The sequence below is a fragment of the Mirounga angustirostris genome, unplaced genomic scaffold (genome assembly GCF_029215605.1).
Source record: "Mirounga angustirostris isolate CCGP_5_RB_7025 unplaced genomic scaffold, mMirAng1.0.hap1 SCAF_1, whole genome shotgun sequence".
In the NCBI taxonomy this organism is placed as follows: Eukaryota; Metazoa; Chordata; class Mammalia; order Carnivora; family Phocidae; genus Mirounga; species Mirounga angustirostris.
Genome location: NW_026991709.1, coordinates 125043442 through 125522731, shown reverse-complemented (window position 1 = coordinate 125522731; position 479290 = coordinate 125043442). Strand labels below are relative to the sequence as shown.

General features: G+C 44.4%; 5 protein-coding genes, 2 long non-coding RNA genes and 2 pseudogenes across 37 annotated transcripts; 3 read left to right on the top strand and 6 right to left on the bottom strand.

Annotated features, from left to right (window-relative positions):
- Window positions 1–59326: 59326 nt before the first annotated feature.
- On the bottom strand, window positions 59327–157823 carry RYK (receptor like tyrosine kinase). 5 transcript variants are annotated; one of them, XR_008505061.2, is made up of 16 exons: window positions 157414–157821; window positions 125139–125260; window positions 113873–113972; window positions 111961–112095; window positions 109781–109834; window positions 105621–105765; window positions 102445–102545; window positions 98618–98752; window positions 97072–97158; window positions 93652–93721; window positions 87990–88122; window positions 86639–86748; window positions 86329–86488; window positions 67621–67757; window positions 66192–66692; window positions 59327–63243 (listed from the first exon to the last, which is right to left on the bottom strand). XR_008505061.2 is itself a non-coding variant. In XM_045903753.3 (15 exons), the coding sequence occupies exons 1-15, from the start codon at window positions 157640–157642 to the stop codon at window positions 66581–66583; spliced, it is 1830 nt and encodes a 609-aa protein (XP_045759709.1). In that variant the 5' UTR covers window positions 157643–157821; the 3' UTR covers window positions 59327–66580. The 5 variants fall into 5 exon arrangements, 4 of the variants coding, with proteins under 4 accessions (XP_045759709.1, XP_045759710.1, XP_064443563.1 ...); XM_045903753.3 differs by having other exon boundaries at window positions 59327–66692; XM_045903754.3 differs by having other exon boundaries at window positions 59327–66692; window positions 98618–98743.
- Window positions 157788–176445, top strand: LOC123863807 (cytochrome c oxidase subunit 6B1-like; annotated as a pseudogene).
- Window positions 176446–207538: 31093 nt separating this feature from the next.
- LOC135364016 (uncharacterized) lies at window positions 207539–231669 on the bottom strand. Of its 3 annotated transcripts, XR_010410448.1 has the most exons (6): window positions 231013–231669; window positions 229658–229864; window positions 229476–229565; window positions 212648–212777; window positions 209300–210392; window positions 208049–208339 (listed from the first exon to the last, which is right to left on the bottom strand). It is a non-coding gene; the product is annotated as an uncharacterized LOC135364016 (long non-coding RNA). The 3 variants fall into 3 exon arrangements; XR_010410446.1 differs by lacking the exons at window positions 208049–208339; window positions 231013–231669 and adding an exon at window positions 207539–207755 and having other exon boundaries at window positions 229658–229955; XR_010410444.1 differs by lacking the exon at window positions 231013–231669 and having other exon boundaries at window positions 229658–229955.
- A 10661-nt stretch (window positions 231670–242330) lies between these two features.
- Window positions 242331–260152, bottom strand: AMOTL2 (angiomotin like 2). 7 transcript variants are annotated; one of them, XM_045903750.3, is made up of 10 exons: window positions 259998–260152; window positions 256796–257590; window positions 253758–254067; window positions 252596–252740; window positions 252111–252203; window positions 247816–248111; window positions 246648–246946; window positions 245719–245936; window positions 244968–245147; window positions 242331–244169 (listed from the first exon to the last, which is right to left on the bottom strand). In XM_045903750.3, exons 2-10 carry the CDS (start codon window positions 257527–257529, stop codon window positions 244111–244113), a joined length of 2334 nt encoding a protein of 777 aa, XP_045759706.1. In that variant the 5' UTR covers window positions 257530–257590; window positions 259998–260152; the 3' UTR covers window positions 242331–244110. The 7 variants fall into 7 exon arrangements, with proteins under 7 accessions (XP_045759706.1, XP_064443559.1, XP_045759708.1 ...); XM_064587489.1 differs by lacking the exon at window positions 259998–260152 and adding an exon at window positions 258486–259046; XM_045903752.3 differs by lacking the exon at window positions 259998–260152 and having other exon boundaries at window positions 244968–245144.
- Window positions 260153–260194: 42 nt separating this feature from the next.
- LOC123863806 (uncharacterized) lies at window positions 260195–316379 on the top strand. Of its 2 annotated transcripts, none has more exons than XR_010410441.1 (5): window positions 260195–262322; window positions 299596–299825; window positions 299923–300029; window positions 301336–301533; window positions 315541–316379. It is a non-coding gene; the product is annotated as an uncharacterized LOC123863806 (long non-coding RNA). The 2 variants fall into 2 exon arrangements; XR_006795644.3 differs by lacking the exon at window positions 260195–262322 and adding an exon at window positions 296971–297063.
- A 15015-nt stretch (window positions 316380–331394) lies between these two features.
- On the bottom strand, window positions 331395–332859 carry LOC123862934 (large ribosomal subunit protein eL8-like; annotated as a pseudogene).
- Window positions 332860–346394: 13535 nt separating this feature from the next.
- On the bottom strand, window positions 346395–354032 carry ANAPC13 (anaphase promoting complex subunit 13). 5 transcript variants are annotated; one of them, XM_045903745.2, is made up of 3 exons: window positions 353892–354032; window positions 351012–351137; window positions 346395–346576 (listed from the first exon to the last, which is right to left on the bottom strand). In XM_045903745.2, exons 2-3 carry the CDS (start codon window positions 351108–351110, stop codon window positions 346451–346453), a joined length of 225 nt encoding a protein of 74 aa, XP_045759701.1. In that variant the 5' UTR covers window positions 351111–351137; window positions 353892–354032; the 3' UTR covers window positions 346395–346450. The 5 variants fall into 5 exon arrangements, with proteins under 5 accessions (XP_045759701.1, XP_045759705.1, XP_045759704.1 ...); XM_045903749.3 differs by lacking the exon at window positions 353892–354032 and adding an exon at window positions 353698–353838; XM_045903748.3 differs by lacking the exon at window positions 353892–354032 and adding an exon at window positions 353578–353717.
- CEP63 (centrosomal protein 63) lies at window positions 353850–411344 on the top strand. 14 transcript variants are annotated; one of them, XM_045903735.3, is made up of 15 exons: window positions 353850–353983; window positions 363500–363568; window positions 364713–364890; window positions 373341–373436; window positions 374272–374394; window positions 378525–378638; window positions 393953–394186; window positions 396217–396356; window positions 397208–397345; window positions 400298–400412; window positions 401284–401481; window positions 403950–404036; window positions 407703–407908; window positions 408704–408980; window positions 410933–411344. In XM_045903735.3, exons 2-15 carry the CDS (start codon window positions 363522–363524, stop codon window positions 411089–411091), a joined length of 2112 nt encoding a protein of 703 aa, XP_045759691.2. In that variant the 5' UTR covers window positions 353850–353983; window positions 363500–363521; the 3' UTR covers window positions 411092–411344. The 14 variants fall into 14 exon arrangements, 13 of the variants coding, with proteins under 13 accessions (XP_045759691.2, XP_064443524.1, XP_064443526.1 ...); XM_045903736.3 differs by having other exon boundaries at window positions 353904–354040; XM_045903734.3 differs by lacking the exon at window positions 353850–353983 and adding an exon at window positions 354081–354128.
- A 20077-nt stretch (window positions 411345–431421) lies between these two features.
- On the bottom strand, window positions 431422–479015 carry KY (kyphoscoliosis peptidase). Its single transcript, XM_045903732.3, has 11 exons — window positions 478739–479015; window positions 475510–475572; window positions 471662–471724; window positions 461022–461096; window positions 459197–459259; window positions 455451–455533; window positions 450991–451099; window positions 449389–449506; window positions 441222–441410; window positions 439786–439976; window positions 431422–435852 (listed from the first exon to the last, which is right to left on the bottom strand). The coding sequence occupies exons 1-11, from the start codon at window positions 478872–478874 to the stop codon at window positions 434957–434959; spliced, it is 1986 nt and encodes a 661-aa protein (XP_045759688.2). The 5' UTR covers window positions 478875–479015; the 3' UTR covers window positions 431422–434956.
- Window positions 479016–479290: the final 275 nt, after the last annotated feature.

Sequence of the window (479290 nt, the reverse complement as noted above, 5' to 3'; positions counted from 1 at the left end):
CCCCCCCCCCCCGCCCATCTTGATGCTCTCCTGCCCTGGTGGATCTGCCATTGTCTCAAGATGACCTGCCCACATCTCTGCGGGTCTTGCTTTCTCTCTCTTTCTCAATGTCTCTCTCCTTCTCAAAATCTCCTCCCACTTCTTGCTCTGTGTGTCCAACTCAAAACTCCCTGGGAGAGGATCTTCAGGGGCAGTCGGATCCAGCCACTGTGGAACTGCCCTGAAAGCAAAGCACTTGCCAAACTGGACCCAGGTGCCAGACTCCTTTCTTGGTCAGCGTGAGCAGCTGCCTTCGGGTGGGGGACAGTCAGCTGTGGTCAGGGCAGCTGGTCATAGTCAGTCAACATAGGAACCCCTGAGGGTGGAGTAGGCACCCTACCAAGTACAGATTGTCCAGTGTGGTTTTTTGGGGGTTTTTTTTGAAATCTTTACTAAACATAATTCTCATTTCCTGACTTTGTAAGAATCATCTAGTAGGCATAATTGAACTTAAAAAAAAAAATTAGTCGGGATTTTATGATTCTTGAGGCATCATTCTGAATTCCAACTGGATCAGGCTGCAAAAGTAGGAGGTATAGAGAGCTAATGTGTGGTGACAGCCAGGAAACTCCCTAAACATCTTTTAAAAGTACATTCCTGATTGGTTATTTGTCTTCACCTCAATGTGGAGGCAACGATGAGAAGGAAATTCCCTGGCAGTGGGTTCTCATGAAATCAGGCATCATGTTCTTAGCTGCAAATGCAGGCAGGCCCCGTGGGATGCAGCTACCTCCTTCCAGGACCTTCCAAGCTCAGGCTACTAAGGAGCTTCGGGGACTCCTCGGACATGTGGAGACCTGGGCCAGCTCCTTGGCCGTCTCCCTTCCCAGGAGACTCCTCTGCTGACAGAAGGACAGAAGGTGGGGGTCTCAGGTCACTCAGAGAGGTCACAGGCTGCTAATCCACTCTTGGAACTGTCAAGGAAAGCCCACTTTGGTTTGATCCTTTGCACAAATAGATTAGAGGCCATAGAACTTGACATCTGCATGTTGTCCAGCTTCTGTTAGAAAACATCCGTCTTTATGGAGAAGCGTGACGGATGGAGCAAAAGTCCAAAGCCCTTCATTGAAAATACTTGGTCAGGACTGAAGATTCACACCCAGAGCTGCATTCTGGATTTGGAACACTGTCCAATGTCGAACAGGATTCCCTGTGGATCAGAAACACCACAGGCCAGCAGTTACTGTGGAGCTGGTGCTTCTACAGGACAGTCTGTTCCTTTGGGGTTGACCCCCCAGCAGACCAAGGGTGGCTGAACTTTAGTCTTCAATTCAGGGCCAATTGGGAGCAAGGCTGCAGGGTTGGAATTCAGAGATTTCTCCCCTTGGGCCCCAGGGTGCGTCAGACAAGGAGGGGCCTGGGAGCTCCCATTTTCCTAAGTCAGGAGCCAGTCAAATGAGGAAATGACCTCAGCCCACGTGCTGCAGTGTGACAGATAACAGGACAACAGAACGACACTCACAGTTACACCAGGCAGGCCTAGACTTAAGGGGAGTTGGATGTGGGTGGCCTTGTTTTGCCGAGAAAACCCGTGTTTTGTTTGTTTGTTCCTGTTACTCTGCAGAAGAAATGAGACTTTCTACCAAGGTTTAACAGGATTTGTACCCCAGCACCTGACTTGGAAACTCTTCCAAAAGGGTCAGTATCCACTACACTGATATGTGGGTCTCATTCCCTTGACCTCTAGCCTGTACTGTTGACCAAAGCAGTTTCAAGGGGATACCTGAGCCCTGGGTGTTGTAGGTTAAGTTCACTCAGTTCTACTCCTGAAACCAATACTACACTATATGTTAACTAACTTGAATTTAAATAAAATTAAAAAATAATTTAAAAAATATGAAGGGGACACCTGGCCTGAAAGGGGGACAGGGTTAGGTGATTCAGGGGAAGGCCAGTGGACCCCACGGCATCTCATGACTTAATAAACGTCGTTTGGGAGAGGAGAGAAGGGAAGGCCATCTGCCGGCAGCTTCGCAGAGCCCTGTGCTCTCACTGGGAGGATCTGAGACACCACAGCTTAGAGGCAACTGCTTGACACAAACAGATCTCCCAACCCTGACAGCCCAGCGTGCCCAGACAGGACTTTCAGAGCATGTGGAGGGACAGGGGGTTTGGGAACAGGGCCCTGGATGTATGCCCAGCCCTTTCCAGAGAATACAGACGTTTCTCTCCTCTGCCAACAGAAAAAAGGAGAGAAGAAGCTGTGCTTTCCATCCCAGTCAATGGGACCAACACCCTTCCAGAAACTCCCTCCTCATGGAACCTTGACAGGGTATGTTCCTGAGGGTCTTTGCCCAGAGATGGCCCCCATGATACTATCAGGACTCCTCTTGAGCTCCCAGGTTCTTCAGGCTGAAAGACCCAACTGGACATCTCTGGGACCGAGGGAGGCAGTGGTAGGGGGAGAACCATGGGGCACTCCAGAGATGGATGTTTGGGGCCAGTGTGTGTGTGGGCAGGAGGGGAGCAGAGCAGCATGGTTCTCTGCTCTTGTTAACGTTCAATGAGTCCCACCCAGACCTACTCTGTTGGTGTCCCAGGGCTGCTGTAACGACGTGCCACAGGCTGGGAGGCTTAGACAACACACATGTATTGTCTGGCAGCTCTGGAGGCTGGAAGTCCAAGATCAAGGTGTCAGCAGGGTTGGTTTCTTTGGAGGCCTCTCTCCATGGCTTGGAGGGCTTGGAGATGACTGCTTTCTCCCTCTGTGTGTGGCCATGTCCAAAATGCCTCTTCTTATAAGGCACCAACCACATAGGATTAGAGCCCATCCTAATGAACTCATTTTAGTTTAATTACCTCTTTAAAGATCCTATCTCCAAGTACGGTTACATTCTGTGGTATACTGGGGGTCAGGACGTCAACATAGGAATTTGGGAGGCACAATTCAGCCCATAACACCTTCTGGAAGCAGCCAGCATCATATCCCATATGAGCAGCTAGGCATCCCACTCATAAAGGCAATCCTGCATTTCCCACAAAGCATGTTCACACATGCTTTCCCCTTCAATCCCTTTAATTCCCCCCAAAGTCAGCACAGAAAGCATTCTTGCCTTATTTTATAAGGGAGGCACCTGAGAGGCGAAGCCAGTGACCCTGAGTGCCCTTGCCAGGACGTGAGTGAACGGGGCTGAGGCCTGGTCCCCCATTCCTCTGCAGTGTTCTCTCAAACTCACTGCTTGGGACCAGAACACTTCCCTCCAAGGAGAGGAGAAAATATTTCCTCTGAGAAGAGCCTCACACCCCAATCAAGTTTGTAGGGGCTCGCTCTACTTGTCCTATTTAATTTGCCAGAGCTTCATCTCATAACATTTATTTGCTAAATAAAGTCGCTTCTCCCTGCAGTTGGCTCTCATACGGCAGCTGTGGGCCAGGCACTCTGCTGGGCAACCCATGTGCATTATATCTCAAAATAAATCATATTTTGTAGATGAGAAAATGGGGGCTTAAGGAGATAAAAGTAAGCAGCTAGTCAGGGCTGGAGGAGTGCTCTGAACCCAGATAAAGGTAATTCAGAAGCCCATGCTCTTTCCAGGGTAGTGACCTCCAAAACAATTCATGTATTTATAAAGGGCCCACTTTACCCCAGGCACTGTTCAATGTGCTATTCTGATGCTTGGGACTCACCCGTTTACAAAACAGACACTGATCCCTGGCCTTATGGAGCTTATAGTCTTCCAGAGGAGACAAACAATAAATACAATAAATAAGTAAATCACGTTATACACTGGAAAGGGAGAAGTACTGTGGAAAAAGAAAAGGGGTAGGGTAGGATGATCGGGAATGCTGGGGCTGGGGAGGGTGCAAATTGCAATATTAAATAGAGTGGTCAGGGAGAGCCTCAGGGAGAGGGCGATGTTTAAAAAAAGACTCAAAGGAATGAAGGAATTAAGCAATGTGGCTGTCTGGAGAAGAGTATTCCAGGCAGAGAACAAGTGCAAAGGCCCCGGGGCAGAGTGTGTCTGATGCGCTGCAGGAACAGCAAGGAGGCCGTGTGGCTGGGGAGGCCAGGAGAGTGCAGGAGCTGAAATCGGTTGAGAATAGTGACCAGCTGGTGTTGGGCTCACAGACCACTGCCATGACTTGGGCTTTACTCTCAGAAATGGGACCACCTCAAAGGGCTCTGAGCAGAGGTGGGACAGGGTACGGCCTGTCTTACCTTCCAATAGGACCCGTCTAGCTGCTGTGCTGAGAACTGACTGCAAGGGAACAAAGAGGAAGCAGAGACACCAGTTAAGAGGCTTTTGAAATAGTCCAGACAGTGGCTTGGACAAGGTGCGCCTGGTGTGGAAAGTGCCAGACTCTGCTGCCGTTGTTGCTGTTTCTCCTTCTTTCTGGAAAGTCTGCGGAATGGGGCTGCCTGCAGTCCAGCCCTGGTGTTCCCAAGCAGCTCTGAGGCCAAAGAAAGCTGCTTCACTGTCCGAATATCAGTTTTCTCATTAAGAAAACAGGACGAAACAGGGTTAACAATGCCAGCCTCCCAGGGCTGTTTAAGAACCACCTCTGACGATGGATGTGAGGTGCTGATCCAGTTAACAGGTGCTCAGTTCCAGATGGTTCTCTCCACGCCCTCCAGACTCCACGTCCTGAGACCTGCCTCGGATTAGGGCTTTCAGCCCTTGCCCTCCCGCCCCCCAAAGGAAGCAGGTACAGATGGTTCTCTGAATGGAAACACTTCAGGGCACATGGCACTGTGCAGTCTTTCCCCTGTTGGGGTGTGTGCTCACAGATGGATACAGCCCTCCCTGATGCCCTGGAGGCAGAGCCCGAGGCCATAGGCGGAGCCAGCTTAGAGAGGCCCAGGGACCCACAGACGAACTCTGTATCTTCTAACCCCCAGGGGATGGGCTGGAATGAGCACTGGATTGGGAGTCCAACAACCTGCATTTCTTTTTTTGAGATAGAATTGACATATACCATTATATTAGTTTCAGATGTGCAACCTAATGATTGGATATTTGTAGATACTGTGAAATGATCACCACAATAAGTCCAGTTAACAGCAACCTGCATTTCTATAACAACTCTGCCAGTTTCCAGCTCAGTATACTTGAAAAATGACTTTTCCCTGGGCCTCAGTTTCCCCATTGGCAAAATGTCTGTGCTTCTGTCCAGCCCTCTGGAGGTTTTCTGGGCCTGAAGAGAGCCCAGGCAGTTGTGGAGTCATGGATTTACTCACTTCCTTATTTTCCTACATGACATGGCCCTATTTCCTGGCATCCATCTCTCCCCAACTCAGCTCTTCATTTGGTCTGAGCCAACTCTATAGGGAGCACTGGTGATCTGAGCTGGGATCAGAGAGTCCTGGGACAAACCTGAGCCACAGGACCTTACTCTCTCCCTTCAAGATGTGTGATGCTTCTAAGAGAGATGAGGGGGCTGATTACGGTGGCAGGTGGTTAGATGGTCCAGCTGGAAGGTCCTTTAGAGACCTTCCTTTTACAGGTGGGGAAGCTGAGGCTACAAGAGGGAAGGGACTTGTCTGGGACTCGAAAAGGTCACTGGAAACATCTGTTTTTTAAAAAATAAACAACAAACAGCTTTATTAAGGTATACTTGGCATACATTAAACTGCACATGCCTTTTGACATACATACATACCCATTAAACCATCACCTCCAGAAGTTTCCTTGTGTCCCAGTCTGCTTTCTACCACTATCGATGAGTTTTTGCTCTACTTTAAGGTAGAGCTCACAGGACTGGCTGACAGATTGGCGGTGGGCTGTGGGGAAAAAAGAGGGTGATCAAGATTTTAGCCTGAGGACTTGAAGGCTGGAGTTGCCGACATCTGAGATAAGGGTGGAGCAGAATTGGAAAGCGCTTCCAGAGCTCAGGTTTGGACAAGTGTTTGAGCTGTCAAACAGTCCCCACGTGGGAAAGGATTGATGGTAGTTGGCCATCTGAGTCTGGAGTTCCAGAGCATCCAGCCTGAGACACACAGAGAAGGACTGAAAGCCAGGGTCCAGACAGATCCCAAGGAGTGAGTGTAGTTGACAACCAGGCCCTGGCTCTCCCACACTAACAGGTCATTAGGTGCTCTAGAAAATGCACCCTGGCTCCCAAGTGTGCTCCCCATTCAGGGCTTAGGCCTCCCTGAGCCCTAGAGAGGGAGTCCTCTGAAGGCAGAACTGTGTCGTTCCATCTGCGTTTGCGTGGTGCCCGCACAGTGCCTGGTCCCTGGTAAAAGCTTGGTACGTGTTTGTTGAACGATGGGGCTAGAAAAGGCAAGAAAAACTCTCCCCACCTCTGCAAAGTCTCAGGAATCCACTTCTGCTTTTTTCCCAGAGCCATGAGTCACAGGAGCGGGACCGCTTCCCACAAGCCAGGAGGACTCCCTTCCTCTGAGGCCCTCACCTCTGGCCCGTGATTCTGCAAAGAAGGAAAAAGCAAAATGACATTTGATTCACCTTTCCCTCATCTGACTTCCCAAGAACCCCATCAGTTAGGTCTTATCATTCCCACTTTACAGATGAGGAGAGTGGGGATCGAGAGAGAGGGTGGGGAGTAGATTTGAGCCCATTGCTCCCGAATCTACAGCTGCCCCCCCACAAGGAGGAAGTTCTATTTTACAGGGGGGACCCTTGGTGACATTGCATGAGGGCTTGAGGGAATCTGCCTTTGGCTGTCCCCCACGGGTCTCTTCTTCCTCTGCAAACCTGTGGTAAGACGAGCTGCCCCTCTCATCTTCCCGCCCAGTACCACCCTTGGCACCCCGTCCAGGCCTGCCCTCTCAATATGAGCCCTGTAATGCTTCCTGACCTGCCCTGTCCTCAAGAACCTTCTCTGGGCCACACATGCCCCCTCGCACCCCAGGTGTACGCAGGCTCACATGACAGTACCTTCTGACAACCCCAATCCTGCTAGGACATTCGATTTGCCCAATAAACACAGCTGGGCTGATCCTGCCGTGTCTGGCCTGGCACACAAGTGACAGGCACCATGTTAGTCCTCCTGTGGCTGGAGAGGGGAGGTCAAGGGCTCAATTTCAGGTCATTAACTATGACCATGAGGAGCACTCTGGAGGAAAAGCCCAGGGCATGGGATAGAGGGACCAGCCATCCTGGGGTCCATGAAGCCCTCCTGGGGATGTGAGGGGAAAGATGGAGTTGATGGATGAGCAGGAGTCAGTAAGGAGAAGACCCGAGGAGAGAGCGTTCCTGGCAGAGGAGAGAGTGGGGCAGAGCTGTGAGGGACAGAGAAGGCCTGTGTGCCTCAGGGGGAGACCAGGTAGTGGACTCAGGAAGTCTGGAGTGAAAAGCAGGACTCTAATTGGCGTGTCTTGTCCACCAGCAAAGAAACAGGCCCTTTGCTGTATCGACGGCTGGGATCCAGGCACTAGGGGTGGGCTGTGGTCTGGGGTCCAGAAGCGACCTTGGGAAGGAAGGTTCCCAGGTGAGTCCCCACTCAGCAGAGGCCCGCAGCTCCAAGAGCTTGCTGGAAGAGCAGAGGTTCCTGGTCCCCACACCCTGGGCACTTCAGGCTTCCAGACCAGCCTGGGAGGGGGCCCAGGTCTTGTGTCTGCCAGGAGCTTTCGGAGGCGGAAAGGTGGAGCCCTGCAATGTGCTGACCTCTGCCTCCTGCAAGGCCCGGGAGCTGAGATCCATTCTTTCCAGCACCAAAGCTCTGCTGAAGCCAGGGGCGGGTGTGGTCCCGTGCTGGGCAGAATGACACAGGAGCATCCACTTCCCTTAGGATGGTTCCCAGAAGGCCTTTGGCTTCCCCGGAGCCTCCAGCCTCCTCCCCAGCATCCTTCCTTAATGAGGAGAGGAAGGCCCCTGAGGCCAGGGTTAGCACAAGTGCACAGCCAGGGAAGTGCCGGCTCAGGGCTTCCTGGGCAGGGCTCTGCTGGGACCCCTGAAGCTGCGGGCCCTGCAGCACCTTTCAGGAAACCTCACAGCTGGTTTTGGAAACCACTCCAGTTGCATAGGACAGAGCACACGTGGCCTGTGTCGTGAGTGAAGTTGCCTGGTGGCTGGAAGGGGTGGGGGCTGTGAGGAAAGCTGCCGGGCAGGGCCTAGGCTCATGAAGGGCGCCAGCTTGGGGGGGAGCCCGCTCTCGAGTGCCATCCTCCCTCTCTCCAAGCCTCAGTGGCCTCGTCTGTGCATGGAAGTCACAGTTGTTCTGCCAATGCCACAGAGAGGTGTGAGGTCACAGGAGGCTGTAAGGTGCTTCCCGAATGTGAGGTGTCCAGTCACCCTGGGGGAGAGATATTGAGGCAAGCCGGTGACAACCTTCAATGGAGAGCACAGACGTTGCCAAGCTTCCAAGGGCACAGCACGACCCCCAGAATGAGGAGTCAAGCAAAGCCTCAAGACTTTCTCTGAGTCCCTGATTGTGAAGTACAGGGTCCTGGGATTCTTTTCCCCAGATAAACTGAGCTCTGCGCTCCCGTCACACCAAGACTTGGGCTTGTATGGGGGCCAGTGGTTCTTCACTGGAGGTCTCTGAGAATCTGCCACAGGGGTGAGGGGATACACACATGCATACTCTGGGAGCTCAGAGAAGACCCCGGGGCGGCGGGGGAGCAGTGCACACCAATCCTGGCCGAAGGACTCCTAGGGGTGGGTGTGTAGGAGCCAGGATTAGGCAGGGAACTGAGAATGAGGCAGGAGCCCCACACAGGCAGCCCCCACAGCCCTCTGTACTGCGTTTTGTGTTCAACGCCTCCTCCCCCCCCCAGCCAGAAGTCTTCCCTGTGGGGAGTTCTCAAGTGCATGGACTTCATCTTCCTCAAAGCCACACTGCGTGCCACCAAGCAGGGCCTCTGTAAGTTTGTTGGGAAAGGAACAGAATAAACTCTTGGTAAACTCTCAAGCGTCCTCTCCCTTTGTCTCTAGCACCCAGCCCAGCTCCTGTACACAGCCAGTGCTCAATAAATGTCTGGCAGCTGACTATTCGTTCCCCAAATAAACCTGCCCCACAGTCAACATGTACCATTCGGCCTTTCCCAAACATGCCTCCTGTTTTCCAGCCCCCCAGCCCTGTTCCTCCTGTGGGCTCTCTTCGCTAGCTGACATTCTGAGCATCCTGCGTGGACCTCCTGTCCTGGGATGCCTTCTTTGACTGGCCTGAGCTCAACACAAGACCGCCCCAGCCAAAAACCTCGGAGGACTTCCCTCAGTCCCCACAGGACTGCCTGACTCTCGGGGCTCACCAACACAACGCAACCCCCAGCCCTTAGCCTGATCGCAACCCCTAACGCAGTGTCCAGACAGTAGTCAGCGTCCTACAAACACGTGTAGACAAGCCCGTGCGCTCCCTCGGTGGCGCTAGGGCCTACACACTCGCAAGTGTGCACATGCACGCGCTCACTCACGCTCCCACTGTTTCTCAGGAGACACCAGGTTGGTTGATAAAGCTGAGAGGCTCTGGACAAGTCGCCTTCTGCCATCAGAAAGCACTGAGCTGATGATCAGGATGCCTGGGTGGGTGACCTTGGAAAAGTCACCCTGCTGAGCCTCATATTCCCCATCTGTGAAATGAGGAGTTGGACCACATTATCTCTCAGGCCTCTGTCAGCACCAAAATGTGAACATGGTGAAAGTGGTCAATCATAGCACAAGGACAAAATTTCCCAGAGCGATTGTGGTGAAGGGAAAGGGGAGAAAGGTGCTCAGAGCACCCTGACCAGGCGGGGGGCGGGGGGGGGACCCTGAGCACCCCAGGCTCCAGTGCGTTCGTCCTGGCCGCCAGTCTCCGTCTGAGAACTGCAGCAGAAGCTGGGGACACAGCCAGCGGGGATCGTCGGTCCCCTGGTCAGGCCTTTGCCACATTTTGCTTTATTATTAGTTCCCACAGGTGTGGTAAGCACTAGCCTGTGGTCAGCTGTCCCACCGTATTTGAGACAGATTTCCCAGGAGCGAGCCCTGAAATTGGCTCCCAATGTCGGAGGAGGGAGAAAAAACTGATTCCAGCAAAGGGCTATTTTTGCTGGGACATTAAAGCCAGCCATTATTTCTGAAGCCTGTGGGCCCCCACCCTGTCATGCCCAGGGTGGCCAATGCCCTTCTCCTTGGGACCTGGGAGAGACGCTGTCCCCCAGCCTTTCATCTCACTTCTGCCTGCTCAGTTCCAATCAGCAGCACTTCTGCTTGGGTTCTCCACCTTGGACCTGCTCCTGAAAATTTCTGGAAGCATCAAATGGTGCAAACAGATTGTTTTCATTATGATTATTTTGGGTTTAACCTCCTGGCCCTGTGTCCCAGAGATTATGGGGCTATTTCTTAGAACTGTGAGAGGCCTCACCCCCTAAATCAGTCTTTATTTTTCTTCTCTTCAATTCTGGATTCTCTTTAGAGAGGCCCCCAGTCCTCTGTACACCCTCCCTGCCCCCTCCAGGCATTGTCCAGTGAAGTCTTGGGGTCTCTGGGGCAGCTGAGAGGCATCATGACCCTGTCCTCCTGCCCAACCTGCCCTGTCATCAGACACTGGCCTCTCCACAGCAGCTTCCTAATGTGAAACAAGCATCTCTGAACCTGCCTCCCAGAGGGCTTAGGATCTGCCAACGTTCGGTTGGAGTGTTTTTAATATGAAGATTTTCCTATTCTTCAAAATTGTAATAAAAACAACACACGCACACAAAATGTGTTACATACAAATTTTAGCACATTGAAAACTACCAACACATTAACTTGGGCTGCTCCATTATTATAACTTATTTTTTGTACAGACCTTAGAATAAAACTTCTATTTAATTAAAATGTGGTCCTAGGAGAGTCCAGAGAGCTGATTTAAAAAAAAACCCAAAACACACCCTTACCAAATATAAGTACTTCTCCATGTGAAACAGTATTTTCTTGATATTCAATCAAAACAAATGGCAGTGGTTCTCAAATGGGGTGATTTTTCCCACCCCCACCCCCTTCCAGGGACACCTGACAGTATCTGGAGACATTTTTGGTTTTCACTAATGAGGGGAGTGTTACTACTTGCATCTAGTAGGTAAGGACTAGGGATGGTGGTAAGGACTAGGCCCCCACGATCAAGAAATATCTAGTCATATGTCAATAGTGCTGAGGCTGAGAAACCCTGATATGTGGGAAGGTGCTAGATGCTTAGGTTGGCATGATTCTGATTGATTTCCATAATCCTGGATTTCAAGTAGCTATGTTATTCAAAACTGCCTTATTGTTCTCACCAATTGGCTTAATAAGTACACACCACAAATAGGAAGGCAACAAATAAAGTTAGGCTTAGTAAAACAGTGTTTACATGGGGTTCCAGGTAAGATTCCTTAAAAAAAAAAAAAAAATCTGTAGCTAAGAAAGTCTGCAACCAGTTGGCCTGGTTGTTGCTCATGATGCTTCTGACAGCCTGACTTTCCAGCTCCAGTCCATGCCACTCAGCCACCCTCTTGGCTGCAGGGAGAGGCCTAGACCCCTCTGAGTGAGACTTCTCAATGTATGGGAAAGAGGGCTTATCATCCCAGCGGAGTGTGGGCCCCACAGAAGAAGGGGTTTTGGTCTGCTTTGTGCCTGGCACAAAGTAGGTGCTCATTAAATATTCACTGAATGAAAGCGAGACTTACTCCCAATGTCTTCGAGGGACTGAAGGTTCTCTCTGACACTTTGGATGGCAGAAAGGTAGGTACACTGTCCCGGGGGCCCCCGCCCTGTGCTACCATGATGCTCGTGGCCTGGCTGGTCATTTCTCATATAAGGAAATCCTAGACACCCATTCATAGGAGATTGGATCCTTCAAAGGAGGCTCTAGACATCCCAGGCATACCTTCCTTCTCCAAATCCTCTGGTCAGGGAGTGACAGTCAGGACCCGGCATGGAGTGGGCCTCTTTTCTTCCCATCCATCTCTGAAGGCTCCTCCCAGCCTCCCACGCACTCCACAAAGAGCCTCACTCAGGCCTGCTTGGGGCTGGTCCTCCATGGCACACTTATCGACAGCTTCTAAGGCTCAAGAGTGTTTCCAAAGCACCATCCCTTCCCAGGGCACAGGACAGGCCCCGGGGGAGTCATCAACAGACTCCACCTGTGCCTGCTGGAGCCTCACCTGGGTGACCCAGGTGCCGGGCCGCTGTGCTGATGGTGCGGCAGCCCCTCTCCCCTCAACGACCCACAGTCTTTGTTAAGTGGCGCCTCACCAAGTACCTATAATGTGCCAAGCCCCATGCTAGACCCATGAACAAAATAGACACTGGGCTCATGGTTCACCCCCACTGAAGTTCACCACTAAGCCACTGCTTAGTGGCCAGAACAAAACCTCAAGCAACAGTGTCCAGAAACTCAGACACCTGAGGATCTGCCCACTCCCCAAACTTACAGATGCAGAGACCCAGAAAGGCCCTCTCACTGAAAGCCAGGGTCCTATCTGGGAAGAACGCAGGAGCTCTAAGCTCAGCCCTGACCTCAGACTTCAGACGGAGAGTCTCCTTGTAGAAGCTATTCAATTTGCAGAGACCCTGGGGGAGGGGAGAAGGATCTCCCAGGAGGGACATCCAAGGGGAAAGACGCTGTTTACATTTCAGCTGGCTCTATTGTTTCAAAAGACATAGAGTGGACATTCTCCACAACAATGGGGGGATGGGGTCAGAATTCCTGGTCTTGCGGTTGAGGGCTCTCTGGCTGGATTATTTGTTTATAACAAAAGTCATCACTTAACCAAAATAGCCAGCTCTAAAAACTATCTTCTACTATTGAATTGGAGGATGTAGGCCTAAACACGGCAACTGAGTTTACTTGCTCCAGATGGTGTTCTTGCAAAGACTGGAGCAGGCGTCCTCAGGCTGTTGGAGTAAGAAGAGCCCCTTGGGCGTCCTGCCCTACCGGAAGGCCTTATACAGTAGCTGGCACTGCACAGTGGGCTCCAGAAGGCGAACAAGACTGGGTTTTCCGCAAGCCTATGTCTCCAACCACCAAGTATCAAGAAGAAATTGAAGCCTGTGATGGCGAAGGTTTGTTTGGCTGGGTCAGATGGTGACACTGAGAGGGTATCACAGGGTTCTGTCCCTGTTAAGGGCAGCTCAGCACCTGTCCCTCCCACAGCTTTACCCATCCCACGTTTCAGGTGCTCAAGACAAAAACCCTGGGCTTCTACTAGTGCCCACCACCCCCCCCCTGCCGCCACCCACGCCGCCCCACTCCACTGACTTCTGCTGGCTCTTCCTTCAGTTTTCTGCTCAGACTAGACCACCGCTCCCACCACCTCCATGGCTGCCACCCGATTCAAGCATCATCTTCTCCTACCTGGGTTACTGCCAGGGCCTCCTCACCAGTCTCCCTGCTTCTGCCTTCGCCCCTCTATTCTCTACACAGTTGCGGAATGATCTTTTAAAATGTAAGTCTGATGTTGTCACTCTTCTAGAACATTTCAGAGTCCAAAGAACACTTCCCAGCTCACTGGACCAAAATCTAAAGTCCTTTCTGTGGCCTATAGAATCTGTTCCCATATTTGTCTCCAGCTCCCTCTTTCTCAGGAGTTTAAAGAAAAGAACAGGAAGGAGAGCGCATGAAAAAGAAATTACCCGTTGAGTGTTCCCAGCTGCAGAGACAATGGCTCACCTTGGAAGGATGGCAGATCCACAGATGAGGCCCTAAGTTGTTGGGAACCCGCTGGTTTCAGGTGCCAATGGGAGCCTTCAGGCCCCACTGAAGCACTGTTCCACATGTATAATACTGTGTTGCTGATGTTGGTATTAGCACTGGGATTGCAATAAGGGTGGGGTTGCTGTGTATGAGTAAGTGTTAGGGTTGGGGGCAGTCCTGTGTGAGACAGAGGGTTGCTTCCAGTGGCCTTTGGCTGGCCCAGCTGGTCAGGGAAAGCATTCCAGAGAAGCGTGGCCAGAATGCACGCTCACAACCCCAACAGATGATAGTGAACTCAGGAAGATATTCCAGGCAGAAGATTGAAATACAACAAGAAACAACACAACTTTTCCTGAGCAAGGGCTGGGAAGCTGGAAAACAATGGCATATCTTGGCTAAAGTATAGGATTTAAGCTGAGGGACCAGGAGGAGACGATCAGCTGTTTCTCAGGTACCCACTGCATACCAGGCCCTGTGGCTCAGTGCCAGAAAATGGACAAGGGCTGACTTCCCCCACCCTATGACACACTGCACAAGGCAGTGGGCGTCAGAAATATGCACATGTGCATACACACGCCCTCACACACACAAGGAGAAGACATACTGGGATGAGATAGCTCAATGGCCTTTGTCAAAAGTTTCTCCCAACAGAAAACAGGCAGTGGTGCTAAAAGATCCAGAGCAACTCAGGCTGCTCCCAGCTCCTATCCAGCAGTCCCCTGGAGGCCAGCCTCTTATTTTAAAACAAATCCTTTGAAGAGGTCTTTTTTCCTTCCAACAAAAGCACCCAATTACTTCTTCCCATCAGAAATATTGAGACTCGGGGCACCTGGGTGGCTCAGTCGTTAAGTGTCTGCCTTCGGCTCAGGTCGTGATCTCGGGGTCCAGGGATCAAGCCCCGCATTGGGCTCCCTGCTCAGTGGGGAGTCTGCTTCTCCCTCTCCCTCTCCCTCCCTGTTCCCTCTCTCGCTTTCTCTCTGTCAAATAAATAAATAAAGTCTTTAAAAAAAAAAAAAGAAATATTGAGACTCTAAGATATGTTGTTAGGGGAAAAAAGCTGGGTGTGGGACAGTATGTAAGTAGGTGGACTCTTATTTGTGATGTTAAAAGTCACCATAATAAAGGATGTGTAGGTTAGCTCTGGACAGAAACAAAGACACTGGCAGGATGGGGTGGGGGACAGGAGGCAGATAGACACTTTGCTTTTACTGTGTTTTATTATCAGGTTTCTGTATTACTTAATCAAAATAAGGAATTAAAAAAAATTTAATTCCCAGGCTCTGAGGAGGCAGATTGTTTCACAGGCAAGTCCCCAAGCATGGTGGCTCATAGGCCTTCCTCAGCATCAGTGCAACCATGTGCTGTGGCCCCAGGCTCCAGCCTGTACACAGAGCACACAGGCAGGAAGACACCTGGGAGCCTGTGGAGGCTGGGGGCCTGGAGAGCCAAGCTGCACCTGAGTGGATTCAAGTCCAGATGTCCATTCAGCCCTTGCATAGCTCTGTTGGAGAATCAAGATCCCAGGAGAGGAAGTCCCGTTGACCAGTCGCTGGTCTGGTATCCACCCTAGGCTGCATCAGGGTGACAATGGGAAGGGCTGGGGCTATGAGCGGGCATCCTGCACATGCCTGGGATCACCCCTACTAGGGCTGCCCACAGTGGGGAGGCTTCATTCACTTCACTGGGTGCTGCTAGGTGCCAGGCTGCCACAAATGGCCGAACATTCCCCACAGGGATGATGGAACACAATGCACTTGAAACTACAGGGTAAACAAATGGCATGGTGGATGGGCAGATCAAAGGAAGCAGGAGAGTGAGTAACGGGCCACAGGACATGGCATGCATTCCCCACTGACAGAGTCCCCTCTGAGACAAAGAAATCCTGGGTCTTGAACTGTGTGGCTATTCTGGACAAAAGTTACACTTTCAGAGGCAATTAATGGGATTTGGTTGTATGACTCATGTTATGAGCCCACTGGGGTGAAAACCTCAGAGTGCCTGAGACTGTTCCTTGGCCCTTCGCAGGGACCAGAGAGCTCCGTGGAAAGCTCCGCAGCCCGAGAATGTTGGAGGTGGGTCGGTAGATCCCAGCACATTCCCGAACTCTCTGGCAAAATGGCCTATTTCTTGGCAAACTTGGGACCCTGCAGTCTATGAAAAGACATTTTTCTTTCATGAAAATGTTAAAATAATTGGAGCTGAGTGACACAAATCTAGCATGAGAATTCCTGCCATGAGTCCTGAAGCTCAGGCTGCCAAATACCAGTGTTCTTACTCGCTTCATCAATATTAAACAATGACTTACTCCAATGAATAGAGAAGATTAAATACAGCTTCATAGGATTTCTTTTTATTACATTAAAATCCATATTTTAGAATAGCTAATAGGCTTAGAATACACCTCACAATTGTTATCAATAAAATATTAACTTCAACCACTCTGAGACAGGCAAGGGGGCTTTCTGTGACAGTTGATACCAAAAGGTCAAAGGCCTTACAAAAAATTATTCCTAGCCATAGACTAAGAGAAAGGAGCCAGGCATGCCTGACTTCCCCTGGTGGTTAGCCTTTTGAGATGAGGTCCCTATTTTAACTTCAAAACAGTTCTTGGTTCCTTCTGTGAGTAGCTTGTTTTGTTCTATGTGACTGAGAACAGAGGGGTAGAGATGTCTCTAACCTCTGGCAGAGGACCTTCCGGCCCTCAACCCAGGCCTCTCTCCCCAAGAGGGTGACCAACTGTTCCAGTTTGCCCAGGAGTAAGGGAGTTCCCAGAGCACAGGACTTTCAAAGCTAAAACCAGAAAAGTCTGGGGCAAACTGGGACAAAGTTGCTCAACCTACTCCTTGCTCATTAGGTCCTTTCATAGCTGTCTCCTCGATGCAGATCCAGAGGAGAGGGAGGGGGAGTGTGGTCCTGGCAAGAACAGTCAAATAATAATAATTTCTCCCACATGGTCATCCACTTACCCCAGACTCTGTGCCAAGAGCTTTTCATACATTATCTCATCTCATACTTTCCACAAATGTTTTCCCCATGAGACAGGTTAAGTGACTTCTGCAGGGCCACCCAGCCAATATATGGAGAGGCAGGAATGGGGACACAGGTGTACCTCATGTGAAAGGTACACTGGAAACAACATGAATATAAACCAAACAATCATTCTTCAGTCTCTTATATCACCTGGTCATTTAAAATTTTTCCTTGAGAAACTCTAAAATGCTTTGAAACACTGTACTCTCTCAAAATTTAACTCTATTTTATCATAAGTCTAAACTGCTCTCTCTATATATATATATGTTCTTTTTTAAAAAGATTTATTTATTTATTTGAGAGAGAGAGAGAGTGTGTGTGTGTGTGTGTACGCGTGCATGGTGGGGAGGGGCAAAGGGAGAGAGAGAATCTCAAGGAGATTCCACACTCAGCACAGAGCCCCACACAGGGCTCGATCTCACTACCCTGAGATCAGGATCTGAGATGAAGCCATGAAGCCAAGAGTCGGATGCTTAACTGAGCCACCCAGGAGCCCCTAAATATATGTAATTTCTGATACATTGTAAATTTTAAACAAAACTGGCACATCACTCTTTAAAATGTATGCAATGATAGGAATGCAAAATAGCACAAACCTTGTGAAGGGAAATTAAGTAATATCTAGCAAAATTACATAACTGTTTCCCCTTTACTCAGCAATCCTACTTCTAGGAATCTATCCCAAAGAAACACTAGCAAAACCAAAATGACATATTGTAAGACTCTTCACTGAAGCATTGTTTATAGCAGCAATAGACTGGAAACCCACATTTTTGGCTATCAGGGACTGGTTTAATAAGCCATAGCATGTCAACACAATGGAGTTCTATGCAGCTATAAAAAGGAATAAGGAGAATTTCTGCATTCTTGGTAAAATCCACAGGGCATATATTGTTATGTGAAAAAGGCAATGTGTAGAATCATATGTATTTATAATACACTATTTTTTATGTGAACTGGGGGAATATAAATAAGTAAATAAATAAATTCATATTTGTCTGCATTTCAAGACAAAGGCAACAACAGTTGAAGAGGAAATGAAAAGTTTCCCACATGGGGGAGTGTAAAAGAATCAGGAAAGGACAATGAAAGCTGAATTTATCTGAATTTACCTTATTTTATAGTTTTGACTTTGGAACCATGTAGATGTTTTAATTAAATAATTAAATAAAATTAAAGAATTTTCAAAAATGAAAATATAAAGAATTGAAGAAAATTAGAACAAAAGAAAATACACATAAAAACTGAATACAAAATAAGACAAATGAACCTAACTGAATATCAAGTTGGTGGCTTAACCATACAGAGAATTATTAGAGTGACTTTAAAATACAGTTTGGCTGAGTATTCCAAGTAAGACGTATGCTAAATAAACTGCAAAGAAATCTTAAATTGATTAGTTCAGTAATCATGTCGTGGTGATAATATTAGTAATATTATTTTGAAACTATTATACAGTAGGAAAAAATCAGTAATTACGTTAGTGTTAATAGGAATCAAAATTTTTGGTATAAGAGAAAAGAGATACAACATTTTAAATTTAAGTCAAATTCTGTAATCTTAAAGTTTATTCTGAAATATTAATATTGGCTCATAATTTATGTGTATATTTTAAAGCAAATACCTATTTCCTAACTGTCCTCTGCAAAGACCTAGAAGCAATGATCCATCCAGTAGCAATGAGCACTTTTAGCACTCAAGTTATAGTCTCTAATTACAATTGCCCAATAAAGAACTTCTTGGAGAAATGTCTGAAGGGCTGAAGCAGGAAATTTACAAGGTGAGCCTGCACCACTCTGTCAAACTAGAAAGCAAGGATGCTACACAAGAGTACTGGGGTCATGCCAAAAGATCACAGGAATAAAGTACCACCAGCCAGAGATGGGACAATTTAAGCATCAAAGAGAATAATGACTGCAATGGAATGAAATATATCAAATACATTACAAATAATTGAGCCCACGCATAATAATACAAAAACAAAAACACTGCCTGGCACAGCCGTGGCCCTAAGCATCCCTGCATGTTCTTGCTGGAATGCAAAGAATGCCAGACCCTGATCATTCTATATCCAGGCCATTTATCAGGGTTATGTTAGCAGCAAGTAACTTTAGGGGGATGTGTAGTTCTCCCTCCAGGACAAAGGTGACTCCTTACTGCGATACAACCCCCCTGCATGAACAACATCCACTTGGGTCACTCCGTGTCGCCCCAAGGGACTTGGGACAAGGGAACTGAAGTCATGTTGCTTGCCATGCCATGAGTAATAAAGTCCTTAAGCTGGCATCCATGAGACTGTGGCAGGCTAACTTGGTGAGTTTTCATAAGATCTTAGACACCCACCTCACCGGTCACCTTTGGCAGCTATTAGGACACCAGCTCATTATTTTGAAAATTGGTGAAAAGAAAGTGTAATTTCCGCACAAACCATATTCCAGGGTAACTAAATAGTTGCTGTAGGAAAGTTCTTTATCAGAGAATTTTAGCTAATAAATTCAGAAGAGGTGGACAGAATTTGAAAATCACCATTTTGCACATCCCAACGTAATAATGTATTTAGGCAATGTTCATTAATGGCTGCCTTTTAAAACCACTAGCTAGAACGTTGACAGAAAACTCCAGCGCACCAATCTATAATGAATGTCTCACAGAAACAGAGACAACAGATATTATGTGACTCATGCTGTGATAAAATAAGAAATTATGCCATTTATGAAATATTCTTATAGAAAATTGCCCATGGTCTGATTTAACCTTCAGACTTAACTACCTTTCACAGGAAAGACAGGGAATAGAGAAACATGTGAATGATACCAAGAGGGTACAAACAACAAAGTCTAGAATATTGCAAACTCTATAGAACAGATGCCTTGGTTTCTCCAATAAATAAATGACCAGGAAAAAAAAAAAAGAGGTAGAACTGCTAGATATTGCAGGACTTAAGAGACATGTGAACCAAATGCAATCAATGTGTGAACTCTGGGTCCTGATTTAAACAACCGATCTGTAAAAAGCCTTTCATGAGACAACTGAAGAATTTAAACAAGATGGGATACTTGATGATATTAAGGAATAATTGTTAACTTCTAGGTGTTAGGAGTCCTTCTTAGAGACTGAAGTATTCATAGATGAAATGTTATGAGTCTGGGATTTGCTTTAAAATAATCTGGTGGCCAGAGGCAGGGGGAAGAAGGGAGGAGGGGTTGGAGATGAAACAAGAACTGTCATGTGTTCATTATTAAAGCAGGTCATGGGCACATGGAGATTTTACTATTTTCTTTAGTTTTGTGATTAAAAATTTCCATTAGTAAAAAAGTATTTTTAAGCAAAATGGTATTATTCTTGGGCTTCTTAAATAATGTAACTAATGAAATCCAAATACATAGTAATTATGTATTTGACAGAATTAGAACAGTACATGGAATCTGAGAAGAAGGAATTAATCATATTGAAATGAAGCTGCTTTTCTAAAGGTTGTGAGTAGAATCCTAAACAGCATGCAGGAAGATTTTGTCCCAAGCCCGTACTTAAGTAGGCAGTCTGCTTTTAAATTTATTTTCTGGAAATTCTTAGCACAAAAAAGTAAAAATACTATCAATCATGTTAAAGACATCAGATTTTTAGATATCAAAAAGGGGTCCAGGGCGCTGGATGGCTCAGTTGTTAAGCGTCTGCCTTCGGCTCAGGTACTGATCCCAGGGTCCTGGGATCGAACCCCGCATCGGGCTCCCTGCTCCTTCCTCTCCCTCTCCCCCTCCCCCTGCTTGTGTTCCCTCTCTCGCTGTCTCTCTCTCTGTCAAATAAAAATTAAAAAAAAAATAAAAAGGGTCCACACATTTGGAAAGCTTGGAACCCACTGGACTGGGAGCAGGCAGGAACGTCCCCTCACAGATATTGTTCCAGCTTTCTCTACCCGAGCCTCCCATCCCATCCCTGAATCCACTAGGTACCATTATTCTGTCTCTCAGGCTGTGTCATAAACCTGTCTTTGGGCCCTCTTGGGTCCAGCTTGCTCACGTTGGTCCTTCTCCCTTCTGTCTCTGTTTGCCCGTCGCTCTCTAACTCTTGTGTCCGAGCCTGTAATCCTTGGTATGTGACATAGTATGGGAAGGGCAAAGCCCCTGGCCCTAATGTAAATCTGCCCACAAGGAGGCAGTCCTCGTCCTCCCAGACTACAGGGACGGGCTATGATTTTTGACCTCTTCCTCCCCACGGGTCCTCCCTGCCATCTTTACTTTTCCTCCTTTGAGTCTCCAGATAGACTTCCTTCACGACCCCTACCCAGAAAAGCAGACTCCTGTGTGTTCCTGAGGGCCCAAGAGCCAGCCCACAACAGCCTTCCTGGGAAGCTTGCCAGGCTGGAGCCACTTGAGCCCTCCCAGTGCTCTTCAGGCTCTGCTCCTGATGAAGAGAGAATGAAGAATTGCACGTGGAATGGGAAGGGACAGAGAGGAGGGTCAGCATAAGACAGCATGTGGTAGAGGAGGAGGATGGGCTTAAAAGCCTCCTAGCCTCTTTTTACAGTCTGCTAGTACTCAAAGAGTAAAAGATGAGTCCAGAAGACAATGAGCAGAACGGTGGTCAGCAGGCCCTCACTCAGAGACTGTTAGTGTGCTAGGGCAAAGATGGGGGGCAGGGAGGTAGGACTCCTAAACTAAGAAGGAGGAGAGACAACTTGGGAGAAGAGAGCCAGTCAGTTACTGATTCATTATTCAGGAAGTGGATGTTATGAGAGACCCTGGCTGAAGTGCAGTGCCTGAGATACAGTCCTACAGCTAAAGCCTCCCTATTTAGAAGATGTTACAGAACTAGATGCCTGAGGGACCCTCAAAAGGGCTCAGGGCTAGGGGACCTTCATCAGGGCTCAAGGCCTCCCCAGAGCTGGCCCCAAGAGCTCCATTGTTTGCAGGAAGCCACCTGTCAGTGGTTCAGCATTTCTAAACCTCTGATAACGAGGCCATAGACCCCTCTCCCAGCAATGAAGCTTCTGTCTAGGAAAGTTTGGCTGGAAGTACAGTGATAACAGGCCAGGTGAGAAGAAACGAAGGGCTTCCCCGGGACTCTTGCCTGTGGCAAACAGCTGGGCCAGCTGTGCCCCTGCAGAGAGGAGGAGCCATCAAATAGGAAATCCCCCCAGGGCACCTGGGTGGCTCAGATGGTTAAGCGTCTGCCTTTGGCTCAGGTCATGATCTCCAGGTCCTGGGATAGAGCCCCATGTCAGGCTCCCAGCTCAACGGGAAGTCTTCTTCTCCCTCTCCCTCTGCCTCTCCCCCTGCTTGTGCTCTCTCTCTCTCTTTCTCCCTCTCAAATGAATAAATAAAATCTTAAAGGAAAAAAAGGAAATCCCCCCAGATGAGGGACTGAGTAAAAAACTTGGTAGAGCTCTGCCCTGGAGAGGCTCTGACGCTTTGACCCTCCCACAGCCACCCCCAAAGTGGCAATACCCCCAGTGTGCCAGCATAGGCAGGGAGGATGAGATCTCGAGGAGCACCAGGTCCCCAAGAAAGAGCCCCCGTGAGTCCAGCTACCCAATAAATCTCTCTCTCAGGGACACTTAGAACCACACGTGAACTCCTAGCATATCTCTGACCCTCTCCTTACCTTCTACTTCTGGTTTCTCTAGGGCAGAGTGGGTCAGTTTGGTTTCAAATTAGATACTGATCTTGAAAAAATAACTTAACCTCTCTGAGCCTATAAAATGCTTGTTCTATAAAACAAGGATGGAAATTCTGACTGCCTCAGAGATTCGAGGTGAGGGATATAAGAAAGGCCCCCAACTTGGCCTGGCGCCCAGAAAGGGCTTGATACCAGGAGAGTGTCATTAACATCAATGTGGGCCCTAACATGTTACCTGCAGGAGAAGGGGAGCCATCTTTAGGGAGGGGGAGTTGGTCCATCTGTCTCCCTGTGATTGGGCAACCAGAGTGCTGGTTCCTGTTAGGCAGGTGGTGAGGGGAAAGCTTTACTTGTCATGGGAACTGCCCTGCCCAAGACTCCCTTTGAGGCTGAGTAAGAAGTCTGTCTGAGTGAGGTGAAGTTTGGGGGCAGTTACAGAACCCACTGAGTCATAGCCCTGGCTTCTGTAACACTTCCAACGCTTGGAGGCTATGAGGGAGACACGGCAAATATCACTGTCCCCTTGCTCAGGAGTCTTAGAGGGCATGAAGGTAAATACTGAGTTCTGTGGGAAGGACTCATGCTTGAAGGCTGACAGGTCTGTGTGCAAGTCCAGGTTTAGCCTCTTAGCTGCGTGGCTGAGACAAAACTGAATCCCTCTGAGCCTCAGTTTGTTCATCTCTAAAATGGAAGTAATGATACTGACCTCACACAGCAGTGCTGCACACAACAAGGGACCATGCATGCAACATGCCTAGCACAGCTTGGGCCATACAGTGGATGCTTAACACCCATTAGGACCCCTTTGCCTCCCCTTCTGCTAGGGGTGAGACAACCACAACTCGGGGCCTGGCTTCCAGCCAAGGGTGCTGACTCACATAGGATGGCTGGGAAACACCAGTAGAGGTGGAGTAAGAAGTGGGTGACAGTACTTGCCTTATCAGAACTGTTGGAGAGGAAATCCTCTGAGTCTCCATTCCTAAAGAAATCAGTGAAGACTTATTCCTGAGAAGGTGGGTTGTGGTTTTCCCTGGAAGCCTTCCCTGACTGCCTGTCATCCCCCCAGGGTTGTGTGGGTACCCTCCTCACAGCTCTACAGCTCCAGTGCTTGCCGCACTGGCCATTTACATGTCTGTCTCTCCACCAGATGATGAGCGCTACGAGGGCAGGGCTGGGTCTTATTCATCACTGCATCCCCGGCACCCAGCACAAGGGTCCTTACAGTGCCACCTCTGGGCCCCAAACAGGAATGAGAACACTCAAACACCAGGTTGGACCCTGTCCTCCAGATGGCACAGAGATACCCTTCTCTCTCAGAAGCCTCTTGGACTCTAGGACCATCTAGACATAATACATGCCTCATTAAGAAATCAGCCAACTTCGGGTGCCTGGGTGGCTTAGTCGGTTAAGCGTCTGACTCTTGATTTTGGCTCAGGTCATGATCTCAGGGTCGTGAGATTAAGCCCCAGGTCAAGCTCCGCATTTAGGAGGGAGTCTGCTTGAGATTCTCTCTCTCCCTCTCCCTCTGCCCCTCCCCCACCCCAAAAAGAAATAAACAGATCTTAAGAAAGAAAGAAAGAAAGAGAAAGAAAGGAAAAATAAATAAATAGATAAATAAATAAATAAATCAGCCAACTTGGATAGGCTGACCTTGCTAGGTCTCCCCAGCCTTTCCAGCTCACCGGTCTGGCCTTTGAGATTGGCATGTGTGCAGTAGCAAGTCCCTGTTATCTCAGGGAGGGAACGGGAGTTTGGGCTGGGCAAGAACACACTTCCTGGAGGGCAGGGCAACCCCACAATGGGAGTGGGCAGCTACCCTTACCTGCCCCCAACAACTCAAGCAACTTCCGGCTGAGCTACTATACTTCCTGTAGTCCACTCCCTGAAGAGGGGAGTGTCTGAACAGTGAGATGTGGGGTTTCATTAAGCCTCCTCAGCCTGGACTAGTAGGCTATTGTAAGGTCTTTGACTTTTACTCTGAATGAAATGGGAACCACTAGAGGGTTTTGAACCTGAGAGTGATATGCTCTGAATTACCTTTTAACAGGATCAGTCTGGCTTCTGAATAGCCTGAAGTAGGGGCAGAGCTGGAAGTGTGAGATCACTTACAGAAACTTGATACTGACCTTCAGTGTGCACTTCCCATGAGCCAAGGCTTTATCCTTACACAAAGAAACAAAGCAAAGCAAAACAAATCAAAAAACAAACTATGAAGTAGGTATAATTATAATCATGCTCTTCATATCAATCAGAAAACTGAGACAAAGAGGTTAGATAACTGCCCAAACATACACAGTAAGTAACTGGTAAAGTCAAGATTTGAACCCAGGCATTCTGGCTCTAGAGTCTACGCATTTAACTAGCTCACTATATAGAGCATGTAAGAGGTCATCTGACTCTGGATGTATTTCAAAGGAAGAATCATAAGATCTAATAATGGCATTACGTGGGAAATAAAAAGAGAAACCAAGAATGATCCTAAGATGTATTTCTTACCACTTCTATTCAACATAATATTGGAGGTACTAGCCTAGGTAATAAGGCAAGACAACACAAAATGTTGGTGAGAATGTGGAGAAACCAAAACTCTCAGACATTGCTCATACATCACGGGAATGTAAAATGGTAAAAAAAAAAACAGTTTTACAGTTTCTTGTAATGTAAAACACATACTTGCCATATGATCTAGCAATTCCACTCCTAGGTTTTAAGAGAAATAAAAACATATGTCCACAAAAAACTTGTACACAAATATTCATGAAGCTGTATTCATAATAGGCCCCAAACTCGAAACAACCCAGATATCCTCAACAGATGAATGGGTAAACAAACTGTAGTATATGCACAACATAGAATATTACTCAGCAATCAAAATGGACCAAATCCCTAAAACATTATGCTGGGCAAACGAAGCCAGACATAAAAGAATATATATTGTGTGATTTCATTTATATGAAACCCTAGAAGAGGCAAAACTAGTCTATAATGACAGAAATAGACTGGTACTTTCCTGGGGTAGGGGAGGGATTGGCTTGCAAAGGGACCTGAAGGAACTTCTGGGGGTGATGCACATGTTCTACATGTTGATCTGGATTGTGGCTACCCCAGTATATAATTTTTTAAAAAATCCATTTGTGTATACACTGAAAAGGAGTACATATTATTGTATGTAAATCTATAGTATCTAAAAAAAAATACCCTAATACAATTGCTTTTTAAAAATTAAGAGAGAATATGGGGCGCCTGGGTGGCTCAGATAGTTAAGCATCTGCCTTCGGCTCAGGTCATGATCCCAGGGTCCTGGGATTGAGCCCCGCATCTGGCTCCCTGCTTGGCGGGGAGCCTGCTTCTCCCTCACCCTCCTACTGTTCCCCAGTTTGTGCTCTCTTGCTCTCTCTGTCAAATAAATAAATAAATAATCTTAAAAAAATAAAAAAAATAAAAATTAAGAGAGTATAGGAGAACTAGAGACAGCATAGAGTAGGGGAAGTTCTCTGTGATTCATGCAAAGTCCAGTGCTTGGCATACAATAAATTGTCAATCATTATTTTATTTTATTTTATTTATTTATTTTTAAAGATTTTATTTATTTATTTATTAGAGAGCGAGCGAGAGAGAAACAGCATGAGAGGGGGGAGGGTCAGAGGGAGAAGCAGGCTCCCCGCCGAGCCGGGAGCCCGATGTGGGGCTCGATCCCAGGACTCCGGGATCATGACCTGAGCCGAAGGCAGTCGCTCAACCAACTGAGCCACCCAGGCGCCCCGTCAATCATTATTTTAATAAATGAAGAGGGGATGGATAAGGAAGTAATACCCCTCACCAGCTCTCCTTCTCAAACCAATCTTTCTGTGAAAGAGAGAAAGCCCCGTGAGATCATTCTGACAAGGCCTGAACATATCCCAGGCCTCAATCCATATTAGATGTTATACTTGCAACAAAGAAGGCCCCCCTCCCCCCAGCTCGGTGGGCCCCCTCTCTGCTCTGGACGTGACCTAGTAAGCACACACATATCCCTGGCTTCTGCCTTCCTGCCCTGGTCTTCCTGACATTCTTGGGCCTCAGAAAGTGAGGGTGTGCTCTATGTCTCTTTATAGCTGCCCAGGGGACAGGAACAGGGGATGCCTGTGTCTCATGGGGCCTGAGGACAGGCTGCTGATGTAATCTCTGCTGCTATTCTTCTCAGAGAACGACTGAGATTCTTTAGATGGTTCTAAATAACAAAGGGGACTTCCTCTTTGGATTATACTGTTTGTCCCAACATCAGAGGCCTCTGGACACAGAAGCTCCAGACCTCTGTCCCTTACCCTGCAAAACCACAAGGATGATTTGTTGGTCCACAGAGATAACAGCAGGGCAAAGAATAATGACTGTGGGGGTATGCTCCCCAACTAGGCGTGTTCCCAGAAAGGAGGAAGAGACAGAGGTCAGGGAGGCATGGAGCTAGGAGGAGCCATAGGATCTAGCCCTGCATTTTCCAAGTGTGATATGTGGGATCACTGGAGGTAGGCTAGGACACATACTGTTGTTCAAAGCATATGTATTGATTTTTATGGACACTTCTTATTCATGTCAGGTTTTCCATTTATCATAGGCATATCTGAAGTTGCCTTTTAAAATAATTGCACTTAAGGGTTTTATTTTTTTTTTAAATAGGTCTTTTTAAAGGAGAGTGTTAAGTAAATAATGGAACAAATCTATACAAATATAGCCCAACAAACAGATAATATGTAAATAACTGAAATTTAGAGATCATTGATATACCAACACTCCATCTGACAGATTAGGAAACAGAGACCTTCTGGGGTCCCACAGAAGTTTTTTTTTTTTAAAGATTTTATTTATTTATTTGAGAGAGAGAGGGAGAGTGAGAGGGAGAAGCAGACTCCCCACTGAGCAGGGAGCCTGATGCGGGACTCGATCCTAGGACCCTGGGATCATGACCTGAGCCAAAGGCAGACGCTTCACTGATTGAGCTAGCCAGGCGCCCCGACAGAAGTTTTAATAAGCAAGATTCTTAGTAGCAAAAACAGCAGCACCTAGGAACCCTGATCCATGGAGATGGGAGGCAAAGAGGGTACGGGAAGCAGCGTTGAGCTGGTCAAAGATCACAGGAGGGGCTCAGACCTTGTCAGGCACTGCTAATTTCAGGGCTCCCTCCAAGACCCCCAGAGCATTTCCCAGGTCTTTGGAAACCTGACCCTTGGCACCCGTGGCTGCTCTCTAGTAAACATGCGTTAGCCACAAAAGAAAAAGGCCTTACCCTCATGCTTCTATCTCTAGTTGCCAATCCTGGCATTGCTGAGCCAAACCCTAGGCCGGCAGGGGCAAGGAAAGGAGCTGCTTACCCTGTATGCCAGGAACCGCACCCCCCCCAACCTGGCATCAGGACCCTTGTATTACTGTGCCAAAAATAACAGGAGAGCAGCTGTGTCCCCAGCTCCAGGCCAGGCCCCCGACAGGCACTTGCTCATTGAGTCCTCCTGATACCCCATTTGAGGTGGGCCCCATGACTACCCGCCTTTAGAGATGAGGAAACCAAGTCTCAGAAATGTTCAGCACTTGTACAAAGTGCAAGTACAGCCAGTAGGTGGCAGAGCAGGGAACAGAACCCTCTGCTGTCTGAGGTTAAGGGCTGCCCATCTCCAGCCTCCTCTAACTGCATCTTGGAGCCCGGAGTTCAGGGCACCCAGGGCCATTCCCTGGTGATGCCAGCCACCCTTCCCAGCAGCTCACGGTTTTGTTTTGTTTTAAGGTTGAAATGACTCAGGAGTGTTTGCTGCACCTGCTTATCCAAGGGCTAAGAACTATACTCTCCTTTTACAAATGAAGAAACTGAGGCTCAGAATGATGAAGGGATTAGTCTGGGGTCATATATCTGGTGAGGCCTGGGATTCAAAGCCAATACAGAAAGCTCTCCCCCAATCTCCAGAGTCCCTAGGAGGAGGGGGACTCTTGCTCAGGGTGAGGATCACATACTGATGAGAGAAAGCAGTGCCCCCTTTGAGGTACCCACTCTCTGCTTCCTCAGTTTCTGAGGCCCAGTACTATGGGGCACCACCCCAGGTCAACCCTACTTTTTTGGACTTACATTCTAAAGAATCTCAAGTCCTGAAGAAAATAGAGCATCCCCAGGCAGAGGGCCTATGAAGACAGTAAGACCTCTCAGACTACTAGATAGTCCACCCAGGGAGAAGGCTGTGTCCATGAGGCAACAAAAGGCCCAGAGTGGAGTCATCCTGGCCTGGGTTTGAATTCCAGCTGAGACATTCACCCACTGTGTGTCCGTAGCCATGTTAATCAATCTCTCTTTGCCAATAAACATTAGGGTAATAATACCAACTTCAGAGGGTAGATACAAAATAGGTGCCCCCTCTAGCATAGCTCCTGGAACACAGTAACTGCTCAATAAACCAATAGTAATAGCAGTCATTGCAGTAACTGTACTAGGGTTAGTCATTCAACTTTTTTTGCTTCCATAGCCTCCTGATCTCCTGATCCTATACCTTCATTCAATTCCTAATTGGTATCCTAGCTATCTCTGAACATTTTCTTTTTTTGCTCTACTATCTTTGTTTATGCTTTATCTTTTCCTGAAAAACCATCCCCTTCTCTTTCTGTGTGTCTAAATTTTATCCACCCTTCTGGTACATCTCCTTAACAGGTCTTCCCTAGGGAAGAAACTGAGCTGAAATTAAGCAGTCATTAGTCAGGCAAGGTATGAGGAACCAAAACCAGGGCCTCCAGCTCTGGAAGAATCTAAGCTCTGGGGATAAAGGTACACACTCCATGACCTTCAACTTACCACTTACCCATCTGCCTACCTTCCATCCACCCCACCATCTATATCATACCCACCCATCTGCCTACTTTTCCAACCTGTATTATTCAGAATAGGGTATCTGCTCGAACAGTGCCAAATCTCATCTGTCCTTTGTTCTCTTTTCTTGCTCTTTTTGCCTACTTTTGGATCAATTTAGAATTTTTTATCTCCTTCTCCTTTGTTGACTTATAAGCAATAACTCTATGCTGTTTTAGTTGTTGCTTTAGAGTTTAGAGCATACATATAATACTTGTCACAGTCTACTTTCAAATGATGTCATACCACATCAAGATATTTTCACTAGGTAAAAAATTCTAGGGTGATAATTTTTATTTTTTAGTACTTTAAAGATGTTGTTAGATTATTTCTGGTTTGTATTCATTGCAATGAGAAATATACATCTTTTTCCCCTCTTTAACTTTTAAGATTTTCTCTTATCTCTTGTTTTAAGCAATTTATGGAATACCTTAGTGTACTTTTCTTCAGTTTTCTTCTGCATGGGGTTTGCTGAGTTTCTTGAATATCTGAGTTCATTGTTTGTATCTAGTTTGGAAAATAAAAGGCCAAAAAAGAAAAAAAAAGCAGAACTACCATATGATCCAGCAATCCTACTTCTAGGTATATATCCACACATAGTGGAACATTATTCAGCCATGATATAGAAGGAAATCCTGCCATTTGAGACAACACGGATGGACCTTGAAGGTGTTATACTAAGTGAAATAAGTCAGGCAGAGAAAGACAAATAGTGTATGACCTTTCATATATGGAATCTAAAAAAAAGCCAGAATGGTGGTTACCAGAGGCTGGTGGGTGGGGGAATGGGGAGATGTTGGCCAAAGGTTACAAACTTCTAGTTTCAAGATAAGTCCTGGGGACCTAATGTACGGCATGGTGATTATAGTTGACAATACTGCATGATATACTTGAAAGTTACTAAGACAGCAGATCTTAAATGTTCTTAGCACAAAAAAAGAAATGGTGACCATATGATGGAGGTGTTAGCTAATTCCATACTGGTAATCATTTGCAATATACATTTTTGTGTATACACTTATGTGATACACTTATGTGTATCAAAACAACACACTGTAAACAGCACATTAAACTTATACAATGTTATATGTTAACTATATCTCAATAAAGCTGAAAAAAAAATTTTTTTTCACCTCTTCTCTCCCCTCTCCTCTCCTTCAGGGACTCCAGTTACACGTATATTAGCATGCCTGATGCTGTCCCACAGTCCGCTGATGCTTTGTTTGGAGTATTTCTTCTCCTTGTGTTTTATTTTGGGTCGTTTCTATTGCTCTGTCTTCAAATTCACTAATCTTGTCTTCCCCAATATCTGCCTTGTGTAACGCCCAGTGTATTTTTTACATCTCAGGCATTGTAGTTTTCATGGCTATAAATTCAATTTGAGTATTCTTTATATCTTCTTTGTCTACTTAACATGTTCAATCTTTCATCTATCTTCCTGAGCATATGGATCATAGTTCCAGTAACTGTGTTAAGATCCCAACCTACTGATTCTATTATCTATGTAATCTCTGGGTTAGTTTCTGTTGATTGATTATTCTCTTCATTGTGGATATCTTTCTGATGCTTTGCAGACCTGGCAATCTTTGAGAGTGTGCCAGATATTTTGGAATTTTACCCTGTTGGGTGCCAGATGTTTTTGTATTCCTGTAAAGATGTTTTGATTATTGTTGGGCATGATTAGGTTACTTGGAACCAGTTTAATTCTCTTAGGTCTTGGTTTTGAGCTTTGTTAGATAGGTAGTGTTTAGTCTGGGGCTACTTTTCCCCCACTACTGAAGCAAACTCTCCTGTATATTCTATCTGATGCCCTGTGAATGATGAAATTTTCCTCTCTGGGTGGTGGGAATTATGTCTGTCCCTGTGTGCACTACAGGGATTTTTCCTCTGGCCCTTTTCAGGAGATACTTTCCCCTGCCTTATGAAATTTCCTCATACACGTGCATGGCCAGTACTCAGCTGAACACTCCAGGGACGTTCTCTAGATTTCTAGAGTTCTCTGTGCAACTGCTCCTTACTGATGATCTGCCTAGCAAAGTCAAGCCACTCTGGCCTCACAGCTCTATCACCTTAACTTGAGGAGACTGCTAAGCTCTCCCTGGGTCTTCCCCTCCAGGCATCATGCTGGGGCCATCACAGGGTGCATCTAATTTGCTTCACATCCATCAGGGATCACCTTCCTTCATTGCCTAATATCCATTCACTTAATGACATTGTTTTATATATTTGTCTAATTTTTTAGTTGTTTTGGGTAGAAGTAAATCTGGTCCATTAATCCACTTTGGTCAGAATCAGAAGTTGCGAATGTTTGCCTTTTGATATTGTAAATCTGAAATGTCTATTAGTCTTCCAACTTGTTCGGTTCAGTGTGTCCATTTCCTTGGAACCTGCAAATGGCTTGGCTGCTGACAGAGAAGACGAGTTTCCAGGATGTTTGGTGTGTGGAGGAACACGGGGTCCAGCTTTCCTCCTGCTGCAGCGCCACTACCACTCTGACCGCTGCTTAAGTCTTGAACAGTCAAAGCTGGTTTAGTCCAGGCTTGCTATGGCTTACAAACTAATTCCTACAGACACTTGCTACATTGCTAATCTATTTGCTTTCAGTTCCAGGTATTAATCATCACCAAAGTTCTTTCCTGGTCCTAGTACTCAAATCTCAAAGTGCTTTCTCACCCCCCTCCCTTGCCTCTCTCTCGATGTAAAGGCAGCTACCAGCCTACCAGCTACCAGCTTGAACAAAAAGGCCAAAATTAAGATTTTTTTTTTTTAGATTATTTATTTATTTATTTAACAGAGAGAGAGAGAGAGACAGGAGAGAGGGAACACAAGCAGGGGGAGTGGGAGAGGAAGAAGCAGGCTTCCCGCTGAGCACAGAGCCCAATGTGGGGCTTGATCCTAGAACCCTGGGATCATGACCTGAGCTGAAGGCAGATGCTTAACGACTGAGCCACCCAGGCGCCCCTCAAAATTAAGATGTTTTCCCTGAGTGCTTTATTCAACAAAGTTCTACTGAACCTTTATTGGTCAAACCTTTTAAAAATCTTCCCTCTTCCTAGTTGGGGTCTCAAAATACTGGGCTTTCCCTCCCTTTAAGGTGCCAAATTTCTGGTCTCTCAAATTTCCTTTCATTTCTACTTTTACACCAGCTGAGTCTTTCCTGAACACACATGATTCTTGGAATACCATGTCATCCCAGCCAATCACATCCACACAAACTAAGACCACACTCCCCAACTTTTGCCCTGGTACTGAGGACTCATTAGGTGTGTGGTCTTCCTCTCACATTTCAAAAAGCCATCATTTTATAAATGATTTTTCTCTAACAACATGGATCTCTACTTCTCCAGCCCTCAATATAGCTTCCTCACTGCTTACCACCTATTCTAAGCCAATGCCACATATTGTACGATTTTATTTCAGCAACACTCCTCTTCCTTTCCCAATTTTTGTATCTGTCAGGATGGACCAATAGCTTCGACAAACCTAATCTCAGTGGCTTAATACAACAAAGCCTTTCCCCCCTATGCATGGAAACAAAACGAATGTTCCTGGTTGGTAGCCCTTCTATCTTGTAGCTCCCTCCTCCCTGTGCAGGCCTCTGCTGGGTCCTCTGCATTCAGATGAGGCAGGCAGATCTGCTCTGCAGGTAAGGACAGCAGCTGAGGAGTTCATGAGCGATGGAGCTGGGCCAGGAAGCGACTTTCCATTGGCCAGAACTAATCACATGGCTCCATCCAAAAGCAGGGGGCACAGGGAAATGCAGTCTTCCTGTGTGTCTGTGAGGAAGAGTAAACGGCTTGCTGACTTCTCAGCACTGTCCAAGTGCCTACCTTTACATCCACTACCTCCCTACGACTATCTACTCTCCCAGAGTACTGACCATCTCAAAGCCTGGGATGAGGTGGTGGCCAGGTGTGCCCCAGTGCTCTGTGGCAAGCTTGGCTGCCCCTGAGCTGGGAAGCCTTTCCTCTCCAAGTCTCTGGCTCTTTGTGGTCCCTTCTTTCCTACCCCTTGTACCATATAGTCCTGCCCTGTGTTCCTCATACCTATGTACATGCCTTTTTCCCACATCACAGAAGAAAAATGAGTCTCAAACAGCAGGTGTGGCTCCCAAGTCACAAGTGGGGAAGTGTTTAGCTGAAGCAGAACCAGGCCTTTCATGCCCAGTTCTGCCTCTTAGTACTAGACCTGTTCTGTTGCCAGGCCAGAGCACAGAGCAAAGCAGAGAGGAGGGAAGTTGTTTAGACCCTGAGGGCTACAAGGAAGAGCCTCTGACCTTGGCCTCCCAGGTGCCCACTCTAGTCTGAAACGGAGCTGGGCATCCCCTCCTCCACGTAGAAGTCCATAGCCAGGCTTCTCCATGCAAGTGGGCCTCTGCTCATCGCATCCAGGACAGCCCTGACTAGAACACTTGGACTTCTCTACTTGTCACATTCCCACTATTCTGAGAACTGACCGCCCTGTTCCAGGCCTCCTGCTTCCCCACTTCATCCAGTACAAGTCAACAACATGCTAACATTGGAGGCTGCTACAGTCAATTTCATGGTGTTTCTGGATCCTGCTGGGGCAATGTTGGCACTGTGGCACAGTCCTGTGACTGACAGCATCTGTGTCCATCTCACTCTCCAGACTCTGAGACCCCTGGGGGGCAGAGACAGGCCTTACTGTCGCTCTACCTCCAGTACCTAATAAAGGGTCTGGCACTGGGTGCATGCTCAATAAATGAATGTGATTGAAAAAAATGGGTGACTCAATGAATGAGGACACCCACACAGATAGGGCCTCAATTCCTCATCTGTGGAAGTTGCCTGTCTCCAGCCTTTAAAAGTGTGGAGAGAGCAGAACATGTCTGAGTGGCAGGAGACAATGTGGAAAAGGCAGGCAGCCCCTTAAGGCCAGGTTATGTGAGGCCCTGTATGGAGCAGGGGCTTCAGCTGCAATTGAGAAAAGCATCATGGGCCCTGCCCAAGCAGGAAGGTCTAGTGGCAGAACTGCTCTAATTAATACTTTTTCCCTTTGTGCTTTAGCATAGAGTCCTCTCTTAACCAGCAGGTCCTTGGCTACTAAACCATTGTCAAATTTACTGAGCACCTACCATACACCAGGCACTGTGTTGGGCACAGAGGATTCAACACAATCTGCACAGGCCCTACCCTCATGACCTTCCAGCTAATTGGCCAACAAATAATTAGCTGTCTGTCTACAGGGTGGTAACCTACAAAACCATCTGTCCAAGAATGCCTCACCTTCACCTTTATCTTGAGTGACAAGGCAGGATTTTTATGTGGACAGGCAGGACAGGGTGGGTTCCCCAGCTTTCTTTCTTTTCATCCCCTTCCTGGGGCAGGGGTCAAACCTACTGGGACCCTGTCCCTTACCAAACTAGGCTAATGGGATAATAGGAGGTATTCTTGAGTAAGATAGGATAAAGGGAACAATAAAATGTACCTGCCACTTATCAGTCCTGCTTATCATCTCTCTTGTATCATGTGGTCTATTGCCAGAGCTGCACCATGAGGGCCTCCATCTCAGCAGTGGACAGGATCGGGACCAGTTCGGGAGGAGGAATGTACCTGGGGGATGCTGTGTAAGGATGAAAACTTATCTTATGGATGCATCTCTATGAGCCTGGCCCAGGAAGAGGGTGGGCCCTTCATCTCCTACTTCCTTGTATAAGACTACATACCCCCTTCCCCAATCCCACCATTCATAAGTCCATCAGAGGAAAAACCTGAAGGGTCTGGTGGCCTGATGGCTGGAGTAAAAAGGCAGTGAGAATAGGTGGGCCTGAGGGAAGCACAGAGGGGACTGTGGGAATAGTGAGAACAAAGAGAGTGTAAGAAATGCATCCAATAAGAGCTTGGATGGGCGTAAGACAGCTTACCCCCAGCTGTTCTCAAAATGCCTTGGATGGGCAAAGGCTAATAGGCAACTCAGGAAAGATGAAAACTGCTTGGCATCATACTCTAGACTCCAAATGTGTACTTATCTCTTCAGGAGGCCCCACAGAAACGCATTCTTCTCTAAGTTTCCCAATGTTAAGGGCACAGCCAAGGAGTCACCAGAGTAGTTCTCTAGTGTCTGACCTATAAGTCCCTCAGTGCCATGATTAGACTGATCTGGAAACTTCTCACTGCTTGGGTTGTGCACAAGATGCCAAGAGCTCACGGGAACCACCTGAAAGCAAACTTCTCTAACCTGGGGGCCACCATCACAGGGACAACTGGTGTTCCCATCTCTCCTCTGGCACATGGAGCTGGGGCTCTTGTGCACCTGACCTAATGTATTTCCCCAGTAATACCCATGGGATGTGGTGATGAGGGTTGAGGTGAAACTGGTTTCAACACGATTCAGTGGCAGAAGGGGCTTTTATAATATAGAGAAGCCTTTGAGCTTTGGGGTCTCCACTGAGAGGAGAGCTTTACTACAGCTTTACTACTGTGACGTGGTGGACACCAGTCAAATCTCTTCATGAAACTTGAAGCTGGACTGGCTTCTGTCTTCTGTCTCTTACATGGCACCCAAGCCCTGACCAACATCTTGAACAAGGGTAAGGAGTTGTGTTTGAAAAAGTCCCCCTGGGGCGTGGAGGGAGGGGGGCTGTCCTCAGACTGAGGCCTGGGGTGTCTCCTGGGGGAGCAGGCGGTAGCTGGGAGGCTGCCCATCACTCTGGCCCCTGGGACCATGGCCCTTTCCCCACAACCATCCCTTCTTACCCACCTCTGGCCTCTCGCAGCCAGTTTCATTCTGGTGCAAGCACTTGTTGCTCCCCTCCAAAGGCCCACCTCAAAGCCTGATGCCCCTGAAAAGACACCTTCCTACGCACACAGAGGAGACTGGCTCTATCTTAGCCTGCTGAGAAAAGGTTCCCATGGGAAACCTGAGCTAAAACAAACAAACCAAATAAAAAACCCCAAAAGACAAAAACAGGGCCATATGCAGCAAACCCCAAAGGTATTCCAGGGTAGTGCATTCTGAATTTTAACATGCAGACAAATCACCTGCGGCTCTTGTTAAAATGCAGATTCTAATTCAGGAACTCTTAGGTTATGCTGATGCTGCCAGACTGCAAACCACACTGTGAATAACAAGCCTGAGAGAGAGCAAAGCAGGCAGCTAGTATAGCATGGCCTCCCTCCAAAGACAGGAGTACCCAGGGCCTTCCCTGAGCTTAGCCAAATGCCACTGGTGGGCAACAGGGCCACAGCCAGGGTAAAGGGGCCAGGGGTCCCCATTTAGAGAGGTATTCTCTGGGAGGCTTGGCCCTGGTGCTCACAGAACCTAGATCTCTACTGATACCCACCCCTCAGCCTCTCTGGTCCAATCTCCCTTCCCTTAACATATTTTATTTTTAAATTTTCAAGTAGGCTCCATACCCAAGATGGGGCTTGAACTCATTACCCTAAGGTGAAGAGTCGCATGCTTCATCTACTGAGCCAGCCAGGCATCCCCTCAACCTCTCTTCCCTTAAAACAAATTCTGGTTGGGGAACTTTTCTGAGCTTTTTTTTTTTTTAAACCCTCTTCGTCTTCTCCCTAATTATTAGCCCTTCAAAAAGAGACAGACTTATCATTCTGACTGGTCAGAACTCAGAATATTCATTGGTCTTCAAGGTCAACTTTGGCTGCACGCTCCCCACTCTACTCCCTCCGGCAAACCTAGGCACTTCTTCCTCCTAGGTGGGTCTGGCCACACTGTGCTTTCTGTTTCACCTCTTCCACTCCTGCAGTGGGGCTGGGGAGTTACCTGGGCCTGTTCTGCATGCTCAGACATCTTAGATTCACTTGGACCTTGAGGCCTAAGCCTCCTTCTCCATTCAGATGTTCTCAAAATGGCTTGCCCTAGAGGGTCTCAGGTACTTGTCCAGAGGTTTCTCGGGACTCTTTTGACAGCAAGTGACAAAGACAAACAAAAACCTGACTCATGGGGCTTAAGTAATCCAAGGGACTTTATTATATATTAACCCAAAATGTTGAGGGGCAGGACTGGCCCTAGAACTAGGGGAGAGCACTAGGACAGGGGGAGTGAGCATAGAAAGGGGGATGGAGATTGAGTGAAGAATACACCTGGAATCTTTCTGAACACACCTAAAGACAGAGACTATCAGAGTGCACAGGCCAGGGGACTGGGGACAGACACCCGGGGCTCCAGCACTAGCTGTAGCTCACCAGCTTGGTGACCTCGGCCTCTCTTTGCCTTGCCTCCCACCATTTCCTATAAGCAGCTGAACCCACCTCCCGTTCCATCCCACATTTGCTGTGCCCTCTGCCTAAACACTTTCCTGCCCATCCTCCTTTTCTCCTGTGACACTATATCACCCTTTAAGGTCCCGCTCACAGCCCTCCTGGATCCCTGAGTGAGGGACTGGGGCTCAGTCTGCCCATTCTCCTATCCTCCACCACCATCCCTCTACTCCCAGCATCACCTGCCGTCTGTGTTAGCCCTGATCATTCCTGTGGACCTTTGATGGTCTGCCTCCCTCACCACACCTAGCTTCTCCAGACAGCCAGTATGCTCAATTCATCCCTGAACACTAACGCTTGGCACATAGTGAGGCACAGTGAATGCATGCATAGTGAATGGACAAGGCGTGCATCCAATCACAGTTCTCTCATCAATAAAATGGATCCATTCATATTTCCCTATCTACCTCACAGGGTTGTTTCAATAAGTGGGAGACAGTATTTGTGAGTGCACAGTGTAGATGGAAGGCATTTTTAATGATGACTAGATATGGGTGGGAGAGCTTAGTAAAGCCACTCCATGTTGGTTTCTGATCCAAGGCCTCCTCCCATCTCCCCCAAATGCCCACACTCTTCCTTCCAGTCTGACTCTTGATTACTTAACACACAAAGGGTGTTTCCAAGATCACAAGTCAAAGTGCTGGCTCTGTAACACACGAGGTCTAGAGCTGTAGAAGGAAGAGAAGACAGGAAAGAAAGTACAAACAGTATTGTTTTTATCCTAATTATACAGATTAATCAAATTCAAGCAATAAGCATGTGATGAGACCCATATTGTTACAGGGTCATCAACTATCAAAAACAATCAAGATGGGAGATGGCACTTGGGACCATTCTTTACTTTCACATTAGCAAAACTCTTGAAACATCTTTGCTCACCCCCCAGTCCCAAGCTCAGAGGGCAGTCATTGTTCTGGCCAATAAATCTGGCTGAAGTAAATGTGGTAGAGTCAAATTAAGTGTGTGTGTCTGTGTGTGTCTGTGTGTGTGTGTGTACATGTGCATAACAGAGACAGAGAGACAAAGAGACAGAAACAGAGTTGTGGGGGTAGAGACAAAGAAATAGAAGCAGACTCAAGGTAGCTATGTAGCAGGATACATTTGCAGAGATAGCATGATTTGGGACAGAGACAGAAATAGGGATAGAGATAGGAGAGAAAGATACTCACACAGAGCTCTTTACTCGGTTGATGTCAAAGACCACCAGGAACATACTGCTAGTTGAACAAAGTTATTGGTCTGTTGCGACAAGGGAGACTACACCCTGATATGTGGTCTGTTGTAGAGCATGGGGAACCTTTGAAACACAACTTTGTTTGACCACAAAAGTGTTTCTGGTGGTCTGTGATTGGTAGGAATCAATAAATGTGATGAGTTTTCAATCATCGCAATAAATGTAATAGGGATAAATTCACCTATTTTAAAAAGCCTCTCAGATTATACTTTAAAAAATGACACTCTTTTAAAAAATATAGCACACTAAAACACTGCAGGAAGTAGAAGTATGGGTAAAGACGTATCATGCAAATGCTTATAAGAAGGAAGTAGGTATAGAGTATCAGTATCAGTCAAAACAGAATTCAAAGTAAAAATCACAAACTGGGACAGAGAAGGATATTTGATAAGAGGTATGATATGAGGATGATACCTCTTATTAAAAAGAAAACATGGCAGTCATGAACTAAACTGTAAGCACTAAACAATATGTTTTGCCATATATGAAATAAAAACTGGTCGATATAAAAGGCTCAGAAATATTCATTGGTTTCTCTCAAATTTCTTAGAAATTGGCAGATCATGTGGCTTAAAATAAAAAGCAATGATATAGAGAGGTCAAAACGAAAACAGAGAATTTGAACCACACTACAGACCTAACAGACATACACAGAACATTCCACCTGATAAAAGAGAACGTACATTCTTCTCAAGTGCACGTGGAACATGCTCCACAACAGACCACATATCAGGCCACAAAACAAGTCTTAACAAATTCAACATTGAAATTATACAAATATCTTTTCCAATTGCCAGTAGAATGAAACTAAAAATCAAGAGCAAAGGGAAACAGAAAACTTCAAAAATGTGTGGAAATTAACACAATATTAAACTACCAAAGAATAAGCCACAAGAGAAATCAGAAAATACCTTGACATAAATAAAAATGCAAACACAACATAACAAAACATACAGGATACAGTGAAAGCAGTGCTAAGGGGGAAGTTATATGGTTTTAAATGTTAAATGTGTACATTATGAAAGATTTCATTTCAACATCCTAAATTTATACCTAAAGAAAGTAAGCAAACAAACAAACCCCACAACTAAACCCAAAGCTAGCAGAAGCAAGGAAATACTAAAGATTAGAGAAGAGATAAATGAAATAGAGAATAGAAAAGTAATAAAAAAATAAATGAAATTAAGAGTTGGTTCTTTGAAAGATTAACAAAATTGACAAAATCTTAGCTGGGTTAACCAAGAAAAAAAGAGAGAAGATTCAAATAAGTAAAACAAGAAATGAAAAGGGGGATATTACAAATGATGCCACAGAAATAAAAAGGATTATAAAAAAATACTATGAACAATCATATACCAATGAACTGGATAACTTAGAAGAAATAGATTAATTCCCAGAAATACACAATGTATCAAGTCTGAATCATGAAGAAACAGAAAATCTGAGCAGAACAATAATAAGTAAAAAGATTAAATCAGTAATCAAAAACCTTCTCAAAAAGAAAAGCCAAGCACCAGATGGCTCACTGAAGAATTCTACCAAATATTTATGGAAAAATTAACACCAATTCTCCTGAAACACTTCCAAACAACTGAATAGAAGGGAACACTTCCAAGTTCATTCTATGAAGCCAGCATTACCCTGATACCAAAGCCAGATAAACCCACTATAAGAAAAGTACAGACTAATATCCCTGATCAACAAAATACTAGTAAACTGAATTCAAAGGCACATTAAGAGCATTATACACCATGACCGAATGGGATTTATGCCTTAAATGCAAGGATGGATGGTTCAACATATAAAAATCAATCAATGTAATAGATCACATTAACAAAATGAAGGACAAAAACAACTAAACCCAAAGCTAGCAGAAGCAAAGTATCAGTTGGTATCTCAACTGATACAGAAAAAACATTGGACTAGCTTGACACCTTTTCATGATAAAAAAAAATAGGCAACAAACTAGGAATAGAAAGAAATTACTGAAACATAACAAAGGCCATTTATTATAAGCCCACAGCAAACATTGTACTCAATGGTGAAAAACTTAAAAGTTTTTCCTCTAAGATCAGGAACAAAGCAAGCATGCCCACTCTGACCACATTTGTTCAACATTGTATTGGAAGTCTTAGGCAAACCAATTAGTCAAGAAAAAGAAATAAGAGGCATCGAAATTGGAAAGAAAGAAGTAAAATTATCTTTGTTCTCAGATGATATGTATGTTCTTATGTGTAGAAACCCTAAACATTCCATACACATTCCCCCAAAAAGCTAGAATAAACAAATTCAGCAAAGTTGCAGAATACAAACTCCAACACACAAAAATCAGTTGCATTTCTATATACTAATGAGCTATCCGAAAAGAAATTTAAAAAACAATTCCTTTTACAATAGCATCAAGAATATAATATCTAGTAATAAACCTAACCAAGGAGGTGAAAGACTTGTACACCGTAAACTACAAAACACTGCTGAAAAAATTAAACATGACATAAACAAATTCATGTTCATGAATTAGAAAACTTAAGATGTTCATACTGCCCAAAGCAATCTATAGATTCAATGTATCCTTACCAAAATCCCAAGCAGTGTTTTTGGAGAAATAGAAAAATACATCCTAAACTCATATGTAATCTCAAGAAACTATGAATAGCTTAACAATTCTGAAAAAGAAAAACAAAGTTGAAGCTCTCACAATTCTGATTTCAAAACATATTATAAAACTATAGTAATCAAAAGTGTGATACTGGCATAAAGTCAGACACATAAATTAATGACTAGAGAACCCAGAAATAAATGCTCATATATATGGTCAAGTGATCTTAGACAAGGGTGCCAAGACCAGACAGTGGGGAAGGGACAGTTTATTCAACAAATGGTGGTGGAAAAACTGAATCTCCACATGCAAAAAAATAAAGTTGAACGCTTACCTTATGTCAGATAAAAAATGAACTCAAAATGGTTTAAATACCTAAATGTACCTAAAACTATAAAAATTCTAGAAGGAAACATTAGGGAAAACCTTCCTGACATTGGACTCGGCAATGATTTCTTAAATATGACATTAAAAGAACAGGAAACAAAAGGAAAAACAGACAAATGGGATTACCTCCAAGTTTAAAACTTTTGTGCATCAAAGGACATAATCAACAATGAAAAGACAACCTACAGAATGGAAGAAATATTTGCAAATCATATTATCTGATAAGGGTCTAGTATCCAGAATATATAAAGAACTCCTATAACTCAACATGAAAAAAATCAAATAACCCAATTTAAAAATGGGCAAAGAACTTGAACAGACATTTCTCTAGAGATAATGCACAATGGCCAACACACATATGAAAAGATGTTCAACATCATTAATCATCAGAGAAATGCAAATCAAAACCACAGTGAGATATCACCCATAGGCATTAGAATGCTGACTATCAAAAAAAGAAAAAAACAAACAAACAGAAAATAGTAAGTATTAGTGAGGATGTAGAATATATAAAGAACTCCTACAACCCAATACCCCAGAAACAAATAATCTAATTAAAAAATAGGCAGAAGACATGAACGAACATTTCTCCAAAGACATACAGATGGCCATTAGACACATGAAAAGATGCTCGACATCACTCATCATCAGGGAAGTGCAAATCAAAACCACCTCACACCTGTCAGAATGGCTAAAATCAGAAGCATAAATGTTGGCAAGGATGAGGAGAAAAAGGAATCCTCATGCACTGTTGGTGGGAATGCAAACTGGTGCAGCCACCATGGATAACAGTATAGAGGTTGCTCAAAAAATTAAAAATTGAATTATCACATGATCCACTAATTCCACTACTGGGTATTTACCCAAAGAATACAAAAACACTAATTCAAAAAGATGTATGCACTCCTGTGTTTATTGCAGCATTATTTACAATAGCCAAATTATAGGAACAGCCCAAGTGTCCACTGATAGATGACCAGATAAAGAAGATGTGAGATAGATAGATAGATAGATCCATATATATATATGGATATATATATAATGGAATATTACTTAGCCATAAAAAAGAATAAAATCTTGCCATTTGCAACAACATGGATGGATCAAGAGAGTATAATGCTAAGCAAAATAAGTCAATCAGAGACAGACAAAGACCATACGATTTTACTCATATGTGGAATTTAAGAGACAAAACAAATGAACAAAGAAAAAAAGAGACAAAGCAAAAAAACAGACTGTTAACTATAGAGAACAAACTGATAGTTATCAGAGGGAAGAGGGGTGGGGGGATGGATGAAATAAGTGATGAGGATTAAGAGTACACTTCTCATCATGAGCACTGAGTAATGTATAGAATTGATGAAATTACTATATTGTACACCTGAAACTAACATAATACTGTATGTTAACTAAACTGGAATTACAATTTTTTAAATAAAATAAATAAAATTAAAAAAATAAAGTAATGGCAAAAAGAAAGATAATAACAAGGATGTGAAGAAACTGGAACCCTCATATATTGCTAGTGGGAATGTAACATGATGGGAGTCACTTTGGAAAACAGTTTGGAAGTTCTCCAAAATGCTGACCAAAGAGTTACCACATGGCCCAGCAATTCCACTCCTTGTGTATCTACCCAAGAGAAATAAAATGCCCACAGAAAAACTTGCACACAAATGCTTGTGGCAACACTATTTCAATATCCAAAACTGCAAATAACCCAAAAGATGACTGAATAAACAAAATGCGATATATCCACAGAATATTATTCAGCTATAAAAAGGAATGAAATACTGATACATGAGACAACATGTATGAACCTTGAAAACATGTTATGTGACAGAAGCCAGTCACAAAAGACCACATGTTGTATGATCCCATTTATATGAAATGCCAAGAGGAGACAAATCTGTAGAGACAAAAGTAAATGAGTGGTTGCCTATGTGGGCAGGAGGGAGAATGGGGAATGACTGGTAATGGGCACAAGGTTTCTTTCTGGGACTATGAATATGTTCTAAAATTAGATTATGGTAATGGCTGCACAAAATCATTGAACTGTTATAATGTTCATTATTTAAATAGATGAATATTATGTTATACAAATATCTCAGTAAAGTTGTTAAAAATAAATATTTCTCTGTATCAGCAATAGTTAGAAAATTAAATTTTAAGAGAAGATACATTTACAATAACATGAACAAATATCAAGTGCCTAGGAATAAATCTAACAGAGTCTTTGCAAGACCTCTCCATAAAAAATGACAAAAATTTGTTAAGAGAATATCAAAAGACCTAAAAAGAAATGTCATGATCACTGGCTAAAAACTTCTATTGAAAGGATGGACTTCCAGTTTCTGGTTTGGCAGAAAGTTTAGAAGTTATCACCCCCGTCTTCACGCAGGAAAAAAGTTGAACAAGCTGAAAATCAACAACTGTTCTTAGATCCACAGAGAATTGAGGTCATAGGGTGAATGGCTGCCCTGAAAAATGGAGAAACAGATACAGAGAACCATAGCCTCCCAGAAGAATCCCAACAGCAAAAGTCCATAGCTGGAGCCAGGACTGGTAGGAACACTTAAACAATAATTGACAAATTCCTGGAAGCTCAGCACTGACAAGCTGGAGAGTTAAGAACTCTAGAGGGGGCAGTCTTGGGATCCCCACACAGCACTTTCATGAGCTTTACCCCTAGGAGCGTATCAGGCTCTCACTAGGAACATTGGAGAAGGGTCCCCTTGTGCTTCTGGCAGTGCAGAGGGGAAAAGTAACCATTCTGGAATATGCCCAGAGTTCTCTGTTCTCCTTAAAATGGTCTGCCCTCAAGGGAAACTATTTTGCTAGAGCCTAATGACTTGAGTTTTGCCAAAGCCTAACTGACATGGGGAAAGAGAAATACCCAAAGCCAGTCCCTCTACCCTTCCTGTCTCACTTAAGGTATAAGGGAGCTAAGATGCAGTTGTGAAGCCCAGGACCACAGATCTACTAAAAGACTGAGAGCTAATCATAGGACTATAAGTGTTCTCTCTTTCCCCACACCTTACCACTGCATCAACAGAACCCTATACAGTAACAGAACTACAGCTAAAAGACTGCAAGCCTCAGATCCTCTTGAAGGAATCTCTAGGGAAACCCAAAGACAACAGGGGAGACAAAAACAAGAACACTAGAAGAAATTTTATCCTCTGACACCACAAGTACAGCAAGCAGTAAATACAGCCTAACTCTTGGCCATATCAACGTAACACCTCATACTAATGCCCTATCAGTTCCTTTTACACAATGCATCACATCCGGCTTTCAAAAACAATTCCAAGTCATGGTACAAGGCAAAAAACACAGTCTGAAAAGACAAAGAAAACATCCGAACCAGACTCAGATATGGTAGAGATTTTGAGATTATCAGACTGGAAATTTAAACAACGATTACTATGCCCAAGGCTCTAATGGAAAAAAAGGATAACAGGTAAGAAAAGATGGGTAATGTAAGCAGAGAGATGGAAACTCTAAGATAGAATCAAAAGGAAATGCAAGAAATCAAAAACATTCTAACATCAGTAGACTGGACATGACCAAGGAAAGAATCAGTGAGCTTGAAAATATGTTAATAGAAACTTCCTACACTAAAAAGCAAAAAGTAAAAAGAATAAAAAATAAAGCACCCTAGAATATCCAAAAATTGTGGGGCAATCATGAAGGGTGTAACATACGTGTAATGAGAATACCAGAAGAAGAAACAGAAGAAATATCTGAAGTAAAAGGATGCCATTCTCTCTAATTTGATCTCTAGATTCATGTATGCCCAATCAAAACGTACAATATGTTTTTAATTTTGTTTGTGGAACTTGATAAACTGATTCTAAAATATATAGAGAAATACAAAGGTCTAAGAGCTAAGATCTCTTAAAGTGGAAAAGCTTGCCCTATCAGATATTAAGATGCTAAAAAGCAATTGTAGTACAGTGTGAATACACAACTCATTAACACTTGTAAGACAATAATCTCCCTGAAGAACAATGAGAATGAATGGCCTTTTTGATAAATTATTGTGGAACTATAAAACACCCATATGAAATTCAACTCCTGTATCAAAACATGAACAAAAGTCAATTCTGGGTGGACTATGGATCTAAATGTTAAACTTGAAACAATGAAGATTTTAGAAGATTATATAGAAAGAATATCTTTTAACTGAAGGATAAAGATTTTATTTTAAAATAAGGCAATAAAGGGGCATCTGGGTGGCTCAGTCAGTTAAGTGTCTACCTTTGGCTCAGGTCATGATGTCAGGGTCCTGGGATCCAGCCTCACACTGGAATTCCTGCTCATACTCTCAATCTCTCTCATATAAATAAATAAAATCTTAAAAAAAAAAAAGGCATAAAACCACTACCACAAAGGCAAAGACTGATACATTTGACTACATTAAGGAAAATAATTTGTTCATCAAAAGATGCCTTATCAAGGCAGTGAAGAGGCAAGCACAAAGTATGAGAAACTATTTGTAAAATATGTAACTGACAAAGAGCTATATATCTGATGTGTAAAGAATTCCTAAAATTCATAAAGAAAAAGGCAAATAATAGAAAAATGAGCATAAGGGTTGAACAGGTATTTAGAAGAGGATACCCAAATGACCAATAGTTACCAAGGTGTTTAACCTCATTAGTAATCACCACAATAGGATACCACTATACTCCCATCTGACTGGTTGGAATGTAAAAGTTTCACAAGACCAGTGAGATAGAAAGATCACTAGTGCACAGCAGAATATGAAAAGGTCAAGTTGCAGAACAGAATACATATTAAACAAATAAACAGTAATAACCTATGATGGGAAATATCAAGGCCATGCCGGGATAACTCATTGGCTTACAGCCAGTCTGCCTAACTGCAGAGAGCCAGTTATCCCACGTGAATGCAAATTCAAATGTAAACAGCACTTCAAGGAACTGGTCTAGTTCTTGGAAACAACATCTGAAGGCTAAGGTGGAGAGCCTGAAATTCCATCCCATTGATTCAGCCTCCATGAAGAGTATAAAAAGTGCCCCTGAGTAGGCACCGGAGAAGTTTTCCTCCTTTGCCCCAGGCACTGAGATGGGCCTTTCACAGGGGAAGGCAGATGGGACAAGGTAGCCTTTTATGACTGTGAAAAACAGTTAATAAAGACTCCTGCTCAATATGTGTGATTGTTGCTAACTGAAATATGAGAGAAGGGCTGGCTATGGTTCCTTTAGTTATGCCAAACCAATTTGTAAAGAAACTAGTGGAACCAGTTGTTTTGCATTTTAATCCAGTCAAATAAACAACTTGTCATGCATTTGGAACATTATCTCTTCCTAAAAGTGGGGGAAACAAATACTCTGAGAGATCTCCTACTTTTGGAAGCAAGGGACAAATGTGGGCTTCCTGGTAGGGCTTTGGACCAATAGGAGGCCCAGAATTCTAGAACAGGTAAGAGAACAGAGAAATGCCAACTGAGGCATCAGTTAGAGAGGGCTTCCCACAGCATGGGATGTAATGAGCAGTGATAACGATGGTGCCGTGGTCCTGAGGATGGGGGTAGTGTGGTGGGTGGTAGGAGAACGGACAATGGTGATGGTCCATGGTACTAGTGGAGGAGACAACGTTGCTGACAAAGATGGTAGGGGAGTGGAGGCCAGTGAGGGTAGGTGGTTGGTGATGGTGGTGGTGGTAGCACTGATGGTGATGAACAGTCCTTGATCCTCTATGGAAAGAATGTAGCGGGGCCCATCAAGGCTATGGCAGCTGGGACAAAGAAGCCCAGAAAGACCTACGATACCCTGCCATAGCCAGGGAGCCAAGCACAGGATGGGAAATTTGGTTCCAAGTAAAGGCACAAGTTGTACACTGCAAAGTTAATTATTCTCATCAGGTTTTAAAAGAACATGAAAGTGGGATTAATGTGCAACATCCTCCGGATTACTATGAAAACCTTCTGGGCAAGAGTGGATGAGCAAGAGAGGTTTTCCAATACTAGCCCTCTTTCCTCCCTCATCCAATCCACCCCACACCCTGCAGATGCTCCCTCCTCATGCCTTCTCTCTGTCTCACTTCAGGCTCCATCACTGCTCACACTGGTACCTGGCTCCCTGTGGCAACCCTCCACTTACATGGGCCAATGTCCTCCAATCTGCAGTTTTCTGCAGCTAGAAACCCAGCTCTCTTAGCCAGAAGGCTTACAGAAAGACCTGGAGAAGGAAAGGAACTCTTTGCACTGAGATCTTAGGTACTTGCCTGGGGAAGAAACAGGAATACCTCATGCCTCTTCTGTGTCCCACCACGAGTCACAGACCTCATAGCTCACAGGGCCTGGGAAGAAGCCAGGTGGAGATTCTAGGGTCTGGCTAGGCCCTGCCCCACATGGCCATTACCCCCTGGGGCAAATACACCTTGTGGTAACTCAAATCAGCCTCCATGCATGGCTCCCAGGAACCTAACTCAGCCTTCCTAGGCCACACAGAGCCAGCCTGCCTCTCTCACATGAGCACACTACTGCAGCTGAAAGGAACAGCATGAGTTTGGTCTCAGGGCTTGGTGGCTGGCAGATGTGACAACATTCTCATCACCAGGAAATGAAACTGCCAGATTGCTCCACAGGCCCAGCACAGGGAGGCCATGTCAGCCCTAGGAGGGCTGGGAATCCTGGGTGGGCAATAAAGGAGATCTGTACCATCCCCTAAGGTCTGGCCATACCTCTCTAGGAAGCCTAACTGATCCACCCATTTGGGCACCTGTTCCGCTTTCTCAGGGAACCCTGGTAAGTCTCTCACTCTCACACCTTCTCTTTTCTGGGTTGTAGCAATAAACCAGTCGGCCACAGGCATCTGGTGTTTCGTGGCTTACCAAGCAAGGCTCTCCCATCACTCAGCTTCCTAGACTGAGCTGCCCATCCCCCAGGGCCCTGTGCCCCTGCTCCATCTCTGTGCCCAGGGCATTCTGACATCAGTTTTTGCTCAAAGATTTGAGAGGGGGCAAAATTAGGTAATATAATTTTTTTAATGTTAAGCACAGATATAATATAAAGCAAAAGCAAACTTCCTTGAATTTAGATAGAGCAGGAGACTGAGAATTCCCATGCTTTCCAGGGACCCTCACTCCACTGGGTACTCAGGTGCTCCCATGGAAGAGTGCAAGAGTGTTGTTAGACATCATCACACTGAAGCCTATCAAAGCCCCAGACCCACTATATTAGCACCACTATACCCACTCTCAGGCAGACACTTGGAGTAGCTATGGGATTTTCCCAAGGTCCCAGAGCTATCAGGAATCATGAGTGTGTGTGTGTGGCTCCCAGCCCAGCCTCCTTCCAGCAGAGCGGGCCCCAGTGCCACCCACAGTCAGGTCCCACATCTGGCTCATTAGCTGGCCCATCTGTTATTCTGGCATCTCTTTTCCAGGTCACGGACAAGCCATGGCAGGTCTCAAGTTCCTCACATCCACAAACCATCCCAATCCACCCCAACAGAGACAATCGTATGACAATGGAGGTTTTCTCAGTATTTTGTATGGTAGGACTCCAAATGCCTTTAGAAAACTTGGCTATTTTGTGGACCTGTGAGATCAAAGAAAGTAAAGAGCTATGTGAACCCAGCTTCATGACAAGTGCAGAATGTAGCCCCCAGACATTCTGGCACTGACTTGGGTGGGGTGTCTCTAAACTGCATACAATGCTCTCTCTGGCCTGAAAACTCCTCCCAAATCCCCTTCCCCTGACCAACTCTGCTCTTCCTCACAACTTAGCTCCTGGGAAACCCTCTGGGCACCTCTATGCTGAATTTGGAGTCCATCCTTCAGGCTGTTCTCTCTTGGAGCTTGACCACATTGTTTGTGCTTGTGTGTCCTTATTGTCCCCTGAGATCCACCATCACATTCTGTAGTGCTATTTGTTGAAAAAAGCAGAAAGAGAAAAGAATGTAATGGTCCTTTATAAATGGCCATGAGAATTTACCAATGTTAGGCTGGCATTATCTGTAGTAAGAAAGAGAGGGGAGAGGCAAGGAATGCAAGTTGGAAATGGAAGAGGCGGGGTGGGAGAGAAAGGAAGACTGGAGATCTGGAGACAGAGCAGGTTTGTGGAGGACAGAAGATGAAGGGCAAGCTCCCCAGATCCAAAGCCTTCCCATGAGGGAATACAAAGCAGAGTGGCTGGGGGTCAGCTCCTTCCCGGGGCTCCTACTGACAGGAGGAGGAAAAAAGAGGGAGTAGGGTTAGAAGGCTGGTCAGCTTCTCTTTCTCTGCTCCTCACGCTCCCTCTTGTGCACTGTGGCCCCGGTCCTTCTAGGGCTGGCCTGTAGGCAAGTGGGTTAGGATTCTGAATAAGACTATCTCCAAAGAAACTCTCTCAAATACTGTCTTCCTTTTTCTTCCCTCATATTCTTGAAATGGAACATTCCCTGCACATTTTCTTTAAAAACTCTGCATGTGGTGGTCTTTATAAACTCTGTATTCCTAGTCTTGCTAGGAATCTATCATACCGGTGATTTGCTCAAACTGAATGAGACAAGAAGAGTCCCATTTTAACACTGACCGCACTAGTTTAAAAATGGCAAAAGGAAATAAAAATCACAGCACTAAGCATGGGAGAGGGGGCAACCAGCAGAGTTTGAATAAAATCAGATGGAACTATCCTGATGGGCAAAGAGCAGAGGAGGTAGCCATAGAGGTAGATACCTAGGAGGTGAGTGCCACTGCTCATGGTGGGTCTGGGGAGACCCTGTGGTCAGAAGGTACAGGCACAGAGGGCAAGAGACGGTAGGAAGAAATAAGGGGGAGTCCTAGCTCTATCTAGAAAGCTGTGTCCAAGAGCACATCCATCATATGCTTTCCTCCCTTGTGTAGGCAGAACAATAGGCCAAGATGGTATCCACCCCAGGCTGAACCAGAGGGTACCCTCTAAAACAAAGTAGACAGGATCTCTGGGAAGGCTGAGGGTCCTAGTGCTTGTGTTGGCATCACAAGAAAAGGCTTTCTCATTTTATCAGGGCAAGGGGTAGATGGTATCCTGGCCATGACCCCTAAATGGCATCCTGCCAGTCAGCACACCTAAGGCTCCCACTTGGAGGAGAGGACTGCTGAAGAAACAGAGCCTGGTTGGTACTGAAGACCAGCACCAACCACTTATGTTAAACTATAAATCCTTCATTCACAGATATAAATGGATAGCCAATGATTCTAAGATCTTTGAGTAAAATAGCCCACAAAGGAACCAAGATAAACAGAACAATAAACCCAGGAGAAATAGAGATAGTTTGGAGAGTAGGAAATAACTTAAAAAAACCTACTTAGTATTCTCAGTGAGATTCTAGGAGGTTTTACTTCCACAGACAAAAAAGAAAAAAAAAAATCACTGGAAAAGAGAAAATAGAAAATGTTCTTGGAAATTAAGAAATGTAACTGTCAAACAAAAAAGATGCAAATAAATGAAAGAGGTACCTGAGAACAGTGTTCTCAAAATGTGATCACCAACCAGCAACATTAGCATTCCCTGGGAACTTTTTAAAGTGGGAATTTCTGGGTTCCAGCCTGAAATTACTAAATCTTAAATTGGGGGGTGGGGCCCAGCAATCTGCCTTTTCACAAGCCTTCTAGGAAGACTGTGATGCACCTGAAGTGTGAGAACCACTGACTTAAAACATAAAACAAAAATACAAAGAGGTGAGAAACATGAAGAGAAAAATTTAAGGACCTAGAGAACCAGCTGAGGAAGAGCTATGGAAAGGGAGGACAGAGACTTATGGGGAGTACATAATCAAATATGTAATTTCAGAAAATATCCTTCAACTTAAGAAAAAAACCTTTAGATTGAGGAGCCTTTTTTTTTTTTTTTTTAAGATTTTATTTATTTGACAGAGAGAGACACAGCAAGAGAGGGAACACAAGCAGGGGGAGTGGGAGAGGGAAAAGCAGGCTTCCTGCTGAGCAGGGAGCCCGATGCAGGGCTCGATCCCAGGACCCTGGGATCATGATCTGAGCCGAAGGCAGACGCTTAACAACTGAGCCACCCAGGCGCCCTGAGGAGCCTCAGTTTTATCCCCTCAGAATTGCTGGGTCAATTCGAGCTAATAGATGTAAAAAGTCTGTAACCTCTCACAGCCCAAGGCAAGCACTCAGTAACTGTTATTACCCTCATTACTGTTTTGTTTGGCATGTATCCTTCCAGACCTTTCTCTACACCTGTATAAATACAGTCTTGCTTGTGGTTTTTGTCATAAAGTTCATCTTACTGTACATAGTGTTTTGCAACTTAGTTTTTGTATTTAATAGGAAGTTCTCCCGTCATTTTCTCTATCTGCTTAAATTACTACATAGTATCCATACTTCACCTGCCTCTTGTTGATGGCTTTTTTTTAAATTATAAATAATGCTATACTAAGTTCCAGTCCTACCAACAGTGTGTGAAGATACCAATTTCCCTCATCAATACTTGATATTGTGAGTTTAATTCTTGATAAATGTTAGTAAAAATAAAAGAGCCTTTTTGCTACATTTCACTGCTTCTGACTTCAGGTGGGGTGACTTCTTTCTTGTGTTTGTTGACCATTTATATGTTCTCTTCTATAAGTTTTCTGTTCCTATCCTTGGACATTTTGGTTATTATTAGCTTTTTGGAAGGCTAGTGATTTTGGTAAGTTTTTCTGTACTAGGCCTCTTTCCTTTGTTTTTTGCCTGTTTTTGCTTTTTTATTAATTCTAAGTTTGTCTACGAGTTTTATTAATTCTGTCATTGAATCGCCTGTACTTTCTAGGTACATTATGATATCCTCTGAAAATAATTATAATCTTTGCCCTCCCGATATTATTTCTTATTCATATCTTACTGTCCCATGAGATTTTGACAAAGAAGGCCAAGCAGAACATGAGGTCACAACCCAAACTTACAGACCACATGAAAATAGAAGACACGATAAATGAGAGTCAGTAAAGGACTAGCAGCTTTAGACTGCCAAGAACTTCAAGAAGTGGAACTAATGGCCTAGATTATTAAAAAGGCATGTGTACAATGGTTAAAGAAACAAAAGATACAATAAAAAATAGAAGCAACCACTTAGGTAAAAAGAGACCTATTCTTTTATAAGAAAAAAGAAAGATTTTAGAAATAAAAAAATACATCCATTGAACTTTAAAACCCAAATCCATTAAGCAGCAGAACCACAACTAAAGAAGAGTTAGTGAATCAGAAGGGAGGTTAAAAAAATTACCCAGAATGCAGTATGGAAAATTAAAATAAGGGAAAAAAGTATAAAGAGATTGAGACATGGAAGATGGAACAGGAAGAGGCAACATTAGCCCTCAAAAAGATCATTTTTCAGGGCGCCTGGGTGGTGCAGTTGGTTAAGTGTCCGACTCTTGATTTTGGCTCAGGTCATGATCTCAGGGTCATGAGATCAAGCTCTGCATCGGGGCCCCATGCTCAGCAGGGAGTCTGCTTAAGACTCTCTCCTTCTCCCTCTGCCCTCCCCTGCCCCACACACTCTTTCCCTCTCTAAAATAAATAAATAAATCTTTAAAAAAATGAACTTCTTTTCCTCTCTCATATTTTAGGGTTTAATTAACCCAACTACAAACCCTAGTCCTATACCCATTACTTGGCATTTTCTCTCAGACAACAGGAAGCTAATCAAATGCTTACTATATAGCAAATATACTTGTTATAAAAATATATTTTCCTTAGATCTGCAAAAATAATTTCAAGGCCATTTGCTAGTGCCTAAATGAGAGTGTATTTGTAACAAAAGTACTGTGTACTTTCTAATTCCACTGCATAACAATTAAAAAAAAAATAGATCAAGGAACTGAATTCCTGGGGCAGGAAGGAGTGAGGGAAGGCCATTTGTCATAAAGTCACCATGGCAGTTGCCGGGGCCTCCCTTTCATGGTAGGCCAGCCAATGGTGTCAACTCTTCAGAATGAGATTCTAGGTGATGTTTGTGCTGGTGAATTGGAGCAGAGTTGGTGATGCTAGGTCATGGGTCATTTCCTTAGTGGCTCACAGCCACAGGCTGCAGCCCAACCCCAGTAGGCGCCCTGTGGTCTCAGGTCTGGGTCTAGAGGTCAGGTCCATTGGGCCAAAGGTGTTACCGTTGCTGAAAGCAACTCCAGGGACTTTAGCTGGATCATGTACATGCATAAATGTAGTTGACTGTATACAAGAACATATGAGCTAGACACTAAGCAATATCATGGGGACATAGCTGTGGGAAAGGCAGCCCATCAGTGAGTTCATGTAAAAACTCCCTACACGTGGCCATCTTACCCTGAAGACCAACATTAACAATTAAGTCCACCTCTCTCTGTTTCTTTCAGGAATGTGTGTCTTAGAAAGTAACCTTGTTGGGGTGCCTGGGTGGCTCAGTTGGTTAAGCGACTGCCTTAGGCTCAGGTCATGATCCTGGAGTCCCGCATTGGGCTCCCTGCTCAGCGGGGAGTCTGCTTCTCCCGCTGACCCTCCTCCCTCTCATGCTCTGTCTCTCATTCTCTCTCAAATAAATAAATAAAATGTTAAAAAAAAAAAAGAAAGAAAGTAACCTTGTCTTTGGCATAACTTTCTCCAAGCCTTTTTAATACATTTAGGTTTTTTCTGCCAGGAGGAACTTTTCGAATAATGAATTCCATATGTGTATATTTTTCAGTGGGAGATGGAAGGATTACCTTTGTCAGTAAAATTACTCTTTGCTCTAAGAAATCATTATATTTAATAAACCCTAAATGCTATAAGAAGTTGCAAAAGAGGGGGTGGAATGGTCCTTCTTTCTTTGGGGGGGCTTACAATGGAACAGATAAAAAAAAAAATACACATCTTTCATATTCACATGATTCTATGCATCCAAACATGTTAAAGGAAAACATTTCTCCTAACAATTTTTCAATGTCTGCAATAAATGCTTGAGTGATTTTCAAAAAAGAAGGTATCTCTGGCAGCCTTACCCTGCAGACATTCTCAGCGGGAGGGGGGAATGGAGAAGCCTTGTCAAAGTTCTTCCCCTAGATAACTCAGTACCAGAAGGAGTGAAGGTGGCTCCCTGGGGAGGCCCTGGGAGAAGGGCTGAGAAGGGCTGAGTTCTGTGTTGGTTATGTTGGGGTTGAGATGGCTGTAAGATATGCTGGTGGGGATATCCAGAAAGAGATAGGCAAAAAGGCCTGGACCAGAGATCTAGGTGTGTGGGTGCTGGGCACAGAGCAGTTATCTGAGCACAGATGGAATCACTGAGGGGCAAGATGGAGAAAGAAGGCTGAGATAGGAATCTTAGGAATCCCTCACATTTGGGGCAATGGGAGAGAGGTGTAAGCCTGTGTAGAAGGTAAGAGCAAGAAAAGGACCAGGAGAGCAGTGTTGATAGAAGAGGCTTTCAAGCAAGGTGATGTGGTTGGTAGGGTCAGGAGAATGAGGACTCAGAAAAGGCCACTGAATCTGGCAGCCCTGGGAGTCTTAGGACCTGCACAGGGAGCAGCCCCAGAAAGTAAACACACAAAGTATAGAAAGAATGCTGGTCCAAGACTGAGGGGTGCTGACACTCTGGGCAAGCCAAGATGGACCAGGGGAGGTCGAACCATCAGCTCTTCCAGGAAGTATGATGGCACCAGGCAGGGGAGAGAGTGAATGGAGAGAAGAGGGAGGTCATGGTCCAGTTCAAATAGAGGAAGAAGCCATCAAAGATGGGAAAATCAGAGGGAAAGAAGGCCATAAGCAGAACACAGCCTAGGGGATCCAGGGTGGGAGGGGATAGTAGTGTTGGCAAGAAGGACAGTAAGATGAGAAAGGTCCTCTGAAAGAGGGGACGATTGTTCCAGGAGCCCAGGATGTACCTGAGAAAGAAAGAGGAGCTGCTGAATAGGGCTGAGTCAGGAGAGGGCTAAAGATAAGGAAGAAGGGGACAGGAGGGTCAGAGTGAGAGAGAGGACAGTGAAGACAGTCTGTGGGATACCAACTGGCCAGGCCACAGCACAAAGTCAACTTGGGACAAGCAAACAGCGTTGCTTCTGAGAGGGACCCTGGCCTAGTCTGCTGCAGAGAAAATAAGCCCGAGGTTATGCTGGCGTCAGCCCTCCTTTTTCCTGAGCCCCAGGGACCTCAAGGTCTACAGGGGGACCACACCACCAGTGGTGGCTTCTCTTCTGGGAACATTATCCACACCCCCAGCCTAGGAAGTCCTTCTGTCTGGCATAACCACTTTGGCCTTGGTTTGTTTCTGGAGGTTCCCTCCCCTCATCCACAGCTTCCAGGGGAAGGAGGTGATGCTTCCAGTGAAATTCCTTCTGAAATGCCTGTCCAGGCTTATAGGGTTTCCAGCTGTTCTGGAAAATCAATCCATGCCACACTTGTCCACTATGAGGATGCAGACAGGCCCTTGGTTGGGAGGAGTTCTCTGTCACAGGATGGCTCAGACAGCTGTAAGAATGGACTGAGGAGGCTAGAAGGCAGCCCCATTAGGAAGGGGTCATAGTTGTCCAGAAGGAGTGATGGAGGAAAGTGAAGTGGGGTGTGCAGGGACACATTTAGAAGGAGTGGGTAGAGTATGGGGGTGAGGAACAGAGGAACCAAGTCTGGTCTCATACTGAGCAGCACTGAATGTTCTCCTCTGAAAAGCAGACTTCCAAGTATACCACTTCCTGAGAGAAGTGTACCACTTTCCTGAGATGGGGTGGAGGGTGGGCAGGGCCTCTGGACAGGAGCATGAGAGGGCCAATTCTCATGGCCTGCATCTACAGGGACTTCCCTGAAAGATCCACAGCCAAAATCTCTGAGCCAGCTCTGGGAAGGCAGTGGGAAGTCCAGTCTGATAAGACCACCTCAGATCTGACCCCCCAACCTCTCTCACCTCCTAGCCTGGGCACCGTCATGGCAGTCTGGGCCTGGGGGTCTTTTCACGAACCTGAGAAGAGGAATCACCTTTGATATAAAATGATGTAGCTTTCCACAAGATGGGCATTTTTGTTTCTTACCTCTGGGAAATGGAGTATTTGTTTTCCAAAAAAACAGATTCTTGGATAGAAAGAAGGTGTGAGGGGGAGAGAGAGCTAGGGGCCAGATGGTGAAGGGTACTGTGTGCTAAGATGGGAAGTCTGAGCACTGTGCAGGGAACACCAAACGTACTCTGTGAAACCTCCATCTCACCCTGTCAACCTCCCAAACCCCCGGCTCTACCACAGGTCCATCATCTCCCAGAACTATGCGACCTTTAGACCCAAACCCAGATCCCATTCTAACCAGACCATGAACTCCTATTCAAACCACTCTCCTTTAGTCTCACATCTATTCTGCAACCTCCTAGACTCTTGGACTCCAAGCCCTCAATATACTGGCCTAAATACCTTGCCGAGCTAGAGCTCAAATGACCACTTGAACTACATCTCATCAACACCCTAAAGTCTCTTGCACTGCTGTGCCCCCGCCTGTCCAATTCCCTTATCAACCTCACACTCAGCCTTCTCTTACCTGGCCCCCTAAATCGGTTCTCTTCTTCCACAGTAACAGAGTTTTAGCTGGGAACATGGCTGCCCAGCTAGACCCATTTCCCAGACTTTCTTGCAGCCTAAGTTCTCACCAATAGAATGAGAGCAGAAGTAATGTGCACAAATTCTCTTTCACTTACCTAAAAAGAAATGATTGCTTTCCACTTCTGCTCTTAGCCCCTTTCAGGAGCTGGAACACTGAAGTGACAGAGACCTAGCTTTGGCCATGCAGCCATACCAGCACAGCCTATAGAATGGCAGAACAAGACAGAAGGGATCTAGAACACTGAGTGGATCTAGAAAATGAGCCACTGCACCAGCATGGGCCACTTTCCTCCCTTTGGACTGTAATGTGAGAGAGAAATAAACATTTATTTAATCCACTCCTTGTTAACAGCAGATTCTACTCTAGTCAAATATGTGGAGAAAAATGCCATCCCCAATCAGGACAGTACCATCATAAATCCCTTGTCTCCCAACCTCAGCTGAGTTCCACTTTCACTTGATATTGGTCAGCAACCTTGCAAATTCACATAGTGAAGGCTACACACTCTCATGGTATTTATCAGGCCTCTGTCCAACCTCTCACTTGCAATCAATAATACTTGTCTCTTACGGCACTAAAGATGCTAAGACCACCAAACAGGGTCTCCCACCATGTCCCAACCACCCCTGCAATCCTCTACTTTTACCCCAATGGTAGAAGTATCCTTCTCTCTGTGCTCTGGTCCGACTCCCTGGATTAAAATCACAGCTCCACTATATCAGTCTCCCTTTCTTCAGCAGTAAAATGGAGATGATGACAATACGACCTGACAGGATGGTGAAGAGTAAATGAAATAATGCATATAAAGGAACTAGCACAATGCCTGTAAGCAATGGCCACCTGGCCAATACTGCTAAAACAAAGGTGACCACATCACTACCTCATGGAAGCCCTTCACTCAATCTCCATCACCCACAGGACAAAATCCAAACCTCTCAGTGCGAGGCCCTTCATGCAACATCAGCCATTTACCCCTTGAATCTTTTTTTTTTTTTTAAGAGAGCGAGCGAGCAGGGGGTGGGGGTGGGGGGAGCAGTGGAAAAGAGAGAATTTCAAACAGACTTCAGACCCAGCATGGAGCCCAATGTGGGGCTTGATCTCACAACCCTAAGATCATGAACTGAGCTGAAATCAAGAGTTGGGCACTCAACCAACTGAGCCACCCAGGTGCTCTTACTCTCTGTCTTGAACACTATGCTCCAATACCAAACTGCCCACAGGTCTAAAAAATAAAATAAAATCAATGTTTACTCATTTGACAGATATATATATATTAAAATACCCACCTCTAGGGGCACCTGGGTGGCTCAGTTGGTTAAGCAACTGCCTTCGGCTCAGGTCACGGTCCCAGGGTCCTGGGATCGAGCCCCGCATCGGGCTCCCTGCTCAGTGGGAAACCTGCTTCTCCCTCTCCCACTCCCCCTGCTTGTGTTACCTCTCTTGCTGTCTCTCTCTGTCAATTAAATAATAAATAAATAAATAAATAAATAAATAATAAAATGCCCAACTCTGCAGTATTAATGACTACTCTAATAAATTAATTCCCCTTCCTGAAAAAGAACACCCACCTCCCTAAAAATCACCAACGTGAGAAAGAGTCTATTTTTCATCTTGTGTCTGGGAAATGATACTAAATTCAGTTTCCTTCCTTGTTAAATAATATAGTTAGGTTACCTCTTTTTAGCTCTAAAATGTGATGCTATCCTAAAATGGCTGTGGGAAAAAAGCAATCTTTACAGCTATTTTTAAATCTTATTATGCTGTTTAAATGCACTTGAAATGTTGTATCCTGTGGAAAGGGAATGAGACTCTTTTGAGAGGGACAGATGATACATGAGCCAGATGGTGAGGCTGGCAACAAAGGGATGCTGAAAATGGAAAGAGGTCCAAAGTGGCCAGAGAGGACAGTAGAGACAGGGGAAGGTCCTCAGGGAGAAGCCAGTCCCAGGTATGCACAAAGCCTGGCAGCACCGGGCTGCAGCCTCCTGTCTCTTCCTTTTCCTGCCTTCCCAGAAGTACAAGAAGAACCCTAGGGAGTACTTATCACAAGACAAGAGTCTGCTTTGCTGACCAAGAATGCTTGTCAGGTCAAATAAAGCTGCCCTTCCTTCAGCTAAGTCATCTGTAGGTATTTCTGGGGGAACAAAAAGAGCAAAGGCCAGAGGGGCACTGCCTAGAGATTCCAATACAAACTTAAAACACAGGTCTATCAAGACATTGCATTTCCTGATGAAGAGATTTTGGGTAAGTCAAACCCATTCTGAGCAAAGTCAGAGTTAAAGGAACTTTATTCAAAATACTAATTCTGGTGCTTTTCTGGGGCCAGGACCTATGACCAATTCCTCAAATCTATCAGAGTATCCAGAGTATCCTGTTCCCTGACTTATATAGACAACTTCTAGGGCATTCTTTAGGTGTATACTGAATAATGCGGTGGCCAAACAGTTCAACTTCAAAAATTAACAAACCTTATATGAACGCAAATACACTAAATAAAGGCATAGAAATATAGTTCAATAGATTCAGGTGATATAGCATTAAATAAATAAATGTTTATTTAAGCTCTTTTAATAAGACTTTTTATGGAAACATATAGCCAATCTCTGGCTTACTTCCAAAGGCCCTAGGTAATCAGACCATGAAGCTAGAGGAAAGGCACTTGGTAGGAGATACTGCAGGCCAAATACTGAGGAGAAATAAATATCCTTGCAAGCTCAAATCTATAAAGTGGTGGCAGAATTATGGACTGATGAAAAACAGTAGAGCCAGAGACCAAAGTAACAGCAATCACCAGGGAATAGTAGGTTTTCAGGACACAGACTTAGAGGCTAAAAGTTTAGGTAATAATCCCTATCAGGCTTTCTCCTCAAACACGGCAGTCCTCGTCAACCTTAAAAGCAGCTGACTGGGCATTCCCTCCATTCATTAAAACTTCACAATCACTGCACTTCCTCTCATACTTGACAGAACTGCTGAAGCATTAACGATATTGCTACAGGAGACCAGACTCCAGTCCATTACTCCATTTCTGCACAGAGACAGACATTGCTGGCTGCCCATCAGCAACTAGATGGTACTTCCTTACTAATGCAAACCCAGTTTTGCTCAGGGTAAGAATATGCTCAACTAAAAAAACAATTTCCTCAAATATTCATAAACTCACAAATGAATAGTATATATCCATACAATGATGAATAGAATATATCCGTACAATGGAATATTATTCGGCAATAAAAAGGAATGAAGTACTGATACATGCTATGACATGAACCTCAAAAACACTAAGTAAAAGAAGCTACACACAAAAGGCCACATATTTTATGATTCCACTTACATAAGAGGTCCAGAATAGGCAAATGTAGAAATAGAAAGTAGATTAGTAGTTGCCTAGGGCTGGGAGTGGGTAATGCTAATGGATATGGGGTTCTGTTTGGAATGCTAAAAATGAATTCGATTGTGGATATAGTGAAAATCGTTAAATTGTACACTTTAAATGGGTGATACGTGAATTATATCTCAATAAAGCTGTTGAAAAAAAGCCCAATAAAATCTAATTTCCCACAATGCCTAACTGCTGCCCATGTACTATAGTTCTGGCCAGTAAGATGTTGGTGGAAATACACTATGAGAAAGCTAATAGTCTCATAAAAAGGACTTAGCTACTCATACCTTCTGCTTTTCATCCTTTTCCCCTCTTCCTAGGTCTAGGTCTTGGGGGGGTGGTCCCTGAAAGCAAAAGCATGCTAAAGATGGCAGAGCAGCAAAAATGGAGGAGACCAGGTAATGGATGATGATACCCTGGAATCACTATACCAGACCTGGTTTACCTCTTTCTGGATTTGTAATGGGAGAGAAATAAACCTCTTATTTGGTTAAGTGATTATAGTTAGATTTCTATCACTTCTAGCCAAATGCTATCCCTCATGATGCATGCCTATCTAATATTAGCCTGTGCTTATTCTTGAAGCCAAGAAGGCAAAAGGCAAAAAAGTAGACTCAGAAAGATGCAAAAAAGTTGATTTCAAATGTAACATTCAGGCACCACGAAGTCAGCTTTCTTTTTTTTTTAAAAAATAGTTATTTTATTTTCAAACTATACATGTTTTCCTCAAGCTTGATATATCCCCACGGGAGTGCTTAATCCCTCTCTAAAAATAAATCACTAAGAAATGCTTTAGTTTTAAAATGTGGGATAAACCAAGTATGAACAAATGGCATACTATCATTTGCTCAAAGAATAATTTCAAATATCAATTTCCATTTCTTTTTTTTTTTAAATAAGTTTCTAACATCTGTTCTTTGAAGGGTTAAGAGACATTTCCCATTAAGCTCTTAAAGAACAGCACTCAGAGAGCAAACAGAGGCCTGCAGATTCAGTTTACTTATATATAAAATGTATGTACTCAATACACTTATGTACGATGTTCATGTGTCCCAAAGCATTAAGTTCAATGTTATCCTAAGCACAAAAATGAATGTAGAAACAAAAATTAACTTAATAAGCAACTATCTGTATTTTTCCTTTCTAGCCCCATAAATTATATCACCACCTTTTTATTCTATGAGGTGAGGGTAAGGGGCAGACCTGGAAAACATTCTCCCACTAAAGTCAATGAATTACTTCATTTGGGGTAATTATTTTCATATACAACTCCAAATAAAGCTGACCTTGTGGACCTGTAAAACAATATGCCATTGGGTTAATTATTCCTGTGACCAAAGAAAAAGCAGGGAAAATGAAGGGAAAAGGTGGGCAAGGGATTGGGGAGGAGGGTGCTTTTAAGCCACCACTGGGGTGGGATATAGTCTTCCCTACCAATCTGTCTCTTTATTTCATGCTGTATTGGTTTATATTACATAAAACTTAAACTCTTCGAAGTTGAATATAAACATCACATTGATAACACAGTATTTTAAATAAGAGATAATGCTTTTAAAGAATCAGCAGACTTTTTTTTAAGCCAAATTGTTCTTGTGTAAATAGTTATTTTTACTCAATTCATTAAATATTCAACCCTGCCATGTGTCAAGCACTAATTAAGCAAATGAGATTCAGACGTGAATGACATGCAAACTGCTATCCTCAAGGAATGCACAGTCAAGTGGTAAAAATAAGCCTGCATCTTACCTTTGTCAGAGTGCAAACCTAGGAACAAGGCTGTAAAGCAACTACAAAGCCTGGAGGAGCAGGGTAAGGTGTCAGATCGGTCTCCTGGGCGATCTGGACTGGAGTGTGGCACTCTGAGAGGAGCAGCACATTCAAAGGAAAGGACACATGAAATGACACAACGCATGCAGGCAGGAAGCTGTGAGTTGGTGAAGAAGAGGTGAAACTGCAGAGCAGAGCGGTTGATTTTGTGTACCTGGGAGTTGGGAACTCTATCCTGAAGGCTTTGGGAAAGTGTTAAGGGTCTAAGCAGGGACAGCAGCTCTATGCTAGGAGGAAGCATTACTCTAGCAGAGACTGGCTGGCTGGGTGGGTTAAGGGCCAAGGCCAGTCCAGAAGTTATGGAGGCGATGGGGCAAAAGATGATGGCGGCAAGCAAGATGACCATGTTGGGTCTGAAGCCCTAAGGAAGTGAACTCAACAGAAGCTGATTTTCAAATAATGGAAACATTTAAAATTCTGTGTACTCCTTCCCCGCCCCTTCACATTTCCCCTGCCAAAAATACAGCCTTTACCACAATCAAAGGGCCTGGGGGCTGGAGTAGAGTCTTTCATGCTTGTAGATCAAATGACAAGAAAAAAGAGTGTCCCATACTGCAAAGGGATTTCTTCCCTTTATTGGATCATTCCCATTAGCCTGTGGAACATTTTGCAGTACTGTATCTTTACCTGGAAAACAAACATGCATTCCTCCCAGTCCTCCAACCCACACCCCAAATACTTCTTTGATCTCCTGTAGTTAACTGCTCCATTTCCCTTCACAGCAGAACTCTTCAATAGTGCTGACTATAGCAGGGTCTCCACTTTCCCACATTGTATTCATACTTCAGCTTGCTCCAATCCCTACTGCTTTTGTCAATAACCTCCATATTGCCAAATCCCATAGAGGCTTCTTTCTCCATTTTGAAATACTTACTTTCCTGGGCTCCCACGACACCTCATTTTCCTTTTTTTGTTGTTGCTGTTTCCAACTACAGTGGCTTCTTCTCAGTCCTTTTTTTGGTATCTCTTCTTCCTTCACTAGAGTGTTAAATGTTGAGAGAGTGTAAGACTCAGTCCTAAAACCTCCATCCATCTAAACTCTCTCCAGAGGTAAGTTTATCCAATACCATGACTCTAAATATATAGTCTACATGGCACACTCCTACATTAGTATGTTCAATGAGAACTCTTCCCTGAGCTGCAGACTCTCATCTGTCTACTTAGATAACCAACTGGCACCTCAAACATGGCCTACAACAGATAACTGATTCATTCCATCTGCCAAAGCAAAATCATGTTCCTTCTAAAGTTTTTCCATTTCCATATATAGTTTGGCCATACAACCAGATGCCCAAGCCCCAAACGAACTAGTTATCCCTGACTACTCTCTTTCATTCTCTACCCAACCCTCCAACATCCAAAGGATCTAGGTCCTGTCTGTTACCTTCAAAACATGTCTCCAATCTGCCCCTTCCAATCACCCATACTACCCAAATTGGTCCAAAACCACTGTCTCTTCTTTCCTAAACTAAGCAACAGTTTCTTAAAGAGTCTTATTACTTTCCCCCTTGCCTCCCTAAAACTCAATCTTTACAAAAGACCTGGCATAATATTTTTTAAATGACAAGTCAGATCATATCACTCCCTTATTTAAAAAAATCCTTGAATGAAAAATTCCATTTTATTTAGAATAAAATATGTGCCCCCGTGGCTTACAAGGCCCTGCTGCTCTCTGTTCCTGTGTCTGCCAGACCTCATCTGGTACCCTTCCATCCCTAACTACATTCTAGCCACACTGGCCTGTCCTCTTCTTCGGCAGCAGTAGCTGGAAGATGAGCAGGTAGGGCCAAGTCTAGAGGGCAGCTCATTCCTGCTTTAAGGTCCCTGCAATTGTGTCCCTTCAGCCTAGATCTTCTCATAGCTGGCCTTTTGTCATTCAGATCTCAGCTCAGATGCCACCTGCTCAGAGAAGCCTAGCTAAATATTACACCTAAAGTTCTTTTCTATGATACTGTTCTTGTTTTTCATAGCACTTACCAAAATCTTACTTATGTTCATTATCTGCTTCTCCCAACCAGAATGTAAAACCTAGAAATGGAGGAACCTCATCTCTCCTATTCCCTGCATATCTTGAGAGCCAGACAAACAGTGGGCACTCAATAAATACACATGTATTGAATGAATAACCCAATCTTCCTTACTTCTACAAATAAAATTTTCTTACAATGCGGGTGTTAGAAGAAAGGACAGACTGCAATAGAGCTCTAGGTCATTAGAGCCAGCTTGTAATACCACATCAGTGCCTTGTTAATTTGCTTCTTTCCTATAAAAAGTATATTTTCTGCAAAATCTCTTCAGTAATATTCACACCCTACAACAGAACAATTGGAAGAAGACCAGCCACAGAAATCTTATAACTGCCCTTTTCATTGAAGTCAATGACTCCAAGTAGCTCAGCAAGAAAAATCTATTTAAAGTCTTAAACCACCTACTAAAACAAATGCACATACATAAAATGAAACAGCTTACAAACACAAAAAGATAAGGTTAAAGGCATCACACATCCCAGCAAACTGAGAGCACCTCTGAGAGCAACTGCTAATTTGGGATCAAAGATGTCAGCACTTTTTCTTTTGAACTGATCTTATACAAAGAACTGTGATATCTCAACAATGCAATAACCTGAACACAAAACAGAATGCACTGAATGCTGGAAGGGATGCTAGAGTTGAACCATTCTATGTGCATAATACATATAAGAACCAAATAAATATTTGTTGACTGAATGCCTTCTAAGATTACAGGTTGTGAACAAAAACACTTATAACTTACAAAGAGTTCAAAGAGCTTTTAGAAAACTGGACATTCAGGGGGCTGAGTATTTCATAAAATCAAAGAACCAGTGTTATTAATAAGTGGTACTCAGAAAAATCATGTTCTTGGCTTGCTTTTGACAGAGCATGTGTGGTGTGAGCTATTTTTCCAGATGTGCTGATTCACAAAACTTCTTTAATAATGGCAAAGGCTCCAACTGCTGTGCATTCTTCCTAATATACCTATGAGGACGGGAGTAGAGGCAGGCACCGGTAGGCCTAACTATTTAGGAGGCTCATTCAACTCTGCCTTAGGTCAACTACAACCAAGCATAAACACATACATATCCCTCACTTAATGGCTCTGGAGAAAAGTTTCAAAGTTGTAATATTTCCTTGTAATAATGATCCCAAATTGTTAGAACTTGGAGGTTAAGTAGAGTCAGCTGCAACTGTGTTAGGGCTTAGGAGCCTGATTACATGGGTATCTATCTAGATGGCACATGTTCAAAGACTTACCAAACACAACCAATCATTCATTATGAACAATATTTTCAATACTATTATAAAACAAATCCTTTAATTTTTCAAGTGTTTTAAGAAACAACTTTATACTTAAGTCAGCCTTGAAGCACAAAATTTACCAGTTTACTTTTTTGGTTTTTTTTTACACTACCCAGAACAACTGAAGCACCGCCTCTGTGCATAGCACTATTCTAGGTGCAATAAAAGGGATTCTTAACCTTAGAAACATGATTTCACTTTCTGGAATAGTGTTATCTCCTTTCCCAGAGAGTAAAAAATAAATAAAATCACTATTGTTTACTACTGACTAACCTGCCTGAAGCATACTTCTGGTCATGGAAAATTTAAGTGTTTCAATGAATTCAGCTTCTACTTCCCCCAAAATAAGAAAGCAGAAATAATTTTCATTAATAAAAAAGAAACAGTTTCCCACAAAAGGATAGTTTCTGTTTCTAAGGGTTTTTTAAAATTTTTGTCCCCTAGCTTTTAAGTTTTCTTCCTCCAATATTGCCTTTTCCTATACAAGGCAAACCAGACATCTTTTTATGCTGTTTTCCTTTTCCTAAGAAAAAGTAATGTATTCTGAAGACAAACCATTCCCAAGACTAGTGATAAATATTAAAAAAAAAAACTTTAAAGGTGACTCACCTACATTACCTTGATGAAGTAAAAAAATAAAAAAGCAGTTGGCACTAAGATAGCTATTCCAGGTATCTGTGTTTAAACAATTTTTAAAACTGTTTATTTTGTAAGAATGTACCCCTAGTCCAAAGTAACTATGTTTTAAAAAATTTTGGGCCAGAAAATTTACAAAAACCTTTCCAGTTCAACCTAATAAAAATGATATCTAGAAAATATTCCACATTATTAAGTCTCTCTTTAGAAGTTCAGATTCTAAAGCATTCCTAAGGCACGGTGTTCCGGAAGACATATGTGCTTCTGCTGGTGTTGCGTGACGTACAAAGCATCCATGACTGGTTCCAAGGGAGCCCCGACAGGCACCGTGCTCCTGATGCCATGGGACTGTGAGAGGAGAGTCAGACATAGGCCCCCAGGGCTGCGTGGAACTCCGTGAGACACTGTACCAGCTGCTGGAACTTGGGCCTCTCCTCCGGGTCTAAGGCCCAGCAACAAGCCATCACAGCAAATCTGCAGTGACAAAAATGGGAAATTGTGCTAATGATGCTACAGTACTCCTAATCTTTAGGTCAATTCGATGCCAGTTGTTTTCTGTCTAAAGGTGGGCATGGGGAGAATGACATATTAAAAATCAATGAATATTACTATATGTTGGCAGTTCTAAAATGAAAAGAAACTAAAACACGTTATCTGGATTTTATGTGTGGGTTTCAATTCTTCATGACATCATATCAAAATACATCAGCAAATATAGAGATTTCATGTAAATCCCTAAAACACAGACAAAATAACAACCTGTGTTTTCTGGAGAAAGAACTTGGAGGAAGAGGAAGATTAATCTAAGCTCTAAGCACACTGGATCTACAGTACTATCAGTGCAAAAGTTGCCACCTCACCATGGTATAGAAACCTTCAGAGGATTCAGGAAGCAAGACCACAGTTATCTGTGCACTCAATCACCCCTCAATAGCCTCCTGCCCACCCTACTCCCTTTATATGGGAAGATTACCTACATGAAGAAGGCAGGAAACAAGAACTATCTCAGCCTGGAACATTTTTCTTACATATCAGTTGACACCAAATGGCAAGGCAAGATGACAATGAGAAAGGCTTTCTATAACTAAGGCTGTATCAATAAAAGTCGGATACACACTCTATATAGAATAACTAACACAGTATTCAGTATTTTCTTACTATGTACATTATTGGTCTCTCAGATTAGACTAAACACTACAAATATAAGAACTAAAAAATGTTCTAATGTCAAATGTATTAAAGAGTGAATGAGTCTGGCTGACTCTGTGGTTCTCCATGAGTCTAATTCAAGTCTAAAGAGTCATTACTCTCCAAAGGGAAGTCTCTGTATGAATACGGAGACCGGCTCTTCTAGTATCATAAATGGAATGAAACCCATGTCTTCAAGCTCAGAGAAACTCACAGCTCATCAGGACAGTTGATTGGCTGGGCTATTCGGTAACCATCTTTCAGGTATGCGGCCATCTCAAAGGGATCAATGTCCACATAGGGCGTCTGGCCCAGAGTCATGAGCTCCCACAGTGTCACTCCGAAGGCCCACTGAGGAGAGAAGGAGAAACAGAATGAGGGAAGGGACCAGGTATGGACCAAAAATAGCACCGAACTCTTAAGGAAAGCAAAATATTATCTACAAAAAGAAGTCTACCATAGCTAGTTAGTTTCTCTTGCTGGGACAGAAAAGAGCCTTTTAATGAATGCACCCTTTAATAGGAATACCATTATTATATATTCTAAGGTAATTAGATCCCTTGGAAAGAATGGTTTTTACTGCTGATTACAAGACCAACTACCCCAAACAGCTAATTATGTCTAATATTTTCCTAATATGAAAAATCTGTTACATTAAGTAACTGTAGCTAGTCTGTATAATTGAGAAGTGGAAAATGATTATAACTTTAGCCTAACTGGAGGGAAGAGCACTCTGAATAAGTTAAATATGTAAACTGTGTAAAATACAAGATGTCTTGGATTTTTACTATATTCAAATAATTTAAATTAACAGATTAAAGCATCCTGAAAAAATATCTTCTAACCTTGCTTGAGTAGAAGATCAGATTTATTTAAAATCAACATGTGAACTATTGGTAGGAACAGAAATCAGAAGCAGTGACAAGAGTGTTCATTCATGGTCCAACCAGAGCTCCCCATTTTGGCCCAGCTGTGGTTATACTGGCTCATAGGGATTGTGCAGAGGGCAGGCAACATGTCTACACAGAGTTACTGCCATGCAGCCAGAAAGGACTCAGAGTAGGGACTCCTGCTGATCCGCTGCCACACATGAACCCTGAGGTGAGAACAGCTGAAGCTGGATGAGGAGGAAGGCATTTTTATGAGTCCTTTCTGTTCTAGACATTTTGAATCCTTTATCTCCATCTAATTTTCACAACAAACCTGTGAGAAGCACTGGTAGCCCAATTTTACAGGTAAGAAAACTGAGGCTCAGAGAGGTAATCGGCCCAAAAAACAAAATTTTTTAATGAATGAAGGAGAAAGAAATAGAGAAAAGGAAAAACACAAGTCAAAAACAAGTCTGTTTACAAGATCTGAACATAGTGCATTAAATTTTAAGTAATTATTTTTCAATATTGTAACAAAATCCAGAAATACTCCCTAAAATAAACAGGTTGTTTTTTAAAAAATTTGTGTTAGTGAACAATGGTTTTATTTCTTATTATAATCTATGAAAACAAAACAAAACAAAAAACCCAGTGGACAGACATTTTTAGGATATTTAAAAAATTATCAATGGGGAATTCTATACCAAACCAAAATATACTTCAAAAATGAAGGCAAAAATACAGATTTTTTTAGACAAAAAGAAGCTGAGATGGAAATTTGGATCTACAAAGAAAATGAATTGTATTAAAAACATGAGTAACAATTAGATATTTTTTATTTTCAAGTTTCTTTAATAGATTGATTGTTTAAAGCAAAAATAGTAATAATGTATTGTATGATTTATAATGTATACAGTAGGTAAAATGTATGCCCACAGTAGCATAAAGGATGGAAGAAGATGATAAATGGAAATATTTTAAGTGCTTATATTAAACACGAATGGTATAATATTATTTGAAAGTAGGGGGTATATCATAAACTCTAGGACAGGTTTCTCAACCTCAGCACTATGTATATTGTGGGGTGCATAATTCTTTGTTGTGAGAAGCTATCCCATACCTTGTGGGATGTTTAACAATATCCCTGGTCTCTACTCACTAGATGCCCCAAGTGTAAAAACTGAAAATACCTCCAGGTATTACCAAATGTCCCCTGGTGGGGAGGACAAAGTTGCCCCCAGTTGAGAACCACTAAGTTAGATTAATCAAAGAAAATAAAGGACACAAATTACTGATATCAGAAATGAAAGAGGGACCATCCTTATATCAAAAAATACAAACTTAACTTTACAACATTAAGTTCAGTAATTTAGATGAAATGAACAAATTCCTCAAAAGACATAAATTACCAATAGATGTAAGAATAAACAGAAAACTTATGTAGCTTATATCTATTAAAGAAATTGAATTCAGGGTGCCTGGGTGGCTCAGTCAGTTGAGCGTCTGCCTTTGGCTCAGGTCATGATTTCGGGGTCCCGGAATGGAGCCCTGCTCAGCGGGGAGCCTGCTTCTCCTTCTCCCTCTCTCAAATAAATAAATAAAATCTTTAAAAAAAAAAAAAAAAAGGAAAGAAAGAAAGAAAAGAAATTGAATTGTAGTTAAAAATCTTTTCACAAAGAAAACTACATCCTGTTTCACTAGGTGAATTCCAACAAACTTGAAAGAAAAAAAATAGGGCAAATTTATATGAGTTTCCTAGGGCTGCCATAATGAAGTACCACAAACTAGGGAGCTTAAACAACAGTATGTATTATCCCACAGTTCTGGAGTCTAGAAGTTCAAAATCAAGGTGTCGCCAAGGCTTTGCACCCTCTAAAACTCATGGGGAAGGATCCTTCCTTGCTCACGCCCAGCTTCTGGTGGTAGCCAGAAGTCCTTAGTGCTCCTTGGCTTGTAGATGCAGCCCTTCACGCTCTGTCTCCGTGTTCACAGACATTTTCCCCTCACATGTCTGTATCTCTTCTTGTAAGGGATACTAGTCATGCTGGATTAAGGTCCACCCTAATTGAGTATGACCTCATCTTAATATTTTATCTGCAAAGACTCTTTTTCCAAATAATGTCACATTCTAAAGTACTGGGGATTAGGACTTCAACCTATTTTTTCAGGGGACACAATTCAACCTACAACACAATCTTACACAAACTCTTTCAAGAAACAGAAGAAGGGGAATATTTCCCAACTCATTTTGAAGCCAGCATGCCCTTAAATACCAAAACCAAGAAGTTAAGTCTTTGGAACTTAGTATCTTTTTCATTAACAGTTCATTAGGGTGGAGCAATGCCCATCCCAGAGGTCTGTGTTTTTGAAAGGGGTAGGGGGAGGAAAGGAAGGGAGGAACAGATGGGAATGGATGTATAGTTTTAAATCTCCACAGAGGGGCGCCTGGGTGGCAAAGTCAGTTAAGCATCTGACTTCACTTTAGCTCAGGTTGTGATCTCGGGGTCATGGGAGCCCCACATTAGGCTCTGCACTCAGCGCAGAATCTGCTTGGGGTTCTCTCTCCCTCTGACCCTCCTGCTTGTGTTCTCGATCTCTCTCTGAGATAAAGAAATAAATTAAAAAAAAAAAAATCTCCATACAGAGCCTACTGGAATTTTCCTTAAAACTACTGGTTTAAGGGGCGCCTGGGTGGCTCAGTTGGTTAAGCATCTGCCTTTGGCTCAGGTCACGATCCCACGGTCCTGGGGTCGAGCCCCGCGTTGGGCTCCCTGCTCAGCAGGGAGCCTGCTTCTCCCTCTCCCTCTGCCGCTCCCCCAGCTTATGCTCCCTCTGTCAAATAAAAAAAAAAAAAAAAATCTTAAAACAAACAAACAACTACTGGTTTAAAAATGGAAAAATGATTTCAAATTAATAAAAGTTAAAGGAAGGTGCCTGCATACATCCAGGTATCTGTCTATCTTAAAAGCGTACTCTAGGTAAACTTTTAATAATGACAATGATTAGTAATGCTTAATTTTAAAAATCGTGTCTAATTTACACATGGAAGGTAGTTCACTACTCTGATGGAACAGAGCCCAAGAAAGTAAAACTGGTTGGGTGTTCCCACCCCTCCTCCATGAAATGAGATGGATCTGTTCTTATTCACTGATTGTGGCAGCAGCTATGAAAAACGAATAATCAATCCAAACTAGATTTTGGAGGAAGAAACAATGGGAATTAATAACAAGTGGATACTGCCATTTTGTACACAGGGACTAACCCCATCCACTGACAAGGGAGGTACACTCTAACAACTCCCAACTCTAAGGGACCTTCACAGTAATGCTGCTCATATCTGAGATATGGAAGGTGCAAAGGTATGAAAACAGTATAATCTGTATAAGCTGATTTAAAAAAAATTACTTCTTTCACATTGTTTTGTTCACATTATTAACGCTAAGCATCCACCTAAGGTTCTCATATTACATTGCAACACTAAAAAACACCAAAATGAAGAACAATAAAGTCAAAGGGTACACTGCAGTTTCATTTCCTTAAAAGCCAACAAAAGTGATTAATTACATGTTGGCTCACCAACTCTTTAAAAAAAAAAATCAAGACCAAATAGCACAAGGATGATTTGTGGAAAAACTGCTCTCTAAAGTCTTCCGATAACTAAGCCATTTAAAATTTAGACAGACTTATTCTATAATTTCCTTTTGTTTGACGTCGTTGGAAAGGGGGCAATAAGGTCAAGCTGTTTTTTCCAGAGTTTTATGAAAGGCTGCTGCTATATCCGTTTAAAGAACATTTAGAGAATAACAATGTTTTTTTATTCATCTTATTTCTCTTCTCCCAATTTGTTATTTTATAGCTTCTATACAGTATATGAAACTTTTTTTCACTAACAACATATACTGATGTGAGCTGTCAAAGTACATAAATAAGATTCTTTTTTACTCTTTAATGTAATATTAACTAATGCTGGGGCTATTAAGAGATTTCCATTCTGTTACTTCAGGAATTTATAAGGCAAGGCTGACCTCAGTATACTACAGACTGCTGAGAAAATAATTCTGTCCATTTCTAAAGGGTCTCATCTGACCACAAAAAAGCAGCACCATCAGGTGTCTTAGGACTAGCCCTTCTGTTAATACTAGAAACGTAACATCCCCTTCTCACACACGGAAATGGTATTCAGATGACCAAAGTGCAATTAATTTAATCTGGGTCAAGTGCTTTCCAAGCTTGACTAATGAGAAGAATCATCTAGAGTATCTGTTACAAGTACAGATTCCTCAGTCCTCTCCTAGTAATTCTGAAGCCCGGAACTCAGTATCTTAAAGAAGAGTCTTGGGGCGCCTGGGTGGCTGTTGTTAAGCATCTGCCTTCGGCTCGGGTCATGGTCCCAGGGTCCTGGGATCGGGCCCTGCATCGGGCTCCCTGCTCAGCAAGGAGTCTGCTTCTCCCTCTCCCACTCCCCCCTGCTTGTGTTCCCTCTCTTGCTATGTCTCAAATAAAAAAATCTTTAAAAATAAAAATAAAAATAAAAATAAAGAAGTCTTTGTTCAGTCTTAAGATCTAGCAAATTTAGAAACTAATCTTAGATGTGTTAGCAGTAGTGGTCAGATAACAAAGATAGTTTTTATTTTTATTTTAGTATGGCTGACATTCAATAAAATGCACATAAAGTGCTCAGTTTGGTAAGTTCTGATATATGTATACACTCCTGCAACCATTGCCACAATCAAGACAATGAACATATCCATCACCTCCAAAAGATTCTTCCTGCTCTAGAATCCTTTCCTCCTGGCCCTCCCCACCACCACCCCTACGGTTCCCAAGTAACCATTAATCTGCTTTCTGTCACTAGTTCACATTTTCTAGAATTTTATATAAATGGAATCATTCAAACAGTACACTTTGCCTAGCTTCTTTCACTTAGAATAATGATTCTGGCATTCATCTATGACACAGCATGCACTGACAGTCCATCCCTTTCATTGTTGAATAGTAGTCCATTATATGAATATAGCAGCTTGTTTATCCAAACAATGGACATTTGATTATTTCCAGGTTTAGTCACTGAAAGCTGTTATAAACATCTGTGTACAAGTATTGGTAAGGATATATGCTTTCATTTATCTAGGAGCAAAATGACTGGATATGGTAGATATATTTAACTTTTGGGGGGTGGGGAGGGGAAGGGAGAGAGAGAATCTTAAGTAGGCTCCACACTGGGCCTCACAACCTTGAGATCATGACCCTAGCCGAAATCAAGAGTTGGACATTTAGCTGACTGAGCCACCCAAGTGCTCTGGATGTTTAACTTTTTAAGAAACTGCCAAACTGTTTTCCAAAGTGAATGTACCTAGGTATTAGATTTCCCGCAGCAGCGTAAGAAAGCTACAGTTCCTCCATATCCTTGCAAACACTTGTCTTTAATTTTAGCCATACAAATGGGTGTGTAATGCTATCTCACTGTGGTTTTACTTTGCGTTCTCCAAATGACTAATGAATTTGATATTTTCATGTGCTTGTCATTTGTATATCTTCATTGGTGAAGCATCTCTTCAAATATTTTGCCCATTTTTGTTACTGAGTTTTAAAAAATTCTTTATATATTTTGTATGTATTTACCAGATGTGTATGATTTGCAAATATTTTCTCTGAGTGTGACTTGTCTTTTCATTCTCTGAATACTGTATTTCAAAGAGTGTAAGTTTTTAAATTTTGACAGCCTGTTTTGTTCTTCCAGGGATCTTGATTTGGTGTCCTAAGAAATCTTTGCTTAACACAAATTTCCAAAGGATTTTCTTCTTTGTTCTCTTCCAAAAGTGCTATAGTTTTAGATTTTACATTCAAATCTTTGATCTATTTTGAGTTAATTTTTGTGTATGTGTAGCAAGCTTTGGATCAAAGTTCATTTTTTTGTTGGATATCCAACTACTCTAGGACTGTTTAAAAGATAATCCTTTCTCCACCAAATTGCCTTTGCACTTTTTTGCAAATTAATTGTCCATACGTATGTGAGTCAACTTTTAGGTATTCTGTTGTTTAACTGGTCTACCTTCATGCCAACATTACACTGTCTTGATTAGTGTAATTTTTAATCAGACCTCCAACTTCTTTTTTCTCAAAGCTGCTCTGGCTATTATAGATCCTCTGCATTTCCGTATCAATTTTAGACTCAATCTGTCAATTTCTACCCCAAAAATTAAAAGCCTGCAAATATTTTCTTTGGGACTATGTTAAAATCTATAGATCAATTTGGAGAAAACTAACATCTTAATATCTTAATAGCTCTCCATTTATAAAGGTCTTTAATTTCTCTCAATAATGTGTTATAGTTTTCATTATGTAGATATTTCACATTTTTGTGTCCTAAGAATTTCATATTTTTGGATGCTTTTATGTTTTTAATAAAGATTTTATTTACTTATTTGACAGAGAGAGACAAAGCGAGAGAAGGAAAACAAGCAGGGGGAGTAGGAGAAGGAGAAGCAGGCTCCCCGCTGAGCAGGGAGCCCGATGAGGGGCTCCATCCCAGGACCCTGGGATCATGACCTGAGCCAAAGGCAGACACTTAACGACTGAGCCACCCGGGTGCCTGTTTTTATAAAGTTTTTAAAAAAACTTGGGGAAAGAAAACAATATGGAGGTTCCTCAAAAAATTAAAAATAGATCTACATACGATCTGGTAATTCCACTACTAGGTATACCCAAAAGAAATGAAAACAGTATTTTGAAGAGACAGATGCACCCCTATGTTGACTGCAGCATTATTCACAATAGCCAAGATATGGAAACAACCTAAATGCCCATCTACCAATTAATGCATAACAAAGATGCGGTATATGCACAATGGAATATTATTCAGTCATGAGGAAGGATATCCAGCCATTTGCAACAGTATGGATGGACCTTGAATATTATGCTAAGTGAGATAAAGCAGACAAAGACAAGTAATATATGATATCATTTATATGTAGAATCTAAAAAAGTCAAACTCATGAAAAATAGAGAGTAAAATGGTGGTTACCACGGGATGAGGGGCGAGAAGATAAAACTGATGTTGTTTAAGGGTACAAACTTGCAATGAGTAATAAATAAGCCACAGTGATCTAATGCATAGTATAATAAATATAGACAATATTGTACTATAATTACATAACATGATACCACCACAACAATCATTACAATATATAAATGTATCCAAGTAACATGTTGTAACCTTAAATTTACAAGGTTATATGTCAAATATATGCAATAAGAATGATCCAAAAAAACTTTTAATTTCTGATTTTTCATTATTTGTATATAGAAATACAACTGATTTTTATACATTGATCTAGTATCCTAATCTGTTTAAACTCACTTATTAGTTTTAGTAACTATTTTGTATATCACACCGGATTTTCTTCATAGATGATCATGTTGTCCACAAATACTTACTTTTTCCTACCCAATCTTTCCTTGTTTTTTTTTTCCCCCCCTTTCCTTGCCTTAGTGCACTGGCTAGAACCTCAAGTATAACACTGAGGAGAAGTGATAGAGAGTGGGCGTCCTTGTCTTCTTTCTTTTATTAGGTAAAATAATTCAGTATTAATAATTAAGTATAATGTTAGCAATAGGTGTTTTTGGTTTTGGTAGATGCCCTTTATCAGATTGAGAAAGTTCTCTTCTATTCCTCTATTGCTGAGAATTTTTATTAGGAATGAATTGAGGATTTTTTCCTAATACTTCTTCTGCATCTACTGAGATGATCATATAATTTTTCTTTTTTAGTATATTAATACAGTATATTGCACTGCTTGATTTTCAAATGGTAAAACAAACTTGTATTCTTGGAATAAAGCCTATATGGCCATAATATGATTTTTAAACTATACTTTGGATTCTATTTGCTAAACTTTTGTTTAGAATTTTTGCATCTATGATCATGAGGAATAATGATCTATAGTTTTCTTTTCTTCTCGCCGTCTGGTGCTACTTCAAAGTAGTGCTGACCTCATAGAATGAATTAGAAAGTATTCTCCTCAATTTTCTGAAAGAGAGTGTATAGAATTTGTATTATTTCCTCCTTAAATGTTTGGAATGCCAGTGCCCTAAAACTCACTCTGGACCCAGTTTTCTCTTTCAGGCAGGTTTTTAACTAAACATTCCGTTTCTTTAACAGATACAGGGCTATTCATATCATCTACTTCTTGAACGAGCTCTGAAAGTTATTTTGCAAAGAATTTGTCCATTTCACCTAAGTGTCTGAATTTACTGGGAAAAAGTTGTTCATAATCTTATTACCAAATACCTGTGAGAATCTGTAATGCTATCACCTTTCTCATTCACTACATTGTTAATTTGCAACATATTTCTTTTTTCCTGATTAGTCTGGTGAGAGATTTATCATAAATAGTATTCTCACAATTAAGCACTGGTTTCACTGATTTTCTCTACTGTTTTTCTATTTCGTATTTCACTGACTTCTGTCTATATTATTTCTTTTCATCTGCCTACTTGCAGTTTAATTTGCTCTTTTTCTAGTTTCTTAAGATAAAAACTAGGTCACTGATTTGAGACTTTTCTAATATTGATGTTTAATAGTATATATATTCCCCCTTTGAGCAGCATCCCCCAAACTTTGAATTACTGTTATTTTTTTCATTCAATTCTAAATACTTCATAATTTCTCTTTTGATTTCTTCTTTGGCACATGGGTTATTTGGAAGTCTATTATTTAGTTTCTAAATATTTGGGAATTTTCTAGATTCCTATTTTTGATTTCTAATTTAATTTCACTGTGTTCACAAAACCCTATTTTGTATGAATTGAATCTTTTTATATTCACTGACTTGCTTTATGGCCCAGAATAAGGTCTATCTTAGTCAATATTCCATATACATTTGAAAAGAATATGGATTCTGCTGTTGTTGGGCGGAGTGTTCTGAGTTATTTAGATCAAGTTGGTTGATACTGTCATTCAAATCTAAATTCTTAACGATTTTCTATTTTATCAATGAGAGAGGGGGCACTGAAATGTATTCAATTATCTTTTAAAGAGATTTAAATAATAAGAAAAAACATAAATAATGCATATAGTTACCATTTCTGGTGCTCTCTGTTCCTTTGTATAGATCCGTATTTCCATCTAGTATCGTTGGTTCCTAAAGGACTTTTTTTTAACATTTTTTTGTAATATGGGTTTGCTGATGACAATTATTTCAGCTTTGGTATTTCTAAAAAAGTCTTTATTTCCCCTTCATTTTTCAAAGATATTTTCCCTGGGTATAGAATTCTATGTTCACAGGATTTTTTCTTACAGTACTTTAAAAATGTTTAACTGTTCTCGCTCTTGCATGGCTTCCAATGAGAAATTTGTTGCCATCCTTTTCTTGGTTCCTTTCTGTATCAACATGTTTTGTTTTGTTTTTTTCCCCCGGCTGCTTTTAAGATTTTCTCTTTATCACTAATTTGAGCAATTTGATTATAATGCACTATGGTTTAGTTTCTTCTTGCTTCTTGGATTTGGGGTTTGTTCAGTTCTTAGATCTGTGGGTTTAGTTTTCACCAAATGTGGAAACATTTCAGTCTGTATTTCTTACTCTTTCTGTCCCTCCCTTTCACTCTGTGAACCCCAATTACACATATATTCAGCAACGTGAAGTTGTCCCAATGAGAGATCCTTCTTCAAGAATCTCCTGTATCTTCTCTCTCCTTCTATCTCTTGCTTTACTCCCATCTGAGAAGAAAGGTATTCCTCCTCCCATGCCTTTAACCTTTAACCTGGCCTCCTGAGCCCATTCACCTGTCATCTCTTGTACCTCCCCTCCAAAAACCACATGTCCAATCTCTTTCTCCCTGGCCTAAAAACCAAACCAAACGGACCCACCCCCCAAGAAAAAGCAAAGTAGAAAAGTAACAAAATAAAGCCTCTCTTCATCCTGCCATCCTACCAAACTAAGATCATTTCACTCTTTTTCATAGCTGTACTTCTTCTAAGTGTAATCTACATATTGCCCCCCCCTTAACATCTCCCACCAAGCCCACAACAATCACATCTACCTTTAATGATTTATTAAATCCACTCATTCAAATGCCCTCTATGATTTCCTAATCCTTTCTGACCACTGCAGGTATGTTTATAGACTAAAGTCTCCTTGAAACTATTTCTTTCCTTGGCTTCTATGACACAACATTCAATTTCTGTTTTAATTCTTTGTTCATCTTTCTTTTCTCACTAACTGAAACTACATATTCCCTATATTCTTCCCTTGGCTTTCTTCTCTCTCTAAATTCACTACCTCTGGGATCAAACCCTCCTGTTCATTCAATCCCCACTTTAATGAAGCTGATGTCCAATTTCCAATATCCTGCTTCTATGTTCTTCCAGAATTTCAGACCCACGTTCCATCCATTAGCATCTAGAATTCAATATGCCTCATATCAAATAAATCATGTTTTCCCCAAACCAGATATTCTACCTGTTGTCTTCAATTGTGTTATATCGTCACAATGACTTAAGATTTACTCCAACAGCAGAACTAAAGAAAAGTACAGATCAAAGACTGCACTGAAGTTTTCAGAAACATGGGCCCCAGGTAGGAAGGCAGAGCAGACATCTATGCAATAGATCTGATAGTTAAGAGGGGAGCCTCAGGGCACAAAGGTCAATTAATAAATGTACCCATAAATAACAACTGTAGTCAAAAGACATGGAATCTCTGAAGTTAAGTCTGAGAGTAAGACAAGGAGAAATATGAGATTCTGCATGGAAATGAAGAGGACAAGAGGTCTGTGTGAGCCCTTCAGGATTCTTTTACACATTCAAGTACACAGCTCTCTAGGGATAAGATTAACATAGCTGGCTGTGAATGTTCTTAAAATAAATGACCCAAAATGTATACATATGTATATCCATTTCAATTCTGTAACTATGGAACACCTCTTAAAGGAAAATAAGTAAAGCAGAGCTTCCATTGCCCATTCTGGGAAGAATGACTTATGCATAAAAATGTAAGGCAGCAGTGGTAGGTGCCATTAAGTAAGTACAAAATTCTCTGGGGGTCCAAAGAAGACCAAATCAAAGGGCACAAAAGTACCTTGTGTCTTTGGACCCAACAAGAATTCCAGATTGGATGAAATGCAAAATATAAGGAAATGTACAATGGAAAATATAAAACTAAAAAGGGAAGATAAGGCAAGAAACAAAGGCTCTGAAAACCAGGGGAAGGAGTATGGGTCTTTCTTTACCAACTCCCTTTAATTAAGAGTTCACTTTGAAAATTAACAACTCAGGAAACAACAGATGTTGGCAAGGATGCAGAGAAAGGGGAACCCTCCTACACTGTTGGTGGGAATGCAAGCTGGTGCAGCCACTCTGGAAAACAGTATGGAGGTTCCTCAGAAAGTTAAAAATAGAGCTACCCTACGACCCAGCAACTGCACTGCTAGGTATTTATCCAAAGGATACAAACATAATGACTTGAAGGGGCACATGCACCCCAATGTTTATAGCAGCAATGTCCACAGTAGCCAAAATATGGAAAGAACCCAGATGTCCATTGACAGATGAATGGATAAAGAAGATGTGGTATATATATATAATGGGATATTACTCAGCTATCAAAAGGAATGAAATCTTTCCACTTGCAACAATGTGGATGGAACTATAGAGTATTATGCTAAACAAAAAGAGTCAGTCAGAGAAAGACAAATACCATATGATTTCACTCATATGTGGAATTTAAGAAACCAAACAGATGAAATAGGGGAAGGGAAGGAAGAATAAAATAAGATGAAAACAGAAAGGGAGACAAATCCTAAGAGACTCTTAACTACAGGAAACAAACTGAGGGTTGCTAGAGGAGAGGGTGGGTGAGGGGATGGGGTAATTGGGTGATGGGCATTAAGGAGGACACTTGATATAATGAGGACTGGGTGTTGTATGCAACTGATGAATCACTGAAGTCTACTCTGAACTTAATAGTACAGTAAATGTTAACTAAATTGAAACTTTTTAGAAGATTTTATTTGAGATAGTGAGAGAGAGAGTGCACAAGTTGGGGGGAGGAGCAGAAGGAGATGGAGAAGCAGACTCCCTGCTGAGCAGGGAGCCTGACTCCGTGCTTGATCCCAGGATCCTGGGTTCATGACCTGAGCTGAAAGCAGAAGCTTAACCAACTGAGCCACCCCGGCACCCCTTAAATTGAATTTTCTTGAAAAAACAGTTCAATTTGAAGATCAAAATATCATGGAGGAATATTCCTAGCAGTGAAAGCTTGAGATCACTTAACTTACTAACATTGATTTTCACAAGTTTTCAAAACTCACATCCACTGTGCACAAGGTACAGGCTTTATTAGTATATATCCCTTCCTAAATATCCAATTTTTGAAGCTTTTATTATCCTATGAATTTTAAATTTTCAGACATAGTTTCTAGGTCTTTTCAATAACCATAACTGAAATATCCATCTATAGGAAGGAGTACATTACTTTAAAAAAGCTCTACTACTTAAAATTTAAGATATCATTAATAGATTTATATAAGTAACCCTTAAAGTGGACCTTTCAGCAATTCTTCAAGGTTAACTATCACCTAAAAATCTTAATACTCCTCCAGATTATCACTGTAGCAAATATTTTTTTATCCCAGCTTCAAATGATCCCCGGTATATAATGACTATATATAAAATGCACTGACTATATCAGGTGTCAAATTTAGTACATGTTGCTAACTCAACTTCAAAAATCAGCAATCTTTAGGCACAGAGTATCATACATGATTGAAAAGAGACCACTTCTGCTATGAATCTGCCCTAGAATCTGTGTTCAGGAAAGGGAGAAGAACCAATATGGGATACCTACCAGGCCATCACATATATCTGCTATTTATGAGACTTTCCTCTACTGCACTAGATGCTTAGTTAGACATTGCTCCATCAGAACACAGGCTATTTGAAGGTAATGTTAAATAGTATGATAAGGAAAAGGAAGGAAAGGGAAAGGGATATTCACAAGATCTCTTGAGGAAAATATCTATTCTTAGGGAGAGCCTAATACAGAAAATACATCAAGGGCAATACCTGATCACAAGACAGCAACCAGCCACCTCTGAAAATATAACAACTATTCCTAAAGTAAATCCATTTATTCCTCTTTTCCAGAAAATACTAGGACTATTAAAATAATATTAAATACAACTAAAAAATATTTTCTTAATGTTAATAATATTAAACTTTCAATCTTTATTTCTTAATATCTGAATGATCCTTTCACCTCTCCAGGTTTTCCTTAATGTCTTTATATCAATTCCTCTTAATGCTAGTTTTTATTTATTTAGTTATTTTTTATTGAAGTATAGTTGCCACACAATGTTACATTAGTTTCAGGTGTACAACACAGTGATTCAACAAGTTTATACGTTATGCTCTGCTCACAAGTGTTAGCTACAATTTGTCACCATACAATGCTATTCCTCTTAAAATGTGAATTTTATGTTTAAATAAGTCTAAGGTTGTTGACGTGTAAAATTTACAACCATAATGGAAAGGAATAAATACTGGGAACCTAAGCATTATTCTAAAATTAACAAGAAAGAAACAACATAAAACAGAAAATTTTCCGTACTTTTAAAAACAGTAAGCATTCTCTGAAAACTGGACCTTTCTCTTTGATACCACATTAGTTCAGAAGACCACTCTTCATGGGTATATTATGAATGTGAGTTTCTCCTGCTCAAGTCTGCTCAGGGTGTGGCAATGACTTTCCATGACACTGGGCAAACAAGAGCAGTAAGAAGCACTCTGCTGTAGATATAGTATCTGGATAACTTTGCAGATTTCCCTTCTTCTTCTAGGTCATCTTTAATGTTCACAAAATAAATATTGTAAAGGCACAGGAACACATTTTAATTTACACCCTAAAAACTGTTCAAATACCTTAAAGAGTCTCCTCATTGCTATAAGCCATGCTGATAAGATTAGCATGGAAATCATTTCCTTAACTTGTTTTTCCCAAGAAAATGTTTTTTAAACACAATGTAATACTGTAAACACAAAAAAGCACCAAGAAAGAAACTTAATTGTGCATTCCTGATTGCATTTAGTCTCTTAGTAGGATGTAGTTTCTTAACAGCGGAATTATGTTAGCTACAATAATTACCTAAATAATTGAAAGAAGATATAAATCAAGAAATCTATTTTCAAATAAAGAAAAGAAAATTACAGAAAAAAATCTATGGTGGTATCTACATCTGATGAAAACAATATCCAGAAATTCTTAAGACTGCCTAAGATGATGTCATAGCTTGGAATAATAAAAGAGATTTATAACTAGTCAAAATCTAGTTGTGCATATTTCCTAAGTTCAACAGTTAAAAGTTGATATTAACATTATAAGAATCTTGACATACTGAAGTATTGAATCCTTTCAGTAAAAACTGTAAAAACACAAGAGATGCAATGTATTATTTTTAAGATGGAACACATTAATGTATTTCCAAACAAATCACACAGAACTTTCAACTATAAAAAAAATGCAAAAATGTTAAGGATCTTTTAAAGGACAAAGAAAACGCCCTCTCCAAGGCAGTAATACCATTTCTTAAGTGTTACATTTAAACCTGAAATATGTATTTTACATGTGTAGACTGGTGAGAGTGGCTTTACATTACTTATTTTGCATATGACTATGTATAAAGTTTCCCAGCCCCAAAGTAGCATATTAAGTGTAGTTTTTGAACCCCCAACTCCATCTATAAAAGAAAAACAGGAACAGAGAATAATGATTATATGTATATATTTTCAATACAAATGTTAAAAAACAATCTTTAACATTTGTGTTTTAATGTAAGAATTCAAAAAGTAGGGGCGCCTGGGTGGCTCAGTCAGTTAAGCATCTGCCTTTGGCTCAGGTCATGGTCTCAGGGTCTTGGGATCGAGCCCCGAGCCCCGTGTAGGGCTCTCTGCACAGTGAGGAGTCTGCTTCTCCCTCTCAGTCTCCCTCTGTGCTCTCTCTCAAATAAATAAAATCTTAAAAAAAAGAATTCAAAAATATTCAATCCCAGAAAACTGAAAAATGGATTTTTACACTAATATTTGTATCACAGTCATAGGAAACAGAGCAGTGTTCCTATTCCTTTTAATCTTAATTATCCAAGGCAAGATATTTAGGGAAAAAAATATATATATATATGTACATATACTTTAAAAGAAATGAATTACTAAGAATATAAAGAAGAAAAATCTGAACATTTTAGGGGTTAACCATGCTAAATGTAAATCAATGGGTACTGTCACCATCACATTTTAAGTATAGCCAGAAGAATTTGGGTCACACAGACATTTCAAGTAAGTTTATGCCAAGACACACTAAAAGTAATCATGATTTTAAAGTAAGTCTCCTGTTAAGTTGCTCACCATTAAGTTCACAGAGATTTTTTAAAAATAAAGCTGTCAAGTGCTCAAGCAGCAACAAGATATCTAGTACAACTACATTCTGACAGAAAACAAATTCTAACATAAAATATGTCAACTCCTGCAAAATTTCTAAAATACCATAACCATAAAAGTAACTAATTCTAAGTATAATTTTGAAATATTTGCTTAACTAAATCACGTATCCTCAACTCAGATTTTATCAGCTAACAGGACAGTGTCCCTGGCTGAAAAGATGTAGATCACATTACTGAGGGATGTACTATTAGTCTCACTGGTCGAAACTGTATTATCTAATTTAATTTTCACTTAGGTGTTCCTGTGAAATATTTAATCATAAATGTTGTAAAACACAATTCCTATTACTGCTTAAATATACAATGGAATGCCTTACACAGAAATATACAAATACATTAAATTAAGCAATGCATAATTTGGGGGCTTCCATGTGTAAGCAAACAGCATTACTGGCCATCTTGTATATCCCCTTGAAATATTACCAATCAATCAATATTCCTTTTTCTAAGAGAATAATCATTTTTTTAAGAGAATAATCAAACAATCCCCAATCTTTTGAAGTTACATGGCATACTTGTTTAAGAAACATCTATTTCCTGCCCATTAGACTAGTTTTGGGTTCAACACAATTGCCCCTTCATTTCTGCTAAGGCAATTATGCTATATTTCAATGAGTAACAAAATCATAAATTTCAAAAATCAACCACTGAAAAAAATACAAAGATCCCAAAGAGATGAGTGACTTAATATTTTAAATCAACAACAGAGTAAGATTAAAAAAAATAATAATAATGAACAAAGTTTCTTTTACTTTCCTGCATTCAAAAACATTCAGATGTAAGCCTTTCTACTCAAGGGGTAGATTTGAAAACCATATAGTTCTCATTTAACTGATACTGTTTTAAAGCTATGTGCTAAAACCAAAGTTAAACTCATTTGCACCCCTGTGAAAACAGCTTTGCTTAATGTAGAAGTGGCAAAGAATTCCAGCTATAATTCAGAACTTCTAAATAAAGATCTGGCAACCCCCAAAACTAGTACGATATCAGTAAGAGTAAAATTGGTCCTTAATGATATTCAATACAGCAGCCATGTGGTAGCCTAAAATCAAACTCTGCTTTCTCTTTTCACATTATTTGAGAAAACTAAAAATCAAAAACAAAAATGCAACCCTTTCCTCCCCTCAAAAAAGCTTATCCTATATTATATAGGTGGGTCCTAAAGGCAATCACATTATCTTCATAAGGGAGAGGCAGGAGTTTTAAGAGACAGACATACACAGAGGAGAAGGTGATATGAACAAGAAGCAGAGAGATGCAGCCATGAAGGATGCTAACAGCCACCCGAAGCCGGAAGAAGGACGGTTTCCCCGTTAGGACCTCTGGAGGGAGCATGGCCCTGCCTACACCTTGATATCAGACATCTGACCTCCAGAACTCAACTGTGAGAATAAATCTGTTGTTTTACCACCAAAGTTGCAATAATTTGCTATAGCATCCAGAGGACACTAATAACACTGGGGAAATGAGAATATTAAGAGAGTAATCCTTAAACCATACAAACTTGGAAGTAAAAGGGTAACCCTATACTGTAAATAAAACATATTGATGAGACACAAGATACAATGATATAGTAAGCCCGATTTTTACAACTGAAACTTTGAAGCAAACAATCTATAAGATTTTATAAGTAACAAACACTAACATCGTTGAGTGGTCACAGAGTGGGACCTTATAAGCCCAAGTTTCACCTAATCTCTAGCTATTCAGCTACAATAATAAACTACAATAAGCAAGAGACAGGAAAATAAATCCATCTTTCAAATCCGACTAAAAATGAGAAATTAAAAGCCACTTAAGGGGTGCCTGGGTGGCTCAGTTGGTTAAGCGTCTGCCTTCGGGTCGGGTCATGATCCCGGGGTCCTGGAATCAGCCCGGCATCGGGCTCCTTGCTCAGCAGGGAGCCTGCTTCTCCCTCTCCCTCTGCCTGCTACTCCACCTGCTTGTGCTCTCTCTCTCCCTGACAAATAAATATTCAAAAAATAAAAAATAAAAGCAACTTAAAATATCTGCAAAATACCCACAAGTAAACATGGCTTCTGAAACTATTCATCACTAAGTATAAAAGATCCCACTATATGATCTGCTCTGGTGGGCAGAACTACTCAGAAACCGACAAAAGGGAAGAGAGTGACATCTGGGGAATTATAAATTACACAGGTCATAATGTTGGAAGAGGTTGTTTGAAAAGAAGAAAACAATAAATCTCTATGATCTGGCAACCAGTTGGTCATTCTGAGACTTAAATAAGAAAGAAAAATAATCAGCTATGGAAACCTCTCTAAGCCTTGATATCCACCTTTAAAATTGGGATATTAGTGTCCAGCTACTTCATAGTGTTAACAGCCCCCTCACAGGGCTACTCTGAGGATGAAATGTGATTATGCACAGTCACAGATCATGGTTTGGGGCACAGCTTCTTTCCAGAAACTGACTGAATGGAGCTAACTACGCTTGCTTTCTCATTGAAATATTTCAGGGAACAATTACTAGATTTAAAAAGATAGAAAAAAAAAATTAAAACATAAAGCCTGCTGATATCCAGGAGTTCCAGAACTTACCACATCACTAGCACTGGAGAACTCATTATTAACCAGACTTTCCAGAGCCATCCACCGAACTGGCCTGTTTTCGTTGTCCCCCAGACAGTGATAGTCCATGGGGAACAAATCTCTGGAGAGGGCATTGTCTGTGATCTTAACTTGGAGTGTGTCATCAATGCTGAAAAGTAGAGACATGAACATCAAATACAATTGGCGTATTTAAAACATATGGATCACAGTTATTCTTCAATACCATACGATGCCCACTGTGACTCCTGGGGAGAGCCCCCAGTCCACTGAAATGACATGATGAGCTCATGGCACCTACACACAGTTCCTAGCAGCCAGGTCTTTGTGGATAACTTCCCTTCTGGCCAGATAGCTCATTCCACAGGCAATCTGAATAGCCATGTGTACCAGGTCTTGTTGAGAAATTGCCTGTGGTTTAAAAAAAAAAAAAAAAAGACGTTTGCAGTTAGCACAAAAATGATGATGGCAGTCAGCTGCTTATTTTATTCCACAGTCCTACTCCATCCCAAAATACTTCTTCACACCTACACATGGAGTTTTAAAAACCTACTTCTTGACCAAGAATATGTTCTCATAGCTCCCTAATATTTGTATCTACTACAGCCTTACCATTCTGTAATATAACTTACCATTTACTTTACCGCCTCTCTCATCTGTCAGGTAAGCTCCCCAACATCCAGCACATATAGTAGCTGCTCAATAATTATTTGTTCCATGACTCTCAAGGTAAAATTTCCAGTGCTTACTATTCAGTAACCTGTTCTCTTCTTTAAAACTCATAGTTTTTATTAGATGATCTCTGGGGACCATTTTCTAGCTAACAGAAGTCTACAGCTCTCACTACTGACGTGTTCCTCGTAGAGCCAGGATACCAGTCTTGTGGGCTGAGGAATGAAACTCTTCCTCAGGTGATGCTGATGGGCTACAGCCTCCAACAACTTGTTGGAACCCTGGCTTTAATCCTGTCAATTTACAAAGCATAGTGACATATTAAGTCAAGTACTCAATGCAGCCTTTGAATCCACTTTCTCCTGGTAACCATAGTACGTACACTATTATAAACCCTAAAACAAACTTAATATGGCTACAAGTTACAGTAGGCAACAAAACAACAGCTACGCTTTAGGATAACTACCACCATGCGTCTGGAATGTAGCCAAATGCTTCACAGCTATGTGCACAAGCAGTGAAGAGAAGGAAACTCTTAGATGACTGACATCTTACAGCCAAGCATATTAAAAATAGATCCAATTATCTCCATGATCCAGACTTCCAGTCACCACCAGCTTTTGATACAATATGGACCAAATGACTCAGTCAAGTGTGTTTCCATTCCTAGAAGGGAGATCTAGTACCAGTGCCTTCAAAGAGTTATCAGGAAAATGACGGAGATGGTGTTAGAGTTGAGGTGATTATAAATAAACACACAATGGAGAAAAAGGAAAAACTTCAGCATCAGTAAAGTGCAACCTTCAAGACAGGAATCATAAACCATCTTCCTCTAAATCAACAGGTTATAATTATCTTCTGGCTCATTTTCTTTTTGCAGGCTTTTACACAGTTTATATACAAGAAGGTTAACATCTACTTTCAAAGATACTATCAGAAGTTCCTGGTAAATAATTGATATCTGGGCAAATTTTTCTCACCTGTGGATTATTGGCCTCTACTAATTTGCACTGCCGTAAAAACAATTTAAGGTTCCCCCAATTCATGTAAGGCAGTATCACCATGGGTTTTTCTCCGTCTTCTATACACACATGCGTAATAGGAAGAAGGTTTCTACAAAATAACAAGAAATCAGGAAAAAGACAAGTGAAATCTAAAACCTCAAAGGCTTATTTTTAATAAAAAGTAATAAAGATAACCTAAAACAAAACAAGAAAATCTCAAACATACTTAAAAACATGATTACCTTTAAAAATGCAATAAAATTAACAAATGCCCTTTAAAACTAGACTTCAGTATTTTCTACATATGCACTTTCTTGGTAGGGAAAAGCTATAAACTCGAAGTTGTTTCCTGTGGACTGGATTCTCTGAAGACACACTCTAGCCACACTAAATCTTTACTCTTAAAGGGTAATCAGAGACATTTAAAAATGACTTAACGCATTATGAGTGTATTATAACATACCCTTAAGTCCATCAACACATTAAAGAAGAAAAAAAAAGACCCCCATGCAGACTATGGACCAGAATATGATCATCAAGAAGACCTCAAAGAGGCTTCAACTGCCACAACAGCCAAGATATCCTTAGCTGGTCACATGAGACTTAGAATCTGATTTCTAAATCCTGTATTTACCATTTATAGATAGTCTGTGTGACTATCTCTCCTGGCCTTAGTTTCCATACCTCTAACATGGCATCACACCAACCATAAAATGCTGTTATGAATAAAGCCAAAGCATTCTTGTTTCTCTTTAAATTTCCATGGCACACATAAATACTTTCATCCTATTGCCTAATGACACCTCTTTCCACTGGTATCTGGAAATAATTTAATTTTCTCCAAGGTTATGTAACTTTATACATAATTATCTCATTTTCCCCACTATGCTAAAAATTTCTAAAATGCAAAAACTAACATGAACTCTTATTTTTATACCCAATGCTCTGTATTTTGTGCCACAAAAAATAAGCATTTAATAAGTATCTGACAACACAAGTAACATAGCCTTAAAAACATTCCTATTCCTTAACTTAGCAAATTTTGCCTCTAAAGATATTTAATAAGGAAATATTAAACATTAAAAAGCTACATGAACAAGGATAGTTAATGCAATATTAATAGCAAAAAGTTGCAAACGACTTCAACGTGCAAATGTAAGGCAAGAGTACACCCAAATCATAGGACAGTATATAACAATTAAATGGTCACAAAAAGATGTTAAGAGGAGTAAATGTTTATCTTATAGGAAAGCAAGGTACAAAATTCACATATGTTTGCAGGATAATTCCAAACATGGAGAAAAACTAATAAAACTCTGCACAAAAATAGGACAAGAATTAAAAGTTGTTGTCTTTGAGTTGCAGGGCTTTAGATCATTTCTACCTTGCTTGCTACCTTGCCGTTTCTGGATTTTCTAAATTGTCTCAATTGTCTCAATTGAGCATGTGTCTCTTTTAAAAGCACAGTCACACAATTCTGGCCCAACAGTGCCCAAGTGAAAGCTATGGGCTCCCTTCATGCTGCACAGGAGTTACTAAAAGGGAAAGCACTAACCCCAAGGAGCGGAAAATGAGGACTCAGAGATGAGTAAACTTGCACAAGGTAACCCCTCTAAGTACAGCTTCTGCTTGCATTTCAGTCTAACAGTGCCAGTGATGATTAGTCCCACTTTGTGAGGAAACCCATAGAGAGAGAGGTTAGATAATCTGCCAAGGACAAACAACAAGTGCATGGAGAAAAAAATTCAAAGCTTCATCTGATTCCAGAAACCCTTGTGCTTTCCCCTGGACCAATGGATATGCCCTCCCAGGAGAGCAAGAAAGAATACAAGGGAAGTGACAGAGCCTCTTTTCACACCAAGTCGCATGCACACTAAAATGACTACAGCAGGTCTGCATTCAGGTTTAACTGAGCACACCATGATTTTAGAAGTAATGGAGTTACCCGATCTCTCAAACCCCCCTCCCCAAAATTACTCCTCTGCTCCTCTCCTCATGTCTGAAATCCACTGAACAGTTAAAGGTATTTTAGTGCTTTTTGAGATCAAATCATTAAAAGCCCTCCAGAAGAGGTAACAAGCCGCATGAAGATGTTTTAAAGTACAAAATGGCTGGTCTTCATTCTGTCCATTTTATAAAGGAAAGGAGGATAAAGAGGAAGATCTGGGACCTAGATGAAGAATGGATGAAAGCAGAAACTGGTGCTGTAGACAAGAACAAGGCAGAGGAAGGGAAAGTTTTGTGGGGACATGAGACAAGAACTGCATCTAGTTCTCAGTCTTGCCCAGTGTGCTTGCAGAGGGAGAGCTAGGAGGCACTCAGTGTTAAGAAGGTCGCCATCAGGCAGCTTGGGCCAGTGGAGAGCCAAACTACAAGGAGAAATAACTCAAGAGCACTCTGTTATGAAGCACTTCTGATGTCATTAAATTAAGTTACAATTAAAATAAAATAAATTTTATTTCTACAGCTATTTTAACTTACAGTAAAAATTATTCTCACAAATTCCAGTGGAAAAAGGAATAAAAACTTTCAAAATGCTTTAAAATATTTCAACACTTTACAATTCTTACCTGTGGAATGTTAAAACACGAAGTAAACATGTTTTGCATGTGGAATTATACACCACAACCAGTTCTAAAAAGTTAAATTCTGAAACAAGGCATCATTTCTTACTGAGTGTATTTCGTTTGCTTGATAAGTTCTGTAATATGAACACTGAAGCTCATTAAGTTCATTTTTATCCCTCAGGCCTAGCAGAGTTGCAAGTGCAAAATTGGCACTTCATGAATTAGAATAAGCGAATGAGGGGCGCCTGGGTGGCTCAGTCGTTATGCGTCTGCCTTCAGCTCAGGTCATGATCCCAGAGTCCTGGGATCGAGCCCCACATCGGGCTCCCTGCTCAGTGGGAAGCTAGCTTCACCCTCTCCCACTCCACCTGCTTGTGTTACTGCTCTTGCTATCTCTCTCTCTGTCAAATAAATAAATAAAATAAAATAAAAAAAGAATAAGCCAATGAACAAATAAATGCACAGACACAGCCATAACACCAGGGGTCAGAAAGAAAAGCATGGTAGGCCCTAGTACCCTTAAAAGTGAAAAAGCCTGCAACAATGAGTGTAAAGAATAATAATGTATTTTCTACATATTGACAATATGTTTTGCTCATTAAAAATTAGGAGTCCTGGGCTCCTGAGTGCCTCAGTCAGTTAAGCATCCAACACTTGATTTCAGCTCATGTCTTGATCTCAGGGTCAAGCCCTGCATTGGGCTCCACAATGGGTGTGGCACCTACTTAAAAAAACAAAAAGCAAAAAACCTAGGAGTCCTGGTATTACTGTATAGCCAGGAAGAACAATTAACTATGACTAAGCTACACAATTTGCCTCTAGAAGACTTTCCCCAATCACTGAATGTCCAGTATCAACCCCATTTAGCATGTGGAATTCCATCACCCAAGGGTGTCTTGGGGCTGCTAATTCATCCTGATAGGATGCTGGCTGGAAAACACTACAGCTGAAAAGCCACATGAAAAATGCTCCAAATACTTGTTCTGAACATTTTTTCAGCCAAACCATCTTTGGGCTACAATGGATATAAAACTGCTTCTTAGGAAAATCCTGGCTTTGTCTGGATTTGTCCAGTCTCCCACTCCTGTGCTGAAGTGGTGCAGACCTTCTACCAGGGTAAGAATATCAGGTAGGTACCGAAGTACTAGATTAACATTACATACTAGTATTAAACACTTTTGACTCTTCCCCCTAGTGTCAGCATAAGAGAACATCAAGCATTTCCAATACTGCCAAGAAGGACATTTCCAAATGACCATTAACCAATTCTTATTTTGTTACTCAGAGGAAACAAAATGTGTTTTTTAGAAAATACAGTCTCAGGAATGAGTTAGCCATCCATTCCTCTGTAAGTTCTACACTTGGACTGAATCAGGCCAATGGAAGATAACTTTCTTCAACCACTTGACTTTAACCCTTCAATGGGACATCTTCCGTCGCTCAGTACTGTGTGTTCAATTTTTTCAAAGGTCCCTGGGATTTTTTATACTCAGTGAAACTACAAAGTTTATCTGTTCAGTTATATTAATCAATGTCCCAAGTAGATTATAAGCTTAATGAGGCAGCTGCCTCACAATTTGAAACTAGAAAACCTTTTTTCCTCCCCCAAGGAATATTTATGGTTGTTTCTCTTCTAATACTGAGATTTATCAACTTTTAGTGGTTCCTCAAGCCTGACTGCCCAGAAGCTAAGAGATGTTTTATGTTCAATCACAGCAAAAATATTTGTGTCTTCATTGTTGGCTTATTTGTTTTCTCTTCCACCATCACAATGCCATAAAACTCAGTTTGATTTTCATTACCATTTTATTAATCTTACAACTGCTGCCTTCTTTTTAGGTTCTCAAATTCTTTCAAATATGAACAAAAGTATAAATGACATTCAAAACAGAACTCTGCATAGTCATCTTATTTTTTGGCAGAACCCAAGTAACTGCTCAAAGTACCCAGAAATTAAAATGCATGCTGCCTTTTGCATGCATCACTTTTTCATGTGTTTTTTTCCCCCAGAAGTCCATAAATATCTTCCAACAGGGATGGTCACTGTCCCATTTTTGTAAATATACGCAACCAAATCTGCAATAGGCATACAAACGAAACTGACTTTACAAGCTGTTAAAAAAAAAAACAAAAAACGAAGACCTTGCCCCATTACTGATACTGCTGCATAGTGCAATACTATATTTAAGCCCTTTCTGTCTCAGAAGGTAGAAGCTTTCGTTTTAGCTCTGTGAAGAGGACTTATAATCAAGCTTTTTTTAAAAAAAAGTTCTTTATATAGAACTACCAGTATTTTTTTTAAATTATACTATGACCTAATAAGACACTGGTTAAATATAAAACATAGTACATCCATTCAATCAGCTGCTACATATCTTTTTTAAATGTGGACATGAATTCATAGTCACTTCTATGAAGAGTTAGGTACATTGTTTTGTTATATCAAAAAGCCTATTAACCTTATTAAAGATAATAATGGTGTTATGATTATTTAAGAAAACATCGTCATGGGGCGTGTGGAATTACATGTTGGAAATGAATTGAAAGTGTTGAAAGTGTTGAGATATCCATTTTACTTTAAAATATTTCTACACTCATAAGTATCTATGTATCATCTGGATAGATAATAGACATATACACAAACACCAAACAAACAAGACAAAATGTTCACTATCACTGAATTTAGGAGACGGGATTACTGGTGTTAATTATGCTTGTTTTTGGTATCCTTTGTTAAAAAATTTCATAGCAGATATTTTTTAGTATATATCACTATCCTATTTTTTAAAGGAAAATACGCATACAAATATGTAAAAACTCTCTTGAAAGCTTAGCTATGTTTATCCAGATGTGGACTTACATACTCTGCTTTATTTTCTTCTTTATACTTCACTGCATTTTTAAATTTTGTGCACTAGGCACGCATTTCACTTTAATATTCTTAAAAAAAAAAAAGCTACTCCAAAAAGCTTTCAATTCAGAACATATCACAACGTTCTTAAAATAAAAATGTAGCATACAATGTTACCATGCTTATTAACACTTAAGTGCTGGGTGGTTTCTTCTCTCACCTGTGATGAAGACCTCGTAGCTTACAACTTTCAGTGAGCATCATTGTCACCTGAATTTCAGAAGCTTGATCTATATGAAGAAAAAGACTAATTTGTATATCAACAGTAAAAATAGTAGTAATAATTTATAAAGCTTCTGATCAATGCAACAAGAGAGAGAAAAAGAGAGAAAGAGTGGCAGAGCTAAGATCCACATCCCAGCTCTACCTAGTAAAATAGTGAACCAAGAGTAAAATCCAGAACACTGAAGTCAGGCACTAGGAGTCTGTGTCACATTTGCTCCTTAAAAGTAGAGCTGTTGAAGCTAAGAAACCACAAATTTCATTTTCTTCTAAAACTAACCAGAATCACTCTCTCTTCCATACTTGCTAGTTGTGTCCACTTTTCCAGACAGCTTCATTTAGTTTAAAACCTTTGTAGGAATGTAAGATGGGTGGACAAAAAGCCAAGAACTTGAAACACTTGGTACTTCTTTGGAAAAGGTGCTTCACACCAATGTCTGCTGGAATAAACTCTAGTTGTCTAAAAACTGCTCAAAATTTAGGATCATCTAGGAATGGCAGAATGTGCCTTTATTTCTCTCTCTGTAGTCTAAATAAATTTTAATTAAATTATGGCCATGGGGCACCCGGGTAGCCCAGCTATTAAGCGTCTGCCTTTGGCTCAGGTCATGATCTCAGGGTCCTGGGATCAAACCCCACATTGGACTCCCTGCTCGGCAGGAAGCCTGCTTCTCCCTCTCCCACTCCCCCTGCTTGTGTTCCCTCTCTCACTGTGTCTCTATCAAATAAATAAATAAAATCTTAAAAATAAAAAAATAAATTATGGCCAGGATGATTTGGGGACCAGTAGGGTCTTTTTCAGATTGCAATAGTAATAGCTGGAGGTCTGCACCCAGTTAGTAATTGTTTACTTTCCTGTCAAGGGTATTAAGAACCAAGTAAAAGTTAATTTTTCAGGGCATGTCATTTTATGCATAATTTTTTTCAAATTCTTAACTTTAATAAGCATACTCTATTAAGCAAGGGACACCTGAACTGGATGATGATCTAAGAACACTCTGAGTTTGGGAAAAAATAATTTTATCCATTTAGTAAGAAAAAATCAATTTCCTGGATTCCTTTCCCAGTCTAGTCCAAGTCTTTTAATTTTAAATACTGAAATGTCTATTTTAAGATGTATACATTTGAAAAAAAAATACTCAAATACTTACATTCCAAAATATTACAAGAAAAAACAAAATGATAAAAAACTTATTTCAAAATTGCAAAATATGAGCAGCTATGAAACAAAACAAGATCCTAACACCAATAACCGCAAATTAATTCTATCGAATTCAATTTCACAATATTCACTGTGAAATTCAGATTCCTAATTTTAATCTCTGTAAATTTATATTAGAATGTCCATTAAGTCTCTGTGCAAATTTATGAATATTTTAAGAAGCCAAACTGCAATTTCTTGCTTATGCCTAAAGCTTTGCAAAGGGCAATAATCTTTTGAAAACTTTCTTCTTGCATTTTAAGCTGCACTTCTAATTGTGTGGCATGTAACAAAGCATACGGATTTGTGAAAGAACTTGGTCAGCTCTACATAGCTTCAATTAAAAAAATAATAACATTCCAAAAGAGTAAATCTCAGAAATACCCAATCATGTGGAGTTATCTAATAATTTTGAGGCAAGGGCTGTGGTCAATGCACTTCCTCTTTGTTTCTCATGCAAACCAGGACCACATCTTGGCTAAGGACTCACTGTGCTTTCTCTTATTTCCCGCTAGCTCAGAAGGAACATTATAATTACAGTGGTAAGGCATAGAAACAACCAAGTGACTACAATTTCAAGTGTATCCGGAAGGAGAAATCTTATCTTGTGAAACAGTCCCAGTATCCACATTGTGTTTTCTTATCACTATTATTTCCTTCCCCCCCGCTTCCAACCCTAAATCAATCCAATTCTGATTAGAAGGCTCTTCTGCTAATTCAAGATTCATTCAGAACAAATTAGTAACAGCCCAGTTGTAAACTGCCCACAGATTACGTATAAACCCCAGAAGAAATATTAAAATTAGAGAAATGTTTCCTTAAAAATGGGGGAAATGTGACAAAAGTCAACAGTTATTAAACTTAGGGTTCAAATTTTACATTTACAAAGAGTAATATGTAAAATATTCTTCAAAACTAGTCAGGAAATCTAATGGACCTAACTTAAATATTACCTTTTAAAAGTGCTTTGGGGCTAGAAGTAGGTAGATAAAATACATACTGAACAGTATAGTAAGTTAAACCACTTGTTTAGTGGTTTGTGTGGTGGTTTAGTGGTTTAGTGTCTGTGTGTGTATGTTTTTGCAGGATCCTTAAGCAAGCAATTTTGCTAAATTAAAAAAAATCAAATTTCACATTTTTTTGTTAGGTTAGTACAGCTTTTTAGAAACAATAAACATAAACCCTTCATACTTTACATGAATTCATTTAAGATTTAAAAACATACGATCTTATAAACTAACTTCGAAAATTTCATAAAACTGTCACCTCCTACATATAAAACTGAATTTAATTTTTCCCTCTATTTCTACATCAAAATGCTAAATTTGTTTTTTTCAAAATTAACATCCTGTCATCTGTCTGTATCAGACACTGTCAGACATGAGGCACCCTATAAATTATATTTTTCTTTCTCTTAAAATGAGCAAACAGATATAACTAAGATTTAAACTTTTATAAATATCAATTATAAGGTGAAAAATTAAGCATCAATTTCTCCAAAAGGAGATTATGTGAATATAGGTATTCTGTTCATGATAACATAAAGTAGTGCACCCTTTAGCAAACAATCAGAGAGTATCTATCAAAATTTTAAATGTAAACACCTCTTGGGACAGCAATGCCAACTACAGCTATACCTATAAAAGTAAGCCAAAAAGTAGACATACACACATGGATATTTTCTGCAGCATTATATATAACAGCAGAAAAAAGGCAGGGGGAGTGGGAGGAAAGTGAACAAGGCTATTCACATAAGGTACTTTTAGTCTGGGGTTCATTTTTTTATTCTTTATAGACTGCAGTATTGGGAGTGGGAAGGAGGAAAGAAAGAAAAACTGATAATGTTTTTAAGAGGGAAAAAACAAAATTTTTACCTAGGAAAACACAGTATTAGATACAGCAACAACGAAGTCAAATGGATGTAGTTTAACTACAAACGTGGGTAATAACTAGTGTTTTAACATCTTAAATTATTAGAACTCTATTTTCTATACCTTATGAGAACAACCCAAATTTCCTCAAAAGTTAGTCTCATGTCAGCTAAATTACCATGGACTGACTTAAAGTCAGGCACAGACTGAGAATTTGAGATGAAATTTCACTGGCATGATCCACCTTAGGAAAGCATTCTGGAAATAGTATGGAAAAAAATCCTACCTTTAACTGTTTTTACAAATGCTTGTTTTTCTTTATTTGGATCTTTTTCATCTACTAAAATCCCATGGAAAATACGCCCAAAAGTACCTAAAGGAAAAATAATAATTAATGAGATCATTAATCATCCCCTGCATTGGGAGTCTGCTCGTTTCTCTCCCTCTGCCCCTTCCCCCTGCTCAAGCTTTCTCCTTCTCTCTCCCTCTAATAATAAGTCTTTAGGGGCACCTGGGTGGCTCAGTCGTTAAGCGTCTGCCTTCGGCTCAGGTCATGATCCTGGGGTCCTGGGATCGAGCCCCGCATCAGGCTCCCTGCTCGGCAGGAAGCCTGCTTCTCCCTCTCCCACTCCCCCTGCTTGTGTTCCCTCTCTTGCTGTATCTCTCACTGTCAAATAAATAAAATCTTTAAAAAAAAAAAAAGTCTTTAAAAAAATAAATAAATAAATTTTTAAAAGCAAAAAAGAGAAATTCTTTGTAACTAAGAAATATTTTAACGTGCTTTTAGAAATGTCATATTTAAACTAAGTATATGAGAATTCTTTCTGAATTATCCAAAATAAACTAATGTTATAGCTAGGAATACCGGAACTCAGTAATTGGGTATCAGTAGAGGAGGCATTTATGAGTTAGCTTCTAGGCTTAGTTTCAGAATAACAAAGGAGAAAAATGGACCCCCATCATACATTCAAAAATAGACCCCAAAAATTTGCTTCTTTTAATTACTATTTGTCACTGGGGGCAGTTCAAGCCTCTCTCTTAGCTGTGATTGACCTATAACCATCTCAACCAAGAGATGAATTCAGAATGACTCATATATATTTAAAACATTCCAAACTGGATTGTGGAAAGAGAAAGGTAATTCTCTTTAACAACTTGAGTGGCTCAATGAAGTACTTTATTATTAATTTCTATACTCTTCTGTCAGCCATCTCCCCAATTAATACCCTAAAACTCAAGAAAGAAAAGAAGGACCAACAAGTGGGGAAGGGAAGGGTAATAACATCTATAAAATATCTATTGTGTGTTAGTTCACTTAATGCATCATTTCATTTGATCTTCACACCTAGTTCAACAACAGACAATATAGTCTCAATTTATAGGAGAGGAAATTGGACGTGGAAGACATTAAATGATTTCTCCAAGGTCACACAGGTGATAAATTGTGAGACTGGGATTGGAAGTTGGGTGTAACTCCAAAGCCCATGCTTGCTCTGTCTGCTAGAGTCCCCATACTATCTGTCACAGCAAATAGACTTGCTAGGTGGCGATATCATCTTTAAACAAGAATGAAAATGTATTTAAAGGTAAAAAATGCTAATATATAATATATGCTTTAATATACTTGAAAATTAAGAATTATGCCAAAGCTGTATTAAGGCAAATTAAAGATCTAAAGAAATAAAAAATGAAAATCAGTTTTATAAAGGAAATAAATTATGCACTTCTACCCTTAAACACAAAGAGATGAAATTCTTAAAATTTGAAATAAAAAAATTTAAAGTGCTAACATTAAATCCTCCTTGAGAAACTGGTTTTGAGATAATAAATACCTTCTTGGAGTACATCTTTTAAAGTTATCCTCTCCCTGGATATTGCTATATCCTTCACCTTAGCTTTGGCCTCCAAAAGAGTGACACTTCTCAGGTCATTCTTCTCTATCCGCAGGGTAGGATAACCTGAGGAGCCAACAAAGCCAGACCAAGAAATATAAATACCCTTATTATGCCATCAGGGTCAATTAATTCAGTCAAAACCTCAGGACTCAACTCACAGGAATAAATAAATGTAAAAATCATAAAAGGAAAAAGGCACAGACATGAACAGGGAAAATTACCTATAAAGACCACACTAAATTTTAAAGAAAAACTTTTCACCTACCCCAAAATCTTAAAATGAGTAATTAAAACAATAAACACTAAAATGAATATTACCATTACCACCACTTCAACTGCCTTTCAGCCAAATGAAATAAGCTTTGACTCATAGTGTTTAATTTAATCCCTTTTATGGACTTTTTCCCAAAGATTTTCTAATATAGTCTCCTAACAAAAAAACTTTTCAAATGAATAGATGTTTGTAAAACTATCTTTTCTAACAAAACATCTGATCAATTTAATCAATCTCGTTTTATATAGCCTGGTCAAATCACTGTGAGATACATCTGTTTCTCAGCTCCCATATTTCCCATTCTTACTACATTGGCAGCAAAAACAAAATTACCTAGCCATAACTTAAACTTTTCATTCCAAGAAAAAAATGTTAGAATCAAAGAAGGATTCAGCATCAGCAAGTAAAAATTGGAATGGTGTCTCTAAGATTTATGCACTTCGGTAAACATATGGGAAGAAAACTCCCTGAAGAGTTAGCAGACCTAGATGACCGTCACCAATGGCTGCTACAGTATCTAGATGATATGCTTGGGAGCTTTGTGACCAACGGATTAAGCTGACAACACCTGATTCCATTGATCAGCAGTATGAATAGGATATATGCAGGTATGTGTCTGTATTTGTATATGTTTAATCCTACCTGGAGCTGTTGGGAATTTCTCGGATCTGTGGTCTGTTGTGTTTTGTTATTTTGGAAAATTCTTGGCCATTCTGTCTTCAAATATTTTTTTACTCCTCTCTTTTGTCTCTTTTTATTTATACACAAATGAATTTCCATTGTATTTTTAAAAAGTGTTTGTTTTTGCCATACATAATAAATGAACCATCTATCTCCTTAAGATAATGTCCATAAAAATAATACTTCTTATAGATAGTATCTAAAAATATTTTTAATAAATAATTTTGATGGACTTTTAAAAAGTATTTTCCTTTTAGTACATAATAATTGAATCTCGGGGCGCCTGAGTGGCTCAGTTGTTAAGCGTCTGCCTCCGGCTCAGGTCATGGTCCCAGGGTCCTGGGATCGAGCCCCACCTCGGGCTCCCTGCTCGGCGGGAAGCCTGCTTCTCCCTCTCTCACTACCCCTCTGCTTGTGTTCCCTCTCTTGCTGTGTCGCTCTCTTTCAAATAAATAAAATCTTTAAAAATAATAATAATAATAATAATTGAATCTCTACTTCTTCAAGGTCATAGTCACAATCAAGAATTGACTAATGAGCAAAGCTTGACATCTAAACATTAAAAGCAATGACTTGTTTCTTCTGATAGTTTGAACCTACTTTCATAATTGTCATCATATCTTCTAAAGGGCATATAATTCTTTCATTGGCAGTGATGGTAACTATTGTCATGATTTCTTATAAATTTTACTTAATCTTGAGCATTCCCTCTTTCCCCTCTTCTTTTTCTTGCCACTCTTATTAAAGAAACCAGCTCAGTTATCCTAGAGAATATCCAGCATCTGCTTCTTCCAGTATCATTTAACTTGTTCCTCTATCCCTGTATTTCTTGTAAACTGCCAGTCAGTTCCACAGCTGTGATTAGGTGCAGGTTAACTCTTGGAGTGGGGAAGGGAGATAAAAATACTCTATGGATAGTATATCACATGTGGGAGTACAAAATATCTAGCTATCCGACTGTCAGCGATGCAAAGTTTCACTAGTGGAGTGAGACTGTGACAGTCTGATCCCTCAAATGATCCCATTTCCCTTTGTTCACAAGGTTTTAAACATTGATGATCTTTTCCTGAATCAAATATTTTAACAGAGGTTGCAAATATGATTTTCTATCACTCCTTCCACATTTATTAAGTAGGATTCTTCTGTAAAGCATTTCCCCTCACCAACCAGCACTACCTGGTTACTCTGAAACCACTGAAATATGAAACACAGTTCATATAGCCAGTCATCAGAATGAGGCATTATTAGTTACCTCACATGATCATGATCAACTTTTTCAAAAACTATTACAAACTCATGGATTTTTACATATTCAGTTTCAAGTCACTGCAGTCACTCTTTTTGATGCTCAAATGTCCCATCTCAACATGTCCCAGGTTTATCTTGTTCATTTCTGATTTAGTCCTGAAATCATCCACTTCCCTAAAGAATCCTAGTTCTTTTTTTTTTTTTTTAAAGATTTTATTTATTTGACAGAGAGAAACACAGCAAAAGAGGGAACACAAGCAGGGGGAGTGGGAGAGGGAGAAGCAGGCTTCCCACCGAGCAGAGAGCCTGATGCGGGGCTCGATCCCAGGACGCTGGGATCATGACCTGAGCTGAAGGCAGATGCTTAACGACTGAGCCACCCAGGCGCCCCGAATCCTAGTTCTTTTTAACAGCAAACAGTATTGAAAGACCACAACAGGGGTGCCTGGATGGCTCAGTCGGTTAAGCGGCTGCCTTTGGCTCAGGTCATGATCCCAGGGTCCTGGGATCGAGCCCCACATCGGGTTCCTTGCTCAGCAGGGAGCCTGCTTCTCCCTATCCCTCTGCCTGCCTGCCACTCCCCCTGCTTGTGCTTGCTCTCACACTCGCTCTCTCTGTCAAATAAATAAATACATAAATCTTTAAAAAAAAAAGAAAGAAAGACCACAACAGGCCTGTAAGAACCTAATTAATCAATAGCACTACTGAATTTAGCCCTGATTCTGGTCTACTGTTTATCTTGATGATTATGTTGTTTTTTATTTGTGTGGAGACTGATTCCTCATTATGTCTAAATTATATTCTAAGAATGATTATTTTCCCCAACATCAATATGTTACAGTATAAAAACTTTCATCAAAATCCTGTTTAAAGAGAAAGGAAATCAGATTCCATGTTCTCAATTCTAATGGCAGCTAGCTTCCTATCGTGATTAAAAAACAATATGCCTGGCTGGCTCAGCTCGTTAAGTGTTGGACTTTTGGTTTCAGCTCAGATCATGATCTCAGGGTCCTGGGATTGGCTCCACCCTCAGCGCAGAGGCAGAGTCTGTTGGTCCCTCTCCTGCCCCCTCTGCCCCTTCCTCCCCTGCCGAGGGCTCTCTGTCTCTTTCAAATAAATAAAATCTTAAAAAAAAACACACAATGTAAAGTCCACAGCCCTTAAGATTATCAAACAATTCATTAAAATCTAAGACTCTTGTTTTCATACAGCTCAATGGCTTAGTCTATCTTATTACCTGAAAATATTCCTCCTGAATTTCTATAGAAGCGATTCAGTATCCCTTTTGATGGAATTAATCTATGGAAATCTCCCCCAAAATTAATTCTAGCAATTAAACTTAAATTTTTAAAAATTATTTTTACTACTCTAAGTTTAGAATGTTTCACTCAATGCTCTAGAAAGCAGAAGTTGGGGATCAAGCCTAATTCTATGCACGTTAAGATACTATGTACATGGGATGGTACACATGCTGCACAAATAACTAAGCACACAGGTGCCACTGGCAGACAGACCACAGACAACGTCAGTAAATCATCTTTGGAATTAAATTAACTCTTACTGGTGATAGGAGTTGCATTGTTGGGTGTGTCGGCTCTCAGATATTGAGTCGTCTGGGTAGATGGCTGAGACAGCCCTTGGGAGCTACTGCTGGCACTGATGCTGCAAACAATTTTTGAGAGAAATAACTGGTAAGTCAGCTTCAGTGAGAAATTTCCTTTTTCTGTACATATAAAAATGCATGCAGCCATTGTAACCAGCTTAAAATCCTGATGACCATCACAATAATGCATGGATGTCCATCAAACATTCCATGTTGAAATTTTCATTTCATAATGAAGAGCTATTTTTCTGGTCTACCTCCACCGTCTCAAGCAGGTTCATCTTGTCAGTCATTCAGAAATGCAGGTATTAGTCCTCAGACACCATAGATAGTAGGCCTGAACCTCGCACAAAGACCATGTTAGGGACCTACGGGTCTTCTCTTAGGAAGAGAGCCCATGCCATTCAATTAGATTGCTTTTTAAAAAAAGGAGTAGAATGACAGGCCTCTTCCACTAATGGTCTCAAATCAAATGGCCTATATCAAATAAGGAATATCAAAGTAAATCAAATATACCAACATGCTCAAGGCTTGGGAAAGGGTACTGTATCTGGTTCAAGTTTACTGAATCACATACATTTTCCTTCTTCCTCAATCCCACCTTTTTAGAATTTATGGAACTTTTCGGAATTCTCTAGTACTTAAAGCATTCCATTATATCACATTCTTTAAGTAATATGGGAGATCCAGAAGATGGTAGGCTCAAGCAACTGCTAACCCTGTACTCAAGATTACTACAAATTAATACCTCTTAAGCATGTATTTCTGTCTTTTCAGTGGGTAACCACAGAGCACCGGTTTTTGGAGTTCTAAGTACTACTCAAAGATCAGACTAAAAATCAATGTTGTTAGAAGTCTAGAGGAGGGAAGAGAAACATTACCATCCCCAAAGAGGGGAAAATAAAGGACCTCAATTTACTTACCCATTAAATGGGATTAAGAAAACCTATCTCCCAGGATTTTTGAGAGGCTCCAGTTATATAATATATGTAAAACCACTACTTAAATAATACCTGCAACCAACATACCCTGATGGTTAAATGGCCAGACTCAAAATTATTTACTGGTTGTTTCTCTCCAGTAACTGAACAGTAGGTGGCACTCTCGTACCACCTCAGAATTCTTGAAAAGCCTACAAAGATGTTAAGTACATTACTAGCCATAAAGCTAGTAAGTAGAACAGTCAGAATTCAGAGATGCTTTGGCTCCAGAGTCCATGGTCTTAACCACTAGGTTATACTCTGAAAACAAGCAATAATGTAAGTTGCTTTTATTCAATGTCTGGAAACCTATGCCTGAAAATGGAAAGAACCGAAACACCCAATGCATGAGCAGTAACTGATTATTTTAGCAGGCTGAGGTACATGCCCCATAGTATCTTGACAGTTTTTGCACAACTCTGTCCAATGTGTGTTCAAAGCCCTAGCACACATGTAAGCATTCAAGGAAAATGTATCAAGACTCCTAAATGTCATGCTCCTCAGTGACTCCTTTACCTAAATGTTCCTGTTACCTTACTTCCCACTCAGAAGCTTCCAAATGCCATTTCTTCCTCTGTAAACCCCAATTCTAACTTCACCACCACCATATACACAAAACCTATTCTGAAACATGTCCCACCCATGTATTTCTCTTCTCATTCTTACCAACTTCCTCTTCCTTCTCTACTCAGATAAAGTAAAACAGAGGGACAGAGAGTACTTAGGACAGGTACTGAGTCCAACCAGTTCCCTGTACCCTTGTGTTTTTGTTTATGCCACAAATATGCCTATCCACTGTGTGTATGACACTGTGTAGGCCTGGGGATTCAGTAATGAGTAAGACATACTGCTCCCTAATTGGACAAAGCTTACAGTCTAGTGGGAGAGACAAAAAATTATTACAGGAGAAAAAAGTACAATAACTGCTACCAAAGAGAGAGAGGGAAAGAGGGAGAAGGGGAGGCCGAGGGTAGGAGAGAGAAAGAAACAGAGGGCAGTTGGGAGACTTAGAAAAGACTTCATGTAAGAAATGGCAATGGGGAGTTGAAAGCTGAAGAAGGAACAGGTTTGGACTGTTTTCCTTGGAAAATGCAGGGACCCCTGTGGGCAAAAGGAACACATGAACTAAAGTCCTAAAGTATAGGTAAAGGCCCTAAATATACAGGGCCAAAGTGTGGAACATAAAATCATGTGACTGCAGCATAAGTAGGAGTACAGTAAGAAAGAAAGGTTCAACGAGTATGGGAGATATCTCTCCACTAAAGGAGGGCTTTGAAAGCCAAGTCAAGAAGCTGGAAATCTTTCAGTCACCAAGTGGGAATCACTGAGGAGGAAAATGATAGTTATGTACTGGGAAAATAAACCTGTCACTCCATCTTTACCTCTCACCCTATCCTGGCTATAAAGTCCTCCCTGTCATCTCTGACCCACCTAGGCTGGGACAAGCACCTTTTCTATTCTCACACTATACTACACAAATCATAATCATCAAATTTATAAACTTTTATAATTATAGGTTAATGTCAAAGATGAATATTTGAAGCTATAAGGTATATCATCAATTTTTTATATTCCCAGCACCTAGCATATCTCCAAGGCTACACATTGGAACTATCCAGGAAGCTTTAAGAAAAATAGTGATGGCCCAAACACCACCCCAGACCAATTACATCAGAATCTCTGGAAGGTGGGACCCATGTTTTAAAAGCTTACTCATGACTATAATGTGCAACCAGGTTGAGAACCAATGGTTTAATCACAGCAGGTTCTCAATAAATGTTTACTGGATGCAAGGATGGATGCATGGATGGATAATGATGGAGGGATGAACTGGGAGGAAGAAACAGGGCTATTTTAAAAAGGTACTAGGAGTCTAGAATAGAGTCACGTTAAAGGGGATGGGAACAAAAATGTGATCCTCACTTCTTACCCACCAACTAATAAACTATAATTTCTGTCTTCAAAAAAATGTTTTAAAAAGACTCAGGAAAACACAATGACAGTAATCACAAAAGACAGTAATTTTTCTTTTGGCAAGACCTGATCATCCTCCCTCCCTCCCCTGTGCACCGCAATGCATGGGTGTGTGTGGGCTCCCATGTAAATGCAAATAACCACTTTAATTTTTTTCCTTTCCCAAAATAGGTATAATACCTGTCATCCAGTTCAATTCTTTTCATACTATGAAGGTGCAAAACAGCTAATATTATTGCTACAAGAAATATTACTGCACAGCAAACCCCCACGCTGATATAAAACACACGTGTAGAAGTGGTTGGAGCTGCATGTACAGGATCATCTGAAATAAAAATGAAAAGCACATTAAGCTTTTTAAACAAATATTATCAACTGCTCTATGACCCAATATAAACAATGAGTATCCTGTTCTTTGTAAAAAAATATTTTCATTTCATGTGCCCACTCTTTGATAAGATCAGTTACCAGTGGTGTGTTGATACAAGTTCTCACAATTTTTAAAATTTTTTTAATGTTGTTGAAGGAATTTTTAAAAAAGGGTTTGAAGAAAATTTTTCATTAATGAGTACAAAAGTCACAAGTTTTACATTTTTTATGTATGGCAGTGCTATCCAAGAGAACTCTCTGCAGTGATGGAAACGTTCTAGTGTGCTGTCCAATACAGGAGCCACTGGTCACCTGTGGCGATGAAGCCCTTGAAATGTGGCCAGTACTACTGAGGAACTGCAGTTTTCATTTTATTTCACTTTAATTACTTTAAATAGTCACATGTGACTAGTAGTTATCATAATGGACAGCACAGATCTATATATCCTTCATATTTCTTCAATAGTGACGTCTAGAGTGGAAAGATCAGACAAGAGTGACCCTCACATTTAAAAAAAACAATAAACTTTTAGTCTTTTTCTCTTATGAGAGTAACAGATTATTTTGCTTATTTATTTTTAAAGATAAGGGCAGGGTAACAAGACCCCACTCATGAAATTGTGTTCAACTTTCTATTATTCAAAACAGAGAGGGAAAGAGAAAGCAAACCTTGGCAATGGGGGAAATAACTCAAAGACAGACACACACACACACACACACACACACACGAACACACACACAAACTAAGGAAGAGATGCACAGAGACAGAGATACATGTGATCTGAGCAAGCACAGGGAAGACAAATAGAAGCAGAACTGGTGTAACTAAGGCATCAAGTAAGTTTTGATGATGAGTACTCACATCATAATTCTACTGAATAAAACCTGAGGAATCTGGGTTTTATCCTTCATAAGACAGGAAATCGTTATTAAGCAAAGGAACGATACACATGATGAAACCTGGAAAAAAACCAAGCTGACTGCACGTCGTGTAAAGAATGCTTTGAGGAATGTGCAAGACAGGGGCAGGGAACAAGTTAGAAAGTTACTACAGTAGTCCAAAAAAGAGACAGCAATGGTGTGGGCAAGAATGTTACTGAAGATAAATTAATGGAGAGGAAGCACAGTCAACAGACCTTGCTAATGAATGATACTGGGATAAAAAGAAAAAGAAGAATCAAAAGTTAGGCTTAAAGAATTAGGTGGATAATGGTACCTTTACAAAGATTGGGAGGAAAAGGCAGGTTGGCGGAAGAGAGAGAATCAAGAGTTTTGTTGTATCTAAGAGTACCCAGTACACATCTACGTGGAGATGTCAAATTGACAGAAATACAAATGTGGAGTTCTGGGGATAGGTAAGGGCAAAAGATAAAAGCTATAGCTTTCAAAAACTTCTAAGACTGCTTTCTAAAATTTAAACTGAATCAAGAAAACAATAAATCAGAACAGATTAAAGCAAAAAGACCAAATAGCTTCTAGGGCAGCTAGACTTTACACAGCCTGAATGAAGGCCTGACTTTCCTCAAGGATGCCACAAGCTGTTCAATCTTGGAAGGGGCAGAAAAGGGAGGTCCTAAAGGCTGGTGCTAGCAGTACCTATCCAAGCACACACCAGGACAGAGAAGAGGATACTACTCTGCTGGGGAGATCCCCCCAAATGTATCCTGCTTGTTTACCTCCAAATTCCAGGCTTGTGTATGCACTATTCCCATTCCTTCACTTTGACATTTCACCTGCCACCATCTGGTCAGCCTTCAAGTCTCACACGAGATGCCACTTTTCCTCAGGAAACTGTCCCTCACTCCTTCAGAGATTATATGCCCCTCTGTAGGGTTCCCAAAGCACCTTGCACTTGCCTTATCATAGCTTGCCACACTATGTTATTATCATTGCATTAGTGCCTTGTCCATCTCATCCACTACATTATAAACCCTTAAGGGCAGGGTCTGTTTTGCTCAGTTTAATCCCCTGCTTTAATCATACCACCTGGCATATCGCAGACTTTCAACAGATGCTGAATGCATGGATAGAAAGGGAGGGAAGAAGAGAGGTACTGAAGAAAAGACAGCCAGAGACCAAGAATACGCAATATTCTAGTTTCTCTGTGTGAAATAACATCCTACTAGCATAAAAGAAATGGGTAAAGTCACTAGAATTTTCAAAGTAAATTTGGGGAGCAGTGGTATTTTTTAAGATACTTTTTTTTTCTTCTTAGAGATAAATCCAAATGAAATAATCTAAAAAAGCAGACAATGTATATTACTTTACCTTCAAAAAAGGTCTACTTTGGGGGGGCACCTGTCCGTGGCTCAGTTGGTAAAGTGTCTGACTCTTGGTTTCGGCTCAGGTCATGATCTCAGGGTCATGAGATCGAGCCTGGCATCGGGCTCTGCACTGAGTGCAGAGTCTGCTTAAGACTCTCTTTCCCTCTGCCCTCCCCACCCTGCTTGCTCTCTCTCTAAAATAAATAAAATAAAATCTCTAAAAAAAAAAATCTACTTTGGGATAGCTAGATACTCTTTGCCTCCTGAGGTGAGAAAAAGATGAAATAGGAAGCACATACTACCATCTATGAACTACTCTTGCCAAGGGTTGGTCCTAAATCTAATCAAGTACAAAATCTAATTACCAGTTTACAGGAGGAAAAAAAAGTATGTTAACACCACAAAGATGAAGACAGGAGAAATTCGATGAGATAAATTACTCAATTTCATCAACAAAAAAGTGATATAAGGGGGGAGTGAGTGATTTCTGAGTAATATAAAATATCTGTCAACAAAATAGAGTGTGTGGACTTCATTTGGATCCTGATGTGGAGGCAAAACTATAAAAAGATATTTTTGAGACAATAAGGTAATTGTCTGCTATTAGAATTTATTAAGGAATTATTGTTAATTTTGTTAAATGTGATAAATCAAATACAAGTGAATAGGTGTTGGGTGATTGTGGGTTATTTTTTTAATTACCTTTAAAAAAAAGATTTTATTTGTTTAGTTGAGAGAGAGGGAGCACAAGCAGGGGGAGGGGCAGAGGGAGAAGCAGGCTCCCCGCTGAGCAGGGAGCCCAATGCGGGCTGCGATCATGACCTGTGCCGAAGGCAGACGCTTAACCAACTGAGCCACCCAGGTGCCCCTTAATTGCCCTTTTTTAAAGAAATCCATACTGGAATATTTATGGATGAAATGATATGATGCCTGAACTGTGCTTTAAAATATTCTACTCCTCCCCAACCATTTACCCATCCAGAAAAGGAGGAGGAAATCAATGGAACAACACTGGCAAAACGTTGATCATTACTGAAGTAGGGTAATGGTCACGTGCAGGTTCATCAGAGCATTCTCTCAACTTTTGCATATTTGAAATTCCTCCTCACCACAAATTTTTTATCCTTTTAAGATAATGCTATTAAAACTATCTCAGGAAGTATAAGACTCAATATGTGTCCACATCAGAAAAGGAAAAAAGAAGTCTAAGTTATATCATCTAGACACAACCATTACCAAAAAATAAAGATCTACTTGGAGTTTCTGTTCTGTAGGTTTAAATACGTATCTTTAAGTATCCTTTAAGCTTGCATTTTCACCTGGATGAAATCAGCTGAGGGTTAACCCATCCAGGTCACTAGTCAGATTTTCTAACCTTCTGCTATTGAGATGAGGATCTTATACATGTTTTTATGTTCATACTTTAATTATAACCATTCGAAATGATGTGATATAAATTCTTGCTTATAGATCATTTGCTATAAAATATGTATGAATTTTGCTTCACAAAAATGTCAATATTCTAATCATTTCCCCTGACTATATACCAATCTACAAAACATCAGTGAAGTAAATAGCAAGGCCTCATCACATATCTTTTGACAAACTGGGCACTACAAGGCCTCTAAGCCTTATACAATCACGTGCATTTGCAATCAGCCATTTTTCTTCCTTCGTGATGGAGAACGGTAACTCAGTAACACTTACAAATAGTTCTGCTAGTGTTTTTGTCCAAGGCTGAAGTTTTTACTTCTTCAAGTTCTGAATTTAAAAAAAGATAAAAAATGCTTTAGAAATTCTTCCTTTTCCATGAAAATCCTTAAATACTCTAATTACATTTTCTGAGTTTTTCTCTAACATAGTTTTGTGTTCTTTTAGAACACTGCCTGAACTAACAAAGTATTTGTTGCAAGACAATAAATGCTACATTACGATTCTGATAATTATCACTATAATCACCAATTCCTAATCTATGGGTATTGCTTACAGATGCTCAATGAAAAGGGTTTCTGTGGTCAAGAAGTTTGGGGGGAAACACATATTTTAACCTCTGTGGAGGTGCATAATTCACATTAGCAGAGTATAAAGGCTCTAAGGAGTTCTTAAGTAATGAAATTTACCTGATCAAGCAGTCCCCACTCTCACATAAAAAAGGAACATTTTCTTACCAGTAACACCCATTAACATTCGATATAGTACAGATATATTTTCTGTTGCAATTTTTTAAATGTAATAGGGTAGAAAACCAGACAAACACATTAGGATCACATATTAAAGAGCCATGAACTGGACAACTGGGGTGGCCAGAAGTATAACGACCAAATGAAAAGGGGAGCACTATATTAAACTTAAGTCTAAAACAGAGTAGAAAATTACACCAACTGTATTTTAATTTAATTTTCGCATACATATTAAAGAAAATGGACAAAGTATGGGATCATTCTGAATGTCGGCTGATCCTTAACCTCAGTGGTTACTAAGTGGTGGACTCCATCGATCACATCACATTTGGCCATCATGCTGCCTTTAGACATTAGGCGAAGCACCATGGTACAGTCACATCCCCTTCCCTAGGGATCAGGAACCAGGCCTTCTATACTCCTCACTGACTGACTGTGCTAGCTTAGGCGGTCTCTCTAGGGCCCAGTCTCCTCATATCAATTATATAATGACTAGACTGAACTAGAGAGACTCTAAAGTCCACTTTGGCTTGAAAATTACATGAAAGTAGGTACATAACTGAGAATATTAGAACTGAAAAATGTATCAAAACACTGAAGCTAAAAGGTGCTTGCTAACTTTCCATTTAAAAAATGTCCATTCCAATGCAGTAGAGCTTTTTTACTGGCATGTATCTTGACATCAGCCATTGTAACTCACTTGCTGGCATTAGGATCTTTCATAACACTCAGCACTAATTTCAAGTAGGAAATGTTTGAGAGAGAGAGAGAGTTTAACAATGGCGCTAAGAGCACGAGTTTGCATCCAGCTGTACCACTTAGCTGCTGTCTGACCTTGGCAAGTTGGTCAGATGCCCTGAGCCTCAGCTTCCTCCTGAGAAAATGGAGGTAATGAGAGACCCACTGCCTAGAGAGAACTGGGTTCAATGGAAGTAAAGCAGCTGTCAACAGTAGGCACTCAATAAGTTTAGAGGGTTTTATTTTCCCTATCTTAGATAGTAACCTAAGTGGCCATGCAAATTTAGGTCACTTTACCTTAGTGCAACTTAAAGTGAGCAGGTTGGACTAGATGACCTTTAAGGAGAAACTCTAAAATTCTTTCATCTACAGCCTACGTGCTAGGAATTCTCATAGCCACTGTAATTTCTTAAGTAACCGATTATTCAAAACCAAAGTTACTAACATCTATTAAGTACCCATACATGGTATTCTAAGATTTAGGTTTGATTCAATTAATCTAAGAGAAAATAAAAAAGAACAACTTCTGAAACAGGTTATTATGCCCAGTTTACAAATGAAAAAACTAAGACTTAGGGTAAGTGACTTGTCCCCATCTCAGGCCCAGTCCATCTGGCCCCAGGCAATGCTTCTGAGCATCAGCACTTCTATAAGGAAAACTCAGTGAACACTCAGTTACTCAGGGGCCCCTATCACAATGAGGTGACCAGCCACTTGAGTACTATTTCACATCCCTAGTGGAAAGTTAGCAATTCTGAGAAAAGATTTTGAGAACGAAGGGCCCGAGGGAGATTCCTGGCAACAAGCTACCTGGCGATTATCTCAGAATTTCATCTGTTAGTGCTCTTTCTTTTCACACTTGCAACTATCATCAAGATTTGGTCACAAATCTGTAGAAAGATGACAAAATATATTTATGACCTTATCACATCTATATAAAACACACACTCTGGTAAATAAATTCCTTACTTTTGTAGCACATTTTCCTTCGTTTAAAGTTTAAGACTGTAAAGTTTTTTGAAGAATTTACTGTCAAGTTGAGCTGCATTAGTATCATAACCTCAGAATCTACTTTGCCAGTACAGGAAAGCTCGACCCGAAACACTGTTTAAAGAGCAAAAAAGAAAAGATATTTTACTTTTCTAAAAATCAATATTAATACCTACTATTTTAGAATTCTTTATTTTTGTTGCATAAAACTAAAAATAATACATTTACATAATACTAAACAGAAATTTTCACAGAACTTACCTTCAGACTACATAGCTTTAGACATTAAGTATTTCTTCATTCATTATAGATATAAAAGTTAGCATTAAAGAACAAGCCAAGACATAAAGGAAGAGATCACTATTTTCAACTTTTGCTCATGATTTTTAATAGATCACTTTGTCTCACAAGTCCTCTTATTATAATATAGTAAAGCTACAGAATAAGGTAAACCCTGCTACCTTACCAGTCACATCAGCAACAAAACAGCAATTACTTGATAAAAAGGAAAGACAATTTACCACCAAAATGCAATTATGTATTTCTCTTAATGAAGAGATTAAATATAAACCTGTAAACTGATAAACCTGATAAATTAATCAACTGAATTAAAAAAAAACCCTTTCTAAAAAGAAACTGGCTTTAATCAATTACTACAGCAACGAGATAACAGACTTTGGTGCAAATCATTTTTTTTTTTCAATCTTTCAGTTTAAGATTCTTTTTCTACAAATTTAGAGTATCATTCTATCATCTGTATGAGCATATGAAAAATATGGGCATTTCTGAATTTCTTTACTGCCCCATAAAAATGAGCAAGCCTTCCTATGCCTTCTTAAAGCTTAATGTATGTCACTAATAACAACAGATGAGACTGCCAGAAAGAGTTCCATGATACTGCTATATTGTGGAAAGTACACGGCTTACACTTTAAGTTTTAAAAAGTTCGCTTCGCTTTTCTTAAAATCTCACATCTTCAGGAGCCCTTCTCAAAAGGTTGGCTCAACAGTAGTTAAACTGGGTATATATGACACTTAAATCATTTAGTCAGACATGTATTACATGACTATCCTGTGCAGACGCAGTGCTAGGCACCAAGGGCAGACGGCTGAAAAAGACAGCTCCTGCCCTCAGGGTAGCCACAGGCCAGCAAGGAGAGACAAGCACAAAGAATTACAAGATAATGTGATCAGTTCAAAAACAGTCAAATTACAAGATCCTACAGAGTATGAAGAACAGAAGAAAGAGTTAAGACCTGGGGGGAGAAAAGGAAGCAGAAAAAGGACAGTGGAGATTTTGAGTCTTGAATATTTAGTATGAATGACAGTTTAATAAACAGAAAAGAGGAAAAGGGGGTTCCAAATACACAGACCGGCACATGCAAAGGCAAGGACGTCAAAACTGCACGTAGTACGGTACCACTGGAATGCTGGGGCAAAATGCAGCAACAGGGCCAGACAGGCAGGTAGGGGCAGAGGATACACAACAGCATAATGGCGGGAGAGTCTGCAATGTACTCAGTTGATGGGGGTAGTGGGCCCTGATAGGACTGATGTCATTTGGTCGGATAAGAGTGTTCAGTGATGATCCAGGCCACGGTGTGGGAATTTAGTCCAAGAGGAACAAGACCAGACACAGGAGGAGGCCAAGGCCAGCAATGCAGAAAAGGAGACAAGGAAGAAGTGAGCACAGACAGTTCTGGAAGGGATGGAAAAGAGGGGATGGTTTAAAATACAGTGCAAATAATCAGGATTTTCAAAAATTACTTTTCAAAGTATTTATACATCTTAAGCCTATCAAGTAAGATATACTACGCATCAATTATTAAACTGTTCTTCTTGGGATATGGGGGACACAACTGAAAACAGTATGTTAACTCTTTCAGACTCACCTGATAAAGTGCGTGGAACTTCCCCCTGAGCAGAAATGTTGACCTGGGGCATGTCCATAGCCACAAAATTGTCTACTTGGAATCCCAGCTTATATTCAACCTGTAAAATGTAGAAACAAACAAATTGAATCTGTGGTAACAGAAAGGACACTAACAGTTTGACTTCAATGATTAGCTCATGAACTAGTAAATGCATGAGTCTTTCAAATGTACAAATAACCTAGCTATAACAAAATCCAACTTGTCATAAACAGTCCTAGGAATTTTCAACTGGATAAAAAGTCAACCCAGTAAGCCACCCTCTATTTCATGTCTAGAACAGTACTACAACTCTCCTATAAAATCTTCGTTCTAGGATTCAGAAATCTTGCTGAGGACTACACAGCCACGGACAGAAAGGCCCTGAAGAGACAGATATGAAGAGCCAAGTTGTTGAGATGTGTAATTTACAGACCACTGACTAGTAACCAATATCTTCTCTGATTGATAAATGCCAGGCTCTGAGGGCTTCCATGTGGCTGGTGGATGAAGGTCTGCTCTGCAGATCCACTCACTCCACAAGCAGATTACAAAGCATATCTCAAGAATATCTCTAGTCCAGCTTTCACCATAAAGAAAGTTTATGTTTGGAAGCCCATCTAATCTCTGAATCTATTTCTCAAGTAATTCAGAATCCAGAAAGGAAAAGAGGTAATTATGAAGATATCATTGGAACACCAATAACAACTATCAATATCTGGCCTACAAAGGTGGCTTAACATAACCAAATAGCATCTGGGGCGCTTGGGTGGCTCATTCGGTTAAGCATCTGCCTTCGGCTCAGGTCATGATCTCAGGGTCCTGGGGTCGAGCCCCCCATCGGGCTCCTTGCTCAGCGGGGAGCCTGCTTCTCCCTCTGCCTCTGCCTGCAGTTACCCCTGTTTGTGCCCTCTCTCGCAAATAAATAAATAAAATCTTAAAAACAAAACAAAAACAAAAACCAACCAGCATCAACAAATACAGCCCTATTGCTAAACTGATGGTCATGGAAGGAACAGCTCAAACTGCAAAACAACAGCTGAAATTCGGAACAGCTGCCACCTTCAAGACCTTTAATGAGGCCTTACATTTCACGTTACTCTTTGTACACCCCGCTGGGGTCTTGGTAAGAATGGTACTCCTCTCCCATTCAGTGGTCACAAGGGTGGTTTTGGTGAAGAGCTAGAACTGGCAAGAGCCAAGGAGCAATGGGTTGGGAAAAGAGTGGTAGGAACAGGTTTAGGAAACCATTCTTTAAGAAACTTAACCAGGAAAAAAGGAACCAGGTTGGGGGGCGGGGGTGTGTGTGTGTGTGTACTGATTCTGAGGTTTTTCTTTCTTTAATGAGAGGTATTACAATGTGTTTATATGCTAATGAAAAAAGCCAATGAAACGGGACATAATAAAGATGAAAAGAAATAGGAAGAGAGTATCATCCTAGCTTATAAGGAAAGGGATTGGCTGGGGCAAATCTGTCTACGCATGGATAAGAAGCGTTCATGCCAATGAATTTAACTCCCCCTATGAGTGGGTCTCTTTTCACACTTTCATACTTGAATGTCCCTGAACACTGTAGGGGTATACAAATATCAAACTATTACTTTGCAGTTAAGATACATATACAAACAATTGTTAAAGGCTGTATCTGGTAAGTGCCATGTTCACAACAAAGAAAATGTTCTTGCTGCTGCGTATCCGGGACTTACTGGTACCTTGAGCTAGTCAGTGTTCACGCTTACCTTAGCACGCCACAATACTGTCACTGCCACCAGGGGGTGCTAGAGAGCCAGCTACACCCTGGCTGCATTTGGGCCAAGAAGGAGCAGGCTTTCCAACAATACTAAGGGAATGCATTGGCTATATCCCTATATCCATGCTATCTTTGAACAGGACAATACACGAAGGGCAAGTGCACAAGAAATAAAGCAAGAACTGGACTGGAACCATGAGGTTCTGTGACCCTTACTTTTCGGAGTTTCAGTTTTTGTAAAATGAGGCTACTACAACACATTATGAGGATCAAATAGGATAATTAATACAACACGCTCTCAGGCTGGCATAGGTCCGCCCGATAAATGCAGACCCCAGTGGCATCAGCAGTCATTCCAGAGTAGCTACCCTACTGCCCCACTTCCCCACAAGCACAGCTTACTACTGACCCCAGAGATTCTGACACAAACTCCTGTGCTCTGCCAAGAACATTGCTGCAGCTCTTCTGTTCTGTCTTCCATCTTGGGACCCCCACTATTCTAAAACTGCCTCCTACACTCTTAGGCTTTTCACAATTGTCTTCCCCACCTTCTCCCGCAACCTGACTTTCCTCAGAAGTCATCTCTTCCCCTATCATTCAGTTCTTACAACACCTGACCCTCAGGGCCAAGACAGGATTCTTTTAGGATCATTAGGTTCTTTCTAGACATTCTTCCCTCATGCAAAATCCCCTATATCCTGAAGTTCACAAATTCTACTCAAGATGGCTATTTCTCATACCATCAACATCAACAACAGACAAAAACTTTGCAGAGGCCTTGGCCCTTGGCTCACTTTGTCTCCTGCCATCTTCCCGGTGGCTCCAATATTAAGTATTCAGCATTGCTACATAATAAAGAATTAATCCAGAACCACAACAAATGCACAAATCCCACCCAATCAAAGATCCCATCACTATTTCTGATTCCTACAAAACCAGTTGTCTCCACCACTCTGATTCAGCCAACATTTATGAAGCACATCTGTAAGCCAAGGGCTGTGCTCAGAGCTGAATGCAATGGCCAATTCAGCTATTTCCCTCCTCTCTAGCCCAGACAAGGACTTGGTTTCACTTCCCAGAGCTTGTGCTCCAAAGACGACTTACCGACACAGTCATATTGGCACCCTCGTGCCTCAGAGGGCCACACCAGCACCCTGACAATCGCTAACTCTACTGCTGCCCAGCACTGCTGCAGGGAATCATATCCCCAGAGAGAAGGGTGCTTCTACACAAAGAGGACCCTCCAGGCTCAGAGCAGGCCCTTAATCCTGCCAGCAAGCCCTTCTTCACAACTCCTCTCCCTCCCTAGTCTACTCATTGCAATGTCACAGGACCTCACCACTTCACCACCTGCTGCCCTTACTACTTCCTCACTCTTCAGACAATGTCGTCATCTCTTTCAGCTAACCCACAGGAACCTCCTTTCTGTCATTCTTATCAGCACCAGAGAGATCTGTTAGAGTACTCAACCTCTGTACTCCAGTCCCAAGGAGAGATATATCCTCCTCTCTAAATAATGAACTCTCTTCTAGTATGTTAGGTTCTAGTCCATTTCACCACTGATAGAATCTCGTATCATCCACTTGTCTCTCACTCTCTTATACCTTCAAGCTCTCCCATATGCCCAATTACCTACTAGATATATATATATATATATTATAATCTTATCGCTCTCAAACTTAACAGATTCAAAGCCAAATGTATGTTTCCCCACATTTGCTGTCTCTTTTATTCTAGGTCTCAGTTATTATAAGCAGAGGCACAGCTAACCAAGGACCAGAACTTCTAGGAAAGCAGAGAATGGCAAACGGGGTCAAAGGCCCTAATGGCAATGCAGAGGGCAGGGGACAAGATTAGCACCCGAGTATCTCAGAGAGGCGAGGAGGAGGGAAATGAGCTTGTGAGTGGAGCTGGGTAGAAGATTTGCGAAGGCTGACCCTTTGGCTAGAAAAGTAGCCTGGAGGAACAAGGAGTATAAAGCACAGAAGCCTGCCCCTCTGCTGGCTCCCTTTTTGAGGGACTATCTAAACATGCCAGGCATTCACAAGGCAGTTCTCTTCTCTCTCTGAAATCCTTAGGATATTAATTTTTTAGACTGCAGTTTCTGGGGTTAGAGAACAAACTGCCAATTATCACTGTCCAATTTTCTTTACTTTGCCATGTATCGATCTATATGGATTCTCACTTGCCCATGATCCTTTGAAGAAACAGATCCGTTCTAAAGCTAACATTCATAATCTACTGGAACAAAGGAAATCTAAACAGCAGTTGTTTATCAGAAAAAAAGAGTGAGCCAAAATGTTTCAGAAAAGAAGCTAGAGAAAATGTAAATATTTGAATAAGCTAAAAAATAAACATTTTTGGTAATATTCCCTTACTTGGAAACAAATGGCAATTGCAAATAGGCAGCTGATGAATAAAGCCATTTCCTTCTGGAACACAGTACAGATTTAACGTGAATACATTTGCCTATAGCCGTATAGCCTTTTAATTTCTCTGAATTTACCAGAAGTGCTGCCTTTTTCACAGAAATCCCACTCTGCAGGAGATACTGCCGGCTGGCCTGGGGCTGCTGTAGGAACTCTGGACAAGTTCCCTGCAGACTCTCCTGACAAGGATGAAGATTTCCTGAAACCAGAGAACAGCTACAGAGTGGATGTGAGTTGGGGGAGTATTCTGCTATATTTTGATATATTTTTGCCTTCCAGCTGCCTAAAACGTCTACTGACACTTAACAGATGCAGTGGCATGCTTTTTTCCCATATATTAGTGAATGTTCTGGAATACAGAAGAAACTATTTGTTAAAACCACCTAGTAGTCTTTGCTTTTTTTGACCATGTGGTCTTGTGAAAGAGAAGAAATACCAGAGTTCTCATCCCACCTGCAAATGCAATTAACCAATGGTATTTAACCACCACTCACTAAGATACAGCTTCAGCCTCTGAGAAGACCACAGTCGGTCTGGCAGACAAAACAACCACCAGGTAAACACTGAAAAGCAACACTATTAGCAAAAGCTTTGATGTGTGAAAACTAATGTTAAAATATCTACAGTGTGAACGGGTATGTCAAGGAGAGCCTGGAGATATTTGGAAGCAAATATTTTACCTCCTGGCACACCTTAAAAAGCAAGAACTGAGAACTTCTGATAAAGTGTTAAAGCTTAGGAGCTGTGGCCTTCCTCCAGAAATTTCATGATTGTATCCCTAGAGCCAACATGATCAGGTGAAGAACCCTCTGTGTCTTCTCAGGTGAAGAAGCCACATCTTACCCCCTTGTGTGACCTTCCCATTTCAAGTCACCTCTATCTCCTCTGTCTTCCGCTTCTACTACCTTAAGCAAGTCCCTTCCCAAATCTGGGTCTTATTTTTTTTCTCATAATAACTGATCAATAAACCAAACTGTAACCATATAGTGTATTTTTCAGTGATTTGAAAGAAAAAACATTCAACTCTATATGCAGTGACAGAGAAACTTTACCAGGATATGTTGTTCAGTGCTCTGCAAACTGCAGAAAGTACGCAGTATGTTACTTGTTAAAATATATATATATACACACACGCACGCGCACATACACACACAAAGATGCTTATCTGTGTACCGACTACCTTTAGAATGGGAGACAGGAATCACATAACAGTGGTTGCCAATGGAAGGGCAACTTGGTGTCTAGATTGGTTGGGGATGGACTAGCAAAGTATAGAGGGCTTATTTTTCACTGTATACCCCTTATGCCTTTTGAATTTTGTACCATATGCATACATTATTATTCAAAAGATAAATTTTTAAAATAAACAAAGTTTAATTACTCAACTGTGCCAAAATTACCAAAGAGATTATGACATAAAACTGGAATTAGGGGTTGCAATGCGGCCAAAGCCTGAAACTGGATTAACACAAACATATTCCTTAGATTTTTATTATAAAATATTTTAAGATAGAAGATGATTACTTGCCCCTAAATTCTAAATCCTGTTACAGATGAACTTGCGAAATTAGTTTAGCTATATATTCAATCTATGAATTCCATTCATGTCTTCAAATTTGTAACTTTAATCACAGTGAAATACCTGACAAATCCCAGGTGGACAACTGGTGTCAAGTGTACCCAGCCTATGTTTCACACTTCTAGAAATAGGAAATTCACCATTCCTAATACATTCCAACCTTAAAAAGCTCTAACCACTAAGAAGATCCCTGTTTGTTGAGCTGTGCTTTGTGGCTTCTACCTGTGCATCTCTTCTGTGGTCAGTAAAAGAGCACCTGTAACTAAGTACCAGGTGCTATATACCAGGAAGAGGGAACACAGAGACAGATGAAAAGGAGTTCCTCCTTTGAAGTGCTTTGCATCTAGGAGGGAGATAGAAAAGAAGATCAACCATTACAATATTCTTAGAGTATGACAAGGGCTATGAGAGAGGAAAGAGAAGGGTGCCATGGTGCAGAAAGGAGCACTTGACATAGCCAACAGAGAGGTGACACCAGGTCTGAGATTTATGAGATGAACAGGAGTTCAAGAGATAAAGAATGGGGAAAGGGCATTTCTAGCAGTGCAAACAGCAGCAATGTAACAGAGTCCAGAGCATTCAAAACATTGCAAAACAAAATGGCACTAAACAACTAGCTGAAGAGGAAGTAGAAAAGAAAGGCAGAAACAAGATCATAAAGGCTTCCTAGGAAATCAGAACTTTATTCTGGTGGCAACTGAGAGCCCTGGAGTAGTTTTGGGGGGCAGAGGGTGGGGGGTGAGGTGCGGCAGCAGTGCAGCAAGAAGTCAGTCCAGAGGCAAGGAGACCAGTTAGAAAACTATTTCCATATCTCGTTAAGAAACAATGAAGGCCCAAACTACAGATGGGGCATCAGGTCCAGAAAGAGGTAGGAGATGAATTTAAGGTATAATTATGAGAGATAATCAACTGGACTTGGTAGGTGTAGGAGAAGAAGTATAGCCCCCCCCTAGGATTCTGGCTAGATGTGTAAATAGGTGGTGACGCCCTCCAACAAGTCAGGGAACTTCTTTCCGCCTTACCAGGAATATCATACCAGCAATAGTAGCTCAAATGTGCACTAAGGATGGTATTTAAAACCTGCCACAGAAGTAGTTTAGAAATTATTCATTAAGAATTTAGAAGGACCATAGAGCTATACCAGGGCGCCTCCTGACCCACGCTGTGCCTAGGCCAGTACAAGTACATATATTCATCTGAACCCTTTCAAATATGTATATTCATCTGAACCCTTTCCTCTCTCTACTCTCCTCCACTCCAACTTCCTCCTGTGGCAGGCTCCTAAAATTCCTCAGACATCCACTATCAGCAATATCAGATCCCTGAAACTCACTCCAAATAAAAACATCCAATGTATGTGTATTTTTAAAAAGGAAAGGTTAAGAGAAGGTTGAATTCTGTTCAATTACAACTGCCACATGCCACACTGCCTTTTTATTCACAAGTCACTATCCATATAATTGCCCAGGAACCATTCGCATGATGTATCATTATTTTTTCCTAAGTGGGTCCAGAAATAATCACACCCTATTCAAGGTCAACAGAATAGTAGATTCTCTATTTCATTAGATTTTTCACTACTTCAAAATATATGTATTATTGTGTTTTTATATTCATCAGCATTAAAAGTAGGAAAAGTAACAAAGGATTAAGTATCAATTTTTTGGAGAATATAAGAAGCTTCTCTGCCTGAAAGATGTTCACAGAAACACTGGATCTCAGAGTAGCAAGGGAACTTAAAATTCAAGACCAGCTACTCCACAAATGCTTGAATTCCCATTCCTTCTACAATACTCCCACCTAATATTTACCGAATGTGGATCTGACCTCTTCCAGTGAGAGGGAACATACAAATCTCTTCAACAGCACTGGCTAAAAAGTGAAAACTAATTCTAAACACAGATGCAGAAACTAGCAGTTGAAAGCATGATAAAGAATGGAATTTTTAAAATATGATTTCACAAAATCTCCCCACAATTACTTACTCATTATAGAGGAGAAAACTTCACAGTGGAGGAACCTAGTGAACTGAGTGAGCAGAGATCACCAGTAATGGGATAAGCTGATACCATGTGCACTGTGAAGGACAGCTTTTTTGGGGTGTTACTAGCAAAGAGACATTCCTGAATCTAATCATGAGGAAACCTCAGACAACTCAAATTGAGGGACACTGTGTTTCAAAAATATCAAGGTCAAGACACACGAAAAAAGGCCAAAGAAATGTTCCAGATTAATAGAGGACTAAAGGTACATCAACCAACTGCATGCATGATCCTGAATCAAATAAAAAAAGACCTATAAAGAACATCATCAGAATAACTGATGAAATGTGAATACTATACATTAGATAATAGTATTGTATCAATGTTAAGTTTCCTGATTTTGATCACTATACTCTGGTTATGTAAAGAATGCCCTTATTCTGAGAACATATAAATTGATGTACTTAAGGCTAAAGGGACAGGATGCTTGCAATTCATTTCATACAGTTCGAGAAAAAAAGTGTGTGTGCCTGAGGGTGGGGAGAAAGAATGAATGATAAAGTAAGCAAATGAAGCAAACCAGTAATAATCAGTGAATCTGGGTAAACGATATAGGAGAATTCTTTGTACTATTCTTGTAATTTTTATGTTGGAACTTATATCAAAATTAAAAGCTACCCCCACCCCTAAATAATGTCACATAATGTTATATAAGAATACTGGAAAATGTGTTAGTGCAGTTTCTTTGAAGAGTTCAGGTGCCTACTCATTGAAACTGACATATCTCAGATTAAAATGTCTCATGTGAACCTTTTCTGAATTATCTGTATCTTTTGGCACTTCAGCATATCCAGGTTACCATTTACTAAATGTTCTTAATTGTTTCACATGAATTTTCTCTCTTGACCTCTGTTTTTGCAGGTTTTACCCTAAAGATGAATCCACCACTAAAAAAGCAGGCCCATATTTGGATACCCCAAGGCAACAATGTTGGATAGTTGAGGTGCTCCAGACAAGGCACATGTTTTACCCAGAATCCAAGCTAAGTCAACTTTAATCGCATTACTGCAGCTATATTTTAATGCCTGTATGAATATGTGTGTATAATGTTTCTGTAATGTATGCTTGAGTATATATATATATATAGTTGATCCTTGAATAACACCAGTTTGAACTGCACAGGTCCATTTACATGGATTTTTTTTTTTATAGTGTAATACCGTAAATGGATTTTCACTTCCTTATGATTTTCTTAACATTTTCTTATCTCTAGCTTACTTTATTGTAAGATTTACAGTATATAATAACATACAAAATATGTGTTATTTGACCATTAGTGATTAAGTGTGGGGGAGTCAAAAGTTATACATGAATTTTCGACTACAGGGGGGCATCAGTATCCCATAACCCCCACATTATTCAAGGATCAACTGTAATAATAATATGAATATATGGGTAGTTATATAATCATTTTTACTCATCTGATTAGCAAACAACTATACTTAAAATATTTAGTGTTAATAAGTGAATTGAAGGGTGCCTGGGTGGCTCAGTTGGTTAAGCGACTGCCTTCGGCTCAGGTCATGATCCTGGAGTCCAGGGATCGAGTCCCGCATCGGGCTCCCTGCTCAGTAGGGAGTCTGCCTCTCTCTCTCTGACCCTCCCCCCTCTCATGCTCTCTCATTCTCGCTCTCAAATAAATAAATAAATCTTTAAAAAAAAAAATAAGTGAATTGAAGAAATAAGCACCCCTATTCACTTGGCAAGGAACGCTGGTTCATTGCTACCATCTTGGGAGAGGGAAGGGAGAAATAATTTGGCAATATCAACCAAAATTTTAAACATGCACACTCTGACCCTGCCATTTCACTACTTGGTGATAACTTACTACTCAAAAATAATTCCACAAGTGCACAAAAATTTCTCAATGCATGTATACAGACACACATATATACCTATATATACATACACATACATACATACATATATCCAGGTACACATTTGCACACATATTTTTTCTGTTTCTATATTCATCAATAACAAAGGAAGAAACATCAACAAAAGATGAACTACCAACTGTTTTCCCTATCCCTGTGCCATGGATTTTGCCTGCCAGATGAACTGAAGGAAACTATCTCTAACAGTGAAAGGAAGCATTGTTTGAAATAGTGAAATGCTATCAAAAATCCATGAGTCAGTGAGGCCCTTAAGAAATAATCATATATCCATATAATATCATACTATAAGGCCATTAAAGAAAATGAGTTAAATCTACAAGTAGAGAAATGGGAAGATGCCGAAATACAGTATTAGTAAGGGGAAAAATGTTGTACAATATAGGTATGATAAAATCCCCTTTTTGTTTAAAAAGATTTTTAAAAAAATGAGTTTGAAGTATACCAAACTATAAACAATGATTACTTTGGGGTATAGATCTACAAAGTCTCAATAGTTGTAAAAACAATTCTATTAATACTTGAATTTTCCTAATATTCTTTACTGTTTTCTAAGTAGATAAAAAGATCTTGTTAAAGTCATCAAATTTAAACGACTTTGCCACAAATGTCAGGACAGACACCACTTTATAATACTTAAAAAAAAAAAACTCGAAGAGATTTTAGTAGCAAAACTATTTTTATTTCCCAAATAAAATCCTATTGTTTATTATAATGCTAATAAAAGAAATTAAAGTTGATTGGAGGAGGTGGGCTCTACCCTCAGCCCCCATTCTTTGACCTATGAGAAAACCTATGTTCATGGAGTCAGTCAGAGAAAATGTGAAGAATTTAGCAACAAGTAAGCCAGGCAGAAGGTCCCTTACTGTTAAAGGAGCTTAGCCTCAGCACACATGGGTGCCTGCATCTGTTGTATCCCACTTTTACCATTTCTCTATAAATGGCAGACCTGTATCCATTATATCAAACATGTCCAAAACACCTAGCCCACTTCCCCATCTTCTACTGTTATCAGTTCACAGTAACAGCAGTCATTAGCAGGTCCAACTGTTCCCTCTTCAAACTAGATCTGCATCCCTCCTTGAAAAGCCTGAAAGGATGTAAGTGTTTTGTCATTAGCTAGTCACATAAATGATGGCTACCTTCATTTTAAAGGACTTGAGAAAGTCTAACAGAATAGGCTAAAGAGGGGCACCTGGGTGGCTCAGTCAGGTAAGCATCTGCCTTTGGCTCAGGTCATGATCCCAGGATCCTGGGATCGAGCCCCACATCAGGCTCCCTGCTCAGTGGGGAGTCTGCTTGTCCCTCTCCTGCCACTCCCCCTGCTGTGCTCTCTCTCTCTGCCAAATAAATAAATAAAATCTTTAACAAAGAAAAAAAAAGAACAGGCTAAAGATTTAAAACATAAATCTGAAAAGACCCAGTACTGCCACAGCCCACCACCCACAGACCCTTTTACACAGACGGCAGCCCATCCCTCAGATACAGCCCTTGCATCGGCCTCTGGGCCTGAGTGGTCCTGTCTTGGCATCTCTGGTTGACCACTCTCTTACCTTGGACTTTGCATGCCAAGTGAAGTGCAGGAAATTTGTCTCACTGGGTACTAACAGGTTAAAGGATAGAGCATAGTGACTAATAAGGTCATTTCTCACATAATAAAGTTCTGCATCAAGACCTAGGGGGAAAAAAAGAGAAAAAAAGAATTAAACACCTAAAATGCACTCAAAATCATTAACCATCAGTATTTCAAATACTAATAAGAATGAAAATAATATGGATGTACAAATGTACATCATAAATGTCTCTTACATATGCTGTCTAATGAAGCAGGAAGGATACTGGGCTTCACTATCATCAATAAAGAAGAACCTGGGACTCAAAACAATTAAGTAAATATCCAACTAAACACAGGTGTGCTAGATGAGGAACTCTGGGAGCCACTGTCTTCTGAGGATGAACGTGACTTCCTTTTGGACACAGTCCTTCTCAGAGTAATGCCTACAAACGACAGTCCCTTCTCCCACCAAAACTGATGGAGATTTAGGAAGAGAGATTCAAGATAGAAGGGAGAAAGACATGTAGTTTTGTAAAAACATTAGTTTGAGCCAAGGCCTCAAGACCCCAGCTAGAGATGACCTCCCCTTCCTCATGGGCAAAGACATCCTGGCCACTTGCTCTGACAGCATTTACCATCATACACTCACACTAGTAGCCACATCAACACATGTCCTCTCCCCTACCTTAGACAAGGTGGAGAACACCAGATTTCTCCTCATATTCTCAGGACACTTCTCTGCACAAAGCAGATGCTCAGGAAACACCTGTTAAACAAGTCAGTTCTGCAGATAAAGCAGAAATAACTGAGACACCTGAGAAATGCTGGAGAAGCAACTCCCAAATTTCACTTACTCCCATACACCTTTTCCATCAGGGCCACATCCAACCTCCAACACATACCACATTCTCCAATTCTGTCATCCCCCTTCATCCTACCTGTATTTAACATTTTTCTTTAAAATCGATTAAATTTTTTAAAACAAAAATTTTTTTTAAAGATTTTATTTATTTATTTGAGAGATAGAGAATGAGAGAGAGCACATGAGAGGGGGGAGGGTCAGAGGGAGAAACAGACTCCCTGCCGAGCAGGGAGCCCGATGTGGGACTCGATCCAGGGACTCCAGGATCATGATCTGAGCCGAAGGCAGTTGCTTAACCAACTGAGGCACCCAGGCACCCTTTAAAACAAAAATTTTAAAGGTAAAATTTAATCACTCTCTTCAGTGGAAAATTAGTAATTATTGTGAAAAAATACAAGGTAGCAAAAAAAAAAAAATCACTTAAAAGGAAAGCAAAATATTACTAAATTCTAGCTGAACACTGGTGCCTAGCAAGGCAGTGAGTGAGCTTGAGTCCATCTCACTACTTACAAAAAGGGAGGGAGGGTATTAGCAAGTATTTGAAATAAGTAAAGAATCAAATAGAGGCTTTCTCAATCCAAAAGAACTGAATGACTAAAAGCAGGGTTACTTTCTCTCAATTGATTTGCTGTTATTTAAAGTTGTGTCTAGGTGTCCCTCTAGTAATGCATGACATATATATTCCACACACTGGAGGCAAAGGGTACAGGGGAGATCAACCAAAATGTAAATCTCATTACTGAATCTATACTGTGAGCCTGAAACCTCATGGTATGCAGAGGTCAAGATGGAGATCTCACAATCATAGTTGGAAACTAATATTATTTCAGAAAACAAAGGATCAAAACAGATAAAAACTTAGTGTGGATATTCTGTCACCAGCTGGACTCCAAAACCTGGTAAAAGTAAAGAGAGAAAAATCTTGACCCTTATTTTACATATCACACAAAAACTGATTTGGGATAGATTAAAAACCTAAATGTAAAAAAATAACAGTATAAAAGCTTCTAGAAGAAAATGTAGTGAGTATCTTCACAACCTAGGGTAAATAAAGATTTCTTGGACTGGTCACACAAAACATGAACCAAAAGAGAAAAAAACAGATGAACTGGTCATCATCAAAATTAAAAACTTCTGCTCCTCAAAAGACATTGTTAGGAAAATGAAGTTCAAGTCAAAAACTAGGAGAAAAGATTCACAGCACGACTTTCTTAAAAAAAGGACTTGTTTCTAAATTATATAAAGATCTCCTACAAACTAAAAAGAGATAATACAATTCAATAAATTGGGCAAAAGATGTGAACATACCTCTCATAAGAAAACATATAAAAATGGAAAATAAGCATATGAAAAGGTGCCAAACATCATTAATCATCAGAGAAATACAAGTTAAAACAACAATGAGATATCATTTCCACCTATAAGAATTACTGAAGGTTGGCAAACATGTTGGAGCAATTGTGTCTCTCACACATTCCTGGGAGTATGAAAATGTTAAATTACTTTGGAAAACTGGCAGTTTTGTATAAAGTTAACATACACATACCCTATGAACCCGTAGTTCCATTCCTAGGTCATTACCCAAAAGAAATGAAAACGTATGTCCACAAAAAAATTTATATATGAATGTTGATAACACTTTTATTCAGAAGAGCCAAAGCTGGAAATAATACAAATGTGCATCACCAGATGAATTAACAACCAATTGTGGTATATTCATATAATAGAATACTATTCAGCAATGAAAATAAACTGTTGAGACTTTGTAACAAAAGGGATGAATCTCGCAGACTTTGTGAGCAAAAGAAGCTATACATGAAAGACTACACACTATATAATTTCATTTATATAAAATTCTAAAGCAGACAGAACTAATTTATGGTGATAGAAATCAGATCAGTGTGGTTGCCTAGGAAAGGGGGTGGGAGAGAGATTGGTGAACTGATTGCAAAGGGGCACCAGGGAACTTCCGGGTAATAAAAACGTTCTTATCTAACTGGGGTAGTGTTTACATAGGTGTATGCATTTCTCAAAATCCAATCAACTGTACATTTAAAATTTGCACATTTCATTATATGTAAAGTTAACCTAAAATTTTCAAAAGAGGAAGAAAAAAGTCAACAGGTTTTACCTCTTTTTTCTAATCTCAGAAAGCTTGGATACCATACTATGTCACTAGCACTAAGATAAAAAGCTTTAGAAAAAAAATAATCTTAAGTGATCAACAACTTCCGAATTTAAACTTAAAACATCTTTCACAGGGAAATAAAGAACTTTGTTCCTAATAAATAAGTTATAATGCTATTACTGGTAGTAGTAGTAATAATAGTAATAATAATAATAATGTATAAATATTTGTTTTCCAGGCACAGTTCTAAGTATCAAAAACCTCTATGGGTTCTGTAAATTCAACTCCCTATAAAGCCAGATGAAAAAGAGCTATAAAAGCAGAAAAGAAATAAAAAACAAAAAAGCAAACACATCCTCAAGCCAAGCATGCAGTCTTTAATAATCTGTGATTTTAGTCCTACTAAAAATTCTGAGTTCTTACCTCTCATGAGACTGAGGGATATGGTTAATTCCTGTTCCAAAATCCTAGGGACATCTGTTCTCCCCAAATTGCTCAAGGTCTCTCCAGTTCTACCAATTAAAACTCTAGATAGAAACCAAGGTTCCTAACTAGAAAACATTCTCTTTGAAGACACCAGAGCAATTTCTCCACAACACTCCAACAGAAGGTTGAATAAAGATTGGAGTCTGCTAACTTTCTCAAGCTTCTAAAACCTCTTTGGACCTCAACTTATGCTGGCATGCTTATTACGCTGTTCATCCATGACCCCCTCTCTTCAATGACTCTTTTCTATACTGTCATCCCCTAAAACCACTGTGACTCACCAACTTCTTCCCCTTGAAGCACAGCTGGCCCTGTAGAGCCTTGAAGGACCCATTCTCCCACCCTCAATGGGCATTGCCCTGAATCTCTATAAGCACTTCAGATGATTACTTAAGTATACTTATCAAAAGTCCTGTTTCCTTTCAGATATATACCATCAAACTATGCCACCTTCTAGTCTTCCCAGTATTTTAGCTACCTCATTCATTGAGGACTCTGGAACCAGTTTATTTATTTTTTCTAAAGATTTTATTTGACAGAGAGACACAGTGAGAGAGGGAATACAAGCAAGGGGAGTGGGAGAGGGAGAAGCAGGCTTCCTGCTGAGCAGGGACCAGACGCAGGGCTCGATCCCAGGACCCTGGGGTCATGACCCAAGCTGAAGGCAGACACTTAACGACTGAGCCACCCAGGTGCCCCTGGAACCAGTTTATAAAATTTCTATACATACTTATTCTCTGACTTGTTATGGCAGGTTCCCAATGTCCTTGAGACCAATGCACTCTTCAACCTGTCCTTCAGCGTTCCTTTTGTTCCTCAACTCCCAACAACCTTCACCTATACCAAAGCAACCCATTTCTATGGATAGTAGCAATATGTAAATTGCTCTACCTACAAAATCATGAGCTGTAATATCTCAATAACTAGTAACTCTTCAGCTCCTTCCCTTTATTGTTACAACAGCTGTTTTCTGGGCTCATAAGCTCTCCAGTATCCAAAATCTCCTTGTTTCTCCCATTTTATTATACCAATCACTTCCTCATTTTCTTCTTACTGCCCTCAACCCCAATTACTTCAATTACTTTCTTCCTAGTACCCTCAACTTTCTCCCACCAGCCTATGTAAGACATACATACCCAACCCTAGAAAACGACCCGTCTTGAACTGACTTGACTCCCCCACCCTCTGTCTTCTCTGGTGCTATAACTGAATGCTGCATAATCCTGGATGAAGCCATTCCCATAAATGAGAGTCACTACAAAACTATGCCTTCTCCCCTCAACAAATAAATTAATATCCATAAGCTGCTATTTTGTTCTCTCATTCATCTATTCTCCCCTGGACAAAATGACAAGATGGAAAAACTCACCTCAAAAAAAAAAAGAGTAAGAGGCAGTACCGACTGGCAGGGACCTAATCAGTACAGACATTAGTAAGATGTAGGAACTAGAGTTCATATTAATGATTATAAAGATACTATCTGGGCTTGAAAAAAGCACAGAAGATACTACAGAATCCCTTTCTGGAGAAATAAAAGAACTAAAATCTAACCAAGTGGAAATCAAAAAGGCTATTAATGAGGTGCAGTCAAAAATGGAGGCTCTAACTGCTAGGATAAATGAGGCAGAAGAGAGAATTAGTGATATAGAAGACCAAATGATGGAGAATAAAGAAGCTAAGAAAAAGAGAGATAAACAACTACTGGATCACAAGGGGAGAATTCGACAGATGCGTGATACCATAAAGCGAAACAACATCAGAATTGGGATCCCAGAAGAAGAAAGAGAGGGGCAGAAGGTATATTGGAGCAAATTACAGCAAAGAACTTCCCTAATTTGGGGAAGGAAACAGGCATCAAAAGAACCCCCTCTCTGTGCCCGGAAAACACAGAGAACCCCCCTCAAGATCAATAAAAATAGGTCAATACTCTGACATCTAATAGTAAAACTCGCAAGTCTCAGAGACAAAGAGAAAATCCTGTAAGCAGCTCGGGACAAGAGGTCTGTAACCTACAATGGTAGAAACATTAGATTGACAGCAGACCTGTCCACAGAGACCTGGCAGGCCAGAAAGGACTGGCATGATATATTCAGGGTACTAAACGAGAAAAATATGCAGCCAAGAATATTATATCCAGCTAGGCTGTCACTGAAAATAGAAGGAGAGATAAAAAGCTTCCAGGACAAACAAAAACTAAAAGAATTTGCGAACATGAAACCAGCCCTACAAGAAATATTGAAAGGGGTCCTCTAAACAAAGAAAGAGCCTAAAAGTAACATAGACCAGAAAGGAACACAGACAATACACAGTAACAGTCACCTTACAGGCAATACAATGGCACTAAATTTGTATTTTTCAATAGTTACCCTGAATGTAAATGGGCTAAATGCCCCAATCAGAAGACACAGTGTATCAGATTGGATAAAAAAAAAAACAAGACCCATCGATATGCAGCAAGAGACTCATTTTAGATGCAAAGACACCTCCAGATTTAAAATGAGGGGGTGGAAAACCATTTACCATGCTAATGGACATCAACAGAAAGCTGGGGTGGCAATCTTTACATCAGACAAATTAGATTTTTTTTTTTAAGATTTTATTTTTTTGCCAGAGAGAGACACAGTGAGAGAGGGAACACAAGCAAGGGAATGGGAGAGGGAGAAGCAGGCTTCCTGCTGAGCAGGGAACCTGATGTGGGGCTCGATCCCAGGACCCTGGGATCATGACCTGAGCCGAAGGCAGACGCTTAACAACTGAGCCACCCAGGCGCCCCAAGACAAATTAGGTTTTAAACCAAAGACTATAATAAGAGATGAGGAAGGACACTACATCATACTTAAAGGGTCTATCCAACAAGAAGATCTAACAATTGTAAATATTTATGGCCCTAACATGGGAGCAGCCAATTAGATAAGCCAATTAATAACAAAATGAAAGAAACATAATACAATAATAGTAGGGGACTTTAACACCCCATTCACTGCAATGGACAGATCATCTAAGCAAAAGATCAACAAGGAAATAAAGGCTCTAAATGACACACTGGATCAGATGGACTTCACAGATATATTCAGAACATTCCATCCCAAAGCAACGGAATACACATTCTTCTCTAGTGCACATGGAATATTCTGCAGAATAGATCACATCCTGGGTCACAAATCAGGTATCAACCGGTACCAAAAGATTGGGATCATTCCCTGCATATTTTCAGACCACAATGCTTTGAAACTCGAACTCAGTCACAAGAGGAAAGTTGTCAAGAACTCAAATACATGGAGGCTAAAGAGCATCCTACTAAAGAATGAATGGGTCAACCAGGAAATTAAAGAAGAATTTAAAAAATTCATGGAAACCAATGAAAATGAAAACACAACTGTTCAAAATCTTTGGGATACAGCAAAGGCAGTCCTAAGAGGAAAGTATATAGCAATACAAGCCTTTCTCAAGAAACAAAAAAGGTCTCAAATACACAACCTAACCCTACACCTAAAGGAGCTGGAGAAAGAACAGCAAATAAAGCCTAAACCCAGCAGGAGAAGAGAAATAATAAAGATCAGAGCAGAAATCAATGAAATAGAAATCAAAAGAACAGAAGAGATCAATGAAACTAGGAGCTGGTTCTCTGAAAGAATTAATAAGATTGATAAACCCCTGGCCAGACTTATCAAAAAGAAAAGAGAACGGACCCAAATAAATAAAATCATGAACAAAAGGAGAGATCACAACCAACACCAAAGAAATACAAACAATTATAATAACATATTATGAGCAACTATATGCCAAAAAATTAGATAATCTGGAAAAAATGGATGCATTCCTAGAGATGTATCAACTACCAAAACTGAACCAGGAAAAAACAGAAAACCTGAACAGACCCATAACCACTTAGGAAATTGAAGCAGTCATCAAGATTCTCCCAACAAAGAGCCCAGGGCCAGATGGCTTCCCAGGGGAATTCTACCAAACATTTAAAGAAGAATTAATACCTATTCTTCTGAAACTGTTCCAAAAAGGAGAAATGGAAAGAAAACTTCCTAACTCGTTTTATGAGGCCACCATTACCTTGATCCCCAAACCAGACAAAGACCCCATCAAAAAGGAGAACTATAGACCAATATCCCTGATGAACATGGATGCAAAAATTCTCACCAAAATACTAGACAATAGGATTCAACAGTACATTAAAAGGATTAGTCACCACGACCAAATGGGATTTATTCCTGGGCTGCAAGGTTGGTTCAACATCCGCAAATCAATCAATGTGATACAATACATTAATAAAAGAAAGAAGAAGAACCACATGTTCCTCTCAATAGATGCAAAAAAAGCATCTGACAAAGTACAGCATCCTTCCTTGATTAAAACTCTTCACAGTGTAGGGATAGAGGGTATATACCTCAATATCATAAAAGCCATCTATGAAAAACCCACAGTGAATATCATACTCAATAGGGAAAAACTGAGAGCTTTTCCCCTAAGGTCAGGAACACAACAGGGATGTCCACTGTCACCAATGCTATTCAACATAGTACTAGAAGTCCTAGCCTTAGCAATCAGACAACAAAAAGAAATAAAAGGCATCCGAATCGGTAAAGAATTGGTAAAGTGATGAAACTCTCACTCTTTGCAGATGATATGATACCTTATGTGGAAAACCCAAAGACTCCACCCAAAACTGCTAGAACTCATACAGGAATTCAGTAAAATGGCAGGATATAAAATCAATGCACAGAAATCAGTTGCATTTCTATACACCAACAACGAGACAGAAGAAAGAGAAATTAAGGAGTCAATCCCATTTACAATTGCACCCAAAACGATAAGATACCTAGGAATAAATCTAACCGAAGAGGCAAGAATGTGTACTCAGAAAACTATAGAATACTCATGAAAGAGAGGAAGACACAAAGAAATGGAAAAACATTCCATGCTCATGGATTGGAAGAACAAATATTGTGAAAATGTCTATGCTACCTAGAGCAATCTACACATTTAATGCAATCCCTATCAAAATGCCATCAAGTTTTTTCTTTTTTTTTTTTTTAAGATTATTTATTTATTTGACAGAGAGAGAGAGAGACAGCGAGAGAGGGAACACAAGCAGGGGGAGTGGGAGAGGGAGAAGCAGACTTCCTGCAGAGCAGGGAGCCCAATGTGGGGTCCAATCCCAGGACCCTGGGATCATGACCTGAGCCTAAGGCAGATGCTTAATGACTGAGCCACCCAGGTGCCCCCCCTCAAGTTTTTTCAAAGAAATGGAACAAATAATCCTAAAATTTGTATGGAACCAGAAAAGACCCCGAATAGCCAGAGGAATGTTGAAAAAGAAAAGCAAAGCTGGCGGCATCACAATTCCAGACTTCAAGCTCTATTACAAAGCTGTCATCATCAAGACAGTATGGTACTGGCACGGAAACAGACACATAGATCAATGGAACAGAACAGAGAGCCCAGAAATGGACCCTCAACTCTATGGTCAACTAATTTTCAACAAAGCAGGAAAGAATGTCCAATGGAAAAAAGACAGTCTCTTCAACAAATGATGTTGGGAAAATTGGACAGCCACATGCAGAAGAATGAAACTGGACCATTTCCTTATACCACACACAAAAATAGACTCAAAATGGAAAAGACCTAAATGTGAGACAGGAATCCATCAAAATCCTTGAGAAGAACACATGCAACAACCTCTTCAACCTCAGCTGCAGCAACTTCTTCCTAGAAACATTGCCAAAGGCAAGGGAAGTAAGGGCAAAAATGAACTATTGGGACTTCATCAAGATAAAAAGCTTTTGCACAGCAAAGGAAACAGTCAACAGAACCAAAAGACAACCAACAGAATGGGAGAAGATATTTGCAAATGACATACCAGATAAAGGGCTAGTATCCAAAATCTATAAAGAACTTATCAAACTCAACACCCAAAGAACAAATAATTCAATCAAGAAATGGGCAGAAGACATGAGTGGACATTTTTCCAAAGAAGACATCCAAATGGCCAACAGACACATGAAAAAGTGCTCACCATCACTCCGCATCAGGGAAATCCAAATCAAAACCTCAATGAGATACCACCTCACACCAGTCAGAATGGCTAAAATTAACAAGTCAGGAAATGACAGATGTTGGTGGGGATGCGGAGAAAGGGGAACCCTCCTACACTGTTGGTGGGAATGCAAGCTGGTGCAGCCACTCTGGAAAACAGTATGGAGGTTCCTCAAAAAGTTGAAAATAGAGCTACCCTACGACCCAGCAATTGCACTACTGGGTATTTACTCCAAAGATACAAATGTAGTGATCCAAAGGGGCACGTGCACCCCAATGTTTATAGCATCAATGTCCACAATAGCCAAACCATGGAAAGAGCCTCGATGTCCATCAACAGATGAATGGATAAAGAAGATGTGATATATATACACAATGGAATATTATGCAGCTATCAAAAAAAAAATGAAATCTTGCCATTTGCAATGACATGGATGGAACTAGAAGGTATCATGCTAAGTGAAATAAGTCAATCAGAGAAAGATAAGTATCATATGATCTCACTGATATGAGGATTTTGAGAAACAAGACAGAGGATCATAGGGGAAGGGAGGGAAAAATGAAAAAAGACGAAACCAGAGAGGGAGGCAAACCATAAGAGACTCTTAATCTCAGGAAACAAACTGAGGGTTGCTGGAGTGGTGGGGGTAGGAGGGATGGGGTGGCTGGGTGATGGACATCAGGGAGGGTATATGCTATGGTGAGCGCTGTGAATTGTGTAAGACTGTTGAATCACAGACCTGTACCCCTGGAACAAATAATACATTATATGTTAATTAAAAATTTAAAAAAATACCTATAAGCTGCTGACAGTTTGGAGTCCTGTGATCTGTATTTATAAACAATGGCCACCAAAATAAATTGGAAATTTGAAATTTACTACTCTAGATTAAGGTATTTAAATTCTAATGTGATCGTTAAACAGTTGGTGTTTTCCGACTACCGATTTTGAAAACATTTGTTTTGAAATAGACATTCTTTATTAACCAAGATTAATAGTTAACAGTTTTCCTAGTTTGAAAGGCTTTTAACTTTTTTGAAGAAACCATTAAAATGAGATTTAAATTTTTGCCCAACGAATTAGCAAAACACTCTGTTTTGTCATAAGACAGGTTCCTATAACACCAATTAGCTTATAAGTGGTTAGTAAATAAAATAACAGTGCCAGTATAACACAAAAATTACAATGGTTCACATTTGAATTTTCCCAGGCAAGGAGAACTGGGTCAGAAGGTAAAAATTATGCCTTTCTGTGGAAAAGAAAAAGACCCTCACTAAGGCTCAGCTACTGCCAGGCAGGAGCCCTCTCTGCCCTATTTTAACTAAAAATGAGCACCTGCACCCAGGGCTTCCTGCTCAGAGGGGCACAGCCAGCCTACACAGTTCCTGGAACACAGCAAGCTGTACTTCCTCTGGTGCCCACCTCTATGGCAGCTCCACTGGCCTACAAATCTACTTAACATCTGCACTTCTCAAGACCATGCAGGCCAGCAATTTCCATCCTATTACATTTTAATATCCTTTAACTCTCCTCTGAGGCAGCCTCAGCTGTGCTAAGTGGTTTGACTGGGCTGTCCAAGTTATCTCATAAGGTACCAATTATGCTTTTGTTAGTACTTGGTTTGAAAACTGCAGAGGTCTTGAGTGGTCCGCCTTTAACCTTATTTTCCCCATAAGTCCTATTATTTTTAGTGAACAGGCAATCCTGAAGGGTTTTTTTTAGGAATGCATTTGATGTTGTAACAGAAATGTTTATAGTCTTTAACTATAATACTAAATGTTAGGGTATAGCAAGCAAACAATTTGTGAATATATATCAAAGTTTTATAAATATTTATACTCTTTGACCCAGTCATTCCACTTCTAAGAATCTACCCTAAGGAAACCAAATACAGATTCAAATTTTTATATATAAAGATATTAATCAAAATAATATTTAAAATTGAAGAAAACAAAATAAATGACCAACAACAGAGCAGCAATCAATAAACTATAATACTGTACATCCATAACAGAAAACAGTTTTCAAGAGTTTCTCTTTCTTTGGAGAAGGAAAGTGGTGGTACCCCAAGAAATTACACCCCTTCAATCAAATCTCCCTGTTCATCTATATGATATATTGAGCTTCCCCTTTGAGGACATGTTTTAGTGTGAAGTCATGAACAGGACTGTTACAAATACTTTTTAATAAATTGGGTTTTGCTTAGACTGCAACATAAAATAAAAACAGGAAAGATACAAACCATATACAGCACATTTTTAACAATGTCTGGCACCTAGAATACACTGTGCATGTAATAAGTGTTCATAAATGTTCAGTGAACTGAAGTTAAATGTATATGTATATGCATGATGTGCATGCTCCACTTCTCAGAAAAGAAGGGAAATATCAATAAATATTAATAGTGGTTGATTATAAATGGTGGATTATGGATTTTTTTATTGTATGCTTTCATTCTTTTTCTTTTCTTAAATTTCCTATGAAAGTTAAAACTGGAAAAAACATGGTTTTCAAAAACATGTTTAAAGAAATACACACATATCTGCAGCAATTCACTGAACAAAAATCCAGTTACTGCCTAAAGTAATCCACGAAGGCCAGTAAGAGCTAGAGAGAAAGCCCCCAAGCAATGAAATTCAACAAAAACCACACTGGCAAAGATAATATCTTTGATATTAACACTAGCAATGATAAATTATTAGTGACTAATACACCTTCCTCTAACTTTCCCTTAAAATACCCAGGTATACCAAAAGGTAAAATCTGGCAAAGCACTAAGAACTGGAAAGAGAAGATCAAAGAATTTTCACACGCAACACTAACAATGGGGCTGAAATGAGAAGAAAATTCTTAGAATACCCATGCTCACTATCTGAATGACAGTAATACGAGAAACTGAACATGACAGGGAAGGCAATAAAGCAGTATTTTTCAGGGGCATAGCAAGCAGGCCAGGAATTCTATTCCTAGACAAATTTTCATCATATGTAAAGACAACAGATTCTGAGAAGGCATCAGAGAATAGACCAATTATATATTCTTCCCCCCAAAAGTTAATCTAAAACATTTTGAGACATTAGTAACAGTTTTATTTTTAACAGGAGATAAAGAAGCACTGTATACTGAGAAAAGGTATAACTCATAATGAAAGTATTATAATCCTGAATCTTTACAGCTCTAAATCAAAATGCCAAGAGTCCAAAAATCCCCAAATATGAGAAATACAAAGAGATCCCAATGGAAGTACAACCTTCCCCAAATACTGGAAATACGGAGAGAACCCAATGTAAGTATAATCATGGTACAAAACTATTAGTCTATGACTGATACTAGCATGTAGAGCATATAATTTATATATCTATCTATAATTAATGATAGATATATAGACACATTAAGATAGCACTTTATAGGAAATTCAATTCTTTCAAAGCATCTGTAAGAGATTTACAAAAAGTGATCAGCCATAAGGAAAGCACAATTAGTTTCTTAAAGTAGAAAATGTATATGCCACAATCTGACCACAGGGCAATGAGGAGGAGGCAGGGAGGAATGGAAAACTTAACACTACAAATTTTGAAGTATTCTCTACCTCAAAAAGTCACCTATATTCTTAACCATTACATAAGAGTTCAACTACATTTAAAAAAAAAATGAGAATACGGGTGCCTAGGTGGCTCAGTCGTTAAGTGTCTGCCTTCGGCTCAGGTCATGATCTCTGGGTCCTGGGATCAAGTCCCACATCGGGCTCCCTGCTCAGCAGGAAACCTGCTTCTCCCTCTCCCATTCCACCTGCTTGTGTTCCTGCTCTCGCTATCTCTGTCTCTGCCAAATAAACAAATAAAATCTTTTAAAAAAATGAGAACATGGAAAAAATATTGGAAAGATATTTACCAAAGATTACCAAGCCATGGTTAAATAATGTATATTTTTCTTCTTTATGGTCTTATACACTTTCCAAACAAGCTAAATAAGTATGTTTTTACCTTGATAATCAGAAAATATAATTAATAAAATAAAAAGAATTTTCAACAAGCTGATTTTTTGGAAAAGATAAAATCTGTGGAGAACATCATGCTTTATTTTTGAATATACTCTTTCTCTTTCCTTCTCCATCATATGCTCACAAAATTTTTTAAATATTTTATTTATTTATTTGAGAGAGAGCAAGAGCAAGAATAGAGGGAGAGGAAGAAGCAGACTCCCCACAGAGCATAGAGCCTGACACGGGGCTCCATCCCAGGACCCCGAGATCACGACCTGAGCCGAAGGCAGACGCTTAACTGACTGAGCCATCCAGGCGCCCCTCACAAAAAAATTTTTTTAAAGTAAAAGACAGGGGCACCTGGGTGGCTCAGTCAGTTAAGCATCTGCCTTTGGCTCAGGTCATGATCCCGGGGTCCTGGGATCGAGCCCCACGTCAGGCTCCTTGCTCAGTGGGGAGCCTGCTTCTCCCTCTCCCGCTTGTGCTCTCTAATAAATAAATAAAATCTTGAAAAAAGAAAAGAAAAAATAAAAGACAAACGAAGATGGGATCTAGATAATTCACTCTTTTCTAATTGCTATCAATTATTAGTTTGTCAAAGATGACAACAGTAATTAAATGCAGTCTCAAAGCAGGAGTAGCAGATGACAGGAGTTATCACTGTCTGCAAGTGATGTGGTAGGCTCCACAGAGGTGAAGTGGGCAATGGGGAATGGTTAGATAGGCAACGAGGGAAACAATCTTATTCAGGTATGCTTTATTGAGCCAGTCTGTAGCAAGCCAGGAAATATGTAACTCTTTAGGCCACTAGGACACAGAGCCTGGTTTCAGTAGAAAGGAATGATTGAGAAAGAAGGTTGGTGTGTCCTGGTGAGAAAAAGGAAGTTCCAAGGGCTAAGAAATGGACCAAGTCTAAAGTGGCCATTTCAGTAAATGTCTTCTTTGGAAAAGAGACCTGGGAACTAGAACACCCATGGTCAAAGGAGTAATAGCTGAGAAAACAATCAGGGCAGGTTTTAATACCCTTTGGGATAAAGGGAGGGAAATAAAAACAAGTCAGGGTATGAAGTTATGAAGAGCATCTTACAGAAGTCAGGTGATTCCAAGAACCCTAATGGGTCAAAGGTCATATAAGTAAATATCACTGACATCAAAAAGGAAGAGGATGCGGAATCACTCTCTTGGGGCAAAACAATCAAAATAGGAAAGGAAGGATGTAACGCATGATAAAAACTGATCCCTTAATAACAATCCAAAAAGGAAATTAAGAAAACAATTCCATTTACAACAACATCCAAAACAATGAACTACCTTACAATAAATATGAACAAAGGCTTAACAATGCAAACTATAAAACACTGCTGAAAGAAATTAAATTAGACCTAAATAAATGGAAAGTCATCCCATCTTCATGGATTGGAAGGCTCACTATTGTTAAGGTGGTAATACTACCCGAAGGGATCTACCAGTACAAACTCTATCAAAATTCTACCTACCTTTTTTTTTTTCAGAAATGGAAAAGCAGATTCTCAAATTAATACGGAATTGCACATAGCTCCCAAAAGAAAACAATCTTGAAAAAGAACATAGTTGAAGAATTCACAATTCCTGATTTCAAAATTCACCACAAAGCCACAGAAACCAAAACAGTATGGTTCCAACATAACAACAGATATGTAGACCCATGGAATAGAACTGAGAATCCAGAAATAAACCTATATATTTCTAGCCAACTGATTTTTGACAAGGATGCCAAGACCATTTAATGAGGAAAGAACAGCCTCTTCAATAAATTATGCTGGATCAACTAGATAACCACACAAAACAGAATGAAATTAGACCCCTACCTCATACCATATATAAAAAACAATTCAAAATAGATCAGCAACCTAAATATAAGACCTAAAACTATAAAACTCTTAGAAGAAAACATAAGGGTAAGTCATTATGATCTTGAATTTGCCAATGGATTCTTTGATACGTCACTAAAAGCATGAGCAACAGAAGTAGATAAACTAGACTTCATAAAATTTAGAACTTCTGTGCATCAAAACATTATCAAGAAGGTGAAGATAACCTACAGAATGGAGGAGATATTGCAAATTATGTGTCTAGTAAAGGTCTCGTATCCATAATATATAAAGGACTTAACAACTCAGCAAACAAACAAAGACAGCTCAAAAAATAGGCAAGGGACCTGAGTAGACATTTCTTCAAAGAAGATACACAAATGGCCAACAAACATAAAAAGATGCTCAACAATCATTAGTCATTAGGGAAATGTAAATTGAAACCACAATGAGGTATCATTTCACACCCACTAGGACATTTCACACAACTAGGACAGCTTTAATTAAAAAAACAAACAAACAAAAAAACAGAATAGTAAGTGTTAGCAAAGATGTGGAGAACTGGAATTTTTATACATTGCTGGTGGAAATGCAAAATGGTTCGGCCACTGTGTAAAACAGTTTGGTGGTTCCTCAAAAAGTTAAACATAGGGGCACCTGGCTGGCTCAGTAAGCAGAGCATGAAACTCTTGATCTCAGGGTTGTGAGTTCAAGACCCATGTTGGGCGTAGAGCTTACTTTAAAAAAAAAAAAAAGGTTAATCATAGAACTACCATAGCCCACAATACCACTTCTAAGTATATATCCAAAATTGAAGACACTCAGTCAAGTACATTTATACACGTTCATAGCAGCATTATTCATAACAGTAAAAATGTGAAAACAGCCCAGATGTCCATCAACATACAAATGGGTAAATGAATTTTGATATATATATAGAATGGAATATTATTCAGCCACAGAAAGGAATGAAGTACTGATATACATGCTATAATGTGGATGAACCTCCAAAATATTATGCTAAATAAAAGAAGCCAGACACAAAGTCTCACATTTTATCATTCCATTTATACAAAACATCCAGAATAAACAAATCCATAGAGATAGAATGCAAATTGATGTTTGCCAGGGGCTTGGGGGAGGGGGAGGAGTTAATGGGTAAGGAGTTTTTACTTTGGAGTAATGGAAATGTTTTGGAGTAAGAAGTGGTGGTTGCACATCGTACATGTACTAAATGGCACTGAACTGTTCACTTTAAAATGGTTAGTTTTATGTTATATGAATTTCACCTCAACAAATTATTATTTTTAAAAAAGAAAAAGAGCTGGCCTCTGGCCCCATAAATGGGGAGGGAGTATAATAAAATTGCTTTCAGTGACTGGAAAGAATTATGAGGAAACTATCACTTACAAGAGAAAATCAGGTCTCAGTTAAGCTGAAGAGATAAAGAGATTATGAAAAGAGTCAGAGAGGACCTCAAAACTGAACTGGAGCTCTGCAAGATAAAGTGAAAGGGCCAGCAGAAAAGAGAACAGAGCAGGCAAAGTAGAGTGGGTGGAAGGATATAGGGGCTCTGCTGGAAGGTGGAGAGAAGCAAGAGTGGACAGCCACAGACTGAAGAGGCAGCATTTTGTTATTCAAGTAAGTATAATTTTTCTGTTCTAAAAAAGAACAAAAAACATTTCAGTTGTTCAGTTACAATAACCAGACTTAAATTTTTCACTGCCAATTCCAGCAAAGTAGGAATGTTGCTCTTACTAGAAATTATGGCATTTGTTCATAATTTTATTTTTAAACAACCCAAATTCGAAGCCAAGAAACCAAAGTTGTTCCCCAAAACTTTCAATTTTCATTAAGGAAATTTCATTTTTTCCTATACAATCTTAGTCCAAACTTTATTTTTTTTTTTTTTTAAGATTTTATTCATTTGTCAGAGAGAGACAGAGCACAAGCAGGGGGAGTGGCAGAGTGAGAAGGAAGAAGCAGGCTCCCGCTGAACAAGGAGCCCGACGCGGGACTCGATCCCAGGACCCTGGAATCAGAACCTGAGCCAAAGGCAAGCACTTAACCGACTGAGACACCCAGGCGTCCCTTAAGTCCAAACTTTAATTCAAGGCCTGTGTCCTACATGATCTGGCCTGCCTAGCTCAAGTTCAAATAATTCAATAGTTCAAAAAATTTTCCAAATGATTTTAAAAGTTAACTATTGGTTTCTCAAGGCCACAACGATAGCTGAATAGTACCAAGGAGGAAACCGTCTCCCTTTATAAAATGAGCTACCTTTAATAGCACTTAACAAAATACATTCCAGGGAGCTGTTCACGCATCTGTCTTCCCTATTACCCCGTACACCTCACGAGCAGGGCTGGGGTCTTAGAATATTTGTAGCTACTCAAATGTTAGATGCATGAATGGCAGCCTGTTGATAAAAATCAACTACATCAAAGATGAATTTTAAGGGAAATCATATTTTAAAGAAAACATCAGAAATCAGTTAAGACAGGAAAACAAAAATGATGTCGTGGAAACAGAACTAAAGCAGATTTTTTACAAGTAAGTAACTGAGTGAACTCTGGCAATCAATTACTTAACCACTTTCTCTAGGCATCAATTTTCTCAACTATAAAACAAGAGAGTTAAACCAGATGATGTTAATGTCCCTCCCAGCCACAAAATTCTATTATTCTATGATATCATCTATGATTTCCAAATGTCAGCCAAACCTCTCTTATACTCTATGATATCATCCAGTTTCTAAATGCTAGTCAAAACTTAAGTAAAAAATTTATTTAGCCAAGATAATCTAAGTTCTGAGTATAGTGTAATACATGAGCCAGAGGAAAAAAAAGCCAACATCGCTTTCTATGCATAAAACCACTAAATACTCTATATTTTAATCAATGCTAAAAGAAAATAAATAAGGTGATCAATCTTATTTCAAATATTCCTGGTTTATGGAAACTAATAAGCTGAAATAGGTACAATAAAATAATTTGTCCTTCAGAATCTAATAAATCTAGCTATGGTCAAATTATAACTAGAAAATTAGCTGAGACCTAATATTTAACTACATCATAAGACAAGGAATTTACAAATTAAATTAGACTATAGGAAAGGGGCATCTTTCCTTATAATTAAAAAAGAAAAAGCAAGGGTGCCTGGGTGGCTCAGTCAGTTAAGCATCTGCCTCCGGCTCAGGTCGTGATCCCAAGGTCCTGGGATCAAGCCCCACATCAGACTCCCTGCTCAGTGGGGAGCCTGTTTCTCCCTCTCCCGCTCCCCCTGCTTGTGCTCTCTCACTCTCTCTCTCTCCCTCTGTCTCTCTCTGACAAAATAAAATCTTCAAAAGAAAAAGCACATAAATCTTCCATCTCTGTAACTGTTTAAACCATAATCTTATAGAATAAGATTTTTCATGTAATCCTCTACCAATTCATCACTTTCCTCCAATCTTTCTCCTACAACTTTAAGCATCTCCAAAGAACTCAAATGAGAGCATATACATGTACACACAGAGAGTATAAAAAGAATAAAAGTGAGCTTTGAAGAGAAAAACAGTATGCCTGATTGACAATAGAAGACAACAGGAAACATGCCCCCTCCCTCCACTCCCTTCCTCCAGGTTGCCTCCTCATCTCCTGCCTAAAACTGGCCTCCTTGAAGGAAAGGCAAGCAGGCCCACCCTCTTGGTCCCTGAGAGGTATAGCTAAGGAGTTAACTTGAAGGAAGGGAATCTCCTGGTCCTCCCAAGGTACAATTCTCATCAAGGCATCTGCAATCACAGAGCACCTTTCCTTACTTTGCCCCTTCAGGAAGAAAACACGATAATGTGGTCAAAATCAACAGTTTACTTAAAAAACCAATCCACTGAAGTAGCTATTTGTTACCACTGATTTAACAGATCAGAGGCTACATGGTGCAAAGATCCATTTACTAAGCATCTCTCCTCCCCATCTTCCAGAGATTACATTTCAGAAAGTAGATTTCAATGTAATTCCATGATCCCTGAAAATGGAAGCCCAAAGCTATCCATCATAAATACTGTGCTCAGGTTTCTCTCTCTAGTACCTGTGATGATATCACCTATGTGGAATCAAAAGTAGAGTAAGGTCACTTTTGATTTCAAATGGATGACTCAAATCATGACTGTCACCTTCCCCATCTGAAAATACTATAGTAGATGGATAAGAAATTATAAAGAGGGCTAGACACTAAAATAGAAGATAAAGAACAAGATTTTGGGTCTAATCAACATATTTGTCATCTAAAAAAAAAAAAAATCCATAAAAGAATGCCCCCAAAGATGTGATCTGTGCCACAACTGCAGAGATGATAAAAGTGCTTCCCAAATCCTATCCAAGTAAAACAAGTGACAAAAACAACCCATAATCTCCAACACTACAGCATAACATATGAAGCATGCCCTGCCACAGTGCTACAATGTTCCAGTATCTGGTCAAAAGATACTCTGGAAAATAATTTGTCATTGGTTCCTATCCTATCTGAAAATGAAAATAATCTGACCACCAGCTCAAACATGCATTGCAGGTACAGCTCTGTAATAGAGATGGAATAAGTTACCATTTTATGTGATCATCATTCAACTTACTTCATAGCCAACTCCTAATAGGAGCATGATCTCTGAACTCAGTCAGCCATGGAGGCCATTAGTAACTTAGAGTTGACTGTTATGTCCAGGGGCTCAAAGCACAATGGAGAACTCACAAACATCACTTCTCTCTGCCAGCAAGTTGCATTGCAAAGTGCTAACCTGAAGTCCAGTTCCAAAGCTATATTCTCTTCTCAGGCAAGTCACTTAGCCCTCTGCTAGAAGTGAGTTCCATGAGGGCAGGGATATTTATTTGCTTTATTAAAATATTATCTATTTATTAAAATACATTAAGCCCCTAAAATAAGGCCTAGTAAACATTCAGTAAATAATTGTTTGGAGCATGAGTTTTAAGTGTTGCTAATAAAGACAATCAATCAACCAGGTTAATATCTAAGTGACCTCTCTTTCAAACATTCTATAATTTTAGTTTTCATCCAAAACCATGCAAATCTCCCACGAATAACTAAAATAAATTGTTCTGAGGATTATGTAGGACTTTCACATACATTATACCAACTGTGGTAACAGACATCCTGTTGTAATTGAAAAGCATCTCGTCTTACATATGAAGAAACCAACACTTACACTGATTAAACACATATGCCATAAGATGAAATTAAAACTAAAAAATGCAGAATTCAGTACTGTCCCACACCACGTTATCTATATTCCCACATTTGTGTACATGTGCATGCACACATATACAAAACCATAAAACTTTTTTCTTTAAATTGGACTAAATTCTCTTTGACAAATAATTTAAGTTAGAAAAGATGCAAGCAATCATAAAGATAATCCTTGACTATTTCCACTTCTAGATAAGATAAAATAATAGGACCAGACTAACTCTCTTGTCTGAGATAGCCAAGACCCATACAAAATATGAGAGTTCAGAAAGACAAAGACAGCTAGCGTATGCAGGATGAAGTACCACAGAGGAGAAAGCAGCACAGAAAACCTTCAAGATCTGCAGATGGTTGCCCTCCAGTCTTCAGCTAAGTACTGACCAGAGGATGGACAAGGAAGCTGCACAAGGACAGAGAGGGGATAAAATGTTACAATCCTACTTACATAGGATCTAGAATATCACCTATTTCCACCAGCGAGACTGGAAAATCTCACGCTTCACACAGGTCACCAGAGAAAGTACAAAAAGGGGTCTTAACTCAGTAGTGGGGAATAATTAGCCCTACACTGAGCATTGCTCCTGTCCTATCTAACAAGTCCGAAAAGCAAGATCAGAAGGATCAAACTGCTGCCAAGTAACTTAACTGAGTCCCAGAACAAAACCCAAGACTATTTATAGGAATACAAAAATATTCAGCACTTAACAGAGTAAAATTCATAATGCCTGTCATTCGCTCAAAAACCACCAGGCATGCCCTGCCCTCCCACCAAAAGGAAAATAAATAAATAAATAGATAGATAGATAGGTGATAAATTGAAACCAATCCAGAACTGGCACAGATGTCAGAATTAGTAGACAAGAACATTTAAACAACTATTATAACTGTACTTCACATGGTCAAAAGTTAAGCAGAGACATGGAAGATATAAAAAGACACAAATCAGTTTTCTAGAGGTGTAAACTACAATGTGTATGATGAAAAAATGCACTGGACAGAATTAACAGTAGCTTAAACATTTCAGAAGAAAAGATGAGAAATTGCACTTCCCAGCTTTTAATAATTGGAAAGGCTTTTGCCAGAATCTCTTTTGAATACTTTCCATCCTTCAACTGTCCTGCAGACCAACAGTCTGCTGGGAGCTGCTAGTCAAGCCTTGGGGTGGCCTTAGTGCAGTATATGGAAAAGACAGAATGTGATGGGTATAGTGATACTGATTTGTTTGTACAGAGTGTAGAGCTATGGAAGCCAAGATGGGGGACACCTTACCCAGAGAGAGGGGTACAAGGAACAGAGATGGGAAAATCAGGCAACCTCAAAGAAAATAAGGTATTAAAAACTAATTTTTTTAAACTCCCATTCATAAATATAAGTAAGTCCAGCCCAACTCCCTTCTTGGGTAATAACTCAGCAGGCAATGGGAAATGATAAAGAGAATGATGACCCCGGGTGCCTGGGTGGCTCAGTAGTTAAGCGTCTGCCTTCGGCTCAGGTCATGATCCCAGGGTCCTGGGATCGAGTCCCACATCCGGCTCCCTGCTCTGCGGGAAGCCTGCTTCTCCCTCTCCCACTCCCCCTGCTTGTGTTCCTGCTCTCGCTATGTCTCTCTCTGTCAAATAAATAAATAAAATCTTTAAGAAAAAAAAAAAGAGAATGATGACCCCCATAAGGCATAAGATAGTGAATCTTCCCTAAAAGAAGTATGATTTATTCATTCATTGAACTTTTACTGAATGTCTACTACATGCCAGATATTGTTTTAAGTGCTGGGGATATAGAGTGGAACAATATAAAAGGTCTTTACTCAACTAGAACTAACTTTCATATAGGGGGAGACAGAAACAACAAAAGTATAACATGCTTAAAATAAAACAGGGTGATAAGAACAGAGCGGCACTGGGGGTCAACCCTAGGAAGGCAAGGCTCTCTGAGGCAGTGACGTTGTAAGCTGGATCTGTAAGGCTCCAGTCCTGTAAGGACCTGGGGAAAGTATGTGAGGCAAAGCAACCATCAAATGCAGACCCTAGGGTGAGAAAGAGCTTGGCACCAGAGAACTAAACACATGGGAAGTGAAGGGGGATAAAAGAGGAAAGAGGTGGCAGGCAAGAGTCTCCATATAAACATTTTTCTATAAATCAGAAAGATCTGAACAGCATAGATACTTGATATTTATGAACTGTTAATTTCTTAGGCGTGGTAATGGTTATTATAAATTTTTAAGTCCCTATCTTTTAGAGGTACATACTAAAAAGTTTTTGCAAAATTATGTGTCTGAGTTTGCTTCAAATAATCCAAGTGGGGAATCAGGGCAGTGAGAGCAAAGGAGTAGACTGGGGAGTGGAGAGATACAGACCAAAAAAAAAAAAAAGGCCATTAGTTGATAGTTGTTGAAGCTGGATGATGGGTACCATAGGTTCATTATATTATTCTATTTTTGAATCTGTGAGCTTTTTCAAAATAAATACATTTTTTTTAAAAGATTTTATTTATTTATTTGACAGAAAGAGACACAGCAAGAGAGGGAACACAAGCAGGGTGAGTGGGAGAGGGAGAAGCAGGCTCTCTGCTGAGCAGAGAGCCCGATGCGGAGCTCGATCCCAGGACCCTGGGATCATGACCTGGGCCGAAGGCAGATGCTTAATGACTGAGCCACCCAGGCGTCCCCAAAATAAATACATTTTTTTTAAAAGATTTTATTTATTTATTTGAGAGAGAGACTGAGAGAGAGAGAGAGAGCATGAGAGGGGGGAGGGTCGGGAGGGTCAGAGGGAGAAGCAGACTCCCTGCAGAGCAGGGAGCCCGATGCGGGACTCGATCCAGGGACTCCAGGATCATGACCTGAGCCGAAGGCAGTCGCTTAACCGACTGAGCCACCCAGGCGCCCAAAATAAATACATTTTTAAAGGCAAATTCATTTAAAATAAATCAGGGGATCTTTGGGGGGTGGTAAATTTATCCTATATGATACGATGGTGGATACATGACACTATACATCTGTCAAAAGTCATATAACACAATTAAGTGAACCTTGATGTATGCAAATCTTTAAAAATTCATGTAGGAGGTCAGGGAATACCAGGATGAAATACAGAATGTAATATGCCCCCTTCCAGAACCAGCTTTTGTGGGACACAAGATGCATCCATAAGCTTTCATCAGAGGTCCCTACAAAGCTCCCAAAGTCTAAGTCAGCACAGTACACAAAACATAATATGGTTGGGTAGCCATGCCTTTGTCTAGGGAAAGGCCAGAAAACTTCCACAAAATAAGGTTGAGAATCACTGATATTTCTTTTGGCAGCACTTCCTAGCTAATAACTGATTACTATTGCTTGTAAACCTAATGGGAATATCTCACTGCCATCATTTGCTTTCCTTGCAAGGATATTACTACACAGCCATTACCACAAGCAAATAATAAATACCACCAGTGAATTTTACAACGCTGAAAGAGAGTTGTGAGAGATATCTCCCCCACCCCCCCAAAAAAGGCAAGGTGGTAATCCTTTTACAATACCATATTTCATTTAATCTAGACTGCACCATTATTTTTTGTGCCACTAAGAAAGATAAAAAAGAACTGTCAGTTAACTGATGACTCACCTCTGATTGTAAAATGGTTCCAATTTCAGAGATGTTCAAACGTGAGAAAACTTATAATCAATGAAACATGGCATTCAAAAAGCTCATGAGTTGGGCCCGATCTCTGATCTCCTAAATAAATTGCTCAGGATAGGTCTAGGAATCCCTATTTTGTTTAAGCCCCTCAGATGATTCTAGTTATATAGACTAAGTAAACTGCTAACCTTCAGAGGCAAAACAGAGAGAAAGTATGCACTTTGGAGTCACAAAGCCCCAGACACCTCTGTGACCTCCCGTGAATTCCGTAATTTCCCAGACCCTCAGCTTTATCTATTAAAAAAAAATGTCAATGCCACCTACTTTGTATGATTGATAAACAAAAAGAGAACACATGTGAAGTACTTGGCATATAGCAAGAGGTATACTAAAACACACATATTTATATAAGAACATATTTATTTATAAACAAGACATAACATATTTATCTCATGAACAAGCATGAGGCCTATGAAATTACTTTTCAGAAATATTCTACTGCTTAGTAATAACACTTGCTGGGCACAGTAAAAAGAATCACTCACTAAGTATTTATTACGTAACTCAGCAATATACACACATTTGTTTTGGCACATCACATCTTAAGAGGTCCCACATAAATGAAAGTTGTTTAATAACATTTTGATCAGAAAATATTGTACTTGATTTGCATCAACAAGGATAACACAAAAAAGCACTTTTAAGTGTAATATAACTTCAGAGTAGCTAAAGCTATACATCTATAGCTTCTTCATGCTGTTTCATGTCCAAGTTTTGTTTTGTTTTGTTTTAGTATGTATAGCTGGCAAGTTTTTTCACCACACTGGCATAACTGCATTAAAACCACAAAAGTAATGCTATGAAACTTCTCAATTCAGGATGCTCAAAAAAATACCCTCAGATTTCATTTGTTTCTAAAGTGACCCTTAAAATCCAAACAGTATTTTAGGCAGCACCTTCAGAACTGACTAGTCAACTCAGGATGTGACTCATAGGGGACAGGTTTAGCCATAATTGGGTAGAGTTCTCCCACATGTGTAGCATGAAGAAGGGGGAAAAAAAACTCAAAACCCACAATTGCACAATGTCTCAGCCTTGCTCTCCCAATGAAGAACACATGGACTCAAATTAATGCTGCATCAATGCCACCAACCCCACCCAAAATGCCCAGGGTTAAGAGTTTGCTGCAGGGTGCTAACCAACTCCACCAGCAAGCACCCCACACCTCTCAGGGTATGCCAGACACATCAGTAGGGAGGACACTCTCACTGCCCTCCCCCACCAAGCACTTGGCCTGAGGTTTAAGAGGAAAGAGAGGTGCTGGGAGGAGAGGAACACATGGCTCATCTTATTTTTCTTTCCCTCAACTACCTCCCAAATGGAAAGAGTTCCTCAGTTCAACAGCCCAAATCTGAAACCCTGGAGTCCTCTCTGACTCCTCTCTTTGCTTTAACGTCAGGTCTCCCCCACTAAGTCTTTTCCAAACTCCGCGCACATTCCTCACAAATCTATCCCACTCCTTCAACTACCCTAGTTGATCCCTCTTATCAGCACAAGGCTGACTCTGTCCCATTTCCCAAATCCAGCTTGTCTTTCTCCAAGCCCCCTTCCACTGGAGCCAAAAGTCAACTTTTCTGTAACCCAGTCCTGTTTGTGCACGCTCTTTTCCTAAATTCTTCCAACAGCTGCTCATTACCCACAAGATGAAATTCAAATTCCTAATCCAATCTCAACCTACCTCCCAGCTTTATATTCTGCCACTCCCGGCTTTGCCAATTTTTCTCATTTTAGCCACATTAGATTTTTCCTATTTCTTGATTTCACACCCATCTACTTCCGTACATCTATAGCTTTTTCATGCTGTTTTCTCACCTGACAAGAACTGCTCCTCTTTTCTGCCTATCAAAGTCATCCTCAAATGTCTCCGTTCCTGGAACACTTTCATTAAACTCTCCAAGGCTCTCTCCCCTTCCCCTTTCTAGAGTCGAAAGTATTCACTCCTACAATAACTTACTTATGTCAATCAGCACTATGACTCTTATCTCAGTGTTACAGTCCTCAATAAAATGGTTAGTCTCCCCTCCGAAATTCTGAGTTCCTCCAGAAAAGGAATTTAATAATTTTGAGTCACCATTTTCTACCACAATATACAGTACTTGGTTGGGCTTCAAAAATTTTTACTGGACTGATCTGGGGAGCACTGATCTCAACTTGTATTTAATTGATTTTAAATAAGATGTGAACAATGCTTAACTCTTCCAGAGGGTATTTACTTCAACAGAAAAGCAAGTTACCCAAAGTGAATTTCTAATTGGTGGGAGGCAGAGTCTATTCTTAGAAGACCCCTGACCCTTACAAGAGTCCCTATCACTACCACCACTGCTGCCATAACCAGTTTATACAATAGCTCTCACCCCTCAGCATGCTGCTAGGAGCAAACTCCTAGCACTGCCCCAGCCACATACTAGTTTCACAAGCCCTGGATTTCCAGGGAACTCAATACTATTAGAATTATTATGAGGATACATAGAATTATGTATCATTATCTAATACAATTAGAGAGAGAACATAGGAGGATGCAGATAACAGTCAAGAGCACAAACATGTAGTAGCAGGCTTTCAGATTCTACTTCTTGAGTGTTTTCAGTTAATCATAGCTCCTCCAGAGCTGACAAAGAGGCAAAGATTCTGGATTCAAGCAGGACTGAGGCAAGACCAGACCCTTTACTCACTGCCCAAAGGGCCCCAAATCAAAGTCCTCACCAGTAAAAATGGGGAGATGAATGTCTACATTGCAGCCTGTTAAGAAGAGTAAATGAGAGCAATGAAACTGGGCTTGGGGACATAGCGATGCCACATGGACAGTAAAAGCTCCTGAGGCTTTTGGAGTCTCTGTACAGACAGACTTCCATCAGGACTATATGCCCCACAACCAAGGAACTGGGTTAACTACATACTTCCTCTAAGTCTGTTTCCTCATCTATAAAATGGAAATAACAGTATATACTTGAAACAGGAATTACCTTTGTGCCTGACAAAGGCAAAAGATTGCTACATTCCAGCAGCATTCTAAAAAGTATCAACCACTACTCTTCTAAATATTACTACAAAAAAACAAAACAAAACAAAAAACAAACCTGTTACACATCAACAGCTCTTCAATAGTCAAAGCCCAACCTTAACTGTCATTTACATATTGTGGAATGACCACTGGCCTTTATCCCCATTTCATCCCCAAACTCCTTTGAATGATACTAATGAAATCACAAAGACATTAAACCACAAAGACAAACAGAAAGGGAAAGAAGACAACAACACAACATACATTTCAACAAACTTTTCCAAGAGGGGAGCCAGAGGAAGAAGTGGTCACTGCTCCTCAGGACCCCTGAGGTACCAAAGGCCAGCCTGAGGCTCAGGACTGACAAAGGGGGTGCCTCTACAAGGGGTGGGCCACCAGATCCAGCAGGAGACCCTAAGTTTTTTCTGAAGAAACTGAACCACAGAGGCAGAAGAACTGTAAAGAGGAGCAGTCAAAGTCTACAGCTTGAATGGTGGGTGGCCTTTATCTCCATTCCTTCCCTCCTCAACCACATAACCCAAACCCAGGCAGCCAGTGTATTACCAAACACATCAGTGGCAGGCTATTCGAAGTATCTTCTCTGCAGACACTGACTGTTCTCAAGGAAGATGTGAAGGTGCCGATATGTGGAGTAGATGGGCAATGAAAAGTCTACCTGTACTCCAAAGGAAGTCACTAGACCACCAGCACACATACTCTCTCTCCTAATCAACTTTTCAGCATCTCACTCTTAATTGCAGACAGCCAAGGATGACCAGACGTTTGTGATCTAAACAACCATAAAAAGAACCCTGAAATGAACAAGCACACTGGAGGAAGCAGAAGAAATATTAAAAACATATTAAACATATAGGAAAAATGAAAAATATATATACACACACCTCAAAGATAATACAACCATAAAGAATAAAATGGAAACAGAAAATGAAAATAAATGGAGGGCGCTGGGGGGCTCAGTTGGTTAAGTGACTGCCTTCGGCTCAGGTCATGATCCTGGAGTCCCTGGATCGAGTCCCGCATCGGGCTCCCTGCTCAGCAGGGAGTCTGCTTCTCCCTCTGACCCTCCCCCCTCTCATGTGCTCTCTCTCATTCTCTCTCTCTCAAATAAATAAATAAAATCTTAAAAAAAAAAAAAGAAAAGAAATGGAAATGAAAACAGAGAAAAGAGCTTCTGAAACTTAGAAGCATCATTAGAATTTTAAAAATAAAAGTTTAGAAGACATAATTGAGAAGATTCCCACCCACACATTTTCCACCTCCAAATACAAAGATATAAACAAGAGGAAACATAGGTTAAGAGTATCTGAAGATCAATTCCAGGAGATTCAATAATCAAACCAATAGATGTCTAAGAAAGAAAAAAACAAAAAACAAAGGGTAGGAAATCATCAAAGTAATAGACGTTTTTGAAAACTGAAGAATATGAGTCTCTAGAACCAAAGGGCCTACTAAAACAAGATAGACAACAGGCGAACAGAAGGAAGGACCCACACAAAAGCTTATTAAAATTTCAGAATGCCAGGGGTGCCTGGGTGGCTCAGTCAGTTAAGCGTCTGCCTTAGGCTCAGGTCATGATCTCAGGATCCTGGGATTGAGCCCTATCGGGCTCTCTGCTGAGTGGGGAGTCTGCTTCTCCCTCTCCCTCTCTGCTCTCTCTCTCTCTCTCAAATAAATAAATAAAATCTTTTTAAAAATAAATTTCAGAATACCAGAGGAAAAGGCCCTGAGCTTCAATAAAAACAGAAAAATAAAAACAAACAAACAAAAATCAGATGATTTTGAGTTTTTCATCAGAAACCCTTAAATCCAATCCAAAATTATGGGAAAAAAATGTATTTTCAGCCTACTATTCTAAATGTAGCCAAATTATCTATAAAGGACCTATAAAGCACCTATGGTAGACACCTTCAGACATGCAAGGCCTCAAATAATTTACCTCCCATGCATCCCTTCTTAGGAAGCTACTGAAGATACGCTTTAGCAAAACAAAGCAAACCAAGAAAAAGAAAACGAGTGATCCAGGAAACAGGCTCCAAGGCAGGAGAGAAGGGAACAGAAATTACAAGAAAAACAATCCTACTGGCCAGAATGGAACAAGAGGATCGAAGGCTCCCAAGCAGGGAGTCTCTACGAGGAAACCCAGTAGAAATGAGAGATGATTTGTGCTACCTGGAAAAAAATATCAAAGGCATTGAACATATTTCTTGGGGTATTTGAGGAATGTAGCCATAAATACATGAAAAACTAACCAAAAAGTTGAAGGCAGTTATTTGCTCCAGGGAAAAAAAACCCCATAATCTGGCATCACTATTTAACTCAGAAGTGAGCAATAAATATATATGCAATAATGTAAATACTGATTGTTGGTTTTACCAAAAATTGTTACGTAGCTATATCGAGGAACTGGGGCAGAGAACAGTGCAAGTGCTCAATTATGGTATTAGGCAATCGAATGCTTATTCTATATTAATTTCAAAACATGAAAGTAAAAAACAGGAAAATAAATAAATAAACAGAACTAGTGTAAGATTGGTAGCTTCCATTGGAAAGTAGGACCTGGAGGATAAAAAGACCAAGGGTAGGACACTGCTGTGTTTTCTGTTAAGCCTTTTAGCACTATTTGATTTTTAAACTGTGTGCACGTATTAATTGGATTAAAACACCAACTTATTCTCATATCAAGGGCAATTAGTTCAATTTATAAAGCTGTCACTATCAAGTTCATTTATAAGTTTCTTACTTGGAATTCCAAACTCATCGTCTTAGAAATATTATAAAATGATGACTAGCTTCCCAAGTCAGCTTTCAGAGGCATTTAACCCACAATGATACAAAAATGTAGTGCAAACTATTATTTCAAGTAGTCTTAAACACCGTAAGAGTTTCTATGAGAAACTGCAGTCTGAGAACTCAAGATGCCTGGTACACATCTGAGTCCTACCCACTTGTTCTTCCCCACCCAGAACAGCCAAGGAATACTTTAAGGTAGGGTGGATAGGGAGATGGACCTAGATCTGGCAAGGAGAGTCAAAATTTAACAGGTCAACTCTATCTGCATTAGAAAAAATACCACTGGAGGTCCCTCTTACCCCAGAGATTGATCAGTGAAGCAATCCTCCCTCCCCGCCTCCCAAGAGCTCATTCCTGGTCATAAAGCTGGATGTTCATCGGTCAGGTGACAAATACATATACATTATTTCAAGTATTAATTAGCAATGACTTCTTTTCCACCATGCCGTAACAAAACTTCTATATAAACAATATCTTCATTAAATTTAATATAATTTCGTGGCCTATGTCAACACTGTGTTTATTTTTTTTAATAATTATAAATTGTGTGACCTTGAAAAGGTTAAAGCCTCACTTTCTTAAACTCTAAAATGGGAGTAATAGTATCTACTCAACTGGGTCACAAGAAAATTAGAGGAAACGATGTGTATGAAACATGTAGGGGCCCGTAAATGGCAGGCACTCAATGTCAGCCTCTGGTTGTTCCTAACCCCTACCCCCACTTGGCTGGTTTCTAACATGTACTCTTATATGTAAACAAAGTCACAAATTATATACAAGCTTTTAACCAAAAAACTTTAAAAACCATGCAGAATGCATTAATATTTTTAAATAATTATGTGATATGAGTCTATTTGTAAGCATTCATTATTTTCCCTAAACCTTAGTCTTATGCTCCAAGTACTAACCTAATTTGCAGTTTTAATTCATCTCAACTAAATTTAGCTAATTCAACTAGACTAAAAAGAGGATTAAGAAGGGCAGGACATTACAAAAACACAGCATTCTTCTTTGATTAAAGACTACAAACCCATATATGTAACAATGTCTAAACAGACTGCTAAAAGCAATACCATTTCAACACTGAGTCGACCTCAAGATAAACTTAAAAAAATAAAAATGAAACTGACAGATAATGGATGATTAAAAAAATAATCCCCCCTCCTTCACTAAGATGTACCACAAACCTGAGATTAAATAAAGAGGAGGGAGAACTGTTATTTTGTGCCACAACACACAAAAGAAAGTCTAACACACAAAGAATGTGTAGGTATCCTTAACTACCAAAGACTTCCCATTTGGGGCCATTTTTATCAGACCTTCCTCTTAGGGCTCATTTCCAGAATCCACAGTCTCAGCACAAAAACACCATTATTTTTCAAATTAATTCCCCAAACGACAAAGCATATTAGGTGGAAAGGTACAACCAACTGACCCAAAGCTAAGTTCTCCTTTCCCTACAAGGTATTCAGAGCAGGAGAGTGGCCCTGAAATACAGATCAGTCCACAGTCCAACATATCCAAGACAAGAACCAAAAAGATACTGAAGAAACTAACAGGTCTGCTACCCAGAGATTCATTCCCCATTTAAAAATATGCTTATCCGTCACAAGATTTGGAGACTGCCACGAACATGTAGTGCCCTTCTAACCTATCCCTTCCCCCCCGCCACCTCATTTTTAAAAAGATGTATGATAACCAGAAAGTAAGAGCACAGTATTGTGGCCTCTGCTGGGGCATCAAAACCACAGCCAGGGGTTTGCAGGTTTGGTCTAAATAAAACGTGGACTTCGAAAAATCCAAAATCCAGGGCCCTACAATGACACGCCTAGGAAGGATCAAAGAAACTTGGTGCATCAGGGAAGAAAAGTTTGGGCGCTTGAATAGGGAATAGGGCGAAAAGCCGAAGAGGCTGCGGGGAAGACGGAACGGGGTGGATCCCCGGTCTTTCGCGGCGGGACAGTGAGGACGTAGGGGTCAGGCCGGAAGGCTGACCCGGGGCGGGGTCCGGGCAGGGACCACACCTCCTGGCCAAGTCAGGCAGGCAAAGGCCAGGGCCCCGAGACGACCCCCGGGAGCTGGGACGCGACCTGGCCCCGGTCCCCCGCTCTAGGGCTGGGCCCCCGGAGGCCGGAAGCAGCCGGGGTCGGGCCCGACCTGCCCACCCCGACGCAGACGGCCCCACTCACCGATGAGCCGGCGCACCTCGTCCTCGCTCAGGTAGAGGCTCACGCTGGGCCCCGCGGTCGCGGGCGACAGCGCGGGAGGCCGCGGGGCCGGGGCGGCGGCGGCGCCGGGTGCGGGTAGCAGCGGCAGCAGCGCGAGCAGGAGCAGCAGCGGCGGCGGCGGGGCCCTGAGGCCGCGGGTCCCGGGGAGGCGGCCCCGGCCCCGCGGCCCCGGCCGCGCCGCCCCGCGCATGGCCGCCGCCGCCGCCGAGGAGGAGCGCTGGCCGCCCGCCGCGCCGCCGCCACCCACCCCCGGCCCCGAGCCCCTCACAGCCCCGAGCCGGGGGCGGCCGCCCAGCTCATCGCGCCGCCGGCCCGTGGCAGCCGGACGCCGCTTCAGACCGCCGCAGCGCGCCGCCGCCGCCGCTTCGGCGGCATCGTCCACTGCAGGGGGCTGGCCGCGGAGGCGCGCCCGTGCGCGCCGCCGCCGCCCCGAGATCGCGCACGCACGCACCATCCGCTCCGTGCTGGTCGCGACCAGGCTGGGAGCGCTTGGGCTTTCAAGTGCTGCCGCCGGCTGAGGGCTCCCTGGGCACCCTTTAAAGGGACCCCGTCCCACGTTGTCACCAGCCTGATGTTTGCTTGTCTATTGTCTGTAACACCCCGGCTCCCCGCGACACAGTCCAGGCAGGCCGGCCCGGGCCGCAGCTGCCGCTGAATAGGCTCCCCAGATCCAGGATAATGCCTGATGCGGCCGCTCTGGTAGCAAAAGAGAAACCTGCTTTTTTCTTACTGAGAAAATGGTGAAAAATAGAAAGCATCTTTTATACCACCATCGGAGATGAACATTAACATTTCTGTGTCACTTCCCATGGATAAAGACAGTATGCATTCATTCTCCAAAAGGATCCTGCTCAGCAAACTTTAGTAACCTTATCCTTACACGTTAGGAATTTTTATTTTTTATAATCGTCTGCGTCCCCATTATCAACCCTCGTCTGGGCTTGTTAACCTGTGGTGTGCCGAAGTGTGTGTGTGTGTTTCTCCGTTGTGTGCTTGGGCACACACAGAGAAGTGCTAGGTACGTTTCGTCATTTGTGCTAGCGAGTCCCGGGCCACTCAAGAGGTTAAGAATCGCGGATACGCCTCGGCTTTTCCAAAGGCTTCCGAACGAGCCCGTGCGCGCGGACCTCCAGGTCTCCGGGTGCATTTATGTGAGCCCCCACCATCGCGCTCAAACTTGCTCCAGGTGCCCCCTCTCTCGGCTGAGACTTCCCAGCGTCCCTTCCCGGCCGGTTCACCTCGCCGGTGCGGGCAGGTCCGCTCCCTGATCCCCGGGCCGCCCGCCGGCCCCGCGCGTCCCTGCGCATCTGCTCGCGGGGCAGGCCCGGTTTCCGGGCGCCGTTGCTGCTCCGGCTGGGAGGCCCCGGGAGGAGGCTATTTTTATCCTCTGGGGAGGGCGGGGGAAGAGAGCGACTGATGAGGCGGGAAGTCCTGGAACTTTATTTTCCCCCTCTCTCGGGAGAGCGATGGATTCCATTTAGAGAGAGGCTGGCCTCGATTTGTGAGGCTTCAGCCCCGGAGTTGTGTCCATCATCCTACAGGAGGAGGAGGCTGAGAAGAAGGTGAGAGCTGAGGAAACGTGCTCCACCAGAGAACGGCAAAAACCCACAAAGGTCAGCAAAAAGCCTTATGTTGGGACAGCCGCTGCTACCTATTAGGGGACCAGCGCTCTGTCAAGAAGAGCTTGGGGCTGGAAAGGTGCTGTGGGAACAGGGCTCTCAATTCAGGCAGGAGGCATTTTTTTTTTTTAAAGGATGGCATATTCCCTGCATTTTTCAAAATGGCGCACAGTCCCCAAGTGAGGAAGCTCCTGTCTTCAAGGCAATCTCCTGGTATCAGTGACTTCTTGACGTAGCCTGTGATGTAAACACAGCAGAGCGGTCAGTCAGGCCTGGCTGGGCTGTGGTACTTGTTAATGGTGTGACCTTGGGAAAATAAAACCCCAAGATTCATAAAATAGAGGTGATAATGCCAGACTCACAGGGCTTTCACAGGATTTAATTGGAGAAGATGTAGTAAAATGCCCAGGCGGAGTGTCACACCCATTGTCATTGTTATTATAATGAATCCCTTCCCTCTAATGACCATTTCCTGAGAAGTTTAATCACCAGTTACCTCCAAACCATTCAAACCAGAGATGCTCAAGAACTTCATTCAGTACAGCACCATGCCTGGCCCAGAGCTGAGCTCAGCGCATCATGCTTGGCACAGGGACACAAGGGTAAGCAAGGTGCTCTCTTGAGGAAATATGATAAACACATGTTCATTGCACATTTTCATCAGTGTTGTGAAGAAAAAGTTGGTGGTTCTCAAAGTATGGTTCCCAGACCAGCAGTTCTATCACGGGGTAACTTGTAGAAATGCAAATTCTTTGGTCCCACCCCAGACTAATAAAAGTATCAACCTCAGGGGGTAGAAACACAGAGAAGTGGTATATTCATTTCATTATTTGTTCTAAAGAGTCCCTGTCTCCCAAAGAGTATCACAGGCTCTCCAGGTGATGCTGGCCACTCTGTCAAGAAAATCTCAACTCTACTAGCTCTCCTTTGGACTGTTGTAGTTGCTGCCTCACTGGCCTCCCTGCTTTCCCCTTATTCCTTTACTCATTAAGTCTGTTCTCAACATAGCATCCAGAACTATCCTATTATACACAACCAAATCATGGTTCTACTTGGCTCTTAGACTGCTAACGGCTCCCTAATTCATCTAGAATAAAAGGCAAAGTCCTCACAAGCTATCAAGGCAGTTCTCATTCTCCATCTTCCTCCCTTCCCTTCTGATCTTATCTCTTTCCCTCCCACAAAGACTTCTTGGTTGTGTAACACACCAGACACAATCCTACTTCAGGGCCTTTGCCCTGCTGCTCCTTGGACCTGAATACCCTTCCTTCTGACTTTCACTTGGCTTCATCTCTTACCTCTTCAAATCTATATTCAGATGTTAACTTCTAAATAAGGTTAAAATTGTGAACGTCCCAACACTTTAACTCCCCAGAGAACAAACCAATTCCCAGTCTCTCCTGTCTCTACAGGGTACTTGGTCTCACACAAAGTTCAGCATACAATCTCATCCCATCCCTGGAGAAGGAATCATCTGCCCCCCACACACACACCAAGGTGTGGGGGGAAACTTTTGAAATGTCCCAATAAGTCTCAGGGTAAAAATGCTGGGAAGCCCTGACCTCAGCCTCCTGAGGTTTCTCTGCCTAGAGGAAATGAAAACTGCAATCATCACCATACTCTACACACTGCCTCATTCTTGGTTTTGCTTGTCACTGTGGTTGACCTTATTCTACTCCAGGACACAAATTTCAGAGACCTGGAAAACACTATCATCAAGGCTTCTTTTGCTATTCCTAAAAAAGGCTAGCCTTGGGTTTGAGATACAGCAGGGTGGGTGAATGGGAGCCGTCGGCCACCCTGCATGGGGCAGTGCTGGGATGACGCCTCCCAGATAATGGAAATGACTGGGGTGTTCCATACACGGAGTCTGATGCTCCACTCAGAGTCCCAGCTCATGTCCAAGAGAATAGATGCCTGCCCACAGAGCCCTGAGAACAATTCCTCACCCTGGCCTTGAGTTCACTTAGCTAGGGGAGGGCTCTAGAAAGGGGTGGCTCTAAGTTTTGAAAACATTCCCTTTCTTTTCAAGGAGCAGTTGGGAATGCTGGTCTGTCTACTTTAGAGCAGTTTACTTTTTAAATGTTCTCCATCCACAAGCAATATATTAACCCATTGTGTTGTGAAAGACTCAAGCATCACAGAAGTACACTGAGTAAGAAAACATCCTCCTTGATACAAATCATCATCTCTTTCCCCCACCTCCCAGTTTGGTGTATGTTCTTATAGCTCTTTCTCTCGATATTTACGCGCACACACACACACTTGTCTGTATATGTGTTTAGACACACAACTGTATGTTTGTGCATACTTTCAGTTTTATAGAAATGAAATTGTACAAAAGGTAATGGTCTGCATGATTTGCTATTTTCACTGATCGAAATAAATTGAGATCTTAAGGATGCTTGCATGACAGAGCATACAGAGGTATATCCATGGTATTCTTTTGGTTGGGATGGATCATGATAGATTTCATGGTTCTGGTGATAGACCACACATCCTTGCACATGCATCTTTATACATATTATATATATTAAAAGGGTAGATTCTCAGAAGTGGAATTGCTGAATCAAAGGCAGTTACTTTATAACGTTGATAGATTCTTGAATCGTCCTCCTAAAGACCAATATACACTTCTGCAGCTAGTCCTAGTTCTTTACCTGGTGGGGGTGACCCAAATCTTTCCTAAAGAGTCTGGCCATTACTGATACAACCTGGATTGAATTGTCATAGTTTGCCATTAACCTTAATCACAGGGCATGATAAACTAAGAGACCCCCCCTAAGGGATCTCATGTATTCCAGACATACTCTTCCTTACCTGTCTTCTGGTTTCCATTATTTCCATCGGAAAGTCAGTTGTAAGTCTAACTGCCACTTTGACACATCATCTGTCTATTCTCTATAGCTGTTTTAAGTTTTTGTTGTTTTTTTTTACGGTGTTCTGCAGTTTAATTGGGATATATATGAATGTGGCTATCTTTCCGTTTACTTTGCTTGAAATTTATTGAGATTCCTTGATCTGGTGTCTTTTGAAAATTCCAGGAAATTCTCAGTTCCATTTCCTTTATCATTAATAGTTAGATGGATAGATAAATATGCATTTTTCTGAACCATTTGAGAATAGGTTGGAGACATAATGCCCTCTTCCCCCAAATGCTTCACTGTACATTTTCTAAGAAAAAGGACTCTCTTTCATAACCACAGTGCAATTTTCAAAATACAGACATTTCACATTGATACAATACTATTTTCCAATCGATGGTCCATGTTCAAATATCATCAGTTGTCTCAAAAAAGTCTTTTATAACTGTTTTTTCTTCATCCAGGATCCAATCCAGAGTCAGACTTTGTATTTATTTGTCATATCTTTTTAGGTAGTTAGGCATTTTTGACAGGAATATCACTGAAATGATGTATTCTCAGTATATCATATCAGAAGGTACATGATGTTGGGGCGCCTGGGTAGTGTAGTCGGTTAAGCATCTGACTCTTGATTTCAGCTCAGGTCCTGATCTCAGGGGCATGATCTCAGGGTCGTGAGATTGAGCCCTGCGTTGGGCTCTATATTCAGCATGGAGTCTGCTTAAGACTCTGTCTCCCTCTCCCTCTGCCCCTCCTCCCCATGATCTGTCTCTCTCTCTCAAATAAATAAATAAATAAAATCTTTAAAAAAAAAAAGAAGAAGAAGAAGAAGGCCCATGATGTCACTCTGGCCCATTACTGGTGATAATATCTTTGACCACCTGGTTAATATGTTGTCTGATACATTTCCTTGCTAGTAGTAAATATATAGTATTTAGTAAATAGTAATAGTAGAAAAATAGTAAAGTTACTCTTTTTTCCTTTGTGATTAATAAGAAATTTGGGGGGAGATACTTTGAGATTATGTAATTTTGTAAATTATGTAAACTTCTGGTTCCTCCTCAAGCTTTTTTTTTTTAGAAAGCATGGTAACTATATTTTTTTTTTATTAACATATAATGTATTATTTGTGTCAGGGGTACAGGTCTGTGATTCATCAGTCTTACACAATTCACAGAGCTTACCATAGCACATACCCTCCCCAAAGTCCATCACCCAGCCACCCCATCCCTCCTACCCCCCTCCCCTCCAGCAACCCTCAGTTTGTTTCCTGAGATTAAGAGTCTCTTATGGTTTGTCTCCTGCTCTGGTTTCTTCTTGTTTCATTTTCCTTCCCTTCCCCTATGATCGTCTGTCTTGTTTCTCAAATTCCTCGTATCAGTGAGATCATATGATAATTGTCTTTCTCTGATTGACTTATTTCGCTTAGCATAATACCCTCTAGTTCCGTCCATGTGGCTGCAAATGGCAAGATTTCATTTTTGATAGCTGCATAATATTCCATTGTATATATAAATACCACATCTTCTTTATCCCCCCCTCAAACTTTTATCCACTAGTTTGATCACCCACTGATGATTTTCTAACTTAACTATTCCTTTCATATTTATTTGGCATTTAACCTCAGGGAGGCCTTTTTCTTTTCTCCTATTTATTTTTTTCATTTATTTATATCAGTATGGACTCTTGTTTTATTCAATGGATTATAATCTGTTACTATCATTATATATGTTCATCCTCAAAATGTATTTGGGGATATTTGAGATTTGGCCAGTGGGAGCTCCTTCAGCTCATTCCTGTGTTCTTTTGCTAGGTCTCTAGCATTCATTGAACATTTCGTTACTTTATGAAGCAACAAAATATTCCTGTCTTCTCTTGTACATTTCTGTCCCAGCCTGGAATCAGCCCTTTTTCTTAAGAGCCCCAGTTCCTTTTAGTGGAGAATGGTATTGAGAAACCAAGATTTGGGAGCTAGCTGTGCTTAAATTGCTACTGTGATATAACTGATTCTAGGCCCTCTCAGGAGACAGAGTATGGAAATAAACATATTTATGCGTGTATATTCTGTGTACTTATATGCCTACATACACATATAGGTCTGTAAAATCCATGAGTTTGTATCAATACCCCTGATTCCAGTCCCACACCATTCCTTCCTCATTACCTATTTTTAACTCTCTTCTCTGACAGTAAAAAACCTGAATCCCATTATCCACAATGTATCTGCTTATTTGCTCAGCCCTTCCATTGTTAAGCAAACTCTTGGCCCTGCTTGCTGAAAGCTCAGCCCCAGACACACCAATCTCCACCCCAACTCCCTATTCCCAGGCATGCCAGCCAAAACTTTGCCTCCAGGCAGAGCAAAGGGCAGTGGGGTTGAGGGCAGAATGGGAGGGGTTCTAGAGCAGCACAGAACAGTCCAGATCTTGAGAGGATATATTAGACACCTCTAATCTTTATGTGACAGCCCCACTCCACAATAACCTAATTCTCTCCAGCCACCCACTGAGATAGTAAGCTGGAATCTCCCCATCCCCAAGGCTTTTCCTCAACTTTCTTTCCTTTCTAGATGCCTTCCAAACCCCTAATTCCAGTTTATTTCCTCTGCAGAAGAGTTTAGCTATCTCTTTGTGTTATATTCTCAACTGTTCACCTTCTGCATCCACTCAGGTGTTTTACCAAACAGAGCCCTGTGCTCAGGAGGAATGCATGCCTTAGGGGATGTTGCAGCTGTAGTCAGTTATGATTTTAAATATTTAGCTTCTCTCCCTCTTTGCTACAATTATAATTATTACTGAAATATGCTTAGGAGAGATGTGACAGTCAGACAGGCATGATAGATATATCATTTTGGTGAAGATTTAGAGGATGGACTGGAGGGAAAAATGGTAAGACCAGAGGCTGGGAAACCAGGCAGCCTGACTTTTCAATACCTAGGTGAGAGAGGATTGGGACTGAACTGGGAAGGCAGGGCAGTGAGGATAGGAACAGGAAACCTGATATGAGAGATATTTATGGGATAGGATCAGTAGGCGTAATGACAGATTGTGTAAGGTTGGCAGGGGGCAGGGAGGTGCAGGTGTGGGTGGGGGGCAGGGGCCTGGGATGAATCCCGGGTGTTTGGACTGGGCACAGGTTATGGCAGTGCCTAACCCTTCTCACCATCCTCCTTCTCCTTCTGCTACTACTAATGATGGGGCCATTTGTTGAGCATGGACAGGATGTCAATCACTCTGATGAATGCTAGACATATGTCATAGACATAATGAGACCATTTGATCCTATAGGGAATGTATTATCATCCAGTTTCCCAGATGAGACTGCAGTAACTTCCCCCAAGATTTCACAAAGATTGCAAAAAGCACTTTGTGCCAGTTTAGGTTCTGCAATAGTGATTTTGGCTTGGGGCATGCGGAGTTTGAGGTTCCTGTGGAATATCCTGGCAGAAATGTCCTGCCAGCAGATGGAAATGCAGGTCTGAGCTCAGCAGAACAACTGGGGTAGAGATATAGCCATCCACACAGAGGTGGCAAGAGAGACCAGGTGGTTAGTATGGGATGAACGGGGGAAGCTTATGGAGAAGGAGGGGAAAAGAGGGCTGAGATGGAACACTGGGCACAGGAACATCAAGGACAGGAGAGAAAGAAAAACTACAGCAGAGAAGGAGTGGCAGGAGAGTGAGGAGAACCAGGAGAGCAGTAGTGCAGTCCAGGAAAAGTGGTTCATCAGGGAGGTGGTGGCCCATCGTGCTAAATAGTGCCAAGTAAGCCAAGAACTGCAAGATGCCCAACACATGTGTCCACCAAGGGGGCATCGGTGAGGGCGACTGGCGGGCGGAAGCCTGAGTGCAAAGGTCAAAGCAGTAAGGAAGGGCAAGTGGAGATAATAAGCACCAATGTTTTCAAGAAGCCCAGTGGAAGAGTAAGGAGAGAAAGAGAGCGCAGTATCTAAGTGGGGATTTACAGAGATTCTTCTGAGGTGGAAACATTTAAGTTGTTTCTAAGCTGACAGGAATGTGCCAAAACAGGGAGAGAGGCCAAAGATGCAAAGAACAGGAGGAGCTAAGTCCCAAAGAGGCAGGAGGAGCTGGTTCTGAAAGCCACAGTGTGGTCAACACGGTGGGAAGAGTGTCTCTGACAGCTTCAGAAGCAGAACCTGTTACAGTGCTGGCCCAAGTCTGCTAAAGAGGGGGCTCCGGATGGGCTCAGACACAGATTCCTTCATGGGGTAGACAAATAGGGGAAGGAAGTTAAGGAAATCCACATTTGGCTGCTTCTGTTTTTTTCCTGAAATATGAAGGAAAGTATTTCTGGATTAAAGCACAGAGGAGTAGGGTAGAATTGGGGGGTTGGTAAAAGGGTTGAGTGCCTGCAATTGCTGGGGAGGTGGAAAATGGTATTGACCAGGGACCTTTAAGCTCTTCTGGGCACTGTTGAGAGTGAGGCTGAAATTGAGAAGTGTGGTATCTGAGGTCATAGTGATCTGTGTGTTGAGCAGTCTGTTTGCAAGAGGAGAAAAGATGGCCTGTGGAATAATCCCCATTCAGATGCAGATCCAGAGCAGTGGAAGGAAAAAGGAGCCTGGTTGTAGAGGATGTTTAAAGTGCTACATCATAGCATCTAGCTTGGATGGTTCCCAAGTGAAACCAGAAAGGACTAAAATAGAATGAAACACTTCTGCTTGAAGATGGCAGATTGAACACAGTTTTTATCTCTTCACTCTCCCCAAACCCTACGAAAATGGCAGGAAAGGGATTTTTTCTTAAGGGTGTAAACCCAAATAACAAAGGGAAGCAGTGGTAGGGACAGCGGTAACTACATTTTGGAAGCTGACTGTGGATGATCAGTGGCAATTGACTTCGCTAAAACCTAAGTCAGGAGTTGAGGCATCAGATAGCTCAGAAAGAGGGAAATGCAAGGTGGGCTAAGAACAGGACTGATTGAGGAGCATATAGATCCTGGGGTCTTCTCCCCAGTCTGAGCACAAAACTAAAAATTAATGATCTGGGAAGGATAAAACAGAGGTCTTTGGACCAGAAGACGTGAGGCACTGATGAGAGCTGAGATACCGTACTAAAAACAGGAAGATAAAGTCGAAGTCTGTATATTGACCAGAAAAGACACCCCCCCTCACCCCGCTCTCTTCTCCAGCCCTCTTCCTACACTCAGCTCCCACAATGCTGGCTGGAGATTGGAGATCTTTCCACAGGGAATCTAAGCAGTCCAGAAGAAACCAGCAAAAGATACTGACACCTACTGCTCCCTCCACCTTTATTACTCCAGGTCAAGATCACCAGTCAACAATCAGATTTTTAGCATTGCGCTCCTAAACAGGAAAGGAAAGGCAAGGACCACTAGACATTTGAGGCAGTTCTTCAACTGAAAGACAAAGACCAAAATAAACAGGAAAAGAAAAGAAAAGGAATCTGTATTGATAGAGACAATGCCAAGAATGAAGAAAATATTTTAAATATGATAATCATATTCCCAGAGAAATTAACGATAACGTAGAATCTGTGAAATAGGACTAGGTTGCTTTTTTAAAAAAGGTCAAAAAGCAAAGACAGTCAAAAAATAAACTATGACAATAAAAAAACGTATAAGCCAATAGCGAAGTTGAAATAAAAAGCCAAAGAAATATCCCAGAAAGTAGAACAAACATATAGAGGTAGCAAATAAGACCAAGAAGATGAGAGAATAAATAAGAGATGGGAGTTGTGCTATAGACCAAGAAGGCTGTGGTCCAAAGTGTTAGGTGGAAGGATCTGGGAGCAAAGTCCCCAAGGAGATGACAGAATTTAGATGTAAGTACACAGAAAACTAAGCGGAGGAGGAAAAGGGCATTTATGAGCTCCAGGGAAAACAAAACGTTGTTTGAGAAGGGAAAGGCAATTAAACTATACCATCCAGCTCACCGGTGACTAGCATTTATATCGTCAAAACAAAGTAAACTTTAAGTATTGGTGGAGGGAGGGCGAATTAGTATGTGTGGAAGTCTTTAAAAGAAATGGAATCTTCATCTCCCTACTTGGAAATCCATAAATAATGCCTATAAATCGAGCAGTAGCAATGTGATCCCAATTTGAGCAATATAGAGGCAAATCAAAAGAACCAGCTAAAGGACTAAAGGGAGAATGGAATGGAGGACGGGAGAGGAGCCCAGAAAGACTATTTGACTTTTAAAATTATATGTATAACTTTGATAAAAGTTAAATGAAAAGATTGGAATGGGAAATAGAAGGGTTGATGGGAGCCCCATGAAGTGGGTTCTGCCCACTCTGGGAATTGAGCAGGCTGGTAGGCCTCCTTTGCAACTACAGTAACCTGGTAAAAACCTGTGTAACTCACAAGACAGGATAAAACATGAACTATTAATTTGTGGCAGACTGATAGCTGAGACATCAAATGGCATGTTCACTCCTCTTGGCCACCACAAGAAAAAAAAACCCTGCTAACAGGAATGGCAGACTCCTTAGCTTATCATTTCAAAGAACTTCTGTTCTCTGGTGGTAGGGAGACAGTCTGGAAAGTATGCACAAACTCAGAGAACTGGTTTCTACTGTGTGTGTGCGTGTGTGTATGTGTTTGTGCACATGTGTAAGTCCCTTCCACCTATATAAAAGGAGCTTTGTGCTGGGGAGGACAGAGATGGAGGAGCAGAGCTATAAAGGAAAAACAAGATGATAAGTGGTGGGACACTCCTCTCAGCATGAGTTCTCATGAGAGGAGAAAGAGGAGGGAGAGAAGGGGCACCGTTCTCAAGGGCAGGGGGATATAACGGGAAGGAAGACGTATGGGTTCAGGTTCCCAGCTGCGCTTGCTCAACTGGGTCTCACACCTCTGATAATAGGAAGCAAGAGGGATAATGGCATTGTCCATTTGGACATGAGAGGGCCCCAGTTTTTCACAGGACCAAGTATGGCTTGGAGAGTTTCTATGAGCTTGTAGTGAGCCACAGATTAGCCAGGAGTGAGAGACAAGCTAGCCTGGCAGGGTGTGGGGAGTGAACTCAGCTTGTCCCACGAGGTAAGAGGGACAGGCCTGATCTATTGGATGACACTGAATGTGCCACTGACTAGGGCTGCCACCTCTCTCAGAGTCGTCATCTCTGAGAGAGCACCACAACCATGGGACATCAGTAGCTGACAAAAAGCATGGGTCCCAGAAGCATAGGAGACCAAAGAAGGGACCCAGTTCTCCCTCTGCATGGTGACTATGCTGATGAGTAAAGTTGTCAGATTATGCTGCACCAGGGAGGAGTGCAGAGGAAGTAAAAATGGAGCTCTGAGCTCCAATTTGATAATCATCCCAAATGTGGCCAAGAAATCTTGGGGTGGGACTGCATGCACCAGGATCAGATTGTCCTCTGGAGTCTAGGACAGAGCCACGGGGTCAGAAATTAAGGCCAGGTCAAGAAATCACTAAGGTTCCAATTTGCACCCTTGAGTTTTGTGCACAGCCATAACTGGCTATTATTTCTGTTACACCTGTTTATAGCCTTTGATGTGAGAAGCCACGGAGGCCTGAAGACCTAGTTGTCATAATAGTGGATGAGCTATTGTTTATTGAGTGCAATACTAAGGGCCAAGAGCTTTATGCCCAGAACCTCATTAAATCCTCGCACACCCAGTGGCGTAGCCCCATTCCAATACCCATTTTACAGGTGAAGGAGCTGGGATTTAAACAGATGAAGTAACTGGAACCTACTACCAACGTTGGTAGTAAAGGGCAGAGCCAGAATTCAGGCTCAGTCTGTACTGATTCTAAGACCTGTACTGATGTTGAAGAATAACATGTTTGGACTGCACTTAGCCACAGAGCCTGGTTTTCTAGAAAAGAGAAAGTGTCTGGACATCCGAGAATGAGCACACACATTCACTTTCTGGGGGTCTGTGAGCACTCCAGAGAGGTGGTATCAGAGCAGGAAGGTATGGTCAATGGTGCGGAATGGTTGCTGGGTGAAAACCCTGGTGTGTGGTTAGGTGCTCGAACCTGATAACAGTGGCAGAAGCTAGTATTGAGAAAGAACCCTGAAAGTCTTCAAGCTCGAGGCACGCTTCTTCCTAAAGTGATTTTGAAACAGTTGAGGAATTTCCTAAATTTGGAATGGGTTCAATAAATGTCTGTTAAGTGAGGTATTCAGTTAAAGTTCTTTAAACCTGTGCCAAAGAGCTGTCAACTCAGATCACGAAAGATCGTAACACTAAAAGCTCTCTGTTCTGGCAAGCCCTGTGCATTTCCCTGTTAAATACTTCCACATCTGTCCTGTCTTTCTCAGGTCCCCACACTGCCTTGCACCTTTATCACATCCAGCCTAGGACTATCACATCCAGCCTAGGACACTCATTGTGATAGCTTTATCCATTCAGCAGGTATGGATTGAATACTCCTCTGGGTCAGGCAGGAGGCTCAGTGCAGGGACGATAGATGAAGAAAATGTGGTTCCTGTCCTCAAGGAGCTCCTATATTCGGAGGAAGTGGCACAGACTGCTACTGCCCACCCCAAATCTCTCTCTTCCCTAGGGATAGAATTACTGTTCCATGTGGCTGTCCAGCTGTACCACAATTCCCCAGCCTCCCTTGGGCTTAGGTGAGGCCATGTGACCAAGTTCTTGCCAAAAGTATGTGAAGGAAGTGATATACACCACTTCTGGGTTGGGAATTTCAGGTCTGCCTTCTTTCTACCTCTCTTCCCACTTCCAGACTGGCCGGAGCCTGGATGTGCTGGTGACCAAGTTTCAACCAGGCAAGTTAGTGACATTGCCCAAGGGAATAGCAGAGCAATGACTTAGAAGGACCCGTGTCCTTGAATGACCATGAGGGGCAGGTCTTCTCTGAAAGTTGTTATATGGGAGAGAAAAATAAATATCCACATGATTTAAGCCACTGTATTTGAGGAACTCTTTGTTATAGACACTTAACCTTTAGCCTAACCATAATAGGAGTGTTAAAAAAAAAAGTATAGCCCAAAGTATTCCTGGTGCTATGACAAAAGCAGAGCGATCAGTTCAAGTAAGGCAGAAGGTAGGAAAATTAGAGAAAGTGGAGGAGGGTGCCTAGGAGAGAGCACCCTTGTGCTGAATCTTGAAAGATGAGTGTTTTCAGGAAATCTACTCGCATTTCTCATCTACCCTTCATTCTTTTGATTGGCCATTTTTGTCCACGTTACTTCTTTCATCTCTTATCCCTACTCTCCACCTGTTAAAGCCTACCCAGGATTCAAGACTCAGATTAAATCTCATTTTCTCCAGGGAGCCTTCCTTGATAAGCTCCCCACAAGTGATTATCTTCCTCTTCCAAAATCCTATGGCACTTAGTCTTTATTATTTATTGATCACACATTTTATATCTTCTCTATCAATATCTGGCACTTTTCAGTAGCCTCCCCAGCATCACATTGCCTAGACTTGTTCTCGGTTCCCCCAAGGGTATAGGTATACCTTAAATGTCAATTGCTTTGTAACAAACCTACCTACCTCAAAATTTAGTGGATTAAAGTAACTATTTTTATTGCTCGCAGTTCTAAGAGTTGGCTGGGTCTCAGTTGGTTGGTTTGCACTTAGGGCCTTGAATGCTGTTGCATTCAGATAACAAGTGGGGCTGGCATCGGCTGAAGGCCTGGCTGGGCTAGATACTCAAGACAGCTCACCCCTGTGGCTTGCAGCTAATGCTGCTCTCAGCTGGGAAGTCAGCAGGTCCTATTAACCAGAGAGCCTACATTGGCCTTCTCCATGTTACATGGGCTCACATAATTATAGCTAGATTCCAAGAGGATCGAGCAAAACCCTTGTGACTTAGCCACAAAAGACCCAGAATATTACTCTCATCACATTCTATTGGTCAAGCAAGTCACTAAGGCCAGCCCAGGCAGGGGAATTAGACTCCACATCTTGATGTGAGAAGCAGCAGGTGCATTCAGGGAGATAAGGAATTAATGACAGCTGTCTTTGGAGACTATCTTATCATACCGTGTAAACCTGGATTCTGGAGTGATGGTCACTCCCAGATCAAAACAAATGTCCACCCTGTATTTCCTCATCTACAAATCAGAGCCCCAGGGAGACAGTGCTTTCCCTCCTCCCAGAGTCAATGAGAAGAATTTAATGTTAGTCTGGCATTAACCTGGGATGGGGTAGACATTCAAATGCCAAGATGTCTACCAAAATCTGAATGGCTCAGTTGTTTGTGAGCCAAGAGGTTTCCAGGAGAGCATGGAAGTGGTTATGGAGAGAAAATGTCTCTGGATTAGAGATCAAGTGTTTGCAAGAAAAAAAAAAAAAAAAAAGATCAAGTGTTTGCTTATCAGTGTTTCTTCTGAAAATCACTTGCCACCCATCCTGGCCCAACCACCCCTAATATGGGGGTAAAGGACAAGAATTGCAGCAGAGTTAAAATTGAGAAAGGGTTGGTCCGACTCTGGCGTCTTTGCTGAGGGTCACATTGAGCTGCGAGGTGATGCTGTGATGTGTTTAGAGTCAGCACCATGGCAGAAGACGTCAAGACCAAAATCAACCAGACTGCACCTTTCAACAGCCGCTTCCCCAACCAGAACCAGACCAGGAACTACTGGCAGAACTACCTGGACTTCCACCACTGTGAGAAGGCAATGACTGCTAAAGGTTGTGATGTCCCCGTGTGCGAATGATACCGGCATGTGTACAAGTCCCTCTGCCCTATATCCTGGGTGTCAGCCTCGGACGACCGCCAGGCAGAAGGCACATTTCCTGGAAGATCTGAACTGGCTCTACCCAACTCTCCTCTGTCCTTCATCCTTCTCCCAGGGTGGTGAAGGGGGACCAGGGTGCATGGTGATCCCTACCCTGGGATTCTGAATCATGGCTTAACTAATAATAAATACTCATTGGAAAAGTAAATAAAATAAAATAAAATAAAAATAAAATTGAGAAAGGGTTGCTCGATGCTCACCTTGGAGGAAGACTTTAGCTAAGCCCTTAGCCACCCACTTGAATTGAATTTAGGGCCCAGCACAACATCTCTCCTGTATAACCTTTGGCTACAGGAAGAGGAGACCATTCCCCCACAAGCTACCACAAGCCACACTGGCCTTTGAACTTTTTGGTAGACAAAAAATGGTCTCCCAAAAGTGTCCATATCGTTAATATCCAGAAACTGTGAATATGTTCTGTTATATGGCAAAGGGGAAATAAGTTTGCAGATGGCATTAAGGTTGCTCATCAGCTGAAGACAGGGGGAATATCCAGGATTATAAGGGCATGGCCAGGGTATTTAAATGGGTCCTTAAATGTGGAAGAGGGAGACAGCAGAACAGCCAGAGTCAGATAAGGAGATACAGGGAAGAAAGCAGAGGTCGGAGTAATGTGCTTGCTGGCTCTGAAGATGTCAGAGGGCCAAGAACCAAGGAATGTGGCAGCCTCTAGAAGCTGGAAAAGGCAAAACCCAGATTCTCCTCTAGAGCCTCTAGAAAGGGTCACAGGCTTGCTGACACCTTGAGACCCACTTGGGACTGCTGAATTACGGAACTGAAGGTCGTAAATTTGTGTTGTTTTAAGCCACTATGTTTGTGGTAAGTTGTTACAGCTACCATAGGAAACTAATCCAAACTCCAAGGGCCTCGGTGATTAAAATGAGAGTCCTGTCACAGGGCGACAGTGGGGCCCATACACCTGTTTTGACTGATAATATTCAACAGCAGGAAATCTCTGGTCAGGACTAGTCAGGACTGCTGGGGTGAGGGGTGGAGAGGAAGCTAGCAGAAGCTGACAGCAGGCCTTCCTGAGAAAGTGAGGAACAAGAGAGGGCAGTGAGGAGCCAGTGGCCAGAGGAGGAAGTGAGGTCATTTTATGAAAGAGACAACTTCTCTTCCCAAGAGGAGGGACTGGGAGACATTACTATGTTGGATGGCATAAATTTTTCCCTTCACTGCCCCTTCGGGGAGAACATTCAGTAAAAGCTGTCTCACTCTACAAACTTTTGGAGGTGGATTTGTGTGTTTCTGGATGTACCTCTGGGCAAAGTATGGCCACAGAGCAGCCAAAGTTGCTGACTACATGAATGTTGCATTTCCTTTTCTCAAGTACAGAAACGTATGCCTGTCTGAGCAGTCCTTGCCCAAAGTCTGAGAAGGAAATGTAAAAAGAGCCACAGATAAGGGCACAACAAGCAGGACTCAGAGAGGTTGTCATATTTTATAGTACAGTTTGCTTGAAATGAGGAATGGAGTCCTCCCTAATCCTTCAATATTAAGGAGAGCATACTACCTGGTGTCTTGGGTTTAGAATTCAAAACCCACAACAAGTTTCTTTACCTCTCAAAGCAGGCAATTTCTCCCTCTGAGCTTAATTAAAAATAAATGGATAAGAGAGATGAGGTCCATGGCTTTTTAAATGCATGTTTACTGTTCTCCTCTCTCCATCTCTCTTCACTGGAGAACAGGGGGATTGGGGGGTGGGAGAGAAGAGATGCAACCTCTACTGCTTCTGTTGGTGAGGGAAGGAGCCCCCCCATGGGTGACTGGAGCTATCAGGGACAGTTCTGGCTTTACTCTTGTGGGAAAGTGAAGGGACAACGGTGCGCTGCTCACAGATTCTGAGGTGCAAAGTGTCACTGAGGCTGCTCCCTCTCAAGGCTGCTCTAAAGGTTTGTCCACTCAACGCACTCACTACGTGGGTGGTGGTAGGCAGATCCCTGTCTCAGCTATAAGATGCTCTGCTCATCAGTGGGGCTCAATTTCCCTCACCCCTCCCTTACCTGTACCCTAGATCCTGCCTTAAGGAATGATTTTTTTTTTTCTTTAGAGAGAGCATGTGGGGGGTTGGGAGCAGAAGGAGAGAGAAAATCTTAAGCAGGCTCCACACCCAATGCAGCCTGACACAGGGCTTGATCTCATGACCCTGAGATCATGACCTGAGCCAAAATCAAGAGTCAGATGCTTAACCAACTGAGCCACTGAGGTGCCCCAAGAAATGATTCTTGCTTTTAAAAACTCAGCCCCTGGGGCACCTGGGTGGCTCAGTCGTTAAGCATCTGCCTTCTGCTCAGGTCATGATCCCAGGACTGGATCGAGCCCCGCATCGAGCCCCGCGTCGGGCTCCCTGCTCAGCGGGAAGCCTGCTTCTTCCTCTCCCACTCCCCCTGCTTGTGTTCCCTCTCTCGCTGTGTCTCTTTCTGTCAAATAAATAAAAAAAAGAAAAAAGAAAAATAAATAAAAAAATAAAAACTCAGCCCCAGATTTAGACCTAATGTTTTTAGCTAATGTCCTTCTCTGCCATGGTCATAGTTGGTTAAAAGCTAATATATAAAAAATATGTGCAAAACGTGAAACAAATTACTTCCTTTTTATAATCTTCTCACAAAGTATTCCATGCTCATGAAATCAATCTCTACAGCTTCCTGAAACAGAGCTGTACTCAATACAAAATACTGTAAGTAATAGTAGAACTGAGGGTTATGGATTATGCTCCAACTTGATTCTTCCAAGCCGCCTCTCTGTTCTCCATCCTTGAAGAATTGCTTAAATGCATTATCAGATTCATTGTCTTCATTTCCTTGCCTCTCTCAAACTCATTTGTCAATTCATTCCAAATCTGGCTTCTGTCTCCCTACTCAATGGAAACTGCCCACATCTGGGTTGCCTGTTATTACACCCAATGGTTAGTTCTCTTTTTTCAGTTACTTCACTTCTCAGCAGTATTTCACACAATTCTTCTTTAGGAAATGTTTTCCATGTTCTCTTCCTACCTCACTGATGGCGACCTCTCGGCCTCATTTCCTGGCTCCCCCTTCTTACTTGACCATTAAGTGTTGGTGGCCCCAGAGCTGAGATCTGTGCCCAGTCCATTTTTCTCCTGACACTGTTTCCGTAAGTGATCTCATCCAAATTTGTGTCTCTTGCTCCTCTCTTTCTACCTGTCTTTGTGAGTGGCTTTTTCAGCTCTGTGTGTCTTTAATAAGCAGCTCACACTTAATATGGTTCAAAGTCAAACTTGGTTCCCTTGAATCCTGTTCCTCCCCAGTATTGCTCACCTCAGTTAAAGGTACCCCTGTTCACCATTACTGAAGCTGAACCCAATCTCCTACCTTTCACTCCCCTCCTCTTTCTGAGCCATTAGCAAGTCACATCTTTTCCATCCTGAAAACATATCCTGAATTCCCTCTACTTCTCTCTAGTTTCAGCAACTCCTTGGAAAGCTCCCTGATTCCCCATCCTGCCTCCGCCATCCACCACTATCCACATGCTCACATACACATACACACTTTCTCCTAATCTCTCTCTTCTCACTCCCTAGCGCTTCTCTACCACACTTGCCTTTATAGTGTTCATCCCATCCTGCTATTGCATTGCTTACCTCTTGACGTCTGTGTTTACATTTAGTCTCCCAGAGCCACTAGTGTGAGTTGAGTGAGACACTTGCCTTGGATCCAAAACTAAAGGAGAACTCCATAATCAAGATAAGTAATATTTTTATTTTATTTTATTTTATTTTATTTTATTTTATTTTATTTTATTTTATTTTATTTTATTTATTTGACAGAGAGAGACATAGCGAAAGAGGGAGCACAAGCAGGGGGAGTGGGAGAGGGAGAAGCATCATACAGTTTAATTTTATCCATAAATTCTTCAATATGTATCCTTATAGATAAGAACAACAATGAAAAAGCAACACAAATCCCATTATCACACCTAATGAAATCAATAATAATTCCTTAATATCCTTTTATACCTAGTTCATGTTCTCTTTTCCTTGATGGTCTCACAGTATCTTTTACAATGTCTTCTTATTTGAATTGATTTCCAAATAGGTTCATGTGATGGTTAATGCTGTGTATCAGCTTGACTAGGTTAGGGGATGCCCAGATGGCTGATAAAACGATATTTTTGGGTGTGCCTGCGAAGTTGTCTCCAGAAGACATTAGCGTTTAAATCAGTAGACTGAGTAAGAAGGTCACCCTCACCAGTTCAGAGTGGGAATCATCCAATTCACTGAGGGCCTGCGTTGAACAAAAAGATAGAGGAAAGGCAGATTTGCTCTGTCTGCTTGGACGGAGACATCCATTTTCTCCTGCCCTCAGACGTTGTCACTTGTGGCTCTAGATCATTCATACTCAGACTGGGACTTATGCCATTGGCATCCCCAGTTCTTAGGCCTCTAGACCTGGTGATATAATTCAGTTCTCCTGGGTCTGCAGATGTCAGACACAGGTCATGGGACTTGTCAGTTTCCATAACTGTGTAAGCCAATGCCTATAATAAAGCTCCTCTTATATACATCCTGTTGGTTCTGTTTCTCTGAAGAACCCTGACTAATATAGTCCATACATCTCTGGGGTTGATACATCTCCTAATTTTATTTTTGCACTCTTTCAATCCATTTGTGTTTTGAAGAAATCAAGTCACTTATATGTAGCGTTTCCTACATATCCTCTGTATTTTCCTGTGAACTTGGAGATGGGACCTGATTTCAAGTTCAGGTCTTTTCCTTTCCTTTTCTTTTTTTTTTAGCAATAACACTTCATAGATAATGTCGAAGACTTCTAATTGCATCACATAAGAGACATGTAATGTCTATTTGTCTCTCTTTTTGTGATGTTAAGATTGATCAGTGGATGAAATGATGTGGTGTCTGGGATTTACTTCAAAATACCCAGTATGGTGATGGAGTAGAGGGGAGTTGGGTGCTGTTATGGATGAAATAGGACTGGCCATGAGCTGATAATTGTTAATGCTTGAGTGAGGCATATAGAATCCAGCCTATTAATGTCTATACTTTTTATATGTTTGAAATTGTACATAATAAAAAATTGTACATAAAATTGTACATAATAAAAATTTTTTAAACAAAAATTTAAAAGCTTTATTTTTTTTAAGATTTTATTTATCTATTTCACAGAGAGAGAGAGAGAGAGCACAAGCAGGGGGAGCAGCAGGTAGAGGGAGAGGGAGAAGCAGGTTCCTCACTGAGCAGAGAGCCCAATGTGGGGCTTGATCCCAGGACCCAGGGATCATGACCTGAGCTGAAGGCAGATGCTTAATGATTGAGCCATCCAGGTGCCCATTTAAATAAAAATTTAATAAAAAATAAAGTTGTTTTAAATATTTGATTCCTCACACTGTACCAGTTTGTGTAGATATTTTGTAAAAATAATTTCTTTCTTGGGGTCTGGAGCTCCAGTGGTACAGTTGGTCACACAGGCACTATAAGTTTGGGTAACTGACACCAGACTCCTGGATTCAATCAAGTTTTCCTGACTGACAACACTTTGCAGGGATTTGTTGCTGGAGAAATTAAGTGTGTCCTGGGTGACTTCACTGGGAGAGACTCTTGGAAGTCTGCACTTGGTTTCCCCTGGACTTCACCCTTTGTTGAATTTGCTCTGTACTCTTCACAATAATAAACCATAATTGTGAGTATGAAAAAAAATTTTTTTTAATTTGATTACTAAGTTCAGATATTGTTACCCTGCAGACCCATCAGTTTTAAAGTTCCCCCTTAGCCTTGTGCCTTATGGTTTTAGCAGTCATTGATGAGCATTGCTCACATCCAGTTATTAGTCAGTACAAATCTGTGATATTCTAACTCTATCATCCCTCGTATTAGTTAGCAATTTCTGCATAACAAATTACTCCAAATTTTAGTAGCTTAAAACAATGAGCATTATCTCATAGCTTCTGTGGGTCAGGAATCTGAGAGTGGCTTAGCTGGGTGATTCTGCTTCAGAGACTCTCATGACATTGCAGTCAGTCTGCTAACTGGGACTCCATTCATTTGGGGCTGGAGGATCTACCTCCAAGTTCACTCACCTGGTTGTTGGCAGGCTTAGTTCCTACTGGCTTTTAACGGGATAACTCAGTTCCTTACCTAGTGAGGCTCTCCATAAACTACTCGAATGTCTCACAGTATGGCAGCTGCCCCAGAATGAGTAATGAGAGAGAGAGAAACAGAAAGAGAGAGAGAGAAAGGGAGAGAGAGAGAAGAGAATAAGAGAACAAGATGAAAGCCAAAGTCTTTTATAGTCTAATCTCAGATGTGACATACCATCATTTCTATGTGCTGTTGGTCAAAGGTCAACCCTGGTACAGCATACGAGGGGACCACACAGGGTGTGAATACCAGGAGTCAGGATCATTGGGGGCCATCTTGGAGGCTGTCTACCACATTCCTTCTCATCTATTAGCTGGAAATCTATAATGGAAAACTCATTTTCATCAACTACTCAGTTACTCTGAAATACAGTTTGTATAGAAGAGGCAAAATAAATTCTTTATTCTTGGGCGCCTGGGTGGCTCAGATGGTTAAGCGTCTGCCTTCGGCTCAGGTCATGATCCCGGGGTCCTGGGATCGAGTCCCGCATCGGGCTCTCTGCTAGGCGGGGAGCCTGCTTCTCCCTCTGCCTCTGCCTCTCTCTCTCTCTCTCTGACTCTCATGAATAAATAAATAAAACATTTAAAAAAAAAAAATAAATAAATACATTCTTTATTCTTTTCTTTACTACTTTTCAAAATAATGAGTTGCCCTAGCATCCACTTACCTGACCAGTGAATTATTTTTTAATATCATTATGGACTCGTGATCTTAATATATTTGTGTTTTAATCAAGTACACACATATGTCATTATTTTCTCAGACATTTTTTGTTTATTTTTAATATTCAAATTATTCCATTTTTGATTAGTGGAAAGTCCTTCCTGTTGGCTATTGTGTCTTTTTGGCACAAACCCAGTAGTCTCTGATAGTTTCCTTGTTTTCTGGTACCCAAGATATTCCAGGCTTGTCTTGTAATTTCCTGCCCTAGCCATTTCTCCAAAGGGCCCTGTTTTCTTTTCAGTTTTTGGTTTATTATTCTACTTTTTCCTTTTTAAAAAATATCATACAATCAATCATATAGATAGATAGATATAGATATAGATATATATCTCCATATTTCTCCTGCCTTTTTCTTAAAGTAAAGATAGCAAACTATACACATTGTTTTACACATTGCTTTTTTCACTTAACAATATATCCCAGAGATAACTTTATAATAAAGCAGAATATATTGATATTTCTGATTACTTTTTACCCAGTCCCCTATTGATGGACAGGTAATATGCTTGCAAGCTTTGAAATGAAAACAAAACAAAATGAATGAAATGAAAACAAAAAAGAAAGAGGAAACCACAAAGGAAGAGACTGACAACTTTGAATTAAAAAAAAAGAGTTTAAATTTCTGTACCACAACAAAAACAATGAAAATAAAATAACCAAAATAAAAAGGCAAATAGAGCAGAAGAGGGGTGGTAGGGTGGAGTGGAGGCTCTAAGATGCAACAACCATGGCCAGAAGACTAACATCTTTGTTATATAGAGTACTTATAAAAAATGTTTTCAATAAATAAATAAACCAACATCTGTGCTAATAAATCATACAAGTGAAAAAATTCCTAGAAACAAATATGGCAGAAGATTAAAGCCTGTGGTAATCACAGAAATGCAAATTAAAACAAGGAAAAAGTATGATTTTTGTCCATCCCAGTGATAAAATTTACAACAATGATTATTCCTAATCCTGGTGACAGTGCAAGGAACTGATATTATTGTAGATAGTGCTTATCCACCATGTAAATCTTGAAAAACAATTTGTCAACTTGAATTAAGGGCCATAAAAAATATTTTAATACTTTGACCCAATTATCCCACATTTGGGAATTTATCTTAGGGAAATAATCTAAAGGAAGAAAGAAACTTTTCTTGGTGATGTCTACTGAGTATTACTGACATCTGAGAGGGTTCTGGATGACCTGGTGGCCCTGAGTCTACAATGCTCCTGGTGGGTGGCATTAGGGGATGCTCCTCTCCACAAGCATGTGTTTGCATCAGTTGATGTACATGGCAGCTTTGGCATTTTGGTTGAAGAATGAGTGAGTGTTCTCTAGGGAGGATAAAGATGAAGACCATGGGGAATATGAGGATTTGAATCTCTACTACCATAAGACTGAGAGAAGTGGAAGGAGAAGAATTAACAAAGGACTATGTGAGACCCCACGTCCAAACAGTGCAGCTTCAGGGCCTAAATGGTTGAGTGCCATGTGGAGCAAGGACAGGAGTATTCTCCTACCCTCTCCCCTCTGCCATAGACCAGCAGACTGTCAGGAAACAGTTCTTAGCAGTATTCCACACAGCTCCGGGCAGAGGAGGTAGTATGTCCCCATATGTATGTCAAGTATAGTGCCTCACATACAGCAAACACTCGGTGTATATACCTGAATGAGTAGAAGAATTTAAATATCCATCACCCACCTGCAGACTCTGAGAAGGAGCTGAGGCTGATCTGATTTGGTGAGGATAAGAGCTGAGGCAGTGAATGAAGAGGTGGAGTGGGCCCAGATCTGACAATATGGTAGTTTCAGTGCCAGTGTGGCTACAACTATGAGCATAGTGAAATTGGGGAGTTCTGCTTATATTTATAATATTGAAGTACTGGAAACAATCTAAATAGCTAACCATAAATTATGGAATGTGCAATCAATGAAAAGTTATGCAAACATACAGCATAAAAGAGGGGCGCCTGGGTGGCTCAGTCGTTAAGCGTCTGCCTTCGGCTCAGGTCATGATCCCAGGGTCCTGGGATTGAGCCCCGCATCGGGCTCCCTGCTCCGCGGGAAGCCTGCTTCTCCCTCTCCCTCTGCCCCTGCTTGTGTTCCCTCTCTCGCTGTGTCTCTTTCTCTGTCAAATAAATAAATGGAGTCTTAAAAAAAAACAGTTGCATAAAAGATGGCTCAACAGTACTCTCAATTTTCTTCTTCCTGGACACATGGAAGACTACATTTCCCAGGCCTCCCCACACTCTGCCTTGTTGTAAGATATGGCCTCGTGACTAGGAAGTGATAAATATTCTTCTGGGCTCAAGCGTTTAAGAGCCCACGCCTGATTCTCCATCACAGTCAGGGAGAAGACTGTGTGTTCAGATGGAGGTGCCATAAGGTTCAAGGTGTCTTCATCTTTAAGTCACCACATGGTGGATAACTGCACGAGAGTCACTTAGGTCCATAGGGGGAATTGGGTAAATAAGGAATAAACTCTTATCATGTTAAGTTTCTGAGATTTGGGGGTTGTTTGATACTGAAGCACAACCTATCCTAAGAGGCAACACAGAAGATGTTTCAAAACACAATATTTAGAGAATGCAAACTGACTCTTAAGTATGGACAAAGTAAGATGTTTCAGTTACCATACTGAGGTTATGAGCGTTTCCTTTGCATTTTTCTTCTCTACTCCTAAACTTCTTTAAAAATTGTTGCTCTACTGTCTTTATAACTAAAAATAAAGCAACGTGAGGGAAGGAGGAAGGGAGGAATAAAGGAAAAGAAATTGAGAAGCCCCTGCTCCCATTTCTTGTGCTCTCATCTCTGAGCCCCAGGGCCCCATTGACTTCCTCTGAATCACCCAGCAGCCCTATACAGACAACTTTTATGTGATAACAGCTATGTGTGAGCACCATAAAAGCTTATATACATTATGTGCACACAGAAGTCTATAAAGTAGGACACCTGGGTGGCACAGTCAGTTGTGCGTCTGACCCTTGGTATTAGCTCAGGTCATGGTTGTGAGAGTGAACCCCGTGTTGGGCTCCGTGCTCAGCATGGAGTCTGCTTGAGATTCTCTCTCCTTCTCTCTCTGACCCTCCCACTTGTGCTCTCTCTCTCTCTTGCTCTAAATATAAATAAATAAATCTAAAAAAAGTTGATAAAGTTGCTGCTACAATGATCATTTTACCAGTGTGGAAAGTGGATAAGTAATTCAGTAAGTAAATTCAGTAAAGTTATCACTTGCTTAAGGTTACGTAGCAAGTTAGTGGCAGATCCAGGATTCAAATCCAGGGCCACCTTCCTTGTAACCAGGCTGTTCAGCTCTACAACTTAGCTGACTGGTAGACCCGGAAAGAGTATGACTTTTGGAAGCTTCCCTTATCTTTCTGCTTTGAAAATCCACTACACTTTGTTCCCTGCCTCCCACATGATAGCCTGCTTTCTGTTTCCTGAGCAGAGCTAACTTTTACCTAATGTTTGTATCTTAACCTGTTTATGAACAGAGAGGCAGCAGTAATAGTTTCCTATGTATGCGGTGTGGCTGCAGAGATCCATGTGGAACTGGTTGTATTCTTCTTCTCCCCAAGGGCCTGTCAAAGGAAGTGTGATGTGATGATGAGCTCTGCACCAGGCAGAGGCAAACAGAGCTGCTGAAGTCCCAGTTATGCCTCCTATGAGCTCTATGACCTTAGGCAATTCTCTTCACATTTCTGAACCTCTGGTTTCTCCTTTATAAAAATGTCATAATCTCTGCCTACTTCTTGTGAAATCCACATGGAGGGAAAAGCTCTTTAAAAAGTGTCAGTGTCAGAGAAATACCACTCCTGTTTGGCACACTAAGAACATAAAGTCTGTTTTTAGAAATATTAGTCATTCATTAAAAATATTAAAAACACAAGCGGCACAGAGAGATAGGGAAGGAGGGAGGGAGGGGAGAAGGGAAGCAAGGATAGAGGGAAAGAGAGAGAGGAAGGGAGGGTGAGCTGAGCTGATCAGATCATTCCAGTCTTTTGATGATGCCCCTGAAAAGTCCTGGTGAGATGTGGGAAGGCAGCCAAAGGGGGCATTGAGCAAGATGAGTAAGTGGGGAAAGATTAGAGCAGGCCTGCAGAGAAAGAAAAACAAAACAAACCCCCCTTGTTTCTGGGCTTCCTTGGCTGTGCTTCTTGCCCTTGGTTTCATCATTGGTTCAACAAATATTTATTGATGTGCCAAGCAGGGTTCTGGGGCTGGATATCCAGCTTGAACAAAACACAATGCCTGCCCTCGTCGACCATACGTTTTGTCAGGGAACTGGAGAACAAACCAACAAATATGTGTAAATGTGGTATGTTAAAGATGACACGTGATGGAGAAAAGGCAGGGGGAGGTGACAGAGGATAGGATGGCTCCAGTTTTTAAAGGGTGATCAGAGAAGGCTTCACTGAGAAGGTAATCCTATCTGAACAAAAACCTAAAGAAAGTGAAGCAGCTAGCAATGTGGCTATCTGAGGGAAGTGTGAGGCACAACAAGGAAGCCAGTGTGGCTGGGTTGAGTGGCAGAGGAAGAGAGCGGTAAGGAATGAGGTTCAAGAAGAACCGGGGAAGGCAGATCAAGGTAAGGACTTTGCTCAGAGATGGGAAGCTCAGAGATGGGAAGCTATTGGTGGATTTTGAGCAGATGGATGTTATGAGCTAATTTACATTTTATTTATTTTATTCATTTTATTTCATTTTAATTCCAATTAGTTAACATACAGTATAGTATTAGTTTCCGGTGTACAATATAGTAATTCAACACTTCCATGCAACACCTGGTGCTCATCACAACAAGTGCACTCCTTAATCCTCATCACCTATTTCACCTTTCCCCCCACCCACCTCCCTTCTGATAACCATCAGATTGTTTTCTATCATTAGGAGTCTGTTTCTTGCTTTGTCTCTCTCTCTCTCTCTCTCTTTCCCCTTTGCTCATTTGTTTTGTTTCTTAAATTCCACATATGAGTGAAATCACATGGCATTTATTTTTCTCTGACTTATTTTGCTTAGCATTATACTTTCTAGATCCATCCTTACTGTTGCAAATGGCAAGATTTCATTTTTTATGGTTGAATAATATTCCATTATAGATATAGATATTGATAATATGCACACACATACCACCACTTTTTTATCCATTCATTTATTGATGGACACTTGGGCTGCTTCCATATCTTGGCTGTTGTAGATAATGCTGCTATAAACATAAGGGTGCATGTATCCTTTTGAATTAGTATTCTTGTATTTTTTGGGTAAATACCCAGTAGTGCAATTCCTGATCGTAGGGTAGTTCTATTTTTAATTTTTTGAGGAACCTCCATACTGTTTTCCACAGTGGCTGCACCAGTTTGCATTCCTACCAACAGTGCATAAGTGTTCCTTTTTCTCCACATCCTTGCCAACACCTGTTGTTTCTTGAGTTGTTGATTTTAGCCATGCTGACAGGTGTGAGGTGACATCTCATTGGTTTTGACTTACATTTCCCTGATGATGAGTGATATTGAGCATCTTTCCATGTGTCTGTTGGGCATCTGTATTTCTTCTTTGGAGAAATATCTGTTCATGTCTTCTGCCCATTTTTAATTGGCTTATTTGTTTTTTGGGTGTTGGGTTTTATCAGTTCTTTATATATTTTGGATGCTAGCCCTTTATCAGATATGTCATTTGCAATTATCTCCTCCTATTCAGTAGGTTGCCTTTTAGTTTTGTTGATTGTTTCCTTTGCAGTGCAGAAGCTTTTTATTTTGATATAGTTCCAATAGTTTATTTTTTACTTTTATTTCCCTGGCCTGAGAAGACCTATCTAGAAAAATGTTGCTATGGCCGATGTCAGAGAAGTTACTGTCTGGCTCTCTTCTAGAATTGAGCTAATTTACATTTTAAAAGGATGACTGTGGTTGCTACATGGATAGGATTGCCAGATTTAGCAAATAAAATTTAATCATGTCCAGTTAAATTTGCATTTCAGATAAATGAATAATTTCTAAGTAGAAATGTATCCCATATAGTATCTGTGACATCTTTATACTAAAAAATGATTTGTTGTTTGTCTGAAATGCAAATTTAACATAGTGTCCTGTATTTTATCTGGCAATCCTATACATGGAGACAGATTAGGGCTAGAGGTGAAAGCTGGATCAGCTAGGGTGTTGCAATAAACCAGGCAAGAAATGAAGGTGGTTCAGACCGAGGTGAGGGGTGGTGATGGTGAGAAGCTGTTGGTTGGATTCTAGTACAGAGGGTTCCCCGTATATTCTCTCTCTCTCTCTTTCTCAGGCCTTTTCTGTGAACTAGTTTGATTCATTTTGCAACCCAAACTTGGGAGGATGTGGGTGGGGGCCATTTGGCATAGGGGAAGGATGTGGGTTTAACCACAAGTTTCATATAGTTTTAGAGAATCCGTGAAAATAGAATTAGTTACTCAAAGGTAGAAAGGAGCCAAAGGCCAGTGACAATCCTAAAAGAGCTCCTTCCCTTCCTGCTCAGGGACACAGTGATCAGCCCCTGGGGAGATGGGAAAACACATTGACATGACACTTCCTTTTTGGTTTCTTCTCCTTAGCTTGGCTCTTGGCTCGAAGAAGAGTAGAAGATGGCCTATGGGGCAATGGTGACAGTAAGTGGATCTTTGTATTCAGTATTTTTGTTCTGTACTCACATTTTTTGTTCTGAGCCAATATGCTGAGAATGTTCTTAGAGAACAGGCCAACCTCTTCTGGATTGTTGGAGTTGGGGGAGGGGAAGGCCCCTACAATGTGTGCTAAGTTCTAGGTGTGTTACTCACAACAAGCCAGAGCCAGACATTATCACCTTCTTTTCATGGTGAGGAACTAGCATAGAAAAGTTCAGCAATTTTTCAGAAAAACTCACCAATTTTCCATCATCATTACTTGTTGAATCCAACAAAAATCACTTCAGTGCTAATGAACTGAGAGCTTGAGAGGAGAAGATACGGCAGCTGTATGGTTTCTGTTCCATGAAGTTTCAGACCAAGTGTTTGGTCAATAAGAGACCCACGTAAACATAATCCTTACCAGCTGGCTTCCCTCCCTGCCTGCCTTCTGCTTCATTCCTTCCATTGTTCAGCAAAAGTATACTGAGCATCTTCTATATGCCAGTTCTGTGCGAGGCCCAAGGATTCATTAGTAAACAAAAACCGATCTGTGAAGCTGAGGTTTGAGGGAAGAGGGTAGTTGATCAGGTCAGGGGTGAGAGATGGGGAAACTGTTTTGTGAGGAAAGCTAGTGCAAATGCTCTGTGGCAGAGGGAGTGTGGATAATACCAGGGGGCGGAAGAAGGCTGGAGAGGAGACAAGCAGATGAAGGATGCTGTGTGAGGGTGTCCAGCAGGTCATGATTAAGGACTTCAGTTTTTATCCCAAGAGCCAGGAGATGCCATGGAAGCACTTTACTCAGGACTGTGACATGATTAGCTTTGCATTTTGAAAAGGCAAAACCCAAAACTCTGTCATTAGAGAACTGGTTAGATCAGTTAGGATACATCCATGTGGGGAATACCAGGCATCTGTTCAAGAGAATGAATATAATAGCATGATCTCTAAAACTAGTGTTTAAAAATACGAGGTACAGAACAGTGCATTGTATCTGTCATTTGTGCAGGAAATACACGTATGTGAACAGTTGATTCTTGTTATTCACGGTAGTTATGTTCTATGAAGTTGCCGCAAACACTGAATTAGCCGATACAAAACTGTTGCTCCCAGAGGAAATACAAGGTTAGGTTCCTGCCAACCTTGGTCACATTTTCATCAACTGACCAATACACATATAACCTGATTTTATGTGTGTTTTTGTTTAAAAACATCTTATTTAATATATATTGTTGATTTATAAGCATTGAACTCACAGCCAACAGCACTAGGGCTCATGCCTGAAAGAGGCTCGTCCAACACATGTATTTTCTCCAGAAGACACATCATAGCCTTCCTGCTCGTAGGAGCACTAGACGACACTTTAGCGCTGTGATTGCCGGCCATTTTAAACAGCAAAATCATCAACAGAAAGCACAAAGATGTGAAAAACATGACACTGAATAGACTGCAAAAAGGACAGTTATTTATAGTATGAGAGCCGAAACCAGAAGGCAGAATGCCGCCTCGTTTGACCTCAGCTGGGAACATGTGGGTTGGGCAACTTAAATCTTTCACATCTCTGTAAAAGTCTGCAGATGACTGTGGACGTGCTTGAATATTGCTGTCGGGGTTGAAGTTTAGTGAGTAGGTGAATTTGCAAATAGGGAACCTGCGAATATGAACGTCAGCTTTTTAGGGAAAATAATCTCAAACTTAGACATACATTGCAAAAATAAAAATAATACAAGAATATTCATCAATACTTTACCAGATTCACCTATTGTTAACATTTTACCCCATTTGCTTTATGATTTATGCCCTCTGTCCGCCTCTCATATACAAACACACCCACCTGTACACACACACACACACACACACACTTTTTTTTCCTGAATCATATGGGAGTAAGTTATATCCATAATGGCCCTTTACCCCTAAATACAGCAGTATGTATTTTCTAATAAGGGATTCTCTGACATAGCCACAGTACACTTATACCAACTTTGATAACTTTGACATGAATACAATGCTTTAATCTACCAGCCTTCTTAATTGTGGAACACAGTTACAGCCTTTCTTTGTGTTTTGTGACATTGATGCTTTATAACCACCACTTTTTAAAAAACAATATTTTGGGTTTATCTGATGCTTCCTTATAGTCTGATTATGCATTCTCCCTCAGAATGCTGCATAGGTGATGACATACGATATGTTCGCACATGGAGGGAAGCTAACGAAACTAGTGACAGGGACTGTCTTTGGAGAAGCCAACTGGGAGTCTGGAGGAGAGAATGGGGAAGGAGAGTGACTTTTCATTGTATACACTTATTTGCCTTGTGAACTAGGTGTATGTGTAAGTACCTTTTCAAAAACTAAATTTTTAAAAATCCTGGAAGGTCAGTGGGTCTAGTGTTATCCCCTCCCACCCCCATTTTCCATAGGGAGAAACAGGCTCAAAGACGGTAAGTGAGCCGCAGGAAGCCTCCACTCTGGGCCCGTGGGCCCTATGGCGAGTGCCATGCCCGCTGTCCCTCAAACTGCTTCTCTGAAACTAGGCAGGTGCAGGTTGCAGCGAGCGCTGGAAGAGAGTGAGGAGACACCTGAGCTGAGTGCAGTGAGGTGAGAAGTTAGCCTGTAACCAAGGGTCCCAGGACTAGGGGATGGAAGAAGGGAAGGGGAAGCAGGAAGGAGGGTATTTCAGACAGAAAGTGGCTTGGATCCAGAGGGTAGCAGGCTTGTAAGTGTATACACCTCATCAGATCTGCGGAGAAAATGGGATCTTCCCTAGCAGACCCGCCCTATTGCGTAGTGGGGAAGCCTGGGCTTGCCTTGTAACAATAGACCGTCTCTTTTCAACTGGAGCCTTCAATCTACTTGGAGTTGAACTCCCTCATGTGGCTGATTTCCGTAGACTCTTGGAAAACCCTGAGCTCTGTCCCCTTCCTTTCCTCTCCTCAAGATGTCGTCTGACTATCTGGGTAAGTAAGGACCCTTGCCATATCCACTGAAGTGGGGACCCTCAGGATCCTTGGATCCTCTGGACCTCTGCTGTGATGAGAGGGGCGTCGGCTCCTGTCAGTTAACATGAGAGGTGAGACTGGTCCCATATGGCTTCCTGGGGCAATGTGCTGCCAGGGCCAGCTACATAATTTGCAGGATTCAGGGTAAAATAAAAACACAGGATCCCCTTGTTCAAAAAGCAGGAAAAAAGTACTACTACAGGTACTAAAATATTAAAGTGTTCCTTTTTCTTTGGAGGCCTCTCTCTTTACTTGTCATAGTTTTTTATTTGCTATTTAATGACATTTTAAGTAAAGCAAAATTAAAATTTCATACTATTAGTATGACTTCTATCATTCATCTTTATATTGTGCAATGCCGGTTTTAAACACAAAATCTAAAAGCATTTAACTCTTAGGCAAAATCACAGGAATTATACAATTTATATTTTATAGATTGGGCATGCATTTGTATTTTACTCATACCTAAGAGTGGAAACATTATATAAAACTAGTACTTCAATTTTACCTCTTGATGTGCTCACATTGTACCAACATTCTCTACCTTTACCTTACTGACTAGTAAAGAGGGGCTGAATGTAAAATGAACTATGGGTTTCCCTATCTTTTATCTGTCATCACTTTCAAAGTGAGTGATCGACTAATACGGGTACGTAACACAAGTAAATAAGGATACAATAGGTCCTTGGTCCTCTGTGTTTCTTAGAATGCCACTGCCTTCTTTCTGCATTTCAAACAAGTTCTGGTTTGAATGGAAAGCCTGTCCTCTTGGAGCTGTTAGCTCCTGCTTACTCAGACATGGACATAACATGCTTACCTTGTCCTTGCTTGGAATCTTGCTGAAATCCCACACATTATGGGTGCACTGGAAATCTGTGCTCCCAGTACATTGCAAACACTATATGCATATGCAAATGGGTGTCAAGGAAGAGGAGGCATGCATATTGTACATCCTACATAAAATCAATTAAATATTCAAAACAGGAAGAACAAAGAATTAAATTAATGCTTGCATGGAGGCCCAATCAGAAGATTGTGTGGATCTGAGCACACTACAAGCATTTTATGAAAGATGTGTAGCAGGCTTGACCTATGTTGTATTAGAACAAGGTCTGCAAGGGCTGATGACACACATATCACATTTATCTCCTCTGCTCATGGACACACTCCGTTGTCCCATTGAATTTCGCTTACAAAATACAGGTTCAAAGATAATGTTATTCAGAATTTCAAGATGGTGATAGTCCATCTTTAAAATAAGTGTGGACTCTTCTGAGTGAGGGGCTTTAGGCAATCGCACGGGTCACACGTCCACAAAGCTGGGCGTGGGGAGGGCTGCCCACTTCTGGTTCCTGCCTGCTGGGTGTGGTGGATAGAATGGCTCAGCTTCAGTAGCCACCTTGGACCATGTGGATGAGGGCCACATCTAGGAATAGCAGAGAGAAAAGATGGGACGGATCTGGGTCTCTCATACTTTACCAGCCCTGGATAGCCAGCCTCCAGGCTTTTACATGGCAGGATAACTGCGTGTGTGTGTTCTTTTTTTTTTTTTTTTTAAGATGTTATTTATTTATTTGAGAGAGAGCGAGAGAGAGCACAAGTAGGGGACAGGGAGAGGGAAAAGCAGGCTCCCCACTGAGCAGGGAGCCCGACTTGGGGCTCGATCCCATGACCCTAGGATCATGACCTGAGCCGAAGGCAGACGCTTAACTGACCGAGCCACCCAGGTGCCCCCTGTGTGTGTGTTCTAAGCCATGATTAAATTGTGCATTTTTAAGCTACTATAAAGCCAAACCTAATCCTATCTGATATAGCACCTTTGTGTCCCTTCACCTGGGATACCGGAACTTCTGGATTCCTTGCAAGCCACTTGGAAGCCATGAGGAGCCAGAGATGGGGCCTCTGGCTCTAATATCCAGCTATCCAGCTAACTCCCTCTATGGCTGTTGAGCCATTTTTCTGTGCCACGTCTGAAGTGCCCTCCTGTGGTGTTTGCCTTGGATGACAGGTTGTCAAACTATATGGCTCATGGGCTAGCCACCTGTCTAATAAATAGAAATTTTAGGGGTGCCTGGGTGACTCAGTTAAGCATCTGTCTCTTGATTTCGGCCCAGGTCATGGTCTCAGGGTTGTGAGATGGAGCTCCGCGTTGGGCTCCACACTGGGCAGGGAGCCTGCTTAAGATTCTGTCTCTCCCTCTCCCTCTGCCCCTCCCTTCCCTCCACTTGCACATGCTCTTGCATGTGCGCGCTCTCTCTCTCAAAAAAAGTTTTATTAGAACACAGCCACACTTATTCTTTTTTTTTTAATTTTTTTAAATTTTTTTTATTCTTATGTTAATCCCCATACATTACATCATTAGCTCTAGACGAAGTGTTCCATGATTCATTGTTTGTGCATAACACCCAGTGCTCCATGCAGAATGTGCCCTCCTCAATACCCACCACCAGGCTAACCCATCCTCCCACCCCCCTCCCCTCTAGAACCCTGTTTGTTTTTCAGAGTCCATCGTCTCTCATGGTTCGTCTACCCCTCCGATTTCCCCCGCTTCATTCTTCCCCTTCCGCTACCTTCTTCTTCTTCTTCTTCTTTTTTTTCTTAACATATATTGCATTATTTGTTTCAGAGGTACAGATCTGAGATTTAACAGTCTTGCACAATTCACAGTGCTTACCAGAGCACATACCCTCCCCAGTGTCTATCACCCAGTCACCCCATCCCTCCCACCCCACCCCCCACTCCAACAACACTCAGTTTGTTTCCTGCGATTAAGAATTCCTCATATCAGTGAGATCATATGATACATGTCTTTCTCTTTTTGACTTATTTCACTCAACATAATACCCTCCAGTTCCATCCACGTCATTGCAAATGGCAAGATCTCATTCCTTTTGATGGCTGCATAATATTCCATTGTATATATATACCACATCTTCTTTATCCAGTCATCTGTCGATGGACATCTTGGCTCTTTCCACAGTTTGGCTATTGTGGACATTGCTGCTATAAACATCAGGCTGCACGTACCCCTTCGGATCCCTACTTTTGTATCTTTGGGGTAAATACCCAGTAGTGCAATTGCTGGATCATATGGTAGCTCTATTTTCAACTTTTTGAGGAACCTCCATACAGTTTTCCAGAGTGGCTGCACCAGCTTGCATTCCCACCAACAGTGTAGGAGGGTTCCCCTTTCTCCACATCCCCGCCAACATCTGTCGTTTCCTGACTTGTTAATTTTAGCCATTCTGACTGGTGTGAGGTGGTATCTCATTGAGGTTTTGATTTGGATTTCCCTGATGCCGAGCGATATTGAGCACTTTTTCATGTGTCTGTTGGCCATTTGGATGTCTTCTTTGGAAAAATGTCTGTTCATGTCTTCTGCCCATTTCTTGATTGGATTCTTTGTTCTTTGGGTGTTGAGTTTGATGAGTTCTTTATAGATTTTGGATACTAGCCCTTTATCTGATATGTCATTTGCAAATATCTTCTCCCATTCTGTCGGTTGTCTTTTGGTTTTGTTGACTGTTTCCTTTGCTGTGCAAAAGCTTTTTATCTTGATGAAGTCCCAATAGTTCATTTTTGCCCTTGCTTCCCTTGCCTTTGGCGACGTTTCTAGGAAGAAGTTGCTTCGGCTGAGGTCAAAGAGGTTGCTGCCTGTGTTCTCCTTTAGGATTTTGATGGACTCCTGTCTCACCTTGAGGTCTTTCAACCATTTGGAGTCTATTTTTGTGTGTGGTGTAAGGAAATGGTCCAGTTTCATTCTTCTGCATGTGGCTATCCAATTTTCCCAACACCATTTGTTGAAGAGACTGTCTTTGTTCCATTGGACATTCTTTCCTGCTTTGTCGAAGATTAGTTGACCATAGAGTTGAGGGTCCATTTCTGGGCTCTCTATTCTGTTCCATTGATCTATGTGTCTGTTTTTGTGCCAGTACCATGCTGTCTTGATGATGACAGCTTTGTAATAGAGCTGGAAGTCCGGAATTGTGATGCCGCCGGCTTTGCTTTTCTTTTTCAATATTCCTCTGGCTATGCGGGGTCTTTTCTGGTTCCATACAAATTTTAGGATTATTTGTTCCATTTCTTTGAAAAAAGTGGATGGTATTTTGATGGGGATTGCATTGAATGTGTAGATTGCTCTAGGTAGCATTGACATCTTCACAATATTTGTTCTTCCAATCCATGAGCATGGAACGTTTTTCCATTTCTTTGTGTCTTCCTCAATTTCTTTCATGAGTATTTTATAGTTTTTGGAGTACAGATCCTTTGTCTCTTTGGTTAGATTTATTCCTAGGTATCTTATGGTTTTGGGTGCAATTGTAAATGGGATTGACTCCTTAATTTCTCTTTCTTCTGTCTTGTTGTTGGTGTATAGGAATGCCACTGACTTCTGTGCATTGATTTTATATCCTGCCACTTTACTGAATTCCTGTATGAGTTCTAGCAGTTTTGGGGTGGAGTCTTTTGGGTTTTCCACATAAAGTATCATATCATCTGCAAAGAGTGAGAGTTTGACTTCTTCTTTGCCAATTTGGATGCCTTTGATTTCTTTTTGTTGTCTGATTGCTGTGGCTAGGACTTCCAATACTATGTTGAATAGCAGTGGTGATAGTGGACATCCCTGCCGCGTTCCTGACCTTAGGGGGAAAGCTCTCAGTTTTTCCCCATTGAGAATAATATTTGCTGTAGGTTTTTCATAGATGGCTTTTATGATATTGAGGTATGTACCCTCTATGCCTATACTCTGAAGAGTTTTGATCAAGAAAGGATGCTGTACTTCATCAAAAGCTTTTTCTGCATCTATTGAAAGGATCATATGATTCTTGTTCTTTCTTTTGTTAATGTATTGTATCACATTGATTGATTTGCGGATGTTGAGCCAACCTTGCAGCCCAGGGATAAATCCCACTTGGTCATGGTGAATAATCCTTTTAATGTACTGTTGGATCCTATTGGCTAGTATTTTGGTGAGAATTTTTGCATCCATGTTCATCAGGGATATTGGTCTGTAATTCTCCTTTTTGATGGGGTCTTTGTCTGGTTTTGGGATCAAGATAATGCTGGCCTCATAAAATGAGTTTGGAAGTTTTCCTTCCGTTTCTATTTTTTGGAACAGTTTCAGAAGAATAGGTATTAATTCTTCTTGAAATGTTTGGTAGAATTCCCCTGGGAAGCCATCTGGCCCTGGGCTTTTGTTTTTTTGGGAGATTTTTGATGACTGCTTCAATTTCTTAGTGGTTATAGGTCTGTTCAGGTTTTCTATTTCATCCTGGTTTAGTTTTGGTAGTTGATACATCTCTAGGAATGCATCCATCTCTTCCAGGTTATCTAATTTGCTGGCATAGAGTTGCTCATAATATGTTCTTATAATTGTTTGTATTTCTTTGGTGTTGGTTGTGATCTCTCCTCTTTCATTCATGATTTTGTTGATTTGGGTCATTTCTCTTCTCTTTTTGAAAGTCTGGCCAGGGGTTTATCAATCTTGTTAATTCTTTCAAAGAACCAGCTCCTAGTTTCGTTGATCTGTTCTACTGTTCTTTTAGTTTCTATTTCATTGATTTCTGCTCTGATCTTTATTATTTCTCTTCTCCTGCTGGGTTTAGGCTTTATTTGCTGTTCTTTCTCCAGCTCCTTTAGGTGTAGGGTTAGGTTGTGTATTTGAGACCTTTCTTGTTTCTTGAGAAAGGCTTGTATTGCTATATACTTTCCTCTTAGGACCGCCTTTGCTGCATCCCAAAGATTTTGAACAGTTGTGTTTTCATTTTCATTGGTTTCCATGTATTTTTTTAATTCTTCTTTAATTTCCTGGTTGACCCATTCATTCTTCAGTAGGATGCTCTTTAGCCTCCATGTATTTGAGTTCTTTCCGACTTTCCTCTTGTGATTGAGTTCTAGTTTCAAAGCATTGCAGCCACACTTATTCTTGTAGATATTGTCCGCAGCTACTTTGGGGCTGTACTAGCAGAGTTCAATAGGTCCAAGATAGTAGTTACTTTTGGCCTTGGAAGATTTCACTGTCTAAGAATGCCACTGCTTCCCCCTGCCCCACCACCAGGGTCCATCTAACCCTGAGGGTTTCACCACCTTCCTCCTCTTTTTCCTCTTACAATCCTTCAGGCCAGAGACTCAGGCTTTCCAACTGGTATGCTGGTAAGTATTTAACAATGGGCTCTCTGGGAGGACAAAAAGCCCTCATGTATAGAGTGTGACCATATCTGTGGTGTAAATATTCCCACTATGGCTAATTTCAGGCTAACAACACGCCAATGAGGAGTTGGAAAGGGAGGAAGACAATCAGCTCTAGGGAGCAGTTAAAGACAGTTCCAATATATCACTGCAGCCACTTCCTTTACATCTGGCCTGGGCTCTTACCCCAGTTTTACGTTTAATGGAACCCTAAACTCTAATCAGCCAGGCCTGGCTTGTGCTATACTAATTGCAGCTAAAGGAATTTAGAGAATTTAGTTTCCTGGCTTTCAGCATGATTTCCCCCTCTACTTTGTACAAACCTCTACTAGGTTTGTAATATTTACATTCTGTTCTGTTCATTTCGTTGCATGTTTTGTCTACAGATTGAGTCTAAGATATTAAACCCCCATATAAATCACATTATTTAACATATAATTACAATGTTTTAATTGTGTAAATATTGTTTGCTGCAGAATCAAGCAGTGTGACTGGAGCTCTTAAGAACAAAACAGTCTTAGATTACTAAACGTTTGTAGGTCAAAGGAGAATGTTCCAGGCATCAAAGTTCAAACTAGGTTTGAAAATGGGTTCATTTTCTTTCTATGTTTATATTGCTTCTTATATGCAGCTTCCACTTTTTAAAACAAATCTCACATATTTCTTTTTAGATTACTTTGTTTTAGTGGGACATCTTCCTGAGTGATTTCTTCAAAGACTGTCTGTGCATGAATGGTAAATTTTCTGACTCTCTGGATTTCTGAAAATGTCTTTATTGTATCTTCACTTTGGGTAGTAATTTTGCTGGCTATAGAATTCCAGATTCAAATTAATTTTCCTGCAAGATCTGATGTCAGGCTGAATCTCATTTCTTCATATATAAGCTGGTTTTTCTTTCTGGAAGTTTTTATGATTTTTCTTTTTACGCTTTTAGTTCTGAAATTTTATCCAAGTGCATTTATTTATTTATGTATTTTTTAAAAAGATTTTATTTCTTTGACAGAGAGAGACACAGCGAGAGAGGGAACACAAGCAGGGGGAGTGGGAGAGGGAGAAGCAGGCTTCCCGCCGAGCAGGGAGCCCGATGCAGGGCTCGATCCCAGGACCGGGACCATGACCTGAGCAGAAGGCAGACGCCTAACACTGAGCCACCCAGGCGCCCCTATCCAAGTGCATTTAAATGTGATATTTCTTTAGTACCCTCATTGGCCCTCTGTGGGTCCCTTAAAAACACAAAACTAAAATAAAACATGTATTTGGTTTAATGTCAAAATGTATTATGAGGAAAACAAAGATGGCAATAATACCACCACCCAGATAACTCCAGTTAACAATTTTTATTTGTTTTTTTTTTTTTTAAAGATTTTTATTTATTTATTTAACAGAGATAGAGAGAGAGCACAAATAGGCAGAGCGGCAGACAGAGGGAGAGGGAGAAGCAGGCTCTCCGCCAAGCAGGGAGCCTGATGCGGGGCTCGATCCCAGGACCCTGGGATCATGACCTGAGCTGAAGGCAGCCGCTTAACCAACTGAGCCACTCAGGCGCCCCTCCAGTTAACAATTTTTAAAGCATAAAATAATACAATATCATGCAAAGAGTGAAAACAGTTCTGCTTTACTTAACAAAGTCAGCTTTCCCTCATTCCACTTGTAGCTGTAGCATCATGGATCTAACCCGTACCTTGCTGATGGACATTTCAAGTTTTACATCGCCATAAACAATACTGCAGTAAACACCGTTGAACTGTTACTGGTATCTTGACATGTTTTAATGAGTATATGCATGGAAGAAATTCCTAGTAGTGACATTGCTGGAATGGTGAGCAAGGACATTTTATTTATTTTTCAAAGGTTTCGTTTATTTATTTATTTGAGAGAGAGAGAGAGAGAGAGGAGGAGCAGAGGGTGAGGGACAAGCAGACTCCCCGCTGAGCACGGAGTCAGAGCCAATGAACCTGAGATCATGACCTGAGCCAAAATCAACAGACGCTTAACCTACTGAGCCACCCAGGTGCCCCGAGTAAGGACATTTTAAATTTTGATCATATTTTGCCAGTTTTTCCCACAAAATGTTTGCATTCTCAATACTATCCAAGTGTCTCATTCACTTACTAATACTAGGTATTATCCAGCTTTTTAAGTATCGCCAGTTGGGATTAGCGAAAACATTTGGTGTTTTCCTATGTATCTCTTTAGCTGAATGTCTGACTTAGTATTGTTTCCTGTGTTTATCGGCCGTCTGAATTTCTTTTCCTTAATTCCCCATTCATGTTCCTGGCCTCTGTGGATGCTTGCTTGGATGATTTGTGTTTTTCTTTGCATCAGGAGAATGTCCTTTGGTTATTTCCTCAACTGTCTCCTCCTGTTGTCTTCTCTGTCTTTCTCCTGCATCCAGACATCTAGATTTGTTCTTGTGTCATTTTATTTTTATCTCGTTATGTTCCATCTGTTGGTTTTTACTCTGTTTTAAAGGAAATGTTTTTCAATGTTACTTTCCACATTCAGCTTGTGTTTAAAAATTTTCCATTATTACTTTTCAAAAATTGAAGTAGTGCATGAAGGTTATTTTATAAATAAAATGCGGCTTTATGGTTTATTGGTAGCACTGTCCAGCAATTTCTTGCTCCTGATACCCTTTTAGCTATTAACCTTTTAGCTATTTTTTTCTGGTATGTACTTCTGTATTTCTCAACTCTGGATATTATCTTTTGACTTTGTATTATAGAAGGTGAATGATTAGCACTAATAACATCTCCTTGCCACCACCGCATTTCTCTCCATCCTGCTGTGATTGCTATGGCCAATTTTTTCGTTAAATTATTAGTTACTTTCGGGGGGATAAATATATGAGTATAGTTTATGGCTGAGCCAAGAAGTTCATTATGGTTATGTTTTCTTTGTCTCTTTTCCCTGAATTTAATAATTACCTTTAAAAAAGATTTGGCTTAGTTTTATATGTACCTTTAACTAAAGCCTTCTAAACCCTCCGAAAGGAATTGTAAAAGACTTGAATTTGGACGAGCCCTTTTCCGTGGATTGGCTCTTTCCTTTGTTTCTCTCCTTGAAGTTTGAGGACAGAGCCGAGAAAGACAGGACCAGTGTGTCAGGGAGAGAAGAGAGGCAGGAAAAGGCTGGGGGCCTGGGAACAGAAAAACAGATCCACAGCAACCCTGGATTTGGAGCCTTAGGACTCTGTTGTCTAACCTCATGTCTCCACAGAAGCGTTTTCAATGGTGCGTGGTTCCCAGCCTGTCTCCCACCCTAGCCCATCTCCAGGCTGAACATCTGTCTTGAATCTTTGCAGGAGAGGTAAAATTTTGAAGCAGCGTTACTTTTCAAACTAGCAAGAAAGCAGAGACATTGAAACACCAACAACTTTGCATTTATCTTAAATGGTGATGCCGGGGGGCAGAGAGAATACCTGATGGTTCCTGCTTGGTGAAGGCAAAAGTGGGCCAAAGGCAGACCCTCAATGTCACTGGCAGGGCAAATGAGGTAAGCCCAAGTCAAGAGAAAGGGAGGCTTCAGCCTGGACAAGAGACTTCCCTGACCTCAGCACCCATCCTTCTCTACCCCTAATCTTGTTAACCCTGCCCAGGACATAGTAGGTGTTTAAGAATTACTTTAAGCAGGAAGTACAGTAAGCTCAGGGTGCCTCTCAAGAGTGTTAAGATGAATATCCATAAATCAGAGGTAATTTAAGGGCAGGATGCGGAGCACAGGAACAAATGGTCCATGCCCTTTGATCTTTCAGTTCATCTGGACAAATGTGTAAATTCTTCCAGACAGTGGAAGGACTGAGAGTCCCATAGGGGCCCTACCAGGTGTTGGCAGATCCTTTGTACCTCTCTGGGCCACCAGCTCCTCTCTCCTTCTCCATTAGCAAACCTAGGTGAGGCCCACATCCCCTTCTGAAGGTGGCGAAGAGAAAGCTGGAGAACACTCTGAGGTTACTAGCTTTTCATAGAACTGGATTTCAGTTGGAGGGAGTCCCAGTGATGAAGCAGGGGTTGAGAGAGTGCCCCTCATGCATTTTTCTGGCTTATTCTGGGACTATGCATGCAGGCCCAAGCACATTCTAAAGAGCTGAATGATGCCATACCTCTGTCAGGCCACCTGAGTAGAAAAATCCTTACTCTGCCAGGGCCTGGCTTTGTGCACTTCTAATTATTCTGTTCTGGTGACTGCAGGGAATACAATGCTTAGTCCGCAGACCACCAGTCTAGACTGGCCCCCCACCATCCCCACTGGGTAAGAACCAGCACTGGTCTGTCTCTATATGAAAGTGTCTTGTGATGGGCTGTTTGTTCAATTTCGTCAACTCTGCCCAGCACATTGTAGATGATCGATAGGTAATTGTTGTTTGAGTTAATAAACTCTTATCCTCTCTCAGAGTTTAATTCTGCAGTGTGATTACAGGACTAAGTAACACTGGCTTCCCTTTTGTCACCACTGCTCTCTTCTGGGATATGCACTGCGCATCTCCCGCAGCTCGCTGCCTTTCTACTGTGTCCGTGCTGTGCACCTACATACACACCTACAGGCTCACACACATAGGCTCACGCTGCCCGCACCTACTTTGGACCTACGTTCACTGCTCATCCGTATCTATTAGCGCGGAAACACATGTGTTCCTGCTTAGGATCTCCCACTCTCCCTCAAGGGCTGTGCCTAGAGACATTTTCCAGGTGCTTTTAGATGTCTAGAGGCATCAGTATCTAATCATCATGACCGCCGTCATAGCACAAGTCCTTCCCAGGTACTGAGCACCATGTACTAGTTTTCATTCATCATCTCATTTACCCCCTAGTGGCAGCTCTAAAAAGTAGGTCCGCTTATCCCATTTTAACGCCGAGAACACTAAGACTCAGAGAAGTTAATCTGCCTGGGGCCACACAGATGAGTCCAGCTAGAAACCCGGGTCTTTCCTACCTAGCTCTCTGCAAATAACCATGACACTTGACCGTCAAGTTGAGGGTCTGGCAAGTCTTAAAGCAGGAGGGATGCTGAGGGTCTGAGGCATGGCGCGTCCTGGCCACCAGGGGCTGCTGTTTCCCCATGCTGGTGCCCGGAGCCTGGCTCCCGTCCCCCCACAAACCTCAAGAATGCAGTCCAAGCTTGGACCAGAGAGCCTAAGGGAGTCCCCCAAACTCTGTGGGCCGGCCCCACCTTACCACGGGCCTCAGCACGATCTTTAGGCTGCCAAAATCCCAATCCAACAAAAGGGAGCACGAGGAGGTTGTCAACTGCAGATGCCAAAGTAGAAGTCTAAACTGGAACATGAGATTGTTCTGCCTGCCAGAATGTCTTCCAGGGGTAGGGGTCTGCCTGCCTGGTTTTCAGGGGCTTGGTTAATGGCTGGGTCCTCCTCCTGAGAGAGGAAGGCTGGCTCCCAGGGTGGGCCCCTGGGGGAGCAGGATCCAGTTAGGTCAGCTGTCTCCAACTTAGGTACGCAAGATGATGTTGGAGGCGCAGGAGGAAAATACTAGAACTTTTATGTATGCATTTATATTTTTAATCTGAAAATAAGAATACAGTTTCACTAATATTTCATATCCAGATTGGTGCCACCTTGGCTCCCTCACTGGGTCATATGCCCAGTAGTCCTGTATTAACAAAGAATGAGTGGTGCTCTGAAGAAAGAGTGGGGCACTGTCCAGGACCCAGTATGGTTTATGTGTTCCCGGTGGACTGGACTTACAGAGTATATTACATAATTTTTTTAAAGATTTTATTCATTTATTTGAGAGAGAGAATGAGAGAGAGAGAGAGAGAGCACGGGGGGGGGGGGGCAGAGGGAGAAGCAGACTCCCTGCTGAGCAGGGAGCCCGATGCAGGACTCGATCCCGGGACTCCAGGATCATGACCTGAGCCGAAGGCAGTCGCTCAACCAGCTGAGCCACCCAGGCGCCCATATATTACATAATTTAACTAAAGTAATCCCTTTGGCACAGACAAGTAGATGTTACAGATTCCTCTGAAGAAACCAAGGTTTGAAGTTAATACTAACAGTACCTGCACGAGTGAGCCAGAGACAGATCAGTGACTGAGCTGTCACTTCTCCTCATCTGAGCTCTTAGCTGCATGGTGACATAAAAACAATGATAGTCTGAACAGATCTGACATGACACAAATCTCCTAATTTCAAGCCTGTCAAAACTTTTGAAGTTATAGCTACCATCATTTATGATGAGCCTTGCTACAATATCAAAAAGAACTGCCTTATATCAATAGCAGCTAGTGAGAGGAGGGCAACTACATGATAGACCGGGGTGCAAGCAAAAACATGTTTGGAGGCTGAGGTACACATCGGAAGAGCTTGGCGATCGCTGGTGTGTGTGGCCACCCACAGGTCAGCCTTCCTGTCCTGACAATTCTTAGATAAGGGCCTGAGCGCTGGGTTTGATGAAGATTATTGCTGTCACTGCTCAGGTGCCAGACATTGGAACTATGAGCCTTTGCGATCTGGTTCCGATTCCAATGGAGGCATTTTAAATCGGGTGGTTTTTGTTTGCTTTTGGTCTGCTTCATATGTGTCCAATTCCTGTAACAGGAGGGGGAAGAAGAGGAGGAGAGGGGGAGGTGGTAGCCTTCCTCTGTGCTCACTGGACTATGTCTATTTTGTGGGACTCCCAAGGGTCCACCCTGGTTTTCCCAAGGGTCCCCATCCTGCACGATAGAGGGTGTGCCTCTCAGCCCCACTCCCTGCATGCTTCCTTTCAAGGACAGATTAAAAAAAAAAAACTTATGGGATTTGTCCAAACCTTGACAGAAGGAGAGTCCATTCTAAGTGGACTTACTGAGAACAGAGGTTAGTTCGCCTGTATCAGTTCTTGTCCAAGTGCGGTCCAAAGACCAGTGGCATCAGGATTCCTTAGGACAGGTTTTAAACATGCAGATTCTTGGGCCCTACTTGAGACCTCCCCACTCAGAATCTGTGAGTGAAATACATTTTAAACAAACCCTTCCCCCTCAACCCCCACTAACTGGTGATTCTGAAGCATACTCACATTTAAGAACTATTACTCTATATAACGATAACGATACTTTGGGAAACTATGGTTTTTCAAAGAGTTTATTACTTCAACTCATTTTTCTTAATATGGGATAGGTAGGGCTTATAGCCTTCTATTGATTTTAAGCACAAAAATGCAGCTCCTTCATCGAGGTCTCTGGTCCCAAGGTGTCTGTGGGTAGGGCATGACACGCAAGGGTGGGGAATTCCTGCAGAGGTGCCAGAGCACTGGAGAAGGTCAAGGCCAGCAACCTGGGTATAGGATGGGAAGCCAGGAGAGGAAGTAGCCTTGGAGTTGGGATTTTGCTGTTAGGGCCCCGGGAAGCCACTGGTTTTCGCCTGATTTGACAGGCAACAAGTAAAAAAACAAAAACAATAGCGGAGTAGCGAGGTTGCCGAAATGGAAGCCACAAAAGGCGCCCTGGAGTCCTAATATAGTGCCCGGAAGGTGGAAGCTTCCCGGGGAAGAGGAAAGAGGGCACTTTCAGACCCATTAGGGCCGGCTGCGTGCCGCTGGAGAGCGGGGGAGGAAATGCGGTGGGCGGGAGCCGGTGGCGGGGATTGGAGGGTCGGGACGCCTGCTCACCTCCGGCTGCCCCACCGCCAGGGGGCGCCCGCACGGGCTGGGGCCACGCGCGCCGGCGGGCGGGGCCTGGGGGCGGGACCGGGGGCGGGCGGGGTGGGGCGGGGGCCCTGGCTGCGCTCCAGTAGCGGCCCGAGGAATGCGGCCTTTGGCTCGTCCCCTGTCCGCATTCCGGCCGGCGCTGGAATGTGAACAGCGTGTTCGCTACGCGCCCTGAACGCACAAGTTCGGTCCCCTCCCGTCGGAGAACGCCAGGCAGCGGCTCCTGGCGAGAGGCGCCCTCTCTGCCACCGCACCGAACCAGCAGCATGCCCAGGTGGAGGATAGGGCCTTGAGAGCTGTCAGGCCCCCGGGGACTCAGCTCCAGGCCCTGGGCAGGGGTTTTGAGACCAGGTGTGGTTTAGAAAAGGAGGGAAACCACAAGCCGTCTACTGAGGCACCGAGAAGGAGACGGGACCGACCCTCTCTACCACCAGCCTTAAGGGGCACAGAATTCAGACTCTAGGATGTCTTTAGGGCATGTTGCGGATGGCAAGGCCTGGAGAGAGGAAGGTGATCCAATCCGGGAGTGACTGAATACCCAAGAGTAAGCATTTCATTCATTCGACAAATATTTAGTGAGCCTCTGCTCTGTGTTTGTCCCTGAGCTAAATTCTGGGGACACAGAGGTGAATAAGGCATCTCCTGACCTTGAGGAGCTGCCATTCTGATCCTGGAGACAGTTGCTGAAACATGTAGGGGAACACAGAAGAATAACCCAGACTGGGGTGGAGATTCAGGAGGTCTTCCCAGGGGAAGCTGCAAAAGGACCTGAAAGGCCAATAGGAGTTGGCCCTAAAGAGGGTGAAGGGTGTTCTGGACAGGGGGAATCTTGCATGCGGAGGCCAGGGGAAGAGAATGGCTCCCAAGCAGAGTCTGGGCTTGTTTTCCCTGAAAGTGCCTGCCAGATGGCCAGCTGAGTCACAGCAAAAGGATCAGTGTCCACCTCGGTCTGTGTGATACTGGTTGGTTTATGGAGCCCTATTCTGCAAGAGGCCATCCAAGAGGATTGGGACTCTGCATGCTGCCTTGGAGTATCATGGAGACTGACAGATAAGACCCCTAAAGCGTCTGGCATGAAGCCTAGTACCTAATAGGTGCTCAATAAACATTGGCTGGTCTTTCAACACCTTGCTTAATTCACTGACTCCTCTTCCCTTCAAGGCAACCATTTCTGCCTCTGAAATGGGCAGCAGTCCTCCAGCCCTTCATTTCTGAGGAGGTGCCTGGCCAAGGGGTGGACACTGCAGGTCTCGTCAGGGAACTTCCTGTTTTCTTGTCCTTCCCCGGTTGAGGAAGGGGAGCATGCAGGAGATAAGACAGGTGTGGTTGGCCATGATGAAGGCCCCAGAATATATCTGGGGAACCTGGTGCTGTAGGTGTGGAGGGTTGGGAGTGGAGAAGGGCCTCCCCTGGAGGTGCAGTGTGGGAAGGTGACCCTTGGCTGAGCATAGGATGAACAAAGCAAGGAGGGTCAGGGCCAGGAAGGTTGGACTTGGACAGTTGTCCAGGGAAGGACTGATAAAGCCTGATAGGAGCTGAAGGAGGGGAGGACAGAAAGCCCTGCTGGGAGCTAGAGACTGAGGAGGGGGATGAGACCTGACTCTCAGTTGCTTGGCTGCAGGGTGGGGCCAGGGCTCCAAATCCACTGCCAGATCTTCACCTTGGGTGGGTCAGGATGGATCTGTGTGCACATGGGACACTGCAGGGGATCATAGCCTATAGGTCCCAAACATCCCTGAGTGATAGAACAGGAATGTTTACTTGCAGAAATTCCTTATCGGCCCCCCCCTCCCAGAATTGCCCTGGGACCTAAATTCTTCTGTACAGAGGAAAAGTGCAGGCCTTGGAATGGCCTCTCCAGCATTGTTCCTTGGCAAACACAGGAAGATGGGTTTCCTTTAGCTTTGTGGTGCTGACATCTGAATCCGGACCTCTTCCCCAGCCTTTGGGGTGGGGGCAGGGAAGCAGAGGGCCAGGCAGACCCTGGAAAATAAATAGCCACCTCTGCTCCTCTGACTTAGTTCATGTTCTTAGAATTTCCTCTCTTGGATTCTGGCTTTGTTATTTTAGAGTTCCGTGCATTGGTTTAGGGCTGGGAAAATCCCTTACTGCTGTTGCTGTGGAGAGGCAGCTCCACACTGGAGCACTGTCTTGGTGCCCCAAGAGAAGTGGCCCAGCCAGTGGGCCTGCAGCCCAGTGTCCAAGGGAGCTCCTGAGTCAGCCCCTGTGAAGGAAGCTCTTGGGGCTGGGTGTGGGTGTCTCTGCGTGAGCATGTGCTAGTCCCACAGTGGGGACGTGGCAGTGTTTTGCTTCCAGCTGTCTGGGCCAGGGCCAGGCCAGAGTAGTGATGGCTCCATTGGGAAATGGTGGGGACCTCCAAAGGGGGCTCCAGGTGGGCCTGTGCAGTGCATACACCAAGATAACACGCTGGCCCACCAGAGAGCCGTCCCACGCCCACGTGACTCAGGCTCTCTCCTCTCCAGGGCTCTGTGTGGCGGACACGTGGGCTTCCCTGTGCATCAGGGCTTGTACCTCTCACACTCCTCTCTTGACACTCCCCATAAGAATGATCATCATGGGGCGCCTGGGTGGCTCAGTTGGTTAAGCGACTACCTTCGGCTCAGGTCATGATCCTGGAGTCCCTGGATCGAGTCCCGCATCGGGCTCCCTGCTCGGCGGGGAGTCTGCTTCTCCCTCTGACCCTCCCCCTCTCATGTGCTTGCTCTCTCTCATTCTCTCTCTCTCAAATAAATAAATAAAATCTTTAAAAAAAAAAAAAAAAGAATGATCATCGTAGTGTTTCCTTCCTCCACCAATTCATTTGTGCATTCACTCATTCAACAAATATAGCTATGTGCCTATCAGGTGTCAGGCACTGCGCTGGGTGCTGGAGATACAGACAAATAAACAGGAAACATCGGACAAATCTTAGACTCCCAACAATTAGTGATACAAAGTATGGACTGCTCATCATGTGGCGTAGGCCTGGGACCAGGGTGAAGCCAGTGAGGTTCTTGCCTCGGGGCATAACATAGGCCTCGGGCCTTCAGAACATAACAAGTGCCAAAACCCACCAGAGTCAAGAGACATGATATTTTAACAGATAAAATCAGTCCATGGTGAACAAAAGAGCAAGATTTTAAATAAAGAGAGGATCCGTCACAGTTCTACACTAGTCCAGTTGGGGCCAGTGAGAAAGTAAACATCAGTGCTACCGATCTTGTGTTCAGAATTGAATGCAGCACTGACAGACTATCAGACAAGCATTAAAACATGTCATGGAGGTTAGCTTACTGGCATAGAAAGAAGCTCATGGCATACAGTATTGAGTGAAAAATAGGCGGTTACAGAACCATATATAAAGTACAGTCCTATTAAAAATATGTTCAGATATTGGAAGTTCAAAGAGCATAACCTGAGACATGAACAGCTCTTTTCTCTCCTTTATGGCCTACTTTTTGTCTTGTCTGTGTTTCCTGGTTATTTTAACAGCGAACCTATAATACTGTATACTTTTCTTAAAGACATTTTAAAAACAACCCAAGAGAATTGTAGCAGAGCATGCTAGTCTGAACAGCAGAGCTAATCACGGGCTTTCTGACTTGTGAGAGCCTGGAGGACTCCCTGAATCAACCCCTTCTCAAGGCTGGCGAGGGGGAAGGCCCAGGACGGCCCCTCCTACTTTATAGATGAGAAAGGCAAAGCCCAGTGAGGTGAGGGGAGTCAGAGAAGAGGACCCATTTGGGGCGAGATGGAACCGGCTTTTGCCTGCAGTCTGTCTGCTAGAATCCACATCACCCTTAGCATGACGTGCTAGCATCTTACTTCCCAGCTTCTTCTAGGCTGAGCTTCTCACTCTCTATTCTTTGTGGTCAGCTGCTCTCCATTGACCTACCTCTTCCATGGGTGCTTTTCTCTTTCTACAGACCAGACATACAGGAAGAAAACCTGTAAGAACTATCTGGGTAGATGTGACTGGCCTCTCTCTGGGCCCTCAGCAGATGACAGGTGGCCTTGTGAGTGACTGAGTGAAGGAATGAGAAAGTATTTCCAATGTTATGTTTTCTCTCTGACCTCCCTCCCCCCGCCGCCCCGCCCCGCCCCAGGCAGACTGGCATGAATCATAAGCAATTCTCTAAAACCCCCATCTGCCTGGAAGTACCTAATGGTGTTTCCCCGAGTTCAGAAGCCATTGGCCCTGTATGCCAGTAAGCTTAGCTATTCCCCACCCAGCCACAAACCTGTTGCCCATCCCCTGGCGAAGGCACTGAGAATAGTGTTCCAGGCAGATGTGCCGCCTCTGGAAGCTGGGGCCATTCTGGGATGATGCTCACACAAGCCTCGGAACTGAGACCCTCCTGAATGCCCTTTCCGTGACTTAGTAGGCTTACCATCTTAAGCATCATGCCGGTGGGGACCAAGATAGAGACCCTTTCTCTCCTGAGAGATGGGTTCCTAGGCTCCAGCCCACCCTTAGCAGCGTGTGGTCTCTGCTTGTCTGTTGAATGCTGCAAAGCAAGAGTGCCCCTCTTTCTAAGTGTGGGTGTGACGGGTTGCATTTCCCAAAGACAGCCCTGACGATATTTTCCTTGCAGCTAGCTATGGCTGTGTAAGTAAGTCATGGCCAGTGACATGTAAGTGGAATCAGCATGTGGAAATTTCTGGGAAGTTCCTTTCAAAGGGAGGTGGAGTGCCCTTCTTGTCCCCTTCTCCATCTTGCTGCTTGTAATACAGATGATGGCTAGAGGTCTAGCAGCCTTCTTGGATCATGAAGACTTGGGGCGGGGGGAAAGCTCTGACAAATAACCGGAAACCCAGATGCTATGAAAGAAAAGATGAGCACATTTAACTGGATTAAAATTTAAACTTTTTGTGGCAGAAGATAACACAAAGACGGCAGATAAAGAGAAGTGGAAACTATTTACAAAGCAGTACAAAGGGTACAAAGAACTTCTACAAATTGACAAGAAAAAGATAAATGGCCCAATGGAAATGCTGGCAGTTTATGGGAAAGCAATTCCAAAGAGCCAAAAAAAAAAAAAAAAAAAGAGGAATTGCTAGTAGTGAAATGGTTAGGTCAGCTTGAAAAACAATGAAAAGGATTGGTAATACCTATTGCTAGTGGGCCTGCAGAGAAAGAGATAGTTACATACATTGGTGATAGAAATGTGCATTTTTATAGCCCTTAAAAAATCAATCTGGGAACATCAATGAAAATTATTATAGGGCGCCTGGGTGGCTCAGTCGTTAAGCGTCTGCCTTCGGCTCAGGTCATGATCCCGGAGTCCTGGGATCGAGTCCCACATCGGGCTCCCTGCTCCGCGGGGGGCGTGCTTCTACCTCTCCCACTCCCCCTGCTTGTGTTCCCTCTCTCGCTGTGTCTCTCTCTCTCAAACAAATAAAATCTTTAAAAAAAAAAAAGAAAGAAAGAAAATTATTATATAAGGTTAATAATTTTATATATTGTAACTTGTATAAATTATGTGTGTATGAGTATATTTTGATCACCAATCCATTCTTTATCATCTGTCCTTAAATACCTATACAAGATAATGATAATTATTGCAGCATTGTCCAGAGTGTCCAAACTTGGAATCCAAGTGAATGTCCACTCATCAGCAAATGGCTGAGTAAGTTATAGTGCATTTCCATTTCTAGGACTATTAGACAGCATTAAAAATAATGAACCAGAGCTATATTAGTGGTAAATTTTCATTAGCTATTGATGAGTAAGAAAAGCAAGAGGAAGAAAAACATATACAGTATTCAGCTAAAACAATAATTTAAAAACCTATGTTTTGTTTTTTGGGTCCTCCAGGAATCAGTCACCAGAATGGGATCCAACTAGCAAGAGGTTTATCGGGGAAAACTCCCATTAGTAAACAATGGGGAGTTTGCTAGAGGAGGCTGGGAGAGTCAGGCCAAGAACCACAGTGCTGTTCTAAGAAAGTTTCTGCAACTTGGATAGGGAGTCCTTGAGCACAAGTCCCAGGTTCTTGGAGTCCTGTGTCCTGGGAACAGGCCTGGCTTCCTGTCCCTGCCCTGCTCAGTCACTGGCTAGGGAGGCCTGGCCTCAGTGCAAACGCTACAGACAGAGGTCCAAGAATTGCATTCTGCTATGTAGTCACACATATGGGTGTGCTTGTATATGTGTGTGTTTGTCTACATATGGATATAAGTGCGTATATGTATGTGTATATCTGTTTGTATACGTGTATATATATAGTCATAGAGACAAGTATATGGAAGGATATGCACTAGGTTGCTACCTGGGTAATGGGTTGGTGGGGGCTTTCTACACACACACACACACACACGAAAAGAAGAAAAATTTGCACTAAAACCCCCTTAAATTCCAGACTTACATTCAACTGCCTATACATCTGAAAAAGCATCTCAATGGTAACGCAGCTGCAGAATGAATTCCCGGGTCTCCCCCAGTCCTGCGCTGACCCGGCTCCGCTCTTCCCACAGGTCTCCCCGCTCTGATTCCCACTGTCCATGCCCTGTTGTCTTCCTGCCGGAGCCCTTTAGGCCCTTTTTTTCACACCAGGCGTTCTGGAATCTCACCACCACTTGTCTTGCCGTGGGTCTTTCCTCCTTTATTGTTCTAGCTACTCGACAGGCACTTAGCTGATGTCCTTTGGTCTGGGGCCATTTTCCTGTGATATTTTTATATATCATTTCCTCCTGCTCCTTCCCTCTGTGCTGGCTTTCCATGCGGAGGGCCTTCTGATTAACCTTCTGAGTTTTCACATCTTTTCTCCCCTGTCCTTTCTCTTTTTATTCTTCTCTCTGGATGATTTTTCTCAGCGCCCAATCTTTCCATTAAATCTTCTCTGTTTTTATTTTAGAATCACACGTTTCATTTCTAAGAGTTTTTTTCCCCCTCTGCCTTAAAAAAATATAATTCTGATCTAGTTTCATGGAAGCCATTTTCTCACCTCTCTGAAGATATTATTGACTTTTTTTGATGTTTTCTTTTACTCTATGCATTACCCGTTGTCTGCTTTTATTCTGTTTCTGTGTTGTGGTTTCTGTCTTTTGTGTTGGAGGTTTTCTCCAGGGATGGGTGACTCTGACATATCTGTTCATAATTCAGGAGGGGAGCTAAGAAAGTCTAACTGGAAACTCTGTGTGCTTAGGTAGAGCTGTGCTTCACTGGAGGGTGGTAGGAAGACCCAGGGCTTGGTCTGGGGGGTCTGTTTCTCTGAAGTCATCCAGTTTCTTCTGAGGATGGTATGGTCCCCTGGTCCACATGGGTAGGGCAGGCGTCACTGGGTGGCTGGCTGGCAGTGGTTGGGGTTGTGGGGGAAAGGGCTTGGTAGGTTTGCTCTTCACATGTCGACTCTCACTCAATCCCCGGTTTTCAGTGCTGAGTCGTCTGCCTCCCCACCCTGTTGTGAGTGTTGCTCCTATATCAAGCATCCCTTGGGTTTAACTTCTCGACAGTCCCCCCTGTATGATGGACATAAGATAGCCTGCTGCCCAGTCCGTGAGGGAGGTGGGGTGTAACTGCTCCTGCTTTCTACTCTAACACCGTCCACAGAGCCTGTGTCCTGATTCCTGAGTCTCTTGGGTGTGACGGGCAGGCTTCTCATGGGTAGCCCCACTGGACTGGCACTTGGCATTCAGCTTGCCCATCTGCCACTTACTTTTCTTCTTTTCTTATGCATGATCACCTTTCATCTCTTAGTTTCTCCTCCCTGCCTCATCTGGCTAAGTGTCCTTGCCGGGTTATGTATGTATTTTTGTGTCATCATATATAGGTGTTATAATTTATTAATTATATATTATGATATAATATATATTATAATTATATAATATATAATTTATATATATAATATACATGATATAATATATCTATTATTCTGCAATTTGCTTTCTTCACTCAACACTAGGTCGTGGCATTATTCTGTACCAGCATATTCAGGTCTATCCACCTCCTGGACTTATTTAACTATCCCCCTGTCACGTTGACATGAGGCTTGTCCTGAATTTTCACCCTTGAAAATAGGGTTGCTGGGAGAACTTCCTGTGCATCCTCCGTGGCATTGACGTTTCGTGCACCCTGCTTTCCACCCTGACCCTCAGTCCACGGGGACCCTGCCACTCCCAAATGGATCTGATGCGCTCTCATGGGGTCTCTCCAGGGAGGGGTGCGAGGAGGAGTCTGGAGGCTGGCTCCCGCCCTTCCGGAAGGAAAGGTATGCAGGAGGATGCCGGCCAGAGAACCTGGCTTCCCGGCCAATCGGCCCATCGGAGTGCCCGCCATTGAGTCACTATCATTATCTCTACTTTTGTAGGGAGGAGACCTTGCCACTGAGCCCGGGGCAGTGTGGTGAGTCAGAGAGGAGGCTCTGGTCCCACAGCCCCCACCCTCCAGTCTTGCTTCCCAGGCACCTAAGAGGGTGTTCAGGCTTTAAGAGGACCTGGTGGCCTGGGCTGAGGAGGTCTTCGGGGTATTGATTTATTTGTCAAATAAGTAAGATAGCCACAGACTCTTTAAATTCTTGGATTCAAATACAGTAAAATTGCCCCTCACGTTCCTGTTGCACAGCCAGGCAGCTCCTTTTATTAGAGGCAACTGGCACTAGTTTCTTGTGCATCAAGAGATATTTTAATGGAAAAAAAGAAAAAAGGTGAATAAAGGTCCATACTTCCTTATCTGGAACCCCTTGGGGCAGGTGTTTTTGGGAATTCAGAAGTCAAGGAGTATACAAACCCCAACAGAGTCTGTAATAAAACAAGCTAATATTTCTGCACCAAGTAGGTTAAATAAAGCCATAATCAGCCTTAAGTGACTTCAGTTCAGTTCAGGTTTTGCTACTGAATGTGTTCGTGCCAGATTTATTTTTTTTAAAAAACCACTTCTGTGTTTTTTAGAGATTTTCGTAGTTGAAAAGAGAATTGAAAATAGAGAATTTCCTAACTGTGGATAAGGCAATGTGGACTTGTGTTGATACTATTCCTTATTTAGAAACTTCTGGTAGTGTTCTCTACACACTGGATCAGTGCTAAAGAGCTTCTTTGCCATTATGTGGCATCCACATAGTATTGAATTATACATAATTATTTTAGCCTGTTTAGGGATATTTGGACTATTTCCAGTTTTCCCCAGTTGCATCAGTCCTGCAGTGAATAATGTGGTACACTCATTTAGCACATGTGCAAGTGTATCTGTAGGATACATTCCTAGCAGTGGCATTGCTGGGCCAATTAATAACAATGATAATTAACATTTGCATGGCATTTACTAAGAGCTGGGAACTGCGTTAAGTGCTTCACAATAATTAATGTATTTTAATCCTCAGAAGAATCTCCGGAGGTAGGTACTACTATCATCCCATGAGAAAAAGTGAGGCAGGGAGGAGTCAGGTGACCTGGACAGCTGGGATTGGGACCATGGTGCTTTGGCTCCAGTCTGTTCTCTGAACCATTACGTTTTCCTGCCTTTTGAAGGCCATGGGAATTTGTAACTGAGAGGGCTGTCGCTAAGTGGTCTTCCATCCAGCTTTACCAAATTCACATTCCCACCTGTGAGTGTGCTTGTTTCCCCACGAAACTTTTTGATATTTGCCAATCTGATAGGTGAAAAATGGTATCTCTGTGTAGTCTTAACTTGAATTTCTTTTACAGTGAGTCAGGTTTAGCATCTCTTCACCTAAGGGCCATTTGTATTTCCTGTTCCATAATAAGCCATCCATTCATACCTTTTGCTCATTTTTCTGTTTGGTTACATCTGTGACTTATGTTGAGCTTTTTCTATCTTAGGAAGATGAGTCTTGGTGATTCAAGTCATACAGATCTTCTCCCAGGTAGCAGTGAGTTTTGGGTAGAGTACTGTGAGGAGATAAATGAAGGGAAGGGCTTCAGTGTTGGGAAGTAGAGGGAGGGGAAAGACAGACAGGATCCTTGGAGAGAGGTGCCCTTTGTCCAGTGAGGCAGGAGGGAAGGAAGGTGATGGATGGAGAGAGTGAAGGGGACCCCTTATGGATATGGACATGGGGCTCACGCATACCAGGTGTGGCCCACTCAGACTGGAGGCTGGGAGAGGATGGGCTCCATGGCAGACAGGAAGATTTCTCTCCAAGCAAGGACTGCCCAGCTGCAAAGCCATGGTCAACTGGCAGCTTTCAGCTGTGGGTTCCTGCAGGGTCCACTTAGCTTTCAGACCAAATTTATGCTCTTCTTGGGGTGGCCTTGGCCAATAACTGAGCAAGGTGGTGGTACAAGAGCCCAGCAGTTTCCACATTTCCACCCATCACTGGACTCCTCTAGCAGTCCCTGGTGGACTGGCAGAGATGTCAGGTCTCACGGCAGTCTGCAGGCTCCAACCCCGTTTTTTCCCTCTTCTTTCACAGGGGTTACCTCCTCTGCCCCGTAAGTCAACCTGAACTCCTAACTTCCTCTCAGCACCAGCTTCCTGGAAAATGCAAGCAGCCCAGACTTCTAAAACCTTTTGGTAAAGATTGACATTAAGGAGCCATTTCTCTCTTTTAAATAGTCACTAAAATATATTTCATATTGTTTGAGTCTAGCTAAAGATTTGCTTGTTTGTTTTCTATATGGTGGTGACTATAAATGTCCTTGGCCTTGGACATAAGTAGAAATGTTGGCCTGAGAGTGAAGGCATCTGAGGGTGGTGCTGCCAATATCTGGGGGACTCCTGATCTCAGCTCAGAGGCTGGAGGAGCCAGTGGAGTGGACGGTTTGAGTCTGGGGGTGACTGGCCAGGAAGGCCGGGACCTCTGGAGGGGTCTCTTGGGTAAGGTATCTGGGAGCACCTCCAGTGCTGGCGCCAGGCCTGAGAACACACCTGAAGGCACGGGGCCCAGAAAGATCTTCCCTGGCAGCCACAGGGGGACTTGACTGTGCCAACATTTGCCCACAGCCTCTCTCTGGCCCAGTCACCTGCTGTCATGCCCTGACCGATGTCTACCCTTACGTGTCACCAGAGGGACCCCATCATACCACCTCCTGGTCTTACGCTTTGGATGGTGAATCCTGGAGTCCACCCCCCGCCTGTGATTCAAGGTCCATCCTACACTGTCTCTGATCCTCCTTTTCAGCCTCTTTTTATCTACTCCCAACCTTTATCCCCTTCCTTCCACACTCACAGGATCACTGGCCATTCTGAGAACCCAGTAAGCACTGTGCCCTCCGCTAGTGTCTCTGCCTGGACCACCCTTCCTATTTCTCTCTACTCAAGGCCTAGATGGTATATGAGCTCCTCAGATGTGATGTATTGGGCAGGGAGGGCGGGAGGTAGAGAGGAAATTAAAAGTGTGGGCTCAGTTCTTCAAGTTTCCTTAAGGAACTGCAATAAATATGTCAAGGGCTCTTCATCAGAAAGCACCCCGTCCCTGCCCAGCACCCTGTGGAAATGCCATGGCCTTGAAGAAGTTCGATGCAGAGACTGGGCCGTGTGAGGGCGGGTCTATATCGTTACATGTACATTCCTGGAAGACAGCCTAACAGGCATTTTTTTGGCCTTTCTTCCTGCAGCCATTCCCATCCCCTGCTGCCCACCATACTCATCTCTGTGACCACAGTCATTGATCAACATTAAAACCGCTAATTTGTATCAGACATTCTTTCAACTCTTTCACCAAGATTGCCTGAAATGTTGAAATACAATAAAATGTAAATGAGCCCCAAAATACTTATGAAGCAACTCCTACAGGCAGTGAGTGGTAGTAGGTGATAGGTCGGTGGGTTACAAGGAAACATAACCTGCCACAGAGTACCTGCCCCCCAAGGGCACCGGTTACCGCATTCATACACAAGGCAACTGGTCAACCGATGGCTATGCATGGGACGCAACAGAGGTCCTAGGGGACAGGGGACCTCAGGACCTCAGAGGACGTGCTCACTGCAGCTGCCGCAGCCAGGAAGGGCTTGCCTCAGGACGGGGCGGGGGGAGGGGTGGGGATTGGGGTGGGTTTTGAAGAATGGCAGCAATTTGAGAGACTAGAGAGCAAGGAGGGCCTCTAGGGAGAAGGCGGCTCCATGAATCACTGAGGAGGAGCCCTGTTTATTTTGTTTGATGAGCCTGGGACGCATGAGCTATCTCTTTAAAGCACAGTTCTCGACCGTGGCTGAATATTTTAGTTACCCGGAAGCTCTAAAAAAAACACTGATCCCTGACTCCTACCTCCAAAAGGTTTGATTGACTTGGTCTGGAACACAGCCTCGGCACTGGGGGTTTCAGAAGGTCAGCTGGCGACGTGTGATGAGCGGCCAGGGCTGACAGTCTCTGCCCCACTGGACGGGCGGGCAGCGTGAGGCTCTCCGCCCGGCAGCCCTCGGGCACACACACCTGTTGGGCCCTGACACTTCTGAGGCATGCCTTTCATTCTCTCCTCCTGGACAGTGGCCACCCCAGGGACGGGCCCCCGGCCCTCTCTTCAATCCCACCCACACACCTGGCATCAGCCTCCCAGGAGGATTTCCCCGCCAGTCTCCCATCAAGCAGTCACAGGGTGCTCAACCAGGCCACACGCTGCTTGGCCTTCCCTCTGCCATCAACGCCGCCCTTCCGGTGCTTTCCCAACGCTCCGAAGGAAGCAGTGAAAGTCGTGGCTGTTCAAAGGGCCCATAAAGCAGGACAGCGCCATTCGCAGGGGGCCTGGGGCCGAGCTTCCTGAGGACACATCTACACCTCCCAGCTGAGCAGGGACCTGGTGCCGGAAGGGGAATTTCTCTCCCTGCGTTTCCGGGCAGTGAGCGGCGCCTGAATCAAGTCCGGCTAGCCTGTGAGGCTATCTCCGTTGAGTGGTCTCAGACATGCTGTTCCTCATCTCAGAGAATTCTATAGGTGTGGCTGTTGGCCTCCGGCCAGCGTGCCCCGTGAAGAACGCGCACCAGCCACAGGTTGACCAAGGAGGCTACTACCCCCACTTCCTTTCAGCAGCTTGGCAGGGTATCCAAACGGCTGCAGGAAAGGGTAGATCAGGGTGACATGATTTCCTGACGAGAAAGATCGTGGCACTTTGGGGCTTACAATCAAGGCAACAGATGAAATGCCCTGACTCTGGGGCCTTTTTATTTATTTATTAAAAAAAAAACTTTATTGATTTTGTTTTAAAAGGATACGTGTTCTTTTATTAAAAGGAAAAAAAAAAAAACATCAACATACTCGGAAAAAAAATAGAAATCCCGATGGCTCAAGAAAGCAACTGTCACTAACACTTTGTAAGCATCTCCAAAGGCTAATTCTGCAGGCACTGGGTGTGCTGCCCTGGGCAGGGGTATGGAGAACATGACCTCTGGAAGCACTCTCTGTCCTGGGCTTGCATAAGTAATGCAATGACTCTCCTCCAAATAGCCCCCCTAGAGGCTTCCCACCACCCTGCCTTCTTGGAAAGAATGTCCAGCGTGTCTCGCACCAGAAGCAGTCCAAGGAGAGAAGATGCCGAGGTGGTGGCTCATCTTCCTGGGTCGGGAGAGGCCTCTGAGGAGTCCTCTCTGTTGCCTCACAGCCCTCCAACTATGCGAAGAATTCGAACCATTTCCCCTGGGAATGGCAACCAAGAAGCAATTCTGAGCCCAACCTCCCCAAATATCTGCTTTGCAAACAGATAAAACAGAGAAGCATCCTGAAAATGTGATCTTCAGCCATTCACCTTAGGCGGTTGTGCATGCCTGCTCGCAGGAGTGTTTCTGCTTCTGGAGTCTCTCTTAGAACGGCTGGGAAGCCAACTTTGGCATGTGGCTCTGTTCCCTGAGGGGCAGAGAGCTGAGAACTCTCTAGAAGGGACCTCTCAAGGGAACGGGGACCAAGCAATGCCCCAGGCCCTTAGCAGGGGTCTGGCTCTTATCTCAGTGCTAGGATCATTGCTGACCATTCTGGGGTCGTGGGGGTGCCTTTTGGCTCCTGAGATGTCTGGGCACGGGGCTGCCTTCACCAGTAGCAAGAGCTCACCCCAGCCAGCCTTTGCCCTCCCCCACAAGTCCACACTTCCTCTGGTTTTGTCACCTGAGTGGATGGGGGGGCAGTGGCAGGGGCAAGGCCATGTCAGGCTTGGCAGAGTGTCAGGTGTGGGCAGAGGACACAACTTTCTGAGTAGATCTCACCTTCCGAGAGACACTAGAATGCTTGGCTGCACCACTGCAGGTATGATCAGGCTCCAGTGACCTACATAACCTTCCAGACATAGGGCAGGTGGGAGCCCTGACTCATGCCAGGGGAGCCTGACTTGGGAAAGGTGGGGGAGGGGAGGATTTATAATCCTGAGACACTGAAACCACCTAAATGTTCAGTGATGGCTCAGTGAATCATGATATGTGCACAGGGCGGAATATTATGTAAAAGTGATTATTGTAAAGACTATTTAGCAATATTACAAATGTTTATGAACAAAAGAAGATATGCACATTTTTTTTTTACCCATGAACAAGAAAAGACTGAATGGGGATTTTGGGAAAAATAACAGTTGCTATGCTACAGTGGTGTAATTCTGGACCTTATGCTTTTAAAAGAAAGTGGTGGCTTTAAAGTCAGACAGATCTGGACTAGTAGCTTAGTTGTATTTCCTACTAGAAATGAGCTTGGAGAGTAGCTTAATGTCTCCGAGCTTTGTTTCTCATCTGTAAAGTGGGTACAATGATTCCTGACTTACAAGATTCTTGGAAGGATAAATCAGATGATGCCTTTCTTCTTGCCTTCCTATCTTCCTCCTCTCTCTCCCTCCCCCTGCATATTTTTCACTAATACAGCACAAAGCAGTTGCCCACAAAGGATTCCACAACTGAGTCATCCTTGGGTCTGCTTAAATCTCTCTCACTCACAGGGAAGCCCGTTTGCCTGTTTGTGCTCCAAGCTGAGCTGGAGCCCGTATGAGTGGATGACGGACCATAGTCCATGGGCTGTCAGGGGCAGGGAAGCTTGTCTGGTCTTCGTTTTCAGAGCAGCAACAGGGTGTGCACTCTCCAGCCCCCAAGCAATGTCGCAAAGCCTCTAAAGGTTGAAGCAGGGCTTTGGGAAGCTGACCTGGCTGAGAGCACATGGAGCAGACCCTTCTCCCATTCCTTCTGCCATGGCCTAGCCTCAGGTCCTCTTCCCTCTAGCAGGATCAGCAGCAGGATTGATGGCTCCCAAAGCCTGAGGCAGGTGCCCCTGGTGGGCAAAGAGGTGATTTCCAGTGGCAAGTGGACATACATTTTTCATTTTAAGAGAGTAGGATTTACATATATGTTAGGAAAAAAATGAAGCAGTCGTTATAATGGTACAACAGAAGAGACATAATAAAGAGTTAAAGAATGAGCTAACATAAAGGGAAATATTACATAAATAATAGTTGGGATTGGGAATGACTGAAGCTTGGGGGTCGCTGCCCTACTCTCTTGCATCCGTCTTCCAGCTCTGACCCAGCCTCTGTCTTTTCCAGTGTCTGCCCCCTGACCCCGCCTACTACAGCCAGAGTTTCCTAAAAGGAAACCCTGCACTATAGGGCAGCGCCTCTAGGGAAAAGTCTAGACTTCTCCTTGGCGAGGTCTCCAAGGCCTTCTAGGATGGGACTCTGCTGGTCTTGAGAGCTTCCCTGTCACCCTCGTCCTCTTCCCCTTTTAGATTCCCACACCCTGGACTTCCAAGGAGTCTTGGGATGTACTGTCTCCTCTACTTGTGATGTCCTTTTCCCTTCGTCTGTCTAAAGGACTCCTATTCAACCTTCAAAACCTTGGCAAGGGTCTCTTTCCTCTGTGAAATCGATCTCCTTGCAAAGGGTTACTCCTGCCTTTCCTTCAGTCTCGAACACCATTTTATCCCGTGTAGCCCAAAGCTTCTGTTTTCTCGACTATCTCTTCGATGAGGTGGTCTCTGAAGGCCTGGAACCTTCTACAGTAGTGGGATGACAGGTGCTCAATGCTTATGAAACTACAGGAGTTAGAGCTACTGCTTGTGATCTGTTCTTTGCACATTATCTCACTTAATCCTCACAGTCCGCCTGAGAGAAAGAAACCAGTGACACACCCATCTTAGACATGAGGAAGCTAGGGGCCAGAGACATAACTCATTTGCTGCAGAGCTGATAAGTGGAGGAGTTGGGATTCAAACACGGGCTGCCTGACTTGAGTGCTGGGCCCTTAGCAAATCACTACCCACTCTCCTGTAGGTCAGAGCTGCTGCCTCAGTGGGGCAAAGTGGGTGCTTGGGTTAGGGGATGCCTTCTGGCCACCACGTATGGCAGCAACCTCAGACAGAGGCAAAGTGCAGGCTCCTGGGGCTGCTCTTTCAAGGTCATGAGGGTAGAGGTGGGAAAGCAAGAGGAAGGAGAAAATAGAGTTGAGTCAGAGCCTTGTGGAATTTCTGGCCTTTTTTGAATTCTGGGAAGAGAAAAAAAAATGGCCGTACTTATTCCAACTATGTCAAGATAATAAGGGGCCCTTTACTGTTTACATGCAAAAATCTCTGGCAGCCGACACCTGCAAGCAAGAGGCCAGGAATCTGTGAGACCCAGATGCCCTGAGCGGAGGCCCCAGGCTCCAGAGGGAGGCAGCTGGCCAAGATGGGGAGAAACAAGAAGGGAAGGGGCTGACAGGACTGTCCTCATAGCCCCAGCATTTCCTGCAGGAAGAATCTGCCTGTCCCTGGAATGTGGGTGGACCCTTTGTGTAAGGAAAGGGAAGTGAATGCTGCCTCTCTCCAAGCCTCCGCTCCCCAGGCCGAGCACCCTCTTCCTTTCGGAGCGTGGGGCTGTCTAGTAAAGTTTCATTTCCCAGCACCCCTCTCATCCACGGAGAGGCCGTGCCTGCTCTAAGCTCTGCAGAAACAGAGCTGGGTTATGAAAGGCAATCTGCATTCCGAATCCCTGCGACCCTCTAACGATAGCACTCTCCCCCCCACCCCCGAGCTCTCTTCCTCACTTAGGGCAGATCAAGTGGAAGCCAATGAAGGGAAGAGCCCCAGAGAAGAGGTAGTGGCACGGCAGGTTTTGGGGGACGGTGGGGGTGGGGAAAGCAGACAGCAATGGCCTTTGGCCTCTCATTCTCTGGAAAGCTCTTTATTTACACAATTCCAAACACCTGAGTTGAAAATGGAAAAGGACAATTAATTAGCTCTCTTCATGCACTTAAGACACCCATGAATTCAGTCAAAAAACATTTATTCATTCATTTAATGTGCGCCCTGGGGCTGGTTATGATGCCAGGTGCTGAGTATTTGGAAGTATCTGGGAATGTCGGTCTACATTGATGTTTCTCGCTTGGGGGTGGGTTTTTGTGAGACTCACAGACTCATGCTGGGCCCCACCCAACGTGGGAATCAGGATTTGCGGGGGAAAGGTCTGGGTATGAGGACTTTGAAAAATTCCCTGAGGGATATAGGACATGAATCTCTGATCCAAATACAATGACCAGATTGGAAACATATTTGTCCTGAAGTATTCACAGTCCTTTCTCATTGGGAAGGTATGGGCATAATCTCTGTCTTGGATTCTCTCATTCATTCATTCATTCATTTCACTGGTATTTTGTATTTATTGAGCTCTTAGCAGTTGCAGACTGACCCTGCCCTCCTGGGGCTCTGCCAGGTGTGAAGTCCCATCACGTCACTACCCTCTTCTGCAGTGCTCTGCCTTTCATCCTCATATAAACCAGAGTCGTGACAGTGAACCAGGCCCTACATGATCCCTTCCCTGTTCTGCCACCCTCCCCTCTGCTCCCCCTGCTCTAGCCAACTGGCCTCCGGCCTCTTCTTGCCACAGGCCTTCCACTGCCATGCTCCCCCAGAGGTCCCCTCTGCTACCTCTACTGAAAGCTGGAGATGCCCCCAGCCCAGTGTTGCTTAGCCTGCTCTTCTGAACGTTTTCCCTAGCACTTGCACCTTCTGACCTTTTCTGTCCTTTCCTTTGATATGAATATCATTTACTGTTGTCTGTCTGTCCCTCTCCTCCCCCGGAATGTAAGCACCCAGAGAGCAGCATCTTGCTTTGTGGCTAATGTAGCCCAAGCTACATCTAGAATAGTGCCTGGCTTGTTGTGAGTGCTCAGTAAATATTTATTGAGTGAATTAAGCAAATAATAACACAGAGAAGGGTAAAATTACTAATGTGGTAAGTGCTGGCTAGAAAGAAGGAGCAACATTATCTCTTGGGCTCCTCCCAGTTCGTCAACCCTATAATTTTACTTTTGTTTTTCTTTGAAACGCCACTCAGTGTTGACAATTATCCTATGTGGTCAAGACCGTTCCTTTCTAATTTTGTTGTCATTTTGTTTTTCCCATGGCCTGGGCCTCAGCAGAGGAGAGTATGTGGAAGACCCAGAAATCTCTTCCACTGCCCTAGGGCTCTCTGTCACACCTGTGAGGGAGGGCAGCTGCGGACCTGTTGGTGGCTGGTCATGGATTCAGCCAGGATGAGTCACTGAGCTTGTTCAGAAGGCTGAGATAATGGGATTTTAGAACAATTGTAAAAATACCTAGCATGCCAGCAGAGAATCAGTCAGCAGATTTCAAGAGATTCTAAGGCTTCTGTCCCTTCATGGAAGCCGAGGGAGAGAGAATCCCAAGGAAAGAGTGCTCCAGGGTGTCTGGTATTGGGGGTGGGTGTGAGCCTGGCTTGTGTAAAAGGATCCTGTCCCCAGGACCCCAGTTGAGATCGGAATAGCCACCTCTCTGAAAGAGAAGGACACTACATCAAAGGACTAACCCATGAAAGAAAGGATGTGTCCGTCAGAGCCTGGAGGCAGCCAGCCCTGTCCCAGCCCTGCCCTGAGGGCAGAGGGGACAGCAGTCTTAACCCAGCCATCTGGACCCTTAACCATCCCAAGGATGGGGTGGGGGCAGCAGGTCACTGCAGTCTGATGCCCCTAGTCAGACTCCTTTCTTCTGTCTCTACCTTCTCCCCACAGATGGCTTTTGGCTTCTGCCAATTGCAAGTGAAACAAGTGTCCAAAATCCTGGGCAGGCTGACTACGAGGGCCAGTCCTTGGCCTGGTTGATGTGCCCCTTTCCCAGAGAGCCAGAGACAGGCTCCAGGAAAGCTGACATGGAGAGCAGACTGGACCGAGGAGAGAGGCCCATCCTGTGTTCACTGGAGCAGGGGGCCACCGCCAGTGTTTTCTTGATGCCTAGACACTGCTCGGTATGCCAGAGTCACTACCGTTCTTTAAATGTGTTGAGGGCGGTGCCTAGTGAGCAGGGAGATGGTGGCTGCAGATGGCTCCCCTGAGGGGTCTGCTCCGAAGGGAAGAACCCTGGAAGCAGCCCGTGCAAGGTTCTCTGTTCGGGCAATGTGAGCCATCTGCGGGGACTGAGGGGAGACACCAAGCCAAGGAGATGGCAGGGAGGGAGGAGGAGGTAAGAAGTGGCATGGGCTGGATCAGAGCTGGTACACTCCAGCAGGGGTGAGTTGGGAGGTCGCAGGCAGTGACTGAGTCATGTGGTGGGGAGGTGGGGGCAGGTCCGGGGAGCTCACGGGGAGGAAGGAATGATTGGGAATGATTCTAGGCTGGAATTATTTGTGGATTGATCAAGTCACTCAAGTTGTCTCAAGCAACTTCTGTGGTTCTGATACCCCTAGATTCAAGTCCAAATCCCTTTTGGATAGCTTTCAAAGATTCCACTACCAGCACCAGCTCCCTTTCCCTGCCCCTCCCAGATTTGGTCCCAATGGCCTTGGTGCTTCCTGTAATGTGGCCTCTTCCCTTGTGCCTTTGCGCTTCTCCCACTCATGGGATGAAGCATGACTATGGAGAAAATGTCACCACTTCCCGGAAGCATTCCCCAAACATGCTGGTGCCTTTGGTGACCTGGAATGGCTCTTTTGCCTGGGGTTTCCCTTCCTGACCCATGGACAGGTGATCCAAGGCCACAGGCAATTTGCACAGAGTGGAGAGGGCTTTTGTGAAGGCTGGGGTCAGGGGAGCCTGGCCTCTCCATCTACCCAAGCTCATGTAAAACACCCCAGTGAACCAACCCTCCCAAATGCAAGAACAGCACTGTGGTGAGCGTGCACAAGGTATAAGCAGGGAGGCTTCCAAAGTTCAGTCTCTGACTCTACCATCCAGACCAGCAGGCCCCTGGGTGGGTTCCTTGGAGACAACAGCTCCAGCAAGGTCAGAAGGATTCCATGGCTGTGGCCAAACGCATTTGGGAATCTCTCCATGCTGTATATCTCCTATCACTGGTTAGTACATCAAAGACCCTGAGAAGTCATGCGGGAAAGTCTTTGTTTGAGTTTAACCCAGCCTTCCAAGTTTACATGACCAGGGAACCTGTTGTGTATGTGTGTGACACCTATTAACATCGCCCAGAGCTCTGGCATTGGACAGGCTTGGACCGTCTCTGTGCTTGATGTGCCACGTAATGTCAGGCAGGTTCCTTGGATGTTCTGAACTTCAGGGTCCCTATTTGCAAAATTAGTCCCTTATGTGGTCCAGCAAAGTAAATGCAGGTTTGGCTGGGGGTCCCAGGAAGATGTAACAAGATGCTCCTGTGGTTCTAGCCTTGGAGTTATGGTCCAGGGCTCATGGGACAGAAGCAGGAGTGAGTACTCTGAAGGGCATGATCCTGGGGAGCATGACCAGGAGCCCTAGCAGAAACCATCCCCCCCAAACTACCCAATGGCCATCTGACCAAAGAGCCTCCTTCCAGGCAGCAGGAATTTCCTGAGGTTCGTGCCATCTTGGCCTTACTCTCTCTAGCACAAGGAACGTCTGCCTGGTCCTTCCCCACACCTTGCTCTCCCTGCCTTCACCCTGGACATCTGCCTTCCATTCTCACTCCCTATTATTAACTGGCCAGTTCAACCTGTAGGCCTGAACTGAGACGCTCTTCCTCTGTGAGGTTTTCTGGCTCCTCCCAGGTCAGGGGTCTCTGCTGAGTTCCTATAGAACCTCCTCTTCCTACTTCAGAAATACCTGTTCCACATACTATGAGTGTTTTATCACCTGCTTCCAGCCAGCTTGAGTTCCTGCAAGGCAGGGCTGCCACACCATCCGCCGCTGGCTCAGTATCAGAGGAGGTACCGAAAATGATGCTTGGCCATGTGATTCCCTATTCCCTCTCACACCTGCTGGGCTCTTTCCTGGTGTCCCTCTCCCTTCCTCCCTTCTTCCTGCCGGGAGCTGTAGACTGTGTCATCCTTCTGCTGTTGAAAGTGATGAATCACCTGTCCCCACGTCAGCCCCACTGGGTGAAAATCCCCTTCCCAGGAGCATGGAGGAAGTGCCTCAGACGATGGCTCGGCCTTGTCATAAGGAGCAAGTGGGGTGGGGGCAACGGGGAGGGGCTGGGGATCCCTCCAACACTACCCTGAGCATCTTCTTGGTTTCTGTCAGCTGGGGCTGTGCAAAGGGGGTGGTGGTATGGTCCTCAGCTGAGGTGGGTCCTGGGAGTCTGGCATCCCTGGCACATGCTGAGCAGTGGGAGAGATGGGGGAGAACGGTGCTCAGAAGCACAACGCAGCCCACACTGCCTGACAGGTGATGGGATCAGGGAGCCCTGGGTAGCTGGTGGGTATTCAAGGCCCTGCTGGCCCCTCCTTAAGCCTGAGGTGGGAGGCAGGCAGCAGCACTGATGCAGGTACATGAGGGCAGGGCCCGAAATGGGGCCCCAGGACCTTCTAGCTCAGCCAGACCAGCCCAACGGGAAGCCAGGGTGGGAGGGCCAGGCAGCATGGGGTAGGCCTGCAGGCCAGTCCCAGTGCCTCCAGAAGCCAATGAGCTGTTAAAGGGGACTCCATACTGGGTGAGGCCTGAGGCCTGATAGTCATGCTTCATCCCATGCCCAGGGTCTGGGTGAGCCTGGGTCTGATCCCTCCCATGGTCACTGCCCAGCAGGGACTCTGCTGGGGTGGGTGCCCCCAGGGGTGGAGCTGTCCATGGGCAACTTGCCTGCCCGGGCTGTGGCTACCTCCCCTAGCCCTCCCCTAGGTCACTATTGGGAACTTGAGGCCAGAGTGCCTAAGAAATACCGTGGTGCCTAGTGCTGTTGGCCTGGGGGTGGGGATGGTGGGGGCTGATAGAGTGAGTCTCCAGCTCCTCCTAAAATGCAAAACTGCCCTCGCCACTGCCTGCTTCCAGTCCTTCCCTGGTGCCCTCTGGACAAGCAGGACAGCATTGGTCTCTGGCCTCAGCCTGGGGAGGCTCTGTGGGATGTGGTCCCAATCCCCCTTCTCCGGCCTCCCTCTTACTCTTCCCCTCTGGCAAATCACTTTCTGTTTCTCTCTGCTCCAGTGCTTGGGACTCAGAGGCCACCCAGCACCCAGTAAGTCCTGCTCATCCTTCACTTGCTGCTTTGGGAGCAGAGGGGCTTGTGATCCCATTCAGTTCCTTCCTGCAGTCCCGCAGCTCCCTCCTCCCTGCCCCCCACCAGCTCAGTGCACTGCTGAATGGGCTCAGATGTCACACTTAACCGGGCCACTGAGGATCCCATGGTAACAGGCCAGCACCCCTCCCAAGTAACTCCCTCCTCAGCCTGTAGGCTCCCGCAGTGTGCTCACCTGTCTGAACACAAAGGCCACCTGGCTCTACCAGGAGCCAGCTTCCCCAGCTTCCCTAAGTATGGGTTCCAGCCACCCCTGCTCCTGGGGTTCACTGAGCCTGGATGTGGGGCCTTGATCATCATGGGTGTTAGGGAGATGTCCTGGCCAGGACCGACATCTGTCATGTGGTCCCATTAGGGCTCTTCTATGGGGGCCCAGGCCCCTGGGTCCCTATTTTCTGCCCTGAGCCCCCTCACCTGTGGATCCCCTCTGCCCCTGCAGGGCTCCCTCCTGCAGGATCATCTCCCTGAATCTCTGTCCTCCCTGCTCTGGGTGTCTTCTGATGGGACACTGCTGGGGGGCAGCCTGGCCTTGCTCGTCCCTCTCCTCCCAGAGCTAGTCTCCATTAACCTCTCTGGGTCTGAATCCACTGCATGTCCTGTCTCTCCTGTCTGAGACTCTGCCCTCCAGTCTCTGGGGCTGTGCTGGCCCAGCACCTGCTGCTAGTTCTCCTAAGTCTCTTGTGAGAGCTTCTGAAGTGTCCATTATTCACTGAGAACTCCCACTCCCAGCCTCTGCTCCATGCCAAGGCTAGGCTAGAGCCAGGGCTGCAATGTGAACAGCAGGCCCTGTCTTCGGGGCTCTCACAGCCTGGTGGACAAACAACATACAGCATCAGACATACCTGTTACCACAGGAGCTTGATTGGGGTGCTGTGGGAGCTAGGTGGGCAAACAGGGTTCTGTGGGGCAGAGGGTCCAGAGGACGTATTTGAGCCCTCACAGACTCTGGTCATTTGACCTATGCCCTCCACCTACTCATACTGTCTCCTCCCAGTGATGTTCACTGATCCCTGATCATAACTTTGGGTCTATGTGTCCAGACGGTCCCATTGCCTTGAGCTGACCACCTGTTCTTGTGACCCCATCATGGGGTCCCCTTGGGCTGACCTCTTGGTTGCCCCCAGAGTAAAGGCCTTTTTGCTTGGTGTGCTGAGTTGCAAGGAAAGGCTCTGGTCCCCAGAAGAAAACCACTCTTCTGGTCCTATGCAGCTGAGGGTCCTCCAGAGAGGTCCTCCCCTCTGCGTTCTCTGCCTCCTTTCCATGTGAAGCAAAGGGCTCGCTTATCATTGTTGAAGTTGTGAGCAGATGTGTTTGTTGCCAGGGCAGTCTGCTCTAGGCTTTCGTGGAAGCAGAGGACACGGTACCTACAGCATATCCAGCCCACCTTGATGTGACTGCTGGCCAGTGCCTGCTGCTCTGTGGGGTCAGAATGTACAGAAGGACTGGCCCCCATTGTCCTGATAACAGGGCCCAGGCATGAGGGTGCTGGAGGAGGCTGAGCTTGTCTCTATGGCTGAACTCCATTGCCACTTTCTGGCCACCTCCAGATGTATGTGCCAAGCTGCAGGGTGGAGGCTCTAAGTGGAAACTGAATAACCACCCTAACACCTTGTGAGTGGTCCTGCCAGCCCTTGGCTTCACCTGGTACATCTCGCACCAGCTAAGGATGACCCTGGAGGCACCCCGCTCCTTAGCAACTACCCCCTCCAATCATGCTCTACAGCCTGGTCCACCAGGCCCTTCTAACCTGACCCTGCCTTTTTCTCCACCTGAGCTCCAGCCCCAGGGAACAACCTCTATTTCCCCGAGGGGCTGTGTTGATCCACATCCTGTGTCTTTATACACTCTATTAAGGCTTTATCTAAAATGTCCCCCATCTTCTCCTCACCCTCCTCCATCGTCAGGGAGACTCACCGACAGGCCTAAGGCCCAGGGTAGGCATCTCCCCCAAGCAAAGTAGAGCATTCTTGCTCTGTGGCAGCCCCCACAACACTGCCTGTTGTCTCCTGTATGCCGCCCCCTCCATCAGACTATGATCTCCCAGAGGAGAGGATCCAGGTCTTTTCTGTTGTATCTCCAGGGTTTGACAAAGGGAATTGCTCAATAAACATTGAACAAATCAACTTAGTCAAGATTCTTTTGGTTACACATTTAGACAAAAAGAAATCTTTTGGGGAGAAGTCTTATAACTGCAGGAAGAGGAGGGTGTAGGTGGGTCTCAGAGGGAGCTGGAACCAACAATGGACACGGCTCCAGGATTCACTTGCATTTCCTGTCCCTCTTTTACTTCTTCCTTGTGGTGAAGGACATGTCCACCAATGACTCCAGAACTTTCTGGCTCCAAACTTTTGGGGGAACTCGGCCACCTCCACATTCTCACATTAAAAAGCCCCCAGGGAAGAACGCCGATTGGCCCAGCTTGAGCCAGTCACCCATCCTTGAACCAGGCACTAGGAGGAGGGCATCTAGGAAGATGGCAGTTCCCACTCAGAGCACATGGTTGGAGAAAAGTCAAGAGCAGATCCTAGGAGGAGGGTGCCGCTCTGGGCAGACAAAACAAAGTTAAACATTGCATGACTAACTGACTGACTGAATGAATGGACCAAGAGCAGCATATGTCCTTGTAGACAATGGTACAGCTTCTGAGGTGTTTGCAAATCATTCCCATTAACTCTTACCAAACCTTTATCGCCCTACGTTTCACAGATGAGGAAAGCAGCTCAAAGTCACTCTGTAAATAAAAGCAGCCAGAATTCCACCTCCCTATGGCATATGATATGTGTGTCCATGGAAGCTCTCCTCCCACTTAGATATGGGCAGCTAGACCTCTCGTGGGCAGTCTGGAGAAAAGGACGAGTGTGGGCCTGTGAGGGAGGGAAGAGGGGACTCTGCCAAGGCTCAGTTCCAAGCTCATTTCTGTACCAACCCATTTCTGTATCCAACTTGTTGGATAGTCGTCTCTTGCCTCTGTCAGCTTTGCCCATGAGGACATAGCTGCTTCTTTGGGGATTTGAGATCATGCCATCCTTGATGTATGTTTAGACCATGATTCCTGGTGATGGTTATCTGAGCTTGTGGTGAGCCACAAGGGCCCAGGGCATGGGGGTCATTGTTCAGAAGCAGATGAAGGTGAGAGGGCCCTTGACCTGGGATTTGGTGGGCCAGGGGGCTGCTCAGTTATCACTTCCTACTCCCTCCCAGCACATGCACCAGGGGAAGCACTGCCTTTGTTCTAACACAGGGACTTTCTCCAGTGCATTGTCGGCAGAGTTTCACTTGTTTCTTAAGGGCAAGGCCTGCACCTATTCATCTTTTCCTCCCAGAACTTGGGGCCTGCGGTAGGCTCTTTGCAAAGTAGGTTCAGTAACTCCTCCCATCCCTATGTGTATACCCCTTATAGTGTGACTATGCTGTTTCTTCCATGAAGGGCTGGAGTCTACTGCCCCACCCCTGAATCTGGGCTTGCCTGTGACCTGCTTTGACTGCTAGGATGCAGCAGCCTAGATCTCAAGAGGCCCTGCAGCCTTTGCTCTTGTCCTCTCAGAATCTGCCAAGCTGCGTGGGAACATGCTTGGGCTAGCCCGCCGGAGCACTAGAGATCACATGAAGAGGTACGTGTCATCCCTCTTGGGGTCCACTAGCCTAACTACTGCCAGCACCAAGAGCCAGCCATGAATAAGGTCTTCTTGGACCTCCCAGCTCCAGCAGAGCCACTAGAAGACTGTAGCCACATTAATGACTCGGGTGAGACTAGCAGAAGAATCTCCCAGCTGAGCCCAGCCCAAACGGCTGACTCTCAGGACCGTGAGTGGGTAAAATGGTTGCTGTTTTAAGCAGCTGAATTTTGAGGTGGTGAGTTGCACAGTAACAGATAATGGGTACAGGGCAGTTCCTAGTTGCCGTGGGTTGAATTGTGTGTCCCAAAAAGATCAGTTCAAGTCTTAGCACCCAGCACCCGTGAATGTGACCTTATTTGGAAATAGGGTCTTTGCTGATATAATCAAGTTAAGATGAGGTCATTGAGTTAGAGTGAGTCCTAAATCCAGTGGCTGATGTCTTAATAAGAGAAGGAAGAGGGAGATCTGGATACAGAGACACAGAGGGGACACAGGGAAGAAGGCCATGTGACCACAGGGGCAGAGACTGGGGGAGGGGAGTGCTACAGCTATACACCAAGGAATGGCAAGGATTGCCAGGAGCCACAAGGAGCTAAGAAGAAGCAAAAGGATTGTCGCCTACTGCCTTTGGAGGCAGCTTGGCCCTGCTGATACCTTGATTTCAGACTTCTAGCCTCCAGAAGAGTGAGAATAAATTTCTGTAGTTGCAGGCCACCTGGTTTGTGGCAATTCGTTACAGCAGCCCTAGGAAATTAATACATTAGTTCAAAAGCTTTGCTCAGAGAATGCTGGCTGGAGGAATGGAGAAGCTGAGAAGCACAGGGGAGGTAGCCCACCTTGTTGGCACGTCTCCCAGCGCCTGCAGCTGTCACCACTGCCCAGGGCTCAGATATGCGCATCTTCTCTCCAGCTCTGGAGGTCTGGCTCCCCGGCTGTCAGGCATGATGCTCCTGGCTTTCTTTGAAATGCAGATGTGGTTGTATGTATGTGAGCACACACTTTGTTTCCTGCCCATAAAAGCAGTTTGTGAACCTGCAAATATGCTTAGAAAATATAATAAAGTAAAAAGAAGAAAGAAAAATTACCCATAACTTGATCTTCCAGAGACAACTACAGTCAACATTGGCATGTAAATCATCAGCCTCTTAATTTATATGAATACTGACATGCTATATGTGCTGTTTTGTGCCCTGTGACTCCCACTCAATAATTATGCCATGGACTCTTTCTGTGTCAGTAGCCACGAGTGTATTTATTCAGCACGTATTTGTTGAATATTCACTACGTGTCAGACATTTTAAGGAACCCCAGGATGCAATGATGAAAAGACAGTGTAGTCACAGTCTCTGTCCTTGTGAAGTTTAGAGCCTAGCAGGGGACACAGGCATCGAGCAAATAATTACACAAACACTTTTTTGATTTTCTATTTTGTGACCATTTTCATCTTACTGAGGAACTGCAAACATAATGCAGAGTTCTCATATATCCTTCACCCAGCTTCCCCAGACATTAACATCTTCCACAACTGTATTCCAATTCTGAAAACCAAGAAATTAACATTGGTGCAATACTACTCAGTATGGACTTCCTTTTCCACTTGCATATTTTCCCCTGCTCTGGGATCTAATCCAGGGTCTCATCTTACATTTAGTTGTCATGTTTCCCTAGTGTTCTCCAATTTGTGACGATTCTTCAGTCTTTCATGACCTTGAGACTTTTTAAGAGTACTGGTCAGTTACTTTGTAGAAGATGCCCTAATTTGATGATGATTAGATTGAGGTTATGCATTATTAGAAAGGATGCCCCAGAAGTGGCCTGCCCTTCTTAGTGCATGATATCAGGAGGTACATGATGTCAATATGTCTTACTACTGGAAATGTTATCTTGGTCACTTAGCCTTAGACGAAATCTGCCAGGTTTCTCCACTCTAAAGTTACTATTTTCCCTTTTGTCATTAATAAAAAATTTGTTTGGGGGAGAATACTTTGAGACTATGCAAATATCATGTTCCCTCTTAAAATTTTGCCAACTTTATTTTTTTCTTTTTCTTTTCTTTTATTTAAAATCAATTAATTAACATACAGTGTATTATTAGTTTCAGGGGTAGAATTTAGTGATTCCTCAGTTGCATATAACACCCAGTGCTCATTTCATCAAGTGCCCTCCTTAATGCCCTTCACCCAGTTATTACCTCTCCACTCACCGCTCCTCCAGCAACCCTCAGTTTGCTTCCTATAGGTAAGAGTCTTTTATGGTGGGCACCTGGGTGGCTCAGTCGGTCAAGCATCTGCCTTCGGCTCAGGTCATGATCCTAGAGTCCCAGGATCGAGTCCCACATCAGGCTCCCCGCTCAGCAGGGAGTCTGCTTCTCCCTCTGCTCCTCACCCCGTTTGTGCTCTCTCTCTCAAATAAATAAATAAAATCTTAAAAAAAAAAAAAAGGTTCTCTTATGGTTTGCCTCCCTCTCTGTTTTTCTCTTATTTTATTTTTCCTTCCCTTCCCCTGTGTTCATCTGTTTTGTTTCTTAAATTCCACATAGGAGTGAAATCATAATGTATTTGTCTCTCTCTGGCTGACTTATTTAGCTTAGCATAATCCCCCCTAGTTCCATCCACATCATTGCAAATGGCAAGATTTCATTCTTTTTGAAGGCTGAGTAATATTCCATTGCATATATATATATATATATATACATATATATATATATATATATATATACACACGCACACACACACACACCATGACTTCTTTATCCATTCATCTGTCGATGGACATCTTGGCTCTTTCCGTAGTTTGTCTATTGTGGACATTGCTGCTATAAACATTGGGGTGCAGGTGCCCCTTCCAATCACTACATTTGTATCTTTGGGGTAAATGCCCAGTAGTGCAATTGCTGGGTCGTAGGGTAGCTCTATTTTCAACTTTTTGAGGAACCTCCATACTGTTTTCCAGAGTGGCTGACCTAGTTTGCATTCCCACCAACAATGTAAGAGCGTTCCCCTTTCTCCGCATCCTTGCCAACATCTGTTGTTTCCTGAGTTGTTAATTTTAGCCATTCTGTCCACTAAGTTTAATATCCATGGGTGGCTCTTGTCTGCAGAGATCTGGTATTCTAATGGTCATTTTGTATTTCCTTATTTCTTCCAAATTTATGAAGGGGAATTCTTCGGTAAGGGAGAGCTGTCACAAATATTTCCGTGACAGCAGTGAAGAGTTGTACAAGGATGCAATGAGAACATAAAACAGAGTGCCCTAACCTACTCTGCAGTAGACAGGGAAGTCTTCCCTGAAGAAGTGACATTTAACATAACTCCTACAGGATAAAAATGAATTAGCCTGGCCGAGGGTTGGGGGTAAAGGGGAGAATATTTCAGGTAAGACAATAGTGTGACCAAGAGATCTACACCCAAATCAGAGAGACACTGTGCGAAACTGCACGGTTGGCTTTGGCCAGGTAGAAACCTTAGTCGCCTGTAGGGCTTCTTCATTAAAGGGAGCAGGCAGCTCCTTCTTAACTCTGGCCAGAGTTTTACCAAGTGGATGTGGGGGCCTAGAATTGCTGGAGTTTCTGGGTCAAGAGAAGCTGGACATCTGGATATTTTTTTCCATAAAATCTCTCAATCTTTTTTTTTTTTTAAAGATTTTATTTATCTATTTGACAGAGACAGCGAGAGAGGGAACACAAGCAGGGGGAGTGGGAGAGGGAGAAGCAGGCTTCCCGCGGAGCAGGGAGCCCGATGCGGGGCTCGATCCCAGGACCCTGGGATCACGACCTGAGCCGAAGGCAGACACTTAACGACTGAGCCACCCAGGCGCCCCCTCTCAGTCTTTGTAATGTTGGCAAATAATCCCATTCTCCTTTAAAGCCAAACAAAATCTGTGAGCTTTCAGGGTTTTGTTTTTTTTTTTTTTAAGACTTTATTATTTTAGAGCAGTTTTAGGTTCACGGCAAAATTGAGAAGAAATTGAAGAGATTTCCCAGATGCCTCCTGGCCCCACCACATGCATAACCTCCTCCTTGTCAACATCCCCCTCCACAAGGGTGCATTTGTTATAATTGATGAACGTTTATGAACACATCATAAACACACTAAGCTCATAGTTTACATCAGAGTTCAGTCTTGGTATATATTCTATGGGTTTTGACAAATGGTATTGACATGTAGCCACTACTATAGTTTCACTGCCCTAAACATCCTATGTATTCTGCCAACACATCCCTCCCCTCCTCCCTTCCCTCTCACCACCCGTCCTACCGCCATCAGATTTTACCCGTGCATGGCTGAATCATAATTTAGTTATCTCTCTCCTGTGGCTGAACCTTGAACTTATTTTCAAGTCTTCACTGTTAGAAACACTGCAGTAAAGAACATCCTTGTACAGACAACTTTGACACCTTCCCTAGCCATGAAAATTTGCAAATAGTCATTCATGGCCTCCTCACTGCCAGGCCCCACTCTCCATCACCCTTCATGCCTCATGTCCCCTGATGCCTCGGTTCTCCCTCTGTTGTTCCTGTTTTTTTTTTTTTTTTTTTTTTCCATTTCCTTCAAGGTCTCAGTGAACTGTGGCCGAAACCACACTGCAATCCACACCGCTGGTAGAGCCTGCGAGGTGGTCTGGAATGCGGTTCCACAGAAGGTGCTCAGCTGCTCTCACCTAGGTGGAGGGGCCCCAGCTGGTCCTGGTCTTGGGGGCTATTTCAGCCAGAGCCCTAGCCCAGCTCACTGGGCTGGGTCTGCTTCCTGGAAACGAAGGGCCCAAGGCCAGCTCTGCAAACACCCTGCTTGCTGGAAGGGCAGCACATACGTTCTTGGTGGATTCACTGGATTGCTCAGATAAGACTAGTGTGGAGGAGATAAGGAGCTCAGGCCTGATGCCAGAATCCAGAGAGGAATTCCCAACACGTGGGGAAGGAAGAAGCTGGGATCCACTCTTAGAGCGGGCAGACAGACGCATTGCCCCCGCTCTCTGGCCAGGCCCAGCTTTCTTCCAATGGTGCCCTCTTGTGCCACTGCCTTTGTGTTGTGACTGGATCGTTCTGACTCTGGGAGTCAAAAGCCAGCCTGATGCATGGTTATTTACATTTCTTTTCTGATTTCAAAAATCAGTTTTATTTCTGTACACGAACAATAAACAGCCCTAAAATAAAATCAAGAAAACAATTACATTTATAATAGTATCAAAAAAGGATAAAATGCCTAGAAATACATTTAACAGAGGAAGTGCAAGACTTTTACCTCAGAAGCTACATTCCAATGGGAGTATCAGCTTGGCCAGGCCATACTGCAAGGCGGGAGCAGGCAGACCTGGCAAGACCTCCCCGCTGGGCCCCAACAATTCGTGCCAGTTTGCAGAGCCCCAGAGCTCTGTGCCCTCCTGCCTGGCTCTGCCTGCCTTCAGTGCCCCTTTGTCCCGTTGAGGAAGGGGATTCTGGTGGCCTTGGATATAATAGCCCTGCAGTGAATGTCTGTATTTCAGGTGTGCAAGGGATGGGAACTCAGGGGTACAAAATCCAAAATGGCCTTTTATTTTGAGACAAGGGGGTGAGACATTTTGCAGAGGCCCTGCCTCTTTAGGCCTTGGGCACAGGCTGCACCTTGGAATATAAGTTACCTGTGGCCTCCTGCTTCTGGCAAATATATATTTTTTTCTTTTTTAATCAACTTTTTATTTTAGGACACTTTTAGAGTCGCAGAATTATTATAAAGATAATATGAAAAATTGCTGTGTACTTGCACCCAGTTTTCTCTATTTTTAACATCTTAATTAGTAGGGTACGTTTGTTACAATGAATGAACCAATATTCTTATGTTATCATTAACTAAAGTCCATACTTTATTCAAATAGCCTCAGTTTTTCCCTAATGTCCTTTTACTGTTGCAAGATCCCATATAAGATACCATAGTACATTTAGTTGTCATATCGCCTTAGACTCCTCTTGCTTGTGGAAGTTTAAAATGCAAGTCTTAGCTTCCACAGGGGGATGTAGAAAGAGTCTGAGCTCCGGAGTCAGACAGACTTGGGCTCCAATCCTCCTTCTGCCCTTATTAGTTGGGGATCTGGAGTCATTTAGTTAAGCCCTCTGAGACTTAGCTTCCTCATCTGTGAAACGGAGGCAATAATCTCTAATGTGCACAACTGTATCCTGCAAGGTCATACATGGGAACACCCACACAGTGCTTAACACACAGCTGCAATCCATACGAACAATATTAGGGATATGTCCACCTGCCTCCACCATGCATCCCCTATTACAGCCCCTCTGAAGCCGTTGCCTGCTTCCCCTCTATACACACTGCACCCAGCAAGGGTGCTTGCCCCCAACACCTGCTTCCCAGGGCTGTGTAGACCTAACGGAAGGGCTAGAATGAAAGGCAGCACCTATTGAACACCTGCTGGCCCATGAGGGTTGGGTTTTCCGCAAGTCTTTTCCAACTGACCTTAAGTCTGACAGGTGGGCCAGCACTTCTCGTCACGGTGACCTACTTGTCGGGAATGCACAAGGCTTTCTGCTCTGGGCCTTGAGTCAGCAGCCAGGAGCTCTGCCATACTCCTGCCCAAATCTGACCCCACCCAAGCCTTGCCCTCCTGAAGGCCTAGTGGGAAGGGGCCGAGCCTGCTGTTTGCTCCTTCTGGCTGTGTTGGTGGAGACACCTGGACACATAAGTGAACTTTGTCCCATCCATCTGCCACTCACCATGGTTGCTGTGTGTTTGCTCCAAATAGAAACTCTCTTGGGTGGGGAGTCTCCATGTGCAGGGAGCCATGGGCGCGTTTCTTGGGGGGGTATGTGTATGGTGGGTGTGGGTTTGGGTGTGGGTCCACAAGAGCATGTACGTGTGTGTGTGTGTGTGTATAAGTGTGCACGGCCACGGCCACTTTAGTGTACCCGAAAGTTCATGACGCATGTTTGTAGGGAGATGTCGTGTGGCCAAACCCGTGAGTATATTTTGAGTCTGGGTGTGTGTTTGGTGTGGAAATGTGTGTATATGACTGTGCATGCATTTGCGGGTGTGAAAGTGTGTTCAACAAGGGAAAGGAATCTCCACGTGTCCAGTTTGCCAAATTAGCTGGGATGAGATGCAGAAACAAATCAGATGGATGGAACTTTCTCTATGGTCATGGCCCTGTTCCTCTGTGGACACAGGAACAGGGCTCAAGCCACCTCCTCGGCTAAAAGCTGGAGATCGATGCACTGAGCATGGCAAAAAATGTCTTTCTACCAAGAGAGTGGCCTGTGTCTGGTGTCCTGGGTGACCCTCTTATCAGGTACTGAAAGCTGGCTCACGAAGAAAGAAGGTTCAGAAAGGAGGCAGGAGACCAGGTTCAGGGAAACTGTGTGCCCATTCAGGATCACAGTGGCTCCAGGGAGGCCCTGCCCGGGCTTGAGAGGCACACGGAGCTCTGAGGGTTTAGGGAACCCTCCAGGCCCACCCCGGGCACAGGAGCCACCTCAGGGAGCTTCAGCCTCTGCAGGATTCAGGGGTGTGGTCCTTGGGGCCTCCCCTGCCCAGGGATCCCCATTTCATCTCCCCTTACAGTGCTCCCTGCCCCCTGCCCCTCGCCTAGCAATAAGGTCTCAACAAGTCAAAATCCACATTTGTAAAACTCTACTTTTGAGGCGCCTGGGTGGCTCAGTTGGTTGAGCGACTGCCTTCAGCTCAGGTCATGATCCCAGGGTCCTGGGGTCGAGCCCCGCGTCGGGCTCCCGGCTCCGCGGGGAGCCTGCTTCTCCCTCTCCCTCTCCCCCTGCTTGTGTTCCTGCTCTCGCTGTCTCTGTCTCTGTAAAATAAATAAATAAAATCTTTAAAAAAAAAAAAAAAAAAAAAAAAAAAAAAAACTCTACTTTTTACTAAACCTTGAATGCACCTTCCTCAGACTCATGTGTGGCGTTCTCCCTCACTTCCTTCAGATCTTTGCTCAAATGTCACCTTTAAAATTGCAGCTCTCCCCCTAGCCCTGCCACCTGGTCTCTCCTGCCCTCCTCTGCTTTCCCCCGAAGCTCTTACCACCTTCAGGCACAGTGTGCACCAGCACCGCACGAGGACGTGAGCGCAGAAATGGGGAGTGAGGATTTAGGAACTTCTGTACTGTGGCATCTGTAGATTCTATAGAATTTATAGCAAATTGCATTGCCCAGAAACCTAGATGTAGATTAGAAAAAAAAACAAAACTGTCGTTTTGCCACCATGGGTTTAAGAAACATTGTTCTGACGCAGTCTGCAAAAGGTATTGGGTTTCCTGCTTGTCTTCCCCCATCCCACCCCTGCTCGAATGCAAGTTCCAAAGGGCATGGATTTTGTCTGCCTTATGATCTCCTCAGCACCTAGAACAGTGTCGGGCACACAGTGGGTGCTTAATGGATATCTGCTGAATGAGTGAATGTGGAAGGGGTGGTCTGAGAAGGTGAGCGGCATCAGCTGGACGTGGGGTGGGAAAGCAGCAAATGCTCCCTGTCCCCCATCCTTACCGGGCTGTGAGCACGGTGCTCTGGGTCCGAGCCCTGTGAGTCATTCCTGGGACTCAAGTACCATAGGGCATGGCTGGGAACATCGTCCTGATAAAACGGGTTCCTCTCTGCCTCTACCTCTGCCCCTGGCCTGTTCCCGGAGGGAGCCCAGGGCTGGCAGAGCCAGGCAGGAGCGGCTCTCTTGGAGGTAGAGGGAGTTTGGCTCACCAGCTGTTCCCACGGCTGGGGCTGCCTGGGCCCCACGTGGTTGGCAGTGCTGGGGCCTGTCTCATGGGCCAGCCATCCTGCAGGGCCGGTTCTGGGCTCACACACCCACAGCTGCCTGCCCAGCCCCTCCTTTCCACCTTGGCCCCAGCCCTCAGGCTCTGCTTCTCCTTCTCTGACCCCAAGACTCCACCCACAGAGTCCCTTTCATCCTCCCCTACCTCCAATGAATGGGGGGGGGGGTTGGCCCACAAGGAGGGGAGTGGGCCCTCTAGCCAAAACATACTAAGGGGCTCCTGTCTGGGCAGTGTTCAGGGCCACTTGTGACCCCGACACGGGGACAAGGAGTCACCTCTGTCTAGTCAAAAAGGCCGGTTATATCTTCTCAGCTGCTCCCTGTCAAGCCAGCAGAGCCACGGACTAATGTCTGCTCAGTCTGCAGGTCTCCCCCATACGTCCCTCTCAGGGTCCTGGGGAACATCAGGGAATTTGAGAGGGGAAGCAGCCAGGAGGACGTGATGCTCGAGCTGGATTTTGATGGATGAGTTTTAAACAGGCCAAGAGATGGAGACGAGAGATGAGGAAGGCTTTCCAGAGAAAAGGGACCTCACGTGCAAAGGCCTGGCGGTCGGAGAGACGACAGGGCACTCAGGGCCATTTTCCCAGCGTCCATGTGGTCGGGTGTGCACAGGAGGGTGATGGCATCCGGTGCCAGAAACGTAGACGGGGGCCAGTTCTTGTCAAGACTGCTCTCGTAGCCAACACTTAGGAGCGCCCCTGTGCCGGCCTCAGCACGGGGTATAAAGATAAAACAGATGGTAGGAACATAAAGGTCTCGGGACACAGAGGCGGCTTCATTCATCGCTGCGCCCTCGGTGCCTGCCACAGTGCTGGGAACACGGTGGGCGCTCGGCAGACACCTGTGACGGCAGCGAGTGAAGGAGGGAGGGAGGGAGGGAAGCGAGGGCACCCACTTCCAGAGAAAGAGGATGGGTAAAGAGAAGTCACTCTTGCTGAGGCAGAGAACCCAAACCTTAGAGAAAAGCCTCTGGGAAGGAGGGCTGTTTTTCTTCTTTGAAATGAAAGAAGGCTGCTGTAGCTTCCAGGGCACCCCGTAGCTGTGTCCTGTGCTGTTAGTCGTTCTCTGGCTGAGGTTTTGGCATTCTCGCCACTGACGCAACATGCCGTGATGGTTTCCACAGCGCACTGTGTTGAGCAAGGAAAGGCTGCAGAGCAGAGACCGGGCAGGGCCTCCCGGAGCCGGACAAGCAGCCACATTAATGCAAGAAGAGGCAAACCTGTGCAGGGAGGCGTCCACATTGTTGCTCAACCATCTGGAATGTGGCTCCAGGTAGGAGCCTTTGGATTTGCGAGAGGCATTTATCTGAGGACAGTTTGTGACGTGTGGCAGGTCAGAATCGAAAGCTGACAGGCCCTCGGAGTAAAGAATGTGCAGAGAATGTCAGGGCCACCGCGGAGTGGCATGGCTCCCCAGGCACCCAAGGAGCTAACTGGCAGAGGGCTCCCCCTCTGCCAAACTCTGGCTAGGGGCTGGAGATTGCTTGGCAGGTGAGAACAGGGCACAGACCTGGGCCAGCCACAGCTCTGGTCCCTGGCAAGCCAGTGAGCCCTACTGTTCAGGCTCCGTGGTGATATCTCCATGCTGGACACCAGGTCCCCTTGTGTGGGCACCGCTGTCCCCTGGGGAGAGGGTTAGGTTAAGGTGGGTACGTGGAAGCACCACTCTATCTGTCCTGGGTGGGGAAAAACTGGAGCTTCATTGATCCTCAGCCTCGAGCCTCATCAGGGAGAGACAAGGTTGAGCCGGAGTCATGGGTGGTGCCTCCCAGAGAATCTTTCCTTTGGAGAGACACGAAGCCCATGCCTGGATACAGATGTACTGTGAAGTTAATGGAGCTTATGCCTCCAGATGCCTGCTTAAAAAAGCCCCTTCCAAGACCTTAGGCCTAATTTTGTATTTGCCCATTCTGCATTCTTTTTCTTAAAAAGTTCCCCAAATTATATAAGCTTCAGGCTTATAAAACTGAACCCATCCCGCTAGTGGGGTCAGGGCTCACAGGACTCACAGGTCTCCTTCTCAAATCTCTGGCCAGGACCTCTGCCCTGGCAGCCGGGGGTGGGGGAGTGGTACGATGGTGGAAGGCTCTGGTGCAGGGGAGCCCGTGTCCTCTCTGCGGCCCAGTGTGGGGTGAGCTGGAGCTGCTGAGCTGGGCCAGGTGGAAGGAGACTGTCAGCTATAGAAAGGTCAAAGTGTCATCCTGAGAAATCAGAGGTGACGAGTGTGAATGTGCCAGATCAAATAGCACTTCTAATTCTGTCCATCGGGCCCACTGGTGGGGCATTCGCTGATGACCCATGTTTGACCGCTGGTTTAAAATGAATGCTGTGATATAAAATACCGCTAAATTGTAGACTTTGAAAGGGTGGGTTTTATGATATGTGATTTATATCTCAAAAACAAACAAGCAAACAACAACAAAAAACCACCAAAGGGATGCGGAGAGCCTGGTTGCCATGGTGCTTTTCTCTTCCGTTGGATCTGGGCAGGGTGGGTGCAGGAAGGCACTACTTGGTGCCAGGTTCCTGGGCTGCCTCTTGAGGCATCAGCCACACAGCAAAGGCTGTTCAGGGACCCCTGGTTCCTGGCTGCGTCCCCACTGAGTAGGAAACAAGACGGTGGCACTGCAAACAAGTTTCCTGTCCAGCTGGGGTCCCTGGGAGCAGTGAAGTGGCTTCCGCCATTTCTGGGCGGCTGGGCCCCAATTTACTGCCCCTAGATTGGCACATTTTGCCAAGCCCTCTGAGCCTGACACCTGCCCGGGCCAGGGGAAGAGTTAACGATTAACTGGGAGGTGAGAGAGAGAGATGGCCGGGACAGGTGGCCTTCCAGCCCTCTAGGGCAGGTAGTGTGGGGCCCCTCTGAGCCACACCCCCAGCCCTGTTAGCGGAGACGCTGGATGAGGGCGGGGCAGGCAGGGCAGGGCTGTCCCTCGCAGAGGAACTTGGCCTCCAAAGGGCCCAGCAGAGCCACCCGTGGGACCCAGGCTCCCTTATCACAGATGCCAGGGCACACAGGCAAACACTCCTGTCCCCAGAGGCCTGCCCAGCCCCAGCACAGCCTACAGTCCTGCCAGTTCCAGAACTTTGTTAGGCTGAATTTCTAAGTGACTGAGATGCCTACTCAACCCCTTTTCTGAGAAGAAATGGCTCCTCAGACGCACCGGTGGCCCTGTGGCTAGAGGGCCCTACTGCCCTACAAGGGCTCCAGCAGGAGATACTGGTGTCCTTCACATCTTTGTAAACAGGCTCAGGCACACATGTGCCCAGACACATAAACAAATACACATGCATGCACATGTGCTGGACGCATGGGATGGTTTCTTGGTCCCTCTTGGTCTGTGCCAAGGAAATACTAGAATGACTTACCAGACTAGCTCCTACACAAGGCACAGATGCTTTGAGAGTCCCTGGCCAAAGGTGCTGGGGATGCGATGGCAGTCTCGTCAGGGCTTATTGTACCCAGGTGTGGGCTGCCCTCCCAGAGCTCTTCTGGGGGCAGGTGGAGGTGAACAGGAACGTCTTTGCCAAGGGCATTCTTTACGGGCACCGCCATTTTGTTGGGACACCACGTCTTAGCAAATCCAGCTGTGGGCTGATGTGGTTGAGGAAAGCGTTGTGGGAACAGGAGCTCTGTGGCGTGCATCCTCAGAGAGCAAACCGTCCACACAGCAAACCCTAAGCCAGGGCCTGATTAACAGGAAGACAGGCATTGATGCTGCGCGGGTGGTGGGAGGCAGGCTGGAGAGGGCTCGGGTGTTGGTGTGGCCACTGGGTGGGGATTGTTGCACCGGCCTCGTGTTGGGTAGGGATCCTGCGTGGAGAGCTCTCTATCTGCTGGGGCCCATCAAGTCGGGGATGCAAAGTTGCTGGAAAAAGTCCTTGAATAGTCCCAATTCTTCTACTTGTTGGATTCCCTTTCATGCGGGCAGGTAGGCTGGCTCAGGGACATGTTCTTTCGGATCCTACTGGGTTGCTCATCAACATTACTGCCGAGTCCCTACACTTGCCCAGAAAATACTTCACCCACAGCCATGGGTGCTAACTGTTTCCCTCAAGTGCCCACAACCTGTAGGGCTGCCTGCTGCCCAGTGGTCAGCCCGACTGCTAGCCCACATCCCGAATGGGAACCTGATTGTCCTGACTGGCCCACGGAGACAGATACTTTGTTTCTACTGTAACATCTGAGACTGAGAACGGTTTTCTCTTTTATGGATCAGAGTGACATGTTTTCTTGGGCACAGGGCAAGAGTGGTGATACCACAGCAAGGTCACGAGGCAGGGCCCCAGAATGCGCCACACACACGAACACCCTCTGCTCGTGTCCAGGCAGAGGGCAAGCATGGTGCCCAGGCTCTTGCACAGCTCTGGGACTCCTTGTGCTGGGTGGGGCTGGGGGGAAGGATAAAGCCGCCTTTGGACACCCAATCCTACTGTGGAGTAACCACAGCATGTGGTCAAACAAAACCAGCTAGGACAAAGCTACCCATGGGAGGCTGCCCATCTGTGAGACTCTCCCAGGCAGAAAAACATTATGTTCAAGAAACAGCAGTGACCCTGAGCTGCCACTCATCGGCATGGTCTGGCCAATGTTTTAAGGACTAAGGCACTGGGGAGCATGGGGTGGGGGAGTGGGGGCGTTCAGAGGCAAGAGTGCTCAGGGACGATATACACGGGTGACACGCCAACTCCTCTACCCTTTCCTTTCCCCCTTTCTGTCCCAGTGTAGTCTCTCACTTGGGCAAAGACACCGATTCTAATTATTATTATTTTTTTATTAAAATACTGTTATACCCAGTGGAATGCAGCAGCAGTCCTGGTACAGGGTGGCATAACAAAACAGCCATGTTTACATTTTAAATATTTACGATAACTTAAACATACAGACACACATCATGGTCTTTGGCAGAAAACGTTCACAGCACAAAAAATACTTTAAAAGAAATACCAAATATTAATCCAAAATATATTAAGTTGTTTTTTTTCTTTCACGATATTTTTTTGCCTTTTTTTCTTTTTTTCTTCTTGCTTTGTAAACAATGCACATGAACCAAATGTATTTTTCAGCTTTAAAGAAGGGTAGAGGGATTTAAAAAAATATGCAATTGTCCAGCAAATGCAAATGTTTAAAAAGGAAACTTGAGGAATCACGGGAATAAAAGAACACATACCGAACTTAAAAACAGTAAAGGAAAAAACAAAGATTCAAGGAGAACTAAAAACAGTCAAGACAAACTACTAAAACCCACCCATCGGTCCTGGGGCTGAGCTGGGGGACTCTCTAAGACCCGAAGTCGAAGCCACGGCTGCTGGCAGGTCTGATTCCAAAGCCCTGGCCCTGCTTCCGGGCACTGCTCGCCGGTAGCTTGAGGAGCCAGCCTCATGGGCGCCATTTTGTGACGGGGGCTCCATCCAGAGACGATTTGAGTCACATCTTGTAGCTCATTGACCAGTTTTTCACCAGCGTAGCTCCCTCTCCCAATCCCTCCAGGTGGGAACGAAGACTCTGATGAGAATAAGGCAACTTATCCAGTTTCCTTCAAGAGAATTGGTGCTGGGAAGCCCCCCCGTGGCAGATGTCTGTCTGTGGCGGCTCATTTCATCTGGCTCAGGGTTCATAACCAAACCGACAGAATGTCCCAGGGACAGGGGCTGTGGAGCCATGTCAAGAGGCTGGTGATAGGGGTCCCGTGGGCATTTCAAAACAAGGCTCAAGGTGGAGGAAAAGACAGCCAATGTCACGTGGATCAACCAGTATCAAAATCCGTGGGCCAAGAACTCGAGAAGGGCAGAGAGCTGGGAGGCTAGTCAGCAGTTACAGGAACCGTGGTGGCAGGGACAGGGGAACAGAGAGGGCACAAATCTGAAGCGGCATGCCTCAATCTTCTGTTCCGTAAGAAAGTGGGTTATGTACAAACTGCACAGCTTATCCCAGTCCACTTAAATGGCCCCTACCCACTTCAAGTGAGGGGGCGAGGCTGTGGCTTCTGCAGGACTAACACCCTCAATAGTCCCCTGAAGATGCAAGTCTCAGCAATCTCAAGGAGGCAGTGAGGAGCTGAGGAGCAGATGAGGTGGGCTGGGACCACACTTAGCCACAGGGGAACAGCACGGCCGACTCTGTACTGAACCAGCCCATCTGGGGTCCATGGGCAGCCATCTTGGGAAATCACTCTCCCAAACCAATATATGCCTTCCCTCCCTGCCTGAGTGCCAACTGGGGGTCCCGAGAAGGCTCAGCTCCCTTCTGGGTTTCCAGTTGCTACCCCAACAGTAAGCCTGGGGATCCTCATTCTGCATGGGCTCAGGAGGGATGTGGGGCTAAGAAGCAGGGTCTTCTGCATGCAGGCGTTCTCACGGCTCCCCCTCACCCCTGCAGCATCCTTAAGCCCCGGGCACCAGACGGTCAATGGGAGTGAATGCCTAGGTGGGGAAAGCGGGGCAGCAGCAGATGGAGGGGCTGCTGGAATGGCTGAGAGTAGCAGAGGGCAGAGGAGACAGGGTATGGTTCGGAGTCCCCGAGCACTACCTCCTTCAGATCAGTATCTCCACCATGTCCGAGAAGTCCTGGACTCTGGATGTAGCAACAGAGTCTGGAGAGAGACAAGAGCACGGGCAAATGCCAGTGAGCATTACAAGATTGCCCTTTTAAATCCTGGCACATTTTTAAGATAGGATCTCGCTTTACCAACAGGGCCTTCCTCAGCTGCCCAGGTTCCCTCCCCTGCCTCCCCCACCCCCCGCCGGCTTGGCCAACCGAGCACCAAGCTCTGCGCCCCCAGCTCTCCACCCAGATCGTCAACGTCCAGTGTGGAAGACACATTTATTTATAACTTTCAACTGGCTGGAGGCTCGGAGGGAGGGGGAGCCCTGAGGGACAGAGGGAGGCTGCAGCATTCTTCCCGAGCCTGTGGTTTTCTGGGACAGTGAGGCGCAGGCCCACCCCCGAGGGCTAATGTGAAAGGGAAGAAAACATTTAAAAGGCCATCTTCTCAAATATCTCTGTCTTGGACTCTTTTTAAACAAACTCTTCTAACTGGAGATTGCCATCAGGTCACTCGCCAAGCTGCATGATCTTAGATGCTTAGATTGGCAAGGAAATATGTAAGGCAGGCTATGAAGGAGGAGACGAAGCGCCTCCTGCGCAGGCGCTCTCTCTCTGAACTCGGGATCTGTGATCAGGCCTTTCGGCTCCTCCCATCCGTGCATCCAACCGGCCCTCACGTCCACACGCAGGTGGCCCGCGCAGCCTGCTCGCCAGCACTGTGCACGGCTCCCCGTGGAGTGCAGTGAGCCACGGGATCTGGGAACAAAGAGCCTGGTGCTCCAGCTCACACCCCAGCACACCCGCAGCCCTGCGCAGCACAGAAGTCCCGGGAAGGGGCACTTACCCAGTGAGGCCGTTCTCTGGCCCCCCCCGTACCCCAGGAGGCTGTCGGGATCCAGTCCCAGGCAAGCGGCCGCGCTGTCCGGGGGACCGTCGGTCTGGGTGCTCCCGTCTCTGCTCCCGTGTTTGGCATGAGCAGGGAGCGGAGCTGTGACCACTGGCTCCTCCTCGGGGGCCCGGTCTGCTGGAAAGGCAGGAGACCGACAGTGACTGCCTCACGAAGGCAGTGGTAGCCCCATGAAGGACAGCTCAAATTAACCATACCAACTGGGGGCACGAGGTGGTACGGGTTGCTCTTGATTTGCACGAACTTCGATTAAGATTCGGGACTCCTGTTTCCAAATAGGAATAACTATCAGGTTGGACTGGTTTCCAGACCTCTTAAGTGGCAGAACCCTTCTTAGCGCGTTGAATCTTAAAACCAGCGGGGACTCTGGAATTTCTGTGGCATCTGCTCAGACGGAGGAGCAGAGGAGCTTGCCTGCAAGGTGCATCTGCCCAGGAAGCTCTATTTTTGCTTAGATGGCAAGTGGCTGGGATCCAGGGTGCTGGAATTTACGGAGATGGGGACTAGAGCATGCCCCCTCACACCAGCAGGATAGCTGTGGGCTGGAGGGTCACCGCAGCCAGCGTGGAAGCTGGCTCCCTCGGGCAAGGGGTCAGGAAGCCCCAACTCCTCTGAGTCTCAGTTCTGGGAGCAAAGGCCTGACAGCAACCTAGCCCTCTACCTCTGCCTCCCACCCGCCTCCTCGCACCTGTAGCCAGCCGGGCAGGGGCATCCACTTGTCGCTCACTAGAGGAAAGACCTTGCCAGCCCTGGGTCCCTGCCGCGGCAGCCACGAAGACAGACGGCACAGACTTGGCGGGCCTCAGGGAGCCCTGCGTGGCCTTGCCCGGCTCTTTCCTGGAGCGCTGCTGAAGGACTTTGATCACTGCATCCTTCTCCAGGATCTGGGCATGGAGCACCTTCAACCTGAGGGGCGACAGACCACGCTCACATGGTCAGACCCGCAAATCCAGTGGCCTTTACCCTCCCCACCTCATGAAAGCTGGAGGGAGCCTTCAGAAATGTCATCAGAGTTCTGAAATCCGAAGCCCTGAAAACTACCAGTGCGCGAGCACTGGGCCCTTCTTACGGCAGCAAAGGCAGGTCAAGGGGTGGGTTGGATTCATCGGATGACAGCAACGGCACGACCCTTGCCCGGTGGGGCAATACCCCAGAGCTGCTGACCATCCAATGGGCTCAGCTGATGTGCTTGTGCTTTTGAGTTGGACATAGGTCGAACAGAAATCTTGTGGGGCCTCTGAGGTTGTTTTTGGAAAGAAAATACTAGCTATCCGAAGCCAGGGACCGAGTCCACCTTCCTTCTGGACTCGGCTGGAAAGTCTTACTCTCCGACTGACTGGGGGTGGGGGTGGGGGAGCAGGCAGAGGCCAGAGCCTTGGATGGCATCTGACGCCTCCACAGCCAAGGTCTCCTGGGCAGACCAAGGAGTCGGTTGGTATCTCTGGGAAAGAACACGTGCGTGATGCCTGGTGTGCCAGACATGCGGGATCGGCCCAGAAGGTGAGGGCCTGCTGAGCCTCGTGGCCAGAGGGGCGTTTATCAGGGATTAAGGGCATGGCAGGGATTGGGCAGTGCACCCCCGCCCCCACCCCAGGGGGGGCAATGCCAATACCCAACCTGCTTTCCATCTCCTGATGCCTGTGGCCGCCAGTGAGCAGGCCCTCGTTGAAGCTGCTGCTGGGCGAAGGCTGGGGGGAGTGGCGGATGAGGGTGGTGTCGCGCTGGGCCGCGGCTGTGGCGGCTGCGTCCATGGCAAACTGCCTCATGGCACGCTCCTCCAAATACTTCTGCTCCCACTTGGTCATATCCGCCTCCAGCGCCAGGATTTGCTCCTCCTTCTCCCGCAGTTGCTCTGACAGCCGCAGGGCGCTGAGCTCTGGGGATCCACTGCCACCAGTGGGGGGGCCTGCCTGTCTCTGTGGAGAAGGGAGCACTGTGATCAAGGGCAGAGGCTGGGGTGCGGTAGCCACGGGTCCTCACCCCTGCACGAGGGCTCTCACTTATGCACAGGGGCGTCCTTCGCCCTTCCCGGCAGACCTGCCCCTGTGTCCCGCAGCTACCGAAGATGAAGCAGGTGCCGTGGTTCCCCACACCCCCGTGGACAAGGGCGCAGGAAAGATCAGGCCTGCCTCTGCATAGGGGACCCAAGAAAGTATCCTCCACTTTGGGAAAGGGGTGCTCTTAATAATTACACTGTGACAACTGGTGTAGACTAGGACCCACCTGGGCAGTCCAGGGCCTGTGGTCACTCTACCTCGGTGGGAAGGGTACAGTGGGGAGTGGCGACAGAACTCTATCTGGCGTGTAAACACCAGAGTTACCATAACACAGCCCAAAGAGAGGATGAGGACTCAGGATCTGGGTTACCATCTGCCCTCACCATGTTGGGGAGACACCTAAGAGCTGGCTAGTCTTCCGCATCAAGGCTCCTGGGCCACTCTCTTGAGAGACCAAGGATGCTCAGCCCTGCTGCTGCTGAGGACCGAAGCCCAGGTCTTGAGTCCCCACGGCTGGCACCCGGCCAAGAGGCGAAGCCTCTTCTAAGGCTGGTGGCTGGGGGGAGCTGGGGGCAAGGCTGGAACACGGATCAGCCCGGCTTTCCAAGGGCGCCTCCAACTGGATCTCAGCAGGGACCCCCCAGGACTTTGGAACCAGCCTCCTCAGATGCCGCCCTCCCCCTGCCAGCTCGCTGCCGCCGTTCTCCTACGCGCCCTCCCCCGCCAGCTCGCTGCCGCCGTTCTCCTGCGCGCCCTCCCCCGCCAGCTTGCCGCGTCTCCGAGCTCACCTGCTGTGCACGCAGGGCCTTGAGTTCCTGCTCTAGGCGGGTCCGCAGACGGAGCTCCAGCAGCTCCCGCTTCTCACAGGCCGCCTGCAGCTGCCCCAGGGCCTGCTGCAGCCGCTCCACCTTCTCCACGTAGGCCTGCTTCTTGCGCAGCTCCCCCTCGGCTCGAGCGGCCCGGCCCTGCGCATTGCTCAGAGCCTGCTCCAGCAGTTCGGCGCGCCTCCGCTGGTCCTCGATGGCGCCGCGCAGCAGGGCCGTCTCCCGCTCCAGCTTCTCCTGCTCCTGCTGTTGCTCGTAGCCTGGGGGGGGGGGCGGGGGGCGGGGGGCCTCGGTCAGGGACAGCAACCCCGCGGCAGTCCCACCGAGCGCCTGGCGCATACCAGGCTCTGCACTGAGGGCCGGACCAGCCTGCCTGCATCGTATCCTCTCCACAACCCTAGGAGGTAGGCACTGTCATCACCACCGCCAGGACATGCGGGAGGGGCCGGTTACGTCACAAATAAATGGCAGCACTGGCCCCGGGCCCTTGCAGTAGTAACCGGGCCACACTGCGTCTCTGCTGGGACATGAGCAGCCCCAAACACTGTCTACTTGTGCCAGGTGTCACCATTTCCAAAACACATTCACAATGTTCCTTGAGCCTCATGATGACACTAGAGTCTGGCCTGATAGGAACTGTGATAGGAACCCATGACGGATGAGAAGGCGCAGGTGGACTGTGACAGGACCATCGTTCCAGTGAGAGAATGAAGGAACAGGGAAGAGAAGAAGCTCCACTGGCTGCACCACGAGCCAGGCACGTACACATCTCATTCCCCTGAAGCCCCTCGAGGTAGGGTATGTGACCCCCAACATAGTGGGGAAGAAACACAGGTGACTGGTGCTGCTAAAGTGGGGACCCAAGGCAGCCTGGCCTCCAAAGGACCAGGATGCTTCTGGCTGTGGTGGGAGGCCCTCACACCCAGAGGCCTCTCAAAGTGGGCTCCAGGACTCATTCTGTGGGGGTCCCCAGAATAGTGCTACATTTCCTTCCTTGGTCTGGGGGACCACTGAGATGTAGGCAACAGGGCTCATAAAGAAATGCAAACTTTGCAGCATAATGAAAATGACTACAGTCCAAAGATTTGTGTCTAAGATCCTAGCTATCCCAACTTTTAAATCATCTTTTTTGCTTGCCGGGAGAACTCTGCTCAGGGGCCCACGTCACATTGTGGGGCCAAGCAAGACCCAAGCCAGACCATGCAGTCCTCCAGCTGATGCCCTAGGTGTAAATCCACCTCCCATTCACCTGCCCTTTGGGAATCGAGCCTGGCCCCCCCCCAGAGGGTGTCGGGGTGGGGGGAGGGCCCCGCCTCACTGGAGGGCAGAAGGGGGTGGGCTCTAGGGCCTGCCTGATGAACTCAAAGGCACGGTCTCTGAAGCAGCACTCTCACAGTACAGTGGAATTTTCTACTGTAATAAAATTGTTCTGTACTGTGCCAACCTGTGCCCAAGGGCCATGAGCCCCTCGTGCCTACTGAGCACTTGCAATATGGCTAGTGTGAGGAAAGAACCGAATTTTTCCTTTTATTTAAATTAATTTTAATCTTTGGGCCACATGCAGCTGAGTACCTATCACATGGGACAGGTTCTGGAATAGAAGAGTGAAGGCTTGGGACCTGGGTAGGCAAAGGGAGGATTCATTTACTCAGGGCCCTGGGGCAGGAGAAGGAGGACACAGGCAACCCAGGTCAGCTCCGGCTCAATCTGGATTTTTTTCAAGGCCGGGCCCAGGCTGGCTTTACTCTTTGGTGTGGAGGAAAAAGATGAGGAAGCTCAATAATATTGAAATTGAGGCATCCTAAGGGGGCTGAATTAGCGTCTAAGGAGTGTGGTGGAGGGGTGGGCAGAGAGTAGATTGCGGATTTGGGCCTAGAAGCAACGACCCCTTCCTGTATGTGCTCTAAGAGCCCACGGCTTACAGAATTTAACGGGCAGCAGCCTCGAATCCCAGTCTTACCATGACTGCCCCATCTTCTAGTCCCAGAACCTGAGGCTCTGGCAAGAAGGAAATGCCCAACGGGAAACTGCTGAGAGAGCTAGGCTCAGGACTCAAGTCCATATCCCCAGGGAGTGGAGGGCAGGGCCAGACCAGAGCAGCCAAAGCCGGGGGTCTGTACCAAAAGCAGGCATTGGGGACAATGATCACACTTTCCTACTACTGTTGACTGACCCCAGAAAAAGTGAGGTCAACCCTAGACTTTTTCCCTGGGAGCTTTGTGTCTTCTCCATGGGTACTAAGGAACAAGGAAGAGCTGCTTGGCTCTCCTCAGCCCTTGGCGAGGGGTGGGGGGACCCAGCCTTATGTCTCCCACAGCTTCCTGCTGCCTTGCACCTCTAAGGCCCTGGCAGGGGCTGGCAGGCCTCAGCCTCGGCCATCCCCAGCTACTGGCATGAAACCACGGGCTTGTCTTGTCTGCTGGGAGAGCTCCTGGGCCGGGGTGGGAGACGGGGAGGGGGCCAAGGGCAGGCAGGAAGGTTGAGCTGCGCAGGAAGAAGGGGGATACGCCTTCCACCTTGGAGAAAGCCACCGCTCGGCCCACCAGCCCTGTCCCTTTGTCCCAGTCGCTCTGGGCCGCGCGGGAGGAAGCGGGGGGGGGGGGGTGCGGGCCGGAGCGGAACAGCCCCACGGCCCAGGAATGCCAGGCATCCAGGTCACCCGCGGCTTCCAGATTAATGGCTCCAGTTAGAAGCCAAGAACAGCCTGGCGCTTCTCGCTCCCCGGGGAACGGAAACGCCTCCAGGCCGGCCTCCCCCCTTCACCCCTCCTCTGCCGGCTCCCAGAGACCTGCCTAGTGACTTCCTTTTTGCGGCAGCATCGCACCCCCAAAGCCTACCCTCTCCTACAGGACACCCCCATTCTGCCTCCTGCCAGGAACCCATCCCCCCAGACTTCCAAGGGCTACACTAAGGGCTGCCCCCTCCCTGTCCTTCCCCACCACCATCACCTCTCTCCAGGGACCCAAAGTCATTGCCACCTTGCTCCGCTCTTTATGGCCTAGCCTACGTCCTGCTCAACCCCCACCCCCCCCCAATCCCTTCAGTGTCGCGTCCCCCCATTCGCTGTTCTGGACAGCTCTGTCCGGGGCTCTGGGCTCTGAGCCCTCCTTGAGGAAGGAGGAGGTGCTACTAGCCAGAGCTCAGTCCTCAAGCTGCTCCTCGACTTCTGGACACCCCATACTACCCAGGCCCCTCATACATACTAGGCTTCCTCAAAGCCACCCTCACCAGGACACCAGCCACCCCCATCCCATATCTCTGCAAAGGCCCAAACACCACTATAGCATAGTAGGAACTTACTGCCTCTCTGTCTAGAAGAGCTTCTTCCTGCTGCTGAGCTCAGGGCTTCCTTTAGTCCCACTCCATGCACCTCCACCTGTGCCATCCCACTGCACCAGCCCCCAGCCATCCCCACAGAGCCTCTCTCTCAGGCCAGTGGGGACTTCCCAGTCACTAGTCTCCAAGGCCAGGGACACCTCTGTTCCCTTGAATCTGTAGTTAGAAGACCCTGCTTCTTTCTCAAGCTCAACCCCTCTCACTTGACCTCTCTGCCCTGGTACCTTCCAGGGCCTGCACCTACCCTCTGCCCAATTCCTGACAGGGGCTTAGCATGGTGCTGCTAATGAACAAATGACTGATTGAATAGACTAGTCAATAGGGAATTCATCCACTGTCTTCCAGAAGCTTTCCACCCTCCCCGTTAGAGGAGCTTCCTAAACCCCTTCTTCAGACTGTACCTGCTGGTTAAGCTCCAGGAACCCACTTGCGGTTGTCTGCGGGGACCCCCACTTGGCCAGCTTGTTATGTCCCAATTGCATCATGCTCCCCAGCTTCTCACATTCCAACTGGGCCCCCCTAACCTTCCCGCTGCCTGGAATGCCCTGGGGAACCCAGCATTCCTTCTCTCTGCTCCCACTCGCCTCCAGGGCTATCCGGCCTCCCCCACTGCCCAGTGCACCTTGAGTTCTGAAGGGTACTCTACAGACATGGCACCACAGCCCAGCAAGTCACTGCGCCACAGTGGTCCCTCTGGTAGCCACTCATCTCTCCAGTAAATACAGAACCAGATCTTCTTCTCTGGAAGCCACCCCTCCCAGCCAGGACACTTCAGGGCTGGGTGCAGAGTAGGCACTCCATAATCCTGTGCTCGAAGCACTGCTCTGACAGCAGAGAGGGCCGATCCTCCTGTGTCCCCTGTCACTGCCACGGTCTCACCACCCACTTATCTGTCCAGGCGTCTGAGTGGGAGCCCTACTCACTCTGAGCAAGCAGCTTGGCCACCATGTCCTGACTTCCTGCCTGGGCCTCCTGGGTCTTGGTTGCCAGACGGCGGTTGGCAGATTCCAATCTCTCTGTTTCAAATGAAGGAAAAATGTTTTAAGGAAAGATGTTCGAGTATCAGGTGAAGCTGCCTGCGCGGGTGTCCCCTGGGGTCTTGTCTATGGGGCTGCACCCTCCAAACCAGGGAGGGGTTGATAGGGAAGCCCTGGGTGCGCTCAGGGCCTGACAAGGAAGGAGACTCTGGGCCACACGGGTGAGGGTTCCACAAGAGGCTCCAAGGCGTAGGACAGACACAAGCATCCCCCTGTCCAGGTGGCTCCCAGGGAGTTTCACACTGGCCCCCTTTGAGCCACTTCACACTTCTTTTTGCAGAGGGCAGAGGTTCTGCATTCCTCCCTAGACCAGAGGAATCAAGGCCTCCACAGATGCTCGCCACCCCCTCCCTCTGGGTGCCCTCTCTCACCTCTAAGATCCCTGTTGAAGTCCTGCAGCCTCCTCATTTCACTGTCCATTTTGTTCCGCATGGTCTTCTCCAGGGCCTCCCGCTTGGAAGAGGCTCTCGTCAGGCTCTCGTGGGCCTCAGAGAGCCTCTGGATTTCACTTTCCAGCTGCAAGAGGCAGACAGGAGAGCTGAAGGAAGGGGAGAGAGCCCAGAGTGTGCGTGGCGTCAGCGGCCCATCCACAGGCCCGGGCAGCTCTGCTCTCTCCAGCAGAAAGGGTGCGAGAGGAGAGGGTCAAAGGCAACAGCAAAACAATCCAGGGGGCTAGAGTGGGACGGTCAGAAGCCTGTGGCCTCCAGAGATGAATCAGACACTAGAACCAGCAAGCAAGGGTCCCCTCAGTTGTGCCAAGGTCCCAATGCTGAGTGACCCAGGGCTGAGTCTCTGGAAGTGGCTGCCTCAGAGGGACTCAACACAGCCTTTCTGCGCCCGACATCCAGAAAGAAGCATTTTGCTTTTGTCCAGGTTCTACTGAGAATCTGAGCCCTGTCGGCCAGGATTGGGCACAAAAAGACGCCAGGATTGGGCACAAAAAGACTCCAGCCGTGTTCTGGGGGGTTGAGCTAACTGGGACATCACGGGACAGCCACAGGAGGCCCGAGGCCACCTGTCAAAGCTGAACGCACACTGCTGGTAAACCTTCACGAAAGAACGGGGCACCAGCCCCCAGCCTGAGCTGCCTCTGGCTGGAGCATTTCCTCCTCTGGCCATCACCGTCCACTGCAGAGGGCCAGTCTGGCCCCAGCTGCCCCTCCCACTTGGCGGCTGGCAGGTTCCGCACGTGCTCCGAGCTGGCCTGGGATTCCAATAAGTAGCCCGTTTTTTCCAAGAGGAGGGGCTTTCGCTTGGGCCAGGGCTGGCCTAGAACAGACTGGCTGTTGTGTGGGGGACACAAAGGGCTCTCTGTGGGAGGTGTCCGCAGGAGGGGGTGTGTGCAGGGAGCTGGTGAATGGGCTCTTTCTAATCACCACCGGCTAGCAACTGCTCACACCCCAGGCCTGCTCTGCTGGCCTTGAGGCTGCTCCCCAGCTGTCCCGAGTCAGCGAGGTAGGGCATGGGAAGGACGAGGGGGTGGGCAGCAGCTCCTCCCCCACCCCGCCCCTCTGGGGCCCCAGCAGGGCCTACCTTCTCCATGCGGCCGGCCTTCTCTGCTGAGCTCTCCAGCTCCCTCTGTAGCCTCTCGTTGTCCCTCTGCAGCCTGGCATTCTCCCTCAGCACAGTCTCCACCTGGGCCAGGTGGGCACCGCCCGAGGAGGCGGCGGCGGCGGCCGGGGTGCTCGCTGGCCCCTCCCCCTCAGGTGCACTGAGGGAGCCGAGGGGGCCGTGGCTGAGGGCCGCTGGGTGTGGCGGCAGGGGCTGCTCCTGGGGCGCCTGTAAGTACTGGTACTGCTGTTGCTGCTGGAGGAACACAGGAGGCACCTGGGCCTGCAGGATCCTGGCGAACAGGACAGACGGCGTTCAGAGGCTGCCCAGACCCCCATGGCTCCCAGCCCTCCTGGCACACTGGGGAGCCTCCACACAACACCAGGCGGTGACCAGTGGCGTCTACCCAAGACCCTCGAGGGCCAAGGGAGCGGGGCTAGCGGGGGTTAACATCAGGATGCTTGTTTCACACCTCGCAGCACTGTGGCCAAGGCCCTGGGGATCAGCCTGAGTAGTCCTGGACCTTATGAGCCACCAGCACTTAAACAAGGCATCTCAAGCAATGCGCACTTGACCTTTCTAATCCACAGAAGGTTCTTTTTGGGTCTGGAGGCCACATCGATCATGACTGAGCGCACAGCCACCCAGGCCCCTGGGCCACTTGGTGGCTGTTTAAAGCACCTGCCACTGCAGCACACCCACGTTTTCCTCCCTCCTATTTCGGGTCCCCTCACCCGTCGCAGAAACATATTTTGAATACTGTGGCTAAGGGCAGAGTGGTGAGATAGATGGCGGGGGCGGGGGGGGGGGGGGGGAAGAGCCTGAGCTCCCAAGTCTGACAAAATTGGCCCTCAAATCCCCGGGGCGCTGGCATGCCTCTGCCACATCATGAGGGTCAGCATTTCCCGCCGCAAGGGGCTGGCCGGGCCGACACAAAGCCCGGCAGGAGGCTGGGCCCACAGCACGTGCTCCCGCCATGGCGGCCCATCCTCTACCTCTCCCAGTGGGACTGCAGCATAGTGTCTGTTTAAAGAGCAAATGTGACCCACACACTGGATTTTCTTGGGCACAGGGGCCCCCGCTGAACCACCGCAACAGCCCGAGTTTAGGGACAATGTTCCACTGGCCTCTAGCAATGCTGTCATGTCACCCTCAGAGCCCCATTAAGGGAAGGAGCAAAGAGCAAGAGGCATGGGGGTGGAGGTTGGTCACAGAGCCTTTCTGGGGCCGTGGGGCTCCCAAGTGTAGAAGAACAGACTGCCTCCGTTTCACCAGGAATTTTCCAAGTGCCAGATGCTCCACGAGAACTGAATTCCACTCGTGGGTCCATCACCTCCCTTCCCGCTATAGCCTCCTTTCTCCTGCTCCCCTGAGGACCCTAGGCTAAAAGAAAAGTCCCTCCCCCAGGTTCCCAATGAACAATCCTTTTGTGATCTCTCTTTCTCTCACCGCCTAAGGTGGAGCTTCCAGGGAGAGCTGAGCAGAGGGTCCCCATTGGAATGTGCAAACTCCCCTGCGCTGCTAAATGTGGCATTCTCGGGGTTGCTTCACCAACTTTCTCCCCCTGCACTGGGCCAGGCAGACACAACTGGCATTCTTTGGGGATGACTTAGCTCTGAGAAAGAATAGAGCTTTCCTTTCCCTTCACACTTGCTCTCCATTCCCCTGTTCTGCCCCTCCCTACCCTCCCTTTTTTGTTCTCCTGTGGTCTACTTCCTTTCCACGATATTATCTCTTCCTGACAGGGTCCAATAAGGCTCCTCCAAAAGAAGAAACCCGCGCCTCAGCTTCCGAAACTCTCCCTGACCAAGCTCTGAGAAAGGAGCTAAGGTGGGGGAGGGGAGCACGAGAAGTGGAGGTTGGAGAAAACCCACAAGGCTCCATCCTCTGGTTCCTCCATACCAACAGCATGGCGTCACTCGTTTCTCGAGAGCAAGGAAAGGCATCTATGCTGGGAAAAGGCCAAACGGTGGGAAAGCGGGTGACTAAATGAAGACTCAGCAAGCATGAAGAGAACCAGACTTCGACCTTGAGCCTTCCAGAGGAAAGGAGGCTGCAAATCCTCAGGACCCTCTGGTGGGGTTTCCGGGACCAGCACGCGGGGAGATGGGGTGTGTGAACCGAGCAGTGTGTATCCCCTTCTCAGAAGGGGCCAGGCCAAGGGAGAAGCCTGGGGCAGAGCTGCATTTCTAGGAACCAGTATTCCTGCAAACCATCCGGGCTTTCTGCCTCCTCCTGGTCTCCTGCTTCCATTCTTGCCCCTGAGAATCCCTTCTCTCTACCTGCAGCCCAAAGGACCTTTTTAAAGAGGTAAGCCAAATTGTATCCTCTCAAGGCTTCCCTTCACACTCAGAATCAAGCTCTACATTCCCCAGCAGCCTTTTCCGAGCTCCCCAGAAAGGGGCTCGCCTGGACCCCAAGTCCTCTTCCCTAAGGGCTCCAGCCACCTGGAGCATAGGAAAGGAAAGGCAAAGTAGCAAGAGGGCAGCTCCCGCCCTGGTGTAGGACAGGGAGTGGTCTCTAAGGAGGCCATCTGGTCCTTCCTGCCTCCAGTTGGCAGTGCCTCCCACTAACCACAGAAAGCCGACTGTCCACTTGGTCTTAACAATCTCCAGAGGAGGAGGTCCCACCTTCTCCCCACTTAGCTTGGAAACAGTTTGGCAATGATTCCCAACCTTCATCTTTAGCAAGTTCTTTCAAAAACCTAACCTTTAACCCTCTGCTGTAACTGGTACCCCCCGGGAACCCTAGTTACTTGACTGCTACAGCTAATCACACAATGGCATCCATCTCCAAATGAAAGCAAAAGACACCACTAAGTTCTCCTGTGACCTGGGCTAAGTCCTACTCTCCTCCAGGCATCAGCCCCTCCTCCTTGGGAAGGAGAGGGGTAGCCAACGGCCTTCCTCCGGTGCTTGCCAGCCATGGCACAAGGTGTTGTCTGGAGGCTCTCCACCCCGGGGGGCGGAAAGTGCTGGAAGAGAGTCAAGAGCTTTCGAAAGACCAGGCTGGGCAGTTACCTGACTTCGGCATGCTGGAAGTGTGGGCTCCCGCGGGTGCGGTATCGTGGGTCGGTGACAGCGGTGGCGGCCTCATGAGCTAGCATAACGTGTGGGTACTGAGGCGGAGGTCCACGGGGCTCTGGGCCCTCGGTGTGGGGGCCCCTGGATGCGGGGCCCTGCTGATTGCGGGCCAGCTGCGGGAAGCTGTGGGAGGAGCTCATGTGGCTGGGGGCTCGGGCACCGTTCCTCTCCAGGGACAGCTGCAGGAGCCGTTCACTCAGGGAGCGCACATGCCCATGGCGCAGCTCCCGCAAGGCCTCATCCTGACTCCGATGGCCTCCTGGGGCCCCTCGGGGATCCCGGTCCCCCACATGTGGCCGGGGCCCCACCTGCTGGGCCGCATAGTACTGTGAGTGGGCCTTCGCCTCTTCATAGGTGGGCAGCTCCTCACCCTTGCTGGGCTGTGGGCACAGCCGGTAGAGGGTGTTCTCTGCCAGGTGGGTCTCACCGCCCTGGTGCTCCTGGCCCTGGGGTTCCTGCCTTGTGGCTTGTTGCAGCACCTGAGTGTCCTCGGGTGCCAAGATCTCCGCGGAGGCTTGGGGGCTCCCTGTGCCCCCGGCCCCGGCCCCACCCCGCAGGGCCTGCTGTTGGATGGCCAGCAGGGTGCGCGTCTCAGTCAGGTTGCCATAGCGCAGCTGCTCCTGAATGAGGCGGTGCAGGACTGTCCCGGAGGAGTCTTCCAGCGTCCTCATGCTTCCTTGGCTGGCACACACCCGCCTGGACAACGGCCGGTGGCACCTGGCCCCACGGCACCTGGGAAGAGAGAAAGAAGAGCAATGAGGGGGAGCACGCGGGAAAGAGGGCAGGGGGTACTTTCCATTACGGCACGGTCCCAAGCATAGTGGCAGAGAGTGGAGGATCACACAAGGCTCAGTTGCCAGTGCTGCCACCTACTGATTAAGGCAAGTTACCTACCCTTCGAGACTCAGTTTCCCCATCAGAAAAATGTAAAGAATGATGCTTGCCTCATGGAGTTGAAAATGAAGCCAGGCAATGGCTGCCGAGCTCCTGGTACACTGTAAATCCTGGGCGGAGGCTGTCATTACAGTCATATTCGCGGGGACTTACTAGGCCTACAGACAGACACCAGTCACCTCGAAGGTAATCAACCACCCAGGGACCACAGCCTCCTGCAGTCAGCTTCCCACTGAAAAGGCTGACGAGATACTCCAGGGCAGGGGTAGCTCAGCTATGACCACTGAGCAGGCCAGTCCAGGGGTAGACAGGGCCCCAGCTTATTGGCAGGTGATAAAGAATGAGTCCAGCCTAGTAGAAGCCCTGGGCAAACAGCCCCCAACCCCCCCTAGAATGCAGCATGCCTGAGCCCTAGCCTTGACAGTTAACTCACCACCGTCCACCCCCTTTGCCATGCTGAACCCTCCCAGTCATGGGATGACCTTGGCAGTGACTCTGCAAGGTGAAAAAATGCATCTGGTTTGGTGAATAAGGGATGAGAGAAGAGAGGCTACCACAGGACCGTGGTTTTGTGAAATGAAGCACAAAGAGATCACCCATCGAGGTTTATGGGTCAGTCACACAGTCTGTGTGCTGACAGCAATTGCATGGATGCTCCAGGAAAAACAAAGTATGGCACCATGTCTTTGATTTGATGACTGTCCCTCCTACACACACACACACACACACACACCTGCTACTTGGAAAAGACCCCCCTGGTCCTCTGCCACATGGGAGTAGGCACTCAGCATCTTGACATCAGTAACACCCATCTGAGCCAACTGGAGGAGTAAGGGAGCAAGAAAGAGGCTCTTGGTTGCAGGGACCTGAGGCTGGGGGCTGGAAGCCTAAAGTGCAGGGAGTATCTCCTGAGGAAGGTATTCCCTTCTGAGCTTGGGCTCTCAGTGGCTCAGGTCCTGGAAGGCTGCCCCCCCTCACCCGGCTTCCTTCCTGGCTGCCCAGAAAGGAGGAGAGGGGGATGAGTCTGGAAGGCATCTCTGTCCCCATCCTTCTTGGCACCCAATCATGCCGCCCCCTCTCCCTACACACGGTAGGTGTGGAGATGCCAAGACTCCAGAGTTACCGGAGGCAAAACAAACTGGAATCAATTCGCCCTAGAGTTTCAGCCGCGGGGCATTTCCTAAAGTAATCAGTCTGGGCTGACTCCCGCTGAGAACGACGGGGCGGGGGTGGGGAGGTGAGGGAATGCAGAGTTTTCTGGACAGATTCCTGGTCTCCTCCCCGCAGCAATGTGCCTGGGAGCGGGGAGCACGTCCGGGGCCTCTCAGCCGAGTCTGCCCCCGTCAGACCCCTCAGATGCACACTCTTTCGGCGGAGCCGTTACTAAAATCCGGGACCACGACCCCAGCCGTGCACCTTTGCTGCACCAGCGCACCCGGCTCCCTGCAACCATCCCCCCCTCCCCGCTTCCTAAGTAAGCACGCAACTCTGGCTCTCGCTGGGGCTCACGCTCGCCTAAGGAACCCAGACGAGGGGCTCTAAGTCAGATTGCATCCCAGCCCGGGATCCCGCTCTACCCGGACTCCAAGCCGACCACGAACCCCCGGAGGCCGCCGGTGCGCCCAGAGCGAGCAGCCGAGGGTAGCCGGTAGCCCACGGAGTTCTTTAAGCGTCGCGGGTCCGCCTCCCTCCCGGCCTCCCGAGCCCTCTTTGTTTTCCAAATGCTCCAACGCTGACGTCACCGGGCTGGACGGCCGGCCGCATTCTTTCTAAGTGAGAGCCATTCCGTGGCTCCAGAGAGGATTTTCCAAGGAAGACAAAGAGGAGTTCTTGGACTAGTTGGGGGCAAAGACACCTGTAACCCCCACCTAACCAGTTCAACCCCAGGGCCCTGCAACTTGAACGCGAAGCGGCGCCTCCTGCCCTGTTCCGCGCCCCTCTCCCCAGCCCACGACCCAAAACATAGGACCCCGCTCTCCGCAAAGGCTGCCCCCTCCCCCCGCCCCAGGGGACCGGCGCGCCAGCGAGAGCCCCCGCCCCAGGCGCACCGCCCGGCGCCCGCAGCGAGGAACGGACTGGGCCGCCTTTGCGGCTTCCTCGAAAGGGCGCACTTCACGCTGAGGACGCTTGGTGCGTCGGGCTCCCGCTCCCGGAAAAGGGTGGGCTGCGCGGGGGCCCTGGCTCGGGCCGGACGCCTCTCTCCGCGCCCGCGCGCTCCCCGAAGCGCCCAAGCCGCCTTCCTTACCGCTGCGGCCCGCGGGGGCTCGGCGTAGTCAGACCCGACGACCCGGCCCGACCCGGCCCGGCGCAGCTCGGCGGCGGAGGTGTGCACTCGGCGGTGGCGCCGACGCTCTGGCCGCTCGGGCCCCAGCGCGCAGCCCCAGGGTCGGCCCGCGCCGGAGGCGGCTGCTATGCCAGGAATGTGAGAGTTTCAGGTTCCCCCTCGGGATCAAAGCGAACCACAAATAACCTCTCAGCGCGCCGCCCTCCTCCGCCCTCCTCCGCCCTCCGCCTCCTCCCGCTCCCTCCTCCCGGCCCCCGCCTTCCTCCCGGGAGGCGGCGCTGCGGACCCGGCGGCCGGCCCCTGAGCTCCGTTCCCGGGCGGCGCAGGGCCCTCCAGGACGCCCTGCGCCTCTCCCGCCTCCCCCACCCCACCGCCGCGCTTTGCTCCGGGCTGCTGGGGACGAATTAATCCGCTCGGCCATTACCGTCCCCGCCTTCCGCTCACTCCTTCATCCCTGTCCGCGGAACGACCCCCGAAGATGGACAGTCGCGTGTCCCTGAGGGGTTCTGGGTTTTGCTGCGGGAGAGGGGCTCGGGGGTTGTGTGTGTGTGTGTGTGTGTGTGTGTGTGTGTGTGTGTGTACGCGAGGGGAGGAAGACTGCAAAGATGTCCGTACCTGCCTGCCTGCCTTGGACCCCAGCCCCGGCGAAGAGAAGACTGCTCCCAGCTCCAGCCGCTCCCTAACCCCCACTGCTTTCACCGCCAGCGGCAACCTTTGAATTGTCCTGTTACTGTTTACCAACACCTTCGCCAGCTCCTTTAGGGCCTGTCTCCACAGGAAGTGTGAATCTGGGTTGAAAATCTTCCGGTTAATTTGATCCACCTAACCCACTGAATCACCCGCCGCCAGGCGCTCTGTCCAGCTCTTCTGGAAAAAGGTGCTTATCGGCACCCCTAAATTCACGCAGAGCGCACGGTGTGCCACCACCCACTTTTCCCCTCGTCCTGCCTGTCAGCCCTCCCAAATCATCCTGCCAGGGAGTTCTGTTATCATCCCTGTGATATACACGAGGAAACCAAGGCTCAGGGAGGTTGATTAGCTTGCCCCAGGGTCACACAGAGCAGAAGTTGATGAAGCCAGGTAACCACAGCCTGCTCAGTTTTTCATTCTCAAAACCCTTCTGTTGCCACCAGGATCCAGGCTCCCTATAAAGGGACAGGACAGACCCTGGGAACCCTCCTCTCTCCATTCCAGTCTCTTCTTTATTTCCCCCTACACCCCTGCCAGTCAGGGACCTTCCCTGACTGCTATTCTTTATCTGGATGAAGTGCTTTCCTCTGCCCTTCGGACCCTTACTCCCCCACTATCCACTCGGCCCGTCCATTGTGCTGGTACACACCCCTTCAGACCCGCCCTCCCCACCTGCCTTTCTCCTCTATGCCCACAGTTCAGGGTGCCATTCCTGAGCCCTGACCACACTGGGCCTCCCAACATCCGCGTGTGGGGGACTCAGGCCCCTGTCCACCGGGAGAGTCAAGGCTGAGTCCTACCCCCCAGTAGGGTCCTCTCCTCCTTCCCTCACCATGAAGTTTACAAGTCCCAGATCTGCTGGAGTGACCAGAGACAAGAAAACTTTGTGCATTCAAAGAGCTATTTACTAGCCAGGGACATTGTTAATTTTTAATAAAATCCCTCCCCGAAAATGTGTATATGTGTGTGTGTGATTTACTTGTTAGCCAAATATTGCATTGCAAATAATGATTGGCTCTGAGACAAAGGAGAAAATAAGTCATTTGTGCCAAGCTAAGGGATATTTGGCCATCTAAGGATCATCTCACAAAGAAAAGCTAAGGCCAATATGCCTCTGTCCCATCTAGAAACACTTGGTAGAACTTTTAGAAATGAAAAGGAAGAGAGAAGAAGAGATCCCCGGATGGCCTTACCCCTTGGACAGCATTCTTCCTGGAGACACTTGGTGGAGGTATGAGAGTAGGCGGGGACATGTGCACTCTGGCGTTGCAAAATCAGGGGAAAGGTCATATGGTCTTTCAGGGACATTTGGGGGGGCACCTGACAAAATGCTTGATAAACATTCTTTTTTTTTTTTTTTAAGATTTTATTTATTTATCCATAAGAGTCAGAGAGGCAGAGGGAGAAGCAGGCTCCCCGCGGAGCAGGGAGCCCGATGCGGGGCTCGATCCCAGGACCCTGGGATCATGACCTGAGCCAAAGGTGGACACTTAACCATCTGAGCCACCCAGGTGCCCCTTGACAAACATTCTTGAGATGGTTGCAGAAAGGGGCTGCTCAAGGCAGCTAGAGTCAAGGAAGGACCTCTTGGAGTGGGTAAGCCTGCGGCAGACCTAAATGCGCCTCCGTGAGTACTCACCTCTGTGTCCCAGAGCCACAGGAGCAGGGAGGAATCCCCAAACCGGGCTGGGAAATTGACACGCATTTCTTCTCCCTCTTCCTCCTCCTCCTCCTTCTTCCTTTTCCTCCTTGTCCTCTTCTTCTCCTTCTCCTTCCTTTCTCCCCCTGTCTGTAAGAAGGATGGAGGGCAGGGCTTCCCCAGGCAGGGCAGAGCCGGGGGCCTCAGGGAAGTTTGCCTGAGCTGGTTGCCACACTGGCTCTGTGCAAGGTGGTTGGGTGAAAGGGTCAGCACAGCTCAGAAGTGCCAGAGGCGGGTGTGCACGGGCGGGCGCTGGGTTGGCCAGCCGGCTAGTCCGTACCTCTTCACTTACAGGAGGGGAAGAGAGGCTCGCCTAGTGAGCCAGTACTTTCTTCCTCCCAGCTTTGTGCCTCCCCACCTATCTTGTCCCCTTCTCTCTTACAGCCCTCCCCCTGCAGTAATGATTCTTCCCAGATGACAGTGTGGCTGGCTTGGTCTGGAATCCTGCCCAGGAAAGATGTAGACCCAGTTCTCAGAGTAAGCCAGTCTTGATGCCTTTGCTCTGGAGAGTTCAGCTCCTACGGGCGTGGTTGCATCATAGGTATGTGCAGGGCTTAGCGAGGGATCCTCCTTAGCCTAGGCCTGGCTCCGGCTTGGGTCTGTGCCTGTGATATGGCCTCAGTCTGGCATTGTGTCCTGACCTACCAGACAGGTAGGTCAAAACCTTCATAGGCAGGTTTTGAGCTGGGCTGTAACAGCCATGGAACTGGGAAGAGAATGGTCTCTTCATTTCCCAAAGGGTTGATTGGTGGAGGAGAGGCTCCAGGACCCAGGTGGCAACATCAAAGGAAGACTCTGCTAGTTGTGAATTCTCTCTGCCTGTCTCCCCCGGACACTTCCTTTGGCAGGTTATGGGAAACAGGAAGCCCACCAGAATCTGGAGCAGGTAGCAAATTCACAGGAAGAACCTAGACATTGGCATGGGAGTTCCAATGCTCCAGTTCCAAGAGCCAAGCTAAGAGCCTTCTTCTCTTTGTTCTTCTGCATTCCCCCTTCTCTGTGCCCTCCTCCATCCGCGTTTTTCCCCCAACCCTCTCTTACCACTCCCTTCCCTTCCATTCCAGGTATCAAGGCCCAGAATCTCCATCAGGCATGGGTAGCCTCACAGAGTCTGTGTGTTTGGGTGATTAATTCCTCCAGACTCAGAGCATCATTGAAATTAAGCCTCACAATGGTTGAGGAGAGTGCTGTCCTAAAAAATGGAGGAGACCTGACTTTCCAAACTGCACATATCACTTGAGCCCCTAGTCTTCCTCTGTGCCCCTTGACTTCTGATGTTCCTGCAGGCCCAAGGCTGGGATGATTCCTGCAGGGGGTACAGTCCCACACTGGGGAGGGAGCGATGAACACTGGGCCCATCTCGTCCCCCTGCTCTGGCGGCTATAACAGCCCAGAACCTCCACAGTCCTCAGTCCTGTGAATAAGCAGATAAACCGCAGGAGTGTACCCCTCAGTTTTTTCTTACCTGAGCAGCCATCACGCTGGGGCCGGGGATCTAAGAACAGACACATTCAAGACAGTAAAGAAGGGAAGATCATTCTGAAACATTGATGTGACCCCAAATACCTGCCTTTTCTGCAAAGCGACCTCGTACTGAGGGGGTACCGGTTTGGTGGACGTGCCGCTGCTACTTGGAAAGACCCTCTCTGTTATTGGGCAAGAGGCTGCAGGGCATGTAAAGAGCCCCCTCCCCCCACCCTGGGGGCTTGCAGGGTCGTTGTAGAAAAGAGCCCAGGGCAGGTTTCTGTGGCCTTTGGGGCAGGGCCAGTGTGATGAAAGGGTGCCCCCTAGTGAACCTCAATTCCAGCTGCTTCGGTTAGCTCCTCCCAGGGCTCCCAAGGTGAGTCTTGGGTATCTGAGAAGGGTCGAGGGGGGGTTGTTTGGAACAGGGTTTCATACAGGGAACAGATGCCTCCCAGGCTCCTCCAAGAATGGATGAATAGCTCTAGTTGTGTTTCTGAGCTTTCCTCCTATTTCAGCCTCTCCTGGGCTTTTGCATGGTCCTTAAAGAAATACCATCCATCTTTAACACAAACAACCTTAAATCATTGACAATGGGAAAATATCTTGCATTTACTCACCTATTCACCTTTCCATGCATTTCTTTTCTGTATCTCATGTATTCATTCTACAATTTCCTGAGCACCTGCTCTGAGCCAGGCCCTATGAATGGAAGGAGGTCTCCCTCCTTGCTGATGTACAGGTCACTGGGTGCAGGGGAGAAGGAGGGTAGTACACTAGAGAGTGGAGAGTTCCATCTTGAAAGAAGGTACTATGCACACAGGGAGGGTGTCATGGCAGGCTTCCTGGAGGAGGTGCTTCTTGAGCTGAAGGCCAAGATGTACTGTGAAGTGTCTTCCCCAGGCTGGTATATGGGCAACTTGCACTTTCTAGTGCACAGACTCCCTGCTTCACTAAAACAGAAGCAGGAAATGTTGAGCCACTGAGCTCCAGCCACCCATATGTGCTTCTCCAGGAGTAATCCTGGGAAGGAGGGATTACAAAGGGACACTTTGTGCTGCATACATGCCAAAACATCAAATTGTGTACTTTAAATAGGTGTTGTTTATTATTGTAACTATACCTCAATAAAAAAGAAAAAAAATTTAAAAAGTCAAAGAGTACTATACTGTAAAAAGCAGTGCCCTGTTGCACTCTTTCTTCATCAAGTTCCATTCCCAAGAGACAACCACTTTTAAGTCTTATGTGTTCTATCATTTAAACCTAAATTAAAAAAATAGACTTCTTTATTTCATGGTGTTTCTGTTTTAGGTATTATCTACTATTTCCTACTATGGAAGATTAGTATATAGCTCTCTTACACACCACACCGGACACACACACACGCACACTTTTCCTCCTCCATAATCTCTTTAAAAAAAAATTTTTTTTTTAAAGATTTAATTTTTAAGTAATCTCTACACCCAACATGGGGCTCAAACTCACAACCCTGAGATCAAGAGTCACACGCTTCACCGACTGAGCCAGCCAGGTGCCCCTCTTCCTCCATTCTCTTGATGTGGCCACATGCCATGTTTTGGTTAAATTACTATTCAGTGTTTATATGATTGTGACTATTGAAATAGTATTAATAGCTGAACCACATGCTGTGCCATGTTTCTTACACACCTTTTGTTTTTATCGGAGTTAAACATCTGTCTCATTCTTCATTTTCTTGGTGTGCTGCATATTTAGCATTAACTTGTGCCCAAACGGACAAACAGAATCCTAAAATTCCATTCCATGTTTTTTTCCTTTGTTCTGGGCCCTTTGTGGGCCCTGCAGTCTGGCACCTTGTGTCCTTAAGTGTTGAGTAGTTTCCCGCATGATTTTGTTGTTACTGTTCTCCAATGTAACTGTTCTCTTTTTTGGAACTCCAGTTGTTTGGATGTTAGAACTCGCAAAACAATTCTCTAAATTTTAAGTGATTTTTTCCCCCTGTTATCTTTTATTTTTCTGGGAAATTTCAACCCTTCTCTATTTTTGCTATCATTTTTAATTTTCAAGAGCTGTTTTTAATCCAGTGTTCCCTTTTATAATATCATCTTGTTTCATGAATTAATTATCTTCTCATATCTCTCCGGGAGTAGTAATTATAATGAAAATTGTTTTCTTATTCCAATCTTCACATTATCTCTGTTTCCTTGGAGTTCATTTTTTTCTGTTTGTTTGTTTTGGTCTCTGTTTCTCGTAGTTAAGGCTTCCCTCAAACGACTTTGATTCTTGGCTGTCTGGTCCTATTTAAGAAGGAGGCATTTAATGGCTGATGGAAACCCCGTGTAGATGCAGAGCTGGTTTCTTGGAGGGTCTCACAAAAAAAGGATGGGATAAGGTTCTGGCTTTGATGATGGGGACCCCCAAATAGAAGAATATGTACGTCATTTTTCTTGGGCCAGTCAGTTTCCCAGTGAAGGACCCTCCCAGTCTCCTACCTGGAGGCTGAAAGCCTGGCAGTCAGTGTTTTGAGAGCAGAACAGGGAAGAGAAGCTGAAGGGGGTTGGGAGGAGAGGGCTATGCCGGACTTCCCCCGGCCCCCAACACACCACCTTCAGTCTCTCCAGTTTAGCAGCAGAGGTGGAGGGAGGAGAGTGGTACAGAGTATGGTGCCGATCTTCTCATGTGGCAAGGGAGGGGACCTCCTCTTCATAAAGCTTTCAACCAGCCCGCCTGGTTTCAGCCTCACACTTGCTCCTGTCTTGGAGGTGTTCAGTGGCTCCATAGGCTAAGATTGTTCGAGGCTCTGCTGAGCTTGCTTCTTCCCCTCCCCAGACCCTCAGCTGTGGGGAGAAAGCTAAACCCTCATCTGTCTGCATTCCATTTTCCAGAATTTTGTTGACATCCTCTCCTGCTCTCTCTCCTCTGCTGACTTCTTTTGCTGAGGGGTCAGGCTTCTTCCTTTCCTCTCTTTCCCGCCCAGTCGGCAGGTTTGGAGCAGAGCCAGCGTGAAGGTCCACTCTCTCCTCCCCATTTGGTTGGACTCAGCCTCCTCTTGATTTTTCTCACTGAGGTGGCTCGTTCCAGACCTTGTCAGGACCAGTGTGGGCACTCGGGCAGGAAGCTGGCAAGCACACGGTTGTTCAACTGGTTCTACGACTGACTTCAGGGCTTGCTTTCCCTGCTGTGAGCTGGGTTCCCAAACAGCTGCCCAGGGTAAGCCTGGGGTCAGGATGCTTCTGTGACGGCCGTCCTTTGGGTGACGTATGGTACTTTGCTACCCCAGTGCCGCAAGGCTTCCACCAAGACCTTGCAAATAGACTTGAGGCTTTTTCAGTTTGAGGGGAAATTGAAGTCCAGGGCTGAGCCGTGGTTCCAGGAGGCATGTGGTACCCCCTTCCGATGCCACCTTACCTTCACCAGACCTGGGTATCCAGGACAAGGACAAGGCTCGCTTCCACTCTTGCCCCCTTTGTCTTGGTGCATTTACAGGAGAGGGTGACCGGCAGAACATCGCCTCTCCCAGGCCCACCTTGACTGTCTCCTGAGGGCAGAGTCTCGGGCATTTCGGCCCCATTGAACAGTTCTGTTGTTTGACTGGGCAGGGCCCTGGAGTCACTGGGAAGGCATCATAATGTCTGGCTTCTTTTGTGCAGAGGCTCTCGCGGTGTGCTGTGTGGGTGTTGGCTCTGTGCGGTGCTCCCCAAAACCTGAGGTCGGATGTGCTAGAGAGATTCCGTAAACAGTGTTCTTCTCTTAGAGATTCACAATTGCATCAGTCTATAGGAAGTGTCTAAAAATCCCTGCAGAAAAGCAACCATATAGTTTGTTTAAGACACCCACACAAGCAAGGCTAGCAAAAATTAAACTGATCTTGGGAGGTATCAGGTGTAGGCAAATCAGAGTATAGAGGGGTGCCTGGGTGGCGCAGGCGTTAAGTGTCTGCCTCCAGCTCAGGTCGTGATCCCAGGTCCTGGGATGGAGCCCCGCGTCGGGCTCCCTGCTCGGCAGGAAGCCTGCTTCTCCCTCTTCCACTCCCCGTGCTCGTGTTCTGTCTCTCGCTGTGTCTCTCTCTGTCAAATAAATAAAATCTTAAAAAAAATAAAATTAAAAAAAAATCAGAGTATAGAGTCTATCATCCTGGTGGAAAAGAAAAGCGCTCCAGAGCTGGAGACAGGGACAACGCAGCCCACATTTAGTTTAGTCCTTGCTTAAACTCTGTTGGAAGCCCAGTGGGTCTCGGCTGCCTGGCCTGCTTCTTCATATCCTTTTGGCAAACCCTTCTCTAACTCCAGCCCAGACCCAAAGTGGCTGCTGGTGGAGGAGGCATAAAAACCAGTACTGGGACACAGGAGTGACCCTGGAAAGGCACAAGGAGTTTCCTCTGAGGTCAGAGGAACATAGGTACATTGGCCGCAGGAAGGAGAAGGCAGGAAGATAGAGAGGCAGAGACCTCCCATAAGTTCTCCCAAGGAGAGCTAATGTCCCCTGTATATTCCAGACCTCTCCTTTTGGGTCAGTGTCCTATAAAGGTGCTGCCAAGAAAGCCATCTCATCTCAGTGAGGAACAACTGGCCAAGGGAGGAAGGTCCAGGGTACTGGTAGGGATGGAGGTGTGGTGGGGTGGAGGGGTGGGGTATGGCAGAGCTGAGGGCAGAGCCCCTGGTCTCTGCAGCTGGGAAGCCCTTAATGCTGAGATGGGGCCAGCTGTCCCTCGCACCTCTGCTGCCACTGCCCCCAGGGCCCTCAAAACCCCTGTCAATGCCACAGTCAGGAGACAAGGGACAGGCTCAGCCCAGGCCTTCCAAGATGGGAGGGGGAGGCAAGTCTTCTGGGGCTCCTTTCCCTTTCCTTTCCTTCCACGCTGCCTTCAGCTCCTGCTGTTCCTGCATGTCATCCTGATGGGCATTTCCTGGAGACGGAGGGGTGGGCCTGTGAGGTGCTGATGGCAGCAACTCAGGGAGCCTCCCCCTGTACTTGGGGGAGAAAGACAAGCCTGCCTCTCCTCTTCTGTAAAACCAGCATCGTACCAGAACCTACCTCAGACAGAGGGTTGTTGGGAGCATGAGATGGAACATTCTTTCTAACGGCATCTAGGATGTACACGGAATAATACCCTCTCCACAGAGCAGTTCTCTAGATTCTCACCTCACAGAAGTTAGCAGTGGGACCTCCCACAGGCCACCTTCCCCCTCGCTAAGACTCAAGGGCGGTTCTGCAGCAAGCAACAGCCTCGGCCAAAGCCATTCACGAGGACAAGTTTTATCCCTCCCGAATCTTTCCTCTTGCTTTGGCACAAGCCTATTGAAACATTTAACCTTGTCATTTGTCCCCTACTCACTCCCTTCCGATCTTTTATCAAATATCATCTTCCAAAAAAAAAAAAAAAATCATCTTCCAGCATGACCTTCCCTGATCGTACTGAATAATCATTATTTATATTGCAACCTACCCCATTCCCTGTTCTCTTCCTTCCACTTTTTCCTCCAGCAGCTTTTTGCCTTTCTACATGCATTTAATCTCACGTATGTATTTGCTTATTGTTTGTCTCCCTTACTAGAATGTAAACTGCGCTAGGTTGGGGAGTTTTGTGTTCTGTTCATCGCCATATCCCCGATGGCTAGGGCAATGTTTGGCACATAGTAGGTGCTGTGTAACTACTGTTGAATGAATGGAATAAACTCATGGATAAATATAATGGCAATATGGCAAATAAACAATATGGCAAGATCCATATTGTTTTATAATTGTAGGTTGCCTACAAGAATTCATACCCTCCCTCCCAACTCATTTCAGTTGCTTATAAAGCACTATAGTAACATCCTTTTGGTTGTAGGATGGGCACTTATGGGGTATTTGTGTGACTGGTCTCAATCCATTAAACTTCCCTGAGGTTTAATCGGTCTAAGTGGCCTCTGCTCTTACAGTGAGATCACACTGGGCTCATTAGAGGCTTTACATGGTACACAACCCAGTGGGTTTAATTCGTTTAAAGTTAGTATCTGACGTTGAGTGAGTTTTGCAGATGTAATGTCCTAAACCTTGTGTATCAGGGATTGCTCTTGGGTGTGAATATTAGACACCACACGAAGAGTGGCTTAAACAAGTTAGGGATTTATTTTATTTTATTTTTATTGAAGTATAGTTGAAATACAGTGTCATATTGGTTCAGGTGTACAAACTTCACAGTGATTTGACAATTCTATGCAGTGCCCTATGCTCACCATCTGTCACCATACAACATTATTACAGTATCTTTAATTATATTCCCTATGCCCTACTTTTCATCCTCTTGAATTATTTATTTTATAACCTCTTAATTTCTTTCACATATTTCAGCCATTCCCCTAATCCCTTCCCCTCTAGCAATGACCAGTTTATCCTCTGTTTTTTGTTTGTTTGTTTGTTTAGATTCCACATTTAAGTGAAATCATATGGTTTTTGTCTTTCTCTATCTGACTTATTTCACTTAGCATAACACCCTCTGGGTCCATCGATGTTGTCACAATGGCAAGATTTCATTCTTTTTGATGGCTGAGTAATATTCCAGTGTGTGTGTGTGTGTGTGTGTGTGTGTGTGTATCACATCTTCTTTATCCATTCATCTATGGATGGACACTTGGGTTGCTTCCATAACTTGGCTATTGTAAAAGAAAATGCCATAGGGCACCTGGGTGGCTCAGTCGGTTAAGCGTCTGCCTTCAGCTCAGGTCATGATCCCAGGGTCCTGGGATTGAGCCCTGCATCGGGGTCCTTGCTCCATGAGTCTGCTTCTCCCTCTGCCCCCCTGCTCCCCCATCACTCATGCATGCATAGGTGTGCAACGCTCTCTCACCCTCAAATAAATAAATTTTAAAAATCTTTTAAAAAATGCAGCAATAAACACAAGGGTGCGTATATCCTTTTGAATTAGTGTTTTCGGTTTTTTGGGTTTTTTTTTAAGATTTTATTTATTTGACAGAGACACAGCAAGAGAGGGAACACAAGCAGGGGGAGTGGGAGAGGGAGAAGCAGGCGTCCCGTGGAGCAGAGAGCCCAATGTGGGGCTCGATCCCAGGACCCTGGGATCATGACCTGAGCCGAAGGCAGACGCTTAACGACTGAGCCACCCAGGTGCCCTCTTTTCGTTTTCTTTGGGTAAATATCCAGTGGTGAAATTCCTGGATCACATGGTATTTTTAATTTTTGAGGAACCTCCATACTGTTTTCCACAGTGACTATGCCAATTTACATTCCTACCAACAAAGAGTGCATGAGGGTTCCCTTTTCTCCTGGCACAGAAATAAATACATAGACCAATTGAACAGAATGGAGACCCCAGAAATAAGCCCATGCATATATGGTCAATTAATCTATGACAAAAGAGACAAGAATATACAACGGGGAAAGACAGTCTCTTCAACAAATGGTGTTGGGAAAACTGGACAGCCACATGCAAAAGAATGAAACTGGACCACTTCTTATACTGTACACAAAAATAAACTCGAAATGGATTAAATCCCTACATATGAGACCTGAAACCATAAAACTAGAAGAAAACATATGTAGTAATCTCCTGGACATTGGCATTAGCAACATTTTCTTAGGGATGTCTCCTCAGGCAAGGGAAACAAGAGCAAAAATAAACTATTGGGACTACACCCAAATAAGGAGGTTTGCACAGCAAAGGAAAACCATCGACAAAATGAAGAGGCAACCTACTGAGTGGGAGAAGTTAGGGACTTAACTTTTCTCTCACAAAGCGTGAAATCTGGAGGTGGGTCACCTAGGGCTGTTACGATAGCTCTCAGCATCTTTGGTGTCCCAGGCTCCTTTCTCTTTCTGCTCCTTCATCCTTTGCCCACAGCTTCTAGAGTGAGCCGCATGGTTGCAAGATGACCACTGCAGCTCTGGCTATCAAGTCAGCCTCCCAAATATTAAGAGGGTTAAGGCTAAGAGGAGTCAGGCAAGAGGGTGCATGCCCCCTGAGTCAATCTTCCTTTAAAAAAATCCAGGCTGGGGGCACCTGGGTGGCTCAGTCGGTAAGCATCTGCCTTCTGCTTGGGTTGTGGTCCCAGGGTCCTGGGATCGAGCCCTGCCTCAGGCTCTGCTCTGCGGGAAGCCTGCTTCTCCCTCTCCCACTCCCCCTGCTTGTGTTCCCGCTCTCGCTGTGTCTCTCTCTGTCAAATAAATAAATAAATAAAATCTTTAAAAAAAAAAAAATCCAGGCTGACCACCTTTGATTTTAATTGGAGCATTTAGCCTATTTATATTTAATGAAATTACTAACGTATTTGGGTTTAAAACCACCATGTCACTGTTTGTGTTTTATTTGTTTCACTTGTTTTATGTCCCCTTTGTCTTCCTTTCTTGCTTTATAAGTACGTTTTATTATTCTATTCCATTTGGCTTGTTGGTTATATAAACTTTTATTGTTGTTTTCAGGGCTCATACAATATGTCCCCTTGACTTCTTAAAGTTTAACATAAGTTACTAGTTTTACCACTTCCAGGACAACGCAAAGATTTCAGAACACGTTAACTCCATGACTGCCCTCCCATCGTTGTGTCATGAATTTTAATTCCACGTATATATATTTTAAAGATTTTATTTATTTGAGGCAGGGGGAGGGGCAGAGGGAGAGGGGCAGAGAGAATCTCAAGTAGATTCTGCGCTGAGCACCAAGCCCGACACCAGGCTCGATCCCACGACCCTGAGAGCATGACCTGAGCTGAAATCAAGAGTCAGGAGCTCAACCGACCGAGCCACCCAGACACCCCACCATTCCATGTATTTTAAGCCTCACAAGACATTATTATGATTTTCTTACATATCATCAATATTCATTTCATTGTACCCACCTATTTACCCTTGTCATTGCTCTCCATTCCTTTCTTCATCTCCATGCTCCCACGAGGGGTCATTTTCCTTTTGCTCTGTAAGTGTTCCCTGAATGAGGGTTTGCCGGTGGCAACGCTCGCCGTTTTTATTAGTTGGAAATGTCTTTATTTCCTCCTTCCTCTATGTCTGGATGGCCGACAAGGGAAGGCCCCCATAGAGCCGGGCTGCCTTCCTGGAAAGTTCACACCCTGTATCTTGGGTGTGAGAGGCATCGAGTGAAGCCAGTGTTTGACAGAAGTCAGAGGCAGTCACTCAATTCGGACGGGGGCCAGGGGATCAGATCTGGCTCTGGTCAGATTTTGGAAGGAGAGCTGCTCTTGGCAGCCCCTGTGACAAATCAGCATTGTCCATCGGGCAGCCTGGGCGTCAGGGACTCAGCGTCCAGCCTCCCTGTGAGCAGGTGGTGTGGGAAGGAGAACCACTTGCCCATACAGCAGAAGAACTTTATCAGGCCTACTTTCTTCATAGGGTAACTCAAAAAATATTTTGTAAACTGCTCTGCCCATGAATTCCCCAGATCAGGCTAAGGCCTGTGCAGATGCAAGTGAGTGGTCTTTAGTGTCCCCGGCTCCAACCAACCCTGGGCAGCCAGAGTGGTTCTGGCTGGAATTCTTAGACCCCAAGAGGGTTGGGCCCAGAGTGAACTGGTGGCCCCGAGGATCCCAGAGTGAATCGGGTGGTTCAAGTCTTCTCCAGGTGGTATCCCTCTGGGCTGGGGTCTCAGCAGCCCAGCCCCCACATCCTATACCCACATCAAGCAGGAAAGCTGGCAGGGCAGGGAGGCATCTGACAGCCTCCTTCCTCCCCTCAAAATCACAAAGCCCCACCTGCCGTGCTGAGTAACTGCCTCTATCAAGGACACAGGAAACAAGCAAAATAGAAACACAGCTTACCTCTGTCTGGACTCTGAGCTCTCTCTGGAGTCGGAAGAAAGTTGGAATGCATTTCTGGTGGGCTGCCTATGTTTAGTTATGTTTCTATAGGCTAAAAAGAGAAGCTGAAAGTCTTTCCTTTGTGAAGTTTTATTTTGCTGAGCAAAACGAAAACTCATTCTAGATTGTTCCTCCGTCTGGAACACTTTTTCTCCCGGATGCCCATGGCTCATGCTCTCCCTGCAAGGTTCTGCTCAAATGGCCCCTTCTCAGTCCTCTCCAATCGCCCCATTTAAAAAGCTACAACCACTGTCCTTGTCCCCCCTACTCCCCACCTCACGAGCCACCGAAACTCTGGCAATTTCCCATTCCCCTTCCCTGCTTGATCTTTTCTGTGTTTATTTATCATCTGCCTCCCCTTACTAGACTGTCAGCTATGTGAGGGCAAGGACATATGTTTTGTCCTCTGCTGTGTGTCAGGGCCAACAAGAGTGCTTGGCACATAGTTGGTGCATGAATTCTATATTGCCTCATAACAAAGTACTCCGAAATGCAGAGGCTTGAGACAACAGCATTTATTATCTGCGGGTCAGGAACATGGATGCAGGGGGCTGGGTCCCCCACTCAGCCTCTCTCACAAGGGCTGCCGTGGTTGTGCTATCCTCTGAAGACTCAAGTGGGGAGGACCGGCTTCCAGCTCACAGGGCTGTTGGCAGCATTCGCTGTCTTGCAATCTGCTGACTGAGGACCTCAGACCCTCACCAGGCTGTTGGCCAGAATCTGCCCTCCATTTCCCAGCACTCGGGCTTCTCCTCAGAGCATCTCACAACGTGGCGGCTGACCTCATCAGGGTCAGTAAACAAGAAGAACCTCGGAGAGAGTGTGAGCAAGATGGAAGCTGCTGTTTTTTGTAAGCTAATGTTGAATTTGATTTCCCATCACTTTGACTGTATTCTAGTCATTAGAGGCAAGTGATTAGGCCCAGGGCACACTCAAGGGGAGGGGATTACACAAGAACACAAGAACCAGGAAACAGGATCACCGGGAGCCATTTTAGAAACTGCCAACCACATTTGACTTTCAATTAGTGTTTGTTGAATGGATGGATGAGTGAATTTGGGTACATACGGAGGGAGAATAGAGACAGGTAGGGGCATACTGCCGCTAAGAAATTGTTTCCTTAGTACACTGGAAAGCCAGGGGACATGGGCATCAAAGGGCTTGCCTCTTTCCACTTGTCACATGCTTCATTTTCAAGATCGGTTAACTTCTACTCTGATTCCATCCTCCTCCTTCACCCACAAATGCATGTGTGCATAAGACGTATAGACAGGAGGACAGTTCATTCTTCAGAGAGGTGAAGACCCTGGCAAGCTTACATACTGGGCTCAGAGGTTTGTGAGTTGCTTTCAGAGGAAAGGCTGGGGAATTTGTTAATTTGGGAAAAAGCACATTTTTTCCCACTTGCACAACTCAAATAAGGCTGAACACTCCCCTGCTGGAATTTTCCAAACTATTTCCATTTCTCAGATGGAGAGAAGGAAATTTGGACAAAGCAAAGTCTTGTTTTTGAGGAAGAAATGGATTACATCTGTGGCGTACCTTTTGTGTGCGCAAGCACAAGCTTGCATCTCAGTGATATAGAAGAAATAAAGACAGGGCGCCTGGGTGGCTCAGTTGGTTAAGCGACTGCTTTCAGCTCAGGTCATGATCCTGGAGTCCCAGGATCGAGTCCCGCATCGGGCTCCCTGCTCGGCAGGGAGTCTGCTTCTCCCTCTGACCCTCCCCCCTCTCATGTGCTCTCTCTCATTCTCTCTCTCTCAAATAAATAAATAAAATCTTTAAAAAAAAAAAAGAAAGAAGAAATAAAGATGCAGGAGGGACACCCAAGTTGGCTGCAGGGACCAGGCTAGCGTTGGGGGGATTACAGGGAGGCACGGGGACACCGCCTCGATGTGGTGCGCCGCTGGAGATCAAGGAGAGAGGATTCATAGCGCTGACATAGCAGGGAGAGGTTCTAGAAATAGGTGGGTTGGAGCTTCCCCTTTGAGTATGAACAGTGTTTGAATTGGAGGGCATTCTATGCGAGGAGCAGCATAGGAGAATGGCCCAGAAATGGGAATTGGTGCAGTATGACCATGGGCAGACAAACAGGCCTGAATAAATGGAAGGTTTGTACATGGTCACAACTCAAAGTAATGAGACTCTGAGGGGCAGGACCTTCCTGAGTTTAGAAGGTGGGAGTAGTGAGACCAGTCTTGGAAGGGAAATGAGGAGAATACTAAATTTTGGATGGTAGTTAGCTCATCACTGGGCCCAGGGCTGAATAGCCCCCAGGAACAACCTGTGGTGGGGCAGTGGGTGGGGGCACCATGATGTCTTCTTCCTGACAGGAGCTGCTGAGGAATACAAGTGGGTCTTGGTAATAGCTCTCAGCGGAACAACAAAGTTCACCTGGATTCTTGGTGGTCTGCTCTAGGGGAAAAACCCCCCACAGAGACAAAAGACAGGGTCCCACTAGAACTTCTAGTGACACCCCTCTTTCCTCTCCTCACTGCACCCACACCCCCTACCTTGCTCCTCACTGCCTGTCTCTGCTTTACTTTCCGGCACTGTATTTACGGCTACCTGTCACTTTGTATGTTTACTTATCCATCTTGCATATGGTCCGTTTTTCCCACTGCAATATAAGCTCCATGAGGGCCGGGATTTCCAGACGAGTGCCTCGCATAGGAAAACACTCAGTGTCTGTGGAATGGAAGAGGCCTTGTTATAAGGTGATAAACGGTGCTAATAAGGAGTCTGATCTGGTTAGGAAGACGGGGTCCTTGATTTGCTGCCTTGACCACGGCCAGGGCCGCCGTAGCTGTGTCTGAGCGCACCTTTACCTGCAGAGAAGAGCTTGCCCTTGCTGGGAACAGCCTCCACCTCCGCCTGGACAACAGGGAAACTGCAGGGGACGCAGCCTCCCTTGGGGTCCCGCAGGCGCCCCTGCCCTGACTCACCTGAATGGCTCAACTTCCCCTGTCTCTGAGTTCAGGGCTTCTGCAGCAGGCTGCCTCTTACCTCCCCGGATGCCTGTAGGAGTTCCATCTCTGCGTTCGGCCTGTGTCTGCGTGACAGCCTGGCTGGAAAGGGCAGGCGGAACTGGGGTCTTCTCTTCTCCTCACCCATTCCCAGCCCAACAAGCACTAAGAAGGGTTGTTGGTGGTATTTCAGAGGCTCCATGACCCCATAAAATATGCTTCATTTTTCTCAGAAAATGAGCCATTTTTTCCCTCTAATGTTTTCATATGGTGCCCAGAAGTCCCTGGATTTCCTGGAATTTATATGAAGAATTCCAGCTATTCCAGCCATAGTTTTCACACACACAGCTCCTGCCAACAACCTTTGGCCATCTGGGGGCAGGCTGTGGCGGTGGAGTGAGCTCGGCTCTTGAGCTCCAGCGATCCAGCAAGGGCTTCTCTGCTGAGCCCCTACATGCTTTTGGATATTTTTTAAAAACAGTCTTACTGAGGTATCATTGGCATATAATAAACTACACTGAACGATGGGCTAAGTTTTGGCTTAATATACACACCCATGAAATTGTCACTATAATCAAGGTAATGAAGATATCCATCACCCCCATAGTTTCCTGTGCCCCTTTATAACCCCTCCCTTCACCCCTCCCCTCCCCAGGTAACCACTGATCTGCTTTCTGTTCCTATATATGAGTTTGCCTTTTCTAAACTTTTACAGTAATGGAATCTTCCAATAGGTACTCTTTTTATCTGGCTTCTTTCACTCAGCATAGTTCCCTTGAGTTTCATCCATGCTGTTGTCTGTCTCAGTAGTTCACTTTTCTTTTCTTTTCTTTTCTTTTCTTTTCTTTTCTTTTCTTTTCTTTTCTTTTCTTTTCTTTTCTTTTCTTTTCTTTATTTGACAAAGATTTTATTTATTTGACAGAGAGACAGTGAGAGAGGGAACACAAGCAGGGGGAGTGGGAGAAGGAGAAGCAGGCTTCCCACCGAGCAGGGAGCCGATGTGGGACTCGATCCCAGGATCCTGGGATCATGACCTGAGCTGAAGGCAGACGCTTAACGACTGAGCCACCCAGGCACCCCAGTAGTTCACTTTCTTTGATTCTAGGTAGTATTCCATTGTATGGTTGTACTGTAGTTTGTTAATCTAGTCATCTTTTGAAGGACCTTTGCTCTTTTTGCCCAGGTTTTAGCTATTATAAACAAAGTTGCTATGAATAATGAATAACACGACATCATGAAGATTTACTCCTATGTTTTCTAAGAGTTGTATAGTATCAGCTCTTACGTTAAGGATTATGATCCATTTTGAGTTAATTTTTATTAGTGGTGCAAGAAGTGGCCCCGAGTTCTCTCCTCTCCCGGCCCTTCTCCTCTTTCTTCATAGTCTTCATTTTGCGTGTACTTATCCAATTACTCCAGCACTATTTGTTGCAAATGCTGTCCTTTCTCCAAGGCATTACTTTTGTGCCTTTATCAGAGACCAGTTGTTTTTATATGCATGGGTTTATTTCTGGATTCTCTATTCTATTCTATTGATTTATTTATCTTTGCTCTTTCTTTCTTTCTTTCACCTTATGACAAGATGGATTTTATTTTTTTAAAAAGTTTTTATTTAAATTTCAATTAGTTAACATATAGTGTAATATTAGTTTCAGGTGTACAATACAGTGATTCGACACTCCCATACATCACCCGGTGCTCATCATGACAAGTGCAGTCCTTAATCCCTATCCCTTATTTCACCCCCCCCCGCCACTCACCTCCCCTCTGGTAACCATCAGTTTGTACTCTATAATTAAGAATCTGTTTCTTCATTTGTCTCTCTCTCTTTTTTCCCTTTGCTGATATATTTCTTAAATTCCACATATGAGGGGTACCTGGATGGCTCAGTCAGTTGAGCATCCTACTCTTGATTTCAGCTCGGGTCATAATCTCAGGGTCATGCGATCAAGATCCGAGTTGGGCTTGGTGCATGTAGCCTGCTTGAGATTCCCTCTTCTTCTCTCTCTGTCCCTCCCCCTGCTCGAACCCTCTCTTTAAAATAAATAAATTAGTAAAATCTTTTTTAAAAATTCCACATATGAAGGAAATCATATGATATCTGTCTTTCTCTGACTGACTTATTTCACTTGGCATTATACTCTATAGCTCCATCCATGTTGTTGCAAATGGCAAGATTGCATTCTTTTTGATGGCTGAGTAATATTCCATTACATATATATATTCTTTATCCATTCATCAATCAATGGACACTTGGGCTGTTTCCATAATTTGATTATTGTAAATAATGTTGCTAGAGGTGCACGTATCCCTTTAAATTTGTGTTTTTGTATTTTTTGGGTAAATATCCAGTGGTGCAATTACTGGATCACAGGGTAGTTCTATTTTTAACTTTTTAAGGAACCTCCATACTGTTCTCCACAATGGCTGTATCCCTTTACATTCCCACCAACAGTGCAAAGGGTTCCTTTTTCTCCACATCCTCACCAACACTTGTTTCTTGTGTTGTTGATTTTAGTCATTCTGACAGGTGTGAGGTGATATCTCATTGTAGTTTTGATTTGCATTTCCCTGATGATGAGTGATGTTGAGCATCTTTTCTTGTCGGTTGGGCATCTGGATTTCTTCTTTGGAGAAATGTCTGTTCATGTCTTCTGCCCATGTTTTAATTGGATTATTTGTTTTTTGGGTTTTGATTGTATAAGTTCTTTATACAGTTTGGATACTAACCCTTTATCAGATATGTCATTTATCAACATATCAAATATGTTCTCCCATTCAGTACATTGATTTTTAGTTTTGTTGATTGTTTCCTTCACTGTGCAAAAGCTTTTTATTTAATACTATGCTGTTTTTATTACTATAGCTTTATAATAACTTCTGAAATCAGATGTTGGTCCTCCACTTTTAACCTTTTCCACAGAGTTGTTTTGGGTATTTTAGATCATTTGTATTTCCATATGAATTTTAAGATCAGTTTGTCAATTATATTTTTAAAAGGCCTGTCAAGATTTTGATTGGGATTACTTTGAATTTATAGCTCTTAGATACTTTACTTCTTCCCTGAGCTTCAATTTCTTCTTCTTTAACATGGAGATGATTCCTGCATTGCAAGGCAATTGGGAGGTCCATATGAGCTGGTACTGTAAAACTTCTGACACAGTGCTTGGAGCATAATAGAAACTAAAAGTTGGTAGTCCTTTTACACCTTGTCCTTGCATCTTTGATCCCTAACCTTCCCTGTAGATTTCCCTCTGTCATTTTTGGAAATTTCACCATGACGTCCTGGTCAGCAATTATATGTGACACCCCCTCCCTCCTTTTTTTGGCCGCCTTTTTTTGTTTTTTTTTAAGATTTATTTATTTATTTGAGAGAGAGAGAGCATGGGGAGGAGGGGCAGAGGGAGAAGGAGAGTCTTAAGCAGACTCAGCACTGACCGAGGAGCCCATTGCAGGGCTCCATCTCATGACCCTGAGATCACGACCTGAGCCAAAACCAAGAGTTGGACGCCCAACTGATTGCACCACTCAAGTGCCCTAGCCTTCTGTTTTTTAAGTGGCCTCAAAATCAATGTCTTCAGGATCTGTTTACTGTCAATCATCACAACAAAATCTGGGCTCAAGTTCCAGTCATTACACTGCTAGACTTCCACAGTCAACCTCCCAACTGGACTCTTGCTCTCTAGGTTTGATTCTCTCCACAATTATCTGACCTCCAGTCTATTGGTTAAAAATGCATTCAGTTGCAAGTCACAGTGAATTTGGCTAATAGTGGCTTAAACAAATAGGGGTTTATTTCACTACATAAAACAAAGACTAGAGGTAGCAGTTGTTTGTGTTGGTTCAGGTGATTTACCAGAGTACCAGAGGCCTTCCTTTTCTGATCTGCCATGCTTAGCCTTATAGCTTTCATTCTTGGGCTCATTTTCTCATGGCCACAAGATAGCTGCCAGGGCTCCAGACAACATATCACTTTAAGGTAGAAAGAAGGATGTGGAATAGAAGATTTCTCAGAATAGTTCTGCTTATTTCACGTTGTCCAAAATGGGCTCGCATGGCCAGCCCTAGCTGCAAGGGAGCCTGGGAATGCAGGGAACAGACTTTTTGTGATCTGTCACCCAGGCCTGGACACATTCTCACCCCACACAAAGGTTCTATGAGCAAAGAAGATGTGGAGAATTGGTATTAGGCAGACAATGGACAGTGTCTTTTACACTTACTTCTCTTACCTGAGAGTGGAGATAATAATGAGGTCATTGTGGGGTTAAATGAGGTGATGCATATAAGGTGCTTACCACTGTGCCTGGCCCATGTTAAGTGTTGAATCAATGGTATATATTGTTTTTATTACAGTTAGTATCTTCCTTGACAAGGTCCAAAGAATTCCTTCATTGCTCAAAAAGCCCATGGTCTCCAGTGAAATTAACTCCCTTCTCTGGGCATGAAGTCTTGCCAACTCCTTTTCTGACCACAGAGCATGGCTGCAGCAGCCATTTAAGAGCATTCGGTGTGTTCTAGACAGTGGTGCTATGGCAGAGAATGAGACAGATACAGCTCTTGCCCTCATGGGCAGCAGGTCATAAACAGACAAATAAACAAACAGGAGTGATTACAGTTAGTGATGAGTGGTGTGCAGGAAATAAACAGGGTGGAGAGCTGGAGGCCTGGGAGGATGCTCTTAGATAGGGCAGCCTAGGAAATCTTCTCTGAGGACCCCATCTAAACTGAAGAATGAGCAGGAGCCTCCAAGGGAAGTGTATTCCAGTCCAAGAAAACAGGTGAAGATCTAGAGGTATGGAAGGGTTGGTGTACCTGAGGAGGTGGGAAAGGTGTTAGACTGCCCCGAGCTCAAGGAGAGTGTTGGAAGAGAAGGTACAAGATGTTGCGGGCGAGCACTAGCCTAGGCAGGTTTTGTAGCCATGGTAAGCAGTTTAGATTTTAAGTGCAATGTGGAGCCATTGAAAAATTTTCAGCCTTGCAGAGATGTGATCTGATTAAAGTTTTCAGATGATCAATGTGGTTGTTTATTCATTCATTCATTCAACCACTATTTATTGAGTGCCAGGCAATGTGCTAGGCACCAGATAAAGGAGTAGTGAACAAAATAGAGAAAAACCACTGCCCTGTGGGTGACTTACACCCCAGTTTTCCAAGGATTTCCTGGGACACAGTAATTTCAATGCTAGAATAGGGACAGACCTGGCCAAACTGGGATGGTCATCATCCATGGAGCATACATTATCCCCCACTAGAGATAGAAAATAAAGAAAACAAACAAGTAAATTGTATAATTGGTTCAATAGTGGTAAGGAAAGGGACCTGAAAGTTTGGGTAAAGGGTGAAGTTTTGGATAAGGTGGCCAGGGGAAGTTTTCCTGGGGAGGTGAAGCAAGGGACTAGCAGTGTTGAAGTTCAGAGGAAGAGTTTTCCAGGTAGAGGGAACAGCAAATGCAAAAGCTCTGAGGCCAGTGTATGCCTGATGGTGTCTGCAGAGCAGTAAGGAGGGTGGTGTGGCCAGAGCAGAAAGTGTGAGGGCCAGAGTACTAGAGAGGTGGAGGAGTGAGGGCAGGTTATATAGGGCTTTGTATAGCATTATAAGGACTTTGCTCTTCTCTGAGATGGGAACCACCGGGGTAAGGAGCAGCAAAGGAAGAGCAGGGAGAGCAGTTATGAAGCTACGACAGTCATCCAGGCGAGAGCTGCTGGGGTTTTAGACCAGGGCGAGGCATGCTGTGGAGGCAGCATCATGCTGATGAGTTGAGTTTGGTGGTGCGGGTAAGGGAGAGAGTGGGTGAAAGGTGATCCTTTGCATCTTCTTTGAGCAGGAGGGTAGAAGGAGGGACCACTGCTGGAATCAGTTTGGGGTAGGGACAGAGAACCAAGAGATTCACTTGAAGAAGTGCATGATATCTACAAGTGGAGATGGGGGGGGTTGTTTACAACTTAGGGGACAGCTGTGGGACTGGAATGTAAGTTAGGGAATCCTTAGCAAATGCGTGGTATTAAGGCTGTTGGGGATAGGTGTTATCTAGGCAGGGAATGTAGAGAGAAGGAATTGAAAGATTGCTCCCAATTCTTGGCTCCATGGCAATACATACCTTTGCCACCGTTTCACACTGGGTAGAGTGAACCTTACTCCCTTGACTTTGGATTAGCCATGTGACTTAGTTTGGCCAATAAGATGTTAGCAGATATTATGCTTGTGTAGTCTGGCTTCGTGCCTCACGCTTCTGTCATTGCTGGAAGAATATCCCCTAGGGAGCTGGACCCCTCAATCTAGCCCCTGAATAAGACACATGAAATGGAACCACTCCAGCTACCCCACAAATCCACGACCTCAAGCAGAGTTACAGGTGGCCCACAGATGCTAAGCAAGAATAAAATTCCTATTATCATATATAGTTTGTGGTTGTTTGTTATGCGGCATAACCTGACACACCTCTCTTCAGCCTCTTGTTCCCATTTTTTCTTAACTCCAGCTGTCCTTCACATTGTAACAGCCTAGAGTGTCCCAGCTGCCAGAGCTTTCCTCTTCTTTTTTTTAAAGATTTCATTTATTTATTTGTCAGAGAGACAGAGAGAGCACAAGCAGGGGGAGAGGCAGAGGGAGAGGGAGAGGGAGAAGCAGGCTCCCCGCGGAGCGAGGACCTGACACAGGACTCGATCCCAGGATCCTGGGACCGTGACCTGAGCTGAAGGCAGATGCTTAACTGACTGAGTCACCCAGCCTTCCCCAAAGCTTTCCTCTTCTTATCCAAGACCTTCAAATCCTATTCTCTCGGATCTTGCTAGACCAGGGGAGGGGTGTGAGAACTGTGCTTTGTTTCTAACAGTGATAACTGACAAGGCTTCAGCAGGCTTGGAACACATTTCACATGTTCTCATTGGTCCTAAGGACCTCATGTGGTGAGTGTTCTTACCCTTGTAGTACTGGGGAGGCAGCAGAGGGTCAGGGAGAAGGAGAGTCTTGTACCAGATCCCACAGCTGGAGGAAAGTCGGGAGCCCAGAGGCCCAGAGGGAAGTCTAGTCTTCTTGGGGCCAAACAGAAACAGAAAACCAAACACTGGCATTCTGGGTACAGGGTGGAAGGGAAAATTGTTTTTCACCGAATAACCATTTGTTCCTTTTGAATTTTCTGTACCATGTGCATGTATTACCTACACACACACAGAGCCCAGGAATCATGAGTAATATTAACACACTTAAAGAATCCATCTGTGAGTTGAAGGGTATGGGAAAGAGGATTCACAGAAGTACATTTTTTCTGTTTCTAGTTCTGTCCAAGGGAGGAGGCCTAAGGTGCATTATCCCAGCAAGGCTTCTCCATTCTTAATTCTGATTTCTCCTTACCAGGCCCTCGTTTGGATGGGGAATTACGAGTTGGAGGCACTCAAAGTTCTAGAGGAGGAGAGCCTCCGTATGGGATCCTGCTCTGCCTGGTGTGGTGAGCATGCTTCCAGGGGGTCGGAAACCTCCGGGTGCTCCCTTTTCCTGGCAGCAGGGTCAAGAGACAGACAGCTACTGCCATGGAGAAGCCCTACATCTAACCCCCTTGAGCTCTGACATCCCTCTTTGCATGGAAACGCCTGTTAGAAAGCGTAATCCCGATTGAGTGTGGGTACTTTTTGTTGTAAATCCAGAGAGTGAAAGTCCACATCTATCCACAGCATCTCCTGTCTCTTTGCCTTTGGTTTCCCATCTGTGGAAAGAGGTGATGGGAGGGGAGGGGGGACGAGGATGGTGGGGTGGGGTTGGGTGAGCAGAGGGTGAGCTCCTCAGGCTGGGGCTGGGGAAGTACCTAGGAGGGAGGGAGGATTAGAATCTTTGGGGGACAAAAGTCCTACTCTGAAAAGGCAAGCTCACAATGACCACAATGAGCATAGCTGTTTTGTTTTGGTATGTTTGTTTTCTTTTTGGTCGGGATACATCAAAGCATTTGAAACTTCCAGTGACATTAAAGAAAGATAGATGTGAGATATTAAACAAATGTGGGTGAAGAAAAGACTGCCAGGACAGCAGGCTGGCTGGTGGGACTTGAAAAGAGAAACTCTTCTTTCAATCCAGTATCCCAAGAGGCCCGGACAATTGGGGTAGACTTGGAGGATCAGACGTGCAGACAAAACCAGCATCTGCATTTGAAACGGGCTCCCAGGGGCTCTTCTAGGAAGCTAGCGGCGGGATCTGCCAGCTGACAGGTTTCTCCAGTCCCAGAGAACATCCCAGAAAGCTCAAGCAGGAGGCTCCCGCTCTGATCACGGCCCATGCGCGTCCGGGTCCAGGAGGGGCCCCAAAAGAAACCCTGCGCTGAAAGCTGGAGGGTGGGAGAGTGGGCGGATGCCCCCCCTACACACACCCGGGCTCGGCTTTTTTGCTTAAGGTCACCTCCAAATGCGGCTGGGAATAAACTCTCCTTGTTTGCCTCTCGCCCGGCCTAAGCCCCGGGTCCCCTTGGGCGTCGTCCAGGACGCCGGCCACGGCTGCTGACAATGGCGCGCAGACGACAGATGGCGGGCGGGGAGGGGAGGGGCGCGGGCAGGTGCGCGCGGGAGACGCGCCGCCGCAGCGCGAGACGCCGTCTGTCGGCTGAATGGCTTGCGGCCCGCCGGCTGCAGCGGCGACCGCCCGGCCCCGCGAACAATGACCGAATTCTCCGAACCCCCGCGCCCCCCGCGGGGCTGGGCCACGCGCCAACCGGGCCAGCCGACCTCTGCGCGGCGCAGGCCGGGCTCGCCGGTCCCCGTGCGCCGGTGCCCCGCGGCTGGGCCAGGGCGCCGAGCCAGAGCCGCGTGTGCGCTCGGGCACGCACGCGCACACGCACACTTACGTGCTTCCGCTCACGCGGGGCTCGGGGCCCGGGAGGCCTTGGAAAGGTCGCAGGTGTGGCGAGCCCCGCGCCGAGGGCGCAGTGGCTTTCTTTGCTGGCACCGAGGCCGACTTCGGAACGAAGGGGGTTTGCTTTGGAGCGACAAACTCCCTATCATAAGCCAAGGGGGCTGGCGGGGGGGGGGGTCTCAGCCAGGGCAGTGACACAGCGAGCCCTGGATCGGAGTTGGGAGGGCTGCAGCCTGGCCCTGGCTCTGCCACTTGTTGGTGGCAAGTGGGTGCGCGCGCCGCCGAGGACCCCTTCAAGAGCGCTCGTTTCGCCCCGCTGGCCCGCAGGCCTGCGCGCCGCTCTTACAGGCTGGGTGCCCTCCCCGTGCTTCGTGCTCCTTAAACAAAGTCAACCGGAAGCGGGCAAGGCAGGCGACCCGACCGCAGCCCTTTCTGTCCATCCCCTCGGGCCTGAAGTTTTCCTGAAGGCGGGGAGGCACTTTGGTGAGCTTAGTGTTCAGTCCTCAGGGAAGTCGAACAAGTTGGGCGAGTCCGTTGCAAATGGAGGCAGGACCCCTCGCACGCTGGGCCAGGCCCCTTTTGTTGTTGAGGAGCTAGAGGCAGCCCGGTGACCTGGGGCTGGGGATGTTGGCATGTTTAAGGCTTGCGTGTGTGTCTGTGGCTTTGAGGGGGGTGTGTGTGCCCTCAGGGCTTCTAAGAGGTGCCGCAGTGACCTTCCCTCCCCCACTTCCCCACACTGCCTGGAGGAGTAACAATGAACACCATACAACAAAGGAGACACGGAGGCTCTGAGTTTGAACGAGATTTTTCGCTGCGGTAAATGGAGAGGGTGCCCTGTGAGAGGAAGTCCCTTAGGATGGCCACAACTCCGGTCCCGCCCTTCTCTAATAGGGCCAGCGGTCTGTGTCCTTGCTGCTGTCGCTCAACTGGATTATACATAAAACATTATAATCCCTGCCTCCTTGCTTTCTTTAATTATCTGCCTTCAATCTGAGATCTAGGTATATGCATATGATGCATATGTATCATGCGTACATGGTATACTTATGAAAATATATATGCATATGTATGTGTATGTATGTGTGTGTGTGGTGTGTGTGTGTATATGTATATATGGGTCGCCTGACCACGGAGAAGTCATTTCACTAGTTATCTTGATTGTGATCTCCCCCTTTTTTTTCCTTTAAAGGGGTACACAACACTGTTGGAAGAATATTGGGTGATTCTGCTATACAGAGTAATAACACCAGAGTTGGAAGGGAAAGTCAACATTTTTCTGGTGCAGTATTTCTCAGGCTTTGTCATTCACACACCACCTTTGTGACTGTTGTCATATCATGTACTACCTATAATATTTATTTGATATGTTTCTGTAAATCCTCTTGCTTTTTTACCTTAAATTTATTTTTAACGGAGGGGCGCCTGGGTGGTGCAGTCGGTTGGGCTGCAGACTCTTGGTTTCAGCTCAGGTCATGATCTCAGGGTCTTGAGATGGAGCCAGTGTAGGCCTCTGCGCTCAGCAAGGAGTCTGCTGGAGGATTCTCTCTCTCCCTCTCCCTCTCCCCCCCTCCCCACCTCTAAAATAAATAAATAAATCTTTTAAAACTTTTTATTTTTAAGGGATATTTTAGAGGTGATTCTGGGGATATGGTAACCTGACTGTGGCCCCCTTTCCATCCACTTCATAATTAATTTCTCTCTCCTTTACTAAACAGTTGTAGGGACCAGTGGAAAGAATGAGAGATAGTTGTTCTACCCCATCAGTTTGTACATGAAACAAGGTTTGAGAAGAGGTGGAGCCTGAGGAACTTAGACCCTGATCTGTGGCCCCTCAGGGGAAGGCTGACACTGGGCCAGGTAGAGACACCTTGTCCCCTGTGCCTCATCTCAGCAGCTAAGAAGTTGTTAAACCAGTAAGGGTTAAGTTCCCTTGTTCCTGAGGTTGGAGACTCCATGGAACCCAGACCAGGGAAGCATTTTCTAGATGCTTCCACAGGAAATGGGCAGTGTGCCCACATCTAAGCTGCCTTGATGAGGATAGCGTCCGTTCGCCTTTTTCCACTGACAGAATGCCCATCCCTTAGGGTGCTCCAGCACTTGGACCTGAGCCTCAGTGAGCTGGCAGGGAGAGGAAGGACAAACAGAAGGTACATCCAATGAACTAGAACTGCTGAAAGAGGCAGATGGTAACATGAATTTAAAAAAATAATAAGCCCTGCAGATATTTAAATACAGTAAAAAGAGACTGTGGAGCTAAAAATGTGATTTCCCAACTAAACAGTTCAATTGAAGAGCTGAAGGAGAAAATGACCACCACTGAGATTCAGATAAGTAGCCTGGAAAATCAAGGTCAGCAAATAGCTTCAAGTACAGAACAAAATTATAGAGATGGAAATCGGGAAAAATTGGTCTTGGAGGGTAGATCTAATGACCTAACATATGAATAACAGGACTTCCAGAAGGAGAAAAGGGAATAGATGAAAGAAATAATAAATGTCATAGAAAAATATTGCCCTGAACAGAAGGAAGACTTGAATCTGCAAGACTGAAAGGATTTTCTGAATTTCAGGCTGAATGGACAAGAAAGTACCTGGCTATTTCTGAACCATAAAGGATAAAAGAGGAAAATGTTATAGGGTCCAGGCAATTACCTCAACTTATCTGAAAAGAGAAAAGAATCAGGTTGGCATTACACTTCCCATCTAGTACTAGAAGCTACAAGCTAATTGAAATAGGCTCCGTAGGACTGTGCCTTTTGAAGTGATTCACCCGTTAAGGAAAAAGAAATTTTTCTAAGGCTAACCCCATCTGCTGAAAATATTCTAGAAAAGATGCTCTCCACATATAAGTGACCCAGGAGAGAATGGAATGGAAAAGTAGATAGAACTTTCAAATTAACAAAGGGAAAAATGGAAACCAGCAAAAATAAGAAAAGGCAAAAGAGGGAAGAAAATAGTCTATTTTCATTATTCTAGGATTCCATATTTGCAAATGCACTTACTTGTTAAATTTTCTTTGTAACCAAATCAATCAATATCTCAAAATGCAGTATATATAGGGCATACCAGATGTACAGCCACTTTGGAAGACAGGGAGTTTCTTACAAACTAAACATACTCTTACCGTATGAACTTAATTGAACTCCTTAGTATTTACCTGAACAAGTTGAAAATTTATGTCCACATAAAAGCTGCACATGGATGTTTACTTGTAATTGCCAAAACTTGGAAGCAACCACAATGTCCTTTAGTGGATGAATGGATAAAATAAACTGAAGTACATGAAGACAATAAGTATTCAGTGCTAAAAAAGAAATGAATCGTCAAGCGATGAAAAGATACGGAGGAAACTTAAAGCATATTACTAAGTGAAAGAAGCTAATCGGAAAAGGCTACACACTGGTATGATTCCAATTAGATGACATTCTGGAAAAGTTAAACTATGGGAAATAGTAAAAGATCAGTAGTTTCTAGGGGTTGAGAGTTGAGAGGGAGGAATGAGTAGGTGGAGCACAGAGCATTTTTAGGGCAATGAAACTACTCTGTATGAAACTGTAATGGTGGATACATGTTATTACACCTTTTTCCAAACCCATAGAATGTACAACACCCAGAGTGAACCCCAATGTAAACTATGGACTTTGGGTGACAATGATGTGTCAGTATAAGTACATCACTTGTAATCGACATGGCACTCTCGTGCCGGATGTTGATAGTAGGGGAGGCTGTGTGTGTAGGGAGACAAGGCGTATATAAAAACTCTTTGTGGGGCACCTGCGTGGCTCAGTCTCTTGAGCGTCTGACTCTTGGTTTCAGCTCAGGTTCTGATCTCATGGGTCATGGAATCGAGCCCTGCATGGGCTCCGCACTCACTGGAGAGTCTGCTTGAGATTCTCTCCTCTACCCTTCCCCACACTCACACTCTGTCTCTCTCTCTCTCAAATAAATAAATAAAATCTTTAAAAAAACATCTTTGTATATTTTTCCTTGGTCTTGTCTAATATTTGGAGAGGTTAATCCTGACAGGTTTACTTAAAGCGCCTCCCTACCTCAAGCCCTGCTTTCCCCGCCCATGTTAAAATGGGAAGCCCTTTTTCAACCAGAAAATAAAAACTAAAAAGATGCTGTATTTTCACCATAAATAGAAAATTAGATATAGTTAAAATAAGTAGAAGGTGGCAGAAAAAAATAAAAATCATAAAATCAAAATGAAGTTATTAAATTCCAGCTGCTATTGCCAGCAGGTGGCTAGGACCTAAGACCTGCTCAATCTGTTGTAAAGGAAGATCAAAGTCATTAGAGAAGCGTTAAAGGCCCGTGGGCACCAAACGGAGACCTTCTCTTCTACAGGATTAAAAAACCAAAAGGTCACTGCAAAGGAAAGTGCTCTTTCAGAGCCAGCTTCCATGTCCTTTGATGCTCTGCTCTTGTGTCACCTAAAATCCCTGGTGTTGGAACTCCAGCCCTTGAAAAATGCAGATTTAATCTAAACCTCGTTTCTCTCATTGGAAAGCCAGCCCCTGGAAAAAGGGGTGCCTCGTGCAAAGTCAAACAGCTGTGTGGTAGTAGGTCCTTACTGAGGCACCAGGCTGGCTCTGCCTGAAGAAGCAGGATTCTCTCTAGAAGTTTTAAAGAAGAAACAAAATCAGGAGATGACGTTCAGTTCTATTCTTTGCTGGTCGTGGAAAATAACCCCTTGTTCCTTTCCTTTCAGTCACTTAGAAAAATAATCTCATTTATATGAAAATTAAAATAGATGTTCAGGGGGTAGCAGGGAATATATAAAGGTCCTAGGAGGAGAAAAATATTCACCACGAAACCATTTCAAATGCTTTGTCTTGTTTCTCAGGGCGGGGAAGGAATTTAAGAATAGAACTCACGGAAACAAGAGTTCCAAATGGAAGGGAGCAGCGGTGGGTAATTATAATGTGATGGGTAATTATGGTTTTCCAGGAAGTGCCTAAATTACAGGGCAGGTGTCATTTCCATGTTGCTTCCTCCTGCGAAAAATAATGCAAGCCAAAAAATCGACGTCTGGCTGGTAGGCCTTTGAAACCTGCACACACCTTGTCCAAGGCAAGGCAGCTTTGTGTCAGGGACTCCTGGCTGCCCCGCTCCTTCCTTCAGCCCGTGTCACCCGGCGTGAGGGGCGGCTGTCAGTGCCTTCTCCCCCTCCCCGACCGCTCTCTATAGTGAAGGTGGCACTGTTCGCCAGGCTCCCCCCTGCCTTCTCTGTGGCTCTAAGAGAGGTGAAATGGCGAGAAAGTCAACACTGATGAGGTCACGGAGAATGGGTAGCCGTGAAACAGCAGATTCTGTTTCCCTTCTCCTCTGTACAAAGGCAACCTTTCATTCCCCTGGAAAAATCCACCGTGGGCCCTCACGAAGAAATGGTCTTTCCCCAGGACTCCTGTTTACTTAGCCCTCACCCAGGAGGCCAGGACTGGCTGACATAAATGCCACCCTTTTTAAGGCACACTGACCTCAAATTGGCAAAGTGGAGAAACGAGAGTTTGTGTGAGGGGGGCCCACAGGGAAGGTCCGTGGAACTTTCCTGCAGCATCTTGACTGTAACAACAGCAGCTGTTTCACACGGTTGTCTTGATGCGGGGACATTTTGACTCAGTCTGAAACCCAGCTATTAAACTTTAGGCTGAAAAAAAAAAAAAAGGCCAAGTACACAGACATTCCTATCCTAGTCCTGAGCCTCCTTGGCTGGGGTGAGGATCTTATCAGGCGTGATAAGATTCTGTTTCGCAAACTGATGATTTTAGAAAGTGTCAAGAAGGTGGCGTCAGAGTGGCCACATTAAAACATCCAGCCTCTCATCTAGCCCCACTCTTGCCCCTTTTGTCACAGTGCCTTCTACGTTGGTTTTTGGCCCAGCCCCAGCACAACCTCCTGAGGGGCAGGCACCCATTCTTCTGAGTCCCCAGCAGGAATAGCTGCTCGGTGCGTGCTCACTTGACTAATAGAAGAAAATGTGCTAAGTTCAGAGGGGACTTTCCCACATTTCTGAAAAGCAAAGATAATGAGCGAAGAAAAGATTTCTAGACCGGCGGTTTGGTTTCTTCAAACTCGTTGACCGCAATCTATAATAAAAAAAAGCATTTTGTATCGCAACCCAGTGTAGTATAATTAGACACACACCCTCGCACACTTGATACAAAAAAATTTTTTTTTAATATTTTATTTATTTATTTGACAGAGAGAGACACAGCGAGAGAGGGAACACAAGCAGGGGGAGGGGTACAGGGAGAAGCAGGCTTCCCGAAGAGCAGAGAGCCCGACGTGGGACTCGATCCCAGGACCCCGGGATCATGACCCGAGCCGAAGGCAGCCGCTTAACTGACTGAGCCACCCAGGCGTCCCCAGATACAAAAATTTAATGACATAAAACTTACATTCACTATGTGCAAAGCACTTGGCTGTTTTCTATTCTAGGCTATTTTGTTTTCTATTTCCTTTTTAAAAATGCTTGAAAATTCTGCTTTCAGTTGATTTGATGAACACCTAGGGAATGGTGACCCACAGTATGAAAAAGCCACTCTTGACCCTTGCTGCACCATTCCTGACAGTACTCAGCAGGGGGCCAGCCTTGTATATCACTGCTCATCCCTCATTCACCTCCTGGAAGGTGCCTAAGTAAGAAGGCATTGCACCTTGGGGGAGAGCTCCCTGCAGGGACATGGAGAGAGCCTGAGAGAGGACAGCAGGCCACTCTTGGGCCACCCAAAACCCCTCTGGCCATGGCTCTGCTCTCCTGTCTGCAGCCCCTTCCTTCCTGCCATATCCCCTAGGTGCTCTTATCTCGGCACTCAGCCTTGCCCCCACTGTGGTCCCACCCCTCAGTCCCTGATTTTCTTTGGAACACTTCAGTGAGGTGTAATCGACATGTAAAGTCTATACATATTTAACATTTACAACTCAGTGAGTCTGGGGCTAAGTTTCCACCTGTGAAACCATCACCACCAAGGCCATAGACATGTCAATCACCTTCCAAAGTTTCCTCTTGCCCCTTTATTATTACTATTATTGTTGTTGTTGTTGTTACTATTATGTGTGCGGTCAGAACACTTAACATTAGTTCTGCCTCTTAATTTTAAGCAATACAGTATTTTTTTTTTTTTAAGATTTTATTTATTTATTTGACAGAGAGAGACACAGCGAGAGAGGGAACACAAGCAGGGGCAGTGGGAGAGGGAGAAGCAGACTCCAGGCTGAGCAGGGAGCCTGATGAGAGACTTGATCCCAGGACCCCAGGATCATGACCTGAGCCGAAGGCAGACGCTAAACGACTGAGCCACCCAGGTGTCCCAGCAATACAGTATTGTTAGCTATAGGCACTATGCTGTACAGTACATCTCCAAAACTTACTTATCTTGCACGCCTGACACTTTGTACACTTTGACCATCTCCTCCTCATTACCTCTGCCCCCTCAATCCCTGGCAACCACCATTTTATATTCTGCTTCTATGAGTTTGACTATTTTAGATTCTACGTAGAAGTGAGATCATGCAGTATTTGTCTTCCTGTGTTTGACTTATTTCAGTTATAATAACCTCAAAGTTCATTGTATTAGTCAGGGTTCTTCGGAGAAACAGAACCAACATGATACATAAATATCTATCTCTATATACCAACATGAAGAGAGAGAGAGAGATGAGAGGAGAGAGAGAAATAAGAGGACATTTATTATAGGAACTGACTCCCACTGTTAGGGAGGCTGAGAAGTCCCACAATCTGCCATCTGCAAAGCAGAAACTGGGAAAGCTGGTGGCATAATTCAGTTCAAGTCTAAAGGGCTGAGAACCAGGGGACCACTGGTGTAAGTCCAGAGAACCAAGGGGCTCCCAGGTCTGAGGGCAGGAGAAGATGGGTGTCTCAGCTGAAGAAGAGAGAGCCTATTGGCCCTTCCCTCACCTTTTTGTTCCAACTGGGCCCTCGATTCGATGGATTGAATGATGCCTGCCCCACGTGGGTGAGGGTTGACCTCTTTACCGAGTCTACTGAATCAAATGCTAATCCCTTCTGGAAACACTCTCACAGGCATATCCAGAAATAATTTTTGCCCGGCCATCTGGGCATCCCTTAACCCAGTCAAGTGGACGCATAAAAGTAACCATCACATCCATACATGTTGTTGCAAATGGCAGGATTTCCTTCTTTTTTTTCTTTTAAGGCCAAATAATATTCCATTGTATGTACACGCCACATTTTCTTTATCTACTCATCAGTCAGTGGATATTTAGGTTGTTTCCATTGCTTAGCTATTATGACTCTCAGCCCCTGATTTAGCCTATCCAAGCCCACAGGGCCCCATGTGACAAAGGGCCTGATGAGCTGGACTTTGGACTAGAATATTCCTGCCACTACATGTGGAAAATGGGGGAAGATAGAATTTGGTGCCCACGTCCTCTGGATAAGGTCCAACTGTTGTGAAGGAGATACTGTTTTAGCACTTCAAAGCTAAAAGAGATTTGAGCCATCATCTACTTGAAGCCTTCCTTTTTTTAAAAAGATTTTATTTATTTATTTATTTATTTATTTATTTATTTATTTATTTCTTTATTTATTTATTTTGAGCGGGGGGGGAGGGGCAGAGGGAGAGAGAGGATCTCAAGCAGACTCCTCGCTGAACACGGACCCAACACGGGGCTTGATCTCATGACCCTGAGATCATGACCTGAGCTGAAACCAAGAGTTGGATGCTTAACCAATTGAGTCATCCAGGCAGCCCTTGAAGGCTTCATTTTACAGACAAGAAGGTTGAGGCTCAGGGTCTCCCCCAGATCTTCACGTTCCAGCAGCGTGTGCTCGCCTAACATTGCAGAGCTTCTCCTAGCCCCATCTGGGCTGGGCAGGCCGCTAGCACGGGGCCCTGTCTGGGGCACTCACACCACCGGTGGTTGTCCGACCTTGGGCAAAGCTATTTTAGCCTCCATGACCCCAGCATACCGATCCGTAAAAATGGGGATAATAATCCCTGTCAGAAACGGTTGTAACCCTGATAATTTTATTCACTGATTCATTGAACAAACATTTATTAAATTATGAACTATTATATGCCAAGCTCTGTTCTAGATGCTAGGAAAACAGCAATGAATAAATAAGAAATCTAGAATCTGTCATCATGGGACTTATGTTCTACTGGGGGAGACAGTTAATAAGCAAATCAATAGGTACACATATAAGCTAATATTCAGAAGTGATAGGGCTATAAAAAATGAAAGGGGGGAGAGAGATTGATTGAAGGAAAGCACTTGGTAAATTTTACAGCACCAAAAAACTGCCGCTCCCCTTGCTTGTGTTCTCTCTCTGTGTCAAATAAATAAATAAAATCTTTAAAAAAATAACAAGGAAAGAAAATTATATTTTTTTCACTTGTAGATATGTACTCTGTTTCATTGTACTCTGTCACTTAATTATGAATAGCTCCAGGTGTGAGTTGCCTGTCTAGTCTGTTTAGAGTTCAAGGTCGGAATGTCCTTGATGAGTTCTGCTTGAGGTTTCAGAGGGACAGCTTACTTTTTCTGGAGGAGGAGAGTCTAAACCAACCTCCCTTCTTTGGCAAAGCCTCCTTTTTGTCTTTTTTTTTTTTTTTCCTCCTAGAACTCAAATCTCAAGCCCCTCTCTGGGGCAGGCACCTACGATCTATCTCTGAGCAAGGCTGGGAGCTGGCCCTGGAGGTCATGTAGGGATGAGAAAGAGGGAGTTCGCAGGGAGACCTTGCAACCAGAAGCTCTACTGTCAGGTCCAGCTCAGCCTTTTCCCACCAGTATGACCCAGACCTCGGTTTCTCCCTTTGTAAACTGAGGGGTCTGGAGCAGATCAGCATTCCCTCAAACGTTATGCGCGTACAGCAGTCCCATGAGATGCTCTGGGGACAATGGTAAGCCCAGTAAGTTTGCCAACTGCTGGTGCCTCTAGGAGAAATGGGAGAAGGCCTGCAGGGGGGTGGGGGTGGGGGGCCGGGGAGAAGGTGAGCGGCGCTGTGTTGCCCCCGGCCGGGGCATTCTGCCCTAGCTGGGACCCAGTGCCCCTCACTGCTGGGTTCCGTCGGGAAGCTTTCTGGGAAGAGCCGGCTGTGGGCTTCTAAAGGCCTTTCCCATCAGAGAGGCCTGGGCTATGAGAACACCATCCTGGGGATGTGAGGGTCTGAGCACCCCCGCGGACCTGTGGCCTGTGGTCGCCTCCCGCCCCCACGGCGCGGCTCCAGCCGACTTCTCTGCGGGCCGGTGGTTAAGTGGGGAGACGCGTCTGCGTGCACAGCCACTGCTGGTCCGGCCGCAGCCGTGAGCAAGCGGGCGTCCCACTGCCCGGGGCCTCTCACACGCGGCCGGACGGGCCTCTCTCGCACCCTCCCCCAGATCCCCCAGAATCCCCGGGGGCAAGTGAGACTCACCGCGAGGCTCAGGCGACACGACGGAGGGGCGGGGCCGCCTCGCCCGGGGCGGGGCCCTGTCAGGGTCGCTGGCAAGGACCTCTTCTGGCTTCCGGAACCGGAAGAGGGGCAGGATTGTGGCAGCAGGTAGCGCGAGTCTCTGGTTCCCTTCCTTCTCCTTCCGGTTCCCCTCTGGTCTACGGTTTCCTCCTTCCAGAAAGAGATGACAAATGAACCCTCCTTGGTGAAGGAGAGAAAGGACCGCGCACCAAGCTCCCCATGACTGAGACAGTGGTGGTGAAGGTCAGTCAGGGAGGGACAGTGACCTCAGCCTGAGCATGTGCGCTGTCAGGGCCTGGGAGCCCAGCTGGCACGGCAAGCAGGAGACGGCGGGAAGTCTGGCTGGAGTGTAGACTGAGTCATCTCAGCACGGCTGAGTCCAGGGTAGTCACGCCTGTGAGTGATGAGCACCTTGAGGAAAGACAACGTCACTGACGTGTCTGGAAGGTGAATCAGGAAGCCACAGAACAGAGGTCTCTGCATTCCCGGGGAAGGCTTCCTCTTACTGCCTGGTTCTGATAGGTTTTCTCCCCCCAGTGACCTCAAAGGAATGATAGCTTTGCAATTGACCTCTCTGGCAAAATGAGCTGGTGTGTCTCAGAGCTCCAAAGGGCGGAAATTGTGGGGTTTCAGAGGCTGACAGCCCTTCTCTTTTTCCCTCCTTCCCTTTCTGTCTCTCCTTTTCTCCTTCCTCCCTCCGTTCCTTCCTTCCTTCCTCCCTCCCTCCTTTCTTCTTTCTGTCCATCCTTCTTTCGTCCCTTCTTTCCTTCCCTCCTGCCTTCCTGCCTTCCTCCCAGCATGTCTATATTCATTTCACAAATATTTACTGGACAACTGCTATGTGCCAAGCAGCGTGGACTGGGGACACAGTGGTGAATGAGACACAGATGGTCTCCGCTGTCATACATCCTGTGGTCTAGGGTGGAAGAAGGATACCAAACAATCACGAGTGATTCCCTGCAATTTGAACCTAGTCCAGGGCCTCTGAATGCACCTAACAGAGGTCTTGGCAGGACCCAGAGGGCCAGGGAGGGCTTCCTTGAGGACAGTGCAGTTAGGATGAGACAGTAGGATGGGAAGTTCACCAGGGAAGAACATTCCAAGCAGAGGGGATGGAGGAAGTGGAGAGCTCGACGACTTTGAGAAACAGGTATAAGTGTGGCCTGAGCGGGGGATGGGGTAGGGAGTGAAGGGCTGAGGCAGGATTCAGGTCAGCCAGGACCTGGGAGGCTGTGTTGAGGATCCGGAGCTCTATCCTCAGAGCCCTTCTTAGGCAGAGATGGGTGGAGGATTGGTCCCCATGGGCCCTGCAGGGGTTGTGAGATTCTTCTCATGGAGTGTTCTGATCCCCCCACTATCAGTCACACCGCATAAGGTCAGGGAGCGGCTCAGGACCACACATCCTGCTGTAGGAGGCTGGCTTCTAGGCGTCATCCTGCCCAGACCCCCCGTGGGTGACTGTGGGCAAGTGCTTTCTGTTCCCCTCACTGTTTCTAAGGAGGAACAATAGTAGTGGCTGCTGGGGAGACTTTTGCTTTTTTAAATGGACAGTCCAGGCCCAGAGGGAGGCTGCTAATCCCCCCCTTCCAAGCCAGAAAACCCTGGGGTCACAGTAACATAGCAGCCTGTTTGTTGTGAGGTGGCACCTTATGCTAGGAATGGGAAAATCCCAAGGAAGAATCAGGAAGTTCACAGATACTTTGATATAGTGGAAGGAGTCCAAGCTTTGGAAGCAGAAAGACTTGGATGTGCATTTTGGATCTGCCACTAGCCATGTGGCCTTGGACAAATCACTTAGCGTCTCTGAGCCTCATGTGCTCATCTGTAACTAGGGGACTATTGCAACAAGATACCCTCATCCTGCTCTATAAGGATTACTGATGGTGGTTGTAAGATGTTCAGCACAGCGGAAGTCGCCTCTCGGTATTTGGCTGAGGTAGGAAATGTTTAAACCTTCCTAGAGAGGTGGCTTTTCACTTGTGAAAAAGGAGAAGCCTCATTTGTCATCACTGCTCAATAACAGTCCTTTGTGAGTCAAGCTGTCACTGCTAAGACATCCTACCTTTTGTCTCTCTGCATGGCACCTGGACCCCATCTCCCTTGGTCTGACTGGAGCTGAGCCTGGCAGTATCAGGGCAGAGAGAGAAGTACCCAGACCCCTGGCCACTTATTTGACCTCACCCCTAGTTCCCATGAAAGAGATCACAGGGGACATGCAACACTGGTCTTGCTGAAACAGCAGGTCAGCGGCCTGGGCCAAACTGTCACACACAGGCACAGTTGTCCCTTTCCCCATTCCTGTTCTTGGGCCACACACCAAGGCCTATCACATCAGGCACGAACCCTTCCGAGGACCAGGGCAGGAGAGACCAACCCGGTTTCTTGGGCTACACACACACACACACACACACACATGCGTGCGCACGTACACACACACGGATGTAACACATAATTATGTAACACACATACACAGATGCATAAGGTGACCCCAAGCCCAGAGATACCCAGATACTTGAGCACATATAATGTTGTTTAATTTTTCCATTCGGTCTCTTATCTGTGAACAAGGATGGTAATAAAAGGGGAATGTTGTCAGATTGTCACAATTATACATAAGGTATGTGGAACGCTGCCTGACCCAGAGTAAGCACTCAGTTTTTGCTAGCTATGATTTATTACACCTGGAAATCCTCACAGGACACAGACAGATATGGGAACACAAATATACCCAGACCCAGCAGGATCAGATCCCAGGTGCACACATACCTCACTTCTGCCCACAGACAGAACGTGCAGGTGCCCATCGAAGGGACGCCCACTGGTGGCCAGTGTGGTAGGGCTCACGTGGTTTGGCCTTGGCTGAGTTAGGCCTGATCACTTTCAGCCTCACTGCAGCCAAGGGAATGAAATTGCTCTGTACATTCAAATGAGCAAGGTTTTGAGATGGAGCATAGAGGGAGGGTGTGCGGAGAGGCAGGAAACTGGACCTGAGAGGTCAAAGCCTCTTCTAAAAAGGGCAGATAGCATCTTCTAAGCTGTCTTATGGCTGGGCCTGCAGTGTAGACCCCACCCACCTCTGACACTCGAGTGGAAGGTGTTTTGCTAGCAACACCAGACATGACAGGTATTTGGAGATGATCAAAGAAAGGGGGCTGTGTCCCACATCTGAGTTAAGGTGCCACTGGCCACACTCAGAGGCAAGAGAAAAGAGAGGTGGAATTCAGTGAGAGCAGGAATTAGAGCCAGCGGACCAGGAGAGAGGGAAGCGATCCGAGGCCACTGGAAGATACCATCATAAAATGGGTGTTGGAGCCATTACAATGGCTGGGGGTACAGGACCCTCCAGGTGGCCAACTTCTGGATAATAAGCCGCGGAAATATGAGCACTTATGTCTAGCTCTCTTTAAAACAATATCCCCACCTGCTGAGGGAGGCTGGAGGGAGGGATGTGGGAATTGTGTGGGTTTGGTAAGGGAAGGCTCAGTGAAAAGTGGGTGTGGGGCAGAGCAAAAGCTGTGTTGTGGTCAACTTGAAGGCAGTGTGGGGTATATCTTGAGGGAAGTCCTCTAGGAACTTTCTCTGCAGTTCATCAAGAGATTTCCTGTGACCACACACTGATTATATTTAAGAGGAGTCTGTGAGTGGCTCTCAGATGATTAGTCCTTATCATCTTTCTTTCAAGGAGGAAGCTACCCGTTAACACTGTGATTGACACACAAGGACTCTGGACGGCAGGGGAATTTAAGGAGGAGATCGATTGCTTTTGAAGAAAAGGTGGCCATCTGGATGGTGCAGGTGCAAGGTAGCTGGGCTGCAAGGTGGCAGATGGTTTGGTCCTCTGAAGACAAATTAGGGAACCCGCATGATGACAGATGGGCAGATGTTGGGTCGTTGTGAAAGGGGTTTGTCCAGGTGAAACAGATTTTTTTTTTCTCTTTAAATTTGAGCTGAGCAGAAGGATTTCATCACTATTTATTAACTGCCTTTCAAACTTTGCCCACAAACACAGTTGGAATCTCTTTACGGCAGATTAGTTTGGAAAATATCTCAAGCAATAGAAAGAAGAGAAAGGAGAGGCTCTGCAGATCTATTATCCCTTACCTGAAATTCCAAAAGGTAAGAAAGCACTGAAAACTTTTAAGTTTATTTTGTGAACTTATTTTTAAGTAATCTCTATACCCAGTGTGGGGCTTGAACTTAAAACCCTGAAATCAATAGTTGTACGCTTTACCAATTGATCCAACCAGCCACCCCTGAAAGCTTTAAATTTTTTTTTTTAAAGATTTTATTTATTTATTTGACAGAGAGAGACACAGCGAGAGAGGGAACACAAGCAGGGGGAGTGGGAGAGGGAGAAGCAGGCTTCCCATGGAGCAGGGAGCCCGATGCGGGGCTCGATCCCAGGACCCTGGGATCATGACCTGAGCCGAAGGCAGACGCCCAACAACTGAGCCACCCAGGTGCCCCTGAAAGCTTTAAATTTTTAAAAAACTCATGTGGCAGCAAAACCTGACCTAGTTGACCTGAAGCTCTTTGTCATCTTTATCCCATGTAATGGAAATGTTTTGGTGCAGAAATATTGATGCGTTTGACTATTAAGTACTGCCTCCAGACTCCACTGGGCTTTATACAACGTGGGTAATGTGCACTTGATTACCTACCTAAAATCCAAAGAGTTTTGGGTTCTGAAACACATTGGGCCCCCAGGGTTTATGGATGGGTCCTGCCCACCTTCAGGGACAATTGAGAATGAATGTTCGGAAGGCTGCCAGGTGGTGAGTCTGCTTGTGCTGCCTAAGTGCAAGTAAGAGAGCCAGAGAGGTTCCAAGGGAAAGCTGCAGCTTTTTGTATGGGTACACCTGGGGTGGGGGGCGCTGGGGTATGCCTGGGCAGGGGGAGGCTGGGGTATGCCTGGGGAGGGGGCTGGGGTATGCCTGGGGAGGGGGGCTAGGGTATGCCTCGGGAGGGGGGAGCTGGGGTATGCCTGGGCAGGGGGAGGCTGGGATATGCCTGGGGAGGGGGGCTGGGGTAGGCCTGGGGAGGGGGGAGCTGGGGTACGCCTGGGCAGGGGGGTGCTGGGGTATGCCTGGGGAGGGGGCAGCTGGGGTATGCCTGGGCAGGGGGAGGGGTAGCTGGGATAAGCCTGGGGAGGGAGGGGGGAGTACATGTCTAGGCTGGTTCCACTGGACTTAGGATGTGAAATGAACTAAGAGGGAGAGAAGCCCTTAGAAAAGCCATTCTCCTGGATGAAATAATACTTTGTAATAGAGCCAATAAGGAAAACATTTTTGATGGCTATCTTTGTAAAGGACCCATTCAATTAGGCCCACCTGCAAAGCCACTCCCCTCTTTTCAAAACACATTTCAGAAACCTGGGGTGTGACTTTGCTGTCACTTGACTCACTTTTCTTGTCTCCATCAGGCAGGTCCCGGTCCCATAGCCCCTGCAGGCTCCCTTGTGGGAGAGCAAGGAAGAGGAGGGCTGAGGTGGGAGGAAACAGAGCCGGTAGGATGGACATAAGGAGGTTCCTCAGTCCCCATTGTCCCTGAGGCACTGGGAGCTTCCCTAGACAAGCAGCCACGCACGGAAGTGTTGGTGTCGCCCAGGACGGGGCATCAGGTAAGAGAAGGGGCCTCTGCAGAGGAAGGGCAAAGTCAAGGGCCCTGTTGGCTCAGAGCCTCCGAGCAGCCTAATGGGCTAGGCTAAGTAAGCCAATACACAGACACGTGCCCACAGAGTTCTCATAATAAAGGAGCAAACATTTCTGGGGCAATTTTTTTTTTTTTAAAGATTTTATTTATTTATTTGACAGAGAGAGAGATAGCGAGAGCAGGAACACAAGCAGGGGGAGTGGGAGAGCGAGAAGCAGGCTTCCTGCCGAGCAGGGAGCCCGATGTGGGACTTGATCCCAGGACCCTGGGATCATGACCTGAGCCGAAGGCAGACGCTTAATGACTGAGCCACCCAGGCACCCTCTGGGGCAATTTTTAAAAACAAGCTGTTTTCATTTAAAAAGAGATGGCTTGGGGTGCCTGGGTGGCTCAGATGGTTAAGCATCTGCCTTCGGCTCAGGTCATGATCCCAGGGTCCTGGGATCAAGCCCGGAGTCAGGCTCCCCTGCTCGGCGGGGAGTCTGCTTCTCCTTCTCCCTCTACTGCTCCCCCTACTTGTACTCTCGCACTCTTTCTGTCGAATAAATAAATAAAATCTTAAAAAAAAAAAGGAAATGGCTCATGTGGAGTTTATGCAGAGAACCCTAAGTGACTTGCATCTTTAATAATGGTTTTGCCCCGAAAACAGAGGTGGATTTTAGTGATTTTTTGTTGATGTCACCAACAATAGAAGACCTTCAGTGAGGCTCCTGATCAGGGGATTCTGTGGGGGCCACCTTGAGCATTCATTTACAAGCACTTCCTGGGACAAAGAATGCAGAAGCCGGCCATGCCCAGTCTCCCACATAGGGCAGCACCTGTGAGGGAGGAAAGGCTAAGCCTGGGTGGGGCACCTGGAGTCCTCTCCACAGATGTGAAGAACTTCCAAAAGGAGAAGGAATCAGGGAACTGGGAGCAATGGGTGGAGTTCCCATAGTCACCTTCTGTCTGACTCCATTGAAGAAAGAATGCCACCTAATGATAGAATGGGCTATGGTGGTTGGGGAGGAATAATGCGCTCCTCATCCCTGGAGGGGCTTCAACAGAGGGTGGTACTCCTTGACAGGCATGCTGCAGAGGGGGCTTATGCCACACATGGGGGATCAAAACAAACAAGTTATTCTCATCAGGAAAGGAGGAGGGGGGATTCCAAATCTGAGGGCAGAGGGGGCAGAAAATTACTCTTGTCTTCTGGAGCCACTGCTCTGTCCCTCTCCCAAATCTGAGACCCAGTGTAGTTGAAGCCAGTGGGTAAGCATGTGCCTCCCGCTCTTGGGGAGGACAGGTTAAGGACCTCTGGACTGATGCTCCCACCTGGAGTACTGGGAGCAACAACAAATCCCTGGGTAACTGTAATGGCCTAGAGAAATACTGACCCAGAGCTTTCTAGGAGGGTTACAGCCCAGAAACGCAAGCTGAGCTCACGTTTGCAAAAAGGGGACCTTCCAAGGTAGCTGTTCTTCTCCTTGCAAGCAGGACCCCCAAACCTCACGAAACCACCTCACCTGATTACGGGGCTACTTCTGATTTGTAGGTGATAGAATACAAAAGACCGTGGTGTCAGCCAGTATTTAAAACCAGGAGAAATGTGGAACTATCTCATTTATGTCTTAATCTCTCCCTGCCTGTCGCCATGCCCAGCACAATCCAACAGAATTTTCTGCAATGATGGAAATGTTCTCTGCTGTCCAGTATGATAGCCATGAGTCACAGGTGGCTATTAAGCACTTGCCATGTGGCTGGTGTGAATAAGGAACTGAATTCTTTATTATATTTAATCTTTACTGATGTAATTTAGCCACATATAGCTAAAGCCCACTATACTGCCCAGCACAGCACTAGACTATTCTTTGAGAGCTATAACTGTATTTTTAAAAAATCTTTGTATCTCCAGCTCCTTGTGTAATGCCCATAAGCAGAGATTCGATGAATAAGCAATGGCCGAAGGTGAGGAAGTTCTGGGAGGTTTCTAGAGAGGGCACGGCTGAAATCTGAACACTAAAGGGCTCTTTTTAGTAGCTTAATGGAGACAGAAAATCACAGGGAATTATTGGCTGGTTCGTCTGCAGTTTTGTTCTCCTCAGTGGCCTTGGGAATTCCTGCCATTTTAACCCCAGTTCGATGCGTTTTGACAAATGTACACAAATGTGTAACCACCACCAAAATCACGATACAGAACATTTTCATCACCACAAAAAGTCCCCTTGTACCCGGGGTTGGTTTCATGGGTGTGCAAGCAGCGCGCTCACATGGGGGCTCGTGCTCAGGGGGGCCCCACACTTGCTTGACCCTTTTGTTGCCACTGCCTTAAAATTCTTACTGTTGGAACAAGGGGCTCCCTGTTTGCATTTTGCACTGGGCCCTGCAAATTATGTAGACTGTTCTGCTGGTACTCCTTTTGACCATCCCAACACTAGGCAACCACTGATCTGCTTTGTTGCTGTAGGTTGAATTTGTCTTTATTTTAGAGTTTCATATAAAATGGATTTGTAAAGTATGTACTCCTTTGAGTGTGATTTCTTTTAGAATAATGCTCTTGAGATTCAGTGTGTGTGTGTGTGTGTGTGTGTGTGTGTGGTTAGCAGTAGTTTGTCCCTTTTTTATTACTGAGTAGTATTTTATTGTGTGGACATACCACATAAGTTTATCCATTCATCAGTTGATGGAGTTAGGTTGTTTACAGTATTTGTCTACTGTGAACAAAGGTGCTATAAACTTGTGTGTACAAATCTTTGTGCGGACACAGATTTTCATTTCTCTTGGGCAGATACCTGGGGATGGGATGGCTGGGTTATCGGATCAGTGTATGGCTAACTTTCAGAAACTCTCAAATTGTTTCCTAGAGCGCTCGTACCATTGAACGTTCCTACCAGCAATGTATGAGTCCCAGATGCTCCACATTTTTGTTAGTGCCTTGTATTGTCCGTCTTCTTAATGTGAACCGTTCGAAAGGGTAGGCTGTAGGTTTTACTCTGCATTTCCTGGGTAAAATGAGGTTGAGCCTCATTTCATGGCTTTTAACCATTTGTATATCTTCTTTTGTGGTTTCTGTCCAAACGTTTGCCCATATTTGTTTGTTTCCTTATTATTGAGTGTTAAAATATATTCTGGATGTAAGTCCTTTGTCAGATGTGTGTGTGTATTAATCAGATATATTTTCTCACATTCTGTGGATTGTCTTGTCCTTTCCTTAGTAGTGTCTCTAAAAAAGAGAAGTATTTTTTAACTTTGATGAAGTCTAATTTAATATCTTTATTTTTTATGGTTTGTGCTTTTGGTATCCCGTCTAAGAAATTTCGCCTACCCCAAGTTTACAAAAATTTACTCTTTTTTTAAAAAAATTTTTTATTGTTATGTTAATCCCCATACATTATATCATTAGTTTTAGATGTAGGATTCCATGATTCATTGTTTGTGCATAACACCCAGTGCTCCATGCAGAACATGCCCTCTTTAATACCCATCACCAGGCTAACCCATCCTCCCACCCCCCTCCCCTCTAGAACCCTCAGTTTGTTTTTCAGAGTCCGTCATCTCTCATGGTTCGTCTCCCCCTCCGGTTTCCCCCCCTTCATTCTTCCCCTCCTGCTATCTTCTTCTTCTTTTTTTTATTTCTTAACATATATTGCATTATTTGTTTCAGAGGTACAGATCTGAGATTCAACAGTCTTGCACAATTCACAGTGCTTACCAGAGCACATACCTTCCCCAGTGTCTATCACCCAGTCACCCCATCCCTCCCACCCCACCCCCCACTCGAGCAACCCTCAGTTTGTTTCCTGAGATTAAGAATTCCTCATATCAGTGGGGTCATATGATACATGTCTTTCTCTGGTTGACTTATTTCGCTCAGCATAATACCCTCCAGTTCCATCCACGTCATTGCAAATGGCAAGATCTCATTCCTTTTGATGGCTGTGTAATATTCCATTGTATATATATATACCACATCTTCTTTATCCATTCATCTGTTGATGGACATCTTGGCTCTTTCCACAGTTTGGCTATTGTGGACATTGCTGCTATAAACATCGGGGTGCACGTACCTTTTCGGATCCCTACTTCTACAAAAATTTACTCTTAAGTTTTCTTTTAGAAGTTTTGTAGTTATTCTTTATCTTTAGGTCCATGATACATTTTGAGTCAGTTTTTGTGTATCACATGAGGTAAGAGTAAAGGTTCTTTTGCCCACCCTCCCTCTCTTCCTCCCCTCCTTCCTTCCTCCCTCCCTCCTTTCTCCTCTCCCTCCCTTCTTCCTTCCTTCCTTCCTTCTTTCCTTCCTTCCTTCCTCTCTCTTTCCCTATCATATCCAGTTTTTCCATCACTATTTTTCCAAAAAACTTCTCTTCCACCATTGAATTAGCTTTTCACTTCTGTCAAAAAACAATGGCCACATATATGTGCATCCATTTCTTGATTCTCTCTTTTGTCCCACTGATTTATATGTTCTATCCTTATGCTAATACCACCTTGTCTTGATAAATTATAGTATTTAGTGAGTCTTGGAAATCAGGTAACATAAGTACTCCACATTTGTTGTTTATAAAAATTGTCTTAATTATTTCAGGTCCTTTGCAGTCCCATATAAATTATAGAATCACACTGACTCTATAGATCAGTCTGGGGAGAATTGATTTCTTAATAAGACTCAGGTCTTCCAATTCATGTGCTCCCTCTCCATTTATTTACCTTCTTTAATTTTTGTCAGTAATGTTTTGTAGTTCCCAGTGCACAAGTCTTGTATATTTTTGGGGCTAAATTTATCCCTAAATAGATAATGCTTTTTTGATGGTACTGTAAATGGTATTATAAAATTTTTTTCTAATTGTTTATTACAACTATATAGAAATACATTTGATTTTTGTATATTGACTTTGAATTGTATGATGTAGAACTTATTACTTCTAGGAGCATTTTGTAGACTCACAATCATGTCATCGGAGAATAAATTCAGTTTTACTTTTAAAAAATTTTTATGAATTTTGTATTGTGGTAAAATATAACATAAAATTTACCATTTTATTCATTATTAAGTGTGCATTTCTATGGCATTAAGTACATTCACATTGTTGTGCAACCATCTCCAGAACTTTTCTGTCTTGCTCAACTGAAACTCTATGCGCATTAAACAATATAGTTTTCCTTCTTACTTTCCAATCTGTCTGCCTTTTATTTGTTTTGTCACTGGCTAGGACCTCCTGTACAATGCTGGGCACAAATGGTGAGAGCTGACATTTTTGCCTTGTCCCTGATCTTAGGTAGGAAGCAGTCCCTCTTTTACCACTACATATGGAGTTAGCTGTAGGTTCTTCATCATTGCCATTTACAAGTTGAGAAACTCCTCTCTGTTCCTAGTTCGTTGAGTGCTTCTACCACAAATACATGTGGAGTTTTGTCAAATGTTTTTGTTTGCTTTTTTGGTCCATTTTTTCATTTCCTGACATGATCATATAGTTTTTCTCTTTTATGCTGTTAAAATGGTGAATTGTATTGGTTGATTTTGGGGGGGAGGGGCAGAGGAAGAGGGAGTGGGGATAGAGGGAAAGAATCTCAAGCAGACTCCCCACTGAGTGTGGAACCCAACAAGGGGCTCAATCTCAGGACCCTAAGACCATGACCTGAGCTGAAACCAAGAGTCGGATGGTCAACCAACTGTGCCACCCAGGCACCCCTGTATTGGTTGATTTTCTTTTCTTTTTTATTTTTATTAAAAAATTTTTTTAAAAGATTTTATTTACTTGACAGAGAGAGAGAGCACAAGCAGGGGGAGAGGGAGAAGCGGGCTCCTCCCCAATGCAGGGCTCCATCCCAGGACCCTGGGATCATGACCTGAGCTGAAAGCAGACGCCCAACTGATGGAACCACCCAGGCGTCCCTGGTTGATTTTCAAACATCAACTTTCCATTCCTGGGAGAAACCCTACTTATTCATAGTTCATTATCCCTTTTAAATATTGCTGAACTCTTTCTACCATTTTGTTAGAGATTTTTGTGTCTCTATTTATGACAGATATTGGTCTGTAGTTTTCTTTTCTAATAATCTTGTATCTTTGCCAGGTTTTGGTAACAAGGTAACACTGCTCTCATAAAACAAGTTGGGAAATGTTCTTTTGTCTCTTTTATGAAGGAATTTATGTAGTACTAGTATTATGTCTTCCTAAGATGTTCAAAAGAATTCATCAGTGATGCCATTGAGGACTGGAATTTTCTTTATGGAAGAAGTTTATTTATAAATTCAATCTCTTTAGTAAGCATATGGCTATTCAGATATTTTAATTCTTCTGTTTCAGTTTTGGTCAGTTGTATTTTCAAATAATTTGTCCATTTCATTTAAGTTCTCAAATTTATTGGCATAGAGTTTTTCATGATATTTCCTTTTACCATTTTACTATCTATAGTGTTTGTAATGATGTGCTCTCTTGTACTCCTGATATTGGCAATTTGTGTCTTCTCTCTTTTCTTCTTGATCAGTTTAGCTGATCAGTCTAGCTAACAGTACATCAATTTTATTGATCTTTTAAAAACGTAGAGGTTTAAAAAAAATTGATGTTATTGTCCATTTTGACTGATTTTCACTCTTTCTACTTTGGGTTTAATTTGATCTTCATTTTTTTAGTTTTTTAAAGGAGAAGCTTGGATAATTGATTTTAGGTGTTTCTTCTTTTCTTCTTCTTCTTCTTTTTTTTTAAAGTAGGCTCCATGCCATGGAACCCAATGTGGGGCTTGAACTCACAACCCTGAGATCAAGAGAGTCAGATGCTTAACTGACTGAGCCACCCAGGTGCCCCTAGACCTTTCTTATTTTTCTAATATAAGCTTATAAAGCTACTAATTTTTCTCTGAGTACTGCTCTAGCTGCATTGCACAAATTTTGATATGTTGTGTATTCATTTTCACCAACTTCAAAATATTGTCATGATTTCTTCTTTGTCCCATAGATTATTAAGAAGTTTTTTCTTTAATTTTCAAATATTTGGGGATTTTTTTTCTAGATACCTTTTTTTTTGGTCATTTAGAAAACATAGTTTTTCTTTTTTAAAAATTTTTTATTGTTATGTTAATCACCATACATTACATCATTAGTTTTAGATGTAGGGTTCCATGATTCATTGTTTGTGCATAACACCCAGTGCTCCATGCAGAACGTGCCCTCTTTAATACCCATTACCAGGCTAACCCATCCTCCCACCCTCTCCCCTCTAGAACCCTCAGTTTGTTTTTCAGAGTCCATCGTCTCTCATGGTTCGTCTACCCCTCCAATTTCCCCTGCTTCATTCTTCCCCTCCCACTACCTTCTTCTTCTTCTTTTTTTTTCTTAACATATATTGCATTATTTGTTTCAGAGGTACAGATCTGTGATTCAACAGTCTTGCACAATTCACAGCACTCACCATAGCACATACCCTCCCCAATGTCTATGACCCAGCCACTCCATCCCTCCCACCACCCACACTCGAGCAACCCTCAGTTTGTTTCCTGAGATTAAGAATTCCTCATATCAGTGAGGTCATATGATACATGTCTTTCTCTGGTTGACTTATTTTGCTCAGCATAACACCCTCCAGTTCCATCCACGTCACTGCAAATGGCAAGATCTCATTCCTTTTGATGGCTGCATAATATTCCATTGTATATATGTACCAAATCTTCTTTATCCATTCATCTGTCACTGGACATCTCAGCTCTTACCACAGTTTGGCTATTGTGGACATTGCTGCTATAAACATCGGGGTGCACATACCCCTTCAGATCCCTACATTTGTATCTTTGGGGTAAATACCCAGTAGTGCAATTGCTGGGTCGTAGGGTAGCTCTATTTTCAACTTTTTGAGGAACCTCCATACTGTTTTCCAGAGTGGCTGCACCAGCTTGCATTCCCACCAACAGTGTAGGAGGGTTCCCCTTTCTCCACATCCCTGCCAACATCTGTCCTTTCCTGACTTGTTAATTTTAGCCATTCTGACTGGTGTGAGGTGATATCTCACTGAGGTTTTGATTTGGATTTCCCTGATGCCGAGCAATGTTGAGCACTTTTTCATGTGTCTGTTGGTCATTTGGATGTCTTCTTTGGAAAAATGTCTGTTCATGTCTTCTGCCCATTTCTTGATTGGATTATTTGTTCTTTGGGTGTTGAGTTTGATAAGTTCTTTATAGATTTTGGATACTAGCCCTTTATCTGATATGTCATTTGCAAATATCTTCTCCCATTCTGTCGGTTGTCTTTTGGTTCTGTTGACTGTTTCTTTTGCTGTGCAAAAGCGTTTTATCTCGATGAAGTCCCAATAGTTCATTTTTGCCTTTGTTCCCTTACCTTTGGCGATGTTTCTAGGAAGAAGTTGCTGTGGCTGAGGTCGAAGAGGTTGCTGCCTGTGTTCTCCTTTAGGATTTTGATGGACTCCTGTCTCACATTTAGGTCTTTCAACCATTTTGAGTCTATTTTTGTGTGTGGTGTAAGGAAATGGTCCAGTCTCATTCTTCTCCATGTGGCTCTCCAATTTTCCCAACACCATTTGTTGAAGAGACTGTCTTTGTTCCATTGGACATTCTTTCCTGCTTTGTCGAAGATGAGTTGACCATAGAGTTGAGGGTCCATTTCTGGGCTCTCTATTCTGTTCCATTGATCTATGTGTCTGTTTTTGTGCCAGTACCATACTGTCTTGATGATGACAGCTTTGTAATAGAGCTTGAAGTCTGGACTTGTGATGCCACCAGCTTTGCTTTTCTTTTTCAACATTCCTCTGGCTATTTGGGGTCTTTTCTGGTTCCATACAAATTTTAGGATTATTTGTTCCATTTCTTTGAAAAAAGTGGATGGTATTTTGATGGGGATTGCATTGAATGTGTAGATTGCTCTAGGTAGCATTGACATCTTCACAATATTTGTTCTTCCAATCCATGAGCATGGAACGTTTTTCCATTTCTTTGTGTCTTCCTCAATTTGTTTCATGAGTATTTTATAGTTTTCTGAGTACAGATCCTTTGCCTCTTTGGTTAGATTTATTCCTAGGTATCTTATGGTTTTGGGTGAAGTTGTAAATGGGATTGACTCCTCAATTTCTCTTTCTTCTGTCTTCTTGTTGGTGTATAGGAATGCCACTGATTTCTGTGCATTGATTTTATATCTTGCCACTTTACTGAATTCCTGTATGAGTTCTAGCAGTTTTGGGGTGGAGTCTTTTGGGTTTTCCACATAAAGTATCATATCATCTGCAAAGAGTGAGAGTTTGACTTCTTCTTTGCCAATTTGGATGCCTTTTATTTCTTTTTGTTGTCTGATTGCTGTGGCTAGGACTTCTAATACTATGTTGAATGGCAGTGGTGATAGTGGACATCCCTGCCGTGTTCCTGACCTCAGGGGGAAAGCTCTCAGTTTTTCCCCATTGAGAATGATATTCACTGTAGGTTTTTCATAGATGGCTTTTATGATATTGAGGTATGTACCCTCTATCCCTATACTCTGAAGAGTTGTTTTTTTTTTTAAGATTTTATTTATTTATTTGAGAGAGAATGAGAGACAGAGAGCACGAGAGGGAAGAGGGCAGAGGGAGAAGCAGACCCCCCGCCGAGCAGGGAGCCCGATGCGGGACTTGATCCCAGGACTCCAGGATCATGACCTGAGCAGGAGGCAGTTGCTCAACCAACTGAGCCACCCAGGCGCCCTACTCTGAAGAGTTTTGATCAAGAAAGGATGCTGTACTTTGTCAAATGCTTTTTCTGCCTCTTTTGAGAGGATCATATGATTCTTGTTCTTTCTTTTGTTAATGTATTGTATCACGTTGATTGATTTGCGGATGTTGAACCAACCTTACAGCCCAGGGATAAATCCCACTTGGTCATGGTGAATAATCCTTTTATTGTACTGTTGGATCCTACTGGCTAGTATTTTGGTGAGAATTTTTGCATCCATGTTCATCAAGGATATTGGTCTGTAATTCTCCTTTTTGATGGGGTCTTTGTCTGGTTTTGGGATCAAGGTAATGGTGGCCTCATAAAACGAGTTTGGAAGTTTTCCTTCCATTTCTATTTTTTGGAACAGTTTCAGAAGAATAGGTATTAATTCTTCTTTAAATGTTTGGTAGAATTCCTCTGGGAAGTCATCTGGCCCTGGGCTTTTGTTCGTTGGGAGATTTTTGATGACTGCTTCAATTTCCTAAGTGGTTATAGGTCTGTTCAGGTTTTCTATTTCTTCCTGGTTCAGTTTTGGTAGTTGATACATCTCTAGGAATGCATCCATTTCTTCCGGGTTATCTAATTTGCTGGCATATAGTTGCTCATAATATGTTCTTATAATTATTTGTATTTCTTTGGTGTTGGTTGTGATCTCTCCTCTTTCATTCATGATTTTGTTGATTTGGGTCATTTTTCTTTTTGATAAGTCTGGCCAGGGGTTTATTAATCTTGCTAATTCTTTCAAAGAACAGCTCCTAGTTTCGTTGATCTGTTTTACTGTTCTTTTGGTTCTATTTCATTGATTTCTGCTCTGATCTTTATTATTTCTCTTCTCCTGCTGGGTTTAGGCTTTATTTGCTGTTTTTTCTCTAGCTCCTTTAGGTGTAGGGTTAGGTTGTGTATTTGAGACCTTTCTTGTTTCTTGACAAAGGCTTGTATTGCTATATACTTTCCTCTTAGGACTGCCTTTGCTGCATCCCAAAGATTCTGAACAGTTGTGTTTTCATTTTCATTGGTTTCCATGAATTTTTAAAATTCTTCTTTAATTTCCTGGTTGACCCATTCATTCTTTAGTAGTATGCTCTTTAGCCTCCATGTATTTGAGTTCTTTCTGACTTTCCTCTTGTGACTGAGTTCTAGTTTCAAAGCATTGTGGTCTGAAAATAGGTAGGGAATGATCCCAATCTTTTGGTACCAGTTGAGACCTAGGATGTGATCTATTCTGGAGAATGTTCCATGGGCACTAGAGAAGAATGTATATTCCATTGCTTTGGGATGGAATGTTCTGAATATGTCTGTGAAGTCCATTGGGTCCAGTGTGTCATTTAAAGTCTTTATTTCCTTGTTGATCTCTTGCTTAGATGATCTGTCCATTTCAGTGAGGGGGGTGTTAAAGTCCCCCACTGTTATTGTATTGTTGTCAATGTGTTTCTTTGCTTTTGTAGTTAATTGTCTTATATAATTGGCTGCTCCCATGTTAGGGGCATAGATATTTACACTTGTTAGATCTTCTTGTTGGATAGACCCTTTAAGTAGGATATAGTGTCCTTCCTTATCTCTTATTACAGTCTTTGGTTTAAAATCTAATTTGTCTGATATAAGGATTGCCACCCCAGCTTTCTTTTGGTGTCCATTAGCATGGTAAATGGTTTTCCACCCCCTCACTTTCAATCTGGGGGTGTCTTTGGGTCTAAACTGAGTCTCTTGCAGACAGCATATCGATGGGTCTTATTTTTTAATCCAATCTGATAGCCTGTGTCTTTTGATTGGGGCATTTAGCCCATTTACATTCAGGGTAACTTTTGAAAGATAGGAATTTAGTTCCATTGTATTGCCTGTAAGGTGACTGTTACTGTATATTGTCTGTGTTTCTTTCTGGTCTATGTTGCTTTTAGGCTCTCTCTTTGCTTAGAGGACCCCTTTCAAGATTTCTTGTAGGGCTGGTTTCGTGTTTGCAAATTCCTTTAGTTTTTGTTTGTCCTGGAAGCTTTTTATCTCTCCTTCTATTTTCAGTGACAGCCTAGCTGGATATAGTATTCTTGGCTGCATATTTTTCTCATTTAGTGCTCTGAATATATCCTGCCAGTCCTTTCTGGCCTGCCAGGTCTCTGTGGATAGGTCTGTTGCCAATCTAATGTTTCTACCATTGTAGGTTACATATCTCTTCTCCCGAGCCGCTTTCAGGATTTTCTCTTTGTGTCTGAGACTCATAAGTTTTACTATTAGATGTCGGTTGTTGACCTATTTTTATTGATTTTGAGAGGGGTTCCCTGTGCCTCCTGGATTTTGATGCCTGTTTCCTTCCCCAAATTAGGGAAGTTCTCTGCTATAATTTGCTCCAATATACCTTCTGCCCCTCTCTCTTTCTTCTTCTTCTGGGATCCCAATTATTCTAATGTTGTTTCGTCTTATGGTATCACTTATCTCTCGAATTCTGCCCTCCTGATCCAGTAGTTGTTTATCTCTCTTTTTCTCTGCTTCTTTATTTTCCATCATTTGGTCTTCTATATTGCTGATTCTCTCTTCTGCCTCATTTATCCTAGCAGTTAGCGCCCCCATTTTTGATTGCACCTCATTAATAGCCTTTCTGATTTCGACTTGGTTAGATTTTAGTTCTTTTATTTCTCCAGAAAGGGTTTCTCTAATAACTTCCATGCCTTTTTCAAGCCCAGCTAGTATCTTTAAAGTGATGATTCTGAACACTAATTCCGACATCGTACTAATGTCCGTATTGAGTGGGTCCCTGGCAATCAGTACTACCTCTTGTTCTTTTTGTTGAGGTGATTTTTTCCATCTTGTCATTTTGTCCAGAGGAGAATAGATGAATGAGAGAACAAAATGCTAACAGGGTAACAATGTCCCCAGAAAATATACTCCAAACAAATCAGAAAAGACCTGAAACCAGGGGAAAAGAAAGGGAAAGAAAGAAAAAAGAAAAAGAAAAAAAGAGAGAAAAAGATAAAAACAAAAACAGAACAAAACAAAACAAAAAAACAGAATATGAGCAAATATGATCAGGCTGGTGCATAGATTAGTGCCACACACTAGATTTTGGGTGTATTTTGGTCTGTTAGAAGGAAGTGCCTCCCAAAATTTTAAAGAAAGAAAAACTTATATACGTACAAAAATAAGGGTTGATACAATGAAAGGATGGAATATGACTGTAAAGATGAAAATTATAAAAAATTTTATAAAAGGAATTGATAAGAAGTTGTTTGAAAAAAGAAAGAAGAGGATTTAAAAAAAAAGAGGGAGAGAACGTGATCAGGCAGTAGACAAGAACAAAGCCATACACTAGAGATTTAGGGTATATTTTGATCTGTTAGAAGAAACTGTATCTCAAAATTTTAAAGAGAGAACAACTTATATGCCAAAAATAAGGGTAACTACTATGAAGGGATAGAATATGACTCTAAAAATGAAAAATAAAAATGTTTTTTAAAAAAGGGGTTGATAAGATGTTGGTTGAAAAAGGGGGGGAAAAAAGACAGTTAAAAAAAATTAACTTTGAAAGACTAAAGAATCATGGTAAAAAAGCCATGGATTCTATGTGCAGTATTCCCGTAGCGCTGGAGTTCTGCCATTGATCGGTAAACTTGGTCTTGGCTGGTTGTTCTCGCTGATCTTCTGTTGCCGTGGTTCCCAAATGTCTTTGCCAGAGGCGGAATTGCCCCGCCCTTGCCGGTCCGGGCTAAGCTTGGGTTTGCTCTCGGAGCTTTTGTTCCCTGCAAGCTTTCCGTACAGCTTTGGGAGGATGAGAGTGAAAATGGTGGCCTCCCAATCTCTGCCCCAGAGGACCTGAGAACTTGGGGCCCTGCTCCTCGGTGTGCCCCCAGAGAAAAGCAGTCAGTCACTCCCGTCTCCCCGGTCTCCGGCTGCACTCCGTGCTCACCTGGCCTGTGACTGAGCATTTCTATCTCTCGCACACGACCCTGTGTGGAGTCTCCAAACCCAGCAGATCCCTGTGGTGTGCTCCCAGCACCACTCCTCCCGGGGAGGAAGGGGGCGTCTCCCCAGATCTGCCACTTGTTGGGTCCCTGCTGGAGGAGCAGTGGCCGGACTGTGCCGCAGATCATGGTTTATGGCAACCCCGAGCTGAGAGCCCACTCCTCGGCTCCATCTCTGCAGCGGGCTTCCCCGCTCTGATACCTGGGAGCTCTGCCACACTCAGGCACCCCCGGCCTTTCTGTGACCCCGAGGGTCCTGAGACCACACTGTCCCAGCAAAGGTTCCACCCCCGCTTAGCCACTGGAGCAACGTCCCTCAGCGGAGCAGACTTCTAAAAGTTCTGATTTTGTGCTCTGCAGCTCTATCACTTGCCAGAAGTGGCCGACAGAGGCCCCCTCCCCCACCGTCTATCCTACCGAATATCGCCTCGGATTCACTTCTCCGCACGTCCTACCTTCCAGAAAGTGGTTGCTTTTCTGTTCAGAGAGTTGTTGCTATTCTTTTCTTCGATCTCCTGTTGAGTTCGTAGGTGTTCAGAATGGTTTGATCTCTATCCAGCTGAATTCCTGGGACCAGACAAAATCCAGGTCTCCTACTCTTCCGCCATCTTGCTCCGCCCCTCTCTAGATAACTTTTTGTTTTTGACTTCTAATTTAATTTTAAGTGGGCAGAGAACATATAATTCAATATTTTTATATATTGATACTTGTTTTATGGCTCAGAATATGGTCTATCTTGGTCAATGTTCCATCTGCATTTGAAAAGAATATGTGTTCTGCTGTTCTTTGTGGAGTGTTCTATAAATGTTCGTAAGATCATGTTAGTTGATTATTGTTCAAATCTATATACTAGCTGGTTTTCTGTCTACTATAAATTAATGAGAGGAGTGTTGAAATATCCAACTATAATTGTGGATAAAATCTATTTCTCTTTCCATTTCAGTTGTTTAATGTTTCATGCATTTTGAAGTTTTATTGTTAGGTATATAAATGTCTAGGATTGTTATGTCCTCTTGGTGAATTGACTCTTTTATCATTATGAAATATTCATCTTTATCTTTGGTAATATTCTTTTAATGAAAGTCTACTTCATCTAATATTAGTATAACTATGTTAACCTTATAATTAGTGTTCACATGGTATATAATTTTCTATAAAAGATCTTTTTATGTTTATCTTTTCTGTGTCTTTATGATTAAAGTGGGATCCTTAAAAACAGCATATAGTTGGGTCTGTTTGTTGTTTTCATTGAGCTATACTTTGATTTATATCCACTTTTAGTTTTTAGCTGTATGTCTTTGTTTAATTTTTTAATGAAGTAACAATAGGTTTAAAATGTATGTATACATTTAAATAATATTATATCACTTCAGGTATAATATAGAACTTTACAACAACAAATAATCCTTTGTTCTATTGTTATCATACATTTTACTTCTGTTATAAATCCCCTAATATGTTATTTCTTCTTTCAACAGTTATCTTTTAAATAAATTTTAAAGGAAAAAATCTTACATATTTTTTCACTTATTTACTATTTCTAGCACATTTTATTCCCTTATATAAGTATAAGATTCCATCAGAGTATTTTTTTTTCAGCCTGAAAAAGTTCTATTTATATTTATAAAATTTTTCCATTTGTATTTGTAAGAAACATCATTTTGTAGAACAGGTCTGCTTATAACGAATGCTTTCAGCTTTTGTTGTCTGAAAACATCTTTACTTCATTTTCAGTTTTGAAGCATATTTTCATTTCTTATGGAAGTCTAGATTAATTCATTTTTTCTTTCAGAATTTTATATTATTTTTAAAGATTTATTTATTTATTTGAGAGAGAGAGAGAGAGTGGGGGGAGGGGACAGGGGAGAGAGAGAGAAGCAGACTCCCTGCTGAGTGTGGAGCCCTACTTGTGGCTCAGTCTCATGACCCTGAGATCATGACCTGAGCCAAAATCAAGAGTCAGAGGCTTAACCGACTGAGCCACCCAGGTGCCCCTCCTTTCAGCATTTTAAAGATGCCACTGCATTGTGTTCTTACTTGCATTTTTCCTGATGATAAATCTATGGTAATTCTCATTTTGTTTCCTTTATGTTGTGTGTCTCTTTTTTTCTGTTTGCCTTCAAGCTTTTCTCCTTGTCCTTGGTTTTCAGCAATGTGCCTTCATGTAGTTTTATTTCTGTATACCCTTCTTGGGATTAGATTGAGTTTATTAGATATATGGCTTGAAAACTTTATCAAATTTGGAAACATTTCAGACGTTATTTCTCCAAGTATTTTTCTGCTCCCCATGCCCTTATGCATACGCTCAGCTACTTAACATGTTTCCATGATTCACTCGTGGTTTCATGATTCCAGGTTCTATTAATTTTTTTCAATTTTTCTCCTCCATGTGTCAATTTAGAGAATTTCTCTTGTTGTATCTTCAGATTCATTTGCCTTTTCTTCTGCTGTGTTTATTCTGCTGGTAATCCCATCCACTAAAGTTTTCATTTCAGATATTGTATTTTTTATCCCTAGAGCTTCCGTTTTCTTTTATATCTTCTATTTCTTTTCTCTGTATTTCTATGTATATTAACATATTTATAATACTGCTTTAAGACACCTATTTGCTTATTTCAAAATCTCTGTCATTTCTGGGTATGTTTCTATTTGACTGATTTTTTTTCCTAGTTATGGATCATGTTTTCCTGCATCTTTGTATGTCTAGTAATTTTTTATTGGGTTCTAGGCATGGTCACAGTTACCTATTTGAGTGAATGATTTTGTTTTTCTCTTTAAAGAATATTGTACTTTGTTCTGGAACTTAGGATCACTAAGGAACTTGGGATCAGCTCAATTTTTTGAAGAGTTTGCTTTTAAATTTTGTTAAGGCAGACCTTGTTAAGGCAGCCCTGCTATATATTTTAGCCCTACTACTAAGATATAACCCTTCTAGTTTACTAAGTGCCCCAGCTGTCCAATGAAACCCATCCTCTCTGGCTGGATCTCTGCTATCTCACAGCCATGTGTAGGCTTTGGAGGTTGTTCTGCACAGATTCCCAGTGCTTCTTTGCATAGCCTCTTGGAGTTTTACCCTGAGCATCCACAGAAGTTGACAGCAATAGACTCAAGGAGACCCCTATGTGGATTTCTGGAATTCTTTCTCTGCATAGTTCTTTCCTATCCAGTACTCTGTCCCATAGATTCCAGCTGCTTCTGCCTCCCTGAACTCTGATCTTGGCTTAACTTGGCAAAATTTTAATGCTATGCTTGTGTTTTTTCTTCCACGCCACTGTCTGGAAAAGTGGCTCCTGGCAAAAAGCCAGGGCAACTGTAAGGCTTGATCATAGTCCTGCCTTGCTTGTTGTCCAGTATTTGGAAACAGCTGTTTCATATATTTTGTCCAATTTTCTCATTTTTTTTTAATAGTGGGAAGACCAGTCTGGTACTGGTTACTCTATCATGACTAGAAGAGAAAGATTTTTCTTTTTTTAAAAATTACATTCTCAGCAGTAGTGACTCTAAATATTTTTCAGAGATCCACATACCAAGGGATTTTGGGAATTGGAAAGGACTTTGTAGAGTCTGAAGTGTGGCGATTTGACAGTGGTTATAGAAGTGAAAGCCAGATCCCAGGAAAGAGATCTTAGCAGAAAATCTGACAGTTCAGGCTAGAATAATTATGATTTCTGCTGTATAGTCTGAGAATGGGATGGGGAAAGAATCTGAGTATTTTCTATTTAAACATTATTTGCTTCTTTTTGAAGCAGGGAACCCAATATGAGGTGGACCAGGGCTTTTCTTCTAAGAACTGGATCTCAATCTTGGTTACATGTTAGAATATCAAGAGAGTTTTTACAAATCCTGATGCTTGGGCTGTACTGAAAAAGTCAGTCTCCGGAGTGGGCCCAGGCATCTGTATTTTTTAAAGCTCCTTAGGTAATTCCAGTGTGTTGCCACTGTTGAAAACCACTGCTCCAATGTGCTGCACAGCCAGACTGGGGCTGTAGATCTTTCTTCTTGGGGAGCTGTATCAAAGTGCTCTCACTGTGCCACTGTATCAGATGTGTATCTCACCTACTTATCAACACCTTCTTTTATTTTCCTGAGCATCTTCTCACCTTATCCTTGTTATACTCAGAATCTCAGCTGGCAACTGTTCAAGGTCTTCTGCTGACACTTCCTGGCCACCATCCTCCTCCTGGGTGATGAAAAGACCCTGGGAGTCCCTTCCTATTTACGGAGGAAGCATGGGCTTGTCTCCTGGGAATAAAATCCACAGCCTTTCTGTGATGAAAAATGCCATGGGTCAGAGCTCTTGCCTGCCACCAACTCTCAGAGTGACCTGGGTCAGTTGCTTCTCTTGTATTCACCCAATTTCCCCACCTGTAAAGTTAGGGGACCAAGCTGCACGGACCTCTATTTCTGACAATCTGGACAAGTGAAGGCAGCCTTGCATTCCTTTGAGAAGACTTCAGAACTAGGCTCTAAGACTTCCCCTAAGAGATGTGTGATGTCTGGTGGGTATTGCCTCTGACCTCCCCTATTGTGAGTATACCCAGCTGTGAGGGACAGGTTGGACATGGAGAACTTTGGTGCTGAAAAGATGTCAGGTGACTTGTTAGATGTGTAACAAAGTATGCAGTGGAAATAGACATTAGCATGGCCTTTTCTTTCTTTTCCTTTAAAACTGGGGAAAATGGCTATTTTGAAAGAGTTATGTTAGGGGCAGACTAAATGTCTGTTTTGAAAGAGACCACTCAGCACTCCCATTGGTGGTGTAGGAAGAGAAAGACCTGCTCTCTCTGGACTGAGGGTGTTGTGTGCCATGGAGAATCCTGAGGGTTGGGTCAAGTGATTGAGGACAGCCAGATGGAGGATGCCACAAGAGGACACTATCCTTGGAGAATATCTGGGAATCAGGAGAAGCCAGCATTACTAGGGACTCTACAGAAGGGTGGAGCCTGGGAGCTCTCCAAGGAGATGCATGGAACAGGAGTGGAGGAGAGATCCTGTTCATGGAATAAAGGGCCAGTGGTCTTCAGGTGAGGGGCCCTGCACCAGGGCTCTGTCAGGGCTCAGCCCAGCTACCAGCAGAAAGATGCCCTCACAAGGACATTGGGCAGAAGGGGCAGCACTGCTGTGACCGAGGATGAGTGAGGAGGCTTCCTAGAAGCTTGTCTCAGGCCTGGCTCCAGAGCCCACAAAAGATAGCACTCTGATGTTTATAGGGAGCAGCCCTTCAGAGAGAACAGATTCCCTGCATTGAGAGGACAAGGGCTGGGGTAGAACAGGAAGTGATCCTTCCTTTACAACTAGAGGGCTGCAAGACTGGAGACATGAGGCCTGCTCCTCATAGCGCTTGCTCTGTAGCACACAGAGATACTTCAAAGAATAGGGCAAAGAGCTGATTATGAGAGCAAAATGTACAGGACTAGTGCCTCTGAGATATTCACAGAACTGCTGCTGTGATTACAATCATTGCTAGTGATCCATCATGGGAACATTTTCAAGAACTGTGGCCCAATTTACATGGATCCTTCTATTGACTTCTGCTTGGTAACTAGGGTACCATTGTCCAGGCCCGTCCTTTATGTTTGTGGGGCCCAGGCCAAGAGTGCAAAAGGAGGCCTACCTACTTAAACATTATAAATTCAGCTAACAACCAAATGTCATAGCCATGTGAACTATTTAATATTGCAAAATGCTCCTTAGCCACCATACATATTCAACTACTGTGAATGCAGCAGTAATTAATGACAGCACCTGGAAGCACACACTGGAACACAAAGAGAAGCAAGAAGGTGGATGCTCAGCACTACTGGAAAATTATATTCTGTTATGCAAGAATCTATTGTATTTATGCTCTCTGAGAGGAAGGATTGGGTAAGTCCATAGTCTTTCTTGATCTAAGCACACTGCCTACCTCCTGTGCCTCACCTTCATAGCCATCAGCAATCACCTTTGTTTTGAGGCTACAGAGCAAAAGGTTTGTAACTGGTTTTATTGGGCTCTCAATGGTGCTCATCAAGGTGGTGTGTGGGGCACTTGAAAGCATGAAGTCCCTTTGTTGGGTCAGCATTATTTTATTTTGGACCTTAGGTACAGAGATTTTAGTTCATCAAACTCCTTATTTCATGATACAACATAACTTTTGGTGTATCCAAGGGCCTCTTAACACTGCATGTGAAATTCAGAGTTAGTTTTTCAGAGAACTATCAAATTAGGCTATATGATGGTTTGCATCTATTTAGAGAAATCCAACTTAAAATTAGTTTAAGATAGATTCAGTTTAACTCTTAGATTTTTTTTTTTTATCAAAACAAGTTTCAGGTTTTTTCTTTAATATCAAATCATAAGTGATTGAGGATCAGAAGAATCAATACCTTTGGATGTAGATAAGTGTTTATAGAGGTAGGTATCTAGGTCCCCATGGGGAGAATATAGGGAACTAAGGAAAAGATGCCAGACTTGTGGGTTGGGCTGCCTATGTGTGAGGAGCCTGTGGTGCAGCTCATCCTGCATCCCCATCACTGGCTTATCCATTGTGGCTATCCTGGCAGTCAGCCAGTTCTTGTCTCTCTGGCCAGCACTCTCAGGCCTTCCAATCCCTGTATTTCCTGCCCCCAGCTGTCCATTCAGCCATTGTGGCTGGCACTATTCGAGCCTTGACAAGGTTTCTGGTGTCTCCTCAAACCGCCCTAGGGACCTGCCTGTGCTTTGCATGCTCTCCTTCCCAATCTCATCTCTACTGTCTTTCCTAGAGGCCAAGGCTCTGCTTGTGGAAACTCTCCCTTGGCTGTCAATCGCAGTAGTGGAGAAGGTCCCTGTGAGTGAGAGCACTACCACAAGCTGGACTTGGGTGGCAGCTATGCGGGTGTGAACCCACCTTCCCTTCAGAAGGGAGCCAGTTGATAGGAACTTCCAGCTGCAGTGCCCTCAGGATCTGTGTCTGTGTTAGAGCCATGGCCACACTCTCCCAGGCAGCAACAACCAATGACTGTGTCCAACAGGGGCATTAGGGCCTGACAATTTCTGCCCAATGCAGGACTCCTTTAATAGCCAATCTTTGTTCTAAAGCTCTCAGTTGGGCTGGCCAAGATTTTCTTGGGGCTGAACAGCTCTGAGGCTCTTCCTATTTAATTCTCCTTCTACCCATCTCCTTTCAGAAGTGCACTGTGGTCTGAAGGCTCTCCCTGCCAACTCCTGCTCATTCCCCCGTCCTCCTTCATAATCATCTCCCCAAGTAATCTCTTGCACTGCTAACTCCATCTTGCCATCTGCTTCCTGAAGGACCTAAACTGACATAACTTGTGAGAAAGTCTGTGTTAAGAAAAACTCTATGTGGCTTTTCAGCTGTTGTCAGGGAGGGTGAAAAATTGTTTGGGGGTAGGGTGAGCCAACAGTGGCCTTCCCAGAGCCACTTGCCTAAAAGAGCATGGCTTGAACAAAAAGTGAAATGGAGGAAATGTATGGACCCCTTGGTTTCTGTGCTTTCCTGGATCTAGCCTCTTTTCTGCACAGAGTATAGGAAGTTTGGGATCCAGGTCTAGTGCTCACCTCCTTCCTTTGCCATCCTCCCCACCACCTGCAAGAGCTTTCAACAGGTAGGATGCAACAGGGAAGAAACTGGCATCGAGGCCCTTTTTTCATTTGGCCAACTTTCCTACATATAAATTTATATCTGTTGTTAATTACTTGTGCAAATATCTCTTAAATGCCTGTCTTCCTCTCTAGAATGTAAGTCCTGTGAGCAAAGGGACCCTGTCTATCCCATTTTCAGTACTGATTTCCTAAAACCAAAAACAGTGTCTGAAACATAACAGCTACTCAGTAATATTGGTTAATGAATACATGAGTGAATGAATAGAGGGTGGATCATATTCTTGTGCTTCCAGCAGCTAAAGAAACAAAGCAAGAAATAAAAGGTGTCTCAACATTTAGTATTCTAGCCAAAAATTAGACCTCCAATGGCTACCTTTCTAATGGATATGGTCCCTGTGGTGTATCTACTCACTCCTTCACTCCATCACTGAGCAATCCCTCTCTCCCAAATAGTGGCCCCAGTGCTGGAGATGCCATTTCTGTATTCCAGGTGCTTTTAAAAAAATTCCTTTTAGGAGGCCTATTTCCCCACCTCCTGTATCCAGAGTTTCCCAGTATGTTAAAGCCTCTGTGTTGGCCAGTATGTTTAGGGTGCCCTGCAATTGCTCCCAACTCAGGAAAGCCTGTGAGATGACATTCCAAAGAGTACTCCTCCCATCTTCTTTCATTTAAATAATTACAAATCTCTTCCTCCTGAAAGAAGTTCCCTGTAGGGCAAAGTCCTTCGGAAGGTGATCCAAGCCTGGCTTCGCTGATGTGCACTCAGACTTTAAGAGCCATCCTCTATCAATTATCTCAGGCACTGGACACACTAGCAAGTAATTATTTGTCTATACCAAAGGGAAGAACAGTAGCCACACTCAAGAGCTGAGTTTGACTGAAGATTCACTGGCTTTCACAGAGTAGAGGAGGGAGGACTCTTACCAAGGACCAAAGGAGAGACAATGGGTTGGAAAGGCAGTAAGTCCCAATGGCTGGTTGTTGATGAGCAGTGGCTTCTTTAAAAAATAAGTCAGCTCACTCTTACAGAGTATATTAGATGTGCTCACAGAGGAGGCTGGGCTCTGGATAAAGTCCTGTGTTCCTTTCCTCCTTGGTCACCTCAGGACACTAAGCCAATTAAAAGGCAAGTTGCCATACCAGGGACAAGTCCTTTCAGCAAGAGTCTCTTTCTACCCCAGTCACTCACTTGTTCTGTCTCCTAGAAAACATATTATATAGAAGGAAATATTTCCAAGATCAAGGTGGCAAAGAGTAGGTTTACTCAACCATTTATTCCTTCAGCAAACTTTCATGACATATGAACCATGTGCTTGGAATAATTCTAAGAGTTGAGGATGTGTCGATGAACAAAACAGACAAGATCCCTGCTCTCACAGAGCTTTTGCTTTAATGGAGAGGAAAGACTATAAACAAGCTGCAAATCAATAAGAAAGACAATTTCCAATAGTAATAAGTTCCAGGAAGACAATGAAAGAGATGATGTGATGCAGAGGGTGGGTTCTCTTTGGGTAGGGATGTGTGTTGGGGATAGGGTTGCTAATTTGGATTAGTGGTCAGGAAAGAACTCACCAAGGATTTGCCATTTGAGCTAATACGTGAATAACCCCAAGAAATGAGCCTAGAGGTAGAGCTTTCTGGGTAGATAGAAGGACAAGAGCCAAGGTCCTAAGATGGGATGAGCTAGGTGTGTTTGAGGAATCAAAAGAAAGTTCAAGTGGCTGAAATGTAATATACTGAAGGAAGAGGTAGAGGTCAGAGAAGTAGGCTATGTGGTGAAAATAACCAGTCTGCCACACTAACGAAAACTTGAGCAGTCTGTGCCCATTTCTATCTCTGGGCACCTGACACTAAGTGTGTGTTGGTGCAGGGATCACGGATTGGTCATAGGATGTGGGACCTGAGCTGACTTCAGTCACTTCCACAGTCACACATATACCCAGGCGTATCCACAATCCCTCATTCCCACCAAACTTCTGGATGGCCTCTTCCTTGTTTAACTCTTATCTTGGCCAAATCAACAGAGGTGGCTTTGCACACTCAGCATTCCAAACCAACTACAGAATTCTTATTTAAACAATTCGCGTTTTATGAGAGGGAAGTGTTCAGTTCTCAGTGCTTTCTGGTGCTTTCTCTGACTTCCGCATTAATTCTGTTGCTATGCAGCATTGGGCTACAGATCAAATCCATTCAAAGTATCAGCACCAGGGCGCCTGGGTGGCTCAGATGGTTAAGGATCTCAGAGTCCTGGGATCGAGTCCCTCATCAGGCTCCCTGCTCAGTGGGGAGCCTGCTTCTCCCTCTGCCTCTCTCTCTCTCTCTCTGTCTCTTATGAATAAATAAATAAAATCTTAAAAAAAAAAAACAACCAACAAACCCAAAGTATTAGCACCAGAGCTTCTCACTGATCAAGCCAGGGCTCTGCAGAGTTTAACAGCCCCTCCACTCACTTTCCCTAGTGATTGTTCCGACTCCTAATTTCTGTTGGCTATTAGAGTCAGAAGAGTCATTTGAGATTCACACTTCCCACCCAGTGAAGGAATCTCAGCACCATCCTTTTCGGGCATTCATCCACCCTTGACTGGATTGTTCCTCTAATGGAGGGTTCACCTCCATCTGAAGCAGTTGGTCCCTTTGTTGGGCAACTTTAGTTACTCGAAAGTTCATCTACCTATCGAGTGGAAATTTACCTTCTGGTAACATTTATGTAGGAAGAGAGTTATCCTGTAATCTTAGAATCTTCTCATCTCAGAATTACATAACCAATTCCTCACCTCTCTCCTTAATGAAGTTTCTAGATTGTTCCAAGTTCTCAGATCTACTTGTATCAGTTAGGACTCTTTGGTAACAAATGACTGCAAATTCACATCAAATTGATTTAAGCTGAGAAGATAATTTGTTGGCTCATGTAACTGAAAAATCCAAGAAAAGCTCTAGGACTGTCTTGGTCTAGCATCTGTTTTCTCCCTGTCTAGACCACAGGCTCAGCTTTCCTTTGTGTTGGGGTCATCCTAGTGCTCCAAGGGGTAGCCCTTGGAACTCCAGGTTCACAGCAGTTTACAAGTGATGCCCTGGTTGGCTGGTCCTGATCACATTCCCATTGGAAACACAGGGGATATGGGTCTGCGGTACTAGAACAAATGTACTTGAGAATGAGAAGAGGTGTTCCCCCAGAAGGGAAGTGCAGTACAGCTACCTAGAGAAAAAATGAATAGATGCCTGGGGCAGAACAATAGCACTCCAACTGAACCACAGATTTAAAAGTAACCAATATGTCCCACTTCATCTGCTTCGGGTACAATTAAGATCATATCTCTTTTTGCAGTATTCTAGTTAAAGACCTCAAGCCTCCAATCTTAACTCATCTTTTCTCTCCTCCTGGGGTCTACCCTTCCAGGACAAACAGAGAAGTGTCCCAGTTTTTAATTTGTGTTTACTTGTGTGTCATCCTGCCTCATGGTGGGAGTGGAACTCAGACCTATCCCAGGCACTGGAAATCAAGCATCACAGCTGATGCCTCTGAGGTCCCTAGAGACTTCTGTTCTGCTGCCGCTATGGCCCCTACTACAGAGGGTGTCACCCTACTGGTCACAGGTGGAAATCTGGGGCCACTGGGACTGAGTCTCCTATTCAGGTGCTGCTTGGGCAGAGGCAGGGGATCCTCAGGTTGGGAAGGAGGCTGACTTCCTACGCCACTCCCTTCCCATGCCCTGGGCCATAGGCTCAGCCAACAGGGTCCTCAACAAAGTATGGCCTGCGTTCCAAGCATGTACATACAGAGTTTTTAATGTTTGAGGGCTTTTGAAGATGGAGAAGAATTAGTACTCCTATACTTTGTTTAATGGTTCATTTATCAATGTTCCAAATTTCTCAAATGACTAACATTCCATCAACTTTAAATGTTCTGTATTTCTCTACATATCCACACAGCACTTACACAATTATAAGTCAAACTCATTGACTCACAAATTAAATTTCTCCAGTCATTTTCCCACTGATGACTTAATTTTCTGAACATTTATCATATTCTAAATTGTATTCTAAAACAAATCCATTATATCAGACTTTCTTAAATGCTTCAAATACTTTAAGAAGTAAAAGCACTCCAAATATTGCAGTCATTATAAAACTGATTATTAGACTTTATTAAAACCATTTATAAAAGTGCTAGTACCTGGATTTATTTATTATTTCTATTCTTATCCTCATTTTTACTTTTATTCTAATATTTCTTGGAAGCTCTCTTCCTAAGGTTTCTAGTGAAGAAAATAAAAATCACCAATGTTCCTAGCTTTCTCTTTGTAGACTGCTTGAGACAAAGGATGCTTCTAACAAATTTAGCTTTAAACACATGAAGTCTGATTTATTTCACAATGTTAATATAGGTTACACCTAGGGAGTGGCAGTGGGAGGAAAAAATAGGGGAAACTTTAATTTTTCCTGTATATACTTGTGTATTGTTGGAGTATTTTTTTTATCAAGCATTTACTACCTTTGTGATGATAAATACAGTTTTAAGAGCTCTGAATAATAAAAACTAAACCACCCATGGTAAGCACTTTTAATACTTTTTCTACTCTCTTCTAGTCTTTTTTTTTTCCCTCTGAGGCATCTCTATTTCTTTTTGCAAAATAAGAACCACAACCCATATTTATTTATTTTTCCTCATGTCACAAGCACTTTCTCATGTTATCAAATATTCTCGGGAAACATGGGGCCTATAACAGCTGCATGATACTCTATCATGGGGACGCACCACAATTCACAATTCATTTTCCTACGGTTGGCAAAGAATTGCTTCAAGTCTGGGAAGTATGCGAAAGATCATTTCATTTGAGTTTCTTATTTTCCAGATGAGAAAGCTGCATTTCCTGAAGCTAGCAATTTGTCCAAGCGTGGCCAGCTGGTCAGAGGCTCGGCTGGGACCGGGCCCTCCCAGACCCTGGCCTCCGCTCTTGCTGGCGTCACACGCTGCCTCCTGGGCCTCTGCAAGGCACTTTTTGGAACCTAACTGTAGGGCACTGCCTACATTCTTTCTAAATTACATTTTAGAGCCTGTCGAGATAATTTTTTATCTTCTGTCATATAACCATTAGCTAATGGGGGACACTGTAGCCAACATCAGAAATTGTGGCTTTCCTCTATCATGATGTGCTTCCTAAGTCATCTCTGTGCCCATGAAGGGGGAAATACTGTCATAACTTTTATCAGATAATTCCAATAGTCACCAGCAATTATAGGGAAGGGTATTAATTAGCATACTTTGGTCCATGTTTCTCAGGGATCCCTTGGGTTCTGACATCCTGGGATCAGCATTCCAGCAGATGCCTGGGCTCTGCCCAAGGGCCAGTGCTTACAGGATGGAAGAGGGATAATTATTGGGTGCGGAAAACAAGGAGAGAAGGGAACTAACATTGGTGACCAACTCTGGACCCAGCTCTGAGTACTGGGGTGTGGATGACAGAAACATTATGGGAGGGTGAGCCTGGAGGATGAGATTGCTATGGTTTTGGAGGAAAGCAGGTGGATTAGGGGTATTTCCCTTTTTCTCAAAGTTTCTCATCCTGAGGTTGTGTCACTAAACTCTGCATGGAGGAATTCACGGTAGAGGAGATCATTCTTGGAGGGCTGGGGCTTATTCTGCTTTTTCCTTTACATTTTATGAGACACATTCTATCCAATTTTTATGAATGTGTCTTTGACATCAGTGTCTGCCGTCACAAAAATCACTTTTTGAGTCATGTAATATGGATTCTTCCAGAACGCCATGTTCACTCTCACCTAAGTTATTTGAGAGACAGCCCCTTCAAAATCTGTCTTTGGAAATGTTGTGGCTTGGGTTAACATTTTTCATGTATTGCCTTTCAGAAAATACTCAATTCAAACAAATGCGATTGGCAGGCACCACAGGATGTGATGGTTTCTATTTATGGTTAATGTTAATCCATTGACCATATGGTAGTTTAAATTTCTGGTACAAATTCCTTTTGCATGGTGTTATAGCTCATTCCTGGACTGCTATAACTGTGTAATTTATTAATATGAAAAATGGACTTTGAAATGTAATAGTCCAGAGCTAATATGGAGAGCTGCAAGGGAATTTAGTGTGCTTAGGGAAGAGCTGTTTCCATGGAAACTAATTCCTTTGAGTGAAGTCCCGGGTCCCCAGGCTGCAGGGTGGTTGTGCGCCTGGATGATGCAACCTGAGTCCTAGGCTCAGCTCTGACATGAATCTCCAGGTGCTACAGGCAAGTCCCAATCTCTTTGTAACTTAACCTTCTCATCTGTGACTTGAAGAAGTCAAACTAGCTCAGTGTTTACTAGACCTTGGAATACTAGTGACCACTTATATATTTATTTAAAGTTTTTATTTTGGAATAATTTTAGATCCACTGAGAAGTTGCAAAGATAATACAGAGAGTTGCCATATACCTTTTACCCAGCTCTGATGTTAACCCCTTACATAACCACAGCACATGTGTCCAAACTAGGAAATGGAGATTGGTGTAATACTATGCACTAAGCTACAGAGTTTCTTTGGATTTCCCTCATTTTTCCACTAATACCCTTTTTCTGTTCCAGGTATCCAATCCAAGATACGACACTGCATTTAGTTTTCATGTCTCCTTAGACTCCTCCAACCTGTGACCATTTCCTCAGTCTTTGTTGATCATGACCTTGTCACTTTTAAACAATACTGGCCACATATATTGTAGAATGTCTCCAGTAGTAGTATTTTTAAAAAAGCAAAACAAAATAGGAAGATTAGGATTGGAAAAATTACACAGGTAAGGTGTATGGATGAGGTCTGTGTGTTGTGAGTGACAGGAAACTCACCCTGAATTGTCCTGTCAAACAGGGAATCGGCTCATGAACTAAGAAGGCCAAGGGCATATGTGGCTTCAAAATGACATTTATATCCGGTTTCACCTGTCTCTTGGCTTGGTTCTTCTCTCCTCTGAATATTCAGGTCGTTCTCAGATACGCACTCACCGCACGGTTAGTTACAAGATGGCTTCTAGCAGCCCACACAGCTAGAGCTATCCAGAGTGTGTGTGTGTGTGTCTGTGATACTCACCTCTGCTCCACGCTCACAACTAAGCTCTCAGAGGTTAGATTCTACCATCTGCCCATCCTGGAACCAGTGGGAAAAGATAATCACTTTCTGCTTCTGATGCGAGGATGTGTTGCCCAGAGTTGTGGCCACCATCTTGTGACTATGAAGGGAGCAAGCTGACAGCTGAGGAGGACACAAGAGCCTTAAAGATGGACAAGAACCTGGGTTCTGGATGATATCATTTAGTTGTGGAATTAATCAGCCCTGGATCTGGGTTGGTTACATGAAATAATAACTTCCCTTGTTGCTTAGGCTTCTGCTAGTTCCGTTCCATTTTACTTGCAACCCAGAGCATCCTAAATGATACAATGAAATTGCAGATTTCTTTGTTGGAGACGGGATATTACCTGGATACAGGTTTGCTTGTTGGGCTTCACTATCTGACAGCACAATACAAACTAGACTTCAACATTTTCTGGCTCATAGTTTTCATTGGAATTATTGTTGAAGAATCCAGCTTCACCTAGGCATTTTGGCAGAAACAGCAGTGATCCTCATCAATTTCACACAATATAGAGTATTTGAGTAATAGCTCCAATGTTTCTGGGTTTCTTCTTCCCATGAAGGCAAGAAGCAAGCCAAGGGGACAGGCCAGGGATGGGGCAAGAAGGGGTCTTCAGGGTGCTCCTCACTCAGAGCACATCCAGTATGTAGGTTTCTGCTCATCCAGTGGGCACGATCTGCAGTTGGTCAGAAAGGGACGCCTTGCCTGGAGAACACTTTCTCATGACAAACCTTTGGGCACCTGGGCTGAGATGATCTCCTCGAAGGGCTTTTCAACTCAGGCTAGCACTGCATGATGTAATGGTGCAGAGACCCCCATGCCAACAGCAAGGGGTCCTTTCTCTCAGTGTAATAATCCCTGAAGTAATGAACACCTGAATAATAAAGGTTTTTATTTATTTTTTATTATTTATTATTATTATTTTTAAATTAACATATAATGTATTATTTGTGTCAGGGGTACAGGTCTGTGATTCATCAGTCTTACACAATTCACAGTGCTCACCATAGCACATACCCTCCCCAATGTCCATCACTCAGCCACCCCATCCCTCCCACCCCCCTCAACTCCAGCAACCCTCAGTTTGTTTCCTAAGATTAAGAGTCTCTTATGGTTTGTCTCCCTCTCTGGTTTCATCTTGTTTCATTTTTTCCTCCCTTCCCCTATGATCCTCTGTCTTGTTTCTCGAATGCCACATATCAGTGAGATCATATGATAATTGTCTTTCTCTGATTGACTTATTTCGCTTAGCATAATACCCTCTAGTTCCGTCCACGTCATTGCAAATGACAAGATTTCTTTTTTTTTTTTTAAGATTTTATTTATTTATTTGACAGAGAGAGAGACAGCGAGAGAGGGAACACAAGCAGGGGGAGTGGGAGAGGGAGAAACGGGCTTCCCGCAGAGCAGGGAGCCCGATGTGGGGCTCGATCCCAGGACCCTGAGATCATGACCTGAGCTGAAGGCAGTTGCTTACCGACTGAGCCACCCAGGCGCCCCTCATTTTTTTTTTTTTTTAAGATTTTATTTATTTGACAGAGAGAGACACAGCGAGAGGGGGAACACAAGCAGGGGGAGTGGGGGAGGGAGAAGCAGGCTTCCCGCTGAGCAGGGAGCCCGATGCGGGGCTCGATCCCAGGACCCTGGGATCATGACCTGAGCCGAAGGCAGTCGCTTAACAGCTGAGCCACCCAGGTGCCCCAAGATTTTATTTTTAATAAAGGTTTTTAAATAAAGATTTTATAAAAAGATAAAAGGGTTTTTTTAAATAAAAGCATTAAAGTGATTTTTTAAAAGGTTTAAAATGGTTTTTAGAAATCATTGAAATTAAAAAAAAATAGTGTAATTACTGAGAGAACAAACAGCAACCTTTGGTTTCCCATTAAGGAGTAATGTTTTTAAGAGCTAAAGGAATGACAATTTGGAGATACATTGGCTTCTCCCATCATTAGCTCTATACACACTCACTTCTTTTTTTTTTTTTGAAAGAGAGCTTTTAATTACTTTTATGTACAGAAAACTAAACAGTGTACACTTAGCCCAGTTTGGTGGCCAGTTCTTTAGCCTTTGCCTTTTCCAACTTGGCAATGTGAGCCACCGACTTTGGACTCAGGATGTTGCTTCCCCAGTGATGACGGATCTCATTGTATTTGTCATTGTCATTGGTCCTGACAGCTTCCGCCTGCTTAGCCAGAGCTCCTTTGTCTTCCAAGTTACCCTGTGTGAAGGCGACAGTGTGCAGGTCTTCCTGTGGACAGATGCCCCAGCCTGGACTTCCCCCCGATAATGCGGTGGGGAACCCCCCTCTTACAACACAGGGCAGGCAGGAAGACACCCAGCTCAGTGGGATCCACGTAATGGGCAATCAGTACCATCTGAGCCTTCTTGTTTTCCACCAAGGTGGTGACAGTATTAATCCCAGCTCGAAGGACAGGTGGCCTTTTAGTGGGGACATCCCCTTTGCTGCCAGCTTTCTTCTCAGCCCGGAACAACAATCTCTGCTTCTTCTCTTGCTTTGACTCTGGTCTGTGTTTGTGGGTCAGCTTAAGCAGCTGAGTAGCTGTTTGGTGGCCCAAGGCCTGGGTGACCTGGTTAATCGCAGGAGGCACTTTTAAACGTTTATAGAGGATAGCCCTTTGCCGCAGCAGCCTGATGTAACGGGGCCATTTGACAGAGTGTGAGGTCCCTTTTGGGCTGGATGTCCTCTCCGATGCCAAAATTTTTGACCTTTTCTCAAACAGGGATTGATCGCATTCTGCTTCTTGCTTCTTCATGACAGCAGGGCTCGGGGCCACCTTCTTCCCCTTCGCCTTCTTTCCTTTTGGCAGGGTGGATGGCTGGAGGAGAGAGCTACACTCATTTCTTTATGGTGTATATGAATAGTTGTTGCTTGCCCCTCTAGCTTTTTTAAACGGGGAAACAATTTCTACTTCTTCCTTCCCTCCCACACACACTTTCTCACGAGCGGATACATACTTAACATGAATACTCTCAGACGTCCTGTGGATCCACATATTTTGGGCATGTACATAAAGCCATTTATAAGGGTTTAATCCATGAATCATAAATAGAAGATTCACATTAGGAATGAGCAGTGGCCTCTTTAAACTTGCATAGTGCTTATAGTATTTGAAGGTGGACAACTCTCAACACTTTATAGGAGGCTCATAGATTCACAATGGACCCTACATTTGAATACTAAAAACTCAGAAATGGCATGAAGTCCAAGCAAGAGGCAGTAAGAATCGGATATAATAGCTCTGCGCTCAGGGCCTAGCATAGAGCGAGTTGTCAAAAACATTTGCTGAGAAAAAAATGACACGTTCTCCCCCCATTTTTAATGACTGAATAAGGGAATTAGAGGTTTTCAGGATAAAAAGTTACAAAGCAGAGCTATAGGAAGAGTCAGTGACTTCAGGATACACCGCAGATATTTCTGGATTAAGTGCTGAAACCATTTGTAAGTTACTCTGTAAACTTCAGTAGGGCTGTGGACGGACAGCTTCCTGCAGATTTGTTATTTTCCAGTGAATGACACTTCTTTTTTAGTGTGAAACTAGCTCTGTTTCTTGAGCCCATTTTTCGGGGACTGCCGTTGTTCTCAGCAGCCCACATAGAGCCCTCAAGGGCCTAGGTACTCCACTGCGGAGGCTTACACTTTCCCTCTTGCTCTCAAATTCGTTCTACTGAAACCCTATCTTTATGTGGGTCAGGGCTTCCTTTTTCCTTAAAACTTTTTTTTCCACTTTAAAAACAAACAAAAAACACTCCTATTTCCAGAAATTCCTTGCACTGCTTATTTCCTGTTGGCTTATTCGGAGGCATTTTTTGCTCATGAAGTTTCAAGATGATTTCTTGAAACCGTTATAAAGTTATGTAACTTTGCTGATTTAAAACTATCTTCTTTGCTGAATTCTTAACTGTTGAGTCTCTCTCCTTTCGGAGTAGAGGCTCCTTCTTAACTAATGATGGTCCTAGCAGCAAAACTAAAATGGATTTTACACCTTGTGGATCTATTTTGCAGAATGCCAATCCATTATGCATGGACCTCCTCCCCACCCGCTCCGCACCCCCTCGTCTGATCCCAGACGTAACAATCCTCTATTCTGTACCAGTTGTTATTACCTCCTGTTTTAATCATGCTGATTGATACTGTTTCACCTAAACCCCACTGTGGACTCTGAGGGTCTACTATGGGCTTGTTTGGGGGCTCCTGGGACGTGCTGTCAAGAAGAGAACCTTGTACTGGGCATGGGGCCCAGTCCCCGATTCTGCCTTGGTTTCCCCATCTACAAAGCAAAGAGCCTGCAGTGGATGTTTTTTGGCTCCCTTACTCTCAGCCCTGATCTGTCCAGGTGATGGTGCCAGCTACCCTATTTGTAAAGACCTCAGAGATGAAAATTCTAGAAGCCATGGTTCTTTAATCTTTCAGCCCAGTAACTCTGTAAAAATTTCTCCCTTCCATAATATAAATCTTTTCCATTCAGTCAAGGCCCACTCCTGCAGCTACATGAATGAGTGGCCCTTATTTGCACATCAAGAGGTCTAGGATGCGTTCCTTCTCTTCTTCATAAACGCTGAGTACCACAATTACTCATTTGTTTCCAGAAGAAAGATTACAGGTACAACGGCATGGTGCAAGGAAGATGGGCTTGGGCTGCGGCAGAAAGCTCCTCTGTTTCTGGGTAATCCTGGCTCTCTGAATTTCATTTCCCCATCTGGAAGGTGGGGATCTGGCCACCCTGGCTGCAGGACTGTTCTGAGGCTGCGTTGGGAGAATGCACTGAAATGCCCGCGGAGGGTGGCTGCCCTCAAGATACGGGATTACGCTGGTGCGAGGACAGGGATACGGGATTACGCTGGTGCGAGGACAGGGATCCGGCAGGGCACTGAGAGACCCCTCAGGAGCGGCTGTTACCCCACGGAATCTTCGGTGGAAGGAGGTGGGTTATAAACAAATGAAAAGACTAAAGTGGAAATAGAGCCTCTGAGAGAGGTTGGCTCCCTGTGACTCCACTGGGGTCCTGCGCAGGGAGGATTTATGTGGAACTCTGTGGCTCCCTCCTGTGCCTTCCCCATCCTTGGGTTAAAAACAAAAAAACTTTCCCGAACTTTCCCATTCCTCCGTGGCCTGGCTGCGAACGCTGAAATTCCATCCCGTGTTTGTTGTCACCCGCGGGCCTGTTTCCATGGTTACCCAGATTCCAGGCGCTGGCCCAGGGCCCACCACAACCCATCCCTCAAAGTCTCCTTGGCAGAGGAGAAACATTCCTCCGCACTGTGAACTCCGGAGCGGAGAAAGGCGCGCTCCATCTCCCCAAGGCTTGGTCCCAGCCCCATTCCTGTGTGATGTGCATGTTCTAGGTGGTTCTGTTCAGCATCAGTTTGGGGGGCAAGCACAACATAATGATTTCCTCCTTTCTCTTTTCCTCATTTAAGCTGAGGAATTACTTTCTTGTACCAAACATTGCACTCTTGGCAAACACTCCAGATGGTTCTCATTAAAATTCCAGTTCCTTTTTTTGCAATTCCTCTTTTCTCCATTCTTCTCACACTGTTATGTCAAAAATAAACACCAGGATGAGGACTGAATGAGGGGTCTTGGGGATAGCAGCTCAAATGAATGGAACCTTTTCAGAGCCACCTGGTGTGCCGTGAGGGAGCCCCCAGATCTCCTTCTTACCAATGGCCACCTCACCATGGGGCTTCAGAGATATGCACTTGTGGGTGGCCATATTTGATATTCAAGGTGCCCTTGGCCATGAACTTTCTACCTCTGTAGGAAGAGGGGAAGAGGGCCAGCTGGGTCCCTGCTCCCTAGTAGGTGCTGGCCCTGACTGTGCCTGCAGAGGGATGGGGCAGGGGCATGCTATCAATCCCAGTTAGTGCTCACAAAGGCCTCCGAAGGTTCCTCAGGACCCTGGCTTCCAGAGTGAAGTGCACTTGCCCTAAGAAGTCAGCGGGAAGGACTGCTGATGCTTTTTTGCTTTTTTAGCAGCTTTACAAGCCACAGGATTTCCCCCACCTGTGAAAATAATCTGCTTGCACAGGGAAAGTGTGTGTGTCCGAGGGTGTGGATTTGATATGTTTTTATTTCCAACTTTTTATTATGAAGAGTTTTAAAATATGGAAAAGTGGAAAGCACAGTGCAATGAATACCCATATCCCTCCACCTAGATTAAATGTGTTAATTTTGTCATATTTGCTTTCTCCCTTTCTAGTTATCTAGAACTATCTATTTATTTTTTATTTATTTATTTTTTAAGATTTTATTTATTTATTTGAGAGAGAGAGAGAGAGAGAAAGCACATGAGAGGGGGGAGGGTCAGAGGGAGAAGCAGACTCCCTGCCGAGCAGGGAGCCCGATGTGGGACTCGATCCCGGGACTCCGGGATCATGACCTGAGCTGAAGGCAGTCGCTTAACCAATTGAGCCACCCAGGTGCCCCGAACTATCTATTTATATAGATAGATAGATGACAGATCAGTCAGTCTCTATATATCTTTAGCTTAGGCATTTGAAAATTGGAATCTTGCCCCTACAGTGTTTTATAACTTTCTAATTTCTGTATTAATATAATTACATAATGTATGACATTCTAATATAATACATTCTTATTGTAAAATGTTCAAACCTTCAGATAGTACAGATGAGAGGGTAGAAGTAACAGCCTTGCCCAAGGCCCTCCTCCGCCCACTGTCCGCACCCCACAGGGTAGCTTGGCTTGTGTCTCTCCTGACCTTTTCTGTGTTTACCCAGATATATGCATGTGTCAATAGAAACATGTTTTGTTATGTGTGTTTTTAAACATAAATGAGATCACACTATACATGCTGTTTTGCCATTTATTTTTCACTTGGAAATATGTTTAAGATCTTTCCATATTAGTGCTGGGAGCTCTGCCTCATTCCGTAACAACTGCAGAGTATTCCAAAGAACGGTTGTACCATAATTTTCTTAACTATTCCCTCTTGATGGACAATTCAGCTATGTATTGTTATTTTTCCATTACTCACAATGATGCAGTTAATATCTGTGGAAAATGTTTTTTGAGGACCCGGAGCAGTATTTCTCTTTGACCGATGCCTGGAGGCAGAATGTTGGGTTTGATACGATGCACATTTTATATTTGGGTAGATTCTGCCAAACTGCTCTTCAAAAAGGTCTCGATGACATACACAACCTCCAAAAGAGGGCCCATTTTCCCCTACCCTCAGCAACACTGAATTTTAGTGAACGCTTTTTGTGTTCACATGCTGATGAAAGAAATCATTTCCTTGTTGGTTTAATTTACACTTCTTTGATTTTTAATAAGGCTGACCATTGTGTCAGAGTATAGCTACAGATGACAGAAGCCACTCTGCTTAGTTTATGTAGAAAGATAGGCAGAAAGAGAGTAGGGGAACTTCTTGGTTTAAAATAGGGAATTTGGTGCTTAAAATTTTGTTAAATCAGGTGAAAAAGTAGGATCGACTCCCAGAACTCCAGCTCAGAACCAACCGGCCAAAGGAACATCTCTTTCTTCCGTTACCAGGAAACTGGGGATTTGGGAGGCTGTGCCCCAACTGCTGACCTGGGAATCGGGAAACCAGGAAGCCTCAGACACACCTGGCATCCAGGACCACACAGCCTCAGCTGCATGATAGACACCTTACATCATGTCCACAGCACCCGTGAACCTGGAGGGGACTACATCTAGGCAGTGAGATTGCTCCTATGTTGATTTAGGAAAACAACAAACAAAAAATAAGAACCCCCCCCCCCCCCCGCCCCAACCCTGTGTGCTACAGAGTCAATAGATCTCTTGAGGGTATATCTGCCCAGGGGAAGCCAGGTCACATGCAGAAGCTTAGCTCTAAGGAAGCCTGGGAATTGTTAGGCATTAGATTTCTAGGCTCCAATGTGCCGCAAGACAAGCTACAGGGTAGTAGGCATGGTGTTGAGTGAACCAATCTGAAATATCTGCCATAATCATATTTTCATGTTTTACATCTTTTTTTTCTATGAATTGCCTGATTATACCTATTGCCCATTTTTCATCTGGGGCTCTTTTTTCTTATTAATTTATAGAAGCTTTGTAGGTTATCTGGAAAATAATCTCTTGTCTCTTATATATGTTACAACCAGCTTCTATTCTTTTTTTTCAAATTTTATTTACTTATTTGACAGAGAGAGAGAGTATGCCCAGCAGGGGGATAGGCAGGCAGAGGGAGAGGGAGAAGCAGGCTTCCCGCTGAGCAGAGCTGGACATGGCGCTCGATCCCAGGACCCTGGGATCACGACCTGAGCTCAAGGCAGACGCTTAACCAACTGAGCCACCCAAGTGCCCCTGGCTTCTATTCTTTTAACTTTTTTTGTTATGTAAAAATCTTATCATTTTTGTACTTTATGGTTCTTCGGTTTTGTAGCTTACTTTGGAAGGCCTCCCCTACCTCAAGTTTCCTAAAGTATTCAACTACATTTTTCTCCTAACATCTTCAAAATTTTTTTAGGTTTAATTCTCTAAACCATCTTGAATATGTGCTTTGAGGTAGGGATCTAACTTAATTTTTTTTGTTTACCCAAAAGGAAAGCCAATTGTCTCAGCATAATTTGTTGAATGAATTTATTTTTTGAATACTTTATATTTGGAGAAGTTTTTAAAATATAGAATGACCTCTTAGCTTTCTGTGGTGCAGAACCAGGGTAAAGCTTTAAACAAAATTAACTTGTTACCACTTCACATTTTGGTTCTCTTTAAAATAGGGGTTTGGATGAGAGACTATGGACCTGAGAAACAAACAGGGTTTTGGGGGGGGAGGGGGGATTGGTTAGCCTGGTGATGGGTATTAAGGAGGGCACGTACTGCATGGAGCACTGGGTGTTATACGAAAACAATGGATCGTGGATCACCACATCAAAAACCAATGATGTATTGTATGGTGACTAACATAACATAATAAAATTAAAAACAAAATAAAATAAAATAAAATAGGGGTTTGGCCGGAGGGGGAGACAAACCATAAGAGACTCTTAATCTCAGGAAACAAACTGAGGGTTGCTGGAGTGGAGGGGGATGGGAGGGATGAGGTGGCTGGGTGAGGGGCATTGCGGGGGTATGTGCTATGGTGAGTGCTGTGAATTGTGTAAGACTGATGAATCACAGACCTGTACCCCTGAAACAAATAATACATTATGTTAATAAAAAAATAGAGGTTTGGCATTTCCTAAAGCACAGATATGACAAGATCATTCCTCTAGTTAAAAACCTTGACTGTGTCCCCTTTTTGTTGAGACCAAGGTCTAACCTCGGTCTCGGTTGAGTAGCTCTCTATCTGTTCAGCAACACCTGACTTCCCTGCTTCTTCCCTAGAAGGGAGATCACATGATTTGATTTGGGTGACAAAAGCAGAAAACATGTGTAGGTATCTTTGCCAGCACTTTCTTTGTGACATTGTAACAATCTGTTCAGGATATTTCTCTCACCTACTGGTATTTCTCAATGTGGTCACCATTAGTACTTTGGATAGAACAATTCTCTTTTGCAATATAGTTAACAATCTGGCTAAAATACCACTAAATGCAGCAATGTACTTTGACACCCCCTTCTCCATCATCCTAGTCATTGTGACCACCAAAAAACTTCCCACCTGTTTCCAAACATACCAGCTCTACTCTTAGTTGGAAGGAAGGGAGAGAGGGAGGGAAACACTAGGACTGAATGGGAAATGACAGGATATCATCACCAAAAGTCCCTTTGCCAACGCTGCTTCTTTAGATGTATAAATCTAGCCTTTCAAAGGCTGTCTTTTCCATACAACTTTCCTAAATCCCCTCTTCTGCTTTTATTTTTTTATTTACTTTTTTACAATGTAATTGCTACTCCCAATGTGGGGCTCAAACTCATGGTCCTGAGATCAAGGGTCACATGCTCTACCAACTGAGCCAGCCAGGTGCCCCGATGATTTCTCTTCTGATTCCCCTCTTCCATGGCATTATTTCTCTGTCTATTTATCCATCCATCCACCCGTCCATCTATCCAGTAAGTATTTAGTGAGCACTTATAGCGTATCAGGCACACTGAGCACTTTCTTCTTAGATTATTGCCCTTGGCAGAAGCGTTTTCTCTTTCTCAAGAAGTCCCGCAGTTAGACTGTGTGCCAGAGTGAGCACCGGTCTGTGCACATGGCGGTGGATGCAGGGGCACTGCTTGCGATGCAGACGACACGTGGGGAGGGAGCACGGTCAGAGATGCCAAGAGAGCGGAGGCAAGATCATGGCGTGGGTGGAGGAAAACCCCCTCTGCCCTTGGGTGGTGGCCCCACGATAAATGGGATCTGAGTCACCAGGGAAGACATGGAGTAACTGGGATGGGTTTATACATCAACCTCCCTCACTTTCTTTGGAGTCACTTGGTTGTTTTCAAATTCTCCACCCTTTGCCAGCCCCTGCCTCCCCTCATCACATCCAGTGTGTCCTGTGTGTGTGTATGCTTGTACATGTGCAGCTGGCTCTAGGTAAGAAGAAAATTAACTGAAAACAGGAAATTGTGCCTACTTTTGACCTATAAAAGCAGCTTTTTCATATGATTCAACACATAGGGTAAATGGGAATAAGAACCCAGGTAGAAACTCTTCATGAGCTCATGTGTTGACCATGGTTCTCAACTCTGTAATTGTGCTCTCGTATCTTATTTCAATCAGAGGCTCTCTTCCGAGACAACCACATTGCTGTAGCTAGTACCAGAGAGTGTAAGGTCATACAGCAGTTGGCTGAAAGACGGATGAAATTTAGGCACAGACATGCCCTGGGACTGGGTGATAACCTTGCTTCAAGTTCTCTCAACTGTCCACAAAGCCGGTCTTGTTACACTTCTGGTGTTTCTCTACCTACCCTCTTGCCCTGTGGGTAGGATGGGCTAGTTTTCAGGTGGTAACAATGACAGAGGACTCAGTCAAGCTCAGGAAACGATTTCAGCAATGGGTCTGTAGGATTTCATGAGGAATGGGAAGAGCTTTCAGGATGCCTACGGGTCTGCCCTGGCTTTTTTCCCGTCCCTTCTCTTGGATGTGCCTACTTTTCTGATACCTCAAAGGCAGACACTTGGTGGCTTGAATTCTCATTCCCAGTTGAGGGCATTTGCTGGGTCCATGTGGTCAGCGTCCAACATGGAACTCCTACAGATGGCTGCCATAGTTTGAAGGACCAGCTCTGTAATTCAATGATTGTTAAGAATTTCAAGACAGCCTCAGCAGGCTTTTCTGAGTGGGAGCCCTGGGTGGCCACCCAGGTTGCATTTCCATGAAGTGGGACTCGGTTGGCCCAAGGGCAGAGGCCAAGGCCACCATTGGGGCCAGGAAGGCCACAAGATGTGAAGTCTACTCAAGAGACCATCTGGAGGCCTTTCCATGGCAGCCCCTTCCCCTCGTCTGCTTTCTATAGGAGCTCACCAACAGGGTGCAGCATGGCAAGGAAGTGGGGAACAAAGATAACTGTGGGTAAAACAGGGCCAGATAAGGACAGGAAAAATAGTCTTTCTGGAGCCTAATGGATTGTTTCAGGATGGTGCCTAAATTCTCCAAATAATTTAACACAGAGAGCTGGGAAATAGCTTGAGAGTCCCCAGGCCTGACTACGAATATGGGTTGGGGTCAGAGTCTGGCACAATTCTTGATTCTGGCTACCTTTCTCTGTAATCAAAGTTCTGAACTGCCCTCACCTTCCATGTGCCCTCACTTGGCCCCCTCACAAAGCACAAGTGAGGAGCTCACTAAGTGAGCCCACGAAGGGTGGCCGGCCAGAATCCGAGGGATTTACACAAACCCCTACCCAGCACTTGGGGCAGCCAAGATCTGCAGAATTACTTCCAAGCAAAACACCGTATTTATTGGGCATCCTCAGTTTAGTTTCCCAAAAGAGCTGCCTGCGAGTCAGACTTTCTCAAAGGAATAGAGCACCCCCTGCTGGGTAAATAGCATCGCCGTTAAGCTGTCCACTCCCAAGCACCAACATCTGAAAATACACCGTTAATGAATTAACCTCGTGTAATACCCAGAAACAACAGTATGAGTCATAGTGATAAAATTGTGAGTTCTAGGAGTTATATATGGACTTGGTAATAAGTGGATTTTTTAAATGTTTCATGACTCCCGAGTTCCGAACAATTTTTTTTTTTTAGATCTTTATCTCAATTATGGAAACGAGGTAAACATTTTCAAGTACTAAATGTTCCAGTAGGATTTCCTACCATTTCAGAGAGGAGTGGTCACAGAAGATCTCACAGGGGAGGCTGCACGGTCCAGGCAGAGCACATGGGTTTGGAGATCAGCCAGCCTAGGTTGCAATCCATTTACTACTGGAGTGGTTTCAGGTCGGAACAAGTTGTTTGGTTTTGAGTTACCATCTCGTGATCACGAGGACAATAATATCCACCTTCAAAAGTGGATGTGAGGACTGGCTCCTGTGCCTGAAGCACTCAGAGGCGCTCAGTTAACTGTGGGTGGCATTGTTACTGTTACTCTATTATTAAGAAGTGGGTCTAATGGGCTTCAAAGGATGGGCAGCGCCTGGATGCAGATCTTACCTTCCCAGGGGGCAGCGACTGCATCTGGAGGCCTGCATCTGGCTCAGAGCATTTGCCCCTGGGTCACAAGGGCAGTGCTCACACTGGGCACTCCAGTTCCTTTGAACCCCACCACCATGATCAGGGTGCTGGCTTCATGAAATATCCTTCTCATGGGCCCATCTGGACAATTCCCCCTCTAGGAGATACCCCTGGTCCCTCTAATTCCACCTCTGTCTTGCTAGCTGGAGCCACCTTCATCTCTCTCTTGAGCCAGTGCAAAAGCTCTTCTGCCGTTCCACCTCTGTTCTTAGCTGCTCAAACCCAGGGTAACTTCTATTTGATAAAACAAACTCCGATTGGGGCCGCTCCCCTAGCCCCCCCAGCTTACCTGCCTATCTTGCTTGTAAGGCAAGTCTCGCCTCTGGGCTTTTTTGCAATTCGCTCTCCCTGCCATCGATCCTCATCCCCTAAATTCTTCCTTCCAGTCCTTTGGGTGTTGGCTCACACACTCAAGGAAGGTGTGAGAAATAGCACACTTTCTTATTTTCTTCAAAGCAGATTAAATTTTTTTGGCCTCTGCTGTGCTGCAGCAGAAATTAAATCTGTGGTCACCAGGGTGTTTCCTCCTTTTAGGGTCTCACAAGCATTTGGGATGTTCATGAGTGACCTCAAAAGTGGGCGAGGACCTCTGTTCTTCAGCTTATCTGGGTCACGGCTGCTATCCTCGTGGCCAGTTCTGAGGGGCTCTGGAAGGAGGTGGCTCCAATGTTTGGGGGTCTTTGCCTAGGCTTGAAAACACCCCCAAATCACGAGGCTGTGAAGCTCGTCTCACTGGGTACCACCAGCAACTGGGGCACAGCTTTCCACTACTCTTGAGAGGCTCCTCCTCTCATTCCCTCCCTGGCTTCCCAAGCAAGGGGTAAAGCTGTTTTTGAACTCATCTGTTCCCTCTGTTGGGAACAAGAAGTTCGAAGGACCCAACCACTCGGAGTAGGAAAAATTCATAAACAAATTAATATTTGAAGTTATGTGCTATAAAGGCTACTGTTACAAGGTCTCACCGTGATTATCCAATCTAAGTCAGGTCTCCCAGTCCCACTCTCTACACGCTTTGGTGTAGGGCCGCAGTGTTGGGGCCCAGTCTGGTCTGTCGGTACACCCATCTCTGACTACTGGCTCTGTGTTGGCGGCCAAGAGTTCATGGTTGCACTGTCCTCCGGGTAACCTCGTCCCCTGGCAACGCCTAGGGTATGTCATCCCAGGGGGCGGTGGGAGGGGCAGAACCAACGAATGTACATTGCACACTGAATACAAAGGCCTAGCCACTTGCCTCAAGGTGGGGAAATGTGACATCACATTCCGGAGCACCTATGGAACCTGGCTGAGGCTCGACTTCAGCCTGACCCTCTATCTTTGCTCAGCTTCCTCCTCTGCTCTAGCCTGTTTCCCTCACAGGCTCCTCCTGAGAAGCACAACCTCACGAAATCCCTTCACAAGAGACTCGGCTTTAGGCTTTGCTTCTAGGTACCCAACCTAAGTGACATCCCATTATTGCCCTTCCCCAGCACGTGTCGCAATTGAAAAGCATAAACGTGTAGAACTATTGGCTTGATGCTCATTTCCCCCACTAAAAAGCAGAAGCCGTACTTCTGTTCACTGCTGTATTCCCCAAACCAAGTGAGGTGCCTTTTACAGAGGAAAGCGATGCACGGTTTTGAACTGGACGCTGCATGAGCACAGCCTATCGAACCTTGCTCTGCAGACTTTCCTCTGGGTGCTACGCTACATTTGCTTGAAAAACCGCCTTGCAACAGCTGCCTAGCATCTCTTGTGGCCATCATCCCCAAGCCAGTCCTAGATAGAGTCCAAAGCCGCAGTGGACAGTGTGGCCCAGGTTTGGTCACCTAATTCCTGACACAGTGAGCTGTGGTTTTTGACACCACATCACAGGTCAAACTTGGTGTGGGGGGACAGTTCTTAGATGAGGGTATAAACCAAGCAGATACATCAACTGCTCTCTATTTTTCAGGCATCATACTCTGATTCAATGGAAATTAAGACAGCTTTCACATTTTACATCTACCTATATCCCTGGGAAAGGCTGGATTCATATGAACATGCCCTAGATTCCTAGATGTCAGCGTCTTAGCTATTACATACCTCAAGGGAAGTTGTAGTAAAACCCTCATTTAATTAGAATGTGTAGGAACCGTGGCATTCCAGGTACTTGCATTTTCTGAAAAACTTTTTCTTAGTATACATTTCTTCTGAACATTGTAATTCTCTTTTCTATTGGGTTGTCTGTCTTTTGTTATTGAGGGGCTGGGACTTGGGGTCTTTATTCTGAGATGTATGACTTGTAGGCAAAACACTGATGCACTGGGAGATTAGCCTGGATGTGTCTGGATTACAGGAGAGTTGCCACAACCCCATTTCTGATTGAAACCCTAAAATCAGCTCATTTGTGATATACTTCTTCCTAAAAGCTAGGTAAACAAAAAGACCCCATAAAAAAGGAGAAGAGGGGTGCCTGGGTTCAGTTGGTTGGGCATCTGCCTTTGGCTCAGGTCGTGATCCCAGGGTCCTGGGAGGGAGCTGTGTCAGGCTTCCTACTCAGCGGGGAGCACACTTCTCCCTCTCCCCCCACCCCACCTGCTCCCCAACTCATGTGCAGGCGCTCAAATAAAATCCTAAACAAAAACAAAAACAAAAACAAGCAGAAGAGATACTTCAATTATTCAGTGTTTCTAGTTTTTGAATGACGGATATAGAAATATAAGTCAGGGCCTCTTCCCACAGTTCACAACCTAGGTAAGAAAACGAGACACCACTTAACAGAGGCAAATAATTCCAGGAGACAAATGTCCATGGATGTGCTTTTCAGAATGAGTTTTTTTTTTTTTTTTTTAAGATTTATTTTTATTTGAGAGAGAGAGACGGAGAGAGAGAGAGTACGGGAAGGGGCAGAGGTGAGAGAGAAATCTCAACCAGGCTCCCCGCTGAGCATGGAGCCTGACCTGGGGCTCAACCCCAGGACCCTGAGATCATAATCTGAGCTGAAATCAAGAGTGGATGCTGAACCGACTGAGCCACCTAGGCGCCCCTCAAAATATGAGTTCTTATATAAATGTGTAACTGCACACGGGCTTCATGGTGTTTCCGTTGTATCTGAAAGGACTGTGAAAATACGAAATCTTGTTATTGGATAAAACTAGTGGTCCAGCCAGCCAAAGGTCCTTTCCAGTGGCCCCTTATTAACTTGTAGAGAGCAGAAGTACCTGCCAGATAGCCTTTTTTTTTTTTTTTTAAGATTTTATTTATTTGACAGAGAGAGCACAAGCAGAAGAAGAGAGAGGGAGAAGCAGGCTCCCTGCTGAGCAAGGAGCCTGATGTGGGACTCGATCCCAGGACCCTGGGATCATGACCCGGGCTGAAGGCAGCTGCTTAACCGACTGAGCCACCCAGGCATCCCCAGATAAGCTTTAATCTGTGAATTTATCCAAATTTTGAAAACGCCACAGGGGATCTTAGGAATCCCAGCCATCAGTGAGTGGGTTATCCAGACATCCATTCTACCTGCAGGTGCTATACACTGCTGCTCAGAGGGAGGCATGTGAGAAGTTAACACTCTCCTTACACCTGGCTTCCCTGTCTTTGCCCACCCCTCTCATGTCTTCAGTCACCTGTGTCACGGGACATAAGGAAGTAGCTGCAATGGGTTAAACTCTGACAGTAAAGCGAAATCAGAATGAAAGGCAAATGCTGAACCAGTCACATTCAAACACAAGCTGGTGAATGAAGAACTTTTGGTTCAAAGGGCCAAATACTCTGCATTCTTGAGAAATCTCAATCAATTCCTCATTCTGGTATTTCCACATTGCATTTTGCTGTCACAAAAACTAGGTAGGTGTACATTTTTGAGTGTAGATGTATCACTTCAAGATCTAAATGAGGAGACGAAAGAAAACATTTTGTATCTATGTATTTTTCAAAAATCTGTCCATGAAGGAGGAGCCAGCTATTAGTTTCCTATAGGGGGAACATTCTCATGGAGATACTGTAAGGCCAAGTCGGTCCACTTCATTTCTTGTTCTTTAACAGATTCTGTGGTGCCACCGTTGTCCTGTTCAGGTTCAGGAAGCTCATTCTGCAAAGGTACAATGGACATTCAGAATGCTGGTATACTCTGCATTAACAAACCCCTTAAACTCAAGAGCACTTAGAATTCAAACCTGTGAGTTCTTAGAAACAGGCAGCATAACTGACAGAAGTGTATCCTAAAGAAAGAACTAGGATAAAAAGATCGACCCTTTGTCTCCTCTTTGGCAATGAGAGGAAAAAGTAGCCATCACCTCATAGGATAGCTATGAAACTAAATGAGGTAATTGAGGTCAAGTGCTCACCACTGTGGGCGGCCATCTGATGCTCAATAGCTGCTATTATTCCTAGAGGCTAGGATCACCGAAAAGACCCAATACGGAGTCCTTTTTTGGGAGGCTGCTTTAATTGAATACCACATTTGCTGGAATATTCCTTAAGCACAAGAAATGTTATTAAAAAAAAAAACTATCCTGTACCCAGCATGCCTATATTCTTATGGAGGTGAGTGGAGAGCACTGAAAATGTAACATAATAGAGGAGATGTCCCCCTAGTGATGGAGCACAGCAACATAAACCCTGGTAAACGACCAGATCCTCCCCTGCCAGTAACTGTCGTAGAATGGTAAGCCATGGGCCTCACTTAGTATGGAATCTGATGTATAGTGTTTTTTTCAGCTTGAGATTTAATTTACATATAACATTGTGTGAGTTTAAGGTGTACCACATGATGATCTGACATAGTATACTATGAAATGATTATCACAATAAGGCTAGTTAACACATTCATCACCTCATTATAGTTAACTATGTTTTTATGTATGTGGTGAGAACTTTTGGTAGTTTCCTTATATTTTAAATTTAAATTTATTACAACCAGGATTCTGCTTTGTCCCAGAGTTTACTGATACCAATATATTTCAATTATTTGAATTTATACTTTTTTGGGGGGCAGCAAACTGTTACTCAATATTGAGATTTTCAATTTCCCACTGATTCCAATTTGCAGTATATGAATGTTTTTCTCCTTCAAAATTATGCTAGTATATATAAAATGATTTATGGTATGTACAAATATATCTGAACCGCACACATGTTGTTTTTTAAACATAATACTGAGATTCAAACATATTTGTACAAATTGCAAAGACCTATCATTTACTGTAAAGCAATCATACATTCAAACTTAAAGAGAAAGTTTGGTTCCAATAATTATTTATAGCTCACAAAGCACAAACAAGTCCTTGGTTAGTGAATTATTTGATTGACAGACAAGCAACTTAATTTCATCTTATCTGTGGTATATGTTCTTTTTTTCTTTGAAGATTTATTTTGAGAGAGTGAGTGTGTGTGTGTGTGTGTGTGTGTGTGCACGCGCGCGCGCGCGCGCCAAGCAGACTCTGAGTGCACTGAGCCTGGAGCCCAATGCTGGACTCAATCCCAGGACCCCAAGATCATGACCTGAGCTAAAACCAAGGGTTGGACACTCAACCGAGCCACCCAGGTGCCCCTCTGTGGTGTATGTTCTAAAATAGTATCTTTCATTTGGTCACTACTGTCTTTTACACCGAATGCCAAGATGAAAAAATGTGTATGTGCTTGGAAACCAACACAAAGTATCATAAAGTGGGCGCCTGGGTGGCTCAGTTGGTTAAGCGACTGCCTTCGGCTCAGGTCATGATCCTGGAGTCCCGGGATCGAGTCCCACATCGGGCTCCCTGCTCGGCGGGGAGTCTGCTTCTCCCTCTGACCCTCCCCCCTCTCATGCTCTCTGTCTCTCATTCTCTCTCTCTCAAATAAATAAAATCTTTAAAAAAAAACAACAACAAAACAAAACAAAACAAAGTATCATAAGGTATCATAAACACAACCATCAATTATGGTTTACTGCAAATTGGCCTCAATCGTTGGCAGTTACTCCCATGAAAAGGCAGAGTCGTATTTCCCCAATATCAGATTGGGACTGACCGAGTCACTTGCTTCGGCTAGCAGAGAGCAGCCGCAGTGTCCGTGGGCCCGTTCTTGGCTAAGCTCCATGAAGCCTCACAGTCCTTGTCCTGCTGCTCTTGGAACCCTGAGATGGCCATGTGCAGTCTAGGCCAGTCTGCTGGGTAACGAGGCTTTGACCTTGCCACGTCATCATCCCAGCTGACCTGCTTACCTACCAGACATGTGAAAAGTCTCCCCATCCCCCAGCCTCCAGCTGGCCTGCTGACCGCCTGCAAAACACCAGCAAGTCCAGCAGGGATCAGCCGAGCTGGCAAAGACTGGAAGACCCTCTCAGCTGAGACACAAGATCACGAGATAAACAGCTGTTGTTTTAAGTCACTCGGGGGAGATTTGTTAGGCAGCAACAAAAGCTAACCAGTGCACGCTGAGAGTCACGAGACACAGGAAAAGACAGAACAACAAGAAGGCCAGGCTATAGCCTGGATGTTAGCATGGAAACTTCCTTCTCCCTCAACTCCTTCCACCGCAGTGGTCCCCAGATCCTGCCATAAGCCTGTCCAGAATCCAGCAGTTCCCCTCCACTCGCGTGCCTTTGTTTAGGCCTGCCTCCCTGCCTACACTACTGTGATCGCTTCCTCATTGGTCCTTCTGCCCTGTCACTCGCCCCTTTCTCCATGGCACACATTCCCTAACAATTCCCTTCGGAACTGACATTCTAAAACTCAAATTTGAGTGTGGCAGATTTCTATTTTGAAGACCATGCATTCCTGGTTATCCTCAGAATGAAGTCTAAGTATGGCATTGTACACTCCTCTCAAAATCTGGTCCAAGCCCATCTTTTCTGCCTACCTTAGATGACAAATATAGTCTCTGTCCACACTGAATGTCTCACCATCTCCCAAAGCCTTTCAAAACTCTGAGCCTGTGCACATCTGTCCCCTCTGTTGGGAGTGCCCTTGTCTACCCCCACTAAATTTCTGGCCCTCCCTTATGACCAGCTTAAATATTACATTCTCTCTGAAGCCTTTCCTGATACTCAACAGGCATCAGCCACCTCCTATCCTATGTTGCTATTCACAACCCGGCTTGTAACATTTATTATTGTAATTACTTATTTCTATGTGTTGCCTCTCTAGATCCCCAGGGGCAGAAACTGTAGCTTATGCTCACATAGTCTTATGGCACACAGTAGGCTTCAAAGAAATGCCTGTCAAGTGAAAAAACAGACAAAAGTTTACAAGACAGGATCTGGAGCCTTCACACAGACCTAAGTGTGAAGTCCAACTTAACAGCTACCCGGCTTTGCACAAGTTCCCCTCTCTGATCCTATTCCCTTCTGTAAAATGGAGATAACACCACTGCCCTTGCCAGGCTGTTTCAACGGTTAGAGAGAACGTATGTCAAATTTCCACCTCAGTCCATGGCATAAAACTGGTATTAAGTGGCAGCTAGAATTCTCACTGTGCGCTCCCTTTTGACTATTTTTCTAAACTTGAAATAAGCTGTGACTTATTATCTGTTATGTGTATTTTTTTTTTTTTAAAGATTTTATTTATTTATTTGAGACAGAGAGCATGAGAGAGAGAGAGCACATGAGAGGGGGGAGGGTCAGAGGGAGAAGCAGACCCCCTGCCGAGCAGGGAGCCCGATGTGGGACTCGATCCCGGGACTCCAGGATCATGACCTGAGCCGAAGGCAGTCGCTTAACCAACTGAGCCACCCAGGCGCCCCTATCTGTTATGTGTATTAATCACTGCGCATATCATCATCTCTTAGTCTTAAATGAAAATATGGGTGAGCGGAATTTTATTTCTCAGTAAGCAGCAGCAGTCTACTTGGAAGCTGCATTTTATTAACAGCTCTTCTCAGGGTACTTGGCAGGCTCTGAAGAAAAACAGTCCCTGGAGTCTCTTCTCCTTGTTTTTTTGTTAGGCCTCTATGACATAAATAGGATTTAAAAAACATTTATTAATGCAAAACTTTTAGATCATTTATTACAGGAGGTTCAACAAATTCCCTGCAGGAGAGTTCTCTAGAGGTCAGGAAAGAAAAGAGTGTCCCAGGACCCCTTCGGTCTAAATGCAAGAGAAAAGCCAGGTGTCTTCCAAACATTTTCCAGGGAAACTAGGATAGGTGTGTGTTCCAAAAATATGTCTCTAAAAATAGCTAACGATCAACCACAGGTAGACAAGTAAGAAATATAGTGTAAATGCCATTGCTTCTCGTTCCTCTCCATCTTTTGTACATTGGACTCTCATCATCTGGTTTACTAGCTTTGGTGCGGCAGACAGAACATGGCTCAGAAGTCTTGAGTCCAGTCCTGGCATGACCCCTAACTGAGCTCATCATATCAGCTCTCTGAACCACAGTTCTCTTCAAATAAAAAGTCAAACTATCCAGTGTCTTCTAGAGTTAGAGGACTCCACAGCTTTGATTTCTTTGCCCTACTAGTTTGTCCATTGACATCCAACTTCTACTAGGGCTCAACAGCTCATACCTTTAACCCACCATCCTTGGCACAAATTATAGTTTACCAGTGGTATTGCAACATCCTCATACGGCAGCTTGTCTTCTCGCCAAGCATCGTCAATCAAGTCCAAGATCCTTCCATCTCTCTGTACCTCACTGTCCATTCTCCTGCAGCTTTGATCTTGTCAGATCTGTAAGCCAAAGAGGTTATTTCTTAAGCATTAAGACTGAGGAGGTGATGTAATCTAGCATTAGGATTCCCCAGGCTTTTTAGCCTGCATGTATCTTTTGGTATAACATCACCCGGGGAAATGGGAAAGACTCATCTTCTCATCTGGGTCAGGTGACAATCTATTTCTAAGATCACAGTCTCTCCCTACTGCCCTTCAACTCCCCCCCACGGATGCTTTATAGCACATATAGGACAGACAGCAGATATAGCCTAGTTGACAGACCAGTGTCACAGTGTGACAGAGGCCTTGTGGACAAGGCCACAGTGTATCTAGAATATAGCTTTTCTCTCCTAATTTGCATATTCACCTTTCCCTGTTCAGGATGCCTTTGATGAATCCCTGATTAATAACCAAGTCTCCTCTCTGTCCCCTTTAGCCTTTTCCTGCACTACTTTTTACAAAAGTCTCTCCCTGACTTGGCTTTAATATTAGCATTCTTAGGCACAGGAGCTAAATGAACGTACTAAGATACTGAACTGGGCTATGCAAAGTGACCAACTACAGAGCTGACAGAAATCCTCAGCTGAATTTGTAAAGGAAACTGCCTTTCTTAAAATAGTGCCCAACCCGAGTTCTGAAAGGGGCACCTCCAGGTGAACAACAGTAGCAGGACCCCTTGCTGCTCATTTCTGCTTCCCTTTGGGGTTCCTTCCTCTGATTTTTAATGCTGTACTCCCTTCAATGCCTGGACCAAGTGGTCAAGATGTTACTTAGCTCCTTGGCCATGACTGACTCTCCATTTTTTCTCCTAAACAGCTGCAGCCAGCATGGAGGGTACCTCTGGATTTCCTCTTTCCTAGTTTGGGCTCTGCTGCTTCATCATGGGTTATCACTCTACTGTGTTCCCTGCCACAAAGCAGCTATCCCGATGGCCTGGAAGCCAGTGGCACCAAAGGCACTCCCAGTCACCCCTAGTTTCTGAGGCTGCGAACATTCACACAAGGAAGAATCTTTAGGGGTGGACTCCAACTCCTTCATACAGACCTATGCTTGGCCCCAGTAGAATGACTGCATCATAGCCCTAATGCCTGGGTAATAATTATACAGGTTGGGGTGGGATAAGAGTCTTACCCCCATAGTAAAGAGCCAGGCAAAACTGAAGCAGAAGGTGCCCAGCTATTTTGGTCACCAGTGAAACAGCTGAAGCCTTGATGTTTCACTCAAAAATTAATTCAGTACTACTCAGTGGATAACTCAAAACAAGTATAAGGATATTGTCTTTAGGAAATGTACACACAGTTCCAGTTATATTTTTGGAATCCCTGTCCTACAAGAACCCTTTTTCCTGTTGCCACTCCTTTGTCCCTGCTGCTCTGTCCCCTGGGATACCCTCCTCATTTTTCCAGCTGATCAGAACTAGCTAATTTTCCCAGTCACACACAGATTCCTCTGTAGTTTTTTCAAATCATTCCAGCTTCAGTAAGCATTCTGCCCTTGAACGTTTCCTTCTTGTCTTCATGATCCACCTGAAAAGTTAGGTAGTCTCTGTAACAGATTGCTCAGGTATCAGTGTCTACAATTATTATGTGTAAATTTTGCAGACTCTTGGGCGCCTGGGTGGCTCAGTCGTTAAGTGTCTGCCTGTGGCTCAGGTCATGATCCCGGGGTCCTGGGATCGAGGCCAGCATCGGGCTCCCTGCCCGGTGGGAGTCCTGCTTCTCCCTCTCCCACTCCCCCGGCTTGTGTTCCCTCTCTCGCTATCTCTCTCTCTGTCAAATAAATAAATTAAAAAAAAAAATTTTGCAGACTCTTTCCCAAAGATACGCTTTTGGAGCACATCGTTCCCAAATTTGGCCTCAATCTTTCTTCATTGTCCCTCTTCCAAACACCACTAACCCTGCCATACTTGCCAGCCTTTGCACTTAAAAGCCCTTCTTCCCCCCTCACTAACGCCTATTTTCCTTCCAAACTCAACACTGGTGTCAGCTCATCTGGTCAACATCTCATTTCCAGAGTCAGGCGTTAAGGTGCCTTCACTTTTCAGGGGCTGGAAGCGTGGAAAGCATCAAGACAGGCAACGTCCAGGACACGGCCACTGTCCCAAGCCCTTGGCACACGCGACAGAATGAAACACTACCACCTTCCCGAGCAAACTTTTCTTACACAGTAACAGTTTCGATGCCCAGAACGCTCTTGACAATTCCTTTGTTTCCAGCTACCCTCCAGTCTAAAAAACTTGGTTCCCCGGTCGTCTCCCGCTGGCTGTGTGCTCCTAGACCCAGGGGGAGCTCGGTACCCATCCTTCCTGGGGTCCCTTAGTTCCCTGGGCGCAGCGCATGGTCCCAAGTGGGAGCTTGTCACACAGCCCATTACATGGTTTTCCCAGACCCGCGGTGCGTGTGCTCCCCGGAGCAGCGGCACGTCTCACCCCATTCCTGAGCTTTGCAGTTCCGCAAACCTGTAGTTCCGTGAACTAAACGGGACGGCCTCCTCCCTCGCTAAAATTGACCCTCGCAGGCCACCACCATCCGTGCACAGGCGTGGGACCACCCCAGTCCCGGCTTCCGGCTGCATATACCAAATGTGGACGCGGGGGAGGTCCAGAACCGCCACGCAATTGCCTTTCCACCCTCCACGGCGTGCGGAAAGTGATTGTGAAGATGAAGTGAAGACAAGGACCTCCACTGACGGGAGCTGGGAAAGGCCGTCGCTGAGGAACCAACGCGTCCCCGTCCCTCCAAAACCAAGAGTAGGGGCGCGGGAAAGCCTTACCCGCGCCGGACCCAGCGCCGCACCCGCTTCCACAAGGCTCCCTCTCAGCGTCACGTGACCCGCGCGCCATTCTCACCGATCCCCGGATGTGGGTGAGCCCATTTGCTTGGGCGGAGGGGCGGTCTGGGGGGACGCTACTTCAATGAAAGGTGAGGGGGCAGTGGGCGGAACGAACGTGGCGACGACGGAGGCTGGACGGCGGGTCGGCGGGGACGCGCGTGCGCGCCCCCGCCGGAGGTAACGGCGGGAAGGCTCGGGGGCGCGCTCGCGGCGGCCCAGTAACCGCATGGGCGCCCGGGGGACAGGCGAGGGGCGGGCGTGTCCCGGTCCGGAGGCAGCCCTGGCTGCGGTGGCGCCGCGGGCTGTGCGGCCGTATGGCCCGGGGCCGGCCTCCGCCGCAGCCCGCCGGCCACCAGGCCCGCCCTCGCCGGCCCGGGTCCGCTGCGGCGCCCCGCCCGTCGGCCTCCCCGCGTACGCCCTGCGGACCCGCGAAGGCGGATATGGCCTTGCCCGGCGCGCCGTCCGGGCCAGCCAGGTGGTCAGCCCCTCCCCAGAGGCCGGGCCGGCGGGAGGGCGGCGGGGGGTGCGAGCAGCTGCCGCCGAGTCCTCGTCTTCCGCGGCGGAGCCAGCTGCGGGCCGCTCTTCCTTTGCAGAGGGACCCCCGGCACAGCCCTCCCGCCTAGGCTGCCATATCTGGTTAGCTTCCCAGCATTGTTGTGACTTAGGCCATTGACGGCACGTGGTGCCAGTTCACTTATGGGGGGAATTTAGCAATTCTTAAAAAGTGAGTTAATGTTAGTACAAGAAGTACGAAAGTGTGGCAGAAGTCGTGAAGGACTGAAGAAGTTGGGAAACCCCGAGTTTACGGATTGCTCCATACAAATCGGGGTGGGAGATAAATGATAGACTGAGGGTTTAAAAGGGACAGTTCCTTAGGAGCACTTTAATCGTGAAGATATTTGAGGACAGTAAATCTAGGCCCGATGTTTTTCTTGGTTCCTTACAACATCAGAGTAAAAACGAATCTGCTGTCAGTGACTAGTCTTCATTTATATTTAGAGTACCCTTATTTGCACGAAGTAGTTTTCATTAAGCCTTACATCCGCTTCCTTAAATTATTTCATTCCTTTAGTAAAGCAGAATTGTAGGGTAGGTACACTGCTGTTACAGAGTCCCCCACATGCTTGCATTCCATTTTATTTTATAGATGTGAAGACGAAGTCATAAGGATCATCAACTACATGTTACTTTCAGATACTTAATCATTGCTGTAGCTTAATGATACAATAAAGTGTATGTATTTTCTTAGTTGAAATGCAGTGCCGCCTTTAGATTTGTACAACTTCTTGCCCTTCGACTATATCACTATCAGTGATCAGTATAGTAAAAATGAAATGAAAACGGGTTAGAGATTCCTAAACATTTAGACAGTCACACTGCCCTTAACAATGTATGTAGATTCAGGTTTTAAAGATTATTTCTAATAAATGTGTATGTTAATTGTACTGTGCCATTTTACTCCCGTTAGAAGGTAGAAGACCTTTGCTTTGTCCTTCCCTTTCTCATTTATGTAGTAGTGGTAGCCAGCTGTGACAGCATCAGTAATCCACTTATCTAACCTTCTGAGCCACCCAGGCGCCCCCAGAGTTACCTACTTAAAAAAAAAAAGTCCCAACTTGATTTGAAATTCATCTGAAGCTAACATGAACAGTGGTTGCAGGGATTGAATTTATGTTTTGTTTTGTTTTTTTCTCTCTAAAAACTAAATTTGCTTTTTCGGTTTTACAAAGCTGCATTTCTGTCATCACACCTACGAAAACTTATAAAAATTACATGTCAGTATTCAGTCTGGGTTCAGATTTCCCCAACTGTCCCTTAAATGACTTTTTACAATTAGCTCGTTTAGGTCAAAATCCCATAGAGATCCACATGTTGTATTTGGTTGATACATTGTTTAAATCTTTTTTAATAGAGCAGTTCCCATATGTCCCTTTTCCCCCTCAGTATTCTAGGTTTAGCTGATTGCATCCGCATGACATCCTTTTAACATGCACATCTTTTCCCTTTTTTTTTTTTTTAAGATTTTATTTATTTATTTGAGAGAGAGAATGAGATAGAGCATGAGAGGGGGGAGGGTCAGAGGGAGAAGCAGACTCCCTGCTGAGCAGGGAGCCCGTTGTGGGACTCAATCCCGGGACTCCAGGATCATGACCTGAGCCGAAGGCAGTTGCTTAACCAACTGAGCCACCCAGGCGCCCCCATCTTTTCTCTTTAAACCTGTGGTTAGATCTAGAATTGCACTGTTCACTATAGTAGCCACCAACCAGCTCTGGCTATTTAAATTAATTAAAATGAAATAAAACTAAAAATTCTGGTCCCTAGTTTCATTAGCTACGTTTCAATTGCTCAGTAGTTACAGGTGCCCGGTGGCTACCCTCTAAATGGTGCAGACATAAAATATTTCAATAATTGCAGAAAGTTCTGTTGAATAGCACTGATCTAGAAGATCGGATTTAACCTTAATTTTTTTTTTTTTTTTGTGGGGGTCAATAAGATTTCCTAGGTAGTGCGTAGATAATCTATTGCATTAATTATCAGAGAGGTATGAAATGTCTGAGTTGTCTCTCTTGTGTTAAGATTGAGCAGTGTAATGGGTTCAGGTATTGTTAGCCCAATCCATCTATCCTCAAATTCCCCATGAGCTTTTCACTTAATGGTGAAATCTTTTTATGGATTTAGCATCGCCTGTATCCATTATTGCATTAGGGGTTGCAGAATGGTGATTTTCCAATCCTGTCATTCCTTCAGTATTTATTAGCTGGAAATCTTTTATGAAGAAGAACTCTACCCTGCCAGCTATTTGACTGCCATCAGCTATTTGAAATATAGTTTGTACAGGAAAGGCAAGAAAAATGCTTAATTCTTTCCCTCTATTTTTGGACTACAGTAATGAGATGGTGGCCTAGCAACTTCCAAAAGTAACCATGAGGGTTTCTGCCTTTTTTTTTTTTTTTTAAATCATCATGGACTTGAATATATTTAAACCTTTTCAACTTATTGCAGTCTTTTTTTTTTTTTAATACTCAAATTGCTCTTCCTTTGGTCAGCGGCATCCCCTTTAAGTTGGCTCCTGTCCATTTTGATATGACCAGTAGTCTTTGATAATCAATTTCCCTATTTTTTGGTAAAACATGTTCCTCCCTCATTTATCCATTAATGGCCACCAAAAAGCCCTGGTTCCTTTGGGTGGGAGATGGTATTTAGAGACCACAGTCTGGGTGCTAGAGGTGCTTATAGTGCCAGGTTGGTCAATGGTTCTAGGGTTTACAGTGGCCAGAGTTAGGAAATATATATATTTTTAAACAAATATACAGAATTCACACTGATATTTACATTTTAATTTAATTTTTTGTATTTGTTCTTATATTTGGGTCTTTTTGTCTTGCTGAAAATCTTGGAACCTAATGTCATTAATGTAATTACTTTTTTAAAATCCTATATTATATATATTAATTTCAAATTAATTATACCAATTTTATTATTAACAATATGATTCCTGAATAGTGTTTAGGATTTCTTTGCAGTTCTCTTTTTATCTTTAGTTATATCCTACTTGGGATATGTACAGTAGAATTATTGCATTTTAAAGGCATGTGTAACATTTTGTTATATGTTTAGTTTTCCACCTTGATATCTAATTGATAGTTGATCTGTTTCATTTTGTTTCCAATTTTTTCATACTGCTTTTTTTTTCCCATTTGGATTTGTTTTATTATATGTAAAACATTAGCATAAAACTACAGATATCCAGACAAGTTTAGCGTTCATTCCTCTTTTCTCCACCATAGTTCCCTTTCTTTCTTTTTTTTTAAATATTCATTTATTTTGAGAGAGAGAGAGAGTAAGAGAGGACAAGCAGAGGGGAGGGGCAGAAGGAGAAGCAGACTCCCCACTGAGCAGGGAGCCTGATGTGGGACTTGATCCCAGGACCCTGGGATCATGACCTGAGCTGAAGTCAGATGCTTAACAAACTGAGCCACCTAGGCACCCCCTAGTTCCCTTTCTTATAGGTATCATATTTACTAGCTTTGGGTTTATCCTTCCATAAAAACAAATGCATTATCTACTTGCTTCTCCCCCCTGGTAATATATGCCTTGTAGATCCTCCTTAGAAGAAATATGTTATCCATTTTTACAGCTTCATAATATTCCACTGGTGGATGAATATTCAACTAGTCCCTGTTGACAGGCCTTTGTGCTGTGTCCTACTGTTGCATATAGCGCTGCACTGTGTGTCCTTGTGCATATGTGATTTTGTATTTTTGCCAGTGTGACTTTGGGATAGCTTCCTAGAAGTGGCATTGTTGGATCAAAGGGTGAAGTCATATTTCTTAGTTGCTAGGTATTGCCAAAATCTCTATAGAAATTGTACCATTTTCCATTCCTGCCTACAGTGTATATGAGGGCCCATTTTCCTATAAATATATCTGTCATAAGAGTGTATTGTCAAACTTTTGAGTTTTGGTTAATCTAAATATAGAAGGAAGGGTAACTTGGTGTATTTTAAATTTGTATTTCTCTTCTTGTAAGCAAGATAGAGCATCTTTTCATATGTTTTGTTGTGTGTGTTTTAACTTAATTAAAGTTTTTATTTTAATTCCAGTTAGTTAACATACAGTGTTTTATTAGTTTCAGGTGTACAATATAGTGATTCAACAATTCCATATGTTACCCAGTGTTCATCGAGACGAGTGCACCCGTTAATCCCCATCACCTATTTCACCCATCCCTCCACCTACCTCCCCTCTGGTAACCATCAGTTTGTTCTCTGTAGTTAAGAGTCTGTTTCTTGGTTTGTGTCTCTCTCTCTGTCTCTTTTTTCCCTTTGTTCATTTGTTTCTTAAATATATGAGTAAAATCATATGGTATTTGTCTTTCTCTGACTTATTTTACTTAGCATTATACTCATTATACTCTCTAGCTCCATCCTTGTCATTGCAAGTGGCAAGATATCATTCTCTTTTTATGGCTGAGTAATATTCCATCATATGTATATATCCATGGATATATATATGTATATATTAACCCATTATATCTATACCTATCTCTATATCCATCTCACCTCTTCTTTATCCATTCATCAGTCATTGGACACTTGAGCTGCTTCCATATCTTGGCTATTGTAAATAATGCTGATCTTCTCATATGTTTAAGGTCATTTGCATTTCTTTTTCTGTGAACTACTTGTTCATATCTTCTGCCCATTTTTCTATAGATTCCTTTTTTCCCTCCTCAGATTTTATTTTTATTTTATTATTATTATTTTTTTAGGATTTATTTATTTATTTTAGAGAAAGAGAGAGCTGGGGGGAGGAGCAGAGGGCAAGGGAGAGAGAAACTCAAGCAGACTCTGGACTGAGCGCAGAGCCAGACACAGGCCTTGATCTCATGACCCATGAGATCATGATCTGAGCTGAAACCAAGAGCTGGGTGCTTAACCAACTGTGCCACCCAGGCACCCCTCCCTTCTCAATTTTTAGAAGCTTTTTATATATTTGGATAAATAACCTTCTCTGATAAAACTTCCAAATACTTTTGTCTTTAGACTTTGCTTATGGCATTTTTCCCATGTAAAAGTCTATTTTTATCTACTCTGGTTTCTCAGTCTTTCTCCTCATTCTTTCTGGATTTTGAGTCCTAGTTTGATCAATGTTTTAAAATTCCACTTTTATTTTGGAAAATTTCTTTGATACTTTATCTGTGATTTTTTTTCCCCTTAAGTTTAAGTAGGAACCTTTCTGGGCAATGGTAAATTATTGTTTATTGGAGCAGCCAGTTTATCAGCCATAGTAAATCTGACAGAGCCATAGATCTTTATAATCATAGTATGTATGTATATGTATACATATATGTATACATATGTATATATATATATGTAATATAGTAACATAGTATCATTACCCTCCTTTAAATGAGACTTGATGGGTAGGGATATCCCTTTATTAGTACACATTAATTCATAATTCTATCCAGAGTTTTTATTTTCTTCCTGTGTCCCATTTTGTGAGTAATTTGATCATGGGATTATACTCAGAGGTTTATCTGAGGCGCGATTATTGCTATACTCAGAATATTTTTCCTGATCTGTAAAATAAAGAGGTTAAAGAGGAGACCTTCAGATCCTTTCTAGCTCTTAAATTCCAATATGCTAATGAATTTCAAAGCTTTGCCTTTTATTAGATATCCTATCTGGACTTTTTTTCCCCCTAAGATTTAAAGTGTGTTTTCCCTGCTTCCCACCCTGTATTCCCTTTAAGCCTCCTATTCTAGATTTCACTGATTTAAAACAGCCTTCATTCCAAAGGAGAGTTATAATAAATAACTTAAAAGGAGAATTATAATTAATAACATATTTTTTGATGTCTTGGTTTAACTGCAGAAATGACAGTTATAGAGCTACATAGTTTTTATGTAACCACATTAGCATTTTACGTTAGTGGCAAGGAGTAGTAGATTATCAAACAGTGAGTAAATTTGCATTTATTATAATGAACAAAGAATATCTAACTTTACATCATTATTACATGGCCCAGGTAAAAGAAGAAAGCAGAATGACATAGTACGTAGAGTTAAATGAGGTTCAGTGTGGTTAGGAAGGAATTGGTGATGTAGCTGTGAGAAACTCAGGAAAGTCCACAGAAAATCTGAGCCCTTGCTATTTCCCTGATTCTAAGGAATGAGAACTGATGGTGTTTGGCAGCTATTCAAACAGATGGTGAAGGTGTTGGTAAAGAAATACATTACACAATAGTAAGATTATTTTCTACAGAGAATGTTGCTGGTCCCCCACCCCCATTTCTTAAAAACAGAGATCTCTTTGTTTTAGTCTTAGACCATTATTTTTACTTCTGAAATGGCAATTTCCCAAGATGGGGACTATTTTCACTATCGTGTTACTGCCATCTGGTGTCCATGGTGGTGAGTTTGCGTTTTTTTCCTGTACCCAGACCTTTTGGTTTGGTTTCATTTATTGCCAAGAAGACACTATTAAAGCAAAAGAAAATAGGAAGGTATTTTAAGGTCTGGAATCCTGTAAAATTTATAAAGATTGCACATTGGTTGGGACTTGGGAGTCACTGCTTAGGTTTGATCCTATGACTATAATGTGTAGTTTACTGTAGTCAACCTATTTAACCCTCCAAGCCTCAGTTTCCTCCAAGTAATAGTGTCTATCTTTTATGAGTGTTGTGAAGAATGAATCAGACAGTGTATAGGAGGCAGAACAGTTGCACACTCAGTGACTGTTACCTTCTGTCATAAACATTGCTAATTATTAATAATGTCATCTAGAAAATATATTAATATATTACTAAATGTGTTACAAATTTATATTGCTAAATAGATTAATGTTTAAGAAGGAAACGACCTAAAGAAGTATAATTTTACTGATGATATAGGTGTTTGGCAGCTATTCAAACAGATAGTGAAGTTTTGGTAAAGAAATACATTACACAATAGTAAGATTATTTTCTTAGTTTTGAATAACTTCAGTGGCACTGTCCTTAGGAATAGCACTTTCTTACAGATTTAATAAATATCCGTGACAGTAGGCAAGAGCATGCTACTTGCAGTGGACATTTAATTGGCTACTAGAATGCCAAGAAACCTTGGGGATTATCGTTCATACTGCTCATTTTACAGATGCAAAAACTGAAGTCCAAGGACACAAAGCTACTTAGTTGCAGAGTAGGACTCTCTCCTGGGTTTTTATCCACATGGTACTGTGTGAACTGGGCCCTGCCTGGCAGGTCCCCAGAGTGGAATAAGACATGAAATCTAGACTGTGCTGTAATTGACCATATAGTTTGAAAGAAAGTGGATTAGAACATGAAAACCTCTTTCTTTAGGTTTTAATTTATTTAATGTTGGTGTAATGTGAAGGGTAGGCCAACTGGAGAAAAAGCCTCTCTGCCATATTTGTGCATAAATAGTTAAATACTTCTGTTAGTAACTTCAGAAATGGATGCAAATAGCATGCAGTAGTTGTATTTTCCAGTCTTCCATTCTCCTCTGTGTCTCCAGGACACCCTGTCCTCACCTCTGTCACTACATTTATTATACTTGGGGGAACATTTTTTTTTTTTTTTAAAGATTTTATTTATTTATTTGACAGAGAGAGAGACACAGCGAAAGAGGGAACACAAGCAGGGGGAGTGGGAGAGGGAGAAGCAGGCTTCCCACAGAGCAGGGAGCCCGATGCAAGGCTCGATCCCAGGACCCTGGGACCATGACCTGAGCCGAAGGCAGACGCTTAATGACTGAGCCACCCAAGTGCCCCACTTGGGGGAACATTTTGGGTTAATTTTTTCTTTCCCATACTGGATTATTAATTCCTTGAAAAGGAGCATGTCTTTCATCACTATGTATCTGGTGGTTAGTACGACACTGAATTCTCTGTTAAAGAAGGAATCCCCTTCCAGAGCATTGTAATTTTTACACGAGGCATTAGGACAAAGGGGTAGAACCTCCCACCACAGCTTTTCAGAATTACCTAAAGACTAATTCAGGGCTGAGCCTTTGAAGGCTTAAGGAAAAAACAGTGTCTCAGGAGTGAGAAGTAGTTTGACATTGGTTAACATTTTGTAGAGGTGAGAAACCACCAACAGGTACTTCTCATTGGCACTTCTGAATTGAAGGGTAATCTTTTACCTCTCCTCCTCACCTTCCTTTCTTTATGATGTGTCTTTCCCTTTCTATGGCATCTTTTCTGTCTCCTTCCCTTCTTTCTCTACTAGATGCTTCTCTGTGACCAGCTTGCACAAAAGGAGAGAGAAAAGGGAGGGGAATTGTGATAAGTTCAGACAAAAACATCTAACATGTACCATACTGAAACGCTACACTACGCTGTCTCGAGCTGCGGAGGTGAATAAAATTAGATTTAGAATAGTAAGGAAAAAGGGTGTGCAAAAACCTCATTCCCAGGGTGGTGTAACTCCTGTGAAAGAACCTGTTAAAGACTAGCAGTGGGGAAGTAGAGGAGGGAGGGCCCATATAGTTGCCTTTGAGGGAAGGGAGAGTGTTCTAGGAAGCTTCACAGGCCTGTCATCTGAAGGGTGTGGGTAAGATCTCCCATGATGGACCAAAGAGTTCAAGCTCAGGGCATTTAACCTTTTTATAATGTCTCTTAAAAAAAAAAAAAAAAGATCTACTTTTCCTCTGACATGTGTGACCCCTAATTACTTCCCCTCATTTTGTGAAGGCTTTCTGTCAGTGTCCCTCTGCTTCTAGCCCTCTTGGTTCACAGGGGTACAACAATGAGGTATGATCTCTATCATGTGGGGAGAGTATCAGCAGCAATTCAGATCATTAAAAGTTATTTTCTTTTAGCCTGAAATGTATTTGGTTTGAATATTTCTTAAAGTGATGTTCCTTGACTGCTTCCTAAGGGGCACATGCGAACTGATGGTGTTTGGCAGCTAAGAAGTGCTGCATTTTCTCATTGTTATTTGTTATTGTATGCTTTCACATTCTTAGGTTTGTAAGTTGGAATGTTAGGACTTACAATGTATTTTCTCCTGACTGATTTTTTTTTTTTTTTGCTTTCCCAGTTGCCAAAACAAAGGGGATTTGATGATGGAGACTTTGTTGGAAGGAATACAAAATCGGGGACATGAAGGGTAAGTTAGCTTTTGACCTTAAGCTTCTCACTGAGTTTAAAAAGCATATCCAAGTTATGCCTCTGACCATTTTATGCTTTGGGTATAGAAGCAAAAGTGCTAAGTGGAAGCTCAGCTGATCCATGTCATGTCTGTGGACAGCATCTCTCTTTGGGGTGTTTGCCTCATCTCAGCAACGGCTTGCTGCTTGCTTTCATCCCACTCTCAATTTTCTCCTCTTCAAAAGCAAAAGTAGAAGTTCAGAAGTTTTGTACACTAAGAACAGATGCTTTTATAAAAAAGTATTTAAGCCTTCCTAGCTACAGCTTTGTGTGGCCATTTCTGGAAGCCTATTTGAATCCAGTACATCTATGTTTGCTTCTTTTCCTGCCTCTGAGATATCTGGCATCTCCTGTAACTGTGAAGGACCTCAGTCAGTTTACAATAAGGTCCGTTGTAGTAAGTTTCTAACAATAAGGTGGGAAGAAATAGTTGAAATAAATCTGGCTCTTGAAACAGCTCTTAAAATTGTATTGTCATTTTCCCCAATAAGCCTCTCACTTCAAAGGCTTTTTATTTTGGTTAGCTAAAAATGTGACAGGCTTGGGGCACCTGGGTGGCTCAGATGGTTAAGCATCTGCCTTCAGCTCAGGTCATGATCCCAGGGTCCTGGGATCGAGTCCCACATCAGGCTCCTGGCTCAGCGGGGAGCCTGCTTCTCCCTCTCCCTCTGCCTCTCCCCTGCTCATGCTCTCTCTCTGTATCTCTGTGTCTCAAATGAATAAATAAAATCTTTAAAAAAAAAAAAAAATAAATAAATAAAAATGTGACAGGCTTGCCTGGATTTTTCCTGAGAGTATTCCTAAAACATTACAAAAGAGCTAGTTGTTGGTTGTGGAAGCCTCGCTCACAAGCTGGACTTAAACATCAGTCTTGTGTTTGACCAAATGACTTAGGCTTCAGGGTTGGCTATTAGAGGAAGGTCAAGTATGCAGTGGAATAAATAATCACCTTAATATGAATGTTAAAGGGAAAAGTGCAGAAATCCTTTTCTTTGTCTCTAATAATTTCTTTACTGACATTGTTCCACCACAGCTGGGTTTACATCTGCTATATTTTTACATGTGAAAGAGAAAAAGTCATGGGCATATGTTCTTATTTACAGGGGATTTTTGACATCCTGTGAAGCAGAACTACAAGAGCTCATGAAACAGATTGACATAATGGTGGCTCATAAAAAATCTGAATGGGAAGGGCAGACACATGCTCTCGAAACTTGCCTGGACATCCGTGAACAAGAACTTAAGGCCCTTAGGGGTCAGTTGGATATGAAACACAAAGAGGTAAAGCTGTTGATTCACTCCTCTTTTTGATATTTTGATCTTGGCTTTTATATTAAATATGTTTCTTTTTAAAAAAATTCTTTATTTAAAATCAATTTTGTTAACATGTACTGTATTACTAGTTTCAGGGGTAGAATTTAGTGATTCATCAGTTGCATATAACACCCAGTGCTCATTACATCACATGCCTGCCTTAAAGCCCATCATCCAATTATCCTATCAGCCACTCCCCCTCCCCTCCAGCAACCCTCAGTTTGTTTCTTAGAGTTAAGAGTCTCTCATGGTTTGCCTCCCTCTCAATTTTCATCTTATTTTTTTTTCTTCCCTTCCCCTATTTTTATCTGTTTTGTTTCTTAAATTCCACATATGAGTGAAATCATGTGGTATTTGCCTTTCTCTGACTGACTTATTTTGCTTAGCATAATACCCTCTAGCTCCATCCACATTGTTGCAAATGGCAAGATTTCATTCTTTTTGATGGCTGAGTAATACTCCATTGAGTGAGTGAGTGTGTGTGTGTGTGTGTGTGTGTGTGTATACCGCATCTTCTTTATCCATTCATCTGTCAGTGGACATCTGGGCTCTTTCCCTATTTTGGCTCTTGTGGACGTTGCTGCTCTAAACGTTGGAGTGCATGTGCCCCTTTGAATCACTATGTTTGTATTCTTTGGATAAATAGCTACTAGGGCAATTGCTGGGTCATAGGGTAGCTTTATTTTTAACTTTTCGGGGAACCTCCATACTTTTCCAGAGTGGCTACACCAGTTTGCATTTCTAAGTATGTTTCTTAAATATTTGTTGAAGAAAGCATTTGTGTGTCAAGTTAGTTTCTGTATTATCTTTTAATTCTCGTGGTTTCTTTTAGGAGAAGAATTCGTTGTGAAAACACATAAGAATATTAATATTTATTTCAAGGATCATATTACCTTGGTCACATATAATACATAACTTCTTTAAGAAAATGTAAAGGGTGTTACACGAACTTTGTCTAGCCGTCATCCTATTACATGCTTGTATTAACATTGACTGAATTTAGTGTATGTTGTTTTTGGCCTCATTGTATGGCTAGGGTAAAAAAGTTAAGCCCAAAATTCAGTAATTTGCTTCTTTGGGTTCTATTTAAAAACAAAATTCAGAAAACCCTTTAAAAATTTTTTATTTGCCCTTGTTGAAAATTAGGGGAAAAGAAAGAAAAGAGAAAAATAAAAATTACTTGGAATCCCACCACCACTAGTTATTGGTGATTTGGGGGAAAAATTGACTAATATGCTAATTGATTTTTCACAGTTTAGCTGGTACAGTAAAAAGAAGAACATGGAATATTGGAAGGGAAGCACAAAGCACTTCTAAGCCCAAGAATTGCTTCTAAATGTCTGGTATGAATGTCCATGTGAGGACTGGAAAAGTAGGGAAGCCCTGGTCCCATGCCCCACTCTGCTGGACTTTCCTACCAGTAGGATCACCACATATTAGTGCTGTTACTTAGCTTACTTGGGAACACTTTCACGAATATATACACTGACATTGTGATTCTTTTGATGACACTTAGCAAGAGTGTCATTTTAGAAATGTTTCATGTAACAAGGAAAGAATTAGGCTTGATAAAAAGTGTTTTATGCTTGTCAAGGGAATCTCTCAGTGGCTGGCCATTTGCACTTTGGGTCAAAGCAGTACAGAGTAAAATTGGCCACGTCAAATTCAGTTTTCTGTGAATGCCATTTGCTAAAGTGGAATTTATTTTAAAATTTGAATAGACCTTTAAGAATGTATTTTAAGAGGCACCTGGGTGGCTCAGATAGTTAAGCATCTGCCTTCAGCTCAGGTCATGATCCCAGGGTCCTGGGATCGAGCCCTACATCGGGCTCCTGGCTCAGCAAGGAGCCTGCTTCTGCCTCTCCCCCTGCTCATGTTCTCACTCTCTGTATCTCTCTGTCTCAAATGAATAAATAAAATCTTAAAAAAAGAAAAGAATGTATTTTAAAATTATACCTCATGCGCAGATGTAGAAGGTGGTAAAAAAGTACATGGAATGATAATCATATTTGATTTTTTTTTTAAAGATTTTATTTATTTATTTGAGAGAGAGAATGAGATAGAGAGAGAGAGCATGAGAGGGGGGAGGGTCAGAGGGCGAAGCAGGCTGCCCGCTGAGCAGGGAGCCCGATGCGGGACTCGATCCCAGGACTCCAGGATCATGACCTGAGCTGAAGGCAGTGGCTTAACCAACTGAGCCACCCAGGCACCCCCATATTTGATTTTTTAAACATTGTAATTTAGGGAAGGTCAATGCTCCTTGTCTGGTAAGCTACTATAGCTACCCTTCTTTATTTTTCCTGGGGCAAAACAAAAGTAGTTTTGTTTAGTAAGTTAAAGTGATTGTGGTTTCCTAGCTAAGAAAAACACTGTATGTATATATAGATATCTAAGTTGTTTATTTTGTTAGAAACCCATTAAAGAAATTCCCATATGTGTGATTATGAGAATATTGAGTCACTCTGGGGCTGTTTAAACTTATTCCTGTAGCTTAGTTTTGATGTCAAGGTCATTACTGCCATTACTTAATACCTTAAAAAGAAATTAAAGGGATTGAATGGATAGGTTCCATGGTAAGGATCTGAAGATTACAATTTTGGCCTGGGGACATAAAAGAAATTTAGAATTGTAGCTGTCTGGTCAATTTACTGCTTCATTGATTGGGTTGCTGAAAGTTGATTAAGTTTCTAGAAGTGAAGTGCTTTTACCAAACGCTAGTAATGGGAATCTATCCCACAGAGCTCTTCTGTGAAATTGTGTTGGTATTAACACGTTCATAATCTCCTTTTATGTAAGAGTTAGAAAATAGAGCTTTAAATTTTTGTCATTCTTATTTGTTTGAAAGTTACAGGCCTAGAAGCAGCTCTGTGGTATGAACCAGTGCCACTCAAATGACAGTCCGTGGTGAGATGGAAAGCTTTCAGCAGAATGTAAATCAGTATATTGCATCCTAGAAAGTTTTGCTACATAAAAAATGCCAGCTGCACGGAACAGTGTGTTTGGTGAGGTCATTGTTTCACATTCTGCCTCAAGCTCCTTACCTTGTGCTGTATCTGCTGTAGTGACCAGCTCCAGCCTGTGTGCCGATCATGCTTGCAGGAGTACTAGCATAAACAATTCATTTTGTAATTGAATACTTTAGGTGTTTTCTGATTACATTGTTGGGCTTGGGTTGGTTTTCATGGCCATTTCTGCTGGTGATAACTCGTAATGCCATGTAGAGCAGGTTGACCTGATGAAATGAGTAAGGAATTTGGAGTCCTGGCTCTACCTCTTTTCTGCTGACTGGCCTTGGACAAATAGTCTAACCTCTCTGAGCCTGTTTCATCATGTGTGAAATTGGGATATAATGTCTATGTCCCAGGGTTGTTATGAAGAGTGAGTTACTATTTAAGAAAGTTCTTTGAAAACTCAATTGTATCTCAAACGATCTGTTATTTCAGCTCTTTCTTCTATCACCCATACTGACAGTTTCAAACCTTGGCTCCCATTTCTCTGCCCAATGCCATTCCTCACTCTCAGCATTTAGCCTCTTTTTTTCTCCAAGAAATTTCAGTATTGGTGAGTGCACATTATGAACCAGACCTTGGAACAGAAATAAAGTTAAGCAGTCTTATCTTTACATTTAATATTTATGCTTGCCATGTGTAGTAAGTAAAAAGAAAAATGATTCTGTAAGGCTGGTAAGAAAAAACAGTAATCACCTGCCCACCCTCCCGAAGCTGGGATTCTGGCTTCTCTGAAGAGGTCATTTCAATGCCTTTAATTCTTTCTTTTGGTATTTTCCCCATGTTTCTAAGTGGCATTCAATACTGATTTTTCTTAATTTTCAGTTTTAGCTGTTTATCTAATGACTTGCTACTATGAGAGATAAGAGTTTTGCTCTTTTACATACAATTTTCATCCCCTTATCCTGCCAGGATTATAGATCTTAATTTTTGGTTAGATCAATATTTAGTATTTACATCATTAAGATGGTAAATATTATTCACATTGAGTCAGATAGTATAATGATGAACTTCTTATACAATTTTTTGTTTTCCTGGGAATTAATAATTGTCTCATTTTCATTTGCTTTTTTTTTTTTTTTAAAGATTTTATTTATTTGAAAGAGAGAGAGAGCATGAGGGGGGGGAGGGTCAGAGGGAGAAGCAGACTTCCTGCTGAGTAGGGAGCCTGAGGCAGGACTCAATCCTGAGACTCCAGGATCAGGACCTGAGCCAAAGGCAGTTGCTTAACCAACGGAGCCACCCAGGCGCCCTCAGATGCTTTTTAAAAATGTACCTACCACTGATTCTTCCCAAACTCTCTGACACAAGTGTAAGTCTTCTCTGTATCTTCAGATATATCAGGTAATCTATCCATTTCTTCTCCTTTTTTTTTTTCTCTTTTGTGGAGCTTGCCATTCTCAAATAAGGATAAACTATTCTCTAGGTTAGCTGGATAGCTGTCATTTTGGCAGCTCCCTTCACTATTATTCTGGAGTTTTCTATGCTTTTCTCCTTTTTGTCTCTTTGTATTCTGTCATCTTTATTTCTCCATTTTTGATAGAACATACTTTTGAGATCTTATATGTATAAAATCTCATTATTCTCTTTTTACATCTGATTGCAAGTTTGATTGGCTGTAGAATTCTGCTTTCAGAGTAAATTTTACTCAGTATGTTTTTAGTTAAATATGAATCTTTCAGACTTTAACATCTGGTAAGGACGGACTAGTTATTTTGGACCAGCCCACCCACTGAGACCAACTAGGTAAGCTAAATTAAAAAAAAAAAAAAAAAGTCTGCTTGAAGTAGAGTGTTAAACAAGCTAGTGAAGAATTTACCAGGCCAGGATCTCTGCTGCCTCGAGATTGAGGGAGGAGCCTGGGGTTTGGGGCAGTTATTAGGTAGAAACTAGAGAAGGTAGCTCAGAGGATAGAGACTAAATGGGGTTTTTTATAACTTCAGAGTGCTAAGAGAATAAAAGATTTGGTGTCCCAGGCAGCTCTGAACCCCTTCTCACTTTGGATTGGGACCTCGAAAGGCAGCACCCTTGAGGAAGGATGGGCTGGATATAGAACAGGCCCTCTTGAAATTGCCACTCAGCCACAGACATTGAAATTTCTGAAATCAGCATAAGGTGATCTTAGAGTGCCACTGTCCCTAGGCATCTCCAAAGTGCAAAGGCTTCCAGGAACCTGGAAAAAGCAAGCTTAAATTTTCTCCACAGGGAGGAAAAAAACACCATTCTGGGGCTTAAATTATTTCTTCAAATAATTTTGCAAATACAATGCTTGATACCCACTCAGAAAGTAACCCCTGACACAGAAGGACAAACAACAAAAATGCAAAAAGGCAGAAGCAACAGAAGATAGAAACAGACCCATGGCAAATCTAGATACTGGCATTACCATGCTCCTACTTTGCAATAGCTATGTTCATTGTGGTCAAGGGGATAAAAGATAAGATTGAGAACTTTAAGAAAGAGTGGAAAACCATAAAAAAAGTGAAATGAATGGAAATTATAAATTGAAAAGTAAAGTAACTGAAATTAAGGCCTTAAAGATTAAAATATAATTAATGAACTTGAAGATAGGTCAAAAGAAAATGTTTAGAATAAAACATGGACAAATGATGGAAAATACAAAGGAAAGATAAGAGAAAGAAAATGCAGTGATGCAACTTAGAATCCCTGAAGGAGAAAAAAGTGCGAATGGGCAGAAGCAATATTTGAAGATAAATTAACTTAAGATTTTGCCAAAAGTGAAGAAGGCCATGTATTTAAGGAGTCTGAGAATCTCAAGCAAGATAAATAAAAAGAAATATTTACCTAGGTTGAAAGCTAAAAAGAAAGGAAGTCTGAAAAACAATCAAGGAAAAAAAAGATTAACAAGAAAAAAAGATTATCTACAAACAGCTCCAAACAGCTGTCTGCTAAAACAGTGAAAGCCAGAAGACAATAGAATGATCCTTACAAAGAAATGACTTTTTCCCCCCTGCCAAACCAAAAATCTATACCCAGAGTAAAGATGAAATAAAGACATTTTCAGATCAATAAAAATTCAGAGAATTTGTCATTGGCAGACCCACACCAAGGAAATACTACATATTCTTCAGGCAGAAGGAAAATGATCTCAGATGGAAGGTCAAGAGATAAAGGAAGAAATGAAAGGCAACAGTAAAGACTTGGGTAAATCTAAGTGAATATTGACTGTATATAACAACAGTAGGCCTTTTCAGTTTAACAAATGTAGAATTATAATGGCATTTAAGTCTGGCTGGGGGATAAATGGAATTAAAGTATTTCTGAAGTCCTTGGGTTGCCTGGGAATGGGTAAAATGACTAATTAACAATACATTTGTTAAGTTGCAAACCCATGTTTTAATCTCGAGAGAACTGTTAAAAGTATATATTGATATATTATTGGAGTATATATTTTACAATCCAGGAGAAAAATGAAATGATAAGAAGTTATCATTTCCAAAGAAGGCAAGAAAAGTGAGAAAAATGGATCATATAGCTTATTAAGTACACATTGCACTTAATAAGATGAGAGATTTAAATCCAGATGGAGGTTCTCCTGCTATCTGAAAGGTCGCCTTACACCACTTTGCTTTTACGAAAGACTTATCAGTACTTGTTTTCGCTAGCTGAAAGAAATCTGAAGAAGATTTTTACTTTTATGAAATGATCATTGCTTCTTTGCTGTAGCCATTTTGACTTGCAAAAGGTTTCATAGGAACACTCTACTTTCAGATAATGGGGGGTACCTTGTAGGTCTATTAAATGTAATTGCATACAATAGCCTAATTAAAAGATGAAGATTGTCCAATTGGGTAAAAATAATTAAACTCAATTATTTGGTGTTTATAAAGATACAGCAAAATTGAATTGTTCTTATAAGAATTTTGTTTTTTTTTTTTTTTAGAAGTCTTTTTTCTTTTTTTAAAAGATTTTATTTATGTATTTGACAGAGACACAGCGAGAGAGGGAACATAAGCAGGGGGAGTGGGAGAGGGAGAAGCAGGCTTCCTGCTGAGCAAGGAGCCCGATGTGGGGCTAAATCCCAGGACCCTGGGATGACCTGAGCCGAAGGCAGGTGCTTAACGACTGAGCCACCCAGGCGCCACTTCTGTTTTTTGTTTGTTTTTTTTTTTTTAATTGAGGTAAACCATATTAGTTTCAGGTGTACAATGTAATGATTCAGCTTTTGTATTTATTGTGAAGTGATCACCACAGTAAGTCTAGTTACCATCTGTCACCATATGTACTTACAAAACTTTTGTGTGTGTGATGAGAACTTTTATTGCCCCAAAGATTTAGATGCCTCTATTTTCTCCTTTATTGATATTACTTATTAGAATATGAGTGCTAAGGTATTTGGTGATTGATAGTTTTTAATTTATTTTAAATTAATACATACAATATTATATTAGTTTCAGGTATACAACGTAGTGATTTGTTATTTATATACATTACGAAATGCTCACCATAAGTATAGTTACCATCTGTCACCATACAAAGTTATTATAGTATTATTGACTATATTCTCTATGTTGTACTTTTTATCCTTGAGAGTTACTTATTTTATAATTGAAAGTTTGTAGCTCTTAATTCCCTTCATCTATTTTGCCCATCCCCCTGCCTTCCTCACTTCTGGCAACTACCAGTTCTCTGTATTTATGAATCTGTTTCTGTTTTGTTTTGTTTGTTTGTTTTGTTTTTTAGATTCCACATATAGGTGAATGATGAGAAGTTTTAAGATCTGTTTCTCATTTGTTTTGTTTTTGAAATTGCCATTCTGTATTGTGATTATTACCTAGTGTTCCCCATTCTCCCTCTCCCTCCTCACTTATTAATAGATGAAATTCTAACCAGTTATGGAGAGACGTAGAGAAAGACTAATGGATATTGATGGAGGTGAGGGCTGGTCATGAACCAGCTGTGGCTGGTATCAAACCATTGAAAAATGGGTTAGGATAATGTCCTTACTCTGGTTGGTGGAACTGATTTCTCTGAAGTGAGGTAAATGGTTAAGCAGTTTCAAGTCTCTTGTGGTCTTTCCATCTGACATTACTATTTTGTACTTTAATTTATATAATTTTTTTCTTGAAGCTTCACTGATTTTTTGTTCAGTATCTTCGTTTCCAAGGTTGTTATAATGTTGTATATCTTAATTTTTTTATGAGTTTTTTTTTAATAAAAAATGTTGGGGAGAATAAATCCAACAGAGCAAGTTTTCATCTAAACCTAGAAATTTTAGAAAGGTTATTAAATAATTAGATGTTTGACTTCCTAAGAAGTGGGGTATTACAATATATAGTTGAGAACTTGTTTTTATGGAAAAGCACAAAGATTATTTCCTATTTTTATGTTTCAGGGATATTGTTTCAATGCCAATAATGAAAAATACTACCACCTTTTTGCTTCTAGGTTGTAATGTTGCATCAACAGGTAGACGAACATGAAAAAGTCAAACAAGAGATGGCCATGGACTATAAGCAGGAGTTAAAGAAACTACATGAAGAAGTGAGATTTTAATTCTATTATGTGTTGTATAATTCTGTCTCTTTAACCATTAGAATTTTGTTAATGTGCCTGTTTCTGCTTGATAAAGTGGGAAGTATATAATCCATGGGAGATACAGGAGTAGAAATCTATTTCTCTGTTCTTTAAATTCAGGCAAAAGAGACTTGTCGAATTATACGTTTGGTACTATCCAAACAGGGATTCTAAAATGTGTTTCTCAGTTGAGTACCTGAAAGAAATAAGCTGTTTTTGTATAATACTATGAAATATTGATACCAGGAACCTATATTAAATATCTTAATTTTGAGTTAAATCAGTTACTAGATTTTAAATAATGGAGAATCCAATATATTCAGAGGCATTTTGGGATAAATAAGAAAAGTAAGAATTCTAGCAACTCAATATTATTCTTCAGATTGGGAAAAAAAACTGCTTTTTTTTTTTTTACTTTATTCCAAAAAACTCCTCTCCTGCTTATTGAATATCAGTGTTCCACAGGAGAATGGCTCAAGAACCACAGAGGAAAGGAGTTTGTATTTGCTGCTTTTATCATGGGTTAGTTTATGGGATCCTTAAGTGCAAGGCCACTGTAATAATAAAGTTTTGTTTAAAGAGTATCTTTCCCTCAATTTTTTTCTTCAATGCAGTATCTTTCTCTTCTAGTGTTTATTTTTTATATGCAGGTTTGAATTGTTTTAATTTGCAAATCTAACATGCTCAGTCTATTTTCGATAGTACTGTTTAGCACTGCTCTTGCTTTCATGATACCAATTTGTTCCACCACCACTGTTTACAAATTCTTAAATTTTAAGTCTAGAAATAACTGTGTCTACAGTTAGGCAGACTGAAGAGAAGCTATGAAAAACTACAGAAAAAGCATATAAGGGACTTCAGAGGAAATGCCAAAAATCACAGGGAAGATCGGTCTGAAATTGAGAGGTTAACTGGAAAAATAGAGGTATGTTCATAGTAATAATTTCTTCATAGTGGTTGTCAACCTCACTGTAGGAAGGTGCTATTTCTAATAGTACTAGTTCTGAAACCAATTTTCTGCCATCTCCAGGACTGCCCTGGAGCTATTTCAGAGGTACATCCTGTCATCACCTGGTCTCCTGGGGTTGATGGGGTTACTCGTTCTCAGTAGTTCTCAGTAGGGCAGTACCACCCTTTGAGGGCATCTGGAAATATATGGAGACATTGCTTTGGTTGTTCAAATGACTGGGAGTGAAACTGGTGTTGAGGGGATAGGAACTAGGGACACTAAACATGCCCAGGACCATTCCACACAGGAAGAATTATTGTACCCAGAATGCCAATATTGAGAAATATTGACCACCAGTTCCTAGCAGTCCTCCATGGGCAGTGTCCTTGTCTTATTTATCACCTAACAGAGTTGGGGCTTAGTAAATGTTGAAAGTACATGGCTTTTTGTACAGAGTACTGTGCATATCAGGTTGTTTATCCTCAGTTCCCATTTAGATGTAGTAAGCCATTTACCCCCCTCTTTGCTGACTTTGTTTTTATTAAGGCTGAATAACTCTGTGGTTATTGTGTATGTTGATTCCCACATGACTTACCAGAGGCGGCGAGTTAACACTGCCCAAGGTGGCTGAAGCAACAGTGCAGGGCTGTCACTCTTTTCCCTTGCATCTGCCCCTCCCCTCCTCTGTCCATGCCATTGGTTCTCCAGTGTACCTAAGACTCCCTGAGGTCCTGTTTAGGCTGTCAGAGATTCTGCTCCAGTAGTATGACATGGGACCTAGGAATATGCATTTTATCCACCTCCCCTGGCTGATTGCAATTTGAGAAACACCGTTCAACATCTCTATGATTGCTTACAATTTGTCAGGGTGACCTTTCACCCACAAAAATGCCATTATTACAACTTAGCATTGTAATTTCTGTATTTAATGTTCTTTTACATCTTATTGTTTTGATCCATCTGAAGAGCTTAGACTCCGAGGGCTATGCTACCGCTTTCTCTCCAGCCATCTTCTGTGACATCTGCGCTTTTTTCTCCCAAACCCCTCATCTTCCTCTTGCCACTCATTATCATTCTCTTTTATTTCTACCTCAGAACCTCATCTTTGATTTTCGTGTCATCAGCCTGTACCCCCCAACCAGTATACATACAACCAAAGTAGCCATCTTCTGATCCCCGAGTTACTTCCTGGCCCAGAGGTTTCAGCTCCCAGGGCATTGTCACTCTCTCCAGTGTTACACTTGTCATAATTCGTGAGGACTTCAGTATCCACAGGGATGATGCTTATAATACCCTGCTCTTTGAATTCCTAGGTGTCCTCCACGGACATCCTGATCTCCTTGTCTCATCTACCCATTCCCACTGCCATTCCTTGGGTGTCATCATTACCAAACTTACAACCTTCCTGGAATCACATTTTTAATCATCTCATTCTGTAACTACCATCCTTCTCTTTTCAGCTCATTCCCTTTAGTCTCACTAATCTCTTGACTGTCAGTAATCACTTGACCCCATCCCCAAGTGATTGAATTCTGACACCTTTTCACTGCTGGATAGCTACCTCATGTCCTCACGCATCAGTCCTTACACAGCTTAAATACCGTGGTTACATTCCTTACATTCCCCTTCAACTCTTGTGTCCCTTTCTTCCTTCATCATATTTGCTTGGCAAAACCATAACTCTAGTTAAATCCAGCTTTCTGCCCGCTCTCTACTTGCCATGTTTAACAGAACATGACTGGAGAAAAACATAATCATGCTGATTGGCCTCATTTTAAATTCATGGTCACTAACCTCAAAGAGTTTCTCATGCTTTCTAGAATCATACTACATTTCCCCTCACTTTGCTACTTGCCATAGTGTCTGTTTTATACTTTCTCTTTTCTCAAACTTTCAACACTTTCCCCCACATTCTCGCCATTGGGTGATGATCTTGCTTTCCATTTCATTGAGCAAATGGAAGCAATAAGAAGAGAATTTTCACAGACTTCCAACACTAGGTCTGCCCAACTATTTGCATCTGTGTCCATATACTCTGCCTTCCTGCTGGTGGAACTGTCCATACTCTTCCCAGCCCCTACCTAAGACATGGCTCCAGCCATTCTCTTTTCTGCTTCCTCCCTTCCTCCCTACTGGATGTTTTCCACCCAGATTTCTCCCCTCTTAAATATCCTCTCTTGACCTCTCTCTTCCTCTGGATGCTGCCCCATTTTTTTCCTTCATTTTATAACTAAACTGCTTTAGGCATCTGTACCTGTCTCCAGTTCCTTTTTGTCCATTTTCTTGCATCCACTCAGTAAAGATTTTGCCCCGTCACTCTCTGGAAGCTATTTACATGTAGGTCACCAATGAGTTCCACCTTAAAACATTTTCTTGATTTGACTTAGAGAACAACCACGCTTTCCTGGGCTTTCTCCTACCTTGTTAGCTACTCCTTCACAGTCTCTTTTGCTCCCCAACCTTTTAACATTGGAATACCCTAGGTGTTGTATCATTGGACCTCTTCTTTTTTGTATCTATGCTCACTCCCTTAGTGATATCATTCAGTCTCATAGTTTTTAGCACTGTATATATGTTGATAATTCCCACATATATATATATATCCAGTCTTGATTTGTCCTTTTTACTACAGAATAATTTCCAACTGCCTGTTTCAGCTGTTTCACAGCTCCACCTTAATGTCTAAACCCGTGTCAAACTTGACATGTCCAAAATAAACTTCCTGGTTTCCTCTTCCCCATCTCCCAACACCATTCCTGTTTAATGGCAACCCCATTCCTCAACTTTTCAAGCTGAAAGCCTTAGCGTGACCCTCGACTTCTCTTTTTTCCACACAGCAGCCAGAATGATTCTGTTAAGTCAAAGCATGTCCTCTCCTTTACAGAAACCTTCCAGTACCTTCTCTTAAAAGCCAAAGTTATCCTGATGACCTACATAGTCTCACTCCTTGTTAACTGACCTTTCTTTACCTGCTTTTCCCTTTATTCCATTTGAGCCACACCAGCCTTCTTGCTTACCCTTAAATGTACCAGGATGCTTCCACTTCAAGCCTTTGTACTTGCCTTTCCCTTCCCAGAATAGTATAACTTCATCCCCATTTCCCTGGGAGTTTACTTAAATGCCATCCCTTTTTAAAATTGCAACCCCCATCTCTGAGCACTCTGCTCCATTTTCTGCAAAACAGGTATGATCATCTAATGTATTATACAATGAATATGTTGCCTATTGCCAGTTGAGTTGGGCTTGACTTTTTGTTTTGTTAACTATTGTAGCCTCACCACTTAGAACAGTTCCTGGCATTTTTGGAGAATGAATGAGTGAGTGACTTTCAGAAAGCTGGTTAACAGTGATTATCCCAAACTAGTTTGAGACTGCTGGAGTTGAGGATCCTGGAGGACAGCGATAGAAATCCCTTTGATTTGCCCCATTTTCATAAATATTGGGCTCATTTTCTTATCAACTGGAAGTGAACCATCATTAAATTTGACTGCTTGGCTTTGGGTTAGAAATATCTGTTAGAATTTAGTACAGATATCCCCTTGTATTCAAGTCTTTGCAGTTCTGTTGAGATAGTAAAAATTTGGATATCAAAGGGTATTACATTATCTGAATTTATTTTGTTCCTGAATTTCAGATACTAGAAGTAAGAATTGGGCTACCCAGGGACTCATCTGAAAATTTATTTGATCTGTTCAATTTCTGGGTTTGGATATCAAGAATTTGGGTAGTGGGATCTCCCCATAATCATATTTTGAGATTTTAGTTCTCTTAAGATCAGTTTTCTGAAAAATCACTAACAATGATAACAACCTTTAGGTGGCAGCAAATCTATGAAAATCATCACGAACCTAGGATTTAGCATCTGTGTTTCATACTCTTCACCATTAGTGTGTTAAATTTAGGAAGACAGATATCCAGAGGCACAGTATGTCAGGAATTTAGTATTGCTCTACAATTCTATCAGCTAAGTGAGTAATGGGGCTCCTGCTGGGGAGAAAGGTGTGTGTGTACCCAGGGAGGAGGGGAAAAAATTAAAAGTGAATCTGGGAAGCAGGGACTACAAGGGGGAAGCACTTACAAGTTAAGTACCTTAATTGCCTCTTCAGGAATTTCGTCAGAAATCACTGGACTGGGAGAAGCAACGCTTGATTTATCAGCAACAGGTGTCTTCTCTGGAGGCACAGAGGAAGGCTTTGGCTGAACAATCAGAGATAATTCAGGTTGGTTTAAGCCATTTAAAATAATGAGAGGCGGAGAAGTCTTGATGGCATTGGCACTAGCTTAATGTAGTCCCCGTTTGCTCACTCATGTCCACAGTCGCGTCCACGCATGTCTTCGTGCCACGCGCTCGTTTGCTTGCTCGCTCCTCTCTCGTGCTCTCTCTTGCCCTCTCTGTCTTGCTCACTCCACCCTCACACTCATGTCACTCTCCTGATCTTGGTCTTCCCTTTTTCTGCCCTTCTGTCCCTCCCTTTCTCTCTCTTTCTACTTTGGTTTTTTCTGTCTCCCTTTCCATTTCTTTGGGTCTCTGGCTTACTAGTCTGGCTGTTTCTGGCTTTTGCCTTGGCTCCACTTCTGTGTCTTGCTCCATTTCTAGTAACTGGGGTACCTTGGCCGAGATGCCTCAGCCAGGGAGCTTCAGCCTGGCTGCCTGTTGGCCTACAGGTACCAAGAGATTCACATTGCATTGATAAGTGTACTGACTAAAAGCAATTATCTCTGTGGTAACAGAAACACTTTTTAGAACTCTAGTTAAAGAATGGGAGAAGATACTTGCAAATGACACTACTGATAAAGAGCTGGTATCCAAGATTTATAAAGAACTTCTCAAACTCAACACCCAAAAAACAAATAATCAGTTCAAAAAATGGACAGAAGACATGAACAGACACTTTTCCGAAGAAGACATACAAATGGCTAATAGACACATGAAAAAATGTTCATCATCATTAGCCATCGGGGAAATTCAAATCAAAACCACATTGAGATACTACCTTACTAGGATGAATACCCAACTTTTACATCAACATGGGACTGGAGGAGATTATGCTTAAGTGAAATAAGTCAAGCAGAGAAAGTCAATTATCATATGATTTCACTTATTTGTGGAACATAAGGAATAGCATGGAGGACATTAGGAGAAGGAAGGGAAAAATGAAGGGGGGGGGCGGAAATCTGAGTGAGAGATGAGCCATGAGAGACTATGGACTCTGAGAAATAATCTGAGGGTTTTAGAGGGGTGGGTGGTGCGGTGATGGGTTAGCCCAGTGATGGGTATTAAGGAGGGCACGTACTGCATGGAGCACTGGGTGTTATACGGAAACAATGAATTGTGGATCACTACATCAAAAACTAATGATGTATTGTATGGTGACATAACATAATAAAATTAAAAAAAATCTTTTTTTAAATGAAGAACTGGTGACTTAAGCAGAACCAAAAAATATCAATTTAGGGATATTTCTTCTTAGAACATACTATGTTTGCTTTTTTTTTTTTTTTAAGATTTTATTTTATTTGAGAGAGAGAGAATGAGAGAGAGCACATGAGAGGGGGGAGGGTCAGAGGGAGAAGCAGACTCCCCGCCGAGCAGGGAGCCTGATGCGGGACTCCATCCAGGGACTCCAGGATCATGACCTGAGCCGAAGGCAGTTGCTTTAACCAACTGAGCCACCCAGGCACCCCTATGTTTGCTTTTTCAATTAAAAACCAAGAACATAAAAGGAAATGAACATAGAGGGGAATAAATATTTGTGACCATCTGTTGTGTGCTAGACACAGTCTCAATGCTTCTTCTAGATGGCAGTTATCTAGAATATGTGGTTCTATGTTGTCTGTTTAATATCATGATAATCTGTCAAGGTTAGTAGTTATCTCAGTTTTATAGAATGAGGGAATTACTCGATAAGTTGAAAGAGCTGAAGGGAAGCTTTAAAAATTAAAAAAAACAAAAACAATCTGCATTATTTGCTGCTTTAACTCTCAGTAATGTTTTGGCTTGTAATCATTCTCCTGAAATATCAGCTGGCCAGTAAAGTACCGTGAATGGCTCTGCTGTGAGTGACTCCACTCAGGATGGCAGGGGGGCCCACAGCGACCTCAAGGAAGAAAATTATTTACTAGGCTACAGCAAGCTATGCAGTCAGAGTGGGCCAATAAAATCCTGGATGTCTAGACCACGGTTTTTTTGACCTGAATGCTAAAGCACTGTGCAAACATAAATAGCTATAAGATATTGTTATACTCTAATTGTAGCCTTCAGATTGGAAAAAAAAGAAAATCAAGTCCTACTTTTTAGTTCTCAATTACTCATCTGTGGAGTGTGCTTATTATTGATGCAAATCCTTTTTTCAAATTACTGTTGTGATTGCTTTGCATAATTAAACTTCATTGCTAGTAAAAGTGAGATTTTTGTTTACCATGATTGAAATAGGCCAGAATAAGAAGCCTTTAAAAAGCCAACATTTGTTTTCCCTGCTTAACTCAAAAAATATTACCGATACTATATTTCTCTTTCCCCCTTAGCAAACTAAACAAAATTAAATCTTTCTATGATTCAGTATGTGGCAGTGCTGTATGCTCATCATTAAAAAAAACAACTTTTAAATAAATTTTTGGATAGCTGTTACCCAGCATTAACAGCTACCATCATTTTGCTACGCCTTTTTTTTTTTTTTGTGGTAGAAAACACATTAAAATTTACCATCTTAACCATTTTAAAGAGTATATTAATGTTAACTCTGTGCATGTTGTTGCATAACAGAGCTCTAGAACTTGTTCTACTTGCAAAGCTAAGGCTGTACCGAACAAACTCATTTTGCCAGTCTTGTTTCATCCTTCCCCACTTTTTACCTTTGGCTGGAATATTACAAAGCAAATCACAGAAATTGTCATGTTTCCCAACAGATAAGGACTTCAACAAATTATAACAGAATAAATAATTTATTAACATAATTTAATATTCAGTCTGTTCAGACTTCCCCAGTTGTCTGAAATTATGTCTTTGTACAGTTGGATGTTCAAATTGGAATCCAGTCAAGGTTGACATGTTACATTTTGGTGATCTGTGAGTCACCACTGAACAGTCAAGGGAGAAAATCTGGGAGATTAGATAAATGGAGATCAACATCCACACTTCCCCCAGTTTTTAAAAACTTGATATCAACTTTTTTCTTATATATTTTTTAACATCTGCAAGTGGACTTCACAATAACTTCTCAATCTTTGAGTCCTATGTTTGTCCAAGTTCTTTTCATCAGCTATTAAAGTTACAGAATACATGTTCATTTTAGAAAAATGAGAAAATGTCAATGAGACAAGAATTAAATAAAATCACCCATAATTCCATAGCTTAGAGATCTATCATGATTAACGTTTTGGTGTAAATTTCTTCCAACTTTTTCTATGCTTCTATGCAGTGTACATTGCAGTCATGTACATTTACTAGAAAAACACTGTTGTGTGTTGGGGGGGAATATGTTCGGTTTCTAGATTCCACATATAGGTGAAATCATACAGTATTTGTCTTTCTCTGTCTGACCTATTTCACTAGGTGTAATGCCTTCTAGGTCCATCCATGTTGTCACAAGTGGCAAGATTTCATTCTTTTTTTTTATGACAGAGTAATATTCCATTATAATCGAATACAAACACACACTGGCACCCATACCCACATCTTCTTTATCCATTTATTTATTAATGGACACTTGGGTTGTTTCTATATTTTGACTATTTAAAACAGTGAGGCAGTGAACATAGGGGTGTGGGTATCTCTCTGAGTTGGTATTTTTTTCTTCAGATAAATACCCAGAAGTGGGATTACTGCATCATATGATAGTTCTATTTTTAATTTTTTGAGGAGCCTCCAGACTGTTTTCTATGGTGGCTGCACCAATTTACAATCCCATCAACATTGTATAAGATCTCCCTTTTCTCCCATCCTCACCAATACTTTCGCTATTTTGTCTTTTTGATACTGGCCATTTTGACTGGTGTGAGGTGATATGTCATTGTGGTTCTGATTTGCATCTCCCTGATGATGAGTGATGCTGAGCATCTTTTCATGTGTCTGTTGGCCATCTGTATGTCTTTGGAAAAATGTCTGTTCATGTCTTCTACCCATTTTTAAATCAGGTTTAGTTTTTTTGATATTAATTTGTGTATGTTCTTTATATGTTTGGGATTTTAACCCCTTATCAGATGTATGACTTGCAGGAATCTTTTCCCATTCAGTAGATTGCCTTTTTGTTTTGTTTACAGTTTCTTTTATCATGCAAAACCTTTTCAGTTTGATGTAATTCCGTTTGTTTATTTTAACTTTTGTTGCCCTTGCCACAGGATACTGGTCCAAAAAAATACTGCTATGACTGATGTCAAAGAGCTTACTGCCTGTGTTTTCTTCTAGGAGCCTTGTGGTTTCAGTTCTTATGTTCAAGTAGTTAATCCATTTTGAATTTTGTATATAGTGTAAGGTAGTGACCTAATACTCTTTTGCATGTAGCTAGTTTCCCCATCATTTACTGAAGAGACTCTTTTTCCCCATTGTTTATTCTGTCTCTTTGTTATAGATTAATTGACGATATAAGTGTGGGCTTATTTCTGGTCTTTATTCTAGTCCATTAATATATGTCTGTTTTCATACTGGTACCACACTGTGTTAATTACTATAACTTTGTGGTATAGTTTGAAATTAGGAGGCACAATACCTCCAGCTTTGTTCTTTCTCAGTATTGCTTTGGCAACTTGGGATCTTTTGTAGTTCCATTCAAACATTAGGATTCTTTGTTATAGTTCTATGGAAAATGCCACTTATATTTTGATGGGGATTGCACTGAATTTGTAGATTGCTTTGGGTAGTATAGGCATTTTAACTATTAATTCTTCTAATTAATCTTCCCATGATCCCCTCTAATGGGATCATGACCTGAGCTGAAGGCAGATGCTTAACTGAGTGAGCTAACCAGTTCATAAGCATGGAATATCTTATTTATTTGTGTTGTTTTCAATTTCCTTCGTCAATGTCTTATGGTTTTCAGTGGACAAATCTTTCACCTCCTTGGTTAAATTTATTCCTAGGTGTTTTTTTCTTTTTGATGCAAATGTAATTGCAATCATTTTGTAATTGCAATTTTCTGATAGCTCATTATTAGTGTACAGAAATACACTAATATGTTAGTATGTTAATTTTGTATGCTGCTGCTTCACTGAATTCATTTATTAGTTCTAACAGTTTTTTTCTGTAGTCTTAGGGCTTTCTATATGGTATGCCATCTGCAAATTTTGATGGTTTTACTTTTTCCTTTCCAATATTGATATCCTTTTATTTCTTTTTCTTGCCTAATTGCTGTGGCCAGGACTTCCAATACTTTGTTGAAGAAAAGTGGTGAGTGTGGGCATCCTTCTCTTATTCTTGATCTTGATCTTGAGGAAAAGCTATCAGCTTGTTGAGTGTGAAGTTAGGTGTGGATTTGTCATTTATTATGTTGAAGTATATTCCCTCTATATCCAGTTTGTTAAGAGTTTTTATCATAATGGATGATGAATTGTCAGATGCTTTTTCTGCAAGTATGGAGGTGATCATATGATTTTTATCTTTCATTTTGTGGTGTATCACATTGATTTGCAGATGTTGAACCATCCTTATATTCCTGGAATAAATCCTACTTGATCATGATCCTTTTAATGTATTGTTGAATTCAGTTTGCTAATATTCTTTTGAGGATTTTTCATAGCTGTGTTCATCAGGGATATTAGTTTATAGTTTTCTTTTTTGTGGTGTCTTTGGTTTTGATATTAGGGTAATGCTGGCCTCATGAGTTTGGAAGCTTTCCTTACTCTTCAGTATTTTAGAATAATTTGAGAAGGATAGGTACCTTTTTTTTTTTTTTAAGATTTTATTTATTTGTTTGACAGGGAGAGACACAGCGAGAGAGGGAACACAAGCAGGGGGAGTGGGAGAGGGAGAAGCAGTCTCCACTGAGCAGGAAGCCCGACGCGGGGCTTGATCTGCCAGGACTCTGGGATCGTGACCTGAGCTGAAGGCAGATGCTTAACCAAGTGAGCCACCCAGGCGCTCCCCTCCCCCTTTTTAAAGATTTTATTTATTTGAGAGAGAGCATGAGCGGGGGGGAAGGGCAGAGGGAGATGGAGAGGGACAAGCAGACTCCCTGCTGTGTGCAGAGCCTGACTTGGGGCTCCATCCCAGGACCCCAGGATCACGACCTGAGCCAAAGTCAGATGCTTAACTGACTGAGCCACCCAGGCGCCCCAGTACTAACTCTTCTTTAAATGTTTTATAGAATTTACCTGTAAAGCTGTCTGGTTCTGGACTTTTATATTTTGGGAGTTTTAAAATTACTGATTCAGTTTCATTACTTGTTATTAGTTGATTCAGATTTTCTATTTCTGTGTGATTTAATCTTGGAAAGTTGTGTGTTTCTAGGAATTTATCCATTAAAGGTTTTCCAGTTTGTTGGCATGTAATTATTTGTGGTAGCCTTTTATGATCCTTTGTATTTCTGTGGTGTCAGTTGTAACTTCTCTTATTTATTTGTTCTCTCTTTTTTTTCTTATCTATCTGGCTAGAGATTTATCAGTTTTCTCTATCTTTTCAAAGGACCAGTTTTTAGTTTCATTTTTTAATTTTTTTTCTATTTTTTAAGTCTCTCTTTCATTTATTTCCTTTATTTATTTATTTATTTATTTATTTATTTATTTTTTCTTCCTTCTACTAACTTTAGGCTTTGTTCTTCTTTTCCTATTTCCTTTATGTGTAAAGTTAGATTGTTCATTTGAGATTTTTCTTGTTTCTTGATGTAGGCCTCTATCTTTATGAGCTTCCCTCTTAGACCTACTTTTGCTGCATTGTGTTTCCATTTTCATTTGTCTCAAGGTATTTTTTTCCTTTTTCATTTTTTTTGTTGACCTCTTAGTTGTTTGTAACATGTTGTTTAGTTTCCATGTGTTTGTGTTTTTTCCAGTTTTCTTCTTGTAATCAATTTCTCTTTTCATATTGTTGTGGTCAGAAAAGATGCTTGATATGATTTCAGTCTTGCTGAATTTATTGTGGTTTGTTTTGTGGCCTAACATGTGATCTGTCCTGGAGAATGTTCCATGTGCACTTGAGAAGAGTGTGTATTTTGCAGTTTTTGGATGACATGTTTTGTTTATATCTGTTAAATCCATCTGGTCTAATGTGTCATTTAAGGCCAGTGTTTCCTTATTGATTTTCTGTCTGGATGATCTATTCATTGATGTAAATAGGGTGTTAAAGTCCCCTACTATTAAATATATTACTGTCAATTTCTCTCTTTATGCCATTTAGTATTTTCTTATTATTTAGATGCACTAAGCACTATATAATACAATATTTTGAGTTTCATGATTAAGATTTTCCTTTTTAAATATGACAAGTCAACCAATGTGTAGTCATAATGATTGCATAGAAGTCCAGTCTACCATTAAATGTACCATAATTTACGTATTGAATCCCTTATTATAGAACATTTAATTTTTTACTTTTTTACTCTTGCAAATAGTGCTTGGGTGAATGTCTTTATATAAACATCTAGGAATATGTGTCCATTTATATTCTTAGGAAGTGGCCCTAGAAGTGAAATTGCTGTACCAGTGTAGTTGAACATTCTTAAAGATTTTAATATATATTGCAAAGTACTCTCCAAAGTTATGTTGATCTAGACTTTCACCAGCAGTATTTGGGATTGTCCGTTTCCTCACACTTTGCCAATTATGGGCACTATTATTTTTTTAATTTCCCCTACTTTTAAGCTTGTCTTTGTTGATCTGGAAGGTGAAAAATGTGGTTATAATTATTTGTTTTCATGTACATTTCTTTAATTATGAATTAGGTTGTGTCATTTTTTCATCTACTTGCAGACATTTCCTTTTTTTATAAATTGTTTGTGTCTTTTGCTCACTTTTCTTCTAGGATATTTATATTTTACTTTTGAAATAGCTCTTCCTATATTAACTATATTATTAACCCTTTGCTGTTTTGTTGCAGTTCTGGGTGTTTCCTAGTTTACCTTAATTTTTGCCTAATAGTTTTAATGGAAACACAATTGTTTTATAAACAATTATTTAGAATTGCTTAATTCTCTTAATTTTTTCTGTAGGGTTTCTATCTTTGGTGTCATACTATAAAGCTTTACCTAAGCCAAGATTTTTTCTGCTTTATAATTTCTTTTTTATATATTTGATCTGAAAATTATTATTATATGGTATTTGATAGGCTAAACTTGTTTTTTTCCTGAATGGTTATCCTCATAATTTATTGACTGTTAGATTTTGAGAACTTGACAGAGCGATTCTAAAATTTTTATGAAAGAATAAATGAATGGTACTAAGCAACATTTTCTAAAAGAGTGAGGGTGATGTTCTATCGAATATTAAAGTGTATTATATTAAGAAGTACAGTTGTTAAACAACGTGACATTATTAGATGCAATGATAGAATGATGGTTATATATGCATAGAAAAGGATCGGTTTAGTCACTAAAACATAAGGTTTTTTCTGTTTAGAAGGCAAGGAATCCACCTGCTACTTTCCCTCTTGCCCATATACAAGTGTTGAAAGGAGATATTAAGGGAATTCTTAGAGAACATTAAAACATTAAAAAAATTAAAATATTAAGCCAGCACAGAGTATAAAATATTTAGTTGATAAATGTGATGTGAGAAAAATAGAGGTTGCATTAAATATATATGTTTTCCTTTTGAAATATTTAGATGAGCTATATGATATCATTCAAGTTAGTTTTAAATCCACTTTTCAATTATATATACATATTTATAAGTATAAATATAATATTTTTAAAGCATCCTTTCCATGTTACAACCTATGAAGAAAAGATGATCCTAACTCAAATGTTAATCTGTGTCTTGGTAGAATTATCAGAGTTAATTGAACTGGCTCAGACTGTTTAAAGTTTATGGTGACATAGACATGACAGTGTTAAGAGGGTGTCACTGGGAGCCAGTCTCTTAATGGGCTCTTCAGGCTGCTACCTGGTGGAAATGCTGTAAGGCTGTGGCCTGCACTGACTCATTTGGAGTTGACACTGATGGGGAGGTTGATAAAGATGGATCCTGCCAGGGTCATAGCTTCATTCTGGGATCCTTTGGAAAATAAAAAGCCTTTGTTGCTTCATATCACATTGTTCTCAGGAATCTCGCTATCTGGGAAAGCCGTTCCCTTGAAGCACTAGGATTAGGGACTGTAAAGCCAGAGAACGATTTGACCGCAACCCCAGCCCCTAGCCCTTTCCCTACTCTCACACTTCCGTTGCCCACCTCGGCTTTTATTCCCATCTCCCTGACATAAATTGCCTTTTAAATTATTTCTTTACTTTTAATACCTCTACTGTGAGTCGTGTTGTTGAGATAATTCCACCCATCCCAACAGAATAGTTAGAATGTCACATGTTAGATTAATAAGAGGAAGTTCTGCAGAGAGGCAGGAGGAAGTATAGAGGGAGAGATGTATGCGGATGTGTTCATATTTACATTTTAATGATAACTGTTAATGTGTGTGCGTCTCTTTGGTTGTATTATAGTAATACTTTAAGTGTTTCAATGGAAACATACCTCCCTGCTAATATTTGAATAGTATAAATTGGATAATGAATTCTTTTAGAAGCAATATACATTGTGTACTCTTTTTGCTTTATGTCTCAGTTTTAATTGAACATTAAGAGAATGCAGTATTGTAATTGTAACTCTGCCAATATCTTTATCTAGAGGCCGTTGCCATTTTTGTCTTTTATGGAATTTTTGTTGCCAAGAAAGGCAGGATTACATTTTTTTTTTTCTTTCAGATGGAGTTGGTGTAGTGTATTCTTGGTTATCAAAATACTCATAGTTTGAGGATTTTGAAATGGTAAATATTCATGGTGTGTAAAAAAGCATGATACATAACTGTATGATCTTAATTACATTAAAATGCTTACTTGTGTAGATACACACATGGGACCTAAAAGTCAAACTGTAAACTGCTTGTGATTATGGATGACTTTGTTCTTTGCTTCTTGTGTTTTTCAGTTTCCTCTTATGCACATGTTAACTTTTAAAAAATACATTTTTTAAAACCTAAGAAAAAATAAGAGGAAGTTCTGGTTTTGAGTTCAAAAAATTAATGGCAGTGGTTATTGCAAAAAATAAAGGGGGGGCGTTCAAAAATATATTAGCCTTAAGATACGTCTATTGCCAGATATTTAAGAGAAATAATCGTTACTTTATAAGTAGTTATATGATTGTTTCTGTTAGTCTTGGAAGAGGTATTCTTGAAATATTCTGGTGTAGTTCTGTTCAATAGAAATAAAATGAGAGTTATATGTAACTTAAAAATTTCTAGCAGTCACATTTAAAAGGTAAAAAGAAAGAGGTGAAATTCATAGATTTAACTCAGTATACCAAAAATATCATTACAGCACTTACATTCTTTCTTTTTTTTTAACTGAGCATTTGAAATCCAGGGTGTATTTTACAGTTTGCGTACATCTCAGTGCAGACCAGCCGCAGTTCAGGTGCTCGGTGGCCACCCGTCACTAGTGACTGCCCTATTGGATCGCACCGGCCGAGTGTATTAATTCCAGCCAATGAAAATAGAGAATTTGTACTGGAATGATTATGTACTTCCTACTGTGCTTAAACACTGTATGTGTATGTGACTGAAAGAGTGAGTCAATAAAAGAAGGCTATGTTCCTGATTCTTCACAACTAAGAAGTTGGGTTAGTTTTTAAGTATCAAATCTAGACTCACTGGTTAAACTTGAACTTAGTTAAACTATAACTTCAGTGGTGAGTTTACTTTAAGATTACAGATTTGAACTAAGTAGTATTAAATAGCTATTGCAGTGTTTTTGTTTTTTTAAAAGATTTTATTTATTTGAGAGAGATAGCAAGAGCGGTGTTAGGTGCAGAGGGAGAGAGAGAAGTAGATTCCCTGCTCATCGGGGAGCCTGACGTGGGGTTCGATCCCAGAACCCTGAAATCATGACCTGAGCTGAAGGCAGATGCTTAACCAACTGAGCCACCAAGGCGAGGCACCTGCTACTGCAGTGTTAAAAACATAATGCTAGTGTTTTGCCATTATGTATTGTCTTTCAGCCTGAGTGTCCATTTGGGCAGAGGCTTTCTAGCTGTGTTCTGCCAAGGCCCAGGGCTTCTGTGCAGTTTAAGGTGGGGTCAGAAAGGTTCAGCAAGTTGGGCTCCAGCCCTTTACTCCTCACCCTCACCCAGTCTCTTCAGTTATTTTTTCTGTACAAGGTTCTGTATGAGTTTCCCTTGGGACAAAAAAAGTATATATTATATTTTAAAAGTTTGGAGACAGTTGCATGCTTGGCAGTTATTCTTGCGGATCTAAACCTATCTGATATTTTTTTTTCAGACTATGATAGGAATCTGGTAAAAAGATTTTGGTTCTTTACACTGGAATCTTGATCTGTAATTTATACAAACACTATTTGTCTGTTTCTTTGCCTTTCTCCTTCCAGCATTCTTCTGGCTTATGGGCATTATTGAGCATCTACTTTATATGACCATAGTATAGGATTTGGGTTCTGTACAGTATACAATAAAATCTTTAATCCATGGCAGATTGATTTCCCAGAGACATTTCCATTTAAATATCTAAAAATAAAATTGGATACCTTTACCTTTTAAAAATATTTATAATAAGGCAAGTTTTACTTAGATGATTCATGTCTATCTTTGGTATTTAGATGAAGTACCTATCTGGATACAGGATTAAAATTTGTGAACACTAGAAAGTTGGGAACTAAAAACCAGGATTGCTGGGATACACAGCCTAGGAATTATCTAAGTCTGCTGGAACTTTATACTATAGGTCTGTGAGACAGTCCACTAACCAGTTTTATTCGTATGTACCTCAGTAGATAAATCATTGAAAGACCCTAATTTGAGATGCACTGTATTTGGTTAAGTCTTTTAGCTCAAGGAGTATCTAAATATTGATGACAGAACTAATCTTTCCTCTTCTCCAAGCACCTTTTTCCTCAAGGAGCAAAATTCTCCAGTTCCCTCCACCCCAAATTTAAACATTTTGTGGTCAGTTTGAATCATCTGCATATGCATGTTTGTAATGTATCTGAAAATACAGAATAATTAACTACATGCAACGTATTCTGGGGTGGGGAGAGAGGAAAATTTGACCTGGAAATTTAAGACGTTTAGTGATTAAGAAAAAACCCTAATTTATGAGCTTCCATAATAAATAAAATAATGCATTATAGTTCCTATATTTCCTATGTGGTAAAGAGGAGAGAAATCCAGTTTTCCTATGTGATGACTCAGATGCAGTTAAACTTCTGCACTAGTGGGTAGAATAATGCAGCTGTTCTTGCAGTGGGTGGGCACCATCTCTTCTCCTGAGGAATCCCTTTACTTTCTCAATTCTTTCTTATCCCTTCTTCTCAAGATATTTATTATATAATTTTTTAAGATTTCATTTTTTAAGAACAGTTTATGTTTGCAACAACATTGAGAGGGAGGTACAGAGATTTCCTTTGTGCTCCCAGCCTCCTCCGTTCTCAGTATTGCTCACCAGAATGCTACGTTTGTTACTAGGGATGAACCTACATTGACACATGATAGTTTAGTTTAGGATTACTCTTGGTATTGTGTGGTCTATATGGGTTTGTACAAATGTATAATGACATATATCCATCATTGTAATAGCATACCAAGTATTTTCACTGCCATAAAATTCCTCTGTACTCGGCCATTTCATCTCCTGCCCTGCATCCCCATAATCACTGATATTTTTATTGTCTCTATAGTTTTGCCTTTTCCAGGAAGCCATATACTTGGAATCATACAGTAGGTAGTCTTTTCAGACAGGCTTCTTTCCCTTATTAATGTGCATTTAAAGTTCCTTCATGTCTTTTCATGTCTTGATAGCTCATGTTTTTAGCACTGAATGATATACCATTGTTTGGATGTACCACAGTTTATTTATCCACTCACTTACTGGAGGACATCTTGGTTGCTTCCAAGTTTTGGCAATTATGAATAAAACTGCTGTGAACATACATGTGCAGGTTTTTGTGAGAACATAATGTTTTCAACTCCTTTGGGTAATTGGCAAGAAGCACAATTGCTGGATCGTATGTTAAGAATATATTAAATTTTGTAAGAGAACACCATGTTGTCTTCCAAAATGTCTATAACATTTTGTATTCATACCAGCAGTGTATGAAAGCTCTTGATGCTCCACATCCTCACCAGCAATTGGTATTATCACTGTTCCAGATTTTGGTCATTCTAATAGATGTGTAATTATTGTATTAATATGCATTTCCCGATGACATATGATGTAGATCATCTTTTCATATGTTTATTTGTCATCTGTGTATCTTTTTTGGTGAGATGCCTTTTCAGGTCTTTGGCCCATTTTTTAATGGAATTGTTTGTTTCCTTATTCTTGGGTTTTAAGATTCTTATTATTAATGGTCCTTTATCAGGTCTGTCTTTTGCAAATATTTTTCTCCCAGCCCCTGGCTTGTCTTCTCATTCTCTTGATATTGTCTTTCAAAGAGTGGAAGTTTTTAATTTTAATCAAGTTCAGGATCAGTTATTTCTTTCAGGGCTCATGTCTTTGGTGTTGTATCTAAAAAGGCGTTCCTATACCCAAAGTTATCTAGGTTTTCTTCTGTGCTATCTCCTAGGAGTTTTATAGTTTTGCATTTTACATTTAGGCCTATGATCCATTTTGAATTAATTTTTATGAAGGGCAGAAGGTTTTTGTCTAGATTTATTTTTTTGCTTGTGGATGTCCAGTTGCCAGGACAGTTTGTTGAAGAGACTGTCTTTGTTCCATTGTATTGCCTTTCCTTCTTTGTCAAAGATCGGTTGACTCTATTTATGGGGGTCCATTTCTGGGCTCTCTATTCTGTTCTATTGAATTGTTTGTCTTTTCTTTCACCAGTATTATGCTGTCTAGATAATCATTGCTTTATAGTAAATCTTGAAGTCAGGTAGCATCATCCTCCAACTTTTTTCTTCTTCTTCAATATTGTGTTGGCTAATCTGAGTCTTTTGCCTTTCCATATAAACTTTAGAATCAGTTTGTCAATATCCATAAAATAATTTACTGGGATCTTGATTGGGATTGTGTTGAATCCATAGATCACATTGGGAAGAACTGACATCTTGACAGTATTGAGTTCTCCTATCCATGAACATGGAATATCTCCCCATTTATTTAGTTCCTTGATTTAATTCATCAGAGTTTTATAGTTTCCCTTAAATAAATCTTGTACTTATGTAGTTATATTGATACTTAGATATTTAATTTTTTCAGGTGTTAATGTAAATTATGCCATGTTTTAAATTCTACATGTTCATTATTGGTATATAGAAAAGTGAGCTTTGTGTATTAACCTTCATTCTGCAACTTTGCTGTAATTGCTTATTAATTCTAGGAGGGATTTTTTTTCTTCTCTCTCTTTTTAAGTTTTTATTTTAATTTCAGTTAGTTAACATATAGTGTTATATTAGTTTCAGGTGTACAATATAGTGATTCAACAATTCCATACATCCAGTGTTCATCACAACAAGAGTACTCCTTAATCCCCATCCACCCACCTACCTCCCCTCTGGTAACCATCAGTTTGTTCTCTATAGTTAAGAGTCTGTTTCTTCCTCTCTCTTTTTCCCTTTGCTCCTTTGTTTTGTTTCTTAAATTCCACTTATGAATGAAATCATATAGTATTAATCTTTCTCTGACTTATTTCTCTTAGCATTATACTTTCTAGCTCCATCCATGTCATTGCAAATGGCATGATTTCATTCCTTTTTATAGGTAATATTCCATTGTGTATGTATACCACCTCTTCTTTATCCATTCATCAATTGATGGACACTTGGGCTGCTTCCATATCTTGGCTATTGTAAATAATGCTGCTATAAACATAGGGGTGCATGTGTCCCTTTGAATTAGTGTTTTTGTATTTGTTGGATAAATACCCAGTAGTGGGATTGATAGATGGTAGGGTTCTATTTTTAATTTTTGAGGAATCTTCCAGGAGCGTTTTTTGTTGTTGATTCTTTCAAATTTTCTACATAGACGATCATGTTATCCTTGAGCAAAGGCAGCTTTATGTCTTCCTTCCCAATCTGTATACCTTTTATTTCCTTTTCTTGCCTTATTGCATTAGCAAGGACATCCAGTTGATATTAAAAAGGAGTAGTGAGAGGGGATATCCTTGACTTGTACCTGATCTTAGTGAGAAAGCTTTGAGTTTCTCATTATTAAGTATGATTTTAGCTGTACAGTTTTTTTAGATCATCTTTAGCAAGTTAAGAAAGTTCCCTTCTATTCCCAGTTTTTATCATGAGAGGTTTTTTGTTTTTTTGGGTCATTAGTGGGTTATTATAAATGAGCTAATGCTTTACATTTTTATGGAAGTAAAACTCAGTTTTATTTTGGTCTTCCTTATTCATCAATTGTTCTTTTATTATTTCACTTCTGTCTATTGGTAATCTGTGTTTCTAGGCTCAGCTTGTCAATCGGAAACAGAAATTAGAGTCTGTGGAGCTGTCCAGCCAGTCGGAAATTCAGCACCTGAGCAGTAAGCTGGAGCGGGCCAATGACACTATCTGTGCCAATGAATTGGAAATAGAGCGCCTCACCATGAGGGTCAATGACTTGGTTGGAACCAATATGTCTGTTATGCAAGAGCAGCGGCAAAAAGAAGAAAAATTGAGGGAATCTGAAAGACTATTAGAGGTTTGTTTTAAAATTACTACAGTTGGGGAAATATGTGTATGCATGTTTTTAAGAGAAACTAATTAGCCCAAAAGTCCATCAACTGAATGGATAAAGATGATGTGGTGTATATATAGACAGTGGAATATTACCCAGCCATCAAAAAAATGAAATCTTGCCATTTGCAATGACATGGATGGAACTAGAGTGTATTATGCTAAGCGAAATAAGTCAGAGAAAGACAAATACCATGATTTCACTCATACGTGGAATTTAAGAAACAAAACAGATGAACATAGGGGAAGGGGGAAAAAAAGAGAGGGAGGCAAACCATAAACTCTTAAAAGATAGAGAACAAACTAAGGGTTGCTGGAGGGGAGGTGGGCGGGGGGAAGGGATAATTGGGTGATGGGCATTAAGAAGGGCACTTGTGATGAGCACTGGGTGTTATATGTAAGTGATGAATCACTGAATTCTGCTCCTGAAACCAATATTAAATTATGTGTTAACTAGCTAGAATTTTTTAAATTTATTTTTTATTAGTTTCAGAGGTAGAATTTAGTGCTTCATCAGTTGGATATAACACCCAATGCTCATTACATCACGTGCCTTCCTTAATGCCCATCACCCAGTTACCCTATCCCTCCATCTCCCTCCCCTCCAGCAACCCTCAGTTTGTTTCCTAGAGTTCAGTGTCTCTTATGGTTTGCCTCCCTCTGTATTTTCATCTTATTTTATTTTTCTTTCCTTTCCCCTATGTTCATCTGTTTTGTTTCTTAAATTCCACATATGAGTGAAATCGTATGGTATTTGTCTTTCTTTGACTGACTTATTTTGCTTAGCATAATACCCTCTAGTTCCATCCACATTGTTGCAAATGGCAAGATTTCATTCTTTTTGATGGCTGAGTAATATTCTGGTGTGTGTGTCTGTGTGTGTCTGTGTGTGTGTGTGTGTACACACTACATCTTCTAACTTATCCATTCATCTGTCAGTGGACATCTGGGCTCTTCCCATATTTTGGCTCTTGTGGACATTGCTGCTATAAACACTGGGATGCATGTGCTCCTTCGAATCACTGTTTGTATCCTTTGGATAAATACCTAGTAATGCAATTATTGGGTCATAGGGTAGCTCTATTTTTAACTTTTTGAGGAACCTCCATACTGTTTTCCAAAGTGGCTACACCAGTTTGCATTCCCACCAACAGTGTAAGAGGGTTCCCCTTTCTCCACATCCTCTCCAACATCTGTTGATGCCTGACTTGTTAATTTTAGCTCTTCTTATTGGTGTACAGTAGTATCTCATTGAGGTTTTGATTTGTATTTCCCTGATGCCGAGTGATGTTGAACATTTTTTCACGTGTCTGTTGGCCATTTGTATGTCTTCTTTGGAGAAATGTCTGTTCATGTCTTCTGCCCATTTCTTGGCTGGATATTTTGTTTTTTGGGTGTTGAGTTTGATAAGTTCTTTATAGATTTTGGATACTAGCCCTTTTATCTGATACATCATTTGCAAGTATCTTCTCCCATTCTGTCAGTTGTCTTTTGGTTTTGTTCACTGTTTCCTTTGCTGTGCAAAAGCTTTGCAAAAGCTAAAAGTCCCAATAGTTCATATTTGCTTTTGTTTCTCTTTCCTTTGGAAACATGTCTAGCAAGAAGTTGCTGCAGCCAAGGTTGAAGAGGTCGCTGCCTGTGTTCTCCTCTAGGATTTTGATGGATTCCTGTCTCACATTTAGGTCTTTCATCCATTTTGTGTTTATTTTCATAGATGGTATAAGAAAGTAGTCAGTTTCATGCTTCTGCATGTGGCTGTCCAGTTTTCCCAACACCATTTGTTAACTAACTAGAATTTAAATAAGAACTTAAAAAAAATTAACCTTGAACTATGTTCAAGAATCCGTGGTTTCTTCCCTACTCTGTAGCTAATGGATCAGACATGTGATAGCCTTATTAATATTGTACCTATTATAGTCTGACTCCCTGGCTTCCTTTTCTTATGAAATAGAAAAATTGTGATAACATCTGACTTTTTTTCTGAGTATTTTGCAGATTCTCCAGGAAGAAAAGAGAGAATTGAAAGCAGCTCTTCAGTCTCAAGAAAATTTCATGCATGAGGAAAGAATGCAAAAGGAGAAGCTACAAGCAAAGTTAAAGCCAACTGACACTCAACACACAATAGAGGCCCTAAGGTATATTTAGTCTCATTATTATTTTTTTTTTATTTAATCTTAAGTATTAATTATATCCACTTGGTGGTTTGCCATTGAGCACCAGTGTTAATATTATGTATTCATAATTTTGTGTTTGATCACATTATGGGTTTTCTTTTAATTTCTGAGTTAAATTTTTATAGTGTTAGAAGATTTTGTGTGGTTAGTTTTTTTTCTGCATCCAGTTTGGGTCCCTAACCAAAAGACTGTAATGTTTAGAAAGTAGAAACCACTTGGTCAATCTGTATTGTTGGTGAAACTCCAAATGTGAAAGGAATTGTAGTCCATGTTTCCTGGAAGGCCTCCCTTTCTTGGTAGAATAGGTCATGATAAGTAGCTGCTTATCATCAACATCATTAATAAGCCAGCTATTGAGATAGCTCATTTAAAAAAAAATCCTAAAACTCATTATATTTCTAAATATGAATTATTTTCGTGAGGCTTGTAGTGGAAAGTAATAGAAGGAGCTATGCTCCTTTTGCTTGATTTAAGTCTGATACACATTTCTATTCTTGGCAGAACTTTCCTGTAACTTTTCAGTTTCTTTGGCTCAAGGTATCAAGTGGAAACAAAAGTTTTGTTGTTTTGTCTTTTTCCCTTGAAAAACAGGCCAAATCCCAGTTGAGAAAGGAGTAAACTGCTGCTGACTTTTTTGAGAAGCATCATCTCATGCCTCTTTACTCTCCCAAGTGTTCTTTTCATGAAGCAGGAGACAAGCTGAAGAGTTCCAAAGCGTTTCATTACCAAAAACAATTGGGCGATACAAACTGATTATGCATTGTTTTATTTACAAAGATCGGAGGCCTTTAACAGTTCTCCTCTGTCTTTAGGTCACTGGAGGAGTCACAGGCAGGAAGGAGGTACACCTCGCAAGAGCAGGAGGACTTAGGCAACATGCTATCCCAGCTGGATTTCACCCACAGTAGTGAAGAACTTCTGCAGGCAGAGGTGACTCGTTTGGAAGGCAGGTAGATAATTACATACACATTTCAAGAGTGTTCAAGTTGTTAAAAATGATTTTTGATCGTCATATTGATAAAGTAAACTAACGTAATAATCATAGTGAAGGGGGCGCCTGCATGGTTCAGTTGGTTAAGCAACCGACTCTTGAGTTCGGCTCAGGTCATGATCTCAGGGTCATGAGATGGAACCCTGCATCTGGCTCTACGCTCAGCGGGGGCTCCCTCTCCCTCTGCTCCTCTCCCTTCTTGTGCTCGCTGTCTCTCAAATAAATAAATAAAATCTTTAAAAAAAAATAGTCTTAGTGGAAAAATAAGGTTTTTTCTCTAGCATCCACAGGTAGCCTAACTTCTTATTTCACTGGGAAAACAAAAGCAGTGAAAGGAGAGCTTCCTAATTTTTCTACCCCCAAATCTCCCATTCTGTGTGCGTCTGTGCCTATAGTCTGTTTAGAATGCAGGAGTTGATGGATGACATGTCTGTTCCCCTAAGACTTCACTTGTGCCCTGTTTGCACAGTTTTTTATTTTCTTTTTACATCATCAGGTTCTTCCTTTCTTTTCTTTTCTTTTTTTTTTTACTTTTTGTTTGTTCAAGTTCTTCCTTTCTGCTGAATCATTCCCACTGGTATAAAGTAGGCTTTAATATTTCCCATATTGGGAAAAGATTAAAACCCTCCTTGAATCCTATATCCCTGTCAAGTTATTTCCATATTTCTCTGCTGTCCTTCAAAATCAAGTTCTTCAAAAGAGTTGTCTGTACTGACTGTACTAATTTTAATTTTACATTTTGCCTGTGTAGAACGTCTTCAGTTAGGCTGGGGCTGCTCTCAGCGAGGGCACACTGGGCACATGGCGCTCCTTTCTTCTGTCCCGAAGCACTGCTGATTATTTCCGTGGGTGCTAGTGAAATCCTGATCTGTGCTAGAGCATACCCAGTTCACTTGCTTCATCATCATACTTGGGAACTTTTGTTTGTCATACTTCTAAACTTTGTGACTGGGAAGAGGTTGATATTTTGTTTTAAACATGAAATGTCATTTGTACACTAACATTTTCTGTATGTAAAAGATTTTAAAATATATGAACTATTAGCCTTTAGGCAAACAAAGAATAAAAATATTGCTATTTTACCCTTTTAAGTTTATCTTTAAGTAATACATTTTTTACTTTTTATTTCTGTTTTTGGAAACCACCAGGTATTTTTTTTTACATACTAAATACCATGCACATACAGTTTTTTGCTTTATTTGTTTTGCACCTTGGAATACTTAAGATATTCTTCGTTATCATTATTGAGGTGGATGTGTACATTTTTTAAATTTATTTTTAAAGATTTTGTTTATTTGAGAGAGGGAGAGAGAAAGAGTGAGTGAGAGAGAGCACAAGTTGGGGAGAGAGGCAGAGGGAGAAGGAGAAGCAGACTCCCCACTCTGCAGGGAGCCTGACGCCTGGCTTGATCCCAGGACCTTGGGGTCATGACCTGAGATGAAGGTAGATGCTTGACCAACTGAACCATCCAGGTGCCCCAAGATGTATACACTTCAAACTGAATAAAATAAAGCTCGTCCTTCTTTCTTCCCTCCCTCCTTTCCTTCCCTCCTTCCTTCCTTCCTTCCTTCCTTCAGAGAGAGAGCAAGAGAGCATGAGTGTCAACAGGGAGGAGCAGAGGGAGAGGGAGAGAGAGAATCTTAAGCAGGGTTCATGCTCAGTGTGGAGCCTGATGTGGGGCTTGATCTCACAACCCTGAGATAATGACCTGAGCCAAAATCAAGAGTCTTGATTAACTGACTGAGGCACCCAAGCTCCGCAAAGCTTATTATTCTTTTTGACATTGGAACTAAAATTTACATTTTCTATCATAGATTTTCCATTGATTGACTTTTTAGTATCTGACACATAGGTATGTTTTACTGTGCTCCCTTCAGGCTTTAAAGACCTACTACTTCTTCTTTCTGACTTGCAGTGTGACCTTAGATCCTTAGCCTCTTTAAGCCCCAATTTTTCCATCTGTAGCTAGGACAGGAGTATCTATAATTCTTCTTCTCTCTCTGCCTCAGTGTTTGACACACTGTACTGACATACTAAGTACCAAATAAAAGAGCATTCTAGGATATTTAGAAATAGGTAAAATTGAAATAAATGGAAACATACACCAGTGTTCAGTAATAAACAATGTCTTTAAAAATATTTTTTCTATCAAAAGGCAAATAGAAAAAGGAACCCATTTTAGACAGTTTGTGTTGTTTAGTTTGACAAAATATTCCCTGAGAAAGGAGCAAAATAATTTTATTAACAGAAATGAGTGGTGAGATAAGAGAGTTATGGTTTGGGGTGCCTGGGTGGCTCAGTCGGTTAAGCGTCTACCTTCGGCTCAGGTCATGATCCCAGGTTCCTGGGATGGAGCCCCACTTGGGGCTCCCTGCTCAGGGAGCCTGCTTTTCCCTCTCCCTTTCCCCCTTCCCCTGCTCATGCTCATGCATTCCCTCTCGCTCTCTCTCAAATAAATAAATAAAATCTTTAAAAAAAAGAGTTATGGTTTCCTGAGGTTCTCATATCTGATGAGGGATTGATTCTTAAGTAAGGGTGACAAGGTGAAAGCTGTGTAGGGTGGAATTGTAATTAAGTATGGTGAAGATTAAAATTATGATGGTAACTCTTAACACAATTTGAGAGAGAAAAGTAGTGAAGTTACTGTAATCTTTAGAATTTTATAACCAGTTAAATTTTTTAAGCAGAGGGAAAGATTATAGGTAAACACAGAAATCAAAAGTATCCCCAAAAGTTGGAATTGGATTTAGTTGCCTCTGGTGATGAGGAAATTGGAGATGAGTTTTAATTTGGGGTGGGAGGTGATGTTTAAGATAATTCTTGGACACCAAAAGATAAGTTAGATAATTGAATCTGTGTGCTTCAGGGTTTTTGTTTGAAGTATGTGATCATATTTTTGTCATATATACAGCCTGGAGTCTGTGAGTGCAACATGTAAACAACTGAGCCAAGAACTAATGGAAAAATATGAAGAATTGAAGAAGATGGAAGTACATAACAATGAGTACAGGGCAGAGATTAAGAAGGTAAAAATCTTCCTACGTGCAGTCGCCAAGTTGTATATATATATGGACTGAGCTGTGGGTTGGGAGGTCATAGGAGTTATATTTAATGAGAGAAAAATGTGGGCCAAGGAGCCACTTGATATTCAGGAGTAGACATGCACCCGGAATGTGCTTAGGGAAAGTCTTTGTCATCCTCAGGGATGCCATATAAATGTTTTCAAGGGAATTGAAGCCTATCCTCTTTGAACTCTAAGCTTTATTTTAAACGTTCTAAAAGATTTACACTCTTTTGCTTTCAAAAAGATATTCTATGAACTAGCATTTAGTATTTTCTTATTGACTGAAGGTGGTCATGGATATGTATTCTGTGCCTTGGTCTAGTTAATATCCTCATTGGCTGTTGAGGTATGTGGAGCTGTTTGTCTCTACTCTACATTAATGGGCCCTGGCTGCTGTGTTTGTTGACTCATAATTTTTATTACTTGAGAGTACTCTGGCTTCTTTCTTCCTCTTACCTTTCTCTTGTCTTCTGTGGACAAGGAAGCCATATACTCAAAATTGTTAGCTTTGCAACTAAAAAAGAAAGAATGAAGGTCACAGTTGCTGTCCTCTAAATAATGTGTACATGGACTTTGACACAGGTTCTCAGCATTCAATTAACCCATCTCTCCCTGTTTTGAGATTAATAAATTATTGTGGGGTTAACCATCTGACCTTCCATGTAGACATACAACTTGGTAAATTGCTAATTTTCTATAGAACTTAATCAAGGAAAAAATTCATGTCTTGGGGTAAGGTAAAAATTGCGTTATTATTTTTAACTATTAAACATATTTATCTGTCTACATGCTTTCTCTTTGTTCTTTACGCTTTCCTTTCTGTTTCTTTGTAGTTGAAAGAACAGATTTTACAGGCTGAACAAAGTTACAGTTCTGCATTAGAAGGAATGAAGATGGAAATCTCACAGCTAACTCGGGAGTTACACCAGCGAGACATCACTATTGCTTCCACCAAAAGCTCGTCCTCTGACATGGAAAAGCGACTCAAGGCAGAGATACAAAAGGCAGAAGAAAAAGCCGTAGAACATAAGGTGAAGCTTGAACAAAAACTCTTCATCTGAAGTGTTTTTGAACATGGGATTCAGTACAGATATAATTTCCAAAGTCTTTAATTCAGCAGATTTTTATTAGACTCCTGCGGTGGGCTGAGGTGTGCTGGTTCACAAGCATTCTGTGAGGATTGGTGGGGAGGTGAGAGTGAGTACAGAGTAGAGAGGCGTGTCTGTCGTGCACGGTGGGAGTGTGATGTGTTCGCTGGGACAGACTAGAGTCCTCACGGGGTGAGTGCAGCAAAGGGTGGAACTGAGAAGCAGGGACTGGCTCCTGGGACCCTGCCGGGGTGGGAAGGGCTTAGTGTTCTCTTGAGGCCAGTAGGGAATGGCTGTAAGCAGGCATCAAGGGTCTCTATGGTGGTGATATGGAGAATGAGCAAGGAGGCAGAGAGACCACTCAGATACTCTTACAGCAGTAAGATGGTGGCCTGAGCAGTGGGCAGGGGAGGTAGAGGGAAATGCAGGAATTCTGAGATGTGGCTGGTAAAATCGACTGGGCTTTGCATTTGATTGGACAGGGAGGGCGAGTTAGACAGAGTTAGGGGAAGATGTCACTCAGGATTGCAATGTGGGCAACTGAGTAGAGAGTGATGCCCTTTAGTGAAATAGAGAAAAAGATAGGGAGCAGGTTAGGGCAGATACGGAATTTGTTTGAAAGTAACACAAAATAGGGCGCCTGGGTGGCTCAGTTGGTTAAGCGACTGCCTTCGGCTCAGGTCATGATCCTGGAGTCCCTGGATCGAGTCCCGCATCGGGCTCCCTGCTCGGCAGGGAGTCCGCTTCTCCCTCTCCCACTCCCCGTTTGTGTTCCCTCTCTCGCTGTGTCTTTCTCTGTCAAATAAATAAATAAAATCTTAAAAAAAAAAAAAAAAAGAAAGAAAGTAACACAAAATAGGGAAGCTGGTGGAGCAGACACTGGTTTGAGATTAAGGCTGGACATTTGTATGGAAATATCTAATAGTCAATTCCACAGAAGACCTGGAGTTCAAGATTAAAATCGGGTGAGACATCTGGCTGTGGGCATCTCTGCATGGAGTGGGCATTTGAAACACCCTGAGAGACTTAGAAAATGTGGTGAGAAAGCATAGAGATGAAGACAGAGATTGAACCACACTTAGGAAACTACTTATTTAGGGTAAAAGGGTGTTGGAATAGAGCTAAAAAAAAGTAGCAGTAAGGAAGAAAACTAGATAGTTTTCACAAAGGAAGCAGGAAACCAAAGAAGGCAGGAGTCTTTTTCAAGTAGGAATGGTGGAGCATACAGCTGAGGAGAATGAGGAGGGAGAGTAAGTTACAGGCACACCTGGTCTTACTGCACTTTGCTTTATTGCACATTGCAGGTGTTACATTTTTCACAAATTGAAGGTTTGTGACAACCCTGTGATGAGCAAGTCAGTCAGCACCATTTTTCCAACAGCATTTGCTCACTTCATGTCTCTGTATCACATTTTGGTAATTCTCACAATATTTCAAACGTTTTCATTATTATATTTGTATGGTAATCTGTGATCAGTAATTACAGCTCACTGAAAGCTCAGGTGATGGTTAGCATTTTTTAGCAAAAAAGTATTTTTAAATTAAAGTGCATGCCTTTTTTTAGACGTAATGCTATTGCACACTTAATAGACTACAGTATAGTGTAAACATAACTTTTATATGCACTGGGATACCAAAGTATTTGACTCATTTTATTGTGATACTTGCTTTATTTCGGTGCTCTGGGATTGAACCCGCAACATCTCTGAGGTATGTCTGTATTCTCTTGTGAAAGGAGTGCAGTCCATATGATGTTGGAGGTGGAAACCACATGAGAGGAGGCTAACGCTGGAGAGTGGGAGGGATTGATCAGGGAACTCATTCTTTTTTTTTTTTTAAAGATTTATTTATTTATTTATTTGAAGAGAGCATGAACAGGGAGAGGGGCAGAGGGAGAGAATCTCAAGCAGACGTCCCACTGAGCACAGTCATCTCAGGACCTTGAGATCGTGACCTTAGCCAAAATCAAGAGTCAGCTGCTTAACAGACTGAGCCACCCAGGAGCCCTGAACTCATTCATCTTCTTAGAATATTTTAAACTCATGTGTGTTAATACATCTTGACACCCTTTTTTAAAAAATCTTTTTACTTTTTATTTTTTGAAGATTTTATTTCTTTGAGAGAAAGAACGCACGTGCATGAGTGGCAGGGAGGGACAGAGGGAGAAGCAGACTCCCTGCTGAGCAGGGAGCTTGACTCAGGGCTCGATCCCAGGACCTTAACTGACTGAGCCATCCAGGCACCCCTAAAAAATCTTTTTAGAAAGGTATTTATATATAAATATGTTATATATTTATTAATATATTAATATAATTAAATATATATATTTATGTGAATGAAGATAAGGAAAATTATACATGGAAAAATTTTGTAGGTGCATTTATTTGTTTTTTCTGCTTTTCCCTTCTCAGGAGATTTTGGATCAGATGGAGTCACTCAAGTTAGAAAATCGTCATCTCTCTGAAATGGTGATGAAATTGGAATTGGGTTTACACGAGGTACATAATAGAAACTTAAGTTTTTCTATTATCCAGGCCTTTTAAAGAAACCACTTTGTAAATATTGATGTTGTAAAGAGAGAGTTAAGATCAAACTATGGAATGATCCTTCTGCAGAAACTTGCTCAAATAAAAAGAAGTCAAGACAATGATGGCAGGGAGCAAAATATCACTCTCCACTTCAGCAACTGGGAGATTTTTTTATATTATGTATATGACAAAATACATGTACAGTCTATGTTCTTAGTAGGGAGCATGTATATAAAGTGCTTAGCATAGTGCCTGGCATTTAGTAAGTGCACAATAAATGTTAGGTGCTATTATTATTGTTAGAATTATTATGTTCATAATACCTTTTTCTTACAAAGTATATCATCTTTTACATAATTTGGTTTTAATTATATTTCTATAAGATATAATTCGTTTAGTCAAATATTCTAGAATCTTTTGTGTTCAAAGTATTTTCACAGGCAATGTACTGTATGCAAGGACGAGTAAGATAGAATGCTTGCCTTTAAGAGATTGAGAGTAAACTAGTTGGAGGGGTAAGAGGTGTGCCAGCTCCGGTGAAACGGGGAGAACATGGTCAGTTAACAGTGAGTTCATAAATGGTATGGATGGCCTTTTAGCTATTTTGTTATAAAATTCTTATAATTTGCAAAATGACCCATCTATTCTGACCTATTTTAAATTAAAGTACGTACATTTTTTAGGTGTAATGCCCAAAGATTGTAGAAGTTTTTTCCTTCTGCATTTCCAGAGACTCTGTGCCACCAGAGACGTAGGCTACACAGCAGCCCTATTCACTACTAAGTAGTTTTATATTCACAGTCATGGATTTTGGAGGCTGGGGAGGGAGACAGTGCAAAACGTTAAATGAATACAGTATCGGGGACTATTTTTATAATCTTTTGGGACAATAAGATTCTCTTAGCCTTATGAAACCATAAAGAATTTTACAACATAAACAATTTTACGAAATAAAAATGTAAAATTTGTGGATGGCAAAATACCCTATAAAAAAGACTAATAGACTGGGGGAAACAATCTATAAATAGACAAAAGTTAACATATTAATATAAGGATTTCCTGGAAAGATAATAAAAAGACTGGAATCCAGTAGAAAAATGGACAAAGAACAGAGATAATTCATAGAAGTAATGCAAAAGTCCAGTGAACAAGAAAAGCTGTTCAGCATCCCTAATAATCAAAACTAAGTAAGTACTTTTTTGCTAACTGGCTTGACAATGATTTTTAAAAATGAATATAGCTAATATTGGCAAGGATATAGGGCAACAGGCTCTTATGCTCTGTTAATGAGAAAGTGAATTGGTATAGCCTTTCTAGAGGACAATTTAGCAATATCCATTAAACTTGTAAATATATATAGCGTATAAACTTCTGGGTCATGTGCATTTCTGATTTTGATAATTATTGCAGAGTAGTTCTCCAGAAAGGTCAAATCAGTTTGCATTCCCAAAGAACCCATCCTATAGGAGCAAATGTGCTGAAATGGTCATTTTGTGTTATTTGCAATGTACAAAATTTTGAAGTAAACTAAATGTTAGCCTCTAGAGGGATGGTTACTCTGTGGCTATCTATACTAAGGATTTATTATGTTGTCATTTAAGGTGGCAGGTGAAAATATGCATCTAATCTTGCTCCTTCCCAAATCCCTCTAAAAATATAGTGACAGGATTTTTTTAAGTGCAAACCCACAAGGGATGGGAACAAGAGGAGAGGAGAAAGCAGCTAAACCCTTTATAAGGGGGAAGTCGGGGGAAGGAAGGAAGGAAGAAAGATAATTTTATTTGCCCCTATAAAGCCAATATGAAGCTAGTATGGAGAAAGCCAAGAACCACCTGATTTACACCACAGAATCTTCAAAAGGCTCAGGATTTGGCTGGCAATACCTGATCGAGAGAATCTTATGCAGTGATTATCTGTTCATATTTAAGAGTTGGGAACTCCTAGGGGTGCTTAAACCAGAATATGACCAGAGATTCTGTTGAGCTTAATTTCTCCTGAAATCCCATCTAACAGTGATAATCCTGTCCTTTTTTCACACAGCCCAGCGTGTGCTTGGCACATAATTTTTATATTACCTCTCACATTAATTTTTCTTTAATTGTTAATCAAATAATAAATTTGAGAAAACTTTAAAAGATGCCTGGCAAAAGCAAAGCACTGTCTTTTTAAAAATATATATTTAATGACATCAAATATCAGACTCTGGCTGGTCAAAATCCCATCAAGCATTTTAAACTTCCTTTGGTTTTGAAATTACACACAGTGTGAACATGTTGTATGTATTTTTTTTTTTTAAGATTTTATTCATTTGAGATACAGAGAGAGAGCATGAGCGGGGGGAGAGGTGGTGGTGGGGTGCCGAGAGGCAGAGCGGGGGCGAGAAGCAGGCTTCCCGCTGAGTCAGTAGCCCGATGCGGGGCTCGATCCCAGGACCCTGGGATCATGACCTGAGCTGAAGGCAGATGCTTAACCATCTGCGCCACCCAGGTGCCCCAACATGTTGTATGTATTAAGTATAATTTTTAGAAAGTTCCTTTTTGCATTTTACCACCTAGGAAGGTGGAATTACTTTTACAAATGAATGTTTTTGGATTAAGTAACAATTTTAATGAAATTATCTAATTATCTTAATAATGAAAGCAGTAGCTCTGATAAAATTATTTGCCACCTTTAAAAAATCAACAGTAGTTTGTAATTTAACTCCTATGTCCTGCAATTTTTTTTTTTTGAGATTTTAACTGGCATTGACAACTTACTGAAAAATTTTGTAACTTATTGTCACTACCAGCACACCAATAGTTGAAGGCTACGTTTTAAAGTGTATGTTTTAATTCTGTTTGTTAAACCACCTTGACCAGCTTATTTTCAGAAAATTCTTTACAGAAAAGACGAAGCTAAACATCATATTAAATTCCAAAGAAAATTACCATAATTTTTCAGAATGCTAACAAAATATTTTGTCATTAGAAAAAAAAAAATGGTCCAGACTACTGTTTTTTCAGGTAGTATTACCAGGAAGCACCTAGAATTGAGAAGTAAAATTCATGATCACAGGACCCAGACCAGATCAGAGTAGGAATTCCTACCTTATACCTGAATGCTGTTTTACATGTATTTCAAATTGATTTCACATACCAGAACAGGTGCCAATGTTATGGAAAAGTCCTTAAGATCAGAGAGTACTTATTTAAAAGTTGTCCCTGCCAGCTGGAATTCCTTTTCAGAACCTTCCGTTCAAATGTCTTTCTTTGAACTAGGTCTCTCAGTTTTCTTCCATAGATACTCTGGAAGAACCCATGGATGCTATTCTCTTTCTTTTTTCTGTTTCTGATTCTCTCTTGTAGCTCTCCTCCATCTGAGTTCCAGCCTTCCTCTGGCTCCTTAGATCTTCCTTGGCACATCAGGGAAGCCCATCGTGCTCCTCATTTTCCACCCCCATTCACTGTAAGAAACAACACTTGTTTTCTCATAGGGGAGGGGCCAACCACAAATAGTCACTTTTTCCAAAGTAAAGCCATAGATGAACTAGTTACAACTAAAAAAAAAAAAAAAAAAAATGTAATTTCCCACCAGTGGTATCACAGATCAAAAGTATTCTTATACCAATTAAGTAACTCTAGTATTCTTTTTTATTAGGCAAAAGAGATTTCACTAGCAGACCTCCAGGAGAATTATATTGAGGCATTAAATAAATTAGTGTCTGAAAATCAACAACTACAGAAAGATTTGATGGATACTAAATCTAAGCTGGAAATTTCTACTCAGATGTGCAAAAAAAACCATGACAGGCTCTTTAAACCGATACACGGCAGAGCACCTGAGTTCAAGAATACAGAATTCAAGTAAAATTTCTTCACAGTTTACTTAAAATGTGTACCATTATAATTCTCATTTCTTTGAGAATAATTTCAGGCTTACAGAAATTAAATCTTCCTCAAACAGCCCTGTGTTTGACTCTGAAGTACAGTGTATACGAGTAAAGCTACTATGAGGTTACGAAGTGGTGGGGGTTATAAAGCACTTTTATTCAGGTTTTAGTTTCACACACTCTGGATGTATGTGTAAACAATGTCCTTCCTCCCCCGAGCCTTTCCATGCTGCCTCCCACCTCTCGAACCCCCCACTGATACCATAAGAAGTAGAAATTGGCTTTTTTATATGAAGAAAGCTTCCTTTGTATTTTTGGTCAATTAATTATGAGCTGTTACCATAAGAAGTCAGCATTCCATGAAAACCCACCTGGCTTCAGCTCTTACTATATGGCTTATGTGTTTTCCTACCTACCCACCGAAGCCCGTGCTGACACCTCACCTCCACTACCACCTTGACACCAGATCTCATGTGCACAGTACTTCCCTCTGTCCTAGCACCAGACACACTCCATTTCTCTGGTAGCTCGTCTTCCTGGCTATACTGTCCGGGTGTGAGGGCCGGGGCCTGGCAGTGGGGATTGGGTATGGGGCCTGAATGGATAGAAAAAGGGGTCTGAGTGGGCTGCTCATTTTATAAATTACAGCCTTAACTGGTTAGCCTGTTCCTTTATTTTTAAGGTCCTTTAACTTCCTGTAACAGTTTTGTGTTAAAAGAGAAAAGTCATTACAATTTATATTTGTTTTGTTTTCTAATCTGCTATCCAGGCCAACCCATGGCCCGTACAGACATGATGGAATAAAGACTGAGCACGACAAAACAGGTCTTCATTCTCTGAGACGACAAGCGTTGGATAGTATAGAGCCCATGTCCAGGGTCCTCAGCCCCCCGAGTTCTCAGATCACCCCTTGCAGTTCCGTCTCTCTGCCTTCTAACTTTCTGTGCAAAACTAACTCTTTGCCTTCAGTGCTAGATATAAATGAAGCCAATTCTTCGGACACTGTCTCTGAGAGTATAAATGATCAAGAAGAGTTTATGTCTTCGGTATGGAAGCTTTCTCACCTTACTAGTTTATTAAGTCTATTTAGTTTGGTTTTATTTTTTATTTGAAGGATAAAGGTGGGTGATGGGGTGTGTTGGTTTGTTTCTTACCAGTTCTCTATCTTGAGTACTCTGTATTATTCTCATGTTTTTCTGTCTTAGGATTTTGCTTGTGAAGACACATTCAGCCATGATTACTTTTCAAAATGCATCTTAGTTCTGAAAGTTAATAGCCATGCCTGTTTTTAACCCTAACTGGAAATTCCTTTCCTGCCTTTTTCAGAGAGGGTCAATTTTGTATTAGAATGGTTGGTTCAAGGAATATCTCTGGATGCCAAGATAGTCCTGAGGTCTAGACAGTGAAGAAGGAAGGAAGGAACTGTGGGAAAGGGAGAAAGAGGATGGGTGGAGGCAGAGGAAGGAAGTGTATCTGACGCATCCAGAGCATGGATTCAGTACCACGCAGGGTGACCCTGCACTGGCCCATGTTCCTGCAGCTGCCGTGCAGACTTGAAGCACTCGCCTCTGGCCATTCATTGCCATCACCAGTTAGGGGTCCCACAGCTGTGAAAGCTCAGTATTTGTGACCTTTGAATGTACCAACAAGTCCGTGGGAAGGTTTTCTTTTCATTTTTAAAATAAGTCTCCACTTCACTTACATGTAATTCTGAAATCCAAAAGTGTCCTGCAAACTGTCTTCCTACATTTGGCAGCAAAACTTCCTTGGCACTAAAACCTGACCTGACCTGAACTGATGTGATAATATGTATAGATTTTATTTAATTTTACTTAGCATTTTACTTCAGAAATATCAATATGTTTGATTATGAGACATTACCTCAGACTCCAGTAAGGTAATATGGTTGATCCTCATTAATCATGGATTCTGTGTTTGTGAATTGCCTACTCGCTAAACTATTTGTAACCCTCTGTGAATACTTGAGGGACTCCTACAGTCATTTGTGGTCGTGTGCAGAGCTGTGAAAAATTTGAATCCCTAGACTTGCACATTCCCAGCTGAGGTTGGCCGAGGTGGCACTCTGCCCTTCTGTCCAGCTGTCACACAGAGGTGACCAGAGAGGGGAGGAGGTGGGGACAGCGTGGTGTAGCATCAGGAGTGTGGGCTCTGGGGCTGGTGAACAGGGTTGGAATCCCAGTTCTAGCACCCATTAGCCGAACGGCCTCAGGCAAGTCACTTCAACTTCTGAACCTCGTTTTCTCTTTTATCAAATAAAGAAAATGGACTCTACCAGGATGAATCGTTTTAGGATGATTTTGTGTGTGTGTGTGTGTGTGTGTATTTCCCCAAGGAGCAGTGATGCTTTATTCACTAACTCAGTGTTTGAGATGACTCTAGAAATAACTACTGCATGTGAGGAGGGACTGTGTGTGGTACATGTCCTATATTACCTTTCTGAGGTCTGGATTCTGATAGACCATGGCCCCAGGAGTTCCAGATGAGGGATTATTGACTGAGGTTCTGGAGGAGAGAAAGTGCTGATTTCACTTGGGATCTAATATGTTATCAGTAGATTTGCTGTGCTTTAAAATCAAAGTAACATATTCAGATTTTAAAAGTGAATTTGCAGTAACAGACATTAAGCATACTCTCTTCTGGGGTATTAAAGGCTATTAAAGGCTATATGTATACTTTATACAAAGTCTAGACAGACATTCTTCAGACCCATAACTAATATATTTATGTGACACTTTACATTTATACAATTTGGGTCAGAAAGGAGGAGGTCCGTGTTAATTTTTCCAGAACGGCTTCTTTGTTTCTTTTTTTTTTCTTTACTAGTCTTATTATTAGGATAAAAACAAATCTCTCTTCAGAAGAAAAAGTAGTTTTTTAAAAGTCACCTTTTAATATTTCTGGTTAGAAAATAGCATGAAAATGTATGTGAGAAGTACACTATTCAACTTACGTATGTCAAAATTTGTTTCTCCTCCAGTGTCCCTTGCCGGTATCTCCTCTTGGTTCCATAGCTACCAGATTTTTGGAAGAGGAGGAGCTGAGGTCTCATCATATTCTAGAGCGCCTGGATGCCCATATTGAAGAACTCAAAAGAGAGAGTGAAAAGACAGTGAAACAATTCACGACCCTAAAGTAGCCTCTTGAAAAAAAAAATCACAAACTTGGAAATGAAAATAGACCCTGAAGAGTTCCTGTCACCTGGAAGTGGTGGCTCTTTAGAACACGAAGATGCAAAAAATGCCAAGATGAGACATCCTAACACTGTTGTGAAGAAATCTGAAAAACGGATACTTCTCTAAGGCATTTTCACTGCACTGGTTTGTTTGAAGAACTTTTCCCAGCAATAACTTGTAAGAATAAACCACTTTGCTAGCCTTTTTTTTCCCTTACATTAATATTTATTATAAAGTGATATTTTCTCTTGACTTAAATGTGAATAGCTAGAGACTAATTAAAATAAAGATTTTATGATACAAGTTGAAGATAAAGTAACTACAGAAGTATGTAGTAGGAGTACGGATTTCAGAGTCAACTGACCCAGATCCAGGTCGATGCGCTGGCATTGCTGTTTACTAGCCAGTTGGGTTGCTAGCGTGTCCAGGGGCAAAAGAACTTTGACAGGAAGCCCTCTCTTGCTCCGAACACAAGTATTAGAGAGAGGTAGAGGGAGGGGACAGGGGCTGGTTTTAGGCGTGGAGTGCCTATGGAATGTCAGATGGAAATGCTCGGCCTCTGCATTACTGAGACGTTTAAAGGGGAGACAAAGATCTGTGTGTAGAAGGTGGTAGAAACCATGGAGAGCCGATAAGATCCACCTGGTAAAGTTTCCCAAGGCGAGTGTGTAGGGAGAGAAGAGCAGAACGCAGGGCCAGGGGCGCTGAAGGACGCCAGCATATGAAGGTCCCAGGAAATGGATCAGTGGAGGAGCTAGACCCCACAGCTCCATGTCCAAACCAGCGGGAGGTCGTGTCGGTTCTGCTTCCAAAATCTGTCTCAGATGCAGCCATTTCTCCTCCAGTGCCCCCACCCTGTCTAGACTAAGCCATCTCTCACCTAGATGCTGCCAGTAGCCTCCTACCTGGCATCCCTTCCACTCATGATGCCAGGAAGTGAAACAGAGGCACCGCCACCTCTCTTGAAACCCTTCAGAGGCTTCTTGCTACACTCAGAAGAACTCCGAATTGCTTACCAGAGCCTACAGAGCCTTGGGTAACAGGGCCTGCCTGCATCGCCCCCTGCGTCGTCCTTCGTCCACGGTGCTTGAGCCACACTGGCCTCCTTTCTGCTTCTGGTGCAGCCAGCTTCAACCTGTTAGGGTCCTTGTCCTTGCTTTTTGCCTGGACTCCCTCTCTCACCTCACCCATGATTGGGGTTTCTTGCCATCAGGTGTATACTCTAATGTCTCCCCTTGAGGAGATCTCTGACTGGCTTCTCCCAGGTTCTCTAGCTCACTGCCTTGAGTTATTCCCTTTATAGTACTGCCCACTCTGAAATCATTCTGCTACTTGATTTACGTTTTTTGTTTGTTTATTTTGATTTGTTTTAAGTAGGCTCCATGGCCACTGTGGACCCCAACATGGGCCTTGAACTCACGACCTTGAGATTGAGACCTGAGCTGAGATCAAGAGTCAGACGCTTAACTGACTGAGCCACCCAGGGGCTCTATATGTTTTTATTTTCTGTTTCTACCCGTAAGCTCCTTGAGGGCAAGGGACGTTGCCTGTCTGGTTGGTGGTGGGGTCCTCATGACCCAGCACAAGCCTGGCCCTGGGCAAGTGCTCAGATGGTTTGAACCAGTGGATAAATATCCTTCCTCAGATGCACCACGTTTTCCCTTCATGCCTATGTACGTGCTGTCCCTTGGGTCAGCCTCCTCTTCCCATACTTTCACATGCCCCTACTGTCTTGCTCGGCAAAGCCTTCCCACAGCCCCTGACCAGATTAAGAGAGCTTCTCATTTCTTAGCACACCCTGTGTGTGCCCCTTTCAAAGCACTGACCACATCATGCTGTCCAATTTCTGTCTCTCCCAAAAACTCCTTAAAAGCAGGGGCAAGGTCCTGTCTACATCCAGAGTGCTGTCTCACACATAGTAAATCCTAAATGACTACTCAGTACATAAAAATCGCTACCATTCTGGGCTTCATTGCACTTACCTGTAAAATGGGGATGATACCTCATGGGGTTGAGAGGATTTGTTGAAAATATATTTCTTTTTTTTTTTTTTTTTTAAAGATTTTATTTATTTATTTGGCAGAGAGAGACACAGTGAGAGAGGGAACACAAGCAGGGGGAGCGGGAGAAGGAGAAGCAGGCTTCCCGCTGAGCAGAGAGCCCAATGTGGGACTCGATCCCAGGATCCTGAGACCATGACCTGAGCCAAAGGCAGACGCTCAGTGACTGAGCCACCCAGGCACCCCGAAAATACATTTCTGAAAGGGCTTTGCAGACTCTAAAAATATTGTACCCATCTGGATCGGTATGCAGGGATTTCTGAGTTTCAGACTGTCCCAAGCTTCCACTTAAAATATGTAGGGTACAACCCTAAATTTCCACGGCACATGCCAACTAGGAGGAACAAGGACAGACTCTAGTCGCTGGAGATACTTAAGGAATCATGAGGTATGATGTACTTCTTAAACTTCCACCACGTTGTTAAAGTTGAGGTAAACAGTCTAAATTTGTCAGAATGTTCGACTATAATTTAATCTCCCAACTTTGTTTTTCAAAAAGATATGCCAAATATTAAAATGTGTCAAACTCAATTTGAGCTAGTTTCTTAATACACATTTTACAAAATCTGTGCTCAGGATACTCACATGAGATGGAAAGGTAAGGGTGTGCTCATCTACTTTCAGTGTTTACAGATGATGTGTTGGGTGAGTTGCCTCATTCCTCTTGGCCAGCATTCCCAGTGAGGTTTGGTCTGGATTTCTATGCAGATTTTAGCTGACGAGGCAAAGTTGAGTTCTCACTGTGAGTGGGATGCTGCCTTTCCATGGAGCCTCCTTTGATCTCAATAAGCCTAGGAGGGAGTGGGTGTCACTGTTCCAAAGCCACAGGGAGGATTTAAGTGGCTTGCCCAGGACCCGAAAGCCCTGGCTCTCCTTAGCTGAGCCTAGGTAGGGGTAGAGAGTGTGGACTCTGCAGGCAGGCAACCCAGTTCCTAATCCTAGCTCTACCACTTACTGGCTGTGTGACCTTGGGCTCCATACCTCAGCTTTCTCATCTGTAAAACGGGAAATAAAAATCATACCTTCCTCAGAGGGTTTTTGTGAAGATGAGTATTTGTAAAGTACATAGAATGGTACCTAGCCTAGTAGCACTATGAAAATATCTTTTTGAATAGACAAAGAAATACACTGTTTCTTTTAAGATTTTATTTGAGAGAGAGAGAGCACGAGTTGGGGGTGGGGAGCACAGAGAGAGGGAGAAGCAGGCTCCTCACTGAGCAGGGAGCCCAACGTGGGGCTTGATCCCAGGACCCCGGGATCATGACCTGAGCCAAAGGCAGACGCTTAACTGACTGAGCTCCCCAGGCACCCCAAAAATACAGTATTATGTCTACTCAACTTAAAAAAATTCTACCTTCTCTCTCAGACACAGACACATGACACCTAGTAAACTATGGGTGGTGGTAATCTGTTTGCAAAACACCCCTGAGTCTGGAAACTAAAAGTTACGTGTGAGAACAATAACTATAAGTTCTGTCATTAAGAACATACATAAGCAAACAGTTGTCATGAATGGCAGTCAAGGGCAGAAAGGCAAGGTTAGGAAGAGATTTGTTGACTTGTTCTAGAGATAGTTTGAGATAGGATACAAAATGTATTAAAAAGAAACCAAGAGTGGAATCAGAGCAAAGGGAAAATGAAGGCCGTAATCGTCCATCCACAAACTAACATCTAGTTCAGTTGCTAGGGGCAGGCAGCAACGGTACCTCTGAGCTGCTTAAGGGCAAAAGCAGAGAAGGAAACATTACTTAAAAGGTTGATGGTGCCCACAAGATCAAAACAGACCATGGGTTCAAGAGAAGCACATCTTCTCTGAGTGTGTATATGAGCATTTGGCTGGGTGTCTGAGCATTAGGAGAGGTCCTACAGCCCTCTTGTAACTGATAAGAATAAGAGAATCTGTAGGGCTTCCTTACAGCGTGCCTCAGTGTGGGCTGATGGCAAAGGCTGAAAGAGCAATCAGTTCTAAGGTGGTCCCAGATGTGACCTGACCACAGGGGAAGATTTAGAGAAATGATGGACTGCAGGCCTTCAAAGCAATCTTCTTTAAAAGCTATTTCTCCACAGTGTGATTTCAGTAATCTGACGACCAGTTCACTCTTTTTTCCTCTGTGGGAACCGAGAATTTGGGCATTTTATGTTGCCCGTTAAGGCCAGGTTCAAATGATTGGACAGTACAATCAGAAGTAAGTAGATATTCTTCCTAAGAAAAGAAAGAGCCTTATCAAGGCAATGCTTGAATGGTGGAAGGTCCAGGGACTCCCTGATATTAAATGCAACATAGATAAATTTGCATATGTCTGTTTTTCTGTTGGAGGGTGTCCATCAGATTCTCAAGGATATCTGTGAGCCAAAAAAATATGAAGAACCACAACTTTAGGGACTGAAATTTTCCCAGAATTGTGTTCTGTTTTCTGGGGAGAGATGCAAAATTGTAGGAGTCTAACCAATTCCTATTAGGGCTAAGTTTTATTTTTATTTTATTTTTTATTTTTTTAAAGATTTTATTTATTTATTTGACAGAGAGATAGCGAGAGCAGGAACACAAGCAGGGGGAGCGGCAGAGGGAGAAGCAGGCTTCCCGCTGAGCAGGGAGCCCGATGTGGGGCTCGATCCCAGGACCCTGGGATCATGACCTGAGCCGAAGGCAGACGCCAATGACTGAGCCACCCAGGCGCCCCAGGGCTAAGTTTTAAAACGCAGTTGAATAGTCATTAGAACCTCAAGCTGTTCAATAATAAAAAGGCAAATAATCCAATTTTAAAGTGGGTGAAGGATCTGAACAGACATTTCTCTAAAGAAGATGTACAAATGGCCAAAAGCACATGAAAAGATGCTCTACATCACTGTCTTCAGGAAAATGCAACTCAAAACCATGTGAGCTACTACTTCACAGCCACCATAATACAAAAGATAGACAATAACAAATGTCAATAAGGATGTGAAGTTATTGCAGGCTTGCGGTGTTCTTGTCTCACCGAGTCGAAGAATGAATCTCGCAGATGCAAAAGGGTGAAGTGAAGCGAAAGTTCATTAAGTGAAGCTGAGAACAGAAAGGAAAGAGAAAGCTCTCTAGAGTGAGAGGGGTTCCGAATGGCTTGCCACTGAGGGTTTTTAAGCCAGTCTTTATTGAAAACTAGACCAGGGAGCTTGTGGCCTTGAGATTCTTGTGCCATCTTGGTCTGAGCAAGGACTATTGATAACCCCTTAATGACTGACTGACTTTGAGATTTGGTCATTTTCTGTGATTACACTGTAGCTGCCAAAGAAAAATACTCCCTAACATCCAAGGCCAGGTGGTCTGGTCTATTCCCTTATCTCTTATTCACTCTTTCAGAGCCTAGTCAAGGCCCCCCTATCTCTCCCTGCCTATACCTGAACCCTTTCCTTACTCAGAGAAATTGGAACCCTTATACGTTGCTGATGGCAATGTAAAATGGTGCAGCCACTCTGGAAAACAACTGGACAGTTCCTCAAAAAGTTAAACTTAGAGCTGACCGTTTACCCAGCAGGACCAAACTTAGGTGTATGCCCGAGCTCAATGAAAACACATGTCCAGACAAAGAGGGCACGTGAATGTTCATAGCAGCGTTACTCCTGGTAGCCACAAGGAGAAACAACCTAAATGTCCGTCAACCCATGAGCCCATCAACAAAACGTGGTGTATCCAGACAATGGAATATGTTTTGGTAGTAAAAAGGGATGAGGTACTGCTGCCCCAACACCAAACGACCTTGAGAACCTTCTGCTATATGACAGAAGCCAGTCACGAAAGACCACATATGTATGATTCCATTTATATGAAGCGGCTAGGATGGGCAAATCTGCAGACAGACAGTAGATTGGTGGTTGCTAGGGGCAGGGAGAGGGAGGGTTTGGGGGGGAAGACTAAAGGGTAAGGGGTTTCTTCTGGAGGGTTCGGAAAATGTTCCACAATAGGCTGTGTGATAGTTGCCCGACTCTGAATGTAACACCACCCAAATCTATTGAAATATACACTTTAAATGGGTGAATTATATGGTATGTGAATTATATCTTCATAAAGCTCTTACCAAAAAAGGCTCCCTGACGCGTAGCAACGCCTAAAAAATTCAAGTTTATATTCAGAAAACATCACAGCACATAGAGCACATGCATGCCAGAGTCTCATAGTTTCCACTCTGCACTCACACTCGGGAGTAACAGTGGTGGTCCTCTTTAGAGAACGAGTGACCGAGCTCTGTCTGCGTAATTGCTTGTGAGTGGAGCAGTTCCGCACTGCAAGATAAAGTGGGTAAGGGCTTTGCCAGGAGCTGGGCACATTGCGAGCCTCCTGCTCTTCCTCAGCAGAGCGTGGTCTTGGGCTGCCTGCGAGGGGAGCAGTTTCCAGGATTCCTGAGGGCCCTGGCAGCCAAGTCCATGGTAATCAGCCAGGCAGAGTTTCTTGGCTAAGTATCTTGTACGGAGGGGCTGCAGGAATGCTTGGCACTAAGGTGGTGGGGAGGACTGTGTACAGAACATTTTAAGAGAGCATTACAGACCAATGATAGGGAAGTGTGTGACTATGGGACTCATGCCCTAACACTGCTTGGCAAATCCTCCAATATCTCTGCAAGCATGACTGGGAAAAATAGAGAAAGAAAAGCCAGACCCATTACATAAACCCGCTCATTTCTTCAGCTATGGAACACAGATCAGCTAAGACCATTTGACACGTTTGCCCAGTGCTTTCATGGAACAACCACTCCTTTGGAGGCATCTAGTGCAGCTGAGCTAGTTGTCAGTTCCCAGAGCTGTCCTAGTTCCCATGGCACTGGCTTGGGGAAGCAAGGAGGGCCTTTCGGTAGGCCATCTCTTGGATTTGCCTTGCCCCTGATGGATAGCATGAACTAAAATAGCTCACCAGTCCCTGAATCTTTCTGCAATCTAGAACGCATGGGTCCTCAGCCTCAAATTCCATGCCACAAACAAGACAAGAAGTGTTTTCTACCAATTAATTTCTTTGTTTTTCAATTAATGAATTTATTTTTAAAAAAGATTTATTTATTTATTTGAGAGAGAGCGAGAGGGAGGGGCAGAGGGAGAGGGAGAGAGAATCCTAAGCATTCTCCCTGCTGAGCGTAGAGCCCAACACAGGGCTCGATCCCACCATCCTGAGATCATGACCTGAGCAGAAATCAAGAGTCCGATGCTTAACCAACTGAGCCCTCCAGGCGCCCCCCAATTAGTTTCTTCAACCATGGTGGAGTATACGGCCTGCTCCCAGCAGGAGCATATACTCCATATGTGCAAGTCACGCGATAACCCAACAGAGCGGTGGCTGGGCAGGAACCCAGTGGTTTCCCCAGTGATCTCCCTCCTGGCTGACAGGCCCTCAGCCCAGCATGGAATCCTAACCTATTCATATTAACAAATCCTGGACCATGAGCAAAGGATAGGAACGTTTCTAGACGGCTGGTACATTCAGCCTGCTACCTCCTGCATGAGCTACCATTTGTAGACTAAGAAGGCATCACCTGATATTTTTATTTTGCTCCAAAAAGTCTTAATATGAAAACATTTTTAAACAACACGAGGCAATTCCAATCTTCTTAGGCTAAGTCATTTCCTAAATCCATATTTTTCAAACTGTCTTCCAGAGATCTGAAATTTTTCAGCGTTAATACATGTTCCTTAGAAATATGCCAAAGCAGAATGGGAAATGCTGCATATCATATCCCCTAGGGCCAGGATAGAAGTGGGAGAACTGCCTCTCTTCCTTTCACTGGCCAAGATCCCTCCACCCTCCCCCTGCCTCCCCTGTTGCTTTCCAGATCACTGGGAGCTGGTGGCCTTAGACACTTAAGAGTTCTTCTTCTTCTTCTTCTTTTTTTTTTAATTTGACAGAAAGAGGCACAGTGAGCGAGGGAATACAAGCAGGGGGAGTGGGAGAGGGAGAAGCAGGCTTCCCGCGGAGCAGGGAGCCCGATGCGGGGCTCGATCCCAGGACCCTGGGATCATGACCTGAGCCGAAGGCAGACGCTTAACGACTGAGCCACCCAGATGCCCTGACACTTAGCGTTCTTAACCTTTTGTGTGCCAGGCACTTCTGTGGCAGAGTGGTGAAACCTATGGACCCCTCAAAATAATGACTAAATGCATAAAATAAAATATGTAGTGTTAAAAGGAAAACTAATTATTTTGACGTTCTGTTATCAAAAGCTAAGAAAAAACAAATTTGTGATATGGTATTATATATACTTCTTTATTAACTCATTAAATAACAAAACCCAAGTGGCAGGTCTGTCGCCGACTATGCTTTTAAAGCAGTGGTGCATGAAAATATTTTGAGATGTCTACAACAAGTGTAGTGAGATAAGAAAATAACTGATTTCTATTGGAATAAAGCCCCAGGTACTCATAGTTGCTGTGATTTATGGCTTATATTCCTAATAGAATAAAAACCAAATTTCATTTAGATCTTGTTGAGAATTAGGATGTCAGTTTTTCCCATCCAAGTTCATGGAGCCCTAAATTCTGGTCTTGGACCTGTTGGTAGGGGGTCTGTGAACTCCAGGTTAAGAATTTTAGAGGCTTAGAGCTTGCTTATCATTTATGTCATACCTGGTCAGTCTGGTTCTCTGCGAACATTCACTGCTATAGAGGGGGTAGTATTTGTTTTTTATTTGTTTTTATTTTATTTTTTTGTTTAGATTTTATTTATTTATTTGAGAGAGAGACAGAGATAGTGACAGAGATAGCAAGAGAGAGCACAAGCAGGGAGGGGAGGGAGAAGCAGGCTCCCTGCGGAGCAGGGAGCCTGATACGGGGCTCGATCCCAGGACTCTGGGATCATGACCTGAGCTGAAGGCAGACGCTTAACTAACTGAGCCACCCAGGCACCTGAGGGGACAGTATTTGTGCTTAGTATCACCAACTTACACAAGGGAACATTTTTTATTTTTTTAATTTTTTTTATTCATGGCATACTTTCGGGCATCTTGGAGAACTAGTGTGCATTGGCAGGCCAGAGCATTCCACCTGGGTTATTGGGGTCCCTGGGGTCTTGGAAGCCGTCAGCATTTGGGGCAGCCAGGTTAAGCCTGGGATGAGCATGTGACCACGGAGAAGCTGGACCACTCGGACATCATCGACAGAGCTGCCGAGGGTGCCATTGTCCACTGTGGACAAGGGCCCAGTGGCACACTGGAGAATCTGGTGCTCTGTGTACCCAAGGAGAATTCGCAGCCCAAGTGCAGCCATCTGGAGACTGTGGGGCAAGGGACAGGTTGGGGGTGGTTGATGTAGGAGGGGCCAGATGATGTTCTTCTGGGTGCAGCTGTAGACGGCAGACCCGAATCTCTGTCTTCACAAAACAATCCAACAGTCTCAATCTTTCTGGAATCTCAAGAAATTAATACTTAAATACTGCAAACAAGCAAAAATTATTGTCCAGCACAGGTCAGATAGTCATAGCTCTCTGCTGGTATACCCTGGCACCCCTTACCCCAAGCTACCTACAGGCTGACCACTCCAAGATTCAGAAGTTGTCCAAATTAGTGCCTCACATTAACACTAGATTTAAAAATGTTTGATTGGGTTAAAAGTCTATCCATAATATTACTAGAAACTTCAACAATAAATTTGTCAATGAAAGAAGAGAAATTACAATTAGAGTCTTTAAATACGATCTGTATTATAATTTTCAAATTAATGTTGTAAAGAACGTTATCACTACTTTGCAAAATTTCTCATCAAGGTGAACAATGAAGAATTTAAAGACATTGTTAATTAAAAACACCTTGATCAGGAATTGTGTTTAACAATTTCAAAGCGTAAATCCTCATATAAAAAGTTAAAGTCACAAAAGAAAGCTCAAGGTTTTCATTAAAATTTTTTTTAAAAAAGATCATATTGGACGTTTTATATAAATTCAATGTCTCTTCGACTACTAGCATTTTATTTTTATCATCATAATTACAGATTGCAGAGAAGATGTAATGAATTTTGTCCCATACAGACACCTTTAAATCCTCTCCTTTTTACCCCAGAGGGTTGTGCAGGTATTACCGTCGACGCTTTTCATGCGAAGTCCTCTCCGAAATGTTCAGCCATGAGATGAGACCCCGTGGTGGGGCCTGGCACGGATTCTGGCACGTCGTAGGCTTGCCCTTCTTCCTCTTCCTTGATATGCCTCAGCTGAAATATTTCTGCAGTTAAAATCTGTTTTGATTAATGGTTAAACATATGTGGCCCACTCAGATGACAGCTTATCCATTTATTAGTTCATTCATCAAACATTTAATCAAGCAAACCCCTCATCTCAGAAGCCTGAGCTCCTGGACTCCCGGCAGATCCCAGCGCAGGTGACACAGACCCCAGCTCCCTTCATGCTCCCAGAACCTCTGACAGGTGCGCACGGCAGCCTCGCAACGCACCTGCGCCCTTAGTGATTGGCATCACCAACGCTTTAAGACAGCGCCAGTGCTCAGGGCGATGGGGCCCCGTGAAATGAGTCTGAGAGCGGAGGGGGAGGGCCTCAAAGCCAGCGGGCCACTTAGCAGCTGTACGCCCTTGGGCAGTTTCCTTGTGTGCAGAGTGTGGACTCTGATCCTGGCTCAGCAAGGCTGTCAGGAGGCCAGGTGAGCTGCTGCAAAGGGAAGAGGGTGGCAAAGCTGTAGGTGGAGCCTTGCGGGCAGCCTCGAAGAAGGCAGCTGTAGGAAAGCAAGCGCTCAGGCTCTGGGAGGCAGTCGGAGGGGCAGGTGTGGGGTGACCTGGACGGCCAGCTAGTCCAAAGAGGGCACTGCAACTCAGGCCCCTGTAATGTTCACGGGCTATTTGAGAAAAGCTGGCCAGATTTTGATGTGATTTTCCTGATTTTTAAATGTTGGCACTGATAAACTTTTTTTTTTTTTTTTAACACTGTGTACGTTGAGCAGTAAAGTTTGCAACCTCTGCCCACACCAGTGTTGGGGTGATAAGGGTGATGGGGGGGCCAGGGTCCCTACCACAGGCAAGGCCCCTGGGAAAGAGGGTAGGGAAGGCACAGTAGGGGGAGGAGCCATCTTCCTTGTCTGCAGGGCTCCAGGGGAAACTGATGTCACAGAGGCTGGTCACCCACCATGTGTTCGTTCCATCCTCCATGGAGAATGGGGTTCATTTTGCAATAGTGACTTCTGTTAAGAGCTAAAACCATAAAACTTCTAGAAGAAAACAGGAGAAAATCTTTGAGATCCTGGGTTAGGCAAAGATTCTTTTTTTTTTTTTAAAGATTTATTTGTTGATTTGAGAGAGAGAGAACGCAAGAGAGAGGGGCAGAGGGAGAGGGAGAGAGAGAATCTCAAGCAGACTCTGCACTGAGCATGGAGCCCAATGTGGGGCTTGTTCTCACAACCCCGAGATCACAGCCCAGGCCGAAACTAAGAGTTGGATGCTCAACCGACTGCTCCCCCCAGGCACACCCCCTTTTTAAAAATAGTGACATGGATGATTTCTTTCCCCCGAATTTAACAAAAGCCAACATTTCATCATATATTCCTCAAACCTTACATAGGATAAAAGATTACTGAAAACGTCTTTGTTTTGGTCTAATTCCATGCCTTTCTTCTGTTTCCAGAAGCAATTGCTATCCTGGAGATGGTGTTAACACCTCACAGCTATATTTTTGGATTTGTACATATCCACAAAGAACACACAGCATGATTTCATGTAATATACTCATATGTCTATATGCTAGAAACAATTAGAAGAAACAATTAAAAAAAAGAAAAAGAAAATGCACTTTAAAATTGATATTATTACCACATCATGAAAATACACCTGTAAATACCTAGAAATGTACCTAGTAAAGGATATGCAAGCCTCCACAAAAATCTACTAAACACTACTGAGAGAAAGGAAGAATTTGCTACCTCATCCTCAAAACTGGGAGACAGGAAAGGGGGCTGGGGCTGGAATGGCATGAGATGTCCAAACACGGCATCTCATGCATCATCAGTACTTGACATTTACATTGTTATGACCCTGTAAATATCCACACATAGTATACTACGATTAATATGATTTTTTGGGTACAATCTTTCTTCATGCAATCAGCATTTGCTTTGTTTTCAACATAGCTTTCACCAAATAGTCCCGCAAACTCCTCCATGTCATTAAAATAGCCCCAGTGAAGTCACTTGTCATTGGTCCCATTTTGTTTTTTCCTATGACATGCCTCCTTTCTAGGCTGGTCCATCCTCCTTGCTGTACAGCTCTTCTCCAGATTTGTTCCATTACCATCCTCCTTGCTATCCCCTTGCCCTCCTTTCTGTAGGAGCTTCCTGGTCCCAGTGCACTCCATTCTTGGTTTACAGGAGGAAGCGGTAATGCCTTATAGATCCTAATCTTGAACGCCACACACTGTGATTTCTGTCATATTCTATTTGTTAGAAGAGAGCCACTAAGTATAGCTAGGCTCCACCTTAGGAAGGGAGGAGTACCAAAGAATCTGTGGATGCATTTTAAAACCACCAAGATGCACTCGCAAACTCTGTGTGTGTGTGTGTATGTGTGTGTGTATGGGGAGGGATTCCTAGAGGTGGTCAGATAGGGTTCTGGTCCTGTCACTGGAGTGCTGCCCACAGATTGTACCTGTGGGTGTTTTTCTTGGATTGTTCAGTTTTCTCAGAGAAGAAATGCTCGGAGGATATAAGCCAGGTGGCCGGATGCAGGACATTATGTGGGATGAGGGCTTGGGGTGGTCTCACCATACAGTATGCAGATTGCATATCTTTTCTCTCTAACATCTTATGGTTTCAGATGCTGATTTGCAGGCTCTCTTGAGTGGGAGATTTTCTTTTTCTTTCCCTCTCTTTGGGCTCTCCTTCCTTATCTAGGTAGTTGACGGCTGTTCCCAGCCAGCTCCCAGGACCCCCAGATGAGCTGGGTTTTGTACTGGTGGCTCAGGACGCCTGCCGTGTGGTCACCTTGGAATATTACAGTGGGTAATATTCATGGACCAGTGGGTGGAGTGGCGCAACTGCTTGAATTTAAGGCAGTTACACATAGGGAGGGTCTTTTAACAGAGGTGTCCATTAATGGCATAGCTGTTTCACGGAGCGATGCACTCCTGGTCTCTGGAAGATTCTAGAAGAGGCAGGTGGCCGAGTGTTGGAGACAGGATGTCTTCTTTTAGAGGCTGGCATCAGTGACGGCTATGATTTCAGGAGGGGCCTGTGACCTTCGGATTCAAGCCATGGCACAACACATGGCCCTTCAGTCTCATCCTCCTAACACTGAGGACACCGATGGTGTGGCCGTGGGGACAGCTGACATCCATCCGGCAGGTACTGCTCACTGTATTCATGTTAGCTCACTCAGTGCCCATAGGAAACTTGCATGGTGGGTGCGATGATGATCCCCAGCTCATTGCTGAGGACCCCAGGACTGGGAGGATCAGTGACTTGGGGCTGACTGAGGGTTTGTGCTGCGGCTATGACAGCCTGGTGTCGGCAGATGGGGTCGGCCAGAGCTCAGTGAGGAGGGGTCTCCAGCTAGCTGCAGGGCTTCCGCAGTCAAAGCAGTGTTTACAGAAGGGACCCGAGGCTTCAGTCATACATTAATGGCTCCTGATGGTGCAAGACAGCTTTCCATCAAACAGGGGACCAGCAGCTAAGAGGCCATCTTTCCAGAAAGATGCCCATTCTCTTCTTTTTAAAATGGACTTTTAACACTCTCGTGGAGCTTTAAAAATGTCAAGTGAAGCTTTTACTGATAGAGTGGATTTCCTCCCGCAATCAGGTTAACGTGTTCTCTTCACTGTGTCTCTCCTGGGAGGTGGGGAAGGAGATCGGATGCTAAAGAAATGGATGCCAAAGGGTTCATGGTGCCCACGCTCGCCTGCAGTTCCCAAGGGCGGAGCCATCACAAAGGATATGGGCAGGGGAGGGGACGGCCTCCAAATGCCTCTGGTGTCTTGGCCACATCTAATTTTTTAGAATATAATAAAATGTTAATTTTTCCGATCCTCTTCGTGTTCACATACGTACAAATACATCAGCCAAGTGTTCAGGGAGTAATTTGTTATCCTGCGGTGATTTTGTTTTAAATAAACGTCTCCTCGTACCAACCCCCCCAGCCCCCGTCCCCCTGTTTTGTCCGTGTGGGAGCTGCCAGGGCCCTCACTCCTAACATCCGTACTTCATTCATCCACGGCCCGACTGTTCTAGCCGTTCGTGACTGTGGCTGCCGCCGTGCCCTGAGCCCACAGGCTTCTCCGCAGCCATCCCTGCCACCCTGGGGCAGGCGCCACCGCCTCGCTCCCTGCTCAGCCCGGGTGAAGTGATGGCTGATTCCTTGTGTCAGAGAGGCAGTCAGCCGTCCCTCCTGATGGAAACAAAGCAGTCTCGGCACAGGCCTGGGGCGGGGGGTTCCTGGGGAAGAAGGGCTCTCCTCTGATCAGTCAGGGCCCTGATGGGCTTCCTCAGGCAAACAGCACGAACACTCCCAGCGGGTGGCCGTTTCTGTCTTCCTGTAAACAGACATTCCCCACGGGGGCAGAGAAACTCACTCCCGGACTTATGCTTTTGTAGTTAGTTGAGGGAAAGAGGGAAATGACTCTTTAGGATGTTGTTAACTCAACAGCCTGTTTGGTCAACAGCCATGTAAATAAATCCAGTGACCTATGAATTCACTTTTGAAATGACAAATTGATGTTCACTTCAAAAATGTATTCATCATTTATTCTAAATGCAGGCGTCATGTAATCACGGAGATGAAACCGTGAGCAAATCCCACCTGGGCTCCTTCTTCCTGAAGCCATATGCTTGCGTGCGTTTGTGTGCTCAGAGTGGGTATGTTGGGTGGCGTCCCCCTGGAGCCCAGAGGTGTCGGGAGGCCTCCAGACCATCCTTAGCCCTATGGTCTGGCAGCTGACTATTTGGACGGGTGTGGGTAGGACTGGCGAATGCCTTTAGCTACATTTGTGAGCTGTGAAACAGAAGCACCCCCAGCTTAGGTCATAGAAGCTCCTTCAAACAGAGTCCTGGAGGGGAGATCTGGGGCAGGAACCACAATTAGGTAGGGAAAAGGCAATTTCATCAAGCTATTCATGGCCAAGGAGTCCTGACTACCCCCTGCCACCTGCAGTCACAGAAAGGGTGGTCATTCCAGTATCTCCCCCTGCCCCAGTTTCCCAGCCCTTCCTGGGGTGTGGGCCTCCCGGAGAGCATCTTAGCTTCTACTCGCAGTTCAGGCCATGGTGTCCAGAGCTGGGCAAAAGGCACAGGGGCCAGTCTTGGTGAACTGGAAACATATTTCAACAAATGTCAGTGAATGGTTATTGGGCTGCTGAGTTACGTTACTTCGCTGGTCCTGTCTTCATCTTTCCTCTCTGTTTTCCTAATGAAACACTTGCCAAACATTTACCAAACCCCTATTTTGTGCCATGGAGAAAAATCAAACTAACTGTGTTCAAACAATTCGTAACCAAGTGCGCGAACCTCCAAGTACCCTCTCAATCACATGAATCATGCAGAAAGTACCTGGTTAACAGATGAGCTAACAAAGTGCTATGTGAGCGTGGAGGGTGGGCAGATAGGGGCTGGTCCAGATCCCTGAAGACCAAGCAGCACTTCTCCAGACAGAGATGGAGGGAAGGACTTCCTAATGAGAAGGAACAGCATGTGTGAAAAGCACGGTAGTGTGAGGGTCCGTGGCCCTTCTGGTGTCATGTGGCTGATTTTTGCAAAAGGGATCTCATGGAGAGTCATGAGAGACAAAGCAGAGAAAGCAGTGTGAAGCCAGAGGGGGGATGATAGATTGAATGTTTGTATCCCCCGCCAAAATTCATGGGTTGAGACTGAATCCCCCATATGATGGTGTTTGGAGGCAGGGCCTTTGGAAGGTGATTGGGTCATGAGGGTGGAGCTCTCATGGATGGGATTAGTGTCCTTATAAAGAGACTCCAGAGAGTAAGCTTGTCCCTTCCACCATGTGAGGACACGAGGAGAAGGCAACCATCTATGAATCAGGAAGTGGGTTCTCATCAAACACGGAATCAGCAAATGACTTGATGTCAGCTTCCCAGCCTCCAGAACCATAAGCAATGAGTTTCTGCTGTTTATTAGCCACCCCATCTATGGTATTCTGTTACAACAGCCAGAAGAGACTAAGACAGTGGGGAACTAAGTCTTATCTCTTGGGCAATGGGGGAGTTTTGGGCAGGTTTTAAGTAAGAGTGTAACATGAGCAGATCCTTCTGGCTTTAGTGTTGAGGCTGCCCTGGGTGACAGGAACCAGGAGGCCAAGGCGGAGAGGGAAGGAAAAAGCTGCCTCTGTCAAATTAGTCCCCAGCACCTTAAAGGCGGCCCTTGGAGGATGCATTCCTCTTGCACAGAGGCAGCTAGATATGGAGCCCACCCCTGTCCCTTTGACAAACAATTTGGTGCTCTCACCAGTGATCACTGGATCCCAGATGGCTTTTGGATCTGCTGCCCCACCCCTAGAGCCTGCACCCAATCTTTTCTGAATCCTTTGTGGCAGACACAGAGGTGTGCTACTCAGCTTTCCCTTTATGAGAGAACTTGATTATCCGCAAGGAGTACATCAGGTAGCTGAGAGCTTTCAGCTAGCAGTGCCTTCAGGGTCTGCCTTAGCTTTTATGCATTGTTGGATTCAATTTGCGAGTTTTGGGAGGATTTTTATATCTACGTTCATGAGAGATATTAGTCTGTTGTTTTCTTTTCTTATAATGTGTTTGGTTTTGGTATTAGGATAATGCTAGCCCCAGATGAGTTAGGAAGTAAGCCCTCTGCTTCTATATTCTGAAAGAGGTTGTAGAAAATTGGTGTAATTTCTTCCTTAAGCGTTGGGTGGAATTCACCAGTGAACCTATCTGGGCCTGGTGCTTTCTTTGTGAGGGTTATTGATTATTGACTCGATTTCTTTAAAAGATAATACGCCTACTCAGATCACCTATTTCTTCTTGTGTGAATAACCTAGGTTATCAAATTTGGGGGCACAGAGTTACTCATAGTATTCCTTTATTATCCTTTTAATGTGCATGGGATCTGCAGTGACAACCCCTCTTTCACTTCTGATATTGGTAATTGTGTCCTTTCTTTTCTCTTAGCTAACCTGGCTAGAAGATCATAGATGTTATTGATCTTTTCAGAGAACCAAGCTTTTGATTTTGCTGATTTTCTCTATTGAGTTCTTGTTTTCAGTTTATTGATTTCCGCTCTTTTTAAATTATTTTTCTTTTGCTTACTTTGCTCTTCTTTCTAGTTTCTTAATGTGGAAGCTTAGATTATTGATTTTAGAGCCTTCTTCTTTTCTAGTATATGCCTTTAATGCTCTAAATTTCCTTCTAAAGAGAGCTTTTGCTGCATCTCTCAAATTTTGATAAGTTGTGTTTTCATTTTCAGGTAGTTCAAAATATTTTAAAATTTTTCTTGAGATTTCTTTTTTGACGCATTAGCTATTTGGAAGTGTGTTCTTTAATCTGCAAATATTTTGCAGTTATCTTTCTGTTACTGATGTCTAGTTTAATTCCACTGTGCTCTGAGAGCAGACATGTGTGACTTCTATTCTTTCAATTGGTTGGTGGTGTGCTTTATGGACCAGAATGTGGTCTATCTTGGTGAAGTTTGGAAAGAATATGTAATCTGCTGTTGTTGGATGAAGTAGTCTATAGATGCCAATTATATCTAGTAGTTTGGGGGTGGTGTTGAGTTCAACTATGTCCTTACTAATTTTCTGCTTGTAGATGGACCCATGCCCCTCACCCCAGAAGCATGAGGGGATTTTTCCCTGATATTCACTGTGAGACCTGGTAGAGATCCAGGAGATAAAACTCACAAAAATGTGGGGGTCCTGATGACTGGGACCCCCTGGAGAGTTTTCAACTCTCAAAGCTGTCCACATTGAGCCCCAGACATTTGTCAATTACAATTCAGGTTATCTCACCCAGGCCATGGTTTCCATGGAGGTTTCTGCTCTGGTGGGTTGTGAATCTTGGTATCACCTGTCAGTCTCTCCAGTTTGGGGAGGGGGGTAGAGGTTTACCTTGTGACTTCACTTCTCCTACAGATATAAGAAGAGTTGTTGATTTTTCAGTTTGTCAGCTTTTTACCTGTTGGAGGAAGTGATGGCTTCTAGGCTTTTTACATGCTGGATCAAAAACCAGATATGTGGCTTATCTTAGCTTTTGAACAGAGGCCAAGCTCTTCTTAGCCTGTAGCCAATGACTGAGCAGACTGGGGTCTTTAGGGCCTGGCCATTTCTACACAAGGGACTCTTCTGTTGCATTGTCTGAGACTTGGACCACTGTCCGAAGTTCTCGCTACCTGATCCTGCTTCCTCCTCCTTTATCTTTCACAGGTATTACCCTCTAGTACCCTGTTTATGTTCCTAACTCTGTCTCAGCATCTGCTTGCCAGGGAGTCCACCTGGTACATTTGATCAATACTGTTGTTTCCAGGAGGAGAACAGGGAAATCTATGAGCCACGGATGTGGATAATCTGATTTACAAGGTGTAGCTTGCTAACCTTCAGGCTGGGCTCCACCACTCATCCTGTCACAGGTCCCCCTTTGGCTGTGCTGCTATGAGCCACCCTACAAGCACCAGGTGGGAGTGAAGACCTCAGCACCTGGCCTCTTCAGAGTCCAGAAAAAGGAGGAGTTTCTGCCTCTCTGTTAAAATCAGTTTTTGCTTGAAGACCCACCTTTTCCATCAGCACCTGACACAAATGATGCTTTCTCCAGAGATGGTGAACTTCTTCTGGAATGCTTTTGTGGAAACCTTGTCGTAACACAACAATAGTCCTGGTGTTCTTATAAGAAGAAACATGGGGAGTCACGGAGCAGGTGGTGGTGGTGGGTCCTCATATCATCGTGGAAAGCAATCCCCACAGTGGAGCTGAGAGATGAGGAAGGCTTGAATTATGGCAAGGGCTGTGGGAGTAGGGTGGATGTGGGGCTGGGAGAGTGGGTCAGAATGGACCAGATTTCATCACTGCGGGGAATGAAGGAGTTACTAGTGACCATCACGAGTCTGACTGAGGTACCTGGGGGATGGAGATGTATTCACTTCGTTGGGGATCCAGGAGGAGTTGGAGGTAATGTGGGGGAGAAAAGTGACTTCGGTTCAGTATCTTTTGATTTGGGGATGCCTGTGGGATATCTAAGGGAAGGCATCCCGATCGCTGCCTGACTTTTAGTTTTCTTTCGTTCTGCTTGCAAAATCAGAGAGAAGCAGCATCCTGTCAGGGGCTGTTGCTTTCCCTTTGGTCCCTCTGCTGGGTTTTCTCCAGCCCCTTGCCCTCAGGCAAGAGAGGAAACAGCAGCGCAGTCTGCTGGGGGCTGCAGGGCAGGCTCTTAACACAGCAGGGCCCTTCAGATGTTCCGAAACTGACAATCCCAGGTCTACCACCTGCCAGCATCTGTTCCCAGAGACACAGCATCACAAACTCTCCGGACTGGAAGGGACGTTAGAGGTCATCCATTCCAGCCTCGGGGTTGGCATTCTCAGACTGTTCTAATAATTTAAGAGTTCCTCCTCCTATGAATGCGGGAGGCTTTCTTCTGACTTCTCCTTAATATGCTGTTCAAGACATGGTCCACCCATGCGCTTCCTTCCTCCGGAGACGTGTGCCGGCAGCGGGGGGTGGGGTGGGGGGGTGGGCGGGGGAGCTCACGTTTGTGGGTCCAGCAGGGAGGGATGATGCTACAAGTCCAGATTGGAGAACACAGTTCTTTCTGTCCTTCACACTACAGCTACGAGAATGGTCTCCATGGTTACGGCAGCTTCTCAGAGGTGCCTGGATGTTCATTTTCTCTATTTCCCTAAATGTCTAATTTATGAATAATCTGTTTAGGTAACTTGCTGGAAAGTTTCTGTATGTATATGAAAATCAAGAAATAGATATTCAAAACAACAAAAAAAGTAGGCTGATAGGCATTTTGGATATATTCTTTTCTTCTACGAATAACAGAAATTAAGATTGACTTGAAAAATTTCAAGTTAAACAAGATTCAATGAAAGAAACACTGCCTTCATGTTCTTCAAAGGCATGTGAGCCAGAGAGGGGCTGGAGCTAACCTAATTATGTTTTCTTTAATGTGAAATAGCTATTTGCCTGACATTCCATTTGCATCTCCCCATCACATTCAAATGGCTGGGACATTGATTTTTTTTTTGTTCTCCTAGGGCTCCCTTTGAACATGAAAGTGTTTTTTCCCTATTTTTTTAATCCCTTGTGAGAGCAGTGATAAGAACAGATTGATAATTACATTGTTGGATAAAAATGAATATAAATTTTATTGAAAAACAACACCAGCAACAATGTGCGGAAAGCATACTCAACAGCCACTGGCCCACACAACTCAACACACACGTTATGAAAAGTAATCACCTCTTAAGATTTCCAGCTACTTGTTCCAAATGAAAAGAAATGATAGACCCCAGATAAAACTGATGCGGGACACAGATGCACATCACCTCTGAATACACTGTTAACAGCAAAGGATGTGGCAACACTGTTCACCTCATGTTTGCTGGGGGCGATCTAGTGTACTTCAAGGATGAACTGGTTTAGAGAGAATTTATCCTTCCAGTTAGCATAGCATCTCAAACCCAGACCACCGGGGAAACGTTTCTACATTTCAAGTCCTTTGAGAAGAGGATTTCACAAACTTTCTTGGCACCTTGCCCCTCCTGCTTAAAAACAGGAAATAGTTCTTTATGTCTAGCCTAATTCCTTCATGCTTCAGTTAATCTATTTATGTCCTTTTAATCTCAGCAGGCCATGAGGAGTCTGTCCTGGTGGGACAATGCAGCATATGGGGAACTCACAATGATCATAATCAGATTGAAACGGAGTCCAGCTGTGCGGCTGGCGCGTCGGAAACAAGCTGAAAGGAGTTCATCGCAGTTGTGGTTGTAGCCCATTTGCCCCCCACTCCGGCACCCTCCCCGACCTTCTGCACCCTTCTGCCTGTGGCCTGAGGGCTGCCACCCCAGGACTTGCCAGCCAAAGCCCTGAGTGTGATCAGTCTCGGTCCTTCACCGGCGTAGTGACGAGTGCGGTCAGAGCTGTCCCTTCCAGTCCCATATCCAGTGTTTCCGTTTCAAGGCGCGATTTCCCGGCAAAAGACTCCCCAGTATTACATGCCGTGTCTTCTCGCCCGGCCAGGCAGTCCCCAAGCTCGCCTCACAGCTTGCGCGTGGCAGAGACGTGCTCCGTGTGCGCACGAGGAAGCACCCAGGGAACTGAACATAAACATCTCAGCAGATATTTCAGATTCTGCGTAAAAAACCCTGGCGAGCGACTTGGCCGCGCAGTGCTGCTCGCCGGCAGCTCCGCGTTCTGGGCACCAGGGGGCGCCCGAGCCATTCCACCGGTCGCGGGGACTCCAGCACCAGGAAACAAAGATGGGGATTTGAATAAAAGGCTTCGGAATGCAACCCTGAATTCTACCCTGAGCAGCATGCGTGTAAAAATTCATGAAGATTGGATTTCATTTCATGTATTTTTACTTCAGTGGAAAGAAATACAGGTGATTTCTGACTGTGCCTACAGCTGTCTTTACGAAGCGGGGGTCTGGTTAACGCAGAGGGAGGGGCGCGCGGTTGCTCTGCAGCTGGGGCCTGGGCTTGGTTCCTGGGCAACTCCTACTGTGCCGGGGGTGGGGGGGGACTGGGGGGGGTGGCATCCTCTGCCTGCTCCAGAATGTACTGATTAGTTATATTATTTTTAAAAAGATACACGTTCTCATCGGGGCTAGCCATGGCTCTGGGTCCAGGGAGTGACGTGAGTCATAGAAGGCACTTACTATTTGGATAAAACACAGCACCTTTCTTTCAGCCCATAAAATCAAAGGTATGAAAAAAGGCTGTTTTCGGGGTGTAAGAACTCCCCTTGTTTTCCTGTCGTAGTTAGTGCACAGCGGTTCCGCCTCTGGGGGCTTCGTGCATTTTCCAGGCATGCGTGTCAACTGTGCCAAAGGCTTGGGGGGCAGAGCCTGCCAGAGGGCACAAGACACAGTCCAGGCGAGAGCCCAGACCCCCCATGATGTTCTGCCCTGGTGTTCCAGGCCCCCAGCCTGGGCACCCCTGTCACATGGCTCTGGGCCAGGTCCAAGCTGGGGGGCACCAGGGACCTTTGGGGAGATGCGGGACTGAAGTGTTGGGAGCCTGGAACTTTAGGCAGGCCTGTTTGAGGGCGGCTGCTGCTGCCCACCCTGAGCTCTGAGATGGCAGGGGCGGGACCCCCTGGTTCCCTCCATAACCCCGGCATCGAGCACGGAGCCCTGTGCTAAGTAAGTGCCCCGTGAACATTTGCCGAATACACAAATGTGAGGATGAAGGCAGAGGAGGCGTGAGCATCCAGCTGGCCTGGCTGTCGCTGAACCTGAGGACATTTAGAACAGTAGTTGGGGGGGGTGCTGGGCCACTGCCCGCTCTCGGGGTGAGGGCGCGGAGACGGGAGGGGCCCCAGAGTGGAGCAGCCAGGAGGCGGGGAGCCCCTACAGGGGTTCCTTGTGCTGGGACGGGGCTGCAGTGGCCACGCAGGGCCTCTCCCTCCTTCCCTCTGGGCTGCCCTTGTAGGAAGGAGCCAGGCTTGCTGCTGTTGCCATGGCAACACGGGCCTGAGGTGCTGCTAAGGCTCCTAGGGCTGGAGCTGGCGTGGACGGCAGGACCCCAGGGGTCTCTCATGTCAGAGACAGGCAGGAAGGGAGATGGGATGTGGACAAGCACAGAAGCGGCTCCCGGAGCGGGTGGAGGTTCCCCTGTGTGGGCTTTGCTGGTAGGGAGCCTTGGGGGCTGGCAGAGCCCTGTTATTTCATGAGTCTTCTCGGCACTACGGTGTTTGCACTCCTCCCTGCCCGGCCTCCCTGCCTGGGTCTTTAGGGCTATCACCAAGGCCCCCCCCCCCGCCGCCCCAGGGCCTAGCAGCCTCCTGAAGCTCCCCGTGAAAGTGCAGGCTGGGGCCTGAAGCCCGGGCTCTGAGAGGGCCTGGAGGGCCAGCGACTCCCTAGACTGAACTGGCCTGTGGGCCCGTCGGGAGCACGGAGTCGGAGGCCTCACAGCCTCAGACTCAGGTGGCAGGGCTGCTGTGTTGTCCCCCGCCCTCTGGCCCTCCCCCCAGGGCACCCAAGAGCGGGCCCTGGGAGCCTCCTCGTGACCTTCCTATTGCCACATGGCCATTGTGTCCGGGGACCGTGGGGCCTCGGGCCGGGTGCGGGCTGGTCAGCTTCCTCGTCACACCTTCTCTTTTTTAGGGCTCTTGAAGAGCGAGGGGCAGCAGGAATGCAGATGGTCAGGTCTGGGGGAAATAATGGTAGGCCGACCGTCCCTGGGGTCCAGGAATTGGTGAGAAACACTGAGGCTATCCGAAACGGGCTCTGTGATTCAGGATGACTCAGCCTTGCAGATCAGGTCCCTCCTGGGCACGGAGGAGAATTCTCTCATCATCACGTGCAAAAGCTTTCTGTCTGGGCAACCTCCCTGCTTTCCCGCATCAGCCCTATAAAGACAACAAGAGCATTCCTACGCGAAGGGGGCGTCTGGGCAGTGGTGTACCCTTTACAATACCTTGGATTTACATAGCACCTTTGTCTTCTACAGGGCCTCTGCCTCAGTCCCCTGGGCCACGGCCACAACCGGGTGAAGCCATGGGAACGCCGACACCCTCGCCTCCGTGGCGAGCAGAGAGCGAGGCAGAGGCCTCCAAGAGACTGCGTGCAGACTTGGTGGTGTCCAGGGCCCTCCCTGGGCAAGTCTGGCCTCGGCCCTCTGGGCGGGGGTGGCCGGGGGCCGCCGGGCCTCACTGGGCGTTCACTTTGTACTTCAGGATGTAGGAGTAGAAGCTGTGGTTGGCGTTCTCCAGCACCATGACGTAGATCTCGCGGCAGCCAGCCGTGCTGCAGCTGCCCTCCCAGTAGCCCTCCCTAGTCAGGGTCAGGGGCCACGTGTCCTGCCCCTTCACCAGGGCTTTGGCGACGCCGTGGAGCTTCAGTTTGAACGGGACGTTCCGGTTGGCAGGAAGCACGCCCGACAGAGGCTCCAGCAACTCATTGTCCTGCCCCCAGTTGCCAAAGCTCTCGGGGAACATGGGCCAGTTCACCTTGGTGTTGGTGCAACACAGCAGATAATTGAAGACGAAGACGTAGTTGCCCGGCTCCAGCCTCTTCTTGACAAAGATCTTGAGGGCGAACTTGCCGGCCCGGGGCAGCTGGACCTTCAGCTCTGCCCGCTTCTGCCGCTGCACCTGGAAGATGTAGCGCCGCTGCGTCTCCTCGGTGACGGGGCCCTCGTCCCCATGCAGGGAAGCCAGGACGCTGATGCCCTCCTCCACGCCGAAGCTGACCGAGCAGCGCCCGTCGCCGGTGTGGATGATGGGGTCGGGGTGGGAGGGCTTCACGATGCCCATCTGCTCCGAGAACCAGCTGGGGCCCACGGGCTGGTGCAGCTCGGCCGGCAGCCGGACACTGATGTCCACGTAGTTGCACTTGAGCGTGTACTCGAGCACGGAGCTGTAGACGTCGGAGCTGCCTTTGGCAAAGATCTGCAGCTTGTGCGTGCCCACCGTCGGAGGGTATATGTCCAGCTTCATCCCGTTCTTCCTGAGGCTCAGCAGCCCATGCTCCTGCTTGCCATTGAGCATAAACATGAAGAGCGTTGGGGCACAGCTCTCGATGGTGATGGTGGCTTTCCCGTTCACTGTGGAGAGAGCGAGCCGGGGTCAGGTGGGATGGGTCCAGGGTGTGCCGACGTGCTGCTAAGTGTTTAACAACCGGCTCTCCGCGGGAAGAAGCCCTGACTCTAGCATCTGCCCATTTCCACGGCGTAACTACTTTCAGCACCCTGGATTTTAAGCAGTCGAGGTGATGTCACCGAACAGGATGTAAGCCAGCTGAGGCACACCACTGGGGGGGCTCCCCTCCCCTCTCTAGGTGGTTCTCTTAGGGTGCGCTGAAAGCTGAGGGTCTCAAGAGAAAATCTGCCCCAGCTGTGTGTGCTTGCCTCACCCAAGTGATTCTCGCAAGACAAAGGTGGTCCGGAGGCTTAGCCTGATTCCAGAGAAGGGGAGAGGGCCCGGGGGCAAGGAGGGCCCATGACTGGTTGGAGGGCCGCCCTTTGTCTCCTTCCAGTCTTAAGTCTTGCTTCACACCGCTCCCTCCAGCCCCTGTTCATTATAGTGTCAGCCCTGTCAGGTGAACATTGGACCTGAAAACCCGGCTGGACCACTGGAGGCGGTGCTCCAGGGGCGGGGCTGCCTCCTCGCCTCCCCCTGCCCCAACCCAGGACTCTCACTTGGGCGAGGCTTGGCCCGTCTCTGGAGGGCCCTTTGCATCCACTCTCCCTCTATCTCTCCCCATGCCCTCCAGTTTTGTCTTCCTCTGTCCCAGTCACTGTTTTTCAGGGTGAGTTCTCTGGTTCTACAGCCCATGAGCACTCCCCTACCTCATCCTCCCTGCCTCACAGGACCACAGGGAGGGGCAGTGGCTCCTTGCAGAGCCTCAATCCCCTTCCTCTTGGAAGCCTCACACCTGCGCCTTGTCCCAGCAACCTCCCCACCCCGTTGGGGTTCACAGATGAGCGCAAAGGAAGGAGACAGACTACCGCCAGAACCACACTCACTAGTAACCTTTTTCGGTCTGAGGTACCACGCTCTTGATGGGGAGGTCATGTCTGGGTTCTAGGACAAGTACCCCCAAGACCTCCCCTCTAATCTGCCCCAAGGCCCCGACTCCAGGCTGCTCTGCTCCTACATTCAGTGCTAACTCCCAACCAGCCAGTGAGAATCCCCCAGCGGCAGCAGGAAAGGCTGGGAGCTTCCTGGCTGGCTCCCCTCTGCTTCTTCGTGGGCTCCAGCCCAGCCCACCCACCACCACCCCGTTCCCTCTGCTGCCATTCCTTCCCTCTCTGCTATACTTCTTATGCGGTGCTTGGTGCTTTGGTGTTATCTTCTTTGTCTACCTTCTTTCTCCACTGCCTCCAGCCACGATGGGACATCTGTCCCATGGTAACCTCCAAAAGGAAAGTGTCCAAGAACAACAGACTTGTTATCAGTCTCTCTTGGTTGAATCTCTCCTCTCCCCTGGCTTCCTCTTATAAGCCAACTCAGTGGGCAGAAGTTGTCTCAGCCTTCAACTGCTCATGACCCCGTCTTGTTCTGTCTTGCTTCCGAGTTGGCTGTGAGATCCCATGGAATTCACCTTTGATGAGGAGTGCCATCCAGCACTTCCATAGGGCCGCCCAAGGGCCCCTGGGAAATTGTCTACCTGGTCATTCCTGGGTTCACTTGTGTGGGTCACCATCCAACTGGAGACGAGCGAGAGTCCTATCCCCTCCTGCCTGGCCTGAGTCAGGACCCTCCTTTTCCGGACCACAGGGCATTCTCCCACATATCCCAGAGCTCTCACACCTGTCCTCCCCTCCACCGCTTTTCCCCAAACCTGATAAGACCTTAGCATGACGTCTGACTGCAGAGAAGCCTTTTTCCATGCCCTCAGGTGAGGTCCAGCTCCCCTGGAAGCCTCTCTTGTAGCTCCACATCTCCTTCAGGAAACTTAGCACCATTGTACTGAATTAGTTCTCTGTAATGTCTGTCTTCCCTGCAGGGGTGAGCACTGTGGGAAACTGCCCTCCTGCCTCCTTTCACGCGTGTCCCAGGGTTGCCCAGGGCGCCTGGCCCAGCAGATTCTCTGCAAAGGTGAGCTGAATGGCTGGAAGACTTGAAAGAAGGACTCTGGGGATTCTGGGGGAGCCTGTGACCTCCCCTGCGTCTCCTCTCCCTCCAACCCCCCTCTCCCCCATCAGTGGTATCCCACCCCCCACACCCCTCACACCCTCCCCCTGTCCTCTTCCTTCCCTGCTTTCACCCACCTGTTTCCCTCTTCTGCTTTCTTCCCATCCTCACTCTTAACACAACTAGCTCCAACAAAGAAAAAGTCTTGAAATATGCATCACGAATATGGAATCAAATTTGAGATTACTGTATATTAAGAATCCCAGTGTTTACATTTCTGTGTCTCTTGCAAAGGCAAGTTCTACTCCGTGGCATTAATTGGATGTTGGTGTGGCCTGGACCATTCCTCTGTGGTTCCATGGCCCACACCAGTCAGAACAGGCTCCCCATCTGATATGAGCACAGGAAACGCGTTCTCAAAGACAGCAACCTCGCGCTGTTATTTTAGCAGCAGGAGCCTCCAGGTATTTGTAGTTTTAAAAAAGTATTCAGGAGTTCAGCAAACTGGTTAGGGAAAGCAGTGTGAGGTGGAAGGGATGAATCAGCTGGCAGTAACTTGGGGACACCTGTGCTCCCTGTGCCCCTATCCCTCTACAGTGTGGGATGGGGCTCCCCTTCAGACCCACCCGGAGACCTCTTTGTGCTAACAGCCAGTGTGAGCTCAGACCCTTCCCTCCTGGGAGTATACGGGTCCCCTGGTAGCAGAGATGGTGCCAACAGGCAGGCCTTTGCGTAAGCGTGGGTGTGTGGGTGTGGGTGGGGGTGGGGGGGTAGGTGCACTGACTAGGCTGTGCTGAGCCCTGTGGTGTGTCCAGGTTATGTGTCCAGCCCTAGACCAGGCACCAGGGCCTTGGACAGACATAAGACAAAGTCCTCTGCAGTCAGCCCTGCGAGGCTTGTGACCACAGTTCTGTACCCTCTCCCACACAGCTGGCCCCCCCATAAACCTCAGAGTGCATAAACACACCTGGCTGGGTACCTGTGGCCCCTGTGGGGACGTAGGGAACAAAGGTCAGTCCAGGCCAGCTGTGGGGACAGCTCAGCTAGGTGTCCTGACCCTCCTACTCCCAGGAAAGTTGGCTGGAAAAGGCTGGACTTTGCCTCCAGGAGGGAAGCTTGTGAGGGAAGGGCACAGAGGAAGGCAGGCTGCACTTCTGGAGCCAGCCCTGGTCTAGGGGTGCTTGAGTTCAGGCGTTGGAGGGCTTGCTGTGTCCTTCCAGAGCATGTCCGTCCCTGTGTTTGGGGATGCCTGTTCTCTTCCAGCTCTTAAGACCCAGCTCAGCAGCCACTCCCTAATAAAGCCTCCCCCGGTCCTCTGTCCTGGGAGACCCCCACTGCTCTCCCACGAGCTGCTCAGACCACTGACACACAGAGCCCCGTGTGGCTGGGCCAACACGTCCTCTTTGCCAGGAGTTTGGGAGAATGCAGCAGGCTAGTGAGCTTCTGTCGGGGACCTGAACCGGGAGGTGGGGACAGCCAGGCCTGTGGTGGTCCTTCACCTGCTGCGGGAACTGGGAGAGACTCACCCAACGGGGACCCTCCAGCCCTGGCTCACTGACAGGTTGGGCTGTAAATGGGGTCCTCAGGGCCTAGGGAAACTCAAGGACTTCCTATGCATCCCCTTTTTGGCTTATGCTGCTGTGAGCCGGTGTCTGTCCCTGCAAATGTGACCTGTGGCTGTGTCCTGCGCCGATGGCCCGATGGACTTGGCTGCCTTAATAGCGTCTGCATATACATACAGCTTACACGAAGCCCACGGGCCCTGGCTGGGCCCTGACAGGGCAGTCCCCTGGGGTCCAGAGGCCTCGAGGCGCAGAGCATGCTGCTCCATCTCTGCCGCGAGATGCCGGCCACCTGCTCTGTCCCTGCCGCGAGATGCTGGCCACCTGCTCCGGGCTTACCTGTTTTGATCACAGAAGTCTCTGGGTGGGCACTCAGCATTCCCTTGTTGTAGAATTCACTCTTGTGATACATGTTGTTCTCAAACTGCTTCAGAGATTGAGGAGGTTTTAGCAGTTGCCAGTTCTTGTTGTCTGGGAAATGGTCCTCGATGAACAGTGCGGGATGGGTGAGGAAGTAGAATTCATTGTAGCTAGAGGTGGGGTGGGGGGAGCTGGTCAGTGGCCATGTGCTGTGAGTAGGCCTCAGCTCTGTAGAGAAGGAGGTGGGGCTCGCAGGGGGATCTTTGGGGCCTTCTTTTGTCTAGCGCTTCCACAGGAGGGGTCCTGCCAACAACCCGATGGGGAGAGGCACTGTGTCCGGTCTTAACATGGGCGCTGCAGATGGCCTCTCAGTGGCTGCTTCCAGAAATAGGGGCCATGGCAGGATCTACGGCCCCCTTTAAGTGAAGGCCATAGTCCATGTGGAGCTGTGTCCAGGTGGGGATTGGGCTCCCCCTTCTCTCAAAGCCCGACAGAGATTTGAGGGAGCAAAGGCATAACCCAGGGACCAGGTGCCAACCAGCAGGGTGGAGGGAGGGCAGGTAGGGAGAGTCGTGGATGAGCAGCTCTCCTGTGGTCCCTGGGGCCAATGAGAGCCCTGGGGCTCTCTAGCGGTTAGTGATGGGGATCAAGAGAAGAACAGGGAGACTCATCTGAGCTAAAGCTTCTCTCTTAGCTTGTATTTGGCCTGTGTGCAGGCCTGTCGAGATTTAAACTGCAAAAATCGGACAATGCTCTCATTTTTCTGGATAAAAAAGAATCTTGAGTTGCTGAGAGGTCTTATGATCCCGGGTGAATATCACGGCTTTAGGTTAAGACCATAGTTGGCCAGAGCCTTGGAGAACAGACATGCTCCAGCGCCCTGCACCCCAGCACCCTGCCCCACCGTGGTCACAGTGACTCTGTACCCACAGACTATAACCTCTTCCTCAGAGATGTGATGTGGCTGCATTTGGCCCAGAGACGTGGGGGAGGAGCCCTGGCATCTGGGGGAAGAGAATTCTGGCATCCCTGCATTGTAATACAGCCAGTGGGTCAAAGGCCTGAAGGGGATCTACAGATGTTAAGGTAGCTTCTCAGCTCTGCCTTCCTCTCTTGTAGGGCCTGTGGGCAAATGCTGGGCTTTCAGCACTTGGGCAGAGGGAGCGATGGGGAGCCAGAGGAGGGATTTAGTCAGCAGAGGGTGAGGTGACAAAAGGGTCCGGGCCCTTCCTATTGGCTTGGAGCTGAATCATTTCAGAGCTGGAGGAACGGTGGGAGGGGCTAGCAGCGAGGAGAGGCCACCCTGGCCCTCCCTGCCCTCCCACCTGGCCTTCTCCACCTGCTGCTACCTTCAACCTCGTGCCTCCCCCATTTCCACCAGCCAGACACGCAACAGCACCGAGATTTCTACTTACAGGAAGGTGAATTTGGAGGTGGTAGAATCCACCAGGCCACTGCCCCAGGTGCTGTCCACCAGGTGCCATCTCCCCTCCAGGTACACGGCATTCCAGGCGTGGTCAAAGTCCCCCGAGAAGCTCTGCCCCGTCTGGTAGCCAAAGCCCTTGGAGTAGCCAGGCACAGTCATGCACTGCACGCCGGCGATCCTGGGGGCAGGACAGGGGGTCTGAGAGGTGGCTCCTGCGGGGGCTGCAAATCATCACCACCTGCTCCTCCATGGAGACCGAGCAAATCACCTCTGAGACACCTTTCCCCAGGCAGAGCCCGCCTGAGTGCTCTGCCTGCCGCTCTTCAGGAGGACAATGGGTGCAATGGCGAGGATCACCCCAAGAACATGGAAACCAGGAAAGGATGATGTTCTTGAAGAATCAGAGCAGCTCGAAACACGTGGCTGAGGAGCTGGGTCTAGGTGACACGGGTGGGGTGTCATGGAGGGGTGCTGGACGTGAGGGTACAGAAGAAAGCTGAGCCCTACTCTCTCCAGTCATGTGCTGACTGACTGCCCTGGCCACAGTTTCAGCGTCCCCTGTAGACATCCTTTGAGGGGTGGAAATGTTGACCAGTCAGCCTGAGTTCTTCGGCCCTCTCGAGAGTATGCTCCCCCAGTGCTTACAAGCACTCCGGCACCACTTTTGGTGGCCTGGGCAGTGGGGGATGGATGATGGTCACCTGTGGGGACTACAGAAATCATGGGCAAGCTACAATGTGGGCGTTGAAGCTGAAACCCTGAGGCCCACCCCAAGGCCAAAGCAAGAGCCCCGAGAGTCCTTCCATGACCAGCTGGCCTTCCTCTTCAGCCATGGCAGGGACCAGGGTGGGCTGCTCTTCTGACCCAGGGGACGCCCTGTGCGAGTTTTCTTGGGGGTCTTTGTGTGAATTAGAAAAAGGTATTCCTTCTTTAAGACACTTTCCTTTCACATCTGGCGGCTTGGTATAACACACACACTCGGTGCTGTCCAGGATGTTCGCGGCGGCTCCTTCCACGGGGCTCCCTGAGTATCGCACAGGCTGCCCTGCACGCTCTGCCCTCGCCTCACACGAACCGGTTCCTGCTCTGGGTGTTAGTCAGGCCTGGGGGCCTCTGGTGGCCGGGGGCCTTCTGTGGATCAGCGCTGCGGACCCCAGTGCTCTCAACAAGAGGGCCATGGAGCCTCTCCGGGGAAGGGGGAAAACGGCTCCCCGTTCATTATAGGAACAGGGGACATTTTCCCTATAAAAACACATGTTTCTAAATCTTTTTGGTTTTTTTTGAGAGAAAGAATGAGAGAACATGTGCATGTGAGCAAGCGCGTGGGGGGTGGTGGGGGTGGAGGGGCAGAGGGGGAGCGAGAGCGAGACCTGAGCCGAAATCCAGTCAGACGCTCAACCGACTGAGCCACCCAGGCGCCCCTAAAAAGTATGTTTAATTGCCCATTAGAATACTGGATTAAATATTACTTATCATTTGTTGAGAGAAGCAGTGAAGCAAAATGGGGAGCCTGCACGTTTCCACGTTCCACCCTGCTTCAGCCGAACAGTGTCCTGTTCCCACGTCTGCCTGAGCTTCCCTCCTCCGTGGGGTGCAGGCCTGCCCTTCCGCCTGAGGCTTCACAGAAGGGGGGCCAGGCCTCCCAGGCTGTCTGAGACATGCTGCGAGAACAGAGCAGCGAGGCGCTCCAGGAAGGATTTCAGGAGCACTTGGGGAACGGGGCAGAGAGCAAGAGGGACGGGATCCTGATGTCAGGTTTTCCTGCTGCTGAAGGGCCAAAATCTACTCCTGGAGCAGAAGGGCCTTCCAGAGGCAGGAGACACAGGAGGCAGCAGGCCGAGGAGGAGCCCCAGAAGTGCAGCGTGCATGCCTGGAGGGTCCCCTGCCTCATTAGCTGCAGATGCGGTGAAGGGGTGCTTCTGGGGGTCGGAACTGAATGTGTTTACAGTCTCAGAGAAAACAGGCAGCAGAGGGGGAGGGGCGAGAGCCAGGCCAGAAGGGTGGGATAGAAGGCAGATTGGGGGGCTTCCCTGGGAGGTGGGGCTCCACCTACTCAGAGTGAGTGAGAAGTGTGAGGTAAGACACGCTCCTGACACAATATGAACTGACAGAAGCCTATGGAACCCCGCCGTCAGCACAAGGCCCGAGTGTGTGTGTGCGTGTGCGTGCGTGTGTGTGGGGGGGTGTGCTTGTGCAGGGCGAGAGGCAGAGGAGGAGGGCAGAGTGAGACAGGCCAGCTGCACCTGGGCTCCTAGTGATGCGATTACGGGCGATTGTGATTTTCTTCTTTAAACTCCTTTAGATCTTCTAAATTTTCAGTAATGATTATGTGTTACTTTCAGAATTGGAAAAAAGCCATAAATACTACTTGAAATTACATTCTTCGGTGAGTTACTTTCCTTTCTTGCCCAGAAACGTCTGTGTGCATCACCCATTTCCAGGCATGTGTGGAGGGGTGTGGAGTCCTGGGAGGAGTCCTGCGGTAAGCTGGGTTGACGGAGGGGAGCTGCGGCCCTCTGGACGCAGCTCCCCCCAGAGGCCTGGCCTCCGCTCACAGCTTCCTGTGGTCCAGGAAGGAAGGGGAGCGCTGCATGTCCACACGGCCCCCGGGTGCCCCAGTGAAACGGAGCAGGCGCCGCTGTGGGCAGCGGGGCTGGCCGTGTGCCCAGGCAGTGGGCCTGGGGGCACCGTCCCCCCGAGCGGTGGAGTGGAGGTAGGCTTTGAGAACCAGGTTGGGGAGCGGCAGTGAGAGCCCGACCCCAAGCCTGGGAAGGGCGGGAGGAGGCAGAAGTGGGTGGCTGGGTGGGCCGTCACTGGGCCCAGTCAGGCGATCTGGGCTCAGTCTCAGCTCTACAGTTGCCTCCAGGGTGACCTTGCCAGGCCCATCATGGGCAAAAAGACAGGTTGACATTAAATGATCTCTGGGGGGTGCTGTCTATGACAGGCTGGAGGGAAGCTGGGAAGGCCATGGGGAATGCCTGGGGCAGAATAAAGATGAAAAAAAGAAACTTAGCTGTGAGCTTATGCCATGCTTGACTATGATATGAAGATATTTTATTACCCGGCAGCAACGTGCAAGATGAATTGGACAAAGAAGTCATGATGTAAAGCATTATTGTTAATAATCCATAATTCTCACGCAAAACTGGGGGGCTAGTGATTCTAGCTGCCGGTTGCTAGTTAGTTTTTTGATGACCCACAACCATTTCATGCTATCGAAAGATCACTGACTTTTGTGCAAAGTACTGTACCAGGCACCAGGGAATAATATCATATATCCTATCCTATCATATAATAACTACTATAGCCTAATAAAATATTCTGAAAGGAGAGTTCATTGGCTGCCCTAGATGTGCTCATTGTCTCAAGGGGGCAGACAGGTAGACCATTACTAAAATGCTATTGATGCACACAGCCCTTTTAGGGTACCCAAAGGAAGAGGAATTTGCTGGAAAGATCTAGGAGAGCACTGAAGAAGGGACAGAAGATGAGAAATGTTTCCACCTCCTAATGAGATCTCACCAGCCATTCTAGAGCCCCAAATATCATCCCAGGACATCTATCTAATAACCTCAGGCTGCAGTGTCTTGGTTTTTACTTTTGATAGTTTTCAATTGCCAACACCAGGGGTATCAGTTGAGGAGGGGGTGGATCCGGTCCGTGACTATTACTGTATACAGATAGGGTCCGGGTCCTGCCGTGGGAACCGTGTAATACCGCATTAGCCACACCACTGCCAGGCCCCAGCAGGGTGGCCGCATTGTCTGGGGTGGGCAATGTGCCCTGCAGGCGTCAGGATCTGACCATAGTGTACTCTCATCACCTCTCCAGGGTGTGTGGGCCACGTGGAAAATAAGAGAAGGAGGGAGGGATGTAGCCAATGGGAGATGCAATGAAGCATGCTCTTTTTTTTTTGTACCTTGATGAAAATATTGTGATTTTTTAAAAAAGATTTTATTTATTTGTTTGTTTGTTTGTTTACAGCACATGAGCTGGGGGAGGGGAGGGGCAGAGGGAGAGGGGAAGAGAGAATCTCAAGCAGGCTCCTCGCTGAGTGTGGAGCCTGATGCGGGGCTTGATCTCACAACCCTGAGATCATGACCTGAGCCGAAACCAAGAGTTGGCCGCTCAACCGACTGAGCCACCCTGGTGCCCCCCTAATTTTGTGATTTCTGTACTGTAGCAGGACAAGCATAAGCATGGCATACGTTCCACAGATTATGTGGCTGATTTCTTGTAACTCTGATGGTACCTCTATTTCTGCTGTACGGTCCCCTTTCCCTGGTCTCGCACCACCCTTAGTGGTGAGGTCAGTAACTGTAACCACAGTAATTATTCTCACTCGGAGGCCCTGTGTCGGGCCTTCTGGGCTGTGACCTCAGAGCCCTCCTGTCTGACAAGTGAGGAGTCAGCAGAACAAAGAGCGAGGCTGACTCGCCTGGGGACACACAGCCAACCAGTGGCCAGAGCAGCCTCAGGACTCAGTTCAGGAGGCTTCGTATGACACCAGCCCCTCAGTATGCCAAGATTTAATTTATAAATGTATGGGTGTGGCAAAATTAAGGGATGGTTTGTTCTAGTCACATCCTTCATCTCTGCGAGCACTAGCCTTTGGTGTATCTACAAGGGCGGGGGAATTCAGATGTCCCTTTCAGGAATTTTATATGACAAAGTCAGATCTGGGCATAACTTCAGGTAATCCAGGGTGTCTGCCTCTCCCAGGAGGGTGGTGAGATGGTTGCTCCCCAGCCTTTGGGGCCTCTGAAGCCCACTGATGTGCTGGGATCATCTGGGACATCATGCTGAGCAGAAGCCGGATGCTGCTCTTGGTCTCTGTGACAGAGGGAGGACGGATGGAGAACAGGCTGACGTCCGATCGGTGACAACCAGTCTCCCCGGCATCAAAGCCTCAAACCTATACTAAGCTCCTGGCTTTCCCCAAACTCTCTGGAAACTCTGCTGGCTGGTGGTGCTGCAGTCGTGATAACAGGGGGAGGGGTTGTACTGGAGCTGACTTGGTGGCAGGAATCTGGGAAATGAAGCTTGGCCCCCGCAAGGAGGTTAAGCAGAATTCATGAAGGCAGAGGGGAATTGAGGCAAAAGCAGGGACGTTAATGTTGGATGATGGGAGGTCAGAAAGAAACCAGACCAGCAGTTACAAGCAATAGGACTAAAAAGCAAAAACAAACAAAAAACCAAAAAAACCCCTCACATCGATTACTTGGGAAAGACGATGAGGAAATGAAGGATGTTGCAAAAATATCTGAGTTCCCCACCGAATTACTTTATTCAATCAGTCTTTAATGAGGCCATTGCAAGGAAGCAGAATGGATGGGCAGAAGTAATGATGGCCGTGTGGGTACTGCTCTTGCTAAGAGGCCGCCCTGACAACTGAGCCGGGATAAATCAGCAAGTGTGGATTACATGTCTTCTGTTATTAAGGACTCAGCTAATGAATTTACCAAACCTTCGGCAATTATTTGGAAGGTAAGGGAATTAGGAAAGTGATGCATGGGTGAGGTTGCTGATCTTTAAAGCCAAAGTTAAAGGGACCCAGGGAACCGTGAGCTAACGTTAACCATCTGAGCAGTGTATAGAGTTTTTCACATGCTAACTGCCAGGTTAGGACCTAGCTTTAAATGATGCAGAATGTTGGGATGTGTTTTAATGATCAGCTGCAGGCCAGAAGAGGGCCATTGTTAAGCATCTGGATCAGGCCAGAAAGCTGACAGGTTCACTCAAGGCAAGTGTCAATTTTCTGAGTCTATGTGTGTCTGCGGGAAAGTTCCACTGTGCAAGAGCATTCCCATACTCAAGAAAGACAGGCAAGGTTAAAAAACAACCCAACAACCCCAAAGTCAGGTGAGCAAATTCCAAACTGCATGTTCTCACTTAACCCTAGCACTGCCAGCAGGCACTACGGTCCCCATGTACAGATGGGAAAACTGAGGCTCTGAGAAATTCAGTGCCTTTCCAAAGGAACACAATTAACAAGTGGTAAATCAAGGACTGGAAACTAAGGACGGGGGAGCTGAGGGCTGCAAACGTCTTTCTGGCTTTCAGTCTGGCACCCTCCTGCACCATGCTTGGAAGGCTTATACTGGATAAAGAAGGGTACATCCTATGACTGAGAAATCCTAGGACTGAAAAATCAAGTTGGCCAACTAAGATGAAAATTATGCTCTGAAAGGTGCCAGGCAAAAATAGAGCCGAAAACAGACTGAGGGTTAGTCCATGATTTAAAAAGAGAGGAAGGCCCATTTCATACAAATCTGCTAGGAATATCTTGTCATTTCCAGTCATCGTGGGCCTATGGCGTGTAGGATTCTGAGCTGGGCATTCACAGGGGAAGCAGAAACAGAGAGAGAGGGGCTGAAGACACATAAAAGACATACTAGCCCCACAAGACACTGGAGGAAAAATGAGCACAGGTAACACAGGTTAACATGTATATGATAGAACAAAGTCTGGGAGGGAATGGGACAAAATGTTAAGTGTTACCTCTAAGTCGTCAGAGTGACCTAATTTTCTTCTTTTTGCTTCTGTGCATTTTATAAATCATCTATAATTAACAAGTATTTTTTGTTTAATTTGGAGAAGTTATTAAATAAAAGCATAAGGCAAGCCAGGAGTCCGTGTATACGGACGGTGTGCAGACGACATCAAGGGAGGAGATGGGCTGGGGTGAAGGGGGCGTCCAGGAGTGGGGCAGGAAGGAGCATTAGAGAGGGGGGAGCAGAGTGAGCTTGAGGACCCAGAAGTGCGGAGAGTGCCGCAGGGTGCACGGCCGGAAGGGTGCTGGAGGTCAGATTATGGAGGACGTCACAGGACAGTGTGAGCCTGTGGGTCCTGTTCAGGAACCCAGGGCCTGTGGAGTCTGGGCAGAGGGCCAGTGAGGATCCCGGTTCCTGGAGAGGCCCCCAGGCATGTTGGGGTGCCCGGGCCTGGAGCGGGGGCAGGCACGTGAGGGGTGGGAGCGAAGCACTGCTCTGGTGGAGTGGATGGGCTGCAGAGGGGCTGGCATCCGCTGCAGCCTGCCCTGCCCTGGTTGCCTCTGGGACACTGGCCTCAGGGGTGGGGCGTGGAGGGGGCCACCGTGAAGAGCAGGGAGCGAGCAGGAGGCTGGGAGCAGGCACATGTGGCTGCTTGCCGGTGGTGTTGGGGGGTGGGAGGGTCCAACAACGGGGGGTTAGGCCAGGAATGGGCTGCGTGTCTGCAGGAGCAGGACATCTTGGGCTGCCTGTGTGTCGACACGTACACACGTCCCCGACACACCACAACTGCCCACCTGCGGACTCCTGAGTGTCTGTTGCTGCACTTGGTTTGATGAATCTGAGTCCTGGTGGGCTGACATGGGTGCCTGGGAAGACCCACTCCCAGAGGCCTGCAGAGACGGTGGGCAGAGCCTGTCCATCTCCCTGGGGACAAGGCTCTTCAGCGGCCTCCCCGGCTGCCTGATTGTCTCCCGGGGAACCCAGCAGACCTCGGAGAGTGGGCACAGGAAGCTGTGGGGTCGGCGGGGCTCCCCCAGCCTGGAGTCTGTCTCGAGGTCACCCAGAACCAGCAAAGGTGCCTCCGCGCACAAGTGGTCTCCTTACCTGCTGTCACCCACCCGGGCAACCTGGCCAGGAGCACATTCGAGCAATGAAAATGGAGCCCAAAGTCTCCAAGAGAAAAGCTGCTTCCTGGTTATTCAGCCTCTCCAACTGACAAATCTTTTCGGGTAGGAGATCATCCGTTTCCCCCGAGAGAGGGCTCCGGTGCCAGCCCCGAGGACAGGCTTTCACAGTCCCCTTGGCGTCAGCAGCCACTGTCCTACTGTTCCCAGACCTGCCATTCTTCTAACCTTCAGCTGTGCAGAGATCAGAGAAGGTGGAAAAGGGGCCTTTTATAACCAAATTATCTCTGCGCATTCATCTGCCATTATGTTAATGCATCGCGAAGGCAGGCAGATGGTACAAAGTCAATTATGCTGGTGTTAAAAAGGGAGAAATTGACCTTTTCAGGACTCACTCGGATTCCAGAGCAGAGTTTGCAAACTCCGGTTTCAGGCCTGGCATGTGCGTGAAGGCGCACGGCGCTTTGGAAGGGGCGAAGGGAGGGGTCACAGCAGTCAGCCCAGGACTGCCTGCCTTCCATGGGACCCCTTCTTGTACCTGCACATTTTCTCAAAGAGTCCAGCGTAGCCGTCACAGTTGGTCTTCCGGGTCCGTAGGATGTCGGTGGGCTTGAAGGCCTGGCAGTCCTTCTCCTGGGCAGCCTCGATGTCGTACTCTGGAGGGCAGAGGAGACTGTGAGCCAACAGGTCTTGGGAGGCAACCAAGGCTGGTGCAGAGCAGAGGGGTCCGTGGCCTGCGGCGCCGTCCCCGCCCTCCGCTGTGCTTTCAGCACCATTTGGGCTGGCCTCTCTCAAGTCCCGGAGAAACCGCTGTAGGCTGAAGGGAACCAGGGCCCCCAGCCAGGGCAAACTTGGGGAAATGTCGCCTCCTTGGGCAGGTGGCAAGAGGAAGAGCGAAGCATCGGCAGAGCAGGCTGCCTGGCTTGTCAGGCCTTTGAGGAGAGGCTGAAAGGGAAGGGGGCCAAGACAGCACCAGGCCGTGGGGGCTCTGCCCTTGCCCTCCCCACCACACAGCTCGGCAGGCCGTTCCCGTGAGGCTGCTCCCCCATCCCTGCTGCGGCCACCCCCAAGGCCTCACACTGACCCCCAGGGGGTGCCCTGAGCTACCGCTAAACAGGCTGTCCGTTAGTGAAGGCCTGGAGGGAGGCCCTGAGGCAGGAATCCCTGTGGGCACTGAGGGCACGAAGGGAGCACCTGTGAAGGTGGCAGACAGTAAGTGAAGTCCTACCTAATGCTCTGTTTCTGACTCTGCTCCTTTAAGGCCCCGGGCTAAACGGAGCTGCTGGTTTTGGGGAGGGAGGAAATGGCCTCTCAGACCCTGTGGTCAGATACCCTACCTGTGTCAGGTGAGTTCCTCCTCTAAGCTGCATCCCTCACTGCTGCTCTGGGAGGACAAAGGAAAAGCCCAGTGGCAGCAGATCAGGAGAGCCCCCCGCTGGTTGTCAGGTCACAGGGAAAGCGCTAAAAGTCCACCCCACCACCTGGCTCTTCCATTGACTGCAAGGGGCAGCATCCAGCCTCCCCCTAGCCACCCCCATGGGGCCTGGCTTGACCTGGCCAGATCCTCAAGGCTGTCCTGTGCAGAGTTAGGGACAGGTGCACAGGCCCAGGCCCCCTGAGGTTGCTCTGAGTGCCTGGTGACGGGGCTGAGATCGCGGGTGTGGGAACAGGGAGAGAGGGAGGCGAGCCCACTCTTCCTGGCACTGGTGCTTTAAGAAACCTCTGGTGTTGCAATAACTTTCCAACAGCTATGAACCTTCCCCATTCTTCTTGGAGATGACCTTCTGTCCTGGGTTCTCAGGTCTGTGCAGCAGGTTTACCAGGAAGCCAGCACTGAGGGAATGCTGCCGCTGGGTAAAGGGCCTAAGCTCTGGTCACTGACTGTGGGCAGATGGCCACAGGGGATCCCTCACCCAACGACCCTTTATGGAGACTGTTAGTACATGGTGAGTTTTACTCTCCTTGGTTAGTCTTTGGTTATTCAACCTAGCCATCTGGGAACCCTTCTCCTCCACTGTCTGTCTCACTCCATACACACTGGTGGTCAAGTGAATCCCAGAGAGTCTCCCCTAGAAACAGGGTCCTGCAGGGAGTGGCATCAGGGGAGTCCTAGGGCCAGTGGCACCACAGGTGGGCCTACCTATGTGGTGGCAGATCCAGATCCAGATCACGCGGACCCTCTCCAGGTCACTGTGGGCCTCCTGGAGCAGGTCGCTCACCAGCTCATCCAGGCCACTGTTGACTGTCACCTGGGGAGTGGGAGGGGTGTGCTATGTCAGGGCCTGGATGAGGGCGGTGGGAGCCCAGTGCCCTGCCGCCAGGAGCTGGTGCTGCTTTTCCTCCAGGCAGAGGAGGAAGAGGAGGAGAGGGCCAGAGGCACAAGGGCTAGGCTGAGCGCGGCCCTTGGTGGGGGGCCGGACATATCAGGTAGTGCTGACCAGCTGAGTCACTGGCCCTAGAGCCACATATCTTTTCTCGGCAGACCTGGGGCCAGCCAGGTGGGTGGGCATCTGAGCGGCTACCGCAGCCCCTACTCATGGTCAGTACTACCCAAAGCGATCTATGGACTTAACACAATCCCTATAAAATTCCAACAGCCTTTTTTGCAGAAATGGAAAAGCCAATCCTCAACTTCATATGAAATTGCAAGGGGCCCAGAATAGCCAAAACAATTCTGAAAAAAGAAGAACAACATTGGAGGACTCACATTTCTGAATTTCAAAACTTAACTACAAAACTATAGTAATCAAAATAGTGTGGTACTGACATACGGATCATATAGGCGGGTGGAATAGAACTGAGAGTCTAGAAATTAACTTATACACCTATGGCTAACTGACTTTTTTGACAAGGATTACAAGTCTGTTCAGTGGGGAAAGAATAGTCTGTTTAACAAAGTCCAGTCTGTGCTGGACAACTGGATATCCACATACTAAAGAATGAAGTTGGATCCCTACTTCATATACAAAAATTAACTCGGGGCTCCTGGGTGGCTCAGCTGGTTAAGCATCCGACTCTTGGTTTTGGCTCAGGTTATGATCTCAGGGTTGTGGGATTGAGCCCCGTGTTGGGCTCTGTGCTGGGCAGGGAGTCTGCTTGAGATTCTCTCTCTCTCTCTCTTTCTCTCTCAAAATAAATAAATAAATCTTTTAAAAAATCAATTCAAAAAGGATCAATGGCTTAAATAAAAGAGCTTAAATGATAAAATTCTTTGAAGTAAACACAGGAGTAAATCATCATGACCTTGGATTTGGCAACGGATTCTTCGATATGATACCAAAAGCACGAGGTACAAAAGAAAAAATAGATTAACTGGGCTTCATAACAATAAAAAAACTTCTGGGCATCAAAGGACATTATTAAGAAAGTGAAAAGACAACTTACAGAATGGGAGAAAATATTCACAAATTACATATCTGATAAGGGATGAATATCCAGAATATGTAAAGAACTCCTACAACTCAACAACAAAGAGACAAACAACCCAATTTTAAAATGGGTGAAGGCCCTGAATATACACTTCTTCAGAGATATATATAAATGGCCGATGAAAAGCTGTGCCACATCATTAGTCCCTAGGGAAATGCAAACCGAAACCACGGGACGCCACTTCACACCCCGTAGGAGGGCTGTAGTAAAAAAGATAGCAAGGGTGTGGAGAAATGAGAACCGTTGTGCATCGTTAGTGGAAATGTAAAATGGCGCAGCTGCTGTGGAAAAACAGTTTGGTGGTTCCTAAACAGGATTATCGTATGATCCAGTAATTCCACTCCTAGGTATATACCCAAGAGAACTGAAGACAGATGCTCTGGCAGATACTTGTTCACCTATGTTCACTGCAACATTATTCACAATACACAAACGGTAGAAACAACGAAAGCGTCCATCACAGACAAACAGGTAAACACATGTCGTATATCTCTACGATGAAATATTATTCATCCACGAAAAGCAATGAAGTTCTGACACATGCCACAACATGGATGAACCTTGAAAACATAATGCTCGATAAGCCAGACACAAAAGGACACGTACTGGATGAGTCCACTTATGTGGAATATTGAGAGTAAACAAGTTCAGAGAGACAGTAAGTAACGTAGAGGTTAGCAGGGAGAACAGGGAGTGACTGCTTCATGGGTACGGCCTTTTTGTTTGGGGAGATGGTTGTACAATATCATGAATGCATTCAATGCCACCGAGTTGTACCCTTAAACATGATTAATATGGCAAATTTTATATTATATGTATTTTACCACAATTAAAAAAAAAAGAACAAATTAGGTTTTCTCGCAGGGGCCCTCGGGAGGAAACACGGTTGGGATTCTAGGAAAGGCTGCTGTGACCATGTTTAATCTTTCTAGAGAAGCTGGGGCAACTGTGTGCTTAATTCTGCGAAAGTTGCCCACGCCTTGGCCAGCCCGCACCCTAAGGTACTCCCTGAGCTCCTGGATCCTTTCCACCACTCACATCAGAACCCCCCCGGATGCACTGTCTGACCACAAGGAGACCTCTGGAGCCCGCTTCTGCCTCCTACCTGCCTAGCTCCTTCTGTTCAATGTCCAGCTCCAACTCCACAGTTCTTGTCTTCGTCCCTCTCCCAGAGCCAAGGACAGTGCCTGACACATTGCAGGGCCCTCACTCAGCCTGGCTGACTCCTGACTTAACCTCCTGGCTTCTGGGCCTTTGGGTCCCCACCTCCCGGCTCTACCTGGGCCTGGCTGGCTCTGGACACCCACTGCTTTGCAGCTGGGTCTCTGGCCTCAGCTGGGCTCCTGGCACTGCTCTCCAAGCCTCGCCTGTCCCTTCTGGTGGCCATTACAACATACTCACCCTCCTCAGACCCTGACACCGCCTCCCTTCCCTCCCTCTCAGAGACAACCTGGCCTAAGACTCAACATGGCTCAGTCAGGACTTCCCCTTAACGAGCCCTCCCTCCTGCACAGCCAGCCTCTCTGTCAGCCTCCAGTCCGGGCCTCCTGTCTTTGCAGGCCTTGCTCTTCCTCAGGCAGCACCCCTGCTCACCTGTGTCCTCACCTCCTCCCTTCTAGGCCTGGCTGCCCTATCCCCTCCCCAGATCTCTTTCTTAGGGCTGCCTACATCTCGCTTCCTCTTCTCTGCCAGGCTCCTGTGGGGTCTTCTCCCCACTCCCTCCTCCTTCATCCCCGCTTTGCATCTCAGCCTGCCAAGTCTGGCTGAGGCTCCCACGACGCCCCTCTGACCTGCCCCTCTGGCAGTAGGAAGCACTTCAGCGCACAAGTGGTGGAAATGAGTCTCTCCTAACCTCACTTGACCAGACTGAATGGCGCATGCTATTGGCCATCCTCGACCTCAGGGAGCTCTCCTTGCACCTCCGAGAACACTGATCCTTCCTTGTCTTGCCCTGGTCTCAGGTGGCTCAGGGCCCGTTTGGACCTCCTGCCCTGTCCTCCCCAAGATGACACCCACCCTATGGCTTCAGCTTCAGCTAAATGTGATGGTTCCCGGATCAGTGTTTCCTGCCCACATATCTCCAGGCTGGATAGGGCTCCAGGCTTGGAGACCTGGCTGCCCAGTGGTCATTTCCCGTGGCTGTTCCACAGGTACTAGAGCCCACTGCCCCTAAACAAACTTGTCATCCCCTGAGACTTGCTCCTGGTAGCGAGGAGCTGTCCCACCCTTGCTCCGTCGCTCAGTCCAGCCGCCTGTGAGCCTCCTGCCTTCCACCTCCCTCACACACACCGGGATGGAGTCCTCCCTCTGCCTCCAGCTCAGTGCTGACCTTTCCACTCCTCTCTGCTCTCATTGTTCCCATTTAATCCACGTCACACCGGCTCCTGCCGGGACAGCAAACGGCTCCCTACTGACGGCCCTGCCTCTAATCTGACTCTGGATCCAGGCCCCTATCCATCCACTCATCAATTCAACAAACAAGGTTCCTGAGCACCTACTATGTGCCAGCCACACGATGGTCTTTTTAGACTATAGATGACCTCCCTGCTTACCAGCCTCCGATGGCTCGACTTCAGCAATGGGTCCAGCTCCGTGGCCCTTCTAATCAGACTCTTTGTCGTAGGGCTCCTGCCTGGTTCCCAGGACCCCAGTGTGTCTCTAGTGCTTCAGCTTCTGTAGTTGCTTCTCCCCAACCCCGCCCCAGATGAGGCCAGACCCAGAGGTGAGAGCTTGGCAGCCCACGTGCTCCAGGGGTGAGCATGGTTCTGGTCACAGTGGGTGCTGGCCAGTTGCATCCATGGCCCTCCCTCATCCTCTTGCTCCCTTCCTTCATGGGCCAGGGGTGGCCTGGCTCAGCAGCAGCAGCAATGCCCCAGGGGACAATGGCAGGGGGGGCAGGATAGGGTTGGTCAGAGGGGCCTGCCAGTGGGGCACCTGCAGGGTGGGTACCCTTGGGGTGGACGCATCAGGACCCCGTGGGTGGCACTGGGGGGATGGAATGGCCTCCTGTCCTGGGCAGGAGTCTGGTGCCTTGGCCTTCTTTCCCCCATCCATACGATGTGAAGAGGCACTCTGGGCCGTCTGTCCAAGGGACTGCAGATGCCTTCAGGAGGGGCCTGAGGAGAGGCTTCATTACCCTGACTCGGGAAACTCCAAGCCACCTTCTCTTACCTGTGAGGCATAGGTGTCCAGTTTCTCAAACTGCCGCAGGTCCAGGGGCATGGATTTCAGGCTGGACCGATCCCAGGGGTAGGCTGGAAACACAGGGAGGCTCAGTCAGCTACTGAGGGCTGCTGACAAGGGGCCTCTCTGTCTTTTTGAGGAGCTGGGATTGCCTGACCTTCAACATGCTTCCCAGAGCCTGAAAAACTGCTCCCAAGAGCTAGATCTCCTAGAAGGGTTCCTTGGTCAAATTGGCTTGTGAACGATGGCAACTCCTCTAGTTCTTTTGGAGACTCACAGGGGATCTAAGCCTATTTGCAGACCCCAGGAAGTCAGCAGTAAAGAAACTAATTTCCCCTCAATTAACTCAGCAGTGCCCAGACAGATTAATGATGGAGCCTCCTTCTCCCCATCTTATAGTTTTCTGCAGATTTCCTGCGAACTGTTTCAGGAATGAGTGCTCTGTGGGAAGTGCCCAGGAATGCTGCCAGTCCCCGGTGGGCTCAAGAAAGGAAGGTCTGTGGGGTGCCTGGGTGGCTCAGTTGGTTAGGCAGCTGGGGTCCTGGGATCGAGCCCCACGTCCGGTTCCCTGCTCAGCGGAGAGCCTGCTTCTCCCTCTCCCTCTGCCTGCCACTCTGCCTACTCGTGCTCTCTCTCTGTCAAATAAATAAATAAAATCTTTAAAAAAAAAAGAAAGGAAGGTCTGTGCCATAGCCACAGTGCCCAGGGTGGAGGGCACCCTGGGTATCGAAGGAGGGTGTGCTAGACCAGGCCATGCAGGCTTCTGTAGGGTAAAGTGGGTTTGGCACCCAGACAGGCTTCCTCCTGTGCCCACAGTCAGCTGGAGACTGGAGCACCCCAAAAGCTACGTGTGTTCTAGCAACAGGCACCCCAAGTTCTGTGGGGAGGCCTCTGAGGGACGCTGTGCCCCAGAATCACTCATCTGTGCTCGCCTTTCTCATAGGAAGCCGGGACACAGGACAGCCCCAGTCAGCTGCTGCAGGGCTAACTGACCAGTGGTCAGACCAGCCATGGATGGGCAGCAAACCCCTGTCTCAGCCTGAAAGAGAGCCTGGGCTCTGGCAGGGTCCCTCTTTTTTTTTTTATTATGTTATGTTAATCACCTAAATACATTACATCATTAGTTTTTGATGTCGTGTTCCATGATTCACTGTTTGCATATAACACCCAGTGCTCCATGCAGAACGTGCCCTCTTTAATACCCATCACTGGGCTAGCCCATCCCCCCACCCCCCTCCCCTCTAAAACCCTCAGTTTGTTTCTCAGAGTCCTAGTCTCTCATGGTTCTTCTCCCCTTCTGATTTCCCCCCCTTCATTCTTCCCCTCCTGCTATCTTCTTTTTTTTTTTTTAAACATATAATGTATTATTTGTTTCAGGTACAGATCTGTGATTCAACAGTCTTACATAATTCACAGCACTCACCATAGCACATACGCTCCCCAATGTCCATCACCCAGCCACCCCATCCCTCCCACCCCCCACCACTCCAGCAACCCTCAGTTTGTTTGCTGAGATTAAGAATTCCTCGTATCAGTGAGGTCATATGATACATGTCTTTCTCTGATTGACTTATTTTGCTCAGCATAATAGCCTCCAGTTCCATCCACGTTGTTGCAAACGGCAAGATCTCACTCCTTTTGATGGCTACCCTGAACGCGCCCGATCTCGTCTGGCTGGGTCCCTCTTATTCAAGGTCCCTTATTCAAGGCCGACCAAATCAGGCAAGCTGGGTGGGAGGCCAGGGAATGGGCAAGGAGGGTGGGGCCAAAGGGATGCTGATCCCTGAACTCGCTGATAACCCAACTCCCCTGAGAGGGGTGCTGGTGGGGCCCCAGCGTATGGCAGCCAGCCTGGAAACCGCAGAGCAATATGGGAAAACACTTGATGGGGGCTCCATGAAGCCTAGGTTCTCGTGGGGGCCTGACCTTCACGACCTCCACCTCCCTGGGGGCTGCTGGACTCAGGTGCACATCTATAGGGCACCTGGGAGAGTGAAGGAGACGGCGGATCATGTTGTAAGGTCAGCACCACTCTGCTCCCTGGGAAGGTGCAATGTGGGGGTCCTCTGTGGGCAAGCATAAGAAGAGAGGTATAAAGCCTCTGTGCCCGCTGTGGGGGCTGCAGCTTCATCTGCCCGCACATTCCTCACCTTGGTGCTGCAGGCCCAAGACCTGGGGTGAGAGAGAGGGGAGGAGCTCCTGCACGACCCTCCCTGGCCAGTTCTGGCTGAGAGGCAGTGGCAGCTGGTTAGGGAGCTGGCCAATTTCCGGCCACAGAGGTGCCCCCAACCTTGGTCAGCTGTCCGAGCAGCCCATGTGGGTCCGCCCGCATTTCCCCACCCCAGGAAGGTCCCTTCCTGTTAGGAACCGGGCCTTCTTTCTTCACAAACGAACTGGATCTGGCACATTCCCCAAGGCCACTCTGCGCTGCGTTCTTGCTTCTTGCTGACACTCTGCAGCAGGCCCTGGAGGGGTTTGGTCTCTCTGACTCCAAGCCGCTGACTGGGTCCTCACCATGTCATGTGCTCGGACACATCCAGGATCTGAGGGCTGTTCCTCACCCAAGAGGGGGCAGAGAGTGCTGGGGGCGGGCAGGCTATGTAAACCCGACCTTGAGGCCGTGGTTGTCACTCACCAACCTAGCATTTTCTGCTCCTTCTACAAGGGACCAAGACGTTTCCTGGATCCTCCCAAAACCTTCTGTTCTGTACAGTCTTACCCTGGGGCTCCCTGGAAGCCTAGCACCATTGTGGCTCACTCCTCTGTTGCTGGAGCTGGGATCTCTTGTCTCTCATTACTTAGATCACTGTCAGTCCCTATTCTGTGTGGCGTGAGCTCAGCCCTTGTCCAGCCAGCCCCTAGGGAGGCGGTGGGGACCCGCAGCAGGCTCTCAGTGCCTTCTCCCTCCATGGAATCTGGATCCTGCCATTCTCTGACAAGGGCTAGCAGGCTCACCTAAGTGGATATGAAGTGGACTTACATTTAACAAATTTCCGCTCAGCACAACTCTGCAAATGAGGTCTCCCCCACCCCCACTGAGAACAAGGATGACATTTCTAAAATGGGACTGAAAACCTTATTACTAATTTTACCCTTTCTTGGTTCCATTTTACAATATCTGAACATTAAAAATACCCACAATGATTTATGCCTCATTAAATTTACCTTCTGAAGAGATTACATAAGATCTAAATATGATTTTGCATAATTACATTTAAAATACCAGTGGCATTAACAGAATTATTCTAATTTTAAAGCAAAACAATGGGAAGAAGTGCCAGACTCTACCAAACCTGAGATACCACCTGGTCTACTGAGAGGAAAACTGAGGCCCGAGGAAGGTGAGTGAGGGACAAAAATAGGATTCAAAGCCAGGCCATCTATCACCCCATTCAGGGTTTTACCCTCTGTCCCATTCTGGTATTCACATGCCTCCTACCTTACAGATGCTTGGCATTCCATTTAAAGTTAACACAGTTCTGAATTCTGTTTTTAATATGTTTTCTGTAATGGGCTGCCTTGTTTTTGGGGTTTATGCTTTAGCTTTGGGGTCACATGGTGTGTGAGCTTCTCATTACCCTGCCTGTGTCCATGGCAGACATTGCTAATCAATCATGATACGCATCTCCACCTTGAGTGCAGAGGTAACCCCAGACTCTCAAACAGATTGGCCCATGAGGCTAAACCAATTCACCACCTCACAGAACAGCCCTGGAGAAGGCCCTGCAACTCACCATGGGCATCTTTTGCTCCAGGCTGCCGGGGTCTTGTGTTTCCATTTTTCTCACCTTGTAAACCTGCAATATCCCAAAGGTCAGAGGTAGAGACGCTTCAGAAGAAATCAAAATGCAAGCACAGATGATTGTCTATGTGGTAGTGCTGGCTTCTGACTCCTCCTCTTCACTGTCTTTCCCCAGCCTTCTTGCTCCCATACCACCCACCATCTATTACTGCTGGAATTGCTCTGGACTTCCTCCTGAGGTTGAGGAAGGACTGGGAACCAGGGAGGGAATGACAAGAGAGATCATTGCAGTCTGTGACCAAAGGTGGAATTTACTCCAACAGCAACACTTTGTGTTCCTCAGCGGGTCTACCTGGAGCCTGGAGCTCCTGCCCTGCTCTGGATTGCCCCCGCCATCTTGGAATACATCTGGGGATGCTTTAAGAGCAGCAGTGTATTCATTGTCAGTTAAGAACTGACCATGGGAAGAAATGAATGTGGGACAAGGGAAAGGCAGTGTCTATGGAGTTGAGACGCAAAAAGGTCAAGCAATTATTAAATTGTTCTTCAGGAAGGTTCAAGGGCAACCAAATCCTATCAGTCCAGGGCTGTTAACGTAGAATGGTTGCCAACAGTTATTCGACTCCGTGGAAACAGGAGAGGAGCTGCTGATTTGAAACGAGGTCAGGAAGATGTGGGCGTCTGATGGAACCAGGAGGAGCTGGGGAGTAGAGTGTCAAGGCGGGCTGTTCTATGCCCTTGAAGCCCACCGAAGGTTGTCAATACAACAATGGAAGGTTGCTAATGTATAGAGGCACAGAGAAACAGTGGGCTGTTTGTTTCTTGCATCCATATTTTACTTCCAAGTTCATTCTTTGGTAGAGTAATGAGGATTCAACATCGAGCTAGCATTTCTTATGCACTTACTATGCCTGCCTACCTTGTGCTTTAGATTGACTGTCTCATTTAACTTCACAACAGTCTTATGAAGGAAGGTGAATTATTTTCCTTCTTTCATAAATGAGGAATTTGATTGCAAAAGGGAGGTTAAGCTACTTGCCTAAGGTGATAGCTGAGATCTGAGCCTAGCCAGTTGACTCCAGGGCCTGTCTGCTCTACACCCGACTGCCCTTTTGAGACCCTAACCACTGAGGGCTGCAGGACCAGGCATCCAGGAGGGTCTGCCTTGCCCATACATGGACATGGAGATAACCCGAGCCCTGGCTGCTCTGGAGCCTTCATTCCTTGGCCAGCGTTTCCCCAGATCCCTTTAGCCATAAGGTAGACAGATGCCCGGAGAGGACCAAGAAGGGAGTGGAAGAGACATGGTGGGCCTGAGTCTATGCACCTTGCACCGAAGACAGCCAAGCGTGGTGGCTGAGAGCACAGGTCTCAGGCAGACCTGGTTCTGACCCACTTCCTAGCTGGTCCCTTGGGCAGTTATTTTATCGCTCGGGACCTCACTTTGCTGACTTATAAGGTGGGGATGATGCTGGTTTATACCTAAGGGTTAAAAAGTTAACGAATATAAAATCTTTACCACTGTGTATGCCACTTTTTAGGCAGACAATAAATGGTATCTAAAAACAACACTCTTGTGATGAAATTCATCTTTAGCTAAATGCCTTGTGTTACCCACACCTAATTGCACAGACTCAAGAACAATGGGCGTTAGTTATGGAGAAAAGAGGTCCCAGAATGAGGCTTCTTTTCAGTGTGTAGGCCTAGGTTATCCCTCTCCTTCCCCAGAAGAGGCCTAGGTTGGGCTCTGGCCCATTAAGTGACTTTGATTCCTCCCTGCCAGCCCTCCACACACAAGCAGCCCTGTACGTACGTACGTTTAGCCAAGGAGAACTTCTTGAGCAGCTGGGGCATGGCATCTCGGGGGTGGACCTCCACAGTCAGCTGTGTCCCTGCAAAGGAATGGGAGGTGACATTCTCAGCCAGATGCTGCTAGGAAAGAGTGCAATGTCCCGTGACAGATGTTTGAACAACAAAACACAATTGGTTTTAAGCTTTCTTCTGAATATATAAATAATTCTTGTTTAAAAAAAATGAAAAAACAAAATAGAAACAGACAGTCCAGGCAAGATGGAATAAGAACATTTTACCTTGTCTTTCCCACTGAATGTGACTATAAATGTTGGGAAGAATGTATGGAGCAACTATTTGAGGATTCTGTAAGGTAAATCAGAGAAGGCAAGCTGGGGAATAAGATTAGAATTTAAGTGAGCTTACCATTCCCCTCCCCCTGTGGTTATTACTTAGACTGGACTCAAAGGCAGTCCCAAACCCAGAAGTGCACAAAGGGTACAGAGAAATAGTGTTCCAAGAGAAGTCCTTTCTGTGGAGTAAGAAAGGAAACCTTTAAGAGTCAGAGGGTGTGGGGGAAATCCCCTGTTGTACCCCCGTCTTTTTTCTGTTATCTCTCCACTCAGCCTCTAGGAAAGTCTGTTGGTAGCAGTGTAGCAGTGATTTTGTTGGTCAGCCAAAACCTTAAGCACCTAAGTCTTTGAGGGAGGGCACCAGAGAAGCTATGATTCCCTAGAGTGTGGGGGCAAATACTCATTGTTGTTTTTTTTTTCTCTCTCTCTCTGTCCCATACTGATTGTGTCTAGGTGCAGAGTTATGAGAAGTGCCTGGCAGAGTGGGGAAACTAAAGTCCAGCTTTTGTGCTGGAGAATGGGAAGTGGATTATGAAGGGGAGGGAGCTCAAGAAAGCAAATCCATACAGGTATGGATGAACTCTTGTGGTCACCTCTATGTTGAGCATACATGGATCTCATCCTAAGCATCATACCCCAGTCTTTGAGAACTAAACTGATGGGGTAGACCAATGCCTCGACTGGCCACTGGGAGGTGTATGTGCAAGGCAGATCTGTATAGCACTGCAAAGGCTACGATCCAAAATCACCCAGCACAGCAAGAACCAGGAATATCTATACTGGAAAGGAAAAGATAATCAACAGATGTTAACTCCAGGATGACATAGATTTCGGAATTATCTGACAGACTTTCAAATAGCTATAGTAACCCTGTCCTAAAAAGTGAGGGCAAATAGTCTTGAAATAAATGGAAAGATACCAAGAATCAGCAAAACATCAGAGGCTATAAAGATAAAACAAATAGAAATTTTAGAGCTTAAATATAACAGTTTGAAAAATTATCTGGATATGCTAAATAGTAGAATGGCAATGACAGAGGAAAGAGTCAATGAATTTGAAGAAAGATCAATAGAAATTATCCAATATGAACAACAGTGAGAAAAAGTGAACAAAACTTCAGAGACCTGTGGGATAATACTTAAAGATCTAACATTCATGTTATTGAATTCCCAGAAGGAGAGGAGAAATAGTGTGGTGCAGAAAAAAAAAAAAAAAAGAAGAAGAAATAATGAGAAAATAATCAATGAAACCAGAAGCTGGTTCTTTGGAAAGATCAGCAAAATTGATAACCAGATTGACCAAAGAGAAAGGGAGGTAAGACATGAATCAGGAATCAAGACACCAATATCAGGAATGAAATAGGTAAGACCACTACTGATCTCATATATATTAAAAGAATAATAAGGGAATACTACAAACAGCCCTATGCACATAAATTCTACAACTTAGATGAAATGGGCCAATTCCTTGAAAGTTACAAACTACCAAAACTCATCCAATGAGTAGATAACACCTCAATATCCCTGTATCTATTTTAAAAACTAACTGTAGTCAAAATCTTCCAAAAACAAACAAATGCCAGGTCCAGATGACTTCATTGACAAATTCTAAGACATATTTAAAAAGAAATAAGACCATTTTTTAAATAAGATCTTTCAGAAAACAGAAGAGTAGCAAATATTTCATTACCCATTTCATGAGGCCATCATTCATCTGATACCCAAACCAGACAAAGACAGCATAAGAAAGAAACACTACAGACTGATATTTCTCTTCTTTTTCTTTTGTTTTCAGACCGATATTTCCTATGAACACAAAAATTCTCAAAAAATATTAGAAAATTAAATCCAGCAATATAGTAAAGGACCAATATAGCACGATCAAGTGTGGTTTATTTAGGCAATTCAAGGCTGGTTCAATATTTGAAAACCAATGAATGTAATTCACCTAATAATATTAGCAGGCCGAAGAAGAAAAGAACACATGATCATATCAATTGATGCAGGGAACGCATTTGACAAAATTTAACATCTATTCATGACAAAACCTCTCAATAAACTAGGAATAGGAGGGAGCTTCCTTAATCTGAAAAAGGGTATTTACCAAAAATCTATAGCTAAGAGCATATTTAATAGTCAAAAATGGAATGCTTTCCCCCTAAGATTGGGAACAGGCATGGATGTCCATACTCACTGCTCCTAATAAACATTGCACTGTAATTTCAACCCAGTAAAATAAAACAAGAAAAATAAATAAAAGTCTTATAGATTGGAAAGGAAAAAAAAACAAAACTCTCCTCTTTCACATATGACACATCTCTCTACATAGGAACTGTCAAGTAATCTAGAAAGAAGTTCCTAGAACTAATAAGAAAATTTAGCATGGTCACAGGATACAAGGTCAGCACCCAAAAATCAATTATATTTATATTCATAACAAATGATTGGAAATTGAATTTAAAAATTACTATTTACCATAGCTCCAAAAAATTGAAATACCTAGTATAAATCTAAAAAAAGTTCAGGAGCTATATGTTGAAAACTACAAAATATGATTAAACAAATTAAAGAAGACTTAAATAAGTGGGAAGACATACCATGTTCATGAATTGAAAACTCAATATTTTTAAATTGGCAAGTCTCCCTAAATTGATCTATGTAGATTTAATGCAACTCGATTCAAATTCCTTGGAGAATTTTATATATTTTAGATTTAGGCAAGATGATTCTAAAATATAGATGGAAAGACACAGCAACTTGAGGTTTTTCTTGAAAAAAAAAAAAAAAAAAGTTGGAGGACTCCAGCCAGCTGATTTTAAGATGTGTTATAAAGCTACAGTCATCAGTGTGATATTGGCACAGGGATAGATACATAGATAAATGGAGCACTGTTAAGAAATAGAGCCATACATATATGGCAAATTGATTTTTTACAGACGTGCAAAGACATTCCAATTAGAAAATGGGTAAAAGAAAAGATATTCACCAAAGAAGAGATTACAGATGGCAAATAAGCACAAGAAACTATGTTCAACACGATTAGCCATTAGGAAAATGCAAATTAAAACCACAATGAGGTATCATACCTATTAGAAGAGCAGTAATAAAAAATAGCGATAATACTATATATTGACAAAGTTGTGGAGAAATCAGATCTCTCATACATTGCTGGTGGGACTGTAAAGTAGTATAGCAACTCTGGAAAATAGTTCGGCAGTTTTGTATAAAACAAAATATACACCAAACATATAAGACCCAACAACTGTACTCTTGAACGTTTATCCCAGAGTATCCCATATTCTGTTCCAAGTGGTCTCAGAACTTACGTTCACATGAAAACCTATATAGAAATGTTTATAGAAACTCCATTCACAATGACCCCAAACTGGAAACAACCTAAATATCCTTCAGTGGGTGAATGGATAAACACCCTGTGGTACATCCATATAAAGGAATACTTCTCAACAATACAAAGAAACTCTTAGGAGAGGCAAAAGGATATAACTACAGAGATTCTGCACAAGGGTATTTTGGGGTGACAGAACTGCAATGTATTCTGAATGTAGGAGTGGTTACATGAGCATGTGTTATGCGTGCATTAAAACCCACAGAACTATATATCAGATAATTCTGTTTTAGTAATTTAAAATAAAAACAAATAAAAATAAGTACCAACTGAGCAAAAAAGCCTGAGCAAAATTAAAACAAGAATTTGGATGATACAGAAAGATATAAAATAGAAAGTGAAAGTCCAAAGCAGGATTATAGTAAACATATTCTTTGTAACCTGCTTTCTTTTCTTGACTCTTCACATGTCAGTGAATATAATCCTATGTCATCATTTTAAGTGGGCTGCATAGAACTCTATTCTATACATGGTTTATAACCCATATAAGCAATCCCTTTTGGTAGAATAGTTAACTTTTCCCAAATGTTTTGTTATTATAATCCGTGATGTATGAACATTCTGATGCACATCTCTTTATGCACTTTTCAAATCAGTTTCTTTAAATAAATTCTTAAATATGGATCAAAAGTTATGGAAATTTTTAAGGCTTTTGTTCTATATTAGCAAACTTCCCATGAATGATTTTATCTGTTGATGACCACACCAACAGCACAAGAGGATATCCATTTTGCTCATTCTTGCTGTGTTTGATTGCAAAATTGGTCACAAAACTTTGTACTTCTGAGAGGTCTTTTGTTCTGTCCCTTGAATGTGAGCTATCCTTACGACGTGGTTTGGCTAGTTAGCATGTGATGTTAATAGTAGTGATGCTGGGCAAGCTCTGAGCCTAGGTCTCAAGAAACTTTGCAGCTTCCGTCCTCATTCTTGGGATTCCAGCCACAAATACCATGTGAATGAGCCCAGGCTAGCCTGCTGGAGGAGGAGAGACCACGTGGAACAGAATAGAGGCATCTCAGGTGAGGCCACCCTACCCTACCTTGTCTCTAGCCAACTTACCAGCTGACCACAAATACACGAGCAAGCCCAGCCAAGACCTGTGATAACTGGGTGTGTCTCGGGCAAGAATGCCTGGCCAACCTGTGCCCTTGTGAGCTGGTAAATGCTTATTGTTTTAAGCCACTGAGTTTTGGGGTGGTTTGTAATATAAAAGTAGATCATTGATATATTCACTAACATTTGATTTTTATTAATCTCTGAAATTTTTATTAATGAATAATGACATCTCACTTTTGTGTATTTAATTTTTAATGTATTTTTCATATATTTATTTGCCATTTAAAATTCTTATTTTGTGGGCGCCTGGGTGGCTCAGTCGGTTAAGCGACTGCCTTCGGCTCAGGTCATGATCCTGGAGTCCCAGGATCGAGTCCCGCATCGGGCTCCCTGCTCAGTGGAGAGCCTGCTTCTCTCTCTAACCCTCCTCCCTCTCATGCTCTCTGTCTCTCATTCTCTCTCTCGCAAATAAATAAAATCTTAAAAAAAAAAAAAAATTCTTATTTTGTGAATTGTCTATTTTCCTACTCATGTATTATTTTTTCCTTATTAATTTTATAAGTTCTTTTTACTAACACTTTCCCTGCTAAATGTATTGCAATTATTTTTCACAGAGTAACAATACTGACTTTATTGTGTAGCTCATAAACTTGCTCTATATGCCAAAGAGGGTAATTCCGAAACAATTTTATAAGATACAATGTGGCCTTCCAAAGCATTACTTTGAAGAGGTTAACATCACTTTGAGTGTAGTTTCTAGCACATTCGCTGTCAAAGAAAATCAGTGTGTGACTTTAAAATTAAGACTTTAAGCATTTCAGAGTTCAAAGCATAATTCAGTTCTGGTCATAGGAACAGGTGGCATTGCCAAGAGCAAACACTTCCTGTGTGTCTTATGCTGCATGGGCCTGTTCTTCGCCTTTTCACTTTTTCCATCTGAAACACTTTCAGGTGTTTTCCAAAATGAGTGCCAAGCTGTACTTAGCTGCAAGATGCCTTACAAGAAACAGATCTAAAAACCTGCCCCCTCTCTCCCTTTTTGTAGGCTGCAGTGTGTAATGCTCTGAGAAGTCCTGCAGTGAAGAAGTCAGTTTGACCCAGTACTATTTTGTGAGACACAATTTGGAAAATGCTGGACAGGAACAACAACACCCAGAAGCTTAAAGAAGCTGCAAAACTGAACTTGGTTTAGGGCTCAACAACAAACCTCTTCCCCAAACTTCTCACATCTAACATCCAGGCACTTCCGACCACCCCCAACTCAGCTGTGCTTCTTTGTCAAAAAAGTGAGCTGAACGAGGTACTGTTAAAGCCCTGGCAAAGCGTGGGTGCTGAGATAGTCTCATACACTGACGTGGTCCTGGCCGGCAAGCTCCACCCAGCCATTTCCAATCCCTTCTCTCTTTCCTGCACTTCCTCTTCTCTCCCCGCTCTTGGACAGGGGCCCAACTTCCAATATTCTCCTGAGCTCCACTCCCTGACTCTCCCCCAAAGCGGCGCTGCTAATCAGCCCCCTTTGAGGAAAGCAGCGAAGCTCCTTGGCCTCCCTGATCTGTGGGAGTGTGATACCCACTCTTACTACACACAGGTGCGTGAGGACCCTTGCCGAGGTGGGGGGGGTGCTCCTCTGCCCCAGAAACTGGGCCTGGATGTGCTGTCTCAGGTGAGCAACAGTCACTGGAGAGCTCTGTGCTTCCTAAAGGCGTGAAATGGTAAGATTTTGCAGACTACTACATTCCTGTATCACTTAAAACTCTTAATTTAAGACAAAAATTAATTTGACCAATCTCCAATGATAAAGATAGGAACATCATTTGGAGCAAAATTTCAAGTAAGATCTAAAACCTAAGTACAGTCAGATATCATGACACCAATCTTAAAAGTCATACCAAACCTACAGGAGGCCCTTCCTGGGGCGTCAGGTCACCTGGCTGGCTCTCTCACGGCGCCCGTCCCCGGTTCTGCTGGTTGTCACCCAAACTACATTTCCAAAGCTGCAGCCCTGGCTGTCTTAGGAACAGCAGATTCGCGGGTATTTCCTGCTCCCCCTGACAAGTGGTTCATGCGGCCCTTTCCCAGATCCCACCAGCTCTGCTTCCTTTTCCTTCTTCCCTCAGATATGGAAACGTAGCAGGCCCTGCACGGCCATGGCCGACCACCTGGGGTCTGCCTTGTACCTGGGCAGGAGACTTCTCCCCTCCCTGGCAGCTTCTCCCCAGGTCTCTGCCGGTTTGAATGAGGATTTGTCTCAAGGCCTAATTTGCTCAGAATAGCTAATGCGGAGATGGCAAACAGATTGCCCGTTGTTCATTTAACTCTGACTGACTGGAAGTGGCTGCCTGGAGCGTTGATCAATTAGCGAAGACCGTGGGCACGTGTGTGCGAATGAATGTGAGTGTGTATGTGAGTGTGCACACACGTGTGGGTGTGCGTGTGGGGGGGGGGCGAGGGATTCATGTCGGATACTTGCCACCCTCGTTTAAGGTGCTCACTCACGCTTTCTGTAACTGGAACGCGGGTTAATAACCGGGTTCTTTGCCTGGAAATCTCCCCCCGCAGGAGCTGAGAGTCAGGAAGCCTCAGCTAAAGCATCGGTCACTAAAAGATGCCCTGAACGAGCTCCAGGGTAGGTGTTAGGCAGAGCCGCGCTGTGGTTTCTGCCCGGGGAGCGGCAGTCCGCACATAGGAAGCCGGGCACGCTGACACCCGGGGGGGAGGCCGTACGTCGGAGCGCGGCAGGGGCAGTCCAGCTCTGTAGAGCCCTCGCCAGGCTCTGCCCGCCGCGGCGTGAAAGGCCCGCCCAGCAGCTCTGGTCACCAGATGACCACCTGACAACAGAGTGGGCTGAGACCACTGGGACACCAGCCTGAGGAGGGGGTGGGTGATGAAGGGCGGCTCTTTCGTGGCCCTAACCCGCCCTGGCGTTCACTGGGCTCTTGAAAACCCAGGGCCCTTCACGATTCCTTCTGCAGAGCTCTGGAAACGCGGCAGTGTGACCCTAGTGCATGCATGGTCAAAGAAGGCACAGTGTCTGCGTGTGGACAAGGGTGCAGGACCCGGAAGGACGGAAGCCTTAAAAGAAAACTCAGGAGTCACTTTTGGGGCCTGAAATCACAGGGGTTCCGGGGGTCACTCTCCTGTCATTTCACCCACCCACCCATTATAGATTGATCTTCTGAGGCACCCCTCCACATGAAGATCTGATTCCAAGGATCTGTCACCCCCTGCATCAAGTTTGTCATACCTGGTGCTCCCTCTGCTGGAGGCTCTTCCCCAGATGTCCACAAGGCTTGCTTCCTCACCTCCTCCCTTACTCAAATGTCACCTTCTCAGTCACTTTCTCAGTGACTCTGTTTTCCTTTGTCCCCACGTGGTAGGCTGTGTAATAGCCCTTAAAGATATCCAGGCCTTCGTTCTAGGGACCTGTGAATGTTACCTTATATACTAAAGGGGACTTTGCAGATGTGATTAAGTTAAGGATCTGGAGATAGGAAGATCATCCTGGATTATCTGGTGGGCTCAGTGTAATCACAAGGATTCTCATAAAACAGAGTCAGGAGATTTAACTACTTATGCGGGGGACCAGCAATGTGACAATGGTCACAGACAATGGAGTGATGCAGCTACGAGTCAAGAAGTGCTAGCAGCTTCTAGAAGCTGGAGGAGTCAAGGAACAGATTCTCCCCTGGAGCCTCCAAAAGGCACCTGCCCTGCCGACACTTCGACTTAGCCCAGTGAGACTCACTTGGGACGTGTGGTTTCCAGAACCCTTGAAGAGAATTACATTTGTGTTCAGCCACCAAGCTTGTGATAATTTGTTACCACAGTCGTAGGAAACTAACACACACCCCTGTGCACCCACCCTACCCTCATCCCCCTCCCGGCTCTGGCCTCCTTCAGCCTTATTTGACACCCTGTATTTTACATCTGAGGGCTGTCTGTCTCCCTTACCAGGGGGTCGGCCCTGCAGGGTCAGGAGCCCTTGTCTGTTTTGTTGTGGACTCCATTCCTGCCCAGAGAGGGGCAGCCTTTCTCTCACTGGGGCCCAGGCTCTCGTAGGACCCCACTGGGCCCATCTCATCCCAACCTACAAGGCTCTGTTCTGCACATAGGCTACCAAGGCCACCCTCCTTTCTCTCCTCTGGAAGCCTTGAGTGCTGGTAGGTGGAATGTGAGTGGCCCATGAGAGCGAGGGTGTGGCGTGCCAGGTGAGGCCCTTGTGACTGGCGGGCCCCATCCCACCCCCATCTGCCTGGGACACGGCTGGGGCAGTGCACTGTGGAGGTCTGGCAGGTGCGCCTGGCTCGGGGACCACAGCATCCCCTGTCTCAGCTTTCTTGTGCACAAATAGGGATAACACCATGACCCCAGCAGGGCGTGTGGCCAGAACTAAGCAAGATTAGTGACATAGTGGCTAATCCACTTTCATTTTTCTGAGGTATTGCTTATTTTTGTTTTGTGGTGAGCTGTGTGCTGCTTGTCCATTTCCGGGAAGCAGGGGGGCATAGGTTTGTCTTTGCGGTGTGCTCAGGGCAGGGGGCAGGCTGCAGTGGGCCAGCTGAGTGGGGCCTATTCTGAAGCCATATGCCCAGGAATTCTGCCCAAAGGTACACCGGCCCTGTTTGCAAGGAAGGCTGGCCTCGTGCGGCTAACACATCTTGACAGGCCTTTCCTCACCGCCTGCCAGTGCCTTTCTGTGGGGATGCTGGGTTAGTCTGTGTTTTTGAGAGCAATTCCCTGAGAGGCTCTGAGTCCTCCCGGGACTCCTACTTTGCCACTGCCCCCTGGACATAATCAGATCATCTCCTCACAAGTCAGGACATCAGCACTGAGAACAATAGTGGTTGCCATCTTAGGGCTGAGTCTATGAGAGCTCTCAGGTACCAGGCCCTGAGTCTTTAACACAGAGCAGGAAACCAAGGTGGGAGGTTAGTGTGTGTGTAGGGGTGGAGTGGGGATTAGTGGGGGGGGGGTCTCTATTTAACCTGGTCTCCCCTCCAGCTGTAGCTGTAGAGTCCTCCTGTCTCTACCCCTGCGGCCTCACCCCCCCACCCCCCCCAACACAAACACCCTGTGTTCTCAGATCTGGTCAACTGCAGAGTCAGCATGGTGATGCCCTTGCCTGCCCTCCCAGAACGCCCCAGAACCCATCAAGGTGAGGATTCTCAAGAAAGGGTCCTCGTACTTCCCCTTGCTGAGTTAAATTCATCCCTGGGTGGAAGGCCCTGAAAGGCTCAGTCTTGGAAGGAGAGGCCAGGGAACCACTGTGACCCCTGAGGAGGGAAGGCTTGGACTTAGGGGGTGGGGGGTGAGGCCGCTTTCCAGAGGTGCTGTGGAAGCATTGCTGTGTGAGGGTTAACAGCAGAGGACTTGGGAAGGCTGTGGGGGTGGGGGGCTCAGGTCGCCCCTGCTCTGACGCTTACTGGCCCTGTGCTCTTGGACATATGACAATCTTTCCAAGCCTCAGTTTACTCATCTGTAAATTGAGGGCAGTTGAGAGTATGTATCAAATAGGAGTGCTGTGAAGGTTCATTTACAGGAGAATAATTATGTAAATGGACCAGCAGGGTGCCTGGCACATGGTTAGCACTCATGAATGTTAGCTCTGGTGATGACGGCGAGGGCGATGAGGACAGCCGTGGGACTTGATAGCTCTCTCCCATGTCACCAAGCAGCCTTTCATGGTTTCCCGTAGGATGTGGGGAGAAGGAGAGGGAGAGGGTGCTCCAACATCCATGGGGCAGAAAAGACAGTTTGTGCTCTGCCCTTGGTGTGTCTCTGGCCTGGACAGCAGATCCAGACAGACACACAGGAGCTGGAGGAGAGGCCAAGGGGAGTGGTGAATCCCTTACCTTGGTTGTCGTAGGAAGTGATGACCTGGGTCTGCTGAGGATGCTCTTTCTCCGCCAGGCTTCCTGTTGAAGCAAGACAGACCTGCGGTGACCACTGGGACCGTGGTGGCATTTGCCCCAGGCAGAGCAGGGAGCTGTGTGTGTCTGCAAGAAAGGCAGGCTGGTGGGGGGTGAGCTCATCCCAGGCCTGGCCTAAACGTGTGCACACCCATGTGCACATCTGCACGGTGCACACGCACGTGAATCAGCACCTTTACACACCTGGATGCAGAAGCAAGTGACTATGAAGCCGTGTGCACACACCCTCACACCTCTCAGCAGGTGCCAGCAGAGGCTGGGTTTCTTCTTGAGAAGGTGGGGACACCTCATGGGTCCCAACTTCAGTGTGGCCAGGCTCAGCTGCCACAGAGCAAATGGCTGCCTTGCTGATCATCACACTTTCTGTGGAATGGGCTGGGAGGCTCCTATGCCCATTTTATAGCCAATAGGCCTGCAGCCTGGACACTTAATTTTGGCTAAAGACCTCGTCCCCAGGGACTTGAACCCCAAGTCTCCTGATTCCTAGGTCAACATCTTGCCTCCCTCTGAGCAAAATGGGGGCAGCCTGCCTTCTACTCCAGCTTAGGAGTTGGGGTGACTTGCCGTACTGTTCAGGTCCACAGATATTTTCAGGGCCCCCACTATGTGAAAACTCTCTCCACACACTAGGGATCTTTATGTCCTTGGAACACAGAGCTGTCCTCAGAGCCTAGTGGGGTCAGGCTGCGGTGAGAAAGGCCCAGTTCCTGCCACAGGCCATGAAGGGGAACCCACAGGCTTACCTGCCCCTCCAATGGGAAGCAACACCTTTTCCTATATCTCTCCCTCACCCGCTGCTGCGGCGGCCTGGTCTTGCTGAAGCTGCTTCAGGGGGGTAGGGCAGGGGAAGGGGCAGGGGAAGGGGCAGGGTTGTGGCAGCAGGGCGTTCCCCCACGGTTACCACCCTGGCCTGCCACCTTCTCCCCGGCCTTCCACTGGTCTGCAGAAAGGCTGTCGGGCCTGCCACTGGAAGTGGCCACTGGGACCAGTGCCTGGGCCTGGAAATAAGCATGCCTTTGGGGCGCTGACCTCCACAGGTTCCACTCAGATATCTTCCCTTGTGCACCCAACCAGATCTGCCACCCAGGGCTTCCCATGCCTGAGCCCAGGCAGAAGCCAGTCAAGGTGGATAGGCAGGTCACTGAGCTGGGCTGGACTTGTGATCCACCTGGCAGGGTCCTGCCCTGGAGAACCTGCCTGCTCCAGCCTTCTCCTATGAGCAGGCCCAGCCAGGACCCTCACCCCGTGGCCTGAGGTCGGTGGGTTGGCCAAGGGCTAGAAGCACTGTGTGTGCCAATCCAGGGTGATGCTGGTCTGCAGCTCTAGGCCAGACTCAAGCGAGGACAGGGCGGCTGGCTCCTTCAGGCACAGCTGGCTACATCTCTGCTGGGCTGGCGGATGAAGGAAACAGGATCCGGGGAGGGAATCCTCAAGGAGGACGATTGGCTGGCATAGCTGCTGCGGCTATTTATAGTCAGGGCCGCACAACTGGTTTCCCTGTGGCTATGGGGTGTCAGTCCCGGTGCTGCTAGGCAGACTTCGGCCAGGACCAAGGAAAGCAGCCAATCACAGCAGGGGAAGCCCGTTGCCGGGCAAGCTAGTGGCGTTGGCTCGGCCCAAGCACCTGCTGCTCGGAAAAGTTTGGAGCAGTCCAGGCTCCCCCCACCCTGCCAACGCCCCAGCCCAAGGAGCACACAGGGCAGCAAGAAGGGGAACATGTGCCTTTTTGGATCTGCCCCAAGTTCAGTCACATTTGTGCACACGCCACCAGCACAAGCCATCAGCTGCCTCCTCCGCAGATGAGAGGCATCCAGTTTCCAGGGCTGGGTGCCTTGGACACCAGCGAGGGAAGTATGTACCCAGAGTCTCACCATCAGAAGCTGTAATTTTAGTTTCTGCCGGCACGCAAACGTGCAATTTGAAAAAATAAATAAAATTTTATTATAAATTACCTATATTGGCGGAGCGGTGCAACCCTCTCTCCAGGCCTCCACTTACCTGAAACTCTCAGTTCTCTCAGGTGGTTTTTCAAGAACTATTTTCACCCTCCTCCTTAGTTTTTTATTATTTTTTAAAAGATTTTTATTTTTTTTAAAGTAATCTCTACACACAACGTGGGGCTCAAACCCACAACCATGAGATCAAGAGCCGCACGCTCCATGACTGAGCCAGCCAGGCGCCCCATGATCCTCTTTATTTTGTTGTATTTGTCCACTAACCTTCCCTCAAATCAGAGGCCCTAAAGATGGTGAAAGTAGGATAGGATAAATTCACTATATTTCAATCTTCTCCTAATGTAATAACATGGCTGAGAAGCCATAAGATACATTTCAGACAACTCAAGATAAGCGAGCTGTAACAAATGAAGATGCTGAGTCTCTTCTCTCCCACCTCAACCCACTTTTCCACTCACCCGCACATACACTGGCCAAGCGTGCATATCTGCATCAGCTGCTGTGTATTTTTGCAGCTGACGGGTTTCTGGTGGTCTGACTCTTACAATTCTCATGAGCCTGTAGCCTAGTTTCGCTAACTTTGGCATGTGCTTCGGTCCGGCCAGAGCCGGCACATCTACCATCTTATGACCCTAAAGCAAGGTTAAGGAAGCCATCTCACCATGCGTGCCCATTAGCCAGGACCCCAGGGGATGGTTTCCGGGGCAGGAGCCTGTGTTGGGTCTGATCTGTCCTTATGCATAGGGCAGGGGACACAGGAAAGCTCTTTATGTCCAGGGTGTTGAGATTCTATTGCAGTGAAAAGCATTATGATTATAATCATTAACATGGTCCCATGAGGGCAGGGGTTCTTGACTGTCTTTATCCCAACACCTAGAACCCCACCCGGCACAAAGGAAACACTGTAGACCTTTATTGAGGGAATGAATGAATGAATTTTCTTTCAGAACTTCATCCTTCCCTTTTGTTACTGTCAGGATGGCAGAGCATAAATGTTTGGTCTCATTCAATTGGGGTCCTGATTACCCATCTGCAGAGGGTCATGCAGGTGGTTTCTTCACACTAGCATTTGATGAGCCCAGATCTGAATGAGTCCCCTACTGGGGTTCTGGGAGTGGAGGTCTGATTCTTACTAGAATTCTAACGTGCCCACAGTGAAGCTTCACTGATGTTTTTTCTTGGAAGCTTGGCTAATGAGTCTCTGAAGTGTATAGAATAAGGCCTAGTAGAGTCCGTCCATGCATGGCATTCCCTGAGCTGTCCTGGGCCTGCAGGGTGACAGACACCCGGCACCAGAGAAAGGAAGCTTTGGAAACAGACTTCTCTCAGATCTTACTATATTCTGGGTCCCCAGCCAGCTGGGAACCACAGCACCCATCTCGCTAGGCTTGGAGTAATAATGTCCCCAAAGAGGCCACAGTCCTCTCTGTTTGGAAAAATTTTCAAAGAATGGATGCCCTGCCTGACATGAGCAGCCCCACCTCCAGGGGGAACATACTCAAACCTCGCCATGCCGAGTGATGATGCCAAGTCCTTCCTTATATGTAGCCAGTGAACAAGTGGGTGCTCAAACTTAGGGCACTCCTCCCCTCCCATCCCACAGCCTCCAGGAAATTGGGGGATGCGATGCCAGGGAAAACTTGCTGGGGTCACAGTGGCCCTAGAGGCATGGCTGAATCACGAGCAGCCACTTTCTGAGCGGTTAGATGTCTACAGCCAGTTTTCAAACACGTGAAATCGAATGCTTCCCGTCATTTTTCAATGTGTTGAATTACAGAGACTGAAAAGAAAAGAAAATGAAAAGAGAGAATTTACCATGCACGTCACTTCCTTCGAATTTCTGCCATCTCCGGATTCCGTTTCCGACGCCCTGGAGTCCTATGAAATAACAGGGTCTCGCATGAGGGTCTCCATGATGGGAAGACCCAGGCCAGCAAGTGATGGGCCAGCTGCTAACGTATCTGGGTTGAGGTGGGGCTGGTGGAAGCTGGCTCTGTCAGGATCCAAGAGAGGCTGCCCGCAAATGAGACGCACTTTAAAACATTAAAGGAAAATATTAAAACAGTAGTTTTCAAAGGTGGTGAGGTGGGTTATCGGGATCATCCAGGGAGAATTTTCACAATACAGATGCCCGTTTTTCACTCCACATCTCGGCCGCATAAACATGGAACCATAACTGTGGAAGATGCTCGCCATTCATTTTGCCTGCCTATTTCCGTATGTGGGGAATCTCCCACTTTTAGAGTCATGACGTAAGGTGGAGGGTGGGCAAAGATGGTCTATCCATATGGGAAACGCAAGTGATAGTTGGCAAATTGTGAAAATTCTCCCTGGATGATAGTCTCCCAGCCTCCCTTGCAGGTAGAGCATGGACATATGTGGCCTCGGCACAACCAGTCTGATGCATCTGTGTCTGCTTCCGTCTCGGGACCTGGTGATGCAAGAGAGAAGGGCTCTCTAGTTCTCTCTCTCTGGTCATGGCTGGAAGTGGTGGCTGCAAGGTCGAGTTCCTGGCCCAGAACTGGTGTACGTACGTTCTGGCAGTGTGAGTAGCTGCAGTAAGATCAAGCTCCTGACGAGGAAGGAGTACCTAGGGCCCCTTCGTGGCAACAGAGGTGTCCTCGCCAGACCAGCTCTGCTGGGCAGCTGCTGACGCTGTTCCTGGAAGCTCGGCCTCTAGCCTGGGTTTCCAGCTCTTGCAGCTGCAAGTCCCCCAGTCCCTTCCCTATGCTCTTCTTTCTGCAGCGCTCTCTGCAGCCAGGATCTGGGCTTACCACCTGGAACCCTTGCGGACCCACATGTGGACCAAAATGCACATGACACTGACTTGGGGGATGAAACCTGACTTTGGAGCTCTTTTAGACTGGGTGCAGGCAGCTTTAGGCCACCTCCTCCATGGCACAGGATAGGAGGTGAGGGTGTCCAGGCATGCTTTTGAGAAGCACTGCCCAAAGGAGACTGGAAGGGCTGTAGAGGAAAGAGCAGAGAGCTTCTGTTGGCAGCCCAGATCCCTGGCACACACTATCTTTGCCTCCTTGTCCCTCTGACTCTTTTCTGCCACAAGGACACAGCAGAAAGCCACCCGATCTTCACTTGGTCCTCTGCATTGTGACAGTAATGGAGGTCAGGCCCTCCTTTGCAGAGCCAAGGACCTGGGCTAGAGGGGAGACAGGAGGAGAGGCCTGGAAGAGGTGTGGGGCATTTTGGATCTTGTGCCCCAACAGGAGGCCTTGGAACAAGCTAGTTTAATTCGGTGTTTCCCTGCCTTAGGCTGTGTGGGCTTAGCCAGGGGTCCCTTGGACATCAACACTGCCCAGCAGGCTTGGATGCTGGTCGCTCTCCCTCTGCTTTGGTATAGAACTGTCTGTAAGTAAGTGACACTGGTCTCTCCACTGGCCTGGTGTCTGGGGAAACCTCCTTCAGGAAAGATTTGGAGACAAATAGCAGAAAGGGGCTTGGCAAGCAGGGTCTTCTTTCCTTGTGTCATGGTCATGAGTGTGAAATGCATCGGTCTGGAGTTGTGTAGGGTGTGTGCTAGGGGTGGGACACCTCTGGGAACAGTCCTGATCCCTGGAATTTCTGGGGCTTCTCTCTGTTCTTCTTCCTCTTTCTAGTGTTGGAGCCTTTAGGAGAGATACAATCAGAGTGGGGAAGGGAGGTGGGGATTCATAGGCTGACCCGGAGCTGGGCCTCGTGGGGGCCCTCTGGCCTTGCCACATGCTGGGGGAGGCCTTCTGGACTGCAGTGTCTGGAGGAGAGGCAGCTTCTTTTCAATCAAGGAGCAGGTGGCCTCTGCCAATTTCCTCAGTACGAATACCCGGGTGGGCCATTTCCACCTCTCCTGGGAGAAGCTCTGAGAACGAAAGAACCAACTAACCCAAACAATTCCTGGCCCCAAATCCCTCTGGAGACGGGGAGTACCTGACAACATGCGCAGTTCTCCAGAATCTATTTCTTTCCCCTGCCTGCCTCCCCAAGAGGTCACCAGGAACCATGGGACAGTTCCAGCCTGTGTGACTGGTGGGGGCAAAGCCAGTCTTGGCACCACTGCTTCCACGTGGCAGGTGGAAGGTGGGGGTTCAATGCATAGGACCTCCGTGGACAGAAGAGCCAGAGGCAGACTCTGAGGAGCTCTGGAGCTGGAGGGCAGGCAGGAGGCAGAAGTCATTTTACCGCATGGGCTGTTAAGCGTCACTCCCAAAGCACTGGCCCACGAACAGCCTAGCACAAACCTCACGGCAGCCCCCAAGAAGGCTCGGGAGGGCTTCCTCACAGACCTACGACCTGTTCCCCAACTTCTGAGGGGCTTATCTAACATCTGTTATTCTCCATCTGTATTCTCTTCAGTGTGTCCTCTCTGGAGATTACAGAGGCCTGAGTGATGCTTTCCATAATTGCTCCATAAACAGTCACTTCATTTTTCCAGTCTACCCTTCCTCAGAAAGTCTGTAGGAAGAGTAAAATTAAAAGATCCGTGAGAGTGCAGAGAGCAGATTTTAAGCTGACCCTACCCAAGGCTGTGTGCCTTTTACACCACCCTTTATGCCTTCTACTGTAGGAGGCTGGGAGAGGCTTCAGATAGGGGAAACTGAGGCCAGGACTTGTGCAAGGACACCAAGGGAGTTCCCCGTCTCAAAGTCTGATTCAGCACGCACATTCCCCTGGGTCCCCTGCGCTCTGCAATGTGCCATGTGAGGAGCAGGCCTCGGCCACACAGGGGTCAGGCCTGAGGCTCTGGCCCCCTTCGTCCAAGGCATCTTCCAACCCTGTTGTGCACCCTTCAAAGAGTGGATGGGAGGAAGCCGGCTCCCCGGGGGGTGACGGAAGCACCGACTAGCCTGCGCGGGGAGTCAACTCGGGGGAATCACCGGGCTGCGCGTTGCCACGGGACGCCAGTGCCACCGCGCAGAGGCGCAGGCAGCGGTGGGGAGAGGGTCGGTCTCGCTGGCCTCGTTCGGGGGCGCCCCGGGCGGCGGGCAGGCCCCGGGGTGGGGGCGAGGAGGCCGAGGTGCGGGGGTCGGGGTCCCGGCCCGGCGCGCGTTACCTCCTCTGCGCTGCGGCAGCGCGCCGGGGTCCGCCTGCCGGTCCGAGCGCGTGCCCTGCGCGGCGCGCCGCTTCTCCGAGTGCACGATCAGCAGCATGTCGATGGACACGGCGTTGCTGTCCTTCTTCAGCTCCATGGTGCCGCCTCGCTCCCCGCCGTGGCGCCGCGGCCGCTCTCGAGGCTGCCTGCGCTGCAAATGGCCCCGTGCGCGCCGCTGGCGGGCGCGGGAGACGGCGAGGGCGCGGGAGAGGGCGCTCCCCCGCCGCCGAGCCGCTGGGCGCCGCGTTTCGCTGACTCTGCCAAACACGCCATTAGGGCCCGCCCGGGAGGGCGCTACCCTAACGAAGCCGCTCTAAGTCACCTTTGAAAGGAAATCACCAGCCGAGCCCTGATCTGCACCCAGGCCGCGGGCTGCCCAGCCGCCGGCTCCAGAGAGCCTCCTGCCCCGTGCGCTTGGAGCGCTCCTCCCGGGCTCCAGCGCTGTTCTCCGGCTGGCCGGTCGCCGCCTCGTCTCCCGCCCTCTCCGGGGTTCCCGCGAGGGCCCGCAGCAGA

What these genes read in the sequence shown, in the direction of transcription:
- RYK (XM_045903753.3), bottom strand. Translation starts at nt 157,642, where the DNA reads ATGCGCGGGGCGGCGCGGCCGGGGCCGCGGGGCCGGGGCCGCCTCCCC. An exon ending in CGAGGTGCGCCGGCTCATCG is followed by an intron (nt 125,261 to 157,413) that starts GTGAGTGGGGCC and finishes TTTTCCCCCTAG; the next exon opens with GTCTTGATGCAGAACTTTAT. An exon ending in ATTTGTAAAAACAGTTAAAG is followed by an intron (nt 93,722 to 97,071) that starts GTAGGATTTTTT and finishes TTCTTCATATAG; the next exon opens with ATCAAGCTTCTGAAATTCAG.
- AMOTL2 (XM_045903750.3), bottom strand. Translation starts at nt 257,529, where the DNA reads ATGAGGACGCTGGAAGACTCCTCCGGGACAGTCCTGCACCGCCTCATT. An exon ending in AGGCCCTGCGTGCACAGCAG is followed by an intron (nt 246,947 to 247,815) that starts GTGAGCTCGGAG and finishes CCTTCTCCACAG; the next exon opens with AGACAGGCAGGCCCCCCCAC. An exon ending in CATCAGGAGATGGAAAGCAG is followed by an intron (nt 245,937 to 246,647) that starts GTTGGGTATTGG and finishes GTCGCCCCTCAG; the next exon opens with GTTGAAGGTGCTCCATGCCC.
- ANAPC13 (XM_045903745.2), bottom strand. Translation starts at nt 351,110, where the DNA reads ATGGACAGTGAGGTACAGAGAGATGGAAGGATCTTGGACTTGATTGAC. An exon ending in AGGATGTTGCAATACCACTG is followed by an intron (nt 346,577 to 351,011) that starts GTAAACTATAAT and finishes GTACCTTTGCAG; the next exon opens with AATGAGCTTCCTGAACCTGA.
- CEP63 (XM_045903735.3), top strand. Translation starts at nt 363,522, where the DNA reads ATGATGGAGACTTTGTTGGAAGGAATACAAAATCGGGGACATGAAGG. An exon ending in ACAGGGCAGAGATTAAGAAG is followed by an intron (nt 400,413 to 401,283) that starts GTAAAAATCTTC and finishes GTTTCTTTGTAG; the next exon opens with TTGAAAGAACAGATTTTACA. An exon ending in AAAAAGCCGTAGAACATAAG is followed by an intron (nt 401,482 to 403,949) that starts GTGAAGCTTGAA and finishes TTCCCTTCTCAG; the next exon opens with GAGATTTTGGATCAGATGGA.
- KY (XM_045903732.3), bottom strand. Translation starts at nt 478,874, where the DNA reads ATGGAGCTGAAGAAGGACAGCAACGCCGTGTCCATCGACATGCTGCTG. An exon ending in GAAGTTCTCCTTGGCTAAAC is followed by an intron (nt 459,260 to 461,021) that starts GTACGTACGTAC and finishes GGGATATTGCAG; the next exon opens with GTTTACAAGGTGAGAAAAAT. An exon ending in TGGAGCAAAAGATGCCCATG is followed by an intron (nt 455,534 to 459,196) that starts GTGAGTTGCAGG and finishes CTGTGTTTCCAG; the next exon opens with CCTACCCCTGGGATCGGTCC.